The 576716-nt window shown below is 40.6% G+C and overlaps 4 protein-coding genes and 1 long non-coding RNA gene across 10 annotated transcripts; 2 read left to right on the forward strand and 3 right to left on the reverse strand.

The window, feature by feature from the left end:
* Positions 1-50183: 50183 nt before the first annotated feature.
* LOC126419137 (14 kDa phosphohistidine phosphatase-like) lies at positions 50184-95414 on the reverse strand. The gene is given in 5 exon segments (XM_050086245.1): positions 50184-50366; positions 68758-68859; positions 72341-72496; positions 86286-86421; positions 95259-95414. Coding segments are annotated over 4 exon segments (489 nt in total). The 5' UTR covers positions 95363-95414; the 3' UTR covers positions 50184-50366; positions 68758-68766.
* Positions 95415-97555: 2141 nt separating this feature from the next.
* Positions 97556-98715, reverse strand: LOC126419335 (52 kDa repressor of the inhibitor of the protein kinase-like). The gene is made up of 2 exons (XM_050086518.1): positions 98497-98715; positions 97556-98412 (listed from the first exon to the last, which is right to left on the reverse strand). The coding sequence occupies exons 1-2, from the start codon at positions 98598-98600 to the stop codon at positions 98022-98024; spliced, it is 495 nt and encodes a 164-aa protein (XP_049942475.1). The 5' UTR covers positions 98601-98715; the 3' UTR covers positions 97556-98021.
* A 12868-nt stretch (positions 98716-111583) lies between these two features.
* LOC126418838 (uncharacterized) lies at positions 111584-114092 on the reverse strand. The gene is made up of 3 exons (XM_050085816.1): positions 113763-114092; positions 113496-113607; positions 111584-113388 (listed from the first exon to the last, which is right to left on the reverse strand). The coding sequence occupies exons 1-3, from the start codon at positions 113913-113915 to the stop codon at positions 112148-112150; spliced, it is 1506 nt and encodes a 501-aa protein (XP_049941773.1). The 5' UTR covers positions 113916-114092; the 3' UTR covers positions 111584-112147.
* A 15738-nt stretch (positions 114093-129830) lies between these two features.
* On the forward strand, positions 129831-460713 carry LOC126418889 (molybdenum cofactor biosynthesis protein 1-like). Of its 6 annotated transcripts, none has more exons than XM_050085897.1 (6): positions 129831-130317; positions 149480-149678; positions 151787-151860; positions 170871-170984; positions 275359-275583; positions 288153-288235. In XM_050085897.1, the coding sequence occupies exons 2-6, from the start codon at positions 149552-149554 to the stop codon at positions 288177-288179; spliced, it is 567 nt and encodes a 188-aa protein (XP_049941854.1). In that variant the 5' UTR covers positions 129831-130317; positions 149480-149551; the 3' UTR covers positions 288180-288235. The 6 variants fall into 6 exon arrangements, 4 of the variants coding, with proteins under 4 accessions (XP_049941854.1, XP_049941855.1, XP_049941852.1 ...); XM_050085898.1 differs by lacking the exon at positions 129831-130317 and adding an exon at positions 148702-149385; XM_050085895.1 differs by lacking the exons at positions 129831-130317; positions 288153-288235 and adding an exon at positions 460649-460713 and having other exon boundaries at positions 148702-149678.
* On the forward strand, positions 336961-351046 carry LOC126418890 (uncharacterized). The gene is made up of 2 exons (XR_007575905.1): positions 336961-337601; positions 350864-351046. It is a non-coding gene; the product is annotated as an uncharacterized LOC126418890 (long non-coding RNA).
* Positions 460714-576716: the final 116003 nt, after the last annotated feature.

Genomic DNA, 576716 nt, shown 5'->3' on the forward strand with positions numbered 1-576716 from the left:
GCCTGGTTATTACATCAGTCCACAAATCACCTAACGGAAAGTGTCTGACACTAGTCTTACACACAGCAACTAGACAGCACGTATATGTTTAAGATTTTAATTCCAAAACACAACCCGGAGATACATAAATAGAGACAAAAATAGAGAACCATTGTTCGAATGGATCAACACACAAGAAATTATCTAAGTTTGATGCCAAGGAATTTAAAACGTTTTGGGCAGGCAGATGGAAACTGATACAAAACCTGACCCATCCATCTTTTCCACCGATGAGAACAAATTACCACTGAATCACTCAATAGTAGTACTGAAACATTTTTCAAGGAGTGTACATTGGCTCACAAAAGTTATCATTGGTGCTGAAATATCAGTTACAAAATACATTGATAAACCCTCATGGAAATTTGAAAAAGGTAACTCGATACAATACACCCAGGAAGTGGAGAGCAACCCACACTGGACACCTCAAAAGGCAGAACATTGGGAATTATTGTAGATGTAGCTAAATGGAATATCTGAAGGGTAGTAACAAAATAATGTGTACTAGGATGGGACAAACCTGCCCAAGTCCTCTACAAAGGATACCAAGTGTCTAAATAATGTTTTGATAACATTTTGTATTTAAAAATATGTGTGTGTATAAATTGTTCATGTTGTTGTAAATTTGACAATTTAAGAAATGGTCATGCTTTTGAACAATGTAAGAAATAGGTGTTATGTAAAAGCCAGTGTGCTTTTGTTTGAAACGAAAATGGCTGTGGCGAGTGGAAAAGGTGCGAAAGGCGAACTGGCGTGCTACCTTGAGCAAGTTCGGGAAGTAAGTCACACAGTCTGAAGGCAGCAGTGATTGAGGTAACTCCTTTGTGGAGCAGAAGCTTTGCCTGCAAATTTTCATAAAAATGCCTCGGTTGAAGACTGCAAACAGCTTACAGCATAGGTGCGAGTTGTTGAGCTACTGTATGTAAAACTGAATGAAGCCAAGAAGATAAATTGAGCCCGTACAGCAAGAAACTTGCAGGCCGTAGTGTGGGTAGTGTAGCCATCATAACTGTTCGCCACACCCAAGCCTACAGCCACCAGATAAGATTTTTTTCTATTTTTACCTTTGTACAGCATGAACCATTAATTTAAACTGTGTTTTAATAATCATTCTTGAACTTTACGGAAACTGGCTCACCCTGTTATTTCATCCTAATCATACATCTGTATAGGGTTCCTTCCTGGTGTTTGATTAATCCGAGTGTCCTGTTTTACAGACTTATGAAGTGCCAAGTTAATATAAAGAGGCACCATTTAAATTGCTTTAGTGTAAATAATAAAAATGTTTTCTTAACTATTGCAAAGTGTTATGGTTTGCTTACATAAAATTCAATCAGAGTGAAGCCAAGTTACTAGAACCTGTTAGATGGCTATACAGAATTAGTTCAAAGAATAATAGCTTCTGAAAGTAAATTCCACCAAGAAAGAGGTTTTCTTTAAGTGAAATGTTCAGTTAAAAAGTGTGTGCTTTAGTGTCTAAGTATTTAAGTTTCTTGATTATGGAAAGTGCTTTTCTAAAGGTAGTCCCCCCCCACCCCGGCTAATTTTTTTTACCTTCCTTGAAGTTATCTACTGGGTTTTTTCTTTTTTAAAAACATAATGTATAAAGATGTAGCCCAAAATTGTTTAAGTGGGGTAATTTATTTGAAGAGCCAAACTAAACAGTAGCAAGAAAGTAGGCAAAATTCACATTTCTGCTTCTCCAATACTTCACTATTTCATTGCCAGGATAGGTTGGTGACCATTAAGTACATGTTTTAAATCACTAAATGAACTTGGAAATGAGTTGTCCTAGCTTCAGTATATTATTATTCATACTGTGTTCCTACCTAGCCACTGGGTAAGATCTTAGGAAAAGAAGTGAATAGTCCATTAGACGCAACACATGGTAAATCCTGTAAGAAGGATAACTCTATTGATTATCTTTTCCTATAAACAGGACTATCCTTCCATAGTGTATTTTATTTGGAAACTAAACTAAATTTTAGTAAGAGGGTTATACGTGGCAACATAGTGACAGGGTTTCTGTTATTTACGTAAAAGCATACTAATATCATAATGGTAGTGTTATAAGGTCCTATTAATGTGTGGTCATGACTTTTGTTAAATGTCTCACCACATTCCTATTGAAACTATTTACTCTTCTTGTAAATAACACCTATGACAATTTTATACAAATGTCCACTAAGACTTTGCTCGTCAACTTTCATTTAGGTAACAGCGATCTTTTAGACATATTTAAATCAGTACTGTTAAGAAATACTGACTAGCTTTATTTTCAAGAATCTCAAGTTTAAGTTATACATACTGTTATCCTCCAATAAGAATCATTGGCCGATTCTTCATCTTTGACAGGTTCATCATGCCTGCAATGCAAAACTTTATCTTTTGTATTAACAGATGAAATCCAACTTTTTAAATTTAATAAATGCTTATACAAACATAAAGTTTCTTCAAAAAATGTATTTCTGACAACTTCCTGTCACAGATAATTTTCACTGAATGTTGCAACCCAGTTATATTGCTGATGAGAAGCAAATGTTGATCTTTTCCCTCTCTTCCTTCACCATCTCCTGTTTTGTTCACCTTGACATATTTCTACCAAAAAGACTACCGCAATGGATCCACTGCTTATATTTAACACACAGTAAATTCAGTTCAAATATTTCCTTAACACAGGATGTGCATTGATGAGCTTGAATTAATCAGAAAAATATAAACAGATACTAACCGTTCCACAGCTCTTACAAAATACTTGCATTAAGTAATCATCAAAGCTACTTTTTGCACAGCAAGAGGACTAACAGTCAAAATGGTGCTACATGCTACAGGCAGTGCAATACAATTTATTTTACTCAATGCTACAGCAATAAATGTACTTATAAAAATATTCAGACTTAGACTATAATCAAATACAGAGAGAGAAAATATTCTAACTAAAAAGATATAGCAGCCATAGGCAGAAACAAATAAAAAAACTGATACTAATCTTAGCTTTGAGGACCAAAAGTTTCTTCATCTGGAAAACGTAAAAAGAGAAATGAGACTGTTCAAGAATTAAGGATGAAAATTCAGGATCTTGAGTCAAGGAAGATGGACATGATGAAATTCAGTTGCGAAAGAGCAGCAGATGATGTAATTTTAAATGCCGAGAAATAAGATCTCTTCAAGAGGAGCCACCAAAAGGTCAAATAAGTGAAGAACAACCTGAAAATACCGGTAAATGGGCTAAAATGGCGGCAAATAGATAAACGAAACAGAAAGAAAGTGCTGAAGAACAGGCAACCAAACAACAACAACAACAACAACAACAACAATAATAACAGCACATTGTAGCAATATATAATAGCAGTCCCACAACATCTGGAGGAAGATTTTCCACTAACAGAGCAATAAATTCATGAAGCCATCAAATCTTCCAAAACTTCAAAGCAACAAATGAAGACTCCACTACAGCAAAATTATTGAAATAGTCAGAACACACAAATGATCTACAACTGCTGTTTGAGAACATTTGGAAAGCTGAAGAGATTATGGAAAGCATTAATCCACAGCTATGGAAAAAAGGGGACACACAAAATGTCAACAATGGCAGAGATGCCTCACTTCTGCCAGTGGTATACAAAATATTATCAAAAATTCTCTGGACAGAGTTGTAGAAACTTTAGACAAATAACTGGGAGAATCTCGAGGAGCTCTAGAAAGGGAAGACCCTGCACAGAGCAGATGTTTATTAGAAAATCGATAATCCTCCACAGACTGCTAATAACCAAACCTATAATAGTATCATGTATTGGTTTCAAGAAAACATTTGATTTGGTAGGCAGAGAAACTATAGGTAAAATCATCAAAGAATTTTGTGTTAAAGCAAACATAATCCTCAAAACAATAGCAAATAGGATGACTGAAGCTAAATTTATGGGAGAAGTATCTCAACCATTTGAAATAAAAACTGGTGTTAGACAAGGGGACAGTTTATCACCTTTACTGTAACACTGCATTCTAGAAAAAATAGAAAGTATCTGGAATTTGGAGAAAAAAAAATCACAAAATTGAACCAATAATTTTAGGACGAATAACAAGTGGAATTAAGGTAAACTGCCTGGCTTCTGCAGATGATTCTGATATACTTTCAAAAAATCTGACAGACAGTTATTGAAAGAAATCTTTTGGAAGAAATAGCAAAGAGAGCTGGTCCCAAAATTTCAGCTGAAAAAACAACATTGATGACAATTTCAAACAATGCATCAACATTCTTAGAAAAACAAAAATGTAAAATAGCATTAGTAAGTAAATTTAAATATATTGGACAAACTGTACAACAAAATGGACTAGAAGAATTAACAGTAGATGCAAGAGTCAGCAAACTGGAGAGAGCAAATCGTTTGACAAAGGATATTTACAACAAGAAATGCACAACTAAAAAAACAAAACTAAAACACTATCCCACAGTGGTATGACCAGGATGTTTATATGGATGAGGATGCCTAATGATGAACTATAAGCTGGACAGAACAGAGGATCCTCAAAGGAGGATTATTAGAAAATAATGGTTGCAATACAAGCTACAGATGGCTGGAAAATGAAAAGTAATGAGGAGATCTACAAAAATTTTGAGAAAATATCAGAAGTAATGGCTAAAAGAAGATTAATCTTTTTTTAGAGACCTATACTGAATGAGTAGTTCTGGAAGAAGGAATCAATGATAGCATGGATTACAGAAATAAGAAAGAAACAACATCAAACAATCAGAAATAATAGAAAGAAACCTTTTTACAGATAAAATACTGAATTTAAAAGGATCATCACCTCTCCAAGATCAAAATTAATTTCATCCCTCTCAATAAGACCGTGAAAACCGGAAATAAAATTCATAAATATGATATTGCGAAGCTCAAAATCAATCAAAACATATTGGAACAATGCCACCAGTAACTGACAGTTAAATCCCATAAATGGGCAGACATTGCCTCCATTATCCAACAAGCAGCTAATACTACAATCCTGACAGCTAAAAAGAGGAATCAGGAATGAGGTTTGTGGCGAGGTGGTCGCCCAAACAGCAAGTGCATGGAAAAAGTGGAACTCTACCAGGAGACCTGATGATTTTGATGTATTCCATGAAGTTCGAAAATATGCAGCCAGAACTCTATGAAGGTCTAAGCAATTGCATGAGAAACCGCAGTTAGAACAGATCGATCAGCGTTTCCAGATAAACAATGTCAGAGACTTCTATCAGACGTTCAAATCGAATTTGAAAGGATACCAAGCCCCTAGTTTTTGTTTTAGAGACGAAAATGGAAAGCTCAGTGTTGTGTACATAGTTCCGCATATTCAGCGCGTACACAAATTTCCCACTAGAGTGCGCCCCGCTAAGCACAACAGTGCAGGCGCAGCGCTCGTCCATCTCCGCACTATGAGATGGCGCTCCCATAGAGACGGACCAAATTCTGCTTCCGCCGATCCACTTATTAATATGTAGCGCAGCCAATGAGATTTCTGCTAACATAGAACATTTTCTCCTTGCGCATAACACTCGCGCAGTGATACATGAACGTGCGAGGTATTATAACGAGTGTAAAGACCTTCGATCAGTCAGTCTGCATTTGTCTGCACCAGTCTGTACCAGTCTGCATTAGTCTGTACCAGTCTGCATTAGTCTGTACCAGTCTGTCGAGTTCTACAATTGTCTGTACCAGTCCATAGTCAAGATTCAGTCTGCGCCTAATAAGATTACCATATTCCTGTACATAGCCATGAAGATAAATGTATAGACACTTTTGTCAAGTATCTGAGATATATGTGAGAATAAGATTAATGTACCAATCCCAAAGAACTTCAGATTGTCAATTGTAAATAGCATCCAGAACCAAGTTAAGTAATTTTTATATTTGTTATTATTTTAATAAATGTGTGTGAAAATTAATCAAGTTCTGTTTAAAGTTGGTCACCGTCAATCTGCTACTCTAAGCGTGCAAGTGGCATTTCTATCATCTGACCTAATGGCAGAAGATAAACACACCATGATAAGACCACGAGACATATTGCTGACACTCGCTTACTTCGTTAGAGCAACAAGTCAAATAATCTGGTGGTGTGTGTACTGAAGGTCTTACAGTACGCACACCACACTCGGCCTGACCAACAAAGAAAACTGCAAGATCATGTCTTGTTACTTTGAAAACCTACTTAATTGTGATGAACCAAAAGAAAGATTCCGTGTATGTGCCCCAATCCACAAACTACCCCTCATCTCCATCTAGTAAAGAGGAGACCAAAGAGATCATCAACAACTTTAAGAATAATAAGGCAGCTGGAGAGGATTCAATAGTGGTGGAACTACTGAAGCTGGCAAATAATGAAACTCTAGATATACTAGTCCAACTTTTTGAGGAGATCTGGAGAGCTGGGATGATACCAACTGAATGGCAGTCAGCTTTAATCCATCGTCTACACAAAAAAGGTGATAAATTGAATGTCAATAACTATAGGGGTACCTCATTAGTATCTGTTCCTTATAAGATTCTCTCCAAAGTGATACAGAATAGAATAGAAGGTCATTGTAACCAACTGATTGGGGACTATCAAGCTGGTTTCCGAAAGGGCGATTCTTGCGCAGAACAGATCTTTAGCCTGAAGAACATCATCAGGTCCAAAAAACTGGAAGAAATAACTATGTGGTCATGTTTGTTGATTTTCAAAAAGTATATAACTCCATCGACTGACAGGCATTAATGAATATTTTGGAAAAGTTTGGGATGCATAATACATCAAGAAAGCTGATCAAACAAACTCTTACTAACACAGTGTCAAAAATTAAATTTATGGGTGAGGTATCTGAACCCTTTACAACCAGAACGGACATAAGACGAGGAGATGGACTATACCTCTCCTTTTCAATTGTGTCTTGGAAAAGGTCATTCGAGAGTGGAGAAAGTTATTAGCCCAAGAAGAAACAAATGAAGAGTGGTTCAGACTTGGTCCTAAGAACAAAGGGGTGTGCATTGACTGCTTAGATTTTGCGGCTGCCCTGGCCATTTTTGCTAACAACATAGAGTCAGCAGTCAACAAGATAAACAGGCTGTCAGAAATTGCTGAAAAAAGTTAGACTCCAGATCTCTATTCAAAAGACAAAATATATGATGAACATCTGTAACGGACCTGAATGGATGATAACCAACCTGGGAAAAAATCGGATGAGTTAAGAATTTCAGGTATCTCGGTGAAGTCATCCACCAGGAGAATGGATTAAAAGAAGAAGCAATTGTCGGGATGAGGAAGTTAGACCAAGCATACCAACTGACAAAGAATACTTATAACAAAAAGTCTATGAGTATATGGGCCAAGTTCCAACATTATAATACAGTTGTAAAACCTGAGGGCTTATAAGCATCCAAAACTTTGACCACGAATAGACAAGGTCAAGCTGAGCGGCTGGAAAAGCGTGAGTGTAGGATATTAAGGAAAATCCTAAGGTAATAGATGGGTCGATGGACAATGGCGAATGAGAGCAAATGAGGACTCGTGCAGCAAGACAGAACCTATCACAGCAGCCATTACGAAGAAATGATTGTTATTTTATGGTCATCTCATGAAAATGGACGGTGATCGACTAACAAAAAGAATACAGAGTTTCATCCTATCTAAGAAAACGAGGCCGAGATGGTTCAAAGAATGTGAAAAAGATCTTAAGCAGATTGGTGTCTCAGAGAGAAATTCCTGAAAGGAACAAATTTAGAAGATTGGTGACCAACTACCAAGGTTTTAACATGGCATCAACATCCGAAAGACAGTGAGGACCATTATCTGAAGGGCATAAAAAGGCACTTCTTGGAGGGACTCAGAAGATACTGGCAGGAAGTCAAAGCTGGAGCAAGTACAAGACCTGGACACTAGAGTGAAGTCGGTTGTTACCACGCAGTCCATAGAGACTCACCTCGATAAAAAAAATAAATAAATAAAAATAAAAGGCTTTCGATGCAGAAGAAATAGGGGATTGAGAACAACACAAATAGAATAAAGGGGGAAAACATGAGGAGGAGATGGACGAGTACTGGAAAAACAGGAGATGACAAGAAAAGAAGAAGAAGTGAAGTTATTACATGACGAGAGATGGTGATTGGATTTGATTTGATTCAGTTTTCGTTACATACACCGAAAAAATGAGATGATTCTCGAGGGTGTAGAACATGTCAGAATGTATAACACAAAACATTTTAATATAATGAATACTACCCTGATCATTTGTCACGAGATTGTCAAAATAGGTGAATACAATACAGTAAACTGGAAAAGCTAATATTTACAGAATTAATACGCTGTCAGAATGAAACATTGTTATGCACTATTAATAAATTTAGCATACACAAAATACCTAATATTGACTGTTGCAACCTAGTGCTGTCAAAACTTAAATCTAACATATTTATACTTACGCTGGCCTAACAGTCTCTGTTAGGATATTCATCTATAGAGTAGAAGGCATTGCCTATCAAAAAGTCATTCAAACTCTGTTTAAACTGTGCTTTATCTGAAACCAAGTTTTTAATGGTTGCTGGTAATTTATTGAAAATGTGTGTTCCTGAATATTGGACCCCCTTTTGGACCAACATAAGTGATTTTAGGTCTTTATGTAGATTTTTCTTATTCCTAGTATTGATAATATGTATTGAGCTATTTGTTGGAAATATAGATATATAACTTGCAACAAATTTCATTAAGGAGTAAGTATACTGAGAAGCAATGGTTGGAATTCAAAGTTCCTCGAATAGGTTCTACACGATGTTCTTCAAAGACTGATCCCAGATACTCCATTGCACCATTCACCAAACCTGATAACCCCGAGCTTTCAGTAACAAAAATTAAGTGTTGCTTAAGAGATTTACAACACTACATGCACTTGTTACCAAAGTCTCATTTACTTTTAGAGCTATCTGTTCCACTTCCTTTTTGGCCCCACTTCTCTCTGTCTTCACTATATCCCATACAGTTATTATTTTGTTGCCCGATACAATTATCTTTTTCTCTTAATAAAGCTACTTCGATTTCTGGATTACTTGATTCAATATTTTGCAGTATTCTTTGTAATGCATTACAATGCTAATATCAGAAATGTTCCTAGATAGTAGATACAGTCTCCTTTTTGCCCCACATGATATCTTTATTCCTTGTGTAATCCATGGTTTATCTTTTGACTTTTCTGTGTGATTAGAGTTACCTTTAGGGGAAAACAATTTTCAAAAGAGGAGGTAACTTTATTAATAAATGCTTTGTATTTTCCATTTGAGTCAGGTAAACATCTCTACAGTTCATGTCCTTGAGCAATTTCCTGAATTCCTCAATTTCTGGCTTATTTATTATCCTCCTGTACTCAGATTTAATATTTTTTTATCCTGACAAGTTTCAACATTTAACACAAGATGCTGCACGTCGTGATCAGGTAGTCCATTTACTATTGGTTTTGTGATATGACTTTTTTCCCCTAGATTTGTTCATAAAGATATTATCAATAGCAGTCTCAGAGCATTTACATATCCCAGCTGCAAAGTTCACAATAGGAACTAAATTGAATGATAGTGTTAAAAACACCAGCAACCACTGTTTCCTCTTCTTGTTTTTTTTTTTTTTTTTTTTTTTTTTTTACACAAGCCATTCCTTTCGCTTTGTGAAATGAAGCACTGCCTAGTTCCAAAACACAGGACTACTATGACAAGGTGAAATGTTCTCAGAGTGCTACATGTATGATAGTAAATGTAATCCGCACTATAGTTGTTTTCTGAGTAGTTATGCTGTGTGTGTTTCATTCAATCAGATGAAATGGAATAAAATCATCAATTTATTTATTTTGGCTCTTTATCACCAAGATACATTCAATGTTGGTTGAGGTTTATCTTTTGAATTCACTCCAGTGTAGATTGTCAAAATTTTATCAGTTGTCAAAGTACTTGTAACACAGTTTCCGAATTTACTGCCATCCAGGGAAGTCTCCAACTCAAATTATTCTCAGAGACTGAGAGCTGGCTGAAGCCCAGAGTAGAAAGCTCTGACATATTTAGTGATTAATGGAATGTATATCGGAAAGGCAGGTTAGACACTGTAGGAGAGGGAGTGTCCATTGTCTCTATTGAGGTCAAAGCTGATTGTGACAGTGAAGTTATCTGGTTGCCTATAACAAGTCTATGTGAAATCACGTTAATTAATGGATGTTTTAATCAGCCACCCGGTTCTGCTATGACAGTTTTGGAGCCATTCAAAGAAAGTCTACAGACAGTAGCATGTAAATACCTAGATCATGCAATACTGGTTGGAGGTGAATTTAGCCTACTGAGTATAGATGGTAGCCTATGCCTTTATTACAGGGGGTGCAGTCAATCTTGTGAAGCACTTTTGAATGTGGTTTTCGAAAATTGTCTTGAGCACCTAGTTTGGCACGCCACATGCAATGGAAATATCTTAGACCTTGTAGTTACAAACAGACCACATATCATCAATGAGTTCAGCATAGAGATGGGGATTAATAATCATGATAACATCATAACAACTAAGATTACAAAAATTAATAAATCAGTCAAGAAAGCTAGGAAAATGTTCATGCCAGAAAGAGCAGATAAGCAGATGTTAGCATCTCACTTAGACAGAACTGACATCACTTAGATCCATTAAGATGGACGTAGAGAGATTATGGTCAAAGCTTAAATAGTTCGTGAATTGCACTCTCAACAAGTCTGTACCTAGTAAACGAATTATGGATGCAAAACAGCCACTGTGGTTTAACAATGAAATTCAGAAAATACTGAGGAAGGAAAAGCTACTGCACTCTTAGTTCAAAAGAGAATGCCAAATGCCAACAAGGAAAGGTTACTACCACTGTCATACCTCAGCAAAAGATCTGGCTGAGAAGCAGGGGAAATTATTGTCCTATGTAAAATCACTAAGTGAGTCAAAGTTTTCCATCAAGTCACTTGACCAGTCTGGTGTGGCAGTAGGAGATAAATGTTTTAAATTTTGCATTCAAGAAATCATTCATGCAAGAGAATCATATAAACATACCGTCATTTGACAATAGCACAAAGACACCTAACAACAATCACCACAAGAGGCCAGCGCTAGCACAAGTTGTTCACATGATATTCGTTGGACTGTTGCCTGTAAACACGTGCCATGTCAGTGCTCTTGGAAGAGAGCTGTGGCAGTGACACGGCTCTGTTGTTGTTCCTGTGTAGTGATCTGCAAAGACGTGACAGTACAGGGGGGGGGGGGGGGGTCGAGATTCAAGCAGTGATTAATTACTTCATAAAGAAAGGTATGAAAGTGAAGGACATTCATGCCGATTTCCAGAATACACCAGGGGAATCTGCTCCTTTGTCTTCAACTGTTGCCAAGTGGATAAATGAATTTAAATTTGGTCAGGAGAGCTTAGATGATGATCATCCATGAATAGGTCAGCCAAGATGAGTCACTACTCTAGAAATCATTGCAAAAGTGTGCATAATGATCAAGGAGGATCACCAATTTAGAGGGCATGAAATTGCTCACGCTTGCCAGATGTATCTGAAAGGTATTCACAAGATGGGTGCCGCGACTCTTGACGCTGGGTCAAAAACGCATGAGAATGTACATATCACAACAATGTTTGGCCTGTTTTAGGAGAAACAAACAAGATCTTTTGTGCTGGTTTGTGACCACGAAGAAACTTTGGTTTACTACTATACCCCAGAGACAATGTTGTTGTTGTGGTCTTCAGTCCTGAGACTGGTTTGATGCAGCTCTCCATGCTACTCTATCCTGCGCAAGCTTCTTCATCTCCCAGTACATACCGCAACCTACATCCTTCTGAATCTGCTTAGTGTATTCATCTCTTGGTCTCCCTCTACGATTTTTACCCTCCACACTGCCCTCCAATGCTAAATTTGTGATCCCTTGATGCCTCAAAACATGTCCTATCAACCGATCCCTTCTTCTAGTCAAGTTGTGCCACAAACTTCTCTTCTCCCCAATCCTATTCAATACCTCCTCATTAGTTACGCGATCTACCCACCTTATCTTCAGCATTCTTCTGTAGCACCACATTTCGAAAGCTTCTATTCTCTTCTTGTCCAAACTGGTTATCGTCCATGTTTCACTTCCATACATGGCTACACTCCATACAAATACTTTCAGAAACGACTTCCTGACACTTAAATCTATACTCGATGTTAACAAATTTCTCTTCTTCAGAAACGATTTCCTTGCCATTGCCAGTCTACATTTTATATCCTCTCTACTTCGACCATCATCAGTTATTTTACTCCCTAAATAGCAAAACTCCTTTACTACTTTAAGTGTCTCATTTCCTAATCTAATCCCCTCAGCATCACCCGATTTAATTTGACTACATTCCATTATCCTCATTTTGCTTTTGTTGATGTTCATCTTATATCCTCCTTTCAAGACACTGTCCATTCCGTTCAACTGCTCTTCCAAGTCATTTGCTGTCTCTGACAGAATTACAATGTCATCGGCGAACCTCAAAGTTTTTATTTCTTCTCCATGAATTTTAATACCTACTCCGAATTTTTCTTTTGTTTCCTTTACTGCTTGCTCAATATACAGATTGAATAACATCGGGGAGAGGCTACAACCCTGTCTCACTCCTTTCCCAACCACTGCTTCCCTTTCATGGCCCTCGACTCTTATAACTGCCATCTGGTTTCTGTACAAATTGTTAATAGCCTTTCGCTCCTTGTATTTTACCCCTGCCACCTTCAGAATTTGAAAGAGAGTATTCCAGTTAACGTTGTCAAAAGCTTTCTCTAAGTCTACAAATGCTAGAAACGTAGGTTTGCCTTTTCTTAATCTTTCTTCTAAGATAAGTCGTAAGGTTAGTATTGCCTCACGTGTTCCAACATTTCTATGGAATCCAAACTGATCTTCCCCGAGGTCCGCTTCTACCAGTTTTTCCATTCGCCTGTAAAGAATTCGCGTTAGTATTTTGCAGCTGTGACTTATTAAACTGATAATTCGGTAATTTTCACATCTGTCAACACCTGCTTTCTTTGGGATTGGAATTATTATATTCTTCTTGAAGTCTGAGGGTATTTCGCCTGTCTCATACATCTTGCTCACCAGATGGTAGAGTTTTGTCAGGACTGGCTCTCCCAAGGCCATCAGTAGTTCTAATGGAATGTTGTCTACTCCCGGGGCCTTGTTTCGACTCAGGTCTTTCAGTGCTCTGTCAAACTCTTCACGCAGTATCTTATCTCCCATTTCATCTTCATCTACATCCTCTTCCATTTCCATAATATTGTCCTCGAGTACATCGCCCTTGTATAAACCCTCTATATACTCCTTCCACCTTTCTGCCTTCCCTTCTTTGCTTCGAACTGGGTTGCCATCTGAGCTCTTGATATTCATACAAGTGGTTCTCTTCTCTCCAAAGGTCTCTTTAATTTTCCTGTAGGCAGTATCTATCTTACCCCTAGTGAGACAAGCCTCTACATCCTTACATTTGTCCTCTAGCCATCCCTGCTTAGCCATTTTGCACTTCCTGTCGATCTCATTTTTGAGACGTTTGTATTCCTTTTTGCCTGCTTCATTTACTGCATTTTTATATTTTCTCCTCTCATCAATTAAATTCAATATTTCTTCTGTTACCCAAGGGTTTCTATTAGCCCTCGTCTTTTTACCTACTTGATCCTCTGCAGCCTTCACTACTTCATCCCTCAGAGCTACCCATTCTTCTTCTACTGTATTTCTTTCCCCCATTCCTGTCAATTGTTCCCTTATGCTCTCCCTGAAACTCTCTACAACCTCTGGTTCTTTCAGTTTATCCTGGTCCCATCTCCTTAAATTCCCACCTTTTTGCAGTTTCTTCAGTTTCAATCTGCAGTTCATAACCAATAGATTGTGGTCAGAATCCACATCTGCCCCTGGAAATGTCTTACAATTTAAAACCTGGTTCCTAAATCTCTGTCTTACCATTATATAATCTATCTGATACCTTTTAGTATCTCCAGGATTCTTCCAGGTATACAACCTTCTTTTATGATTCTTGAACCAAGTGTTAGCTATGATTAAATTATGCTCTGTGCAAAATTCTACAAGGCGGCTTCCTCTTTCATTTCTTCCCCCCAATCCGTATTCACCTACTATGTTTCCTTCTCTCCCTTTTCCTACTGACGAATTCCAGTCACCCATGACTATTAAATTTTCGTCTCCCTTCACTACCTGAATAATTTCTTTTATCTCGTCATACATTTCATCAATTTCTTCATCATCTGCAGAGCTAGTTGGCATATAAACTTGTACTACTGTAGTAGGCATGGGCTTTGTGTCTATCTTGGCCACAATAATGCGTTCACTATGCTGTTTGTAGTAGCTTACCTGCATTCCTATTTTCCTATTCATTATTAAACCTACTCCTGCATTACCCCTATTTGATTTTGTATTTATAACCCTGTAATCACCTGACCAAAAGTCTTGTTCCTCCTGCCACCGAACTTCACTAATTCCCACTATATCTAACTTTAACCTATCCATTTCCCTTTTTAAATTTTCTAACCTACCTGCCCGATTAAGGGATCTGACATTCCACGCTCCGATCCGTAGAATGCCAGTTTTCTTTCTCCTGATAACGACATCCTCTTGAGTAGTCCCCGCCTGGAGATCCGAATGGGGGACTATTTTACCTCCGGAATATTTTACCCAAGAGGACGCCATCATCATGTAATCATACAGTAAAGCTGCATGCCCTCGGGAAAAATTACGGCTGTAGTTTCCCCTTGCTTTCAGCCGTTCGCAGTACCAGCACAGCAATGCCGTTTTGGTTAATGTTACAAGGCCAGATCAGTCAATCATCCAGACTGTTGCCCTTGCAACTACTGAAAAGGCTGCTGCCCCTCTTCAGGAACCACACGTTTGTCTGGCCTCTCAACAGATACCCCTCCGTTGTGGTTGCACCTACGGTACGGCTATCTGTATCGCTGAGGCACGCAAGCCTCCCCACCAACGGCAAGGTCCATGGTTCATGGGGGGGGATAAATGGGCAATTAGGCTCCCGTGTTCTAAGTTCCTGGGTATGCAGATACCAATCACGTGTGAGACCAGCATGTGGGTCAGTTAACCGAGAAGCTCAGTTCCGCCCATTTTGTGCTTAGAAATCTCTTACTGTATGAAACTGGACAAAGGATTGCTAACACACTTTCACTCAGTTTACTCATATGGCATAATCTTCTGAGGTACTTCAGCTAAGCGGAAAAAAATATTTATTCTACATCTTGAAAAAGCTTCTTCAGGGACCCATGGATTCTCACACTTACATGCCTATAGAAGTTATATTCCCTAATGGTATTTGTGATTAATAACAAGAGTTGGTTTAAGATGAACTCAGCAATTCAGAACTGCAATACTAGAAGCAAAAATAATTTCCATATATAAAAACCTAAAATCAGGGTTGCCACAAGTTTCTCCAAGTGAAATTCCCTGATATTTCTCTGATTCCACAGACACATTTTAGAATTTTTCCCCGACAAATTTTGAGGTCTCGAGGAGAGGTAAAGACATAAGTCAACAAAAGAATGTAAGGGCTTTGTATTTCTCCCCCATTTTGTTTTAGGGCGCAAAAACAACTAGGGTCATATGTGTCCATGCCAAAACTGTGAAACACAAAGATGAAGAGAGGAGTTAAAAATGATTACATGTCAACGTTTAATGACAGAAGAGAGGGCAGCTATAAACAGGGACGTGAAGAAAGGTCTACGAAGTACGCAATAGGGAAATGGAGGCCCCGAACTAAAAATTAAATGGCCTTCACCATATTGCTACAACTGATAAAAAGTAAAACACGGTCGACAGCCCACGCATTGTTCACTAAAACGGCCAATAACTCAGATGGCAAACCCAAACGGGAACGTAAACGGTAAAAAAAAAAGGGCATCCCCTCAGGAAACGGCAGACAGTTAAAAGTTGGGTGCAATGTGCACAAAGCAGTGGGGGAGCACCACTTAACAAATGGTGATGGCTAAAAAGGCAGTGCCCAATATGCAACCTAGTTAAAATGACCTCGCCGCAGGAGGACTGAGAGGAGGTTGTCCAAGCCACTGGGAGAGGCTTAATAACCAAGAGCTTATTCCTATGAATGGAGGACCAGTGTCGATGTCAAAGTGACACCACCTCCTGACAGAAAGCTACAAGAGATCATCAGAGGGAATGCAAGAATTATTGGGCTGAAGTACGAGGAATGCAGCTTTGGCAGCAGTGTCAGCAACCTCTTGGACCGATATTACCTGGAACCCACATAAACATCACAGTGGCTCCATAAAAAGTGAGCAAGTGGAAGCTTTCCTGGAACCGGTGCATTAAGGGATGGACAGTCCACAGTGCACAGAGGCTTTGAAGGGTGCCGAGAGAGTCTGAGCAGTGACACAGTTGAAAAGAGTATGTCACCAGATGTACTCCATGATCTGATACAGGGTGAAGAGCTCTGCTGTAAATACTGAGCAATGTGCCAGAAGTCAGTACCAAAAAATGTTGGTTGACGTTGAAGGCACACCCGACACCATGGTCAGTCAAAGAGCCATCAGTGTACACAATGATACTATTGCAAAATTCCATGCATAGGTCGTGAAACTGAAGGCAATAGAGCGAGCCTGGTGCAGTGTCTTTAGAAAGTGAATGAAGGTCAAGGTGAAGATGGACTGCCGCACGAAGCCAAGATGGTGAAGGGTTCACACCCATCGAAAAAGCTGCAGAGAGCACGAAATGGGAGGACCAAGATAGTTTTGTATAAAGCAGGAGCCTCAGGAATTTTGTAGTTTCAATGAATGGAAGAGCAACAGGCCGAAGATGTAAAAATGGTGGGAGAAACCAGCTGTGCTGCCAGAAATTCATACAAATGTTTTTGTCAGTAGAAAAACGGAAGCCACTGTCGATGCTCCGTGAGTAAAGACGATCGAGACATTGCTGAAGACACCAATCAATGAAACAGGTTCATGGAGAGCAGCAGTAGATAGCAAAATTGTCAACAACAAGAGAGCCAGAGATGCCCAGCAGGAGACAGGCCATTGTAGGGTTAATGGCGACAGCAAAGACGACGACACTCAGGACAGAACCCTGAGGTACACCATTTTCCTTGATAAAGGTGTCCGAGGAGGCAGACCCCATACGTACTTTGAAATTGCAAATTTCTGCACAGGTTCAGGAACCGAGGAGATGCAAAACGTTTTTTGATGTGTGTGTGTATGTATGGGATGGGCATCAGTTGTTTGGTAAGTGGTGCTTAGGTGTGTGTGTGTGTGTGTGTGAGAGAGAGAGAGAGAGAGAGAGAGAGAGAGAGAGAGAGAGAGAGAGAGAGAGTGGAGGGGGGGAAACCGTGGTTGGTAAGACCTTTTCCCTTTTTGTAAGAGTGTAGTGGATTTGTTTACGGTTCATTGAGGTAATTTATGTTTGATTAATTTGGTATTATTTTTTGGGGGTATTTATTTGCTTATATCGGTGGGTTTTATGGAGTGTGGTCTGGTGTTGTTGATTTGTGGCAGTTGGTAGTATTGTGCACCTTGGTTGAGCTATATAGGTCAAGTGAAATTTGCAGTACCAGGTTTTTGTGTCTGGTTTCATGGTATCTCTGGCTATGTTTGAGCCGTATAGACCAAGTGAAAGTTTCAGTGTATGTGTGGGTTTCTAGTATCACTGTCTTCATTGGAGCTGTTTAGTTCAGGCAAAATGTATGATACCAATAGCTGTTTTTCGCAGTTTTGGGGTGGGATGATTGTTGAGGGTTTGTTGAGGATTTTGTGTGCATAATTTTTGGTTTGATATTTATTTTGGAATGGTGTCATGATACTTATTGTTGTGTGTGCTGATTGACACTGCCCAAAACCCCTACTTCGAGCGGTTCCCCCATTAGTTTCACTTTATTTCTGGTGTTAAATATTCCACTTGTTAGGGCCTGTTTATGTTTGTTCATGGGTGTAGTGACAGATGTCGTGGTCTCCATATTGAAAATGCTTGAAATAGGAGTGTCAGCATCTTGAAGATGCCACGGGTTAAAGCAAATAAGAGAACAAGAACTTTTGGTAATCCCCTGCTGCCTATGTCTGTAAAATATGCTAACAACAAATTATGGCTAGTGCTTCTCTGCTCGAATTGATAATTATGAAATTACTTGTAGATTTGTTATGTCAGGGGTAAAACAGCGATTTTGAAAATATCCACTGCTTGTCCTATACTATTTAGCTGCTATTTTTATATAATACTTCAAACAAAACATTCATGTAATGGGACACAGACTACTGTCAGCTCTCTATATATGGTTAAAGTCAGGATCTATATAATAGTATTAGTATGCAGAATTTACCTTCTGGAGCCCAGGTATTCTTATAAATTATGGACACCTTGTCTCATGGGGTATTTTTTTACTTCATTTTTAAGGATTTGGGGATTTTTGTTTGCCTGTCCGTCTCTTGTCATACAGTTACACTTTTGTAGCAGAATATAAAGCTGTAATCTGAACCGTACGGAGAGGTGCACAGTCTACATGGAAATATGCCATTGGTACTTGAGGGAACATAGATATATTAATGCTTAAATTCACATCATTGATTTTCCACAATAGTATTTGTTTTATAGTCTGTTATAAACCAGCGTTTGGCATTCTGTGTCATCCTCAGACAATTTCTGATGATGTCCTAAAAAGCCAAAATCTGATTCATAACGAACTGTAAAATAAATGACTTTGATCATGCTGAGCACCACAGCTGAGACCAATATTAATGATTATATGTGTTATTACATATTTATCATGTTGCAGTTGGTTTCACTGATTGAACATCTTCAAATTGCCCATTTGTGTCATGACTTTACACATGTAGGCCACCTGAATATGTTCAGTGAACAAATCTGGTCATAACACAATAAATGTGTAATAATACAGCTTAGATGGTTATTAATATGAAATAAATATTATTGTGGGACATCAATCATGTGTATTTCCAGGGTTGCCGCATGTTCTGGAAATCAGGGAATTTCAAATGTATCAGGGAAATTTGAAAAGAGCACTGGAAAAATCTTGTTTTTGTCTCAGTAGATGAAATGGTTTATTTACTGAGATGTCATGTGTCATCACTGGCTGCGTGCAGCTGAGTACGTGCGTAACTTCCCTACTCCCTCATTCTTACTGCTTTTCCCCTTTATACCACTCCCCTCGAATTGCAGTCAGTACCGCCACCACTTCTTGCCACTAGCCTAGCAGCTATCGATGAGAGACAGGGAGGCAGGAGGAGTGGTTATTTGAATCTGATTCTCAGAGATTGTTGACGCATCAGCCAGAGGTGGTGATCACGTATACATGAGTTGTGTCTGGGTGAGTGTCTGAATATCTGTGTGCTCCTGTTTTGTGACAAAGGGTATGGCGGAAGTTTAGTTGTGAGAATGTTATTGTCTTTTTTACATGCCTGGATGTGGCTCAGCAATCATCTTTAGCGTGAGTTGCTACTATCCTCATTAGTGTTGATTCTCAGAGTATTTGTGCAACTCACCAGCTACACAACCGGCAGGCCGGAAAGGACAGAAGGAAGACTCCCTTGAAGACTTGCTACATCCCTCCAGCCAATCAACACATGAATCTCCCTCTGCCAACTGGAAAGGCTCGAAAAAGTCCAACAAAGGCAAATGGTCTTCTCTTTCGCTGACCCAAAGATCCTCTTTGACGGTGTCGCCATGTGATACCTTCTCCTGGCCGGCCTCCATGTCGCCAGTGTGCCCCACCAACCTTTCTTGTGCCCTGGATTCCTCATGTCGACAGCAGAAGAAAGCCGACACTTCTGTAGGACCTCATGGAGCAGGATCCTCTTGCCTCTGTGCCCTGTAGCAGCGAGTTTTTGCAGACTGGCACTCGGCAGCTGCTGAGGTGACACCCCTTCGTATTGTCCTCATCGTGACTGTCCTCCAATGGAACTTTTGCAGCCTTTGAACCAACAAAGAGGATTTATGACTGCTTTTAGAATCGCAGCTTCTACTTGTACTCTGCCTTCAGGAAACAAAATTGCATCCTCACGACTGCTTTGAGCTTTTGCATTTCTTCCTGGTCTGTTTTGACCTTCCACTCGAGGTTGGCATTCTGTCTCATGGGGGAGTCATATGGGGTGACATTCATAGTCAACCCATCCATCTCCCTGACTACCTGTCATCGAGCTGTTGCAGTTTGTCTTTTCCTTCCTCACTTGAGCTTTTCCCTTTCTACCATTTACATCCCTCCGTCATTCGATGTCACCAGGTTCGACTTCCTCCAGCTTATTGGACAGCTTCCTCGCCGATTTCTGCTGCTTGGGGACTTTAATGCACACCATCCCATTTGGGGCTCTTCCAGAACCTTTCCGAGAGGTGCCCTCTTCGCTGCCATTCTTAATCAACTTAACCTTGTCTTCTTTAACACAGAAGCACCCATGTTGCTTTCAGACTCGTCACACACCTATTCCCATTTGGACCTTTCCTTCTTCACTGCCCGTCCTGCACATCATCTTGAACGAACCGTTCTTTCTGACACCTACTCGAGCGACCATTTCCTGTGTGCTATCCATTTGCTGACTCCTACCCCACCTCCGTGCACATCGAAATGGCAGCTCACTAAGGCTGACTGGAGACTTTACTCCTCCCTGGCGACCTTCAACGAACACGATTTCCGCAGTTGTCATGACCAGGTGGAATTTCTTACAAACATTATCCTTACTGTCGCAGAACATTCCATTCCTCACACTTCCTCTTTACCATGCTGTGTCCCAGTCCTTTGGTGGACTGAAGCGTGCTGCGATGCAATTCGCATTCTTCGGGATAACCAAAAAGGTAGCTGAACTTCATTCACTAGTTCTTTTAACAGTTTCACCCCCCCTCTACCATCGTGTGCACCAACCTCCGACGGTTCTCTGGGAGCAAGATCCATTCGCCAATTTTCGGCCTGACAGTAGCAGACAATATCATCGTGTACCCTACTGCTATCTCCAACACCTTGGGTCGCTATTTTGCAGAAATTTTGAGCTCCTCCCACTATTGTCCTGCCTACCTCTATTGGAAATGAGCAGAGAAGACTCGGGCAATACCCTTCTGTTCTCAGAATCATGAGTGTTACTGTGCTGCCTTTACTATGAGGAAGCTAGATCACGCTCTCACTTCATCTCAATCCTCCGCCCTGGACCAGACACTGTTAACTTTCAAATGTTGCAGCACCTTTCTCTTGTGGGCAAGCACTTTTTGCTTAATACATACAACCGGACCTGGGCAGAGGGCATGTTTTCCAGCCACTGTCGTGAAGCCACTGTCATACCCACACCTAAGCCCAGTAAGGACAAACAACTTCCTTCTGGCCATCACCCACTTTGTTTACCCATGTCATGAATGGTTTTCTGTGGAAATCCCAGACTGGCTGTGTTTTTCAATTTGGGGAAAGCCTACGACATTTGTTGGAGGACTAGTATCGTTTGTACTCTCTACACATGGGGCCAACTGCCCCATCTCCTTGAGGAACTTTTAAAAGACGAGTTTTCGAAGTACGTATGGGGTCTGCCTCCTCGGACATCTCCCGCTCCCTTTTTTTGACGATTTTGCATTCTATTGCAGTTCTCTATGAACCTGTCTCACTTAGTGGCATCTTCAGCAATGTCTTGATTGTCTTTACTCCTGGAGCATCGACAATGGCTTTCGCTTTTCCACTGACAAAACTGTCTGTATGAATCCCACGAACGCTGACTGCAAAATTGTATGTCCGTCTGGTTATTTGACCTGTTGTGCTGCCATTCACAAACAGCATTCCAGGAGGTGTTTTCCTACAGGATAACACTTGCTCACATACTGCTGTTGTAAGCCAACATGCTATAGTGTGTCAACACTAACCAGCTCTACCTCCAATCGAGCACATATTGGACATTATCTGATGACAGCTTCAACCCATCCACAAACATCATTAACTGTCCTTATATTGGCCAACCAAGTGCAACAAGCATGGAACTCCATCCCACAAACTGACACATGACACGAGTACAACAGCATACCAGCATTTACTTTTACATTTGCAGTGGCTTATCTCACACTTACATTGATCTCTGATGCTGCAACATTAATCACTTTACATACGTTGTCTCAACAAATATATTCCTGGTATTTCATTACTCTACATTAATTATTTTTTGGCGTTGCAAAATTTTCCATCAGTGTACCTGGCCTTTCTTTAACCATCCCTGGTGCAATGCAGAATTCTCTTCCCAGTAGCGAGAAAATGCTGTTATTCCAATTTTGAAATCAGATAAATTGCCTCTTCAAACGGACAGCTGTCGTCCAGATTGTTTACTCAGTGTCCTGCAAGTTATTTGAACATATGGTTAGTCGAAGGCTGTATTGTGTCCTTGAATCCCCGGATCTTTTGGCTTCGATCCAGGGTGCTTTTCGCCAAGGGCGCTCTACTGAAGATAATTTAGTCCACTTGAAGTGTGCTATCCGAACAGCTTTTGCTCAGCATCAGTTCCTTGTTGCAGTTTTCATTGATCTGCGTATATAACCTATGATACCACATGGTGCCATAACGTCCTTGCCACCTTAAAGGAGTGGGGCCTCCATGGCCCACTCCTGATTTGTATCTAGAACTTTCTTCCATGTCTCACTTTTTGGGTAAAGGTTGGTGCCTCCTGTAGCATCCCCCCCTGCAGAAGAAGGGGCTTGAACAAGGTTCTGTTTTGAGTGTCGCTCTCCTTTTTGTGGCTATCAATGATCTGGCGGCAGCTGCATGACATATGGTGTCCCCATCTTTTCTGTTCGTCCGCGACGGCTATTGCTGGAGGCAGAATGCACGGAGCAATACACCAAGCACAATCCTGGGCTTTCACTCATAGCATCCATTTTTTGGCTGCCATGACTTACGTTATGCATTTCTGTCATTGTGTTTTTTAGGACCGGTCTTTGATGCCTAGTTGACATGTCTTCCCCGTCTTTGTCAACTAAAGCAGACATGTAGGTCGCACCTGAATGCTCTTCTATGCCTCAGCGACACCAACCGCGGTGTGGTCCACTCTAGTTTGATATGCCTGTATGCAGCATTGGTGCAGTCACACCTAGATTACAGGAATCTCTCATATGACTTTTTATCAGCTTCGACATTACATCTGGATTCGATACACTATTGTGGGGTAAGACTGGTAACAGGTGCCTTTGGACTAGGCAGCAGTTGCACTATTGTGGGTTCTGCACCATCAAAAATTGATGGCAGCTGCTCGCCCATAGTACCCTAACTGTCATCTCTTTCCAGATACGAGATTTACCTCCAAAAATGGCAACACAGGTCTGGCATTACGATCACCAAGTTTGAGTCTTGGTCCAGCACACAGTTTTAATCTGCCAGGAAGTTTCATATCAGTGCACGCTATGCTGCAGAGTGAAAATCTCATTCTAGAAAACTCTTTATCTGTAATTCTCTTTACATATTTTTTTAAAAAAAACCTTTGCAATTTGGGTGAGTTTATGTTCAATCCTTGCACCCAATTTACTCTTTCATCTACCTACTTTTTTTTCTCATCAAGCAGAACGATATTTATGCCCGTTGCTTAATACCTGTTTGTATCACTTACAATGCTGGTATTTATGAATTCTTTAGCATTTGACTCCGGAAAGACCATTTTTTGTTGTAGTGAGGTCTTGCCAACAGCAAATTTTCTGGATGGAAAGTAGCTCAATCTGCTCATATACTTTAAAATTTAAAAGTAAATCTAGCAATGCTAGAATGTATACAAAATACTGATATACCCATTTTCAAGTTGTTGTTTAAAGATTCGCGACTTTTAAAACTTACGTAGATTATCTTTTTGATGATAGAACTTTACATAAGAAGTTATTAAGAACATTGCGAATATCACATGACGAACAACTGAATGACTAAAGCAGTGTTATCAACCCTCATTCATTGACACATGTAATAAATTCATCGAGGCAGTGAAGTCCAGAGCTGTTGTAAAAATTTCTGAAATTAAAAGTATATATTACCTAATGAATGTATTATTTTGGGGTGAAAGAGCACAATAATTATTATTTTTGGAATGTAATAATTCACTATGGCTTCATTTTAATTCTAATAAGTTTCACACTGTAATGAAACATTGTCTAAATGCCTCTCTCTCATTTGTTATAACTTACCGCTGTTATTTTGTATTTGTATTGCAGTCATTACATTAAAATTGGCTATATTGATTCTGCAATTTATACTATTATGTTATTACTAAGAATTGATTTAAAGAATAAACGTATATATTTATTTGTAAGATTTTGTAAATTTATACCACTGGAACTCTTTCAAAATATTTGATTGGGTAATACTGCCAATAAATACAATGACTTTCTTTCTTCTGTTTATGATTGTAATAGATGTTGGACACTTTGACTCCAAGTATGTTATACAGAAACGCAGTGATTTTTTACAAAAGGCAAAACTATGTGTTCGAAGAATTGTGGAGAGGAGGGTACGTGATGTATTGAATTTTGTGTGTATGTTTGTGTTTGTTTGTGTGTCTATCGACATGCCAGCGCTTTTGTTCGGTAAGTCACCTCATCTTTGCTTTTATATATAATTTTTCCCACATGGAATGTTTCCTTCTATTATATTGAAATTATTTAATTGAATAGATAAAAAATTTACTCACCAAGTGGCAGCAGAACATACACATAAAACACTGTTGTGATTGGCAAGCTTTCGGAGCCAGTAGCTCCTCCAGACAGAAGCATTGAAGGGGAAGGAAGAAGGGTAAAGGAAAAGGCCTGGAGAGTTCCAGGAAAAGGTGTAGATTTTGGGAAAGTCACCCAGAACTGCGGATCAGGCGAAAAATAGAAACGACACATGTCATATACCAGCTATTATGTAAACACTGTTCAGCTTTCTACATCTGCATGACTACCACCAAATTATCAGTTAGGATAAATGGGCATACGCATAGTGTATATACTGGAATCTCACAATATCCTGTTGCAGAGCATGCTCTACAACATGGCATACGTGACCTCGACACTTGTTTCACCACACATGCCACCTGGATTCTTCCGCCAGACACCAGTTTCTCAGAACTCCGCAGGTGGGAACTAGCACTACAACGTGTCCTTGGTTCTCACCACCCACCTCGCCTTAATTTATGTTAATTTCTCCTGTCTCAGCCTTTCTTCACTGTAATTACTCTTTGCTTCACTCCGTTTTAGCTTTCTACATCTTTCATTGTCTTTCCCATCTATTTTCACTGCCCCCTCCAACAGCTGTTGCATACAATACACTTAGCTTCTCACTCTTATTAACTCACATACAGTTTTAGTAGTAATCTCTGTCTTGCATATTACCCTGTCTTCCACCTTTAAGCTCTCAGGTTTCCGAATCTTGCCCGATGCAGTCCCCAACAATTAGTCTTTCCTTCTCATCCTGTACGGTTAGTCACCCATGACCCACGGTTCTGGGTAACTTTCCCAAAATCTACCCCTTTTCTTAGACCTCTCCAGTCCTTTTCCTTCACCCTTCTTGCTTCCCCTGCAACCCTTCAGCCTGAAGAAGGAGTCACTGGCTCCAAATGCTTCCCTATCACAACAGTCTTTTATGTGTGTGTTCTGCCACTGCTTGGTGAGTAGATTTTTTATCTATCCAATTAAATAATTTTATAAAGAGTATCTGTGTGTGATGTTTTTATTGGTATACAACTTGTTATAAACAAAACGTATTTTTACCCCACAATATGACTGGGCCACCATGAAAGCAGCCACATCATTGTCAAATTCACTGAAACTAGTGCATAGCAATTTACTTGGGTATGGCTGCTGTTGTGGTCTTCAGTTTGGTTTAAGCACTGCGTCAATACCTTCTCTTCATAGCACTCGGAGGTTGCGATCTGCGACTGTTTTTACAAATGGCAAGAGAACTTTACCTCTAGTTGCTTTCTTTTCAGTAAAAGATGCAAATATTTTAGAATGTAGTGCCTTATGTATATCTGTTAGAATAGCCACAAACTGTTTGATGTAGCAATTTTTATGCATCTGGTACAGTGTACTATCACAAGATACCAGGTACATCTACAGATGGTAATATATATTCCCAAAAGCTTTGTAAAACCACTAAGTGGTTGGCAAGTATGCTTCCCGAGATTCACAAAAGACATAATTGTGTAATACCATATTTACTCAAATCTAAGCTGCACTATTTTCCGGTTTTTGTAATCCAAAACACCGCCTGCGGCTTAGAATCAAGTGCAAAGTAAGCGGAAGTTCTGAAAAATGTTGGTAGGTGCTGCCACAACTAACTTCTGCCATTGAATATATGTAGCACTACACAGGCATGCTTTGCAGGCACAAAGATAAATACTGGCGCCAAAACCTCTGCGTCAGTAAACAAATTTAAAAAAAACGGGTCTGGGGGGTGGAAGATGAGCTTTTTTCTCTGCCCCAAGTTTCGACCACTGCATTTTCATACTTTATCCAACGAAGTAAATACAAATTCCATATTCTTCATCTCCGAATGTTGCAGCCTTTCAATGTGCTACGAAAATCCGACTGGAAGACTGTTTGGGATGTTTGGCAATATGGCCAAGTCTACATTCTGAATTTTTGTCCTACCTGTGACAAGAGATGGTTGTTATTACCAACTTTTATGAATTGTGAATCACATGCAGTATTCTCTTCACCATAAGAATAATACGAATGTAAACATTTTGCCATGTATTCCTACGTCTTTCCTGCTATCTCATGTAAATCCTGTCTTCCTAATAAACTACGAAACTATAGTGAGACAACAGCAAACGCAGAAGAATATATATATCATGTTTATATTCATATTATTCCTATGCTGAATAGTGATACAGTCAGAAATGAAGCACGGCAACTGACTAGATTTTTAAACCTAAGATGGCTCTAATTTCTGTGCAGAATGTAATGCACTAAAGAGGCGTCTGCAAAAATTTTCAAACGGAGAAAATTTTTCGCTAAACTTTCGTTTGGAACATCTATCATATGCAGTCTATTATATGGTTCTTGTTGATCATTATCAAAGAAAGCGGCAGTGTAAGAAACAACAAATAGCAGTCTCTTGCCATTGTTTCGCTGATGAGACGATTCCTCTCTCTTTTTTTTTTTTTTTAATTGTAAGCAGCGGTAGCGTGCGCAAAAGCAAGCCATCCCACGAGCAGTGACAGGCTGTAAACACGCATAATCAGAATGCGACAAACAATGCATGGCACAGTATGATAATGCATTTTGAGCTTAGAGTGACGGAAACACCTATAGCAAAGAGAACGGCACTTATCAGATCAAAGAAAAATAAGCAATCAATTCAAACCAGACGAAGCACGTGAAAAAGGCTCTCTAGTATAAATACGGACAGAGAGCCTGACGCATAGCAATGACTACGTGGTAAAGCTTAACTGCTAAGTTTACCACACGCACCAAACTACTGTAGCTGCATCATCATTCATTCGACCTAAATTGTCTCATATTACAATGGACCAACTTTGTTTCGGTTTGGAGATGTGGTCTAAAACGTTTCTCCCCCTTGAATTTCGAGGCACAAATTTCAAGTGCGGCTTAGATTCGAGAAAATTTTTTTCCTTGATTTCGAGTCTCATTTTTCAGGTGCGGCTTAGATTCGAGAGCGGCTTAGATTCGGGTAAATACAGTAAGTGTACTTCCCAAACCATTTTGAGAAACTATTTTGATGGAAAGCATATTTTCCAAGAGCCATTAAAACACTGTTATTTGGTGGGCTGTATACTTCTCACAGCCCTAAAAGCTATATTTCATAATAAAAAGAAAGTAAACTGGTGCAGCGGTCTATCACTGGATGCCAGGAGCATGCAGAAGTAGTTCAATGTATTCCCATAAATGCAGTAAAGAAACACAGCTACTGCTAAGTATATCTCTCATGACCAGTAAAAGCCTTAAGTGACTCTTTGCAGCAGGTCGACAGACTGTACTGCCCACGTGAGTCACACTGTCCCATTAACGAATGGAGACACAGTGCACTCTGCTAAGGTAAATGAGAGTGCAGATTCGCTTTCACCTACATTACACAGTCAGTTGTACTTAGTGATTTCTGGTAGACAAAAGAATATTGAGAAAGGAGAAATGAAGGAAGATAAGTGTTTAATGTCCCATAAACATTGAGGTCTTTAGTGTCTGAGCACAAACTCTGATTGTTTCAAGGATGGGAAGGCTATTTATTGTGCCCTTTCAGAGAAACCATCTCGGCATTTGCCTGTACTGATTTAAAGAAAGCTCAGGAAACCCAAGTCTGGGTGGACTTGATGGAGCTGTAGAGAGCAAAAACTGTAGAGGAAAACAGAGATTGGAATACATCCAGCAGATAATTGAGGCTGTAGGTTGAAAGGGCTACTCTGAGATGAACAGGTTGCCACAGGAGAGTAATGCATGGACTTTAACTGTTAGTCGCCCTGAATGTGAGTCCAGTGAGCTCACCACTGTGCCACCTTGCTCGATATATTGTGAGAGAAGTTCCTGATTTAACCATTTCACAGGATGTGGGGAGTATACTTACCATCAACTGTATTTCTTTACTGTATTCCTGAGAACACATCATACGAGCTCTGTATGCACCTGGCACCTGATGTTAGTTTGCTGCACCAGCTGAACTTTCTGTCTGTTATGAAATGTAACTTTTAATTGTCATTAAATGTCACTCGTTCCTTTCAGAAGCAGTTGCAACTATATGTGCCACCAAATAATGTTGTTTTGAAGGCCACTGGGAAGTATGCTTACTACCAAAGTAATTTTTCCATGATACAAGGGGAATATACTTACCACAAAATTAATTTCTTTTTTGGACTGCAGAAAGGATACTTACCACCAACTGACCATACTTACCACTAATTTAGTTGTTTTACTATGCTCTTGGCAAAATGTTTTACCTCCTCTGGATGTGGTTGACCTTTTGTGATAATATGCTAAACAACTGGTGTCTGTTTGTCATGACATCAGTGCTGTTGTCACTTGTTACAACAGAACACATTGTTTCATTCTGCAATATATGCTATTGTGACTTGTCTCAGCTGGTTTCTTTATGTAGTGTTAAATGAAGTTTCTAGGATTGTAAAATAGATAGTCAAATAAAAACAGAAAATTCCTTTTTTTCACATGTAGTAGTAACTCATAACAGCTTACTAAAGACAGTGGCAAGTATACTTACCACTGTAGTTTTTTGCTCCTAAATCACAAAAATAAAATAATCAAAAATTAAATGTAGTTGACACTTCTAAAATGATACCAAAACAATTAACTTTACAGGGCTGCTACAAAAAATGTGCCCACAAATGGGTTAAAAACAAAGTATGCAAGCTGTGGGGGCAGTGTGAAACTTTTTAAGCACTGTATTTGAAAAATATTATTCATTTTGTTCCACTTCTAGAATGTTAGGTTTTGTGGATTTTTGCCTGTACATTAATGGGTGTGGATGCGTTCAGTGGAGGCAAGTGTGTCGTGTATGATTTTTCTTAGTAAATATGTCCTACTGACGTTGCAGTATATCTCCAATGTTCTGGATGCATCAAATGAAGTTTAAAAGACAGCTAACTGCTGCTGCTGGTATGCCTCTTCATGTAAATGTCAGAGTTACTATTATTATTCAATACAGAAAGGAAGATTACCAGCTTAGCAATTTGCTGAAAATGAGTTCATTAAAGGGAATATTACAATTAACATCCTGTTAATGACAAATTAATTAGAGATGCGAAGCAGCCCAAGATTGGAGAAGGAAATTGGACGGATAGCTGACTCCATAAAAATTAATACATTTCATACTGTGCTCGAGCACAAGCAATAAAAAACAGTGAGCAAACATGATGTGTGTACTTGTTGCCTCAGGGTCTCCTGCGAAACTGAGGTGCTTGAGTAAGCTACATCACACTGCTTTGTTGTGTGCTTGTTGTCAAGCCAGTTTATGAAGTACACATCCCTCTTCATTTTTATATAACTTTGTTTTGAATGCACTGTACAAGAATACTGAATACCTTGAAAATTATCGAGTTCAGCCATTCATTCACATGTAATATTCCAACAGCTCCATCATCGATGAGAGCCTTCAGGGGTGTAAAACGAGTAAGTGAGAAGTGCCACTGAACTACTAACAACCATTTTCATCTACTACTAATCTGCTAACATTAATCATTATTCAAGGGGATCAGTTCTACATCATTTTATTTTTATAAATATACAGAGAAGCAACTACTTGCAAAAAGCCAATGCCCTGCTACTTAAACTGCTCTGCCACTATCTTGATTTAATACTTCATGCTAAATGGGCATTTAATTTTACACAGGACACTGTCATCTAAACTTATTCTGATAAATTCATATACTTACTTCCTGTGCAATGCCCTTTATGCTGTCAATGCCACGTTGGGACCGGTACAGTAGTTTCTGTTCCGTGGAGAACCAACCGTACCTGCACATAGGCTATTATTATGATGGAATCACCACTTCAAAAGGCATTCCAAAGCTGCTGCCAGCTTCCCTCCGTGGAGTAAACCATCTACCATTCCTGTCTGCTCCTAGAGAATATGTTGCATGGCTAAATATGGTTTTCTGTTAGAAAGTGTTTGTGCGTTGTGTATCTGAGGTGGGACAGGTAGGTAAATTCACATATCCAGGTAAATTATTGGTGGACTGGCTAATAAAACATTTTTTACTTCAATTTTGAATATTTGGGGATTTCCAGATTGCTCCTAATGTTGGCTGGCAGATGTTAAAAGGGTGTTGCACCTGAATATAAAACAGTTTTCTTAACCCTAAGCTTCAATGCATATTCTCTATGGAAATTATTTATATTGTGATTGTTATGGTTGCAAGCATTGCAATTAATGCTAAATTCTCTCTTGTCCATTTGAGCAGCTCAGAGGTCAGTATATCTTGCTGCTATGTGGAGGACCCAGGTCCAATTCGTGGTAATGCCTTTTTCTTTAAAGGGCAAAGCTACTCCACACCCACACTGACATGGTGACCATCACCGAAGTTCTACCATCACCTCTGTTTGCTTTGTTACAATTGAGAAGTGCACAGGATGTGGGGTCATGATGTTGTCCGTAGGATTACCCACTAATACAGGCACTTTGAGGCGATAGAAGTGGTCGAGAAGTGAGCAGAAGGTAGCAGTTTTAAGGGCAGAGGGAGAAAAGTGACGAGGCAAGCACCAAAGGCAAAGAACTTCTGCAATAGTCTGGACAGATAGTAAGAGCAGTAGCAGTTTCTTTCTGTCTGCAAGGGTGAGGTTGTCATTAGTTTTGGGTATCGTGCGATGCTCGATACCATTGTCGCAGCTTAAAACACTCTTTACGAGTGTCAGTCCTATTGAGGAGGGGTACTCCTGGGCTGTGCACCTGAGTGTCTCCGGGGCCACCTGCAGCATCTGTACTTGTAACATGCCAAGGTCGTTATACGAGTGGTCAATTGGCCATAAAGTGGTTTGGTTGGATATGTTTATGTTTAGTGTGCAGTACTGCTTTCCTGTATTGCCAGTTGGTCAGCTAGATATTTGCAGCTGGCAATGCCATTTAGTTTTGCTGTAATGCAGGGATTCACCAGTGTTTATTTTGTCTGTGAGCTTGTGCTGTCCACAGGTGATTAATTGTCCCTAGATAGAAGCGTTTTTCAGCAGTTGTGTTTTCACCCGTGGTTGTGGTCATAGTTTCCCAGGTTAAGAATGAAGTGATTGTCAGAGTGTCTCAAGTTCCTGTACAGTCGTGTGGTGAGTTTTTTGAATATCTGTGTGTGAGTCTCAAGGCAGTATTCTCTGTGAAGGTCGACAGTGTGTGTGGACTGTGGTGCACTTCATTCTGTATCACCGGTAGGCAGCACAGGCGGTCAGAGCCACGTAACCCCAGACTGCAGCTGCATGTATCATCATGGATCTAATCAGTAGCTTGTACACGGACCTCGATACACTCCTATTCAGTGTGCTTTACCTGTTGAGCTTAGAGTAACACTGTTTGAGCCTTGCATTTGCTCAGTTGGCCTGTCACTGAAGTATTTGGCTTTCACACTGAAACATATTGGGCGTGTGTGTAGTGTTATTTGTCTGCAGTCTTAACGTGGGGTCCTACCCACTCATCTCATATAGGGTGCCTAAAGGATGCTGCATTCTCAAAATGCTATACAACAATTCAAGCAAACAACATTCATAGATTTTATTACAAATAAGAAGCTTGACAATGCTTAACCTGGAATTTACAATGGTGTCGCAAGCAACAGGCGACATGCAGTATAAATGCGAGTCCTTTGCTATATACAATGTTCGTGCAAGTTTGACACACAGCTTGTGGATCACTAATAACTGTTATTGTAGCATTCTGCGCTAGGCCTGTCCATATACTGTCCTAATCCTGTCCAAATACTGAGTGGCCGAGGCTGGCAGGAGCGGCACTTATATTCTCTTTGTCTAGGGGCCTGCTTCCGTCGTGGTGTGGTCCTTGCCAGTGGGCTACTTGCTGACGGTGTGTTCACTGCCTTCTTTGCTCCTGCGATCTTAATTTTCATTCCAGAGCTTGTGGGTATGCCAGAACACGTAATGTTTGTGCAGTTGTTATGGTTTGTCAGTGAACAGAACTGCTTCACACTTGTCAGCATTTGCTTTAACACACTGTCGTTCCAGCTAGGCAGTTTTGTTTGCCGTTGCGAACTATGCCTGATGGTTTCCAGTCTTGCACTAGGATGGTAGTGTCATCTGCGTAGATGGTTGCCATTGTGTTTTGTTCAGTTGGAAAGTCATTGACGTAGAGATTAAACAAGAGGGGCCCTTGGATGCTGCCTTGGGGTACTCCCACTTGTATACTGTGTTGTGTTGACTGTTTGCCCTGAACATCGGCGTTGAAGCTTCTGTGGGTGAGATATGAGTGTGTAAGATGTATGAGCTCATCGGAGAGACTAGCAGTGCAGATTTTGCGAATGAGACGATTGTGCCGTTGATGACTGAAGACCAGGAACAGCGCTCCTGTAGCTTTGTTGGTGTTGGGGGTGTGTGTAATATGTTCTACTACACGGAGGAGTTGTTGTGTTGTGGAGTGGTGATTGCTGAATCCAAATTGCTCCAGTCTCAGCGAGTCATTGGTGATGCAGTGCATAGTAAGATGTTTGAGAATCATCTTCTCAACAATCTTATTCAGGGAGCTCAGCAGGCTAACGGCTCCGTAATTTTGTGGTAGGGAGTGGTATTTCCCTGGCTTCCTGAACATCAGGACAGGGAAGTGTTGATGTTGTAGAATGGTATTCGTCATGTGTGTGAGATGCTCTATAGCTTTATTCGTGAACTCCTTGGTGACACGGTTTTGAAAGTGATTGGGACCAGGAGCTTTTCTAGCTGTTTTGTGCTTAATAGCCTGTGTAATTTCATGTGTAGCAGTATGTATTGTTACATTGCACTTGGGCTGGGTTACAAGCCATGTAACCTCCTGGTCCATTTCAAGTAGCAGTGCTGGATTGGAAGGAGCCTGATTCAGTGTGAATGATGTTGCTAGTGTTCTGGTCATCGGCTCATGCTTCTCCTCCATGGAGTATGCTGGTCTGTAAGGTATTTGTAAACTTGGTGTGTAGTATTTCTTCTTGGTGGAGTGGACAGCTATTTGCCACACTCCAGGTCATGTGGTGTGCAGCCCTGCGAGTGTATTGTCCCAGTTTGTGGTTTTAAAAGTTTTAATTTAGCCTGTATGATCCCCTGGAGCCTGCTAATATGCTGTTTGTACAGCCAGTATCTCCCGAGATGATCTCTCATTGACATCGGCCACTGTATTTCTGGGAGCAGGGCCAATGAGCATTCTTGTGGTATAAGTACTGTAATGGTAAATGCTATTGCATCCTGAACTACGGTGGTAAGGGCTTTGACAGCTTCAACAAGATTCCTGCTTTGTGTAATTTTGGGAATTTGTGGGATACGACTTTTCAAGCATTTCCTTGAACAATGCCCAATTCACACACTTGTAGCTCAGTATCCTGTGAGATTCATCATACTGCTGTGTTTCTTCCGAGTAAAGTATTACAGGTGTTTGGTGAGGCCAAATCATGTATAATTTCAATGTTGATTGTGACTATAATGCCTATCACATCTAATGTCTATCACATCTAGTCTCTGTTCCCTGTTTTAAGTGTCACCTCAGCTGGCACTAGTGTAATGTAGTTTGGGCGCAGTGCATGTTCGCATAGTTTTTTTGCTATTGGTGTTTGATCTTTGTTAGTTCCAAGCAGAGTGTTTAGCATTAAGATCACCAGTGGCTATTGGTCACTATGCTATGTTGAGTATTGTGCTGATATCGCTTGTTATGATGTTACCACATCAATTGTATATCGATATCAATGAAGTGTTCACTCAGCTGACTTGACCCTAACAGCTGTGGCTTCTAGTCTTTCAGGTTCAGGGATCTTAATATTTGTGTATTCTTTGTCTCAATATATGATGATTGCTGTTCCACCCACAGTTGTGCCTTCAGGTGGTCAGTACAGTAAATGTAATATCTTGGAAAGAGTAGTTGTTTGTGTGACTGGAGCTCAGCTTCGTTCATGAGAGCAATCCAGATTCCCTTCTCCTCCATAAATGCAGCTACCTCTGCCCTTTTGTTGCCAATCCCATCTGCATTCCAGAATAGCATCTGGGTCAAAGTACTGTTGTTTGTGTTTTGTGGTGCATTATCTATGGAAGAGTGTGGGCAGTGTGGTGATAGCAGTTTGTATAGCAGCCATGCAATGGCTGGGTGTAGCCGTCTTGAGTTTGTGCATGTGTTACGATGAAGAGCCTCAAGAGGATCTTAAGCCACGTGAGTGGGGAATAGTGTCTCCACTATGCCTCTGATTGTGGTGAGAATGTTTGTTATGTCAGCCAAAGTGTTGGCGGTGGTGTTGGTGGCTGCTGGTCCTTATGTTGGTGTACTGGATGGGCTGGCTTGTGTGTTATTCATGGTTCGTATTTCATCTGGGGTCACCTGTGTTATTGCTGTGGTGAGGGGGGCAAGAGTGTGAGTTACGGTTACATTATTCCTTTGAATGTGTTCCTATGTTTGTCTGGTCTGTTGTTGGTGTATTTGTTGTGGTGTGATAGTGTCCCCTCTTTTGTTTTTTGGGTACCTCCGTTTCATTTCGTGTGTTTGTGGTTGCCCTAGTTTGGGTGTGTCTTCTGTGATATCACGAGTGTCACAATCTGGCCCAGACAGCGTTGACTTGGTGTTGTCTGAGACCGGCAGTGTTGTCATCAGTATAGGGGCAGTTTCTAGCATTGCATGTGTGGGTTGTGGTTCTGTTGTTGTGGGAGTGTGCCATGAGTTTGTGGAGCTCTGTGCATCCTCAGTTCATCCACTTCCACTGACAATGCCAGTAAAAGAGATTCCACACCTTACTGGTTGGGGTGTGGGGAGTGTCTTGGAGCTGTTCTGGTTACCACTTGTCTGTCTTTGGCACTTTTGCACCTTAGAGCTTCTTTGTATGCTGCACACCATCTGTAGTTTGCACATGGACCCCTCCACATTTGGTACATTTGATAGTTGTACCAAGTTTAAAGTGTCATGCTACACGGTTACCAGTGCATTTGCGGCACCGTGTGCCAGATCACATCGGGTGCCGCACGGCCAAACTGCTGGCAGTGGTGGCACTGTTGGGGGACACACGGAGGTGTGTATATTTCTACTATGACCATGTGAAGCAGGAGCATCTGCGTCAGAAAGTTGCAGGAGTAAGCTGTGTCATCCAACTCCACTAAATAGTTTGGCTGCAGTCTGTGTGTCACAAATCCCAGAATTCATCTCATGCTCTCACAGTCCCAGCTGAGAGCTGTGATTATACCATGAAGAATGTCATTGAGGGTTGTGGTGTCAACTCCTTTCACGATGTACATTCGAGTTTTCCCCCCTTGGGTGCTATATTTATGATACTCAATTCCCCCAGCTTTGACGAATTTCAGGAGATTTGTGCAATCTGTTTTGTTGCATACATACAGTGATACATGGTCCCTTGTGAGTTTTGTGTTTGGTATATGGTGGGGAGTGACATTCTACAAATGTCTTGTTTAGCTTGCCGAGGCAAGTGTAATTGTGTATTATGACCAGTCGGAAGCCAGTCGGTGTAGTGTTCTGCGTAGCGGCTGGGGTAGTGTTATGTAGTTGAGGTGCTGCAGAATTGTTTGTATGGTCCCTCATATTACCGATGCTCGGAACTGGTGTTGGTAAAAGCACGCTGCATTTGCCGTGTGAGTCAGTAGGCTCAGTTGTTCATGTATGTTGCTGCTGATTGCATTTTGGACCCACCAGCTTCCAAGGTCCATCTTTGTTCCACGGAGCTCTCACTTCCAGCTCGACGACTACTGCGGTGATATTGAGGGCCTCTAGTGTATTCACTGGTGGTGTGACTGGTGTTGGTGTTGCTGTTGCTGTTGTGTTGCTTCCACCCGTCAGTTGGACAATGAGCTCATGCTGTCTCCGAGCCATTGCTTCTTGATTTGTGGCAGCGAAGTTCAGATTTAGCTGGTTCATCACTTACTGATAGGTGGCAAAGCAAGACGTCGAAGGGAACAGATGGCACTCCTGCCTCTTGTGCTGCAGTCTTGCTACGGGTCGTCGGGTGGGATCTGCTCGGTGGATCTGCCGTCTCCCAGACATAAGGATACTTTTAAGGATAGAATGTGGATATGAGACAATTTTACTTTTTCGTCTGAAACGACAATTTTGCTTTTTTAGTGTACATAAAGAAGAGGGGAGTCCTTATGACTCACTTGTGCAAGATGCAATGCACAGTGCAAGAGAGCACGGGTGGAAGACAGCAGCCTGTACTGGACGGTGTTGTCCAATGTGAACGTGCCCCGGACACTGAAATACCCTATTAAAGAATGGGAGAGTCACACTGGGGAAGTTCCAACCACAGTTGCAGGAACTTTGAGCCAGAACTATTGGCCACCTAGCACTGTCAAGTGTGTAGCAGCGTGTGCTTGTTAGTGACACTCCAAAGAGTGTCCTGTGGCATCTACGCCAGTTTTAGCATATGTGTAACACAAATTTCCTCTCGCTCGCAGCTACTGCAGGTACAGGGGGAAGGCAGCTGCTCAGCTGTGACTCACCCGTAGTACTGCCTGTGGTTTTCCTTGGTGGGAGGACTGGAACGAGGTGCACCAAGCCTTGTGATGCCCATTGAGGAACTGTTGGACTGAGGTGTAGTGACTCTGAGGTCAAGAAAGCTGGCAGTGACCAGAACAGGGTGTGCTGACGCCCCCCCCCCCCCCCTCCTTTCTGCTTTCAGTGATGCCATTGCAGAGGATTACACTGTGGTTGGTCATCTGGTTTTGATGTGGGCCAGAACATGAAGCTTTCCTTTGCTTTTTTTTTTTTTGCTAAATTGACTCTTACTTCTGGACACAAACACCTATACAGAGCAAATGTATTGGCATCCAGGGTTTAGTTATTTGGGGGGGGGGAGTGACGGTTTGTTATTGTTTCCACCCCCCTCGCCCAGCTTCCCTCAAAAATGCAACTCGCTAGCAACCTCGCTGTTAGCATACGACAGACATCTACAATTTTAATAACAATAATAAATACACAAAAATATATTAAATTATTCAATATAATAGTAACAATACAAATAGGTGGATCAAAGAAGGAAGAAAACATAGAACAAACAAAAGAACTTCAGAAAGTGTACAAACTGACATGGACACACTATAATAAAAGAAACATTTCAGTACAAGGCAAACACATGCACTACAATACAGTTATAGTATCAGAAGAACTCTTCGCATCAGAAATGACCACAATCTGAGGACCAGGCACCACAAAGCAGAAAGAATACAATGCAAAATCCTCAGAAAATTTTTTGGAGCAGTGCACAGAGATGGATGAAGAGATCAACCAGAGAATTATATGAACACAGAGGCAGACTCAGTCACAATCAGAAAACACCGACTAACATTCTGTGGACACATACACACAATGAATAGCGACAGATTCACAAAGGGATTTAGGATGTAGTAAATGCCTTAAAGGCACTTAAAGTAGTAAAGGAGTTTTGCTATTTGGGGAGCAAAATAACTGATGATGGTCGAAGTAGAGAGGATATAAAATGTAGGCTGGCAATGGCAAGGAAAGTGTTTCTGAAGAAGAGAAATATGTTAACATCCAGTATTGATTTAAGTGTCAGGAAGTCATTTCTGAAAGTATTCGTATGGAGTGTAGCCATGTATGGAAGTGAAACATGGACGATAAATAGTTTGGACAAGAAGAGAATAGAAGCTTTCGAAATGTGGTGCTACAGAAGAATGCTGAAGATTAGATGGGTAGATCACATAACTAATGAGGAAGTATTGAATAGGATTGGGGAGAAGAGAAGTTTGTGGCACAACTTGACCAGAAGAAGGGATCGGTTGGTAGGACATGTTCTGAGGCATCAAGGGATCACCAATTTAGTATTGGAGGGCAGCGTGGAGGGTAAAAATCGTAGAGGGAGACCAAGAGATGAATACACTAAGCAGATTCAGAAGGATGTAGGTTGCAGTAGGTACTGGGAGATGAAAAAGCTTGCACAGGATAGAGTAGCATGGAGAGCTGCATCAAACCAGTCTCAGGACTGAAGACCACAACAACAACAACAAATGCCTTAATCAAAAAAAACCAGTTGGTTTCAAGAAATAGAAGAAGGCTACAAACAAGCAGGAATCAGAATGGAAATGATGAATGAAAGAGACAAATTCAGAAACAAAATTATGAACATAAAACTTGAAGTAAAGGGAAGGAAGAAAACAGAGAAAATATGTACATATCAAAGGAAACAAGAACACAGTCTAAGAATGAAAAGATTTTGGGAAGAGAAAAGGGAGGAGGAAAGAAGGAAAAAGCTGAACAATCACGTACCAACCAAGTTGAACTCTGTCAGAGTGTGTGCTCACCATCATTATTTTAATAAACATTATGACTGAACAGCGGTCTGCAAACACATGTGAATGAGGGGAATACTGTTTCTATCAGTGATTTCCAACTGTGTTCGGGAAGTCATTCTTTCTGTTGTTGTTGTATCGGATCTGTTGACAGCTGGTATGTTCAACCCAGTGGTGTGCAGCTTTACCCGGCTGGAATGTTGTCAATCAGACCAAAAGCATGTCCTTGTGGGCAGACCCTAGCACGAGCAACTGAAAAGTGTCCTTTATTAAATGTAGCTTGTCATTGCTGGAAGAACTTGGCATTTTTGACACACTTCTGTTTCCACGCTACCTCCTTCTCCAAAAGTTATGTGTGCATTTGGAAATTGGTGAAGTAAAAAATATAAAGACATCGTGTCATTCTGCCACATCTGTCTGTAGTGTGCATTTTGGGGTGCGTGTACGATACAAGGCATTTAGGTATGGTGAGGTTACTTAGCCATTAGTGTTCACAACGGCTGGCATAAAGGAAACATGACATGTATTACATTAGAAAGCAACAGCGATAGCTTTCCGACCGCGTAATTTCTACTAGGCAGAGTCAGAAGCAGACACAGTGGCCTGTGCCAGATACGAGGGTTGGAAGTGGCTGAAATGTGAGTCGTGGGACAGAGAGAAAGAGAGAGAGAGAGAGAGAGAGAGAGAGAGAGAGAACACACAGACAGCACCATAAAGCATTCCCCATCTCTTTCTGCACAGAATGCACCACACTGCTGCCTTCTTAAGTGCACCCCAGTATAATATGTTGTTTGGGAAGTGGGTGGTAGTTATCACCATTGCCACGACCTCCCCTTGTATCCACTCCTGCAAGATTGTGAAATCTACAGCCACTGAGGAGATTTATGTGAGATGTTCCTATCAACTTTGTGTAATATTCATATTGCACACTTCTGCAGACGAAACAGATTATCGACCTTAGCTTAGGAAAGAAAAGAATCATCACAGATCATTAAGGTTCAAAGAACTTGTCTTGAACACTGTAAGGGATCCGTGATCCCACAAACATAGATGCTAGTATCTGACGCCCAGGTCGATAGCGGACAGGAGTCGATTGTCGAGCACTGTAGTAGGCAGTGAGACTAGTGCTGAGTGCGCAGTAGTATGGTAGAGTGTCGAGTGAGAAGTAGTGCGGGAATGACAGGCAAGAATGGTGGTCGAGTGAGTTGTAAACGGTAAAACTCACTGGAGTATGACGAGTGAGCACGTCCCCCTGATCGTCGTGGGGTTGACTCTCACTAATGCCGATTCGCGAGTGATATGAAACAGAAAGTGACAAGTGCCGAATTACGTGTTTCGCATCAACCGCATCGGCCAGCAACAACCATGGATTGCAGTGAGGATTGTTGTGAATGTTAACCATCAGCATTGCGTGTGACAAAGTACTGAAAATAAGCAATCAATAAAAAGAAATAACCGCAATTAGACGTGTAAGGCAAAGGTAGCAACTGCCTCAGAATTTGTGTGTTAGTAGGAAATATATATCAGTTGTACATCACAACCTTTGTGATACTTAATAATAGACAAACTTTCAATCATTAGCTATTCTGTCTCAGAACAGCCGCATTCGCAGAACAACCAATAGCCTTTCATCCATTAAGTATACCGTCATATATCATAATAATTAACTGTTTGGTGGCTTCGGTAAATTACCCAAAATCCAGTAAAGGAATTAATCAGGGATGTTTCAACACGAATGCTTAAAAATTCTTTTGTAGTTAACCTATTTTCAGATTATGAAGAGTTCTTTGTTACAGCTTGTATTTTTGTTCCAGGTGGCACTGAACTTGATGGCTGTAGTGATGTCATCAAGGCACAAAGTTGGAAGTTGTTAAACCTTCAGAAACAAGATTTTCAAAAGTACTTCTTCTCAGATACCAATATTTTGCCCCTGTTTGTGTCGGATACACAGATGTCTCAGTTGTTATCACATAATTTGAGTGTAGTGACTGAATCTAGAAAACAGTTTCTTTTGCTTCCCTGTACCCCAAGCATTATGTGCAATGCAGGACTCCTAACAAGCCAAACACCCAGAGCACAGCCCTCTGTTTTCTCTTGCAGTTTCTGCAGTTCAGGAGCACAGTCCGGAAGTCTGACTCATGTTGACCGGACCGGCAGGGCGAAAATGGTCAACGTGGGTTCGAAGCTGGTGACAGAACAGACTGCTACAGCACGAGCAAAGGTTTTTGTGGGACCCGAACTGATGAAACTCGTACGAGAAAGGTGACGTACTTAGCGTTGCTCGCCTGGCGGGAATTGTGGGGGCCAAGCAGACGTCCAGCCTTATCCCTCTGTGTCATAATATATCTTTATCCTCTGAGGCTGTGGACATTGAACTGGACTCTGCTCTCAACTGTGTGATTATAACTGGCACGGCAAAGTGTAGAGGGCAGACGGGCGTGGAGATGGAAGCTCTCACTGCTGTATCGGTGTCTGCCTTAACAGTGTACGATATGTGCAAAGCTGTGAGTCATGACATTGTGATATCTGAAATAATGCTTCTGGCCAAAAGTGGGGGAACTAGAGGAGACTTCCACCGGACATGAGCATCTGTGTGGGTCAGTGAAATAAGTTAAGTATACCTGGTATGATGTAGGCAAATTTCAAAGTCTGTTCGTAGTTATAATAAATTATATACACATCGAATTGGACTGAATATAAGTTGCACCTTTAATTTCGAAAAAGAGAGAAACTTAATTAAAAATAATTTGTCAAGTTGCCCATTTACAAAAGCTTTTCAACATGTGATTTACCCTTAACCACTTTTTTTGTAGTACACTGTAGATAAATTACACACAAAAACAAAGCTTTCAGTTGCAGTTTTCATGTAAGACACTCTTAACTTCACTAACATTCATTGTTTTATCACTGTCAGTATTTTTGTCACTCTCCTCCCAAAGTACAGTGCCGTCACTACAATCCCGGGCATTGCATGTGCAGCATTTCTTGAACCGTACCTTTAAAAAGCACATCTGTTAGATGAATAACTGTGAGTTTGAAATTTGCAACGTAACTGTACCGAATTCCAAAATTTTCTCTCAATGTTGTGCTTCATTGGTGAAGAATAAATTATATTCTTTAGTTAGAGAAAAATTGTGCCTGTCCCATTGTCTAAAATAGAGAAACTGTGAGAATGGTAATACAGAGGGGTCCAGAAAAATGTAGACTCTCTTTGATAGTCAATATTGATGGAACAAAATGGCATAGTGTCAAAATTCTTGCATGGGAGGAAGATCATTTTGTGTGTTCAAAGTGACACCTGTTAGCAGCCAAGCAACATCAATGTTGCTGAATTGTTGACTGAAGTACAGCTGTCAGTGTTGCCAGTGTGGTAGCTGCACAGGATGTCTTGATGGTTTCTCATATCTCATTCAGTGTAGCTGGGTTCTGTTGGTAAACTTTGTTTGTTGAGGTCCCCCATTGGTAGAAGTCGAGAATTGTAAGGTCCCGTAACCTTGGTGGGCACTTGACAGCTCCTCTTCGACTTATCCGTCGTCCAGGTAAATTTTCATCTAAGTAGAATCTGATATCTCTGTGGTGGTGAGGCGGAATAGTCTTGTAGGTAAAAATCTTTTGTTTCCAAACACCTCTTGGATGGCTAATAAAATCAATGTTTGCAGCATATGATACACCTCACCAGTTATGTACCTTCAAAGAAGAATGGGTCAGAGAAACAATACTATGACGGACCACACCACACATTAACACCAAGTGAAGTAACATGTTTGTCCATGTGAACATGAGGATTTTCAGCAGCCCAATACACGCAGCTATGACAGTTTACATTACCATTCAGGTTGAATTGTGCCTCATTAGGCCAGATAACCTTCCCTGCAAACCATTCATCTTCGTGAAGCATGCCTTCAGACCACTCGTAGTGCTCCATCCTTCGATTCGAGTTGTCCTCATTCATAGTGTGAAATAATCTTGGAATGTACGCTTTCCACTTTGCAGTCTTCAGAATTTATCATGCACTTGATCAGCTTACCCCACTTCCCCATACATCCTGCTTCATAGATTTTTGAGATGATCTACAAAAATGTTGCAATACAGCAGTGCTGGAACCTGGAGGTTGATGTTCTTGTTCGGAGGACCTTTCCTTGTGCACATTTTAAACAGTATTGTCGGCTTAAAATTTATACCAAATACAATAAATTGTTGTTTCAGTACAGCCTTGCATTGCTCAAACAATAGTTGTACTTCATTCAGTGCTGCATTGTCATCTGCTGGAAACCCACACGACAAGATCTGTTGGGAAAACAGTGGTTTATGCTACCACTCAAAATTGCAGCCATATAACACATTGTTCCAAAGGTAATAACTATCAGAGAATGTCTACATTTTTCTGGATCCCTCTGTAGTCACTACCTAAATGGGATATCAACAAAGAGAATGTTTGCATTGCTACCTCATACACAACAATTGATTTACAAACTGTAGTGATATTTTTGTTTCATTTCATACTTAAGAAGAAGCACTACAGTTGAGGTTTCTATGATTCATAAAAGTCCCAGTTTTTATGGGGTGTGCTGTATACTCTAATTTTTTTGGAGATTTTTTGTAGAAATGGTGTATCTTATATTCAGGCCAGTATGGTACCCGTTTCCATCCTGTTTTAAGTCTTAATTCAAAATATTTATCTTTCTTTTTCCAATACCTGATCAATTTGAGAGAGATATTTAAAACAAAAAATAAGCACTAGCAAGTACGTTAATTTGCTATTGTTAAAACTTTATCTCGTGTATGTTTTCTACAATTTTGATATGACACCACCTGCACTCTTATCTTGTTGCCAGTAAAAAGTGAGTAAGTAGGTCATTAAACTCTCTCTCTCTCTCTCTCTCTCTCTCTCTCTCTGTGCCCTCCCCCAGCTGTGTGGTAGTGTCCTCTGTGTTGCTCTATTGTTTCAATTTTTGATGGTCCCGTGCTGTGAAAAGTTGAGGTGAAGTGTTCATTCTTAAATAAATAGTGTGTATCAGGTCTTTTCTCCTAGGATCAGGTTGTCATTGCTGTGTTCATTGAAGTAAAATGACACTTTTTTAACAGTTCCTAAAATGTGCACCACTTCATTGACACTTTTGCTCAGGTGTAGAGCATATTGGCCAGACTAATTTACATGTTTCAGCTTTACACTCTATGGTATCCTCTTTTTTAAAGGCCTATCATCTTTCTTGTCTGTGACTTGTCCAGAGATTGAAAATGTTTTATTTTGTAAGTTACCAATCCAGAACAGGTTTCTGTCAATTTAATTCTTCAGGTTTTTCCAGAAGTTTGCTGAAATTCCCGAGTTGTCCTTTGCACAGTCGGACATCATTGTCTTCCTCGCATATTTCGGTGACATTAGTCGTTGCTTTTACAAAGTGCTACTTGAGACTGATCGTCAAATGGGGCAGGTCTGTAATTTGTTCCCTCTGCCTTCCTGCTTCATCTGCAATCTGCTCTGACAGACACCATCCTCGGGTATCCGTGTTGCGTGATATTCCGAGAGCCATCTACACTCACGGGCACGATCCTTGTGTGTTATGTTTTCAGTCCAAGCTGGCTGGTAGAATTCTGTTTGTGGGCTGTCCCCGTTTGGGGACAAGGATCGGCAGGGCATGCAACCCTAATCTTTCATCTTTCAGTTAACTCAAATTTTGTACATCATCTGGTGTAAATTATAAGAATTTAAGCAAAAACTTCTGTCTCTCAACAGCTTTCTTAATAACACTATTCCAGTAACTGGATATGCATATTGAAATATCTGTGTTGTATATTAGATTCTATGACCTGTACCAAGGCAATATTTTGCGGTTGCAAATTTTCTTGACTATTATTAAGTGTGTGTGTGTGTGTGTGTCGCTTATGCCCTACATACGAGTCCTCCAAGCTACTGATGATCTGACCAATGTACGACATGCCAAAATGCTACGGCTGCATGGGGAGATACAATTAAATCCCATCCCCCCCCCCCCCCTCTCTCTCTCTCTCTCTCTCTCTCTCTCTCTCTCTCTCTTCTCCCCCCTCTCTCTCAAAGATCGGCAGGTTCAGGAATCTAACACAGAAAGAATTTAATCACGGTTTCTTTTTCATCTCTATCATACAATGTAGTCCAATTTTTTGCTAATACAGAAATAACATTTTGTGATTTATGTTGTGTACTCTTCAAAAGATCTAATGATGTCCTCATTCCTTTCTTATAAACAAAACAAGAAAAAACTGACAATAATTGTTGTTAAAATAAAACACAGAACAGTGTCTCCATAGCATCAATGAGAACATCCTTTCAGCACCTTTGACCCAGGCAGTGAACACAGCAGCGGTCAGTCTATGACTTGCAGCAGGTGAATCCCAGTCAGCTGCATTGCTCATGCACCCCACATAAATAATAATAAACAAAATCTAACAATACACATAACCAAGGCTTGATTTGTGACAGTATACTACCGCTGATGACGAAAAAAATTGGACCCAAAGATTTTGAGATGTGGTACAATAGAACTTTTGCTCTAGTTGAAGCGGTAAGATGCAAATGTTGTATTCACACTTTTAAAAAGCTCAGAAAAGTGTTATAACTTTTTCAGAAGTCTAAATCAAACTATGGAAACTCTCGGTAGGAACTTAGAAATATAGGAAATGATAGAGTGCTACTTACCATAAATACATGTTAAGAAGTCTATTTTTTTTCTTTTAACAAATCTAGCACTGCATATTACTGCCAAATTAGTCATTACCTATGATTGCCCCAGTGGCAGAAGTATGTATAATAATGTCAAAACGTTTGTGACACTACACACTAGGAGAAGCTCAAGTTTCAGATACACATTGATTGCGTTCTTGATGATGCTATCTACATGTTCATCCACACTCTGAAAACCACTATGAAGAGTATGACAGAGGGTACATCTCACTGTACCAGATATTAAAGCTTGTTCATGTTTCAAGACCATTTAAATCTTTCTCTGCATGCTGTAATTAATCTAATATTGTCCTCACGGTTCCTATGGGAGCAATAGTTACAAGGTTGTAACATATTCCTAGAGTCGTCTTTTGGTAAGCATACTTTCTTAGGATAGTGTACATCTTATCCTGAAGCGTCTGCCAATTCAGTTATTTCAGCATCTCTGTGACACTCTCCCTTGGGTCAAACAAACCTGTGACCATTTGATCTGCCCTTCTCTGCATGCATTCAATTCCCCATTAATCCATTTTGATACAGGTCCCACACATTTGAGCAATATTCTAGGATGGATCACACAAACGATTTGTAGAATGACTGCATTTCTATGGTATTCTACAAAAAAAAATCTCACTCTTTCGCCTGCCTTACCCCTGAGTAGGCCCATATGACTGTTCATTTCATATCCCTACAAAGTGCTTCACCCAGGTAATTGTACGAATAGACTTAATCCAAGCAAGACATCCTGATACTGTAGTCATACCACACTGCGTTTTCTTCATTTTGCAAAATGCACGATTTTCCATGTCTGAACATTTAAAAGAAAGTTTGAAATTATCAAGATCTGACGAATGTTTGTACAATTTCTTTCAGACTGTACTTTATTCTAGATAAATGCACTATCTGTGAAAAGAGTGCTTTACTATTAATATTGTCTGCAAAGTCATTAATGTACATGAACATACCTCTCTGTGACACATCTGAGGTTATTTCTACATCAGATGATGACTCCCCAGCCAAGATAACATTTAAGTCATTCCTACCAAAATATCCTCAATTCCAGTGACAAATTTCACTCGATACCCCTCACGGTAGCAATTTTGATAATAAGCATCGATCTGGCACTAAGTCAAAAGCTGTTCAGAAATCGAGAAATACTGCCTGCACCTGTCGAGTCAGGAAGACTAAAGTTTTAAGGTCAGGTTGACAAAACAGATTTTTAATACTCTTGGAAACAACCCTAAAGTTTCTGACGTACTACAGGGGAATGACAAAGGGATCTTTGGCAGACTAGATTAAATCTAAGCGGCATCTCAGACCGACCAGAGTTACAACTTTAAAGGCTTCTACGCTGAGCAAATACAACGGGCTGTTGGAGGAAGAATGCAAAGGCAGCTTCTAGTAATGTGCAATTGCTATTCTGCGTGGTCTTTAATGGCCATTATCAAATTTTAAAAAATTAAGAATAACAATAACACAGTACACAACAGGAAGGGTACAGCAGACTTTCCCTGATTGTTCCTTACATTACCTTTCCTTGATTTGTTTTTTCTTTATGATAATGTTTCTAAGTCTTTCCTGGTTTCCATTGAAAGGTTTGGATTGTTTCAAAGATTAATTTACACATTTTTTAATATTTTAATGTATTCTAGGACAGGAACTCAAAGAGCACAAGTATAAAAAAACTGCATGTAGGACATTCATGTAAAGCTTCCCATTTTTAACTGCTAGGTAATGACAGTCTATTTTGTTACAAGAAAATGAATCGGGACTTAGTTCTCCAGAGCTGATACTATTATAAGGAGTTGTGATGGAAGAACATGAGTTCCAAACAATGGATGCCTTGGATCTGTTTGCTGCTGCTTCTTTTTAATCTCTGCTGCTAATCCCATGAGTGAAAGATCTCTACCAATGAAAAAGTAGATTTGAATGACATCAAGTTTCTTCTCTTGTCGATAGTTGTTTCTACTGAAGAGAAATGAGTCTGGTCATCTTTGTCCATTTGCAGTAGTTCAAAGGTGTCGTAGCACCTGACACGTATGCTTGAAAATAACAAACGATCAATATTGTAATTAACAAAAGTATTGTCAGCAGTAAGCAGTATTTATCACATCCAAAAAGTTTGTAAAAGCTGTGGACCCTTGTTTTATCATGTCAATCCATTTGTGCCAATGGCTAACAGAGTACCATTCACCATCATGTCAAGTGGCAATAACAGTTTGCTTGCATCATAAATATTGAGTGTCAAAAGTTAATTCTAACAATATGAAATAGGACAGATTGCTACTCACCAGTTAGAGCAGGCAATGTGCAGCAGACAAGCATACTGAAAAAAAAAGAAACTGTCAGATAATATATACTCAAAAAAACACTTAGGTACTGAAGGAATTATCCAAATACCAAATAGGGCTGAAATCAGTAAATGTGACATACATGTGAAGACAGAAAAATAATTACAGTTTCAGAAAAAACTGGATGATTTATTCAAGAGAAAGAGCATCACAAATTGGATGAGATGGTCCACCTCTGGCCCTTATACAAGCTTGGCTCTGGCTGATAGAGTTGTTGGATGTCCAACAGAGGGACATCATGCCAAATTCTATTCAAATGTCACTGTAGATAGTCAAAATCCCGAGGTGGTCTAACGGCCTGCCCATAATGCTCCTTACATTCTCAATTGGGGAGAGATCCAGCAACTTTGCTGGCCAAGGTAGGGTTTGACAAGCATGAGGACAAGCTGTGTGCGGACAGGCTTTATCTTGCTGAAATGTAAGCAATGTAAGGCTTGCCAAGAAGGGAAACAAAATAGGATGTGCAGTATTGTCAACAGACAACTATGCTGTAGGGGTGACATCCATGTCACCCCTACAGCATAGTCGTCTGTTGACCAAAAGGGATCTGTTATGAAAAGAAATCGCACCCCAGATCATCAGTCCTGGTAGTTGGACCGTATGGGATGTGACATTCACGGTGGTATCCCACCGTCTGGGGGGTCTTCAGACACATCTGTGCTGATCATTGGGGCTCAGTTCATAGTGGGATTCATCACTGAAGCCAATTATATTCCAGTCAATGCAATTCCAGACCAGGGACGTGCCTGGGGACACACCAGATAGCAGTGCGATACCAACCTGGCTGCTGGCTGCCATACAGCCAAACGAGGACTGATGGTCTACTGTGCCATTTCTTTTCATAACAGGACCCCTTTGGTTGTCATCTGTGTCACCATTACAACACAGACATCTGTTGACGATATTATAAACCCCATTTTGTTTCTCTTCATGACAAGCCATCATTTGCTTACATTTCAGGAAGATAATGCCTGCCCACACACAATTCGTCTTCATACTTGCCACACCTTATCTTTGCCAGCAAGGTCACGGGATCTCTCCCCAACTGAGTATGTCTGGGGCATTATGGGCAGGGCCACCCAACCAGCTCATGATTTAGACAATACAATGTGCCACTTGGATAGAATTTGGCTTGATGTCCCTCAGTAGGGCATCCAACAAATCTATCAATGCCAAGCTTGCTCAAGAGTCAGAGGTGGACCAACTTGCTCAATTTGTGAAGCTCTTTCTCTTGAATAAATCAATCAATTTTTCTGACATTGTAATTTTTTATTTATTTATTTTTTTTTTTTTTTGTCTGTGCACGTACATCACATCTACATATTTCCATCCCACACAGATAATTCTTTCATGCTGCATAATGTTTATTTTTATCTTACGAGTGTAATCTAATGGACAGAGCCCACCTCAGCATAGGGAGTCTCTGCTGGTTGGGAGTGTGGAGGTGGACAGACAGAGAGAGGTGTACTAGGGGGACAGTAACAGTGTGTGAGATTGGAATGGGAGCAGTGGAGGGCATTGAGGTGTGGTGCCACAGGAACGAAGCCTAGAAACTTTAGCTGCGACATATTCTTCACTCCTGTAAACCCCGTTACCTAAACCTTTGCTAGTCTCTCTGTCTCACATATCTAGGCCTTTACCTGCTCCCACCCCAGCCTCACACCACCACACCTGCTTGATGAGGACTGTCCCATACTTTCTAATATCTAAAAATCTTCCTTCAATGTGCCAGTCTGCCACTCAGTGTCTCCTCTAGGTGGGGAGCAGAAAGCTATCCTATTTCATATTATTGTTATTCCATCCCAGATTTCCCAATGTTTAAAAATTAATTTTACACTTGCCGTAAAGTATTACACAAACACTAAGTGGTTATTTTTTCTGATTTTCAAATTATATTTTAATCTCATTTTTGTCCCTTTATCTAATCAACTTTGCAGTGTGAGATTTCTGACGAAAGTACGAGTTATTCAGAAAGTAGGTAAAAAGTAGTGAATTCTTCCTTTGAATCACTCTCACTTAGTCTCAGGCGCGAGCAAATGTGTGTACCCGTATATGCATTTAGCTGTATCAAATTATCTTCCCCAACACACAAAATGGGGGTCATTATTCATTTTATCTTGAAAGTATGTGTGAAACGCACTTTCCACAAAAAGGCTCAGATGCATAACTCTCAAAATATGTGTTTGAACAATAGGTCTGGAATTTTTAAAGACAAGGCGAAGAAACCATTGGATTGTATAACTTTTTTATTAATCACAAAGAAACAACATGATTCAAAGACATCAACAACAGCAATGGACGTTCAAGTGAATTGTCTGCCTCCAATTCTGATCACAGAGAAACACTCCAATAGGAAAGAGGGCACAACATCCAGCTCCATTTTCAAAAGCTGCAATGTCAAATATTACAACCTGTAACAAAAAAAGGTCATGTGATAAATATTGTTTACATATCGATTACAGTAACAGAGGCATATATGATCTAATAGGAAGGGGGGAACAGAAGGGCAGGACATGGGGAACAATGAACAGATGAGATGTGAAACCACGGTAAGTTAATAGTGGTGATAATGCCAGTTAATTACATGTGTGGGAAAAGCAACCACTCTTGCAATTCAGAGCTACTCTTGTTTCTGCAACTGATCTTCCGTTCTTTCATTGTTCCTATTTTTCTCATATTAATAATTCTAGTTATAGAAGGTTTTCTAACTAAAAGCTTATTAGCATTTTGTAATGAAACCGATAAACAATACAGTCACATTCTCTAATGGAAGAACACAGTACATCGCGTTCGTAAATAACTTGATCCAACAAAACTTTTTATATGAGTATCTCGACATTCATTACATGACATTTAATTTTAAGTATCAATACAAACACTTACATAAAACATTATTTACACTCAAAACCCATTATTCAAAACTGATGTCCATATGTGTAACTGTTTACAGTAGCAATTATTAATATAGTTACTATTGCTAGCTTTAATATGGATTGTTAAAAAGTTTAGAAATGTTAACTTAAAAATGAACTGTAAGCAAAATCTTTTCTGTTAAAAAGTTAATGTTGAAACCACTGGAGAAACATTATAATGTATTATTGTAGTCATCATGTACACTGAAAAAAAAAAAAAATTGCAACACCAAAAAGTAATTAACGTAGAGTAATGAAATTTCAGGAATATATATGTCTAAGTAACTTATTTAAGTGATTAACGTTGCAAGATCACAGGATAATATAAGTGCGAGATACACCATTGCAAATGTGATACAGTAATACATTGAAATCCAGTGTAACTGCCCGAATGTAAGCATGCAAACGTGCATGCATTGTGCTGGATATGAGTTTGTGGGATGAAGTTCCATGCCTGTTTCACATTGTCATCGAAACAGGGATGGTTAATGCTGTTTTTGGGAGACACTGGAGTTGTTCGACGATGTCCCGTGTGCACTGAATTGGAGCCAGACCTGGTGATCAAACAGGTCAAGGCAACATGTTGACGTACTGTAGAGTATACACCCATGCCTCCATCTTTGCTACCCTCCCTGTTTACCTCTACCCTGTTGCTTCATAACCTGGGTTGTGAGTAACTGAATCCACTTTCTCTTCTTCCCCTTCTTTCCCCTCTCTCCTCCCTGATGAAGGAACAAAGTTCCAAAAGCTAGGATACGTAAATTTTCTGTTATGTTTTGTGTATCTATTGGCTGTACTGGCCAGCCCCTCTATCTCTTTGTTAGTATTTGTTTCACGTCTTTATATGAGATTTTCCATCATCACAATAATGTTAGTTTATAATTTATGGACAGCCTAATCCATTATTTCCTGTCACGGTTTGAAACTTTAGTAAATCATAATTTTTGTCTTGGTAAAATAAAGGTGATTAGATGTTTCCCTCATGCACATGTAAGAGACTGTCAGTTCACATCTACGTTTATAATCTGCAATCCACCAGGAGGTGCATGGTACAGGGTAAGTCCCATTGTACCAGTTATCAGGGTTTCTTGCTGTTTCATTCATGTATGGAGCGTGGAAGAATGATTGTCTGAATTTGTCTGAATGCCTCTGTGTGAGCAGTAATCATTCTAATCTTATCTTCACGACCCCTGTGAGAGCAATATGTGGGGGGTTGTAGTATATCCCTAGAGTAATCATTTAAAGACAGTTCTTGAAACTTTGCTAATACACTTTCTTGGGATAGTTTACACCTGTCTTCAACAGTCTGCCATTTCAGTTCCTTCAGTATCTCTGTGACACTCTCCCATGGATTAAGCAAACCTCTGACCATGCTGCCTTTCTTTGTATACATTCAATGTCTCCTCCTAGTCTTATGTGGTACAAGTCCCACACACTTTAGCAATAGTCTATGGTGGGGGGGGGGGGGGGTCACACGAATGACTTGTAAGCATCTCTCTAGTAGACTGATTGCACTTCCCCATTATTATACCAATAAACCAAAGTCTACAACCTGCTTTACCCACAACTGAACCTATGTGATCATGCCATTTCATATTCCTACAAAGTGTTACACACAGGTATTTGTACGAGTTGGCAGATTCCGACAGTGACTCACCCATATTATAGTCACAGGATACTAAGTTTATACATTTCTAAACATTCACAGCAAGTTGCCAATCACTGCACTATGTTGAAATCTCATCAAGATCTGACTGAATATTTATGCAGCTTCTCTGAAATAGCACTTCATTACAGATAACTGCATCATCTGCAAAAATCCTTATTTACAGCAAGGTCATTAATGGACAAGAACTGCAAGGGCCCCAACACACTTCCCTGGGGCACACCTGAAGTTACTTCTACATCTGATGATGACTCTCCATCCAAGGTAACATGCTGTGTCCTTCCTATCAAAAAGTCCTCAATCCAGTCACGAATTTCACTTGATACCCCATATGATCGTACTTTTCACAGTCAGTGTAGGTGTGGAACAGAATCAAATACTGTTAGGAAATCAAGAAACACTATCTACCTGTTGCCTTGATCCAACGCTTTCAGCAAGTTATGTGAGAAAAGTGACAGTTGGATTTCATATCATCTATGTTTTTGAAAACCATGCTGGTTGATATTGAGAAGGTAGTTCCGTTCGAGATACCTCATTATGTTTGAGCTCAAAATATTTTCTAAGAATCTACAACAAATCGATGTCAAGGCTACTGGATGGTAGTTTTGTCACTCCTACAACCCTTCTTGTAGACGGGTGTGATCTGTAATTTTTTCCAAAAACTGGGTAAGGTTTTTTGGATAGATTACAGTGAGAAGAGAGGATAACTCAGCCACAAATTCAATATAGAATCTGACGGCGATTCCATCGGGGTCTGGAGCTTTGTTTAATGATTTCAACTGTTTCTCAACACAACTGACACTAATACCTATTTCATTCATTTTTTCAGTGTACTAGGATTGAATTGGGGCAGTTCTCCTGGGTTTTTATTTGCAAAGGAACATTTGAAAATCGAGTTCATAATTTCAGCTTTTACTTTGCTACCCTCAATATCAGTTCCTGTCTCACTTGCTAGGGACTGGACACTAACTTTTGTGCCACTAACAGGCCTTACATACGACCAGAATTTATTTGGATTTTGTGAAATGTCATTTGACAGTATTCTGCTACAGTAGCCATTGAAGGCTTCATGCATTGCTCTCTTGACAGCCAAACATGTTTCATCCAGCGTCTCTCAATCTATAATCCTACACTTTGTTTTACACCTATTATGCAGTAATCTCTGTTCCTTTAGACGTTTTCTTTACAGTGACTGTATACCACGGAGGTTCCATCCCATTATGAACTGTTCTACTAGGAACCCATCTACTCAGTGCATGGTCAACTGTTCTTTTCAAGTAGAGGAAGAGCACCTCTACATGCTCCTGACCTGTCCTGAAAGTTTCAAGTTCCTCACTGAGATAAGATAATACTAATTTCTACTTAGTTAACTGAACGCATAATAAGAGGATCCTCACGACACAGTAAATAACTGTGCGTCAGTCGGGTGTGGCCAATGCGGAGCCAACAAACGACGACTGAGTCCCTGCGGGTGGCTCGCAGGGATGACCGCCAAAGAGTCGTCGTCTCCTTGATATGACGGAGTTTGTTTGGCACGGGCAGGTTGCGCCATTCAGTGTCCCAGAAATCGAAAACTTTGCGGCGTAATAGTGCCCGCAAATCAGTCGCCGGGAGGCCAATCTCCAGAGGTGGTTTACTGATGGCCTCTTTCACCAGGCGGTCAACATTCTCATTGCCGGGGATCCCAACATGGCCTGGGGTCCACACAAAGACCACAGAGCGGCCGCTACGTGCAAGAGTATGCAGGGACTCATGGACAGCCATCACCAGACGAGAACGAGGGAAATACTGGTCGAGAGCTCGTAAACTGCTCAGGGAATTGCTACAGATAACAAAGGACTCACCTGAGCAGGAGTGGATATACTCTAGGGCACAAAAGATGGCGACCAGCTCAGCTGTGTAAACGCTGCAGCCATCCAGCAAGGAACGTTGTTCAGAATGGTCCCCTAGAGTAAGCGCATATCCGGCACGACCAGCAACCATCGAACCGTCAGTGTATACAACGCCAGAGCCCTGATACGTGGCCAAGATGGAATAAAAACGGCAGCGGAAGGCCTCTGGAGGGACGGAGTCCTTCGGGCCCTGTGCCAAGTCGAGCCGAAGGCAAGGCTGAGGAACACACCATGGGGGTGTCGCAAAGTGGCCCGGAAAGGAGGTGGAACTGTAAAAACCCTAAGCCCGGAGAGAAGCCCTTTGACGTGGACTGCGATCGTACAACCTGACCGGGGCCGACGTTCAGGAAGATGGACGACCGATTGCGGGAACAGGAGACGATAGTTTGGATGCCCGGGCAAGCTAAAAACATGGGCAGCATAAGCGGCCAGTAAATGTTGGCGCCTCAATCGCAGTGGAGGGACACCTGCCTCCACAAGTATGCTGTCCACAGGGCTGGTGCGGAATGCTCCTGTCACCTGTCGAACCCCACAGTGGTGAACGGGGTCCAGCAGTTGCAACGCTGAGGGCGACGCTGAGCCATACGCCACACTCCCATAATCAAGCCGGGACAGCACAAGGGCTTTGTAGAGCTGCAGCAGCGTATTACGATTGGCACCCCAAGTTGTGTTGCTGAGGCAGCGAAGGGCATTCAGATGCTGCCAGCACTGACGCTTGAGTTGACGAATATGTGGAAGCCAAGTAAGCCGGGCATCGAACAGCAATCCCAGAAAACGGTAAGTGTCAACAACCCTGAGCATGGCATCCTGAAGATAGCGCTCAGGGTGGGGATGGACAGTTCGACACCGACAAAAGTGCATAAAAAAAGTCTTCGCAGGAGAAAATTGAAACCCATGAGCTAGGGCCCATGCCTGCGCCTTGCGTATGGCCCCCTGCAACCTACGTTCTGCAACACTAATGGTGGAGGAGCTGAACAAGATGCAGAAATCGTCAGCTTATAACGTGGGTGAGACAGACGACCCAACTGCTGCTGCAAGGCCATTAATGGCCACAAGGAAAAGGGGCACGCTCAATACTGAGCCCTGTGGAACGCCGTTCTCCTGGATATGAAGTGAACTATGGGATGTGCCAATTAAAACGCGGAATGTCTGAACAGATAAAAAATTCTGAATAAAAATGGGGAGAGAGCCCCGGAGACCCCACCCGTGCAACGTGGCGAGTATATGGTGCCGCCACGTCGTGTCATATGCTCTGGAGAGGTCGAAAAAGACGGAGACAAGGTGTTGGCGCCTGGAAAAAGCAGTGCGGATTGCAGACTCAAGAAAGACCTAAGTATCGGCGGTGAAACGGCCCTGACGGAAGCCGCTCTGGCACTGAGCCAGAAGACCCCGAGACTCGAGCAGCCAACACAGCCATCGACACACCATACGTTCCAGTAGCTTGCACAGAGTATTTGTCAAGCTGATGGGTCGATAGCTATCCACAGTAAGCGGGTCCTTACCAGGCTTCAGCACCGGAATGATGGTACTTTCTCGCCACTGCGACGGAAAGACACCATCGCCCCATATGCAGTTGAAGATGGCAAGAACACATCGCTGACAGACCGGGGACAGGTGTTTGAGCATCTGATTGTTGACGCCATCTGGCCCAGAGGCTGTATCGGGGCACTGTGCCAGGGCGCTTTGGAGTTCCCACAAACTAAATGGGGCGTTATACGTCTCAGGGTGGTGAGAAGCTAAAGAAAGCCGTTTGCCTTCCTCCCGGCGTTTAAGTGCGCGAAACGCAGGCGGGTAATTCCCCGACGCAGAGGCCCGAACATAGTGCTGTGCGAAATGCTCGGCGATTGCATCAGCATCGGTGGATACCGCCCCGTTGATGGTAAGCCCTGGGACACCTGTAGAGTGCTGCACTCCAAAGATGCGCCGAATCTTCATCCACACCTGGGAGGGTGAAGTACGGGAACCAATGGTGGAAACGTACCTCTCCCAGCACTCCTGTTTCCGCCTCTTGATGAGCCGCCGTGCCTGAGCACGGAGACGTTTGAAGAAAATGAGGTTCTCCAAAGACGGGTGCCGCTTATGTCGCTGAAGAGCCCGCCGACGTTCTTTAATGGCTTCAGCGACCTCCAGAGACCACCAAGGCACTGCCTTTCGCCGGGGGCACCCTAACGAACGAGGAATGGTACGTTCCGCAGCGGAAACAATCACTGCAGTCAGTGTCTCAACCGCCACATCGATGGTACCGTGGGGGAGAGATGCAACAGTGGCAGCAGAGGAGAATGTTTCCCAGTTTGCCTTGCTAAATGCCCATCTAGGCAGGCGTTCATGGGATCGACGCTGGGGTAGTGAAAGGAAGATGGGAAAATGGTCACTACCACACAAGTCATCATGGACTCTCCAGTGGACCGATGGTACAAGCCCTGGGCTGCACAACAACAGATCTATGGCCGAGAACGTGCCATGCACCACACTGAAATGCGTGGCAGCGCCAGTGTTTAAGAGGCAGAGGTCAAGTTGGGAGATGAGATTCTCGACATCTCTGCCTTGGCCAGTAATCTTCGATCCACCCCACAGGGGATTGTGGGCGTTAAAATCCCCAAGGAGAAGAAAAGGCGTGGGAAGTTGGGCGACAAGAGCAGCCAATTCGGTCAGGGAGACTGTACCACCTGGAGGGAGATAGACACTGCAGACGTTTAAGTCCTGGGTAGTCCTTACGCGGACAGCCACAGCTTCCAAAGATGTTTGAAGGGGCACAGGAGCACTATATACAGAGGTAAGGACACACACGCAGGCTCCACCTGACACACTATTGTAAGTGCTTCGGTTGCAGTAATAACCCCTGTATCCACGGAGGACAGGGGTCCGCATTGCCGGGAACCAGGTTTCCTGGAGAGCAATGCATAAAGCAGGTGTCAAGCTTACAAGCTGACGTAGCTCAGGTAGATGGCTAAAATAACCGCCACAATTCCACTGGAGGATTGTACAAAGCGTGTCCTGTAGAGGCATTCAGGCACTGAAAAGGCAAATTACTGGGCAGGGTCACATGCTACCACCGACTGAGTGACGGATGTCGCTACGGCCATCGTTTCTGAGGAGACGGCGAGATCCAGGTCATCAGGGGACGCAAAGAGCTCGACCTCATCCTCAGAGGCTGAGCTGACAGGAAGCGTTGGTGCGGGAACCACTGGGTCCTTATCCTTCTTGGAGAGGTTCCTCTTCTCTCTCTTGTCTTTCGGAGGAGGGTTGGCATGCTGGGTGGGCTTTCCTGACGCATTATCAGGAACAGAGGAAGAGCGTGAAGCCCTTCGACCAGCAGCTGGTGGCTTCTTCAGCCACTGGCTAGTGTCTTGTGAGACACTGGGGAAGTCCTTGGAAGGGACTCCCCCAAGGGATCCCTTCCGAACAAGTGAGGCCGGAGGAGGCTGTTGCGTCTCTGGCTGAACAGCCGGAGAGAGATGTCGCTTCCCCGGCTGAGGAGCCGGAGAGGGCTGTCGCCGCTCCAGCTGAGAGGTGGGGACCGACGTCCCCGGTTGCTTGGGGCGCACTGCTCCCAAACTGTGTTTTGGGAGCAGTGGAATAGAGAGTGGCCCCCACCGATGGTGGGGCAGGTGAAACGTGACTGTTCGGTTGGCCAACTGTCAAAGGAGTCTTTGCAGGAACTGGTGGCTGCAGTGTTACAGCAGCATAACTCCTCAACATAGGTGTGGGGTTGAGCCATTCTAATTTCTTCCTCGCCTCTTGGTAAGTTAAATGGTCCAGGGTCTTAATTTCTTGTATCTTCCGCTCTTGATGGTAGACTGCACAGTCTGGCGAGCAGGGAGAATGATGCTCCCCACAGTTAACGCAGGTGGGAGGTGGAGCACACGGAGCACTTGGATGCAAAGGTTGTCCACAATCGCGACATGTGGGGCTGGCAGTGCATCTGGAGGACACGTGTCCGAATTTCCAGCACTGGAAGCATCGCATAGGGGGCGGGACATAGGGCTTGAAATCGCACCGGTAGATCATGACCTTGACCTTCTCAGGCAAGCAGTCGCCCTCAAAGGCCAGGATGAAAGCACCGGTAGCGATCCTATTATCCTTGGGTCCCCTAAAGACACGACGAACGAAGTGTGCACCTCGTCGTGCCAGGTTCTCCCGTAGCTCGTCATCAGACGGTAGCAGAAGATCTTTATGAAAGATAATCCCCTGGACAAAATTTAGTGACTTATGGGGAGTGACGTTAACGGGTATGTCACCAAGCTTCTCACAGGCGAGCAACGCCCTTGACTGTGCAGAGGAAGGTGCTTGTATCAAAATGGCCCCGCTCCGCATTTTGGAAAGAGAGGCCACTTCCCCGAACTTATCTTCAAGATGGGTCACAAAGAACAGAGGCTTAGTCCCCAAAAATGAATCCCCATCAGTTCTGCTGCACACAAGATATCACGGTGAATATGGCTCCTGTCTGTCCGCAGCCCTGCGTCCCTCCCAGGGCGTGGCTAGGGAAGGGGACGATTTGGGGTTACATGCCACAGCGTTAAAGTCTACTTTATTGCGCTTAGAGACGTTGGTGGTCATGCGACCACCGGATTGAGATTGTACCCATTTCACTGCGGGATATCCACCCCGATGCCACCCACTCCGACCAGGGGCTCTCCCCACGGGTGGCACCCAGCCACAGCAAAGGCCACCTAGCAGGATGGCCGTTGCCGGGAGTCCTGATGCCCCGGAGAGACGGGCATCTACTCCTTGGCTTACGTGGGGAGGCGGCAGCTCAGGCATCAGCAGTACGATCCCTGTGTTGTCAGGGGGCTACAACCTAGAGGGTACATGACGACCCCACCACAACGGGCTGGCTACCGTGCTGGATTTTGGGTGCCATGGGTAGTCCATAGTGATCGTGGGTGCAGATGATGATGCACTAAGGGCGTAACTTACACAATCCATCAGGTGTGTATGCCCAAAATGAGGGATGGAGGGTGCAGTTACGACGCCCAGACGATAAAGAGTGCCAAGGTCTTAGGGCACAGAGGACTGATGGTGCACCACGTAAGGGGTCCTTCCCCAAAAGGCTCTTACTTCTGTTGAATTTGGAAAAATGGAGGTCAAACCCTAATGGGGACCATCACATTAAAGGCCGAAACAGTTGAGACTCCTTTTAGTCGCCTCTTACGACAGGCAGGAATACCGCGGGCATATTCTAACCCTCGAACCCGCAGGGGGGAAATGGACACAGGCAGACAGTGTTTGTTGGTAATGAGGATCACCCTGTGGCTAAACTTGCCTTGGTGCACAGCCAGCACATCTTGGCACAGTGTTACACCGTCCGGGTTATCTGGATACTTCCCACTAACACCAACCTGTCAGAACTCCAGAGATGGGAACTTGCCCTTCAGTATATCCTCTCTTCTCGTTAACCGCCAGGCCTCAACCTCCGCTAATTTCAAGTTGCCGCCGCTCGTACCTCACCTGTCTTTCAACATCATTTTTGCCTCTGTACTTCTGCCTCGACTGACATCTCTGCCGAATCTCTTTGCCTTTACAAATGTCTGCTTGTGTCTGTGTATGTGTGGTTGGATATGGGTGTGTGTGCAAGTGTATACCTGTTCTTTTCTCCCCCTAAGGTAAGTCTTTCCGCTCCCGGGATTGGAATGATTCCTTACCCTCTCCCTGTGTGTTTTTCCCTCTATTATATAAATATAATCATACTATCATTTATTGTTGATGTGCCCTATTCTTGTATACACGTAATATACAGAGAAGAATTGCATTTTATGTTCTTTATATCTGCTTTTTTCATATTCTATTCTAATTTTACGATTCCAACAGGACAAAAACATGCCGCGTAAACTTACATTTGAAGAAATTCTAGCAGAACTAGAGAACCATCAAGAGAGTGACGATGAAGATGATATACAGAATTGGCGATTATTCCACCCGATGCAGATGTAATAACAGATGAAGAAGACACTGACGAAAATGTACTGTTGTACAAGATGACGCCGGTACTTTAGAACTCACAACCAGCTGAGATGAAGTTAATGCTACAGTTGTACATCCAGAAGCCAAAAGAAGGAAAGCGTTGGGAGGTGGAGGAGAAAGTGGTATGTTATCTACAAAAAAATATATATGTAAGTGGTATAAATGTCAACCAACGTACACAAACAATAGTGAACCAGGGAAGAGCAACAAACATTATGATGCGGAATGTCTAGAAAATAACACAGTGCCCCAAGTGTTTGAGGATTTTTTTTCTGAGAAACTAATGGATACTATTATTGAACAAAGCGAAATTTATTCTTGCCAACATAACAGAATAAATTTTCTGCTAACCAAAGAAGAACTAAAATTATTTATTGGCGTACTACTTCTGAGTGGTTATCATAAGCTTCCCCACAAGAATAAGTACTGGGAACAGGCTCCTGATGTCGGTGTTCCTTTAGTCTTCAACTCTGGGTCAAGAAATAGGTTTGGGAAATAAAGAGATTCATTCATCTCAATGACAACTCCAAAATAGACAGAAACGACAAGATGTACAAACTGAGGTTATAATTTGAAATGCTGAAATAGGAATTTGGTAAATTTGGCGTATTTCATTCAGAACTCTCAACTGATGAAATAATGGTACATTATTATCGCAAACATTCAGCTAAAATGTTTCTGAGGGAAAAGCCTATCAAAGTTGGATATAAAATTTGGTGTCTTACAAGTTCCAATGGCTTTCTTTATAATTTTTCACCATACTGTGGCAAGACTGACAACAAACAGGAGCCTTTAGGTGCAAGGGTAATAAATGAACTAACCAGCATGATTCCAGAATCAGAGTATCCGAATTATAAGCTTTTCTTTGACAACTTTTTCACCAGTGTTGACACACTGATCACACTCGGAAAGAGTAAAATGAAAGCTGCAGGAACAATAACAGAGATCCGAACTAATGCATGTCCTTTGATTGACTCGAAAAGAATGGCAAAAGGAAGGAACGAGGATTCTATGACTACAGATTTGACAAAGAGAATGAAGTTCTGGTTGTGAAATGGAGTGACAACAAACCAGTATGTGTAGTGACAAATAACAGTACTATTATTCCTCGAGTTCTACAAAAAGATATTCACGGGCAAAAAAAAAAGGAAATATCTGTTACACTGCCACATATCATTGAAGAATACAATGCCCATATGGGTGGCATATATCTACTGGACAAGCAGATATCACTTTATAGGACGAGGATAAGGTCAAAGAAATGGTGGTGGCCATTATTCACACAGATGATATATATCTGCGTAGTAAACACATGGCGTGCATACCAAATTGCTAACTCTAATGAGAAGCTCTTACTTTTGGATTTCCGACAGAGAATAGTGATGTTTTTTCTATCAAAGAAAAAAGGATCAGTACCAAAACAAAGAGGACCACAAGGAAGCAAATTGATGGGAGGACGGGTGAGCACAGCTGTACGACTAGATCCAGGAAATATTTTCTTTGTGCCAAGTGAAACACAGAAGAGATGTGCTTACTGCAAGAAAAAAACAACAAAAATTTGTGATAGGTGCAATGTTGGTGTACATGACAAGTGTTTTGCTTCATTTCATACTGAATATACATTCCATAACATTAAAATATTCTTTATTTAATGTTTGTGTTGCTTCTTACAATATTATGCATGGAGAATAAGATTGTGAATTTGGATAGCGCATTTGGCCAATGTCCCAAAAATGGGACTTCTGTAGTTTTTGTTCTAATAAACTGAAACTTTTCAAAACAACTTTTTATTCAATTTATCACTCAATGTAACATATTTATGTATAAAAGTTTGCAAAAAAAAGATCCAATAGACTTTTGGCCAGTAAAGGGTTAAGGGAAAACCAGATGTAACACAAAATGTCTGGCAGAAAATCTGCTACAGGAACTACATCACAAACCCCGACTGCTCACAGATTATGCAAAGGACAATGGTAACTTCCCCCCCATGAACCATGGACCTTGCCGTTGGTGGGGAGGCTTGCGTGCCTCAGCGATACAGATAGCCGTACCGTAGGTGCAACCACAACGGAGGGGTATCTGTTGAGAGGCCAGACAAACGTGTGGTTCCTGAAGAGGGGCAGCAGCCTTTTCAGTAGTTGCAAGGGCAACAGTCTGGATGATTGACTGATCTGGCCTTGTAACATTAACCAAAACGGCCTTGCTGTGCTGGTACTGCGAACGGCTGAAAGCAAGGGGAAACTACAGCCGTAATTTTTCCCGAGGGCATGCAGCTTTACTGTATGATTACATGATGATGGCGTCCTCTTGGGTAAAATATTCCGGAGGTAAAATAGTCCCCCATTCGGATCTCCGGGCGGGGACTACTCAAGAGGATGTCGTTATCAGGAGAAAGAAAACTGGCATTCTACGGATCGGAGCGTGGAATGTCAGATCCCTTAATCGGGCAGGTAGGTTAGAAAATTTAAAAAGGGAAATGGATAGGTTGAAGTTAGATATTGTGGGAATTAGTGAAGTTCGGTGGCAGGAGGAACAAGACTTCTGGTCAGGTGACTACAGGGTTATAAACACAAAATCAAATAGGGGGAATGCAGGAGTAGGTTTAATAATGAATAGGAAAATAGGAATGCAGGTAAGCTACTACAAACAGCATAGTGAACGCATTATTGTGGCCAAGATAGATACGAAGCCCACACCTACTACAGTAGTACAAGTTTATATGCCAACTAGCTCTGCAGATGACGAAGAAATTGAAGAAATGTATGATGAAATAAAAGAAATTATTCAGATTGTGAAGGGAGACGAAAATTTAATAGTCATGGGTGACTGGAATTCGAGTGTAGGAAAAGGGAGAGAAGGAAACATAGTAGGTGAATATGGATTGGGGGACAGAAATGAAAGAGGAAGCCGCCTGGTCGAATTTTGCACAGAGCACAACATAATCATAACTAACACTTGGTTTAAGAATCATGAAAGAAGGTTGTATACATGGAAGAACCCTGGAGATACTAAAAGGTATCAGATAGATTATATAATGGTAAGACAGAGATTTAGGAACCAGGTTTTAAATTGTAAGACATTTCCAGGGGCAGATGTGGACTCTGACCACAATCTATTGGTTATGACCTGTAGATTAAAACTGAAGAAACTGCAAAAAGGTGGGAATTTAAGGAGATGGGACCTGGATAAACTAAAAGAACCAGAGGTTGTACAGAGATTCAGGGAGAGCATAAGGGAGCAATTGACAGGAATGGGGGAAATAAATACAGTAGAAGAAGAATGGGTAGCTTTGAGGGATGAAGTAGTGAAGGCAGCAATGGATCAAGTAGGTAAAAAGACGAGGGCTAGTAGAAATCCTTGGGTAACAGAAGAAATATTGAATTTAATTGATGAAAGGAGAAAATATAAAAATGCAGTAAGTGAAACAGGCAAAAAGGAATACAAACGTCTCAAAAATGAGATCGACAGGAAGTGCAAAATGACTAAGCAGGGATGGCTAGAGGACAAATGTAAGGATGTAGAGGCCTATCTCACTAGGGGTAAGATAGATACCGCCTACAGGAAAATTAAAGAGACCTTTGGAGATAAGAGAATGACTTGTATGAATATCAACAGCTCAGATGGAAATCCAGTTCTAAGCAAAGAAGGGAAAGCAGAAAGGTGGAAGGAGTATATAGAGGGTCTCTACAAGGGCGATGTACTTGAGGACAATATTATGGAAATGGAAGAGGATGTAGATGAAGATGAAATGGGAGATATGATACTGCGTGAAGAGTTTGACAGAGCACTGAAAGACCTGAGTCGAAACAAGGCCCCCGGAGTAGACAATATTCCATTGGAACTACTGACGGCCGTGGGAGAGCCAGTCCTGACAAAACTCTACCATCTGGTGAGCAAGATGTATGAAACAGGCGAAATACCCACAGACTTCAAGAAGAATATAATAATTCCAATCCCAAAGAAAGCAGGTGTTGACAGATGTGAAAATTACCGAACTATCAGCTTAATAAGTCACAGCTGCAAAATACTAACACGAATTCTTTACAGACGAATGGAAAAACTAGTAGAAGCCAACCTCGGGGAAGATCAGTTTGGATTCCGTAGAAACACTGGAACACGTGAGGCAATACTGACCTTACGACTTACCTTAGAAGAAAGATTAAGGAAAGGCAAACCTACGTTTCTAGCATTTGTAGACTTAGAGAAAGCTTTTGACAATGTTGACTGGAATACTCTCTTTCAAATTCTAAAGGTGGCAGGGGTAAAATACAGGGAGCGAAAGGCTATTTACAGTTTGTACAGAAACCAGATGGCAGTTATAAGAGTAGAGGGGTATGAAAGGGAAGCAGTTGTTGGGAAGGGAGTGAGACAGGGTTGTAGCCTCTCCCCGATGTTGTTCAATCTGTGTATTGAGCAAGCAGTAAAGGAAACAAAAGAAAAATTCGGAGTAGGTATTAAAATTCATGGAGTAGAAATAAAAACTTTGAGGTTCGCCGATGACATTGCAATTCTGTCAGAGACAGCAAAGGACTTGGAAGAGCAGTTGAATGGAATGGACAGTGTCTTGAAAGGAGGATATAAGATGAACATCAAAAAAAGCAAAACAAGGATAATGGAATGTAGTCTAATTAAGTCGGGTGATGCTGAGGCAATTAGATTAGGAAATGAGGCACTTAAAGTAGTAAAGGAGTTTTGCTATTTGGGGAGCAAAATAACTGATGATGTTCGAAGTAGAGAGGGTATAAAATGTAGGCTGGCAATGGCAAGGAAAGCGTTTCTGAAGAAGAGAAATTTGTTAACATCCAGTATTGATTTAAGTGTCAGGAAGTCACTTCTGAAAGTATTCATATGGAGTGTAGCCATGTATGGAAGTGAAACATGGACGATAAATAGTTTGGACAAGAAGAGAATAGAAGCTTTCGAAATGTGGTGCTACAGAAGAATGCTGAAGATTAGATGAGTAGATCACATAACTAATGAGGAAGTATTGAATAGGATTGGGGAGAAGAGAAGTTTGTGGCACAACTTGACCAGAAGAAGGGATCGGTTGGTAGGACATGTTCTGAGGCATCAAGGGATCACCAATTTAGTATTGGAGGGGAGCGTGGAGGGTAAAAATCGTAGAGGGAGACCAAGAGATGAATACACTAAGCAGATTCAGAAGGATGTAGGTTGCAGTAGGTACTGGGAGATGAAAAAGCTTGCACAGGATAGAGTAGCATGGAGAGCTGCATCAAACCAGTCTCAGGACTGAAGACCACAACAACAACAACAACAACAACAACAACAATGGTAACTTCCGAAAATTCTCATAAATACACATTTATTTGCATTGATATACAATGAAATTCAGGGGTGATGTATACTTTGGCTGAGCTGTGAACCACAAAGCATTGATTTGCTACGTAAATTACGTATACAAAACACTGGTAGCACTAACTTACAAAGTATAGTTTTGCAGGCATCTCAAAATTCTGAAACTAAACTATTTCTCACATAATTGGACAACAAAATAAGAGACAGACTATTTTGAATGAGGATGATAGGCATACTGTTCTAAAAATTTTTGAAAGAGCACAATTTAGTTTAAGCCTACATTTGACGCTAATAGTACTAGTTTATCACGGGATTCCCAAATGTTTGAAATTTCACAACATATCAGAATTCAAACAAGTATCGATACAATCAATGAAAAATTATGCAGAAGTGACATGAACAGCAAAATATACAAATATAGAACTTCAAACAGACACATTATCTAGTACAAACAGTCCCCACATAAGGGAAAATTCCTAAGTCAGCTTTATTTAAATGGGCAAATAAAATAAATAACAAAACTGGAAATTGTCCCTCCTCTTGCAATGAATTGCTACTGGACAACTGCTTTTGTACATTAAATGGAGAGTACAGTACACATCTAATTAACACCAATGGATTTCTTTTCGCAGAATAACAATCTTCGGATACTGTACTGCATAGTGTGGGAATTCTGAGACATTCTGGGTTGCTGCAGAGTGATTCATTTTCTAAAATAGACAATGTGTAGTGGTGTACACTGTTAACACACTAGGCATATTACACGGGCCACTTGTTCACTCCTTTTGTACACACATCACTTAGACTGAGGTAGCAATGGAGTTTAAAAGAAGACATTCATACATGGCACTGAATTTAAGATAGAAGTGAATTTAAAGCAGTATTTGGAATCTCTTCATGCAATAAACCAACAGTCTGCTGCTGATTTAATGATTTCTGAGACACACTCTTCAAGACTGAAGTCAATAATGACAGCCACTACTGAAAGAAACTAGCTTCACCTCTGGATAATGATGACTGAAGAGGACAGCTCCCCACTGCCTCTACCAACAAAATGAATGCAATCTTTGAATCAGATCAGAACTAGTTTGTTGAGTTCCTGCATGGCAATCTTCAGATCAGAAAAATAGTTGTGAAGATCAGAAAAATAGTTGTTAGATACAACACCTTTTAACACTTCAGTAAAAAAACTTGCTGCTAAATCCTGATAATAAACAGTTGAAAAATTTGATTCTCAGCGGTCAAAAGCAGCATACAATAACTAATGACAGAAAACAACTGTACCAATCTTAGAAACAAACATGTGATAGACCTTCTCAAACACACCCATATGGCAGAAGTGAAAAAGAGGACACAAAAATTATTAATGTCATTGGATGAAAATGATATTTTTCAACTTAAGATAATAGAGTTACTAAAAATATTTTTAATTAAGCAACTAGTTTCAACTCGAAAAGCCATTTTTCGGTTTACACACATAGCGAGGTCCCACAGAAATAAAAAGGCAGCAAACTCACACTATGTGCTACTGTTCATCATGGCTTACAAATTACAGTAGAAATGCTACTGTTTGTTGTACTTTAAAAACATTTAAAATGACTTTTTGGGCCAGAACTACCTGTACAGGGTGATTCAAAAAGAATACCACAACTTTAAAAATGTGTATTTAATGAAAGAAACATAATATAACCTTCTGTTATACATCATTACAAAGAGTATTTAAAAAGGTTTTTTTCACTCAAAAACAAGTTCAGAGATGTTCAATATGGCCCCCTCCAGACACTCGAGCAATATCAACCCGATACTCCAACTCGTTCCACACTCTCTGTAGCATATCAGGCGTAACAGTTTGGATAGCTGCTGTTATTTCTCGTTTCAAATCATCAATGGTGGCTGGTAGAGGTGGCCGAAACACCATATCCTTAACATACCCCCATAAGAAAAAATCGCAGGGGGTAAGATCAGGGCTTCTTGGAGGGTAGTTGACGTTCAGGTAGTTACGGACAGATAAGTGCCAATGTGGTGGTGCTCCATCCTGCTGAAATACGAATTATTGTGCTTCTTGTTCGAGCTGAGGGAACAGCCAATTCTCTAACATCTCCAGATACTGTAGTCCAGTTACAGTAGCACCTTTGAAGAAAAAGGGACCAAAATCTTTATTGGCTGAAATGGCACAGAAAACGTTCACCTTAGGCGAGTCATGTTCATACTGAGTTGTTTCCCGCGGATTCTCAGTGCCCCATGTACAGACATTGTGACGGTTGACTTTCCCGTTAGTGTGGAAAGTTGCTTCATCACTAAACACAATCTTCGAAACGAAAGATTCATCTGTTTCCATTTGAGCAAGGATAAAAACACAGAAATCGATTCTTTTAATCTGATCAGCTGCAGACAGTGCTTGAACCAATTTCAGACGATAAGGTTTCATAACTAACCTTTATCGTAGGACTCTCCATACAGTTGATTGTGGAATTTGCAGCTCTCTGCTAGCTCTGCGAGTCGATTTTCCTGGGCTGCGAACAAATGCGTGTTGGATGCGTGCTACATTTTCATCACTTGTTCTCGGCCGTCCAGAACTTTTCCCTTTGTACAAACACCCATTCTCTGTAAACTGTTTATACCAACGTTTAATATACCACCTATCAGGAGGTTTAACACCATACTTCGTTCGAAATGCACGCTGAACAACTGTCGTCGATTCACTTCTGCCGTACTCAATAACACAAAAAGCTTTCTGTTGAGCAGTCGCCATCTTAGCATCAACTGACGCTGACGCCTAGTCAACAGCGCCTCAAGCGAACAAATGTACAACTAAATGAAACTTTATACCTCCCTTAATTTGCCGACAGATAGTGCTTAGCTCTGCCTTTTGTCGTTGCAGAGTTTTAAATTCCTAAAGTTGTGGTATTCTTTTTGAATCACCCTGTATAATTAAGGAGAGGTCTTATTAAAATACAACAGCTTAAATGCAAAAAATATCACCTTCATTCATTATGAAGGTTGTCGTAATGTCAGAGACATTTTGAATGTATCACGCATATGTAAATTTAATTACCTGAGCAGATCAGTATCCTTCATCACTCCAAGTAATGTTGTAAACAGGATATGCAGTCTTCAGAATTTCTACTGTCTTGCTGTGGTCTGCCTTCCCAAACCCCTGAAATGAAGCAGTCTTTGGGTATTTTAAAACTGAAGTACAATTAAACAGTGTGCTACATATCACAATAATAATTAAACACTAAAACGAGAACTCTTAACTACAACTACATCATAAGTAACCGATGTGCTTGTACGTACACTAAAAATGCATCTAATACAGAGCACATGAAACCGTAAAGCAATCTGAAATTTTCTAAACCACACATCACAACACAAAAGCAGCAGAAAAAGGGAGTGTGTAAAGACCTTCATAACAGATGTGCAATATGCAGCATCAGAATTGGCATTGTACACAACACTGAAACACAAGCAGCAGTAATCGTGCAAAAACATTAAACACGTACCCACAATCTGCAACTGTATTAACTGTGTTAAATGAAACAGGTAAGTCACAAAATGTGTGAAACACAGTCTGAAAAGTATAAAATAGGTGCGAGGGGTACAGAGGAATCATTTGGTCTGCTCCAAGTGCAAGTAATTGTTGATTTGAGTAATTATGACAACTGTCCTGGCAACTGGAAAAAGTCTTGTAAAAACACCAGGCTCACCACAATTCATGTGCTGCCGTAACTATACTCAATCAAAAGATACAGAAGCTGGTAATAATAATAATAATAATAATAATAATAATACAGATTAAGTGTGGAATATACCAAGGAGACTCATTAAGTCCTTTCTGGTTCTGCCTTGCTCTGAACCCACTATCCAACATGCTAAATAATACAAATTATGGATACAATATTACTGGAACATACCCACACAAAATCACACATTTGCTATACATGGATAATCTAAAACTACTGGCAGCAACAAATCAACAACTCAACCAATTACTAAAGATAACAGAAGGATTCAGCAATGATATAAGTATGGCTTTTGGAACAGACAAATGTAAGAAAAATAGCATAGTCAAGGGAAAACATACTAAACAAGAAGATTACATATTGGATAACCACAGCGACTGCATAGAAGTGATGGAAAAAACGGATGCCTATAAATATCTAGGATACAGACAAAAAATAGGAATAGATAATACAAATATCAAAGAAGAACTAAAAGAAAAATATAGACAAAGACTAACAAAAATACTGAAAACAGAATTGACAGCAAGAAACAAGACAAAAGCTATAAATACCTATGCCATACCAATATTGACCTACTCATTTGGAGTAGTGAAATGGAGTAACACAGACCTAGAAGCACTCAATACACTTACACGATCACAATGCCACAAATATAGAATACATCACATACATTCAGCAACAGAAAGATTCACATTAAGCAGAAAGGAAGGAGGGAGGGGATTTATCGACATAAAAAACCTACATTATGGACAGGTAGACAATTTAAGAAAATTCTTTCTAGAACGAGCAGAAACTAGCAAAATAAACAAGGCAATCACTCATATAAATACATCGGCTACACCACTGCAATTTCATAACCACTTCTACAACCCTTTAGATCACATAACATCAACAGACATGAAGAAAGTAAATTGGAAAAAGAAAACACTACATGGCAAGCACCCGTATCATCTAACACAGCCACACATCGATCAAGATGCATCCAACACATGGCTAAGAAAAGGCAATATAAACAGTGAGACAGAAGGATTCGTGATTGCAATACAGGATCAAACAATAAACACCAGGTATTACAGCAAGCATATTATTAAAGATCCCAATACCACAACGGATAAATGCAGACTTTGTAAACAACAAATAGAAACAGTAGATCACATCACAAGCGGATGTACAATACTAGCAAATACAGAATACCCCAGAAGACATGACAATGTCGCAAAAATAATACATCAACAGCTTGCCTTACAACATAAACTTTTAAAACAACACATTCCTACATACAAGTATACACCACGAAATGTACTGGAGAATGATGAATACAAATTATACTGGAACAGAACCATTATAACAGATAAAACAACGCCACATAACAAACCTGATATCATACTCACCAATAAAAAGAAGAAATTAACACAACTAATCGAAATATCCATACCCAATACAACAAATATACAAAAGAAAACAGGAGAAAAAATTGAAAAATACATCCAACTGGCTGAGGAAGTCAAAGACATGTGGCATCAGGATAAAGTTGACATCATACCAATTATACTATCAACTACAGGAGTCATACCACACAATATCCACCAGTACATCAATGCAATACAACTACATCCAAACATATATATACAGCTACAGAAATCCGTAATTATTGATACATGTTCAATTACCCGAAAGTTCCTAAATGCAATATAACACATACCGTACAGTTAAAAGGAAGTGACGCTTGATCAAGGTCCGCGTCACTCCATTTTTAACGGACTTAACGTCTGAGAAAGTGAAGGTAATAATAATAATAATAATAATAATAATAATGTCATAAAATTATGGGACAGAAGATTCTCTCTCTCTCTCTCTCTCTCTCTCTCTCTCTCTCTCTCTCTCTCTCTCTCTCTCTCTCTATCTCTCTCTCTCTCTTGCTACATATACAACTCTCTCTCGCTATATATACAAGTGGAAGCAAGGATTGTGGCCTCAAAAGTAATCTGAAAGGTGTAAGAAAAAATCATGAATCAGATTGAACAGCACAGTTGGTATCAGCATTGTCCACGGAAGACAAGGTTTCAGGATGTAGTCCTGGCCCGGCACACAGTTTTAATTTGTCAGGAAGTTTCATAATCATTGCTGCTACCCAGAACAACAGTGGCCATTTCAACCATAACACTTGTCCACAACACCACACACAAATTATTGTACACGGTTGTAAGAAGCATGATGATGATGATTTACAGGTATTAACATCTGGTGACATTTGCTTCTGACCATATAACAAGGTATTCTATAATTTGTGCCATGTAACCGAAGCAGAAACTGCTTTCCCATGGAGGAGCTTGGCGTATAACATTCTTAAAAACTTTAAAAATACTTGAATTATAGGGCACACAACGTATGAACAGAAACTTCACTGTTCTTAAAATATCTTTTGTTAACTGTGGTCTGCAGCTTATACAAATTGTAGAAATGACATCACGTAACACTTTAAGCTGTTGATAAATTTTTTTTACGATGCAACCAGTTTTGGTCAGAGACCATTCTTGAGCACCTGTTGTACCCACAGCATGGAAACAGGAAAAATTCAGGCAAAAAGGATACTTCAAAATTGTAATAACAATACATACAATGCTTGTGGATATTTAATTTATATTTCTGATATTGTATTCTTTTGATATATATAGTTTTTGCTGGTAATCAAATTCTGTAAGTGTTGCTTGTATTGTTACTATAATTTTCAAACATTCTTTTCATCCCAAATTTTCCCGTATCCACGATGTATATACAACAGGTGCCTGAAAATGGTCTTCAACTGAAACCAGTCACACAGTAAAAAATTAAGTTGAATAACAGCTCAAGATGACACATACTGTCATTTCTACAACTCACTGCTTTAGGTATCACCTGTGAGTAGCTGTACACTTTGATGACCTTGGCACTGGGGTCGTGCTGTATTCTGCCACCACCAGTGCACTCGGTATCAACGCCGAGGCCTTTCACCCTGTCCATCGTCTCATCGTAGACGTCCGAATGGAAGCCAACTCACTTGTATTCTCGCACCTAGTAGCAGGAACCATAGTCAAACTTTGAACAAAATGTATCAAGAGTACTAAGCAAGAAGAAAACACAAAAGTAACAACGCGAGTGGAAATTGTGGCATCAAAAATAATCTGAAAACATAACTTAAAGGAGCTGTTGTTATATCCACTATCTATAGGAAACACAAACAGGAGCTTCTGTTTTTTTTTTTTTTTTTTTTTTTTCATACCTACTGCAAATGCAAATGAAAGCTTTTGTATATTCGGACATGTGTTCTCTCGGAAAACACTGAACATAAAGTAAATCATCTAGCTGACAAGGTAGTTGGCAACATCAGCACACGGCTTTTGGAGAACGGATTAATACTTCATTGCCAACAACTGAACTCTTGTAAAATAGAAATAGTCTTGTCCTGAGTTGGTCGAACAGACATTTTAAATTCTTAAGACTGAAGATAGATGAAAAGCTCTCTCAGAAGTATCATGTTCAACACCTTAAGCAGAAAATGAACACCTCTGTCTTCACTATACACTATGTCTTGGACACAAACACAAAAGCTTGTTTACTTTTGCTCTGTTATCTCATATGGTGTTATAGTTTGGGGCAATTCTGTGCACTTCGCAAGAATATTCTCATCCCTGAAAAATGCAGTCAGCAAGCTCTGCAGTGCCAGCTTGTGAACATTCAGGGTTGCCGCAAGTTTCCCCAAGTGACGTTCCCCGATTTCCAGCAACTTTTAGCATTTTTCCCTGACAAATTTCGAGGTCTCAAGAGCAAGTAAAGACATAAGTTCACAAAAAAAAATGTAAGGACTTCTGTATTTCTTCCCCTCATGAGCAAAAATCTTAAGTACTAATGTCAGCATCTTTTGTAATGAACAGTTTTTAGATGGAGAAAGAAAGACGATGGTATATAATATTCCATGAAGACCACTGATGTTATTTTATTTCAATAAAACTAAACATATTTGGTGACACAAATACGCATTTCCTTGGAGTCGCAAGACAGATTTAAAATACCTACACTGATTTCAGAAATAACCTCAGAAAAAAGTAGGCCTATTGAAAGAAGTATATAAGGCAGGCCAAAATATACAGGTACATAGCATACAAACCGCCTGTGACTGCCGCAAGTTGTTCTTCCTATCACTCATACTTTCTAATATACAGGGTGTACATTACATCTGGGAACACTTTCAATTATTTATTGCACAAGAACCAAACATAGCACAGATATCACACATATGTCATTTTGAAGAGAAACCCTGAAAGTTCTTTTTCATGTATACCACCACAGCATACTTTGGTGATTTGCCGATAGCACCAGTCATAAACATGGCAAGTTCAGGTGCGGAGTGAGCTTTCTGCGTGTTGGAGTTCGACAAAAAAAGTGTGTGCTACAGCTGTTCAATGGATGTTTAGAACAAAGTACAGTAAGAAACCACCAATAAGGAAGGCACAACAAATTTATTATGACCAGTTGCTTGTGCCCAGCACAGAGAAGCAGACATCCCAGTGTGAGTGAAGTGAATTTGGATTGCATACCAGAGACATTCATAAGGAGTCCAAAGAAATTGGTGTGTCGTGCATCCCATGAACTCGAAATGGCTCCACTGACTGTGGCAAGTCATGCGACAGAAGATGTCTATGAAACCATTCAAATTGGAGCTAGGGTAGAAGGTCAATAACAACGACAAAGACAAGTGTTTTGAGTTTTGTTCACAGTTGCAACAATTGAATAAGGACGGGGATGGAATTTTTGATCGCTTAAGTTTTAGCAATGAAGCCACTTTTCACACTAATGGGAAAGTGTACAGGCATAATTGTCGAATCTGGGGTGCAAAGCATCCACACTAATACATTGAATTTGGGTGTGATTCGCTAAATGTAAATGTTTTTTGTGCTTTGTCGTGTCGAAAACTGTACGGGCCATTCTTCTTCGCCAAGAGAACTGTCACTGGATATTCCTACTCGGATATGTTGCAGCAATGGCTGATGCCTCAGATGCAATTGGGCTCTCCGTTCATCTTTCAGCAGGATGGGGCTCCACCCCATTTTCATTGTTAAGTTTGTGGGTACCTGAATACGGAGCTGCTGCATCGATGAACTGGCCGTGCTACAGAAGGGAACAGCTGTTTCATGAAATGGCCTCCCTGATTACCAGACCTCACTCCGTGTGACTTTTTTTCTGTGGGGACACATTTAAGATCCGGTGTATGTATGGTCTCTACCACGTGATGTAGCGGAGCTCCGGGAGAGAATACGAGAAACAAATATCACAATCGACGATGCCATGCTGGGACAGGTATGGCACGAATTCGATTACTGTATTGATGTCTGCCGGGTCACTCATGTTTCGCGTACTGAATGTTTGTAAAAAAAAAAAAAAAAAAAAAAAAAAAAAAAAAAAAAAAAAAAAAAAAAAAAAAAAAGATATGTACATCCTGTATAAATTATTTTCTAAGCCCCAAAATGTACTAGAATAAATAAAATGTTTATAAAACAATGTACCGCACAATGTACTTGCAGTGAGAAAGTCACAATTCCTGAACTCCATCGCCCATGGCCTCTGGCCTGCGAGGAGCACCACAGTCCTGAGTCCTCGGATAAATCACGAAAACCCACTGCATTATACCACACACAAACAGAGCCGGCCTGGGAACAGATCGGCGAGACTAGATCCGATGGGCAGGGCTTGCACATTATTGGGAAACGATGGGCTTCAAATCGGCAGACCCAATCCGTTAGAGAGACCCACAGAAATGACCTGTGGTTTTGGCCCATCATGGAAGTCCATTCATGTGGCCAGCTTTACACAAGTCACTGACATTATGTTGACGAAATGAGATGGTGGTGGTAAATCCATCAATTTGTGCAAATACTCTGAGAATTAATGCTAATGAAGATAGGTAGCAACTCACCGTAAAGATGATCGCTGAACCATGGACAGACACGTAGAAAAGACAATCACACTCTCACAACTAAATTTTTGGCCATAGCCTTTCTTGGAAAATAACACACACACACACACACACACACACACACACACACACACACACACACACACACACACACACACACACACATATTCACACAATCACTCAGACACAACTCGTGCACATATGACCGTTGTCTCCAGCCACTGGGTCAACAATCTCCAAGAATCATATCAAAACAAACCACCCCTCACGCCTCCCATCGGCAGCTACTAGGCTAGTGGCAAGAAGTGGTGGCAGCACTGACTGCAAGCTGAGGGGAGTGGTAGGAAGTGGAGAAGCAGTAAGAATGAGGGAGTAGGGAAGCGGTGCATGTATTAAGCTGCACCCAGCCAGCGACGATGCAGGAAATCCCAGTAAACAAACTGTTTCATCTACTGAGACAAAAAACTAGATTTCTCCAGGTTTTTTTTTTTTCCAAATTTCCCAGCAGGGCAGAAAAAAAGAGTGATACACCTAAGTATTCAAATCCACACACAAAGGTTACCTTGTGGTATGCTAGAATTCCGCACAGGAGGCCCTCACAATACATGAGAACTTCTCTATGCAACATGTAATTTATCCTAATTTCTCTTAATTTCATATTTTATTAATTCTGTAATTTTTTGTTTATAAATTTTATATTCAGCTTTCTGTAAACTAGGTACCACCTCATCCCACGAGCTTTGGCTCAAAGTCTCAAGATATGCGATAAAAAAAATAAATGTCAATCCCAAAACCTCACACGCCAATATAATGATCTGCATGCAATCATTCTGTTGATAATGGCACATTAAATTTGGGGGGGAAAAAAAACTGATGTCCTTGATAATTCAAAGTTGTCATTTAAAGTCACAATTCTATGTATTATAGAACACTGTACAGGAAAAATGGAGTTGTAAATGTAGCTGTGTTTTAGTGAAAACAACGTTTTTTTCAAATGATGGAGAACCAATGGAATACTTGTTGGTAACATCTGCTCTATACCATAAAACAGCACAGTACGGCACTTTATGAAGTTTAGTCAAAGGCCTGTTTTGTGAGATAATTTCTTTCTGGAAGTTGAATGCATTGCTTCCGTCACCAAAGCAGGCGTTAAAAAAAAAAAAAAAAAAAAAAAAAAAAAAAAAAAAAAAAAAAAAAAATGCATTCAGCCCACTCACATCATTACATCATCAGTGCAAACCAGACGATATTTCTCGTGTAAATCTACACAGCTATCTGGCAGTTCACACTTAAGGATACATGGCATTTTTCCAGCTCAATATTATGTAAAAATCAACACCTATTTCTTTCAGGCACTGTTTATAATGTATATGTTTTAAGATTTTTTTGTTGATATCAGGTAATAGAGCACACTTTCTAAACAAATTAGAAGTATTTTGAATATTTTTGAACCTGCTTAGAGTTATTTAAAAAAAGTAACAAGGAAATTCTTCCTCAAACTGAGGTACCATTTAATCCAATGTTATACATTTGAAGGAGACCAAATTTTTACCAGACATGCATGACATGGCTGAGGTACTAGACCTATTTAATTCCACCTATTACGTATATTACAAGGATAAAAAAGTATCACATCTTACATTTAATATTTATAATTTTTTCCTAATAAAAATGTTATTTTTTCAATGATTTAGCTGATTCTGCAATAAAGCTTAGGTCTACTACATAAGTATGGACTACCGAAAGTTACAGAAAAAATTAGAGCAATGCTTTCTAAACTTTAGGAAATATTTGTACCTGAATTCTGAAGAAAACAACTTGCGGGAAATTGCGAATGAACATATGAGTCCAATTAAACTGTGCCTCAGAACATTCCTGAAGCATAGTCTACATCCTGCAGCCTTTCTTCATCTTCAAGCTTCCTCTTGGCATTCCTTTTAGCACTTCTTGCTTCTTTGGTAACTTGAAGAGCGAATCTTTCAACTTCATGCACCCGTTGTCTGTCACACAGAAGAAATTGATCTTTCATATTAGAGCCACATTTTATGCCTAAATTTCTCAGGACTTCCTACCTTCCTATCACTCCATCATTGAAACATAGCACACCATCTAGTACACCAACTATTAATTTATTTATTCCTACAAAAACATTCTTGAGTAATCTTTCCCGCATGGAATGGTTGAAACTTTCATTTGTATTCTGAGTGCCCCCATGAAGACATTTACCGTATTTACTCGAATCTGAGCCGCACTTCTTTTCCGGTTTTTGTAATCCAAAAAACCGCCTGCGGCTTACAATTGAGTGCAAAGTAAGCGGAAGTTCTGGAAAATGTTGGTAGGTGCCGCCACAACTAACTTCTGCTGTCGAATATATGTAGCGCTACACAGGCATGCTTTGCAGGCACAAAGATAAATACTGGCGCCAAACCCTCTGCATGAGTGTATTAAAAAAAAAAAGAAAAAGAAAAAGGGGTGGCAGACAAGTCTTTCCTCCGCCTCGAGTTTTGACCACTGCATTTTCATACATTATCCAACGAAGTAAATACAAATTCCGTATTGTGCACCTTTGAATGTAGCAGCATTTCAATGCACTACGAAAATCCCACTGCCAAGACTGTTTGGGATGTTTGTCAATATGGCCAACTCTACGTTCTGAATTTTTTCCTAACTGTGAGAAGAGATGGTTCCTTATAGGAACTTTTATGAATTGTGAATAGCATGCAGTATTCTCTTCACATAAGAATAATTAGAATATAAACATTTTGCCATGTATTCTTTCGTGTTTGCTGCTAACTCATTTAAATCCTGTCTGCCTAATAAACTACGAAACTAGAGTGAGACAACAGCAAACGCAGAAAAATATAGATATCATCCCATGTTTATATCTGTATTATTCTTATGCCTAATAGTGATACAGTCAGAAATGAAGCACGGCAATTGACTAGATTTTTAAATCTAAGATGACTAATTTCAATGCAGAATGTAATGTACTAAAGAGGTGCCTGCAAAGATTTTCAAACGGAGAAAAATTTTCGCTAAACTCCCGTTCAGAATATCTTCTATCATACGCTGTCTATTATTTGTTTCTTGTTAATCATTCTCAAAGAAAGCAGGAGTGTAGGTAACAGCAAATAGCAGTCTCTTGCCATTGTTTCGCTAACGAAGTACGCGAAAGAGGAAGGGTACCCGTATAATACGGATGGAGCGCCTGACGCATAATAATGGCTACCTGGTAAAGCTTAACTACTGAGCTTACGACTCGAACCAAACTACTGTAGCTGTATCGTCATTCATTTGACCTAAATTGTGTCTCATATTACAATGGACCAACTTTGTTTCGATTTGGAGGTGCGGCCTAAAACTTTTCTCTCCCCTTGAATTTCAAGTCTCAAATATCAGGTGCGGCTTAGATTCGGGAATTTTTTTTTTCCTGGATTTCGAGTCTCATTTTTCAGGTGCATCTTAGATTCGAGTAAATGTGGTACTAAGCAAAACAGGGTCCACTCAGGTCTCTAAAAATTGGTTTTATTTCATTCGTAACAGGCTCAAGAAGATAATGCTTATGATATTTTGATAGTATATTTGACCACTTTCTTTTGCTTTTTGGTAACCACACCTAAGAATCTGCTCCTTTAGTGCAAAGTCCATGAACAGTGTGGTCATCTGTGGACAACTTATGAAAGTAGGTGGCCCATACAGCTTTCCTCATTGCTGTATCATCATTCAGAGGTGCAGTTTGTCTAATGGCCAGTCCTTAATACCTCTGAAGGAGGTCTATTTCAGTTTCTGTCAATCTGTCTCAGCCAGACAGAGATTTTCCATCAGATAGCAATTTTCCTTTCATTTCCCTTCTTAGCTTCCTCAATCTAGCACCCATCCTCTTTTGCACATGTCCACAACACTCCAGTTTTGTTACGAAGCTATCACCATAAACATTGAACTCATTAATTTTATTGAAAGCTTTAGATTCCCCTTCACCTAGGTACTTTGTATATCTAACGTTATAAACGGGCACTGACCTCTGAAATAATTTTAGAGCTCCATCACACTCCATACCTCTACTGTAACCATCATAATTATTATAACACTGATGTTCAATAATCCTTCAGTGTTACTATGGCAGGTGTGGCAATAATTAGATAAGCACTCAACATCAAAAACTTTTCCATTCTCCACAGAAGTAGCACTTAAAACACCATTCAAGGAACGATGTCCTCGATGTTGCCATGTCCCATCAAGTGCAACAGCAATGTCCCTTGTTTCACTAATATTAACAGTTTTTTCTACTGCACATTTCACAGATGCTTTAGACACAACCGTCAAGGCACCTAAAAGTATTCTTATGTACTTGCTGAACCTACTGGGAGGAGGAAGGTCAATCAAATGACAAAACGTTTGTGCAGCCTTTTTTTCCTTTTCCTATTGCACGCATTGCGTACACTAACTTCAAATTCACATCATATGAATTATGCACAATGTTCGAAGTCATTTTCGAGGTAGATTTATTGCAGGATCTACACAGACCAACTAATTTTGACGCTAAACCCTTCCTGCTACTTTGTTGTTCAGTTATTTCCAGACAGCCTACACCATCACATTGTTTACATTTTTCCACTTCCTTTATAAAAGAAGATAAGATACCCACACCAACAACAACAAATCCACTACAAACAGCGTCATTTTTAACACAAAAATTTGAATCACCAGGAGGCGTGCCATGTGCGAATTTCTTCACTGAAGAACTGACACGTACGTTACTTTCAACAGTGTGGCTTGTTTTGTTTGTCAACTGGTTACCACAGAATTTCCTTTTATCGAATTTCTTGATGTGTGGCACACTAAAAATATGTATTTTCACAAATATATGTAGCACTTGGGAAACAAAATTTAATTAACATGTGAACAAACTGCTTCAGAACACAAAAGTAAATACTTGCAAAGATAATCATTTACAGACGCTAGAAACCTGCACTGTTACCAACATATACAAAGTATCATACATATAATCGCTGGAAACAGAAAGAAAGTGCACAGTTCTTTTCAAAATAATACTGGTTTCTGTAACAGAAATAAAGGGGGCATGGCAGTATACAAGGTGCGAATGTAAAGTAATGACACTGATGTGAAAAAAAAATGTTGCTTACAGTTTTAGTCAATTTTCGTGTTGTCTCCTTCAAAGTTCCCTTCAGATTGCACACACTTTTTTTAGCACTTCTGTCATTGATGGTAACATTTCTGGAACTCATCTTCTGTAATATCCTCCAAGACCTTCGTGACAGCTTTTGGGACATCTTGTGTTGTTTGAAAATGGTGTCCTTGACCACCATTTTGACTCTTTGACAGAGAAAAAAGTTGCACAGAGCAATATTTGGTGAATAAGGTGGCTCTGGTAGTACTGAAATTTGTTTTGAGGTAAAAAATTATTGTACTGACAGAGCAGTATGGGATGGTGCATTATCGTGATGCAGAATCCAATTATCAGCAATGTTATTATTAGACGAACCGTTCCTCAATTGATGTGTAGCTCTCCTGCAATCATTTTCATGGATAACCTTCTATCAGATTTTACGAGTTCATGCACCCTGGCCAAGTTGACATCCGTCCGTGAGGTTGACAGTCGTCCACTGCAGTCTTCATCTTCAACATTTGTTCTGCCTTCACTAAACATTTTATGCCAATCAAAAACTTGAGCTTTTGACATAATCTCCTCTCCAAAAGCCTTCTTAAGCTTACCGTAAGTTGTCGTCGCGTTTTCACTCAATTTAACGCAAAAAGAAATGGCATACTGTTGCGCAATATTATGCAGTTCCATTTCTGTGATGAGAGACACTAACACGTGTTAACTTATTACAGCACAACTCATGACTGAGCAGTTGCTTCAACATGCCGCTTGGACTAGAAGCGGCTTATAGACCAAGGTCACAGATATTGTGCCTACGCAAGCCTGCAGGGGTGCCACACCTTGCAAAGAAAATCAGTCTCATTACTTTATTGTCGCACCTCGTACATGACCGTAACTTTAAAATTTGGTATGTATAGGTCTTTTTTCATTTCAAACCCTACAGTGTATATATCAATGTAATCAGGAAAGACTATAGAATTTAATAAAGTCATTTAAAAAATTTTGATTTTTCCACCATTTATAAGTATCCTGTATCCTTAAGTGTTCGGCAGAGGATTCATCGAAAAGCCTTCAGACTATTTCTGTAACATTCCACTCTTCAACAGCACTGGGGAAAAATATCATTTAAATCTTTCTGTGGGAGCTCTGATTTCTCTTACTTTATCACGATAATCATTTCTCCCTATGTAGGTGGGGCCAACAAAATATTTTGCCATTCAGAGGAAATTTCCTGAAAACATCTCATCATAACAAAAAACACCTTTGTTTTAATGACTGTCAGCCCAACTTGTATATCATTTCATGCGATTTCGCCAGCCGATCACAGCAGGTATTCAGAGCTTAGGACACATGATGTAGTCAACCAACAGCAACATCACTGTTAAGTAGCGCGAACACACAAACAGAAAAAGTTAATGGTTCAAATTAATGTAAATAGAGTTGCTAAACGAAACGCAAAGCCTTCACATATAATATTGGTCTATCAGATTAATACGCTGCAAGAGAAGCTAAGCTTTCACATAAAATGTTGGTCTTTTATGCGCGTATTACAATTTAAGATGTATCACACAAAGGTGCCAGTAAAATTTTTAATAACGACATAAATGTCTGATCTTCCAGGCTCAAAATTCATCTAAATGGCTCATCATCAAAGAGTTGATTTTTAAATGAGAGTCAAACACTTTGTGATTTAAGAAATTCATCGTACATTACCTCACATAGTTCTGGTGTAACTGCTAGAATGGTACATTGATGGTAACGATTTTCAACCCACCATTCGAAATATTTTCCCACGACCTGTTAGAAATAGGTTCGTTTCTGCAGTTGCCAGAGAGCGCCAGATGACAGGCATCACTGCGCAAGCGCAGCTACGATGTCGTAGGGAGCCCGCATGTTCGTACGTGTGAAACAATAAAAGATATTACATTATGTAAGAAACAAGACATCAGAGGATACTCCAAGAGAATCGGAATTTCATGGCCCATACTAAAATGTTCACATTTAAAGTGCAAATTTGTATGTCCAGAATCCCACGACCTGTTATTAAGCTTTTCTATGTGGTTTTTGGGATGTAAATTTTCTTCGAGTACCAGTACTGGCCTGTCTCATGTTTGGTTCTTTATTATGGCGTAATGCCAAATGTGCTAGAAGTTGAAAATGTGCACTTGAAATGCAGCAAACACAGTGTGTGGAATTAAACACTTTGTCTCAAATATATTGTCTGCCTTAGTGGAAAAGATTAATGAAAGAAAATTTCTTTGGCAAACCAACAAAAATAACTTCATTGTTCTAAAAGGCAATTAATGCTTGACTGTCAGAAAGATGGAAATAAAATAAAATCTGCAACTAATAACACAGTTTAGCCTTCCATAATTATGTGAATGTATTTTAATTCACTTGATAGCTCCCGGCCACAGAAATCTGTTTTGTCTTCATTTGACGTGGGAGCAGTAAATGAAGAGGAAACAGCAAAAACACTAAATGTAAAAATGGGTCACGTGGAGACTACCCACTTCCCAACTGTAATTCAGACTGTTCTGCGCATCAGTCCCGGATCTCTAATATTTCCGAACCGGGGCAATACCCCGCCATCCCCTCGAGCGTTTGAGATAGGACGTTAAAAAAAAATTTTTATGGATGATGTGACTTACCAAATGAAAGTGCTGGCAGGTCGACAGACACACAAACAAACACAAACATACACACAAAATTCAAGCTTTCGCAACAAACTGTTGCCTCATCAGGAAAGAGGGAAGGAGAGGGAAAGACGAAAGGATGTGGGTTTTAAGGGAGAGGGTAAGGAGTCATTCCAATCCCTGGAGCGGAAAGACTTACCTCAGGGGGAAAAAAGGACGGGTATACACTCGCGCACACACACACATCCATCCACACATATACAGACACAAGCAGACATATTTAAAGACCATTTTTTGTGGGGGTGTTGTGAGGGTGACATGGTATTAGAAGGTGGAAAGTGTAACATGAGGTTGAAATGAAAATGAAAGATAAAAATATATGGGTAGAGATAAAGGTGAACTAGAAAGCAACTGGAGATCTGGTATGAAAAAAGGCGAAAAAGTGTAGGTTAAGTTGAGACAGCAATGTGCATAAAGGTTAGGTGGTTGTGTTGCCGCTAAAACACGTTAAAGGACGGACAAATTCGGGAAAATTTCGAAAAAACGTGTAATATGTCTGCTTGTGTCTGTATATGTGTTGATGGATATGTGTGTGTGTGTGTGTGCGCGAGTGTATACCCGTCCTTTAAGTTCATTTTGTAGTGCACGTCTTTCTGAAGGGTCTGATGCATGCAACATGTGTGTTCGAGGAAATTTTTCGCTCTGTGGAATTGAAATGTGTATATTTTGTAATGGATGCCATCAAACCATATTCAGGACAGTGGAAATTAAAATGTCCTGTGGTGCCTCTCCTGTTTACAGTTGGCCGGTTTGACATTCTGTCCCTCTTTTTTTTTAAAAGAAAGAACTCTTCAGAAAATCTGCAGTCTTTGTTCCCTATCAGCTCACAACTTGCTGCTTTGTGTGACATAAAATTAAATATAGGATACATAAACCCAGTAAAGACATGAGACAAGCAAGACAATACATGTTTCTTCAATCCTTAGCTCCTAGAATTTTTTACCCTCTAATCTTGGTACAGCTTTACATGGAGTGCTTTCCTTCGGTGAAAGAATCTATTACCTCATCAAAGTTCGTCAAACATTTTGCTACACGAAAAGTCGAAATGTCGTTGTCTAATACTGAAAAAGCTGTTAATACAAATAGGACCAAAGACTGGTGTTGTTTCCTGATCTGATTACATCTATTTTGTCACTGTCTGCTAGATAAAACAAAATAGGCCTTTCTAATACTACAACAATTGTAATACACACAAAATAAATGAGACTGTTTTGGCACAAACGGTCTTTTTTGTAAGGACAGAAAATAATTCACAAAGTACCCATATCAAATGCCTATTAGGCCAACTACAAGCAAAAAGCTTTACGTTAGGAAATAGTTTCACACCTCATTCATACACTCCAGTTTCTCAAGCACGAGATCGAAAAGTAGTAGTATGAAATTTTTATACGAACTTGGAATCGTCATATTGTTCCATAATTTGTGTGATGCCCCCATTTCTTCTCCTTCATCATTCTAACAAACAGTCTTGTTATCACTAATTCTGTAACTATTCCTGCCAATGCCAAAGCTTATTTGCAGGTTAACTTCATTAACTCTACCAGAATCACCGGTTTAGCTATCCCGTGATTATTTTCCGGTTAGGCATTGTTACATGGTCGTACAACACGTTTTCCGTGCTTCTTCCAGAACAGAACCTAAAGTAGCTGCTAGCTGTGGACTGCACAACTCGCCCTTACTAGTATAGCGATCTGCCCAAAATTTTTTTGTCAAAATGTCATTTTCTTGTATACACCGAGAAGGTAATACGTAATCATTCTTACCTGTTATTCGTTTATTTCCACTCCTGTAGTCTGAATCTATGGATTCCGCTAGTAATTACAACAACGCTCATCATTCGCAAACACAATCAACCACACAATCAGACAGCGGTTGGCATTCATCCGTTCAGCCTTACTTCGCTCAGCTCTGTCAGATTCCACTGACAGAGGAAACATGTACACTACGCACGCATTCACAAATCAACTTGCGATTCATTCAAAATCAACTAGAATGTGTTAAAAATGTTCAAAAACCGACAGGGATGAGTTTCAAAGCAATATGAATAATCAATAAACTAACAAACTAACGTGCGCTGGATGCGAGTCGCTTTGTGAAACAAGGTTTCCTCCCCCCCCCCCCCCCCCTCAAGAATATGAATTTGCCCCCCCCCCCCCCTCCCTAGATTTGGACCTCCTGCGCATGTATAAATCTGGCAGCTTGGGCGCTCCAGTAAAATTTTTCCCGGTAGCATCTAGCTGCTTGCTGCGACTGCTTACACAGCCAACAATTTCTGTAGCCAGAAGCGGGAGAAGGTACTACTCAACTGTGCATGTGCATGATCGAGCTCGTAACTGTTAAAATGAATTTAATGTAAACAGTTGTGACGTCACGCTCAGCGGAGGCAAATTGCTGTTACAAAGCATTGCACAGTCTTCCTAAAGCCTTTGACACATTTTACTGTTGGCGTACACTTGTATGAGCACCGTTTTGTTGCTGTATATGGTGCATTTCCCTTGAAATTTAAGTTTTATTTTCGTTTTTTCTCTTGTTCATGTTTTATTGCTGCAGTATTGAGACACAGTAATATCCTTTGTTAGAGTATTGGTTCTTACCAATCAAAATTACAAAAATTTAACTGAAAACAAAAACAATGAAAAATTTCCCGGGTTTTTCCCCGGATCTTCTGGGTCGTATACACCCTGCATGTCCATGGCGCACTCCCCCTTCTTAGCAATAAAACAACATAAGTTGCTCTTCTTTGAATGCTTTTTCATATCCTCTGTCAACACTATCTGGCAAAGATACCATAGCACACAGGGCCATAACTGTAGTTCAACAGTGTTTCAGTGAAAATCTTTTGTGTGTTTTCAGTTGTATCGCCATCCACCATCTCACTTCCAATTTAACAGTAAACACTGAAACACTATGTTATGCAAATAACAACCAACCTTAGGCTACAATTCCCCATTGCAAGTCACCGACATCAAAAGAAAAATTCAACTGAGAAAATTGAAAAATGATGCAAACGACTGTCTCTCAAATAATAATGTATCACAAAGTTGACCAAATATTAGTTTACCAGTTACTGACCACTAATTTGCTCGGTTCTTTGCCATCAGGACCCTCTGGACCAAAGACATGTATTAGAACATACTTAAATGTTCCCTCTGGGTCGATATCCACATCAGGAACAGCGGCAAGCTTCTCTGCTGCTGTCATTAGTGTCCTGTTAAACAGGTGTTAAAATTATTCCAGAAATATTTATATACAACAGGTGAGAGAAGAGTAGTGGTGCAGTCACAATGTAAACAATACAATTCTGCCTCTAGGATTTATACTGGAAAAAATGTTTCCTTCAGAGAAATAATGATCTAATATTTGGATTTTGAAACGTGTGCCTATTAAGTAAATACAAGCATTCTGTGGAAGATCGTACACCATCCAAACCATAAAACTATCAATTAATTGTATCCAAAGGGAAACATACTTGAGAAAGCCATAAAATTACAAAGAGAGACAACTGCATTCTCGTAGAAAGAATTCGCTGGGTGAATTCCTTCATGTTTGGTGGACTCAAAAATATTTTTTAAAAACATTTATTGGTTATCGTTTAGAAAGAGCAGCCATTTTTGTTTCAGGCTGCAAGCATTCTTACACTTTTATAAGTGTCTGTGGTTTTTTAAATTATTCGGTAATGGATTGCCCCAGACCTTTCATATAAGAGGTATTTATTTCAGCAGACACTGGACTATAAATTAAAACCATGATCACCCTGCTGAATGTATTAGGGAATACACTTTTAATGTCTCAAAGTTGTTGGTTGTAAATTTAAAAAACCCATTTTTAATACTATCTTTCCAAAGAGTAGTTTCTTAGCCTTAATACATTTTGTGGTATTACACTACTCAGTACAGATACCTTTTTTTTTTTTTTTTTTAGAGAAACAATTATGACAAGCTTATACTATAAGCACTTTAAAAACAAATGTTTTGAATTTTTTCATTCTTTGGTCTGCAAATCTTTGTTAATGGACCAGATATAAATCTGAAAATTACACATTTAATAGACCTTTATGATATCAAACTTCTGTATAAATTTCAACCTTGAGATTCCATGGACAAAAAAAATTTCAAATATGAGTCAAAAATATGTTTCTTACTGTTTGCAATATCTGGGCCGATGGAAACAGTGTATAAATTACATAACTTAAAAATATCTAGGATAACTCTTTAAAAAATGAGACAATTCATTACATTATCCCGTTTTCAACTTATTTGTTTTTACTATGTTGTTTATTGAACAACAGAGATATTTCTTCACTCATGTTGGGCACAGGGTTAAATGTTCGCCTAGTCACAGTCATAAATTCCAGGGGAGAAGACAACTCCTTTAATGATTTTTAACGGGCCTCTCGAATTGATCCTTTTCAAATTTTTTAAACGGGGTTCTTGGTGCTGGTAAAATGTAACATCCACATCTTGGTTTTGACGAGCAATGTTACCAACTTTGGCAATCCACCACTGTTCGCCATAGACACAAGCCACTATGTCCTTCCTTTGAAGTGTCAGTGGTACAAGTTTTCCACAGTGATGACGTTCACTATCAGAGGATGTTGATGTGAACTTACAGTTGAGCAAGTTGTATGACTAAGGTATAAAACAATGAAAATATCAGGTGCCTTTAATCTTCTGACAAGTTTTGAATCTTTCCTCCAAGACATTGGCATAGAGTTCTAGTATTTCCTCACATTTAATGAAACATACGTAATCCCTTTTACCCATTCTTTATACAGAATTTGAACATTTCTTGACGTGTCCAGATTTGGTTCTCATAGGTCCGTTGCAGACTAGCTTTTGTGACAGCTCACTTTGTTGTACCCTTTATGCCATCACACTCACTCTTCCAAGGGCATGATGCAAAAAAGTGCTATTCTGCACCGAGCCAACGGTCTTTTTTCTTTGAGAAAGGAGATATTAATATTTGTTTGCTTTTATATTGGCTTGCAGCACCATCAGAAAAGTTCATCAGTTTGTTTATGGAACTGTCGTGCTGTTTTACGTAGTTTGTTAACTGCAGGTGAAAAGCATGCACTGCTGTAGCTTTGTGCTCAAAGTAATCATTTGCAACACAAAAACTATGACTCTAGTTTATCTGGATCTTTATAACAGAACATAAATGGACAAACTGTGGCCCGTTTGTTTACCCAGTGGTGCCCTTGTATTTCACTTGAACAACAAAGGAATAGTTTTCAGAAAAGTCAGCAAGAACTATACATTCATCAACTGCCAAGGTTTGCTTTTGTCCTTCAGAAATTTATCCTGACTTTGGCAATTAAATGACACACTATTGAGTTTTCAAGGTTAGTAACCAACACTTAGAAAAACTATTCTCGTTATTTTGAGACTCCATTGTTCAACTGCACACTTCAAGGGCTCATTATTAACTAAGTGTGAGTGAACAGATGTTGGTGGAAGGGGGATGACAACACACAAATTTGTACAGGCTTGTCTACATCTACATGGATACTCTGCAAATCACATTTAAGTGCCTAGCAGAGTGTTCATCGAACCACCTTCGCAGTTCTCTATTATTCCAATCTCGTATAGAGCGCAGAAAGAAGGAACACACCTATATCTTTCCGTTCGAGCTCTGATTTCCCTTATTCTATCGTGGTGATCATTTCTCCCTATGTAGGTCAGTGTCAACAAAATATTTTCACATTCAGAGGAGAAAGTTGGTGATTGGAATTTTATGAGAAGATTCTGTTGCAACAAAAAATGCCTTTCTTTTAATGATGTCCAGCCCAAATCCATTATCATTTCTGTGACACTCTCTCTCATATTTCGCAATAATACAAAATGTGCTGCCCTTCTTTGAACTTTTTCAATGTACTCTGTCAGTCCTATGTGGCAAGGATCCCACACCGCGCAGCAGAATTCTAAAAGAGGACGGACAAGCGTAGTGTAGGCAATCTCCTTAGTACTGCCAATAAATTGCAGTCTTTGATTACCCTTCCCCACAATATTTTCTGTTTGTTACTTCCAATTTAAGTTTGATATCATGAAGATCCATTAAGTGTGTAATTTTCAGACTTTTATCTGCTCTCCTTACAAAGATATTGTAGGTCAAAGAATGAAAAAATTCAAAAAATCAATTTTTTAAAATAGTGTACATTTTGTGTAAGCTTCTCACTATAAGAAGTAGTTATACTGTATAGTGTAATAGCACAATAAATATTAAGGCTGAGAAATTACTCTTACTTTGGAAAAATACAATTAGGGTAGATAAAAAATCTACTCACCAAGTGGCAGCAGAACTCGCACATAAAAGACGGAAGAGGGGTGAAGGAAGAGAACTGGAGAGGTCTAGGAAAATTGGTAGATATCGGGAAAGTCACCCAGAACAGCGGGTCAGAGGAGACTTACCGTAAGTAATGTCTTTCCTTCTCATCCCGTATGGTAAGTCTCCTCTGACCAGCGGTTCTGGGTGACTTAACCAATATCTACCCCTTTTCCTAGACCTCTCCAGTCTTCCTCCTTCACTCGATTACTTCCCCTTCCACCCTTCTGCCTGAAGAAGGAGCCACTGGCTCCAAAAGCTTGCCAATTACAGCTGTCTTTTATGTATGTGTTCTGCCGCTGCTTGATGAGTAGAATTTTTATCTATCCAATTAAATAGTTTAAAGAATGAGCTTTTTTAGCTTGCAATCAACAAGTTTGAGCCATTAAAAGTAGGGCCTATATTAAGGAATACATTCAGCATGGTTATCATGGTTTTTAATTTATAGTCCAGTTAATGATTCTTATTTGAAATTTCTGGGGCAACTCAGTACTGAATAATTTTTAAAAAACAGATGCCTGTAAAAGCAAAAAATAGCCACTGTTTCTAAATGTTGAGAATAAAATTTTTTTAAAAATGTCTTTAAACCCATTAAACATTCGGGAATTCATCCAGCAAATATCAATTTTTTTCTGAAATGACCGAGCGACTGGTTACTTTTTTCCCTGGCCCACTAGTCCTAGCTTACATAACAGAAATTTTGATTTTTATCAATACCAACTGTCTGCTTTCACCTATCACATCATCAAAATGCTGGACATAAATCACTCATCGAAATCAGCCACACACTGCAACGACAATTTTATCTATTCTCATAACGAAACAATCATAGGTTCCCCAACTTGCATTTAAAAATAATGCAGAAGCAATATAAATATGGAAAAAAAATGACATACTGTTTTAGAGATAAGGGATCTAAAATTCTTTTATATATTTTTTGACATAATCTCACAAGCATTTCACAATGCTGTATCCAATTTTGACAAGCCAGCTAACGCCTTTAGGGTAAAGGCACATACTGGTTTCCATTCTGTTCTCAACAACATTGAACACAACAGAAACAGATCTCTGTCTACCATCAGCATATGCCTTTCGTCTGAAGACTACCACTGACTGGTTGAAACTAATTACGGCATTGTGAAACAACCCATGTGTTTGTGTGGAAGTTTTGTGCATGGATATCACACACACCACATCATCAGTAGCATGCTACCAGTCGAAGGCAGTGTCAGTAGATCCAATTAAACCTTCGGAACTCGGCATTAGGGAAGCATCCGATTTAACCCATCTGCTTTGACCCATGACGTCATCTATATGACAGAAACGCCTACGTCCAGAGTATACAAAATGTCGACAATATTGTCACTATGTACACATGCCAACAAACCTGCAGGAAAATAGAAACAGTGAAAGTAATCTTACTTCAATGATAAAATGAAACTACAGAACAACCGTGGGAAATAGGGGGTCTAGGGCAAGGACAACCTAATTTTAACAATACAAAACATCACATCACATCACCCCTAAAAAAGTCTCAACCTACGACATAATGCTACAGCCACAAAGCCAGCAGGAATCATACCGTTCACTCGACCTATATAGCTCAAACCAAGCCCACAATACCAAAAAACCATCATCTGCAATAACGAAAATGGCACTTACGCAGTTTAGGGGGTACATGCGCTGATCATGAGAAAAATACCTATTTTTGAAGCAAACACATATTTCTGAAGAAATAAGCATATATATGCATGGAATACCAAAAAAGTACGTATTTTCATATGGAGGTGGGGGGGGGGGGGGGGGGGGGGAAAGATTAATTAACTGCCTGCTTTCACCAGGTTATTCATGTTGCTATGCCAATATGCTGCAGACATTTTAATATATTTCTTCACAGAGTTCTTTAGCCATAGGTAATGCTTACAGTTTCATACATCCTTACCATGATAGCTATTGTTGGCTTTGCATATTGTTGCATATGGTATATGTCCCTGTTGCTCACAGTTATGCATCTTGATCAGTGCGACCAACAACCTATATTTTTCTGTTGTGGCTGTTCATTTTGAAGTATCGTATATTACTGCGTGTGCCAAAATGGCGAGAAATTTTCCAGATTTGAGCGACTTTGTAATGGAAGATTTATACCATGTTATGGAGAACACCCAAAGCTCAATACAATGGGCTAGGCAACAAGGTCTTATGAAGAACGATATGGTGTGTGAAAATGGGTATTGTGTTGGATACAATGAGATGAAGCTGGAGAAAACTACAGGGAAAGATGGCGAAATTTGGAGCTGCTCCATTGGCAGGGACTGTAGAAAGAAATGTTCAATCAGGAAAATGTCATTTTTTGCTGGCAGTCATTTAGACATTTCTAAAATTTTGCAACTGTCTTACATGTGGGTTTTCGAACGCAATAGGCAAAAGTTTTTAATGAGGGAGCTCAAAATTGGCAGCGAGCACACTGTGGTCGATTGGTGCCAATTTTGTAGAGATATCTGCCATGAATATTTCTTAATTGAGCCAATACTTTTGGGCGGCCCTGGCCATACTGTTGAAATAGACGAGAGCTGCTTCGTCAGCACCATCGAAGTCATAGGTGCAAGAGCAATGGGTCTTTGGTGGTTATGACGTTGAGACAAAGCAAAGCTTTATGGTTGCTGTGCCACAACGTGATGCTACCCATTTGCTGCCAATTTTGCAACAGTATGTTTTGCTACTGGAACCACAGCAGTTTCTGATTTGTGGCAACTTACAACACCATAGGTAACTTGGGCTACAATAATCTGGCTGTTAATCATTCGCTTTATTTTCTCGATCCCTTTACAAACGCAACCACAAATCACATGGAGTCAGTCTGGCAAAAAGCTAAAGAAAAAAATCCTATAAGGCCTTTCAGAACTCACTGTGCTATGCTGAATAACTACCTGGCGGAATTTCTCTGGCGTCAACGTTTTGGGGAAAATCCATTCCACAATTTTGTTATTAATTCCACCTTTCTTGAAGAGAAAGAGAGAGAGAGAGAGAGAGAGAGAGAGAGAGAGAGAGAGAGAGAGAGAGAGAGAGAGAGGGGGGGGGGGGGGGAATAAAAATTAAAATCCGTGCATACATATGCAATATGTCATTTTTGATACAAAAAAAATTTTTGAGACAGTTAACTGATTTTTTCTTTGCATCCAAATGAAAAATAAGTACTTTTTTGGTGAAGAGCGCGTCAGATATGACTGTAACACTAAAGTTTTGAAATAAAAAAAATTTTGGTATTCAGCGCATATATATGCTTATATCTTCAGAAATACGTGTTTCCTTCAAAAATAGGTACTTTTCTCGTGATCAGCGCATGTACTCCCTAGACTGCATAAGTGCCACGAAAAGCAGAATCAGATGTTTCCCTCGACCTATACAGCTGAAAGGAAGCCCAGATAGCAAGGAACCAATACAGCTGAAAGGAAGCCCAGGTACCAAGGAACCAATAGCTACAACCCGAAGAGTGGAATCAGACATTTCCCTTGACCTATGTAGCTCAAATGCAGCTCTCAATACCTACCAGCAATAATAATAATAATGAAAACAATGTAAACTTCACACACCAACATAACTCAAATAACACCACAAAAACCCAAACCTTCAACAACTCGAAAACACAAAAACCTGTATATACACCAGATCAATTAAAACCAACCAAAGTACGATAAATGTAAAACAGACAGAACATCAGAATTACTACAGATTAAAACCAAAATAAAAGTTTATTACCAACAAAAGCATGCAACAAAATCACCTAGGTTGGCCGCCGCTACCAGTACACACACACACACACACACACACACACACACACACACACACACACACACACACACACACACACACAAAACTAATCAAACCTAACAAAATGCCACACACATAAAAAACCATCACTGAAAAACGAAGATTTCCAAATCCACATTGCAGCACTGGCTACCCAGACTCAAATAAACCCACCATGTTACCATAGTGATAATGAACCCAATATCACATGTTAAACTCAACAAACACAAACCAATTCAAAAACACACACACAACACCATTATGTCATGGGTCAAGGAGACAGGTGGAATAGAACACTTCTAATGGCCCCTTAACTTAGTTCCTACCTCACGCAGACAGACAGGATGTGAGGACAAGAATGAATAGTTCTGAAAAATAAGATTAGTGTTTCACTTTTAAAAGTGTTAATCAGCAGTAGGGCCTCCTGGGATCTTGCTTCCTTGACTATCAGTAGTGACCAGCCATACTGTTTCTTTGTAAAACAATTCCTTAATAACTTCATTGTTTAATATTTGGATTCTTGCACTGATGTCACCTCACGTGTAAGATTGTTCCCCCTATTGTTATCTAGACAACAAACTTGAACTCTAAGACATGATATCACAGTACATAAAAAGATTTTTACATGTTAGTCTGAGAACGTGGACAGTGATCAAGAAGGCATACCCTAAAATTGCACTTACTTTAAGTTTTCAAAATGTCACAACCCCTTTCTTCTGTCATTTATCACTCTTTAACCTCTGGCAACAATCTGTTAATATAAAAACTGCACTGTTTTTAGGGTTCATGTTAAACCACAGACCTCTCTATAACTGACTGGTTGGAGAAAGGCAAGACAAAGAACTGGTTATGAACTGTTGTGTCCAAATCAATCTTTGAAATGCCAAAAACAGGATTAGTTAAAAATGTGATACCAAGCTTATGAACGACAACACCCTTAACGTGGTGGAGATATAAGACACAGAACTGATCAACTGCTCACCTAACTAATAACACGAAAATGTTAGCGAAATAAAATGCTAGAGACTACCAGGATCTCTGTGAGAAAAGGTAGTTTTGGGCCCAGGATGTTCTTTCTATTAGTCCTTCAAATATATTAAAAAATTGAAAATACCAGACCACAATTCGAAAATGGAGCCTCACATAGGTACTTAAATGTATCTATGGAATGACCTACCAACCCAACCTATCCTAGATATATGTTTACACTAGTCTACAGATCAGCCTGTCAATGTAAATGAACACATATATACATCTTGTATGCCACAAGCATTCCCCCAGTCGAACACCATCTCCAGTAGGCCTAGACTTAAAGTACACCTAGCAAACAATACAGTCTAAGCTACCAGCCACAAAAAATAAACTTCATATTATGATCAAAACACACACTCAAAATATTTTACTGAAACAAACAAAATATCCTAGATGCCATATGACATCACACTTCATATAGGCTACCTATGGCTCATGTTGTTCACTGAACTCCAAACACGTTTATTTTTTCACACACAAGCATTTATTGCTTAGTCCACTTTCTTGAATAAGTATCATGAGGCTATCGTGGTTAAGTTTGTCAAATTAACTCCCAAAAACATCTTTTTGATAGCAATATTCTTGAATACTGGTTGTTTCTCAGATTCCACACCCCTTCAGAATACCAGCTTGGTGCTTTCTGGGGTTAGATATTAGCTACACAGTCATAGTTATGCTACCAAGACCTTGTAATGGATCTGGGAGATGTTATTTTTTTACCGTATTTGTCGATACCGAATTGTAAATGTTTTCTTATATTTTTGTCAGAATTTATTATAATTTGTCTTATTATATGTTAATTTACTTCTGTTTTTGAGAGTAAAAGCATATTGATTACTATTAGAAAATGTATCCACAGTCTAATATAACAGTCGCGACACTCACTGCTGTAAAAATTGTTGCCGTTTGACAGATGGAGCGACACTAGCGCTCCAAGTGGCAGGTAAGGTGAACGTCAGACGCGTCGTAAGCATAATGTTTGTTTGCATCCATTTCCTACTTAATTTCCGAATTATTTGAGTTATTTTCTTGGCTCCAAGGGTTTGTGTGGTACCAGAAGGCATATATGTTTCTAAAAATGATTCTAAAAAAAGTGCAAGTAAGGACAAAAATCATGAATAGAGTGGCAAGCTACAACACATTCGTGAAGAAACACTTGTGACATTGGACAGAATTGCAGCTTACCACGTTGATATCAAAAGAATATAAACACACAGATTCACATGTAGGAAGCACAGACATGTACCTCTACATGCAAAAATGACCGACAGCTTGTTTATCGTTCTGTAAGCCTACTGCGTTTGTCATTTTCGCCTGTTGCCACAAGTACGACCTTCATCTTTATATTATTCTAAGTGGGACAAGCAACTACAAAATAGTGGGAGAAATATGCTAAAAACATTATAATGAGCTGATTACACTACATTTCAAGAAAAACCAAATATTTGAATAATTTTCAATCAATCAGTCAGTGCACAAGGTGCTGACAAAATAATGTCATCACACGAAAGAAGCAAGGAAAATTAAGTGACTAAGAACAGAAGTGAACGAAATACATACCAAAGAAATCAGCAGCCCAAATGAGCCAACTTCTTCAGTTTCTTATTTGCTTTCTTGTTGTTAGAAACTAAGTCTTGATTCCAATATTTGAGCCAGTAAACGAGTCTCACTTTAACAAATATCTTGATTAACAGCAGCTTAGTTTCTTCACAACATCCAGGGGGAAAACTTGGGACAGCCATCAACAAGTTTACATATAATTCACCACAGTTTTTCTTGTGAGAATGTTCATCAAAAACTGAAGCCATCTGATTTTCACAATCCCTCAAAAATAAACAAATATTTTCACTGCAAATAACCAGGCTTCAAAATTGTCTTCGTAACTTTTGAAATTGCAATAAAATTTGTCATTTGCATCTAAGTCCTGGCTGTTGTCTACAAGTAGATTCCTGCACTTGACACAATTATGTAAAGAAAAAAGTTTCTTCAATATGTAACCAAACACATATCTCATACTGTATTGTTCTCCAAGGTCTGCTGGAACTTCCACATTTGGTAGCTTTGTTGCAGAACTTGTATCACTACTGCATAACAACTGTGAGACCTTTAATGTTTGAGCAGATTTCATGTCCAGTATTGCCTGATCCCAGTCAATTCCTTCACAATTACTGCTTGCCACATTAGAAGAATTTATCAGTTTGCTTAGTGTACAGTTGTTAAATGCAGCACAAAACTGCCTTGGAGATGGGTTGCTGCAAAAACCACCTCTCTGCCTCATAGTTGAAAAAAAGTTTTCCAATGTGTCTTGGTTAATTTTACGTGAGAATAAGTACAATTTTGTTCCAGTCAGTACCTCGGCAGCAAGCATTTCCAAAGCACATATATTGCTTAGAAGCCCCTTTACACATTTTATCCTCAGGAAGTAATCTTTTCCATCAGAGCCTACAAATTTCCAAGAGTGAATCCATGGCTTCATCACATGTAGAACATGCAGATGCTCTGAATCCCTCCTAATACAGTTCCTTAGATGCACAGGCCCTTTCACACTGTATGTATTAAAGAAATCAAAAATGTCTTTAACTTTCTGACAAAAGTCTGAAGTGCCAGTTGCAGATAATGGCATACTACCACAAAATACAAGTGTGTCAATACCAGCTGCCACTGTGTGGCTTAACACACAAACTGCAATACCCACTTTCATTTTTGAAAAAGCTGGCAGTTCGACAGCTTTTTTAGTCAGCTTCGGAGCTAACTTGTATTTCCTGTGCAAGTCATTTGAATAGAGCTGAGAAATGTCCTTCCAAGAAGCAGTACCAACCAAACCATCATTTGATGTATGAATTATGTCATACCTAAATAGGTTGTTTCTGATGTTCTTAAACAAATGTGGGGTATCATAGAAGAAATAGATCTTCTGCTCCTCATATACCAAACTTGGATTGACTTGTGTAATTCCGTCTCTTTCTCCAGTCCACAAAATTTGAACCCTGATCAGTCACACAGGTCTTTACAACCAAGCCAATTTCCTTAAGTCTCTTGACTACTTCATAAAATATAGCAGTCGAATGCATAGCTCCCACTGTTCCTTTACAAAAACAGTACAGCAATGGTTGTTTGAAACATGAAAAAATGCCACTAATCATTATCACCAACATACTGTTCGCAATTTTAGCTGTGCCTCATATGTCAAATTTGCCATTAGAGACATTTCATCCAATGACATGTTCACAAGTTTATCATTATAAGAAAAATGTTGCACCTTTTGCTTTAAAAGATGGAATATATTGTCACTTATCCCACATTTTATTTGTATGCCTTCCACATACCTTTGTAATGTAGCCCTACGCACTGATGGAAGCATAAAACATTCTGACAAAAACCTGTATGCCTGAGTGCTGTAATATAATAAATTTAGAGCAAACAGCTTATTTTCGTCTTTCCATCTTGCAGCACGTTTCTCTTTCAATGGCATGCTAATCTGGCTTAACAACAAGTCAAGGGCACTTTTTTTAAATATGGGGATCCTATGGTCTTTAACATTCGTTTGTCCTTGTTCACTTGCTCCTTCTGATACAGTTTCTGTCGCTGTCTGTAGGCACTTTCCTTGTCCCGTAATAGTTTCGCTCGAAGTCTAGCGATTTGCACATTCTAACACTTCACACGCTTTTGTAAGACACGAACAGCTGCACTTAATCTAACCACTTCATCGTCAAAGCAAGTCTGTGTTGACAATTCACACGAATCTGGCACTGATACATGCAGAGTTGAACCGGCTGCTTCTGTGTCATAGGACTGTTTTACTGCTTTAGATTGACTGTCGAATCTTTGTGGCAGTTTCCTCTTCATCGTCAGCTGAGGTGGCTTATTTGGAATGTCAAACAGTGTGGGTACTGCATTCCACACGAGTTTGTTGTTGTCTGCGTTCATGAACAGGTTTTGTTCGAAATGTAGCGAACAAAACCTAATATTATTATACAGGTACACTGGTTCTTTCTTAATGAGGTCTTCTCGCCTGCTATTAACAAGCCATTTTCTGCTCCTAAAACGAAACATTCATCATTTATACACATATAGTTTGCAAGTGAATCCTGACGATACAGTTTAGTAACATGATGGTATATACCTCTCAGGATCCTTAGGAAACCTAAAAAAAGACAGCTGTGGTGTCTTCTTCCTGTTGTTGGTGCAATGTATTGCGCTACAAACGCTCCCGCCAGTAAAAGCCATTGTATAAATCAAAATAAACAACCACTATTCTCTTTCACGATCGCGCCGAATTCACAGTGTAACCTACCAGCCTCTTGGGGCGCTGCTGGCAACAAAATCGAGGCGAAGTGTCGCGACTGTTATATTAGACAATAGACTGTGATGTATCGAAGAATAGCAAAGAGACTGATTACAAGTGAAAATTTGTGAATTGTGTAAAATATCTTTGACGTTGGAGTCGTCTTTGACTATTGTCGTGGTGTGTGTTGACGGAAGAACAATGAGAAGGTCGCCGTCATAAATAATTTTGAATTATGTTACTATTATTTTTGTATTAACTAAAAAGAAGAAACTACATTTGAAGAAACTGTATTTGAAACACCAAAATGAGAGAAACACGTTGAACCACGTCTTTTCTGCAGCCGACAACGATGCATTGTGGAATCATACTTAGACAACTGAAGCCAAGACTAATATCGCCTTGCAAACGTCTAACGGAAAAGGTACTGTCACGAAATATGGCAAATTTAAGTAAATAAAAGATAGTGATCATATTTTCAACTTGTCTCTTAGCCGGGATGCCATATTTCAACTGGGGACTGTAGCAACGCCACCTAGGAACAAGGCCTCACAGCGCGACTCGTGACGTCACGACTAGGGGTCCGAAATACCGAGCGGCTTGTTAGGCTCTACGCCACGCATATGAAAACATTAAACAGTTTCCTGGTAGACTACTCACTGTTTTATACACAAATCTGTAAACAAACGCTAATCATTCTCACAGGAGAATTACATTGTTCAAATTTCGTAAACTATAGCTCCAAAGGTGAAAATACTTTTTAATTTCCGTCACTCGCGTTTTGAAAATGCGAATTTCTAATTCCATAACCCTGACAGCACTATTTTCACCGTGTAAGTCACCTTGCATAATTTAATTGAAAATGAGGTACCGCAATTGGAAAGACTGACAATCAATCGAAGCAGGTACTCTGGGACTTGTATCTATGTCAAATTCTAGTTTCGTATGACAGATACCTCATTTGGCAGTCATCTACAGTTTTATACTTAAGAAAACATTACCGTACAGAAACTTGTGTAAACTTCACTGAACCTTTTACATACTACTTAGTTTAAGAGATTTGCCAGTAGAAGACTAGGTAGTGTTAAGTTATTAGGTATTATAAATTGACATGGGAATCACACATTAGAATCATTACAAACTCTGACAAACTTGCCCACTGTAAGCCATTGTTTATCAGCTTGAAAATATTGATTGTTATAAATTTGCACATTTTCACTGTTCTACTGTATACAAAGACTAACTTAACAGAATACCAGCTTAGGCAGGATTTACACTCTCATGGAACTGAGGTTTAACTGAAGAATGGGACACCACCCATCAGCTTCATGTAATGAGATATCTTAAGAACCTGTTATTACTTTTTACTGTACAAACTGATCCATTTATATTCACCCATCCACATACTGATCCCCATCTTTTAATTAAAATACTTGTCATTTGATACACTGATCATTGGCAATGGGTATTACAGCATTGTAAAAATTTAAAATGTCATCTATAGTGCCATTTGTGAAAGCAGATGAGTGGTATGCCAATCTTCAGTAATGCCAGAACTAGAAATAGTGTGCATCTTCACATACCTTACTGCAGATTATCTAAATCATAGAACAGCAATGTAGTGAGTATGAAGCTGTTTGACAGACTGCCTCTAGAATGGGTAGAAGCTTTATTTGATTTATTCAAGCACAAGTAGTACAGTTGGTTATCAGTAAATCCTCCCTACTCACTTGAATGTATGAGTGTAAATATCACAGTGATAACTGCTCGGTGAGTGTACCATAATTTCCTTAATGATTTCAATTTAAGATGTACTACACAAATCGTTTTAGCTTGAATATTTTACTTTATGGAAAATCTGTTGTAACATTGTTTTTTAATTTGTGTAAAGTAATTTTTGTATACATGCTGTATACTTTTTAAACATTTGTAATTTGACTCTCTATTGCTACAATAGCTAAATGACAATTAAATTCTTTTACTATTCACTATTTAATGTTGTCCCAGAGGAAAAAAAGCACTGCTATTCCAAACTCCAAAAACATTATCAATTTCTCTCAAATGAAGAATGGCTTAAGTTATGTATTGTCCTCCCCCCTCCCCGAAATATTGGTTGTATTGACAGACTGGACCTGTTCTGCAGATTAATATTTACTTATGGTGATGGCAGACTAGCATGCTAATACTAGCAATGAATTGTTCTCCTTGTGAGAATAATTAATTTACTGACTGGACAAAAATATATACAAAAACTTGTCAACCACAGAGCAGGAGCAGCATTAATTATATATTTACTGATGAACAGAAAAGACTATTCCCCTAATTCTATGAGATTGGGGTTTCACAGAGAATTTGTGGTAACAAATTAATCTGTAGCAAAGCCTCATGTTAACGGCTGCACCATTTCGAAGAGAGCAGAAGGGGTCCAATACATAACATTTACCAACAAGATGTATGGGATACTGTGCATGAAATAAAAACAGAAAATAGAAATAAACATTTATTTCACATCATCTTCCCAAGCCCCAAACAGTATAATTTAATATTTTTTCAATCTTTTGTACACAGTTACATTTTAACAGTAGTTACATCATTTCTCCTCTTGGTGTAATTGTTTAGCAAAATATTTGCACAGCAAAACAGTATGCAATTCATGACTGAATCAATTGAGTGTTTATTTTTACAGTGAAACCCATAAAAAAGATTGCTGGGAATGTTGTGGGATGCTACCTTCACAAGTACATTTCTCTGATTTGCCTGTTCTAAAAATAAAATTTCCTGATCTTTCAGAATTTTCTGTAGAGTTAAATAGACATATGTCACACACACTACTACATCATCTGCAGGATATGCCAACCCTCCTCTGTCTTTTACCATAATCAAATCATCACCACCCTGCTTCATTTCATCTGTAGTAAGGAATACCTTACAGTATTCACAATGGTTTTTTTTAATAGCTTGGTGTGAGCAGTAACCTGCTATGTAATGCAACTGTGGCCAAGTATTCTCATCTATTCCATCAACATCATTTTCATCTACTGCTACATTTAAAAATTCTGGTATTGATGTTTCTTTTAATCCCTGAATTTGAGTATGAGTAGAAAAAATATCAGTGGTCTTAATAACAACATCCCCAACTACTTTCGACCGAAGCACAAGGGAAAACATAGACTGTGCCCTTAGTTTTTGTTCAGTTTCAAAAACTTGTCTTAGAGAAACATGATAATTTCCCCCACATAGCTGGCGGTATTTGCCGAACCTGTCTTCTAAACTGTCTGTCTGTACTTTTCCTAACAGCAAATATGATCTGTTTTTCTCAGAAAGCCAGTAGTCACTGAAGTCTATCAAAGCAGCAGTTGTGTGTTTCAAAGCGCTATGTGTCTCTCGAGTAAGTTTTCTTTCATCACTACACTCTTCCCAAGAACATAACCATGAGATGAAGCACTGTAAGAATTCTTGTATGTGATGGGATTTACTAGTCACAGGTTCTTGGAAAATATTTCTTAACCTCTGTCCCTTGAGTAGTGTTTTTACATTTACAATATCCCACCAACGATTTATTATTTTTATGAATGTTGCAGTACTTTCCCAGTTGCTAATTGCTTTCTTTGAACCAAATGTGTCCAAAGCAACAACTGTCGTATCACTGAAAATACGCAACACTAACTTGACATTTTGGCGCTCAATTGAGTTAGGAAATAGAGACTTCAAAGTTAAGGAACTGCCATATTGCAATAGTTCATCTTTTTCTATCAAGTGCAATTCTTTCAGTGCTTCAACAGAAGACAAACCGCTATAACGACTCCTTTTCTTACAAGGTTAATTACTGTTTAGCTCTACAGGGCCATTATACTGAAATGTTTCCCCACACCACCTAGTATTGTCTTTCTATTTGTGTGAGTAACTGTATGTTCACTGTTGTGGGTAAATACATACAGCGTACACAGGGCGGTGTGTGAAACTGATGGCGATTACACGCTTCCGCTGTTGTAGAAATCTGCTCCAGATGCTGCAAATACCGTGTTGAGCTGAAAGTGGTAACCAAAGTACGGAGAAATATTCTTCGGGGCTCTGTTGCATAGCAATCAGATTGCTTTCAGTTCTGAGAAATGTCCAGTTACTATTGTGGTTTTGAATGATCCATGAAGTGACTTCTTTTCCGAAGAAAACATCGAACTATTTCACTAGAACTGAACGCTCCCGTCGGAACTGTTCTCAACTGGTGTTTATTAGTAAGTCACAATAGCAGTACATCGCTGGGTGTATAATAAGACGTACCTTCTTGAAATGAACAATATTTTATTGTTCTATTAACTGATTTCCTTCCATATGCACTTATATTTTACAATGTGAATCAAAACTCGCAATGGCGTCGATTTTTTTACATCACAAGAATGGCTCTCCTCTACTAAAATTACTCTTAACCAGAACAAACAAAAACTATATCCTAAGAATAATTATGTGAGCGCTGTCCGCCACAGAGTAATAAACAATATCTTTGTCTCTCTCTCGCACTGTCACAGCAAGTTACGCTGCATGATACATCATATATGCCCCTCTTGTGGACGAACGTTTTTGGGCAAAAACAAACACGAGCGTTCACACAACACTATATCGGTGATTGTTTATGACGCTGTATTAAAGTCCACTAGAGTATTAATGTCCACTGTATTTCTTATGATATTTTGGTATTAGTGAATGACTATCTAAATGTAAATTATTGATTTGGGTGCATATACTGCTGACAAAGGCTGTGGTGAATTCCTGATGCAACATATATGCATAGCTTACATGCTTGCTTTTATTCATTTGTCGAGGATGGCATGAGATGTGATCAGAAACCTTTTTCATCATCACTCAAAGCTTCTGTCACTCGCCTTGGGATGTCTCAAACGGATAATCTAGCCATTCGGCCAAGCCCCACAAAGGAAAACCAAGGAAAACCTCGGGGTAGATTTACCATCCTCATATTTCTCATTTGCAAAGAAAATTAATTGAATTACAATGGAAAATAAAAAAAAAATTTACAATATGGATTTTTTTTAAATGAATTTAAACACTGTTCACAAAAGAAACACAACACTGTTAATCTTCTGTGTCTTGAGGTGAACCGTCGACTCGTTGGTTTACGTCCATCTACGATTCCCTTCTATCTGTCATCTCCTGGTAACTGATGGAATTCTATTCCCATTTCACCGTCTCCTCGTGGGTATTATGGTTTTCCGCATATGGTTAACATGAAAATAAGAGTCAGTGTAAGTTCCGTGGAAAAGGTATTTGATCTATGCTGAGCTGAAATAGAATCTAATCTAAAGTTCTTTCTAATTGTCTGTCCTGAATTCGAAATATTCGGAAGTCGTAAGGTGTTCTTCATTTCTATCAACAACCCTATAATGCACTATACACAAATCCAACTGGTGCTGCCGTGTCAACTTATGCTCGTCATCTTTCAGATGGACTTTAACACTTGTTAATGGGCTTATAACTGAAAGGCATTCGCTCAGTTGGTAACTTCGCGAGCAACAGTTGATATAACATAATTTACATACACAGGTATGTTACAACAATAGTACAATTCTAAAGACAGTGTTCATCACAAAAGATTGAAACAAAGTAATAGGCGTCCTTTTAAAACTGAGAACGGGTTACCCCTTCCGAACAGCATGACTTCAGCTCAGCGAGTAAAAAAGCAAATACAAACATACATTGAGATTGTTAAGTTGACATAAGAAAAAGTATCTTGCCATAGACCAGATTCATTTGAGTCACTAACCCATGGTCATTATGCATTGTGAAACCTGATTGAAATTACTATCTACTAAATAAAATTTTTTTAAAAGAAATCATTCATACTATAGCTAAATTCTCTGCATACTGAAAAGAAAACTTATCCTTACAGTGGAAAACCTATACATAATGTCTGCATATCTCTCGTACAGTATGCCTGAAAAGGAAAACTAACTACTAAATTGCAAAAAAAAAAGAAACTATCCTAAGTATGATTCATAGGTTTAATGAAAATTCTCTAATCAATATTATTTGATAAGAATAGTATTTTCAATATTCATAATCTTCAGTCATCATGAAATTGCTTTAACAAGTGATGAGGATACATTCCTTTCACCTTTCCATTCTTCACATCCTTCAAAACATAAGTTCCTGGATGGGGTATTTTGGTAATCACAAATGGTCCTTGATACAATTATTGCCATTTTGTGTTCTTCCTCTGTATAAGTGAAGCCTTAGGATGAGTTTTTACTAAAACTTGGTCTTTCACTTTATATGTTTTTATTTTTCCAAGTCGATTGTCAAAATATATTTTCCTTTTTCTTGCCTTGTCCATTATATTAAGTAAGGATTGTCGTACTTTATTTTGTAGGTCTATTTTGTTAATAGCTACTTTAGGAATTGGTCGAATCCAGTCATTCTGTTCCTGTTTTCCAAACATCAGTTCGTATGGGGTGTATTCTGTCGTAGTATGTGGCATATTGTTTACAATTTCCTGAAAATCGTGAAGATAGTCGATCCATTTTGGTTGCTGGTTGTGGCAATATGTTCTCATGAACCGGTTTAATTCACGAAAAATTCGTTCCACGGGATTCGCCGAAGGGTGGTACACTGATGTTAGAATTTGTTTTATACCACAACTGGCTAATGTTTGCCTCCAACGAAATCCAGTGAACATTGACCCATTGTCAGAAAGAATAGCCTCTGGTTTGCCTACTTTGACTATATAATCTTTGACCAGCTTCTTGGCTATGGATGCAGCAGTAGCTGATTTTAATGGATAAAGTTTGACATACTTAGTGAATATATCAAGAAAAGCTACAATATATTTGCATCCTCCCCTTGATGATGGTAGAGGACCACAGACGTCGACCGAAATGATTGACAGCGGTTTAGTGGGTATAATAGGATGTAGGAAATCTTTCACACAAAAATTTCCTGGTTTGGCTAGCTGACAAATTTTACATTTCCTTAGCTGTCTGTGCACTTTCCTGCGAATGTTTGGGAAGTAGCAATATGCTTGAATCTTCCGAGCACACTTTAATACTCCAAAATGTCCCCAAGTGATGTGCGTGTGCAAAATTAAGTCATTCTCATTCTTCTCGGGAATACACACCTTCCAATTATCTGAATCAAGATGCCCTTTGAAAAATAAGACATCGTCCTCAACTTTGTACAGTCTCTTCAGATCATCGTTTCCAGGCTTTGCTAAAGTTTCCTTTATTGAATGCCAACGAGGATCTTCATTCTGTAGTTTTTCCATGTTCTTAAACATGTCAAGAAAATGTTTCCTATATATTCTATCAGTCATTATAAGAACATTAAATTCGGACGGATTGCCGGTGATGTTGATAGTTGACAAATCTCCATCTGGCATTCTAGACAGTGCATCAGCGATGAAATTATCCTGTCCGCTTAGGTATTTAATTTCAAATTGAAACTCTTGGAGTGAGAGCGTCCATCTTGCTAATCTTGGATGTAATAATTTACATGTTTGCAAAAAAACTTAACGCTTTGTGGTCACAGTATACTGTTGTCTTCGCTCCATATAAGTAATAGTAAAATTTCTTAAATGACCAGACTACGGCCAATGCTTCCCTTTCGGTAGTCGTATATGTTCTTTCACAAGCAGTTAAGAGTCGGCTAGCAAAAGCTATTGGACAGAAAGTTGATTTCCTATCTATCATCTTTACTTGGAAGAGGCATGAACCTATTCCAATTTCCGAAGCATCTGCCATTAAACCGAATTCTTGGCTCATATCCGGATGATATAATATTTGTGAATTGACTAAGGCATGTTTTATTGCTTCAAATGCATTCTGACATTGTTGCGTCCACACCCACGGAGTATTTTTTGCGCAACAAGCTGTACAACGGTTCTGCATTAATAGAGTGGTCGTGAATGAAACGCCTGAAAAAAGAGACAACTCCGAGGAAGCCCTTTAACTGTCTTTTTGTTGTTGGAACTGCAAAGTTCTTGATTGCCTTTAGTTTCTCGGAGTCCGGTAAGATGCCTTTTTCATTTATAAGATGACCCAAAAATTTGATTTTATCTCGAGCAAAATGGGACTTTTGCAGATTTGCGGTTATGCCTGCTTCCTTGAAACGTTCTAACACTCTTCTCAATAAATCAACGTGCTCCTCCCATGTGCTCGTAGCTATGAGCATGTCGTCCACAAATAAAGTTAAATTGCTTCGAAGTGCAGGTCCCAATGCATGATCTAGAGCATTTATAAAAACTCCTGAGCTCACGTTTAGCCCAAAAGGTAAAACCTTAAATTGATAGCTTCTACCTGCATGTACAAATGCGGTGTACTTTTTTGATGGTTCGTCTAGAGCCACCTGCCAAAATGAACTTCTCAAATCAATATTTGTTAAGTATTTCATCCCCTCGAACCTTTGAATTAGCTCATCGATGTTTTCCGGGTGAGTTCGCACGGGCACGATAATCTTATTTATCTGCCGTGCGTCTAGCACGAGACGAACTTTTCCTCCCTTTTTCGAGACAACATGAAGCGGACTACAGTATGGACTCGTCGAAGGTTCGATCAGATCCCATTCAAGCATCTGGTGGATTTCCGCATCAACTGCCTTTCGTTGGTGCCACGGTACTGGATAAAAAATACGGCAGAAAACTTGGTGTGGTATCACATCTAAATGGCATGTGTATCCCTTGATTACACCAGGTCTTTCTTGAAAGACTTCATGATATTCCTGTAGAAGATCATATAATTGCTTTCTTTGATGTTGTTGCAAATATTCAGGTTCTTGTATCTTTTCATATACCATATCTTCAGGGTTTAAAACTGGTTGCAAGTAATTAATTTTGTAATACCTTACAGGTTTGCTATGTATCCACTTTATTTGCAGCTTTCGTCCATGACAATACTTTCCATGGGTACTATATTCCCTGAGAAGATTCAGTTGATGTTTCTGATCCATTGTTGTAAAACTGGCACGGCCTAGAGAAAAATCGATATGCTAATTTCTCTCTCTAAATTCATCTATACCCAGGATACAGTCCTCAACCAATTTTTTTATTACAAGGAACGTGCAATTTATAGCTACATTTCCTATATCTAACTGGAGTTGAGTCTGCACTTTAACCTGAGAAGACTTATGACCAGTAGGACCTACAATTCTACAACATTGAACAGGAAAAATCGGTGGAGTTGCTTTCTGAAGTATTCTTTGAAATAACTTCTCAGAAACGACATTTACTGCTGCTCCTGTATCTAAAGTAACTTGCACAGTAATGCCTTCAATCGCCGCCTGAATTTTCGCAATAGGTACAGTGATATGTTCCTCTTGACAAGGCATCATATCGTGCTGAAGTTCTTCTATTAATAATCTGCCTTCATTGTACCGGAAAAATTTGACGCTCGAATTTTCGCCCCTGAAAACTTCCTCGACTGCACCGTCGGGGCTTCTGACAGTCGAGTTTAGTTTGACGATTGTCCATTATTAGTAGATGTCTGCTCCGTTACGTCGGTTATTATTGGTGGTTGATTTCTCCATTCATTTGCATTTTCATTTGGTACCCAACCTGAAGTTTGTGGCTGGTTGTGATATTCTTGGGTTGGTTGCTGATATCGGCGTTTTTGCTGATAATTCACTTCTTGATAGTATCCTTTCCTCTTCTTATTATTCTTCCTCCATTTCCGTTTATATGTTTGTTCACATTGTTGGTCATGATTACACTTGTCGGGATTTTCGTTACCAAATTTCACGTTTTTCTGGAAATAATTCACCTGTGGGTTTGGTGAATTGTGTGCAAAAGGTTTGTTTCCATACTGTTTGTTGTAACTATTGTATTTGTTAGGTTGGTAACTTGGTTGGTTATAGCGCATACGAGATTCTTCGAACAGAATGTCTATTGAATCCAATGTGGCTAGAAAATCTTCCACATGTTGTTCAGGCACATGTAGAAGTTTTTCCTTAACTTCAAGTGGAAGTTTGCCCTTTTATATTCGAATGATATCCTGCGTCGGGATTGGCTCATTCCAGTATTTACTTTTATTTATATACTTCTCGAAATACTTTCTTAAAGATCCATTTTTGAAAGAAAAAGATTGTGGGTCAAAAACTTCCTTACGTAGTCTTTCTTGTACACCTTTATTCCAGTATTTGTGGAAGAAAGCGCGTTCAAATTGGTCATAATCTTGACACCAATCGGATGCTTCTGACGCCCACATCGATCCATCTCCATGTATGAATCCTGCAACGTACATAATTTTTTGTTGCTCAGTCCACATTCGCGGCAATATCCCTTTAAATTGCTTGATAAATACCACGGGATGGATCGACTTCCTTTCGGGAATAAATATCTGGAATTGACGATATTTAAGCATTTTTTCTTCATTCATAGTCACAGGTGTATTCTGGTGGCTACTACGCGGTGAATGATAATCTCGATAATTTGTTTCTGGTTGATTACGTAAATATGCACCAATACATGGATATTGCTGCATGGATTCGGTTTCACTGGTTTCATCAGGAATAATGTCTGCTTTTGATAAACTGCAAGTAGTATGTGCCCCTCTAGTATTAACTAGACCTTGCTGGCATGCTTCTAATGTATTTTCTATCTTTGCTTTCCAAGCAGGAAATGCATCTCCTATATTCTCCTTAATCTCTTTAACTTCTGCTTTAAGTTGTTCTTGTGCAGCTTTGTTGTTAACTTGCACGTTAGAAACCGTTTCTTTCAAGGTTTTGTCAACATAATTTCGCACTGTCTCGGTTTGCTCTTTCGCCCAATCTTCAATGTCCTTAGAGAATGCGATCTTTTGTTCATTGAAAAGTTTCTCTATGTGTTTCTCGCCTTCGAGACTGAGAGTGTCTATCCTCCGAGTAAGCTCAATGACAGCTTGCTCGTTATCGTGCTTAATTGTATTCACGTCTTGCGCAATAGTGTTCTGTACATGAATAACTTCTTGCACTTGATGATTTAGTGTATCTTGACGACATAAGATGTCTTTGTATTTGTTTGTTAATTCCTGATACTGTTGTTCTTGTGTAACTATGAGTTGTGCCTGACTGGTAATCAAGTGACTCTGCTTTGTTTCCAAACTCTGGAATTTTTCAGTAATCTTATCATTTATTTCTTTTAGTTTATTAGATTGCTCCTGAGCCAAATTAAATTGCGCACTCTCCAATGCCTGGAATCTACGATTCATGTCGTTTGCAAACGTGGATTGTGCCGTTGCAAGATTAGATTGCGATGTTTCCAATGCCTTAATCCCTTGTGTTATGACAGTCAAACTTGACATCAGCTGGGATAACAAATCGGTATTCTCAGCAATTGGCGATTGCACTGGGCTTAACGAGGATTGTACCGACACAATTTTCGGTACAGTCATTTCGTTTTCGCACGCGTCTATGTCAGAGATGAAATTCATGTTGTTTGTTGGTTGCTGCATATTTCTCTGGACTTCTTTCGACATATGAATGTCGGAACTAGCAACCGTTTGTGTCGACGGCATGAGCGCATTAATTATTGCCGGTTGCTCAGCCATAATCGACATATCGCTAACTACGGCGGTATTAAATTCTGTGGCACTAGTTGACGATGCATTCACACTATTTAATTCATTTTGTGGCATTGTGATGCCTGCTTGCTTATTAGCTTTGAACATAGATCTAGTTATCACCATGTAAATGAGCAATTGACAGTTTCTCCTCTAAATAAGTCCTACAAAAGTGACTATTGAACTTTTACACACGCAAAAATGTTAATGTCCTAATGCTGTTAATGTACACTTTACAATGTGACACAAAAACAGTGCATAGATAACACATAAAATGTTGTCTTACTATATCTACTGAAATACTGGAATTCTAGTAAAAGTAATATAGCAACTCTATTTATACTTAGAAAATTTCTACATGAGGGGTCACTACAATGCATAAATGCTCAAGAAAGCTAGTAATTCAAATGTTCTGGCCTTTTTCCAGTTTCTGCTCGGCTGCTGGGAAGGCGCACTCGTTCTCTTCACAAGATACTCCCGCACGTTCAGTTAGCATGAAACATACAAAAGGACCATAATGTAGTTACTCTATAAAACTAGACATATATACACACAATGAAACATTACTTACTAAATTACGAACATATTTATATTGCAGGTTCACTATGAGTGTTGTATCAGGATCGTGTCCTGTCTAACGGTAGACATTTATAACGACTCCTTTTCTTACAAGGTTAATTACTGTTTAGCTCTACAGGGCCATTATACTGAAATGTTTCCCCACACCACCTAGTATTGTCTTTCTATTTGTGTGAGTAACTGTATGTTCACTGTTGTGGGTAAATACATACAGCGTACACAGGGCGGTGTGTGAAACTGATGGCGATTACACGCTTCCGCTGTTGTAGAAATCTGCTCCAGATGCTGCAAATACCGTGTTGAGCTGAAAGTGGTAACCAAAGTACGGAGAAATATTCTTCGGGGCTCTGTTGCATAGCAATCAGATTGCTTTCAGTTCTGAGAAATGTCCAGTTACTATTGTGGTTTTGAATGATCCATGAAGTGACTTCTTTTCCGAAGAAAACATCGAACTATTTCACTAGAACTGAACGCTCCCGTCGGAACTGTTCTCAACTGGTGTTTATTAGTAAGTCACAATAGCAGTACATCGCTGGGTGTATAATAAGACGTACCTTCTTGAAATGAACAATATTTTATTGTTCTATTAACTGATTTCCTTCCATATGCACTTATATTTTACAATGTGAATCAAAACTCGCAATGGCGTCGATTTTTTTACATCACAAGAATGGCTCTCCTCTACTAAAATTACTCTTAACCAGAACAAACAAAAACTATATCCTAAGAATAATTATGTGAGCGCTGTCCGCCACAGAGTAATAAACAATATCTTTGTCTCTCTCTCGCACTGTCACAGCAAGTGTCTGTACTTTTCCTAACAGCAAATATGATCTGTTTTTCTCAGAAAGCCAGTAGTCACTGAAGTCTATCAAAGCAGCAGTTGTGTGTTTCAAAGCGCTATGTGTCTCTCGAGTAAGTTTTCTTTCATCACTACACTCTTCCCAAGAACATAACCATGAGATGAAGCACTGTAAGAATTCTTGTATGTGATGGGATTTACTAGTCACAGGTTCTTGGAAAATATTTCTTAACCTCTGTCCCTTGAGTAGTGTTTTTACATTTACAATATCCCACCAACGATTTATTATTTTTATGAATGTTGCAGTACTTTCCCAGTTGCTAATTGCTTTCTTTGAACCAAATGTGTCCAAAGCAACAACTGTCGTATCACTGAAAATACGCAACACTAACTTGACATTTTGGCGCTCAATTGAGTTAGGAAATAGAGACTTCAAAGTTAAGGAACTGCCATATTGCAATAGTTCATCTTTTTCTATCAAGTGCAATTCTTTCAGTGCTTCAACAGAAGACAAACCGCCCTTCAAACTGTCACTGAAGTCAGGAAAACACAAGATCTGCTCCTTTTGGTTAAACTAGTTATTGCGGATACACTTCAAAATATGGACAGTATCCACAAAATAATACAATGGGCGATTTGGAGAAGACTGTACAGGGTGATCATACTTTATTTTTCCATCTGGAGGAGTAGAAAACTTAGACATTGCTTTCTTATTAATTGCGTTATTGTCTGCTACTATACCAACCACCTCAAATCCAACTGCTTCTAATTTAACAATGACTGCTTTAATGTAAGAGAACAGAACATCACCCTGAATAGTATGAACTGGCAGAATAGATACCACATCCTTGTAAGGTGATTCCATGCTCTGAACCATAAAAACATAGGCGCTGGTTGCACACAAAAATTTTTCAGTGTTAAAGGCACATCCTACAACATTTCCAGCTTTGTAATCAAGCTGAGACTTCAGATGAATTTCATCCATCAACAGGAGCACAGTTTTATCATCTGAGGATAAAGTACCTACTTTATTTGTGATGTAGCTCATAAACTGATGACCCTGTTGCTCAATGACAGGATTTGTTGAGAGTTTACTACAAAGCCTTGAAAGGGTGTTAGGACTAGGCATAGAAAAACTGTCAGTGTTCCTCAAAAATTTGTAAGCATGTGGGCTTATAGAATGTACTAATGACCACATTATCATAGAGTTAGTATCATACCTAAATTGAGTTGAACTTCTGCACTTCAAAAATGAAATCTGTTCCTTCAAAAATGTAATTTTAGTTTCGTTTCCTGGCAACTTTTCTAATAAATTTTGCAATAACTGGTCAATTAAAGACAAAATGTTATCTACAGGAGCCTCAGAACTATTATACAGAAGATAAATGTTCTTAAGAACATCACTTACCACCTGTATGTTGTTTACTTTCATGGGAAATTTCATGTTTCCAATACATTTCACTTCAATATCATTATTGAAGACACTGAGTAATAAACCACTGCTTATAACTACGTGGCAAAAAATTCTTGGGTAAGGATTATGCTTTAGTAACACTAGTCTCACACTGTCAGATTTGTTTATCACTACCCAGTCACTGTGCTTTTCACATTCACTCAACTTTGTTTTCATTTGTTCTAAACTATCGAACGATATCGCATCAATCATTTTCGCATGTGTGTCCACACTTTCTTGGATAGCAATTTGAAGAGCACGATTTTCTAAACGCCCCCTACGAATTTCTGGGTCCTCTCGTACTGCAGTTTGATGACTCGACAAGTAAGATGGGCATCCAGGCAACTTCGATGGGATAGCATCTGAAAAAATTAATAACGAGGTATGAAACCGATCTCACAGCATATAAGTGAAATAAAGATAGTTCTTATGCCACTGTACTTTACTAAGAGCGTGTTTCGTAACTCACCTTTTCTCAAGCGTCGACGATCCAACGGTGCTGTCAAGAGTATACCAGTTTTCGGGTCATACATGCTGGTACTGCTTAAAATGTCGTCCTTGTTGAAATGCAGTTCACATATCTAAAAACAAGCATACAGTTCTCTTTAAATCATATAACGAAAATTAATGAGGTATGAGATTATAAATATGTTCTTCTGTTTACTGTATTTTGTTCAGCTGTACTACATTTCAAGTAACTACGACACACTAACCAAACAAATACACTGATACTTACAACAGAGTGCTTACTCGGTGTCCAGTCCTGTCTGTGAACAGCCGATAACCATTTTCGTCTTAAATTCTCGTCAGATGGAAAATAAAATACACTGACTTTAGGTCCATTATCGTAATTGCCCCTGCAATTCGGCATACAACACCTTCGGGGCATCGTAACTGAGTATAGATCAAATAACCACTCACGAACAGCACAAAGTACAACATGGAAACGCTACGAATCACGTGTGTCGGTTCCTAGCTTCTCAGACCCCTACCCGTGACGTCACAGGCTCCTTAGACTCACGATGTGAGGCCTTGTTCCTAGGTGGCGTTGACTGTAGCCGGGATATTGCGTTCACGAGATTTTCAACAGTGCTACGAGGAAGAACAGTTTTGTGTGTTAATACCAGTTTCTTCAGAATGTGTGTTGCAGTGTTTGTGTTCATCGGGAAGTAAAAGTTTTGGAGAAGAAATGTTTCGGCAAAAAATTAATTTTCGACAGAAGAAAATACTTCAAGAATTTTGGTCAACAATAACATGGATGGAAAACGTGGTTCTGCAACAGTAGAAGAGTGTTCCAGATAAGTCACGAAACCCTCGTATTTTGTTAAAACAATATTTTTATCTTGTTTTATATTGTTGTGTATAAATTTTTGTTCTTCACAATGACTTATGAGATTTTCGAGAGTATTGTGCCTAAAGTAGAAAGTAGTAATTTAATAGACTTCGAACATCAGGACAGGTCAAATGAAAGAGAAAGAACCGATAAATTTGATTTAAAAAGTTTTCTTGTAAATTTTACGAAAGAAATTAAACAATCAGTTGACGACAATGAGACTTACTGGGATGAAAAAATTGATAACATTTTGTTGCAAGTCCAAGCAGTCAATACCCAAGTGGGTGAGCTTTCGAACAGAGTTGGCAGTGTTGAGGAAAAAATTGAATCTGTGGAAGCAAAAGTAAATGAAATTGATGCTAAATTGAGCGGTGAAATTAATACTGTAAAAAATGAGTTACTGGTAGATAGGGAACGAAATTTAATGGGTTTTAATGAGATAAAAGGGGATATTAAAAATTTGGATGAGAACACAAAAAGTTGGGTCGACAGAAGCGTCCGATTCAACGCGTCGGCTTTGACCCGTGACGTAAGGGTGTTGTGTGTGACGTCATGACGGCGCGGAGTTTGGTTTGAGTGTGGCTGTCTCCAGTTCCGTTTTATCTTATTTTATTTACTTTTCTGATCTGTTCGTTCTATCTCGTAAGATTTTTTTAAATTTAAAAACACTTATTACTTATTTTAATTATCTGTTTCCTCGAGTTTCTGTTTTAGTTTATTATATTTATCTTTGATCTGTTCGTTCTATCCCGTGAGATTTTTTTTTTTTTAAAAAGACAAAAAACACTAATCAGCTACTGAAGCACCTTTTATCTTCTATGGGTTGCAGGGGTTACGACCCCTGGGGAGGTGGGTCGGTATTCATGCATGGCTGTCTTCTCTTACACGTTGTAGGTACGCAAGGCGTCTAAATTTGTTTATATTTAGTTTGCCCCCCACCCAAAACACCCCATTTCCCGCGCTTGTCCCGTTAGTGTCATTAGGCTTCTTGTGGAAAGTGTGTGTGTTTGTTTTTGTTTCCGCCATATTTGTGACGTCATGGGTCAAAGCAGACGGGTGGGATCGGACGCTTCCGTATTTCTCAAAAGTTTTAGTAAAAAATGTAGAACAAAAAACTGACAATCGTTTGGTTACTCTAGAAGAAAAAGTAGAATGCAATGATTTAGAAAACAAAACATCTGTCAAAGAACTTAGCGAAAAAATTGAAAGTTTTAGCATTGAATTTCAAAGCAAAAATTACAATGTCAACACATGTAATCTTGTATCTAATATTCCATTGAAGCACTTTTCGGTAGAGGGACCCTTACATCCCGTTGATTTTATGCTGTATTGTAAGGATTGTTTTTTACCTCACTCACCAGATGAAATAAAAATTAAATTTGTGAAAAAATTCTTGGAAGGGGAAGCTTTGACTTGGGCAAACCAGATTGTAACTCTGGAAAAATTTTGGGATGATCTTAAACAAACTAGAATCAAAAGTGAATTTTTGAATGGGCGAAACTATAGAGAATCAGATGGGAGCATGAAACAATTTTGCAAAAGTGAACTTCAAAAACTTATTCATTTAACAAAACCTTTGGATGACTTGATCAAAATTGATACCTTAAAGAGAAGATTGCCATCAGCAATGCAGTTGAGTTTAGTTCATTGTCCTGATAGTAATGTAGAGCAGTTTCTCAATTATATTGATAAGTTAGATAGGGTAACAACACGAACACACAGTGGGTTTACTCAGAAAGGTAATGGTCAAAATTGGGGAAATGACAACTTTCAAAAAAGGGAACAAAACAATTATCATGGCGTCAGTCAAAATTCAGGGGGATATAACAATTTTGAAAAGAAGGACCATAATTTTTATCCAAAAGAAGAACAACATTTTCACATTAATAATCAATAAAATAGAGAACACTTTAGGGATCAAAATCACAGAAATTTTTATAGAGGTCAGTGCAATAGGAACTACCAACAATCAGGTAATGTTTGGCATAGGAATGGGATCAGAAATGTTGATCAGAGACATTGGCAGAACCACAATCAGCAGTTCATACAGGAACCAGAAATAATAAACGAGTAGACACCCCCTTGAAGGTCCGCAAGGTTGAGGCAGAAGGTGAGCATGATGAAAGGACCAATGGATGTGACTATCATAAACCCAAACATGACAGTTCCAAACCTAAGCTATCACATGAGGTTATTAGTTGTTACTTATTGAAAAAATTTCAAGAGGAAAATAATATTGATAAAGATAAAATTTTCAGTACACAAGAACATACAGTGGATAAAAGTAATTGTGATTCATTTAATTTAACAGAGTTTTACACTCGGGCAGAAAAGAACAACACTTTGTCAGATGATGTAATTTGTAGTAGTTCAGAGATGTGTGTGAATGAAAGAGAGAATGCATGCTGTGAGAATGAAAATGTTGGTGAAATTGATCTGGTAATTTTAGAAAGGGGAAATAATATTTTGGGGAATAATTTGAATGTGTATGACCTGAATATGTGTAATGATAATGATGTTGTTGATAAAGTTGATAATGATGGTAATGGTATTGATGATGATGTTGAGGAAAGGTATTTCATTAGTTTAAATAGGGAGTTGGGTATACACATGGTTGAAAATGGATTAAATAGTGAGAATATTATAGAAATTCCCAGGGATGTTACCAGGATGAATAAAGCTCACAAGCTGGATGTATGTGAAAGTGTGAATTTTGATGTTGTTGGTAAAGAATCTGACTACACAAATAACGATGACACATGTATATCTTGTAACCTAAGTGAAACTTTTACAGATACTAATGATACACACACATTTCTTATGAATATATGGCTGAACAGTGAAACTATTTCTTTTGACAAGAACTTTAGAAAGATGCTTATTAATGTATGTGAAACTGTATGTCCTGAGTGGTGGAAAAAGATGAGATATTTTATTTTTGAAAAGCTGAAGGATAAGTACTTCAATAGTATACAATGTGATTTGTATGAAAATTCTTGGCTATTTGAGATAATAGAGAGTACTCATGACACTTTTGTCTCTTGTGCAAATTTTATAACTGTGACAATTAATACATGTAATGATATGCCATATGATTCTGATAAGTATGGGTTTGGGGAAATTGAAAGTGATTTATTACATGAGGATACAGGTTCTGAGAAAATTTTGCAGTCCTTATATAAAAGTTCAAATTGGGTCATGGATTGGTAAATGTTTAATTGATACAGGAAGCGAGATCTCGGGAATATCTGAAAGGTTAAGCAAGAAATTGAAAGTGGGGAAAGATTATGTTGAAATGCCAGTTGTTGGGGTAAAGATAAAAGGTGCTACTGGGAAGAGCAGTAAATTGGTAAAAAGCCAGGCTTTAGTGACATTTTTAATTGAAGGCAAGTTGTTCACACATGGATGTTTTGTAATTCAGGAATTTAATGAGGATTTTCTTTTGGGTATGAATTGGATAGTAGAAGTAAATACAGCATTTGATTGGGTTGGAAAATAACTTTTGTAGAAACTAGTGAAAGGGAATACATTCAGACAAATTTTGTGAACACACTTGGTGATCGGAGTAATGGAAATTTTGACAGTATCAATTTACTAAAAGAAAATAGATTGGAGAATATTGAAACTCATAGATTTGATACTGATGAAGTTGAATTTGGGAATTTAGTAAATTTGAAAATTTCAGAAACACAAAATTTATCTGGGGAGCAAAAACAACAGTTAGAAAATCTGCTGTGGGAATACAGTGATGTTTTCAGTGACATACCTGGAAGGGTAAAGGGTTATCAGTGTGAGCTTCAGGTAAAACCTCATGAACCATTTTTCATAAAACCATACAGTATTGCAATATCAAAAAGACCTGCTGTTGAGAAAGAGCTGAAAAAGATGGAAGGATGTAATGTAATGGAAAGGAGTATCAGTGCATATAATAATCCTCTAGTAGTAGTTTCGAAAAAAGATGGTGGAGTAACATTGGTTTTGGACTCTACACACTTAAACAAAATTTTGTTCAGACAGACAGACCATCCTGAAAATATTGATGAGTTACTCTATAAATTTACAGATTTAAAATATATGTCAAGTTTGGATCTAACTTCGGGTTTTCATCAGGTACCACTTTCGGTTAATCCTAGAAAATATACTGCTTTCTTGTACAATGGTAAGAGTTACCAATATTGTGTTGTGCCATTTGGGTTAAATTCTTCTGTTTCTGAATTTATAAGAGCTTTGGATCATGTACTGGGGCAAGAACTTGCGTCTAAACCGATAATTTATGTAGATGACATTTTGGTTACAGGGCAAAATTGGGAGGAACATTTTTTGATTTTGAAGTCAGTTTGTGAAAAACTTAGAAAAGGGGGGATGACACTGAAATTAGAGAAATGTAAATTTGCAGTTTCTGAATTAAAATTTTTGGGTCATGTTGTCACAGACAAGGGAATTTTGGCAGATCCAGAAAAAATTAAAGCAATTTCAGAAATTCCTATTCGTAAGACTAAAAAACAATTAAAGTCGTTCTTTGGGTTATGCAGTTATTACCGAAAACATATAAGTGATCAGAGTCTGAATGCACCATGTTTAAGTCAATGACTTAAGAAAAACACTGTTTGGGTTTGGTATAAAAGTTGTCAGGAAGAGTTTGATAAAATTAAGCAAGAGTTGAGGAAGCAACACTTATTACACAGACCAGATTTTAATTTACCATTTTGTTTGAACACGGATAGCTGTAATTATGGGCTTGGAGCAGAGTTATTTCAAGAAAGAGTAGAGAATGGAGTTAAGATACATTGTACCATAGCATTTTCAAGCAGAATGTTGCTCAAGCGTGAGAAAAATTATACAGTCACAGAGAAGGAACTTTTGGCAATTCATTGGGCTTTTACAAAATTTAGAATTTACCTTGTTGGACATAAAACCATAGTATTTTCGGATCACAAAGCTTTGAGTTACTTACAAGAGTGCAAATTATACCACAGTAGATTGACCAGATGGGCAATTTTACTGCAACAGTTTGACTTTGAAATCAAACACATAAAAGGTTCTGAGAATGTAGTAGCTGATTCACTTTCAAGGTTACCAATTGGGGGAGAAAGGGAGATTTTTGAACAAGAGGAGGAAAAGCAATTTAAAATTAGATACTTGAAAGGGGTGGAAAATGAAAAAACAATTAGAGCTATGTGTAACAAAATTAGAAAAAATCAAAATTTAGATCAGAGTTGGAAATTAATCAAAGAATGTTTAGGCAAGAAGGGGTATGAGAAACTTGATAAATTTTACAAATTGCATAAGGGGATTTTATTTCGGAGAACAGATGTAGATTCTGATAATTGGAAACTGTGTTGGCCAGAGGCAGATGCTGATAAGCTGATCATTTACATACATGAAAGTTTTGGTCATTGTGGGATACAGAAGTGTATTCAAAAGATACAAGAAAATGTTTATTTTTACAATATTGGAAAGAAGGTAAGAAAAGAATTGGCAACCTGTGACAAATGGCAGAGAGTTAAAGTGAGCAATCAAAGATGTGGTGGAGAGATGCAAAACATTATTCCGGAAAAACCTTTAGATCTTATCGCAGTGGACTTATATGGAATGTTACCAAAGAGTAAAGGTGGTTACTGTTACGTATTTGTTATGGTAGATGTATTTTCAAAATTAATTAAACTATATCCAGTGAAAAAAGCTACTTGCCATGAAATTATAATAAAAATTGAAAGAGATTATTTCGAACAGGTGGGTAAACCAAAAGCTATATTATCAGATAATGGTTCACAGTTCACCTCTAAAATTTGGAAAAAGTTTATTGAAAGATCAAAATTGAAGCATATACTTATATCTGTTTATTCTCCGTCCACCAATCCTGCAGAAAGATATATGAGGGAAATTGGGAGACTTTGTAGAACCTATTGTAGCCATAAACATCCAACCTTGTTTTGGGCACATTCGAAATTTTGAATATATTATGAATAGCCTACAACATAGTTCCACAGGATTTTCACCGTATGAGATTATGTTTAATATTAGACCTCCAAATCTTATATCAGAACTTATTGAATTTCCTAAATGTACACCTTTAACTATGCAAGAGAGAGAAGATATTTTCAGGGAAACTATGAGGAAACAAGGGGAAAAGAGGAATAAAAGACATAACAATAGGGTAAGATTAACCACTTTTAAAATTGGGGATCTTGTTCTGGTCAAATCTCATGAAAAATCAAAAATGTTAACTTCAGAAATTAAAAAATTCTTTGATATCTATATTGGGCCTGTTGAAGTCATAGAAAATCCACACCCTAATGCTTATCGTTTGGTGTATCCTAAGTCAAAGAAATTATTTGGTCTCAGGAATGTTGTCTCTTTAAAACTGTATAAACAGAAATCATAATTTCAAAATTTAAATAACCTATTATCATCTAAAACAAAAGTCCTCCACTGGAATACACTTGTTAGAACAAAACTGCCTGTACAACCAAGTGTGTATATTTGCATGTATAAATTAATAATTTGAAGTCACATATTAATTGAAACTGATGAAAAAACACTGTTGTAACAAAGAATGAGAGAAAGATTTATTTTTACTTTTTTACAAAAAAAAGTCTCCATAGTGAGCATTTCTGAATTTTTCTAATTTTTGGAAGCTAAGTCTTCCCTGTGGGTGAAGGCATGCATGTGAGGACATGCATGCAAAGGTATAAGTTTCAAAACCAATTTTAGATAAAGCCTCATGATATATGAGCAGTTGATTGTTGTTTATACTGATGTTGTGTGGAGCAAAAGTACTCTTCACAAGAATGTGACTTGTAGTAATATTGTAGTAGAGAGGAAAGTGTACATAAATAATTGCAAAAAATTTAGATAATACTGATGTATCTTTAGCTGTACTAAAAGAAGAAAATCATAAGAAAAAAAATACAAAATAAAAAAACCTAAGTAAAAAATTTAAAAAGAAAATCATAAGCAAAAAAATATACAAAAAACAAAAACCCATGACTAATAAAAAAAATATAAAAATTTAAAAAAATCAGAAGTTAAAAAATATATATATAAAAGGCAAATATAGAGAAAAACACATTACACTATATATGTCCAATATCATTTTTACTGTACAATATGTAAGCATAATGAAATTAACATTAATATTTAAAAAAAAAAATTAAATCTTATTCTAGGAAATGAGTTTTACCTTTCTATTATTTTCAATCTGTATGCTGTATGTTAGAATATTTCTCATGTATGTTTTATACCATGTATATTTGTCATGTTAAATAATTTCTTTACTTGAAATTTTTGTGTATGGGATTGATGGGGAGGTATCATTGCAACAACAGCCAGTAACAAGTCCACAGATTCAAAGAGTCCAAATTTGGAAGAGGTTATCAGACTGCATCATTAATGTACTAATTGTGTAATATAGATCCATCACTGAGTGTTGTCGGGATTTTGTTGTATATGTCCATAACAACAAAAGCCCTGGGGAGCAGTTGTAATGGATCTGGGAGATGTTATTTTTTTACCGTATTTGTCGATACCGAATTGTAAATGTTTTCTTATATTTTTGTCAGAATTTATTATAATTTGTCTTATTATATGTTAATTTACTTCTGTTTTTGAGAGTAAAAGCATATTGATTACTATTAGAAAATGTATCAAAGAATAGCAAAGAGACTGATTACAAGTGGAAACTTGTGAATTGTGTAAAATATCTTTGACGTTGGAGTCGTCTTTGACTATAGTTAGTCGGCAGCTAACTCTTGGTGTGTGTTGACGGAAGAACAATGCGAAGGTCGCCGTCATAAATAATTTTGAATTATGTTACTATTATTTTTGTATTAACTAAAAAGAAGAAACTACATTTGAAGAAACTGTATTTGAAACACCAAAATGAGAGAAACACGTTGAACCACGTCTTTTCTGCAGCCGACAACGATGCATTGTGGAATCATACTTAGACAACTGAAGCCAAGACTAATATCGCCTTGCAAATGTCTAACGGAAAAGGTACTGTCACGAAATATGGCAAATTTAAGTAAATAAAAAATAGTGATCATATTTTCAACTTGTGTCTTAGCCGGGATGCCATATTTCAACCTTACCAATGATTTACGCTACAATTAAAACAAAACTTATTCACAATTCCAATTACAATAGCTACACATTTCATGTACCGGTATTCGTAAATACAGATCTTTACATACTTGGTTTAGGTGATATAATGCCAATGCATCACAATTATTTCGATGTGAGCAATGAAACTTCACGTAAAACATGACTGCGATAAAATGCGTAATAAAATAAATATACCGAGGTCTAGAAATAAGCATGATTACACATAAAAGGGATGATTAATACAGTTCAATATTAAAAATGTGTATTCAACAAAACCGTAGTCCTACAGAACTGGAGGGGTGTGACGGTAATGGTTTTATTTTATCAGTGAAATTACATACCGGTACTGTATGTTACTAATGCTCCTGAAACCATCAAATAAATGATTACAAAGTTAATTTGCCGGTTTTTCTCCCCCGGAATCCAAAACATCAGACAGTATATATAATAATGGTATGAGACAACGAAGGGAGATTATTTTAGGACGTATTTTCATCAATTTTGAGACGTTATGACTCGTAATAGCCCTGGAGACGTCTTTTACAACAATCGAATAATTTGTAGCAGTACACCGATAAAAATAACTGCTTGCAACTAGCAAGTAATCGCGCAACGCGCAACCAAACTTCGAACACACAAATAACTTCTTAACACGATACGATTACATGACAATGGACACCAAACGCATACTCAAAATAACAAACCTAGATAAACACAGCACCGGTTTTCGTACGCCTCCAAACAAACTACTTTTCAGAAATTGTATTTCAGTAAATGAAGACATACCGGAGCAGTGGATTTTAATAATACCAACAACCAAAGACAACAAAGCAACAGAACTACGCACTAGAACAAGCCAGTTTATTTGATTAATTTAAAATGTGAAGGAAAAAGCAGAGTTGTTATTTGCTGACATGAATCCATGGCTTTTTATATTAAAGTACTGACTTCGAAAGTGGGGGCATTTGATGACAGAATTAAAAATCATTATTGACAAAGCCAATCCAATCCAATAGAGACCGTAGATCTTACACTAATAACTAAACAAGAAATTTCCAGAAACTTACCTCCGCTTATAAAAATGTCCACAGTGTGCGTTAGAAAAATGTGTAGAAGAATGAAACTCAAGGAGAAAATACGAATTGCTTTGGAAGTAAAGGATACTTATTATAAATGTCACTATCTTTATCGTAAATTTTGCATATGATTTTTACGGCTTAATGCTTTGGTTGCTATTATTGGCTCGTTGTAATACGAGAGTTTCTTATTTAAATTTGAACAAAACCATTAAACAGAGGCACATTTTCGAAGTGTTGTTTGACTGATTTAGTCACTCAGTACAAAACACCTTCCTATACTCTTTACTAGTTTCAAAAAATGGTTCAAAATGCTCTGAGCACTATGGGACTTAACTTCTGAGGTCATCAGTCCCGTAGAACTACTTAAACCTATTTAACCTAAGGACATCACACACACCCGTGCTCGAGGCAGGATTCGAACCTGCGACCATAGCGGTGGTCTGATCCCTGAAAATGTTACTGCAACTTTTCTGAAGTGTATAATCCTTGACTCATTTGCCAGATTTATGCATTCTGTAATCTCACTAAATAACTCAAGGAAAATAACAGAGACAGTTCTATCCTTCTCCAATCCGCGCATGTATCATGTCTTCAGTGAATTCGGCACCGACAGGACATTACGAATTTTACTTTTTTAAATGTCCAACCACACATGCATATTTCCTTGTCCAGCAGTTCATTCAGTTGGGCAGTCTCCAGTATACGTTTCCTTCTGTGTTTTGTTTGTACAGACATACCGGAGCAATGATCATTCACATAGATTTTAACTTATTTTTTGCCAGTGCACTGTTAGTATCTGTGAAAACAAAAACTGCTGCACAAGCTCTGCAAACAACAAATGTGATCTTACAAAACACCAAACAATGGTTCTTCGACAATAAAATGAAAACGAATGAAGAAATAACACAACAAAATCTTACATGTAGCCTTACAAATGTTGCATACCCCGATAATATGGAGGCTATCAAACTGCTGGGATTCCTGATTGACAGCAAATTAATAATGAATGAACAAACAGTGTATGTGTGCTCCCAGCTCTCTGATGTACTGTCTGCAGAAAGTAAGTTGACACTCGGCGCCGTGGCTTATGGGAATGACTGTAAATGGGAGATGCCTCCACTGTCACTCGCTTCAGCCACCGTGCCGAGTGTCAACTTAGTTTGTGTGTACAGTAATATACCTTCTGAGGAGAACAGAAGGTGTATTAGCTGACCCATACCTTATAACAGTGCATTATGCAATATTTAATAGCCACATCAATCATGGCCTACTGTTATGGGGATATTCTGAAGGCTGCAAGAATGTGGCAGTGCTACATAAAAAAAGCAATCAGAATCTTTGCATCAAGCTAAAGACTGCAGCACTGCAAGCCTATGTTCACCCAATTAGGAATAATGAAATCTACATCCAGTACGTGTTTTTATGTCACATCTGAGTAAAAGAAAACCAAGTTGTTATCTGCATGAGGCAGGACATGCATAATCATGAAAGGAACATTGATACAATGGTTGCTTTAAAAATATTCAACTCATTGCCCCAGAAGTGTAGTTCCTGTCACCAGGACCATTCAAAAGGACAACTGCACAAGATATGAAAGAGTAATCTTCTCTCTCTCTCTCTCTCTCACACACACACACACACACACACACACGCACACACACGCACAAACACCGAAGCGCCAAGGAAACTGGCATAGGCATGTGACTTCAAATACAGAGATATATAAATAGACAGAATATGGCAATGCCTATGTAAGACAAGACGTGTCTGGAGCAGTTATCAGATCGGTACCTACTGCTACAGTGGCAGGTTATCAAGATTTAAGTGAGTTTGAACATGGTGTTATAGTCAGTGCAAGAGAGATGGAATACAGCAGCTCTGAGGTAGCGATGAAGTAGTGATTTCCCCATATGACCATTTCTCGAGCATATGGTGAATATAAGAAATCCAGTAAAACATCAAATTTACGACTTCGCTGTAGCTGGAAAAAATCTTACAAGAATGGGAGAAACGACGACTGAAGAGAAGCTTTCAGTGTGACAGAAGTGCAACCCTTCTGCAAATTGCTGCAGATTTCAATGCTGGGCCATCAGTGTGCAAACCATTCAATGAAACAGCATCAATATGGGCTTTTGCAGTCGAAGGCCCACTTGTGTATCATTGACAACTGCACAACACAAAGATTTACACCTCACCAGGGCCCGTCAACAATGACTGATACCATGTTGCCTCTTTTCAAATTGTATCGAACGGATGGACATGTATGAGTGTGGAGACAACCTCATGAATTCATGGACCCTGCATGTCAGCAGGCGACTGTTCGACCTGGTGGAGGCTCTGTAATGGTGTGGGACGTGTGCAGTTGGAATTAAATGGGACCCCTTATACTTCTAGATACGATTCTGACAGGTGACACATATGTAAACATCATGTCTACCTGCCTCCATTCATGTCCATTGTGCATTCCGACAGACTTGGAAAAATCCAGCAGGTCAATCCGACACCCCACACGTCCAGCACTTCCGCTGGCCTCCATCTCTCCAGACATGAACATGTTTGGGCATACCTGGGATGCCTTGCAACAAGCTGTTCAGAACAGATTCGACCCCCTTCTACTCTAGCAGATTGATGGGCAGCACTGCAGGATTCATGGTGTCATTCCTTCCATGACTACTTTAGACATTAGTTGAGTCCATGCCACGTCATGCTGCAAAACTTCTGCATACTCGCGGGGGCCCTACCCGATATTAGGCAGGTGTACCAGTGGCGTTCTACGGATCGGAGCGTGGAATGTCAGATCCCTTAATCGGGCAGGTAGGTTAGAAAATTTAAAAAGGGAAATGGATAGGTTAAAGTTAGATATAGTGGGAATTAGTGAAGTTCGGTGGCAGGAGGAACAAGACTTCTGGTCAGGTGACTACAGGGTTATAAACACAAAATCAAATAGGGGTAATGCAGGAGTAGGTTTAATAATGAATAGGAAAATAGGAATGCGGGTAAGCTACTACAAACAGCATAGTGAACGCATTATTGTGGCCAAGATAGACACGAAGCCCACACCTACTACAGTAGTACAAGTTTATATGCCAACTAGCTCTGCAGATGACGAAGAAATTGAAGAAATGTATGATGAAATAAAAGAAATTATTCAGATTGTGAAGGGAGACGAAAATTTAATAGTCATGGGCGACTGGAATTCGAGTGTAGGAAAAGGGAGAGAAGGAAACATAGTAGGTGAATATGGATTGGGGGACAGAAATGAAAGAGGAAGCCGCCTGGTAGAATTTTGCACAGAGCACAACATAATCATAACTAACACTTGGTTTAAGAATCATGAAAGAAGGTTGTATACATGGAAGAACCCTGGAGATACTAAAAGGTATCAGATAGATTATATAATGGTAAGACAGAGATTTAGGAACCAGGTTTTAAATTGTAAGACATTTCCAGGGGCAGATGTGGACTCTGACCACAATCTATTGGTTATGACCTGTAGATTAAAACTGAAGAAACTGCAAAAAGGTGGGAATTTAAGGAGATGGGACCTGGATAAACTAAAAGAACCAGAGGTTGTACAGAGATTCAGGGAGAGCATAAGGGAGCAATTGACGGGAATGGGGGAAATAAATACAGTAGAAGAAGAATGGGTAGCTTTGAGGGATGAAGTAGTGAAGGCAGCAGAGGATCAAGTAGGTAAAAAGACGAGGGCTAGTAGAAATCCTTGGGTAACAGAAGAAATATTGAATTTAATTGATGAAAGGAGAAAATATAAAAATGCAGTAAGTGAAACAGGCAAAAAGGAATACAAACGTCTCAAAAATGAGATCGACAGGAAGTGCAAAATGGCTAAGCAGGGATGGCTAGAGGACAAATGTAAGGATGTAGAGGCCTATCTCACTAGGGGTAAGATAGATACTGCCTACAGGAAAATTAAAGAGACCTTTGGAGATAAGAGAACGACTTGTATGAATATCAAAAGCTCAGATGGAAACCCAGTTCTAAGCAAAGAAGGGAAAGCAGAAAGGTGGAAGGAGTATATAGAGGGTCTATACAAGGGCGATGTACTTGAGGACAATATTATGGAAATGGAAGAGGATGTAGATGAAGATGAAATGGGAGATACGATACTGCGTGAAGAGTTTGACAGAGCACTGAAAGACCTGAGTCGAAACAAGGCCCCCGGAGTAGACAATATTCCATTGGAACTACTGACGGCCGTGGGAGAGCCAGTCCTGACAAAACTCTACCATCTGGTGAGCAAGATGTATGAAACAGGCGAAATACCCTCAGACTTCAAGAAGAATATGATAATTCCAATCCCAAAGAAAGCAGGTGTTGACAGATGTGAAAATTACCGAACTATCAGCTTAATAAGCCACAGCTGCAAAATACTAACACGAATTCTTTACAGACGAATGGAAAAACTAGTAGAAGCCAACCTCGGGGAAGATCAGTTTGGATTCCGTAGAAACACTGGAACACGTGAGGCAATACTGACCTTACGACTTATCTTAGAAGAAAGATTAAGGAAAGGCAAACCTACGTTTCTAGCATTTGTAGACTTAGAGAAAGCTTTTGACAATGTTGACTGGAATACTCTCTTTCAAATTCTAAAGATGGCAGGGGTAAAATACAGGGAGCGAAAGGCTATTTACAATTTGTACAGAAACCAGATGGCAGTTATAAGAGTCGAGGGGCATGAAAGGGAAGCAGTGGTTGGGAAGGGAGTAAGACAGGGTTGTAGCCTCTCCCCGATGTTGTTCAATCTGTATATTGAGCAAGCAGTAAAGGAAACAAAAGAAAAATTCGGGGTAGGCATTAAAATTCATGGAGAAGAAATAAAAACTTTGAGGTTCGCCGATGACATTGTAATTCTGTCAGAGACAGCAAAGGACTTGGAAGAGCAGTTGAATGGAATGGACAGTGTCTTGAAAGGAGGATATAAGATGAACATCAACAAAAGCAAAACAAGGATAATGGAATGTAGTCTAATTAAGTCGGGTGATGCTGAGGGAATTAGATTAGGAAATGAGGCACTTAAAGTAGTAAAGGAGTTTTGCTATTTGGGGAGCAAAATAACTGATGATGGTCGAAGTAGAGAGGATATAAAATGTAGGCTGGCAGTGGCAAGGAAAACGTTTCTGAAGAAGAGAAATTTGTTAACATCCAGTATTGATTTAAGTGTCAGGAAGTCATTTCTGAAAGTATTCGTATGGAGTGTAGCCGTGTATGGAAGTGAAACATGGACGATAAATAGTTTGGACAAGAAGAGAATAGAAGCTTTCGAAATGTGGTGCTACAGAAGAATGCTGAAGATTAGATGGGTAGATCACATAACTAATGAGGAGGTATTGAATAGGATTGGGGAGGAGAGAAGTTTGTGGCACAACTTGACCAGAAGAAGGGATCGGTTGGTAGGACATGTTCTGAGGCATCAAGGGATCACCAATTTAGTATTGGAGGGCAGCGTGGAGGGTAAAAATCGTAGAGGGAGACCAAGAGATGAATACACTAAGCAGATTCAGAAGGATGTAGGTTGCAGTAGGTACTGGGAGATGAAAAAGCTTGCACAGGATAGAGTAGCATGGAGAGCTGCATCAAACCAGTCCCAGGACTGAAGACCATAACAACAACAACCAGTTTCTTTGGCTCTTCAGTGTGTGTATCATATATATTTCCTTATATATATGAAAAATGATAAATAACTCTTGCATATTTAATCTTCACACAGTCTGTCCAATCATGACTGGTAAACGACGCAGATCCAGATATTAAAAACATCAAGTTACTGGTATTTCTATAGATACGTTAACTTTGCACACCTTATGTTATGGAAGTAAGAGCTCTGGAAACCAAGGGGCTGTTAGTTCTGTTTTGCATATATATCTACTTGATTAGTTCTCATTAGTTGGAAAATAATATTGTGGAAATATAAAACCTACCACCCCAAGAAACGACAGTGAGAAAATGGATGTCATGTAAAAATAAGCAAACACTGCAGAAAGTGCTAGATTCCCAATTTCTGGAATAGACAGGAAGATTTATGGGTCTCTATGTCAGCCGAACATAACGAATAGAATAGTTTGGTAAATACCATAAATGGATATAAGTCTGCCACTGCAGCCTGTATTCGAGATGACTGTAACTGCAAAATCATCTGAAAGGAAAAAAGATCAAGGTCAATTACAAATACACACTTTCTATCTAATCAAGTGCTTCAGATGAAGGATGTTTCATTTATTTATTTATTATACACCTTTAAAAATGCAACCAACATAATCTTTTGTGTACACAGACATAGCAATACAATCACATAAATAACATACACAGACTAAAAAATATTTTACGTAATTACTGTTCGACATTAAATTGTCCATCATACTGCACATGATGTATTCTGTAGAATCACATACATAAGTTTAATGTAATGAAACTATATTACTGTCTGAGATAATTTTTAAAGCCTGTTTTGAACTCTTCTATTGTATAAAATGCTTTTTCTCTCAAAGCCACATTTGTGCGACGTCTTTAAACATATTGGTGACACATTGTGTACCTGTAGTGACAACATATTAAACTGTTTTACCCTCATGTATTTGTAACTGTCTAGAGTTTCCTTAAGTCTAGCGACTGTGATGTCTGTCTTCTGTTTTAGGTGTGTATTATATTGACGGGCCACGTGGCTACACCACCGCGGGGTCGAGGCACCTTGCCACAGTTCCTGCAGTCCTCCCCCCCTTCAGAGGTTCGGATCCTCCCTCGGGCATGGATGGGTGTGTTATCCTTAGCGTGAGATAGTTTTAGATTAAGTAGTGTGTAAACCAATGACCTCAGCAGTTTGTCCCAATAGGAACGTACCACAAATTTCCAAAATAACATCAATGGATAGAGTGTTTTAGTTTGTAATAATGCTAGTTTTTTTTTGTATGTAGGCCTATTAGACAACTTAATATGAAGAGAAATGTAGCTGTTGGTATTTTTATTTATTTATTTTTTTTTTAAATAGGGTTTCCAAGACTCATTATTTACAGCCCCACAAATGCATCTGAACTCCTTATTTTTGCCAAATGTGATCTTTTTTTGCTCCAGGGAAATTACTCAATAACACAATGGCATGTCAATTGTGCTTGGAAAAAGGTATAGTATGCATTTAGCAATAGCTTATCATTAACACATGACCTTAGTTTACCTAACAAATATGTAACACATACTAAGTTAGTAGAGATATATTTGGTATAATTCTTCCATGTTAATTTTGTGTGAAGACAGAAGTCAAGAAGTTTAGCTGAAGCAGTTATTGCCATCCTCTTTAATTGATAAGGTAAAGAGAATATTTACAGTTTGTCAGTATTAATACAAAATTCAGTGAGATGGAACCACTTACTGGCTGCTCTGAAATGATCCCTACTTTACTGCTTTAATGCTCCTCAATTTTTACCAGCTGGAACAAAAGTGGTACCATCATAACATAAATTTTCACATACTAATCACTGGCTATGACATAACGTATCGTGAGTCACTAAAATTAGGAAGTATTATGTTATGTAGCTGGCATTTGGCTGAAATCAGAAATTAGTGGCTAGTGTTTGGTTGAAATCAGAAATCGGTCATGTGACATTCCTCACTCACTAATTTTGAGACACAGTATTGTATTCATCATATTTCATTGTTTCCATGTTATAACTTGGATTTTTTGACAGTATGCAATTTGAAGGCAACGTCAAAAAGAAGATTTATCACAAACACATCACTCTATATACAGTTTGTTATAATTAAATATCCCTTAGACACATCAGTCCTTAAGAGATTTCAAGATGAAATGCATTCACTGTGGTTAGAGACGTATTGTTACAGAACTGAAAGAAGTAGGATAATATCCTAGAACACACTAATACCTTTTCTCTCCAGCTTTGCTTTTGTAACACATTCTGGGTCTTCTTATTTATGTAATAGAAGCATGTCCCACAATATTTGATGTTATTTACATGAAATGAGTTTCTTCTCTTTCATGGCTTCAAGCTTAAAAAATGAACGATGAAACTGCTGCTAGTGAAACAAAAAGACATTTACATCATATGAAATTTATATTTTTTCTTATCACAAATAATTGACTTTTTTTTTAATATGTCATGATTCCTGAGGGTGTGGTTAGGTGGGAACCTACAAGTAAAGCTTAAGTTACTGCGAGTGAAACGAGCAGCAATCATATGTATAGTCTTGCTTGTTACCAATACTTTGTGGTTTCTTTGAAATAAGCCAGGATTTTTGAGAGTGTGGTTATACACAAACCTAAGAGCACAGCTTAAATTGGTGCAAATGAAATAAACAGCAATCATATTTGTAGTTTTGCTTGTCATAAATGCTGCGTGGGATTAGCCGAGCGGTCTAAGGCGCTGCAGTCAAGGACTGTGCGGCTGATCCTGGCGGAGGTCCGAGTCCTCCCTCGGGCATGGGTGTGTGTGTTTGTCCTTAGGATAATTTAAGTTAAGTAGTGTGTAAGCTTAGGGACTGATGACCTTAGCAGTTACGTCCCATAAGATTTCACACATATTTGAACGTTTTGTCATAAATATTTAGTTATGATCGAATCTTTAGCAGCGCTTTCATAAATGTGGTAGTCAAGACAAAGAGCACATTACACTGTGGGAGAAAGATATCATGTCACAGTCTGATTTCATGCAAATGCCAGTCACACACTGTGGTACTTCCTGATTTCAGTCACTCATAGCATAAGAAACAGTCCCTAATACAACATAAAAATGCTATCAAGTTATTGTGTCTTTTCATATAAATCTTTTCACTTATATCTACTTTATCAGCTTTCACTTTGTAATTTAAGTTTTCTTATTTAGAAACTATCATCAGCATTACTAACACCTAGTGGAAATCAGAACCACCCACAGTAACATTATGTGTGTGGAGGATGGCTTCTATGGACTAATCCCACTAACTCTGATACGAAAGTGTGTTTCACTTTGCTTTTTGGTACTTTCGTTAAATATAGCTTTTAAACATATGAGATAGATTGATCAAACTGTGAGGTCAAAATGCCGTGATGGAAGAGATCTGGTTAATCTAAAAGAAGATGTTTTAGTCATTATTAATTAACTAAAGCAGAAATAAGGATGTAGCAGCAAATTTCAAGATAACTCAACCTTACAAAATCCGACGCCTAATACGTAATGTGCTAATCAGATACAGTCTTTTAATATACCAATTAAATTATGTATAATTTTGATTTTGTAGTAATTATTGTTTTTGTAACTTTTAGCCCTTCTGTCCCCACACCAAACCAGTTTAGTCAATATATTACAAACACGATTTGCCTCCAAACAACAGAGACAGAGTGTAAGGATACCTGAACATCATTTTGGTTGTCTTTGAAATTGTTTAAACGATAATTCGATTGAAAAGTCATTGTGTAATTCTAACCTGACGCCATAAGAACGACATTACACATCACCATTTTAAAATTAGCTGTTATAGGCAGTTATCTACTAACCAACTAATAAGGGACACATTTGTTTGGTTTGACAGCTTCAGATGACAGTGTGTATTTTCTTTTCTGAGCTATGATATGGTGCAAACATTGATGGCAGCCATATTTAAATGCAGCAAACGTGGATGTTTGCAGAAATTTATTCAGGAGTGGTCAAGGTTTTAAAATTTTCGTATTTGATATGGTCCTCAGCAGGCAATTATACCCTAAGAATAAATTGTAATATGGTATTATCAGTTTTATTGTATCTCAAAGTATTGGTAGTTGACTCAGTATATTTTGAAGAACACACTACTTTCATAACCCAAAAGGCAAGCATATGTCATAAATAAATGCAAAGTAAATCTTTTTGTACTAGTAATAATGAATATGGATACATTCTTTTCAATTAAACGATCGAAAATGACATCTGCATATGATTCAACAAATCGGGAAATTATGGCAGACAATATTCACTAAAGATATTTTCATTCATATAGTTATAATGTTTAGATTGTCACTGAATACTGCAATAGAACGAAAAAGTCAGACAGGCTACATAAACCTTGTTGAATATCACAAAACTAACAATAAAAAGTGACTGATTAAAATAGTAACTTTGAAGTCATCTGGCTTACAAAATGTAAAGTCTGATCATGTGAATGGATTTATTAGATTATTTTCACACCATCCAGTGTTTAGGGCTGGCCTGCATAATTAAAGTAAAATGAAGCTTCTTTTCTGGTTTGTTTGGATAATGTGCAACCCACAGTCAGCATTCTAAGCTCCCAAAAAAACTCAAGTTAACCAGTAGAACTGACTTAACAGCCTAGAACTGAAGAAACAAGATGATACTCTAACCCCAGGTTGTCACAATATTGTGCAACATGCCTACTGCACTTCAGGGTTCATAACTCTATAGCTACATGTAGGCAATGGTTTTGCCACAGTGGTAACACCGATCCCCATTGTGTGACCCAAGTTAAGCGTTGTAGAGCTTGGCTAGCACTCGAATGTGTCACTATCCCTGTCTGCCAAGTGCTGTTTGCAAGTGGGGTGCATCGAGCAGGTAGTTTGGAGAATTTAAAAAGGGAAACAAATATGAAGATTGATATATTTGAAATTAGTGAAGTGCAGTGGCAGAAAGAACAGGACTTCTGGTCAGGTCTGTACGGGGTTATAAATATGAAATCAATTGGGGATCATGCTGGGATATGTCCAATGATGAAGAAGAAAATAAGGGTGTAGGTTAAGTTTCTATGAACAGCATACACATCATCGTAGTCAAGAAAAAAATGAAACCAACATCCACCACAAAATTACATGTTTATATCCCAACTAGCTTTGCACATGACGTACAGATTGAAATAATTTATGATGAGATAAAATAAATTATTCTGATAGTTGAGGGAGAGTAAAATTTAACTTTGATGAGGATTGGAATTAGGTAGCAGGAAAACGAAAAGAAGGGAAAAGAGTATCAGGACAAGGACTGGGGGAAAGAATGAAAAATTCTGGTAGATTCTGCATGGATCATAATTTAATCATCACTAATAGATGGTTTAAAAATCATGAAATAAGGCTGTACACATGGCAAAGACCTGCAGACACAAGAAAGATTTCAAATACATTACCTGATGGTAGGACAGAGATCTCGAAACCAGATATTAAACTCAAAAAATTTCCAGGTGCAGATATGGATTCTGCAAATATTTTTATTGGTTATGAATTGCACATTAAAACAGAGGAAACTGCAGAAAGGTAAGAAATTAACGTGATGGGACACAGATAAGTCGAAATAAGCAGAGGTTGATGAGAATTTCAAGGAAGAAGTAGGCAACTATCGACTGAAAGAAGCTTAAGAAACCCAACAGAAGGCAAATGGGTAACACTGAGAAATAAAATGGTGAATATAGTAGAGTATCAAACAAGTAAAAAGAAAAGGACCAGTAGAAATAGCTGGATAATGCACGAGATATTGAAATGATTGACGAAGAAGAAAATATAAAAATACGGCAACAGCAGCCGTGAAAAGGAAATACAGATGTCCAAAAAGAGAGATTGACAGCAAGTGCAAAATGGCTAAGCAGAACCTGCTATATGAGAAATGCAAGGATGAAGAAGCATGTATAACTAGGCAAAGATAAATTCCGCCCACAGAAAATTAAAGAGTCCTTTGGAGAAAGGGAAGCTGCTGTATAAATGTCAAGAACTTCAATGGCAAGCCAGTACTAATCAAAGAAGGCAAAGTTGAGAGGTGGAAGATATACACAGAAGAGCAATGCATTGTAAATTACACTCCTGGAAATTGAAATAAGAACACCGTGAATTCATTGTCCCAGGAAGGGGAAACTTTATTGACACATTCCTGGGGTCAGATACATCACATGATCACACTGACAGAACCACAGGCACATAGACACAGGCAACAGAGCATGCACAATGTCAGCACTAGTACAGTGTATATCCACCTTTCGCAGCAATGCAGGCTGCTATTCTCCCATGGAGACGATCGTAGAGATGCTGGATGTAGTCCTGTGGAACGGCTTGCCATGCCATTTCCACCTGGCGCCTCAGTTGGACCAGCGTTCGTGCTGGACGTGCAGACCGCGTGAGAGGACGCTTCATCCAGTCCCAAACATGCTCAATGGGGGACAGATCCGGAGATCTTGCTGGCCAGGGTAGTTGACTTACACCTTCTAGAGCATGTTGGGTGGCACGGGATACATGCGGACGTGCATTGTCCTGTTGGAACAGCAAGTTCCCTTGCCGGTCTAGGAATGGTTGAACGATGGGTTCGATGACGGTTTGGATGTACCGTGCACTATTCAGTGTCCCCTCGACGATCACCAGTGGTGTACGGCCAGTGTAGGAGATCGCTCCCCACACCATGATGCCGGGTGTTGGCCCTGTGTGCCTCGGTCATATGCAGTCCTGATTGTGGCGCTCACCTGCACGGCGCCAAACACGCATACGACCATCATTGGCACCAAGGCAGAAGCGACTCTCATCGCTGAAGACGACACGTCTCCATTCGTCCCTCCATTCACGCCTGTCGCGACACCACTGGAGGCGGGCTGCACGATGTTGGGGCGTGAGCGGAAGACGGCCTAACGGTGTGCGGGACCGTAGCCCAGCTTCATGGAGACGGTTGCGAATGGTCCTCGCCGATACCCCAGGAGCAACAGTGTCCCTAATTTGCTGGGAAGTGGCGGTGCGGTCCCCTACGGCACTGCGTAGGATCCTACGGTATTGGCGTGCATCCGTGCGTCGCTGCGGTCCGGTCCCAGGTCGACGGGCACGTGCACCTTCCGCCGACCACTGGCGACAACATCGATGTACTGTGGAGACCTCACGCCCCACGTGTTGAGCAATTCGGCGGTCCGTCCACCCGGCCTCCCGCATGCCCACTATACGACCTCGCTCAAAGTCCGTCAACTGCACATACGGTTCACGTCCACGCTGTCGCGGCATGCTACCAGTGTTAAAGACTGCGATGGAGCTCCGTATGCCACGGCAAACTGGCTGACACTGACGGCGGCGGTGCACAAATGCTGCGCAGCTAGCGCCATTCGACGGCCAACACCGCAGTTCCTGGTGTGTCCGCTGTGCCGTGCGTGTGATCATTGCTTGTACAGCCTTCTCGCAGTGTCCGGAGCAAGTATGGTGGGTCTGACACACCGGTGTCAATGTGTTCTTTTTTCCATTTCCAGGAGTGTATGTTGAAGGTAATGTTATGGAAAGGGAAAAGAAATTAGATGAAGATGAGCTGAAAATATAACACTGGAAGAAGAATTTTGGCAGAACACTGAGGACTTAAGTGGAAACAAGGGCCTTGTAGTGGACAACATTCAGTGTGGATTATTGGACACTGTAGAGAGCCAACCATGACAAACTATTTTACCTGATGTGCAAGATGTAAGAGACAGGCGAAATACCTTGAGAATTCAAGAAGAATGTATTAATTCCAGTTTCAAAAGAGGCGGCTGCAGATAAGTCCGAATATTACCGAACCATCAATTATTTAGTCATGGTTGCAAAATACAGACACTAATATTCACAGAAGAATGGAAAAAGCCATTAAAGCTGATATTGGGGAATATGTGTTTGGGTTCTGGAGTATGAAGGTACACACAAAGCAATACTGAGACTACGAATTATCTTAGAAGACAGTTTAAATGAAGATAAACCTACATTTATAATTTTGTAGACCCACAGAAAGCTTTCAACAATGTTGATTGGAATACAGTCTTTTAAATTCTAAAGGTAGCTGGGATAAAATACAGAGAGCAGAAGGTTATGTACTTCTAGCGAACAGACCGTATTGCAGTTATGAAATCGAAGAGCATGAAACATAACTTTAAACGTAATTTTAAATCTTTGTTAAATTTTTTCTCCCTTACATGGTTAGTGTCGAATATTTAACACCTTACCTCATTCTCATATTAATCAGACATTTGAAAGTGTTTCATACATATGAGTTTGAATCTTTAAAGAATCGGGTGATGGGTTTACTGATGAGGCACGTAAAAGTTTTAGTTGATTTTTGCTGTTTTGACAGCAAAGTAACTGAGGATGGCGGAAGGAGAGAGGATATAAAATGCAGACTGGTTGTAGCTAGAAACACATTTCTCAAGAAGCAGAATTTGTTAACATCTAATACAAATTTCAGTGTCAGGAAGTGTTCTCTGAAGCTATTTGTGTGGAGTGTAGCCTTCTACAGAAATGAAATGTGCATTACAAGCAGTTCAAATAAGAAGAGAATAAAAGTTTTCCAAATGTGGTACTACAGAATAATGCTGAACATTAGATAGGTAGATCGAGTATCTAATGAGGTGGTACTGAATCTAATTGGGGAGAAAAGAAATTTATAGAAGAATTTGACCAGAAGGAGGGACCATTTGGTACTACATGTCCTAAGGCATGAAGGTAGCGGTAGTTTGATAGTAGAGGGAAGTGTGCTGAGTAAAAATTGTAGAGGGAGGCCAAGCGATGAATACAGTTAAGCAGATTCAAATAGAGGTTGCTGTATTTAGCCAACATGAGGAGGCTTGCACAGGATACAGTAAGGTGGAGAGCTGCACAAACCAGTCTTTGATTCAAGACCACATCAACAACTACATCACGTTTTATTGGTAGCATTATTATTATTATTATATTTTCCTTATTACTATGCTTGAGACGCTGGAAACAAAGGGAATGGATACCGCTACTAGCTTCACAGTTGTGTTAGGCTTTAACCATAAAGATTGCACTGTCTGAGAGGCTAATTTTGCATTTTTGAATTGATGTTTTAATCCGAGAATGTTATTAAAATTGTATTTAGAGAAATACAATATCACTCTTTCCAACGATCTGTGTGCTGAGATGACGTGGATGCGACCACACCCTGCTCTGTACTGCTATGAGAGTATCACGCCACTTCAAGGCAGCCAGTCCCGTGTCAGCACGTCGCCATGTGACCGACGGAATGACGGCAGCCTACGGGACTTTGTCCTTCCTGTTTCTTTTGCGCAATACTCTTGCCATACGACTGGGCAAGCTGACGCATTGGTTAGCTCACTGTACTCGCATTTGGGAGGACGACGGTTTAAACCCGTGTTCGGTCTTCCTGATTGAAGTTTCTGTGATCTCCCTAAATCGCTTCAGGCAAATGCCGGGGTGACAGCTTTGAAAGGGCACGGCCGACTACCTTCCCCGTCCTTCCCTAATCCGATGCGACCACCGATGATCTCGCTATTTGGTCCCCTCACCCCCAATCAACTCAAACCCTCTTACCAAATGAGGCAACATAAAAGAAATCTATTGCTTCTATTAGTGAAAACACGATTTCTCGAAAGTTTTTTAAAAAAATGTTAATCATGACAAATAACAACCATCCTGTGGTTTTCCACACTCATGCAGCATATTTGTTTGCAGAATCATTATAGCCGTGGTTAGGGCATGAGTGAAGAAACACAAAGTATGATGAAAAAATTACGACTAATCGTGGTAATTTAGAAATCTGATAATTTCCGGTATGAAAAACTGTCATCATACCCACTCCTGTGTGTGAGTTTCGTCTGAGGCGAAACGACAGGAAACTCAAAGCGGACACAAGTCAGTGTAGTGCGATTTAGGTTTAACAATAAGTTGTAAAACGAAGGGCAGCAGCGATCGAGTATTCGTTGCTGCATGGTGGTCTTACGTAGCAGCGGCGTGCGAGACGAAAGTGGAGGAGGCTGGCAAAGAAGGCGTGGCCAATATCTTACTCACAATCTCTCGACGTCAGCTATTATCGACTGATCGAGAAAAAGAAGTAGTCCATCTTTAGGCAAAGCCTTTACAAACTATTTCATTATGCCTAACTTTATATGTAGAGGTGGCAGGAGGACATTATTTGGATCTACTAGGTTTTGTGTAGAATGTTCTTCTCACCAGGTTTTAAAGACTTCCTCACAGACGGGTTCTTTCCGTACCAGTGTTCATCCCTAGTCCTACTGTCCCATTCACACAAGAAACATGGAAATTTGGTAAAGCCACCTTGCTGACCAAGGAGCATGCATGTTACTTTTAGATCGCCACATATCATCCAACCATGAGCAGAATAGCCTATTTTATTTAACATTATTTCTAGATTTTCATAGCTTTTTTTCATGTGTACAGAATGTCCAACAGGTATAGATGCATACATGTTACAATTGTCTAATAAAACAGCCTTAAAACTAGTTTTGGATGAATCAATAAACATCCTCCAGTCTTCCTTGTTGTATTCAGTACCAAACTCATTCATCAGACCTGGAATGTCTGAGCAGTGCACTAAATCACCTTCTTGTTGAAAAAAGTTGGAAAATTGCTGCTCACTCTTTCTGTGCATGTATATGCTGGTTTCAACTGCCAATAAGTTCTTTTCTTTTAATCGAAAGCCAAGCAATTCAACTTTTTCTTTCATTAAGCCCAGATCCCTAACCAAATCGTTAAGCTCGGTCTCAGTAAACAATTTGGGCTCTAGACTTTCTGTATTACATTGGAATTCATCATCGTCTGGTTCATCTAAATCACATTGTGCATCAGAAAATACTTCTGTTAGAACAGAATTTAAATCATCTGGTGGGTCAGGAAACAGCAAATCTACACCATGCCTTACTGGTCGGATGGCAGTGCAGACATGTGGCGCCCATCCTTACCCATGTACATGCACAGACAGTCATAAACTTCCAAACAACATGCTATTCTAGAACAACAAACTTATAAAAAACCGGTATGCTCACTATGATACTCATCATTTGTCGGCCTGGTAGACATTGTGCAACACATTACCTTACCCAAGTGGTATGTTATACTGTATGTCACCTTTTTGTGTATGTAAATGATGTCATCACAACCACAGGACATAGAGAAATAAATAATACTGCTAGTTCAGATTGTACATTTGTCTTCAGAAACGAAAATTGTTAAAACTTTGTAAAATAAAAACCCTTTACTTATGGTATTTGAACTAAGTAATATTTCATATAATTCTATTTCAAAACATCTTTACTCATGACATAGCCCTAACCTTACTTAATGATTACTTGTGGATTACTTACAAAGACTCAGTAAAAATTTATCATTTCAATGTATCTGATCTCAAATACTTTGCTTGAGGTCGGATAAACACTGGTGCAAAGTAACCATTCTTCAATAGGAATTTGAATTCTTGAAGTAAGTTATAGTCTTAAAATGTTATGACCATATATTATTTTTTCATTGTCTCTATTTCTCTATGTATGTGGACCAGCCACAATGGTGGCTGGTAAACCAGCTGTACCTCTGTTTTAATTATCAATGGTCTATTCAGACACAGTGAGTATTCGTAGCCTAGTCATGCTGACTGGACATGGAGTAATTATTAATTCCTATTATGAATTGATCATAGTTGTATCTTCATCTGGATTACCAACTAAACTTGTGAGGAAACATAGGCTTAGGAGCCTCATTTCTTATTTCCTCTACACTTCCTTCAAGTAGGATAAGGTAAGCAGGCAGTTAACCTACTTATTCTAAGTTAAGCTAACATTCCCTAAAAATGTGTATAAACTAAATCATGTGATTTAACCATCCAAAATAAGTAAAAATTCCCCTCGTAAAAAGCTAGCAAACAAAGGTATTGCTAACCATGAGAAAAGTACAAAAAATTCTAAGGAATAGTTGTGAAACATGCAAACATCCCAAGTCGTTGGATGTATCCATTCAGTTCTGACAGCAAATTATAGTTTTCCATAGACACTTCGAGCTTTTCGGAGTTTATATATTAATCTGTCAATTCCAAACAATGAAATGTAATAAATGTTGAGAACAACTAGTGTAGTGAACTCGTTAACTTCCTACTTTCTGTGTTAAGAGCAGCACACAAAGTTAAGACAATTCTGTCCTAGTTATCCATTTCTGAAATGAGTATAAGAATTAGACCACAAAACTCAGGTTCGTTCCTGTATTTTGCAACTTTGGAGTAATCCTCAAAGCTAATAGTATCCTACTTCTGCAGAAACCCATAAATACTCCTCCTCCTACAGAAAAATCCTTCATAAAGACCATTCAAATTTTATAGCTATATTGGCCCTATATATATGCCTCCATTTTTCCTCCATTTAAACTTAAGTAATACTCCCTTTATCCCACCTGCACTATTCATAATATAATTCATGTATATATGCGTATCATGGCCTGTTCATTATTACATCACTCCCATTAAACCGCTACTTTCTCGTCTTCCTATTATAACTTTAGTTACCTTAATTCTATTGTATTTTGAACCCATACCTTATTACTGAGCTTCCTCTTAAATATACTACTGTCTCTTAAATATACGCCTGTCTCTTAAATATACTACTCTTTGTTCAACTCAGCATGAGCAAGAAACATTATTTTGAGTAAAGTCATCTAGACCGATATTAAAATTTTCTTCATTTATTACACCACTTCAGCTCCTGCCACTATCAGAGATCGAAAAGCTTAGAACTTACAGAACAAGGTTGTCCTTGACAAAATATATTTTGTTCCTTTTACAGAGTAGCCTTTTTGGACTTAGAATGTAATCTGGATATTCTTGCCATTTATCTCTCTATGTGGTGATGGCTATGCATGTAAGAGAGAATCTATTCAGTTCTGATGTCTCTTCTGATCTCTTGTTCTTTTTAAATGTGGGCTGTGGTAAATTATGGTGACTTCTGTGAGTAATGAGTAATTCCTTAATAGTAAATGCTATCTTCTCATGCATACTTATCTAGATATTACTCATAAAATATTTATTCTCATCTATTATGTAGTGAAGTTCATAGTCAGTGTGAAATAGTGACTTGTCTTGCTTCCAAATTGTTCGGTAATTGAGTAATTCAACTCATGCTTGCCAATATTTCAGGTAATGAAAGCTATTTTTCTGTGAGCTCTCTCTCCTGGATTCGATTCTCCTTGGTACAGCTCACAATCCAAGTTGAATTATTATACATCAATGGCTAGTTTGAACACCTGATTCACTTTAGGGTGATGCTTTTGCTGTAGGTTGCTTAATATTGCTAAAGTCTTCTTTTGTACTTTCATCACAGTTCCAGATAGTTTCCTATTTCAATATGTTCGATAAATGAGCATCTTTCACAGACTAGCCTCTTATAAAGCTCCTATAGAATCCAGCCAAATCTAAAAGTGATCATAGATGCTTAATATTTCTAGTCTCTGGACAGTCTTTTATAACTTGCATTCTTTCTGGTCTCGCGTCCGTCGGCCGTCGTAATTTAATATATTATTATTATTCTTCTTCTTCTTCTTCGTTTCACCCAACTTTGGGGTACGTTGAATCAATCACTTCTGTGTGTTCTGTGCCTTTCTTTTCGCCCAGTACTGCTTCATTCTTTCTGATCTTGCTTTTCTTTCCTCATCAGAGATGACAATCGTTCTTTTCTTTCTATTTTGGAGCTGGAATCACTCTTTTCTGTCTTTGCTTATCATTTTTGCGGTCCTGTCTGTGAGCATTTCTTCTGTGATGTGTAGTTCTCTTAAGTCTTTCTCTGTTTGGATAACCAATTTGGTTTGGATTTTTTATTCCTGAAGTAGTCAAACATTCTTTTTGTAAGTCTATTTGGGTTCATTCAGAGTATGTGCCCATAAAACTCAATTCTTCTTTTCCTCATTGTATCCGAAAGTTTTTCTGTGGTTTTGTAGAGTGTTTCATTTTTGGTATGAATTAGTTTGTCGTTATGAAATTTGGGGCCTAAAATTTTTCTCAATATTTTTCTTTCTTTGATCTCTAGCCTTTCAATTGGGCCATGGTTAGTGATAGATAATGTCTCGGCTGCATATAGTGCTTCTGGTTTAATGACAGTGTTGTAATGTTTTATTTTTGAATTCCATGAGAGGGACTTTTTATTATAAGTATTTTTAGTAAGCTGAAAGGCTAGTTCAACTTTGTTTCTTCTTAATTCTATTGCTTTTTTCTCAAGGGCGTTCCAGCTAATCCATTCACCAAGATATTTGAATTCTTTAACAATTTCGATCTTTTGGTCTCTTACTTTAAGATATTTCATTGGCTTTTTTATATTTGTGATTATTTTGGTTTTTTCAAAAGAAATTTTAAGGCCTATTTTCTCTGCTTGTTTCTGTAATTCGAGGATCTGTTCTTTGGCTTCTTCCCATGTTTCAGCTAGTAGGGCCATATCATCTGCAAATGCTAGGCAATTAACCTTGATGCCTTTGTTTTTTGTTCCTAGTCGGATTCCACTATTGATTTTCTTGTTCCATTCTCTTACTATTTTTTCTAGGGCACAGTTAAATAACAATGGAGAGAGTCCATCACCTTGTCGTACTCCAGTTTTTATCTCAAATAGGTCTGAGAGTTCTCCCATAAATTTAATTTTGGAGTATGTGTTGGTGATGGTTTCTCTAATTAGGTTTGTAGTTCTATTGTCTAGGTTCAATTCTTTTAATATGGAGGTTAGAGATTCCCTGTCTATGGAGTCGTACGCCTTTTGAAAGTCAATGAATGTGATGACATACGCTTTTGCTCTCGATTTTTGGTAGGCCATAAGATTTTTGAGGTTTAGAATTTGTTCTGGGCAGGATCTTCCCTTCCTGAAGCCTGCCTGGTATTCTCCAAGTTGACAATCTAGCTGGGGTTCTGCTCTGTTCAAAAGGACTTTAGACAGTATTTTGTATGTTACGTCAAGGAGCGAAATCCCTCTGTAATTGTTGGGGTCTGTTCTGGATCCCCTCTTATGAATTGGGTGAATGAGGGCCATCTTCCATTCATCCGGAATTCTTTCTGTTTTCCATATTTCTTCAAATATGTTTTGGAGAGATTCTATGGCATTTCTATTGACATTTTTCCACAGTTCAGCTGTAATTTGGTTCTCTCCCGAAGCCTTGTAGTTTTTGAGATTCAAAATGATTGATTGTAGTTCCTCGACGGTGGGTGGTTCTGAGTTAGGACTTGTTGAAGTTGAGTTGCTGAAATCCATTTTTTCAATTGGTTCTTTACAGTTGAGAAGGTTTCTGAAATATTCCCTCAAAATTTTGCAATTATCCCTGTTGTTGTGTGCAATATTACCATTTTTATCTTGTAATTGGAGTGTCGGTGGGCTGTACTTGGTTATTTTTTGTTTAAAAGTTCTGTAAAAGCTCCTAGTCTTGTTATTATTGTTATTATTATTTTTTTATTGTTGCCGACTTACGTGGTGGGCCTTAATAAAAATGATATTTCATTTAATTTTGATTTACGATTAAATGATTTCCTGAAGTTCTCCTTTTTAGCAATATTAATCTCAAATTATTTGTTACGTTAATGAATGTTAGACTCGCTGAATCTTAAAACATGAGCATATAAGCTGAACAATGTAATAAACTTTTCATATTAATTTCCTCTGCTAGTCAGCTCACTTTAAAGCAAAAGATCTTTAGTTATTAATTACAATTGCGACCCACACACGTGCGAAAGTATTTTTTCTTACCTCCATTAACCATTGTATTGTAGTCAGAGTCCTGGCTCTGGCTCTCGGCTATGGGACTGAAAATAAGAATCTTAAAGCTACGTATTTCTGCAACTTCATGCGACCGTGTAGAAAAATTAATATTATGTTAATAGCGGGCGAGTATTTCGCTTCCGCTAATTTTTCATAAGATAATATCGCCACGTAATGGCGTCATTGGCTGCATCGGCCGCTGCGATTGTTGAACTGTAAATTACTTGAATGCAGGTTAATTCAAGGAAGGCGGACATGAAATCGGGATCACCTCTTACAAATTAAAAGTGCACAATAATATTAAATCAATATATATATAACTCATACAAAGATGCTTACATTTGCCAGCACTCGCAAGATGTCCGTCTATACACAATCAAGACAAGAGAAGAAGTGAAGACTACTAAAAAAATTAACAAAAGAGCGTATCTTGTCGTCTCTTTAGATCAGTTTGTTGTATTTCTCTGCATTGCATTTGTTTGCATTTCTCGACAGAGGAATTATTGTTTTACGGCTACATGATAAAAATATATCATTCAATTTTTAAATGTCTCTTCTTTATAAATACTGTTTTTTAAGTATTTTCGTAATATAGCACTGGGGACGCTATATACTCATAAAATATTTATTCTCATCTATTATGTAGTGAAGTTCACAGTCAGTGTAAAATAGTGACTTGTCTTGCTTCCAAAGTGTTCGGTAATTGAGTAATTCAACTCATGCTTGCCAATATTTCAGGTAATGAAAGCTGTTTTTCTGTGAGCTCCCTCTACTGGATTCGATTCTCCTTGGTACAGCTCACAACCCAAGTTGAATTATTGTACATCAATGGCTAGTTTGAACACCTGATTCACTTTAGGATGATGCTTTTGCTGTAGATTGCTTAATATTGCTAAAGTCTTCTTTTGTACTTTCATCACAGTTCCAGATAGTTTTCTATTTCAATAAGTTCGATAAATGAGCATCTTTCACAGCCTAGCCTCTTACAAAGCTCCTATAGAATCCAGCCAAATCTAAAAGTGATCATAGATGCTTAATATTTCTAGTCTCTGGACAGTCTTCTATAACTTGCATTCTTTCTGGACATGGTTGTATTCCCATTATTCCCACACTGTGTCCCAAAAAGTCAACTCTTGTCACCAAAAGTACTTTTATTAGTAACCCTTTTGCTTCCAGTCACCTCAAAATAAATATCAATAATTGTCAACAGTCTTCCCAAGTCTTGTAGACTATTAATAAATCATTGACATACATTATTAATTCTTGCACTAATTCCCTCCCTAATAAATATTGAGCAGGAATGAAAACTGACACAGGAATGTCCAATTCGGTAATGGAGTAATTCAATCATGCTTGCCAAGACTTCAACTAATGAAAGCTATTGTTCTGTGATCACCCTCTCCTGGATTCCATTCTCCTTGGTACAGCTCACAACCCAAGGCGAATTGTAATACTTCCATGGCATTTACTTTAAACTGAAAAGATTTTCTTTCGAATAAGAAGGCTGTGTATGGCCTTGAGTGGTCATGTAATGCTACCTGCCAGTATCCTTCCATGAAATCTATGGAAATATGAAATTCTGCTTCATCAAAGTTAGATAACATCTCTTCTGTACTCAGGGTTCTAACCCTTTCTGTCTCTTTGTGTTTATGGAGTGATCATGAATCTAAAACTAAATGAACACCTACCACAAGTCTCTTAAGTACCCACAACAGACCCTAAAAATACATTGAGTTATGTTGCTGTCTATCTCCTTTCATATTTCATCTCTCACTGCAATTCGAAGGTTTATTGGTAGTGGATATGACTTGCAAAAGGAAAAAAACTGTGTCATATTTTACTTTAACTTACAGAAGTATTCCTTCATTAGTCCCAAGTTATCTTTGACCACATCTTTATGTTTTAACAGAATACCTTCTAATTAAGATTTCCGTTCTTCTGACACTACAGGTGATTCTCTTGCTATCGATTTAATGCCAACTCCTCTTGATTTAATACTTCCCTTCTTTTTGTTGTTTATTTTCATCTGTTGCAATAATATCAGTAAACACAACTAAATGAATATGCTCCTCTGATGATGGGCCTTGCTTGGATTTCAATGGATTGCTTTGGAAAGCTATGCTAGCTACCTTTTTACCTATTTTCCACACAAATATTTTCTGGTTGAAATCCAATCGATAATAATTATCAAGTAACCAATCTTATCCTAACAGGATATCTATGGCACCAGCAACAATGTTTGATGGAAATTCCACTTTTTAATCGTAACTGGTAGTCATGTTTCTTTTTTAATTTGCTTCCCTTTATTACAGGTGGTTCCGGTAACACACACTCCCATTACTGGTACTAGGAGGCAACAATATTTCTTCCTCATTAGCGCTAGCCATGGTGTAAGATTAATGATATTTTATGCACAGAATATAGGTGAACATCAACTTTCTTTCCAAAAATGTCACTCACTACTATTGGTTTACAATGTTCTCCCTTAGCTTTTACTTTTCCTTCTTTAAACAACTACTCAAGAATAGGTCTCAGCCATGTGAGGATTACTGTCTTCTCTGAATGAGGGCCTACTATTCTATTATTAGTTTGGCATGGATCTTAGTGTCAAATCTTTTTCCTGAACTTTAGGGTGAATTTTACAGCAATTCATCCACAAAGCTTTAATGTAGCAAAAATTATGTTTATATCTTTTTTAGTAATAGGTCAAATTTCGGACAACTTTTTCCATAATGAATCATATTTCGACCAAATTTTTTTCCAGAAATCCAAATGTTTGTCGTATTTTTAAGTACACAAGAATATAAACACGAAAATTTTACTCACATGACAATGTTTGATGTAATGTTGTCACAATTAAACACAATTACTACAAAGATTTATTTATCGGGTTTATAGTAGACAAGCAGTGTAACACATTATGTAGTCCGTTCACTGATATAAAGATTGTTGCACAGAGTCTACAAAACATTCTCGAAGCCAACAAGGGTGGCTTCTGGCGTTATAAACGTAGCACAAGTAGTCGCCCCATTCAGTTTGAATACAAACTTAGTCCTTTTCGATGAAACCAGGGGAGAAATTCTTCAGCAATGACAAGGAAATATTATTTTATAAACTATATGAAGTTAAGGTTAATGGGGGAAATGGCTTTAACGTGTAAAAACACTGCAACACCTCCAAACACAGTAGCTGCACGAAGATAAGTGCTGAAAAGGACAGCAGACGAACGCTGTTATTTGAGTAGACATGTCCATCTTCAGAGGTGCAAGAACTTGTTTAAGATGGTGGTGTCTTGCAATGTCCTATTGGAGAAGCTGAAGAATCCCCGCTTCAGACAGTTCTTGAAGTACAAAATAAATCCAGTTCCAGATGAAGCTACACTGAGAAACGACTATTTATCTGTGTGCTACGAGGAAATGCTCGACAAAATACGAACTAAAGTTGTTGACCAAGAGATTAGGGCGTCTATCGGAAATCACCAATTTGGATAGGGGTTAAATTGTAAATACTTTTGTTGGTGTCCTTAAAGTTGACGGACCTGGAGAAATGTTTCTCCTAAGGGTGTGAAGCTCTCAGCAGAATAAACAGCTTGACAACCGCCTTTGCGTTTGACAACTCAATGAAGCTACTGTCACTAGTTGGTGTGAATAGAGACGATTAATGGTGCTTCATACATGGCTGTAGCAGCCTACAGACTTCAGAGTCTCTATCCCAGTGTGGCACACATCACTTGCCTTGCACACGCATTGTACAGAGCTGTAGAAGAGGTGAAATTAAATTGCACTGATGTAAGCCAACCGATCTCCTCTAGCAAGAAAATCTATGTGAAAGCTCCACTAAGAGTACAAAAATTAAAGAACAGGGAGCTTCCCTCCATTTCCCCCTCAGCTTGTACTTACACAATGAGGTTCTTGGGTTAATGTTGTTGAGTATTACTGTACCTATTACACCAAAACAAGACGATCTTTTCTGAGCCTGATAGTGATTAATAAAGTGCTATCAGAACTGCCAAAGAGTTCTTTACAGATACGTTGTCTCTAAACTTGACATACATCAACGCGCTGTGTCATCCGAACAAGACACAGGTGCAAAGATGCGAGCTGGTGCCAGTGCCATAGAGACTCTCCACTTGCGCGAGTTCCACCTGCGCCACGTCGGCGCTGAGCATGGAGGTAAGAATAGAGGGAGACGCCGTGATGTCACAGCTGTGAAGCTATGTGAAGCCGAGGGTAGCCATCTCAATCCGACCAAAACATTGCTGCTGTAAGCTTGTGTGCATAGGCTTGTCGCTCACTTTTGGAAGGATTTTGCGCTATTATGGTGACTTGTGTGGTGTTCGGATGTACGAATCTTTCTGATTGTGATGCGAAATCGAAGGGAATAACATTTCATGTGTAAGTTGTCTCGTTAAGTGTGATTTTACAACTTCATTGTGAATGAACGTGTGCTACATCGGTACTTGTACTATAGCGTGTTTTTCTCCTGTAGATTTCCTAAAAATGAAAGTCGGAAAGCTCTGTGGGAGAATGCCGTGAGGAGGAAGAATTGGTGTGCGTCTAAATGGAGCACTATATGTTCTCAGCATTTCCGAGAAGAGGACATAGACTGAACTTCCGTTTCAACAGTAAGGCTCCGAGAAAATGCTGTACCATCAGTTTTCCCTACACACCCAAAACATTTGCAAAAGGTATGTTAATTCAAAGAATTAAATTCTTAGTTTTCAAGTTCACGTTTCAGTATAATACGTACGTATCGTCGATAATCGAAGTGTTGAGTAACTCACTTTGTCTTCATCATGTACCAAATTAAAAGCTAACACTACATTAACTGGCCTAAACAGGACACTGTTTAGATTTGCCATTCTATGTACCACATTTCAGTAAATGTTGGTGGTAATGAAGAGTGTTTCCCAGTAGTGTAACGTAACTGAAATGTCCCAGCATGTATTACAAACAAGATGTATTTATGGGTCTTTGGAGGGAGGGTATAGCTAACTTAGTTTTCAGTTTCTATTATTCAGTTTGTGATACACGTTTATTACTGAATTAACAACATTGTATCGTTTATATTGAAGGCTAGCTGTTCGTAATATTACATTAAAAACTATTTTTAATCAGAAGAAATGTGGAATTTCACCTTTACGAGATTTTATTTCAAACAAAAACTTTGAAACAACCAATCTGATGACGTTACATGTGAATATGGTGCAATTAGCAACTGTAATACACGCAGCGCTATAGCACACTGACAATGTTTTGGTCAGAGTGTCATGGCAGCGAGCCACGCCCCCATGGCTTCAAAACGTAGTACGGCTGGGATTCGTAGCGCCATCTCCCCTTATTCTTACCTCCATGGCGCTGAGGGTAAAGATATCGACCTCGCCTCAGCCACTTGCTGACCGATTACAGTCCGCCAATGACCAGACGACAACGGAAAGAAGCCTGCTCGGACGATAGAAGAGCAGCTCTCGCCCACTTGTTTATAGATCATCGTCCAGAGCTGACTTGGACAGGGAACTTCATTTAGTGAACTCTTAAAAGTGAACAGACAGTTCTTGTAAAAATTTCATTTGCTATGTACTGTGAAGTTTACCTTCAATCATTTGCACTTAGCCATTGAGGGCCTCTTTTGTCTTATATTACATGCAGTATTGCAGACTTAATCATTCAACAAGTCACAAAGACAAGTAAACCTTTTTAATTCATTTGTGTGACTTTGTTGCTAATTTGTTGGAGTGTTGTTGAATCTTCATTCACCTATCCTGTCACCTGACCCTGGGGCGCAGTTGTGTAATAATGCCAGGGACAAATTGTCTTAGCGGTGTACTGCACCAGAAGCCATTCCACAAACTCTCAAACCCGGCCTACCGTAACACGGTGGCAACTCGGCCTCCACAGCAGTATCGATGAGCCCTTTACAAAACTGGTGACGTGAGTTTACAAAACAACGCCAACTTTCCAGTGGTATCAAAAGGCATCACATGACTGTAAGCTGATGGTACTCAACTGTGTGATGCCCTGTCTATTGTGCAACACAAGCAAAGTGAGTTGCATTGAGCTCGTGTTCATCTGATCAGTAAAGTGAACAACAAACTGCAAGGTGTTCTCCAGTCAATCAGCATATTAGTACTTACATTACTGTTCACACAACAATTTGACACTCGGCACGGTGGCTGATGGGAGCGACAGCTGCTGGAGATACCTTCACATCAGCCACCTTCACATCAGCCACCACACTAAGTGTCAACCTAGTTTCTGATGATGTTGTTTACATTACCAGAATGAATTGTCTATGCCTCGTTACTTCCTTGATTATTTCTCCTATTATTATTCCACATCCTTACTTCACAATACTTCGTATTACTTTTTCGTTAAAATGTGTGTGGATACCTTTCTCTTCATTATTGTCTGGTTGGCAGTTGTCACCTTGTGCGTAGTCTCCTCATTCTTTGTTCAGTATATCAATACCTTTGATAAATGTCAATAAACAGTTTGCCGTCATCTGCTAAAATATTATATATCTTTCTTGACATAGTAAGGTATCCTCTGCACCAACACTTTAATTACAGGCTGTCCTCTATAGGATTGTCCACGTATTTTGAGCTTTTTAGCTACCACTCAATATACAGGGTGTCCCAGCTTTTTAGCTACCACTCAATATACAGGGTGTCCCAAAATAATGTATACGCTCTTTGAAACAGAGAATATCGTTAATTAAAGGAGACAGAAATACAATTTTTATGGGTAATAATTAAGAAGGCGGTGAAAAACATAACAATGATTTCTTCTGTTTCAGGATTGTCAGCGAACATGGCGTTATCGTTTGAACAAAGGAAATGGATGCTAAAGTGTTACTGGAAAACAGAGAATGTGAGTGTTGTATGCTGACATGTTGTTGTTGTTGTTGTTTTCAGTTCTGAGACTAGTTGATGCAGCTCTCCATGCTACTCTATCATGTGCAAGCTTCTTCATCTCCCAGTACCTACTGCAACCTACATCCTTCTGAATCTGCTTAACGTATTCATTTCTTGGTCTCCCTCTACGATTTTTACCCTCCACACTGCCCTCCAATGCTAAATTTGTGATCCCTTCATGCCTCAAAACATGTCCTACCAACCGATCCCTTCTTCTAGTCAAGTTGTGCCACAAACTTCTCTTCTCCCCAATCCTATTCAATACCTCCTCATTAGTTACGTGATCTACCCACCTTATCTTTAGCATTCTTCTGTAGCACCACATCTCGAAAGCTTCTATTCTCTTGTTGTCCAAACTAGTTATTGTCCATGTTTCACTTCCATACATGGCTATAGTCCATACAAATACTTTCAGAAACGACTTCCTGACACTTAAATCTATACTCGACGTTAACAAATTTCTCTTCTTCAGAAACGATTTCCTTGCCATTGCCAGTCTACATTTTATATCCTCTCTACTTCGGCCATCATCAGTTATTTTACTCCCCAAATAGCAAAACTCCTTTACTACTTTAAGTGTCTTATTTCCTAATCTAATTCCCTCAGCATCACCCGATTTAATTTGACTACATTCCATTATCCTCGTTTTGCTTTTGTTGATGTTCATCTTATATCCTCCTTTCAAGACACTGTCCATTCTGTTCAACTGCTCTTCCAAGTCCTTTGCTGTCTCTGACAGAATTACAATGTCATCGGCGAACCTCAAAGTTTTTACTTCTTCTCCATGAATTTTAATACCTTCCCCGAATTTTTCTTTTGTTTCCTTTACTGCTTGCTCAATATACAGATTGAATAACATTGGGGAGAGGCTACAACCCTGTCTCACTCCTTTCCCAACCACTGCTTCCCTTTCATGCCCCTCGACTCTTATAACTGCCATCTGGTTTCTGTACAAATTGTAAATAGCCCTTCGCTCCCTGTATTTTACCCCTGCCACCTTCAGAATTTGAAAGAGAGTATTCCAGTTAACATTGTCAAAAGCCTTCTCTAAGTCTACAAATGCTAGAAATGTAGGTTTGCCTTTTCTTAATCTTTCTTCTAAGATAAGTCGTAAGGTTAGTATTGCCTCGCGTGTTCCAACGTTTCTACGGAATCCAAACTGATCTTCCCCGAGGTCTGCTTCTACCAGTTTTTCCATTCGTCTGTAAAGAATTCGCGTTAGTATTTTGCAGCTGTGGCTTATTAAACTGATAGTTCGGTAATTTTCACATCTGTCAACACCTGCTTTCTTTGGGATTGGAATTATTATATTCTTCTTGAAGTCTGAGGGTATTTCGCCTGTCTCATACATCTTGCTCACCAGATGGTAGAGTTTTGTCAGGACTGGCTCTCCCAAGGTTGTCAGTAGTTCTAATGGAATGTTGTCTACACCGGGGTCCTTGTTTCAACTCAGGTCTTTCAGTGCTCTGTCAAACTCTTCACGCAATATCATATCTCCCATTTCATCTTCATGTACATCCTCTTCCATTTCCATAGTATTGTCCTCAAGTACATCGCCCTTGTATAAACCCTCTATATACTCCTTCCACCTTTCTGCCTTCCCTTCTTTGCTTAGAACTGGATTGCCATCTGAGCTCTTGATATTCATACAAGTGGTTCTCTTCTCTCCAAAGGTCTCTTGAATTTTCTTGTAGGCAGTATCTATCTTACCCCTAGTGAGACAAGCCTCTACATCCTTACATTTGTCCTCTAGCCATCCCTGCTTCGCCATTTTGCACTTCCTGTCGATCTCATTTTTGAGACGTTTGTATTCCTTTTTGCCTGCTTCATTTACTGCATTTTTATATTTTCTCCTTTCATCAATTAAATTCAATATTTCTTCTGTTACCCAAGGATTTCTATTAGCCCTCGTCTTTTTACCTACTTGATCGTCTGCTGCCTTCACTACTTCATCCCTCAGAGCTACCCATTCTTCTTCTACTGTATTTCTTTCCCCCATTCCTGTCAATTGTTCCCTTATGCTCTGAAACTCTCTACAACCTCTGGTTCTTTCAGTTTATCCAGGTCCCATCTCCTTAAATTCCCACCTGTTTGCAGTTTCTTCAGTTTCAATCTGCAGTTCATAACCAATAGATTGTGGTCAGAATCCACATCTGCCCCTGGAAATGTCTTACAATTTAAAACCTGGTTCCTAAATCTCTGTCTTACCATTATATAATCTATCTGATACCTTTTAGTATCTCCGCGATTTTTCCAGGTATACAACCTTCTTTTATGATTCTTGAACCAAGTGTTGGCTATGATTAAGTCATGCTCTGTGCAAAATTCTACAAGGCGGCTTCCTCTTTCATTTCTTCCCCCCAATCCATATTCACCTACTATGTTTCCTTCTCTCCCTTTTCCTACTGACGAATTCCAGTCACCCATGACTATTAAATTTTCGTTTCCCTTCACTACCTGAATAATTTCTTTTATCTCGTCATACGTTTCATCTATTTCTTCATCATCTGCAGAGCTAGTTGGCGTATAAACTTCTACTACTGTAGTAGGCATGGGCTTTGTGTCTATCTTGGCGACAATAATGCGTTCACTATGCTGTTTGTAGTAGCTAATTTGCATTCCTATTTTTTTATTCATTATTAAACCTACTCCTGCATTACCCCTATTTGATTTTGCATTTATAACCCTGTCCAAAAGTCTTGTTCCTCCTGCCACCGAACTTCACTAATTCCCACTATATCTAACTTTAATCTATCCATTTCCCTTTTTAAATTTTCTAACCTGCCTGCCCGATTAAGGGATTTGACATTCCACGCTCCGATCCGTAGACCGCCAGTTTTCTTTCTCCTGATAACGACGTCCTCTTGAGTAGTCCCCGCCTGGAGATCTGAATGGGGGACTATTTTACCTCTGGAATATTTTACCCAAGAGGACGCCATCATCATTTAATCATACAGTAAACCTGCATGTTCTCGGGAAAAATTGGAGACATTGGAGAGCTGAATTTGGAATACCACCACCAACAAGAGTAACAATTCTAATAATCAGAGATAAGTTTGAAATCGAAGAAACAGTGCACAATGAGAAGAAGAGACATAGCGGACGAAAGAGAAGTTCAACAGACAACGAGGGTTTTGATGCAGTAATCCAGGCATACACACGATCCCCGAAGAAATATGTGAGGCAATGCTCTCATGGGACTGGGATCTGCAGAAGCAGGGGTCATACAATTTTGCCATCTCAGAACTTTAAGCCTTACATTCCAAGACTTCTCCATGCTCTTAACGAGGATGATCCTGATAGGCGAAGCGAATTTTGTGAGTGGCACATTAACAGATGTGAAGAAGAGCAATGTTTCCAAGATCGAATTATTTGGTCAGATGAAGCGACGTTTGAACTTGATGGAGCAATTAACAACCATAATTGCGTGTACTGGGCCAGGGAGAATCCATATGTAACTGAGCAAAGGCATGTTAATCTACTAGGAGTAACAGTCTGGTGTGGTCTGTCTTCTAGAGGGTTAATCAGGCCGTACTTCTTCAACAACACTGTCACGGGTGACTCGTACTTGGAAATGTTGTAAATGATAACTCCTGGTCTTAGCGTTGTGTCTGGAATGGAAGATTATTACTTTCAACAGGATGGGGTGCCACCTCACTTTCACCTGGATGTGAAGGCATTTCTCAATCATACATTCCGTACCAGATGGATAGGACGAAGATGGAGTGTGGAGTATCCCGCTCAATCTCCAGATTTAACTCCTCTAGACTTCTTTCTTTGGGGTACTCTCAAGAATACAGTTTACACTGTGAGACCACACACACTGGATGACCTTAGAGAGCAAATTAAACAAGTCTGTCCTGCTATTCCATTGGAAACAATAACATTGGCATGTCGCTCAGTTGTTAGTCTTTGTCGACAGTGTATTGCGATGAACAGACACCACTTTGAACATTTACCATCTTAAGTCGGGCCATGAGGCACCTAGTACCACTAAAATTGTATTTCTAACCCCTTTCATTAAAGAGATGTTCAGTTTCAAAGAATGTATACATTATTTTGGGACATTCTGTATTTCTTATAACTACCAGGATGCCAACTATTACTATAATATTTTGGGCCAAATAACTCTAGCATTAACTTTTCCTGTGTGCTGGACAACCAGTACTTCTTAAACATTTCCTGAAAATCATTCCAAGAAGGGAATTCTGCGAATGACCAGTTCCTCATTTAGCATCATCCTCTTCCAAATAACTCGGGGAAAAATCAGTTTTTTGGATTCATCACAACACTTAAGCAGGGACTTATAAAATATCTTTAAAAACATGTAGAATGTATATCTGCCTCTGGGTTTAACTTAATACCTCCAGTTTCAATATTTGCATAAGTAGTATCCAATTTATTATTAAAGTCAGATTTTAATTCTGCAAAAACCTTGAATAGCTCTTCCATCTCATATTGGCATATGGTAAAACCATAACGAGTTTGCACCTAATATTCTACTGCTGCTAACTTGAGGCTAAACAAGTGCTGTATCGTTATAAGAGGCACAGGGGAAAGCTAGTGTGCAGGGGTTTACTCCAATTCACTACTACCAATGTCACATCATCATAACATCTGTGCTTAACATACAAAGGATTACACCATAATATAATTGTGATATTAAATCTAAATTAAATGCTCCAAACTTCATCAGTGTAGGCTTAAGTATATTATTTTTAACATTTTAAGCTCTCAGAATGATCAAATGAATATGAAGGGCTTATTTCAATAGTCGTACAAGTCCATTTTTGTTCATTCTGAGATACAGAGTCCTAAAATTAAATGAGCGCTGAAAAATCTGCAGTTGAGATACCAGAAATATTCAATTATACTATTGAAATAAGCCCTTCATATGTCAGGCAAAATATACGACCTTAAGAAAAAATAGTGGCACTAAATAATAGAACTAGAGAGCTTAAAACTGGTCATAATATACAAATGCACACCATGTACATCACAATCAAAAGTTATTTGGGTTTTTATGAAAAATTAAAGGTTCTAAATACTAGACTTAGAAACATCCTCAGTAAGATGTAAACATCTTCTATATGTAGCACCAATAAGTTACCTCTTTTGGTTTTCAAATTATTTACTAAAAACCAAATTTGAAATGAAGTCCTTACTCATAATTGATTATCATTTGTATTTGTAATAGAAAGTTGTACCTACAGTACGCGATTGCAATAGTGCAGTAATACAGCTATAGCAAGTTTCGAGACAGTTCATAAATAACTATGAGAACAAGGAATCTTAAAAAGGCTGTTCAGAGGTCTTGTTCTACTGTCGATTCCGCTTTAAAAAATTGTAGCCAGCTAAAACATTTTAATAACTAAACCAAACTTAATTCTATTTATATACAAATTGAGAAGATTACAAATTGTTAAACAATTATTATTAATTAATACGTGTCCGAGAAATGGGCCTTTTAGATTCTGACCCTGTTCCTAGGACGACTGATAGCAGATGTTCCCTTTGGTGGTCCACTGTGGCCATATATAAATATGGCCAGAGAGGCAGTTAGGAGAGACACTTTGAACCAGGATATCAATATGTTCATGTCAGTCAAATGCCTGCTTGCCTGGTGTCTTGGACGACGTCAGAGCTTGGCAGAGTTGAATGCGATTTTCCATAAAAGCTGGAAGTGAACCTGTGAAGATATTCCACTGTCCTGGTTCCCTTAAATTTCACAGAAGTAACTGTGTGTCGCCCACAATGCTGACAAAACCACGTGGCAAGTGAGGAAATTATTTTTCCGCTATATTGGCAAGGAAGTAACTTTTGGTGATTAGAAATCAGGATGATATACCATTTTACTTGGAAGTTCCCACAGTGGTCATCTCTGCACTGTTAATAGTGCTGTTTCTGAAACGATTATTATTATTTATTTCCTTCACTTTCTCAGACGTTAAGTCCGGTTAAAAATGGAGTGACGCGGACCTTGATCAAGCGTCACTTCCTTTTAACTGTACGGTATGTGTTATATTGCATTTAGGAACTTTCGGGTAATTGAACATGTATCAATAATTACGGATTTCTGTATTTGTATATATATGTTTGGATGTAGCTGTATTGCATTGATGTACTGGTGGATATTGTGTGGTATGTCTCCTGTAGTTGATAGTATAATTGGTATGATGTCAACTTTATCCTGATGCCACATGTCTTTGACTTCCTCAGCCAGTTGGATGTATTTTTCAATTTTTTCTCCTGTTTTCTTTTGTATATTTGTTGTATTGGGTATGGATATTTCGATTAGTTGTGTTAATTTCTTCTTTTTATTGGTGAGTATGATGTCAGGTTTGTTATGTGACGTTGTTTTATCTGTTATAATGGTTCTGTTCCAGTATAATTTGTATTCATCATTCTCCAGTACATTTTGTGGTGTATACTTGTATGTAGGAACGTGTTGTTTTAAAAGTTTATGTTGTAATGCAAGCTGTTGATGTATTATTTTTGCGACATTGTCATGTCTTCTGGGGTATTCTTTATTTGCTAGTATTGTACATCCGCTTGTGATGTGATCTACTGTTTCTATTTGTTGTTTACAAAGTCTGCATTTATCCGTTGTGGTATTGGGATCTTTAATAATATGCTTGCTGTAATACCTGGTGTTTATTGTTTGATCCTGTATTGCAATCATGAATCCTTCTGTCTCACTGTATATATATTGCCTTTTCTTAGCTATGTGTTGGATGCGTCTTGATCGATGTGTGGCTGTGTTAGATGATACGGGTGCTTGCCATGATGTGTTTTCTTTTTCCAATTTACTTTCTTCGTATCTGTTGATGTTATGTGATCTAAAGGGTTGTAGAAGTGGTTATGAAATTGCAGTGGTGTAGCCGATGTATTTATATGAGTGATTGCCTTGTGTATTTTGCTAGTTTCTGCTCGTTCTAGGAAGAAATTTCTTAAATTGTCTACCTGTCCATAATGTAGGTTTTTTATGTCGATAAATCCCCTTCCTCCTTCCTTTCTGCTTAATGTGAATCTTTCTGTTGCTGAATGTATGTGATGTATTCTATATTTGTGGCATTGTGATCGTGTAAGTGTATTGAGTGCTTCTAGGCCTGTGTTACTCCATTTCACTACTCCAAATGAGTAGGTCAATATTGGTATGGCATAAGTATTTATAGCTTTTGTCTTGTTTCTTGCTGTCAATTCTGTTTTCAGTATTTTTGTTAGTCTTTGTCTATATTTTTCTTTTAGTTCTTCTTTAATATTTGTATTATCTATTCCTATTTTTTGTCTGTATCCTAGATATTTATAGGCATCCGTTTTTTCCATCGCTTCTATGCAGTCGCTGTGGTTATCCAATATGTAATCTTCTTGTTTAGTGTGTTTTCCCTTGACTATGCTATTTTTCTTACATTTGTCTGTTCCAAAAGTCATACTTATATCATTGCTGAATCCTTCTGTTATCTTTAGTAATTGGTTGAGTTGTTGATTTGTTGCTGCCAGTAGTTTTAGATCATCCATGTATAGCAAATGTGTGATTTTGTGTGGGTATGTTCCAGTAATATTGTATCCATAATTTGTATTATTTAGCATGTTGGATAGTGGGTTTAGAGCAAGGCAGAACCAGAAAGGACTTAATGAGTCTCCTTGGTATATTCCACGCTTAATCTGTATTGGCTGTGATGTGATATTATTTGAATTTGTTTGGATATTAAGTGTGGTTTTCCAATTTTTCATTACCATGTTTAGGAACTGTATCAATTTAGGATCTACTTTGTATATTTCCAATATTTGTAGTAACCATGAATGGGGTACACTATCAAAAGCTTTTTGGTAATCAATGTATGCGTAGTGTAGCGACCTTTGTTTAGTTTTAGCTTGATATGTCACCTCTGCATCTATTATCAGTTGCTCTTTACATCCTCGTGCTCCTTTGCAACAGCCTTTTTGTTCATTAATAATTTTGTTCTGTGTTGTATGTGTCATTAATTTCTGTTTAATGACTGAAGTTAATATTTTGTATATTGTTGGTAGGCATGTTATGGGGCGATATTTAGCTGGGTTCGCTGTGTCTGCTTGATCTTTAGGTTTCAGATATGTTATTCCGTGTGTAACTGTATCAGGGAATGTGTATGGGTCTGCAATGTAACTGTTAAATAATTGAGTTAGATGTGAATGTGTTGAGGTGAACTTCTTTAACCAGAAATTTGCTATTTTATTATTTCCAGGGGCTTTCCAATTGTGAGTAGAATTAATTGCTTGTGTGACTTCATGTTGCAAAATTATCATTTCAGGCATTTGTGGTATCATCTTGTATGTGTCTGTTTCTGCTTGTATCCATCATGCATGCCTGTTATGTTGTACCGGGTTTGACCATATGTTGCTCCAGAAGTGTTCCATGTCTGTTATGTTTGGTGGATTGTTTATTTTAATGTGTGTGTTATCTATTGTCTGGTAACATTTCTTTTGGTTTGTGTTGAATGTTTGGTTTTGTTTCCTTCTATTTTCACTTTTTTTGTATCTTCTGAGTCGTTTGGCTAATGCTTGTAATTTCTGCTTCTTTTCGTCTAATTGCTCTGTCGCTTCTTGTTGTGAGATTTTACCTAACCTTTTTCGTTTTTTTTTCCGAGATTTCATTTCTTATAAATTGTGTTAGCTGTCCGATGTCTTTTCTCAGTTTTTCTATTTTGATCTGTAGCCTGTGTTGCCATGCTGGTTTTGTGGGTTTCTTCTGTGTGTTGGTTGGTTCTGATCTCTGCCTAGTGTGTATATTTAGTGTAGTGAGTGCTCCTATATAAACCAGTAGTTGTAACTCTTCCATAGTTATGTTTTCATTTATTTTGTTGTGTATGATTGTGTTGATAGTTTTTATTGTTGTTTCGACTTGTGGGTTATTTGGTGATCTATGCAAGAATGGTCTAATGTCTGTATTTGTGTCTTTGTATTCTATATATGTTAGCTGAAATTTTTCTTCTATATCTAACATCTGTGTCACTTCGTGTTCTATTTGTGCTTGTTCTGGTGGCTGTCTTAAGATTTCGTTTTCCTCTGATTTTTTAATTGGTGCGTGTTGTTCTTTGTTTGTTTGCTCTGGGATGTTTGAGTCCATTACTGTATTTTCTTCTTCTTCTGATTGCACATTATTTTGTTCCAGTATTTGTTGTACTTGTTGTTTGATGTTTTCTAATTCTGACTGGGGTATCCTGTTATTTTTTATTATTACACGGATCTGATCAGCTAGTCGTTGTTCTGTTAAAAATTTTAATTCTGGGTATCCGGTAATAAATGTTGTGTATACTTGTGATCTGTATCCAGTTGTGTTGGTTCCTAGGTTTGTTGCTTGGTAATAACAGAACATGAGGTGTCGATTAACTTCATCTGACCATCTCATCTCCTGTCTTTGTTTTCCTTCTAGGGTGGTTGCAGGAAGCATATCCTGCAAAACACCTCTATTTGGATTTAAATCATTTTCTAGTTGGCTAGCAGTGTCGTTACCATTATTATTATTATTATTATTATTATTATCAGGGATATTATTATATTTTGTACATGTGAACTTTTACAGAATATAGCAATCAGTTAAAACTCAAAAGTTTTACTAATAGCCGTAGTTCCTGATCCTGCTGAGTAAACAGCAAAGAGGCATATTTTCTTTCAGTGAGCATAAAGAGGAATCTGGACTTGCAGACTGGAAATTATGCTCAGTATGTTCTCCACTACTTTCTGCCAGACTGCAAAAGTAGTTTCCAGGCTCTTGTAAATATCAAAGGAAGGTGTAAAGCATGCACACAAAATTTAAGTGCTTATTCATAACTACATAACAAAAGAAATGACCATTTGAATATTTACCCGCGACCCCATGAACTGTCAAGCTGGTGTATATATATTTCGTTCAACGTCTCTGTTTTTGGATGTAGACACTTTTAAATTATTTCACAGTAGGTACTACTGTCACAAAAAAGTAGTATGAATTAAGTACAGCTCACCACAGTTGCTGTGCAGCATGATGTGTAGCGGACACTGATGGCGAGCTGGATCACTGTGCCAGGTGGACTCCATTGCTTCTCAATTCTATGACATAGTTGTGGAACCAATGAAACAGTTTTAATCCTTAGAAATTGTGATTGACGATCTTCCCACTCATTCTTCAACAGCAGAGTTGATGGCTTTAATAATTACTCATCAACCAAGCAGGTATTCCAAAGTTTCTTTATTGAATTGCTGGTAATGGCTCGTGTGCTACTGTAATCTCAACTATTGGTCACATAGTTAAGAACAACAACAACAATATTTTTCGATGAAACCCCCTTCATAATCGTTATTTTTTCCTGGGTTTCTGTTTATTTTTCTTATTCAGATTTACAGCACAGAAGTAGTCTGGGCTCTTCAATGAGTTGTCAGGATGAAGTGTTTTCCCTTTTGTGAGACAGTATGTTTAGATTACGGCCATTATTTCAATTTCTGATCTACTTCTTTATTGAGTGTTCTGACAATCATGTAATTCTTCTTTAATGTGGACTAATTCCCCACTGCACCTCCTCAGGTGATGGAAGCTGTAAACTTTGTTAATTAATTATTAATTAAGATCAACCTCTACACAATTCTCATATTCTTCTAGTTTAAGATAGACCTTCTCTTTCAGCCACTTTAGTGAGACCTGTGGTACCTATGAAGGTAATATACTAAAACGTCTTGTAACTAGACACTTGTAACTACACTGCGTTTTCTCTAGTTGTTTATGTATCTGTTTTTAATATTTGATAAGTATTATGTTTGTGCACAAGCTGCCTTAGGCTATACTGGTGGTGGTTTTCTTTTAAAGCAAGGGACAACTGTGTATGAAGAGACATGTAACTATTAATACAATTTACTGTTTGGAATAAGGCCCACAAGATGTTTCAGTTATGGAAACAGCTAATGCTCTACTTCTGCTACATTTTTTTTTCTCCAGGAGAATCACCCCACCCAACAAAACCAAATCTTATATAAAAGTGAAAGAATGCACAATATGAACAAAGGTACAGTTTTTCAGAAAGACATTTATGTAGTTTACGCAACAGATAAAATCTGCATCCATATACATTGCGTAAACAAAGAAATTCGGAAAACAAACATTAAAATAAGGAAACTGTGTTCTCAATACACTAAGTGCGATGTACTGGATATAAGCAAGCTACATGGAAATCTGCACACGAAGCATGGAATGCATTTGAACTATGATGGGAAAAGATTTGTTTGTGATCGTGTTAGTGAAATAATCAAAGAAAGACTTGTAAGGGATAGAACAATTTATCAGCTTCCTGAACATCCTCCCAACAGCGAGGAAAACAAAATAAACAAGAAAGAAGAACGAAAATACAACGCTGCTGACGTTCCTAATTTAAACTAGAGGTATGTGATGCTGTAAATATGATTGCCAATTACCAAATCGTGAATACGCCCGAACTAAAAATTTATCACCATAATGTGCAATCCCTGCGTAATAAGATCGATGAAATTAATGTTCTATTAACACATGAACTTAATGATATCTCAGTGTTATGCATTTCAGAGCACTGGCTTAACCCAGAATTAATCCAGAATACGAAAATAAACAAATTTGTCTTGGCTGCTTACTATTGCAGGAAAAACAGCAAACAGGGTGGGGTAGCAATTTACACAAAGGATAATGTAGATTTTATTACACTACCTGACTTAACTAGGGCAAATGTCGAAAAGGATTATGAAATTGCAGCTATAAAAATTACTCACTTCAACCTGGTTATTGCTACAGTTTACCGATCACCGTCCGGGAATTTTGAACTTTTCTTAAACAAAATGGAGTCATTGCTAAATAAAGTAAATAAAATGGAATGTGAATTGATAATCTGTGGTGACTTCAATATTGACTTCCTCACGAATAGTGGAAATAGGGAGACCATCTTGAACCTTGCAACGTCCTACAATTTAAAGGCTAAAGTAAAAGCAGCTACCCGAGTATCAGAAACTTGTCAAACAGCTCTTGATCAGTTTCTAGTAAAGAAGAGTTTACACAACACCTCACTAAAAATTTTCAATGCAGGTTTTAGTGATCATCTTGCTCAAATATTAAGCATAAAAGTACAAGGCAGTATTATTAACAACATGTCTTTTAGAACAGCATATCGAAGCTATAATCAGCATAATGTGAACTACTTCAACAACTTATTACAGAAAGAAAAATGGCTAGGAGTGTACAAAATGAACGATATAAATGAAAAATTCGACACTTTCATTGATACATTAACCCATTTCTTTGAACTTGCATTCCCACTGAAAACATTAACCATACGGGGAAACTCTAGAACAAACAGCTGGATCACAAAGGGAATAAGGGTTTCATGCCAGAACAAAAGACTACTTCATGAAATATGTAACTCGAAAAATTCCTCACCTGTAGTACGCGCATACTATAAAAAATACTCCACAATATTAAGAAAAGTAATAAAAGCAGCAAAAATAATGCATAATGATGAAATCATTTATAATTCAGCTAATAAATCAAAGGCTATGTGGAGTGTTATAAAAAAAAGAATGTGGAGAATACAGACAACCTTGGAAAAATATAACACTATCACATAAAAATAAAAAAGTAACAAACCCCTTAGAAGTAGCTAACACATTTAACAACTTTTTCACAGGTGTTGCTGAAAAAATGTTACAATCAAACTTTAACAGCATCCAGGCAAATGAATATAAAATAAGTACATGTAGAGGATCAATGTACATCAGTTCTGTTTCACAAGATGAAGTAGCTAAAGCAATAAAAGGACTAAAAAATTCCAAATCGGCAGGTATTGATGGTATACCTGCAACAATGTTAAAGAAGAGCGCATCAAACCTAATTGAAGTACTCACACATTTATGCGACTGCTCACTTCAGGCAGGCACTTTCCCTGATGTGTTAAAAACATCAAAAGTTATTCCTGTATATAAAAAAGGGGATAAAGACAATGTAAATAACTACAGACCCATCACAATTTCCTCCTGCATCTCTAAAGTGCTGGAAAAAGTTATGTATGAGAAACTTATGAAATTTATAAATAAAAACAGCATCCTATGTAATGAACAACATGGATTCAGAAATAAGAGGTCAACGACAACTGCTGTCTATGAGTGCATCAATTCCATCCTAAACCTGATGGACAAAAAACAGGAAACAATAGGAATCTTTATTGACTTGTCAAAAGCTTTTGACATGGTGGACCATAAAATTCTGCTATCAAAGCTAGAAAGATATGGTATTCGAGGTCTGTCCAACAAGTGGATCAGTTCCTTCCTGACAAATCGTATGCAGGCAGTGTGCGTCAAGCACACAAATATTGAACTAAAAACTGTATCTAATCACTTATCTGACTATAAACAAATAAAATGTGGTGTACCCCAAGGATCCGTATTGGGACCCCTTCTGTTTCTTCTGTACATAAATGATCTAAGCTTAAATATTGATGCACACAAATCAATCATATTTGCAGATGACACCACGATTCTACTAAAAGGAGACGACGATGAACAGTTACAGCAGACAGTAAACACGGTCACGAAACAACTTAGCAGCTGGGCAGAGAGTAATCAGCTTGTAATAAACAGTAAGAAAACCGTTGCTCTAAAATTCCACAATGTTCCTAACAAGGACATGTTTATCCCATCAGTCTCTATCAATGACGAACCAGTTGGTAACAGTACTGAAACCAAATTCTTAGGACTTTGGCTGCAGAGTAACATCAGATGGAATAAGCATATTGAATGTCTCAATGCTGAACTGAGCAAAACATGTTATCTTCTTTGTTCATTAAAATCATGCTGTAGTGAGAAAACAGTATTGAATGCATATCATGCGTATTTTCATTCTCGTCTTAGATATGAGGTCACCTTCTGGGGAAACTCTAAAATAGCTAATAGCACTTTTAAACTACAAAAAAGGGCCATTAGAATCTTGTTTGGGTGCAAGCCTAGAGACTCTTGTAAACCCCTGTTTAAGAAATCTGGTATTCCCTCATTACCGTGTGTATACATTATGGAAACCCTTTTGTTCTTTAAATTAAATGTAATAGGCAAGGACCAGAGGCTACAAAAAAACTGTGATATACATGAGCACTTTACCAGACAAAACAGGAACTTACATATGACTCAAATCAGCACAGCACTGTGCCAAAAAGGTACTTTTCACATGGGAGTTAAGCTTTATAACAAACTTCCTGAAAACATAAAAGCTATCACTGAGGTCAATACATTTGGAAAATCTCTAAAGTCATATTTACAGCATCACTGCTTTTATTCCATTGAAGAATATTTAAATTTATGAAATGTGTTATATAAATACTTGTGTGTAAAGTGTATTATTGTAAGCTTAAATATGTATGCCTTGAAATTACTTTCAGCCTGTATATTTATAACTTGACTTGTCCAATGTCTTATGCATAAGCTGCTATGTAGACAACAGGACCAATAAAATACAATCTACATGCCAAGTAGTTTTCCAGATATTCATTGGCATTAAACCAAGTATTTGATAACTTGAAGGACTCACCGTTTTGTAGTTTCAGTTTGTTCACATCTTTTCCAGAATTTGCAGTCATTGTGTCATCTGCATCATGTACAGATATACATGACAAATTACTCTGAAGATCATTAACAAACATTGCAAATGACAGTGACTGAAGAATTGATCCTTAGGCAAAGGTTCCAAGTCGTGGATGCCATAATGCCTTGGTATCTCCAGTTTACTAAATCAAATACATTACTCAGATCAGCTAGAGTGCCTTCAGTAGATGTTTTTGATTCAAAAGAAGCTTGCACGAAAGAAATAACATTTTCACATCTTTGAATATGAACCATTGGGGCCTGAAACCACACTGAGACCTAGTGAATTATAAACAGTGTGTATAAAAACAATCATCTGATTTCGCACATCAACATTTCTGAAACTAAAAATAAAATATACAATGAACTTTGTTTTTTGATGAATGGGATACTCAAAAAGTTTTTTCGACTTAAAAGGTCATATTTTTTTATTAAAGTTGGGTATGGAAGTGAACATCTTGTAGCAATCACTTGGGAACATCCAGTATGCTAATGAGGAAGTTATCTGCTTGAGACAGCATTCATTTTAAAATCATTTTTGAATGAGTAACATCAATTTTGAAATCTTTTTTGAGCTATATTTGTGGCTCTGTAGCAAGATCTAGTACACGTATGCAAGCTGTCATGCCACCTCACATTAAATTAGAAGTAACACTGAAACATCTGGCAAACTGATGTCACTGCAATATTTGTATATGTTTGTTTCACTGGTGCAGCACTTATTTTGTAATCAGAATTTATAAAGCTGTGGAGAAAAGTAATCACTCAGTAACAGCGCCAATATGAACACTGTCATATTTGCATAGGATTTTAATGATGGACAAGAGTAGTTTTAATTCTCTAAAGTTAAAAATAAACTTCTATTTCACCATAATACTTACACTCAATGACTAAAGCAAGACCTTATTATCACTATACTGAAATAAAAAATACCTTTACAGTATTGAGTGTTCTGCTGTAATATGAACTTCGACAAGTCCATTCTGCCAGTAACGATACTGTTTAATCATTTCGTCGCTTTGAAAGATGATATGTTACTCTGATACAAATAAATGATTATAAAGAGTTGTTGAATGTTAAAAAGATGTCCCTGTCACATAGTTTAAGAATATTTTGTCACTTTAGAAGGTATTCATTTACTTAGTTGAAGAGCAAGCACATTATTTTGGTATGACGCTAACTTTTCACGTAAATAAACAAACGATTCTAGATCTGTGCTGTTGAATGAATCAGAGTAGAATGAGAGCAGATCCACTAATCATAGTTGCTGAAACTTGTGGATGATGGTGGAGGAGGTAGAACGCCACTTAACTTTCAAAAGTTAGGTGTAAGTTGGTATAACAACATGCAAATTGCATGTTTCCACACGTATGTTGAATTATGGGAGTGGTAGCAGGGGATCTACTTGTAAGAAATTCATGCCAGTAGAAACCCAGCTTTAGAGCCAGGTATGGACTTCTGATTACCAAGGGCAGGGGAACTGGCCTTTGTAGCATTGTGACAACAAAATGAAAGATTAAATTTGTGTTAAGTAACATTAACATCATAGATAGCTTTTTCACACTTTCTGCTTCTACCTAATTTTATGTTAATGATAATCCAAGGAGATGGGATAGAGACCATGATGTGGAATATGAACTAGAAATAATTAAAAATACAGAAACATTATAATTAAAGTTCAACTTTCAAACCACTATAGAAATAACACCACTGGTCAGAATAACTTCAAATTGATATGGAATATTATCGGAGAAGGGGGAAAACGTATGGCAGAAGAAAAACAAATAGTTACAAAATGTAGCAAAAGAGGGCGCTGTAAGCATCATGATTTAATAGTGATCGACTAAAAATGAAGGATGAATCATACAACGATACCTAAGGTGTATGTTTGACTTTAAACAAACTGTACTACTCAGTGTGCATGGGTGTACAGTTTTGATACTGTTAGTTAAGTAAGCCCATCCACCATGGCAAGGTCATATCACATAAGATGGGAAAAATCGATTTTTAATGTCCTGAGGTCAAAACCGCATAAAAAGCATCACTCACATTGGTTTTTAATTGTTCTGAGGCATAAAACCACATAAAAAGTATCAGTCACATCGTTTTTTTAACTGTCCTGAAGCCAAAAACCGCATAAAAAGGATCAATCACATCGGTTTTTAATTGTCCAGAAGCAAAAAAGCACGTAAAAAGCATCAATAAAAATCAAATCGTATTATTAATTTCCATGTGACTGGCGCAAAACATGTGCAGTATGCTGTCCACCGTTTTCCACAACACTATGCCTATTCACACACAGTTCAGAAAACATCATTCCTGTGAAACACAACTAGCTCTTTATTCACCTGAGCAGCAATGTAGCAGGGCATGTATACACACCCACAGCAGCGAAAGGCAAGATGATGATAATCTGCATAACTTGTCATGAAAAAGACACTTCCACTTTCACATGGATGCTGGTTGTCATCTAACTTGGGAACACCCAGCTTATGGTGTGCATGTAGATATACTGCTGCCATGATGTAATATCATCTGCACACTCAGACAGAGAAAATACAGTAGCCTTGGTCTGTCTCTTTATGTTTTAATTGTTGTTGACAATGATGATGATTTGATGAAGATGATGGTATCTTCAGACTGGCTTGATGTAGCTCTCCACATGGACCACCTTGTGCAAGCCTCTTCATCTTTGCATTACCACTGCAACCTATATCCACTTTAATCTGCTTACTGTATACAAGCCTTGTTCTCCCTCTACAGTTAGTGCATTACATTTTACTGGGTGCATTCTGTTTTCAGACAACAGACAAGGGAATAGTGATAAACGGAGATCACATCTTTTCTTTCTTTATTTATTTTTCTTTCTTTCTTTCTTTCTTTCTTTATTTTTCTTTCTTTCTTTCTTTATATTTTTCTTTTTTTTATGGTTGATGCAGCTGCTGTGGATCTCTTTTTAAAATTGTATTTTGCCTGATTGATTTCTCAGTCTTTCAAAGCTGATGCTTTAATGTTTTTCAGTGTGCTTAGCTCATCTCTGTTTTGTCTGATGTTCATTGCCACACATACAAATGTATACAGGTTGGAATTCTAAATTAGGGTGTTTTTGCTAAAAATGAGAATGTGTTTGCAGGACATGCTGTAGGGATAAAAGAGTGAGACCTTGTGACTCCGAGAGATTTGTAAAGAAATAAGAACTGTTTCTTCTCATTGACATCGGGGACTTATAACATGGGGGATGTTTATAGGGAACCATTATTGCACTCATTATTTTTGCTCACTTAAGGCTCCAATTGTTTCAAAAAATAATCCTAACTTCACAATCAGCAGCAACAAAAGTTAAGAAGTATAAGAAAAAACAAATAGGCCATTGGACCTAGTAGGTAGAATATGGACACCATGATGAAGGCAATCAAGAATTTACAAGACAGAGAGAGAGAGTTTCACGCAATGCTAAGCTTTTTCTTTTTATTGTGATCTTTACATCCTGGCGTATTTGTTTATTTTAATTATTTTAACATCTAGCTTATCAAAATATTTTATCATTATCAGTGAAGACAATGTTGTGTGCTGTGTAAACTCGTGGTTTCCTTCAACATTATGTCCATATCTTACTTACAAGGCCAGATACCTTGTTTGTTTTATGTTACACTTTGTAACTTTTGCAGCTGCTCCTAATTGTCAAATTGGAATTTTCTTGAAACAGTTGGGAGCCTTATACATGAGCAAAAATAATAGCTGTAACAATATAAATCCCCAATGTTACAGAGAAGAAACAGTTCGTATTTGTTTACATAGCTCTGTGTGTCACATGATCCTGCCCTTTTATCACTATTAGCAAGTTCTGTAAATATGGTTTTATTTTCAGCAAATGTATCCTCATTTAAAGCTCCATTCTGTTTAGGCACATCTGCTTCTCTATTATTGTACAAAATTGTGACATATTTCAGAATGAAGATAACAACAACAACAAGAACAACAGCTAAAATATCTAATTGAGAAGTCATAATTTATTCTTCAAACAGTTGGAACCTTATATAAGCAAAAATAATAGATGTTATAATAGTTCCTTATAAATGTGCACCTCGTTATAAATCTCAGATGTTACAGAGAAGAAACAAGTCTTATTTGTTTACGTCTCTCTCTAGGTCATGTGGTCTCACTGTTTTATTACCATAACATCTCCAGTACATGCTTTCATTTTAACCAAAAACATCTTTATTTATAACTCCAATCATTTTAGGCATATTTGCTTCTCATCTATTATCCAACAAGTATAACATGTTCAACAAGTAAGATGTAGTGTAAGTTCACATACTCCATATCATGTAACACAGATATGATAACAGTTTGAAATTCTGTTTACAGTACAGAGTTGGAAGGGCACGATATAATGAAATCAATTGCCTATCAATGTATGTGTCAAGGTCTCACTGCAATATTGTGAAGAAAGACAAAGGATTATACATAATAGATGGTGGGGTAAGTTATGTAAAGTAGAGACTCGAAGTTAAAATAAACTGATTACTTTCTTGTAAACATTTGAGTATGAGTGTTTTATTTAATACACATTTTATTATTTAAACTGCTGCATGTAACTTTAAATGTCATATTGGCTCGAGGAATAGGCTCAAACCCTTTTTAATATGTACTTGCTAGATCTAAACAACAGTATAATATAAGAGAAACCAGTGGAGTGAGGTGTGGCATATAGAAACATGCAGTAGAAAACAGTATTCATATTAGCTTTCGAGCTCTTACACTTTCTCTAGAAAAAGTACACATATTTAGGCACACAGACACCCAACTACATTCCTGCAGTGAGACTGGCTGTTGATTATCGCTTATTGAGAGCAGTTGCCTGTGCAGATGGTGGTGGGAAGGGAGGAGAGAAGAATGCACTAGAACTGAGGGGTTAGTAGGATAGTGTGAAGGAGGTCTTTCGACAGATGACTCAGTGTCTGCACAACAAGACAAAAGAAATTCAGAGGGTAGAGTTTGTAAGAGATAGAGAAAGGAAGTGGGGTTGAAAGGGATGGGAGGGAGGGAGAGGAAGGTAGAGATGAAGAGGGAGACAGGAAGGAAGGAGGAAGGGTGGAAAAGGGTAGAAAGGAGGGGGGGGGGGGGGGGGGGAGAGAGAGAATGCATGCCACCTCTGGGGGTGGGGGGAGAGTGCTGGGAGAAGACAGTACATGATCTGGAGGGAAAAGGAGTGGTGAGGACAGAAGAGAGAAGGGAAAAGGTAATGAGGAACTGATTAACGGAGGTTTAGATCACAGGAATTGCGTGAGTGCAGGATGTGTTGGAGAGGGAAGTCCCACCTATGTAGTTCGGAGAAACTATTCTGGTAGGGGAATCCATTTGCTCAGTTACTGAAGCAGCTGTTGAAGTCATTTGTGCTGTGGTACACAGCATGTTTGGGAACTGGATGATCAAGTTTGCAGACTGCCACAGTTTGACGATGGCCACTCATGCAAGTAGACAATTGGTTACTTGTCATGCCCACATAGCATGCTGCAGAGTAATTGCAGCATAGCTGATGTATAACTTTTCGGATTTTGCACATGACCTTGCCTTTTATTGGGTAGGAAATTCTCTGTCTGGACGGGCCCTGGGGGGCCCAAATGGTATCGAGTGATTGCCACAGCAGGTTATAGGTGTCACGGGATGTGGTTGTGGAGGGGCATGTGGTCAGCCCACTGCTGTTCTGGCCATTGTTAGTTTTCGTGACCGTAACTACTACTTCTCAATGAAGTAGCTCCTTACGTGGTTGTCTCAACGGCTGAGTGCATCCCGCTTACCAACATCCCAAGTGCTAGCCAAGCCTGACAGCACTTAACTTCAGTCATCTGATGGGAACCAGTATTATCAGTGTGGCAAGGCCATTGGCCATTGGAAAGGAAATGCTGTCATATATTAACAACTTATTGAATCATTCACTGTTAAGCTTGAGACTGTTGGGAGTCAGCAAGAGTGCTCCGAGGCAAGAAACCAGAGACACACTGTAGGTACAAGCGTAAATCGTAGCTTTTAGGTTACTCTAGGGAAATAGTAATGGAAGAAACTTACGAACTGCAAATGCTTGGACAACTGTCCCAGGGTATAAGCCATGATAAAGAGAACTAATTAGTATCTCCACAACCATCTACATGTTGTTGTAAGTAGGCGATAATCATAAACAGTTTCTTAGCACATGCAGCAAGAATGACCATTATACCTAAGAACAGCCGCATCAGTAGTTTCTCAGAAGTTAGATTGAGAGGGAAAATGAAGAAAACTGCTGAAGTAGAGGCCTCTGCTCATGAGATAGAAGCCTGCGTCTGCAGGGTGAAGCATGGCGATGTAAAACACTGTTGTTCCTTACCGTACTAAGAAGGGCAGTGATGTTTAGCTTTCAGCTGGATGCTGTTGCTACCAAATGTACAGCTTGTTAGTCTGAATGCTAGAAGCAGTCATCCAGCAGAGAAGAAGAAGGGGAAGGATGCAAAATGGAGTTGGTTGGAGGCACCATGAAGGAGAAAAGCCCCATGTTAGACTGGCAAATGACTGTGACATTCCAGTAGTGTTAGTGGGGTGGCTGCAGAAACATTGTGCTGTCAGAATACTTTCTAAAGCCTCAGGTTTTCGTATTCCAAGTATTTCTCAGTCAGAGTGTTGGGATTACGTGTCGCTCAACACCAACCTTGGGTAATGTCCAATTTAAGTCTGTTTTCTCACTTTTAATGTTGCTCTCAAATGTTTGTACTTAATGAAGCACTGGGTGATTCTTCTTCTGTTCTCTCTCATCTATGTTTATAAATGGTCTTCAGTGTAGTAGTTAAGTTGGAATCAAGTAATTGATTGTTATGAAACTCTAGAATTCCTTGAGTCTCCTATAATATTGTGAAAGGATAGTTGCTACTCACCATATAGTGGAGATGCCGAGTCAGATAGGCACAACAAAAAGACTGTCGCAAAGTTGTTTTGTTGTCCACATCTTTGACCCAGCATCATTGCTATATGGTGAGTAGCAATTATCCTTTTCATAATATTGTCATCATTCCATCCTGACTTTTCGATTGTTTGAGTCTCCTACAAGTATCCTCCAAGAGTCCCAAAATCCACGCCACTTCTAGGTGCTCCCTGTGACAGTGTTTGGTGCTGACCCAAGCAGCTACCTGCTATCACTGGATGTTTGTCTTTCGGCATTTGCTCCTGACTGCTCGAAAACTATGTCTCACCTGAAACTCCCCTAAAGTTCTCATACACTTCATCTAGCCTATATCAGAACATTACAATGCATATGACTTGACTGCAGTACGAGGTGGTGGATGGTGGGTTGGTGTATGGAAGTGTCTTGCTCCTGTGTTGACCAGAAGGAAATGACCCATGGGGTGCAGGATTGGGAGCTGTATGGCAAGGATATTCTGTTGGTCTGGTGCTTGGCAAACCACTACTTTGGTTGATGTGGGTATGATTTAAGGTACAATGTCCCTCATCTCAGGGTGTAATGAGAGGTAGTTGAAAATCTGGTGAAGGGTGTGGTTGAGCTTTTTGTTGATCTTTTCAAGGCCAAGGTGATACTAGCAGATCAGAGGAGTGCTGGTCGGTGGCTGGTTAACAGGTTTACTGGTGTTTCAGGAGATGACACAGCAGATCTGTCTGTGGACTAGCTCGATAAAACCTTATTGACAGACAGTATCCTGTTCACATCGTGCAGTGTTCTACTGCCCACGCAGTTTACAGAATATCCGTATCCGTCCCTATTCCAAACCTACTGCGAATGCACCCCATGGGTCATTCCCTTGTGGTTAACTCCAGTGCAAAATATGTCCCACACACCTAACCATCTCCTATCACAGTCCACTCACTGGCATTTCCTAGCCAATAAAAGGCAGGGCCACATTTAAAAGCAACCATGTTTTGTGTCAGCTATGCTGCAGTTACTACCCAGTGTTCTATGTGGGCATGACAAGTAATCAACCATCTACTCGCATGAATAGTTACCTCCAAACTATGGCAAACTGCAAATATGACCAACCAGTTGGCGAACATTTTGTGCACCACAACACAGGTGACTCCCACAACTATTTCACTAAGGGAGCCATTTGGATACTCCCTGGCAGCACTAGTTTCTTATAACTACACAGGTGGGAATTGTCTCTCCACCATATCCTGCACTTGTACAGTCCCCTTGGCCTAAACCTCCATTTAACTGTCTACCACTGCCTCACCTGACCTTTTCCCTTCTCTCATCTGTCTACAGCATTCGTTTCCTGTCCAGATTATGTCCTGCTGCTCCCTCCTCCTGCCTCGTGTCGTGTCAAGTGGGCTCTCTCTCTCTCCCCCTCTCTTTTTCCCTCTCCCCTCCCTCCCTCCCCTTCTTCTCTCCCCTCCCCTCTCCCCCTCTTCTCTCCCCTCCCCCTCTCTTCCCCTCCCCTTCTCTCACTCCCACCTCTCCCTCCCCCTCTCCTCCCAGTCTACCTCCCCCCATCTGCCACTCTTCCTCCCCTCCCCTCCTCTTACCCGCACCCTCTCCACTTCCCTCCTCACTCCCCTTCCCCTCCCCACTCCCCCTTCCCCTCCCAACCCCTCCCTCTCTTGCCCCTATCCCTCTTCTCTCACTCCCTCCCCCTCCTATATCCTCCCCTCTCTCACCCCTCCCCATCTTCCCCCTTCACCCCTCTCTCTCACCCCTGTCCCCCCTTTCCTTTCCCCTCTATCTTCTGCACTACTTTTGTCTTGGTGTGCAGCCACTGAGTCATCTGTCGAAAGATCTTCCCCACATTAATCCCACTATCCCTCCTTGCCTTGTGTGTCCTTCTCTACATCCTCAGCACCTGCAGCTGTGCAGGCAACTGCTCTCAATAATCATTAGTCAACCTTTCTATAGTTGTGGGAGAGTGTGCTTGGGAGTTTGTGTGGTTGTGTGTGTGAATATGTGCATTTTTGCTGGAGGAAGGTAACGAGCTCAAAAACTAGTGTGAATAATGTTTTCTGTTGCGTGTTTACATGTGTGATACATCAGTCCTCTACAGTCCTTATTTTATGTTTCAGTTCATCCAGAAATTTCCATTGTTGTTATATGGCAATATGGCAGGCAGTGGGTTATAAATTCCTCTTATTGTTTCAATGTGAAAACAAATTTACTTTTTCAACTTTAACTGCCATGCATGCCTTAAGCTATATTAGATCCTGCCAAATATATAACTGAAGCTGATTCCTTGTACTGATCTCCTCCTATAGCAGACCATAGCAGAGTGAGTGGATTATTGACATTTTTTATAAAACTGTGCTTGAGTTCACTCTCATCTCGAGTATTGAATAATTTCTGTGATTCAGAAGTCCTTAACGTTAATGGCAGATTTCAAAAGAAATGTCCGGAATGTCTATTCCAGTGCCAAACTGTAAATGAAATTCATGAATTTATTAAGTAGCGAACAGACCCAAATCTGAATACAAGAATGTTTTTATTCTGTCTGTATGTTTCTGCAAAATAGAGTACCTTCACTTAAATTTTTAAAAACAATAAAAACTCATAAAAGATGTGTATTCACTATATTTCTGTCTTAAATTACACAATTTTTCGATTTTTTTATGCTTCTTAAATAGCTGTTAAGTATTTTTGCAAAAACTATAGCCCATGTAGGAAGGTGTTATCACACAGAGAAGTGGAGCAGTAGAGAAGTGTGGAGGGGACAAGATTTACGTAAGAAAGGCAGTAGAGAGTGGGCAGTCAAAGTCTGCATTGCAAGGCCTTGTTGCTGTGGGCAACAATCAGTTTCATTTGTTGGTTATGTGTTCCATTGATCATTCTCACAGTAACCATTATGATGTGGAATGTGTCAAGTGCATAATAAATGCATACATGAATCAATTTTTTTATGCTTAAAATTTGTATCATGTACCCCATATCATTAAATGGCACAAAACTCATATATTATACCTATAAATTTATTTATTCCTATTCAAGAATTCATGTATGGTCTGTCAAACATTTTATTTCATCTGGTAATTTATCAAAAAGTTTTACAGCAGCATATTTTACCCCTTCCTGTGCCAAATATAGGTAAAGAAGAGGAGAGTGTAAGTCTTTCTTCCTTCTAGTATCATAATCATGAATGTCACTGTTGTTTTTAAAATGGTCCATGTCATTGAGAACAAATTTCATTAGTGAGTAAATGTACTATGAGGCTGTTGTAAGAATTCCTAACCTTTTAAACAGATTCCTAGATGTGCGACTATGAGTCCCACAAATTATTCTAACCTCTTTCTTCTGAACAGTGAATACATTTGCCTAAGTGTTGAGTTACCCCAAAATATAATTCCGTATGACATCAGAGAGTGAAATTGTGCTAAGTATGTTAGCCTACTAATTTCTATATCCTCAGAATTGGCAATTATTCTGATTGCAAAGTTCCTGAACCTAGTCGCTTTAGGAGATCCAAAATATGAATTTTTCCAATTAAGAATCTCATCTATACGTCTACCTACAAACTTAGTATGCTACTGTCTACTGACTTCTGTTGATGTGTTATTTTTATTGAAGGAACTGTATTCCTTGTGGCAGAAAATTGGATGTACTGTGTTTTTTTTAAGTTCAGAGCAAGCCCATTCGCAGAAAAGCGATGAACAACTTTTGCAAATTCATTATGTGTATCATTTTCTATTGGAGTTTCTTTTATTGTATAAATAATGATGCTTGCAGAATCAGCAAATAGTGTCGGGTTAGTTTCTTGTTTCACAGAAGTTAGGAAGGTCATTCATTTATATCAAGAACAGAAGGAGACCCGGGATCAAACCCTGTGGAACACCTAACGTAATTTCACTCCAGTTACATGAAGTGGCAAACTTCCTTAAATCATCTAAACCATAGAAAGAAACTTTTTTGTTTCCTCTTTTGTAGATATGGCTTAAACCATTCATATGCTGTTCCATTTATACCGTAGAATTGCTAGTTCTGTAATATAATGTCATGGTTCACACAATCAGATGCTTAGGATAAGTCACAGAAAATTCCTATTGGCGATATTTTACTATTTAAAGACTCTATTACATGGACAGTGAAATTGTATATAGCTGTCTCAGTAGAACAGCGTTTTTGAAATCCGAACTGTGATTTACTAAGTATCCCATTACTGTTGAGATGGCTAACCACTCTTGAGTACATTACATTCTTGGTGATTTTTGAAAATGCTGTAAGCAAGGATACTGACCGGTAATTATTGACATATGTGGTGTCCCATTTTTCCTAGAGAGGCTATGACAATGACATATTTTAAACTGTCTGGGAAAATACCTTGAGTTAGTGATGCATTACATATGTGACTCAGAACATCAGTTGTAAATTTTCCACATTGTTTTAATATCTTGTTAGAGATGTCATCTACTCCAACTGAACATTTATTTTTCAAAGATTTAATGATTTTCCTTATTTCATAAGAGGTTGTTAGGTGAAAATTAATTTAAGATTTCTCCAAACTGACTCTTCCACGTGCTGCTTGTTTTTTTCTCTTGAACTGTTCTCACCAAGTTTTTTATCTACACTTAAGAAATGGTTGTTAAATACATTAGCTGCGTGTGTAGTTGTTAAATACATTAACTGCTTGTGTACTGTTGGTTAAAATAGTCTCATTCCCCTTAATAGTAATACTAAATACCCCCGCGGTTACTTTTCCTATCTCCCTTCTAACAACATACCATATTGATTTGATTTTATTGCCCGAGTTGTTAATTTCATCTCTAACATATGTATCTCTTTATTTTCTGACAACTTCTTTCAGTATGTTACAATAACTTTATAGTGTAAAATTACTCCTGGGTCTTTACTAATTCTTGCTATCTCATACAGTTTTCTTTTACTTTCTGAAGACATTTTAATACTTTTAGCAATCCAAGGTTTCTTTGAAAAATGGTGTTACATTTAGTAATTTTTTTGGGCAACAATGTTCAGAAGGGGATATAAACCTATCAAGATATATGTTGCATTTATCATTAGCATTTGGCTCATTGTATAGGTACATCTCCCCAATTAACATTTCTTAAACTTTCTTTGAAGTGCTCTATAGGTATTGGGCTGAGCAACCTTACATTGTTACTTAATGGTTTCTGAACTGTACACCCTGCTAGGTTTTGTAAATTAATCAATTGTGCATCATGGTCTGATAATCCATTTGTCACAGGGAAAGCATGTGTTAGTTCTGCATCCTCTTGCTTTACAAATACATTATCTATTAGAGTGGTACTGTCTTGAGCTATATGTGTAGGGAAATTGATCATTGATTCTAAGTTACATGTCATTAATAACACTTCTAGTTCACTTTTCCTATCAGAATTGCTTAGAAAGTTTATATTGAAATCACCACAGATTAATAACTTCTTCTATCTGTATGACGGACAGCATAATAGGAAGTCAAACGTTTTTTATGAATAGCTCCCATTCTCCTAATGGGGACCTATGCACTGTTGCTAATATCAACATTCACTAGCTAGCTGTAGTTCACATGCACAAACTTCAGAGTGCTGATCAACACAAAATTTGCTTACTTCTACAGTTTTGTATTTGTACCCTTGTTTTGTGTAAATGGCAATTCCTCCTTTATCCATGCTAGATCTGCAAGTGTAAGATGCTGAATTATACCCATTTGTACTGACACTTTCCATCCCCACAGTTACATGGTGTTCAGACAGACAAAGTATATCAATCACATTCTTATTTTTGAGATCATCTAAACACACTAATAGGTCATCTACTTTATTTTTTGTTTCCCTGATATTTTGGTGAAGTAAGTTGATAGTACCCATAGCTTTATCTCTATTTGCTGTACATATGGCTTCATTTGTACTATTTTTCTTGATTGTTGTCTGTCTGGACTTTGGCTTTAATCTAAAGAACCTGTTTGCCTGGTCCCATTAACCACAGGGATCGTCCCATGTGTAACTGTGGCCCTCCTTACAGTATCTACTAATAGAGAAGCGACCTTGTCTTTCCCCTTCATATTTAGGTGCAGGTGTATTCCCACTTACCAATAGCATCAACTGGAACAACACTTACATGAGATTTTGCCGGTGTCTGGGGCATCCTGTCCAGTCGTGCCTTATAGCAGTGTTTATCCAGAGCCGATCATGACATAGAAAGAGCTCCACAAACCCCACATTTGTGTGCCCATTTTCTGCTCCTGTTTTATCCAGGTCACTCCTAATGATTTATCTTGGATTCATAGCCAGGCTGTCTCCTGCTCCTCCAATTACAATAACCTGATGTTCCTTCTCAGAGTTCCTGCATAACTGACCTAAGTTTTCTGTCACCTGGCTAAGGCTAGCACATGGTTTCACAAAACTTGTGACCTGTTACCCTGCGCCTAATTCGTCCTGAAGCCGCTGGCCTACACCCCTCCCATGACTGCTACCTAGAAGCAGGATTCTTCTTTTCCTATTCTAATTTAATCCCAACCTGTTTTTTCCTTTAAGCTAATATTCTGCTTCAACCTACATTCAACTACATCTGGGTGAGACCCTTCCTACATTGCCTCAGATAGCGAGTAAAACTGATGATGTGTTCAAATCTGTGAGGGGAACAACAAATTTTAAAATCTGATTTGATTTGATTTGATTTTTTATTGGTCCAGTTTTATCATACAGCACAAATTGTACAATTGATATTGGACAGGTCAAATATAAGTTACAATAATACATAGTATAAGCAAAATAGTAGGCAAATTAAAAATAGGTACCTATTACAATTAATTTTGTTACGTATTCAGAAATTCTCTGGCAGAATAGAAACAGTGCTTTATTAGAAATGCCTTTAGTTTAGCTTTAAATATTGGATGAGTAGCATTTTTTATTTCCTCTGTTATCTTATTATGTAGTATTACACCAATGTTAATTATGCTCCTCTAATAGGTGGTTGTTCTGTGATATTTTTGATGTATATTTGATTGCCCTCTGGTACCATAGTTGTGTACATTTTTGTTCTGTAGCAGTTTGCTTGTTTTCAGGAGGTAGTCCCTAGTGAACAAGACAGTTTCATAAATGAATAAACTTGGAACATTTAGAACACTAAGCTCAGTAAAATGGGATTTACAGGAGTCCATCTTTTTAAGGCCACAAATTATTCTTAGAGCCCTTGTTGCATTCTAAAAACCTTTACACTATGAATTGAGTATCCCCAGAAAACGATCCCATATTGGACTAGTGAGTGGAACTGTGCATAGTATGCCTGCAGTACTGTTGTTTTGCTTGTTGTAGCCTTTAAAATTCTTAGGCCATAGCACACAGATTATAGTTTTCTAGACAAGTTATTTATATGTGTGCCCCACTTTAAGTCCTGCTGAACCAATAGACCCAAAAATTTTGTGACACTTACATTTTCTAGGGGATCATTTTTTAATTGTGCTTGAATAGACATTTGATTAGTTGGAGGAATTAAATGAAAATCGACACACACAGTTTTTTCAGTATTTATAATGAGTTGTTTTTTTTTTTTTTTTTTTTTTGTTAACCACTCAGAAAGTCTTTCCATAGAACTTTCTGCTGTGGACTGCAAAGTTTCTGGATTGGATCCAGTGAGCAATATGCTGGTGTCATCGGCAAACAGGATGGTTTTTGTGGGACTCGTATATTCAACTAAGCCATCCACATAAATCAAGCAGAGTAATGGACCTAAGATTGAGCCCTGCAGTACACCAAGTTTTATTGTTAATTCGCTAGAAAGAAAGGAGTTGATTCTTATTTTATTAATTTTGTCGAATTCATGCTGAAGTGATACTTTCTGCCTGCAGTTTTTTAGGTATGAAAACAACCAGCTATGTGCTACACCTCTTACTCCTTGTCTTTCTAATTTTTCGAGCAGAATGTTATGGTCCAGGATATCAAAGGCTTTTGATAGATGTAGAAAAATACCTGCAGCTAATTTATGTTGATCAAGGGATTAAAATGCAGTCTAAGAATTCGAAAATTGGTGTCTGTGTAGATTTAGACTTTCTAAAACCGTGTTGTTGTACTGTAAGTGGTGCATATTTATTTATGAAACTTAGAAGCCTGTCATAGAAGAGTTTTTCTAGAATTTTAAAGTAGAAACTTAACTGTGACACGGGTCGGTAGTTTGATATTTTTTTCCGAAGAACCTTTTTTTAGCATTGGTGTAACTTTTGCTATTTTAAAAACATCTGGAAATACACCAGTTTTTAAAGAGAGGTTGAAAATTTTTGCCAAGGGGTTTTCTATGTGGTGAGCACATGTTTTTAATATGAAATCAGGTACTTCATCAAGACCACTTGACATTTTATTGCTTAATGATTTAATTTTACTTATAATTTCATTGGGGTTTGTTTCATAAACATACATAGAAGCAGTCAAGATCACTGACTTGCTGGAGAAACTTTGGACTTGTCCTTGACAGTGTACTTGAATGAGGTCTTCAGCTAGTGAAGTGAAGTATTCACTGAATTTTTCCACTATCAAATTTGGGTCTGTGACTTTTGAGTCTTCTAGTGTTAATGATACATTCTTTTTCTTTGGAGCTGAACTACAAGTTTCTTTCTTTATAACTCTCCACGTGGATCTCATTTTGTTAGATGAGTTTCTTATCAAATTGTCATTCCACATAATTTTTGCCTCTTTGACTGCTCTACCATAGATTCTTTTGTAGGCTTTTGTAGGCTTTCTTGGGTTACTCTATACTTTTTACAACAGTACTGCAGAAATCTGTTTCTCTCACTGGAAATTTTTATGCCTTTAGTTACCCATTGCTTATTATTGTTAGGTTTTACTGTTTTTACTACTTTTGGAAATGCTACATTAAAATAGTGAAGAAAGATGCTCTGAAATCTCATGTACATGCTATCAACATTGTTCTGAGTGGCGATGCTTTCCTAGTTTTTCTTCGCCAGTAAAAGATTGAAAGATTTAATGTTAGCTTCAGGAAAGGTTCTCTTTTGAACTACTTTTTTGGAACTACTACTACTTGTTAGCATTTCTATACACAGCAGCTGTGCCTCATGATCACTATAACCCATGCTCAGTACTCTGCTTGTGAAACTGGAAATTGTGTCAGATATGAATATTTGGTCAATAATGGAATTTGTGCATTCTGTTAATTTTGTTGGGCAGTGTATTGTGGGAATCATATTGAATGTGTTGGTCATATTTATCAAAGCATCTCTGGTGCTGCTGTCTTTGTAAAAATCAATATTGAAATCCCCACAAAAGCACTATCTTCATATTTAGTGTATTGATCCTGTTCAGCAGAACCTCTAGTTTATTCATGAAGACTGGCAAGTTTCCACTTGGCACTCTCTATATATGTTAATAACTATGAAATTAAGTGCCGTCAGTTTAGTAATGGAAAGTTCAAAGTCTTTTTCAATCGGGTCAATATAACTTTTACTGACATCACAGAACTTTATTTGTTTTTTCACAAAGATAGCAGAGCCAGCTTGTTTGGAAAACTCTCGGCTAAAATGACTTGCTAATCTATATCCTGAGATTGAGGTTAATTTTACTTCGGCATTTCATAGCCAGTGTTCAGTAATGCAAATTGTATCTACATTTAGTGCATACTAGAGTAGTGCTTCCAACATGGAAATTTTATTTGTGAGTGACTGAACATTATGGTGTAGTATAGCAAACCCTGGGTATTTAGTAACTTTAGTGGAAATGGTTTCTGATTCTTTATCCAATGGCATTTCTAATACAGCACTTACCCTAAAAATTTTCAGTACCTTTCTTGTGTATGGCTTCTGTTTTCTGGTGGCAATCAGTAGGTGAGTTAACTTCTGGAGCTTGTATAAGTTTTGCTTCATCCACATCTGACCTCTTCAGTTTAAATCATTTCGTAATTTTCGTTTGGCTGATGACTTGATTGTTTGTTTCTCACCTAATCGGTTTAAACCACACTGTTTGGCAGATGGCACAGCTTGTAACTTGTCTAAAGCACTTCTTAATCTCCGTTTGTTTGTCACTTATACTTTTTTCTTCACTCTTCTTTGAGATGCGAGTACATATTTTTTCGGCTAGTAATTTCTTTCCATTAGTCGTCTACACGAGACATGAGCTGACGATGTTGTGTATGTTGCTCCTCAGCTATAACCTGTGTGACGGCAGAAGGTGAAAACAGCTGATGCGGCTTTGTGAAGACTTTTTAAGTACAATTTTTCTCAAAAAAATGATCGTCTAACGATACGATCATCAAAATTGGTTACAGTGTTTATCATTTTAGTAAAAACTGAACAATATTATTAGTAAAAAATGTAGTAACAACCAGATTAACTTCAAGCAGAAACCAAAATTGCTATACTTGATTGACAACTGCTTCTACTACATAGAATTAAAAAAAAAATGTAAGTTTATATTTTGTGTGTGTGTGTGTGTGTGTGTGTGTGTTTTACTGTAGTTGAATGTAAATCACTGTGTGTAAAAAAGAATTACTTATCACAATTCTTTATAATTATAGTGGTTGGGGGAGAGATGATGTGAATTCTCCAGATCTGAAGTAATTATCATTTAGCCGCAGCAAAACTTGTCCATAAATGCGCACAGGTATAGATGCGTACATGTTAAGAACATTGTGGCATTGAATAAATGTTAATTCCTGTTAGTTTGGGTGCGCGGCGTGGTATTTACCTTTTCTCCCCAACGATGTACAACAACATGGCTGCGGCGGCTATTCTCTCTTCAGGTTGACTTCATCTCCAAAAAGGTCCATTTAAAAATGCAAGCCCTTGTCACATTGGGAAGTAGAAAATACGGTGTAGCTAGGTACGAGAATGAAAACTTGTGTCTTCTGCATATTGTAACTTTTAATTAAAAGAATACTGGTAGAGTGCAATTACATACGTCTTTATTGCACCAGCTCAAAAGACCAACAAGACACCGAGATATATATACGAGGGCGGTTCAGAAAGTAACCTCCGATTGGTCACAGTGCGGGTTGTGGGGGGAGTAGCGACGCCATCTGTGCGTTCACGCACTCAACAGGTCAGTCGGCATCAAGCCGTGGTCGAGTGAACGTCGTACCTGCGCTAGTTTAGTTTTTGTGGCAGTTTGAAATGTGTGCTGCAATAGAAAACCCCGCCAAATGTGAAGTGCGTGCTGTCATAAGGTTTTTTACAGCCAAAGGATATTCTGCAGCAGCTATTCATCGTGAGCTTTGTGCCGTGTACGGACCAAAAGTTATGAGTGAAGGAGTTGTCCGTGAATGGGTACGTTTATTTAAAAGTGGACGAGAAAACGTTCATGATGAAGAGAGGAGTGGTAGACCATCATTGGTGACTGACGAACTCATTCAGACAGTTGATGCAAAAGTTCGTGAAAATCGACGTTTCTCAATGTCGGAGTTGTCTACTGGTTTTCCACAGATTTCTAACACTCTCTTGTACGAGATAGTGACAGCAAGATTGGGTTACCGTAAGTTCTGTGCACGATGGGTGCCCAAAATTCTTACCGACCACCACAAAACTCAAAGAATGGCCTCTGCATTAGACTTTCTGTCACGTTATGAGGACGAAGGAGAACCTTTGTTAAACAGAATCGTGACCGGTGACGAAACCTGGATTAAGTACGTGAACCCTGAGACAAAAGAACAATCAAAGATGTGGGCACATTCAAATTCGCCTCCCAAACCAAGAAAAGCCTCGCAAGATTTTTCTGCCAGAAAACTGATGGCAACGGTGTTTTGGGATGCCAAAGGGGTGTTGTTGGTTGAATTCATGGAACATGGTACGACCATTAATCAAGACGTGTACTGTGAAACAATAAAAAAGTTACGACGGGCTATACAGAACAAACGCCGTGGTATGCTGACTTCCGGTATCGTTTTTTTGCACGATAACGCCCGTCCTCACTCTGCTCGCAGAACAACGGCCCTTCTTGAGTCCTTCAAGTGGGACGTTATCAACCATGCACCTTACAGCCCAGACCTGGCGCCAAGTGATTATCACCTCTTCATGCATTTGAAGAAATGGCTCGGGTCACAGCGGTTTGATGACGACGAAGAGCTCAAAGATGCGGTCACAGGCTGGCTCAAGGCACAAGCGGGTGATTTTTATGCACAAGGAATTTCAAAGCTTGTGAAGAGATACGATAAGTGCCTCAATCGCTATGGAGACTATGTAGAGAAATAGTGCAAAGATGTAGTTGTAAGATGTATATATTAAAATATTTTTATTTAACTTGGTGTATTTTTTTAAATCAACCGGAGGTTACTTTCTGAATTGCCCTCGTATATATATATAAACAAAGATGATGTAACTTACCAAACGAAAGTGTTGGTATGTTGATAGACACATTAACAAACACACACACAAAATTCAAGCTTTTGCAACCCACAGTTGCTTCATCAGGAAAGAGGGAAGGAGAGGGAAAGACAAAAGGATGTCGGTTTTAAGGGAGAGGGTAAGGAGTCATTCCAATCCCGGGAGCGGAAAGACTTACCTTAGGGGGAAAAAGAGACAGGTATACACTCGCACACACACATATCCATCCGCACATATACAGACACAAGCAGACATATATACATAAAGAGGTACATAAAAATCGATAGTTTTGTTTTTAAATTTTCTGTCAACGTAGATGTAATCATACCTCCCTATGATATCTCTGCCACGTGGGGATGGTGCGACAATTTATTGATATGTGTAGGTCATTTAAAGAACTTACACAATTGCAACCCCCCCCCCCCCCCACCCCTTGCCACCCCTTACCCCTTACCCCTCCCCGTTTATTGTATACTGGAGTGATCCATATCACTGGTCGCTGGATGTCAGTATGCAGTGGTGTTGCATTAACACTATTTAACTTTTCTGTACTTTAAACTCTTGGCCTGCCATTGTACTGAGACCTTCATTTGTGCCCAAGTTTACCTCATGTACTCTCAGAACATGCCATTACATAATGTTTGTATCTAATTTTGTTTAATGTACACTTTACACATTATTACTACTGCTATTTACAAAATAATAAATGAATAAATAAAGGTTGCATCAACAGGCACATTTGAATTCAGAGTCTGTAGTTTGATTATTGGAATTTAACTTCTGCTATTGCGGCATCGTCCAGAGTGCTCACCTCACATGAAATATGGTGCAGGCGCACTTGAGTTTGTTAATGCTGCTGTTAAGTTGAACTGTCCATGAATGTGCTACAGTTTCACTTGTTTACCAAAGTCAATAAAAGTGTTCATCCCTTTGCTGGAACATGGTGTGCTGAGGCTTGTGCATAGTGGAACCATTGATACTGTGGTGAGGAGGTTCATCATTTATGGCCCAGGCATTTGTTCCTCTCATAATCCACATGTTTCAGTGGTTGAACCAAGCTCACGCTGTCAGCATTCTGAGGCAATTGAATGGATTCAACGTAAGTCTCCAATGCCCTTATTCGTTTCCATACCACGTCTGTGGTAGAATGCTTTGTCGATACTCAAGTCCACTGATGATACTAATGTTTGATACTCTTCGGCACTGGCACACGGTTTTTACAGGAACACACCATTGAATTGCGGGTTTCAAACCTTCATAAAATGTTCGTTGCATATTTGGTGTTATATTCAGCTCTACATTACATCACAGGCTGCCACATAATCGTGACTTATTTAGTTTCATAATCGAAAGCAGTCTTTCATGCATTTATGTTGATCGAAACATTGTTATCACGTTTGCAATCTCATTGTATGAACGTGGAATGTCGAGCTTCGGGACAGTTTCAACACAGAAGGATTTGGCTTATAAACGGGAAATACGTTGCAGATCGATAAGCTCCATCTGCAGTTGCCCAGGGGCGCTTTAAAATGAAATGCAAAATGGTCTCTAAAAGAGATCACAAGGAAATATAGAACTGGCAGTGCGCTCAAATGTTTGGAAAACTATTTCTGTAATTCTTTTAACGAGACAGAAGTTTGTTCAAATTCACGTTTTCTTTAACACCAGTGAGTTTAGGGAAATGGACGGTGTTTTTTTTCATAATTTATCACCCGCACAATGCTATTTTTTTAAACATATCCCCGTCATATCAAAAATAGATTATTTCTCACCTTGCAATATCTTACTGTGGGCAGTGTGCAGTCAAATCCACGTAAAATGCAAAGTCTTCAGCCCATCCTGGGTGTTCCAATTTTCTTTCCTCCTTTCATTTTTCTTTCATAAATTTAACAATAGCGGGTTTCAATTTGAAAAATCGTTTCAGGCATGCCCCTTGACTTAACCAACGTACTTTGAAATAATATAGCTCAGTTACAAAAGACCTGACACCCCTTTTATTTCCTGAACGGTTACAGATATCGAAACGAGGTTTCGTGCAATTGATAGTACCCTGAGGGGCACTGTTTCGTATGGATAATGCCCTGATATCAGGCATCAACCGAGATGTTGATACAAGTATGATTTTTTTTAATGGAAACGTATACTTTTCATAACTATATTCAGTAGGTCTTGGAAAGCCAATTACGATGATATAGCGCTTTTATTACTGACACTGAAGCCTTTCGCAAGAGAATCCGAGAAATGCACTAAAACTGGGAAGCAATGAGGTGAGAGTAGGCCATTGCTGTGAAATAACACCAAGCTCTCAGACCAGACTCAGCCGTTATATGCCGATGCAGCAAGGCACGCCTTCGCTACTAAAATAAAACGTCATTTTGTATACGACATAGAAACACCTACGATTTTTTTTGTGAGACTATGGCATATGCTAGTTTCTGGCGTATCAGATGGGACTAAGGAAAGCTGTTTCAATTGTACGTACTTTTCCAGGTTTTTGTAGGAACACCTACAGTTTCTTCGAGCAGTTTTTCATTACTATTTTCACAGAATTTTCTTGACATTCGTCTCATAATAGCGTGTCTAACTTTTCCACATTGGTGTACATGTCAGCATGCAAGAAATTATGAAGCATAAATGATCTGCTGACAGACAACACAGTTTTGTTAGTTCTGGGGCACAGAGAAGTAAACAGTCAAAAAGCTTAATACAACGATGTAGACTGGCATGACCATGTTTACAATGTAATATCTGATTCCGGATGACTCAGTTTTAGAATATTTCTCTCATTCTTTTGCAAAGAGTTTCTACTACAAAATTAACAAGCATTGTATCACTGCAGTCTTCTTCTCATGCGCTTTCGGATGCCGTTAAGAAAGTATATCATTCTCTTTAAAAAATTATACTTGCTTCATTATCACGATCGATACAAAAGCGAAGATTCTGTATTACACACCAAATTACGTGTCCCTTAGCGTGCTATCATTGGCCCAAAACCTAGCTTCGGTATCTAAAATCATTCACGAAATAAAAGGGGTATTACGTCGTGCATGACTCATCCTGAATATACTCCCTTTGTCAGAAATGTTACAGGACAGATTAAAAAAAATATAGAAAATTGTACTTCAGTTACCAACATTTCTGGAGGTCTTGAAAGAAAGCAGGGAAATTTTCAACTTCTATGCTTGTAAGCTCATTTGTCACAGGCTGTCGTATGTATGTGATATCTTGATGGAGCTTTTCTTTCAGTTGCATTCTTGAAAGGGCCTCGCTGCAGTTGCTTAATCATCGTCCACATTTCACTAGGGTTTTCCCAGCTTAACGCATATCTTATTGTTCACTCTTTGCTCACGATCAGCATCGATTGTGTCACCAAAACTAATGCGCCAAGAATCCAGACAGGGTGTTGCTAAGCACAGCCTTGCCACATAGTGAGTTTCACGGAAATACGTGCAAGGTCATTTCGAGGACACACACGTTAACATGAAAGCAACATTTGTTCCCTTTTGGTATTGCAAGCTCAGAAATAAAAAAAGCCCTGGCCGACCATGGTGTATAACAACTGACGCTCAGAAAACCGATGTTTGATCGGAATAGCAGAGCCGAATGAGACAATGTGTGAATATGATAGTGAAAATGGGCCTCCGGTATCCGGCAAGCTATGCGGGCGCGCGCGGGCCACTTAGCGCTTACCTCCTCGCGGGACAGCGTCTCGTGTGGCCAGCGCGCGTCCAGGTCCTGCAGCAGGCGCAGCAGGATGCGAGTGTCCAGCAGCGAAGACAGCGCCTGCCGGCAGTAGGACGTCCAGCGCACGGCGGCCAGCTGCAGCTCCGTCACGTCGCCCTGGATCGCGTGTTGGTGCAGGATCGTCTGCGCCACATGCGGCAGCTCGCCGCTCCACTCCCACGTCGGGCCCTGCGGGCACATCGCCGGCACCCATCACTACAGACAATCTCACAGGACAAAATATCAGCCACCCCCTCAAAAAAGCTCAACTCCTCGCTTTGGAGCTCTGAAGGTGGCAGGGGTAAAATACAGGGAGCGAAAGGCTATTTACAATTTGTACAGAAAGCAGATGACACTTATAAGAGTCGAGGGGTATGAAAGAGAAGCAGTGGTTGGGAAGTGAGTGAAACAGGGTTGTAGCCTATCCCCGATGTTATTCAATCTGTATATAGAGCAAGCAATAAAGGAAACAAAGGAAAAGTTCGGAGTAGGTATTAAAATCCATGGAGAAGAAATAAAAACTTTGAGGTTCGCTGATATTGTTGTAATTCTGTCAGAGACAGCAAAGGACCTGGAAGAGCAGTTGAACGGAATGGACAGTGTCTTGAAAGGAGGGTATAAGATGAACATCAACAAAAGCAAAACGAGGATAATGGAATGTAGTCGAATTAAGTCGGGTGATGCTGAGGGAATTGGATTAGGAAATGAGACACTTAAAGTAGTAAAGGAGTTTTGCTATTTGGGGAGCAAAATAACTGATGATGGTCGAAGTAGAGAGGATATAAAATGTAGACTGGCAATGGCAAGGAAAGCGTTTCTGAAGAAGAGAAATTTGTTAACATCAAGTATAGATTTAAATGTCAGGAAGTCGTTTCTGAAAGTATTTGTATGGAGTGTAGCCATGTGTGGAAGTGAAACGTGGACAATAAATAGTTTAGACAAGAAGAGAATAGAAGCTTTCGAAATGTGGTGCTACAGAGAAATGCTGAAGATTAGATGGGTAGATCACATAACTAATGAGGAGGTTTTGAATAGAATTGGGGAGAAGAGGAGTTTGTGGCACAACTTGACTAGAAGAAGGGATCGGTTGGACATGTTCTGAGGCATCGAGGGATCACCAATCTAGCATTGGAGGGCAGCGTGGAGGGTAAAAATCGTAGAGGGAGACCAAGAGATGAATACACTAAGCAGATTCAGAAGGATGTAGGTTGCAGTAGGTATTGGGAGATGAAGAAACTTGCACAGACTAGAGTAACATGGAGAGCTGCATCAAACCAGTCTCAGGACTGGAGACCACAACAACAACAACCTGTGTAGGACTTCTGCCAGGCTGTCACGTTACCCTCCACCACTCTGAAGTATGTCATGCCGGCCAAGTGGTGGGTACACCTTCTGATCAAAAGTGTCCAGCATCTAGTAATGGACATAAAGGGCACTGCGCACACACACCAACCGACCGACCAATTTCTTGTGCAGCCTACACACTTTACGACCTACTTTACTGAGCGACTACAGGGACAAACGATGAACTTCTGTCAGTCGGCTGGCAGGGCAACGCATAACATAACATAATTTTTTGGGTGGAGTGATTGGGGGAGGGAGGGGTTGGGTGAAATTGTGACGGAGATCATGCGAAGGGCTGGTGGGTCGGCTGTTGGCTGTGTGTGTGTGTGTGTGTGTGTGTGTGTGTGTGTGTGTGTCCCTTTATTACTCATGGGATATGACCACCCTTTAATTTATGATAGCTGGAATTCTGCTGGGGACATTTCCAGTGAGGTGCATGAATGTCAGTGAGGGAATGACAGTCTGTTCTTCTTCAAGTGCTGAAACCAGAGGTGGTAGTGATATTGGATTCCGGAGCGAAGTCGATCTTTTAACACTTCCCAAATGAGTTCCATTGGGTTCAGGTCGGGACACTGGGCAGCATAGTCCATTTCAGGAATATTGTTATTCACAAACCATTACCTCACAGATACTGCCGCACAACAGGGTTTACTGTCATGCTGAAACAATTATAGTCTCCGAAAACTTCCTGTGCTGAATGCAGCCTAAAGTTCCACAAAATGTCTTCACATACTTCTGCATATAGCGTTTTCCTAAGTGCAATGAGGTAACGACACCCTAAGCACGATAAACAGCCCCATATTGTAACGTCATCTCTTCTGTACTTCTGTGTTGGAATTACGCATGATGGCAGGCATTCTACAAACCCTTTCATTGGATTTCCAAAGTATGTAGCGTGATTCCTCACTTCAAATCACCCCTTTCCAGTGATACACTGCCCAATGGCGTCATTCTTTACATCACCCCATGTTTTGCTTAGCACTAATTACAGAAATTTGTGGCTTGACAGAAGCTGCACGACCATCGTACTCCGTTCCATTTAACTCTCATTCATTGTGCTAGCTGGACTACTGGTAGTACTTTGGAACACACGAGTGATCCCTTCCACTCATTTCGTGCGGTTTCTTACAACCACCGTCTGCTAGGGTTGGAGGTCCTGTCCGTCAGTACATGATGTCTGCTTCATCTAGGTTTAGCTGTGGTGTTTCCTCCCCACTTCCACTGCACACTCACATCGCTAGCAGTCGACTTGGGCAGCTTTAGAACGTCTGAAATGACCCTGATGGATTTGTTACTCCGGTGACATCCAGTCACTACGTTCGAGATCACCGAGCCCTCGTGAACAACCCATTTTACTGTTACTGTTTCTCTGCTAATAAGACAATGGCTCCCACCTCCAGTTACCCTGTCGAGTCTACCTCTCGTGACATATAGTCGCCAATTCCGCATCACATAGCGGTGTCCAGATACTTTTAATGAGATAGTTTATGTGCCAGTCGGTTATAAGGAACACCACAGTAAGAAGGCTCTACATGGAGAAGTGACAGGATTGCAGTTAGTAGTTATCGTGTTTGGACTCTCCTGTGATCAGATCGTGAGTGCAGTCCACTGATTTGTTGATGTATCAAGACAGTAATGGTAGATCTCTCGCAGCCATGTAATACGGCGTAGGAGCAACGCTAGTAAGAAGACTTTAGCTGACATGGACCAGAGACAATTGTCATACATTACCAGATACAATCGGTTTCAAACATGACAAGGAATTGCTGCTCACAGCAAATGCTTTGAATCGCTCTAAGTCACGTAGAACTGATACCAGACGGTTGTGTGACACTCCACTGCTGAACTAATTCAGGACAGTGCCTCTTTACAATGAAATTCTGTGTATGTGCCACTCAATTATACGAAATTTGCGCTGTAAGATAGGTTGATGAGGTAATAGGACATGTACATGTGTTAAGACATTAGGCAGTAACTTGGATGGTACTAGAGGGAGCTGTAGAAGGTAAAAACTGTAGGTGAAAACAGAGATTGGAATATATGCACCAAATAATTGAGGACATTGTTCTTCTGAGATGAAGAGGTTGATTGGTGTATCATTGTGGATTGTCTACAAGGAATGGTGGACCACTCACAGTCATGTAACACATATTAAGAGCAGCCGTTGTTAAAACACCCTAACCGACAGTGACTAGTGACGGATGACACACCTTGCCAATGACAATATTTTTCCAACCCGACAGAAATTGCTGCAGTCATTCAATGCAGACATGGATCCACAGTAGGATTCTAATGCGGGGGGGGGGGGGCTCTCAGTTTCTTACTTTCTCACCTCTCCCACCGCAAGGATCCAGGACTGAAAGAATGCAACAAGTTTCCAGCGAACCAACGTTGCGAATGGAACTGCATGCCATGGACTTTCGGAACGAGGTACTTCGCAAAAGGTCATTGCTCTCAGCGGCATGTAGAGTTGGACGTCTTTAATTGGACAAACAACACAGTACCTGGGCAGTAGTTGACTGGAGTGCAATGATGCCACACTGAAGAGTGGAAGTTGTGGATCAGGCCGGAGGTGGTTCTGTGATGTTGTGGGGCAGTTTTCGCACCGTGACTTGCGACCATTCATTGCCATGAAAATAAACCACGATGTTCATCTCCACATTATCTGTAATTAAGCATTACCCCTCTACATTTTGATATGGATATGCTGTGGACCCTCCCGTCTTCCAGAATGACAACAGCCATTTTCACAGGGTTGTATTCTTTTGTTCCTGGTATGACAAACACTCTCACTCCTCTCTGCAGATGACAGCTCTTGCAGGGGTGGATTCGTCAAGTGGATGTGGCATACCTGAAGAAAGTTCTGGAGCATATCATTGTGTGGAACTGAAATATATACCAAGCGAAAATTTGAGAAGTATAAATTAGAAGGACCGAAGATTTGGCTTCCTTTCAGCGTCATCATAACTAGAGACTGTGCATAAACTGAGATGTGTGAAGGATGTGAAGGGAAATCGGCGTATACTTTTCAAAGGCTCTATCCATGCAGTGACCTGAAGTGGTTCAGGGAAGCCACGAAAATCTGATCTCAGTGTGGGGCGAGTATTTGAATCCACCGTCCTCCCCAGTACGAGACCTTTACCTTCATCACTACGCCACTTCAAACGATCAGAAATTGGGGAAAATTTGATCCTTTCAGATGTGGTACTATCGAAGAAGGTAGTAAAGTAGAGAGACGGGATACGAAACAAGGAGGTACTGAAAAAACAGCCGGCCGCAGTGGCCGAGCGGTTCTAGGCGCTACAGTCGGGAACCGCGTGACCGCTACAGTCGCAAGTTCGAATGCTGCCTCGGGCATGGATGTGTGTGATGTCCTTAGGTTAGTTAGGTTGAAGTAGTTCTAAGTTCTAGGAGACTGATGACCTCAGATGTTAAGTCACATAGTGCTCAGAGCCATTTGAACCATTTTGAAAAAACAAATAGGCCCTATATTAAATCTATGGGAAAGCCTTACCAGTAGAATGGTCACGTTAATGGAACATTTGCCACGCAGGCCGCTAAAATTAATTTTGCGCTGGAAGGAATTAGAAATGGAAAAAAGTAATGTAGGTGTAGACAGATACTAGAACACGCGCCCTAGTACAAAGAAATTATAAACTTGGTGTTCTAGATACGTTGAAACAGACTTCGTGGGGTTGTAGATGGTATCTTGAGGAATACGTTGCGGGTAGAAACCCATGTTGGGAAACGTCGTTCAACGACGCTAGAGCGCGCCAATGTTATAGGCGCCGGCAGCAAACGTGACTTTGCACGCTGAAGGACGGTAGGCAGAAAGTCTCTTAATGTTGTTTGTTTATTCACTGATCGAGTGTTTACCACGACCCTCAGTGGAGAAGGTGGAGCTAGCTGCTGCTTAGAACGGCTTTGTTTCCTATGAATACAATGCTCTGGTGCTTCGGTTGGTGGCGGTTTCCGACACGAGTATCCACCCGCAGTTTATTTTTCTCCTGGAACCCTCTAAAATACAGGAGAAAAATAAACTACAGATGGAAACCCGTGTCCGAAACAGTCATCCGCCAAAGCAACAGAACATCGCATTCATTGGAGACAAGGCCTGTCTACGCAGCAGCTAGCTCCATCCACTCCAATGGCGATCATGGCAATCAGTTGCGATCACTGAATAAGAAATAACATTGCGAGGCGTTCCTCTTACATTTCGTCAGTGTACAACGTGAATTTGCTGCCGAAGGGGTGCCCTAGTGGCAGACATAGGCTTCTATGACTTCGACGTTCTGTAGCTTCGTTGGATGAAATTTCTGGACACGTATTCCTATCCTCCATTTGTTCCTCAAGACACCCTCTACAACTCCTCGAATTTTGTCGCAACATTTCGGGGACACCCTGTAGAGATGAAAAGTAGTGCAGAAGATAGGAAGCGATGTAGGACTCGAAACCAGTCGAAAGACAGATGAATTAAAAAAACAGACAGTACTTTGGATACACAGCTGTACACCAGGATAAACTGAAGCAATACCACGTGGGAAGACTGTGGCTAAGGTCCTAAATTCTAAGCTTGTATATGTATTGTCAAGCAACGTACAACTGGTTCATGAATCAGTACTGACAATGTTTCGCGTCAGTTGTTAAATGTGTGATATAATAACCAGAACATGTTTCGGGACTACGTTATAAAGTGGTATAAAGTAAGGAAACAAATCGAAGATCGCAATACTACATACACTGAAAACCATGTAATTATATTGTCCTGCATTATACCATACCCTGATTGAGCCGTGCGCGGCTCGTGTTAGTGCCGTTTATTGCTTAACATTTTGTCTTTGCGGTACTGCCGTCCTGTTTCTTATTAGATTTACTGGCGTCACTAAGTTGCTGGCTTGCCTGCCCGTGAGTGGCACCAGCGGCGCTTATCGATAAGAGGACTGTCGTACTATCTTTAGAGCGACCGCTAGTATTTCCGGGTCGTCGTGTGTCGGGACGGAGCAGCAGTGAGGTCCGGACAGCCGTGTACCTGTTATTGGAACACAGCATTCTGGACAGCTCAGGAACGTATTTAGATAGTTGCATGTATTCTCTGTGGTTATCAAGATTAGTGCTGAACCATCTTTTTTTCTGATTCAGTGCTGGCAGACAGTAATAAACTTAGTTTCATGTAAGTACTGTGTGAATTATGAAATTTTTCCACCACACAGTGCTGCCTGCATATTACTGGATGTTCTGTGAGTAAATTTTCCACTGAAACTGCGAGAAATGCGTTCGATTTTCCCCAGATAGTAGCATAGCTATATTGTTAAAACACTTTCCCCGGTTTTCAGAAAGCATGGGTGGTTTTCCAGGAATTCCATTTCTAATCTGTGCAATCGCATGTGAGCTCGAGAGCAAACTTTTTTATATCCTATTTTGAAATTTAATTCATAGTGTTGCACTTCGTAGATTTATACTTAGTCATAGGTTACAGAAGTGGGGGGGGGGGGGGGGGACGTCCGGGGACGGACAGCAAGGAGTTGCACTTGCCGCCAACCCCCCCCCCCCTCCCTCCCCACCATGAGCGTTTGCGATAAACTTCATCCATTTAAGAATTATCACTAATTTCTGGATGTGTCCCGCATGTAATTCGTGACAGACTAAATATTGAGTGTCCTGTCAGTTATTTGTGCAATGTTTCATTCGTTATAATAAATACATCATTTGCCTGTCGTTTCGGAACACTACTGAAACAAAGTACCTTGTGTTGCTTCTTTCGCCCCCTCATACAGCTGGAAATTAGTTGCAATAATGGACAGTTCCGACTTAGCACCGTGTATACCTGTGTGACAACTGTCCGAAATTTTAAGAATAGCCCTTTCGTTTCTGGACATCGTGACTTTAACAATATGTCTGAACTTTACCTGTTAAGGCTTGCTGAGAGTTTAACAGCAGACAACTGGATTTCATATCCAAAGATTTATTTCATTTGCAGTATGGACAACATAACATCCTATACTATGTGTTTCTTTACTTTTGGTTTATCTGAGGGCAAACAATAATCCTAGGCTAAACGCGATGGAAAATTGTGAATATTGAGGTTGAAATGGTGTTTGGATCTTTCTCAACTACATGGTTGAGAATTTATACGCTGTATGACCCTGTCTCACTTCTAGTCACATAACTTGTGTACTCGAGTTCACGCATGTACACATGATCACTCCAAACCGAAGAGATGAAGACCATTTTGTTTGCATCATTGGCCATTGATACGTGATTATGGGTATTCATGTCGGCTCTCCAGCCAGATCAGATGATGTTTTGAATCTGGAGCCCCGACATGAATACAACCAATTATTACGCCGGCAGAGATTACGGAATCACATGAAGATCCTCTACGGTGAGGGGACGTTTCAACTTTCAAGGGTATTTTATGAACTTCGTAAGAAGGGGAAATTACTGAGCAACCTCGCTTTTTGGCTGAGATGCTGGAATGAAGTTTTAATACCTAAATTTGCCAGAATTGTTGATTACATTGAGACAAGAATGGCCAACACCATTAAGAAGCGTGCTGGTTTTGCCTTACTAAGGGAGCGCAATAGTTTTATACGTGCACAACTGGATTTCATATCCAAAGATTTATTTTATCTGCATTTGGCAGTTTCAGCGCTGCTTCCGCTGCATCCTGGAATTGGGTCGACAGTTCGTCCTGGGCAATATCAGACTGGGTGTAGGCAAACGCCGTCAGTAGGAAATCTTCGAAAATTCAACGGTTTTCTTCGCAGTCTACACTGATAACACCCGTCGACATGTGATCAGTCTCACAACGAAAGAGTGAACGATGCTACGCCTGCAGTATTGGAACAGGAATTCAATTTTACCCATACACCCAGTGATGTTCCAATTACGGAATACATTTCTGCCGTTGAAAAAGTCGTGTCCAGGTTTCCCGACCATCTAGCTGATGAGGTTAGGTAAGAGGTGTCTCAGCTGCTTCAGGTGCCACCCTCGCGACGTAACATCTCGCTTTAAAGAGCCGCAATCCGGTCCTTCAGAGAAGATTTAGTAATTCCTCCAGCGGACAAGGCCAGTTCAACGGTTCTTCTTTCGCGGGACAATTATGTGCTTAAAATTGATCTCTCTCTTGCACACTCGGCATACCAAAGATTGCAGAACTATCCAACTCACCGTATAAAACCCAAGACTCTCAAGACTCTTCCAGTCATTAAAAGAGACTTCATTATCTGATGAAGTTCTGGGAAAAACGTCGACCTGGTTCTGCAGTCCAGCCGAGATTATACGGTTTGCCTAAGGTAGACAGGAAGGACTTTCTCTTCGGCTTTTTGTTAGAAATTTGGGCACTCCTACTTATAAGTTGGCTAAGTATCTAGCGTCCATTCTCAGTCCCCCTGTCGGAAATTGCTATAATCTTGTTTCCAATTCTCTGGTTTTTATTCAACATATGACTTCTGAGTCTCAATCCCAAGAATTGGCTCTTTAGTTTTGATGTTGCGTCTCTGTTTTCCAAAGTTCCTCTTGAGGATTCTTTGCAGTTAATTTGTGAAAAATTGGACGAAGGAACAACAAGCTTTGTCGCCATGTGTTGACGTTGACGTGTTTTTTTACTTAATGACAAAAGTTTTAAACAAACTGAATGGCTATTGGGAGTCCATTATGCCCCGTGGTCGCCAATTTGTGGAAGATTGAGGACATTGCAACATGGTTCTTTAAACCAACTTGTTCCTGGAGATACGTCGACCATACGTTTATGGGATGGCCATTTGGGAGGGATGTTCTGGATCGTTTTCTGTATCATTTTAATTGTGTGCATCCCAATATTGAGTTCACGATGGAAGTCGAAGAGGACGGCGAACATCCGTTTTTAGGTGTCTTGGTCCACAGGAGGGGTGATGGGACATTAGGACAGTTTATCTGAAGCACACGCAGATATCTTTATCCATCAGGCAGTTATCAATCCTACCAACGCAACGGGGTCCTACTTACATTGGTGAAAAGGGTTTACGCTATCTGAGATGCAGACAGTTTGACGCAAGAACTGGAGACTGGACATTTGCGGGAACTAACAGAAGATACAAGCAAATCTGCGGAATTCCTACATTTTGCGGGAAGTATATCTTCAGAAACAGGAAAAAGTTTAAAGAAGTTTGATATTAAAAGTATTTTCCGTCCACCGCCTGAGACCACAGCTCTTCTGGGCTTAGTGAAGGATAACTTTGGTTCAAGAAAGCCCGGGATCTACACAATTCCCCGCAGTTGCGGGAAAGCCTACATTGGACGAACTATTCGTACGCTCCAGTATCGTTGCGTGAAGCACGATCGGCACGCACATTTAATTCAGCCAGAAAAATCTGAGTGTCTGAACATTGTCTTACTGAAAAATATGAAATGTTGTACGATGAGACAAGTGGTTGACCCTGCGTCGCTGTATTGGGACTGTGTAGTGGAAGAAGCCATTGGAATGCGGCTATCTAACAATACTCTGAATTGAGATAAGAGGTACCCTTTAACTAACAATTGGAACCTTGTTCTGTTTGATGTTAAGAAACACAATGGTCCCTGTTTCGGTCATCAGAACTTGTCAGTTTTTTATATCTATTGTTCCCACGAGCTTTCACCACCTGTGCGCTGTTGTGCCTGTCGCTAGAGGGCAGTTGTGTTCGCGCACGCGCGGTGGACCCACGGTCGATGGATATTTGTGTTCCGGCAGATAGTGCGACGGCTCACAGCCGTAGTATTGTGACCAGATGACGATGTGTTCCACCTGGAGACCTGACATGAAGACAACCAATGGGGACGTTTACGGAACCACAAATGGTGATTCTGCTGACCAATTCTATAGTTGTTTTTAACTATTATTCTATGTTCACATTCACATCAAGCATGTCAGAAGATGTACTGCTGATATACTCACGAGGTACGCTTACTTTCAAGGTACAGCTGCCATCTACATTTGAATAATGTTCGCTGTGTAGCTGTCAAGCGTTTGAGACAGGATAAGCTGTGTGTACTTCATGTGAAACTTATTTCTGCTGCCAAGGGTATTTAACTCCACTGGACGCTCTTTGTTGCTTACGTACAAGGTAAAACAAAATTAACCACTCTGGAGCAACCCATACCTCTAGCTACGCTACATATAAATCTGACCACAACCAACATTTCATTAGGGAGGTGGCAGTATTTCTAACTAGTCAAAATCAGCCTTTGATTATCACAAGAAGCAACTGCATGGAAAAAAACGGGAATTTCAGAACATCCTTTAGTTACATGATTTGGCCTCACCAAACACCTGTAATACTTTACTCTGAAGAAAGACAGTAGTATGATGAATCTCACAGGATACTGAGCTACAAGCATGTGAATTGGGCATTGTTCAAGGAAATGCTTGAAAAGTCGTATCCCACAAATTCCCAAAATTACACAAAGCAGGAAACTTGTTGAAGCTGTCAAAGCCCTTACCACTGCAGTTCAGGATGCAATAGCAGGTACCATTACAGTACTTATACCACAAGAATGTTCAATGGCCCTGCTCCCAGAAATACAGGGGCCGATGTCAATGAGAGACCATCTCGGGAGATACTGGCTGTACAAACAGCATATTAGCAGGCTCCAGGGGATCATACAGGCTAAATTAAAACTTTTAAAACTACAAACTGGGACAATACACTCGCAGGGCTGCACACCACATGACCTGGAGTGTGGCAAATAGCTGTCCACTCCACCAAGAAGAAATACTACACACCAAGTTTACAAATACCTTACAGACCAGCATACTCCATGGAGGAGAAGCATGAGCTGATGACCAGAACACTAGCAACATCATTCACACTGAATCTGGCTCCTTCCAATCCAGCACTGCTACTTGAAATGGACCAGGAGGTTACATGGCTTGTAACCCAGCCCAAGTGCAATGTAACAATACATACTGCTACACATGAAATTACACAGGTTATTAAGCACAAAACAGATAGAAAAGCTCCTGGTCCCAATCACTTTCAAAACCGTGTCACCCAGGAGTTCATGAATAAAGCTATAGAGCATCTCACACATATGACGAATACCATTCTACAACATCAACACTTCCCTGTCCTGATGTTCAGGAAGCCAGGGAAATACCACTCCCTACCACAAAATTACGGAGCCATCAGCCTGCTGAGCTCCCTGAATAAGATTGTTGTGAAGATGATTCTCAAACATCTTACTATGCACTGCAACACCAATGACTCGCTGAGACTGGAGCAATTTGGATTCAGCAATCACCACTCCACAACACAACAACTCCTCCGTGTAGTAGAACATATTACACACACACCCAACACCAACAAAGCTACAGGAGCGCTGTTCCTGGTCTTCAGTCATCTACGGCACAATCGTCTCATTCGCAAACTCTGCACTGCTAGTCTCTCCGACGAGCTCATACATCTTACACACTCATATCTCACCCACAGAAGCTTCAACACCGACGTTCAGGGCAAACAGTCAACACAACACAGTATACAAGTGGGAGTACCCCAAGGCAGCATCCAAGGGCCCCTCTTGTTTAATCTCTATGTCAATGACTTTCCAACTGAACAAAACACAATGGCAACCATCTACGCAGATGACACTACCATCCTAGTGCAAGACTGGAAACCATCAGGCATAATTTGCAACTGCAAACAAAACTGCCTAGCTGGAATGACAGTGTGTTAGAGCAAATGCTGACAAGTGTGAAGCAGTTCTGTTCATTGACAAGCCATAACAACTGCACAATCATAAAGTGTTCTGGCATACCCACAAGCTCTGTAATGAAAATTAAGATCGCAAGAGCAAAGAAGGCAGTGAACGCACCGTCAGCCAATTGCCCATTGGCAAGGACCACACCACGACGGGAGCAGGCCCCTAGACAAAGAGAATATAAGTGCCGCTCCTGCCAGCCTCGGCCACTCAGTACTTGGACAGGATTAGGACAGTATACGGACAGGCCTAGCGCAGAATGCTACAATAACAGTTGTTAGTGATCCACAAGCTGTGTGTCAAACTTGCACTAACATTGTATATAGCAAAGGACTCGGATTTATACTGCATGTCGCCTATTGCTTGCGACACCATTGTAAATTCCAGGTTAAGCATTGTCAAGCTTCTTATTTGTAATAAAAACTATTAATGTTGTTTGCTTGAATTGTTGTATAGCATTTTGAGAATGCAGCATCCTGTAGGCACCCTATACGAGATGAGTGGGCAGGACCCCACATTGAGACTGCAGACAAATAACACTACACACACGCCCAATACGTTTCAGTGTGAAAGTCAAATACTTCAGTGACAGGCCAACTGAGCAAATGCAAGGCTCAAACAGTGTTACTCTAAGCTCAACAGGTAAAGCACACTGAATAGGAGGGTATCGAGGTCCGTGTACAAGCTACTGATTAGACCCATGATGATACATGCAGCTGCAGTCTGGGGTTACGTGGCTCTGACCGCCTGTGCCGCCTACAGGTGATACAGAACGAAGTGCACCACAGTCCACACACACTGTCGACCTTCACAGAGAATACTGCCTTGAGACTCACACACAGATATTCAAAAAACTCACCACACGACTGTACAGGAACTTGAAACACTCTGACAATCACTTCATTCTTAACCTGGGAAACTACGACCACAACCACGGGTGAAAACACAACTGCTGAAAAACACTTCTATCTAGGGACAATTAATCACCTGTGGACAGCACAAGCTCACAGGCAAAATAAACACTGGTGAATCCCTGCATTACAGCAAAACTAAATGGCATTGCCAGCTGCAAATATCTAGCTGACCAACTGGCAATACGGGAAAGCAGTATTGCACACTAAACATAAACATATCCAACCAAACCTCTTTATGGCCAACTGACCACTTGTATAATGACCTTGGCATGTTACAAGTACAGATGCTGCAGGTGGCCCAGGCGACACTCAGGTGCACAGCCCAGGAGTACCCCTCCTCAATAGGACTGACGCTCGTAAAGAGTGTTTAAGCTGCGACAATGGTATTGAGCATCGCACGATACCCAAAACTAACGACAACCTCACCCTTGCAGACAGAAAGAAACTGCTACTGCTCTTACTATCTGTCCAGACTATTGCAGAAGTTCTTTTCCTTTGGTGCTTGCCTCGGCACTTTTCTCCCTCTGCCCTTAAAACTGCTACCTTCTGCTCGCTTCTCGACCACTTCTATCGCCTCAAAGTGCCTGTATTAATGGGTAATCCTACGGACAACATCATGACCCCACATCCTGTGCACTTCTCAATTGTAACGAAGCAAACGGAGGTGATGGTAGAACTTTGGTGATGGTCACCATGTCAGTGTGGGTGTGGAGTAGCTTCGCCCTTTAAAGAAAAAGGCATTACCAAGAATTGGACCTGGGTCCTCCACATAGCAGCAAGATATGCTGACCTCTGAGCTGCTCAAATGGACAAGAGAGAATTTAGCATTAATTGCAAAGTTTGCAACCATAACAATCACAATATAAATAATTTCCATAGAGAATATGCATTGAAGCTTAGGGTTAAGAAAACTGTTTTATATTCAGGTGCAACACCCTTTTAACATCTGCCAGCGGACATTAGGAGCAATCTGGAAATCCCCAAATATTCAAAATTAAAGTAAAAAATGTTTTATTAGCCAGTCCACCAATAATTTACCTGGATATGTGAATTTACCTACCTGTCCCACCTCAGATACACAACGCACAAACACTTTCTAACAGAAAACCATATTTAGCCATGCAACATATTCTCTAGGAGCAGACAGGAATGGTAGATGGTTTACTCCACAGAGGGAAGCTGGCAGCAGCTTTGGAATGCCTTTTGAAGTGGTGATTCCATCTTAATAATAGCCTATGTGCAGGTACGGTTGGTTCTCCACGGAACAGAAACTACTGTACCGGTCCCAACGTGGCATTGACAGCATAAAGGCAGCAGCCCTGTAAAGTTAATTGTTTTGGTATCATTTTAGAAGTGTCAACTACATTTAATTTTTGATTATTTTATTTTTGTGATTTAGAAGTAGAAAACTATAGTGGTAAGTATACTTCCCACTGTCTTTAGTAAGCTGTTATGAGTTACTACTACATGTGAAAAAAAGGAATTTTCTGTTTTTATTTGACTATCTATTTTACAATCCTAGAAACTTCATTCAACACTACTTAAAGAAACGAGCTGAGACAAGTCACAATAGCATATATTGCAGAATGAAACAATGTGTTCTGTTGTAACAAGTGACAAAAGCACTGATGTCATGACAAACAGACACCAGTTGTTTAGCATATTATCACAAAAGGTCAACCACATCCAGAGGAGGTACAAAATTTTCCCAAGAGCATAGTAAAACAACTAAATTAGTGGTAAGTATGGTCAGTTGGTGGTAAGTATCCTTTTTGCAGTCCAAAAAAGAAATTAATTTTGTGGTAAGTATATTCCCCTTGTATCATGGAAAAATTACTTTGGTAGTAAGCATACTTCCCAGTGGCCTTCAAAACAACATTATTTGGTGGCACATATAGTTGCAACTGCTTCTGAAAGGAACAAGTGACATTTAATGACAATTAAAAGCTACATTTCATAACAGACAGAAAGTTCAGCTGGTGCAGCAAACTAACATCAGGTGCCAGGTGCATACAGAGCTCGTATGATGTGTTCTCAGGAATACAGTAAAGAAATACAGTTGATGGTAAGTACACTTCCCACATCCTGTGAAATGGTTAAATCAGGTACTTCTCTCACAATATATCGAGCAAGGTGGCACAGTGGTGAGCTCACTGGACTCACATTCAGGGCGACTAACAGTTAAAGTCCATGCATTACTCTCCTGTGGCAACCTGTTCATCTCAGAGTAGCCCTTTCAACCTACAGCCTCAATTATCTGCTGGATGTATTCCAGTCTGTGTTTTCCTCTACAGTTTTTGCTCTCTACAGCTCCATCTAGTCCACCCAGACTTGGGTTTCCTGAGCTTTCTCTAAATCAGTACAGGCAAATGCCGAGATGGTTTCTCTGAAAGGGCACAATAAATAGCCTTCCCATCCTTGAAACAATCACAGTTTGTGCTCAGACACTAAAGACCTCAATGTTTATGGGACATTAAACACTTATCTTCCTTCATTTCTCCTTTCTCAATATTCTTTTGTCTACCAGAAATCACTAAGTACAACTGACTGTGTAATGTAGGTGAAAGCGAACCTGCACTCTCCTTTACCTTAGCAGAGTGCACTATGTCTCCATTCGTTAATGGGACAGTGTGACTCACGTAGGCCGTACAGTCTGTCGACCTGCTGCAAAGAGTCACTTAAGGCTTTTACTGGTCATGAGAGATATACTTAGCAGTAGCTGCGTTTCTTTACTGCATTTATGGGAATACATTGAACCACTTCTGCATGCTCCTGGCATCCAGTGATAGTCCGCTGCACCAGTTTACTTTCTTTTTGTTATGAAATATAGCTTTTAGGGCTGTGAGAAGTATACAGCCCACCAAATAACAGTGTTTTAATGGCTCTTGGAAAATATGCTTTCCATCAAAATAGTTTCTCAAAATGGTTTGGGAAGTACACTTACTGTATTTACCCGAATCTAAGCCGCTCTCGAATCTAAGCCGCAGCTGAAAAATGAGACTCGAAATCAAGGAAAAAGAATTTTCTCGAATCTAAGCCGCACTTGAAATTTGTGCCTCGAAATTCAAGGGGGAGAAACGTTTTAGACCACATCTCCAAACCGAAACAAAGTTGGTCCATTGTAATATGAGACAATTTAGGTCGAATGAATGATGATACAGCTACAGTAGTTTGGTGCGTGTGGTAAACTTAGCAGTTAAGCTTTACCACGTAGTCATTGCTATGCGTCAGGCTCTCTGTCCGTATTTATACTAGAGAGCCCTTTTCACGTGCTTCGTCTGGTTTGAATTGATTGCTAATTTTTCTTTGATCTGATAAGTGCCATTCCCTTTGTTATAGGTGTTTCCGTCACTCTAAGCTCAAAATGCATTATCGTACTGTGCCATGCATTGTTTGTCGCATTCTGATTATGCGTGTTTACAGCCTGTCACCGTTCGCGGGATGGCTTGCTTTTGCGCACGCTACCTCCGCTTACAATTAAAAAAAAAAAAAAAAAAAAGAGAGAGAGGAATCGTCTCATCAGCGAAACAATGGCAAGAGACTGCTATTTGTTGTTACTTACACTGCCGCTTTCTTTGATAATGATCAACAAGAACCATATAATAGACTGCATTTGATAGATGTTCCAAACGAAAGTTTAGCGAAAAATTTTCTCCGTTTGAAAATTTTTGCAGACACCTCTTTAGTGCATTACATTCTGCACAGAAATTAGAGCCATCTTAGGTTCAAAAATCTAGTCAGTTGCCGTGCTTCATTTCCGACTGTATCACTATTCAGCATAGGAATAATACGAATATAAACATGACATGATATATATATTCTTCCGCGTTTGCTGTTGTCTCTCTCTAGTTTTGTAGTTTATTAGGAAGACAGGATTTAAATGAGATAGCAGGAAACACGTAGGAATACATGGCAAAATGTTTACATTCGTATTATTCCTATGGTGAAGAGAATACTGCATGTGATTCACCATTCATAAAAGTTGCTATTAACAACCATCTCTTGTCACAGGTAGGACAAAAATTCAGAACGTAGACTTGGCCATATTGACAAACATCCCAAACACTCTTCCAGTCTGATTTTCGTAGTACATTGAAAGGCTGCAACATTCGGAGATGAAGGATACGGAATTTGTATTTACTTCATTGGATAAAGTATGAAAATGCAGTGGTCGAAACTTGGGGCAGAGAAAAAAGCTCGTCTTCCACCCCTCCACCCCCATTTTTTTAAAATTTGTTTACTGATGCAGAGGTTTTGGCGCCAGTATTTATCTTTGTGCCTGCAAAGCATGCCTGTGTAGTGCTACATATATTCCATGGCAGAAGTTAGTTGTGGCGGCACCTACCAACATTTTTCAGAACTTCCGCTTACTTTCCACTTGATTCTAAGCCGCAGGCGGTGTTTTGGATTACAAAAACCGGAAAAAAGTGTAGCTTAGATTCAAGTAAATACGGTATTACTCAATTATGTCTTTTGTGAATCTCGGGAAGCATAACTGCCAACCACTTAGTGGTTTTACAAAGCTTTTGGGAATATATATTACCATCTGTAGATGTACCTGGTATCTTGTGATAGTACACTGTACCAGATGCATAAAAATTGCTACAACAAACAGTTTTTGTTTGTTGTCCGATCACTACTATCATCACCTGTGTAGTTGGAAAAAAAAATTGCCTCATTTTCACAGTGGGAAATAGCAGCTCACAAAAGGGCTCTAGGAGAAATACACTACCACTACAGTTTTTGTCCTAAACCACAAAAATAAAATTACAAAAATAAATAAATAAACAAACTGATCACATGTCCAATATAACATCAAGAAATTTGACTTTGCAAAGGGATTAAAACGTTAATGCTTAAAGACTGCCCAAGCACTGTTACTTTAGAGTAAGATACCTGATGATCCTTGTAGAAGGGTGCGGAAATGACCAGGTACCAATGCATGTCTCAAGTGTGAAGACCCACAGATTCAGCACATAGTTGAGTCAGTCTGGTTTTGGTCTGGTGTCACCTATGGATATCAAATGCCTCTAATAACTAGTAAGTATAATTTGAGAGCTGTGCAGTATCAGAACTGAATCCTCCAGCCTACTGTCTAGCCAACATAATGTCAAAATTTCAGCAATGGGTCTCTCGACAAATAGTGCACTATGGCATAGATCCTGTTCTTAGCATGCATTTATTGTAATTTCCTGCTTAATGCAAAGTCCTAAGCAATTGGAAAAAAGCACGGTAATTTCTGTATATAAGAAGAGTAAAAAAATGGACCCACAACATTACAAATCAATATCCTTAACATTGGTTTGCTGCAGAATTCTTGAATGTATTTTCACTTTGACTTCCACGAGACAGAAAAGCTTCTGTTCACAAATCAGCACAGATTTAGAAATCATCGTTCGTGTGAAACTCGACTTGCCCCTTTCTCACAAAATATCCTGCAAATCACGGATGAAGGGGACAGGCAGATTCCACATTGTTATTTCCAGAACGTGTTTGCCACAGTGCGCCACTGCAGACTGTTGATGAAGGTCTGAAATTACAGATTAAGTTTCAAGATATGTGAATGGCTCGAGATGGCTTCTTGTGTAGTAGCAGCCAGAATGTCGTCCTTGATGGTGAGTGTTCATCAGAGGCAGGGGTATTGTGGTTATTCTCAGGAGTGCCCCGGGGAAGTATGATAGGACCACTCTCATTCTCTATACAGGGTGTTACAAAAAGGTACGGCCAAACTTTCAGGAAACATTCCTCACACACAAATAAAGAAAATACGTTATGTGGACATGTGTCCGGAAATGCTTAATTTCCATGTTAGAGCTCATTTTAGTTTCATCAGTATGTACTATACTTCCTCGATTCACCGCCAGTTGGCCCAATTGAAGGAAGGTAATGTTGACTTCGGTGCTTGTGTTGACATGCGACTCATTGTTCTACAGTAATAGCATCAAGCACATCAATACGCAGCATCAACAGGTTAGTGTTCGTCAGGAACATGGTTTTGCAGTCGGTGCAATGTTTACAAATGCAGAGTTGGCAGATGCCCATTTGATGTATGGATTAGCACGGGGCAATAGCCATGGCGCGGTACGTTTCTATCAAGACAAATTTCCAGAACGAAGGTGTCCCGACAGGAAGACGTTCGAAGAAATTGATCGGCGTCTTAGGGAGCACGGAACATTCCAGCCTATAACTAAGCGACTGGGGAAGACCTAGAACGACGAGGACACCTGCAATGGACGAGGCAATTCTTTGTGCAGTTGACGATAACCCTAATGTCAGCATCAGAGAAGTTGCTGCTGTACAAGGTAACGTAGACCACGTCACTGTATGGAGAGTGCTACGGGAGAACCAGTTGTTTCCGTACCATGTACAGCGTGTGCAGGCACTATCAGCAGCTGATTGGCCTCCACGGGTACACTTCTGCGAATGGTTCTCCAACATTGTGTCAATCCTCATTACAGTGCAAATGTTCTCTTTACGGATGAGGCTTCATTCCAACATGATCAAATTGTAAATTTTCACAGTCAACATGAATGGGCTGACGAGAATCCGCACGCAATTGTGCAATCACGTTATCGACACATATTTTCTGTGAACGTTTGGCAGGCATTGTTGGTGATGTGTTGATTGGTCCCCATGTTCTTCCACCTATGCTCTATGGAGCATGTTATCATGATATTTTCAACATGTGGTTCATGCACGATGGAGCTCCTGCACATTTCAGTCGAAGTGTTCGTATGCTTCTCAACAACAAATTCGGTGACCGATGGATTGGTAAAGGCAGACCACTTCCATGGCCTCCACACTCTCCCGACCTCAACCCTCTTGACTTTCATTTATGGGGGCATTTGAATACTCTTGTCTACACAACCCCGGTACCAAATGTAGAGACTCTTCGTGCTCATATTGTGGACGGCTGTGATACAATACGCCATTCTCCAGGGCTGCATCAGCGCATCAGGGATTCCATGCGATGGAGGGTGGATGCATGTATCCTCGCTAATGTAGGACATTTTGAACATTTCCTGTAACAAAGTGTTTGAAGTCATGCTGGTACATTCTGTTGCTGTGTGTTTCCATTCCATGATTAATGTGATTTGAAGAAAAGTAATAAAATACGCTCTAACATGGAAAGTAAGCGTTTTCAGACACATGTCCACATAACATATTTTCTTTCTTTGTGTGTGAGGAATGTTTCCTGAAAGTTTGGCCGTACCTTTTTGTAACATCCTGTTTAGACTGGTGGTCCAAAACATTATGACCTGCTTAATAGCTTGTTCGTCCATCTTTGGGACAAAATACATCACTGATTCTGCATATCAGGGATCAGACAGCTTGTTGTTAGGTTTGAGGAGGTATGAAGCATTAGATGTCTACACACAGGTCTTGTAATTCACGTAAATAACATATCACTGATTTGCATACGTGGTAATGATGCTCGATAGCGATCCAGATGGGTTCTTTAGGTTTACATCAGGCAAATTTGGCCACCAAGACGTCAACGTGACGTCACTATAATGCTTTTCAAACCTCTGTAGCATGATTCTGGCTCTGAGACACAGACATTTACACTGCTGAAAGATGACATCGCTGTCGGGGAAGACATCAAGCATGAAGGGACATAGGTGATTCACAGCTGTCGGCATGTCTTCGATTACTACATGCAAGTGCCGGAGAATGTCTCCCAAGCATAATGCTGCTCCCACCAGCCAGCATGCATGGTGTGCTGCACATTTGGAGCTGCCATTCACCTCAATGATGGTTTTTGTGGAGACACCTATCAACCTAGTGTAGCAAAGAGCCAACATTTCCATTGATTGATGGTTTAATCCGAATGGTCCTGTGCCCACTGCAATCACAACTGATGATGTTGTTGGGTAGACATGTGAACATGTAGGAGTGGTCTGCTGCGGAGCTCTGTGTTCCAGAATTTACAATGAACAGTGTGCTATGGAACACTTGTGCATGCACCAGCATTGTGCTCTTTCAGCAGAGTTGCTACAAATCACCGTCTATCCTACATTGCAGCCAGACATGCCCTCAAACCCCAAGTACTATGAAGAGTCATGGATGTCTAACCATTTAGCACTTAGTGATAGATAGCACACGAACATTTGACCAGCATTGCCGCTTTTGAGATGTGTGTCACAGGCTCAGCATAATAATAATCTGCCATTTATCAAAATCACTTATCTCAACTGATTTCCCCATTTGCAGCCCATATCTTCACTAAAGTGAGCCCCCATCTGTGTCTGCTCTATTTACATATTTTTGGTATCGCATCGCATGCCCGCAATGCCACCAGGCAGCATCCAACTCGCACTGGGCAGTGGTCATAATGTTTTGGCTAATAAGTGTACATTAAGGATCTGACAGCCAACGTGGCCAGCACTATGAGGCTGTTTGCTGATGACGCTATTGTGTATGAGCAAATGTCGCCATTGAGTGACTATAGGAGGATATAAGATGACTTAGACAAAATTTGTGATTGGTGAGATGAATGGAAGCTTATTGTAAATATAAAAAAAATGTAGGTTAATGCAGATGAGAAGGAAAAAAAATCCCATGATGTTTGAATACAGCATCAGTAGTATGCTGCTTGACAGTCATGTCAATTAAATACCTAGGCATAATGTTGCAAAGCAGTAAGACATGAAACAAGCAAATTTGGTTGTAGGGAAGGCAAATGGCCAAACTGGTTTATTGCAAGAATTTTAGGAAAGTGTAGCTTATCTGTAAAGGACACAACACTAGTGTGACCCATTCTTTAGCATCGCTTGAGTGTTTGGGATCTGCATGACATTGGATTAAAGGAAGACATTGAACCAATTCAGAGATTTATCACCAGTAAGTTTGACCAGCACATAAGTATTATAGAGATGCTTCATGAACTCAAATAGGAACCCCTGGAGGGAAGATGATATTCTTTTCACAAAACACTATTAAACTATTTAGGTACCTCGTACTTGAAGCTGACTGCTGGACGATCCTACAGCCACCAATTTACAATTCATGTAAAGGCCACAAAGACAAGAGAAATTAGGGCTTGTACAGAGGCATATAGACTATCATTTTTCCTAGCACTATTTGTCAGTGGAACAGGACAAGAAATTACTAAGGTGGCTTGTGGGGTATGTACGTAATTTTAATCAGCATGATAGATACATTTTTGTACATGTTTACTTTCAAGGAACTTTGTTGTGCTGTTCTTTTTTAATTAAAACAAATACGAAGCTCATGCTTATTCACTCCATTCCTGGCTGATGAAAGTATCTAATGTAATTATCATCTTTCTCATGTTCCCAGTATCTCAGAAACTCTCTGTCAATTGTATTTCTTTTTATTTGGTATTTATGGTGTGGACATCTTGGTATTCACGAGCATCTATTCTGTTATCAGAAACATTACATTCTCTTCAGACCATTCTGCTGCTCAAAGATCTTGAGTTGAAGACAAAAGTTCACTGATGAAACACCAGAATTTAGCTCTTTCTCTCCTGCTCTCACCAATGCAGAGATGATGGAGACTCCGTTTGACAGTTCATCGAAAGACTGATAATGGGCAGAACATGAGTGAACACCTGTCAATGCTAACCATATGCAACATAATGGTGTCTGCTTGTGCTCAGCTACTGTTCAGAGCCACAGAGAATTCTTGTTCATTTGTGTCCGCTCCAGTGAAAAATGAGTTTCAGACCTGCAGTCAAGTCTTTTAAGTTTAGCAGGCAGATGGATCGGTCATGTTTTGGGCCAGTATGGTATACAGATGTCTGACAAATCTCATTTCTAGTGAGGCTATTTGAAGGCTGTGCAATTTGATGACAGGATCCTCGAACCTACTGTCCTGTCATATAGTCAACATTTGGATGATCATTGGTTGTGTTTCAAGATGACAATGCACAAGTACACCATGGGATACGAATGATGGAGGAAATCAAAGTCAAAATGAGGGCAGCTCAGTCTGTATTATTGTAATATATTAGGAGAGAGAGAGTCACGGACATGATATGCGAGTTGAGATGGTAATCACAAAAAGAAATACTTTTTTGCTGTGGCAAGATCTTTTCACAAAATTCCAGTCTCCAACTTCATCCTCCAAATACAAAAACATTTTCATTTTCATAGCACTCACCTTCATAGGGAAAAATGATCGTTATAATAAAACACAACAAATCAGAGATCACACAGAGCAATTTAAGTGTTCCTTTTCCCCACACATTGTTCAAGAGTGGAACAGTAGAGAAACAGTATGAAAGTGGTTTGATAAATCCTCTGTCAGGCACTGAGTTGTGAAATGCAGAGTAGTCATATAGATGCAGACATTTCATATCCCATAAGCACGGTGTTTGTGGTGGTCTAGTGCGTAGCGCACTAGACTCCAATCAGGTGGTCCTGGGCTCGATTACCCATAAAACATAAAAGGTGGGGATTTTTCCTTGTTCCAGTGACTGCAGGATGGCCCCAGGTGACACCAACCTGCTACCAGATGACTCCTGGGGATGTTTCCCAGGGGTAAAACGAAGCTGGGGCGATAGGCCATAACCCTCTCCCTCCTAGTGCCACGGTGAACAAAGGCTGCACCCTACCTGCTGTCAGGACAACATCCCAGTCACTGCCTGCCATCATAGACCTTACTTTAACATTTATGTTGTATGTGTCTGAAAAATTACTTTAACACAGAACAAATACGGAAATGAACAAGACCAGAATAATTAACATATTCTGTTGGATTTTCTGTTGCGGCTATATCATAAATTAAACAACAACAGAAAGACATCTTCAATCAATTTTCTAAAATTTATGACATAAAAATATTGTATAAATCATTAAAACTCTACTGTACTCTATCGAAATTGTAATACCCCTGGGTAGATGCCAACGTTAGCATGCAGCTAGAGCCAGTGTTGACATGGTTTTTAGGCTATTGTCCACATCCGACTAGATGAATAGCAGACTGGTATGCACACCCCACATCAGTTACATGATCCTCAAACATTTTGAAAACATTCTCACACTTTCACACACGATAATATTAGATACATACAGATACAGGGTACATAACTTTCATCCTGGTGTGGGTTGGAAGGGGGGAGGGGAGGGGGGGAGGTGGCATGGAAAGGGCATCTGGCCACAATTTACCACTAATACTGCCAAATCCACATTAACATGCTGAGACTGTGATAGCAGGGGATAAAGTCTAAGAAAAAGAAAAAGTAAAATGTATCAAAGTTGTGAGGTAAAAGTCTGTGCCCACTGCCAGAAGAAAATTCACTCCAGATTTAATGTTGCAACAGTGCATATGGAGTACATGAAATGATCACATTTACAGATCAATACTGCAAATGCTTCTCAGCTAGCATGTATCGACCCGTGCCAAAACACACACATTAGTATGTCGTGTAGCCCTCACTGGTGACAATGCAGGCACTGACTATGGCATTCAGTCGATAGTACAGATGGCAAAAACTGTCCTGAGATAAATTATGTCACACATGCTCAATCTGTTCACATAGTTATGTAAGAGTTGTTGGTTGACAAGTTGCACGAGTCACTTCTCATCCCATGTTCCCACATGTGCTCGGTTGGAGACAAACTCATAGAACATGCTGGCCCGGGAAGTCACTGCTCATCTTTCGGAGAACACTGAGATTCGTGGGCAGCGTGTGGGTCAGCACCATACTGTTGGAACAGTACATTACCTTCCAGTTGCAAGAATGCAAAAATAACAGGTGTAACATCATTCTGCATGTACCAAGTGCAGAAACACCACAGACGAATGAGAGTTGTAGTTTATCGCACCCCAGACCATAAGGCGTGGGGTGGGGCCACTGTATCTTGGACGAATGCACTCTACAAGAGAGTGCTCACCAGATTTATGTCATTTGCTGATATGACCATCACTTGTGTGCGAGCAGAATCTGCTTTCATCACTCACGACCATGGCGTGCCATGCCATCCTCAAAGAGATCCTCTGATGGCACCACTCGAGCCATGCATGTCAGTGCTGAGGCACGATTGGAAGACGGGATAGATGTGTGCACGTCCGTAACGCAACTGGCAATAACTGCTTTGCAACAGTTTGTGTTGACACATCTGGGGCTCACAAGACCTTTTATCTGTGCTGTGGTAGCCGTACGATCTCCAACTGCTGCCCTTTCAGTACAACAATCCTAGTGAGCATCTGTGCTGTGTGGATGTCCAGAACCTCGACTACGTGTGTGAGAATGTTCACGTGACTACTGATACTAGCAACGTTGCATAACTGACGCAGCACGTCCAACTTGTGTGGCAATTCCCCCGAAAGGACCATCCTGCCACTCGGAAGCCCACAATTTGACCCCTTTTTAAACTCACTCGTTGGCTATAAGAATCACGAGTGTGCCTTCCTGGCATGGTTGCCTGCTTGCTTCACACGTCTGCATCACACTGGCTGTGAGCATTTCCTATTAAGGGGTAGACACATATAGCACTCTGATAGCTATGCCATTACACTATCTGTTGGCGGATGACACTGAAACCATTGCCAGTACATCTACTACTCCCAGGTGACGTGTTGTCATCAGAACAAAATTGACATTGTATTTCCAGGTGTACAATATAAGCTGTATCAGCAGAAACATGTGACTAAAAAGATGCTAGCCTTACATTATTCTTGCACATTATCATTATCTTTGATGTTAATATGACAAGAAACATGAAAAATGCAATATCGAAAGTGAAGTTCATGGGAGAGATCTATGAACCGTTCAAAGTAAAGACAGGAGTGAGGCATGAGGAGAAAATAATCAGGACATGGTACAAAAGAGACAGATGGGTGAAGACTGAACCGTCGCCCTCCAAGTGCCGTGCCATACAAAGACTGCACTCTACGTGTAGTCAGATCATGTCACACACCACACCATGGCTTGCGGAATACATATGCACATGTAGATAAAATGTCTGGCCTTTGCTGATGATATAGCCATCATAACAAATAACAGAAAAGAAGACAAAAAAGCTCTACAACCACTTTATCAAATCTCAGTCATAACGGGACTACAAATCTTACATGAAAAAAACTTGTACATTGACACAATGTAAAGAGACAGACACCCACTAGTAACAAAGTATGGAAAGATATCACATGAAGAAAGTTTCCAGTGCCTGGAGAGATTACACAGAAAATGGGACTGAACTCAACATCCAATGAAAAAAGAATCACAAAACTACATAAGGTATTCAGACTTATATGGAACAATTATAACAAAAGAAGTTTTTCCATCAATGCCAAATTAAGACACTGTAGTACAGTAGTTACCACAGGCCTTGTACACCTCAGAACAACAGCCATGAAGGGAAGAACAAAAATCAAAGAGATGGAAAAACAGAAGGAAAGATCTACAGGCCAGTTCAGAGAGAGGGGATCTGGATAAACATATTGACAAAAGAACTGTACAAGTACAAACAGAGGATTAAAAACAACACCAGGTAAAGAAGGACAAAGTTCTAGAGACACATACAAATTATGCACAAAAACAGACTTACCAAGAATATTTTTAATATAGTTATGACTAATAAAGTGAAAACCAACTGGTTATAGGAAACCATGGAGGACCTCAAGAAACTAAACATCTCCGCAGAAGACATCAGAGACAGGAATAAATACAGAGTAAAAAACTGGAAAACAGAAATTTCAGCAGATATTGAAAGAAGGAAACGGGGAAGAATGGTACAGAAGGGAGGAAGAAGAATCAGAATGAATATATGAGAAGTTTTTGAAAGACAAATGAAAGAGACAGAAAAAAAGCCTTGGAAATTGATGGTGCTTTACTGCTCTCCTTAAGGGGGTATTCATTAACAATAATTCAATATAATAATAATAATATTTGTTGTACTTTAGAAAACATCAAACAACAAGTACAAAAAATACTGGAACAAAATAATGTGCAATCAGAGGATGAAGAAAATACAGTAATGGACTCAAACATCCCAGAGCAAACAAACAAAGAACAACACGCATCAATTAAACAATCAGAGGAAAACGAAATCTTAAGACAGCCACCAGAACAAGCACAAATAGAACACGAAGTGACACACATGTTAGATATAGAAGAAAAATTTCAGCTGACATATATAGAATACAAAGACACAAATACAGACATTAGACCATTCTTGCAAAGACCGCCAAATAACCCACAAGTCGGAAAAACATTAAAAACTATCAACACAATCATACACAACAAAATAAATGAAAACACAACTATGGAAGAGTTACAACTACTGGTTTATATAGGAGCACTCACTACACTAAATATACACACTAGGCAGAGATCAGAACCAACCAACACACAGAAGAAACCCACAAAACCAGCATCGCAACACAGGCTACAGAACAGAATAGAAAAACTGAGAAAGGACATCGGACAGCTAACACAATTTATTAGAAATGAAATGTCAGAAAAAAAACAAAAAAGGTTAGGTAAAATCTCACAACAAGAAGCAACAGAGCAATTAGATGAAAAGAAACAGAAATTACAAGCATTCGCCAAATGACTTAGAAGATACAAAAAAAGTGAAAATAGAAGGAAACAAAACCAAACATTCAACACGAACCAAAAGAAATTTTACCAGACAATAGATAACAAACACATTAAAATAGACAATCCACCAAACATAACAGACATGGAACACTTCTGGAGCAACATATGGTCAAACCTGGTACAACATAACAGGCATGCACGGTGGATACAAGCAGAAACAGACACATACAAGATGATACCACAAATGCCTGAAGTGATAATTTTGCAACATGAAGTCACCCAAGCAATTAATTCTACTCACAATTGGAAAGCCCCTGGAAAAGATAAAATAGCAAATTTCTGGCTAAAGAAGTTCACCTCAACACGTTCACATCTAACTAAATTATTTAACAGTTACATTGCAGACCCATACACATTCCCTGATACACTTACACGTGGAATAACTTATCTGAAACCTAAAGATCAAGCAGACACAGCAAACCCAGCAAAATATCGCCCCATAACATGCCTACCAACAATATACAAAATATTAACTTCAGTCATTACACAGAATTTAATGACACATACAACACAGAACAAAATTATAAATGAAGAACAAAAAGGCTGTTGCAAAGGAGCACGAGGACATAAAGAGCAACTGATAATAGATACAGAGGTGACATATCAAGCTAAAACTAAGCAAAGGTCACTAAACTATGCATTCATTGATTACCAAAAAGATTTTGATAGTGTACCCCACTCATGGTTACTACAAATATTGGAAATATACAAAGTAGATCCTAAATTGATACAGTTCCTAACATAGTAATGAAAAATTGGAAAACCACACTTAATATCCAAACAAATTCAAATAATATCACATCACAGCCAATACAGATTAAGCGTGGAATATACCAAGGAGACTCATTAAGTCCTATCTGGTTCTGCCTTGCCCTGAACCCACTATCCAACATCCTAAATAATACAAATTATGGATACAATATTACTGGAACATACCCACACAAAATCACACATTTGCTATACATGGATGATCTAAAACTACTGGCAGCAACAAATCAACAACTCAACCAATTACTAAAGATTACTGAAGTATTCAGCAATGATATAAATATGGCTTTTGGAACAGACAAATGTAAGAAAAATAGCATAGTCAAGGGAAAACACACTAAACAAGAAGATTACATACTGGATAACCACAGCGACTGCATAGAAGCGATGGAAAAAACAGATGCCTATAAATATCTAGGATACAGACAAAAAATAGGAATAGATAATACAAATATTAAAGAAGAACTAAAAGAAAAATATAGACAAAGACTAACAAAAATACCGAAAACAGAATTGACAGCAAGAAACAAGACAAAAGCTATAAATACTTATGCTATACCAATATTGACCTACTCATTTGGATTAGTGAAATGGAGTAACACAGACCTAGAAGCGCTCAATACACTTACACAATCACAATGCCACAAATATAGAATACATCACATACATTCAGCAACAGAAAGATTCACATTAAGCAGAAAGGAAGGAGGAAGGGGATTTATCGACATAAAAAACCTGCATTATGGACAGGTAGACAATTTAAGAAATTTCTTCCTAGAACGAGCAGAAACTAGCAAAATACACAAGGCAATCACTCATATAAATACATCGGCTACACCATTGCAATTTCATAACCACTTCTACAACCCCTTAGATCACATAACGTCAACAGACACGAAGAAAATAAATTGGAAAAAGAAAACACTACATGGCAAGCACCCGTATCATTTAACACAGCCACACATTGATCAAGACGCATCCAACACATGGCTAAGAAAAGGCAATATATACAGTGAGACGAAAGGATTCATGATTGCAATACAGGATCAAACAATAAACACCAGATATTACAGCAAGCATATTATTAAAGATCCCAATACCACAACAGATAAATGCAGACTTTGCAAACAACAAATAGAAACAGTAGATCACATCACAAGCAGATGTACAATACTAGCAAAAACAGAATACCCCAGAAGACATGACATTGTAGCAAAAATAATACATCAATAGCTTGCCTTACAACATAAAGTTATAAAACAACACGTTCCCACATACAAGTATGCACCACAAAATGAACTGGAGAACGATGAATACAAATTATACTGGAACAGAACCATTATAACAGATAAAACAACACCACATAACAAACCTGACATCATACTCACCAATAAAAAGAAGAAATTAACACAACTAATCGAAATATCCATACCCAATACAACAAATATACAGAAGAAAACAGGAGAAAAAATTGAAAAATACATCCAACTGGCTGAGGAAGTCAAGGATATGTGGCATCAGGATAAAGTTGACATTATACCAATTATACTATCAACTACAGGAGTCATACCACACAATATCCACCAGTACATCAATGCAATACAGCTACATCCAAACTTATATATACAACTACAGAAATCAGTAATTATTGATACATGTTCAATTACCCGAAAGTACCTAAACGCAATATAACACATACCATACAGTTGAAAGGAAGTGACGCTTGATCAAGGTCCGCATCACTTTCCATTTTTAACCAGACTTAACGTCTGAGAAAGTAAAGAATAACAATAATAATAATGACACTGTCTCTGTCTCAAGAAACTGATCTTCGAAGATCAGCTGAAGCTATCTCCCATGTCTTACTCTGCCTCTGTCCATGTGAATAACAGTAAAATTTAGGCTTATTTGGGAAAACAGCAACAAAGAAATTGTTTATTACAAATGGAACAACAGTATTATAGATTGCACATGACAAAGATTTATTGTCACAAATTGATGTTATCACCACTCTTGATAAATCCTGTTAATTCAGTCCAATAAAGAATAACAACACCCAATAAATCTCTGTACACACGCCACATTACCACAAGTGAAAACTACATGGAGTGGAAACAGAGGGAGATACTACGACGCAAAATTGTTTCCATCTTATGACCTTCTTGTTGTTGCTGTGGTAGTCTGAAGATTGGTTTGCTGCAGCTCTCAATACTAATCTATCCTGTGCAAGCCTCATAACCTCCACCTCTACATATCTATTACAACACCCACCCATTTAAACCTGCTAGTTGTCGTGAAGTCTTGATCTATTTCTACAGTTTTTATACCCCTTCCCTTCCAACACACACACACAGACACACACACACACACACACACACACACACACACACACACACACACACACACAAGCCACCAAGGAAGAGCCTACAGCTTTGATTCAACCTCCCCCCAGTCATACCCTCATACCTCCCTAACTATGCTTTGTTCATTACTCCATCTTCCACAATCACTACGAATTCCTCCATCCTCCATGAGATATATACATCCTAAGCACCAATCCTGTAAAACTGTTGTCAACCTTTCTGCCACAACTCTTAGCCCTGCAGAAGTCTTGGTACTTTCTAAAGGCCTCACCTTTAGCCCAAAACCTAAATTCAAGTGTGCTGGACTTGTAAAGGACGACCTTCTTTCCTTACCTAATCTCTGCAGCTGAAATTTCTTCAGTGTGCATTAGGGAGGTATGAGGGTATGACTGGAAGAGGGGGAGGGGGGGGGGGGGGGTTGAATCAAAGCTGTAGGCTCTTCCATGGTGGCTAGTGTGTGTGTGTTGGAAGGGAAGGGGTATAAAAACTGTTGAAATAGATCAAGACTATGCTCCAGACTGAATGCTGAAAGGCATAATCAGTCTTAAGTGATGATGATGATGCATCCCACTAATAACAGCCAACAAAAACCTCACATAGAACCTTGCTTAAAACAGTTCCAGCCTCCCTCCCACCCTGAACCTCCCATTCCAGCCAGTCATCTCTTGGTTATCTTTCAGGAATTCGTCACTTCTAACCCGGCCTTACTTTCCTTTCCTAAATCCTCCCTAGTGAGACCAACATCACTCCTATGTAACACACAGTTAACCATATCCTGAAAATCAATCCGTGCCTTATCATCTTTCCTACAGATAAAAGCTTCATCACTGTGTTCATGGATCATAGTGACTATGTGGCTGAGAGTCTTCACCAACTTTCTAACACCTCTGCATACAAACCTTACAACCATGATCACATCCTTGAATTCCAACAAGACTCCAGCAGCTCTCCAAGACCTTAAGTCCATCCCATAACCTGACTCCTGGATCTATCTCACTCCTCACACCACTCCTTCCTTTTTACCTATTCGCCAAACTACACAAACCCAACTACACAGGTCTCTCCACTTGTCCAACTGTGGCTGGGTACAATCCTCCCACTGAACATCACATGCAAACCATTGTCTGTAACCTCCCATCCTACAGTGAAGACAATGCTCACTTCCTTCACCGCCTTTCTGCATTTCCTGTTTTGCTACCACATGACTCCTTGCTGGTTACTATGGATGCAACATCATTTTACAACATCCCCCATGCCCGTGGCCTCACTTTCCAAACATCCTCCTGATACCAAACCCACCACCTCTTTCCTAATCCCCTTACCCAATCACATCCTGACCCACAATTATTTCACTTTCGAAGACCAAGTCACAGGGTGAAATGCCTAAAGCTCTCACCACAAGTATGAAGTGCTATTGATTTGCGGCTTTGACAGAATGGATTGGTAGTCAGGGACTCATTATTGTTACCGAATCAACAGATTGTAAAAATCCTTTCTTGTGCAGATGTACACTTTTTAAATGAAACTGTGCTTACTGACATTAACAAACTAAAAATAAGGTAAATCAGAATGTCAGTGGGGTTTGTTGCAGGATTCTAGTACAAGTTGTCAATGAGATACAGTATTTTTAAAAGTTTCCACACCAATACTAGTTTGTGCCACTCAATCTGGGTAGTTACTAGGTATGATGTTGTTTGCTTACAGTGTGTTTGTGTGTGTGTGTGTGTGTGTGTGTGGGTAGTTGCTAGGTATGATGTTGTTTGCTTACAGTGTGTTTGTTTGTGTGTGTGTGTGTGTGTGTGGATAGTTGCTAGGTATGATGTTGTTTGCTTACAGTGTGTTTGTGTGTGTGGGTAGTTGCTAGGTATGATGTTGTTTGCTTACAGTGTGTTTGTGTGTGTGTTCCTCAAGTGCATTGTGACTTGCAAGTCAGTTAGTGTGTGACAGTCAAATCAGTAGGTCGTGAGTGGACGATGGGATTTACCAACGCAGAAAAAGGTGACATGCTCATGGTGTATGGAGAGTGTATGAAGAATGCAGTTCATTCTTGTACAGTATATGCGGCAATAAATCCCAATAAATGTCAAGCATCTCGGCAATCATTTATCAACCTCTTCAACCAGTTATGTGGAAGTCATAGCCTAACTCTTAGCAACAAACAGATGAAACAAGTAGTTGATCCACATGTTACCTCTTGCACAATCGCATGTGGAAATGGCATTAATCGGGCAAGTGTCCTATGCATTCTCCATTGATATAGGTTTATCCCTTTCTATAAAGAGCTGCATGGAATTGATCAAGAGAATTGTGTTAACTTCCATACATGGGCATTAAGACAGGATACTCCAGATGTATCATGTATCTTGTTTAGTGGTGAAGGAAATTTTAACAATCGTGGCCTGGTAAAGTGCTGAAATAAGCACAATTGGTCTGTTAAAAATTCTCTTTGGCTGTAGCAGATGGAATGTCAGCATCCTTGGAGTGTAAACGTGTGGTGTGGGGCAGTGAACCATCAGCTCATAGGCCCGTTTTTGTTAGAAAGAACACTGGATGCGCACAAGTATCATAGCCTCCTAACAAATCATCTTCCACGGATGCTAGAAGAGATTCCTCTGCAGACTAGGAGCAACTTGTGGTACCAATACGATGGCTGTACAACCCACAGTGCACGAAGTACAACATGGCTTCACAAACTGTTTACAAATCATTAGATTGGATCCAGAGGACCTGTATCTCGGTTGACCCATTCGCCAGATTTCATGCCTGCAGACTTTTTTTCTATGGGGAAAGCTGAAAGACTGTCTACAAGGGCATACCAACTACATCTGATGATATGCAATGATGTATTACTGCAGCCTGTCGGATTGTCCCTGCTGAAATATTGGTATGTGTGCAGCAGTCTTTCCATACCAGAATGGGAGCATATACTGGTGCTGCCAGTGGTCATTTTGAACACAGCCTGTGATGGTCAATTGTCTCATTACTGGTCACAATACACATAACTAGTGTATGGACTTGGACTGTTCTTTGGTGTGTGCTACCGCAGTACATTGTTGTACCACACATTATGGTTTTTCCCCATTCAATGCTCATGTGGAGTGTGGGAAGAATGATTCTTCAAATGGTTCTGTGCATGCTGTAATTAATCTTGCCTTCATGGTCCCTATAGGAGTGATACATATGTGGTTATTGTATAATCCCTAAATACCTCGCTTAATACAGGTTCCTGAAATACCATAAGTTGAGTTTTGTCATATATTTGGCGTCTATCTTCACTTGTCTGGCATTTCCAATTTTTAGTAGCTTCTTAATGCTCTCCCATGCATCAAATAAATCTATGATCAATCATGTTACACTATTTTTTATACATTCAATGTCTGCCATTAGCCTTATTTGTTATGGGTCATACTTAAGCAATATTCTAGAATGGGCCACACAAGTATTTTGTAAGCAATGTCCTCTATAGACTGATTGCATTTTCCAGTATCTTACCAATGAATTGAATACTGCATTCTGCTTTGCCTACATGTGAGTCTATGTCACCATTTCATTTCATCCAGATATTTGTATGAGTTGACCAATTGAAACTGTGATTATTTGATAATGTAGTCATACAATACTGTCTTTTATTTGTTTTGTAATGTGCTCCAATTTACATTTCTGAAAACTTAAACTCAGTTGCCTTTCTTTGGACCAATTTGAAATGTTATGATCTGACTCAAATTTGTGCAGATTTTTTTCAGGCAATAATTCATTATAGACAACCCTATCATCCAGGAAAAGTATGAGGTTCCTTATAATATCATCTTCCAGAACATTAAGGTACAACATTAATGTAATGGTATAAATTACTATAACTGTATAAATAAGTTTATAAGTGAGTAAAAACCGAGCGAGGTGGCGCAGTGGTTAGCACACTGGACTCGCATTCGGGAGGACGACGGTTCAATCCCGCGTCCGGCCATCCTGATTTAGGTTTTCCGTGATTTCCCTAAATCGCTCCAGACAAATGCTGGGATGGTTCCTCTGAAAGGGCACGGCCGACTTCCTTCCCTGTCCTTCCCTAATCCGATGAGACCGATGACCTCGCTGTTTGGTCTCTTCCCCCAAAAAACCAACCAACCAAGTGAGTAAAATACATTGAACTATTTGTTACAACAAAACATTGTACCGGTATACTCAGCAAGATGTTAAATCAGCAGATAGCTACATTTTATGTTCAACATTTTGTGTACAGCAATATGCTGGAAAGAATTTATACCCAAATTAAATAAATCTGAAGAAATGGTAGTGTGTGTCTGGAAAAAAAATCCGTAAAACTCATACAGTCCAATTTGCTATTATGTCACTGTTACTGAAATATAATACAAAGTAACTGAATTCGATGAACATTCTCAGAGTGCAATATGCCTCAGAGTGAAATGCACAGTAATGTCAACATTATTTTTCAAGGCTATGTTTGTGAAAATGGATGAAAGCAAACCACACATTTTGTTCTCAATCTGCGGAAGCATTATGCACTGTGAAACACTGTACTGCTGTTATACATAAAAGCTGTCTCATTGCCAACATCTTTCCCCTGCTGGCTGTTCTACACTCCTCATCACTGATTCAACACGTTGTAAGATATTTTATGCTGTATGACACCACAGTCCAATCTCGTTAGGATAGCATAAAAATAATATATAAATTTCAGTATTGAAACTGGAACAGCAGAACAGCTCTCATCACACTGGATATCAAATCGAGGTTGGATTACAGCCATGGGTACATCATTTCATGCTACTCAACTGTATGTCATATGTATTCATCAACTGTAGTGGCTGGCGACTGGTGGCATACCCATCTCTTGGCATCCTGTGAACAGACGTTCTCCACAGGTGACAGATTTGAAGAAAATGCTGGATACGGCAACAGTGGAACACTCTCTGTATCGAGGTAGCTCAGTACAGCTCAGGTGATGTGTAGTCTTGCATTATCTTGTTAAAAGATAACATCATGGAGCCCTTGAAAATAGGGCACAGCGATTGGCCTTAACAAAACACAAATGAAATGGCTGCTGTCCAAATTACTGGCTATGTGAACCAGAGGTTGTGACATGTGTCCGGTTGCACCCCATACCATCACATCACATGCTGGACCCGCATGAGAATGACAGGTACAATCTGGCCAGGTCTGTTGGCATCAGAGCCTCCACACACATGTACATCAATTGTGACGATGTTGCAGAACCGAGACTCATCTGATACGATGACACAGTGCCATTCCTGTGTCTGGCATTGTTGTCAGTTGCACCACTGTCAGTTCACCTCTCTCTAGAGCTGCATTAAGGGCTTGACAGTCTGTGCTGCTCCAGATGCCATCACATTGTCTGTGTGGATACTTGTCTCACTGTATACAAGCCCACTTCCTGACTAAATGTACACAACTTCACTGCAGGATCACGTACACATGAGCGAACACTTGTCTGCCCTCTCAGGTGCTAGTTGGGTGGCACTACTGAGGCACTGCAAGGCATTTAGCATGGCCCTCCTGAAACAACCAACATTGAAATAGAATTTCTGAATGAGAAACCTGCTCCATAAGCTTTTCTTGCATACAGAATATGCATGGGAGTGCTGAAAAGTAATGCCTCTGAATTTTTTATTCTGTTCTCAATATTGGTCAAGGTATGACACGTCACGCATATTACTTGGTCAACTTTCCCACTTCACTGACTCATGGCACACCCCCCTCCCGCAAACAGATGGAGTCGCAATAGGCAGCCCACTCTGACCAGAGATTGTGAATATGTTTACGGTGCACTTCGAGGAAGAGGCCCTGATGTCATCCAAATGGAAATCCATCTTCTTCTTCACTTCTGTTATGTGGATAACACACTTGTCATCTGGCCTCATGGAAGAGACAAACTTCTTGACTTCTTTGTACATCTGAACTCCACACGCCACAAAATCAAATTCACTATGGAGACCAAAGAAGAAGGAAGACTACCATTCCTGGACATCATAGTCAGGAGAATAATGGACAGCACCCTGTGCCACAGCGTGTATCTGACTCTATAAAACACATAAACTCAGTTCTCCCTATGGCACTGTGAATAATTTCAATAACAAAAAGTGAGATGAATGTTGCAGCGGATATTTAATTTCCACTGTGGCTTTGCATTCAAGATCAGTCTTACCTGAGAGTGCAACATTACATCTTTGGTTAATTTAATTATATGTTCATTAGATTTTGGTTATAAGGCACGTTTTGCTGCCTAATGTTTCATCTCCAAATGCTGGAAACAATCCATGGAGGAAGAGGAGTATGTAAGACATTGGTGGACCAGGTTGGAAGAATCTGTGAATTTCAATACTCTGTAGAAGAGCTCAATCATTTGAAAATAACTTTCAGACCTTGTGGCTATTCTAACAGATATACATAAGGCACTACATTCTAAAATATTTGCATCTTTCACTGAAAAACAAGCAACTAGAGGAAAAGTTCTCTGGCCATTTGTAAAAACTGTCACAGATCACGACCTCCGAGTGCTATGAAGAGAAGGTATTGACGCAGTGCTTAAACCAAACTGAAGACCACAACAGCAGCCATACTCAAGTAAATTGCTATGCAGTAGTTTCAGTGAATTTGACAATGATGTGGCTGCTTTCATGGTGGCCCATTCATATTGTGGGGTAGGGAATGCCAGTGACAGGGCTGGAATTGTAGGTGACAGATGGATTTTTGGCAAAGCCTTGTATCAATACCTCCTTAATTATTGAGCTGAAAAACTGTAGAGAACATTCATACAGTAAAATCACACAAAAACATTTCCTATTTCTGCAGGTATTGTGCCTTCTGGTTCTTTTTCATTACAAAAACATATTGATTCATGTTTATAAAGTCACAACTATGTCACTGTGATTTGTGTAACACACATTCTAGAACATGTTCCAGGAATGTCATGAAACAGACAGCTTTAAATACTTACTCTAGCTCATCTTTCAAGACTTGCATGCCAACAACAACACCATCTATCCAATCTGTTTTTATTTCACTTTCATGTAAAGATTTCTCCACAAAGGATATCATCTGCCATGTAGGCAGTGCAAGAGGAAATTCCACACTAACATTTGGGTAATCAAGTGGATTCTGTGTCTTGTCAGAACCAAGTACAACCAACCCAATTTCATCTTTACCACTGGTAAATATCTGGAAACATATTAAATGGTAAAAATAAGTTTTGTTTATAACAAGTTGTATACCAATAAAAACATCACACACAGATACTCTTTATAAAATTATTTAATTGGATAGATAAAAAATCTACTCACCAAGCAGTGGCAGAACACACACATAAAAGACTGTTGTGATAGGGAAGCGTTTGGAGCCAGTGACTCCTTCTTCAGGCTGAAGGGTTGCAGGGGAAGCAAGAAGGGTGAAGGAAAAGACTGGAGAGGTCTAAGAAAAGGGATAGATTTTGAGAAAGTTACCCAGAACCGTGGGTCATGGGTGACTTACCGTACAGGATGAGAAGGAAAGACTAATTGTTGGGGACTGCATCGGGCAAGATTCGGAAGCCTGATAGCTTAAAGGTGGAAGACAGGGTAATATGCAAGACAGAGATTACTACTAAAACTGTACATGAGTTAATAAGAGTGAGAAGCTAAGTGTATTGTATGCAATAGCTGTGGGAGGGGGCAGTGAAAATAGACGGGAAAGACAATGAAAGATGTAGAAAGCTAAAACGGAGTGAAGCAAAGAGTAATTACAGTGAAGAAAATCTGAGACAGGAGAAATTAACGTAAATTAAGGCGAGGTGGGTGGTGAGAACCAAGGACACGTTGTAGTGCTAGTTCCCAGATGCGGAGTACTGAGAAACTGGTGTCTGGCGGAAGAATCCAGGTGGCATGTGTGGTGAAACAAGTGCCGAGGTCACGTATGCCATGTTGTAGAGCATGCTCTGCAACAGGATATTGCGAGTTTCCAGTATATACACTGTGCCTATTCCCATTTATCCTAACTGATAATTTGGAGGTAGTCATGCAGATGTAAAAAACTGAACAGTGTTTACATAATAGCTGGTATATGACATGTGTCATTTCTATTTTTCGCCTGATCCGCAGTTCTGGGTGACTTTTCCAAATTCTACACCTTTTCCTGGAACTCTCCAGGCCTTTTCCTTTACCCTTCTTCCTTCCCCTTCAACGCTTCTGTCTGGAGGAGCCACTGGCTCCGAAAGCTTGCCAATCACAAATAATTTATTGTTTTTGTTGTTATAGTTACTCTTTATAACCTACTTAAAATACATCACGTACCCTCCTCTCCACAATTCTTCGAACACATAGTTTTGCCTTTTGTAAAAAATCACTGCGTTTCTGGATAACATACTTGGAGTCAAAGTGTCCAACATCTATTACAATTATAAACAGAAGAAAGAAAGTCATTGTATTTATTGGCAGTATTACGCAATCAAATATTTTGAAAAAGTTCCAGTGGTATAAATTTACAAAATCTTACAAATAAATATATACGTTTATTCTTTAAATCAATTCTTAGCAATAACATAATAGTATAAATTGCAGAATCAATATAGCAAATTTTAATGTAATGACTGCAATACAAATACAACATAACAGCGGTAAGTTATAACAAATGAGAGAGAGAGAGAGAGAGAGAGAGAGAGAGAGAGAGAGAGAGAGAGAGAGAGAGAGAGAGGCATTTCGACAATGTTTCATTACAGTGTGAAACTTATTAGAATTAAAATGAAGCCATAGTGAATTATTACATTCCAAAAATAATAATTATTGTGTTCTTTCACCCCAAAATAATACATTCATTAGGTAATACATACTTTTAATTTCAGAAATTTTTACAACAGCTCTGGACTTCACTGCCTCGATGAATTTATTACATGTGTCAATGAATGAGGGTTGATAACACTGCTTTAGTCATTCAATTGTTCATCATGTGATATTCGCAATGTTCTTAATAACTTCTTATGTAAAGTTCTATCATCAAAAAGATAATCTACGTAAGTTTTAAAAGTCGCGAATCTTTAAACAACAACTTGAAAATGGGTATACCAGTATTTTGTATACATTCTAGCATTGCTAGATTTACTTTAAAATTTTAAAGTATATGAGCCGATTGAGCGACTTTCCATCCAGAAAATTTGCTGTTGGCAAGACCTCACTACAAAGAAAAATGATCTTTCCGGAGTCAAATGCTAAAAAATTCATAAATACCAGCATTGTAAGTGATACAAACAGGTATTAAGCACCGGGCATAAATATCGTTCTGCTTGACGAGAAAAAAAGTAGGTACATGAAAGAGTAAATTGGGTGCAAGGATTGAACATAAAGTAACCCAAATTACAAAGGGGGGGGGGGGGGGGGGGGGAAACAAGAGGGTCACTGCTCAAGAATTGAGAACTGCCCCCCCCCCCCCCCCCCTTTCTTTTACAGGCTTGGTTTCACTTTTCAGATGAGACCATGTCCCCCATATGTGAAGAAAATAGCCAATATGTAAAGAGAATTACAGATAAAGAGTTTTCTAGAATGAGATTTTCACTCTGCAGCATAGTGTGCACTGATATGAAACTTCCTGGCAGATTAAAACTGTGTGCTGGACCAAGACTCAAACTTGGTGATCGTAGCCCCAGACCTGTGTTGCCGTTTTGGGAGGTAGATCTCGTATTTGGAAAGAGGAGATGACAGTTAGGGTACTATGGGCGAGCAGCTGCCATCAATTTTTGATGGTGCAGAACCCACAATAGTGGAACTGCTGCCTAGTCCAAAGGCACCTGTTACCAGTCTTACCCCACAATAGTGTATCGAATCCAGATGTAATGTCGAAGCTGATAAAAAGTCATATGAGAGGTTCCTGTAATCTAGGTGTGACTGCACCAATGCTGCATACAGCCATATCAAAGTAGAGTGGACCACACCGCTGAGGCATAGAAGAGCATTCAGGTGCGACCTACATGTCTGCTTTAGTTGGCAAAGACGGGGAAGCCATGTCGACTAGGCATCAAAGACCGGTCATAAAAAACACAATGACAGAAATGCATAACGTAGGTCATGGCAGCCAAAAAATGGATGCTATGAGTGAAAGCCCAGGATTGTGCTTGGTGTATTGCTCCCTGCATTCTGCCTCCAGCAATAGCCGTCGCGGACGAACAAAAACGATGGGGACACCATATGTCATGCAGCTGCCGCCAGATCATTGATAGCCACAAAAAGGAGAGCGACACTCAAAACAGAACCTTGTGCAAGCCCCTTCTCCTGCAGGGGGGGATGCTACAGGAGGCACCAACCTGTACCCAAAAAGTGTGACATGGAAGAAAGTTCTGGATAAAAATCAGGAGTGGGCCATGGAGGCCCCACTCCTTTAAGGTGGCAAGGACGTTATGGCACCATGTGGTATCATAAGATATACACACAGATCAATGAAAACTGCAACAACGAACTGACACTGAGCAAAAGCTGTTCAGATAGCACACTTCAAGTGGACTAAATTATCTTTAGTAGAGCACCCTTGGCGAAAGGCACCCTGGACCGAAGCCAAATGATCCGGGGATTCAAGGACACAATACAGCCTTCGACTAACCATATGTTCAAGTAACTTGCAGGACACTGAGTAAATAATCTGGACGACAGCTGTCCGTTTGAAGAGGCAATTTATCTGATTTCAAAATTGGAATAACGGCATTTTCTCGCTACTGGGAAGAGAATTCTGCATTGCACCAGGGATGGTTAAAGAAAGGCCAGGTACACTGATGGAAAAATTTGCAACACCAAAAAATAATTAATGTAGAGTAATGAAATACCAGGAATATATTTGTTGAGACAACGTATGTAAAGTCATTAACGTTGCAGGATCAATGTGATTGTGAGATAAGTCACTGCAAATGTAAATGTAAATGCTGGTACGCTGTTGTACACGTGTCATGTGTCAGTTTGTGGGATGGAGTTCCATGCCTGTTGCACTTGGTTGGCCAATATAAGGACAGTTATTGATGTTTGTGGATGGGTTGAAGCTGTCATCAGATGATGTCCAATATGTGCTCGATTGGAGGTAGAGCTGGTTATCGAGCAAGCCAAGGCAATATGTTGACACACTATAGCATGTTGGCTTACAACAGCAGTATGTGAGCAATTGTTATCCTGTAGGAAAACACCTCCTGGTATGCTGTTTGTGAATGGCAGCACAACAGGTCAAATAACCAGACGGACATACAAATTTGCAGTCAGCGTTCGTGGGATTCATACAGACAGTTTTGTCAGTGGAAAAGTGAAAGCCATTGTCGATGCTCCAGGAGTAAAGACAATCAAGACATTGCTGAAGATGCCAGAATGGAACCCTGAGACACACCATTTTCCTGGATAAAGGTGTCCGACAAGGCAGACCCTTCATGCACCTCGAAAACTCGGTCTTTTAAAAAATGTCTGAAGGAAACAGGGTAGGTGGCCACGGAAGCTCCACATGTGAAGAGTATGGAGGGTACTAGCTCTCTAGCAGGTGTCATAGGCCTTTTCCAAATCGAAAAACACAGCGACAATCTGGGATTTCTGCAGAAAACCATTCATGACATGGGTGGGCAAAATAAACATCACAGTGGCTCCATAAAAAGTGAGCAAGTGGAAGCTTTCCTGGAACGGGTGCACTAAGGGATGGACATGTCGTAGGCTTTCTCCAAATTGAAAAACACAGCCAGTCTGGGATTTCCACAGAAAACCATTCATGACATGTGTAAACAAAGTGGGTGATAGCCAGAAGGAAGTTGTTTGTCCTTATCGGGCTTAGGTGTGGGTATGACAGTGGCTTCATGACAGTGGCCGGGAAACATGCCCTCTGCCCAGATCCGGTTGTACGTATTAAGCAAAAAGTGTTTGCCCACAAGAGAAAGGTGCTGCAACATTTGAAAGTTAACAGTGTCTGGTCCAGGGCGGAGGATTGAGATGAAATGAGAGCGTGATCTAGCTTCCTCATAGTAAAGGCAGCACAGTAACACTCAGGATTCTGAGAAGAGAAGGGTATTGCCCGAGTCTTCTCTGCTCATTTCCAATATAGGTAGGCAGGACAATAGTGGGAGGAGCTCAAAATTTCTGCAAAATGGCGACCCAAGGTGTTGGAGATAGCAATAGGGTACACGATGATATTGTCTGCTACTGTCAGGCCGAAAATTGGGGAATGGATCTTGCTCCCAGAGAACCGTCAGAGGTTGGTGCACACGATGGTAGAGGGGGGGTGAAACTGTTAAAAGAACTAGTGAATGAAGTTCAGCTACCTTTTTGGTTATCCCGAAGAATGCGAATTGCATTGCAGGACGCTTCAGTCCACCAAAGGACTGGGACACAGCATGGTAAAGAGGAAGTGTGAGGAATGGAATGTTCTGCGACAGTAAGGATAATGTTTGTAAGAAATTCCACCTGGTCATAGCAACTGCGGAAATCGTGTTTGTTGAAGGTCGCCAGGGAGGAGTAAAGTCTCCAGTCAGCCTTAGTGAGTTGCCATTTCGATGTGCACGGAGGTGGGGTAGGAGTCAGCAAATGGATAGCACAGAGGAAATGGTCGCTCGAGTAGGTGTCAGAAAGAACGGACCGTTCAAGATGATGTGCAGGACGGGCAGTGAAGAAGGAAAGGTCCAAATGGGAATAGGTGTGTGACGAGTCTGAAAGCAACATGGGTGTTTCTGTGTTAAAGAAGACAAGGTTAAATTGATTAAGAATGGCAGCGAAGAGGGCACCTCTCGGATAGGTTCTGGAAGAGCCCCAAATGGGATGGTGTGCATTAAAGTCCCCAAGCAGCAGAAATCGGCGAGGAAGCTGTCCAATAAGCTGGAGGAAGTCGAACCTGGTGACATCGAATGACGGAGGGATGTAAATGGTAGAAAGGGAAAAGCTCAAGTGAGGAAGGAAAAGACAAACTGCAACAGCTCGATGACAGGTAGTCAGGGAGATGGATGGGTTGACTATGAATGTCATCCCATATGACTCCCCCATGAGACAGAATGCCAACCTCGAGCGGAAGGTCAAAACAGACCAGGAAGAAATGCGAAAGCTCAAAGCAGTCGTGAGGATGAATTTTGTTTCCTGAAGAGCAGAGTACAAATAGAAGCTGCGATTCTAAAAGCAGTCATAAATCCTCTTTGTTGGATCAAAGGCTGCAAAAGTTCCATTCGAGGACAGTCACGATGAGGACAGTAGGAAGGGGTGTCACCTCGGCAGCTGCCGAGTGCCAGTCTGCGAAAACTCGCTGCTACAGGGCACAGAGGCAAGAGGATCCTGCTCCATGAGGTCCTACAGAAGTGTCGGCTTTCTTCTGCTGTTGACATGAGGAATCCAGGGCATGTTGTCTGTAGTTCAACAATGCCTAGATGATCAATACTGCAGTTCGATTACATCTGCATTGTTACACTGTGCCAAGAAGGGCTCTCAACAAGGGTAGTGTCCAGGCATCGTGGAGTGAACTGTGGCAATGTTGTTCGGACATGGAGGAGAAACAGAGAGACAGAAACTGTCGGTGACATACCCTGCTCAGGCCACCCGAGGGCTACTACTGCAGTGGGTGACTGCTACCAATGGATTATGGCTCTGAGGAACCCTGACAGCAATGCCGCTGTGTCGAATAATGCTTTTCGTGCAGCCACCGGACGTCACATTACAACTCAAACTGTGTGCAATAGGCTGCATTATGTGCAGTTTCACTCCACACATCCATGGCGAGGTCCGTCTTTGCAACTGCAACACCGTGCAGCACGGTACAGATGAATCCAATAACAAGCTGAATTGGACTGCTCAGGATTGGCATCACGTTCTCTGCACCAATGAGTGTCACATACGCCTTCCGACGATTGTCAGAGATGTGTTTGGAGGCAACCCGGTCACGTTGAACTCTTAGACACACTGTCAAATGAGTGAAGCAAGGTGGAGGTTCCCTGCTGTTTTGGGTGTGATTATGGGGGGCTGATGCACACTGTTGGTGGTCATGGTAGGCACCATGACAGCTGTGCTATAAGTGAATACCAACCTTATATTAGAACAAATAAGCCCTCGGTCACAAATATTAAGTCAAAATTGACCAGGTTTCAATGCTACTATGAGAGTCGTCTTCAGAATTAGACTAACTGTTCTTGAACTTATTAGGTATATAATACATTAATAAAATTAAAGTTTGTACTGACTGGAAAAGATGAAGTACAATCTTTAATTTTATGAATGTATTATATACCTAATATGTTTTAGAACAGTTAGGCTAATTCTGAAGACGACGCTCATAGTAGCGTCGAAACCTGGTCAATTTTGACTTAATATTTGTGACCGAGGGCTTATTTGTTCTAACATAATTCTGACACGGGCACTGAACCTTAGCAGCTATGTTCAAAATTTTATGAATGCCATCCTCCGACCAATAGTGCAGTCATATTGGCAACATATTGGCGAGGCATTCGTTTTTGTGGATGACATTTCGCATCCCCATTGTGCACATCTTGTGAATGACTTCCTTCAAGATAATGACATCACTCGAAACGATGTTGATCTCTATTGCAAATTTCTGCACAGGTTCAGGAACCGAGGAGATGCAAAACGTTTTTTGATGTGTGTATGTATGTATGTATGTATGGGATGGGCATCAGTTGTTTGGTAAGTGGTGCTTAGGTGTGTGTGTGTGTGTGTGTGTGTGTGTGTGTGTGTGAGAGAGAGAGAGAGAGAGAGAGAGAGAGAGAGAGAGAGAGAGAGAGAGAGAGAGGAGGGGGGGAAACTGTGGTTGGTAAGACCTTTTTCCTTTTTGTAATGTGGTGGATTTGTTTACGGTTCATTGAGGTAATTTATGTTTGATTAATTTGGTATTATTTTTTGGGGGTATTTATTTGCTTATATCGGTGGGTTTTATGGAGTGTGGTCTGGTGTTGTTGATTTGTGGCAGTTGGTAGTATTGTGCACCTTGGTTGAGCTATATAGGTCTAGTGAAATTTGCAGTACCAGGTTTTTGTGTCTGGTTTCATGGTATCTCTGGCTATGTTTGAGCCGTATAGACCAAGTGAAAGTTTCAGTGTATGTGTGGGTTTCTAGTATCACTGTCTTCATTGGAGCTGTTTAGTTCAGGCAAAATGTATGATACCAATAGCTGTTTTTCGCAGTTTTGGGGTGGGATGATTGTTGAGGGTTTGTTGAGGATTTTGTGTGCATAATTTTTGGTTTGATATTTATTTTGGAATGGTGTCATGATCCTTATTGTTGTGTGTGCTAATTGACACTGCCCAAAACCCCTACTTCGAGCGGTTCCCCCATTAGTTTCACTTTATTTCTGGTGTTAAATATTCCACTTGTTAGGGCCCGTTTATGTTTGTTCATGGGTGTAGTGATAGATGTCGTGGTCTCCATATTGAAAACACTTGAAATAGGAGTGTCACCATCTTGAAGATGCCACGGTTTAAAGGAAATAAGAGAACAAGAACTTTTGGTAATCCCCTGCTGCCTATGTCTGTAAAATATGCTAACAACAAATTATGGTTAGTGCTACTCTGCTCGAATTGATAATTATGAAATTACTTGTAGATTTGTTATGTCAGGGGTAAAACAGCGATTTTGAAAATATCCACTGCTCATCCTATACTATTTAGCTGCTATTTTTATATAATACTTCAAACAAAACATTCAGGTAATGGGACACAGACTACTGTCAGCTCTCTATATATGGGTAAAGTCAGGTTCTATATAATAGTATTAGTATGCAGAATTTACCTTCTGGAGCCCAGGTATTCTTATAAATTATGGACACCTTGTCTCATGGGGTATTTTTTTACTTCATTTTTAAGGATTTGGGGATTTTTGTTTGCCTGTCCGTCTCTTGTCATACTGTTACACTTTTGTAGCAGAATATAAAGCTGTAATCTGAACCGTATGGAGAGGTGCACAGTGTACATGGAAATATCCCATTGGTACTTGAGGGAACATAGATATATTAATGCTTAAATTCACATCATTGATTTTCCACAATAGTATTTGTTTTATAGTCTGTTATAAACCAGCGTTTGGCATTCTGTGTCATCCTCAGACAATTTCTGATGATGTCCTAAAAAGCCAAAATCTGATTCATAACGAACTGTAAAATAAATGAGTTTGATCATGCTGAGCACCACAGCTGAGACCAATATTAATGATTATATGTGTTATTACATATTTATCATGTTGCAGTTGGTTTCACTGATTGAACATCTTCAAATTGCCCATTTGTGTCATGACTTTACACATGTAGGCCACCTGAATATGTTCAGTGAACAAATCTGGTCATAACACAATAAATGTGTAATAATACAGCTTAGATGGTTATTAATATGAAACAAATATTATTATGGCACATCAATCATGTGTATTTCCAGGGTTGCCACATGTTCTGGAAATCAGGGAATTTCAAATGTATCAGGGAAATTTGAAAAGAGCACTGGAAAAATCTTGTTTTTGTCTCAGTAGATGAAGTGGTTTGTTTACTGAGATGTCATGTGTCATCACTGGCTGGGTGCAGCTGAGTACGTGCGTAACTTCCCTACTCCCTTATTCTTACTGCTTCTCCCCTTTATACCACTCCCCTCGAATTGCAGTCTGTAACGCCACCACTTCTTGCCACTAGCCTAGCAGCTATCGACAAGAGACAGGGAGGCAGGAGGAGTGGTTATTTGAATCTGATTCTCAGAGATTGTTGACGCAGCAGCCAGAGGTGGTGATCACGTATACATGAGTTGTGTCTGGGTGACTGTCTGGATATCTGTGTGCTCTTGTTTTCTGACAAAGGGTATGGCAGAAGTTTAGTTGTGAGAATGTTATTGTCTTTTTTACATGCCTGGATGTCGCTCAGCAATCATCTTTACCGTGAGTTGCTACTATCCTCATTAGTGTTGATTCTCAGAGTATTTGTGCAACTCACCAGCTACACAACCGGCAGGCCGGAAAGGACAGAAGGAAGACTCCCTTGAAGACTTGCTACATCCCTCCAGCCAATCAACACATGAGTCTCCCTCTGCCAACTGGAAAGGCTCGAAAAAGTCCAACAAAGGCAAATGGTCTTCTCTTTCGCTGACCCAAAGATCCTCTTTGACGGTGTCGCCATGTGATACCTTCTCCTGGCCGGCCTCCATTTCGCCAGTGTGCCCCACCAAACTTTCTTGTGCCCTGGATTCCTCATGTCGACAGCAGAAGAAAGCCGACGCTTCTGTAGGACCACATGGAGCAGGATCCTCTTGCCTCTGTTCCCTGTAGCAGTGACTTTTCGCAGACTGGCACTCAGCAGCTGCCGAGGTGACACCCCTTCGTATTGTCCTCATCGTGACTGTCCTCCAATGGAACTTTTGCAGCCTTTGATCCAAAAAAGAGGATTTATGACTGCTTTTAGAATCGCAGCTTCTACTTGTACTCTGCCTTCAGGAAACAAAATTGCATCCTCACGACTGCTTTGAGCTTTTGCATTTCTTCCTGGTCTGTTTTGACCTTCCGCTCGAGGTTGGCATTCTGTCTCATGGGGGAGTCATATGGGATGACATTCATAGTCAACCCATCCATCTCCCTGACTACTTGTCATCGAGCTGTTGCAGTTTGTCTTTTCCTTCCTCACTTGAGCTTTTCCCTTTCTACCATTTACATCCCTCCGTCATTCGATGTCACCAGGTTCGACTTCCTCCAGCTTATTGGACAGCTTCCTCGCCGATTTCTGCTGCTTGGGGACTTTAATGCACACCATCCCATTTGGGGCTCTTCCAGAACCTATCCGAGAGGTGCCCTCTTCGCTGCCATTCTTAATCAACTTAACCTTGTCTTCTTTAACACAGAAGCGCCCATGTTGCTTTCAGACTAGTCACACACCTATTCCCATTTGGACCTTTCCTTCTTCACTGCCCGTCCTGCACATCATCTTGAATGGTCCGTTCTTTCTGACACCTACTCGAGCGACCATTTCCTCTGTGCTATCCATTTGCTGACTCCTACCCCACCTCCGTGCACATCGAAATGGCAGCTCACTAAGGCTGACTGGAGACTTTACTCCTCCCTGGCGACCTTCAACAAACACGATTTCCACAGTTGCTATGACCAGGTGGAATTTCTTACAAACATTATCCTTACTGTCGCAGAACATTCCATTCCTCACACTTCCTCTTTACCATGCTGTGTCCCAGTCCTTTGGTGGACTGAAGCGTCCTGCGATGCAATTCGCATTCTTCGGGATAACCAAAAAGGTAGCTGAACTTCATTCACTAGTTCTTTTAACAGTTTCACCCCCCCTCTACCATCGTGTGCACCAACCTCTGACGGTTCTCTGGGAGCAAGATCCATTCCCCAATTTTCGGCCTGACAGTAGCAGACAATATCATCGTGTACCCTATTGCTATCTCCAACACCTTGGGTCGCCATTTTGCAGAAATTTTGAGCTCCTCCCACTATCGTCCTGCCTACCTCTATTGGAAATGAGCAGAGAAGAGTCGGGCAATACCCTTCTCTTCTCAGAATCCTGAGTGTTACTGTGCTGCCTTTACTATGAGGAAGCTAGACCATCCTCTCACTTCATCTCAATCCTCCGCCCTGGACCAGACACTGTTAACTTTCAAGTGTTGCAGCACCTTTCTCTTGTGGGCAAGCACTTTTTGTTTAATACGTACAACCGGACCTGGGCAGAGGGCATGTTTTCCAGCCACTGTTGTGAAGGCACTGTCATACCCACACCTAAGCCCAGTAAGGACAAACAACTTCCTTCTGGCTATCACCCACTTTGTTTACCCATGTCATGAATGGTTTTCTGTGGAAATCCCAGACTGGCTGTGTTTACAATTTGGAGAAAGCCTACGACATTTGTTGGAGGACTAGTATCGTTTGTACTCTCTACACATATGGCCAACTGCCCCATCTCCTTGAGGAATTTTTAAAAGACGAGTTTTCGATGTACGTAAGGGGTCTGCCTCCTCGGACACCTTTATCCAGGAAAATGGTGTACCTCAGGGTTCTGTCCTGAGTGTTGTCGTCTTTGCTGTCGCCATTAACCCTACAATGGCCTGTCTCCTGCCAGGCATCTCCGGCTCTCTTTTTGTTGATAATTTTGCTATCTACTGCTGCTCTTCATGAACCTGTCTCATTGAGTGGTGTCTTCAGCAATGTCTTGATCATCTTTACTCATGGAGCATCGACAGTGGCTTAAGTTTTTCTACTGACAAAAACATTTGTAAGAATTTCTGGCAGCACAGCTGGTTTCTCCCACCATTTTTACATCTTGGGCCTGTTGCTCTTCCATTCATTGAAACTACAAAATTCCTGAGGCTCCTGCTTTATACAAAACTATCTTGGTCCTCCCACTTCATGCTCCCTGCAGCTTTTTCGATGGGTGTGAACCCTTCACCATCTTGGCTTCGTGCGGCAGCCCATCTTCACCTTGACCTTCATTCACTTTCTAAAGACACTGCACCAGGCTCGGTCTATTGCCTTCAGTTTCACGACCTATGCATGGAATTTTGCAATAGTATCTTTGTGTACACTGATGGCTCTTGGACTGACCGTGGTGTCGGGTGTGCCTTCAACGTCAACCAACATTTTTTGGTACTGACTTCCGGCACATTGCTCAGTATTTACAGCAGAGCTCTTCACCCTGTATCAGATCATGGAGTACATCTGCTGACATACTCTTTTCACTGTGTCACTGCTCAGACTCTCTTGGCACCCTTCAAAGCCTCTGTGCACTGTAGACTGTCCATCCCTTAGTGCACCGGTTCCAGGAAAGCTTCCACTTGCTCACTTTTTATGGAGCCACTGTGATGTTTATGTGGGTTCCAGGTCATATCGGTCCAAGAGGTTGCTGACACGGCTGCCAAAGCTGCATTTCTCGTACTTCAGCCCAATAATTCTTGCATTCCCTCTGATGATCTCTTGTTGCTTTCTGTCAGGTGGTGGTGTCACTTTGGCATCGCCACTGATCCTCCATTCATAGGAATAAGCTCTGGGTTATTAAGCCTCTCCCAGTGGCTTGGACAACCTCCTCTCAGTCCTCCTGCGGCGTGGAGGTCATTTTAACTAGGTTGCATATTGGGCACTGCCTTTTTAGCTATCACCATTTGTTAAGTGGTGCTCCCCTACTACTTTGTGCACATTGCACCCAACTTTTAACTGTCTGCCGTTTCCTGAGGGGATGCCCTTTTTTTTACCGTTTACATTCCCGTTTGGGTTTGCCATCTGAGTTATTGGCCATTTTAGTGAACAATGCGTGGGCTGTCGACCGTGTTTTACTTTTTATCAGTTGTAGCAATATGGTGAAGGCCATTTAATTTTTAGTTCTGGGCCTCCATTTCCCTATTGCGTACTTCATAGACCTTTCTCCACGTCCCTGCTTGTAGCTGTCCTATCTTCTGTCATTAAACGTTGACATGTAATCATTTTTAACTCCTCTCTTCATCTTTGTGTTTCACAGTTTTGGCATGGACACATATGACCCTAGTTGTTTTTGCGCCCTAAAACAAAATGGGGGAGAAATACAAAGCCCTGACATTCTTTTGTCGACTTATGTCTTTACCTCCCCTTGAGACCTCAAAATTTGTCGGGGAAAAATTCTAAAACGTGTCTGTGGAATCAGAGAAATATCAGGGAATTTCACTTGGAGAAACTTGTGGCAACCCTGATTTTAGGTTTTTATATATGGAAATTATTTTTGCTTCTAGTATTGCAGTTCTGAATTGCTGAGTTCATCTTAAACTAACTCTTGTTATTAATCACAAATACCATTAGGGAATATAACTTCTATAGGCATGTAAGTGTGAGAATCCATGGGTCCCTGAAGAAGCTTTTTCAAGATGTAGAATAAATATTTTTTTCCGCTTAGCTGAAGTACCTCAGAAGATTATGCCATATGAGTAAACTGAGTGAAAGTGTGTTAGCAATCCTTTGTCCAGTTTCATACAGTAAGAGATTTCTAAGCACAAAATGGGCGGAACTGAGCTTCTCGGTTAACTGACCCACATGCTGGTCTCACACGTGATTGTTATCTGCATACCCAGGAATTTAGAACACGGGAGCCTAATTGCCCATTTATCCCTACTTTTGATATTCATATCTGTAAGTCGCTTTTATTTCTTTAGAACTGCACAATACAAGTTTTTAGGCCTTAAGCTGGTACCTGTGGATCAGTACAAGCCTGTTCTGTTATTCTCCTGGATGTTTCTGGTATTGATGAGTTTAGATCTTGCATCAATAAGTTTGTGACACTGCAAAACATTAGAGTTTTTCCAAAGCCCTCCAGTGTCCCAAGTAAATCATTTTTGTGGACTTGGCAGCAAACACTGTGTGCCACACCATATTTTATGTTCTCCCTTTTTGAGTTTAATCTTATTCCTGTCTTATCATTTGTTAATGTGACCTTCCATTTTCTGTAGTTAAAGTACAACTCAATCCATGCAAGGGGAAGACTTTTAATGCCATACTATTTTAGCTCCCCCTCACAGAATTTTTTAATCTAAACAGTCAAAGGATTTGGCAAGATGACAGGGGGGATAATTTCCACTATTTAATTCTACTGGAATTGAATTTTTGAGATATTATGTTGGATTCTCAGTATAGAAGCCTTTACAGAAGTCAAACTGTGTTGTTAAAAAGTTATTCTCTGAATGGCGGTTCACCATTCTAAGTGGATTTAGGTTGAAATACTATGCAGAGATGAAGAGGCTTACAAAGGCTGGAATAGGCTAGTGAGATGCACCAAAGCAGTAGTTGGATGAAGACCACAACAGCAGACTTCAACTCAGTTTATTGATGGAAATCCAGCTCTTGCCGAAATTAGCTCTCTCTCTCTCTCTCTCTCTCTCTCTCTCTCTCTCTCTCTCTCTCTCTGACACACACACACACACACACAAAAACACACACACACACACACACACACACACACACACACACACACACTCTTCCTTCTACCTACCACTCCATCTCTCTTACCAGTGTGTTCGCAAGGTGATGGGACATATGATTCATGCCCGGATAATATGGTGGCTCGAGTCTCACAATTTTTGATGAATGCACAGTGTGGCTTTCAACACAGCATTCTGCAGTGGACCGTCTCATTATTTTGCCCACCCATGTCATGAATGGTTTTCTGCAGAAATCCCAGATTGTCACCGTGTTTTTCGATTTGGAGAAGGCCTATGACACCTGCTAGAGAGCTAGTACCCTCCGTACTCTTCACATGTGGGGCTTCCGTGGCCACCTACCCTGTTTCCTTCAGACATTTTTAAAAGACCGAGTTTTCGAGGTGCATGAAGGGTCTGCCTTGTCGGACACCTTTATCCAGGAGAATGGTGTGTCTCAGTGTTCCATTCTGAGTGTCATTCTCTTTGCTATCACCATAAACCCTATAATGGCCTGTCTCCCACTGGGCATCTCCGGCTCCCTTTTTTTTGATGATTTTGCCTTCTATTGCAATTCTCTATGAACCTGTCTCACTTAGTGGCATCTTCAGCAATGTCTTGATTGTCTTTACTCCTGGAGCATCGACAATGGCTTTCGCTTTTTCACTGACAAAACTGTCTGTATGAATCCCACGAACGCTGACTGCAAATTTGTATGTCCGTCTGGTTATTTGACCTGTTGTGCTGCCATTCACAAACAGCATTCCAGGAGGTGTTTTCCTACAGGATAACACTTGCTCACATACTGCTGTTGTAAGCCAACATGCTATAGTGTGTCAACATATTGCCTTGGCTTGCTCGATAACCAGCTCTACCTCCAATCGAGCACATATTGGACATCATCTGATGACAGCTTCAACCCATCCACAAACATCATTAACTGTCCTTGTATTGGCCAACCAAGTGCAACAGGCATGGAACTCCATCCCACAAACTGACACATGACATGTGTACAATAGCGTACCGGCATTTACATTTACATTTGCAGTGGCTTATCTCACACTCCTATTGATCCTGCAACGTTAATGACTTTACATATGTTGTCTCAACAAATATATTCCTGGTATTTCATTACTCTACATTAATTATTTTTTGGTGTTGCAAATTTTTCCATCAGTGTACCTGGCCTTTCTTTAACCATCCCTGGTGCAATGCAGAATTCTCTTCCCAGTAGCGAGAAAATGCCGTTACTCCAATTTTGAAATCAGATAAATTACCTCTTCAAACGGACAGCTGACGTCCAGATTGTTTACTCAGTGTCCTGCAAGTTACTTGAACATATGGTTAGTCGAAGGCTGTATTGTGTCCTTGAATCCCCGGATCTTTTGGCTTCGATCCAGGGTGCTTTTCGCCAAGGGCGCTCTACTGAAGATAATTTAGTCCACTTGAAGTGTGCTATCTGAACAGCTTTTGCTCAGCATCAGTTCGTTGTTGCAGTTTTCATTGATCTGCGTGTATATCTTATGATACCACATGGTGCCATAACGTCCTTGCCACCTTAAAGGAGTGGGGCCTCCATGGCCCACTCCTGATTTTTATCCAGAACTTTCTTCCATGTCACACTTTTTGGGTACAGGTTGGTGCCTCCTGTAGCATCCCCCCCTGCAGGAGAAGGGGCTTGCACAAGGTTCTGTTTTGAGTGTCGCTCTCCTTTTTGTGGCTATCAATGATCTGGCGGCAGCTGCATGACATATGGTGTCCCCATCGTTTTTGTTCGTCCGCGACGGCTATTGCTGGCGGCAGAATGCAGGGAGCAATACACCAAGCACAATCCTGGGCTTTCACTCATAGCATCCATTTTTTGGCTGCCATGACCTACGTTATGCATTTCTGTCATTGTGTTTTTTATGACCGGTCTTTGATGCCTAGTTGACATGGCTTCCCCATCTTTGCCAACTAAAGCAGACATGTAGGTCGCACCTGAATGCTCTTCTATGCCTCAGCGACACCGACCACGGTGTGGTCCACTCTACTTTGATATGGCTGTATGCAGCATTGGTGCAGTCACACCTAGATTACAGAAATCTCTCATATGACTTTTTATCAGCTTCGACATTACTTCTGGATTCGATACACTATTGTGGGGTAAGACTGGTAACAGGTGCCTTTGGACTAGGCAGAAGTTCCACTATTGTGGGTTCTGCACCATCAAAAATTGATGGCAGCTGCTCGCCCATAGTACCCTAACTGTCATCTCCTCTTTCCAAATACGAGATCTACCTCCCAAAACGGCAACACAGGTCTGGGGTTACGATCACCAAGTTTGAGTCTTGGTCCAGCACACAGTTTTAATCTGCCAGGAAGTTTCATATCAGTGCACACTATGCTGCAGAGTGAAAATCTCATTCTAGAAAACTCTTTATCTGTAATTCTCTTTACATATTGGCTATTTTCTTCACATATGGGGGACATGGTCTCATCTGAAAAGTGAAACCAAGCCTGTAAAAGAAAGGGGGGGGGGGGGCAGTTCTCAGTTCTTGAGCAGTGACCCTCTTGTTTCCCCCCCCCCCCCCCCCCTTTGTAATTTGGGTTACTTTATGTTCAATCCTTGCACCCAATTTACTCTTTCATCTACCTACTTTTTTTCTCGTCAAGCAGAACGATATTTATGCCCGGTGCTTAATACCTGTTTGTATCACTTACAATGCTGGTATTTATGAATTTTTTAGCATTTGACTCCGGAAAGACCATTTTTCTTTGTAGTGAGGTCTTGCCAACAGCAAATTTTCTGGATGGAAAGTCGCTCAATCTGCTCATATACTTTAAAATTTAAAAGTAAATCTAGCAATGCTAGAATGTATACAAAATACTGGTATACCCATTTTCAAGTTGTTGTTTAAAGATTCGCGACTTTTAAAACTTACGTAGATTATCTTTTTGATGATAGAACTTTACATAAGAAGTTATTAAGAACATTGCGAATATCACATGATGAACAATTGAATGACTAAAGCAGTGTTATCAACCCTCATTCATTGACACATGTAATAAATTCATCGAGGCAGTGAAGTCCAGAGCTGTTGTAAAAATTTCTGAAATTAAAAGTATGTATTACCTAATGAATGTATTATTTTGGGGTGAAAGAACACAATAATTATTATTTTTGGAATGTAATAATTCACTATGGCTTCATTTTAATTCTAATAAGTTTCACACTGTAATGAAACATTGTCGAAATGCCTCTCTCTCTCTCTCTCTCTCTCTCTCTCTCTCTCTCTCTCTCTCTCTCTCTCTCTCTCTCATTTGTTATAACTTACCGCTGTTATGTTGTATTTGTATTGCAGTCATTACATTAAAATTTGCTATATTGATTCTGCAATTTATACTATTATGTTATTGCTAAGAATTGATTTAAAGAATAAACGTATATATTTATTTGTAAGATTTTGTAAATTTATACCACTGGAACTTTTTCAAAATATTTGATTGCGTAATACTGCCAATAAATGCAATGACTTTCTTTCTTCTGTTTATAATTGTAATAGATGTTGGACACTTTGACTCCAAGTATGTTATACAGAAACGCAGTGATTTTTTACAAAAGGCAAAACTATGTGTTTGAAGAATTGTGGAGAGGAGGGTACGTGATGTATTATAAGTAGGTTATAAAGAGTAACTATAACAACAAAAACAATAAATTATTTGTGATTGGCAAGCTTTCGCAGCCAGTGGCTCCTCCAGACAGAAGCGTTGAAGGGGAAGGAAGAAGGGTAAAGGAAAAGGCCTGGAGAGTTCCAGGAAAAGGTGTAGAATTTGGAAAAGTCACCCAGAACTGCGGATCAGGCGAAAAATAGAAACGACACATGTCATATACCAGCTATTATGTAAACACTGTTCAGCTTTCTACATCTGCATGACTACCACCAAATTATCAGTTAGGAGAAGTGGGCATAGGCATAGTGTATATACTGGAAACTCACAATATCCTGTTGCAGAGCATGCTCTACAACATGGCATATGTGACCTCGGCTCTTGTTTCACCACACATGCCACCTGGATTCTTCCGCCAGACACCAGTTTCTCAGAACTCCGCAGGTGGGAACTAGCACTACAATGTGTCCTTGGTTCTCACCACCCACCTTGCCTTAATTTATGTTAATTTCTCCTGTCTCAGATTTTCTTCACTGTAATTACTCTTTGCTTCACTCCGTTTTAGCTTTCTACATCTTTCATTGTCTTTCCCGTCTATTTTCACTGCCCCCTCCCACAACTGTTGCATACAATACACTTAGCTTCTCACTCTTATCAACTCATATACAGTTTTAGTAGTAATCTCTGTCTTGCATATTACCCTGTCTTCCACCTTTAAGCTCTCAGGTTTCCGAATCTTGCCCGATGCAGTCCCCAACAATTAGTCTTTCCTTCTCATCCTGTACGGTAAGTCACCCATGACCCATGGTTCTGGGTAACTTTCCCAAAATCTACCCCTTTTCTTAGACCTCTCCAGTCCTTTTCCTTCACCCTTCTTGCTTCCCCTGCAACCCTTCAGCCTGAAGAAGGAGTCACTGGCTCCAAACGCTTGCCTATCACAACAGTCTTTTATGTGTGTGTTCTACCACTGCTTGGTGAGTAGATTTTTTATCTATCCAATTAAATAATTTTATAAAGAGTATCTGTGTGTGACGTTTTTATTGGTATACAACTTGTTATAAACAAAACTTATTTTTACCATTTAATATGTTTCCAGATATTTACCAGTGGTAAAGATGAAATTGGGTTGATTGTACTTGGTTCTGACAAGACACAGAATCCACTTGATTACCCAAATGGCAGATGATATCCTTTGTGGAGAAATCTTTACATGAAAGTGAAATAAAAACAGATTGGATAGATGGTGTTGTTGTTGGCATGCAAGTCTTGAAAGATGAGCTAGAGTAAGTATTTAAAGCTGTCTGTTTCATGACATTCCTGGAAAATGTTCCAGAATGTGTGTTACACAAATCACAGTGACATAGTGTTTTTGTAATGAAAAAGAAACAGAAGGCACAATACCTGCAGAAATAGGAAATTTTTTTGTGTGATTTTACTGTATGAATGTTTTTTACAGTTTTTCAGCTCAATAATTAAGGAGGTATTGATACAAGGTTTTGCCAAAAATCCATCTGTCACCTACAATTCCAGCCCTGTCAGTGGCATTCCCTATCCCACAATATGACAGGGCCACCATGAAAGCGGTCACATCATTGTCAAATTCACTGAAACTACTGCATAGCAATTTACTTGAGTATGGCTGCTGTTGTGGTCTCTTCATAGCACTCAGAGGTCGTGATCTGCAACTGTTTTTACAAATGGCAAGAGAACTTTTCCTCTAGTTGCTTGTTTTTCAGTGAAAGATGCAAATATTTTAGAATGTAGTGCCTTATGTATATCTGTTAGAATAGCCACAAGGTCTGAAAGTTATTTTCAAATGATTGAGCTCTTCTACAGAGTATTGAAATTCACAGATTCTTCCAACCTGGTCCAGCAATGTCTTACATACTCCTCTTCCTCCATGGATTGTTTCCAGTACTTGGAGATGAAACATTAGGCAGCAAAACATGCCTTATAACCAAAATCTAATGAACATATAATTAAATTAACTAAAGATGTAATGTTGCACTCTCAGGTAAGACTGATCTTGAATGCAAAGCCAAAGTGGAAATTAAATGTAAGCTGCAACATTCATCTCACTTTTTGTTATTGAAATTATTCACAGTGCCATAGGGAGAACTGAGTTTATGTGTTTTATAGAGTCAGATACACGGTGCTGTCCATTATTCTCCTGACTATGATGTCCAGGAATGGTAGTCTTCCTTCTTCTTTGGTCTCCATAGTGAATTTGATTTTGTGGCGTGTGGAGTTCAGATGTACAAAGAAGTCAAGAAGTTTGTCTCTTCCATGAGGCCAGATGACAAGTGTGTTATCCACATAACAGAAGAAGAAGAAGAAGAAGAAGAAGAAGATTTCCAATTGGATGACATCAGGGCCTCTTCCTCGACGTGCACCGTAAACATATTCACAATCTCTGGTCAGAGTGGGCTGCCTATTGCGACTCCATCTGTTCGTGGGAGGGGGGTGTGCCATGAGTCAGTGAAGTGGGAAAGTTGACGAAGTAATATGCGTGACGTGTCATACCTCGACCAATATTGAGAACAGAATAAAAAATTCAGAGGCATTACTTTTCAACACTCCCATGCATATTCTGTATGCAAGAAAAGCTTTTGGAGCAGGTTTCTCATTCAGAAATTCTATTTCAGTGTTGGTTGTTTACACGAAGACCGTGTTAAGCATAATGGAAGAAGGAGAAAAGTTTATCAGCATTCCAGATTTGGCAGTGGCAGGCTCATGGTCCGGTGAGACTCTGGTTTATTGTTTCACTATATTGCTGCTTGCATTGCTCAGAATCTCTTTTTGTGCGAACATAGAATTGGTAGGTTCAGGAGGGCCATGCTAAATGCCTTGCAGTGCCTCAGTAGTGCCACCCAACTAGCACCTGAGAGGGCAGACAAGTGTTCGCTCATGTGTACGTGATCCTGCGGTGAAGTTGTGTACATTTAGTCAGGAAGTGGGCTTGTATACAGCGAGACAAATATCCACACAGACAATGTGATGGCATCTGGAGCAGCACAGACTATCAAGCCCTTAATGCAGCTCTAGAGAGAGGTGAACTGACAGCGGTGCAACTGACAACAATGCCAGACACAGGAATGGCACTGTGTCATCGTGTCAGACGAGTCTCGGTTCTGCAACATCGTCACAATTGATGTACTTGTGTGTGGAGGCTCTGATGCCAACAGACCTGGCCAGATTGCACCTGTCATTCTCATGCGGGTCCAGCATGTGATGTGATGGTATGGGGTGCAACTGGATACATGTCACAACCTCTGGTTCACATAGCCAGTAATTTGGACAGCAGCCATTTCATTTGTGTTTTGTTAAGGACTATCGCTGTGTGCTATTTTCAAGGGCTCCGTGATGTTATCTTTTAACAAGATAATGCAAGACTACACATCACCTGAGCTGTACTGAGCTACCTCGATACAGAGAATGTTCCATCCAGCATTTTCTTCAAATCTGTCACCTGTGGAGAACGTCTGTTCACAGGATGCCAAGAGATGGGTATTCCACCAGTCGCCAGCCACCAGTCGCCAGCCACTACAGTTGAAGAACTCTGACATATGACATACAGTTGAGTAGCATGAAATGATGTACCCATGGCTGTAATTCAACCTCGATTTGATATCCAGTGTGATGAGAGCTGTTCTGCTGTTCCAGTTTCAATACTGAAATTCATATATTATTTTTATGCTATCCTAACCAGATTGGACTGTGGTGTCATACAGCATAAAATATCTTACAACGTGTTGAATCAGTGATGAGAAGTGTAGAACAGCCAGCAGGGGAAAGATGTTGGCAATGAGACAGCTTTTATGTATAACAGCAGTACAGTGTTTCACAGTGCATAATGCTTCTGCAGATTGAGAACAAAATGTGTGGTTTGCTTTCATCGATTTTCACAAACATAGCCTTGAAAAATAATGTTGACATTACTGTGCATTTCACTCTGAGGCATATTGCACTCTGAGAATGTTCATCGAATTCAGTTACTTTGTATTATATTTCAGTAACAGTGACATAATAGCAAATTGGACTGTATGAGTTGTAACGGATTTTTTTTCCAGACACGCACTACCATTTCTTCAGATTTATTTAATTTGGGTATAAATCCTTTCCAGCATATATGCTGTACACAAAATGTTGAACATAAAATGTAGCTATCTGCTGATTTAACATCTTGCTGAGTATACCGGTACAATATTTTGTTGTAACAAATAGTTCAATGTATTTTACACACTTATAAACTTATTTATACAGTTATAGTAATTTATACCATTACATTAATGTTGTACTTTAATGTTCTGGAAGACGATATTATAAGGAACCTCATAATTTTCCTGGATGATAAAGTTGTCTATAATGAATTATTACCCGAAAAAAATCTGCACAAATTTGAGTCAGATCAGAACATTTCAATTTGGTCCATAGATATGTAAATTGGTGCGCATCACAAAACAAATAAAAGACAGTATTGTATGACTACATTATCAAATAATCACAGTCTTAATTGGTCAACTCATACAAATAGCTGGATGAAATGAAATGGTGACATAGACTCACTTGTAGGCAAAGCAGAATGCAGACTTCAATTCATTGGTAAGATACTGGAAAATGCAATCAGTCCATAGAGGACATTGCTTACAAAATACTTGTGTGGCCCATTCTAGAATATTGCTTAAGTATGACCCATAACAAATAAGGCTAATGGCAGACATTGAATGTATACAAAATAGTGTAATATGTTGATCATAGATTTATTTGATGCATGGGAGAGCATCAAGAAGCTACTAAAAATTGGAAATGCCAGACAAGTGAAGATAGATGCCAAATATATGACAAAACCTAACTTATGAAATTTCAGGAACCTGTATTAAGTGAGGTATTTAGGGATTATACAATAACCGCATATGTATCACTCCTATAGGGACCATGAAGGCAAGATTAATTACAGCATGCACAGAACCATTTAAAGAATCATTCTTCCCACACTCCACATGAGCATTGAATGGGGAAAACCCGTAATGTGTGGTACAAGAATGTACTTTGTCGTACAAGCCAAAGTGGTTTATACAGTGTGCATGGAGACATGGAATCAGTTGACAGTAGCTGGGTAATGGTTCATATTGATTCCCATTTCCCTGTTGCAGTAGGTGATCTTATGCCTCTAATTATTTTTTCATTGCTATCTTAACTTGCATTCTTCAATTCAGTTTATTAACCCTTCTTATCTCTTTGTATTAGGGCAAATGTTTAGTTAACTTTTAAGGAATTTTTATTTTCAATTTATCAACTGGAGTTTTGTTTCATATGCAGCAGCAATGTTACAAATTATTTGTTTCAGTTTCTTTAGAATAATTTGCTGTTTCACGGGTGCCTTGAAGAAAATAAAAGATCTCGAAAGTGTCTTAATGACAACCGATGGCCTCATGTTGACAAGACAGCTGGTTGCCTTGCAGAGGGCAGGGCTTGACAGTCTGAACATCAGCTTAGACACCCTGCAGTCCCAATGCTACAACCAGATCATGAGGAGGAAAGGCTGGGAGCGTGTCATGGCTGGCATAGATCTAGCCTTGCAACTTGAATACGACCCTGTGAAGGTATTACTAGTGCAGCTGTCATCGCTTGCAGACTTTCATAAGCAAAAGATATAAATCTGTTGTTAAGAATATCAATACAAGAATCACCATTTTAAAGCAGTACTCCCTCACCCTCACCCCCATCCCCGCTCCCACCCTCACCCCTGTCTCCACACTGCAGCTGTAAGTGAAGGAAGGTATATTAAGACAGAAGAAGTAAATTTTAGCTGACGATGCTACCAGTTTCGTAGTTTATACAACATAAAAAAGTATGCCTTGCAAGTTTACCAATTAAATATCTTATATTTTCCTCCCAAGAGAGTCTTATGAGACTCAAGATCTTTACAGTTTCTCTTTTTTTCTTTTGTGTCTTTAGATTAAAATAAGTTTCCTCTATTGTGGTGTTGATTTGGAAAAAATACTCGATTGTTTGGAAAAATTATTCTTAATTTTGTAGTCACATTTTTGTTGTGTCTAAGTACTACTGGTTTCAGTAGCAAGTGCCAGCATCAGTTCATCTTATTATCAAAAATTTCTGTGCAAAATAAAAGCTGACCACTGTGGCCGAGCGGTTGTAGGCACTTCAGTCCGGAACCGTGCTGCTGCTACGGTCGCGGGTTCGAATCCTGCCTCAGGCAGGGATGTCCTTAGGTTAGTTAGGTTTAAGTAGTTCTAAGTCTGGGGGACTGATGACCTCAGATGTTAAGTCCCATAGTGCTTAGAGCCATTTGAACCATTTTGCAAAATAAAAAGCTTCTGTACAACTGCAAACTAGACATACCATTTTCAGGGTGCAGTTCACATCTATTGAAAGCACAACAGTGACCTTTACTTTTAGTAGATAAGACACCTACTGGGGTAAGTGACTTGATGACTGCACACAAGAAGTTGTCATTTATTCCATATGTAGCTACCATGCAGACTCATATTTTGTTTTAGTTTGTCCTTACTCTTCCAAAAGGTTAAACCTTGTCTCTGCAGCCACAGCTTCCTCTCTTCAGCAGTTGTCTTCATCTCCATGTGTGAAGAAAATCCCATTCATTGATCATGTTGTTTAAGTAGGATGTTCTCAGTCATCCCCTTGTTTTCTTACCTACGATCTTGCCTTCAGAAATGTTTTTTAAAAGATTATCGTCTCCAGTTAAGTGTCCAGTATATTTTGCTTTGCCCTGGCCTATAACTTTCAGTGGTTCTTTCTTCTCTCCTATTTCCTTTAATTTTTCTGTCAATGCAGCTAGTTCTTGTACTTCTCCTCCAGAACCACATTTCAGCAGGTTTGAGGCGAGCTTCCTTTGGCTTTTCTAATGTACAGATTTTGCATCTGTGTGTCAGAACACTCCACACAAAGGTCTTTACAAATATTTTCTTAATGTGAAAGCTGATACGTTTATTCAGTTGCAGCTTCTTCTTATTTTGGAAGGAACTCTTCACCTGTGCTATTCTTTTCTTGAATGCCTTGAAATATTGATTGTTTTCTTGCAAAATGCTATTGAGATATTGAATTTCAGTTCCTTTCTTGAGTTGCTCATTGCCTGTTCTTGTGTCAGTCCTACCTCCACCTCCTTTCTTGTCTCTAGCCATAACTTTTGTCTTCTTTGTATTCATTTTTAGCTTTAGTTTTACCACTTCTTGATTTAAGGCCTGAAACATTTTATTTAGTTCCTACTCTGATTTACTATTGCAATGTCGTCAATCTGCAGTGTATATGCATGCAATTAAGTTTCCATATCGACATCATGCTCCAAAAACCACCTAACTGTGTGTGGCAGGGGGTACGTCTCATGCCACCAACTGATCCCCTCTGCCTTGTTCCACTTGTGAACAGTGCTTGGGAAGAATGACTATTAGTACGCTTCTGTATTATCTCTAACTTCTCAAATTTTCTTCTCGTGATCATTTCGTGAATTGTATATGAGAGAAACTATTATGTTGTCAGACTCTTCTCGGAAACTACTCTCTCGAAATTTGGGTAGTAAATCTTTCCGTGATGCACAACTGCTCTCTTATGGCATCTACCACTGGAGTTGCTGAGCATCTCTGTAATGATCTCACAGCGACTAAATGATCCTGTGACAAAACACTCCGCACTTCGTTGGATCTTCTTTCTCTCTTCTGTCAGTCCTACTGGGTAAGGACACAGGGGTAATTTACATTCACTTAAGATTCTTCCTGTGAATCTTAGTCTGGCATCTGCTTTTCTATTGCTGTCTTATGTGGTCATTCCACTTTAAGTTTGCTCTGGATAGTTACTTCTAGATATTTTATGGTAGATTCTGTTTCCAGCAATTTGTCATTAATAGTGGTGTTGTACAGTATTGGATTTCTTTTCCTGTGTGTGTGTGTGTGTGTGTGTGTGTGTGTGTGTGTGTGTGTGTGTGTGTGTGTGTGTGATATGTTACATTTATTTATGTGCAGGGTCAACTGCCAGAGCCTGCATCATTCACCAATCCTCTGCAGGTCATTGTGCAAATTGATACTGTCTTCTGTTGTTGCTACTTTCTGATGGACAAGTGTAGTACCTGTGAACAATATTAAGGAGCCTCTGACACTTTCTACTGAATCATTTATATACATTGTAAATGTAATGGTCCTATCACATTTCCTTGGCGTATTCCAGAAATTACCTTTTGATTCTTGTCATCTTTTCTTTGTTGTTGTTATTACTTCCTTGATGAACATATTAAGGAAGTAAGGTGATAGAAGGCACCCCTCTCTCACTGCCCTTCTGGTTTTCCTTCTTTCATATCCGGTTCAGTACTCTGACTTTTGTATATACTCAAAATTAATCATCTGTCCTTCCACTTTGGACATTACTTTAAGGAATGATGATATAATGGTAATCTGTTTATTAAACAATATTTTAACGATACACTATGCTTTCTGATCATATAGTGGCTTGATGATGGAATTTGATACTGAAATTAGTAATCATTAGACAAAATAAAAGTGAAGCTATAATAAAAGAAAGTAATATTTTGGATCATGTCAGTTGTTGTTCCAAACAACAGCACGTCAGGAATAGGTTCAAATGGCTCTGAGCACTATGCGACTTAACTTCTGAGGTCATCAGTCGCCTAGAACTTAGAACAAATTAAACCTAACTAACCTAAGGACATTACACACATCCATGCCCGAGGCAGGATTCGAACCTGCGAACGTAGCGGTCACTCGGTTCCAGACTGTTGTGCCTAGAACCGCACGGCCACACCGGCTGTCCAGGAATAGGTACTAAATTATTTGTCCGCTGATGACCTCACAGCTTAGAACACTAAAACACAAATGTTAATTGTTTGTTATGTGCCCTGGTAGAGTTTACAACTGTTTACAGTTCACGATTGGTTGTTGGAGATTGGGCGTTACTCACATAGTGTATTTAGTGCACAGTGCAGAAAAAGGCAGTGTCCAGAAAAGTAAACAAGTGTAAAGGCAAAAGTTTCATGACAGGATGTTGTGTCACCATACTTGGAAGACAATTATAGCCAAAGACAGAAATTTAAAAGAAACTGGCTCATTTGAGCTGCGGAGACCAAGTCGAGGATTCTCAGTAGATAATTGTTAGCACAGTAGAATTTATAAAGAGACAATGTCAGTTCATGTCAGGGAAGGTTGATTGGTAAGTATCTATCAGCTTTCTCGTAAAACTCACAATTTGAAGAATACACATCAAGGAAAAAGTAGAAGTCCAACAGTGTCAAATCTAGGCAATAATATCGATCATCCAACAGTTTTGCAAAATCGCCAGTTGTACTTACTTTACTTACTTACTTACTTACTAACTTACTCAGATTTGCTGTGTACCATACAAGGAACTGGTTTCCACTAGTTCACTCGATCAGCTGCCAAGTTCTCACCTTCCTCCAATTTTGTGTCCATGCATTGAAGATTCATTACAAAAGTTCCAGGTGTTAAAAGGTCTTCCTGTACATCTGTATCTGTCCATTGATTTCAACAACAGTGGTGATTTTGGGATTCTTCCACCTTACATGCGTAGAACATAACCTGCAATCCTCAGTCTTCTTTCAACAATAATTTTGTGCAGGCTGTGTAGACCTCGTATTCTCAGCACTTCATCGTTTGTAACTTGGTTGGGTTAACATCTTCAGAATTCATCTCTAGAATTGTTGGTGAAAAATATGGAGACTGTGTGCTGATTTTACTGATATTTTCCAAGTCTCACACATATAAACGATAAAGGAGTACAGTCAAAGCTTTGTTGGCATATTACAGACCTAATTGCCATATGGACTGATTTTCCAGTTCTGCTGGTGATTTCTGCATCTGTGACCTCATTATTACATATAAAGCTACCGAGATATGGCAATCTGTCAACATCTTGTAGTATCTTCTATTGCACTGTAATCGGGGAAGAGACGAGTAATTTCCACTTACTTTGCACATTCTGTTTGCCTTATCCCTATTAATTTTCAGCCCTACACAATAGGGTATTTAATGAGAAAGCAGATAAAAATTAACTTGATGCCTTCCAAGGAGACGGTCTCTACTTAGTCTCTACTCCTTCAAGTCTGACTTTGTAAGTGTAGACCAGACATGGTTTAAATTCAGAGAAATAGTATTGACATCAATTAAGAGATATATACCAAATAAATTGAAAGGATACCAAATAAATTAAAAGGGTGGTGCACAAAATATGTCAAAACTCAGCTGCAGAAGCAATGAAAAAAAGCATGTCAAAATTTAAAAGAATGCAAAATCTCCAAGATTAGCGATGTTTTACTGAAGCTCGAAACTTAGGGTGTGTTTCAGTGCAAGATGTGTTTAATAGTTCCCATAGTGAAACTTCGTTTTGAAATCTGGAAGAAAATCCAAAGAGGTTCTGGTTGCATGTGTAGTACACCAATGGCAAGACACAACCAATACCTTCACTGCGCAATAGCTGTGGTAATACTACTGATGACAGTGCTACTAAAGCAGGGTTACTAAACACGGATTTCTGAAATTTCTTCAGCAAAGACAACAAAGTAAATATTACAGTATTGAAATCAAGAACAACTGCAACTGTGAGTAACTTAGTAGTAGCTCTCCTCAGTGTCATAAAGCAGTTATGTTTCTTTCAGAGAATGCTGATACAATAGCTCCATTAGAAATCATATATAGCCCTGGAGATTCTAAAAGGTATCAGATAGATTATATAATGGTAAGACAGAGATTTAGGAACCAGGTTTTAAATTGTAAGACATTTCCAGGGGCAGATGTGGACTCTGACCACAATCTATTGGTTATGACCTGTAGATTAAAACTGAAGAAACTGCAAAAAGATGGGAATTTAAGGAGATGGGACCTGGATAAACTGAAAGAATCAGAGGTTGTACAGAGTTTCAGGGAGAGCATAAGGAAACAATTGACAGGAATGGGGGAAAGAAATGCAGTAGAAGAAGAATGGGTAGCTTTGATGGATGAAGTAGTGAAGGCAGCAGAGGATCAAGTAGGTAAAAAGACGAGGGCTAGTAGAAATCCTTGGGTAACAGAAGAAATATTGAATTTAATTGATGAAAGGAGAAAATATAAAAATGCAGTAAATGAAGCAGGCAAAAAGGAATACAAACGTCTCAAAAATGAGATCGACAGGAAGTGCAAAATGGCTAAGCAGGGAGGGCTAGAGGACAAATGTAGGGATGTAGAGGCTTATCTCACTAGGGGCAAGATAGATACTGCCTACAGGAAAATTAAAGAGACCTTTGGAGATAAGAGAACCACTTGTATGAACATCAGGAGCTCAGATGGAAACCCAGTTCTAAGCAAAGAAGGGAAAGCAGAAAGGTGGAAGGAGTATATAGAGGGTCTATACAAGGGCGATACACTTGAGGACAATATTATGGAAATGTAAGAGGATGTAGATGAAGATGAAATGGGAGATACAATACTGCGTGAAGAGTTTGACAGAGCACTGAAAGACCTGAGTCGAAACAAGGCCCCTGGAGTAGACAACATTCCATTGGAACTACTGACGGCCTTGGGAGAGCCAGTCCTGACAAAACTCCACCATCTGGTGAGCAAGATGTATGAAACTGGTGAAATACCATCAGACTTCAAGAAGAATATAATAATTCCAATCCCCAAGAAAGCAGGTATTGACAGATGTGAAAATTGCCGAACAATCAGTTTAATAAGCCACAGCTGCAAAATACTAACACGAATTCCTTACAGACAAATGGAAAAACTAGTAGAAGCCGACCTCGGGGAAGATCAGTTTGGATTCCGTAGAAATACTGGAACACGTGAGGCAATACTGACCTTACGACTTATCTTGGAAGAAAGATTAAGGAAAGGCAAACCTACGTTTCTAACATTTGTAGACTTAGAGAAAGCTTTTGACAATGTTGACTGGAATACTCTCTTTCAAATTCTAAAGGTGGCAGGGGTAAAATACAGGGAGCGAAAGGCTATTTACAATTTGTACAGAAACCAGATGGCAGTTATAAGAGTCGAGGGACATGAAAGGGAAGCAGTGGTTGGGAAGGGAGTAAGACAGGGTTATAGCCTCTCCCCGATGTTATTCAATCTGTATATTGAGCAAGCAGTAAAAGAAACAAAAGAAAAATTCGGAGTAGGTATTAAAATCCATGGAGAAGTAATAAAAACGTTGAGGTTCGCCGATGACATTGTAATTCTGTCAGAGACAGCAAAGGACTTGGAAGAGCAGATGAACAGGATGGATGGTGTCTTGAAGGGAGGATATAAGATGAACATCAACAAAAGCAAAACGAGGGTAATGGAATGTAGTCGAATGAAGTAAGGTGATGCTGAGGGAATTAGGTTAGGAAATGAGACACTTAAAGTAGTAAAGGAGTTTTGCTGTTTGGGGAGCAAAATAGCTGATGATGGTAGAAGTAGAGAGGATATAAAATGTAGACTGGCAATGGCAAGGAAAGCGTTTCTGAAGAAGAGAAATTTGTTAACATCGAGCATAGATGTAAGTGTCAGGAAGTCATTTCTGAAAGTATTTGTATGGAGTGTAGCCATGTATGGAAGTGAAACATGGACGGTAAATAGTTTGGACAAGAAAAGAATAGAAGCTTTCGAAATGTGGTGCTACAGAATAATGCTGAAGATTAGGTGGGTAGATCACATAACTAATGAGGAAGTATTGAATAGGATTGGGGAGAAAAGAAGTTTGTGGCACAACTTGACCAGAAGAAGGGATCGGTTGGTAGGACATGTTCTGAGGCATCAAGGGATCACCAATTTAGTATTGGAGGGCAGCGTGGAGGGTAAAAATCGTAGGGGGAGACCAAGAGATGAATACACTAAGCAGATTCAGAAGGATGTAGGTTGCAATAGGTACTGGGAGATGAAGAAGCTTGCACAGGATAGAGTAGCATGGAGAGCTGCATCAAACCAGTCTCAGGACTGAAGACCACAACAACAACATATAGCCACTCATTTGATAAAGATCCATACCTAGAGACTGAAAAGTTGCTCAGGTCACACCAATGCTCAAGAAAGAAAAGAGGAGTAATCTACTAAATAACAGACTCATATCACTAATGTTGATTTGCATTAGGATTTTGGAACATATATTGTGTTTGAATATTATGAATTATCTCAAAGATAATGATTCATTGATAAATAGCCAAGATAGATTCAGAAATATCGACCTTTTAAAACACAGCTAGCTCTTTAGTGACACAAAGTAATAAGTGCTGTCGACTGGGGATCTCAAATTGATTCCATATTTGTAGATTTCCAGAAGACTTTTTGAAACAGTTCCTCACAAGCATTTTCTAATCATATTGTGTGCCTGTGGTGTATTGTCTCAGTTGTGGAACTGGATGTGTGGTTTCCTGTCAGAAAGGTCACAGTTCATAGTAATTGATGGAAAATCGTCAAGTAAAACAGAAGTGATATCTGACATTCCTCAAGGAAGTGTTATAGACCACCTGCTGTTGCCGATCTACATTAACAACTTAAGAGAGAATCTGAGCAGTCCTATTAGATGATGCTATCATTTACAGTCTTGCAAATCATTTACTGTCTTGTAAAGTGATCAGATGATCAAAACGAACTGCAAAATGATTTAGGCTACCTATCCATATGATGCAAAAAGTGGTAACTGACCTTAAATAATAAAAATTGTTATGTCATCCGCATGAGTAGTAAAAGGCATCTACTAAATTTTGGTTACATGATAATTCACGCAGATCTAAAGGCTGTGAAGTCTACTGAATACTTAGGAATTACAGTTACAAATAACTAAAATTGGAATGCTCACATAGATAATGCGGTGGGAAAGCAAACAGAAGACTGTGATTTAATAGTAAAACATTTAGAAGATTAGGATTACTAAAGAGACTATCTACAACTATACTTGTCTGTCCTCTTTTGGAGTATTCTGCATGGTGTGAGATCCTTACCAGATAGGACTGACAAAGGACATCATTTAAAAGTTCAAAGAAGGGCAGCTCATTTTGTATTATTGGGAAACAGGAAAGTGCATGCCACAGATATCGCATGTGAATTGGGGTGGCAATCATTAAAGCAAAAGCATTTTGCTGGAGCAGGTTCTTAAAATTTCAATCATCAATTTTCTCCTCCGAATGTGAAAATATTTTGTTAGAGCCCTCTTACATAGGGAGAAATTATCATTGTAATAAAATAAGAGAAATCAGAGCTTGTACGGAAATATTGAAGTGTTTGGTTTTCCTCAAATGCTGTAGGGGAGTGGATGGTAGATAAATAGGTTGAGGGTGGTTCTCTGAACCCTCTGCCAGCATTTAATTGTGAATTACAGACTAGTCATGCAGATATAGATAATGTAGATAGGCTTTCAATATTGTGCACTGATTCTCTAATTTTATACATTGCTCAAATACTTTCGTGGCGCTTTGGAGTGACCCCTTTAAAATAACACTTTACCAGTCTTCTTAATATGTATTTTGGTAACCAGCTTGATAAGAAGTTACAACAATACTCTCTTATTACTCCCCAGTTTTGGGTTTTATTAATGAACAAAATCGCCGCAGTGTTCCATAACAATTACGGGCTGAAGTTTCCTGCTGATGGAACCAATATGATTTTCTGTGTTTCTGAGCATACAGGTTGTGTACGCTGTTTGGAGTCTGGTGTATGCTGAATCAAATGTTTTTATTGTTGTGATCTTCCATCTGAAGATTGGTTTCATGGAGTTGCCCATGCTAGCTTATCCTCTGTGACCGTCTTCACCTCTGCATAACTACTGCAGCATACAATAACTTGAACTTGCTTACTGCAGTCAGTTTTTGGTCTCCTACAGTTGTTACCCCCATTATATTCACAGATGACCACATATTGTGGAAATTGCATATTGTAATGTAGGATGCAATATAACATACGGAAAGTTTCTGTTGAAAATTACGAATTATTTAGGAATAAAGGAGATGGCTCACCAAAAGGCAGAAGCACTGTCTCATTGATAGGCACACGAACAAAAGGTATGTAGAATGAGATTTTCACCGTGCAGTGGAGTGTGCACTGATATGAAACTTCCTGGCAGATTAAAACTATGTGCCGGTCCAAGAGTCAAACTTGGGACCTTTGCCTTTCGTGGGCAAGTGCTCTACCCTCTGAGCTATCCATGCACGACTCACGACCCGTCCTCACAGCTTTACTTCCACCAGTACCTCGTCTTCTACCTTCCAAACTAAAAGGTACGTTACTTGGCAAGCTTCCAGAATGCACTTTCTTTTTCTAGCTGTAGGGAAAACATGCGTGCGCACACACACACACACACACACACACACACACACACACACACACACACACTCACTCACATGCGCATGCATGTCTCCTTATGGTGTGGTCGCTCAACTGCCAGCTCTTTACTGGCCCACGGTGAGTGTTCTGGAGTGAGGTGGGGCTTTAGAGTGGGGTAGGATGGGGTGGGTTGAGGCAATGTGAGAGATGGAGAGAGATGGGAGGGGTTTGGAGGGAAGCATTTAGTGGCTCGTGGGAGAGTGGGGAGCCATCTGTGGGCTAGCTAGGGGTGCAGGTAGAGGGGTCAGGTGCCAGACAGCTGGGCACTCATAGACTAGGGTGTGACGTGAGATAACAGCACACAACTAGTTGATTAGCGAGGGGGGGAGAGAGGGGCGTGTGTGTGTGTGTGTGTGTGGTGTGGTGGGGGGGGGGGGGGGGGAGGGGCTGGGAGTTAACTTGGATTTAGGCCAGGAAGCAAAGGATGTGCTGTAAGTATGGCTACGAAAGTTGAATATTCTTAAATAAGATCAGCTGGTGCCAATGTATTGGAAAGTAACTGGCACACAAAGTGCAATTGTGGAGCCTTTTTTTTTAAAAATTTTAAATAGTCTGCAGAGCAAATTGAATTAGGAGGATCAGGCATTTGTGTGGGTCTAGGAAAGTAAATTGTAGAACCAGATAAAAGGCGCACAAGACAGGAGGTGTACTACTACTCATCACTGCTGTATCGTGCTACTAGTACGTGTCAGTGTGAGTGCACCGAGAGTGGTGTTGCCGTACATGCGTCTTTAAATTGGTCACCGACTGATCATTGCAGGCTGGCTGCTGGATTCTGTCTCTGGAAGCCAAGCGTGTGGCGCGGTCCCTGCCATGCCATCTGCTGGTGACTCGCACATATATTAGTGTGGAACAGTGCTGACTGACTCTCTGTGTGATTCTAGTTTGTAATGTGCACATCAGTGTTCTGTGTCTTGTTGAGTCCTTAGAGGCATATTGCTCAGAGTTTATTATTAAAGCCATATTTGTGCAACTTGATCACACTTCAGTATTTATTTATTTATTTATTTCTTGTTCCATAGATTCAGTTAGTGAGTCAATCACAAGGATATGGAACATGTCAAATTATACAGGTTTCAATTTAAACTATACAAGGGCAATTCAATGGCAAATTGTACATAGTTTAAGTAAGACATACTATAAATACAGTAACAGATACAATGTCAGCTAGATAACATAACAACCATTTGACAGCAAAAGGAGTTTCAAATAAAGGTTAAAGATAAGAGCACAAAGTTAAATCAGATATTAGGCCTACAAGAGTAAATACATGTACAGCCAATCTGTTGTTACAAAAAGTGTGCTAATGCCCAAATGCACAATAAAATCAATTGAACTACTTCTAGACACAATAAGTTTAGTGATGGTATACATTTTCTTTCAGGTATTCATCCACAGTATAATAAGATTTCTCTGTCAGGTAATCTTTGAGAACTCGTTTAAATTTTGGCAGTTCTGTATGAACACATTTGATATGTAGTGGTAGAGCATTGAACAGCTTAATGGTGGAGTAGTAAACTCCTTTTTGTACCAGAGTGAGACGTTTCATTTCTAAATGTAGATTGTTTTTGTTTCTGGTGTTATAACCATGGAATTTACTGTTGTCTTGGTAGATGGAATAATTTTTGCACACAAAGGTCAGCAAGGAAAAAATATACTGTGAGGCAGTTGTTAGGATACCTATCTTCCGAAACAAGTGCCTGCAAGAGTGTCTTTGATGGACCCCACACGTTATTCTGATTGCTTCTTTTTGGATGGTGAAAACTTTTTTTGCAAGTGGTTGGTTCCCCCAGAATATGATAGCATATGACATCAATGAGTGGAAGTAGCCAAAGTAGGCAACCTTAATAGTGTCAACTTCAGCCACTGAAGAAATTACCCGTAGTGAAAATGTTGCCGAGCTAAGTTTTTTACATAGATGAAGAATGTGAATTGACCAGTTACATTTACTGTCTATGTAAGCACCCAGGAATTTTGCGTTTTCAACTTTCTGTATTGGTTGATCTCTACATTTTATGTCAATTTCATTGGGATTACTTTGTGATGTATGGAACCTCATATAATGAGTTTTATCTGCATTGAGTGAGAGACCATTTGAGGAGAACCAATTTAAGATGTCATTAAAAACAGTATTTGTAGTTTTTTCAAGATCATGATCAATCAAATCGTCAATTAGAATTGTGGTATCATCGGCAAACAGGGTAAATTTGCTGTTTGTCTCAGAACAAAGAGGAAGATCATTAATAAAGATGAGGAAAAGCAGTGGGCCCAAAACGGAGCCTTGAGGCACACCACACGTTATCATGCCCCATTCAGACGAGGCAGGTTCTCCAGAAGAGCCATTTAGCATTACAGTCTGCTTCCGATCCTGTAGATATGATTGTAGCCACAAGCCAACAGTACCACCTAAACCATAGTATTCTGCCTTTTTCCAAAGAATTTGGTGGTTTACACAGTCAAAGGCTTTCGTAAGATCGCAAAAAATACCCACTGGAGACATATTTTTGTTAATGGCTTCCAAAACTTGGTTGCTGAAAGGGAATATTGCCTGTTCAGTACAAAGACCGGCACGAAAACCAAACTGATTTTTGCTTAAGATACTATGGAAGTTGAGATGGTCTACAATCCTCCTGTGCATGAGTTTTTCTAGAATTTTCGAGAAGGTAGTTAATAGGGATATTGGGCGATAGTTTGTAACAATGCTTTTATCCCCTTTTTTAAAGAGAGGAATCACTACAGCCAACTTAAGTCTGTCAGGGACAATCCCATCTTGTAGGGATGCATTGAATATGTTGCATAAGATGGGACTAACAAATTTATAACAGTGTTTCAGTATTTTACTAGAAATATTGTCCACACCAGCAGAATTTTTGTTTTTTAATGATCTAATTACTCTTATGACTTCGCTTACAGTAACTGGAGATAAAGATAACTGTGGGATTCTGTTGCTAATAGCTTTCTGTAGGAGGGACAATGATTCTTCCATAGAACCATTACAGCCTGTCTTCTCTGCTGCTCTCAAAAAGTGGTTATTAAATATTTCTGCAACCAACTCAGGTTTCTTTATGATACTGTCCCCTGTTTTAATCTCTACCTGAGACACGTTCCCTGTTTTCCTGCCAGTTTCCCTCTTTATTACATTCCTTATAGTTTTTTATTTTCTGAGCTTTCAATTTCTGATTTTATGCACATACTTTTAGATTTATTTATAACCTTCTTGAGAATGCTACAGTAAAGTTTGTAGTGTTGTCATTTCTTTGGATCATTACAAGTCCTGAGAGAACTGTATAACATCCTTTTTGTTCTACAAGATGTTGTTATCCCTGTAGTGATCCAAGACTTCTTGGCATTGCCTATATGACTATTTCTAACTACTTTTTTTGGGAAAGATGGACTCAAATACAGACATGAATTCATTTAAAAATGAATTGTACTTTTTGTTTACATCTGTTTCCCTATCAACTCGGCTCCAGTCTATCTCTTTTAGGCTATCATTGAATTTTTAAGGCCCTGTTCATTTATTATCCTAAAAGATTTCCAAGAATGCTCGGAACTGTTGCACACACTGATGTAATTGAGCCTAAGCAATTGACCACCATGATCAGAAAGGCCAAGGATTGGATGTACAGTGATCTCATTCCATGTAGACTTATCTATAAATATATTATCTATCAGACTTTTACTGTTAACAGTAACCCTAGTTGGGAAATCTACTATTGCCATCAGATTATAAGACTCCATTAAATGTACTAAATCAGCTTTACTATTGCTCTAATTTAGGAAATCAACATTAAAGTCACCAGTAATTATCAAGTTCTTGGACTTTGAGTACAGTATGGATAATAAAGAATCTAAGTGCTTAAGAAATACATTCAAATTCCCTGAGGGAGATCTATACAGTGCTAACACTACAGCCGTGAAGTCATTTACAAAAAATCTCAACACCACATACTTCAATTTGTTGCTCTATACAATGGCTCTTTAAATCTAATGCATTGTAAGATATGTAGTTTTTTACATAAATTACCACTCCACCTTTTTCCATGATGGTTCTTGAGTAATGCGCTGCCTGACACACAGTATTACTTGGTTAGTACATCACCACAAACATATGGACCGGGACTGTACATGCTTTGGCAGTTTGCTACGTCTCTCTCTTCTAGGACTGACATGGTAGCTGCCTTGCATTTCTTAATGACTCTGACCTTGTCAACCACAAACCGAATCTTAGTACAGTCATGATTTCCCTGAAGAGATTACATGACAGCAGAGACTTGTAAAATTGTGTTACCCATTTCTCTAGCCAGTGAAGATTCATTCTATACCTTCAGATACAGTGTCATGTAGGAGTAGAACAGCAAGAAATACAGAGCTCCTCTAACAGTAATGACAGTTTATCACCTCCCAACACTACATGTGCCAATGTTTCAGTGCATTTTTGAATATATTTGTTAACAGATTCATCAACACAACAAAAATTTACGATCTCAGTAGCATCTTGTTTCTTAACTCATACTTTACTATTCATCAGAATCTTCATCGCTGCTCTTTGATTTGTCAGAGCTCCCTGCTGTACTTTGTTTTATTTCATAGTCAGAATTAGTTGAAATACCACCTACCGTATTTACCCAAATCTAAGCCGCACTCAAACCTGAAAAATGAGACTCGAAATAAAGGAAGGAAAAAAAAAATTCCCGAATCTAAGCCACACCTGAAATTTGAGACTCGAAGTTCAAGGGGAGAGAAAAGTTTTAGGCCACACCTCCAAATCGAAACAAAGTCGGTCCATTGTAATATGAGACACAATTTAGGTCGAATGAATGACGATACAGCTACAGTAGTTTGGTTCGAGTCGTAAGCTTAGCAGTTAAGCTTTACCAGGTAGCCTTTGCTATGCGTCAAGCGCTCCGTCCGTATTTATACTGGTACCCTTCCTTTTTCACGTGCTTCGTCTGGTTTGAATCGATTGCTTATTTTGCTTTGATCCGATAAGTGCCGTTTTCCTTGTTATAGGCGTTTATGTCACTCTAAGCTGAAAATGCATTACTGTACTGTGTCGTGCATTGTTTGTCGCATTCTGATAGTGCGTGTTTGCGGCCTGTCGTCGCTTGCGGCGTGGCTTGCTTTTGTGCACGCTACCGCTGCCTACAATTAAAAAAAAAAAAAAAAGAGAGAGAAATCATCTCATTAGCGAAACAATGGCAAGAGACTACTATTTGTTGTTACTTACACTGCTGCTTTCTTTGATAATGATCAACAAGAACCAAATAATAGACTGCGTATGATAGAACATGTTCTGAACGAGAGTTAGGCAAAAATTTTTCTCCATTTGAAAATCTTTGCGGCCGCTTCTTTAGTACATCAAATTCTGCACAGAAATTAGAGTCATCTTGCATATAAAAATCTAGTCAGTTGCCGTGCTTCATTTCTGACTGTATCACTATTAGGCATAAGAATAATATGAATATAAACATGACACGATACGTATATTCTTCCGCGCTTGCTGTTGTCTCACTCTAGTTTCGTAGTTTATTAGGCAGACAGGATTTAAATAAGATAGCAGCAAACACGAAAGAATACGTGGCAAAATGTTTATTTTCATATTACTCTTATGATGAAGAGAATACTGCATGTGATTCACATTTCATCAGGTTGCTATTAACAACCATCTCTTCTCACAGGTAGGAAAAAATTCAGAACGTAGGGTTGGCCATATTGACAAACATCCCAAACAGTCTTGCCAGTCGGATTTTTGTAATACATTGAAGTTCTGCTACATTCAAAGATGAACAATACGGAATTTGTATTTACTTCGTTGGATAATGTATGAAAATTGTCTTCCACCTTTTTTTTTAATTTATTTACTGACGCAGAGGTTTTGGCGCCAGTATTTATCTTTGTGCCTACGAAGCATGCCTGTGTAGCGCTACATATATTCGACGGCAGAAGTTAGTTGTTTCAGCACCTACCGACATTTTTCAGAACTTCCACTTGCTTTGCACTCAATTCCAAGCCGCAGGCGGTTTTTGGATTACAAAAACCAGAAAAAAAGTGCGGCTTAGATTTGAGTAAATACGGTACATCCTCTCCTTTGGATTCAACTTCTTAAGTATTATCTTTCAAGTCAACACCTGCTAATCTGTGAGACCGAAATGATGAGCCATACTACTCTATTTCACTGTGCCTGTATGTTTCATTTGTATAACATTTTATTCCATCATAGATGCTGCACTTATAGTTTCATATATGCATTGCAGCAGCAGACACAATGAAAGTAGCAATCAGCAGTGCTTAGTTTGTTGAATGGGTAAAAAATATGCCATTGTCCCAGTTCCACATATCCCCAAAATTTGATTCTGCCAAATTCTGTACTCTCTGAAATCGAATGTTTAATCCAAAGATGAAAGTGAACAAGTTTGATGCAGTATTGCTAATATTGTTTATTACTCATCTTGCTGAATGAAGTGCATACCGTGTTCTTTCTGAAAGGTTTGCAGAAGTAATGCACATACCAGTTTTCTAAAAACTTACATTGAGATTGTGCTCTCCTTCCTCTTGTACAAATTAGTAGAGCCCTTCGGATTACTCCACAATATGCCTCTTGGCAAGGTCGTAACGACAGTATTATGAAAAGGATAGATTGGCACTCACTGTATAGTGTAGATGTGTTGTTGGCAGGGGGGGGGGGGAGGGGGGGAAAGAACACCACCTATTAGTAAACACGCAAGCTTTTGGTGCAAACCCCCTCCCCCTTCCCTCACACACACACACACACACACACACACGCACACACACACGCGCGCAAATGCAGATCACACATACATGACCACTGTCTCTGGCTGCTAGGGCCAGACTGGGAGCAACTGCACATCATGGGAGAAACAACGGTCCTGTGTGTGTGTGTGTGTGTGTGTGTGTGTGTGTGTGTGTGTGTGTGTGTGTTTTTTGTCCACTTTGGAAGAAGACTTTCTGATTGAAAGCTTACATGTTTAGTAGTCTTTTTGTTGTGCTTGTCTGTGACCTAACATCTCCTGTATACAGCAATGTATCTTTTTTATAATATGGTCATTACTCCAGCCTAGATTTTCTATTGTTTGTTTCCTTTTAAGACCTTATAAAGACAGTTACTGACAATTTCTTTTTTCTTATTGGAGAAAAGTAAAACCATATGGGGCCAGACATAGATTGTAAATGAATATGGAATAGAGTATTTTTATTCTCCCTGTATGCAGTGTCAATAACGTCACCTCACACACTTCATTTCTGGCAGCACCTCCTTCTCAACACATGACTGTCCCCCACCACCTCACCATAGTCTTCAAGTTATATCCTATAGCACTTCTGGGTGGACAAATAGATGAAGGATGTAGTTTAAAACAGTATAACTAAACTTAAAAGTCAAACTGCCCTTTTATAGAGACTGCCATCATTATTTAAACATACTAAACAACATCAAAACAGTCAAAAGAATTTTTTTTTCAAAAGAGCAGAAAATTGTAGTGAAATTCATGAAAGGATTGTTTTGAATTATTATATCTTAAATCAATAAGTATGTCAGCATTTCCCAGGATTTTCTGGCTTAATTAAGACTAGGTCATGCCACCACAGTGTTCAGACAGTGGACTTGACTTCGAGAGGACAACGGACCCGAATCCCATCGGGCCATCAAAATTTGGGTTTTCCTTGATTTCCCTAAATGATTTAAGACAAATTCTGGGATGGTTCCTTTGAAAAAGATGACATTCGGCTGAGGAAGCTGATTTCTGTGGCACGTCTGATGACACAGTGCTGGTGGAAGGACGAGTATTTCAGAGCACACCATTTATTGCACATTGTTAAACATGGGGCTCTGCTGCAGACAACCCCTGTATGTTCCCATGTTGACAACACTGTTGAATTACAATTTCTGTCGCTCAGGAGCATTGAGATTGGGCAGTGAATCAATAGAAATGTGTCATCTGGTTGAATCATTCGTGTTTCGCATTACACCTGCTTGACGGTTTTGTGCACATACACTGTCAACAGAGTGAATTGGTGCTTGAAAGGTGCACTTTGCTACAGACTTAGGCCAGTGGGAGCAATATTATGCTATGGAGGACATTCACCTGGTCTTTTGTGGGTCCTGTGGTAGTAACTGAAGGCTCCATAACAGCTTTGTTCTGTGTGAACATTATTGTGCACTGTCCGCACCCTGTCCCTAATGAAGGTGACATGTTTCAACTGTGGTGTCACCGCCAGACACCACACTTGCTAGGTGGTAGCTTAAATCGGCCGCGGTCCATTTAGTACATGTCGGACCCGCGTGTCGCCACTGTGTGATCGCAGACCTAGCGCCACCACAAGGCAGGTCTCGTGATACGAACAAGCACTCGCCCCAGTTGTACGACGACATTGCTAGAGACAATACGGACGAAGCCTTCCTCTCATTTGCCGAGAGACAGTTAGAATAGCCTTCTGCTAAGTCCATGGCTACGACCTAGCAAGGCGCCATTAGCCTTACCTACTTTGAGAGTTATAGTATAAATGTCTCAAGAAGAATGCTGTATTCATCACATAATAAAAGTTAAGTATAAAGCAGCTATGTACTTTTCTTGCTACCATTCAATAGTTATCCTGTTCCAGAATTCACGCCCGTCGGCGTGTGTGTACGCGTGCCTTTCTTTAAATCGGCTACCTCAAGTGGCGTAACAGTCTTGTTACGTCACTACAGATTGGCGACGATTTAAAGTATTCTTTCTGATTGCTTACATTTACTTGTGTCATGGCTTCGCCAGATGTACTGTCCGAATTTTATCGCTTGCAGAATCAGCAGACGCAATCGTTATTGGATGCTGTTGCACCTCAATTCCGACCCTTTGATGCAACCCACGAGTCTTGGCAAGAGTGGTCCCGTCAATTTGCCTTCCACCTCGCCGCCTACAGAATTCAAGGTAATGAGCGGCAGCCGTTTTTGCTTTCTTGTGTCGGTGTGTCCACATACCGTGTGATAGTGAAATTGTTTCCCCGACGCTACGTAGCAACTCTGTCCTACGAGGAAATTTTGTCTGCTTTAGATGCCTATTTCAAAGAAACAGTTAATGTGGTTGCAAAACGGTATACGTTTTTTCGTACAAAACGTACGGCCGGTCAAACTAATAGGGAGTGGGTAGCAACATTGCAAGGACTTACTAGGGACTGTGCCTTTGACTGTGACTGTGGTCTTTCTTATTCAGATACAATGGTGCGTGATGCAATTGCACAGAACGTTTCTGATGTTTGCATATGGGAGCAAATTTTGAAACTAGTTAATCCCTCCCTTCAACAAGTGATAGACATATTGGATAGGCAAGACACACTTGACTGTGCTCAGGAATCTTTTGAAACTTCGCCAGCTGTGTGTAACATTAACCGGCCCGCCAGGCACGCTCGCGCTATGCGGCCCGCTCAACTGCCCTCGCGTACGTCCGCACAGCTGCCGCCGCGCGCTAAACCAGGTTTGCCACGCCAGCCCACAAATGCAGTGAAATCATGCCCGCGGTGTGCTACTAGACATTCGCGTGAACATTGCCCGTCACGCCAAGCTATTTGCTTTTTCTGCAATAAGAAAGGACATGTTCAAAGTGTTTGCCAGAAAAAGCTCAGTTCAGACACTCTTAATCATTCCAGGCCCTTTGCTTCGCGCCGGAATCGAACCAGGGACACTCAGGCTCGTGGACCTTCGCCCATGGACATTCATGTCGTTAATTCCACTTCGTCCAGTGACACTTTCTCTAACAGTGACTGTGATCGTCCCACAAAAAGAGTGCGTCAACGTCGCCGGAAATCACGTCCATTAGCAAGTGATTCTGTACCAGTGTCTGTTCAAATTGCACAAGACAGTCGCTCTTGTCGTCAGCTGGACAATAAACTTTTTGTAGATTTGTACTTTAATGGCAAGGTCATACCATTCCAGCTCGATACCGGAGCTGCAGTTTCATTGCTCAATCACGACACGTACAAACAACTGGGCAAACCTCCATTGCGTTCCGCAATGTTAAGCTAACCACATATTCAGGACAGAAAATTCCTGTGTTAGTACAGTGCACTCTTCTTGCAACATACAAGGGACAAACAAAACTTGTGTCATTTTACGTTCTTCGTTCTTCTTCTGCAGTGAACTTGTTTGGTTTACATTAATTTCAGTTGTTTAACATGTCTATAGTAAATCAGGTCCTATCAGTGAATCAAACTGTGCCTTCAGACAGTGTTTCTCGTCTGTGTGACGAATTTGCTGACATTTTTGCACCGGGCTTAGGTTGCGCTAAAAACTATGAAGCACATTTGGAACTGAAAGTAAACGCGCAACCGAAATTTTTCAGAGCGCGCAATGTTCCCCACGCATTGCGTGATGAGGTCGCACAAACATTGAACTATGTAGAATCACAAGGTGTAAGTGAATGTGCGCATTGTCTCTTCCATTTCAGCTCTGCTTCCTCGCTTACGCCGTACAGGTGTTCCGTTTCTCTGGACGACGGAATGCGAACGCGCCTTTCGCCAGTTGAAATCGGCGTTGCTTTCTATTACTTGCCTCACGCCTTTCGATCCCCAGAAACCCCTTTTGTTGATGGTAGATGCATCGGATTTCGGGATCGGTGCTGTGCTTGCGCACAAAGTTGGCTCGCATGATCGCCCTATTGCCTTTGCGTCCAAATTGCTCTCATCTGCGCAAAGAAATTACTCGCAGATAGAGAAAGAAGCTTCGGCTCTCGTGTTTGGTGTTACTAAGTTCCATGATTTCTTGTATGGTCGTCACTTCACCATCATCACAGACCACAAACCTTTGACATCGCTTTTTCATCCGAACAAGCCGGTACCTCCACGTACGGCGCAGAAATTCATTCGCTGGTCTATTTTCCTCTCGCAGTACCGCTACGATATCTTGTATCGGTCCACTGCTAAGCACGGAAACGCCGATGCGTTGTCCCGTTTGCCTGTTGCTGAGGATAAAGCATTCGATTCTTCCGAACTTGCTTGCATGTTCATTGATTCGGAAACCGATGAAGTGGTCGAATCGTTTCCGATTGATTTTCGTCGTGTAGCTACAGCCACAGCTGCTGACCCTGTCCTTGCTACTGTTTTGCGTTTTGTTGCTACGCAATGGCCTTTGTCAAAGTCTCGGATCGAGGATCCGTTGGTTCGCCGATTTTTTGCTCACAGGGAGAGACTTTTTGTTCGACGTGGTGTTTTGTTGTTGCGTTCTGATAATGATCAGTCCCGAGTCATGGTCCCACGTTCGTTACAGTCCTCTGTCTTACGGCTTCTTCACCAAGGACATTGGGGTATAGTGTGAACGAAACAACTTGCTCGTCAGCACTGTACTTGGTTCGGAATCGATGCTGCGATTATGAATATGTGTTCTTCTTGCATGGCGTGTGCCGAACAACAATCCGCACCGCCGTGGAAAGTCTTTGCATGGCCGAAAGCCACTTCCCCTTGGCAACGCTTGCACATTGATTTTGCTGGTCCATTCTGGAATGCTTGATGGTTGGTTCTGGTCGACGCCTGCAATAATTTTCCTTTTGTGGTCCGGATGTCTTCCACGACGTCCTCCGCCACCATCCAAGCGTTGTCTGCTATCTTTTGTATTGAAGGTCTTCCGCAGACTATTGTTTCCGACAATGGCCCACCATTCATGTCCGCAGAATTTCAGTCATTCTGCCAGGCCAATGGTATTCAACATCTGACATCCGCGCCATTTTCGCCTCAGTCAAACGGTGCCGCTGAACGATTGGTCCGGACTTTCAAGTCACAGATGTTGAAATTGAAAGAGTCGCATTCTTGGGAGGACGCGTTGTTGCTCTTTTTGTCCTCGTATCGCTCTCAGCCCCGAGATGGTCGCTCGCCGGCTGAGTTGCTCCACGGTCGTCCTCATCGCACCTTGATGTCTTTGCTGCATCCGCCGCATCAGGTTCCTGTGCAGCGGCAGACTCCTGCTTTTGCTCCAGGCGACGTTGTATTTTATCGCAACTATCGAGGTTCACGGCGTTGGCTCGCAGGGCGCATTCTTCGCTGCCTTGGCCGCGCGATGTATTTGGTTTTGGGGGCCTCTGGTGAGGTGCGTCGGCATCTCAATCAGCTGCGCCTCTGTCGTCGCACGGGTTCTGCCGCTCCCCGTCTGCTTTCAGCGATGGTGCCGTCCGGTAAGCACCCTGGGGACCCATCTACTGGCTCGCCTCATCCCCAGGTGTTACCGACGATGCCTTCCCTTTTGCCCCATGGCGACGCGCCGCCGCAACAGCTGCCGCCGCCGCCGCCGCCGCCTGTTCTCCCGTCGGCGCCGCCCGCATTCGACGCTTCGCTGCAGCCGCCACGCGCCTCCCTGGGTCACGCGCCGCCGCTCGCTTCCCGTGACCAGCTGTCCTCCACCATGGAACTCTTGCCCGCTCCGGACCACATGACGTCATCGCGCGTCGGGTACCCCGACGCAATGGAGGTTGACCCTTCGGCCGCTCCTGTCTCATTACGGGCGCATACACCGCATGTTGACGTGCACCCTGGACTAGGTTTTCAGGCATTTCCTAGCTCCCCTCGGACCGAATGGCCGGGTGCGGGTGGCACAGCCTCGCCTGTTGTTAGGCTCCCCACCTCATCGCATACGTCGACATGGGGTCCTCCCCACAGCGGGCGGCAGCCTTATCTCCCGACCGTTCGCCGATTTGCGGGGGAGGAATGTGGTGTCACCGCCAGACACCACACTTGCTAGGTGGTAGCTTAAATCAGCCGCGGTCCATTTAGTACATGTCGGACCTGCGTGTCGCCACTGTGTGATCGCAGACCTAGCGCCACCACAAGGCAGGTCTCGTGATACGAACAAGCACTTGCCCCAGTTGTACGACGACATTGCTAGAGACAATACGGACGATGCCTTCCTCTCATTTGCTGAGAGACAGTTAGAATAGCCTTCTGCTAAGTCCATGGCTACGACCTAGCAAGGCGCCATTAGCCTTACCTACTTTGAGAGTTATAGTATAAATGTCTCAAGAAGAACGCTGTATTCATCACATAATAAAAGTTAAGTATAAAGCAGCTACGTACTTTCCTTGCTACCATTCAATAGTTATCCTGTTCCAGAATTCACGCCCGTCGGCGTGTGTGTACGCGTACCTTTCTTTAAATCGGCTACCTCGAGTGGCGTAACAGTCTTGTTACGTCACTACATCAACAATATGACTTTCAGTGTCACGAGGCCAGAATCAAATTCACCCCTTCTGAATCTGATGGAATACATCTGCGATGCTATCAGATACCAGTTCTGCACCCAGAAACCACTGATCTCCAATTTATGGGAATTACATGACCTGTGCTTAGACATGCGGTGCTGCATAATGCTGGGAACATACCTCACATAATGCTGGGAACATACCTGAAATTTGTTGAACTTGTCCCACACAAAATCACTGCTGTATTGTGTTCCAACAGTGGACAAACACATTATCAAACAGGAGGTCATAGTGTTTTGTCTCATCAGTTTATATATTCAAGCTTTAATGAAAGGTGTGCTCTTTTCCTTTTTTCTGCCATTGCGTGTATGTGTAAAGCAGGATGTTCTACCATTTGGGCTTGTTTATATGATGGCTGTCAGTATTACCACCTGCACGGATACTAAATGCTCCTTTTGTGAAGACCTTTTATCTTGAGAACACTTTTAACTTTGTTTCACAAATGGCAGCACAGTTTCAAGAAAGCTTCTTAATTTCATGTAATAGTTAAAATAATACCTTCAGCAAAAGATGTGTGCGTTGGAGTGGGGAAAAAGATTGGAGATGTATGTAGTTTAATTTTCATAAATTGTTAAGAAGGTTAACAGCTTGGCATGCTAAGATAAATTCAGACATTCTCTAAAAAGAGAGAAAAAGATTAATTTAACAGAATCAGTGAGGTATACAAATATAACAACAGACTTGTAGAACCATTATTTTGTAGGTTAGATTAGATTAGATTCAGCTTTTGTTCCAAGACCCAAAACATGAGACGATTCTCATGAGTGAGTAACATGCCAGAAAGTATAACATAAAAAATATAAAACATTTGAATACCCTGATCATTTGTCAGGAGATTGTCAAACTAGGTGAATGCAATACAAACTGGAACAGCTAATATTTTCAGAATTGATACGCTGTCAGACTGAAACATTGTTATGCACTATTAATAAATTTATCAAACAAAAAGTACATAATCTTGACTGTTATGACAAAGTGCTCTCAGAACTGAAATCTAACAGACATTCTTATTTAAGCTGGCCTAACAGCCACTGTTAAGATATTCATCTATAGAGTAGGATGAGTTACCTATCAAAAAGTCTTTCAAACTCTGTTTAAACCATGCTTTATCTGATACCAAGTTTTTAATGGTGTCGTTCTTCCACAGATAAATTATGTTGTAATGCGAGGTTTTAATGAAGATGAAGTGTGCAGTTTTGTGGAGTTAACAAAAGAGAAAAATGTTGATGTAAGATTTATCGAGTACATGCCTTTCAGCGGCAACAAATGGAATGATGGGAACATGGTCTCATTTAGTGAAATGCTCCAAATAATTAGAAAGCAGTGGCCTAATTTTGATCCTCTTCCCAATGGGCCCAATGATACCTCAAAGGTACGTGCAGTATTACATATGAACATACATTGAAAATAATTTAATGTTTATGACTTACTACCAATCACAAGAATACTTCACATCTGCTGGTGGTGTGAGAGATGGACTGGTTTAGTTACATATTTCTCATCCCATTCAGTAAGTCTGTCCTGGCCTGGGTTTCTCTGCAGCTTTTCTGCAACTCTCCCCATTTCCTAAACCTTGACAATCCTTTTCTTTCTTCCTTTTTCCTTCCCCTTCATTGTTTCTGCCAGAAGAATAAGCCACTGGCTCCGAAAGCTTGCACATTTCCATAACTTTAAGGGGAGTTAGAAGGGGAAAACATTCTTTTTCACTTCTTCGGGTTTTATACCTGATTATAAAATTCGCAATTTTCCAAATAAAATGATATGTATATTACTTATAAACTTGCGTGGGAAGTATTTTATTTTATTTTCTAAAATATAAATTACACCAGTTGAAAATGTTAAAATTTTTACATGCATTACTTCAAGACCTAATAAAATCGGTAATTTTTTATATACAGGGTAGTCCATTGATCGTGACCAGGCCAAATATCTCACGAAATAAGTGTCAAACGAAAAAACTACAAAGAACAAAATTTGTCTAGCTCGAAGGGGGAAACCAGCTGGCGCAATGGTTGGCCTGCTATAAGGCGCTGCCATAGCTCAAACTGATATCAACTGTGTTTTTGTAAATAGGAACCACATTTTTTATTACATATTCGTGTAATATGTAAAGAAATATGAATGTTTTAGTTGGACCACTTTTTTCGCTTTGTGATATATGGCGCTGTAATAGTCACAAACATATGTCTCATAATTTTAGACGAACAGTTGGTAACAGGTAGGTTTTTTAAATTAAAATACAGAACGTAGGTACATTTGAACATTTTATTTCGGTTGTTCCAATGTGATACATGTACCTTTGTGAACTTATCATTTCTTAGAACGTATGCTGTTATGGCGTGATTACCTGTGAATACCACATTAATGCAATAAATGCTCAAAATGATGTCTGTCAACCTCAATGCCTTTGGCAATATGTGTAACGACATTCCTCTCAACAGTGAGTAGTTCGCCTTCCGTAATGTTCGCAAATGCATTGACAATGCACTGATGCATATTGTCGGTGGATCACGATAGCAAAATCCTTCAACTTTCCCCACAGAAAGAAATCCGGGGACGTCAGATCCGGAGAACGTGCGGGCCATGGTATGGTGCTTTGATGACCAATCCACCTGTCATGAAATATGCTATTCAATACTGCTTCAACCGCACGCAAACTATGTGCCGGACATCCATCATGTTGGAAGTACATCGCCATTCTGTCATGCAGTGAAACATCTAGTAGTAACATTGGTAGAACATTATGCAGGAAATCAGCATACATTGCACCATTTAGATTGCCATCGATAAAATGGGGGCCAATTATCCTTCCTCCCTTAATGCCACACCATACATTAACCTGCCAAGGTCGCTGCTGTTCCACTTGTTGCTGCCATCGTAGATTTTCCGTTGCCCAATAGTGCATATTATGGCGGTTTAGGTTACCGCTGTTGGTGAATGATGCTTCATCGCTAAATAGAACGCATGCAAAAAATCTTTCATCGTCCTGTAATTTCTCTTGTGCCCAGTGGCAGAACTGTACATGACGTTCAAAGTCATCGCCATGCAATTCCTGGTGCATAGAAATATGGTACGGGTGCAATCGATGTTGATGTAGCATTCTCAACACCGACGTTTTTGAGATTCCCAATTCTCGCGCAATTTGTCTGCTACTGATGTGTGGATTAGCTGCCCCAGCAGCTAAAACACCTACTAGGGTATCATCATTTGTTGCAGGTCGTGGTTGATGTTTCACATGTGGCTGGACACTTCCTGTTTCCTTAAATAATGTAACTATCCGGCGAATGGTCCGGACACTTCAATGATGTTGTCCAGGATAGCAAGCAGCATACATAGCACACGCCCCTTGGGCATTTTGATCACAATAGCCATACATCAACACGATATCGACCTTTTCCGCAATTGGTAAACGGTCCATTTTAACACGGGTAATGTATCATGAAGCAAATACCGTCTGCACTGGCGGAATGTTATGTGATACCACATACTTATATGTTTGTGACTATTACAGCAGCTGGCCGGAGTGGCCGAGTGGTGCTAGGCGCTACAGTCTGGAAACGCGCGAACGCTACGTTCGCAGGTTCGATCCTGCCTCGGGCATGGATGTGTGTGATGTCCTTAGGTTAGTTAGGTTTAAGTAGTTCTAAGTTCTAGGGGACTGATGACCTCAGAAGTTAAGTCCCATAGTGCTCCGAGCCATTTGAACCATTTTTGACTATTACAGCCCCATCTATCACAAAGCGAAAAAAGTGGTCCAGCTAAAACATTCATATTTCTTTACGTACTACATGAATATGTAATAAAAAATGGGGGTTCCTATTTTAAAAAAATGTAGTTGATATGAGTTTGACCTATGGCAGCGCCATCTAGCAGGCCAACCATAGCGCCATCTGGTTTCTCCCTTCAAGCTAGACGAATTTCGTTCTTTGTAGTTTTTTCATTTGTTACTTATTATGTGAGATATTTGGCCCAGTCACTATCAATGGACCACCCTGTAGAAAGCTGTGGATTGCTGTGTTATAAAGGTTAAATTATGTGTTTGTATTGGTAGCACTGTCAAAAATAGTATCGTATCTTTTCATAGTATAAACATGCTTTGTATATCGAAGTGCTAACGTTTTTCCGAGGAATAGTGACGAATAGACTGGTAAATCTCTCAAAAAGTGTGACTCCAAAATGAAGTGTTTTTAAGAAATGTGGGTTTCATGGTAATAAATTTTTGAATAAAGAGAAACATTGTGTTCAGCATGTGGTGTGTGAAGTTACAGACAATGAAATACTGGCAAACTCATGAGTATCTAGAGAAACACCCATTAGTGCTTCGAAGATTAAAATAAAACATAGTGATAACACAGTTATCTCAAAACAAAACTCATGTAAATGGTAGGTTAGGTTATATTCTGATACATTTACACATCCTAACAGGGGTGTTATGTGAATGTGTGTGCTGTATGTATGTGGAGGGCCAGTTAGTTTACATGAAGACATTGAGGTATCAAATGGACTAGCCGGGAAACTTATCATTAATTCTGCCAGTTGTAAATATACTCATTCATTTTGGAGTTCTGATAAGTGTAAAGATAATTATTTTGAAATAAATGTTAGGTGGTTTTATGGATTGGGAGCTATTGGCAAAGGACACACTGCAGCAGAAACAATGTGTGTCGTGATGTATATGCCACACCCACTTTGTAAAATGTACAAGTATGCAGGATTTATTGGAGCTGCTGTGAAATCTGCTGCATGTGAGTCAATTAAGGGTGCTGCAAATGAAGCTGCTGAAATAAACGATGGTATGATTGACATATCAGTAGCTTTTGGGGCACTTGGTAGAAGCGCAGCTGCAGTTCTAAGAATTCTGTTGCTACAGTGACCAGTGTGGATACTGGAAAGCTAATAGATTTCCAGATTTTAACCAAACATTCTTATAAGTATAAATCAGGGAATGAAGAAGGGCATATCTGTGACAGAAATTATGAAGGACAACTAGTCGTACGGAGGCATGTGCAGCTGTTGAAATTTATAATCGATCTGTAAACTAAAGGGGAGTGTGTTACACTAAGTTCTTAGGTTAGGCAGACTCAAATGCATATAACAGTGTAGTAGCCACTCATCCTTATGGTGAGAAGCTTATCACAGAACTGGAATGTGTTGGTCATGTCCAGAAGAGGATGGGTACCAGATTCAGGAAGTTGAAACAAAGTTTGAGAGACAAGAAACTTTCAGGTGGTAAGACCATAAGAAGCAGGCTGACAGACAACATGATTGATGAACTACAACAGTATTATGAGAATTGTTGAAAATGAAGCAGGCAGTATGGGCTACCTTCTTCCAGAGACTGTCAGCTGATGATAAACCAGTACACCATCTTTGCCCTCCTGGATCTGGTTCATGGTGCAATTACCGCAATGCCCAGTACTCAAACAGGTCATACAGCCATAAACATTCTATCCCAGCAGCAGTTGTGGATATCATAAAACCTGTTTACAGAGACCTGGCAATCCTGAATTATTGAAGAAGTGTCTGCATTGTCAGACTCAAAATCCCAATGAGTCGTTCGATAACCTTATTGTGTCAGTGTCAACGTAACTGCCGTCTGCGTCACATCTGCTGTGCAGCGAGCTATGCTAATTTTAGTATTAACTCTATTTTTCTTACTTGTCACTTCTTCTTCCGTGTGTTTTTGCTTTTAGGAAGCTTTAATTGTCGAGTGCTAGTAATAGTGTTCCATAGATTTTGTGGTTGTTTTGAATACAGTCAGAGAAATTCCGTTTAGTCAGCCATAGTGCCAGTAGTGCTAGTGTTTGTTTTCAATACAGTTCAGAGACAGGTAGTGCGATTTTCATTGTTTTGCTACAGGAAGTGTCTAGTAACCACAGTTTAGTCAACTATCAGCCGCCTTTAGTGAATTAGCAGTCTAGTTATAAGTTGATTAACTCTCTACAGTAAATTGATTTCTTAGGATGGATAGGATGTGTGACTGCAGTGTACGGACACAGGAGGAGCCGGCCACTGTTCGCAAACAGCTGAACGTGTTGATGGCCGCGGTTAGCCGTCTTCAGGCAGTGGTGAGTCTGGTGCGTTGCATGGTACACCCCAGGTGTTACATGCTTCACCCACTGACCCTGCTGTCGACACATCTTTGCGGGTACCGGGCGCGGTTGGGCCACCCTCTTCCCAAGGGGAGTGGCGGGTTCAGCGGCGTTTGCGGCGCACGAGGCAGAGGGTCAGTGTGGAGGCTGGCCGTGTGGCATCGCCCGTTCTGCCTGTGAGTGGACATGTGGCCACTCCTTCAGCAAGGTCCGAGCAGGCACATGGGGGGAGGAGTTTATTAGATATTGGGAGCTCCAACGTTAGGCGGGTGATGGAGCCCCTTAGGGAAATAGCGGAAAGGTCGGGGAAGAAGGTCAGTGTTCACTCTGTCTGCTTGCTGGGGGCTCATCCGAGAGGTGGAGGAGGCCATGCCAGCAGTGATAGAGAGCACTGGGTGCACCCGACTGCAAATTGTTGCTCATGTCGGCACCAATGACTCCTGCTGTCTGGGTTCAGAGGTCATCCTCAGTTCGTACAGGCAGTTAACGGAGTTGGTGAGGGCGGAAAGCCTCGCTGGGTGGAATCTGAGCTAGCTATTTGTAGTATCGTTTCCAGAACCGATAGTGGTCCTCTGGTTTGGAGCCGAGTGGAAGGCTTAAACCAGGGACTCAGACGATTCTGCAGAGATCTGGGGTGCAAATTTCTCGACCTCCGCTATCGGGTGGAGAAATGTAGGGTCCCCCTGAATAGGTCACGCGTGCACTACATGCAGGAAGCGGCTACAAGGGTAGCGGAGTATATGTGGAGTGCACATGTGGGTTTTTTAGGTTAGAGAATTCCCTCCCTAGGCCCGACAAGACACCTCCTGAGATGCGGCAAGGTAGGAGTAGACAAAATGCAACAGGGAATAACAATATTAATGTGCTAATAGTAAATTGCAGGAGCGTCTATAGAAAGGTCCCAGAACTGCTCTCAGTAATAAGCGGTCACAATGCCCACATAGTACTAGGGACAGAAAGTTGGCTGAAACCAGATGTAAACAGTAATGAAATTCTAAACTCAGATTGGAATGTATACCGCAGAGACAGGCTGGACAGTGAAGGGGGAGGCATGTTTAAAGTGATAAGAAGTGCAATAGTATCGAAGGAAATTGACGGAGATCCGAAATGTGAAATAATTTAGGGTGAAGGTCACGGTTAAAGCAGGCTCAGACATGGTAATTGGATGTCTCTATAGGCCCCCTGGCTCAGCAGCTGTTGTGGCTGAGCACCTGAAGGATAATTTGGAAAATATTTCGAGTAGATTTGCCCACCATGTTATAGTTCTGGGTGGAGATTTTAATTTGCCGGATATAGACTGGAAGACTCAAACTTTCATAACGGGTGGCAGGGACAAAGAATCCAGTGAAAGTTTTTAAGAGCTTTATCTGAAAACTACCTTGAGCAGTTAAACAGAGAACCGACTCGTGGCGATAACATATTAGACCTTCTAGTGACAAACAGACCCGAACTATTTGAAACAGTTAACGCAGAACAGGGAATCAGTGATCATAAAGCGGTTACTGCATCGATGATTTCAGCCGTAAATAGAAATATTAAAAAAGGTACGAAGATTTTTCTGGTTAGCAAAAGTGACAAAAATCAGATTTCAGAGTACCTGACGGCTCAGCACAAAAGTTTTGTTTTAAGTACAGATGGTGTTGAGGATCAGTGGACAAAGTTCAAAACCATCGTACAATATGCGTTAGATGAGTATGTGCCAAGCAAGATCGTAAGAGATGGAAAAGAGCCAGCGTGGTACAACAACCGAGTTAGAAAACTGCTGTGGAAGCAAAGGGAACTCCACAGCAAACATAAACATAGCCAACACCTTGCAGACAAACAAAAATTACGCGAAGCAAAATGTAATGTGAGGAGGGCCATGCGAGAGGCGTTAAATGAATTCGAAAGTAAAGTTCTGTGTACTGACTAAGAAATTTTGCTCTTATGTCAAAGCGGTAGGTGGATCAAAACAAAATGTCCAGACACTCTGTGACCAAAAAGGTACTGAAACAGAGGATGATGGACTAAAGGCCGAAATACTAAATGTCTTTTTCCAAAGCTGTTTCACAGAGGAAGACTGCACTGTAGTTCCTTCTCTAGATTGTCGCACAGATGACAAAATGGTAGATATTGAAATAGATGACAGAGGGATAGAGAAACAATTAAAATCACTCAAAAGAGGAAAGGCCGCTGGACCTGATGGGATACCAGTTCAATTTTACACAGAGTATGCGAAGGAACTTCCCCCATTCTTGCTGCAGTGTACCGTAGGTCTCTACAAGAGCGTAGCGTTCCAAAGAATTGGAAAAGGGCACAGGTCATCCCCGTTTTCAAGAAGGGACGTTGAACAGATGTGCAGAACTACAGACCTATATCTCTAACATCGATCAGTTGTAGAATTTTAGAACATGTATTATGTTCGAGTATTATGACTTTTCTGTAAACTAGAAATCTACTGTGTAGGAATCAGCATGGGTTTCGAAAAAGACGATCATGTGAAACCCAGCTCGCGCTATTCGTCCACGAGACTCAGAGGGCCATAGACACGGGTTCCCAGGTAGATGCTGTGTTTCTTGACTTCCGCTAGGCGTTTGATACAGTTCCCCGCAATCGTTTAATGAACAAAGTAAGAGCATATGGACTATCAGACCAATTATGTGATTGGATTGAAGAGTTGCTAGATAACAGAATGCAGCATGTCATTCTCAATGGAGAGAAGTCTTCCGAAGTAAGAGTAATTTCAGGTTTGCTGCAGTGGAGTGTCGTAGGACCGTTGCTATTCACAATATACATAAATGACCTTGTGAATGACATCGGAAGTTCACTGAGGCTTTTTGCGTATGATGCTGTGGTATATCAAGAGGTTGCAACAATGGTAAATTGTACTGAAATGCAGGATGTTCTGCAGCGAATTGATGCATGGTACAGGGAATGGCAATTGAATCTCAATGTAGACAAGTGTAATGTGCTGCGAATACATAGAAAGAAAGATCCCATATCATTTAGCTACAATATAGCAGGTCAGCAATTGGAAGCAGTTAATTCCATAAATTATGTGGGAGTATGCATTAGGAGTGATTTAAAATGGAATTTTATTGCAGAGGATCTTTGTCACCACTAATTATTAATTTTGTGTTCCAGTTAATTAGACATGGTTTCATCCTTTCCTGGATGTGCTCTTTTTGTTAAATTTTCCTTCAAAAGATCTGATTTACTTCAAATTAATAAACCTGAGTATTCTGAAAAAGGAGGTGCAGCTTACAGCTGCAGTGTGACAGTTGATCACAGGGTGATTTTATCACTGCCATATCGTGGGTACCCATGGCTCGAGACACTTATTCTATAAGGGTGTGTAGTCATTGGGCTTTCTTGCACCACAGTGTCAAAGGTGTACTGTGAGCAGATTTATTCAAGGAAAATACTACCACAATCAGCAGAGTGAACTGCTATGGGCAACAGGATATCATTGACAGGGGTTACCACTGACTAGCATGGCTTTAGCAGCGAACAGGTGGGCCACAATGTAGCAAATGACTCACCAACTCAGTGACAGTCAATAAACAGTAACCATTCATGCCACTGGGAACTGTCACCTCTTTGTGGGATACAAAGATGCAATCTGCACACTGCTCGTCACAGTTACAAAGATTAGCATTGGTTCGGAACAGCACCAGGGGATGCTCGAAGCATGCAGGAAGGTCATCTGTCTGATGATTTGCGGTACATATTGCCAAGGTGGCAGGGAGCAAAATAAGGAGTGATCAAAAAACTTCCATTTTAAGGCTGCATAGTTCAGATCAGTATGCCACACACACACACACACACACACACACACACACACACACACACACACACACACACACACACACATACACACATATCCATCCGCACATATACCCTGCTTGTGTCTGTATATGTGCGGATGGATATATGTGTGTGTGTGTGTGTGTGTGTGTGTGTGTGTGTGTGCGCGAGTGTATACCTGTCCTTTTTCCCCCCTAAGGTAAGTCTTTCCACTTCCAGGATTGGAATGACTCCTTACCCTCTCCCTTAAAACCCACATCCTTTCGTCTTTCCCTCTCCTTCCCTCTTTCCTGATGAAGCAACTGTGGGTTGCAAAAGCTTGAATTTTGTGTGTGTGTTTGTTTGTGTGTCTATCAACATACCAACGCTTTCGTTTGGTAAGTTACATCATCTTTGTTTTTAGATATATTTTTCCCATTTGGAATGTTTCCCTGTATTATATTATATATCAGTGCTTTCCTCTCCCACAACTATCCTGCAGACCTTGTCCACAAACAGATCTCCCAAGCAATACATTCCTCCCCACCCAACAACAATGTTACTACCCCCAGACCACACAGAAGCATCCCCCTTGTCACCCAATATTATCCTGGTCTTGAATACATCAACTAATTACTCCGCCAGGGATATGACTTTCTCAAGTCAAGCCCTGAAATGAGATCATCCCTTGACAATATTCTCCCCACACCACCCAGAGTTGCCTTTTGCCGACCCCCTAACCTCCTTAACATCCTTGTCAAACCCTACAATATTCCCAGACCACCTTCTCTACCCAGCGGTTCCTACCCCTGTAACCGACCCCAATGCAAAACCTGCCCCATGCATCCCCCCACAACCAACTACTCCAGCCCCGCTACTGGTATAACATACACAACTCAAGGCAGGGCCACATGTGAGACAACACGTCATTTATCAGCTGACATGCCTGCACTGCACAGCCTTTTACATTGGTATGACGACAACTAAACTGGCTGAGCGCATGAATGGGCACAGACGAACTGTCCACCTAGGAGATTTCCAATACCCAGTAGCGGAGCATGCCCTCCAGCATAATTCTAGGGACCTAGGAACCTGCTACACCATATGTGCCATTTGGCTTCTCCCACCCAACACCAGTACCTCAGAACTGCGGAGATGGGAACTTGCACTCCAACACATCCTTTCATCCCGCCATCCCCCTGGACTGAACCTATGTTAACCAATCTCACTCTCATTTACTCTTTAGTCTTCTCCTCTTTCCCTTTCCTCTTTAGCCATTCACTCATCTTTTCATCCTACATAGTTGCGTTTATCTTTATACTATGTACCTCTTTACTTCTGTATTCATCCTCCTTGGTTTGAAGCTGGCACAGTAATTACAGTAGAATATCTTTCGCTTCCCTCTGACATCCATGCCTCCATCTTTGCTACCCTCCCTGTTTACCTTTCCCCTGTTGCTTCATAACCTGGGTTGTCAATAACTGAATCCACTTTCCCTTCTTCCCCTTTCTTCCCCTCTCTCCTCCCTGATGAAGGAACGAAGATCTGAAAGCTAGGATACGTCAATTTTCTGTTCTGTTTTGTGTATCTACCGGCTGTACTGAGCTGAGGTAAGTACTGGCCAGGCCCTCTATCTCTTTGTTAGTATTTGTTTCATATATATAAACACACACACACACACACAAACACACACACACACAGACAGGGTGATGCGTATTAACATTTAAAAACCTCCAAAGCACTGTAGATGACCCTGAGACAAGTAATTTAATACAAGACACATGGGATCACAAATGTTGGATACGATACAAATGTTGGGAAATGTGTCAGAAGCGAATGACAAATGTCACCAGATGATGTACCTTGCCATGCTTGCAGTGGTTGAGCCTCTCGGCCTCTCACAGAAAAATAATGTATACAAATCTTCTCAGATTTGCCACTGAATAACTTTGTGCAAGCCTCACAATATTTCACCAACACAACTGTTCATCATCTTCAGGTAGTGGTGGGTCCTGTCATCACTGCTGCAAGATGTGGCTGGTGATATTCGCACAGCAGAATTGAAATTTGTCAGGCTAGAAGCAGGAGTACGAATGTGTGGACAGGCACTCCCAGTTGGATGGAAATGCCATTCATAGTAGCCTTCTGCTTATGTGTTGTGGGCGATGACTGCACTTCTGGACACTCGTGTGGTTAAAAGCTGAATTAACTCTCTGCAAGGTGCTGCATCAGGTCATACATCGGAGGATCTGGTTTCTACTGTTTTAATTTCATGGCAGTCATTGCTGGATTCTGGGCAGTGCTTAGTCAAAATTCCATATTCCTGTTGGTAAGATTGCCCACCGTATGGCTACATGCCTCATTCTTAAAAACACAATCCTAGAGTGATGATGCTGAGGATAAAATTTCAGTGCTCTTGGGAAACGTGTGGTGCCCTGTATTCAGGCAGTGCTCTGCTACCACTAATTTACTGGGTGGCATTTTTGTCAGCGCTGTTGAACACAGTGTTCTTGCACAATGTGAGGTGTCTGCCCTATATAAGGTTTCCCATAATGGCATCAGATCTTATATATGATCTGTGTTTTCTAAGGTCAAGATTGTCTTTAACTGAACACAAACAATTCCTTAGTTTTGCTGGTAGACGAAAAACACACTTCATTCTGTTTCTCTTAGCGATTCTTTCAATTTTGAAAACATGCCACTGAAATATGGCAAGAAAGCCATTTGCAGTGCTTGTCTAAGTATCTTCATTTACACCCCTACACTGAACTTGCTTTGCTCAGAACACATTGCAAATCTGTTTACAAGAATAAACATTCTGCTGGAACACTGTTCTTAGGTGTTACAGTTCACCAGGCAGACTGTCAGTATCTGAGATCACGTGTGCTCTATGTGCCAGGGAGTGTAAGACACTACCACATTGTGCAGGGTGACGGCAACTTTTGGACCGCAAATATAACTCTGCGTGTATCAGTTTGCAGTAGAGACTAAGCCCCAGTGTTATGTCAGCTTTTCTTCTAACCGTGACATCCAGGAATGGTAAGCTGCTATCTTTTTGTACTTCCACAGTGAACTGAATATTCAGATGGACCGAGTGCAAATGCTGCAGGAACATAGGTAGTGTCTGTATTATGTGGGCCACACCACAAATGTTTCTTCAGCATTCTGCCAGAAGGAGGAATGTTGGATATTTACTAAGGGAAATAGAGGATCTCCCATGGGAACACTGTCCACTTGATCAAAGTAGTTGGTGTTACATAAGAAATAGGATGAGGTATGCACATGTTTAAACAGCACCACAATTTCTTTCTCAAACTTGCTGCTAATAACCTCTAATGAGGACTGCAGGGGCACTTTTGTAAGTAATGGTATAACATTTGAGCTAACTAAAAGATCTGAAAGTTCTAGTTTAAGCATCTTCAGGTATTCTATGAAATCCTCTGAATTCTAAATATGATGGTCATAGTCATCCACATGATAAATTTCAAAGCTGTCACGTGGAAATTGCCAGTTGCATCTTGCAGCAGTGATGGTGGAAATCACCACCACCTGAAGATGCCAAAATGTTGTGTCACTGAAATATTGAGGGAGGGACTTGCATAATGTTATCTGGTGGGGAACCCAAAGTGTTTTTGCAACAGATCTATCAGGCAAGCCTGAAAAGTCACATATACTCCAAGCAGTAAGTACCTATTGTAAAATGGTCACATTAGTGAGCTTGGCAATTAATTAAGAGTTTATCAATAAATTTGGCTTCATTTTGCAAGAAATTGTGCTGTGTTCCAGTACTCCCTCTTCAACAAAACTAATGTCAGTTTCTGCTCCACCTCTTCAGCCCGAGATCCTATGTATACTCTTGAGCATTTGTGTAAGATACCTGTTTATTTATAAAAATAAAAGTAACTTCTATCATGACTTTCCCATTCTTGTCCAGTGGGTTTGTTATCCTGCTGTTGCCTACTGCAGACTACAAGATTACTGTTGAAGATTTCTGCAAAGTTTTTCTTCCTTTTTAGTGTACCAACATTTCACTGTGTGGTAATTGCCTGGTACTGTTTAACGGGTGTTTTAACTGTTGTTTCAGAGATGCAATACCAAGCAAATGCAGTGAGGATGACTTGCTTGCCATGATTGGGGCAGCAGTGAGAAGAAAGAAGAAACAACATGCAGGTAAGATACATAACAGCAAATGTAACTCTATACATAGAAAGAAAATTTCTGCTTAACAAGTCATAGCAAACATAAGAGCAAAATAGAATGAAAAGCAACAGTGATAGAACCTGTGTTTTTTGTGTAAACTTGGATTTAATTTTTTATTTAGTATTCATTCTGATTGATGCCCATTGGTCAACAGTATATTTCAGCCCTAGAATTTGGTTCTGCAAGGTCCACCAGATAACCATATATGGCTGTTGTAACTCCTTTATTGGACTTCAGAAGTTTTCCAGCAACAAATCTTTTTTTTTTTTTCTTTCTTTCTTTCTTTTTTTTCTTTTTTTAAAAAAAGCTAAAATGCAGAAAACATCATAAAGGAAACACTCACAGAAAAGCATCAGTGTCCTTGAAACAATGGAAACTCCAGTAGGAATATCAACAATGTTGGAAAAGACAGATTACTACTTACTGATGAAGGCTGTGGCTGAAAGCTTTATGTAAGTGTCTTTTAATTCTTCCCATCTGCAGCCTAAGGTATCTTCTTTATGGTAAGTAACAGTCCGTCTTTTCCTTCATTATTCATTAGTGTTCTTTGTTTTTATTGCTGTTTAGCAAGCATCATGTGGTATATAAGGGATGTGAATAGCGTCAGATGTTGAATCATCACTCTGGAGGATATGAAGGTGCTGCATATTGGTGTGAGACAGCATTATCTGATGAGAGTTTGAAAGAAACCCCATTGTGGATGTCCATTTGGTCGCCTGATTAAACCTTGCAACATCTGTATTTTTGGAGTATTTGGATCTGACAGTGGCCTGATGTTGGAAAGTAAGGGCATACTCATCATCAATGTTCCAGTTGACTACATCAGACCACTACAAGGGAGCATCACTGTGTAGTGTACTGAGTACATTGTAACCTGTTCACGTCTGTGACTGCCATCTGAGAACAAGTACAGTAAACTCTCGTGCAGCTACACTTTTGGCTAGCTAGATTGACACTTGACAAGTTTCAATTTGCGTGCACCTGGAGCCAAGCATTTGCTGGTGTTTTTTGGCAATCCACTGCTAATCAGTGCACTGGTGCGTGTCAAAAGTCCAAGTATCGTCAATTCGTGCATGTGTTGGTTGAAGCTCTAGTGTGTTTCTTATTCATATTGCATGGTTTCATGCCACTGCCATCTATTGGAACTCCTTGGAAGTACAGTACATACAGTATTGTTCTATGCAGCACAACGTAGCCCTGTCGAAACCGACAATTAGAGTGCGCCGCCTAACACTTTCCACTTGTTGTCGGTACAGCAAAGCTGAGTGTTTAACAGTGAATGTACAACACCCTGTTGTGTTGCCACGTGGGCTTGGGTAGAACAGAGAAAATGGCATAGATGTATCGAATGCTTTCATTTGATGGCTGCCACAGCCTGGTTTCAAAAATCAAAAGTTTGTCTAGTGCATCTCGAGTGTTGTCAAGTTGTGCATCTGTGTGTTTCTGATTTGAGGTTTTGTGCTCCCACTATGTGCCTTAAAGTGTCCAGAGATAAAAGGGGCCAAAAACCATAAAGGACTCAGTCGAGTGTCTGTAAAAAGAACACTGAATGTGACTACGGGCACGAAACATAAAATGAATGTGATCTTGTTGGAAAAAGAGCTTCACACTTTGCAGAGAATTGATGCTGGTGAGCCACCCACAAAAGTTGCTGCAGAGTAGGAGTACAATTACTGATCGGAAGACAAATCGATCAGGAATTGAAAAATTTTGTTCCATCCAAGCATTGGGCAGTGCAGTGAAATCTTGAAAAACAATGAGAAAAGGTGCACATCCTCAGTTAGAAGAGGCATTATTTTTGTGGCACGAATAAATAAGAGCCAAAGGTGTGTCAGTTTCAGGTCCTCTAATTTGTCAAAATGAGCTAATGAGCTGATAGAAGGAAAGAAGCAAGAATTCCTCGGAAGTAATGGCCGGCAGGATCGTTTCAAGAAGCAGCATGGCATCCATGAAATTGCCATCAGTGCCAAATCATTATCTGGGGATGAAGCTGCTATGCTGATTTTAAGAAGAAACTGCACACAATCATTGACAAAGGAGGTTATACTGGCAATCAACTTTACAAATGTGATGAAACTGGGTTGAATTACAAAATGCTGCCAACGAAAACCCTTGCCTCTAAAGAAGAAGAAATGGCTTCCGGATACAAAAAAATCAAAGAAAGATTTACTGTCCTTGCTTGCAGTAATGCCACTGACAATCATAAACTGTGTCTTACTTTAATTGGCAAATCCAAAACACCAAGAGCATTTAGACACCAACCAACCAGCTTTGCCACTGAGGTACACGAATCAGTCTTATGGATGTATGAACAGTGCCATCTTCAGAGAGTGGTTCCAGGCAGAGTTTGTTCCAGGTGTAGTAAATTACATGGAAGGAAAAGGACTTCCTTGAAAAGCACTACTTCTGGTGGACAATGCTCCTTCTCACCCAGGTGATCTGCAAGATGGGGATATCAAAGTTGTATTTCTCCCACAAAATGTCACATCTCTATGTCAACCGATGGACCAAGGTATTCTTGAGGCGATGGAAAAACATTACAGACACAAGATGCTGGAATACTTAATAGATGTGATTGATGCTGCAGATGATTTTGTGGAAGCTCTTAAAAAAATCGATGTTTTAAGTGTCATTCATTGATTGCTGAAGCTTGGAATCTAATTCCTCCAGTTCCTCTTGTTAGGTCTTGGAAAAAACTCTTAGATCGTAAGGCAACCTAAGTGGTGAGAAGGAGGAGGCAACACCGAAACTCAAGCTGACATAATTTTGGTGAATTTACGGGAGAAGCTGGTTGTAAAGACACACACTTCGAAGACATTGAAGAGTGGATAGAAAATGGCATTTTTTCATGTGACTGAGGATGAAATCGTCCAAATTGTGACCGATCATAAAGCGTTAGAAGACTATGTTTCTGATGATGAATCAGAGAAAAATATTCCTCACACATTCTGTTATGAAGTGATCCAAACTGCCCTGGAGTACATCAGCCAACAGGAGGAGACGATTTATCCTGAAATAGTTTGATTTCAACGTTGGAGATGTATTGTTGCAGCAATAGTTTCTCAAGCAAAAAAACAAAAGAAAAAAAGACATTCGTGACTTCGTTACCAAAAAATAAACTCTAATGAAGCATCCTAGAACTTCTATGTCCATAACTTAAAAAGTTTTTTTTTTTTTTTTTACTTTTCTTGAAAGTTCCTCTGGACAGACTTTTCGTTCCTTTGAGTAATCTCTAGATTTGTTTCATAATTTTGTTCAGTAGTTTATTTTTTATTCAAAAGAGTAGGTAATAAAATTAAAACTCCTGTTTTTTCCTGCTGCCAAATAAGGGAGATTTTTTTCTGTAAGAATGCAAAATAAACGAGCTTTGTTATACAGCATTTAAAAACTTTGAGTTTTCAGTCATAGTTTGGTGCCTTTTTAACATGTCAACACAATTTTTTCAGTAAAAAAGTGCAGGGTTATTTGCAACCATATCAGTAACGTTTTACATACCCTATGCACGTTTTACGATCGTATTTTGCAATATTGACGCAATTTGGAGTGTTCGCATGTGAAAACAGGGAGACTTTGATTTATCTGGAATTTTCGTTATCGGAACCAGCCACCGTCCTGATCATTTCGGATAAACAGGAGTTCACTGTAATAGACTCCTTGCAACATGCTGTGTCATACAGCTAGGAGCAGCCAGACTATGGAATTGCCGTCCTGTGCATAGGCTGCCATTAACACCCAAGCAAATGACTGCATGTGAAGTGGTGCCATGATCAAGAAGTACGGACTGCTAATGAATGGCGTCACATTATGTTCACTGATGAGTCCCAGTCCTGCACTGCTCCAAATGACTATCGTGGAGAAGTTTGACAGTGACCCGGGGAGATGGGGAGAGGTCCCATTCTTCCACTTTTTTGGGGGGGGGGGGGGGGTCACAAAGGAGTCCCATGGTGTGGGGAGCCATTGGGTATGACTTCAGGTCATGGCTTGTAATGGCCGAGGGAACTCTAATGGTACAACAGTGTGTAATAGTATTGTGGTGCTATTTTTCAACAGGCCACTGCTTGTCCACATGTAGTATGTGTCTCTTTAAATTGTCTGTGTGATGTTGATATACTCCTGTGGCCAGCAAAATCCCCATATCTGTCCCCGATAGAACATTATGGGACTAACATGGACGTCAACTCCATCCCACTGCCTGTATCCATGATTGCAATGTCCAGTTACAACAGTTGTGGATCACCTTTCTCAGGAGGGTATGCAGCAGCTTTACGACATCCTCACGCACTGTCCAGGCCAGACAGGGTGCATTGCTGTATTGATAAGTGGGCTCAAACTGATAAGTTCTGTGTAGATTTGACTCTGTTTTGTTATCACTGAAATAACATCACATACCCTCTAAATTAGCTACGTTTCAATTTGTTTTCTCCCCACCTTCTGAGTGTCTCACTTTTTTTCAAGCAGTGTAATTTAAGACAGACATAAGAACAAGAAAATGGGATGGCATATCACATTGCTATTCAACTATGCCCCTAAGAAAATTTGTAAGATAATGGAGAAGAGCAGGTGCACTATTACACTGACTAGAACGTAAACTTAAAGATAGAATTATATTGTGTAACCTATACCGATGACATAATACTAATTGACAAAAACATCACTGATGTGCTAAAGCAATTTGAAATATTAAGGGAGCAAGCTAGGAAAATTGGACTACTAATTTCACCTGGAGAAAAAATTATTGACTGATACCAAAATGGCACTGGGTGAACTTATATAGGCAATGACATAGTATTCGGTCTTAAATAGTTTAAATAATTTGGTGAAAAAGACCACTGAACATCATAATGAAAAGAAGGCCATAGAATCCAGACTTCAGAAAGTACAAACTGTCTCTCAGTTAACTAAAAGTATTTTTCCTGGAACTCTAAAATCTAACATTGTACAACAGTGATCAAATTAGTATTTCTTTATGCATGGGAGAGACTCTTTGTCCAACACAAGACATGAAAACAGCAAACTGAATTAGAAGAATGTAAAATTGTAGTAAAAACCTTAGGTCCAAGAATAAAGGATGGGATACATCACACTGAACCCAGTGTGAAATCTCCAGGCAAATTCCTAAAAGCTCTTGTTACAATGTGTCTCCAAGGAATCCAACTTGTGGGACATACAGAAAGAATGTATCCAAACAGGCAGCTCATTGGATTCCCACATACTTGAAAAATAAGATCCTACTGATGAAAACAAACAGGAAGAGACCTTAAGAAATTGGAATCACCACATTTACAGTATTCTGATGTAGTGATGAGTCACACAAAGTGCAGTTTCGCAGTAGCTTGATCGATGCTTGTACTTGTGTATGTAGTATATGCAAGTGTGTACAGCGTCTCTTCTGGTGTACTCATGATATGCTAATTTAGTGGCCGTGCAGTAAACCGGATCCCTACTCAGTTCCAGTGTGCTGTGCTAATTATTCTTCTTCACTTGACATTTATGGTTGGAGCTGCAAGAGAGGTCATTTTCCAGATAATGCCACAAAAACAACAAATTCTCAGATATCAGTTTAACTTACACTCTTCAACATCATAGACAACATTTCACATTAATATGTTGCAGAACACTAGATTAGTGTTAAAATTGCCAGAGTAAACATTGTTCTCCATGTGACAGATTGTCACCCGATGTCCAAAATCGATAAATTTTATATCTCTGCACAGAGAAGCAGCTGGTTGCTCATTGTCATCTGTGGTGCTAATCAATGGGTCGAGCTCGTTGCTGGCACAGCGCCACCACAGAGTAAGTGGCCCCTCATCCCAGCAGGTGGCGATGTTTTGACACCCGTATAGCTCCCCAGACTTACCACGTCTGTGGGTAACTCCGTCTCTGCACAGAACTTCCCACATTTCCCACACAGTGGGCCCTCGTGTCTTTTACACACAATAAATCTTCAAACTTATTTCATTGGCTAAGTTAAATTTCGAGTGTGACATGCTATTTCATAAAAAATAGCAAACGGTAGACATGGATGTTATTGTGACTCTTTCCTAAGGCAACATTTGTGTATTACACTTGTAGAAGTGCACTGCAACATAAAACAGTAGACCGTAAGTTCAAACAATGGAAACTCCAGGTTGGAATATCAGCAGTGTAGGAAAAGATAGAGTGCTAATTACCATAAAGATGGCACGTTAAAATGCAGACAGGCACAGTTAAGACACTTACACATAAGCTTTTGGTCACAACCTTCATCAGAAAAAGAAATAGAAATACACACCATTCATTCACACAAGCAAGCACACCTCACACACACATGACCGCCAACTCCGACAGCTCAGACCAGAATGCTAGTCTGTAAGTTTGCTACACAATAAAATAATTATTCTGAGCTACAAGAAAAATGGATTCAAAGAACTAAACTGCTTGAAGAAAAAAAAAGGAAGCTCCCTGAAGCAACGTAGTTTCTCGAGTGTGCATACCAGTGATAAATTATGAGAGTCGCAACTCTCTGAAATGGATACAAAGGCCACCGGATTGCATTAGCTTTGTTTGTGTCTCGGATTGTTACCAAGAATGGTAGGAGCTATAAGAGATGTGAAGAGTGTAAGATGTTGAGTGATCCCTGTGAAGGACACAGATGCCCTGTACTTCTGTGAGTCAGCATTATCAGCACGTAACAAAATTCGAAGGGGCCTAGTTGTGTGTCTCCATTTGCCAGGCTGATTGAATTATGCAATATGCAGATTTGTGAGACATTCAGATGTGGTAGTGGCCCCATGTTGGACTGCTTGGGAACGTAAGGGCGGTGTGCTTGTCAGGAAGCTTCCAGTTTACCGTGTCTGACGAGCCCATGGGAGAATTGCTGTAATGTACACCGAGCACATAGTAACACTTTCACACCTGCACCTGTCATGTGATCAGCAGTGAGTCACATTCTGCAAGACCCGCGATGACAGTTGTCAGTGAGTATGACAACGACATAGGGAGAGGGCGTGTGGGGCAGCATCGGATATGACTTCAGGTCACTCTGACAGCACAGCAGTATGTCATGGACATCCTACATCCTCATTTGCTACCTCCATGTCCAACGGAGTTACAAGAGACAGAGCAGTGAAAACATATCCAGTTGTTGACTCACAAAACGGTTTTGAGCTGTGACGCATGTAGTCTTAAGCGAATCATTCATACAAAAAGAAAAGAAGAAGAAGCTAAAGTCAGAATGTGAAAAAATTGGAGAATGGAATAGATATTTGAAGACTTCACACTTGAAACTCCCAGTTTTCCTATTGTGAAAGTGCCTTTGTGACCATATGCATTTCACTGACGATAAACTTTTTTTTTCCCCCTGGGTCTTGGCTCCATATTTTTTCATCCAGTTGAGTCAGAATACTTGCATAGTATTTGTGAGGTATTGTTTCAGTCGTGCAAGCTAATCTAAAATACAAATCCCTTTTGCATCCTAGAAAACAATGACCACTCTTTCTCTCCGATGAAGTCACCTTGGCTATTTTTGTGCAACTGCTGTTTCATTTCGGTCATCTCTCATCCAAGGGAACAGATTGGTGCATAGAATCAGTTGTGTGTCAGATTGTCCCAAATTGTTTTTCACATTAGGTTGTAGTCAGGCTTCAACAGACATGCCACTCACTTTCTGGTACGGCCACGGCATCAACTGTTTTGCACATCTTTTTAATTACTGACCTTGCAATATCACACTGTGTTCTTTCTCAGCATTTTCATATTTGATTGTAATTCTAGGAAGTTGTTCATGAGTCATCTTACAGAGACATATGCTACATATGAATTCAGCCACCCATTCCTTAACTGTTGACTATGAAGGAACTCCCCCCATGAACCATGGACCTTGCCATTGGTGGGGAGGCTTGCGTGCCTCAGCGATACAGATGGCCATACCGTAGGTCCAACCACAACGGAGGGGTATCTGTTGAGAGGCCAGACAAACATGTGGTTCCTGAAGAGGGGCAGCAGCCTTTTCAGTAGTTGCAGGGGCAACAGTCTGGATGATTGACTGATCTGGCCTTGTAACATTAACCAAAACGGCCTTGCTGTGCTGGTACTGCGAACGGCTGAAAGCAAGGGGAAACTACAGCCGTAGTTTTTCCCGAGTACATGCAGCTCTACAACTTGACTAGAAGAAGAGATCGGTTGGTAGGACATGTTTTGAGGCATCAAGGGATCACAAATTTAGCATTGGAGGGCAGCGTGGAGGGTAAAAATCGTAGAGGGAGACCAAGAGATGAATACACTAAGCAGATTCAGAAGGATGTAGGTTGCAGTAGGTACTGGGAGATGAAGAAGCTTACACAGGATAGAGTAGCATGGAGAGCTGCATCAAACCAGTCTCAGGACTGAAGACCACAACAACAACAACATGAAGGAACTGACTCCTAATAAGTAAGATGATGCCTGTAGAAAAGTACAACAAAACAGTAATCTCAAAAAAGGACAGGATAGACAGTACATTCTGTAGGACATATTAAAAGTGATTGGTAAAAGAGACTTGGTGTGTTAAATGCAGCTTTTGATTACATGATAATTGAATTGGATAGATAAACAATCGACTCGCTAAGTGGCGGCAGAACACACACATAAAAGAAGATTATAATTAGGCAAGCTTTCAGAGCCAGTAGCTCATTCTTCAGGCAGAAGGGTTGAAGTGGAAGGAAGAGGGGTGAAGGATAGGTCTAGGAAAAAGGGTAGATTTTGAGAAAGTTACCCAGAACTGCAGATCAGGGAGAACTTTCCAGATGGGATGAGAAGGAAAGACTGATTCCACATCTACATACATACTCCACTAGCCACCATATGGTGCATGGCAGAAGGTACACTGTCTCACTACAATAGTCTGAATAAAATTACTTGATAGTTGACATCAATCACTTGCTGCAACAATGTTGCCACATTGGCTACCAGCAACCGTTTGGTTACAGGTGAGAACAAACAAGCGGCTCACTTCACAAATTATGTTAAACGTTTAACACAGAGCAATTTTTCTAGTGGCTGGTGCAAGGTATGTCAGAAATGTTGGATACTCTGTCGACTATTGATTTAATGTGATCAGTGACTGAACTGGGGCAGACGACCCGTTTTGTATCCCTGACTGTAAACTTGTGTCCTAACCCAGCCGAGAAAATTGTGGTCAACAGTCTGCAGCAGTACTAATATCATGATCGCTTTGTTCATGGCGATTAAAGCTAACGCTTAAGGGTAAACTCAAGACAACAAAAACTCAATTTCAGGGCTGAAAGCAAATTGAAATTTCTCCATGTGATTTGTTATCTGTAACTATCCTTATTCTAGCTGCACATGCTGCCATGTTAGAAAACAGTGAACAGTCCATGTGGGCACTTGTTCGTGGATTATAGATGACTGAGGCAGATTCCAAATGAAGAAATAATGACAGGAAGAAAAATAAGACCAAATAGAACAGTCAAAACAATGATGAAAAATGATGCAGCAAAGTATTAAAAATAAAAAAATACATTTAAACCAATTAATTGAATGAAAATAATAATCACACTCTTTTGGTTGGATTTAGAAATAAAAATTTTGCTACATTGATGAGATTCAAACCTACGACATGTTACACATTAGATTAATCTGCCAACCATTGTGCTATGCCACAGCACTGCATGAAGTATTTATATATGTGAATGTAGTGACCCAGTTGCAACTATGAATTGCAACCTTAAAAATTTCAGTTTCACACAGTGTAGTGAAAAGCTTATCTAATGTAAGATGATCTCTGTGAATATGATAACTATATGTATGATACTGAATTACACCTTGTGCTGAGTTATTCGGTAGTGTTTGGTTAGTGCTATGAATGAAATGAGTGTCTTTCATTAGCATTGTTAATGTGTGTTGTTTTTGGTGTAGCTATCGCGTGTCATGAAATACATAATAAAAGTGTCGGGCTCGTAATTCGGGATAGAAATACATCAAGAAAGAATGCTGAACCAGGAATTGGAAGTGACTGGCCAATTCTGGTGGAGTTTGGCAACAGCAGACAGTTCAAGTGTGACGCTGACTACTCTTATTGGCGTTTGAAGTGCCAACTATCAAGTAATTTTATTTCAACTGTAGTCAGTTCCTTTCCCATTCCATCTGCCAATCGAGTGAGGAAAAAGTGAATGTCTATATGCCTCTCTATGAGTCCTAATTTGTCGTCTCTTATCTTCGTGGTCCTTACACATAATGTATGTTGGTGCAAACAGAATTGTTCTGCAGTCAGCACAGTGTTCCTCAAAATCCCTCCAGGGATTCCCATTTTAGTTCCAGAAACATCTCCATAATACTTGTATGTTGTTGTTTCAACCTACTGTTAACAAATCTAGTATCCTGCCTCTGAATTACCTCAATGTCTGCTTTAATTCGACCCCTTGCGGATCCCAGACACTAGCATCCTATATGTGATGTCCATCACAGCTGAGCCACACTGTAGTAAAATCCACCCAACAAATGAAAGATGATTATTCGCCCTCCCTACCATGACCCTCACAAGTTTGTTACATTTCATATCACATTGCAACGTTATGTCCAGATATTGAAACAATGTGACTTCTTTCATGACACTACTAATGCTGGATTCTGGCATTATGGATTAGTTTTTCCAACTCATCTGCAGTAACTTATATTTTTCTACATTTAGGGTTAGCTGTCATTTATCACACCAACTGGGAACTTTGCCCAAGTCATCTTTTATCCTCCTAAATCACTCAACGATGACACCTTCCATACACCACAACATCATCAGCAACAACCACAGATTACTGTCCACTTTGTCCATCAGATCAGTTATGCACATAGAAAATATGAGTAATAGCGCTCCTATCACACATCCCTAGAATGATCCTAATGATACCCTAGTCACTGATGGACACTCACCGTCAGGATAATGTAGTGGGTTCTATTACTTCAGAAGTCCTTGAGCCACTCACATGTCTGGGAACCTATTCCATGTGCTTGTACCTTTGTTAAAAGTCTGCAGTGAGGCACTATGTCAAATGCTTCTCGGAAATCAAGAAATATGGAATCTGGGTTTGTGAATTTTGTGATGACAAAGTTAGAGGAGTAAGGCATCTGCATTAAATTTTGCGTGAAGCTCAAGAAAACCTTTACACAGACACACCAAATGATGCAGGGAGCCTATAGCGATGAGTGCTTAAGCCATACTTAGTGTTATGTATTATTCACACGTTTTAAAATGGCTTTACAAAAGTCAAAAATGTTCCTTGTTCAGGACTCTCTTAGATGTCCCCTGATGACACTTGTGACAGGAACGTCAAAGAAATTGTGTGTGGCAGTCGAAGATTCACTGTCTGAGAGATTGTAGAAGAATGTAACATTTCAATTGGATCATGTTATGAAATGACACAGCATCTTGGAATGCATTGTGTTGCCGCCAAGTTCATTCCACGGCTCATGAGTCAAGACCAAAAAAACTTTTTGGATCTCACAAATGAGAATGAGATGTTCCTTGCGAGAATAGTATGACCCCTGCAGACTTCTTTTTATTTCCAAAGTTGAAAAGGATGAAGTTTTGCAATGGTAGATGAGATAAAAGAAAATTCGCAGACAGCACTTTATGCGACCCAGCAAGAGGTGTGTCAAGACTGCTCCTGGAAGTGGAAATGATATTGGGAGCAGTGTATCAATTGTGGAGGAGAGTATTTCGAAGGAGACAATCCATAGTAATTAAAAGATAAGCATAGAAAATTTTGTGGACAAAGTTCTGGAATTTTTTGAACAGACGTTGTATGACAAAAGGGCATGCTGAGTTGCCCATGAGCGATGCTTTGTACTGATTTGTGGACATAAACTTATTGGTCTCTATGAAACTGATTAGATTCAAACCCAGAATATGTTCAAGAATTCTGCAGCAAACTGATGTTACAGGTATTGGTCTGTAATTTCGCGGGTCTGTTCTTTCGCCCTTCGTATATACAGGAGACGCCTCTGTATTTTTTTCCCCAGTTGCTTAGGTCTTTCTTCTGGGTGAGAGATTCACAATAAATACAAGCTAAGTAAGGGTCCAGTGCCATATAGCACTCTTTGTAAAACCAAATTGAGATTCCATCTGCAACTGGCGACTTATTTGTTTTTAATTATTTCAGGCGTCAGGGATGCTTATGAGGGTGGTTTGAAAAGTTCTTGAAACAGAATAGAAAAAAAGTACTTATGTCACTGAAACTTTTTTGTTTTTCAGTGTACCCTGCTTGTAGATTAATTCACTTGGTCCAACACTGTTCCAATACCTTGATCCCATCTCGACAATGATTTTCCTCCAGGCCTATAAAATAGTTGTCAACTCAGGCTATCAATTCTTCATTTAAGTGAATCTTCATCCACAAAGAAAAATTTTCAGTTTAGGGAAGAGGCACGTGTGGCAACAATTCATACCTTAGTTTGTGTAATTTTACCATGGCGATGGTACATGCATGCGAGCGTGCATTTGCTTGATGCTAGATGACTTTCTTCCTTATTAAACCTGGCCTTTTTCGCATATCATTTGTTGCAATTTGTCCAGAAGGTTAGCATAGTATTCTCCAGTAATTGTTTGCCCAGTGGGGAGATAATGTACAAACAGAATCCCCTTCTCATCCCAGAACACTGATGCCATGCTCTTCCCCGCTGAAGGAATTTGGTGGCGCATGCCAGAACACTGTCGCCATGTCCTTCCCCGCTGAAGGAGTTTGGCGGCGGAGATTCAGCATGTTTCCACTGCCTTGATTGTTGCTTTGTCTCTGGGGTATAGTAGTAAACCAAAGTTTCCTTGTGGTCACAAACCAGCACAAAAGATCTTGTTTGTTTCTCCTAAAACAGGCCAAACATTGTTGTGATATGTCCATTCTAATGCGTTTTTGACACAGCGTCAAGAGTCGCGGCACCCATCTTGTGAATACCTTTCAGATGACATCTGGCAAGCGTGAGCAATTTCATGCACTCTAAATTGGTGATCCTCCTTGATCATTATGCGCACTTTTGCAATGATTTCTAGAGTAGTGACACATCTTGGCTGACCTATTCATGGATGTTCATCATCTAAGCTCTCCTGACCAAATTTAAATTCATTTATCCACTTGGCAACAGTTGAAGACAAAGGAGCAGAGTCCCCTGGTGTATTCTGGAAATCGGCATGAATGTCCTTCGCTTTCATACCTTTCTTTATGAAGTATTTAATCACTGCTTGGATCTCGACCCGACCCCCCCGTCTCTTACTGTCGCGTCTTTGCAGATCACTGCACAGGAACAACAACAGAGCCGTGTCACTGCCACAGCTCTCTTCCAAGAGCACTGACATGGCACGGGTTTACAGGCAACAGTCCAACGAATATCATGTGAACAACTTGTGCTAGCGCTGGCCTCTTGTGGTGATTGTTGTTAGGTGTCTTTGTGCTATTGTCAAATGACGGTATGTTTATATGACTCTCTTGCATGAATGATTTCTTAAATGCAAAATTTAAAACATTTATCTCCTACTGCCACACCAGACTGGTCAAGTGACTTGATGGAAACCTTTGACTCACTTAGTGATTTTACATAGGACAATAATTTCCCCTGCTTCTCAGCCAGATCTTTTGCTGAGGTATGGCAGTGGTAGTAACCTTTCCTTGTTGCCATTTGGCATTCTCTTTTGAACCAAGAGTGCAGTAGCTTTTCCTTCCTCAGTAATTTCCAAATTTCATTGTTAAACCGCAGTGGCTCTTTTGCATCCTTAATTTGTTTACTAGGTACAGACTTGTTGAGAGTGCAATTCACGATCTGTTGAAGCTTTGACCATAATCTCTCTACATCCATCTTAATGGAACTAAGTGATGTCAGTTCTGTCTAAGTAAGATGCTAACATCTGCTTATCTGCTCTTTCTGGCATGAACATTTTCCTAGCCTTCTTGACTGATTTATTAATTTTTGAAACCTTAGTTGTTATGATGTTATCATGATTATTAATCCCCATCTCTATGCTGAAGTCACTGATGATATCTGGCCTGTTTGTAACTACGAGGTCTAAGATATTTCCATTGCATGTGGTGTGCCAAACTAGGTGCTCAAGACAATTTTCGAAAACCACATTCAAAGGTGCTTCACAAGATTGACTGCACCCTCTGCAATGAAGCCATAGGCTACCATCTATACTCAGTAGGCTAAATTCACCTACAACTAGTATTGCATGATCTAGGTATTTACATGCTACTGTATGTAGACTTTCTGTGAATGGCTTCAAAACTGTCATAGCAGAACTGGGTGGCTGATTATCCATTAATTAACGTGATTTCACATAGACTTGTTATACGCAACCAGATAACTTCACTGTCACAATCAGCTTTGACCTCAATAGAGACAATGGACACTCCCTCTCCTACAGTGTCTAACCTGCCTTTCTGATATATATTCCATTAATCACTAAATATGTCAGATCTTTCTACTCTCAGTTTCAGCCAGCTCTCAGTCTCTGAGAATAATTTGAGTGCGATACTTTCCTGGATGGCAGTAAATTCGGAAACTGTGTTACAAGTACTTTGACAACTGATAAAATTTTGACAACCTACACTGCAGTGAATTCAAAAGATAAACCTCAACCAACATTGAATGTATCTTGGTGATAAAGAGCCCAAATAAATAAATTGATGATTTTATTCCATTTCATCTGATTGAATGAAACACACACAGCATAACTACTCAGCAAACAACTATAGTGCTGATTACATTTACTATCATACATGTAGCACTCTGAGAACATTTCACCTTGTCATAGTAGTCCTGTGTTTTGGAACTAGGCAGTGCTTCATTTCACAAAGCGAAAGGAATAGCTTGTGTAAAAAACAAAAGAAGGGGAAATAGTGGTTGCTGGTGTTTTTAACACTATCATTCAATTTAGTTCCTATTGTGAACTTTGCAGCTAGGATATGTAAATGCTCTGAGACTGCTATTGATAATATCTTTATGAACAAATCTAGGGGAAAAACATCATATCACAAAACCAATAGTAAATGGACTATCTGATCACGACATGCAGCATCTTGTGTTAAATGTTGAAACTTGTCAGGATAAAAAAATATTAAATCTGAGTACAGGAGGATAATGAATAAGCCAGAAATTGAGGAATCCAGGAAATTGCTCAAAGACATGAACTGGAGAGATATTTACCTGACTCAAATGGAAAATACAAAGCATTTATTAATAAAGTTACCTCCTCTTTTGAAAATTGTTTTCCCCTAAAGGTAACTCAGATCACACAGAAGTCAAAAGATAAACCATGGATTACACAAGGAATAAAGATATCATGTGGGGCAAAAAGGAGACTGTATCTACTATCTAGGAACATTTCTGATATTAGAATTGTAATGCATTACAAAGAATACTGCAAAATATTGAATCAAGTAATCCAGAAATCGAAGTAGCTTTATTAAGAGAAAAAGATAATTGTATCGGGCAACAAAATAAGAACTGTATGGGATATAGTGAAGACAGAGAGAAGTGGGGCCAAAAAGGAAGTGGAACAGATAGCTCTAAAAGTAAATGAGACTTTGGTAACAAGTGCATGTAGTGTTGTAAATCTCTTAAGCAAGACTTAATTTTTGTTACTGACGGCTCGGGGTTATCAGGTTCGGTGAATGGTGCAATGGAGTATCTGGGACCAGTCTTTGAAGAACATCGTGTAGAACCTATTCGAGGAACTTTGAATTCCAACCATTGCTTCTCAGTATACTTACTCCTTAATGAAATTTGTTGCAAGTTATATATCTATATTTCCAACAAATAGCTCAATACATATTATCAATACTAGGAATAAGAAAAATCTACATAAAGACCTAAAATCACTTATGTTGGTCCAAAAGGGGGTCCAATATTCAGGAACACACATTTTCAATAAATTACCAGCAACCATTAAAAACTTGGTTTCAGATAAAGCACAGTTTAAACAGAGTTTGAATGACTTTTTGATAGGCAATGCCTTCTACTGTATAGATGAATATCCTAACAGAGACTGTTAGGCCAGCTTAAGTAAAAATATGTTAGATTTAAGTTTTGACAGCACTTGGTTGCAACAGTCAATATTAGGTATTTTGTGTATGATAAATTTATTAATAGTGCATAACAATGTTTCATTCTGACAGCGTATTAATTCTGTAAATATTAGCTTTTCCAGTTTATTGTATTGTATTCACCTATTTTGACAATCTCGTGACAAATGATCAGGGTAGTATTCATTATATTATTTATGTTTTGTGTTATACATTCTGACATGTTCCACATCCTCGAGAATCATCTCATTTTTTTGGTGTATGTAATGAAAACTGAATCAAATCAAATCCAATCACCATCTCTCGTCATGTAATAACTTCACTTCTTCTTCTTCCCTTGTCGTCTCCTGTTTTTCCAGTACTCGTCCATCTCCTCCTCATGTTTTTCCCCCTTTATTCTATTCGTGTTGTTCTCAATCCCCTATTTCTTCTGCATTGAAAGCCTTTTATTTTTATTTATTTATTTATTTTATCGAGGTGAGTCTCTACGGACTGCGTGGTAACAACCGACTTCACTCTAGTGTCCAGGTCTTGTTCTTGCTCCAGCTGTGACTTCCTGCCAGTATCTTCTGAGCCCCTCCAAGAAGTGCCTTTTTATGCTCTTCAGATAATGGTCCTCACTGTCTTTCGGATGTTGATGCCATGTTAAAACCTTGGCAGTTGGTCACCAATCTTCTAAATTTGTTCCTTTCAGGAATTTCTCTCTGAGATACCAATCTGCTTAAGATCTTTTTCACATTCTTTGAACCATCTCAGCCTCGTTTTCTTAGATAGGATGAAACTCCATATTCTTTTTGTTAGTCGATCACCGTCCATTTTCATGAGATGACCATAAAACAACAATCATTTCTTCGTAATGGATGCTGTGATAGGTTCTGTCTTGCTGCACGAGTCCTCATTTGCTCTCATTCGCCATTGTCCATCAACCCATCTATTACCTTAGGATTTTCCTTAATATCCTACACTCACGCTTTTCCAGCCGCTCAGCTTGACCTTGTCTATTCGTCGTAAAAGTTTTGGATTCTTATAAGCCCTCAGGTTTTACAACTGTATTATAATGTTGGAACTTGGCCCATATACTCATAGACTTTTTGTTATAAGTATTCTTTGTCAGTCGGTATGCTTGGTCTAACTTCCTCATCCCGACAATTGCTTCTTCTTTTAATCCATTCTCCTGGTGGATGTCTTCACCGAGATACCTGAAATTCTTAACTCATCCGATTTTTTCCAGGTTGGTTATCATCCATTCAGGCCCATCACAGATCTTCGTCATATATTTTGTCTTTTGAATAGAGATCTGGAGTCTAACTTTTTTCAGCAATTTCTGACAGCCTATTTATCTTGTTGACTGCTGACTCTATGTTGTTAGCAAAAATGGCCAGGTCAGCCGCAAAATCTAAGCAGTCAATGCACACCCCTTTGTTCTTAGGACCAAGTCTGAACCACTCTTCATTTGTTTCTCCTTGGGCTAATAACTTTCTCCACTCTTGAATGACCTTCTCCAAGACACAATTGAAAAGGAGAGGGATAGTCCATCTCCTCGTCTTATGTCTGTTCTGATTGTAAAGGGTTCAGATACCTCACCCATAAATTTAATTTTTGACACTGTGTTAGTAAGAGTTTGTTTGATCAGCTTTCTTGATGTATTATCCACCCCAAACTTTTCCAAAATATTCATTAATGCCTGTCAGTCGATGGAGTCATATACTTTCTAAAAATCAACAAACATGACATAGTTATTTTTCCAATTTTTTTTGTACCTGATGACGTTCTTCAGGTTAATGATCTGTTCTGCGCAAGAATCGCCCTTTGGGAAACCAGCTTGATAGTCCCCAATCAGTTGGTTACAATGATCTTCTATTCTATTCTGTATCACTTTGGAGAGAATCTTATATGGAACAGATACTAATGAGGTACCCTTATAGTTATTGACATTCTATTTATCACCTTTTTTGTGTATACGATGGATTAAAGCTGATTGCCATTCAGTTGGTATCATCCCAGCTCTCCAGATCTCCTCAAAAAGTTGGACTAGTATATCTAGAGTTTCATTATTTGCCAGCTTCAGTAGTTCCACCACTATTGAATCCTCTCCAGCTGTCTTATTATTCTTAAAGTTGTTGATGATCTCTTTGGTCTCCTCTTTACTAGATGGAGATGAGGGGTAGTTTGTGGATTGGGGCACATACAGGGAATCTTTCTTTCAGTTCATCACAATTAAGTAGGTTTTCAAAGTAACGAGACATTATCTTGCAGTTCTCTTTGTTGGTCATTTCGAGTGTGGTGTGCATACTGTAAGACCTTCAGTACACACACCATTAGATTATTTGACTTGTTGCTCTAATGAAGTAAGCGAGTGTCAGCAATATGTCTCGTGGTCTTATCATGGCATGTTTATCTTCTGCCATTAGGTCAGACGATAGAAATGCCACTTGCACGCTTAGAGTAGCAGATTGACGGTGACCAACTTTAAACAGAACTCGTTTAATTTTCCCACACATTTATTAAAATAATAACAAATATAAAAATTACTTAACTTGGTTCTGGATGTTATTTACAATTGACAATCTGAAGTTCCTTTGGTATTGATACATTAATCTTATTCTCACATATATCTCGGATACTTGACAAAAGTGTCTATACATTTATCTTCATGGCTATGTACAGGAATATGGTAATCTTATTAGGCGCAGACTGGATCTTGACTATGGACTGGCACAGACAATTGTAGAACTCGTGCAGACTGGTACAGACTAATGCAGACTGGTACAGACTAATGCAGAGTGGTGCAAACAAATGCAGACTGACTGATCGAAGGTCTTTACACTCGTTATAATACCTTGCACGTTCATGTATCACTGCGCGAGTGTGATGCGCGAGGAGAAAGTGTTCTATGTTAGCAGCAATCTCATTGGCTGCGTTACATATTAATACGTGGATCGGCGGAAGCAGAATTTGGTCTGTCTCTATGGCAGCGCCATCTCGTAGTGCGGAGATGGACGAGTGTTGCGCCTGCGCTGTTGTGCTTAGCGGGGCACACTCTAGTGGGAAATTTGTGTACGCGCTGAATACGCGGAACTATGTACACAACACTGAGCTTTCCATTTTCGTCTCTAAAACAAAAAGTAGGGACTTGGTATCCTTTCAAATTCGATTTGAACGTCTGATAGAAGTCTCTGACATTCTTTTTCTGGAAACGCTGATCGATCTGTTCTAACTGCTGTTTCTCATGCAGTTTCTTAGCCCTTCGTAGAGTTCTGGCTGCATATTTTTGAACTTCATGGAATACATCAAAAGCAAGTCTCCTGGTAGGGTTCCACTATTTCCATGCACTTGCTGTTTGGGCCACCACCTCACCACAAACCTCATTCCACCATGTATGATTCCTCTTTTTAGCTGTCAGGACTGTAGTATTAGCTGCTTGTTGGATCATGGAGGCAATGTCTGCCCATTTATGGGATTCAACTGTCAGTTACTGGTGGCATTGTTCCAATACGTTTTGATTGATTTTGAGCTTCGCAATATCATATTTATGAAATTTATTTCCGGTTTTCACAGTCTTATTGAGAGGGATGAAATTAATTTTGATCTTGGAGAGGTGATGATCCTTTTAAATTCAGTATTTTATCTGTAAAAAGGTTTCTTTCTATTATTTCTGATTGTTTGATGTTGTTTCTTTCTTATTTCTGTAATCCATGCTATCATTGATTCCTTCTTCCAGAACTACTCATTCAGTAGAGGTCTCTAAAAAAAGATTAATCTTCTTTTAGCCATTACTTCTGATATTTTCTCAAAATTTTTGTAGATCTCCTCATTACTTCTCATTTTCCGGCCATCTGTAGCTTGTATTGCAACCATTATTTTCTAATAATGCTCCTTTGAGGAACCTCTGTTCTGTCCAGCTTATAGTTCATCATTAGGCATCCTCATCCATGTAAACATCCTGGTCATACCACTGTGGGATAGTGTTTAAATTTGTTTTTTTTAGTTGTACATTTCTTGTTGTAAATATCCTTTGTCAAACGATTTTCTCTCTCCAGTTTGCTGACTCTTGCATCTACTGTTAATTCTTCTAGTCCATTTTGTTGTACAGTTTGTCCAATATATTTAAATTTACTTACTAATGCTATTTTACATTTTTGTTTTTCTAAGAATGTTGATGCATTGTTTGAAATTGTCATCAATGTTGTTTTTTCGGCTGAAATTTTGGGACCAGCTCTCTTTGCTATTTCTTCCAAAAGATTTCTTTTAATAACTGTCTGTCAGATTTTTTGAAAGTATATCAGAATCATCTGTAGAAGCCAGGTAGTTTACCTTAATTCCATTTGTTTTTCGTCCTAAAATTATTGGTTCAATTTTGTGATTTTTTTTCTCCAAATTCCAATAACTTTCTATTTTTTTTAGAATGTAGTGTTACAGTAAAGGTGATAAACTGTCCCCTTGTCTAACACCAGTTTTTATTTCAAATGGTTGAGATACTTCTCCCATAAATTTAGCTTCAGTCTTCCTATTTGCTAGTGTTTTGAGGATTATGTTTGCTTTAACACAAAATTCTTTGATGATTTTACCCATAATTTCTCTGCCTACCAAATCAAATGTTTTCTTGAAACCAATACATGATACTATTATTGGTTTGGTGATTAACAGTCTGTGGAGAATTATCAATTTTCTAATAAACATCTGTTCTGTGCAGGGTCTTCCCTTTCTAGAGTTCCTTGAGATTCTGCCAGTTATTTGTCTAAAGTTTCTACAACTCTGTCCAGAGAATTTTTGATAATATTTTGTATACCACTGGCAGAAGTCAGGCATCTCTGCAGTTGTTGACATTTTGTGTGTCCCCTTTTTTTCATAGCTGTGGATTAATGCTTTCAATAATCTCTTCAGCTTTCCAAATGTTCTCAAACAGCAGTTGTAGATCATTTGTGTGTTCTGACTATTTCAATAATTTTGCTGTAGTGGAGTCTTCATTTGTTGCTTTGAAGTTTTGGAATGATTTGATGACTTCATGAATTTATTGTTCTGTTAGTGGAAAATCTTCCTCCAGATGTTGTGGAACTGCTATTATATATTGCTACAATGTGCTGTTATTATTATTGTTGTTGTTGTTGTTTGGTTGCCTGTTCTTCAGCACTATCTTTCTGTTTCGTTTATCTATTTACCGCCATTTTAGCCCATTTACCGGTATTTTCAGCTTGTTCTTCACTTGTTTGAGCTTTTGGTGGCTCCTCTTGAAGAGATCTTATTTCTCAGCATTTAAAATTACATCATCTGCTGCTCTTTTGCAACTGAATTTCATCATGTCCAGTCTAGTTTTTTCATTCATTTAACCATTCATCTTCCTTGACTCAAGATCCTAAATTTTCATCCTTATTTCTTGAACAGTCTCATTTCTCTTTTTACATTTTCCAGATGAAGAAACTTTTGGTCCTCAAAGCTAAGATTAGTATCAGTTTTTTTATTTGTTTCTGCCTATGGCTGCTATATCTCTTTAGTTAGAATATTTTCTCTCTTTGTATTTGATTATAGTCTAAGTCTGAATATTTTTATAAGTACATTTATTGCTGTAGCAATGAGTAAAATAAATGGTATTGCACTGCCTGTAGCATGTAGCACCATTTTGACTGTTAGTCCTCTTGCTGTACAAAAAGTAGCTTTGATGATTACTTAATGCAAGTATTTTGTAAGAGCTGTGGAATGGTTAGTATCTGTTTATATTTTTCTGATTAATTCAAGCTTGTCAATGCACATCCTGTGTTAAGGAAATATTTGCTGTGTGTTAAATATAAGCAGTGGATCCATTGGGGTAGTCTTTTTGGTAGAAATATGTCAAGGTGAACAAAACAGGAGATGGTGAAGGAAGAGAGGGAAAAGATCAACATTTGCTTCTCATCAGCAATATAACTGGGTTGCAACATTCAGTGAAAATTATCTGTGACAGGAAGTTGTCAGAAATACATTTCTTGAAGAAACTTTATGTTTGTATAAGCATTTATTAAATTTAAAAAATTGGATTTCATCTGTTAATACAAAAGATAATGTTTTGCATTGCAGGCATGCTGAACCTGTCAAAGACGAAGAATCGGCCAATGATTCTTATTGGAGGATAACAGTATGTATAACTTAAACTTGAGATTCCTGAAAATAAAGCTAGTCAGTATTTCTTAACAGTACTGATTTAAATACATCTAAAAGATCGCTGTTACCTAAATGGAAGTTGACGAGCAAAGTCTTAGTGGACATTTGTATAAAATTGTCATAGGTATTATTTACAAGAAGAGTAAATAGTTTCAATAGGAATGTGGTGAGACATTTAACAAATGTCATGACCACACATTAATAGGACCTTATAACACTACCATTATGATATTAGTATGCTTTTATGTAAATAACAGAAACCCTGTCTCTATGTTGCCACGTATAACCCTCTTACTAAAATATAGTTTAGTTTCCAAATAAAATACACTATGGAAGGATAGTCCTGTTTATAGGAAAAGATAATCAATAGAGTTATCCTTCTTACAGGATTTACCGTGTGTTGCGTCTAATGGATAAGTAAATTGGACTATTCACTTCTTTTCCAAAGATCTTACCCAGTGGCTAGATAGAAACACAGTATGAATGATAATATACTGAAGCTAGGACAACTCATTTCCAAGTTCATTTAGTGGTTTAAAACATGTACTTAATGGTCACCAACCTATCCTGGCAATGAAATAGTGAAGTATTGGAGAAGCAGAAATGTGAATTTTGCCTACTTTCTTGCTACTGTTTAGTTTGGCTCTTCAAATAAATTACCCCACTTAAACAATTTTGGGCTACATCTTTATACATTATGTTTTAAAAAAAGAAAAAGCCCAGTAGATAACTTCAAGGAAGGTAAAAAAAATTAGCCGGGGATGGGGGGAACAACCTTTAGAAAAGCACTTTCCATAATCAAGAAACTTAAAAACTTGGACACTAAAGCACACACATTTTAACTGAACATTTCACTTAAAGAAAACCTCTTTCTTGGTGGAATTTACTTTCAAAAGCTATTATTCTTTGAACTAATTCTGTATAGCCCTCTAACAGGTTCTAGTAACTTGGCTTCACTCTGATTGAATTTTATGTAAGCAAACTATAACACTTTGCAATAGTTAAGAAAACATTTTTATTATTTACACTAAAGCAATTTAAATGGTTCCTCTTTATATTAACTTGGCACTTCATAAGTCTGTAAAACAGGACACTCAGATCAATCAAACACCAGGAAGGAACCCTATACAGATGTATGATTAGGATGAGATGACAGGGTGAGCCAGTTTCCGTAAAGTTCAAGAATGATTATTAAATCACAGTTTAAATTAATGGTTCATGCTGTACAAAGGTAAAAATAGAAAAAAATCTTATCTGGTGGCTGTAGGCTTGGGTGTGGCAAACAGTTATGACGGCTACACTACCCACACTATGGCCTGCAAGTTTCTTGCTGTATGGGCTCAATTTCTCTTCTTGGCTTCATTCAGTTTTACATACAGTAGCTCAACAACTCGCAGCTATGCTGTAAGCTGTTTGCAGTCTTCAATCAAGGCATTTTTATGAAAATTTGCAGGCAAAGCTTCTGCTCCACAAAGGAGTTACCTCAATCACTGCTGCCTACAGACTGTGTGACTTACTTCCCACACTTGCTCAAGGTAGCACGCCAATTCGCCTTTCGCACCTTTTCCACTCCCCACAGCTATTTTCGTTTCAAACAAAAGCACACTGGCTTTTACATAACACCTATTTCTTACATTGTTCCTAAGCATGACCATTTCTTAAATTGTCAAATTTACATCAACATGAACAATTTATACACACACATATTTTTAAATACAAAATGTTATCAAAACATTATTTAGACACTTGGTATCCTTTGTAGAGGACTTGGGCAGGTTTGTCCCATCCTAGTACACATTATTTTGTTACTACCCTTCAGATATTCCATTTAGCTACATCTACAATAATTCCCAATGTTCTGCCTTTTGAGGTGTCCAGTGTGGGTTGCTCTCCACTTCCTGGGTGTATTGTACCGAGTTACCTTTTTCAAATTTCCATGAGGGTTTATCAATGTATTTTGTAACTGATATTTCAGCACCAATGATAACTTTTGTGAGCCAATGTACACTCCTTGAAAAATGTTTCAGTACTACTATTGAGTGATTCAGTGGTAATTTGTTCTCATCAGTGGAAAAGATGGATGGGTCAGGTTTTGTATCAGTTTCCATTTGCCTGCCCAAAACGTTTTAAATTCCTTGGCATCAAACTTAGATAATTTCTTGTGTATTGATCCATTTGAACAATGGTTCTCTACTTTGGTCTCTATTTATGTATCTCCGGGTTGTGTTTTGGAATTAAAATCTTAAACATATACGTGCTGTCTAGTTGCTGTGTGTAAGACTAGTGTCAGACACTTTCCGTTAGGTGATTTGTGGACTGATGTAATAACCAGGCCTTTGAGTTTTATCCTAATTACTTCTACATCACTAATTTTCTGACAGCTTAAGCCAGCATAATCCAAGAGCTGTTTCTTTTTTCATTTATTGTGGTAGCACCTAACAATTGAGAGGAGTATTGATATTGCTTTATATTGCGTAATCTTGCATGTAGCTGCTGAATTATCACCTAAATGCATTTCCTATAGAGCTATAATACTGATGGCATGCTCATCATCTAATTTGCTTTGGTAACTGCATTTGTCACTTGTTAATCCTACGTTAATTTGCATAATATGGACACCTTGCCTGATAATTTTTGACTGTAAGCTCTGAGAAGTGCTGGACCATCTTTTGTGTAGAGTTTTTGCTGTATGCTCCTGCAGTCACACTGCCTTGGTGCACCATCTCGGGGGTTGTCTACATGCCACACAACAGTCTTTTTGGTGTCCCGTGTGAATGATTCACTGGTAAATATCCTGTCCCATACACTTTTGTTTGTAGACAATACTTCTGTGTTAGCTGAAAATAGAGCCAGGAAGCAGTAGTCTCAGTACCTCAGAGAATTAGTTTCAGGTAAAGTATATGGATCTAACATATCTAAAATGCACATGGTTTAGTTTGGAAACCACACAAACACCCAAATGTACACACCCGCAGTAGCTGCAGGGGGTGGGGGAGGGGGGGGGGGCAGAGTGATTGGAGAAGACAGTACATGGTCTGAATGGGAAAAGATTGGTGGGTACAGAAGAGAGAAGGGAAAAGGTAAAGTGTTACAGTGGGAAACAAATTAGCAGAGGTTTAGGTCAGGTGGATGGCACTAGATGTGCTGGAGAGACAATATCCACCTGCGTAGTTCAGAGAAACTTGCACTGGAAGGGAATATCCAAATGGTATGTCTAGTGAAGCAGTTGTTGAAGTGGTGTACAGCCTCTTGGCAACTGCAATGTCAAGTCTGTGGTTTGCCACAGTTTGGTGCTAGACATTACTGCGAGTGAACAGTTGGTTACTTGTCATCCCTACATGGAAAATTGTATGGTAATTGCAGCATAGCTGATTTTTAACAGGTTGCTTTTGCACATGATCGTGCCTTTTATATGGTGGGAGATGCCTGCGACTGGACTGCTGTAGGAGGTGGTGGGTGGATTTGTGGGACAGGTCTTGCACCTGGGTCACTCACAGGATTAGGGGCAGACAAGGATGTTCTCTAGATTGTGCGGGCAATGGAACACTACTTCGCAGGAAGTGGGTAGTATCTTGAGTACAGTATACCCCATCTGAGATAGTCAAAGCCCCAGTGAAGGATGTGGTTGAGCTTTTCAAGGCCTGGGTGATTAGATGAGTGCTGACCATCGTCTGGTTAGCAGGGTTACAGGTGTGAGATGAGGAGATGGCACGGGAGATCTATTTATGAATGAGACGGATAGGATACTGTGGCTCTGGTAGTGCTATTGCCATATTTAGACAACTCCTGCTTTCCACTGGGGATAGCGAGTCCACGTGTGACAAGGCTGTATGGAAGAGACTTTTTGACATGGAATGGGTGACGGCTGTCAAAGTGGAGGGAGGTACTGTTGATGGTTGGTCCACTTGACATGTATTTATGGATATCGATGTCTAGTGATATGGTGCATTGAGTTGAGAATAATCAGGTTAAGATGATTTGGGAGTAGGTTTTTAGGTTATGGAAGAAGCAGTCTATACCATGAGTCCAGATCATGAAAATGTCTCAATTACTCTGAATCAGACAATGGGTTTTAGGTGTTGACTGGATAGGAAGGACTTCTCCTGATGGCCGATACAAAAGCTGGCATAGGATGGCACCATGCGAGTACCCATGGCAGTACTACAGATTTGCTTGTACAGGGATAATCACTTAAAACCTGCACCACAAACATTGCAGAAATGGAAAGTGCTATTGATGTGTGGTTTTCACAGGATGGATTGGGAGTTGGGGGCTTATGCTAGTAACCAACCAACAGGTTGTAGTGATATTAGAAATTGCATTTTTTGTGCAAACATAAACTTTTTTAAATGAAACTATGCCTATCAGTATTAACTAAAAGTAGGGTAAATTAGTCTATCAGCGGTGTTTGTTGCAGGAGTCTAGTGTGAGCCATTCATGAGATATCATATTTTGAAAAGGTCCCACACCAACACTTGTACATTAGCTGTAAAGTTCCCACGCCAACACTTGTACATTAGCTGCGGTAGCACACACCAAAGAACAGTCCAAGTCCATACACTAGTTATGTGGATTGTGACCAGTAATGAGACAATTGACCATCACAGGCTGTGTTCAAAATGACCACTGGCAGCACCAGTATATGCTCCCATTCTGGTATGGAAAGACTGCTGCACACATACCAGTATTTCAGCAGGGACAATCTGACAGGCTGCAGTAATACATCATTGCATATCATCAGATGTAGTTGGTATGCCCTTGTAGACAGTCTTTCAGCTTTCCCCATAGAAAAAAAGTCTGCAGGCATGAAATTTGGCGAATGGGTCAACCGCGATACAGGTCCTCTGCATCCAATCTAATGATTTGTAAACAGTTTGTGAAGCCATGTTTTACTTCGTGCACTGTGGGTTGTACAGCCATCGTATTGGTACCACAAGTTGCTCCTAGTCTGCAGAGGAATCTCTTCTAGCATCCGTGGAAGATGATTTGTTAGGAGGCTGTGATACTTGTGCGCATTCAGTGTTCTTTCTAAGAAAAACGGGCCTATGAGCTGATGGTTCACTGCCCCACACCACACGTTTACACTCCAAGGATGCTGACATTCCACCTGCCACAGCCAAAGAGAATTGTTAACAGACCAATTGTGCTTATTTCAGCACTTTACCAGGCCACGATTGTTAAAATTTCCTTCACCACTAAACAAGATACATGATACATCTGGAGTATCCTGTCTTAATGCCCATGTATGGAAGTTAACACAATTCTCTTGATCAATTCCATGCAGCTCTTTATAGAAAGGGATAAACCTATATCAATGGAGAATGCATAGGACACTTGCCCGATTAATGCCATTTCCACATGCGATTGTGGAAGAGGTAACATGTGGATCAACTACTTGTTTCATCTGTTATGTTGCTAAGAGTTAGGCTATGACTTCCACATAACTGGTTGAAGAGGTTGATAAATGATTGCTGAGATGCTTGACATTTATTGGGATTTATTGCCGCATATACTGTACAAGAATGAACTGCATTCTTCGTACACTCTCCATACACCATGAGCATGTCACCTTTTTATGCGTTGGTAGATCCCATCGTCCACTCACGACCTACTGATTGGACTGTCACACACTTATTGACTTGCAAGTCACAATGCACTCGAGGAACACACACACAAACACACTGTAAGCAAACAACATCATACCTAGCAACTACCCACACACACAAACACACTGTAAGCAAACAACATCATACCGAGCAACTACCCACACACACACAAACACACTGTAAGCAAACAACATCATACCTAGCAACTACCCAGATTGAGTGGCACAAACTAGTATTGGTGTGGAAACTTTTAAAAATACTGTATCTCATTGACAACTTGTGCTAGAATCCTGCAACAAACCCCACTGACATTCTGATTTACCATATTTTTAGTTTGTTAATGTCAGTAAGCACAGTTTCATTTAAAAAGTGTACATCTGCACAAGAAAGGATTTTTACAATCTGTTGATTGGGTAACAATAATGAGTCCCTGACTACCAATCCATTCTGTCAAAGCCGCAAATCAATAGCACTTCATACTTGTGGTGAGAGCTTTAGGCATTTCACCCTGTGACTTGGTCTTCGAAAGTGAAATAATTGTGGGTCAGGATGTGATTGGGTAAGGGGATTAGGAAAGAGGTGGTGGGTTTGGTATCAGGAGGATGTTTGGAAAGTGAGACCATGGGCATGGGGGATGTTGTAAAATGATGTTGCATCCATAGTAACCAGCAAGGAGTCATGTGGTAGCAAAACAGGAAATGCAGAAAGGCCGTGAAGGAAGTGAGCATTGTCTTCACTGTAGGATGGGAGGTTACAGACAATGGTTTGCATGTGATGTTCAGTGGGAGGATTGTACCCAGCCACAGTTGGACAAGTGGAGAGATCTGTGTAGTTGGGTTTGTGTAGTTTGGCGAATAGGTAAAAAGGAAGGAGTGGTGTGAGGAGGGAGATAGATCCAGGAGTCAAGTTATGGGATGGACTTATGGTCTTGGAGAGCTGCTGGAGTCTTGTTGGAATTCTAGGATGTGATCATGGTTGTAAGGTTTGTATGCAGAGGTGTTAGAAAGTTGGTGAAGACTCTCAGCCACATAGTCACTATGATTCATGAACACTGTGATGAAGCTTTTATCTGTAGGAAAGATGATAAGGCACAGATTGATTTTCAGGATATGGGTAGCTGTGTGTTACATAGGAGTGATGTTGCTCTCATTAGGGAGGATTTAGGAAAGGAAAGTAAGGCCGAGTTAGAAGTGACGAATTCCTGAAAGATAACCAAGAGATGACTGGCTGGAATGGGAGGTTCAGGGTGGGAGGGAGGCTGGAACTGTTTTAAGCAAGGTTCTATGTGAGGTTTTTGTTGGCTGTTATTAGTGGGATGCATCATCATCATCATCATTTAAGACTGATTATGCCTTTCAGCGTTCAGTCTGTAGCATAGTCTTGATCTATTTCAACGGTTTTTATACCCCTTCCCTTCCAACACACACACACTAGCCACCAAGGAAGAGCCTACAGCTTTGATTCAACCCCCCCCCCCCCCCCCCCCCTCTTCCAGTCATACCCTCATACCTCCCTAATGCACATTGAAGAAATTTCAGCTGCAGAGATTAGGTAAGGAAAGAAGTTCCTTTACAAGTCCAGCACACTTGAATTTAGGTTTTGGGCTAAAGGTGAGGCCTTTAGAAAGTACCAATACTTCTGCAGGACTAAGAGTTGTGGCAGAAAGGTTGACAACAGTTTTACAGGATTGGTGTTTAGGATGTATATATCTCATGGAGGATGGAGGAATTCGTTGCGATTGTGGAAGATGGAGTATCGAACAAAGCATAGTTAGGGAGGTATGAGGGTATGACTGGGGGGGGGGGGGGGGAGGGGGTTGAATCAAAGCTGTAGGCTCTTCCTTGGTGGCTACTGTAGAAATAGATCAAGACTTCACGACAACTAGCAGGTTTAAACGGGTGGGTGTTGTAATAGATATGTAGAGGTGGAGGTGACGAGGCTTGCACAGGATAGATTAGTATTGAGAGCTGCAGCAAACCAATCTTCAGACTACCACAGCAACAACAAAAAGGTCATAAGATGGAAACAATTTTGCATCGTAGTATCTCCCTCTTTCCACTCCATGTAGTTTTCACTTATGGTAATGTGGCGTGTGTACAGAGATTTATCGGGTGTTGTTATTTTTTATTGTACTGTATTAACAGGATTTATCAAGAGTGGTGATAACATCAATTTGTGACAATAAATCTTTGTCATGTGCAATCTATAATACTGTTGTTCCATTTGTAATAAACAATTTCTTTGGTGCTGTTTTCCCAAATAAGCCTAAATTTTACTGTTATTCACATGGACAGAGGCAGAGTAAGACATGGGAGATAACTTCAGCTGATCTTCGAAGATCAGTTTCTTGAGACAGAGACAGTGTCATTATTATTATTGTTATTGTTATTATTATTGTTATTATTATTATTATTATTATATTGAATTATTGTTAATTAATACCCCCTTAAGGAGAGCAGTAAAGCACCATCAATTTTCAAGGCTTTTTTTCTGTCTCTTTCATTTGGCTTTCAAAAACTTCTCATATATTCATTGTGATTCCTCTTCCTCTCTTCTGTACCGTCGTTCCCCGTTTTCTTCTCTTTCAATATCTGCTGAAATTTCTGTTTTCCAGTTTTTTACTCTGTATTTTTTCCTGTCTGTGATGTCTTCTGTGGAGATGTTTTGTTTCTTGAGGTCCTCCATGGTTTCCTATACCCAGTTGGTTTTCACTTTATTGGCCATAACTATATAAAAAATATTCTTGGTAAGTCTGTTTTTGTGCATAATTTGTATGTGTCTCTAGAACCTTGTCCTTCTTTACCTGGTGTTGTTTTTAATCCTCTGTTTGTATTTATACAGTTCTTTTGTCAATATGTTTATCCAGATCCCTTCTCTCTGAACTGGCCTGTAGATCTTTCCTTCTGTTTTTCCATCTCTTTGATTTTTGTTCTTCCCTTCATTGCTGTTGTTCTGAGGTGTACAAGGCCTGTGTTAACTACTGTACTACAGTGTCTTAATTTGGCATTGATGGAAAAACTTGTTTTGTTATAATTGTTCCATATAAGTCTGAATACCTTATGTAGTTTTGTGATTCTTTTTTCATTGGATGTTGAGTTCAGTCTTATTTTCTGTGTAATCTCTTCCAGGCACTGGAAACTTTGTTCATGTGATATCTTTCCATACTTTGTTACCAGTGGGTGTCTGTCTCTTTACATTGTGTCAATGTACAAGTTTTTTTCATGTGAGATTTGTAGTCCCATATTGATTGAGATTTGATAAAGAGTTTGTAGAGCTTTTTTGTCTTCTTTTCCGTTATTTGTTATTATGGCTATATTATCAGCAAAGGCCAGACATTTTATCTACATGTGCATATATATTCCGCAAGCCATGGTGTGGTGTGTGACATGATCTGACTACACGTAGAGTGCAGTCTTTGTTTGGCACGGCACTTGGAGGGCAACGGTTCAGTCTTCACCCATCTGTCTCTTTTGTCGCATGTCCTGATTATTTTCTCCAAAACTGAGTTAAATAGAGTAGGTGATGGCCATCCTCATGCCTCACTCCTGTCTTTACTTTGAACGGTTCATAGATCTCTCCCATGAACTTCACTTTCGATATTGCATTTTTCATGTTTCTGGTCCTATTAACATCAAAGATAATGATAATGTGCAAGAATAATGTAAGGCTAGCATCTTTTTAGTAACATGTTTCTGCTTATACAGCTTATATTGTACAACTGGAAATACAATGTCAATTTTGTTCTGATGACAACACATGTCACCTGGGAATAGTAGATGTACTGGCAATGGTTTCAGTGTCATCCGCCAACAGATAGTGTAATGGCATAGCTATCAGAGTGCTATATGTGTCTACCCTTTAATAGGAAATGCTCACAGCCAGTGTGATGCAGACGTGTGAAGCAAGCAGGCAACCATGCCAGGAAGGCACACTCGTGATTCTTATAGCCAACGAGTGAGTTTAAAAAGGGGTCAAATTGTGGGCTTCCGAGTGGCAGGATGGTCCTTTCGGGGGAATTGCCACACAAGTTGGACGTGCTGCGTCAGTTATGCAACGTTGCTAGTATCAGTAGTCACGTGAACATTCTCACACACGTAGTCGAGGTTCTGGACATCCACACAGCACAGATGCTCACTAGGATTGTTGTACTGAAAGGGCAGCAGTTGGAGATCGTACGGCTACCACAGCACAGATAAAAGGTCTTGTGAGCCCCAGATGTGTCAACACAAACTGTTGCAAAGCAGTTATTGCCAGTTGCGTTACGGACGTGCACACATCTATCCCGTCTTCCAATCGTGCCTCAGCACTGACATGCATGGCTCGAGTGGTGCCATCAGAGGATCTCTTTGAGGATGGCATGGCACGCCATGGTCGTGAGTGATGAAAGCAGATTCTGCTCGCACACAAGTGATGGTCATATCAGCAAATGACATAAATCTGGTGAGCACTCTCTTGTAGAGTGCATTCGTCCAAGATACAGTGGCCCCACCCCACGCCTTATGGTCTGGGGTGCGATAAACTACAACTCTCATTCGTCTGTGGTGTTTCTGCACTTGGTACATGCAGAATGATGTTACACCTGTTATTTTTGCATTCTTGCAACTGGAAGGTAATGTACTGTTCCAACAGTATGGTGCTGACCCACACGCTGCCCACGAATCTCAGTGTTCTCCGAAAGATGAGCAGTGACTTCCCGGGCCAGCATGTTCTATGAGTTTGTCTCCAACCGAGCACATGTGGGAACATGGGATGAGAAGTGACTCGTGCAACTTGTCAACCAACAACTCTTACATAACTATGTGAACAGATTGAGCATGTGTGACATAATTTATCTCAGGACAGTTTTTGCCATCTGTACTATCGACTGAATGCCATAGTCAGTGCCTGCATTGTCACCAGTGAGGGCTACACGACATACTAATGTGTGTGTTTTGGCACGGGTCGATACATGCTAGCTGAGAAGCATTTGCAGTATTGATCTGTAAATGTGATCATTTCATGTACTCCATATGCACTGTTGCAACATTAAATCTGGAGTGAATTTTCTTCTGGCAGTGGGCACAGACTTTTACCTCACAACTTTGATACATTTTACTTTTTCTTTTTCTTAGACTTTATCCCCTGCTATCACAGTCTCAGCATGTTAATGTGGATTTGGCAGTATTAGTGGTAAATTGTGGCCAGATGCCCTTTCCATGCCACCTCCCCCCCTCCCCTCCCCCCTTCCAACCCACACCAGGATGAAAGTTATGTACCCTGTATCTGTATGTATCTAATATTATCGTGTGTGAAAGTGTGAGAATGTTTTCAAAATGTTTGAGGATCATGTAACTGATGTGGGGTGTGCATACCAGTCTGCTATTCATCTAGTCGGATGTGGACAATAGCCTAAAAACCATGTCAACACTGGCTCTAGCTGCATGCTAACGTTGGCATCTACCCAGGGGTATTACAATTTCGATAGAGTACAGTAGAGTTTTAATGATTTATACAATATTTTTATGTCATAAATTTTAGAAAATTGATTGAAGATGTCTTTCTGTTGTTGTTTAATTTATGATATAGCCGCAACAGAAAATCCAACAGAATATGTTAATTATTCTGGTCTTGTTCATTTCCGTATTTGTTCTGTGTTAAAGTAATTTTTCAGACACATACAACATAAATGTTAAAGTAAGGTCTATGATGGCAGGCAGTGACTAGGATGTTGTCCTGACAGCAGGTAGGGTGCAGCCTTTGTTCACCGTGGCACTAGGAGGGAGAGGGTTATGGCCTATCGCCCCAGCTTCGTTTTACCCCTGGGAAACATCCCCAGGAGTCATCTGGTAGCAGGTTGGTGTCACCTGGGGCCATCCTGCAGTCACTGGAACAAGGAAAAATCCCCACCTTTTATGTTTTATGGGTAATCGAGCCCAGGACCACCTGATTGGAGTCTAGTGCGCTACGCACTAGACCACCACAAACACCGTGCTTATGGGATATGAAATGTCTGCATCTATATGACTACTCTGCATTTCACAACTCAGTGCCTGACAGAGGATTTATCAAACCACTTTCATACTGTTTCTCTACTGTTCCACTCTTGAACAATGTGTGGGGAAAAGGAACACTTAAATTGCTCTGTGTGATCTCTGATTTGTTGTGTTTTATTATAACGATCATTTTTCCCTATGAAGGTGAGTGCTATGAAAATGAAAATGTTTTTGTATTTGGAGGATGAAGTTGGAGACTGGAATTTTGTGAAAAGATCTTGCCACAGCAAAAAAGTATTTCTTTTTGTGATTACCATCTCAACTCGCATATCATGTCCGTGACTCTCTCTCTCCTAATATATTACAATAATACAGACTGAGCTGCCCTCATTTTGACTTTGATTTCCTCCATCATTCGTATCCCATGGTGTACTTGTGCATTGTCATCTTGAAACACAACCAATGATCATCCAAATGTTGACTATATGACAGGACAGTAGGTTCGAGGATCCTGTCATCAAATTGCACAGCCTTCAAATAGCCTCACTAGAAATGAGATTTGTCAGACATCTGTATACCATACTGGCCCAAAACATGACCGATCCATCTGCCTGCTAAACTTAAAAGACTGGACTGCAGGTCTGAAACTCATTTTTCACTGGAGCGGACACAAATGAACAAGAATTCTCTGTGGCTCTGAACAGTAGCTGAGCACAAGCAGACACCATTATGTTGCATATGGTTAGCATTGACAGGTGTTCACTCATGTTCTGCCCATTATCAGTCTTTCGATGAACTGTCAAACGGAGTCTCCATCATCTCTGCATTGGTGAGAGCAGGAGAGAAAGAGCTAAATTCTGGTGTTTCATCAGTGAACTTTTGTCTTCAACTCAAGATCTTTGAGCAGCAGAATGGTCTGAAGAGAATGTAATGTTTCTGATAACAGAATAGATGCTCGTGAATTCCAAGATGTCCACGCCATAAATGCCAAATAAAAAGAAATACAATTGACAGAGTGTTTCCGAGGTACTGGGAACATGAGAAAGATGATAATTACAATAGATACTTTCATCAGCCAGAAATGGAGTGAATAAGCACGAGCTTCGTATTTGTTTTTATTAAAAAAGAACAGCACAACAAAGTTCCTTGAAAGTAAACATGTACAAAAATGTATCTATCATGCCGATTAAAATCACGTACATACCCCACAAGCCACCTTAGTAATTTCTTGCCCTGTTCCACTGACAAATAGTGCTAGGAAAAATTATAGTCTATATGCCTCTCTACAAGCCCTAATTTCTCTTGTCTTTGTGGCCTTTACGTGAATTGTAAATTGGTCGCTGTAGGATCGACCTAAAGTCAGCTTCAAGTACGAGGTACCTAAATAGTTTAATGGTGTTTTGTGAAAGGAATATCATCTTCCCTCCAGGGGTTCCTATTTGAGTTCCTGAAGCATCTCTATAATACTTATGTGCTAGTCAAACTTACTGGTGACAAATCTCTGAATTGGTTCAATGTCTTCCTTTAATCCAATGTCATGCAGATCCCAAACACTCAAGCAATGCTAAAGAATGGGTCACACTTGTGTTGCGTCCTTTACAGATAAGCTACACTTTCCTAAAATTCTTGCAATAAACCAATTTGGCCATTTGCCTTCCCTACAACCAAATTTGCTTGTTTCATGTCTTACTGCTTTGGAACATTATGCCTAGGTATTTAATTGACATGACTGTCAAGCAGCATACTACTGATGCTGTATTCAAACATCATGGGATTTTTTTTTTCCTTCTCATCTGCATTAACCTACATTTTTGTAATATTTACAGTAAGCTTCCATTCATCTCATCAATCACAAATTTTGTCTAAGTCATCTTATATCCTCCTATAGTCACTCAATGGCGACATTTGCTCATACACAATAGCGTCATCAGCAAACAGCCACATAGTGCTGGCCACGTTGGCTGTCAGATCCTTAATGTACACTTATTAGCCAAAACATTATGACCACTGCCCACTGCGAGTTGGATGCTGCCTGGTGGCATTGCGGGCATGTGATGCAGTAACAAAAATATGTAAATAGAGCAGACACAGATGGGGGCTCACTTTAGTGAAGATATGGGCTGCAAATGGGGAAATCAGTTGAGATAAGTGATTTTGATAAATGGCAGATTATTATTATGCTGAGCCTGTGACACACATCTCAAAAGCGGCAGTGCTGGTCAAATGTTCATGAGCTATCTATCACTAGGTGCTAAATGGTTAGACATCCATGACTCTTCACAGTACTTGGGGTTTGGAGGCATGTCTGGCTGCAATGTGGATAGATGGTGATTTGTAGCAACTCTGCTGAAAGAGCACAATGCTGGTGCACGCACAAGTGTTCCATAGCACACTGTTCATTGTAAATTCTGGAACACGGAGCTCCGCAGCAGACCACTCCTACATGTTCACATGTCTACCCAACAACATCATCAGTTGTGATTGCAGTGGGCACAGGACCATTCGGATTAAACCATCAATCAATGGAAATGTTGGCTTTTTGGGTGAATCCCATTTTTGCTACACTAGGTTGCTAGGTGTCTCCACAAAAACCATCATTGAGGTGAATGGCAGCTCCAAATGTGCAGCACACCATGGATGCCGGCTGGTGGGAGCAGCATCATGCTTGGGAGACATTCTCCTGCACTTGCTTGTAGTAATCAAAGACATGCTGACAGCTGTGAATCACCTATTTCCCTTCATGCTTGATGTCTTCCCTGTCAGCAATGTCATCTTTCAGCAGTGTAAATGTCTGTGTCTCAGAGCCAGAATCATGCTACAGAGGTTTGAAAAGCATTATAGTGACGTCATGTTGATGTCTTGGTGGCCAAATTTGCCTGATGTAAACCAAAAGAACCCATCTGGATCGCTATCGAGCATCTTTACCACGTATGCAAATCAGTGATATGTTATTTACGTGAATTACAAGACCTGTGTGTAGACATCTAATGCTTCATACCTCCTCAAACCTAACAACAAGCTGTCTGATCCCTGATATGCAGAATCAGTTATGTATTTTGTCCCAACGATGGACAAACAAGCTATTAAGCAGGTCATAATGTTTTGGACCACCAGTCTAAACAGGATGTTACAAAAAGGTATAGCCAAACTTTCAGGAAACATTCCTCACACACAAAGAAAGAAAATATGTTATGTGGACATGTGTCCGAAAATGCTTACTTTCCATGTTAGAGCTTATTTTATTACTTTTCCTCAAATCACATTAATCATGGAATGGAAACACACAGCAACAGAATGTACCAGCATGACTTCAAACACTTTGTTACAGGAAATGTTCAAAATGTCCTCCGTTAGTGAGGATACATGCATCCACCCTCCGTCGCATGGAATCCCTGATGCGCTGATGCAGCCCTGGAGAATGGCGTATTGTATCACAGCCGTCCACAATATGAGCATGAAGAGTCTCTACATTTGGTACTGGGGTTGCATAGACAAGAGTATTCAAATGCCCCCATAAATGAAAGTCAGGAGGGTTGAGGTTGGGGGTGTGTGGAGGCCATGGTATTGGTCTGCCTCTACCAATACATTGGTCACCGAATCTGTTGTTGAGAAGCATACGAACACTTTGACTGAAATGTGCAGGAGCTCCATTGTGCATGAACCACATGTTGTGTTGTACTTGTAAAGGCACATGTTCTAGCAGCACAGGTATGAAATCATGATAACATGCTCCATAGAGCGTAGGTGGAAGAACATGGGGCCCAATCAAGACATCACCAACAATGCCTGCCCAAACGTTCACAGAAAATATGTGTCGATGACGTGATTGCACAATTGCGTGCAGATTCTCATCAGCCCACTCAAGTTGACTGTGAGAATTTACAATTTGATCATGTTGGAATGAAACCTTATCCGTAAAGAGAACATTTGCACTGAAATGAGGATTGACACAATGTTGGAGAACCATTCGCACAAGTGTACCCGTGGAGGCCAATCAGCTGCTGATAGTGCCTGCACACGCTGTACATGGCACGGAAACAACTGGTTCTCCTGTAGCACTCTCCATACAGTGACGTGGTCAACGTTACCTTGTACAGCAGTAACTTCTCTGACACTGACATTAGGGTTATCGTCAACTGCATGAAGAATTGCCTCATCCATTGCAGGTGTCCTTGTCGTTCTAGGTCTTCCCCAGTCGCTTAGTCATAGGTTGGAATGTTCCGTGCTCCCTAAGACGCCAATCAATTTCTTCGAACGTCTTCCTGTCGGGACACCTTCGTTCTGGAAATTTGTCTCGATACAAACGTACCGCGCCATGGCTATTGCCCAGTGCTAATCCATACATCAAATGGGCATCTGCCAACTCTGCATTTGTAAACATTGCACTGACTGCAAAACCACGTTCCTGACGAACACTAACCTGTTGATGCTACGTATTGATGTGCTTGATGCTATTACTGTAGAGCAATGAGTCGCATGTCAGCACTAGCACCGAAGTCAACATTACCTTCCTTCAATTGGGCCAACTGGCAGTGAATCGAGGAAGTACAGTACATACTGACGAAACTAATATGAGCTCTAACATGGAAATTAAGCATTTCCGGACACATGTCCACATAACGTATTTTCTTTATTTGTGTGTGAGGAATGTTTCCTGAAAGTTTGGCTGTACCTTTTTGTAACACCCTGTATAGAGAATGAGAGTGATCCTATCATACTTCCCCGGGGCACTCCTGAGAATAACCCCAATACCCCTGCCTCTGATGAACACTCACCATCAAGGACGACATTCTGGCTTCTACTACACGAGAAGTCATCTCGAGCCATTCACATATCTTGAAACCTAATCTGTAATTTCAGACCTTCATCAACAGTCTGCAGTGGCACACTGTGGCAAACACGTTCTGGAAATAACAATGTGGTATCTGCCTATTCCCTTCATCCGTGATTTGCAGGATATCTTGTGAGAAAGGGGCAAGTCGAGTTTCACACGAATGATGATTTCTAAATCTGTGCTGATTTGTGAACAGAAGCAGAAGGATATTGGTTTGTAATGATGTGGGTCTGTTGTTTTACTCTTCTTATATACAGGAATTACCGTGCTTTTTTCCAATTGCTTAGGACTTTGCATTAAGCAGGAAATTACAATAAATGCATGCTAAGAACAGGACCTATACCATAGTGCACTATTTGTCGAGAGACCCATTGCTGAAATTTTGACATTATGTTGACTAGACAGTAGGTTGGAGGATTCAGTTCTGATACTGCACAGCTCTCAAATTATACTTACTAGTTATTAGAGGCATTTGATATCCATAGGTGACACCAGACCAAAACCAGACTGACTCAACTATGTGCTGAATCTGTGGGTCTTCACACTTGAGACATTCATTGGTACCTGGCCATTTCCGCACCCTTCTACAAGGATCATCAGGTATCAAAGAAATGCTTCACATATTGTGAAAGGAATACAATACCACTGATCCAAGTTCCGCTGGAGGACACTCTGTATCACCACTAGTAATTTCCTTTCCTGTTGCACCACAAACAGAGTGAGGGCAAAATGACTTGTCTATATGCCTCTGAATGAGCCCTAATCTCTCTAAACTTGTCTTCATGGCCCTTACATGGAATGTACATTAGTCGCAGTAGATTGTTCTGCAGTCAGCGTCAACAGCCATTTCTCTAAATTTTCTCACTAGTGCTCCTCAAAAAGAATGTCGCTTTCCATCCACCGGTTTCCAAGTACACCACAATTCTTTGTGCACTACATTCCGCGGGGGTTTGTACTGTAGTACATAATGGACACCTAGAGACCCCACTGAATGTGTCGAGATGGTTGTGTACCGTGTGAGTCAACACAGCTCTCCCCATTATCTGCAAAAAAAGTCACAGTGCAGTTACAGTAAGTTCCCGAGGTACTACCTGTCAGCTATAATTTGAAGTTAGCAGTCGTCAGTTGTTGTTGGCTCTGAGCAATCTCTGTAGTGCTGATTTTTAACATTTTGTTACTGCAAAGGCTGTGGAATGTTCATATGACGCCGCTGTAGCGTTTGCCAATTGTGTGGTAACTTTCCATGCTGACAAACATTCTTACTGTAAAGTAACAGTGCTTGGGCAGTCTTTAAGCATCAACGCTTTAATCCCTTTGCAAAGTCAAATTTTTTAATGTTATATTGGACATGTGATCAGTTTGTTTATTTATTTATTTTTGTAATTTTATTTTTGTGGTTTAGGACAAAAACTGTAGTGGTAGTGTATTTCTCCTAGAGCCCTTTTGTGAGCTGCTATATTTCCTCTGTGAAAATGAGGCAATTTTTTTTTCCAACTACACAAGTGATGATAGTAGTGATCTGACAATAAACAAAAACTGTTTGTTGCAGCAATTTTTATGCATCTGGTACAGTGTACTATCACAAGATAGCAGGTACATCTACAGATGGTAATATATATTCCCAAAAGCTTTGTAAAACCACTAAGTCGAATCTAAGCTGCACTTTTTTCCGGTTTTTGTAATCCAAAACACCACCTGCGGCTTAGAATCAAGTGCAAAGTAAGCGGAAGTTCTGAAAAATGTTGGTAGGTGCCGCCACAACTAACTTCTGCTGTCGAATATATGTAGCACTACACAGGCATGCTTTTCAGGCACAAAGATAAATACTGGTGCCAAAACCTATGCGTCAGTAAACAAACTAAAAAAAAAACAGAGCTTTTTTCTCTGCCCCGAGTTTCGACCACTGCATTTTCATACTTTATCCAATGAAGTAAATACAAATCCCGTATTCTTCATCTCTGAATGTTGCAGCCTTTCAATGTACTTTGAAAATCCGACTGGAAGACTGTTTGGGATGTTTGTCAATATGGCCAAGTCTACGTTCTGAATTTTTGTCCTACCTGTGACAAGAGATGGTTGTTAATAGCAACTTTTATGAATTGTGAATCACTTGCAGTATTCTCTTCACCATAAGAATAATACGAATGTAAACATTTTGCCATGTATTCCTACGTGTTTCCTGCTATCTCATTTAAATCCTGTCTTCCTAATAAACTACGAAACTAGAGTGAGACAACAGCAAACGCGGAAGAATATATATATCATGTCATGTTTATATTTGTATTATTCCTATGCTGAATAGTGATACAGTCAGAAATGAAGCATGGCAACTGACTAGATTTTTAACCCTAAGATGGCTCTAATTTCTGTGCAAGAGGCGTCTGCAAAAATTTTCAAATGGAGAAACTTTTTCGTTAAACTTTCGTTTGGAACATCTATAATATGCAGTCTATTATATGGTTCTTGTTGATCATTATCAAAGAAAGCGGCAGTGTAACTAACAACAAATAGCAGTCTCTTGCCATTGTTTCGCTGATGAGACGATTCCTCTCTCTCTTTTTTTTTTAATTGTAAGCGGCGGTAGCGTGCGCAAAAGCAAGCCATCCCGCGAGCGGCGACAGGCCGTAAACACGCATAATCAGAATGCGACAAACAATGCATGGCACAGTACTATAATGCATTTTGAGCTTAGAGTGATGGAAACACCTATAACAAAGAGAACGGCACTTATCAGATCAAAGAAAAATAAGCAATCAATTCAAACCAGACGAAGCACGTGAAAATGGCTCTCTAGTATAAATATGGACGGAGAGCCTGACACATAGCAATGACTACATGGTAAAGCTTAACTGCTAAGTTTACCACACGCACCAAACTACTGTAGCTGTATCATCATTCATTCGACCTAAATTGTCTCATATTACAATGGACCAACTTTGTTTCGGTTTGGAGATGTGGTCTAAGATGTTTCTCCTCCTTAAATTTCGAGTCACAAATTTCAAGTGCTGCTTAGATTCGGGAAAATTTTTTTTCCTTGATTTCGAGTCTCATTTTTCAGGTGCGGCTTAGATTCGAGTGCGGCTTAGATTCGGGTAAATACAGTAAGTGTACTTCCCAAACCATTTTGAGAAACTATTTTGATGGAAAGCATATTTTCCTAGAGCCATTAAAACACTGTTATTTGGTGGGCTGTATATTTCTCACAGCACTAAAAGCTATATTTCATAACAAAAAGAAAGTAAACTGGTGCAGCGGACTATCACTGGATGCCAGGAGCATGCAGAAGTGGTAGTTCCTTTCAGAAGCAGTTGCAAATATATGTGCCACCAAATAATGTTGTTTTGAAGGCCACTGGGAAGTATGCTTGCTACCAAAGTAATTTTTCCATGATACAAGGGGAATATACTTACCACAAAATTAATTTTTTTTTTTGACTGCAGAAAAGATACTTACCACCAACTGACCATACTTACCACTAATTTAGTTGTTTTACTCTGCTCTTGGGAAAATGTTGTACCTCCTCTGGATGTGGTTGACCTTTTGTGATAATATGCTAAACAAGTGGTGTCTGTTTGTCATGATATCAGTGCTGTTGTCACTTGTTACAACAGAACACATTGTTTCATTCTGCAATATATGCTGTTGTGACTTGTCTCAGCTCGTTTCTTTAAGTAGTGTTAAATGAAGTTTCTAGGATTGTAAAATAGATAGTCAAATAAAAACAGAAAATTCCTTTTTTTCACATGTAGTAGTAACTCTTAACAGCTTACTAAAGACAGTGGGAAGTATACTTACCACTATAGTTTTTTGCTCCTAAATCACAAAAATAAAATAATCAAAAATTAAATGTAGTTGACACTTCAAAAATGATACCAAAACAATTAACTTTACAGGGCTGCTACAAAAAATGTGCCCACAAATGGGTTAAAAACAAAGTATGCAAGCTGTGGGGGCAGTGTGAAACTTTTTTAAGCACTGTATTTGAAAAATATTATTCATTTTGTTCCACTTCTAGAAAGGAAATTGGACGGATAGCTGACTCCATAAAAATTAATACATTTCATACTGTGCTCGAGCACAGGCAATAAAAAACTGTGAGCAAACATGATGTGTGTACTTGTTGCCTCAGGGTCTCCTGCAAAACTGAGGTGCTTGAGTAAGCTACATCACACTGCTTCGTTGTGTGCTTGTTGTCAAACCAGTTTATGAAGTACACATCCCCCTTCATTTCTATATAACTTTGTTTTGAATGCACTGTACAAGAATATTGAATACCTTGAAAATTATCGAGTTCAGCCATTCATGCACATGTAATATTCCAACAGCTCCATCACCGATGAGAGCCTTCAGGGGTGTAAAACGAGTAAGTGAGAAGTGCCACTGAACTACTAACAACCATTTTCATCTACTACTAATCTGCTCACATTAATCATTATTCAAGGGGATTAGTTCTACATCATTTTATTTTTATAAATATACAGAGAAACAACTACTTGAAAAAAGCCAATGCTCTGCTACTTAAACTGCTCTGCCACTATTTTGATTTAATACTTCATGCTAAATGGGCATTTAATTTTACACAGGACACTGTCATCTAAACTTATTCTGATAAATTCATATACTTCCTTCCTGTGCAATGCCCTTTATGCTGTCAATGCCACGTTGGGACCGGTACAGTAGTTTCTGTTCCATGGAGAACCAACCGTACCTGCACATAGGCTATTATTATGATGGAATCACCACTTCAAAAGGTTTTCCAAAGCTGCTGCCAGCTTCCCTCTGTGGAGTAAACCATCTACCATTCCTCTCTGCTCCTAGAGAATATGTTGCATTGCTAAATATGGTTTTCTGTTAGAAAGTGTTTGTGTGTTGTGTATCTGAGGTGGGACAGGTAGGTAAATTCACATATCCAGGTTAATTATTGGTGGACTGGCTAATAAAACATTTTTTACTTTAATTTTGAATATTTGGGGATTTCCAGATTGCTCCTAATGTTGGCTGGCAGATGTTAAAAGGGTGTTGCACCTGAATATAAAACAGTTTTCTTAACCCTAAGCTTCAATGCATATTCTCTATGGAAATTATTTATATTGTGATTGTTATGGTTGCAAACTTTGCAATTAATGCTAAATTCTCTCTTGTCCATTTGAGCAGCTCAGAGGTCAGCATATCTTGCTGCTATGTGGAGGACCCAGGTCCAATTCGTGGTAATGCCTTTTTCTTTAAAGGGCGAAGCTACTCCACACCCACACTGACATGGTGACCATCACCAAAGTTCTATCATCACCTCCGTTAGCTTCGTTACAATTGAGAAGTGCACAGGATGTGAGGTCATGATGTTGTCCGTAGGATTACCCACTTATACAGTCACTTTGAGGTGATAGAAGTGGTCGAGAAGTGAGCAGAAGGTAGCAGTTTTAAGGGCAGAGGGAGAAAAGTGCCGAGGCAAGCACCAAAGGAAAAGAACTTCTGCAATAGTCTGGACAGATAGTAAGAGCAGTAGCAGTTTCTTTCTGTCTTCAAGGGTGAGGTTGTTGTTAGTTTTGGGTATTGTGCGATGCTCGATACCATTGTCGCAGCTTAAAACACTCTTTACAAGTGTCAGTCCTATTGAGGAGGGGTACTCCTGGGCTATGCACCTGAGTGTCTCCTGGGCCACCTGCAGCATCTGTACTTGTAACATGCCAAGGTCGTTATATGAGTGGTCAATTGGCCATAAAGAGGTTTGGCTGGATATGTTTATGTTTAGTGTGCAATACTGCTTTCCCGTATTGCCAGTTGGTCAGCTAGATATTTGCAGCTGGCAATGCCATTTAGTTTTGCTGTAATGCAGGGATTCACCAGTGTTTATTTTGTCTGTGAGCTTGTGCTGTCAACAGGTGATTAATTGTCCCTAGATAGAAGTGTTTTTCAGCATTTGTGTTTTCACCTGTGGTTGTGGTCGTAGTTTCCCAGGTTAAGAATGAAGTGATTGTCAGAGTGTCTCAAGTTCCTGTACAGTCGTGTGGTGAGTTTTTTGAATATCTGTGTGTGAGTTTCAAGGCAGTATTCTCTGTGAAGGTCGACAGTGTGTGTGGACTGTGGTGCACTTCATTCTGTATCACCGGTAGGCAGCACAGGCGGTCAGAGCCACGTAACCCCAGACTGCAGCTGCATGTATCATCATGGGTCTAATCAGTATCATGTACACGGACCTCGATACCCTCCTATTCAGTGTGCTTTACCTGTTGAGCTTAGAGTAACACTGTTTGAGCCTTGCATTTGCTCAGTTGGCCTGTCACTGAAGTATATGACTTTAACACTGAAACGTATTGGGCGTGTGTGTAGTGTTATTTGTCTGCAGTCTTAATGTGGGGTCCTGCCCACTCATCTTGTATAGGGTGCCTAAAGGATGCTGCATTCTCAAAATGCTATACAACAATTCAAGCAAACAACATTAATAGTTTTTATTACAAATAAGAAGCTAGACAATGCTTAACCTGGAATTTACAATGGTGTCGCAAGCAATAGGCGACATGCAGTATAAATGCGAGTCCTTTGCTATATACAATGTTCGTGCAAGTTTGACACACAGTTTGTGGATCACTAATAACTGTTATTGTAGCATTCAGCGCTAGGCCTGTTCGTATACTGTCCTAATCCTGTCCAAATACTGAGTGGCCGAGGCTGGCAGGAGTGGCACTTATATTCTCTTTGTCTAGGGGCCTGCTCCCGTCGTGGTGTGGTCCTGGCCAGTGGGCTATTGGCTGACGGTGTGTTCACTGCCTTCTTAGCTCTTGCGATCTTAATTTTCATTCCAGAGCTTGTGGGTATGCCAGAACACTTAATGTTTGTGCAGTTGTTATGGTTTGTCAGTGAACAGAACTGCTTCACACTTGTCAGCATTTGCTTTAACACACTGTCATTCCAGCTAGGCAGTTTTGTTTGCAGTTGCGAATTATGCCTGATGGTTTTCAGTCTTGCACTAGGATGGTAGTGTCATCTGCGTAGATGGTTGCCATTGTGTTTTGTTCAGTTGGAAAGTCAGTGACGTAGAGATTAAACTAGAGGGGCCCTTGGATGCTGCCTTGGGGTACTCCCACTTGTATACTGTGTTGTGTTGACTGTTTGCCCTGAATGTCGGTGTTGAAGCTTCTGTGGGTGAAATATGAGTGTGTAAGATGTACGAGCTCGTCGGAGAGACTAGCAGTGCAGAGTTTGCGAATGAGACGATTGTGCCGTTGATGACTGAAGACCAGGATCAGCGCTCCTGTAGCTTTGTTGGTGTTGGGGGTGTGTGTAATATGTACTACTACATGGAGGAGTTGTTGTGTTGTGGAGTGGTGATTGCTGAATCCAAATTGCTCCAGTCTCAGTGAGTCATTGGTGTTGCAGTGCATAGTAAGATGTTTGAGAATCATCTTCTCAACAATCTTATTCAGGGAGCTCAGCAGGCTGATGGCTCCGTAATTTTGTGGTAGGGAGTGGTATTTCCCTGGCATCCTGAACATCAGGACAGGGAAGTGTTGATGTTGTAGAATGGTATTCGTCATATGTGTGAGATGCTCTATAGCTTTATTCGTGAACTCCTGGGTGACACGGTTTTGAAAGTGATTGGGACCAGGAGCTTTTCTAGCTGTTTTGTGCTTAATAACCTGTGTAATTTCATGTGTAGCAGTATGTATTGTTACATTGCACTTGGGCTGGGTTACAAGCCGTGTAACCTCCTGGTCCATTTCAAGTAGCAGTGCTGGATTGGAAGGAGCCAGATTCAGTGTGAATGATGTTGCTAGTGTTCTGGTCATCAGCTCATGCTTCTCCTCCATGGAGAATGCTGGTCTGTAAGGTATTTGTAAACTTGGAGTGTAGTATTTCTTCTTGGTGGAGTGGACAGCTATTTGCCACACTCCAGGTGATGTGGTGTGCAGCCCTGCGAGTGTATTGTCCCAGTTTGTGGTTTTAAAAGTTTTAATTTAGCCTGTATGATCCCCTGGAGCCTGCTAATATGCTGTTTGTACAGCCAGTATCTCCCGAGATGATCTCTCATTGACATTGGCCCCTGTATTTCTGGGAGCAGGGCCATTTGAGCATTCTTGTGGTATAAGTACCTTAATGGTACCTGCTATTGCATCCTGAACTGCGGTGGTAAGGGCTTTGACAGCTTCAACAAGTTTCCTGCTTTGTGTAATTTTGGGAATTTGTGGGATATGACTTTTCAAGCATTTCCTTGAACAATGCCCAATGTCCACACGTCAGTTGGACAATGAGCTCATGCTGTCTCCGAGCCATTGCTTCTTGATTTGTGGCAGCAAAGTCCAGATTTAGCTGGTTCATCACTTACTGATAGGTGGCAAAGCAAGACAGAAACGTCGAAGGGAACAGATGGCACTCCTGCCTCTTGTGCTGCAGTCTTGCTACGGGTCGTCGGGTGGGATCTGCTCGGTGGATCTGCGTCTCCCAGACATAAGGATACTTTTAAGGATAGAATGTGGGTATGAGACAGTTTTACTTTTTCGTCTGAAAAGACAATTTTGCTTTTTTAGTGTACATACAGAAGAGGGGAGTCCTTATGACTCACTTGTGCAAGATGCAATGCTCAGTGCAAGAGAGCACGGGTGGAAGACAGCAGCCTGTACTGGACAGTGTTGTCCAATGTGAACGTGCCCCGGACACTGAAATACCCTATTAAAGAATGGGAGAGTCACACTGGGGAAGTTCCAACCACAGTTGCAGGAACTTTGAGCCAGAACTCTTGGCCACCTAGCACTGTCAAGTGTGTAGCAGCGTGTGCTTGTTAGTGACACTCCAAAAAGTGTCCTGTGGCATCTACGCCAGTTTTAGCGTATGTGTAACACAAATATCCTCTCGCAGCTACTGCAGGTACAGGGGGAAGGCAGCTGCTCAGCTGTGACTCACCCATAGTACTGCCCGTGGTTTTCCTTGGTGGGAGGACTGGAACGAGGTGCACCAAGCCTTGTGATGCCCATAGAGGAACTGTTGGAGTGAGACGTAGTGACTCTGAGGTCAAGAAAGCTGGCAGTGACCAGAACAGGGTGTGCTGACTCCCGCCCCTCCCCAGATTTTCGACCTTAGCTTAGGAAAGAAAAGAATCATCACAGATCATTAAGGTTCAAAGAACTTGTCTTGAACACTGTAAGGGATCCGTGATCCAACAAACATTGATGCTAGTATCTGATGCCCAGGTCGATAGCCAACAGGAGTAGATTGTCGAGCGCTGCAGTAGGCAGTGAGACTAGTGCTGAGTGCGCAGTAGTATGGTAGAGTGTCGAGTGAGAAGTAGAGCGGAAAAGACGGGCAAGAATGGTGGTCGAGTGAGTTGTAAACGGTAAAATTCACTGGAGTATGACAAGTGAGCACGTCCCCCTGATCGTCGTGGGGTTGACTCTCACTAATGCCGATTCGCGAGTGATAAGAAACAGAAAGTGACAAGTGCCGAATTACGTGTTTCACGTCAACCGTGTCGGCCAGCAACAACCATGGATTGCAGTGAGGATTGTTGTGAATGTTAACCATCAGCTTTGCGTGTGACAAAGTACTGAAAATCAGCAATCAATAAAAAGAGATAACCGCAATTAGACGTGTAAGGCAAAGGTAGCAACTGCCTCAGAATTTGTGTGTTAGTAGGAAATATATATCAGTTGTACATCGCAACCTTTGTGATACTTAACAATAGACAAACTTTCAATCATTAGCTATTCCATCTCAGAACAGCCGCATTCGGTTGAAATACTCCTGAAACCACAGCAGAACAACCAATAGCCTTTCATCCATTAAGCACACGGTCATATATCATAATAATTAATTGTTTGGTGGCTTCGGTAAATTACCCAAAATCCAGTAAAGGGATTAATCGGGGGTGTTTCAACACGAATGCTTAAAAATTCTTTTGTAGTTAACCTATTTTCAGATTATGAAGAGTTCTTTATTACAGCTTGTATTTTTGTTCCAGGTGGCCCTGAACTTAATGGCTGTAGTGATATCGTGAAGGCACAAAGTCGGAAGTTGTTAAACCTTCAGAAACAAGATTTTCAAAAGTACTTCTTCTCAGATACCAATATTTCGCCCCTGTTTCTGTCGGATACATAGATGTCTCAGTTGTTGTCACATAATTTGAGTGTAGTGACTGAATCTAGTAAACAGTTTCTTTTGCTTCCCTGTACCCCAAGCATTATGTGCAATGCAGGACTCCTAACAAGACAAACACACAGAGCGCAGCCCTATGTCTTCTCTTGCCATTTCTGCAGTTTGGGAGCACAGTCCGGAAGTCTGACTCATGTTGACCGGACCGGCAGGGCGAAAATGGTCAACGTGGGTTCGAAGCTGGTGACAGAACGAACTGCTACAGCATGAGCAAAGGTTTTTGTGGGACCCGAACTGATGAAACTCGTACGAGAAAATGGCCTGAAGAAAGGTGACGTACTTAGCATTGCTCGCCTGGCGGGAATTGTGGGGTCCAAGCAGACGTCCAGCCTTATCCCTCTGTGTCATAACATAACTTTATCCTCTGTGGCTGTGGACATTGAACTGGACTCTGCTCTCAACTGTGTGATTATAACTGGCACGGCAAAGTGTAGAGGGCAGACGGGCGTGGAGATGGAAGCTCTCACTGCTGTATCGGTGTCTGCCTTAACAGTGTATGATATGTGCAAAGCTGTGAGTCATGACATTGTGATATCTGAAATAATGCTTCTGGCCAAAAGTGGGGGAACTAGAGGAGACTTCCACCTGACATGAGCATCTGTGTGGGTAAGTGAAATAAGTTAAGTATACCTGGTGTGATGTAGGCAAATTTCAAAGTCTGTTCATAGTTATCATAAATTATACACTCCTGGAAATTGAAATAAGAACACCGTGAATTCATTGTCCCAGGAAGGGGAAACTTTGTTGACACATTCCTGGGGTCAGATACATCACATGATCACACTGACAGAACCACAGGCACATAGACACAGGCAACAGAGCATGCACAATGTCGGCACTAGTACAGTGTATATCCACCTTTCGCAGCAATGCAGGCTGCTATTCTCCCATGGAGACGATCGTAGAGATGCTGGATGTAGTCCTGTGGAACGGCTTGCCATGCCATTTCCACCTGGCGCCTCAGTTGGACCAGCGTTCGTGCTGGACGTGCAGACCGCGTGAGACGACGCTTCATCCAGTCCCAAACATGCTCAATGGGGGACAGATCCGGAGATCTTGCTGGCAAGGGTAGTTGACTTACACCTTCTAGAGCACGTTGGGTGGCACGGGATACATGCGGACATGCATTGTCCTGTTGATACAGCAAGTTCCCTTGCCGGTCTAGGAATGGTAGAACGATGGGTGCGATGACGGTTTGGATGTACCGTGCACTATTCAGTGTCCCCTCGACGATCACCAGTGGTGTACGGCCAGTGTAGGAGATCGCTCCCCACACCATGATGCCGGGTGTTGGCCCTGTGTGCCTCGGTCGTATGCAGTCCTGATTGTGGCGCTCACCTGCACGGCGCCAAACACGCATACGACCATCATTGGCACCAAGGCAGAAGCGACTCTCATCGCTGAAGACGACACGTCTCCATTCGTCCCTCCATTCACGCCTGTCGCGACACCACTGGAGGCAGGCTGCACGATGTTGGGGCATGAGCGGAAGACGGCCTAACGGTGTGCGGGACCGTAGCCCAGCTTCATGGAGACGGTTGCGAATGGTCCTTGCCGATACCCCAGGAGCAACAGTGTCCCTAATTTGCTGGGAAGTGGCGGTGCGGTCCCGTACGGCACTGCGTAGGATCCTACGGTCTTGGCGTGCATCCGTGCATCGCTGCGGTCCGGTCCCAGGTCGACGGGCACGTGCACCTTCCGCCGACCACTGGCGACAACATCGATGTACTGTGGAGACCTCACGCCCCACGTGTTGAGCAATTCGGCGGTACGTCCACCCGACCTCCTGCATGCCCACTATACGCCCTCGCTCAAAGTCCGTCAACTGCACATACGGTTCACGTCAACGCTGTCGCGGCATGCTACCAGTGTTAAAGACTGCGATGGAGCTCCGTATGCCATGGCAAACTGGCTGACACTGACGGCGGCAGTGCACAAATGCTGCGCAGCTAGCGCCATTCGACGGCCAACACCGCGGTTCCTGGTGTGTCCGCTGTGCCGTGCGTGTGATCATTGCTTGTACAGCCCTCTCGCAGTGTCCGAAGCAAGTATGGTGGGTCTGACACACTGGTGTCAATGTGTTCCTTTTTCCATTTCCAGGAGTGTGTACACATCGAATTGGCCTGAATATAAGTTGCACCTTTAATTTCGAAAAAGAGAGAAACTTAATTAAAAATAATTTGTCAAGTTGCCCATTTACAAAAGCTTTTCAAAATGTGATTTACCCTTAACCACTTTTTTTGTAGTACACTGTAGATAAATTACACACAAAAACAAAGCTTTCAGTTGCAGTTTTCATGTAAGACACTCTTAACTTCACTAACATTCATTGTTTTGTCACTGTCAGTATTTTTGTCACTCTCCTCCCAAAGTACAGTGCCGTCGCTACAATCCTGGGCATTGCATGTGCAGCATTTCTTGAACCGTACCTTTAAAAAGCACATCTGTTAGATGAATAACTGTGAGTTTGAAATTTGCAACGTAACTGTACCGAATTCCAAAATTTTCACTCAATGTTGTGCTTCATTGGTGAAGAATAAATTATATTCTTTAGTTAGGGAAAAACTGTGCCTGTCCCATTGTCTAAAATAGTGAAACTGTGACAGTGGTAATACAGAGGGGTCCAGAAAACTGTAGACTCTCTTTGATAGTCAATATTGATGGAACAAAATGGCATAGTGTCAAAATTCTTGCATGGGAGGAAGATCATTTTGTGTGTTCAAAGTGACACCTGTTAGCAGCCAAGCAACATCAATGTTGCTGAATTGTTGACTGAAGTACAGCTGTCAGTGTTGCCAGTGTGGTAGCTGCACAGGATGTCTTGATGGTCTCTCATATCTCATTCAGTGTAGCTGGGTTCTGTTGGTAAACTTTGTTTGTCGAGTTCCCCCATTGGTAGAAGTCGAGAATTGTAAGGTCCTGTGACCTTGGTGGGCACTTGACAGCTCCTCTTCGACTTATCCGTCGTCCAGGTAGATTTTCATCTAAGTAGAATCTGATATCTCTGTGGTGGTGAGGTGGAGTACAGTCTTGTAGGTAAAAATCTTTTGTTTCCAAACACCACTTGGATGGCTAATAAAATCAATGTTTGCAGCATGTGATACACCTCACCATTTATGTACCTTCAAAGAAGAATGGGTCAGAGAAACAATACTATGACGGACAACACCACACATTAACACCAAGTGAAGTAACATGTTTGTCCATGTGAACATGAGGATTTTCAGCAGCCCAATACACGCAGCTATGGCTGTTTACATTACCATTCAGGTTGAATTGTGCCTCATTAGGCCAGATAACCTTCCCTGCAAACCATTCATCTTCGTGAAGCATGCCTTCAGATCACTCGTAGTGCTCCATCCTTCAATTCCAGTTGTCCTCATTCATAGTGTGAAACAATCTTGGAATGTACACTTTCCACTTTGCAGTCTTCAGAATTTATCATGCACTTGATCAGCTTATCCCACTTCCCCATACACCCTGCTTCATAGATTGTTGAGATGATCTAGAAAAATGTTGCAATACAGCAGTGCTGGAACCTGGAGGTTGATGTTCTTGTTCGGAGGACCTTTCCTTGTGCACATTTTAAACAGTATTGTCGGCTTAAAATTGATACCAAATACAATAAATTGTTGTTTCAGTAAAGCCTTGCATTGGTCAAACAATAGTTGTACTTCATTCAGTGCTGCATTGTCATCTGCTGGAAACCCACACTACAAGATCTGTTGGGAAAACAGTGGTTTATGCTACCACTCAAAATTGCAGCCATATAACACATTGTTCCAAAGGTAATAACTATCAGAAAATGTCTACACTTTTCTGGATCCCTCTGTAGTCACTACCTAAATGGGATATCAACAAAGAGAATGTTTGCATTGCTACCTCATACACAACAATTGATTTACAAACTGTAGTGATATTTTTGTTTCATTTCAAACTTAAGAAGAAGCACTACAGTTGAGGTTTCTATGATTCATAAAAGTCCCAGTTTTTATGGGGTGTGCTGTATACTCTAATTTTTTTGGAGATTTTTTGTAGAAATGGTGTATCTTATATTCAGGCCAGTATGGTACCCGGTACCATCCTGTTTTAAGTCTTAATTCAAAATATTTATCTTTCTTTTTCCAATACCTAATCAATTTGAGAGAGATATTTAAAACAAAAAATAAGCACTAGCAAGTACGTTAATTTGCTGTTGTTAAAACTTTTTCTCGTGCATGTTCTCTACAATTTTGATATGACACCACCTGCACTCTTATCTTGTTGCCAGTAAAAAGTGAGTAAGTAGGTCATTAAACTCTCTCTCTCTCTCTGTGCCCTCCCCCAGCTGTGTGGTAGCGTCCTCTGTGTTGCTCTATTGTTTCAATTTTTGATGGTCCTGTGCTGTGAAAAGTTGAGGTGAAGTGTTCATTCTTAAATGAATAGTGTGTATCAGCTCTTTTCTCTTAGGATCAGGTTGTCATTGCTGTGTTCATTGATGTAAAATGACACTTTTTTAACAGTTCCTAAAAGGTGCACCACTTCATTGACACTTTTGCTCAGGTGTAGAGCATATTGGCCAGACTAATTTACATGTTTCAGCTTTACACTGTATGGTATCCTCTTTTTTAAAGGCCTATTATCTTTCTTGTGTGTGACTTGTCCAGAGATTGAAAATGTTTTATTTTTTAAGTTACCAATCCAGAACAGGTTTCTGTCAATTTAATTCTTCAGGTTTTTCCAGAAGTTTGCTGAAATTCCCGAGTTGTCCTTTGCACAGTCGGACATCATTGTCTTACTCGCATATTTCGGTGACATTAGTTGTTGCTTTTACAAAGTGCTACTTGAGACTGATCATCAGATGGAGCAGGTCTGTAATTTGTTCCCTCAGCCTTCATGCTTCATCTGCAATCTGCTCTGACAGACACCGTCCTCGGGTATCCGTGTTACGTGATATTCCGAGTGTCATCTACACTCATGGGCACGATTCTTGTGTGTTATGTTTTCAGTCCAAGCTGGTTGGTAGAATTCTGTTTGCGGGCTGTCCCTGTTTGGGGACAAGGATCGGCAGGGCATGAAACCCTAATCTTTCATCTTTCAGTTAACTCAAATGTCGAGTGTCACTTTTTTCATGTACTGCGGTTACAAATATAAGAAAATACAAAATGAAAATTTCTCAACATAGTCATGTTTCTTTTCAGTATGTTTCTCAGATCAGTACACTGCAATGTAAATATTCCATTAAAAGAATATATTTTTGATTGTTTCTTCAGTCAAAGATGCATTGCCTTTTTGACTTAACAATCAATGTCAAATCATTGTCCCTCAAACAATGCTGCAGGGGTTTGACAACGTGAGACCATGGCTTTATGGAGGATCACCTAGAATTAGCTGCCGTCTTTTCTGACATGATTTTAAATCAATGCTACCATCACCGTTTCTTTTGCTTAGGGTTTTGAATCTAGGAATGATGCAAACAATCAGCAGTTTATTTCTTTCTTATGTGATCTTGTTTTCTCCTCCCTAGCCCCCTTTCTTCTTTCATTTGGTAGCCTTGAGCAAATTGAATAGTCCTGATTTTGTTTGTATTTATTAATCTGTTTGTGCCTCTAATTCTTAAAAGACTTCATTATGACAGTAATACTCTGAAGCAGGAAATTTGGGGAAAAAGAGCTGCATTCATTTATGCTGTTGTAAAATGGAGGAATTGGTTGTAGTTGGAAAATTTAATGCTGGTCTTCAATATTTTAATTGTTATAGTTTGGGGTATGATTGTTGTAATTAGAAAATGAATGTGTGCCTTGTGCACTATGTTGTTACAGTAATTTGGAGTTTATTTTGTACATCATCTGGTGTAAATTATAACATTTTAAGCAAAAACTTCTGTCTCTCAACAGCTTTCTTAATAACACTATTCCAGTAACTGGATATGCATATTGAAATATCTGTGTTGTATATTAGATTCTATAACCTGTACTGAGGCAATATTTTGCGGTTGCAAATTTTCTTGACTATTATTAAGTGTGTGTGTGTGTTGCTTATGCCCTACATACGAGTCCTCCAAGCTACTGATGATCTGACCAATGTACGACATGCCAAAATGCTACGGCTGCATGGGGGGATACAATTAAATCCCATCCCCCCCCCCCCCCCCCCCCAATTATCTCTCTCTCTCTCTCTCTCTCTCTCTCTCTCTCTCTCTCTCTCTCTCTCTCTCTCTCTCTCTCTCTCTCTCTCTCAAAGATCGGCAGGTTCAGGAATCTAACACAGAAAGAATTTAATCACGGTTTCTTTTTCATCTCTATCATACAATGTAGTCCAATTTTTTGCTAATACAGAAATAACATTTTGTGATTTATGTTGTGTACTCTTCAAAAGATCTAATGATGTCCTCATTCCTTTCTTATAAACAAAACAAGAAGAAACTGACAATAATTGTCATTAAAATAAAACACAGAACTGTGTTCATCCACACTCTGCAAACCACTATGAAGAGTATGACAGAGGGTACATCTCACTGTACCAGATATTAAAGCTTGTTCATATTTCCTTTCCTCCATCTTGTACTTCAACTTTTCTTCCTTAAACTTATCCTGTTTCTAACTACTCTGATTTGCTTTTGTGGTTAGTGTGAATTTAAACTCAGTTGCCATAAATATCTAATATGTTTTATTGAACAGTGAATGGATTATTTTATATTTCATCTAATGCTGTTCTGCTCTTTGTTACGGCACAAATGGTGTTCCCTACTTTTGTGCAATTTTCACGCAACTTGAAAAAATGGTGAGATAAACAACTAGCTTCATGATTTATTTATGTTTTGAATGTACCACAAATGTTTTGAATGTAACCAAAAATGCTTGTTGTTGTAAAATATACTTTCAACTTGCCTCCTTCACTAGCTGAAAACCTTTTTAGTTTCTCATGTTACCCCTGATGTCTTCTTTTTGGTTGTTTCATTTATAATAACATTTTACTGTCCTGAGTAGTACCTGCGTATAAATATAATTTTATTTTTATTTTTAGTGATGTGCGTTTTTATGTGCATATTTTTCAGTCCTGTGTAATGTGAGTCTCTGTTTAATGGTATGGTTATGTTGTCTTCAGACTTAAAGAATTGATGTAGAAATTTATAGTTTTCAGCATGTGGTTCAACAGATCCTTATTGTGTTCCTAAATTGGAAAAGTCCTAAAAACAGAAACTATAAAATAACTGTATGGAAATTTTGGACCACCATTGGTTAAATATTTTACTACCAACCCAAGAAATAAATTGGGAACAATGTGCAGCATCTTATTCAGTGTAAAAGAAAACTCAAATTTAGTTAAAAGTGGACCACTTGAGTTTGCTAAAGGCATAGAATCGTGTGTTTCTAGTGTTCTTAAATCCATTCAAAACCCTCGAAAAGAACAAAAAACTAAGAGAATATAATATTGAACTTACAGGCCTAAGTCTGAAAACAACATTATAATTGTGTGTATTTGGTTTTGTTTCTATGCTGTTGACATCCTGTACTGTTGATTTTAAATTATATGTGAGAGTTGATGTTTGGAAGCTAAGTGCAGGAAAGAAGACCATGAAGTGAAATCCACCCTTTATGTTCTCAGTTGGCGGAGAATGTGGGCAAAGAACTGGAAATCTTTGAGGTACCAAATGGTCAAGGGCTGTGATATTGCCCTTTTAACGTCACTTAGAGTAGACATAGTTCTCTTAGTCCCAAGTGTAAGACAACATTTTTGGTACCTTACAATTTCAGTGGTTTCCATTTACAATTTCTGTTTACAGTGCTCATCATCAAATGTTTTGGTGTTGTTATTTGATTTCATATAAATAACATAGAGGTAGTTATTTCACATACTATTATGTTTCTGATAGTTTTTTCTCACAAAGCATACTTTAGGCTCATATTTTATTGTAAAATATTTAAACTGACAGACATATAGACTTACATTTTCTGCATGTCTTCTGTCACCAGTTTCACCTCTAATATTGACTGCAAAGCAGAAGTGATCAGCATAGAAAATGATGGAGTGAGGGTGGAGAGGAGGAGGGGGGGTGGGGGGGGGAGAAATGTAATATTGAAACTAAAATCAAGAAAGAGAGCAGTCAATTGAGGATACAATGAAACATTTGGGACCTCATTAACTGCAGGATCATTCTAGTAGAATAGAATTGTATAAAAGATTACTGTCAAAGAGAAGTGTTAGAACTTCAAGTTTAACACATATATTTAGGAACAACACAACAACACATATAAGTCACTGAGTAAGTTGACCTGTGTACAAGTCGGCATTCGATTCAACACTGAGTCTCAGTCTAGCGGCCGCTGCTCAGCTGGCCGCTTAGGTGGCGCAGCTGCTGCATGGCTGGCAGACAGCGCCGCACGTAGAGGACGTGTGTAATTGCGCGGCAGCACTTTGAATAATCGGCGAGTCACAACACTTTTCCCCCCTTTGAAATTGTTGCACTGGTCTTGATGGAGGTGTCCTGGAGATGGCTAACGTCCATAGGCGTTGTTTGACTCGCCGTAAAGTCTCGAGGAGTAGGCTTCCCGTACGGACGGAAGTGTCCCCAATGATAATGGGTTGAAATGACAGGAGACGTGGGCGATGTGTCGGCGTCCGTTGGAGAAGGAGGCGAGTAGATGTACTCTGACAGAGGATGATCCTCCGGTTCCTGCATGGGCACGTCTCCTGGTGGCGTCCGTTCTGGTGCTGGCATCGCAATGACGGTGAGAGGGCTGCGTTGTGAGTATTGAGAGATGCCAAGATCCCGAGCATCAGGTAGAGCCAAAGGTGGTGTGGCGGCATTCGGAACAGGCGTTGCTGGCACCCGAGGCCGAAGCTGGTCCAAATGACGCACTGCAACACCCATGTCCATCTGGATTTCATACAGGCGTCTGCCACAGTGTCGTAAGATGCGGACCGGGCTCCTTTTTGGCCACCTGCCATATCCCCGTACCCAGACGAGGTCGTCGGCGGTGAACCGGCCAAGGGAAGGCACCCGCGGCCGTGAGGAGGGAGGCCGCAGAAGATGAAGTAGCGTGCGGGGCTGTCGCCATGTAAGAGCTCAGCCGGGCTGTGATCACCCATGGGGGTGAAACGGTAAGACGCCAGGAACAGGAGAAGCGCATCATCAGCAGCAGAAGAAGTCAGAAGTTTTCACATCTGAGCCTTAAATGTGCGGACCAGCCGTTCAGCCCCACCGTTGCATTGTGGATGGAACGGCGGGGCCGTGACATGAGTAACGCCGTGACGAGCACAAAAATCTGCAAAGTCGGAAGAGGCAAATTGCGGACCATTATCAGTAACAAGAGTACAGGGGAGGCCTTCCAAAGAAAAAATGCGGGCGAGAGCACTGGTGGTTGCCACGGTGGTAGGTGACATGCAACGGACAATGAAAGGAAAGTTAGAGTAGGCGTCAATTACAAGGAGCCAATAAGTACCTAAAAAAGGTCCCGCAAAGTCAGCATGAATGCGCTGCCAGGGCTTCTCAGGCGAAGGCCACGGTGACAGAGATGACTTCGGGGCAGCGGCCTGTGACCACTCACTGGAAGTGACAGGAAGTAAGACCCCTGACGCAGTGAGACGATCCAACTCCCGTTTAACCCGATTTCGAAGGGCCACAGGAATGGGCAGAGCCCGAAAAAACTTAGGCCGAGCAGTGGGTTTGAGCGTAATATGAGCTTCAAAGTCGTTCGCACGGCCTAAACTGGGAGAAAAAAGGGACAAAAATGTAGTCGACAAGGAATCCAGTTGAGCATAAGGAATAGCGTCAGAGACAATATTGACAGAGTCATCTATGGAGAACCCAAAAATGTGAAAGGCATCGAAACCAAAAAGATTTTCTGCGTTGGCAGAACTCCGGAGATGGGAACTTGCCCTTCAGTATATCCTCTCTTCTCGTTATCCGCCAGGCCTCAACCTCTGCTAATTTCAAGTTGCCGCTGCTCATAGCTCACCTGTCTTTCAACAACATCTTTGCCTCTGTACTTCTGCCTCGACTGACATCTCTGTCGAATCTCTTTGCCTTTACAAATGTCTGCTTGTGTCTGTGTATGTGTGGTTGGATATGGGTGTGTGTGCAAGTGTATACCTGTTCTTTCTTCCCCCTAAGGTAAGTCTTTCCGCTCCTGGGATTGGAATGACTCCTTACCCTCTCCCTTAAAACCCACATCCTTTCGTCTTTCCCTCTTTCCTGATGAAGCAACCGTTGGTAGCGAAAACTAGAATTTTGTGTGTATGATTGTGTTTGTTTGTGTGTCTATCGACCTGCCAGCGCTTTCGTATGGTAAGTCACATCATTTTTGTTTTTAGATATATTTTCCTGCTTGGAATGTTTCCCTCTTATTATGCATTCAGTTAACTAAGTAGAAATCAGTAATATCTTATCTCAGTGAGGAACTTGAAACTTTCAGCGCACGTCAGGAGCATGTAGAGGTGCTCTTCCTCTACTTGAAAAGAACAGTTGACCACGCACTGAGTAGATAGGTTCCCAGTAGAACAGTTCATAATGGGATGCAACCTCCATGGTATACAGTCACTGTAAAGAAAAGTTCTAAAGGAACAGAGATTACTGCATAATACGTGTAAAACAAAGTGTAGGATTATAGATTGAGAGAGGCTGGATGAAACATGTTTGGCTGTCAAGAGAGCAATGCATGAAGCCTTCAATGACTACTGTAGCAGAATATTGTCAAATGACATTTCACAAAATCCAAATAAATTCTGGTCATATGTAAGGGCTGTTAGTGGCACAAAAGTTAGTGTCCAGTCCCTAGCAAGTGAGACAGGAACTGATATTGAGGGTAGCAAAGTAAAAGCTGAAATTCTGAACTCGATTTTCAAATGTTCCTTTGCAAATAAAAACCCAGGAGAACTGCCCCAATTCAATCCTCGTACACTGAAAAAATGAACGAAATAGGTATTAGTGTCAGTTGTGTTGAGAAACAGTTGAAATCATTAAACAAAGCTCCAGACCCCGATGGAATCGCAGTCAGATTCTATATTGAATTTGTGGCTGAGTTATCCTCTCTTCTCACTGTAATCTATCCAAAAAACCTTACCCAGTTTTTGGAAAAAGTTACAGATCACACCTGTCTACAAGAAGGGTTGTAGGAGTGACAAAACTACCATCCAGTAGCCTTGACATCAATTTGTTGTAGATTCTTAGAAAATATTTTGAGCTCAAACATAATGAGGTATCTCGTACGGAACTACCTTCTCGAATCAACCAGCATGGTTTTCAAAAACATAGATGATATGAAATCCAACTCTCACTTTTCTCACATAACTTGCTGAAAGCATTGGATCAAGGCAACAGGTAGATAGTGTTTCTTGATTTCCTAACAGTATTTGATTCTGTTCCACACCTACACTTACTGTGAAAAGTACGATCATATGGGGTATCAAGTGAAATTCGTGACTGGATTGAGGACTTTTTGATAAGAAGGACACAGCATGGTACCTTGGATGGAGAGTCATCATCAGATGTAGAAGTAACTTCAGGTGTGCCCCAGGGAAGTGTGTTGGGGCCCTTGCAGTTCTTGTCCATTAATGACCTTGCTGTAAATCAGGATTTTTGCAGATGATGCAGCTATCTGTAATGAAGTGCTATTTCAGAGAAGCTGCATAAATATTCATTCAGATCTTGATGAGATTTCAACATGGTGCAGTGATTGGCAACTTGCTCTGAATGTTTAGAAATGTATAAACTTAGTATCCTGTGACTATAATATTGGTGAGTCACTGTCGGAATCTGCCAACTCGTACAAATACCTGTGTGTAACACTTTGTAGGAATATGAAATGGCATGATCACATAGGTTCAGTTGTGGGTAAAGCAGGTTGTAGACCTTGGTTTATTGGTATAATAATGGGGAAATGCAATCAGTCTACTAAAGAGATACTTAAAAGTCATTCGTGTGACCCCCTCCCCCCCTCCGCCCACCACCCTAGACTATTGCTAAAGTGTGTGGGACTTGTACCAGATGAGACTAGCAGGAGACATTGAATGTATACAAAGAAAGGCAGCATGGTCACAGGTTTGCTTAATCCATGGGAGAGTGTCACAGAGATACTGAAGGAACTGAAATGGCAGACTGTTGAAGACAGGTGTAAACTATCCCAATAAAGTGTATTAGCAAAGTTTCAAGAACTGTCTTTAAATGATTACTCTAGGGATATACCACAACCCCCCCACATATTGCTCTCACAGGGGTCGTGAAGATAAGATGAGAATGATTACTGCTCACACAGAGGCATTCAGACAAATTCAGACAATCATTCTTCCATTCTCGATACATGAATGAAACAGCAAGAAACCCTGATAACTGGTACAATGGGACTTACCCTGTACCATGCACCTCCTGGTGGATTGCAGATTATAAACGTAGATGTGAACTGACAGTCTCTTACATGTGCATGAGGGAAACATCTAATCACCTTTATTTTACCAAGACAAAAATTATGATTTAATAAAGCTTCTAACCTTGACAGGAAATAATGGATTAGGCTGTCCGTAAATTATAAACTAACATTATTGTGATGATGGAAAATCTCATATAAAGACGTGAAACAAATACTAACAAAGAGATAGAGGGGCTGGCCAGTACAGCCAATAGATACACAAAACATAACAGAAAATTTACGTATCCTAGCTTTTGGAACTTTGTTCCTTCGTCAGGGAGGAGAGAGGGGAAAGAAGGGGAAGAAGAGAAAGTGGATTCAGTTACTCACAACCCAGGTTATGAAGCAACAGGGTAGAGGTAAACAGGGAGGGTAGCAAAGATGGAGGCATGGGTGTATACTCTACAGTATGTCAACATGTTGCCTTGACCTGTTTGATCACCAGGTCTGGCTCCAATTCAGTGCACACGGGACATCATCGAACAACTCCAGTGTCTCTCAAAAACAGCATTAACCATCCCTGTTTTGATGACAATGTGAAACAGGCATGGAACTTCATCCCACAAACTCATATCCAGCACAGTGCATGCACGTTTACATGCTTACATTCGGGCAGTTACACTGGATTTCAATGTATTAGTGTATCACATTTGCAATGGTGTATCTCGCACTTATATTATCCTGTGATCTTGCAACGTTAATCACTTAAATAAGTTACTTAGACATATATGTTCCTGAAATTTCATTACTCTACGTTAATTACTTTTTGGTGTTGCAATTTTTTTTTTTTTTCAGTGTACATGATGACTACAATAATACATTATAATGTTTCTCCAGTGGTTTCAACATTAACTTTTTAACAGAAAAGATTTTGCTTACAGTTCATTTTTAAGTTAACATTTCTAAACTTTTTAACAATCCATATTAAAGCTAGCAATAGTAACTATATTAGTAATTGCTACTGTAAACAGTTACACATATGAACATGTTTTGAATAATGGGTTTTGAGTGTAAATAATGTTTTATGTAAGTGTTTGCATTGATACTTAAAATTAAATGTCATGTAATGAATGTCCACTGTTTTGTTGGATCAAGTTATTTACGAACGCGATGTACTGTGTTCTTCCATTAGAGAATGAGACTGTATTGTTTATCGGTTTCATTACAAAGTGCTAATAAGCTTTTAGTTAGAAAACCTTCTATAACTGGAATTATTAATATGAGAAAAATAGGAACAATGAAGGAACGGAAGATCAGTTGCAGAAACAAGAGTAGCTCTGAGTTGCAAGAGTGGTTGCTTTTCCCACACATGTAATTAACTGGCATTATCACCACTATTAACTTACCGTGGTTTCACATCTCATCTGTTCATTGTTCCCCATGTCCTGCCCTTCTGTTCCCCCTTCCTATTAGACCATATATGCCTCTGTTACTGTAATCGATATGTAAACAATATTTTTCACATGACCATTTTTTTTACAGGTTGTAATATTTGACATTGCAGCTTTTGAAAATGGAGCAGGATGTTGTGCCCTCTTTCCTATTGGAGTGTTTCTCTGTGATCAGAATTGGAGGCAGACAATTCACTTGAACTTCCATTGCTGTTGTTGATGTCTTTGAATCATGTTGTTTCTTTGTGATTAATAAAAAAATTATACAATCCAATGGTTTCTTCACCTTGTCTTTAAAAATTCCAGACCTATTGTTCAAACACATAATTTGAGAGTTATGCATCTGAGCATTTTTGTGGAAAGTGTGTTTCACACATACTTTCAAGATAAATTGAATAATGACCCCCATTTTGTGTGTTGGGGAAAATAATTTGATAGAGCTAAATGCATATTCAGGTACACACATTTGCTCGCGCCTGAGACAAAGTGAGAGTGATTCAAAGGAAGAATTCACTACTTTTTACCTACTTTCTGAATAACTCGTACTTTCATCAGAAATGTCACACTGCAAAGTTGATTAGATAAAGGGACAAAAATGAGAGCAAAATATAATTTGAATATCAGAAAAAATAACCAATTAGTGTTTGCGTAATACTTTACGGCAAGCCTAAAATTAATTTTTAAGCATTGGGAAATCTGGGATGGAATAGCAATAATATGGAATAGGATAGCTTTCTGCTCCCCACCTAGAGGAGACACTGAGTGGCAGACTGGCACATTGAAGGAAGATTTTTAGATATTAGAAAGTATGGGACAGTCCTCATCTAGCAGGTGTGGTGGTGTGAGGCCGGGGTGGGAGCAGGTAAAGGCCTAGATATGTGAGACAGAGAGACTAGCAAAGGTTTAGGTAACGGGGTTTACAGGAGTGAAGAATATGTCACAGCTAGAGTTTCTAGGCTTCGTTCCCGTGGCCCCACACCTCAATGCCCTCCCCTGCTCCCATTCCAACCTCACACACTATTACGTCCCCCTAGTACACCTCTCTCTGTCTGTCCACCTCCACACTCCCAACCAGCAGAGACTCCCTATGCTGAGGTGGGCTCTGTCCATTAGATTACACTCGTAAGATAAAAATAAACATTATGCAGCATGAAAGAATTATCTGTGTGGGATGGAAATATGTAGATGTGATGTACGTGCACAGACACAAAAAAAAAAAAAAAATTACAATGTCAGAAAAATTGAATGATTTATTCAAGAGAAAGAGCTTTACAAATTGAGCAAGTTGGTCCACCTCTGACTCTTGAGCAAGTTTGGCATTGATAGATTTGTTGGATGTCCTACTGAGGGACATCAAGCCAAATTCTATCCAAGTGGCGCATTGTATTGTCTAAATCATGAGCTGGTTGGGTGGCCCTGCCCATAATGCCCCAGACATACTCAGTTGGGGAGAAATCCCGTGACCTAGCTGGTGAAGATAAGGTGTGGCAAGTATGAAGACAAATTGTGTGTGGGCAGGCATTATCTTGCTGAAATGTAAGCAAATGATGGCTTGTCATGACGAGAAACAAAATGGGGTTTATAATATCGTCAACAGATGTCTGTGTTGTAATGGTGACACAGATGACAACCAAAGAGGTCCTGTTATGAAAAGAAATGGCACAGTAGACCATCAGTCCTCGTTGGGCTGTATGGCAGCCAGCAGCCGGGTTGGTATCGCACTGCTATCTGGTGTGTCCCCAGGCACGTCCCTGGTCTGGAATTGCATTGACTGGAATATAATTGGCTTCAGTGATGAATCCCACTATGAACTGAGCCTCAATGATCAGCACAGATGTGCCTGAAGACGCCCCAGACGGTGGGATACCACCTTGAATGTCACATCCCTTACGGTCCAACTACCAGGACTGATGATCTGGGGTGCGATTTCTTTTCGTAACAGATCCCTTTTGGTCAACAGACGACTATGCTGTAGGGGTGACATGGATGTCACCCCTACAGCATAGTTGTCTGTTGACAATACTGTAAATCCTATTTTGTTTCCCTTCTTGGCAAGGCATACATTGCTTACATTTCAGCAAGATAATACCTGTCCGCACACAGCTTGTCCTCATGCTTGCCAAACCCTACCTTGGCCAGCAAAGTTGCTGGATCTCTCCCCAATTGAGAATGTAAGGAACATTATGGGCAGGCCGTTAGACCACTTCGGTATTTTGACTATCTACAGTGACATTTGAATAGAATTTGGCATGATGTCCCTCTGTTGGACATCCAACAACTCTATCAGCCAGAGCCAAGCTTGTATAAGGGCCAGAGGTGGACCATCTCATCCAATTTGTGATGCTCTTTCTCTTGAATAAATCATCCAGTTTTTTCTGAAACTGTAATTATTTTTCTGTCTTCACATGTATGTCACATTTACTGATTTCAGCCCTATTTGGTATTTCGATAATTCCTTCAGTACCTAAGTGTTTTTTTGAGTATATATTATCTGACAGTTTCTTTTTTTTCAATATGCTTGTCTGCTGCCCATTGCCTGCTCTAACTGGTGAGTAGCAATCTGTCCTATTTCATATTGTTAGAATTAACTTTTGACACTCAATATTTATGATGCAAGCAAACTGTTATTGCCACTTGACATGATGGTGAATGGTACTCTGTTAGCCATTGACACAAATGGATTGACATGATAAAACAAGGCTCCACAGCTTTTACAAACTTTTTGAATGTGATAAATACAGCTTACTGCTGTCAATACTTTTGTTAATTACAATTTTGATCGTTTGTTATTTTCAAGCAAACATGTCAGGTGCTACGACACATTTGAATTACTGCAAATGGACAAAGATGACCAGACTCATTTCTCTTCAGTAGAAACAACTATCGACAAGAGAAGAAACTTAATGTCATTCAAATCTACTTTTTCATTGGTAGAGATCTTTCACTCATGGGATTAGCAGCAGAGATTAAAAAGAAGCAGCAGCAAACAGATCCAAGGCATCCATTGTTTGGAACTCATGTTCTTCCATCACAACTCCTTATAATAGTATCAGCTCTGGAGAACTAAGTCCTGATTCATTTTCTTGTAACAAAATAGACTGGCATTACCTTGCAGTTAAAAATGTGAAGCTTTACATGAATGTCCTACATGCAGTTTTTTTATACTTGTGCTCTTTGAGTTCCTGTCCTAGAATACATTAAAATATTAAAAAATGTGTAAATTAATCTTTGAAACAATCCAAACCTTTCAATGGAAACCAGGAAAGACTTAGAAACATTATAATTTAAAAAAAAAAAAAAAATCTAGGAAAGGTAATGTAAGGAACAATCAGGGAAAGTCTGCTGTACCCTTCCTGTTGTGTATTGTGTTATTGTTATTCTTAATTTTTTAAAATTTGATAATGGCCATTAAAGACCATGCAGAATAGCAATTGCACATTACTAGAAGCTGCCTTTGCATTCTTCCTCCAATAGCCCGTTGTATTTGCTCATCGTAGAAGCCTTTAAAGTTGTAACTCTGGTCAGTCTGAGACGCCGCCTAGATTTAATCCAGCCTGTCAAAGATCCCTTTGTCATTCCCCTGAACCACGTCAGAAACTTTAAGGTTGTTTCCAAGAGTATTAAATATCTGTTTTGTCATCCTGACCTTCAAACTTTCGTCTTCCTGACTCGACAGGTGCAGGCAGTATTTCTCGATTTCTGAACAGCTTTTGACTTTGTGCCAGATTGATGCTTATTATCAAAATTGCTACCGTGAGGGGTATCGAGTGAAATTTGTCACTGGAATTGAGGATATTTTGGTAGGAATGACTTACATGTTATCTTGGGTGGGGAGTCATCATCTGATGTAGAAGTAACCTCAGATGTGTCATAGAGAGGTATGTTGTGACCATTGCTGTTCATGTTCATGTACATTAATGACTTTGCAGACAATATTAATAGTAAAGCACTCTTTTCACAGATAGTGCATTTATCTAGAATAAAGTACAGTCTGAAAGAAATTGTACAAACATTCGTCAGATCTTGATAATTTCAAACTTTCTTTTAAATGTTTGGACATGTAAAATCGTGCATTTTGCAAAATGAAGAAAACGCAGTGTGGTATGACTACAGTGTCAGGGTGTCTTGCTTGGATTAAGTCTATTCATACAATTACCTGGGTGGAGCACTTTGTAGGGATATGAAATGGGACAGTCATATAGGCCCACTCAGGGGTAAGGCTGGCGAAAGAGTTAGATTCTTTTTTGGTAAAATACCATAGAAATGCAGTCATTCTACAAATCGTTTGTATGATCCATCCTAGAATATTGCTCAAATGTGTGGGACCCGTATCAAAATGGATTAATGGGTGATTTGAACGCATGCAGAGAAGGGCAGATCAAATGGTCACAGGTTTGTTTGACCCAAGGGAGAGTGTCACAGAGATGCTGAAATAACTGAATTGGCAGACGCTTCAAGATAAGATGTACACTATCCTAAGAAAGTATGCTTACCAAAAGACGACTCTAGGAATATGTTACAACCTTGTAACTATTGCTCCTATAGGGACCGTGAGGACAATATTAGATTAATTACAGCATGCAGAGAAAGATTTAAATGGTCTTGAAACATGAACAAGCTTTAATATCTGGTACAGTGAGATGTACCCTCTGTCATACTCTTCATAGTGGTTTGCAGAGTGTGGATGAACATGTAGATAGCATCATCAAGAACGCAATCAACGTGTATCTGAAACTTGAGCTTCTCCTAGTGTGTTGTGTCACAAACGTTTTGACATTATTATACATACAAGACTGCAAAGTGGAAAGTGTACATTCCAAGATTGTTTCACACTGTGAATGAGGACAACCCGAATCGAAGGATGGAGCACTACGAGTGGTCTGAAGGCATGCTTCACGAAGATGAATGGTTTGCAGGGAAGGTTATCTGGCCTAATGAGGCACAATTCAACCTGAATGGTAATGTAAACTGTCATAGCTGCGTGTATTGGGCTGCTGAAAATCCTCATGTTCACATGGACAAACATGTTACTTCACTTGGTGTTAATGTGTGGTGTGGTCCGTCATAGTATTGTTTGTCTGACCCATTCTTCTTTGAAGGTACATAACTGGTGAGGTGTATCATATGCTGCAAACATTGATTTTATTAGCCATCCAAGAGGTGTTTGGAAACAAAAGATTTTTACCTACAAGACTGTACTCCGCCTCACCACCACAGAGATATCAGATTCTACTTAGATGAAAATCTACCTGGACGACGGATAAGTCGAAGAGGAGCTGTCAAGTGCCCACCAAGGTCACGGGACCTTACAATTCTCGACTTCTACCAATGGGGGACCTCAACAAACAAAGTTTACCAACAGAACCCAGCTACACTGAATGAGATATGAGAGACCATCAAGACATCCTGTGCGGCTACCACACTGGCAACACTGACAGCTGTACTTCAGTCAACAATTCAGCAACATTGATGTTGCTTGGCTGCTAACAGGTGTCACTTTGAACACACAAAATGATCTTCCTCCCATGCAAGAATTTTGACACTATGCCATTTTGTTCCATCAATATTGACTATCAAAGAGAGTCTACATTTTTCTGGACCCCTCTGTATTACCACTGTCACAGTTTCACTATTTTAGACAATGGGACAGGCACAGTTTTTCCCTAACTAAAGAATATAATTTATTCTTCACCAATGAAGCACAACATTGAGAGAAAATTTTGGAATTCGGTACAGTTACGTTGCAAATTTCAAACTCACAGTTATTCATCTAACAGATGTGCTTTTTAAAAAGAAATGCTGCACATGCAATGCCCGGGATTGTAGCGACGGCACTGTACTTTGGGAGGAGAGTGACAAAAATACTGACAGTGACAAAACAATGAATGTTAGTGAAGTTAAGAGTGTCTTACATGATAACTGCAACTGAAAGGTTTGTTTTTGTGCGTAATTTATCTACAGTGTACTACAAAAAAAGTGGTTAAGGGTAAATCACATTTTGAAAAGCTTTTGTAAATGGGCAACTTGACAAATTATTTTTAATTAAGTTTCTCTCTTTTTCGAAATTAAAGGTGCAACTTATATTCAGGCCAATTCGATGTGTACACACTCCTGGAAATGGAAAAAGGAACAATTCGATGTGTATATAATTTATGATAACTATGAACAGACTTTGAAATTTGCCTACATCACACCAGGTATACTTAACTTATTTCACTGACCCACACAGATGCTCATGTCCGGTGGAAGTCTCCTCTAGTTCCCCCACTTTTGGCCAGAAGCATTATTTCAGATATCACAATGTCATGACTCACAGCTTTGCACATATCGTACACTGTTAAGGCAGACACCGATACAGCAGTGAGAGCTTCCATCTCCACGCCCGTCTGCCCTCTACACTTTGCCGTGCCAGTTATAATCACACAGTTGAGAGCAGAGTCCAGTTCAATGTCCACAGCCACAGAGGATAAAGATATGTTATGACACAGAGGGATAAGGCTGGACGTCTGCTTGGCCCCCACAATTCCCGCCAGGCAAGCAACGCTAAGTACGTCACCTTTCTTCAGGCCATTTTCTCGTACGAGTTTCATCAGTTTGGGTCCCACAAAAACCTTTGCTCGTGCTGTAGCAGTCCGTTCTGCCACCAGCTTCGAACCCACGTCGACCATTTTCGCCCTGCCGGTCCGGTCAACATGAGTCAGACTTCCGGACTGTGCTCCCAAACTGCAGAAACGGCAAGAGAAGACAGAGGGCTGTGCTCTGTGTGTTTGTCTTGTTAGGAGTCCTGCATTGCACATAATGCTTGGGGTACAGGGAAGCAAAAGAAACTGTTTTCTAGCTTCAGTCACTACACTCAAATTATGTGACAACAACTGAGACATCTGTGTATCCGACACAAACAGGGGCGAAATATTGGTTTCTGAGAAGAAGTACTTTTGAAAATCTTGTTTATGAAGGATTAACAACTTCCGACTTTGTGCCTTCACGACATCACTACAGCCATCAAGTTCAGTGCCACCTGGAACAAAAATACAAGCTGTAACAAAGAACACTTCATAATCTGAAAATAGGTTAACTACAAAAGAATTTTTAAGCATTCGTGTTGAAACACCCCCGATTAATTCCTTTACTGGATTTTGGGTAATTTACCGAAGCCACCAAACAGTTAATTATTATGATATATGACCGTGTGCTTACTGGATGAAAGGCTATTGGTTGTTCTGCTTTGTTCTGCTGTGGTTTCGGGAGTATTTCAACCGAATGCGGCTGTTCTGAGACGGAATAGCTAATGATTGAAAGTTTGTCTATTATTAAGTATCACAAAGGTTGTGATGTACAACTGATATATATTTCCTACTAACACACAAATTCTGAGGCAGTTGCTACCTTTGCCTTACACGTCTAATTGCGGTTATCTCTTTTTATTGATTGCTGATTTTCAGTACTTTGTCACAGGCAATGCTGATGGTTAACATTCATAACAATCCTCACTGCAATCCATGGTTGTTGCTGGCTGATGCGGTTGACACGAAACACGTAATTTGGCACTTGTCACTTTCTGTTTCATATCACTCGCGAATCGGCATTAGTGAGAGTCAACACCACGAGGATCAGGGGGACGTGCTCACTCGTCATACTCCAGTGAATTTTACCGTTTACAACTCACTAGACCACCATTCTTGCCCGTCTTTCCCGCTCTACTTCTCACTTGACACTCTACCATACTACTGCGCACTCAGCACTAGTCTCACTGCCTACTACAGCGCTCGACAATCGACTCCTGTCCGCTATCGACCTGGGCGTCAGATACTAGCATCTATGTTTGTGGGATCACAGATCCCTTACAGTGTTCAAGACAAGTTCTTTGAACCTTAATGATCTGTGATGATTCTTTTCTTTCCTAAGCTAAGGTCGATAATCTGTTTCGTCTGCAGAAGTGTGCAATATGAATATTACACAAAGTTGATAGGAACATCTCACATAAATCTGCTCAGTGGCTGTAGATTTCACAATCTTGCAGGAGTGGATACAAGGGGAGGTCATAGCAATGATGATAACTACCACCCACTTCCCAAACAACATATTATACTGGGGTGCCCTTAAGAAGGCAGCAGTGTGGTGCATTCTGTGCAGAAAGAGATGGGGAATGGTTTATGGTGCTGTCTGTGTGTTCTCTCTCTCTCTCTCTCTTTCTCTCTGTCCCACGACTCACATTTCAGCCACTTCCAACCCTCGTATCTGGCACAGGCCACTGTGTCTGCTTCTGACTCTGCCTAGTAGAATTTATGCGGTCGGAAAGCTATCGCTGTTGCTTTCTAATGTAATACTTGTCATGTTTCCTTTATGCCAGCCATTGTGAACACTAATGGCTAAGTAATCTCACCATACCTAAATGCCTTGTATCGTACACGCACCACAAAATGCACACTACAGACAGATGTGGCAGAATGACACAATGTCTTTATATTTCTTACTTCACCAATTTCCAAATGCACGCATAACTTTTGGAGAAGGAGGTAGCGTGGAAACAGAAGTGTGTCAAAAATGCCAAGTTCTTCCAGCAATGACAAGCTACATTTAATAAAGGACACTTTTCAGTTGCTCGTGCTAGGGTCTGCCCACAAGGACATGCTTTTGGTCTGATTGACAACATTCCAGCCGGGTAAAGCTGCACACCACTGGGTTGAACATACCAGCTGTCAACAGATCCGATACAACAACAACAGAAAGAATGACTTCCCGAACACAGTTGGAAATCACTGATAGAAACAGTATTCCCCTCATTCACATGTGTTTGCAGACCGCTGTTCAGTCATAATGTTTATTAAAATAATGATGGTGAGCACACACTCTGACAGAGTTCAACTTGGTTGGTACGTGATTGTTCAGCTTTTTCCTTCTTTCCTCCTCCCTTTTCTCTTCCCAAAATCTTTTCATTCTTAGACTGTGTTCTTGTTTCCTTTGATATGTACATATTTTCTCTGTTTTCTTCCTTCCCTTTACTTCAAGTTTTATGTTCATAATTTTGTTTCTGAATTTGTCTCTTTCATTCATCATTTCCATTCTGATTCCTGCTTGTTTGTAGCCTTCTTCTATTTCTTGAAACCAACTGGTTTTTTTTTATTAAGGCATTTGTTGTTGTTGTTGTGGTCTTCAGTCCTGAGACTGGTTTGATGCAGCTCTCCATGCTACTCTATCCTGTGCAAGCTTTTTCATCTCCCAGTACCTACTGCAACCTACATCCTTCTGAATCTGCTTAGTGTATTCATCTCTTGGTCTCCCTCTACGATTTTTACCCTCCACGCTGCCCTCCAATACTAAATTGGTGATCCCTTGATGCCTCAGAACATGTCCTACCAACCGATCCCTTCTTCTGGTCAAGTTGTGCCACAAACTTCTCTTCTCCCCAATCCTATTCAATACTTCCTCATTAGTTATGTGATCTACCCATCTAATCTTCAGCATTCTTCTGTAGCACCACATTTCGAAAGCTTCTATTCTCTTCTTGTCCAAACTATTTATCGTCCATGTTTCACTTCCATACATGGCTACACTCCATACGAATACTTTCAGAAATGACTTCCTGACACTTAAATCAATACTGGATGTTAACATATTTCTCTTCTTCAGAAACACTTTCCTTGCCATTGCCAGCCTACATTTTATATCCTCTCTACTTCGACCATCATCAGTTATTTTGCTCCCCAAATAGCAAAACTCCTTTACTACTTTAAGTGCCTTTAAGGCATTTACTACATCCTAAATCCCTTTGTGAATCTGTCGCTATTCATTGTGTGTATGTGTCCACAGAATGTTAGTCGGTGTTTTCTGATTGTGACTGAGTCTGCCTCTGTGTTCATATAATTCTCTGGTTGATCTCTTCATCCATCTCTGTGCACTGCTCCAAAAAATTTTCTGAGGATTTTGCATTGTATTCTTTCTGCTTTGTGGTGCCTGGTCCTCAGATTGTGGTCATTTCTGATGCGAAGAGTGCTTCTGATACTATAACTGTATTGTAGCGCATGTGTTTGCCTTGTACTGAAATGTTTCTTTTATTATTGTGTGTCCATGTCAGTTTGTACACTTTCTGAAGTTCTTTTGTTTGTTCTATGTTTCCTTCCTTCTTTGATCCACCTATTTGTATTGTTGCTACTATATTGAATAATTTAATATATTTTTGTGTGTTTATTATTGTTATTAAAATTGTAGATGTCTGTCGTATACTAACAGTGAGGTTGCTAGCGAGTTGCATTTTTGAGGGAAGCTGGGCGAGGGGGGTGGAAACAATAACAAACCATCACTCCCCCCCCCCTCCCCCCACCACGCAAATAACCAAACCCTGGATGCCAACACATTTGCTCTGTATAGGTGTTTGTGTCCAGAAGTAAGAGTCAATTTAGCAAAAAAAAGCAAAGGAAAGCTTCATGTTCTGGGCCACATCAAAACCAGATGACCAACCACAGTGTAATCCTCTGCAATGGCATCACTGAAAGCAATATTGTGAGAGGGGGAAGGGGGGGGGGGTGAGTCAGCACACCCTGTTCTGGTCACTGCCAGCTTTCTTGACCTCAGAGTCACTACGCCTCAGTCCAACAGTTCCTCAATGGGCATCACAAGGCTTGGTGCACCTCGTTCCAGTCCTCCCACCAAGGAAAACCACGGGCAGTACTATGGGTGAGTCGCAGCTGAGCAGCTGCCTTCCCCCTGTACCTGCTGTAGCTGCGAGAGGATATTTGTGTTACACATACACTAAAACTGGCGTAGATACCACAGGACACTCTTTGGAGTGTCACTAACAAGCACACGCTGCTACACACTTGACAGTGCTAGGTGGCCAAGAGTTCTGGCTCAAAGTTCCTGCAACTGTGGTTGGAACTTCCCCAGTGTGACTCTCCCATTCTTTAATAGGGTATTTCAGTGTCCGGGGCACGTTCACATTGGACAACACTGTCCAGTACAGGCTGCTGTCTTCCACCCGTGCTCTCTTGCGCTGAGCATTGCATCTTGCACAAGTGAGTCATAAGGACTCCCCTCTTCTGTATGTACACTAAAAAAGCAAAATTGTCTTTTCAGACGAAAAAGTAAAATTGTCTCATATCCACATTCAATGCTTAAAAGTATCCTTATGTCTGGGAGACGGCAGATCCACCGAGCAGATCCCACCCGACGACCCGTAGCAAGACTGCAGCACAAGAGGCAGGAGTGCCATCTGTTCCCTTCAATGTTTCTGTTTTGCTTTGCCACCTATCAGTAAGTGATGAACCAGCTAAATCTGGACTTTGCTGCCACAAATCAAGAAGCAATGGCTCGGAGACAGCATGAGCTCATTGTCCAACTGACGGGTGGAAGCAACGCAACAGCAACAGCAACACCAACACCAGTCACACCACCAGTGAATATACTAGAGAGGCCCTCAATATCACCGCAGTAGTCCTCGAGCTGGAAGTGAGAGCTCCGTGGAACAAAGATGGACCTTGGAAGCTGGTAGGTCCAAAATGCAATCAGCAGCAACATACACGAACAACTGAGCCTACTGACTCACAAGGCAAATGCAGCGTGCTTTTACCAACACCAGTTCTGAGCATCGGTAATATGAGGGACCATACAAACAATTCTGCAGCACCTCAACTACACAACACTACCCCAGCCGCTACGCAGAACACTACACCGACTGGCTTCCCACTGGTCATAATACACAATTACACTTGCCTCGGCAAGCTAAACAAGACATTTGTAGAATGTCACTCCCCACCATATACCAAACACAAAACTCACAAGGGACCATGTATCACTGTATGTATGCAACAAAACAGATTGCACAAATCTCCTGAAATTCGTCAAAGCTGGGGGAATTGAGTATCATAAATATAGCACCCAAGGGGGGAAAACTCGAATGTACATCGTGAAAGGAGTTGACACCATAACCCTCAATGACATTCTTCATGGTATAATCACAGCTCTCAGCTGGGACTGTGAGAGCATGAGATGAATTCTTGGATTCGTGACACACAGATTGCAGCCAAACTATTTAGTGGAGTTGGATGACACAGCTTACTCCTGCAACTTTCTGACGCAGATGCTCCTGCTTCACATGGTCGTAGTAGAAATATACACACCTCCGTGTGTCCCCCAACAGTGCCACCACTGCCAGCAGTTTGGCCGTGCGGCACCCGACGTGATCTGGCACACAGTGCCGCAAATGCACTGGTAACCGTGTAGCACGACACTTTAAACTTGGTACAACTATCAATTGTACCAAATGTGGAGGGGTCCATGTGAAAACTACAGATGGTGTGCAGCATACAAAGAAGCTCTAAGGTGCAAAAGTGCCAAAGACAGACAAGTGGTAACCAGAACAGCTCCAAGACACTCCCCACACCCCAACCAGTAAGGTGTGGAATCTCTTTTACTGGCATTGTCAGTGGAAGTGGATGAACTGAGGATGCACAGAGCTCCACAAACTCATGGCACACTCCCACAACTACAGAACCACAACCCACACCTGCAGTGCTAGAAACTGCCCCTGTACTGATGACAACACTGCCGGTCCCAGACAACACCAAGTCAACTCTGTCTAGGCCAGATTGTGACACTCGCGAAATCACAGAAGACACACCCAAACTAGGGCAACCACAAACACACGAAATGAAACGGAGGTACCCAAAAAACAAAAGAGGGGACACTATCACACCACAACAAATACACCAACAACAGACCAGACAAACATAGGAACACATTCAAAGGAACAATGTAACTGTAGCTCACACTCTTGCCCCCCTCACCACAGCAATAACACAGGTGACCCTTGAATAACACACAAGCCAGCCCATCCAGTACACCAACATAAGGACCACCAGCCACCAACACCACCGCCAACACTTTGGCTGACATAACAAACATTCTCACCACAATCAGAGGCATAGTGGAGACACTATTCCCCACTCATGTGGCTTAAGATCCTCTTGAGGCTCTTCATCGTAACACATGCACAAACTCATGACGGCTACACACAGCCAGTGCATGGCTGCTACACAAACTGCTATCAACACACTGCCCACACACTTCCATAGATAATACACCACAAAACACAAACAACAGTACTTTGACCCAGATGCTATTCTGGAATGCAGATGGGATTGGCAACAAAAGGGCAGAGCTAGCTGCATTTATGGAGGAGAAGGGAATCTGGATTGCTCTCATGAACGAAGCTGAGCTCCAGTCACACAATCAACTACTCTTCCCAAGATATTACATCTACTGTACTGACCACCTGAAGGCACAACTGTGGGTGGAACAGCAATCATCATATATTGAGACAAAGAATACACAAATATTAAGATCTCTGAACCTGAAAGACTAGAAGTCACAGCTGTTAGGGTCAAGTCAACTGAGTGAACACTACATTGATATCGATATACAATTGATCTGGTAATATCATAACAAGCGATATCAGCACAATACTCAACATAGCATAGTGACTAATAGCCACTGGTGATCTTAATGCTAAACACTCTGCTTGGAACTAACAAAGATCAAACACCAATAGCAAAAAAACTATGCGAACATGCACTGCGCCCAAACTACATTACACTAGTGCCAGCTGAGGTGACTCTTAAAACAGGGAACAGAGACTAAATGTGATAGACATTAGATGTGATAGGCATTATAGTCACAATCAACATTGAAATTATACATGATTTGGCCTCACCAAACACCTGTAATACTTTACTTGGAAGAAACACAGCAGTATGATGAATCTCACAGGATACTGAGCTACAAGCATGTGAATTGGACATTGTTCAAGGAAATGCTTGAAAAGTCATATCCCACAAATTCCCAAAATTACACAAAGCAGGAAACTTGTTGAAGCTGTCAAAGCCCTTACCACTGCCTTACAGACCAGCATACTCCATGGAGGAGAAGCATGAGCTGATGACCAGAACAATAGCGACATCATTCACACTGAATCTGGCTCCTTCCAATCCAGCTCTGCCACTTGAAATGAACCAGGAGGTTACATGGCTTGTAACCCAGCCCAAGTGCAATGTAACAATACATACTGCTACACATGAAATTACACAGGTTATTAAGCACAAAACAGCTAGAAAAGCTCCTGGTCCCAATCACTTTCAAAACCGTGTCACCCAGGAGTTCACGAATAAAGCTATAGAGCATCTCACACATATGACGAATACCATTCTACAACATCAACACTTCCCTGTCCTGATGTTCAGGAAGCCAGGGAAATACCACTCCCTACCACAAAATTACGGAGCCATCGGCCTGCTGAGCTCCCTGAATAAGATTGTTGAGAAGATGATTCTCAAACATCTTACTATGCACTGCAACACCAATGACTCGCTGAGACTGGAGCAATTTGGATTCAGCAATCACCACTCCACAACACAACAACTCCTCGGTGTAGTAGAACATATTACACACACCCCCAACACCAACAAAGCTACAGGAGTGCTGTTTTTGGTCTTTAGTCATCTACGGCACAATCGTCTCATTCGCAAACTCTGCACTGCTAGTCTCTCCGACGAGTTCATGCATCTTACACACTCATATCTCACCCACAGAAGCTTCAACACTGACGTTCAGGGCAAACAGTCAACACAACACAGTATACAAGTGGGAGTACCCCAAGGCAGCATCCAAGGGCCCCTCTTGTTTAATCTCTACGTCAATGACTTTCCAACTGAACAAAACACAATGGCAACCATCTACGCAGATGACACTACCATCCTAGTGCAAGACTGGAAACCATCAGGCATAATTTGCAACTGCAAACAAAACTGCCTAGCTGGAATGACAGTGTGTTAAAGCAAATGCTGACAAGTGTGAAGCAGTTCTGTTCACTGACAAACCATAACAACTGCACAAACATTAAGTGTTCTGGCATACCCACAAGCTCTGGAATGAAAATTAAGATCGCAAGAGCTAAGAAGGCAGTGAACACACCGTCAGCCAATAGCCCACTGGCAAGGAGCACACCATGACGGGAGCAGGCCCCTAGACAAAGAGAATATAAGTGCCACTCCTGCCAGCCTCAGCCACTCAGTATTTGGACAGGATTAGGACAGTATACGAACAGGCCTAGCGCTGAATGCTACAATAACAGTTATTAGTGATCAACAAACTGTGTGTCAAACTTGCACGAACATTGTATATAGCAAAGGACTCGCATTTATACTACATGTCGCCTATTGCTTGCGACACCATTGTAAATTCCAGGTTAAGCATTGTCTAGCTTCTTATTTGTAATAAAAACTATTAATGTTGTTTGCTTGAATTGTTGTATAGCATTTTGAGAATGCAGCATCCTTTAGGCACCCTATACAAGATGAGTGGGCAGGACCCCACATTAAGACTGCAGACAAATAACACTACACACACGCCCAGTACGTTTCAGTGTGAAAGTCAAATACTTCAGTGACAGGCCAACTGAGCAAATGCAAGGCTCAAACAGTGTTACTCTAAGCTCAACAGGTAAAGCACACTGAATAGGAGGGTATCGAGGTCCGTGTACATGATACTGATTAGACCCATGATGATACATGCAGCTGCAGTCTGGGGTTACGTGGCTCTGACCGCCTGTGCTGCCTACCGGTGATACAGAACGAAGTGCACCACAGTCCACACACACTGTCGACCTTCACAGAGAATACTGCCTTGAGACTCACACACAGATATTCAAAAAAACTCACCACACGACTGTACAGGAACTTGAGACACTCTGACAATTACTTCATTCTTAACCTGGGAAACTACGACCACAACCACGGGTGAAAACACAACTGCTGAAAAACACTTCTATCTAGGGACAATTAATCACCTGTGGACAGCACATGCTCACAGACAAAATAAACACTGATGAATCCCTGCATTACAGCAAAACTAAATGGCATTGCGAGCTGCAAATATCTAGCTGACCAACTGGCAATACAGGAAAGCAGTACTGCACACTAAACATAAACATATCCAACCAAACCACTTTATGGCCAATTGACCACTCGTATAATGACCTTGGCATGTTACAAGTACAGATGCTGCAGGTGGCCCAGGAGACACTCAGGTGCACAGCCCAGGAGTACCCCTACTCAATAGGACTGACAGTAGTAAAGAGTGTTTTAAGCTTCGACAATGGTATCGAGAATCGCACAATACCCAAAACGAACAACAACCTCACCCTTGCAGACAGAAAGAAACTGTTACTGCTCTTACTATCTGTCCAGACTATTGCAGAAGTTCTTTTCCTTTGGTGCTTGCCTCGGCACTTTTCTCCCGCTGCCCTTAAAACTGCTACCTTCTGCTCACTTCTCAACCACTTCTATCACCTCAAAGTGCCTGTATTAGTCGGTAATCCTGCGAACAACATCATGACCCCACATCCTGTGCACTTCTCAATTGTAACGAAGCAAATGGAGGTGATGGTAGAACTTTGGTAATGGTCACCATGTCAGTGTGGGTGTGGAGTAGCTTCACCCTTTAAAAAAAAAGGCATTACCACGAATTGGACCTGGGTCCTCCACATAGCAGCAAGATATGCTGACCTCTGAGCTGCTCAAATGGACAAGAGAGAATTTAGCATTAATTGCAAAGTTTGCAACCATAACATTCACAATATAAATAATTTCCATAGAGAATATGCATTGAAGCTTAGGGTTAAGAAAACTGTTTTATATTCAGGTGCAACACCCTTTTAACATCGGCCAGCCGACATTAGGAGCAATCTGGAAATCCCCAAATATTCAAAATTAAAGTAAAAAATGTTTTATTAGCCAGTCCACCAATAATTTACCTGGATATGTGAATTTACCTACCTGTCCCACCTCAAATACACAACGCACAAACACTTTCTAACAGAAAACCATATTTAGCCATGCAACATATTCTCTAGGAGCAGACAGGAATGCCTTTTGAAGTGGTGATTCCATCATAATAATAGCCTATGTGTTAGTTCTCCACGGAACAGAAACTACTGTACCGGTCCCAACGGGGCATTGACAGCATAAAGGGCATTGCACAGGAAGGAAGTATATGAATTTATCAGAATAAGTTTAGATGACAGTGTCCTGTGTAAAATTAAATGCCCATTTAGCATGAAGTATTAAATCAAAATAGTGGCAGAGCAGTTTAAGTAGCAGAGCATTGGCTTTTTTTAAGTAGTTGCTTCTCTGTATATTTATAAAAATAAAATGATGTAGAACTGATACCCTTGAATAATGATTAATGTGAGCAGATTAGTAGTAGATGAAAATTGTTGTTAGTAGTTCAGTGGCACTTCTCACTTACTCATTTTACACCCCTGAAGGCTCTCATCGGTGATGGAGCTGTTGGAATATTACATGTGAATGAATGGCTGAACTCGATAATTTTCTAGGTATTCAATATTCTTGTACAGTGCATTCAAAACAAAGTTATATAAAAATGAAGAGGGATGTGTACTTCATAAACTGGCTTGACAACAAGCACACAACGAAGCAGTATGATGTAGCTTACTCAAGCACCTCAGTTTCGCAGGAGACCATGAGGCAGCAAGTACACACATCATGTTTGCTCTCTGTTTTTTATTGCCTGTGCTCGAGCACAGTATGAAATGTATTAATTTTTATGGAGTCAGCTATCCGTCCAATTTCCTTCTCCAATCTGGGGCTGCTTCCCATCTCTAATTAATTTGTCATTAACAGGATGTTAATTGTAATATTCTCTTTAATGAACTCATTTTCAGCAAATTGCTAAGCTGGTAATCTTTCTTTCTGTATTGAATAATAATAATAACTCTGACATTTACATGAAGAGGCATACCAGCAGCAGCAGTTAGCTGTCTTTTAAACTTCATTTGATGCATCCAGAACATTGGAGATATACTGCAACGTCAGTAGGACATATTTACTGAGAAAAATCATTCACGACACACTTGCCTCCACTGAACGCATCCACACCCATTAATGTACAGGCAAAAATCCACAAAACCTAACATTCTAGAAGTGGAACAAAATGAATAATATTTTTCAAATACAGTGCTTAAAAAAGTTTCACACTGCCCCCAAGCTTGCATACTTTGTTTTTAACCCATTTTTAGGCACATTTTTTGTAGCAGCCCTGTAAAGTTAATTGTTTTGGTATCATTTTAGAAGTTTCAACTACATTTAATTTTTGATTATTTTATTTTTGTGATTTAGGAGCAAAAAACTATAGTAGTAAGTATACTTCCCACTGTCTTTAGTAAGCTGTTATGAGTTACTACTACATGTGAAAAAAAGGAATTTTCTGTTTTTATTTGACTATCTATTTTACAATCCTAGAAACTTCATTTAACACTACTTAAAGAAACGAGCTGAGACAAGTCACAATAGCATATATTGCAGAATGAAACAATGTGTTCTGTTGTAACAAGTGACAACAGCACTGATGTCTCATGACTAACAGACACCAGTAGTTTAGCATATTATCACAAAAGGTCAACCACATCCAGAGGAGGTATAACATTTTCCCAAGAGCATAGTAAAACAACTAAATTAGTGGTAAGTATGGTCAGTTGGTGGTAAGTATCTTTTCTGCAGTCCAAAAAAGAAATTAATTTTGTGGTAAGTATATTCCCCTTGTATCATGGAAAAATTACTTTGGTAGTAAGCATACTTCCCAGTTTCCTTCAAAACAACATCATTTGGTGGCACATATATTTGCAACTGCTTCTGAAAGGAACAAGTGACATTTAATGACAATTAAAAGCTACATTTCATAACAGACAGAAAGTTCAGCTGGTGCAGCAAACTAACATCAGGTGCCAGGTGTGTTCTCAGGAATACAGTAAAGAAATACAGTTGATGGTAAGTACACTTCCCACATCCTGTGAAATGGTTAAATCAGGAACTTCTCTCACAATATATTGAGCGAGGTGGCACAGTGGTGAGCTCACTGGACTCACATTCAGGGCGACTAACAGTTAAAGTCCATGCATTACTCTCCTGTGGCAACCTGTTCATCTCAGAGTAGCCCTTTCAACCTACAGCCTCAATTATCTGCTGGATGTATTCCAATCTCTGTTTTCCTCTACAGTTTTTGCTCTCTACAGCTCCATCTAGTCCACCCAGACTTGGGTTTCCTGAGCTTTCTCTAAATCAGTACAGGCAAATGCCGAGATGGTTTCTCTGAAAGGGCACAATAAATAGCCTTCCCATCCTTGAAACAATCAGAGTTTGTGCTCAGACACTAAAGACCTCAATGTTTATGGGACATTAAACACTTATCTTCCTTCATTTCTCCTTTCTCAATATTCTTTTGTCTACCAGAAATCACTAAGTACAACTGACTGTGTAATGTAGGTGAAAGCGAACCTGCACTCTCATTTACCTTAGCAGAGTGCACTGTGTCTCCATTCGTTAATGGGACAGTGTGACTCACGAGGGCCGTACAGTCTGTCGACCTGCTGCAAAGAGTCACTTAAGGCTTTTACTGGTCATGAGAGATATACTTAGCAGTAGCTGTGTTTCTTCACTGCATTTATGGGAATACATTGAACCACTTCTGCATGCTCCTGGTATCCAGTGATAGACCGCTGCACCAGTTTACTTTCTTTTTATTATGAAATATAGCTTTTAGGGCTGTGAGAAGTATACAGCCCACCAAATAACAGTGTTTTAATGGCTCTTGGAAAATATGCTTTCCATCAAAATAGTTTCTCAAAATGGTTTGGGAAGTACACTTACTGTATTTACCCGAATCTAAGCCACACTCGAATCTAAGCCACAGCTGAAAAATGAGACTCAAAATCAAGGAAAAAAAATTTTCCCGAATCTAAGCAGCACTTGAAATTTGTGACTCGAAATTCAAGGGGGAGAAACGTTTTAGACCACATCTCCAAACCGAAACAAAGTTGGTCCATTGTAATATGAGACAATTTAGGTTGAATGAATGATGATACAGCTACAGTAGTTTGGTGCGTGTGGTAAACTTAGCAGTTAAGCTTTACCACGTAGTCATTGCTATGCATCAGGTTCTCCATCCATATTTATACTAGAGAGCCTTTTTCACGTGCTTCGTCTGGTTTGAATTGATTGCTTATTTTTCTTTGATCTGATAAGTGCCGTTCTCTTTGTTATAGGTGTTTCCATCACTCTAAGCTCAAAATGCATTATAGTACTGTGCCATGCATTGTTTGTCGCATTCTGATTATGCGTGTTTACGGCCTGTCGCCGCTCGCGGGATGGCTTGCTTTTGCACACGCTACCGCCGCTTACAATTAAAAAAAAAAGAGAGAGAGGAATCGTCTCATCAGTGAAACAATGGCAAGAGACTGCTATTTGTTGTTAGTTACACTGCCGCTTTCTTTGATAATGATCAACAAGAACCATATAATAGACTGCATATTATAGATGTTCCAAACGAAAGTTTAACGAAAAAGTTTCTCCATTTGAAAATTTTTGCAGACGCCTCTTGCACAGAAATTAGAGCCATCTTAGGGTTAAAAATCTAGTCAGTTGCTGTGCTTCATTTCTGACTGTATCACTCTTCAGCATAGGAATAATACAAATATAAACATGACATGATATATGTATTCTTCCGCGTTTGCTGTTGTCTCACTCTAGTTTCATAGTTTATTAGGAAGACAGCATTTAAATGAGATAGTAGGAAACACGTAGGAATACATGGCAAAATGTTTACATTTGTATTATTCTTATGGTGAAGAGAATACTGCATGTGATTCACAATTCATAAAAGTTGCTATTAACGACCATCTCTTGTCACAGGTAGGACAAAAATTCAGAACGTAGACTTGGCCATATTGACAAACATCCCAAACAGTCTTCTAGTCGGATTTTCATAGTACATTGAAAGGCTGCAACATTCAGGGATGAAGAATATGGAATTTGTATTTACTTTGTTGGATAAAGTATGAAAATGCAGTGGTCGAAACTCGGGGCAGAGAAAAAAGCTCGTCTTCCACCCCCCCCCCCCCCCCCCCCCCCCCCCCCATCGCACCCACCACCATTTTTTTTAATTTGTTTACTGACGCAGAGGTTTTGGTGCCAGTATTTATCTTTGTGCCTGCAAAGCATGCCTGTGTAGTGCTACATATATTCGACGGCAGAAGTTAGTTGTGGCGGCACCTACCAACATTTTTCAGAACTTCCGCTTACTTTGCACTTGATTCTAAGCTGCAGGCGGTGTTTTGGATTACAAAAACCGGAAAAAAGTGCAACTTAGATTTGAGTAAATACGGTATTACACAATTATGTCTTTTGTGAATCTCAGGAAGCATACTTGCCAACCACTTAGTGATTTTACAAAGCTTTTGGGAATATATATTACCATCTGTAGATGTACCTGGTATCTTGTGATAGTACACTGTACCAGATGCATAAAAATTGCTACAACAAACAGTTTTTGTTTGTTGTCAGATCACTACTATCGTCACTTGTGTAGTTGGAAAAAAAAAATTGCCTCATTTTCACAGTGGAAAATAGCAGCTCACAAAAGGGCTCTAGGAGAAATACACTACCACTACAGTTTTTGTCCTATACCACAAAAATAAAATTACAAAAATAAATAAATAAACAAACTGATCACATGTCAAATATAACATCAAAAAATTTGACTTTGCAAAGGGATTAAAGCGTTAATGCTTAAAGACTGCCCAAGCATTGTTACTTTACAGTAAGAATGTTTGTCAGCATGGAAAGTTAGCACACAATTGGCAAACGCTACAGCGACATCATATGAACATTCCACAGCCTTTGCAGTAACAAAATGTTAAAATTCAGCACTACAGAGATTGCTCAGAGCCAACAACAACTGACGACTGCTAACTTCAAATTATAGCTGACAGGTAGTACCTCAGGAACTTACTGTAACTGCACTGTGACTTTTTTTGCAGATAATGGGGAGAGCTGTGTTGACTCACACGGTACACAACCATCTCGACACATTCAGTGGGGTCTCTAGGTGTCCATTATGTACTACAGTACAAACCCCCGCGGAATGTAGTGCACAAAGAATTGTGGTGTACATGGAAACCGGTGGATGGAAAGCGACATTCTTTTTGAGGAGCACTAGTGAGAAAATTTAGAGAAATGGCTGTTGACACTGACTGCAGAACAATCTACTGCGACTAATGTACATTCCATGTAAGGGCCATGAAGACAAGTTTAGAGAGATTAGGGCTCATTCAGAGGCATATAGACAAGTCATTTTGCCCTCACTCTGTTTGTGGTGCAACAGGAAAGGAAATTACTAGTGGTGATACAGGGTGTCCTCCAGCAGAACTTGGATCAGTGATATTGTATTCCTTTCACAATAAGTGAAGCATTTCTTTGATACCTGATGATCCTTGTAGAAGGGTGCAGAAATGGCCAGGTACCAATGAATGTCTCAAGTGTGAAGACCCACAGATTCAGCACATAGTTGAGTCAGTCTGGTTTTGGTCTGGTGTCACCTATGGATATCAAATGCCTCTAATAACTAGTAAGTATAATTTGAGAGCTGTGCAGTATCAGAACTGAATCCTCCAACCTACTGTCTAGCCAACATAATGTCAAAATTTCAGCAATGGGTCTCTCGACAAATAGTGCACTATGGCATAGGTCCTGTTCTTAGCATGCATTTATTGTAATTTCCTGCTTAATGCAAAGTCCTAAGCGAATGGAAAAAAGCACGGTAATTCCTGTATATAAGAAGAGTAAAAAAATGGACCCACAACATTACAAACCAATATCCTTAAAATTGGTTTGCTGCAGAATTCTTGAATGTATTTTCAGTTTGATTTCCACAAGACAGAAAAGCTTCTGTTCACAAATCAGCACAGATTTAGAAATCATCGTTCGTGTGAAACTCGACTTGCCCCTTTCTCACAAGATATCCTGCAAATCAGCGATGAAGGGAACAGGCAGATTCCACATTGCTATTTCCAGAAAGTGTTTGCCACAGTGCGCCACTGCAGACTGTTGGTGAAGGTCTGAAATTACAGATTAGGTTTCAAGATATGTGAATGGCTCGAGATGACTTCTTGTGTAGTAGAAGCCAGAATGTCGTCGTTGATGGTGAGTGTTCATCACAGGCAGGGGTATTGGGGTTATTCTCAGGAGTGCCCCGGGGAAGTATGATAGGACCACTCTCATTCTCTATACAGGGTGTTACAAAAAGGTACGGCCAAACTTTCAGGAAACATTCCTCACACACAAATAAAGAAAATACGTTGCGTGGACATGTGTCCGGAAATGCTTAATTTCCATGTTAGAGCTCATTTTAGTTTCGTCAGTATGTACTGTACTTCCTCGATTCACCGCCAGTTGGCCCAATTGAAGGAAGGTAATGTTGACTTCGGTGCTTGTGTTGACATGCGACTCATTGCTCTACAGTAATAGCATCAAGCACATCAATACGTAGCATCAACAGGTTAGTGTTCGTCAGGAACGTGGTTTTGCAGTCAGTGCAATGTTTACAAATTCAGAGTTGGCAGATGCCAATTTGATGTATGGATTAGCACTGGGCAATAGCCATGGCGCGGTACGTTTGTATCGAGACAAATTTCCATAACGAAGGTGTCCCGACAGGAAGATGTTCGAAGAAATTGATCGGCGTCTTAGGGAGCACGGAACATTCCAGCCTATGACTAAGTGACTGGGGAGACCTAGAACGACGAGGACACCTGCAATGGACGAGGCAATTCTTCGTCCAGTTGACGATAACCCTAAGATCAGCGTCAGGGAAGTTGCTGCTGTACAAGGTAACGTTGACCACGTCACTGTATGGCGAGTGCTACGGGAGAACAAGTTGTTTCCATACCATGTACAGCGTGTGCAGGCACTATCAGCAGCTTATTGGCCTCCACAGGCACACTTCTGCGAATGGTTCTCCAACATTGTGTCAATCCTCATTTCAATGCAAATGTTCTCTTTACGGATGAGGCTTCATTCCAACATGATCAAACTGTAAATTTTCACAGTCAACATGAGTGGGCTGACGAGAATCCGCATGCATTTGTGCAATCACGTCATCTACACATATTTTCTATGATCGTTTGGGCAGGCATTGTTGGTGATGTGTTGATTGGGCCCCATGTTCTTCCACCGACGCTGTATGGAGCATGTTATCATGATTTCATACCTGTGCTGCTAGAACATGTGCCTTTACAAGTACAACACAACATGTGGTTCATGCACAATGGAGCTCCTGCACATTTCAGTCGAAGTGTTCGTATGCTTCTCAACAACAGATTCGGTGACCAATGGATTGGTAGAGGCAGACCAATTCCATGGCCTCCACACTCTCCCGACCTCAACCCTCTTGACTTTCATTTATGGGGGCATTTGAATGCTCTTGTCTATGCAACCCCGGTACCAAATGTAGAGACTCTTCATGCTCATATTGTGGATGGCTGTGATACAATACGCCATTCTCCAGGGCTGCATCAGCGCATCAGGGATTCCATGTGACGGAGGGTGGATGCATGTATCCTCGCTAATGGAGGACATTTTGAACATTTCCTGTAACAAAGTGTTTGAAGTCATGCTGGTACATTCTGTTGCTGTGTGTTTCCATTCCATGATCAATGTGATTTGAAGAAAAGTAATAAAATAAGCTTTAACATGGGAAGTAAGCGTTTTCGGACACATGTCCACATAACATATTTTCTTTCTTTGTGTGTGAGGAATGTTTCCTGAAAGTTTGGCAGTACCTTTTTGTAACATCCTGTATAGACTGGTGGTCCAAAACATTATGACCTGCTTAATAGCTTGTTTGTCCATCTTTGGGACAAAATACATCACTGATTCTGCGTATCAGGGATCAGACAGCTTGTTGTTACGTTTGAGGAGGTATGAAGCATTAGATGTCTACACACAGGTCTTGTAATTCACGTAAATAACATATCACTGATTTGCATACGTGGTAATGATGCTCGATAGTGATCCAGATGGGTTCTTTAGGTTTACCTCAGGCAAATTTGGCCACCAAGACATCAACGTGACGTCACTATAATGCTTTTCAAACCTCTGTAGCATGATTCTGGCTCTGAGATACAGACATTTACACTGATGAAAAATGACATCGCTGTCGGGGAAGACATCAAGCATGAAGGGACACAGGTGATTCACAGCTGTCGGTATGTCTTCGATTACTACATGCAAGTGCAGGAGAATGTCTCCCAAGCATAATGCTGCTCCCACCAGCCAGCATGCATGGTGTGCTGCACATTTGGAGCTGCCATTCACCTCAATGATGGTTTTTGTGGAGACACCTATCAACCTAGTGTAGCGAAAATGGGATTCACCCAAAGAGCCAACATTTCCATTGATTGATGGTTTAATATGAATGGTCCTGTGCCCACTGCAATCACAACTGATGATGTTGTTGGGTAGACATGTGAACATGTAGGAGTGGTCTGTTGCGGAGCTCCGTGTTCCAGAATTTACAATGAACAGTGTGCTATGGAACACTTGTGCGTGCACCAGCATTGTGCTCTTTCAGCAGAGTTGCTACAAATCACCATCTATCCTACATTGCAGCCAGACATGCCGCCAAACCCCAAGTACTGTGAAGAGTCATGGATGTCTAACCATTTAGCACCTAGTGATAGATAGCACATGAACATTTGACCAGCATTGCCACTTTTGAGATGTGTGTCACAGGCTCAGCATAATAATAATCTGACATTTATCAAAATCACTTATCTCAACTGATTTCCCCATTTGCAGCCCATATCTTCCCTAAAGTGAGCCCCCATCTGTGTCTGCTCTATTTACATATTTTTGTTACTGCATCACATGCCCGCAATGCCACTAGCAGTGGGCAGTGGTCATAATGTTTTGGCTAATAAGTGTACATTAAGGATCTGACAGCCAACGTGGCCAGCACTATGAGGCTGTTTGCTGATGACGCTATTGTGTATGAGCAAATGTCGCCGTTCAGTGACTATAGGAGGATATAAGATGACTTAGACAAAATTTGTGATTGATGAGATGAATGGAAGCTTACTGTAAATATTAAAAAAATGTAGGTTAATGCAGATGAGAAGGAAAAAAAATCCCATGATGTTTGAATACAGCATCAGTAGTATGCTGCTTGACAGTCACGTCAATTAAATACCTAGGCATAATGTTGCAAAGCAGTAAGACATGAAACAAGCAAAATTGGTTGTAGGGAAGGCAAATGGCCAAATAGGTTTATCGCAAGAATTTTAGGAAAGTGTAGCTTATCTGTAAAGGACACAACACTAGTGTGACCCATTGTTTAGCATTGCTTGAGTGTTTGGGATCTGCATGACACTGGATTAAAGAAGACATTGAACCAATTCAGAGATTTGTCACCAGTAAGTTTGACCAGCACATAAGTATTATAGAGATGCTTCATGAACTCAAATAGTAACCCCTGGAGGGAAGATGATATTCTTTTCACAAAACACCATTAAACTATTTAGGTACCACGTACTTGAAGCTGACTTTAGGTCGATCCTACAGCGACCAATTTACAATTCATGTAAAGGCCACAAAGACAAGAGAAATTAGGGCTTGTAGAGAGGCATATAGACTATCATTTATCCTAGCACTATTTGTCAGTGGAACAGGGCAAGAAATTACTAAGGTGGCTTGTGGGTTATGTACGTAATTTTAATCAGCATGATAGATACATTTTTGTACATGTTTACTTTCAAGGAACTTTGTTGTGCTGTTCTTTTTTAATAAAAACAAATACAAAGCTCGTGTGGGGTATGTATGTAATTTTAATCAGCATGATGGATATATTTTTGTACATCTTTACTTTCAAGGAACTTTGTTGTGCTGTTCTTTTTTAATAAAAACAAATACAAAGCTCATGCTTATTCACTCCATTCCTGGCTGATGAAAGTATCTACTGTAATTATCATCTTTCTCATGTTTGCAGTACCTCAGAACCCTCTGTCAATTGTATTTCTTTTTATTTGGCATTTATGGTGTGGACATCTTGGAATTCACGAGCATCTATTCTGTTATCAGAAACATTACATTCTCTTCAGACCATTCTGCTGCTCAAAGATCTTGAGTTGAAGACAAAAGTTCACTGATGAAACACCAGAATTTAGCTCTTTCTCTCCTGCTCTCACCAATGCAGAGATGATGGAGACTTCGTTTGACAGTTCACCGAAAGACTGATAATGGGCAGAACATGAGTGAACACCTGTCAATGCTAACCAAATGCAACAGAATGGTGTCTGCTTGTGCTCAGCTACTGTTCAGAGCCACAGAGAATTCTTGTTCATTTGTGTCCGCTCCAGTGAAAAATGAGTTTCAGACCTGCAGTCCAGTCTTTTAAGTTTAGCAGGCAGATGGATCGGTCATGTTTTGGGCCAGTATGGTATACAGATGTCTGACAAATCTCATTTCTAGTGAGGCTATTTGAAGGCTGTGCAATTTGATGACAGGATCCTCGAACCTACTGTCCTGTCATATAGTCAACATTTGGATGATCATTGGTTGTGTTTCAAGATGACAATGCACAAGTACACCATGGGATACGAATGATGGAGGAAATCAAAGTCAAAATGAGGGCAGCTCAGCCTGTATTATTGTAAAATATTAGGAGAGAGAGAGTCACGGACATGATATGCGAGTTGAGATGGTAATCACAAAAAGAAATACTTTTTTGCTGTGGCAAGAACTTTTCACAAAATTCCAGTCTCCAACTTCATCCTCCAAATGCAAAAACATTTTCATTTTCATAGCACTCATCTTCATAGGGAAAAATGATCGTTATAATAAAACACAACAAATCAGAGATCACACAGAGCAATTTAAGTGTTACTTTTCCCCACACATTGTTCAAGAGTGGAACGGTAGAGAAACAGTATGAAAGTGGTTTGATAAATCCTCTGTCAGGCACTGAGCTGTGAAATGCAGACATTTCATATCCCATAAGCACGGTGGTTGTGGAGGTCTAGTGGGTAGCGCACTAGACTCCAATCAGGAGGTCCTGGGCTCGATTCCCCATAAAACATAGAAGGTTGGGATTTTTCCTTGTTCCAGTGACTGCAGGATGGCCCCAGGTGACGCCAACCTGCTATCAGGTGACTCCTGGGGATATTTCCCACGGGTAAAAGGAAGCTGAGGTGATAGGCCATAACCCTCTCCCTCCTAGTGCCACAGTGAACAAAGGCTGCACCCTACCTGCTGTCAGGACAACTGCCCAGTCACTGCCTGTCATCATAGACCTTACTTTTACTTTTATGTTGTATGCATCTGAACAATTACTTTAACACAGAACAAATACGGAAATGAACAAGACCAGAATAATTAACATATTCTGTTGGATTTTCTGTTGCTGCTATATCATAAATTAAACAACAACAGAAAGACATCTTCAATCAATTCTTTAAAATTCATGACATAAAAGTATTGTATAAATCATTAAAACTCTACTGTACTCTATTGAAATTGTAATACTCCTGGGTAGATGCCAACGTTAGCATGAAGCTAGAGCCAGTGTGGACATGGTTTTTAGGCCGTTGTCCACATCCGACTAGATGAATAGCAGACTGGTATGCACACCCCACATCAGTTACATGATCCTCAAACATTTTGACAATGTTCTCACACTTTCACACACGATAATATTAGATACATACAGATACAGGGTACATAACTTTCACCCTGGTGTGGGTTGGAAGGGGGGGAGGGGGGGGGGAAGGTGGCATGGAAAGGGCATCTGGCCACAATTTACCACTAATACTGCCAAATCCACATTAACATGCTGAGACTGTGATAGCAGGGGATAAAGACTAAGAAAAGAAAAAGTAAAATGTATCAAAGTTGTGAGGTAAAAGTCTGTGCCCACTGCCAGAAGAAAATTCACTCTAGATTTAATGTTGCAACAGTGCATATGGAGTACATGAAATGATCACATTTACAGATCAATACTGCAAATGCTTCTCAGCTAGCATGTATCGACCTGTGCCAGAACACACATTAGTACGTGGTGTAGCCCTCACTGGTGACAATGCAGGCACTGACTATGGCATTCAGTCGATAGTACAGATGACAAGAACTGTCCTGAGATAAATTATGTCACACATGCTCAATCTGTTCACATAGTTATGTAAGAGTTGTTGGCTGACAAATTGCATGAGTCACTTCTCATCCCATGTTCCCACATGTGCTCGGTTGGAGACAAACTCGTAGAACATGCTGGACCGGGAAGTCACTGCTCATCTTTCGGAGAACACTGAGTTTCATGGGCAGCGTGTGGGTCCGCACTATACTGTTGGAACAGTACATTACCTTCCAGTTGCAATAATGCAAAAATAACGGGTGTAAAATCATTCTGCATGTACCAAGTGCAGAAACACCACAGATGAATGAGAGTTGTAGTTTATCGCACCCCAGACCGTAAGGCCTGGGGTGGGGCCACTGTATCTTGGACAAATGCACTCTACAAGAGAGTGCTCACCAGATTTACGTCATTTGCTGATACGACCATCACTTGTGTGCGAGCGGAATCTGCTTTCATCACTTACAACCATGGCGTGCCATGCCATCCTCAAAGAGATCCTCTGATGGCACCACTCGAGCCATGCATGTCAGTGCTGAGGCACGATTGGAAGACAGGATAGATGTGTGCACGTCCATAACGCAATTGGCAATAACTGCTTCGCAACAGTTTGTGTTGACACATCTGGGGCTCACAAGACCTTTTATCTGTGCTGTGGTAGCCATACAATCTGCAACTGCTGCCCTTTCAGTACAACAATCCTAGTGAGCATCTGTGCTGTGTGGATGTCCAGAACCTCGACTACGTGTGTGAGAATGTTCACGTGACTACTGATACTAGCAACGTTGCATAACTGACGCAGCACATTCAACTTGTGTGGAAATTCCCCCGAAAGGACCATCCTGTCACTCGGAAGCCCACAATTTGACCCCTTTTTAAACTCACTCGTTGGCTATAAGAATCACGAGTGTGCCTTCCTGGCATGGTTGCCTGCTTGCTTCACATGTCTGCATCACACTGGCTGTGAGCATTTCCTATTAAAGGGTAGACACATATAGCATTCTGATAGCTATGCCATTACACTATCTGTTGGCGGATGACACTGAAACCATTGCCAGTACATCTACTATTCCCAGGTGACATGTGTTGTCATCAGAACAAAATTGACATTGTATTTCCAGGTGTACAATATAAGCTGTATCAGCAGAAACATGTGACTAAAAAGATGCTAGCCTTACATTATTCTTGCACATTATCATTATCTTTGATGTTAATATGACAAGAAACATGAGAAATGCAATATCGAAAGTGAAGTTCATGGGAGACATCTATGAACCGTTCAAAGTAAAGACAGGAGTGAGGCATGAGGATGGCCATCACCTACTCTATTTAACTCAGTTCTGGAGAAAATGATCAGGACATGGGACAAAAGAGACAGATGGGTGAAGACTGAACCGTCGCCCTCCAAGTGCCGTGCCAAACAAGGAAAGTTGATGATTGAAATTTTAAGAACCTGCTCCAGCAAAATGCTTTTGCTTTAATGACTGCCACCCCAATTCACATGCGATATCTGCGGCATGCACTTTCCTGTTTGCCAATAATACAAAATGAGCTGCCCTTCTTTGAACTTTTAAATGATGTCTCCTGTCAGTCCTATCTGGTAAGGATCCCACACCATGCAGAATACTCCAAAAGAGGACTGACTAGTATAGTTGTAGATAGTCTCTTTAGTAATCCTAATCTTCTAAATGTTTTACTATTAAATCACAGTCTTTTGTTTGCTTTCCCACCGCATTATCTATGTGAGCATTCCAATTTAAGTTATTTGTAAATGTAATTCCTAAGTATTCAGTAGACTTCACAGCCTTTAGATCTGCGTGAATTATCATGTAACCAAAATTTAGTAGATGCCTTTTACTACTCATGCGGATGACATAACAATTTTTATTATTTAATGTCAGTTACCACTTTTTGCATCATATGGATAGGTAGCCTAAATCATTTTGCAGTTCATTTTGATCATCTGATCACTTTACAAGACAGTAAATGATTTGCAAGACTGTAAATGATAGCATCATCTAAGAGGACTGCTCAGATTCTCTCTTAAATTGTTAATGTAGATCGGCAACAGCAGGTGGTCTACAACACTTCCTTGAGGAATGTCAGATATCACTTCTGTTTTACTTGATGAATTTCCATCAATTACTATGAACTGTGACCTTTCTGACAGGAAACCATACATCCAGCTGCACAACTGAGACAATACGCCATAGGCACACAATATGATTAGAAAATGCTTGTGAGGAACTGTTTCAAAAAGTCTTCTGGAAATCTACAAATATGGAATCAATTTGAGATCCCCAGTCGACAGCACTTATTACTTTGTGTGACTAAAGAGCTAGCTGTGTTTTAAAAGGTCGATATTTCTGAATCTATCTTGGCTATTTATCAATGAATCATTATCTTTGAGATAATTCATAATATTCAGACACAATATATGTTCCAAAATCCTAATGCAAATCAACATTAGTGATATGAGTCTGTTATTTATCAGGTTACTCCTCTTTTCTTTCTTGAGCATTAGTGTGACCTGAGCAACTTTTCAGTCCCTAGGTATGGATCTTTATCAAATGAGCGGCTATATATGATTTCTAATGGAGCTATTGTATCAGTATTCTCTGAAAGAAACATAACTACTTTATTACACTGAGGAGAGCTACTACTAAGTTACTCACAGTTGCAGTTGTTCTTGATTTGAATACTGCAATATTTACTTTGTTGTCTTTGGTGAAGAAATTTCAGAAATCCGTGTTTAGTAACCCTGCTTTAGTAGCACTGTCATCAGTAACATTACCACAGCTATTGCACAGTGAAGGTATTGGTTGTGTCTTGCCATTGGTGTACTACACATTCAACCTGAACCTCTTTGGATTTTCTTCCAGATTTCAAAATGAAGTTTCACTATGGAAACTATTAAACACATCTTGCACTGAAACCCACCCTAAGTTTCGAGCTTCAGTAAAACATCGCTAATCTTGGAGATTTTGCATTCTTTTAAATTTTGACATGCTTTTTTTCATTGCTTCTGCAGCTGAGTTTTGACATATTTTGTGCACCACCCTTTTAATTTATTTGGTATCCTTTCAGTTTATTTGGTATATATCTCTTAATTGATGTCGATACTATTTCTCTGAATTTAAACCATCTCTGGTCTACACTTACATAGTCAGACTTGAAGGAGTAGAGACTTAGCAGAGACCATCTCCTTGGAAGGCATCAAGTTAATTTTTATCTGCTTTCTCATTAAATGCCCTATTGTGTAGGGCTGAAAATTAATAGAGATAAGGCAAACAGAATGTGCAAAGTAAGTGGAAATTACTCGTCTCTTCCCCGATTACAGTGCAATAGAAGATACTACAAGATGTTGACAGATTGCCATATCTCGGTAGCTTTATATGTAATAATGAGGTCACAGATGCAGAAATCACCAGCAGAACTGGAAAATTGGTCCATATGTCAATTAGGTCTGTAATATGTCAACAAAGCTTTGACTGTACACCTTTATCGTTTTTATGTGTGAGACTTGGAAAATGTCAGTAAAATCAGCACACAGTCTCCATATTTTTCACCAACAATGCTAGAGATGAATTATGAAGATGTTAACCCAACCAAGTTACAAACGATGAAGTGCTGAGAATACGAGGTCTACACAGCCTGCACAAAATTATTGTTGAAAGAAGACTGAAGATTGCAGGTTATGTTCTACGCATGTAAGGTGGAAGAATCCCAAAATCAACACTGTTGTTGAAATCAATGGACAGATACAGATGTACAGGAAGACCTTTTAACACCTGGAACTTTTGCAATGAATCTTCAATGCATGGACACAAACTTGGAGGAAGGTGAGAACTTGGCAGCTGATCGAGTGAACTAGTGGAAACCAATTCCTTGTATGGTACACAGTAAATCTGAGTAAGTTAGTAAGTAGGTAAGTAAGTAAGTAAAGTAAGTACAACTGGGGATTTTGCAAAACTGTTGGATGATCGATATTATTGTCTAGATTTGACACTGTTGGACTTCTACCTTTTCCTTGATGTGTATTCTTCAAATTGTGAGTTTTATGAGAAAGCTGATAGGTACTTACCAACCAACCTTCCCTCACATGAACTGACATTGTCTCTTTACAAATTCTACTGTGCTAACAATTATCTACTGAGAATCCTCGACTTGGTCTCCGCAGCTCAAATGAGCCAGTTTCTTTTAAATTTCTGTCTTTGGCTATAATTGTCTTCCAAGTATGGTGACACAACATCCTGTCATGAAACTTTTGCCTTTACACTTGTTTACTTTTCTGGACACTGCCTTTTTCTGCACTGTGCACTAAATACACTATGTGAGTAACGCCGAATCTCCAACAACCAATCGTGAACTGTAAACAGTTGTAAACTCTACCAGGGCACATAACAAACAATTAACATTTGTGTTTTAGTGTTCTAAGCTGTGAGGTCATCAGCGGACAAATAATTTAGTACCTATCCCTGGACAGCCGGAGTGGCCTTGCGGTTCTAGGCGCTACAGTCTGGAACCGAGTGACCGCTACGTTCGCAGGTTCAAATCCTGCCTCGGGCATGGATGTGTGTGATGTCCTTAGGTTAGTTAGGTTTAATTAGTTATAAGTTCTAGGCGACTGATGACCTCAGAAGTAAAGTTGCATAGTGCTCAGAGCCATTTGAACCTATTCCTGACGTGCTATTGTTTGGGACAACAACTGACGTGATCCAAAACATTACTTTCTTTTATTATAGCTTCACTTGTATTTTGTTTAATGATTACCAATTTCAGTATCAAATTCCATCATCAAGCCACTATATGATCAGAAAGCATAGTGTATCGTTAAAATATTGTTTAATAAACAGATTACCATTATATCATCATTCCTTAAAGTAATGTCCAAAGTGGAAGGACAGATGATTAATTTTGAGTATATACAAAAGTCAGAGTACTGTACCGGATATGAAAGAGGGAAAACCAGAAGGGCAGTGAGAGACGGGTGCCTTCTATCACCTTACTTCCTTAATATGTTCATCAAGGAAGTAATAACAACAACAGGTAATTTCTGGAATATGCCAAGGAAATGTGATAGGACCATTACATTTACAATGTATATAAATGATCCAGTAGAAAGTGTCAGAGGCTCCTTAATATTGTTCACAGGTACTACACTTGTCCATCAGAAAGTAGCAACAACAGAAGGCAGTATCACTTTGCACAATGACCTGCAGAAGATTGGTGAATGATGCAGGCTCTGGCAGTTGACCCTGCACATAAATAAATGTAACATATCACACACACACACACACACACACACACACAGGAAAAGAAATCCAATACTGTACAACTACACTATTAATGACAAATTGCTGGAAACAGAATCTACCATAAAATATCTAGAAGTAACTATCCAGAGCAACCTTAAAGTGGAATGACCACATAAAACAGCAATAGAAAAGCAGATGCCAGACTAAGATTCACAGGAAGAATCTTAAGTGAATGTAAATTACCCCTGTGTCCTTAACCAGTAGGACTGACAGAAGAGAGAAAGAAGATCCAATGAAGTGCGGAGTGTTTTGTCACAGGATCATTTAGTCACTGTGAGATCATTACAGAGATGCTCAGCAACTCCAGTGGTAGATGCCATAAGAGAGCAGTTGTGCATCACGGAAAGATTTACTACCCAAATTTTGAGATAGTAATTTCCGAGAAGAGTCTGACAACATAATAGTTTCTCTCATATACAATTCACGAAATGATCACGAGAAGAAAATTTGAGAAGTTAGAGATAATACGGAAGCATACTGACAGTCATTCTTCCCAAGCACTGTTCACAAGTGGAACAAGGCAGAGGAGATCAGTTGGTGGCATGAGACGTACCCCCTGCCATACACAGTTAGGTGGTTTTTGGAGCATGATGTCGATATGGAAACTTAATTGCATGCATATACACTGCAGATTGATGTCATCGCAATAGTAAATCAGAGTAGGAACTAAATAAAATATTTCAGGCCTTAAATCAAGAAGTGGTAAAAGTAAAGCTAAAACTGAATACAAAGAAGACAAAAGTTATGGCTACGGACAACAAAGGAGGTGGAGGTAGAACTGACACAAGAACAGGCAATGAGCAACTCAAGAAAGGAACTGAAATTCAATATCTCAGTAGCATTTTGCAAGAAAACAATCAATATTTCAAGGCATTCAAGAAAAGAATAGCACAGGTGAAGAGTTCCTTCCAAAATAAGAAGAAGCTGCAACTGAATAAACATATCAGCTTCCACATTAAGAAAATATTTGTAAAGACCTTTGTGTGGAGTGTTCTGACACACTGATGCAAAATCTGTACATTAGAAAAGCCAAAGGAAGCTCGCCTCAAATCTGCTGAAATGTGGTTCTGGAGGAGAAGTACAAGAACTAGCTGCATTGACAGAAAAATTAAAGGAAATAGGAGAGAAGAAAGAACCACTGAAAGTTATAGGCCAAGGCAAAGCAAAATACACTGGACACTTAACTGGAGACGATAATCTTTTAAAAAAATTTCTGAAGGCAAGATCGTAGGTAAGAAAACAAGGGGATGACTGAGAACATCCTACTTAAACAATATGATAAATGAATGGGATTTTCTTCACACATGGAAATGAAGACAACTGCTGGAGAGAGGAAGCTGTGGCTGCAGAGACAAGGTTTAACCTTTTGGAAGAGTAAGGACAAACTAATACAAAATATGAGTCTGCATGGTAGCTACATATGGAATAAATGACAACTTCTTGTGTGCATTCATCAAGTCACCTACCCCAGTAGGTGTCTTATCTACTAAAAGTAAATGTCACTGTTGTGCTTTCAATAGATGTTAACTGCACCCTGAAAATGGTATGTCTAGTTTGCAGTTGTACAGAAGCTTTTTATTTTGAAAAATGGTTCAAATGGCTCTAAGCACTATGGGACTTAACATCTGAGGTCATCAGTCCCCCAGACTTACAACTACTTAAACCTAACTAACCTAAGGACATCCCTGCCTGAGGCAGGATTCGAACCTGCGACCGTAGCAGCAGCACGGTTCCGGACTGAAGTGCCTAGAACCGCTTGAACACAGTGGTCAGCTTTTATTTTGCAAAGAAATTTTTGATAATAAGATGAACTGATGCTGGTACTTGCTACTGAAACCAGTAGTACTTAGACACAACAAAAATGTGACTACAGAATTAAGAATAATTTTTCCAAACAATGGAGTTTTTTTTTCAAAACAACACCACAATAGAGGAAACTTATTTTAAACTAAAGTCACAAAAGAAAAAAAGAGAAACTGTAAAGATCTTGAGTCTCATTAGACTCTCTTGGGAGGAAAATATAAGATATTGAATTGGTAAACTTGCAAGGCATACTTTTTTATGTTGTATAAACTACGAAACAGTTAGCATCGTCAGCTAAAATTTACTTCCTCTGTCTTAATATACCTTCCTTCACTTACAGCTGCAGTGTGGAGACAGGGGTGAGGGTGGGAGCGGGGATGGGGGTGAGGGTGAGGGCGTACTGCTTTAAAATGGTGATTATTGTATTGATATTCTTAACAACAGATTTATATCTTTTGCTTATGAAAGTCTGCATGCGATGACAGCTGCACTAGTAATACCTTCACAGGGTCGTATTCAAGTTGCAAGGCTAGAACTATGCCAGCCATGACTCGCTCCCAGCCTTTCCTCCTCGTGATCTGGTTGTAGCGTCGGGACTGCAGGGTGTCTAAGCTGATGTTCAGACCGTCAAGCCCTGCCCTCTGCAAGGCAACCAGCTGTCTTGTCAACATGAGGCCATCGGTTGTCATTAAGACACTTTCGAGATATTTTATTTTCTTCAAGGCACCTGTGAAACAGCAAATTATTCTAATGAAACTGAAACAAATAATTTGTAACATTGCTGCTGCATATGAAACAAAACTCCAGTTGAAAAATTGAAAATACAAATTCCTTAAAAGTTAACTGTACATTTGCCCTAATACCAAGAGATATGAAGGGTTAATAATCTGAATTGAAGAATGCAAGTTAAGATAGCAATGAAAAAATAATTAGAGGCATAAGATCACCTACTGCAACAGGGAAATGGGAATCAATATGAACCATTACCCAGCTACTGTCAACTGATTCCATGTCTCCATGCACACTGTATAAACCACTGTGGGTTGTACGACAAAGTACATTCTTGTACCACACATTACGGGTTTTCCCCATTCAATGCTCATGTGGAGTGTGGGAAGAATGATTCTTTAAATGGTTCTGTGCATGCTGTAATTAATCTTGCCTTCATGGTCCCTATAGGAGTGATACATATGCGGTTATTGTATAATCCCTAAATACCTCACTTAATACAGGTTCCTGAAATTTCATAAGTTAGGTTTTGTCATATATTTGGCATCTATCTTCACTTGTCTGGGATTTCCAATTTTTAGTAGCTTCTTGATGCTCTCCCATGCATCAAATAAATCTATGATCAATCATGCTACACTATTTTGTATGCATTCAATGTCTGCCATTAGCCTTATTTGTTATGGGTCATACTTAAGCAATATTCTAGAATGGGCCACACAAGTATTTTGGAAGCAATGTCCTCTATAGACTGATTGCATTTTCCAGTATCTTACCAACGAATTGAAGTCTGCATTCTGCTTTGCCTACAAGAGAGTCTATGTCACCATTTCATTTCATCCAGATATTTGTATGAGTTGACCAATTAAGACTGTGATTATTTGATAATGTAGTCATACAATACTGTCTTTTTTTTGTTTTGTGATGTGCTCCAATTTACATTTCTGAAAACTTAAACTCAGTTGCCTATCTTTGGACCAAATTGAAATGTTATGATCTGACTCAAATTTGTGCATATTTTTTTCAGGCAATAATTCATTATAGACAACTCTATCATCCAGGAAAAGTATGAGGTTCCTTATAATATCGTCTTCCAGAACATTAAGGTACAACATTAATGTAATGATATAAATTACTATAACTGTATAAATAAGTTTATAAGTGTGTAAAATACATTGAACAATTTGTTACAACAAAACATTGTACTGGTATACTCAGCAAGATGTTAAATCAGCAGATAGCTACATTTTATGTTCAACATTTTGTGTACAGCATATATGCTGGAAAGGATTTATACCCAAATTAAATAAATCTGAAGAAATGGTAGTGTGTGTCTGGAAAAAAAATCCATAAAAACTCATACAGTCCAATTTGCTATTATGTCACTGTTACTGAAATATAATACAAAGTAACTGAATTCGATGAACATTCTCAGAGTACAATATGCCTCCGAGTGAAATGCACAGCAATGTCAACATCATTTTTCAAGGCTATGTTTGTGAAAATGGATAAAAGCAAACCACACATTTTGTTCTCAATCTGCGGAAGCATTATGCACTGTGAAACACTGTACTGCTGTTCTACATAAAAGCTGTCTCATTGCCAACATCTTTCCCCTGCTGGCGGTTCTACACTTCTCATCACTGATTCAAAACGTTGTAAGATATTTTATGCTGTATGACACCACAGTCCAGTCTGGTTAGGACAGCATAAAAATAATATATGAATTTCAGTATTGAAACTGGAACAGCAGAACAGCTCTCATCACACTGGCTATCAAATCGAGGTTGGATTACAGCCATGGGTACATCATTTCATGCTACACAACTGTATGTCATATGTCAGAGTTCTTCAACTGTAGTGGCTGGCGACTGGTGGCTGGCGACTGGTGGCATACCCTTCTCTTGGCATCCTGTGAACAGACGTTCTCCACAGGTGACAGATTTGAAGAAAATGCTGGGTACGGCAACAGTGGAACACTCTCTGTATCGAGGTAGCTCAGTACAGCTCAGGTGATGTGTAGTCTTGCATTATCTTGTTAAAAGATAACATCACGGAGCCCTTGAAAATAGCACACAGCGATAGTCCTTAACAAAACACAAATGCAATGGCTGCTGTCCAAATTACTGGCTATGTGAACCAGAGGTTGTGACATGTATCCAATTGCACCTCATACCATCACATCACATGCTGGACCTGCATGAGAATGACAGGTACAATCTGGCCAGGTCTGTTGGCATCAGAGCCTCCACACACAAGTACATCAATTGTGATGATGTTGCAGAACCGAGACTCATCTGATACGATGACATAGTGCCATTCCTGTGTCTGGCATTGTTGTCAGTTGCACCGCTGTCAGTTCAACTCTCTCTAGAGCTGCATTAAGGGCTTGACAGTCTGTGCTGCTCCAGATACCATCACATTGTCTGTGTGGATACTTGTCTCACTGTATACAAGCCCACTTCCTGACTAAATGTACACAACTTCACTGCAGGATCACGTACGCATGAGCGAACACTTGTCTGCCCTCTCAGGTGCTAGTTGGGTGGCACTACTGAGGCCCTCAAGGCATTTAGCATGGCCCTCCTGAACCTACCAATTCTATGTTCCCACAAAATGAGATTCTGAGCAATGCAAGCAGCAATATAGTGAAACTGGAATGCTGATAAACATTTCTCCTTCTTCCATTACGCTTAACACGGTCTTCGTGTAAACAACCAACACTGAAATAGAATTTCTGAATGATAAACCTGCTTTCTTGCATACAGAATATGCATGGGAGTGCTGAAAAGTAATGCCTCTGAATTTTTTATTCTGTTCTCAATATCGGTCGAGGCATGACACGTCACGCATATTACTTGGTCAACTTTCCCACTTCACTGACTCGTGGCACACCCCCTCCCGCAAACAGATGGAGTCGCAATAGGCAGCCCACTCTGACCAGAGATTGTGAATATGTTTACGGTGCACTTCGAGGAAGAGGCCCTGATGTCATCCAAATGGAAATCCATCTTCTTCTTTTCTTCTTCTTCTTCTTCTGTTATGTGGTTAACACACTTGTCATCTGGCCTCATGGAAGAGACGAACTCCACACGCCACAAAATCAAATTCACTATGGTGACCAAAGAAGATGGAAGACTACCATTCCTGGACATCATAGTCAGGAGAATAACGGACAGCACCCTGTGCCATAGCATGTATCTGACTCTAAAAAAAACATAAACGCAGTTCTCCCTATGGCACTGTGAATAATTTCAATAACATAAACTGAGATGAATGTTGCAGCGTAAATTTAATTTCCACTTTGGCTTTGCAATCAAGATCAGTCTTACCTGAGAGTGCAACATTACATCTTTGGTTAATTTAATTATATGTTCATTAGATTTTGGTTATAAGGCACGTTTTGCTGCCTAATGTTTCATCTCCAAATACTGGAAACAATCCATGGAGGAAGAGGAGTATGTAAGACATTGGTGGACCAGGTTGGAAGAATCTGTGAATTTCAATACTCTGTAGAAGAGCTCAATCATTTGAAAATAACTTTCAGACCTTGTGGCTATTCTAACAGATATACATAGGGCACTACGTTCTAAAATATTTGCATCTTTCAGTGAAAAACAAGCAACTAGAGGAAAAGTTCTCTTGCCATTTGCAAAAACAGTCGCAGATGGCAACCGCCGAGTGCTATGAAGAGAAGGTATTGACGCAGTGCTTAAACCAAACTGAAGACCACAACAGCAGCCATACTCAAGCAAATTGCTATGCAGTAGTTTCAGTGAATTTGACAATGATGTGGCTGCTTTCATGGTGGCCCAGTCATATTGTGGGGTAGGGAATGTCAGTGACTGGGCTGGATTTGTAGGTGACAGATGGATTTTTGGCAAAGCCTTGTATCAATACCTCCTTAATTATTGAGCTGAAAAACTGTAAAAAACATTCATACAGTAAAATCACACAAAAGAATTTCCTATTTCTGCAGGTATTGTGCCTTCTGTTTCTTTTTCATTACAAAAACATATTGATTCAAGTTTATAAAGTCACAACTATGTCACTGTGATTTGTGTAACACACATTCTGGAACATGTTCCAGGAATGTCATGAAACAGACAGCTTTAAATACTTACTCTAGCTCATCTTTCAAGACTTGCATGCCAACAACAACACCATCTATCCAATCTGTTTTTATTTCACTTTCATGTAAAGATTTCTCGACAAAGGATGTCATCTGCCATGTAGGCAGTGCAAGAAGAAATTCCACACTCACATTTGGGTAATCAAGTGGATTCTGTGTCTTGTCAGAACCAAGTACAATCAACCCAATTTCATCTTTACCACTGGTAAATATCTGGAAACATATTAAATGGTAAAAATAAGTTTTGTTTATAACAAGTTGTATACCAATTGAAACATCACACACAGATACTCTTTATAAAATTATTTAATTGGATAGATAAAAAATCTACTCACCAAGCAGTGTCAGAACACACACATAAAAGACTGTTGTGATAGGCAAGTGTTTGGATCCAGTGACTCCTTCTTCAGGCTGAATGGTTGCAGGGGAAGCAAGAAGGGTGAAGGAAAAGGACTGGAGAGGTCTAAGAAAAGGGGTAGATTTTGGGAAAGTTACCCAGAACCATGGCTCATGGGTGACTTACCTTACAGGATGAGAAGGAAAGACTAATTGTTGGGGACTGCGTCGGGCAAGATTCGGAAACCTGAGAGCTTAAAGGTGGAAGACAAGGTAATATGCAGGACAGAGATTACTACTAAAACTGTACATGAGATAATAAGAGTGAGAACCTAAGTGTATTGTATGCAACAGCTGTGGGAGGGGGCAGTGAAAATAGATGGGAAACACAATGAAAGATGTAGAAAGCTAAAACGGAGTGAAGCAAAGAGTAATTACAGTGAAGAAAAGCTGAGACAGGAGAAATTAACGTAAATTGAGGCGAGGTGGGTGGTGAGAACCAAGGACAAGTTGTAGTGCTAGTTCCCACCTGCGGAGTTCTGAGAAACTGGTGTCTGGCGGAAGAATCCAGGTGGCATGTGTGGTGAAACAAGTGCCGAGGTCATGTATGCCATGTTGTAGAGCATGCTCTGCAACAGGATATTGTGAGTTTCCAGGATATACACTATGACTATGCCCATTTATCCTAACTGATAATTTGGTGGTAGTCATGCAGATGTAGAAAGCTGAACAGTGTTTACATAATAGCTGGTATATGACATGTGTCGTTTCTATTTCTCACCTGATCCCCAGTTCTGTGTGACTTTCTCAAAATCCACACCTTTCCCTGGAACTCTCCAGGCCTTTTCCTTTACCTTTCTTCCTTCCCCTTCAATGCTTCTGTCTCGAAGAGCCACTGTCTTTTATGTGTATGTTCTGCTGCCGCTTGGTGAGTAGATTTTTTATCTATTCAATTAAATAATTTTATCAATAATTTATTGTTTTTGTTGTTATAGTTACTCTTTATAACCTACTTAAAATACATCACGTACCCTCCTCTCCACAATTCTTCGAACACATAGTTTTGCCTTTTGTAAAAAATCACTGCGTTTCTGTATAACATACTTGGAGTCAAAGTGTCCAACATCTATTACAATTATAAACAGAAGAAAGAAAGTCATTGTATTTATTGGCAGTATTATGCAATCAAATATTTTGAAAGAGTTCCAGTGGTATAATTTTACAATATCTTACAATTAAATATATACGTTTATTCTTTAAATCATTCAGGTGCGACCTACATGTCTGCTTTAGTTGGCAAAGACGGGGAAGCCATGTCAACTAGGCATCAAAGACCGGTCCTAAAAAACACAATGACAGAAATGCATATCGTAGGTCATGGCAGCCAAAAAATGGATGCTATGAGTGAAAGCCCAGGATTGTGCTCGGTGTATTGCTCCCTGCATTCTGCCTCCAGCAATAGCCGTCGCGGTCGAACAGAAAAGATGGTGACACCATATGTCATGCAGGTGCCGCCAGATCATTGATAGCCACAAAAAGGAGAGTGACACTCAAAACAGAACCTTGTGCAAGCCCCTTCTCCTGCAGGGGGGGATGCTACAGGAGGCACCAACCTGTACCCAAAAAGTGTGACATGGAAGAATGTTCTGGATAAAAATCAGGAGTGGGCCATGGAGGCCCCACTCCTTTAAGGTGGCAAGGATGTTATGGCACCATGTTGTATCATAAGATATATACGCAGATCAATGAAAACTGCAAGAAGGAACTGATGCTGAGCAAAAGCTGTTCAGATAGCACACTTCAAGTGGACTAAATTATCTTCAGTAGAGCGCCCTTGGCGAAAAGCACCCTGCATCGAAGCCAAAAGATCCGGAGATTCAAGGACACAATACAGCCTTCGACTAACCATATTTTCAAGTAACTTGCAGGACACTGATTAAACAATCTGGACGACAGCTGTCCGTTTGAAGATGCAATTTATCTGATTTCAAAATTGGAATAACGGCATTTTCTCGCTACTGGGAAGAGAATTCTGCGTTGCACCAGGGATGGTTAAAGAAAGGCCAGGTACACTGACGGAAAAATTTGCAACACCAAAAAATAATTAATGTAGAGTAATGAAATACCAGGAATATGTGGTGTCACCGCCAGACACCACACTAGCTAGGTGGTAGCTTTAACTCGGCCGCGGTCCATTAGTACATGTCGGGCCCGCGTGTTGCCACTGTCAGGGATCGCAGACCGAGCACCACCACAAGGCAGGTCTCGAGATACGGACTAGCACTCGCCCCAGTTGTATGGACGACGTAGCTAGCGACAAGCAAGTGTGGTTTCCGGCGGTGATACCACATTAAGAAGCTTTGGCTCTCGTGTTTGGTGTCACTAAGTTCCATGATTTCTTGTATGGTCGTCACTTTACCATCATCACCGACGCACAAACAGTTTGTAAATATTGCTGAAACAATGCAGGGGCGGATGCACACCCAAATGGCAGTCTTTTGAATCGGTACAAACCAAGATGCGTGTTAACCACCAACACGCGCTGGTATTCGGCGTCCACTGGGATTTGCAAGTACGTATCTGCTTGGTCCAACTTCGAAAAGTATTTACCCAGTCCGCTGGGCGTGCTGCACGGCCCAGTAAACTGCCCTCGCATGCGTCCGCGCAACTGCCGCCTCGCTCTAAACCAGGTGTGCCACAACAGCATACAACTGCAGTGAAATCATGCCTGCGGTGTGCTACTAAACATTCGCGTGAAAATTGGCTGTCACGCCAAGCTATTTGTTTTTACTGTAATAAGAAAGGACATGTTCAAAGTGTTTGCCAGAAAAAGCTCAGATCAGACACTCTTAATCATTCGAGGCCCTTTGCTTCGCGCCGGAATCGAACCAAGAATACTTAGGCTCGTGCACCTTCGCCCATGGACATTCATGTAGTTAATTCCACTTCGTCCAGTGCCACTGTCTCTAACAGTGACTGTGTTCTTCCCACAAATACTGTGCGTCGATGTCGCCGGAACTCGCGTCAAGTCGCAAGTGCTTCTGTACCAGTGTCAGTTCAAATTGCACGAGACGGTCGCTGTTGTCGTCACCAGGACAATAAACTTTTTGTAGATTTGGACTTAAATGGCAAGGTCATACCATTCCAGCTCGATACCGGAGCTGCAGTTTCATTGCTCAATCATGACACGTACAAACAACTGGGCAAACCTCCGTTGCGTGCCGCAAATGTTAAGTTAAATAGTTATTCAGGTCAGAATATCCCTGTGTTAGGACAGTGCACCCTTCTTGCAACATTCAAGGGACAAACAAAACTTGTGTCATTTTACGTTCTTCGTTCTTCTACTTCAGTGAACTTGTTTGGTTTAGATTTATTTCAGTTGTTTAACATGTCTATAGTAAATCAGGTACTATCAGTGAACCAGCCTGTACCTCCGTGTACAGCGCAGAAATTCATTCGCTGGTCTATTTTCCTCTCGCAGTACCGCTATGATATCTTGTATCGGTCCACTGCTAAGCACGGAAACGCCGATGCGTTGTCCCATTTGCCTGTTGCTGAGGATAGAGCATTCGACTCTTCCAAACTTGCTTGTATGCTCATTGATTCGGAAACCGATGACGTGGTCAAATCGTTTCCGATTGATTTTCGTCGTGTAGCTACAGCCACAGCTGCTGACCCGGTCCTTGCTACCGTTTTGCGTTTTGTTGCTACGCAATGGCCTTTGTCAAAGTCTCGGATCGAGGATCCGTTGGTTCGCCGATTTTTTGCTCACAAGGAGAGACTTTTTGTTCGACGTGGTGTTTTGTTGTTGCGTTCTGATAATGATCAGTCCAGAGCCGTGGTCCCACGTTCGTTACAGTCCTCTGTTTTACGGCTTCTTCACCAAGGACATTGGGGTATAGTGCGAACGAAACAACTTGCTCGTCAGCACTGTACTTGGTTCGGCATCGATGCTGCGATTACGAATATGTGTCCTTCTTGCATGGCGTGTGCCGAACAACAATCAGCACCGCCGCGGAAAATCTTTGCATGGCCAAAAGCCACTTCCCCTTGGCAACGCTTGCACATCGATTTTGCTGGTCCATTCTGGAATGCTCGGTGGTTTGTTCTGGTAGATGCCTTCAGTAATTTTCCTTTTGTTGTCCGGATGTCTTCCACGACGTCATCTGCCACCATCCAAGCGTTGTCTGCTATCTTTTGCATTGAAGGTCTTCCGCAGACTATTGTTTCCGACAATGGCCCACAATTCATGTCCGCAGAATTTCAGTCATTCTGTCAGGCCAATGGTATTCAACATCTGACATCTGCGCCGTTTTTGCCTCAGTCAAACGGTGACGCTGAATGATTGGTCCGTTGTTGCTCTTTTTGTCTTCGTATCACTCTCAGCCCCGAGATGGTCGCTCGCCGGCTGAGTTGCTCCACGGTCGTCCTCATTGAACCTTGATGTCTTTGCTGCAACCGCCACATCAGGTTCCTGTGCAGCGGCAGACTTCTGCTTTTGCTCCAGGCGATGTTGTATTTTATCGCAACTATCGAGGTTCATGGCGTTGGCCCGCAGGGCGCATTCTTCGCTGCCTCGGCCGCGCGATGTGTTTGGTTTTGGGGGCCTCTGGTGAGGTGCGTCGGCATCTCAATCAGCTGCGCCTCTGTCGTCGCACACGTTCTGCCGCTCCCCGTCTGCTTTGAGCGACGGTGTCATCCGGTCAGCGCCCTGGGGACCCATCTACTGGCTCGCCTCATCCCCAGGTGCTACCGACGATGCCTTCCATTTTGCCCCATGGCGACGCGCCGCTGCCGCCTCCGCCGCCGCCGCCTGTTCTCCAGCCGGCGCCGGCACAGCCCCCAAGCGCCTCCCTGGGTCACGCGCCGCCGATCGCTTCCCGTGACCAGCTGTCCTCCGCCATGGAACTCTTGCCCGCTCTGGACCACATGGCGTCTTCGCGCGTCGGGTACCCCGACGCAATGGAGGCCGACCCTTCGGCCCCTCCTGTCTCTTTACGGGCACATACACCGCATGTTGACGTGCACCCTGGACTAGGTTTTCAGGCGTTTCCTAGATCCCCTCGCACCGAATGGCCGGGTGCGGGTGGCACAGCTTTGCCTGTTGTTAGTTTCCCCACCTCATCGCATACGTCAACATGGGGTCCTCCCCACAGCAGGCGGAAGCCTTATAACACGACTGTTCACCGATTTGCGGGGAAGGAATGTGGTGTCACCGCCAGACACCACACTAGCTAGGTGGTAGCTTTAAATCGGCCGCGGTCCATTAGTACATGTCGGACCCGCGTGTCGCCACTGTCAGGGATCGCAGACCGAGCGCCACCACAAGGCAGGTCTCGAGATACGGACTAGCACTCGCCCCAGTTGTACGGACGACGTAGCTAGCGACTATACTGACGAAGCCTCGCTCCTTTGTCGAGCCGATAGTTAGAATAGCCTTCAGCTAAGTCAATGGCTACGACCTAGCAAGGCGCCATTAGTAACATTGCATGTATCTAAAGAGTCTCACTTGTATCGCCACATTCTCTAGATGTACCAAAAGGATGGATTAAAGTTTAGTATTACAGAAGCAACGTACTTTTCTTTATAGCATTCATTATGTATCCTGTTTCAGACCTCACGCACATCTGCATGAGCGTAGCACGTGCCTTTCGGCTTCCTCTCATTGTGTCTAGGCTGTCTTGTCTAGACACAACAGAATATATTTGTTGAGTCAACGTATGTAAAGTGATTAACGTTGCAGGATCAGAGATCAATGTGAGTGTGAGATAAGCCACTGCAAATGTAAATGTAAATGCTGGTACGCCGTTGTACACTTGTCATGTGTCGGTTTGTGGGATGGAGTTCCATGCCTGTTGCACTTGGTTGGCCAATATAAGGACAGTTAATGATGTTTGTGGATGGGTTGAAGCTGTCATCAGATGATGTCCAATATGTGCTCGATTGGAGGTAGAGCTGGTTATCGAGCAAGCCAAGGCAATATGTTGATACACTATAGCATGTTGGCTTACAACAGCAGTATGTGAGCAAGTGTTATCCTGTAGGAAAACACCTCCTGGAATGCTGTTTGTGAATGGCAGCACAACAGGTCAAATAACCAGACGGGCATACAAATTTGCAGTCAGCGTTCATGGGATTCATACAGACAGTTTTGTCAGTGGAAAAGCGAAAGCCATTGTTGATGCTCCAGGAGTAAAGACAATCAAGACATTGCTGAAGATGCCACTAAGTGTGACAGGTTCATAGAGAACTGCAATAGAAGGCAAAATTGTCAAAAAAAAGGGAGCCGGAGATGCCCAGTGGGAGACAGGCCATTATAGGGTTAATGGCGATAGCAAAGAGAATGACACTCAGAATGGAACCCTGAGACACACCATTTTCCTGGATAAAGGTGTCTGACAAGGCAGACCCTTCATGCACCTTGAAAACTCGGTCTTTTAAAAATGTCTGAAGGAAACAGGGTAGGTGGCCACGGAAGCCCCACATGTGAAGAGCATGGAGGGTACTAGCTCTCTAGCAGGTGTCATAGGCCTTCTCCAAATCGAAAAACACAGCGACAATCTGGGATTTCCGCAGAAAACCATTCATGACATGGGTGGGCAAAATAATGAGACGGTCCACTGCAGAATGCCGTGTTGAAGGCCACACTGTGCATTCATCAAAAATTGTGAGACTCGAGCCACCATATCAACCGGGCGTGAATCGTATGTCCCATCACCTTGCGAACACACTGGTAAGAGAGATGGAGTGGTAGCTAGAAGGAAGTGTGTGTGTTTGTGTGTGTGTGTGTGTGTGTGTGTGTGTGTGTGTGTGTGTGTGTGTGTGTGTGTGTGTGTGTGTGTTTCAGAGAGAGAGAGAGAGAGAGAGAGAAACATAGAGCTAATTTCGGCAAGAGCTGGATTTCCATCAAAAACTGAGTTGAAGTCTGCTGTTGTGGTCTTCATCCAACTACTGGTTTGGTGCATCTCACCAGCCTATTCCAGCCTTTGTAAGCCTCTTCATCTCTGCATAGTATTTCAACCTAAATCCACTTAGAATGGTGAACCACCATTCAGAGAATAACTTTTTAACAACACAGTTTGACTTCTGTAAAGGCTTCTATACTGAGAATCCAACATAATATCTCACAAATTCAATTCCAGTAGAATTAAATAGTGGAAATTATCCCCTCTGTCATCTTGCCAAAGCCTTTGACTGTTTAGATTAAAAAATTCTGTGAGGGGAAGCTAAAATAGTATGGCATCAAGAGTCTTCCCCTTGCATGGATTGAGTTGTACTTTAACTACAGAAAATGGAAGGTCACATTAACAAATGATAAGACAGGAATAAGATTAAACTCAAAAAGGGAGAACATAAAATATGGTGTGGCACACAGTGTTTGCTGCCAAGTCCACAAAAATGATTTACTTGGGGCACTGGAGGGCTTTGGAAAAACTCTAATGTTTTGCAGTGTCCCAAACTTCTTGATGCAAGATCTAAACTCATCCATACCAAAAACATCCAGGAGAATAACAGAACAGGCGTATACTGATCCACAGGTACCAGCTTAATGCCTAAAAATTTGTACTGTGCAGTTCTACAGAAATAAAAGTGACTTACAGATACGAATATCAAAAGTCGGGATAAATGGGCAATTAGGCTCCCGTGTTCTAAGTTACTGGGTATGCAGATACCACTCACGTGTGAGACCAGCGTGTGAGTCAGTTAACCGAGAAGCTCAGTTCCACCCATTTTGTGCTTAGAAATCTCTTACTGTATGAAACTGGACAAAGGATTGCTAACACACTTTCACTCAGTTTACTCATAAGGCATAATCTTCTGAGGTACTTCAACTAAGCGGAAAAAAATATTTATTCTACATCTTGAAAAAGCTTCTTCAGGGACCCATGGATTCTCACACTTACATGCCTGTAGAAGTTATATTCCCTAATGGTATTTGTGATTAATAACAAGAGTTAGTTTAAGATGAACTCAGCAATTCAGAACTGCAATACTAGAAGCAAAAATAATTTCCATATATAAAAATCTAAAATCAGGGTTGCTACAAGTTTCTCCAAGTGAAATTCCCTGATATTTCTCTGATTCCACAGACACATTTTAGAATTTTTCCCCGACAAATTTTGAGGTCTCAAGGGGAGGTAAAGACATAAGTCGACAAAAGAATGTAAGGGCTTTGTATTTCTCCCCCATTTTGTTTCAGGGCGCAAAAACAACTAGGGTCATATGTGTCCATGCCAAAACTGTGAAACACAAAGATGAAGATAGGAGTTAAAAATGATTACATGTCAACATTTAATGACAGAAGAGAGGACAGCTACAAACAGGGGGCATAAAGAAAGGTCTATGAAGTATGCAATAGGGAAATGGAGGCCCAGAACTAAAAATTAATTGGCCTTCACCATATTGCTACAACTGATAAAAAGTAAAACAAGGTCGACAGCCCACGCTTTGTTCACTAAAACGGCCAATAACTCAGATGGCAAACTCAAACGGGAACGTAAACGGTAAAAAAAAGGGCATCCCCTCAAGAAACGGCAGACAGTTAAATGTTGGGTGCAATGTGCACAAAGTAGTGGGGGAGCACCACTTAACAAATGGTGATGGCTAAAAAGGCAGTGCCCAATATGCAACCTAGTTAAAATGACCTCATTGCCGCAGGAGGACTGAGTGGAGGTTGTCCAAGCCACTGGAAGAGGCTTAATAACCCAAAGCTTATTCCTATGAATGGAGGACCAGTTGCGATGCCAAAGTGACACCACCTCCTGACAGAAAGCAACAAGAGATCATCAGAGGGAATGCAAGAATTATTGGGCTGAAGTACGAGGAATGCAGCTTTGGCAGCAGTGTCAGCAACCTCTTGGACCGATATGACCTGGAACCGACATAAACATCACAGTGGCTCCATAAAAAGTGAGCAAGTGGAAGCTTTCCTGGAACCGGTGCACTAAGGGATGGACAGTCTACAGTGCACAGAGGCTTTGAAGGGTGCCGAGAGAGTCTGAGCAGTGACACAGTTGAAAAGAGTATGTCACCAGATGTACTCCATGATCTGATACAGGGTGAAGAGCTCTGCTGTAAATACTGAGCAATGTGTCGGAAGTCAGTACCAAAAAATGTTGGTTGACGTTGAAGGCACACCTGACACCATGGTCAGTCCAAGAGCCATCAGTGTAGACAAAGATACTGTTGCGAAATTCCATGCATAGGTCGTGAAACTGAAGGCAATAGAGCAAGCCTGGTGCAGTGTCTTTAGAAAGTGAATGAAGGTCAAGGTGAAGATGTGCTGCCGCACAAAGCCAAGATGGTGAAGGGTTCACACCCATCGAAAAAGTTGCAGGGAGCATGAAGTGGGAGGACCAAGATAGTTTTGTATAAAGCAGGAGCCTCAGGAATTTTGTAGTTTCAATGAATGGAAGAGCAACAGGCCCAAGATGTAAAAATGGTGGGAGAAACCAGCTGTGCTGCCAGAAATTCATACAAATGTTTTTGTCAGTAGAAAAACGAAAGCCACTGTCGATGCTCCATGAGTAAAGACGATCGAGACATTGCTGAAGACACCACTCAATGAGACAGGTTCATGAAGAGCAGCAGTAGATAGCAAAATTGTCAACAAAAAGAGAGCCAGAGATGCCTGGCAGGAGACGGGCCATTGTAGGGTTAATGGCGACAGCAAAGATGACGACACTCAGGACAGAACCCTGAGGTACACCATTTTCCTGGATAAAGGTGTCCGAGGAGGCAGACCCCATACGTACTTCAAAAACTCGTCTTTTAAAAATTCCTCAAGGAGATGGGGCAGTTGACCCCATGTGTAGAGAGTACAAACGATACTAGTCCTCCAACAAATGTCGTAGGCTTTCCCCAAATTGAAAAACACAGCCAGTCTGGGATTTCCACAGAAAACCATTCATGACATGGGTAAACAAAGTGGGTGATAGCCAGAAGGAAGTTGTTTGTCCTTACCGAGCTTAGGTGTGGGTATGACAGTGCCTTCACAACAGTGGCTGGATAACATGCCCTCTGCCCAGGTCCGGTTGTATGTATTAAGCAAAAAGTGCTTGACCACAAGAGAAAAGGTGCTGCAACATTTGAAAGTTAACAGTGTCTGGTCCAGGGCAGAGGATTGTGATGAAGTGAGAACGTGATCTAGCTTCCTCATAGTAAAGGCAGCACAGTAACACACAGGATTCTGGGAAGAGAAGGGTATTGCCCGAGTCTTCTCTGCTCATTTCCAATAGAGGTAGGCAGGATGATAGTGGGAGGAGCTCAAAATTTCTGCAAAATGGCGACCCAAGGTGTTGGAGATAGCAATATGGTACACGATGATATTGTCTGCTACTGTCAGGCCGAAAATTGGGGAATGAATCTTGCTCCCAGAGAACCGTCGGAGGTTGGTGCACACGATGGAAGAGGGGGGTGAAACTGTTAAAAGAACTAGTGAATGAAGTTCAGCTAACTTTTTCGTTATCCCGAAGAATGCGAATTGCATCGCAGCAGGCTTCAGTCCACCAAAGGACTGGGACACAGCATGGTAAAGAGGAAGTGTGAGGAATGGAATGTTCTGCGATGGTAAGGGTAATGTTTGTAAGAAATTCCACCTGGTCATGACAACTGCGGAAATCGTGTTCGTTGAAGGTTGCCAGGGCGGCGTGAAATCTCCAGTCAGCCTTAGTGAGCTGCCATTTCGATGTGCACGGATGTGGGGTAGGAGTCAGCAAATGGATAGCACACAGGAAATGGTCGCTCGAGTAGGTGTCAGAAAGAATGGACCGTTCAAGATGATGTGCAGGATGGGCAGTGAAGAAGGAAAGGTCCAAATGGGAATAGGAGTGCGACGAGTCTGAAAGCAACATGGGTGCTTTTGTGTTAAAGATGAAAAGGTTAAGTAGATTAAAAATGGCAGCGAAGAGGGCACCTCTCGGATAGGTTCTGGAAGAGCCCCAAATGGGATGGTGTGCATTAAAGTCCCCAAGCAGCAGAAATCGGCGAGGAAGCTGTCCAATAAGCTGGAGGAAGTCGAACCTGGTGACATTGAATGACGGAGGGATGTAAATGGTAGAAAGGGAAAAGTTCAAGTGAGGAAGGAAAAGACAGACTGCAACAGCTTGATGACAGGTAGTCAGGGAGATGGATGGGTTTACTATGAATGTCATCCCATATGAGCAGCAAGACTCCTTCATGAGACAGAATGCCAACCTCGAGCGGAAGGTCAAAACAGACCAGGAAGAAATGCAAAAGCTCAAAGCAGTCATGAGGATACAATTTTGTTTCCTGAGGGCAGAGTACAAGTAGAAGCTGCGATTCTAAAAGCAGTCATAAATCCTCTTTGTTGGATCAAAGTCTGCAAAAGTTCCATTGGAGGACAGTCACGATGAGGACAATAGGAAGGGGTGTCACCTCGGCAGCTGCCAAGTGCCAGTCTGCGAAAACTCGCTGCTACAGGGCACAGAGGCAAGAGGATCCTGCTCCATGAGGTCCTACAGAAGTGTCGGCTTTCTTCTGCTGTCGACATGAGGAATCCAGGGCACAAGAAAGGTTGGTGGGGCACACTGGCAACATGGAGGCCAGCCAGGAGAAGGTATCAGATGGCGACACCGTCAAAGAGGATCTTTGGGTCAGCGAAAGAGAAGACCATTTGCCTTTGTTGGACTTTTTTGAGCCTTTCCAGGTGGCAGAGGGAGACTCATGTGTTGATTGGCTGGAGGGATGTAGCAAGTCTTCAAGGGAGTCTTCCTTCTGTCCTTTCCTGCCTGCCGGTTGTGTAGCTGGTGAGTTGCACAAATACTGTGAGAATCAACACTAATGAGGATAGTAGCAACTCACGCTAAAGATGATTGCTGAGCCACATCCAAGCATGTAAAAAGGACAATAACATTCTCACAACTAAACTTCCGCCATACCCTTTGTCAGAAAACAAGAGCACACAGATATTCAGACAGTCACCTAGACAAAACTCTTGTATACGTGATCACCACCTCTGGCTGCTGCGTCAACAATCTCTGAGAATCAGATTCAAATAACCACTCCTCCTGCCTCCCTGTCTCTCGTCGATAGCTGCTAGGCTAGTGGCAAGAAGTGGTGGCGGTACTGACTGCAATTCGATGGGAGTGGTATAAAGGGGAGAAGCAGTAAGAATAAGGGAGTAGGGAAGTTACACACGTACTCAGCTGTGCCCAGCCAGTGATGACACGTGACATCTCAGTAACCAAACCATTTCATCTACTGAGACAAAAACAAGATTTTTCCAGTGCTCTTTTCAAATTTTCCTGATACATTTGAAATTCCCTGATTTCCAGAACATGTGGCAACCCTGGAAATACACATGATTGATGTGCCATGATAATATTTATTTCATATTAATAACCATCTAAGCTGTATTATTACACATTTATTGTGTTATGACCAGATTTGTTCACTGAACATATTCAGGTGGCCTACATGTGTAAAGTCATGACACAAATGGGCAATTTGAAGATGTTCAATCAGTGAAACCAACTGCAACATGATAAATATGTAATAACACATATAATCATTAATATTGGTCTCAGCTGTGGTGCTCAGCATGATCAAAGTCATTTATTTTACAGTTCGTTATGAATCAGATTTTGGCCTTTTAGGACATCATCAGAAATTGTCTGAGGATGACACAGAATGCCAAAAGCTGGTTTATAACAGACTATAAAACAAATACTATTGTGGAAAATCAATGATGTGAATTTAAGCATTAATGTATCTATGTTCCCTCAAGTACCGATGGCATATTTCCATGTAGACTGTGCACCTCTCCGTACAGTTCAGATTACAGCTTTATATTCTGCTACAAAAGTGTAACAGTATGACAAGAGACGGACAGGCAAACAAAAATCCCCAAATCCTTAAAAATGAAGTTTAAAAAATACCCCATGAGACAAGGTGTCCGTAATTTATAAGAATACCTGGGCTCCAGAAGATAAATTCTGCATACTAATACTATTATATAGATCCTGACTTTACCCATATATAGAGAGCTGACAGTAGTCTGAGTCCCATTACATGAATGTTTTGTTTGAAGTATTATATAAAAATAGCAGCTAAATAGTATAGGACGAGCAGTGGATATTTTCAAAATCGCTGTTTTACCACTGACATAACCAATCTACAAGTAATTTCATAATTATCAGATCGAGCAGAGAAGCACTAGCCATAATTTGTTGTTAGCATATTTTACAGACATAGGCAGCAGGGGATTACCAAAAGTTCTTGTTCTCTTATTTGCTTTAACCCGTGGCATCTTCAAGATGGTGACACTCCTATTTCAAGCGTTTTCAATATGGAGACCATGACATCTATCACTACACCCATGAACAAACATAAACAGGCCCTAACAAGTGGAATATTTAACACCAGAAATAAAGTGAAACTAATGGGGGAACCGCTCGAAGTAGGGGTTTTGGGCCGTGTCAATCACCACACACAACAATAAGGATCATGACACCATTCCAAAATAAATATCAAACCAAAAATTATGCACACAAAATCCTCAACAAATCCTCAACAATCATCCCACCCCAAAACTGTGAAAAACAGCTATTGGTATCATACATTTTGCCTGAACTAAACAGCTCCAATGAAGACAGTGATACTAGAAACCCACACATACACTGAAACTTTCACTTGGTCTATATGGCTCAAACATAGCCAGAGATATCATGAAACCAGACACAAAAACCTGGTACTGCAAATTTCACTTGACCTATATAGCTCAACCAAGGTGCACAATACTACCAACTGCCACAAATCAACAACACCAGACCACACTCCATAAAACCCACCGATATAGGCAAATAAATACCCCCAAAAAATAATACCAAATTAATCAAACATAAATTACCTCAATGAACGGTAAACAAATCCACTACACTCTTACAAAATGTTAAAAGGTCTTACCAACCACAGTTTCCCCCCCTCCACTCTCTCTCTCTCTCTCTCTCTCTCTCTCTCTCTCTCACACACACACACACACACACACACACACACACACACACACACACACACACACACACACACCTAAGCACCACTTACCAAACAACTGATGCCCATCCCATACATACATACATACACACATCAAAAAACGTTTTGCATCACCTCGGTTCCTGAACCTGTGCAGAAATTTGCAATAGAGACCAACATCGTTTCCGCCCTTTCTATTGATCATGAAAACCACACAGTGCATATTGTACCACCATACAGCGAGACTCTCAGAGGTGTTGGTCCAGACTGCTGTACACACGGGTACCTCTGATACCCAGTAGCACGTCCTCTTGGATTGATGCATGCCTGTGTTCGTCGTGCCATACTATCCACAAGTTCATCAAGGCACTGTCAGTCCAGATTGTCCCACTCCTCAATGGCGATTCGGTGTAGATCCCTCAGAGTGGTTGGCAAGTCACATTGCCCATAAACAGCCCTTTTCAATCTATCCCAGGCATGTTCAATAGGGTTCATGTCTGGAGAACATGCTGGCCACTCTAGTCGAGTGATGTCATTATCTTGAAGGAAGTCATTCACAAGATGTGCTAATGGGGATGCGAAATGTCATCCACGAAGACGAATGCCTCGCCAATATGTTGCCAATATGACTGCACTATTGGTCGGAGGATGGCATTCATAAAACTTTGAACATAGCTGCTAAGGTTCAGTGCCCGTGTCAGAATTATATTAGAACAAATAAGCCCTCGGTCACAAATATTAAGTCAAAATTGACCAGGTTTCGACGCTACTATGAGCGTCGCCTTCAGAATTAGACTAACTGTTCTAAAACATACACTCCTGGAAATGGAAAAAAGAACACATTGACACCGGTGTGTCAGCCCCACCATACTTGCTCCGGACACTGCGAGAGGGCTGTACAAGCAATGATCACACGCACGGCACAGCAGACACACCAGGAACCGCGGTGTTGGCCGTCGAATGGCGCTAGCTGCGCAGCATTTGTGCACCGCCGCCGTCAGTGTCAGTCAGTTTGCCGTGGCATACGGAGCTCCATCGCAGTCTTTAACACTGGTAGCATGCCGCGACAGCGTGGACGTGAACCGTATGTGCAGTTGACGGACTTTGAGCGAGGGCGTATAGTGGGCATGCGGGAGGCCGGGTGGACGTACCGCCGAATTGCTCAACACGTGGGGCGTGAGGTCTCCACAGTACATCGATGTTGTCACCAGTGGTCGGCGGAAGGTGCACGTGCCCGTCGACCTGGGACCGGACCGCAGCGACGCACGGATGCACGCCAAGACCGTAGGATCCTACGCAGTGCCGTACGGGACCGCACCGCCACTTCCCAGCAAATTAGGGACACTGTTGCTCCTGGGGTATCGGCGAGGACCATTCGCAACCGTCTCCATGAAGCTGGGCTACGGTCCCGCACACCGCTAGGCCGTCTTCCGCTCATGCCCCAACATCGTGCAGCCCGCCTCCAGTGGTGTTGCGACAGGCGTGAATGGAGGGACGAATGGAGACGTGTCGTCTTCAGCGATGAGAGTCGCCTCTGCCTTGGTGCCAATGATGGTCGTATGCGTGTTTGACGCCGTGCAGGTGAGCGCCACAATCAGGACTGCATACGACCGAGGCACACAGGGCCAACACCCGGCATCATGGTGTGGGGAGCGATCTCCTACACTGGCCGTACACCACTGGTGATCGTCGAGGGGACACTGAATAGTGCACGGTACATCCAAACCGTCATCGAACCCATCGTTCTACCATTCCTAGACCGGCAAGGGAACTTGCTGTTCCAACAGGACAATGCACGTCCGCACGTATCCCGTGCCACCCAACGTGCTCTAGAAGGTGTAAGTCAACTACCCTGGCCAGCAAGATCTCCGGATCTGTCCCCCATTGAGCATGTTTGGGACTGGATGAAGCGTCGTCTCACGCGGTCTGCACGTCCAGCACGAACGCTGGTCCAACTGAGGCGCCAGGTGGAAATGGCATGGCAAGCCGTTCCACAGGACTACATCCAGCATCTCTACGATCGTCTCCATGGGAGAATAGCAGCCTGCATTGCTGCGACAGGTGGATATACACTGTATTAGTGCCGACATTGTGCATGCTCTGTTGCCTGTGTCTATGTGCCTGTGGTTATGTCAGTGTGATCATGTGATGTATCTGACCCCAGGAATGTGTCAATAAAGTTTCCCCTTCCTGGGACAATGAATTCACGGTGTTCTTATTTCAATTTCCAGGAGTGTATTAGGTATATAATACATTAATAAAATTAAAGTTTGTACTGCATCTTTTCCAGTCAGTACAAACTTTAATTTTATTAATGTATTATATACCTAATATGTTTTAGAACAGTTAGTCTAATTCTGAAGACGACGCTCATAGTAGCATCGAAACCTGGTCAATTTTGACTTAATATTTGTGACCATGGGCTTATTTGTTCTAATATAAGGATGGTATTCACTTATAGCACAGCTGTCATGGTGCCTACCATGACCACCAACAGTGTGCATCAGCCCCGCATAATCCCACCCAAAACAGCAGGGAACCTCCACCATGCTTCACTCATTTGACAGTGTGTCTAAGAGTTCAACGTGACCGGGTTGCCTCCAAACACATCTCTGACAATCGTCGGAAGGCATATGTGACACTTATTGGTGCAGAGAACGTGATGCCAAACCTGAGCAGTCCAATTCAGCTTGTTATTGGATTCATCTGTACCGTGCTGCACGGTGTTGCAGTTACAAAGATGGACCTCACCATGGATGTGTGGAGTGAAACTGCACATAATGCAGCCTATTGCACACAGTTTGTGTTGTAACGTGACGTCCAGTGGCTGCACGAAAAGCATTATTCGACAGAGTGGCATTGCTGTCAGGGTTCCTCAGAGCCATAATCCATTGGTAGCAGGCACCCACTGCAGTAGTAGCCCTCGGGTGGCCTGAGCAAGGTATGTCACTGACAGTTCCTGCCCCTCTCTATCGCCTCCATGTCCGAACAACATTGCCACACTTCACTCCACGATGCCTGGACACTACCCTTGCTGAGAGCCCTTCTTGGCACAGTGTAATAATGCAGATGCAATTGAACTGCAGTAAGGAACATCTAGGCATTGTTGAACTACAGACAACATGCCCTGGATTCCTCATGTCGACAGCAGAAGAAAGCCGACACTTCTGTAGGACCTCATGGAGCAGGATCCTCTTGCCTCTGTGCCCTGTAGCAGCGAGTTTTTGCAGACTGGCACTCGGCAGCTGCCGAGGTGACACCCATTCCTATTGTCCTCATCGTGACTGTCCTCCAATGGAACTTTTGCAGACTTTGATCCAACAAAGAGGATTTATGACTGCTTTTAGAATCGCAGCTTCTACTTGTACTCTGCCTTCAGGAGACAAAATTGCATCCTCACGACTGCTTTGAGCTTTTGCATTTCTTCCTGGTCTGTTTTGACCTTCCGCTCGAGGTTGGCATTCTGTCTCATGGGGGAGTCATTCTGCTCATATGGGATGGCATTCATAGTCAGCCCATCCATCTCCCTGACTACATGTCATCAAGCTGTTGCAGTTTGTCTTTTCCTTCCTCACCTGAACTTTTCCCTTTCTACCATTTACATCCCTCCGTCATTCAATGTCACCAGGTTCGACTTCCTCCAGCTTATTGGACAGCTTCCTTGCCGATTTCTGCTGCTTGGGAACTTTAATGCACACCATCCCATTTGGGGCTCTTCCAAAACCTATCTGAGAGGTGCCCTCTTCGCTGCCATTCTTAATCTACTTAACCTTTTCTTCTTTAACACAGAAGCACCCATGTTGCTTTCAGACTCGTCACACACCTATTCCCATTTGGACCTTTCCTTCTTCACTGCGCGTCCTGCACATCATCTTGAACGGTCCGTTCTTTCTGACACCTACTTGAGCGACCATTTCCTGTGTGCTATCCATTTGCTGACTCCTACCCCACCTCTGTGCACATCGAAATGGCAGCTCACTAAGGCTGACTGGAGACTTTACTCCTCCCTGGCGACCTTCAACGAACACGATTTCCGCAGTTGTCATGACCAGGTGGAATTTCTTACAAACATTATCCTTACCGTCGCAGAACATTCCATTCCTCACACTTTCTCTTTACCATGCTGTGTCCCAGTCCTTTGGTGGACTGAAGCCTGCTGCGATGCAATTCGCATTCTTCGGGATAACCAAAAAGGTAGCTGAACTTCATTCACTAGTTCTTTTAACAGTTTCACCCCCCTCTTCTGTCGTGTGCACCAACCTCCGACAGTTCTCTGGGAGCAAGATCCATTCCCCAATTTTCAGCCTGACAGTAGCAGACAATATCATCGTGTACCCTATTGCTGTCTACAACACCTTGGGTCGCCATTTTGCAGAATTTTGAGCTCCTGCCACTATCATCCTGCCTACCTCTATTGGAAATGAGCACAGAAGACTCGCTCAATACCCTTCACTTATCAGAATTGTGAGTGTTACTATGCTGCCTTTACTATGAGGAAGCTAGATCACTTTCTCACTTCATCTCAATCCTCCAACCTGGACCAGACACTGTTAACTTTCAAATGTTGCAGCACCTTTCTCTTGTGGGCAAGCACTTTTTGCTTAATACGTACAACCGGACCTGGGCAGAGGGCATGTTTTCCAGCTACTGTCGTGAAGCCACTGTCATACCCACACCTAAGCCCAGTAAGGACAAACAACTTCCTTCTGGCTATCACCCACTTTATTTACCCATGTCATGAATGGTTTTCTGTGGAAATCCCAGACTGACTGTGCTTTTCAATTTGGAGAAAGCCTATGACATTTGTTGGAGGACTAGTATCGTTTGTACTCTCTACACATGGGGCCAACTGCCCCATCTCCTTGAGGAATTTTTAAGAGATGAGTTTTCGAAGTACGTATGGGGTCTGCCTCCTCGGACACCTTTATCCAGGAGAATGGTGTACCTCAGGGTTCTGTCCTGAGTGCCGTCGTCTTTGCTGTCGCCATTAACCCTACAATGGCCAGTCTCCTGCCAGGCATCTCTGGCTCTCTTTTTGTTGACAATTTTGCTATCTACTGCTGCTCTTCATGAACCTGTCTCATTGAGTGGTGTCTTCAGCAATGTCTCGATCATCTTTACTCATGGAGCATCGACAGTGGCTTTCGTTTTTCTACTGACAAAAACATTTGTATGAATTTCTGGCAGCACAGCTGTTTTCTTCCACCATTTTTACATCTTGGGCCTGTTGCTCTTCCATTCATTGAAACTACAAAATTCTTGAGGCTCCTGCTTTATACAAAACTATCTTGGTCCTCCCACTTCATGCTCCCTGTAGCTTTTTTGATGGGTGTGAACCCTTCACCATCTTGGCTTTGTGCGGCAGCCCATCTTCACCTTGATCTTCATTCATTTTCTAAAGACACTGCACCAGGCTCGCTCAATTGCCTTCGGTTTCACGACCTATGCATGGATTTTCGCAACAGTATCTTTGTGTACATTGATGGCTCTTGGACTGACCATGGTGTCGGGTGTGCCTTCAACGTCAACCAACATTATTTGGTATTGACTTCCTGCACATTGCTCAGTATTTACAGCAGAGCTCTTCACCCTGTATCAGATCATGGAGTACATCTGGTGACATACTCTTTTCAACTGTGTCACTGCTCAGACTCTCTCGGCATCCTTCAAAGCCTCTGTGCACTGTAGACTGTCCATCCCTTAGTGCACCGGTTCCAGGAAAGCTTCCACTTGCTCACTTTTTATGGAGCCACTGTGATGATTACGTCGGTTCCAGGTCATATCAGTCGAAGAGGTTGCTGACACTGCTGCCAAAGCTGCATTCCTCATACTTCAGCCCAATAATTCTTGCATTCCCTCTGATGATCTCTTGTTGCTTTCTGTCAGGAGGTGGTGTCACTTTGGCATCGCCACTGGTCCTCCATTCATAGGAATAAGCTCTGGGTTATTAAGCCCCTTCCAGTGGCTTCGACAACCTCCTCTCAGTCCTCCTGCGGTGAAGAGGTCATTTTAACTAGGTTGCATATTGGGCACTGCCTTTTTAGCCATCACTATTTGTTAAGTGGTGCTCCCCCACTACTTTGTGTACATTGCACCCAACGTTTAACTTTCTGCTCTTTCCTGAGGGGATGCCCTTTTTTTTTACCGTTTACATTCCCGTTTGGGTTTGCCATCTGAGATATTGGCCGTTTTAGTGAACAAAGCGTGGGCTGCCGACCGTATTTTACTTTTTATCAGTTGTAGCAATATGGTGAAGGCCACTTAACTTTTAGTTCTGGGCCTCCATTTCCCTATTGCGTACTTCATAGACCTTTCTCCACATCCCTGATTGTAGCTGTCCTCTCTTCTGTCATTAAACGTTGACATGTAATCATTTTTAACTCCTCTCTTCATCTTTGTGTTTCACAGTTTTGGCATGGACACATATGACCCTAGTTGTTTTTGTGCCCTAAAACAAAATGGGGGAGAAATACAAAGCCCTTACATTCTTTTGTCGACTTATGTCTTTACCTCCCCTTGAGACCTCAAAATTTGTTGGGGAAAAATTCTAAAATGTGTCTGTGGAATCAGAGAAATATCAGGGAATTTCACTTGGAGAAACTTGTGGCAACCCTGATTTTAGGTTTTTAAATATGGAAATTATTTTTGCTTCTAGTATTGCAGTTCTGAATTGCTGAGTTCATCTTAAACTAAATCTTGTTATTAATCACAAATACCATTGGGGAATATAACTTCTATAGGCATGTAAGTGTGAGAATCCATGGGTCCCTGAAGAAGCTTTTTCAAGATGTAGAATAAATATTTTTTTCCGCTTAGCTGAAGTACCTCAGAAGATTATGCCATATGAGTAAACTGAGTGAAAGTGTGTTAGCCATCCTTTGTCCAGTTTAATTCAGTAAGAGATTTCTAAGCACAAATTGGGCAGAACTGAGCTTCTCGGTTAACTGACTCACATGCTGGTCTCACACGTGAGTGGTATCTGCATACCCAGGCACTTAGAACACAGGAGCCTAATCGCCCATTTATCCCTACTTTTGGTGTTCTTATCTGTAGGTCACTTTTATTTCTTTAGAACTGCACAATACAAGTTTTTAGGCAATAAGCTGGTACCTGTGGATCAGTACACGCCTGTTCTGTTATTCTCCTGGATGTTTCTGGTATGGATGAGTTTAGATCTTGCATCAATAAGTTTGTGACACTGCAAAACAGTAGAGTTTTTCCAAAGACCTCCAGTGCCCCAAGTAAATCATTTTTGTGGACTTGGCAGCAAACACTGTGTGCCACACCATATTTTATGTTCTCCCTTTTTGAGTTTAATCTTATTCCTGTCTTATCATTTGTTAATGTGACCTTCCATTTTCTGTAGTTAAAGTACAACTCAATGCATGCAAGGGGAAGACTTTTAATGCCATACTATTTTAGCTTCCCCTCACAGAATTTTTTAATCTAAACAGTCAAAGGCTTTGGCAAGATGACAGAGGGGATAATTTCCACTATTTAATTCTACTGGAATTGAATTTGTGAGATATTATGTTGGATTCTCAGTATAGAAGCCTTTACAGAAGTCAAACTGTGTTGTTAAAAAGTTATTCTCTGAATGGTGGTTCACCATTCTAAGTGGATTTTGGTTGAAATACTATGCAGAGCTGAAGAGGCTTACAAAGGCTGGAATAGGCTGGTGAGATGCACCAAACCAGTAGTTGGATGAAGACCACAACAGCAGACTTCAACTCAGTTTTTGATGGAAATTCAGCTCTTGCCGAAATTAGCTCTCTTTCTCTCTCTCTCTCTCTCTCTCTCTCTCTCTCTCTCTGACACACACACACACACACACACACACAAAAACACTCCCACACACACACTCTTCCTTCTAGCTACCACTCCATCTCTCTTACCAGTGTGTTCGCAAGGTGATGGGACATATGATTCATGCCCGGATGATATGGTGGCTCGAGTCTCACAATTTTTGATGAATGCACAGTGTGGCTTTCAACACGGCATTCTGCAGTGGACCGTCTCATTATTTTGCCCACCCATGTCATGAATGGTTTTCTGCAGAAATCCCAGATTGTCGCCGTGTTTTTCGATTTGGAGAAGGCCGATGACACCTGCTAGAGAGCTAGTACCCTCCATACTCTTCACATGTGGGGCTTCCGTGGCCACCTACCCTGTTTCCTTCAGACATTTTTAAAAGACCGAGTTTTCAAGGTGCATGAAGGGTCTGCCTTGTCAGACACCTTTATCCAGGAAAATGGTGTGTCTCAGGGTTCCATTCTGAGTGTCATTCTCTTTGCTATCGCCATTAACCCTATAATGGCCTGTCTCCCACTGGGCATCTCCAGCTCCCTTTTTTTTCACGATTTTGCCTTCTATTGCAGTTCTCTATGAAACTGTCTCACTTAGTGGCATCTTCAGCAATGTCTTGATTGTCTTTACTCCTGGAGCATCAACAATGGCTTTCGCTTTTCCACTGACAAAACTGTCTGTATGAATCCCACGAACGCTGACTGCAAATTTGTATGTCCATCTGGTTATTTGACCTGTTGTGCTGCCATTCACAAACAGCATTCCAAGAGGTGTTTTCCTACAGGATAACACTTGCTCACATACTGCTGTTGTAAGCCAACATGCTATAGTGTGTCAACATATTGCCTTGGCTTGCTCGATAACCAGCTCTACCTCCAATCGAGCACATATTGGACATCATCTGATGACAGCTTCAACCCATCCACAAACATCATTAACTGTCCTTAAATTGGTCAACCAAGTGCAACAGGCATGGAACTTCATCCCACAAACTCACACATGACACATGTACAACAGTGTACCAGCATTTACATTTAAATTTGCAGTGGCTTATCTCACACTCACATTGATCTCTGATCCTGCAACGTTAATCACTTTACATACGTTGTCTCAACAAATATATTCCTGGTATTTCATTACTCTACATTAATTATTTTTTGGTGTTGCAAATTTTTCCGTCAGTGTACCTGGCCTTTCTTTAACCATCCCTGGTGCAATGCAGAATTCTCTTCCCAGTAGCGAGAAAATGCCGTTATTCCAATTTTGAAATCAGATAAATTGCCTCTTCAAATGGACAGCTGTCGTCCAGATTGTTTACTCAGTGTCCTGCAAGTTACTTGAACATATGGTTAGTCGAAGGCTGTATTGTGTCCTTGAATCCCCGGATCTGTTGGCTTCGATCCAGGGTGCTTTTCGCCAAGGGCGCTCTTCTGAAGATAATTTAGTCCACTTGAAGTGTGCTATCTGAACAGCTTTTGCTCAGCATCAGTTCCTTGTTGCAGTTTTCATTGACCTGCATATATATCTTATGATACCACATGGTGCCATAACGTCCTTGCCACCTTAAAGGAGTGGGGCCTCCATGGCCCACTCCTGATTTTTATCCAGAACTTTCTTCCATGTCACACTTTTTGGGTACAGGTTGGTGCCTCCTGTAGCATCCCCCCCTGCAGGAGAAGGGGCTTGCACAAGGTTCTGTTTTGAGTGTCACTCTCCTTTTTGTGGCTATCAATGATCTGGCGGCAGCTGCATGACATATGGTGTCCCCATCTTTTCTGTTCATCCACGACGGCTATTGCTGGAGGCAGAATGCAGGGAACAATACACCAAGCACAATCCTGGGCTTTCACTCACAGCATCCATTTTTTGGCTGCCATGACCTACGTTATGCATTTCTGTCATTGTGTTTTTTATGACCGGTCTTTGATGCCTAGTTGACATGGCTTCCCCGTCTTTGTCAACTAAAGCAGACATGTAGGTCGCACCTGAATGCTCTTCTATGCCTCAGCGACACCGACCACGGTGTGGTCCACTCTACTTTGATATGGCTGTATGCAGCATTGGTGCAGTAACACCTAGATTACAGGAATCTCTCATATGACTTTTCATCAGCTTCGACATTACGTCTGGATTCGATACACTATTGTGGGGTAAGACTGGTAACAGGTGCCTTTGGACTAGGCAGCAGGTCCACTATTGTGGGTTCTGAACCATCAAAAATTGATGGCAGTTGCGCAGCCCATAGTACCCTAACTGTCATCTCCTCTTTCCAGATATGAGATCTACCTCCCAAAACGGCAACACAGGTCTGGGGTTAAGATCACCAAGTTTGAGTCTTGGTCCAGCACACAGTTTTAATCTGCCAGGAAGTTTCATATCAGTGCACACTATGCTGCAGAGTGAAAATCTCATTCTAGAAAACTCTTTATCTGTAATTCTCTTTACATATTGGCTATTTCCTTCACATATGGGGGACATGGTCTCATCTGAAAAGTGAAAGCAAGCCTGTAAATGAAACGGGGGGGGGGGGCAGTTCTCAATTCTTGAGGAGAGTGACCCTCTGTTTTTTTTTTTTTTTTGTTTGTTTTTTTTTTTTTTTTTTTTTTTTTTTAAACCTTAGCAATTTGGGTGAGTTTATGTTCAATCCTTGCACCCAATTTACTCTTTCATCTACCTACTTTTTTTTCTCATCAAGCAGATCGATATTTATCCCCATTGCTTAATACCTGTTTGTATAACTTACTTTATGAATTTTTTAGCATTTGACTCCGGAGAGACCATTTTTCTTTGTAGTGAGGTCTTGCCAACAGCAAATTTTCTGGATGGAAAGTCGCTCAATCTGCTCATATACTTTAAAATTTAAAAGTAAATCTAGCAATGCTAGAATGTATACAAAATACTGATATACCCTTTTTCAAGTTGTTGTTTAAAGATTCGCGACTTTTAAAACTTACGTAGATTATCTTTTTGATGATAGAACTTTACATAAGAAATTATTAAGAACATTGCGAATATCACATGATGAACAATTGAATGACTAAAGCAATGTTATCAACCCTCATTCATTGACACATGTAATAAATTCATCGAAGCAGTGAAGTTCAGAGCTGTTGTAAAAATTTCTGAAATTAAAAGTATATATTGCCTAATGAATGTATTATTTTGTGGTGAAAGAACACAATAATTATTATTTTTGGAATGTAATAATTCACTATGGCTTCATTTTAATTCTAATAAGTTTCACACTGTAATGAAGCATTGTCTAAATGCCTCTCTCTCTCTCTCTCTCTCTCTCTCTCTCTCTCTCTCTCTCTCTCTCTCTCTCTCTCTCCCTCTCATTTGTAATAACTTACCGCTGTTATTTTGTATTGGTATTGCAGTCATTACATTAAAATTGGCTATATTGATTCTGCAATTTATACTATTATGTTATTGCTAAGAATTGATTTAAAGAATAAACGTATATATTTATTTGTAAGATATTGTAAATTTATACCACTGGAACTCTTTCAAAATATTTGATTGCATAATACTGCCAATAAATACAATGACTTTCTTTCATCTGTTTATAATTGCCATAGATGTTGGACACTTTGACTCCAAGTATGTTATACAGAAACGCAGTGATTTTTTACAAAAGGCAAAACTATGTGTTCGAAGAATTGTGGAGAGGAGGGTACGTGATGTATTTTAAGTAGGTTATAAAGAGTAACTATAACAACAAAAACAATAAATTATTGATAAAATTATTTAATTGAATAGATAAAAAATCTACTCACCAAGCGGCAGCAGAACATACACATAAAAGACAGTGGTTCTTCCAGACAGAAGCATTGAAGGGGAAGGAAGAAGGGTAAAGGAAAAGGCCTGGAGAGTTCCAGGAAAAGGTGTAGATTTTGGGAAAGTCACACAGAACTGCGGATCAGGCGAGAAATAGAAACGACACATGTCATATACCAGCAATTATGTAACCACTTTTCAGCTTTCTACATCTGCATGACTACCACCAAATTATCAGTTAGGATAAATGGGCATAGGCATAGTGTATATACTGGGAACTCGCAATATCCTGTTGCAGAGCATGCTCTACAACATGGCATACGTGACCTCGGCACTTGTTTCACCACACATGCCACCTGTATTCTTCCGCCAGACACCAGTTTCTCAGAACTCCGCCGGTGGGAACTAGCACTAAAACGTGTCCTTGGTTCTCACCACCCACCTCATCTTAATTTACGTTAATTTCTCCTGTCTCAGGTTTTCTTCACTGTAATTACTCTTTGCTTCACTCCGTTTTAGGTTTCTACATCTTTCATTGTCTTTCCCGTCTGTTTTCACTGCCCCCTCCCACAGCTGTTGCATACAATACACTTAGCTTCTCACTCTTATTAACTCATGTACAGTTTTAGTAGTAATCTCTGTCTTGCATATTACCCTGTCTTCCACCTTTAAGCTCTCAGGTTTCCGAATCTTGCCCGACGCAGTCCCCAACAATTAGTCTCTCCTTCTCATCCTGTACGGTAAGTCACCCATGACCCATGTTTCTGGGTAACTTTACCAAAATCTACCCCTTTTTTTAGACCTCTCCAGTCCTTTTCCTTCACCCTTCTTGCTTCCCCTGCAACACTTCAGCCTGAAGAAGGAGTCACTGGCTCCAAACGCTTGCCTATCACAACAGTCTTTTATGTGTGTGTTCTGCCATTGCTTGGTGAGTAGATTTTTTATCTATCGAATTAAATAATTTTATAAAGAGTACCTGTGTGTGATGTTTTTATTGGTATACAAATTGTTATAAACAAAACTTATTTTTACCAATTAATATGTTACCAGATATTTACCAGTGGTAAAGATGAAATTGGGTTGATTGTACTTGGTTCTGACAAGACACAGAATCCACTTGATTACCCAAATGTGAGTGTGGAATTTTCTCTTGCACTGCCTACATGGCAGATGATATCCTTTGTGGAGAAATCTTTACATGAAAGTGAAATAAAAACAGATTGGATAGATGGTGTTATTTTTGGCATGCAAGTCTTGAAAGATGAGCTAGAGTAAGTATTTAAAGCTGTCTGTTTCATGACATTCCTGGAACATGTTCCAGAATGTGTGTTACACAAATCACAGTGACATAGTTGTGACTTTATAAACTTGAATCAATATGTTTTTGTAATGAAAAAGAAACAGAAGGCACAATACCTGCAGAAAAGGATTTTTTTTTGTGTTATTTTACTGTTTGAATGTTTTTTACAGTTTTCCAGCTCAATAATTAAGGAGGTATTGATACAAGGCTTTGCCAAAAACCCATCTGTCACCTACAATTCCAGCCCTGTCACTGGCATTCGCTACCCCACAATATGACTGGGCCACCATGAAAGCAGCCACATCATTGTCAAATTCACTGAAACTACTGCATAGCAATTTGCTTGAGTATGGCTGCAGTTGTCGTCTTCAGTTTGGTTTAAGCACTGCATCAATACCTTTTCTTTATAGCACTCGGAGGTCGTGATCTGCAACTGTTTTTACAAGTGGCAAGAGAACTTTTTCTCTAGTTGCTTGTTTTTCACTGAAAGATGCAAATATTTTAGAATGTAGTGCCCTATGAATATCTGTTAGAATAGCCACAAGGTCTGAAAGTTATTTTCAAATGATTGAGCTCTTCTACAGAGTATTGAAATTCACAGATACTTCCAACCTGGTCTTGAATGCAAAGCCAAAGTGGAAATTAAATGTACGCTGCAACATTCATCTCAGTTTTTGTTATTGAAATTATTCACAGTGCCATAGGGAGAACTGCGTTTATGTGTTTTTTAGAGTCAGATACACGCTATGGCACAGGGTGCTGTCCGTTATTCTCCTGACTATGATGTCCAGGAATGGTAGTCTTCCATCTTCTTTGGTCTCCATAGTGAATTTGATTTTGTGGCGTGTGGAGTTCAGATGTACAAAGAAGTCAAGAAGTTTGTCTCTTACATGAGGCCAGATGACAAGTGTGTTATCCACATAACAGAAGAAGAAGAAGAAGAAAAGAAGAAGATGGATTTCCATTTGGATGACATCAGGGCCTCTTCCTCGAAGTGCACTGTAAACATATTCACAATCTCTGGTCAGAGTGGGCTGCCTATTGCGACTCCATCTGTTTGCGGGAGGGGGTGTGCCACGAGTCAGTGAAGTGGGAAAGTTGACCAAGTAATATGCGTGACGTGTCATGCCTCGACCGATATTGAGAACAGAATAAAAAATTCAGAGGCATTACTTTTCAGCACTCCCATGCATATTCTGTATGCAAGAAAGCAGGTTTTTCATTCAGAAATTCTATTTCAGTGTTGGTTGTTTACACGAAGACCGTGTTAAGCGTAATGGAAGAAGGAGAAATGTTTATCAGCATTCCAGATTTGGCAGTGGCAGGCTCATGGTCTGGTGAGACTCTGGTTTATTGTTTCACTATATTGCTGCTTGCATTGCTCAGAATCTCATTTTGTGCGAACATAGAATTTTTAGGTTCAGGAGGGCCATGCTAAATGCCTTGCAGGGCCTCAGTAGTGCCACCCAACTAGCACTTGAGAGGGCAGACAAGTGATCGCTCATGCGTACGTGATCCTGCAGTGAAGTTGTGTACATTTAGTCAGGAAGTGGGCTTGTATACAGTGAGACAGGTATCCACACAGACAATGTGATGGCATCTGGAGCAGCACAGACTGTCAAGCCCTTAATGCAGCTCTAGAGAGAGTTGAACTGACAGTGGTGCAACTGACAACAATGCCAGACACAGGAATGGCACTGTGTCATCGTATCAGATGAGTCTCGGTTCTGCAACATCATCACAATTGATGTACTTGTGTGTGGAGGCTCTGATGCCAACAGACCTGGCCAGATTGTACCTGTCATTCACATGCGGGTCCAGCATGTGATGTGATGGTATCTGGTGCAACTGGATACATGTCACAACCTCTGGTTCACATAGCCAGTAATTTGGACAGCAGCCATTGCATTTGTGTTTTGTTAAGGCCTATCGCTGTGCCCTATTTTCAAGGGCTCCATGATGTTATCTTTTAACAGGATAATGCAAGACTACACATCACCTGAGCTGTACTGAGCTACCTCGATACAGAGAGTGTTCCACTGTTGCAGTATCCAGCATTTTCTTCAAATCTGTCACCTGTGGAGAACGTCTGTTCACAGTGTTGTGTCGGTAGCTGGGCCGACACCGTGAAGTTGAGATTGCTGAAAATGAACTCTAGACTAACGCTGTAGCCGATAGTGCACGCACGGCATAAAGCAGACGGGCGTGAAGTCTGGAACATGAGAACTTATAAATGAATAAGAAGAAAAGTATGTAGATGCTTATTACTTATCTTTTATTTAGTCCTTGGAATACATCTCTCTTGAATACTCGTAAGCTATAGGCACTGATACAACTGGCGCCTTGCTAGGTGGTCGCTATTAACTTAGCTGAAGGCTATTCGGTCTCTCGGCTAATGAGAGCGAAAGGCTTCGTACATCTGGTCGGTAGCTAGGTTCTCATACAACTGGGCTGTAGCTAGGTTCTCGTCCAACTGGGCGGTAGCTAGGTTCTCGTACAACTGGGCGATAGCTAGGTTCGCGTACAACTGGGGGCGAGTGCTCTCTCGTATCACGAGACCTGCCTTGGTGGTGGCGCTAGGTCTGCGATCACAGTGGCGACACGCGGGTCCGACATGTACTACATGGACCGCGGCCGATTTAAGCTACCACCTAGCAAGTGTGGTGTCTGGCGGTGACACCACACACAGGATGCCAAGAGATGGGTATGCCACCAGTCGCCAGCCACCAGTCGCCAGCCACTACAGTTGAAGAACTCTGACATATGACATACAGTTGAGTAGCATGAAATGATGTACCCACAGCTGTAATCCAACCTCGATTTGATATCCAGTTTGATGAGAGCTGTTCTGCTGTTCCAGTTTCAATACTGAAATTCATATATTATTTTTATGCTGTCCTAACCAGACTGGACTGTGGTGTCATACAGCATAAAATATCTTACAATGTGTTGAATCAGTGATGAGAAGTGTAGAACAGCCAGCAGGGGAAAGATGTTGACAATGAGACAGCTTTTATGTAGAACAGCAGTACAGTGTTTCACAGTGCATAATGCTTCCACAGATTGAGAACAAAATGTGTGGTTTGCTTTCATCCATTTTCACAAACATAGCCTTGAAAAATAATGTTGACATTGCTGTGCATTTCACTCTGAGGCATATTGCACTCTGAGAATGTTCATCGAATTCAGTTACTTTGTATTATATTTCAGTAACAGTGACATAATAGCAAATTGGACTGCATGAGTTTTTATGGATTTTTTTTCCAGACACACACTACCATTTCTTCAGATTTATTTAATTTGGGTATAAATCCTTTCCAGCATATATGCTGTACACAAAATGTTGAACATAAAATGTAGCTATCTGCTGATTTAACATCTTGCTGAGTATACCAGTACAATGTTTTGTTGTAACAAATTGTTCAATGTATTTTACACACTTATAAACTTATTTATACAGTTATAGTAATTTATACCGTTACATTAATGTTGTATCTTAATGTTCTGGAAGACGATATTATAAGGAACCTCATACTTTTCCTGGATGATAGAGTTGTCTATAATGAATTATTGCCTGAAAAAAATCTGCACAAATTTGAGTCAGATTATAACATTTCAATTTGGTCCAAAGATAGGCAACTGAGTTTAAGTTTTCAGAAATGTAAATTGGAGCACATCACAAAACAAAAAAAAGACAGTATTGTATGACTACATTATCAAATAATCACAGTTTTAATTTGTCAACTCATACAAATATCTGGATGAAATGAAATGGTGACATAGACTCACTTGTAGGCAAAGCAGAATGCAGACTTCAATTCGTTGGTAAGATACTGGAAAATGCAATCAGTCTACAGAGGACATTGCTTACAAAATACTTGTGTGGCCCATTCTAGAATATTGCTTAAGTATGACCCATAACAAATAAGGCTAATGGCAGACATTGAATGTATACAAAATAGTGTAGCATGATTGATCATAGATTTATTTGATGCTTGGGAGAGCATCAAGAAGCTACTAAAAATTGGAAATGCCAGACAAGTGAAGATAGATGCCAAATATATGACAAAACCTAACTTATGAAATTTCAGGAACCTGTATTAAGCGAGGTATTTAGGGATTATACAATAACCACATATGTATCACTCCTATAGGGACCATGAAGGCAAGATTAATTACAGCATGCACAGAACCATTTAAAGAATCATTCTTCCCACACTCCACATGAGCATTGAATGGGGAAAAACCATAATGTGTGGTACAACAATGTACTTTGTCGGACAAACCCACAGTGGTTTATACAGTGTGCATGGAGACATGGAATCAGTTGACAGTAGCTGGGTAATGGTTCATATTGATTCCCATTTTCCTGTTGCAGTAGGTGATCTTATGCCTCTAATTATTTTTTCATTGCTATCTTAACTTGCATTCTCCAATTCAGGTTATTAACCCTTCTTATCTCTACGTATTAGGGCAAATGTACAGTTAACTTTTAAGGAATTTGTATTTTCAATTTATCAACTTTGTTTCATATGCAGCAGCAATGTTACAAATTATTTGTTTCAGTTTCTTTAGAATAATTTTCTGTTTCACAGGTGCCTTGAAGAAAATAAAAGATCTCGAAAGTGTCTTAATGACAACCGATGGCCTCATGTTGACAAGACAGCTGGTTGCCTTGCAGAGGGCAGGGCTTGATGGTCTGAACATCAACTTAGAACACCCTGCAGCCCCAACGCTACAACCTGATCACGAGGAGGAAAGGCTGGGAGCGTGTCATGGCTGGCATAGATCTAGCCTTGCAACTTGAATACGAACCTGTGAAGGTATTACTAGTGCAGCTGTCATCGCATGCAGACTTTCATAAGCAAAAGATATAAATCTGTTGTTAAGAATATCAGTACAAGAATCACCATTTTAAAGCAGTACGCCCTCACCCTCGCCCCCATCCCCGCTCCCACCCTCACCCCTGTCTCCACACTGCAGCTGTAAGTGAAGGAAGGTATATTGAGACAGAAGAAGTAAATTTTAGCTGACGATGCTAACAGTTTCATAGTTTATACAACATAAAAAAGTATGCCTTGCAAGTTTACCAATTATTGTCAATATGAGGCCATCGGTTGTCATTAAGACACTTTCAAGATCTTTTATTTTCTTCAGGGCACCTGTGAAACAGGAAATTATTCTAAAGGAACTGAAACAAATAATTTGTAATTGGTATCTTATATTTTCCTCCCAAGAGAGTCTTATGAAACTCAAGATCTTTACAGTTTATCTTTTTTTCTTTTGTGTCTTTAGTTTAAAATAAGTATCCTCTATTGTGGTGCTGTTTTGAAAAATTATTCTTAATTCTGTAATCACACTTTTGTTGTGTCTAAGTACTACTGGTTTCAGTAGCAAGTACCAGCATCAGTTCATCTTATTATCAAAAATTTCTTTGCAAAATAAAAGCTGACCACTGTGGCCAAGCGGTTCTAGGCACTTCAGTCCGGAACTGTGCTGCTGCTATGGTCGCAGGTTCGAATCCTGCCTCAGGCAGGGATGTCCTTAGGTTAGTTAGGTTTAAGTAGTTGTAAGTCTGGCGGACTGATGACCTCAGATGTTAAGTCCCATAGTGCTTAGAGCCATTTGAACCATTTTGCAAAATAAAAAGCTTCTGTACAACTGCAAACTAGACATACCATTTTCAGGGTGCAGTTCACATCTATTGAAAGCACAACAGTGACCTTTACTTTTAGTAGATAAGACACCTACTGGGGTAAGTGACTTGATGAATGCACACAAGAAGTTGTCATTTATTCCATATGTAGCTGCCATGCAGAATCATATTTTGTATTAGTTTGTCCTTACTCTTCCGAAAGGTTAAACCTTGTCTCTGCAGCCACAGCTTCCTCTCTCCAGCAGTTGTCTTCATTTCCACGTGTGAAGAAAATCCCATTCATTTATCATATTGTTCAAGTAGGATGTTCTCAGTCATCCCCTTGTTTTCTTACCTATGATCTTGCCTTCAGAAATTTTTTTAAAAGATTATCGTCTCCAGTTAAGTGTCCAGTGTATTTTGCTTTGCCCTGGCCTATAACTTTCAGTGGTTCTTTCTTCTCTCCTATTTCCTTTAATTTTTCTGTCAATGCAGCTAGTTCTTGTACTTCTCCTCCAGAACCACATTTCAGCAGGTTTGAGGCGAGCTTCCTTTGGCTTTTCTAATGTACAGATTTTGCATCAGTGTGTCAGAACACTCCACACAAAGGTCTTTACAAATATTTTCTTAATGTGGAAGCTGATATGTTTATTCAGTTGCAGCTTCTTCTTATTTTGGAAGGAACTCTTCACCTGTGCTATTCTTTTCTTGAATGCCTTGAAATATTGATTGTTTTCTTGCAAACTGCTACTGAGATATTGAATTTCAGTTGCTTTATTGAGTTGCTCATTGCCTGTTCTTGTGTCAGTTCTACCTCCACCTCCTTTCTTGTCTCTAGCCATAACTTTTGTCTTCTTTGTATTCATTTTTAGCTTTAGTTTTACCATTTCTTGATTTAAGGCCTGAAATATTTTATTTAGTTCCTACTCTGATTTACTATTGTGATGTCATCAATCTGCAGTGTATATGCATGCAATTAAGTTTCCATATCGACATCATGCTCCAAAAACCACCTAACTGTGTATGGCAGGGGATACGTCTCATGCCACCAACTGATCCCCTCTGCCTTGTTCCATTTGTGAACAGTGCTTGGGAAGAATGACTGTCAGTATGCTTCCGTATTATCTCTAACTTCTCAAATTTCCTTCTCATGATCATTTCGTGAATTGTATATGAGAGAAACTATTATGTTGTCAGACCCTTCTCAAAAACTACTCTCTCAAAATTTGGGTAGTAAATCTTTCCGTGATGCACAACTGCTCTCTTATGGCATCTACCACTGGAGTTGCTGAGCATCTCTGTAATGATCTCACAGTGACTAAATGATCCTGTGACAAAACACTCCGCACTTCGTTGGATCTTCTTTCTCTCTTCTGTCAGTCTTACTGGGTAAGGACACAGGGGTAATTTACATTCACTTAAGATTCTTCTTGTGAATCTTAGTCTGGCATCTGCTTTTCTATTGCAGTTTTATGTGGTCATTCCACTTTAAGGTTGCTCTGGATAGTTACTTCTAGATATTTTATGGTAGATTCTGTTTCCAGCAATTTGTCATTAATAGTGTAGTTGTACAGTATTGGATTTCTTTTCCTGTGTGTGTGTGTGTGTGTGTGTGTGTGTGTGTGTGTGTGTGTGCGTGTGTGTGTGTGTGTGTGTGTGTGTGTGTGTATGTGTGTGTGATATGTTACATTTATTTATGTGTAGGGTCAACTGCCAGAGCCTGCATCATTCACCAATCCCCTGCAGGTCGTTGTGCAAATTGATACTGTCTTCTGTTGTTGCTACTTTCTGATGGACAAGTGTAGTACCTGTGAACAATATTCAGGAGCCTCTGACACTTTCTACTGGATCATTTATATACATTGTAAATGTAATGGTCCTATCACATTTCCTTGGAGTATTCCAGAAATTACCTTTTGATTCTTGTCATCTTTTCTTTGTTGTTGTTATTACTTCCTTGATGAACATATTAAGGAAGTAAGGTGATAGAAGGCACCCGTCTCTCATTGCCCTTTTGGTTTTCCTTCTTTCATATCCGGTTCAGTATTCTGTCTTTTGTATATACTCAAAATTAATCATCTGTCCTTCCACTTTGGACATTACTTTAAGGAATGATGATATAATGATAATCTGTTTATTAAACAATATTTTAACGATACACTATGCTTTCTGATCATATAGTGGCTTGATGATGGAATTTGATACTGAAATTAGTAATCATTAGACAAAATAAAAGTGAAGCTATAATAAAAGAAAGTAATATTTTGGATCATGTCAGTTGTTGTTCCAAACAACAGCACGTCAGGAATAGGTTCAAATGGCTCTGAGCACTATGCGACTTAACTTCTGAGGTCATCAGTCGCCTAGAACAAATTAAACCTAACTAACCTAAGGACATCACACACATCCATGCCCGAGGCAGGATTCGAACCTGCGAACGTAGCGGTCACGCGGTTACAGACTGTTGCGCCTAGAACCGCACGGCCACTCCGGCTGTCCAGGAATAGGTACTAAATTATTTGTCCGCTGATGATCTCACAGCTTAGAACACTAAAACGCAAATGTTAATTGTTTGTTATGTGCCCTGGTAGAGTTGACAACTGTTTACAGTTCACGATTGGTTGTTGGAGATTGGGCATTACCCACATAGTGTATTTAGTGCACAGTGCAGAAAAAGGCAGTGTCCAGAAAAGTAAATAAGTGTAAAGGCAAAAGTTTCACGACAGGATGTTGTGTTACCATACTTGGAAGACAATTATAGCCAAAGACAGAAATTTAAAAGAAACTGGCTCATTTGAGCTGCGGAGACCAAGTCGAGGATTCTCAGTAGATAATTGTTAGCACAGTAGAATTTATAAAGAGACAATGTCAGTTCATGTGAGGGAAGGTTGATTGGTAAGTACCTATCAGCTTTCTCATAAAACTCACAATTTGAAGAATACACATCAAGGAAAAGGTAGAAGTCCAACAGTGTCAAATCTAAACAATAATATCGATCATCCAACAGTTTTGCAAAATCCCCAGTTGTACTTACTTTACTTACTTACTTACTTACTTACTTACTAACTTACTCAGATTTACTGTGTACCATACAAGGAACTGGTTTCCACTAGTTCACTCGATCAGTTGCCAAGTTCTCACCTTCCTCCAAGTTTGTGTCCATGCATTGAAGATTCATTGCAAAAGTACCAGGTGTTAAAAGGTCTTCCTGTACATCTGTATCTGTCCATTGATTTCCACAACAGTGTTGATTTTGGGATTCTTCCACCTTACATGCGTAGAACATAACCTGCAATCTTCAGTCTTCTTTCAACAATAATTTTGTGCAGGCTGTGTAGACCTTGTATTCTCAGCACTTCAACGTTTGTAACTTGCTTGGCTTAACATCTTCAGAATTCATCTCTAGCGTTGTTGGTGAAAAATATGGAGACTGTGTGCTGATTTTACTGACATTTTCCAAGTCCCACACATATAAACGATAAAGGTGTACAGTCAAAGCTTTGTTGACATATTGCAGACCTAATTACCATATCGACTGATTTTCCCGTTCTGCTGGTGATTTCTGCATCTGTGACCTCATTATTACATATAAAGCTACCGAGATATGGCAATCTGTCAACATCTTGTAGTATCTTCTATTGCACTGTAATCGGGGAAGAGACGAGTAATTTCCACTTACTTTGCACATTCTGTTTGCCTTATCTCTATTAATTTTCAGCCCTACACAATAGGGCATTTAATGAGAAAGCAGATAAAAATTAACTTGATGCCTTCCAAGGAGACGGTCTCTACTAAGTCTCTACTCCTTCAAGCCTGACTATGTAAGTGTAGACCAGAGATGGTTTAAATTCAGAGAAATAGTGTCGACATCAATTAAGAGATATATACCAAATAAATTGAAAGGATACCAAATAAATTAAAAGTGTGGTGCACAAAATATGTCTAAACTCAGCTGCAGAAGCAATGAAAAAAAAGCATGTCAAAATTAAAAGAATGCAAAATCTCCAAGATTAGCGATGTTTTACTGAAGCTCGAAACTTAGGGTGGGTTTCAGTGCAAGATGTGTTTAATAGTTCCCATAGTGAAACTTCATTTTGAAATCTGGAAGAAAATCCAAAGAGGTTCAGGTTGAATGTGTAGTACACCAATGGCAAGACACAACCAATACCTTCACTGTGCAATAGCTGTGGTAATGTTACTGATGACAGTGCTACTAAAGCAGGGTTACTAAACACGGATTTCTGAAATTTCTTCACCAAAGACAACAAAGTAAATATTGCAGTATTCAAATCAAGAACAACTGCAACTGTGAGTAACTTAGTAGTAGCTCTCCTCAGTGTAATAAAGTAGTTATGTTTCTTTCAGAGAATGCTGATACAATAGCTCCATTAGAAATCATATATAGCCGCTCATTTGATAAAGATCCATACCTAGAGACTGAAAAGTTGCTCAGGTCACACCAATGCTCAAGAAAGAAAAGAGGAGTAACCTGATAAATAACAGACTCATATCACTAATGTTGATTTGCATTAGGATTTTGGAACATATATTGTGTTTGAATATTATGAATTATCTCAAAGATAATGATTCATGGATAAATAGCCAAGATAGATTCAGAAATATCGACCTTTTAAAACACAGCTAGCTCTTTAGTCACACAAAGTAATAAGTGCTGTCGACTGGGGATCTCAAATTGATTCCATATTTGTAGATTTCCAGAAGACTTTTTGAAACAGTTCCTCACAAGCATTTTCTAATCATATCGTGTGCCTATGGTGTATTGTCTCAGTTGTGCAACTGGATGTGTGGTTTCCTGTCAGAAAGGTCACAGTTCATAGTAATTGATGGAAAATCATCAAGTAAAACAGAAGTGATATCTGACATTCCTCAAGGAAGTGTTATAGACCACCTGCTGTTGCCGATCTACATTAACAATTTAAGAGAGAATCTGAGCAGTCCTCTTAGATGATGCTATCATTTACAGTCTTGCAAATCATTTACTGTCTTGTAAAGTGATCAGATGATCAAAATGAACTGCAAAATGATTTAGGCTACCTATCCATATGATGCAAAAAGTGGTAACTGACCTTAAATAATAAAAATTGTTATGTCATCCGCATGAGTAATAAAAGGCATCTACTAAATTTTGGTTACATGATAATTCACGCAGATCTAAAGGCTGTGAAGTCTACTGAATACTTAGGAATTACTTTTACAAATAACTTAAATTGGAATGCTCACATAGATAATGCAGTGGGAAAGCAAACAAAAGACTGTGATTTAATAGTAAAACATTTAGAAGATTAGGATTACTAAAGAGACTATCTACAACTATACTTGTCTGTCCTCTTTTGGAGTATTCTGCATGGTGTGGGATCCTTACCAGATAGGACTGACAGAGGACATCATTTAAAAGTTCAAAGAAGAGCAGCTCATTTTGTATTATTGACAAACAGGAAAGTGCATGCCACAGATATCGCATGTGCAAGAAGAGGATCCCCATCTAGCCTGGTTGCGGTTCCTCAAATTACAACTCCAAAAATTACAGCAGAAACGCCATCACACTACAAGTCAACTCGCCCAACACGAAACAGGAAAGAACCACAACGTTTTTTATGGCAAGTGATTCCAGAGAAATGTTGATTTCATCTTCTAAAACATCACTCTGGAAAGAAAACTTCAATTGTAAAAGTGTAAAAAATGATATGTCATGTGCAGCTGTCGAACATAAGGTAGGCCAAAACAACCTAGTAAATAAGTCATCGTCGAAATTTATGCTCCTGCACCAAAATGTACAATCCTTATCAAATAAAGTTAGTGAGATAGAAATATTGTTATCAGATGACCTAAAAGAAGTGTCTGTTATATGTGTTAGTGAGCACTGGTTATCCGAAAATACGTTACATCACACAAGGATAAAGGACTTTGCCCTTTCATCTTTTATTTGTAGGAAAACCTCCATGCATGGAGGAACATGCATATATGTTAGAGAGGACGTCAAACACGAAAATTTAAAGTTCACTAACCAGCTAGGGGAAGAGCAAAACTTCGAAATTTCTGCTACAGAACTGACAAATTTAAATATAATTGTTATTTGCATATATAGAAGCCCAGATGGAAACGTAACTACTTTCGTTGAAAATCTTGAGAAGGCACTTAACAGTATAAAAATAGTTAGTAAAACAACAATCATATGTGGTGATTTTAATATAGATTTCAACAAGAACTTAAAAGACAGATTAAACCTTGAGGCCTTATTAAAAACCTACAACATACATACAACTATCAAATCCCCCACCAGAGTCACCAAATCGTCAAGCAGTGCTATAGATCAGATACTAATAAATACAGATAAATATTTACACAAATCTGGAAATATGAATACAGGTTTCAGTGATCATTATGCGCAGTTTATTGAATTCCCAGTAGACACTGCAGGAAATACTGAACAACAAATGACAAGAAAAGGTAGAAATTTTAGCAAGCACAACCTAGAACACTTCAGGCACTTACTAAAAATAGAAACATGAAATGATATAGACAACTATGAGGACACATCTAAAAAGTTTGATATGTTCATGGAAATATTCTCCCATTATTATTATTTCAGTTAAAAACCAAACATTAAAAACTAAAAAAAGAAATGTTACATGGCTGACGAAAGGCATTAAAATATCATGTGCTGAAAAGAGGAGACTTTATGAAATCTCAAAAACACAAAATGTTACAGAAGAATTTCTGGTGCATTTCAAGAATTATAAGAGGGTGCTTCACAAAGTCATAAAAGAATCTAAAAAAACAACAAATGATCACCATATAAAAATGGCCAGGAACAAAATGAAAGCCATGTGGAAGATAGTCAGAGAACAAGTAGGAAACGAGACCTCCCAAAATGTAAATCTCCAGGTAATCCAAGATGGCAAAAAAATTACAAATCCAGAAGAAGTAGCCAATGCTTTTAATACATACTTTGCAAATATTAGTGAAAAATTACTATCTGACATAAAATCTTCAAATAAAAATCCAGCTACAACACCATCCAATCAAAATAGAAACTGCAACTCCCTATTTCTTACTCCAACCAACCCTAAGGAAATTATACTATCAATAAGCGAGTTAAAAACAAAATTTTCAACAGGTGTGGATGAGATTCCAGATTATGTCATTAAAAATGTGGGGGACTTCATTGCAATACCATTAGCCTACATTTTCAACAGTTCATTAACAAATGGAGTCTTTCCTTCCTGCTTAAAGACAGTGAAACTAAAACCACTGTTCAAAAAGGGTAAGAAAGAAGACATAGCCAATTATAGATCTATTGCCTTGCTATCTACATTTTCTAAAATACTAGAAAAAATTTTTCATAAGAGGTTGCTAGATTTTCTAGAAAAGTGCAAAATGTTATCCACAACCCAACATGGCTTCCGGAAAGGCCGATCAACAGAAACAGCAATATATAAATTTCTGGGTGAAGTACTTGAAAAAATTGATAGTGGATAAAAAGTAACTGGCATATGCCTTGATCTGTCTAAGGCTTTTGACATCATAGACCACACTCTATTGCTGCAGAAGCTTGAAAGAATTGGTATCAGAGGTATGCCTAACAGCTGGCTTAGATCATATCTAACTGACCGCAAGCAAGTAGTAGAAATACATTTTCACAAAGAAAATAAATCAACAAGACATTATTCTGATTATAAAGCAGTAAAATATGGAGTACCGCAGGGCTCGGTACTTGGCCCCATCCTATTTTTGATATATATAAATGACCTAACATCAGCTAACCAGTACCGTAGCACTATCCAGTTTGCAGATGACACAAGCATATTAGTCAGCGGGAAGACTGCAGAGATACTACAGACAAGACTGTCTGAGGCATTAACAAATGTTGTAAACTGGTTCAACCAAAACAAACTAATAATAAATAAAAGCAAAACAGTAGCATTAAATTTTCATAATATCAAGAGAAACATTGAAGAGGATATAAGAATTCAGATGTCAGACACAGATATTGCAAGTGAGCCTAATACAAAATTTCTGGGGATCTGGCTACAGGATAATCTTAGATGGGAAACTCACATTGACAACATATTAAAGAAGCTAAGTACCATGTGTTATTTAATGAGAGTGCTAGAAAACTGCTGTCATAAGGACTGTCTAATGACAGTTTACTATTCTAATATACATTCTGTCCTAAAATATGGGATCACTTTTTGGGGTAACTCGCCATCCTGCCTAAAACTATTCAGGATGCAAAAAAGAATAGTGAGAATCATGGCTGGAATAAAAAGGAACAAACCATGTAGACCATTATTTAAAAGGATAAAAGGATGGGGATTCCTCCCCTTCCATGTATTTTCCTATTTGAAAGTGCAACGTTTATAAAGAAATATACAATAACAAATCCTAGTATCCTGCCCAAAAATGAAAATGTTCATCATCATAATACAAGACAGAAAACTGACTTCCATGTACTCAATACAAAAACCAGTTTGTGCCAAAAAGGAACATTACACCATGGAAAAATTATCTACAATAAATTGCCAAGAGAAATTAAAGTAATGACAGATGTAAAAAATTTTAAAGCAGCATTAAAAGAATATCTGTTGACACATTGCTTTTATAGTGTGGAAGAGTTCCTCCAAAATCCTTGAGAGTCTAAGTGATGATTATGCAAATACTGTAACCATTAATATTGGCCTATAAATACATTCAGATGTAATTCTCAAGTTTATAATGGGGTTCAAGTATAAGTTGTATAGCGACTTGCCAGTATCTGAAGTAAAATTCTGTGAATGTAACTCTCTAGTGTACATGTCAGTTCATAGTGTAGAAGAGTTCCTCAAAAATCCTTAGAGCTTAAGAGACGATCATGCAAATACTTTAATCGTTAATATTGGCTTATACATGTATTCAGTTGTAAACTTCAAGTTTCTAATGTGGTTTAATTATAACTTACACATTGACATGCCCAGTATATGAAGTGCTGTAAAATTTTGTGAACATAATTTTCTAGTTTCTAAAGTGTTTTAATTGTAAGATATACTTTGACCTGTCCAATATCTGATTTACTGGACCAATAAATACAATACAATACAATACAATACAATTGGGGTGGCAGTCATTAAAGCAAAAGTATTTTGCTGGAGCAGGTTCTTAAAATTTCAATCATCAACTTTCTCCTCCGAATGTGAAAATATTTTGTTAGAGCCCTCTTACATAGGGAGAAATGATCATTGTAATAAAATAAGAGAAATCAGAGCTTGTACGGAAATATTGAAGTGTTTGGTTTTCCCCAAATGCTGTAGGGGAGTGTAATGGTAGATAAAGAGGTTGAGGGTGGTTCTCTGAACCCTCTGCCAGCATTTAATTGTGAATTACAGACTAGTCATGCAGATATAGATAATGTAGATAGGCTTTCAATATTGTGCACTGATTCTCTAATTTTATACATTGCTCAAATACTTTCGTGGCGCTTTGGAGTGACCCCTTTAAAATAACACTTTACCAGTCTTCTTAATATGTATTTTGGTAACCAGGTTGATAAGAAGTTACAACAATACTCTCTTATTACTCCCCAGTTTTGGGTTTGTTAATGAACAAAATCGCCGCAGTGTTCCATAACAATTACGGGCTGAAGTTTCCTGCTGATGGAACCAATATGATTTTCTGTGTTTCTGAGCATACAGGTTGTGTACGCTGTTTGGAGTCTGGTGTGTGCTGAATCAAATGTTTTTATTGTTGTGATCTTCCATCTGAAGATTGGTTTCATGGAGTTGCCCATGCTAGCTTATCCTGTGTGACCCTCTTCACCTCTGCATAACTACTGCAGCGTACAATAACTTGAACTTGCTTTCTGCAGTCAGTTTTTGGTCTCCTACAGTTGTTACCCCCATTATATTCACAGATGACCACATATTGTGGAAATTGCATATTGATATGTAGGATGCAATAATAACGTACGGAAAGTGTCTGTTGAAAATTACGAATTATTTAGGAATAAAGGAGATGGCTCACCAAAAGGCAGAAGCACTGTCTCATCGATAGGCACATGAACAAAAGGTATGTAGAATGAGATTTTCACTGTGCAGTGGAGTGTGCACTGATATGAAAATTTCCTGGCAGATTAAAACTGTGTGCTGGACCAAGAGTCGAACTTGGGACCTTTGCCTTTCATGGGCAAGTGCTCTACCATCTGAGCTATCCATGCACGACTCACGACCCGTCCTCACAGCTTTACTTCCACCAGTACCTCATCTTCTACCTTCCAAACTAAAAGGTACGTTGCTTGGCGAGCTTCCAGAATGCACTTTCTTTTTCTAGCTGTAGGGAAAACATGCGCACGCGCGCACACACAGACACACACACACACACACACACACACACACACACACACACTCACACACACACACTCACATGCGCATGCATGTCTCCTTATGGTGTGGTCGCTCAACTGCCACCTCTTTACTGGCCCACGGTGAGTGTTCTGGAGTGAGGTGGGGCTTTAGAGTGGGGTAGGATGGGGTGGGTTGAGGAAATGTGAGGGATGGAGAGAGATGGGAGGGGTTTGGAGGGAAGCATTTAGTGGCTCGTGGGAGAGTGGGGAGCCATCTGTGGGCTAGCTAGGGGTGCAGGTAGAGGGGTCAGGCGCCAGACAGCTGGGCACTCATAGACTAGGGTGTGACGTGAGATAACAGCACACAACTAGCTGATTAGCGAGGGGGGGAGAGAGGGGCATGTGTGTGTGTGTGTGGGGGGGGGGGGGAGGGGGGGGAGGGGGGCTGGGAGTTAACTTGGATTTAGACCAGGAAGCAAAGGATGTGCTGTAAGTATGGCTACGAAAGTTGAGTATTCTTAAATAAGATCAGCTGGTGCCAATGTGTTGGAAAGTAACTGGCACAGAAAGTGCAATTGTGGCTCCTTTTTCATTGTTGTTGTTGTTGTGGTCTTCAGTCCTGAGACTGGTTTGATGCAGCCCTCCATGCTACTCTATCCTGTGCAAGCCTTTTCATCTCCCAGTACCTACTGCAACCCACATCCTTCTGAATCTGCTTAGTGTAATCATCTCTTGGTCTCCCTCTACGATTTTTACCCTCCACGCTGCCCTCCAATACTAAATTGGTGATCCCTTGATGCCTCAGAACATGTCCTATCAACCGATCCCTTCTTCTGGTCAAGTTGTGCCACAAACTTCTCTTCACCCCAATCCTATTCAATACTTCCTCATTAGTTATGTGATCTACCCATCTAATCTTCAGCATTCTTCTGTAGCACCACATTTCGAAAGCTTCTATTCTCTTCTTGTCCAAACTATTTATCGTCCATGTTTCACTTCCATACATGGCTACACTCCATACGAATACTTTCAGAAATGACTTCCTGACACTTAAATCAATACTGGATGTTAACAAATTTCTCTTCTTCAGAAACGCTTTCCTTGCCATTGCCAGCCTACATTTTATATCCTCTCTACTTCGACCATCATCAGTTATTTTGCTACCCAAATAGCAAAACTCCTTTACTACTTTAAGTGCCTCATTTCCTAATCTAATTCCCTCAGCATCACCCGACTTAATTAGACTACATTCCATTATCCTTGTTTTGCTTTTGTTGATGTTCATCTTATATCCTCCTTTCAAGACACTGTCCATTCCATTCAACTGCTCTTCCAAGTCCTTTGCTGTCTCTGACAGAATTACAATGTCATCGGCGAACCTCAAAGTTTTTATTTCTTCTCCATGAATTTTAATACCTACTCCGAATTTTTCTTTTGTTTCCTTTACTGCTTGCTCAATATACAGATTGAACAACATCGGGGAGAGGCTACAACCCTGTCTTACTCCCTTCCCAACCACTGCTTCCCTTTCATGTCCCTCGACTCTTATAACTGCCATCTGGTTTCTGTACAAATTGTAAATAGCCTTTCGCTCCCTGTATTTTACCCCTGCCACCTTTAGAATTTGAAAGAGAGTATTCCAGTCAACATTGTCAAAAGCTTTCTCTAAGTCTACAAATGCTAGAAACGTAGGTTTGCCTTTCCTTAATCTTTCTTCTAAGATAAGTCGTAAGGTCAGTATTGCCTCACGTGTTCCAGTGTTTCTACGGAATCCAAACTGATCTTCCCCGAGGTTGGCTTCTACTAGTTTTTCCATTCGTCTGTAAAGAATTCGTGTTAGTATTTTGCAGCTGTGACTTATTAAGCTGATAGTTCAGTAATTTTCACATCTGTCAACACCTGCTTTCTTTGGGATTGGAATTATTATATTCTTCTTGAAGTCTGTGGGTATTTCGCCTGTTTCATACATCTTGCTCACCAGATGGTAGAGTTTTGTCAGGACTGGCTCTCCCATGGCCGTCAGTAGTTCCAATGGAATATTGTCTACTCCGGGGGCCTTGTTTCGACTCAGGTCTTTCAGTGCTCTGTCAAACTCTTCACGCAGTATCATATCTCCCATTTCATCTTCATCTACATCCTCTTCCATGTCCATAATATTGTCCTCAAGTACATCGCCCTTGTATAGACCCTCTATATACTCCTTCCACCTTTCTGCTTTCCCTTCTTTGCTTAGAACTGGGTTTCCATCTGAGCTCTTGATATTCATACAAGTCGTTCTCTTATCTCCAAAGGTCTCTTTAATTTTCCTGTAGGCGGTATCTATCTTACCCCTAGTGAGATAGGCCTCTACATCCTTACATTTGTCCTCTAGCCATCCCTGCTTAGCCATTTTGCACTTCCTGTCGATCTCATTTTTGAGACGTTTGTATTCCTTTTTGCCTGTTTCACTTACTGCATTTTTATATTTTCTCCTTTCATCAATTAAATTCAATATTTCTTCTGTTACCCAAGGATTTCTACTAGCCCTCGTCTTTTTACCTACTTGATCCTCTGCTGCCTTCACTACTTCATCCCTCAAAGCTACCCATTCTTCTTCTACTGTATTTATTTCCCCCATTCCTGTTTTTCATTATGAATTTTAAATAGTCTGCAGAGCAAATTGAATTAGGAGGATCAGGCATTTGTGTGGGTCTAGGAAAGTAAATTGTAGAGCCAGATAAAAGGCGTGCAAGACAGGAGGGGTACTACTGCTCATCACTGCTGTATCGTGCTACTAGTACGTGTCAGTGTGAGTGCACCAAGAGTGGTGTTGCCGTACATGCGTCTTTAAATTGGTTACCGACTGATCATTGCAGGCTGGCTGCTGGAGGCCATCTCTGGGAGCCAAGCGTGCCGTGCGGTCCCTGCCATGCCATCTGCTGGCGACTTGCACATATATAAGTGTGGAACAGTGCTGACTGACTCTCTGTGTGATTCTAGTTTGTAATGTGCACATCAGTGTTCTGTGTCTTGTTGAGTCCTTAGAGGCATATTGTTCGGAGGTTATTATTAAAGCCATATTTGTGCGACTTGGATCACACTTCAGTATTACTTGGTTAGTACATCACCACAAACATAAGGACCGGAAATGTACATGCTTTGACAGTTTGCTACGTCTCTCTCTTCTAGGACTGACATGGTAGCTGCCTTGCATTTCTTAATGACTCTTACCTTGTCAACCACAAACCGAATCGTAGTACAGTCATGATTTCCCTGAAGAGATTACATGACAGCAGAGACTTGTAAAATTGTGTTACCCATTTCTCTAGCCAGTGAAGATTCATTCTATACCTTCAGATACAGTGTCATGTAGGAGTAGAACAGCAAGAAATACGTAGCTCCTCTAACAGTAATGACAGTTTATCACCTCCCAACACTACATGTGCCAATGTTTCAGTGCATTTTTGAATATGTTTGTTAACAGATTCATCAACACAACAAAAATTTACGATCTCAGTAGCATCTTATTTCTTAACTCATACTTTACTATTCATCAGAATCTTCATCGCTGCTCTTTGATTCGTCAGAGTTCCCTGCTGTACTTTGTTTTATTTCATAGTCAGAATTAGTTGAAATACCACCTACCCTATTTACTCAAATCTAAGCCGCACTCAAACCTGAAAAATGAGACTCGAAATAAAGGAAGGAAAAAAAAGAAATTCCCGAATCCAAGCCGCACCTGAAATTTGAGTCTCGAAGTTCAAGGGGAGAGAAAAGTTTTAGGCCGCACCTCCAAATCGAAACAAAGTCAGTCCATTGTAATATGAGACACAATTTAGGTCGAATGAATGACGATACAGCTACAGTAGTTTGGTTCGAGTTGTAAGCGTAGCACTTAAGCTTTACCAGGTAGCCTTTGCTATGCGTCAGGCGCTCCGTCCGTATTTATACTGGTACCCTTCCTTTTTCACGTGCTTCGTCTGGTTTGAATCGATTGCTTATTTTGCTTTGATCTGATAAGTGCCGTTTTCCTTGTTATAGGCATTTATGTCACTCTAAGCTGAAAATGCATTACTGTACTGTGTCATGCATTGTTTGTCGCATTCTGATAGTGCGTGTTTGCAGCCTTTTGTCGCTCGTGGCATGGCTTGCTTTTGTGCACGCTACCGCCACTTACAATAAAAAAAAAAAGAAAAGAGAGAGAAATCGTCTCATTAGCGGAACAATGGCAAGAGACTACTATTTCTTGTTACTTACACTGCTGCTTTCTTTGATAATGATCAACAAGAACCAAATAATAGACTGCGTATGATAGAACATGTTCTGAACGAGAGTTAGGCGAAAATTTTTCTCCATTTGAAAATCTTTGCGGCTGCTTCTTTAGTACATCAAATTCTGCACAGAAATTAGAGTCATCTTAGACATAAAAATCTAGTCAGTTGCCGTGCTTCATTTCTGACTGTATCACTACTAGGCATAAGAATAATATGAATATAAACATGTCATGATACGTATATTCTTCCGCATTTGCTGTTGTCTCACTCTAGTTTCGTAGTTTATTAGGCAGACAGGATTTAAATAAGATAGCAGCAAACATGAAAGAATATGTGGCAAAATGTTTATATTTGTATTACTCTTATGATGAAGAGAATACTGCATGTGATTCACATTTCATCAGGTTCCTATTAGCAACCATCTCTTCTCACAGGTAGGAAAACATTCAGAACGTAGGATTGGCCATATTGACAAACATCCCAAACAGCCTTGCCAGTCGGATTTTCGTAATACATTGAAGTTCTGCTACATTCGAAGATGAACAATACGGAATTTGTATTTACTTCATTGGATAATGTATGAAAATTGTCTTCCACCTTTTTTTTAAAATTTATTTACTGACGCAGAGGTTTTGGCGCCAGTATTTATCTTTGTGCCTACGAAGCATGCCTGTGTAGCACTACATATATTCGACGGCAGAAGTTAGTTGTTTCAGCACCTACCGACATTTTTCAGAACTTCCACTTGCTTTGCTCTCGATTCTAAGCCGCAGGCGGTTTTTTGGATTACAAAAACCGGAAAAAAAGTGCGGCTTAGATTTGAGTAAATATGGTACATCCTCTCCTTTGGATTCAACTTCTTAAGTATTATCTTTCAAGTCAACATCTGCTAATCTGTGAGACCGAAATGATGAGCCATACTACTCTATTTCACTGTGCCTGTTTGTTTCATTTGTATAACATTTTATTCCATCATAGATGCTGCACTTACAGTTTCATATATGCATTGCAGCAGCAGACACAATAAAAGTAGCAATCAGCAGTGCTTAGTTTGTTGAATGGGTAAAAAATATGCCATTGTCCCAGTTCCACATATCCCCAAAATTTGATTCTGCCAAATTCTGTACTCTCTGAAATCGAATGTTTACTCCAAAGATGAAAGTGAACAAGTTTGATGCAGTATTGCTAATATTGTTTATTATGCATCTTGCTGAATGAAGTGCATACCGTGTCTTTTCTGAAAGGTTTGGAGAAGTAATGCACATACCAGTTTTCTAAAAACTTACATTGAGATTGTGCTCTCCTTCCTCTTGTACAAATTAGTAGAGCCCTTCGGATTACTCCACGATATGCCTTTTGGCAAGGTGGTAACGACAGTATTATGAAAAGGATAGATTGGCACTCACTGTATAGTGTAGATGTTGTGTTGCAGGCAGGGGGGGGGGGGGGGGGAAACACCACCTATTAAACACGTAAGCTTTTGGTGCAAAGCCCCCCCCTCCCACCCCTTCCAACACACACACACACACACACACACACACACATGCGCGCAAATGCAGATCACACATACATGACCACTGTCTCTGGCTGTAGGGCCAGACTGGGAGCAACTGCGCATCATGGGAGAAACACCGGTCGTGGGTGTGTGTGTGTGTGTGTGTGTGTGTGTGTGTGTGTGTGTGTGTGTGTGTGTGTGTGTGTGTGTGTGTGTGTTTTGTCCACTTTGGAAGAAGACTTTCTGATCGAAAGCTTACGTGTTTAGTAGTCTTTTTGTTGTGCTTGTCTGTGACCTAACATCTCCTGTATACAGTGAATAGCAATGTATCTTTTTTATAATATGGTCATTATTCCAGCCTAGATTTTCTATTGTTTGTTTCCTTTTAAGACCTTATAAAGACAGTTACTGACAATTTCTTTTTTTCTTATTGGAGAAAAGTAAAACCATATGGGGGCCAGACGTAGATTGTAAATGAATATGGAATAGAGTATTTTTATTCTCTCTGTATGCAGTGTCAATAACGTCACCTCACACACTTCATTTCTGGCAGCACCTCCTTCTCAACACATGACTGTCCCCCACCACCTCACCATAGTCTTCAAGTTATATCCTATACCACTTCTGGGTGGACAAATAGATGAAGGATGTAGTTCAAAACAGTATAACTAAACTTAAAAGTCAAACCGCCCTTCTATAGAGACTGCCATCATTATTTAAACATACTAAACAACATCAAAACAGTCAAAAGAAATTTTTTTTCAAAAGAGCAGAAAATTGTAGTGAAATTCATGAAAGGATTGTTTTAAATTGTTATATCTTAAATCAATAAGTATGTCAGCATTTCCCAGGATTTTCTGGCTTAATTAAGACTAGGTCATGCCACCACAGTGGTCAGACAGTGGACTTGCCTTCGAGAGGACAACGGACCCGAGTCCCATCGGGCCACCAAAATTTAGGTTTTCCTTGATTTCCCTAATTGATTTAAGGCAAATGCTGGTATGGTTCCTTTGAAAAAGATGACATTCGGCTGAGGAAGCTAATTTCTGTGGCAGGTCTGATGACACAGTGCTGGTGGAAGCACGAGTATTTCAGAGCAAACCATTCATTGCACATTTTTAAACATAGGGCTCTGCTGTAGACAACCCCTGTATGTTCCCATGTTGACAACACTGTTGAATTACAATTTCTGTGGCTCAGGAGCATTGAGATTGGGCAGTGAATCAATAGAAATGTGTCATCTGGTTGAATCATTCATGTTTCGCATTACACCTGCTTGACGGTTTTGTGCACATACACTGTCAACAGAGTGAATTGGTGCATGAAAGGTGCACTTTGCTACAGACTTAGGCCAGTGGGAGCAATATTATGCTATGGAGGACATTCACCTGGTCTTTTGTGGGTCCTGTGGTAGTAACTGAAGGCTCCATAACAGCTTTGTTCTGTGTGAACATTATTGTGCACTGTCCGCACCCTGTCCCTAATGAAGGTGACATGTTTCAACAATATGACTTTCAGTGTCATGAGGCCAGAATCAAATTCACCCCTTCTGAATCTGATGGAATACATCTGCGATGCTATCAGATACCAGTTCTGCACCCAGAAACCACTGATCTCCAATTTATGGGAATTACATGACCTGTGCTTAGACATGTGGTGCTGCATAATGCTGGGAACATACCTCACATAATGCTGGGAACATACCTGAAATTTATTGAACTTGTCCCACACAAAATCACTGCTGTATTGTGTTCCAACAGTGGACAAACACATTATCAAACAGGAGGTCATAGTGTTTTGTCTCATCAGTTTATATATTCAATGCTTGAATGAAAGGTGTGCTCTTTTCCTTTTTTCTGCCATTGCGTGTATGTTTAAAGTAGGATGTTCTACCATATGGGCTTGTTTATATGAAGGCTGTCAGTGTTACCACCTGCACAGATACTAAATGTTCCTTTTGTGAAGACCTTTTATCTTGAGAACACTTTTAACTTTGTTTCACAAATGGCAGCACAGTTTCAAGAAAGCTTCTTAATTTAATGTAATAGTTAAAATAATACCTTCAGCAAAAGATGTGTGCGTTGGAGTGGGAAAAAGGATTGGAGATGTATGTAGTTTAATTTTCTTAAATTGTTAAGAAGGTTAACAGCTTGGCATGCTAAGATAAATTCCCACATTCTCTAAAAAGAGAGAAAAAAATTAATTTAACAGAATCAGTGAGGTATACAAATATAACAACAGAGTTGTAGAACCATTATTTTGTAGGTTAGATTAGATTAGATTCAGCTTTTGTTCCAAGACCCAAAACATGAGACGATTCTCATGGGTGAGTAACATACCAGAAAGTATAACATAAAAAATATAAAACATTTGAATACCCTGATCATTTGTCAGGAGATTGTCAAACTAGGTGAATACAATACAAACTGGAACAGCTAATATTTTTAGAATTGATACGCTGTCAGGCTGAAGCATTGTTATGCACTATTAATAAATTTATCAAACAAAAAGTACATAATCTTGACTGTTATGACAAAGTGCTCTCAGAACTGAAATCTAGCAGACATTTTTATTTAAGCTGGCCTAACAGCCACTGTTAAGATATTCATCTATAGAGTAGGATGAGTTGCCTATCAAAAAGTCTTTCAAACTCTGTTTAAACCATGCTTTATCTGATACCAAGTTTTTAATGGTGTCTTTCTTCCACAGATAAATTGTGTTGTAATGCAAGGTTTTAATGAAGGTGAAGTGTGCAGTTTTGTGGAGTTAACAAAAGATAAAAATGTTGATGTAAGATTTATCGAGTACATGCCTTTCAGCGGCAACAAATGGAATGATGGGAACATGGTCTCATTTAGTGAAATGCTCCAAATAATTAGAAAGCAGTGGCCTAATTTTGATCCTCTTCCCAATGGGCCCAATGATACCTCAAAGGTACGTGCAGTATTACATATGAACATACATTGAAAATAATTTAATGTTTATGACTTACTACCAATCACAAGAATACTTCACATCTGCTGGTGGTGTGAGAGATGGACTGGTTTAGTTACATATTTCTCATCCCATTCAGTAAGTCTGTCCTGGCCTGGGTTTCTCTGCAGCTTTTCTGCAACTCTCCCCATTTCCTAAACCTTGACAATCCTTTTCTTTCTTACCTTTTCCTTCCCCTTCATTGTTTCTGCCAGAAGAAGAAGCCACTGACTCCAAAAGCTTGCACATTTCCATAACTTTAAGGGGAATTAGAAGGGGAAAACATTCTTTTTCACTTTTTCGGGTTTTTATCTGATTATAAAATTTGCAATTTTCCAAATAAAATGATATGTATATTACTTATAAACTTGCGTGGGAAGTATTTTATTTTATTTTCTAAAATATAATCTACACCAGTTGAAAATGTTAAAATTTTTACATGCATTACTTCAAGACCTAATAAAATCGGTAATTTTTTATATACAGGGTAGTCCATTGATCGTGACCGGGCTGAATATCTCACAAAATAAGTGTCAAACGAAAAAACTACAAAGAACGAAATTTGTCTAGCTCGAAGGGGGAAACCAGCTGGCGCAATGGTTGGCCTGCTATAAGGCACTGCCATAGCTCAAACTGATATCAACTGTGTTTTTTTTTTAAATAGGAACCCCATTTTTTATTACATATTCATGTAATATGTAAAGAAATATGAATGTTTTAGTTGGACCACTTTCTTCGCTTTGTGATAGATGTCGCTGTAATAGTCACAAACATATGTCTCATAATTTTAGACGAACAATTGGTAACAGGTAGGTTTTTTAAATTAAAATACAGAATGTAGGTACATTTCAACATTTTATTTCGGTTGTTCCAATGTGATACATGTACCTTTGTGAACTTACCATTTCTGAGAACGCATGCTGTTATGGCGTGATTACCTGTGAATACCACATTAATGCAATAAATGCTCAAAATGATGTCTGTCAACCTCAATGCCTTTGGCAATACGTGTAATGACATTCCTCTCAACAGTGAGTAGTTCGCCTTCCGTAATGTTCGCACATGCATTGACAATGCACTGACGCATGTTGTCAGGCATTGTCGGTGGATCACGATAGCAAATATCCTTCAACTTTCCCCACAGAAAGAAATCCGGGGACGTCAGATCCGGTGAATGTGCGGGCCATGGTATGGTGCTTTGACGACCAATCCACCTGTCATGAAATATGCTATTCAATACTGCTTCAACCGCACGCAAACTATGTGCCGGACACCCATCATGTTGGAAGTACATCGCCATTCTGTCATGCAGTGAAACATCTTGTAGTAACATTGGTAGAACATTACGCAGAAAATCAGCGTACATTGCACCATTTAGATTGCCATCGATAAAATGGGGGCCAATTATCCTTCCTCCCTTAATGCCACACCATACAATAACCTGCCAAGGTCGCTGCTGTTCCACTTGTCGCTGCCATCGTAGATTTTCCGTTGTCCAATAGTGCATATTATGGCGGTTTAGGTTACTGCTGTTGGTGGATGATGCTTCATCGCTAAATAGAACGCATGCAAAAAATCTTTCATCGTCCCATAATTTCTCTTGTGCCCAGTGGCAGAACTGTACATGACGTTCAAAGTCATCGCCATGCAATTCATGGTGCATAGAAATATGGTACGGGTGCAATCGATGTTGATGTAGCATTCTCAACACCGACGTTTTTGAGATTCCCAATTCTCATGCAATTTGTCTGCTACTGATGTGTGGATTAGCTGCCCCAGCAGCTAAAACACCTACTAGGGCATCATCATTTGTTGGAGGTCGTGGTTGGTGTTCCACATGTGGCTGGACACTTCCTGTTTCCTTAAATAATGTAAATATCCGGCGAATGGTCCGGACACTTTGATGATGTCGTCCAGGATACCGAGCAGCATACATAGCACACGCCCCTTGGGCATTTAGATCACAATAGCCATACATCAACACGATATCGACCTTTTCCGCAATTGGTAAACGGTCCATTTTAACACAGGTAATGTATCACGAAGCAAATACCGTCCACACTGGCGGAATGTTATGTGATACCACATACTTATTCGTTTGTGACTATTGCAGCTGCTGGCCGGAGTTGCCGAGCGGTGCTAGGCGCTACAGTCTGGAAACGCGCGACCGCTACGGTCGCAGGTTCGAATCCTGCCTCGGGCATGGATGTGTGTGATGTCCTTAGGTTAGTTAGGTTTAAGTAGTTCTAAGTTCTAGGGGACTGATGACCTCAGAAGTTAAGTCCCATAGTGCTCCGAGCCATTTGAACCATTTTTGACTATTACAGCCCCATCTATCACAAAGCGAAAAAAGTGGTCCAGCTAAAACATTCACATTTCTTTACGTACTACATGAATATGTAATAAAACATGGGGGTTCCTATTTTTAAAAAATGCAGTTGATATGAGTTTGACCTATGGCAGTACCATCTAGCAGGCCAACCATAGCGCCATCTGGTTTCTCCCTTCAAGCTAGACGAATTTCGTTCTTTGTAGTCTTTTCATTTGATGCTTATTTCATGACATATTTGGCCTGGTCGCTATCAATGGACCACCCTGTAGAAAGCTGTGGATTACTGTGTTATAAATGTTAAATTATGTGTTTGTATTGGTAGCATTGTCAAAAATAGTATCGTATCTTTTCATTGTATAAACATGCTTTGTATGTCGAAGTGCTAACGTTTTTCCGAGGAAAAGTGTCGAATAGACTGGTAAATCTCTCAAAAAGTATGACTCCAAAATGAAGTGTTTTTAAGAAATGTGGGTTTCATGATAATAAATATTTGAATAAAGAGAAACTTTGTGTTCAGCATGTGGTGTGTGAAGTTACAAACAATGAAATACTGGCAAACTCATGAGTATCTAGCGAAACACCCATTAGTGCTTCGAAGATTAAAATGAAACATAGTGATAACATAGTTATCTCAAAACAAAACTCATGTAAACGGTAGGTTAGGTTATATTCTGATACATTTACACATCCTAACAGGGGTGTTATATGAATGTGTGTGCTGTATGTATGTGGAGGGCCAGTTAGTTTACATGAAGACATTGAGGTATCAAATGGACTAGCCAGGAAACTTATCATTAATTCTGCCAGTTGTAAATATACTCATTCATTTTGGAATTCTGATAAGTGTAAAGATAATTATTTTGAAATAAATGTTAGGTGGTTTTATGGATTGAGAGCTATTGGCAAAGGACACACTGCAGCAGAAACAATGTGTGTCATGATGTATATGCCACACCCACTTTGTAAAATGGACAAGTATGCAGGATTTATTGGAGCTGCTGTGAAATCTGCTGCATGTGAGTCAATTAAGGGTGCTGCAAATGAAGCTGCTGAAATAAACGATGGTATGATTGACATATCCGTAGCTTTTGGGGCACTTGGTAGAAGCGCAGCTGCATTTCTAAGAATTCTGTTGCTACAGTGACCAGTGTGGATACTGGAAAGCTAATAGATTTCCAGATTTTAACCAAACATTGTTATAAGTATAAATCAGGGAATGAAGAAGGGCATATCTGTGACAGAAATTATGAAGGACAACTAGTCGTACGGAGGCATGTGCAGCTGTTGAAATTTGTAATCGATCTGTAAACTAAAGGGGAGTGTGTTACACTAAGTTCTTAGGTTATGCAGACTCAAATGCATATAACAGTGTAGTAGCCACTCAGCCTTATGGTGAGAAGCTTATCACAGAACTGGAATGTGTTGGTCATGTCCAGAAGAGGATGGGTACCAGATTGAGGAAGTTGAAACAAAGTTTGAGAGACAAGAAGCTTTCAGGTGGTAAGACCATAAGAAGCAGGCTGACAGACAAAATGATTGATCAACTACAACAGTATTATGAGATTGCCATTAGAAATAATACTGAGGATTTGTTGAAAATGGAACAGGCAGTATGGGCTACCTTCTTCCAGAGACTGTCAGCTTATGATAAACCAGTACACCATCTTTGCCCTCCTGGATCTGGTTCATGGTGCAATTACCGCAATGCCCAGTACTCAAACAGGTCATACAGCCATAAACATTCTATCCCAGCAGCAGTTGTGAATATCATAGAACCTGTTTACAGAGACCTGGCAATCCTGAATTATTGAAGAAGTGTCTGCATTGTCAGACTCAAAATCCCAATGAGTCGTTGAATAATCTTATAGTGTCAGTGTTGTCGTAACTGCCATCTGCGTCATGTCTGCTGTGCAGTGAGCTACGCTAATTTAAGTATTAACTCTATTTTTCTTACTTGTCACTTCTTCTTCCATGTGTTTTTGCTTTTACGAAGCTTTAATTGTCGAGTGCTAGTAATAGTGTTCCATAGATTTCGTGTTTGTTTTGAATACAGTCGGAGAGAGTCCATTTAGTAAGCCACAGTGCCAGTAGTGCTAGTGTTTGTTTTCAATACAGTCCAGAGACAGGTAGGGCTATTTTCATTGTTTTCTACAGGAAGTGTCTAGTAACCACAGTTTAGTCAACTATCAGCCGCCTTTAGCGAATTAGCAGTCTAGTTATAAGTTGATTAACTCTCTACAGTAAATTGATTTCTTAGGATGGATAGGATGTGTGACTGCTGTGTACGGACACAGGAGGAGCTGGCCACTGTTCGCGAACAGCTGAACGTGTTGATGGCCGTGGTTAGCCGTCTTCAGGCTGCTGCCTCGGAGTGTAGCGGCAGTGGGGAGTCTGGTACACCCCAGGTGTTACATGCTTCACCCACTGACCCTGCTGTCGACACATCTTTGCGGGTACTGGGCGCGGTTGGGCCACCCTCTTCCCAAGGGGAGTGGCGGGTTCAGCGGCATTCGCGGCGCACGAGGCGGAGGGTCAGTGTGGAGGCTGGCTGTGTGGCATCGCCCGTTCTGCCTGTGAGTGGACATGTGGCCACTCCTTCAGCAAGGTCCGAGCAGGCACATGGGGGGAGGGGTTTATTAGTTATTGGGAGCTCCAACGTTAGGCGGGTGATGGAGCCCCTTAGGGAAATAGCAGAAAGGTCGGGGAAGAAGGTCAGTGTTCACTCTGTCTGCTTGCCGGGAATCTCATCTGAGATGTGGAGGAGGCCGTGCCGGCAGTGATAGAGAGCACTGGGTGCACCCGACTGCAAATTGTTGCTCATGTCGGCACCAATGACTCCTGCCATATGGGTTCAGAGGTCATCCTCAGTTCGTACAGGCGGTTAGCGGAGTTGGTGAAGGCGGAAAGCCTCGTGTGGTGGAATCTGAGCTAGCTATTTGTAGTATCGTTCCGAGAACCGATAGTGGTCCTCTGGTTTGGAGCCAAGTGGAAGGCTTAAACCAGGGACTCAGACGATTCTGCGGAGATCTGGGGTGCAAATTTCTCGACCTCCGCTATCGGGTGGAGAAATGTAGGGTCCCCCTGAATAGGTCATGCGTGTACTACATGCAGGAAGTGGCTACAAGTGTAGCGGAGTATGTGTGGAATGCACATGTGGGTTTTTTAGGTTAGAGAATTCCCTCCCTAGGCCCGACAAGACACCTCCTGAGATGCGGCAAGGTAGGAGTAGACAAAATGCAACAGAGAATAACAATATTAAAGTGCTAATAGTAAACTGCAGGAGCGTCTATAGAAAGGTCCCAGAACTGCTCTCATTAATAAACGGTCACAATGCCCACATAGTACTAGGGACGAAAAGTTGGCTGAAACCCGATGTAAACAGTAATAAATTCTAAACTCAGATTGGAATGTATACCACAGAGACAGGCTAGACAGTGAAGGGGGAGGCATGTTTAAAGTGATAAGAAGTGCAATAGTATCGAAGGAAATTGACAGAGATCCGAAATGTGAAATAATTTGGGTGAAGGTCACGGTTAAAGCAGGCTCAGACATGGTAATTGGATGTGTCTATAGGCCCCCTGGCTCAGCAGCTGTTGTGGCTGAGCACCTGAAGGATAATTTGGAAAATATTTCGAGTAGATTTGCCCAACATGTTATAGTTCTGGGTGGAGATTTTAATTTGCCGGATATAGACTGGGAGACTCAAACTTTAATAACGGGTGGCAGGGACAAAGAATCCAGTGAAATTTTTTAAGAGCTTTATCTGAAAACTACCTTGAGCAGTTAAACAGAGGACCGACTCGTGGCGATAACATATTAGAACTTCTAGTGACAAACAGACCCGAACTATTTGAAACAGTTAACGCAGAACAGGGAATCAGCGATCATAAAGCGGTTAGTGCATCGATGATTTCAGCCGTAAATAGAAATATTAAAAAAGGTACGAAAATTTTTCTGGTTAGCAAAAGTGACAAGAATCTGATTTCAGAGTACCTGATGGCTCAACGCAAAAGGTTTGTTTTAAGTACAGATAGTGTTAAGGATCAGTGGACAAAGTTCAAAACCATCGTACAATATGCATTAGATGAGTATGTGCCAAGCAAGATCGTAAGAGATGGAAAAGAGCCAGCGTGGTACAACAACCGAGTTAGAAAACTGCTGTGGAGGCAAAGGGAACTTCACAGCAAACATAAACATAGCCAACACCTTGCAGACAAACAAAAATTACACGAAGCGAAATGTAATGTGAGGAGGGCCATGCGAGAGGCGTTAAATGAATTCGAAAGTAAAGTTCTATGTACTGACTTGGCAGAAAATCCTAAGAAATTTTGCTCTTATGTCAAAGCGGTAGGTGGATCAAAACAAAATGTCCAGACACTCTGTGACCAAAAAGGTACTGAAACAGAGGATGATGGACTAAAGGCCGAAATACTAAATGTCTTTTTCCAAAGCTGTTTCACAGAGGAAGACTGCACTGTAGTTCCTTCTCTAGATTGTCGCACAGATGACAAAATGGTAGATATTGAAATAGATGACAGAGGGATAGAGAAACAATTAAAATCACTCAAAAGAGGAAAGGCCGCTGGACCTGATGGGATACCAGTTCAGTTTTACACAGAGTATGCGAAGGATCTTGTCCCCCTTCTTGCAGCAGTGTACCGTAGGTCTCTACAAGAGCGTAGCGTTCCAAAGAATTGGAAAAGGGCACAGGTCATCCCCGTTTTCAAGAAGGGACGTTGAACAGATGTGCAGAACTACAGGCCTATATCTCTAACGTCGATCAGTTGTAGAATTTTAGAACATGTATTATGTTCGAATATTATGACTTTTCTGTAAACTATAAATCTACTCTGTAGGAATCAGCATGGGTTTTGAAAAAGACGATCGTGTGAAACCCAGCTCGCGCTATTCGTCCACGAGACTCAGAGGGCCATAGACACGGGTTCCCAGGTAGATGCTGTGTTTCTTGACTTCCACAAGGCGTTCGATACAGTTCCCCGCAATCGTTAAATGAACAAAGTAAGAGCATATGGACTATCAGACCAATTATGTGATTGGATTGAAGAGTTGCTAGATAACAGAACGTAGCATGTCATTCTCAATGGAGAGAAGTCTTCCGAAGTAAGAGTGATTTCAGGTGTGCTGCAGGGGAGTGTCGTAGGAGCGTTGCTATTCACAATATACATAAATGACCTTGTGAATGACATCGGAAGTTCACTGAGGCTTTTTGCGGATGATGCTGTGGTATATCGAGAGGTTGCAACAATGGAAAATTGTACTGAAATGCAGGATGATCTGCAGCGAATTGATGCATGGTGCAGGGAATGGCAATTGAATCTCAATGTAGACAAGTGTAATGTGCTGCGAATACATAGAAAGAAAGATCCCATATCATTTAGCTACAATATAGCAGGTCAGCAACTGGAAGCAGTTAATTCCACAAATTATCTGGGAGTATGCATTAGGAGTGATTTAAAATGGAATGATCATATAAAGTTGATCGTCGGTAAATCAGATGCCAGACTGAGATTCATTGGAAGAATCCTAAGGAAATGCAATCCGAAAACAAAGGAATTAGGTTACAGTACACTTGTTCGCCCGCTGTTTGAATACTGCTCAGCAGTGTGGGATCCATACCAGATAGGGTTGATAGAAAAGATAGAGAAGATCCAACAGAGAGCAGCATGCTTCGTTATAGGATCATTTAGTAATAGCAAAAGAGTTACAGAGATGTTAGATAAACTCCAGTGGAAGACTCTGCAGGAGGGACGATCAGTAGCTCGGTACGGGCTTTTGTTGAAGTTTCGAGAACATACCTTCACCGAGGAGTCAAGCAGTATATTGCTCCCTCCTACGTATATCACGCAAAGAGACCATGAGGGTATAATGAGAGAGATTAGAGCCCGCACATAGGCATACCGACAATCCTTCTTTCCACGAACAATACGAGACTGGAATAGAAGGGAGAACCAATAGAGGTACTCAAGCTACCCTACACCATCAGGTGGCTTGAGGAGTATGGATGTAGATGTAGATGTAGACCAAAAAATGTTTTTCTTGTAATGAAGACACTAAAGTGGGGGTCAGTCATGCTGTTATTGCTTTTAATGATGGCAACATTGGTAGCGTGAAAGTGCTACAACATATGGGAATTAATTCTGGAGCAAACTGCAGTTAAATCCAGGAGGTATGAAATGAGTAATCTTTTATTGAAGTTTTCAGCTTGCACCCTCCTCCCTCCCAGACATACAAACCAGATACCTCTAGCTAAATAATTTGTGAGTATATATAATTTGCCTCTGTCAACATCATGTTACACTAACCTATTTGTGAGATTAAATTAAAGGAAAGTAACCAGAACTGGAAATTATGTAAAGACATTTTTAGCTATGTCCCTATGTTGTAATAAAGTTAACACAGTATTTCTGTCCATGTGATGGTAACTATGATTCGCCAGCCACCGTTGCCGAGCGGTTCTAGGCGCTTCAGTCCAGAACTGCGCGACTGCTACGGTCGCAGGTTTGAATCCTGCCTTGTCTCAGATGTTACGTCCCATAGTGCCCAGAGCCATTTGAACTGTGATTCATGATTATCAGAGTCCATATGTTCCAAATAAAAATTGGAACTTCATGTGTATAAATGTACAAATTATTAGACAAAGGGACCAACAACTGACACTTTTAAATTGATGACTAGACTAAGAGATTAATAATAGGAAAAAAACTGCAAGATACTTGGTGATAAGTTTGCTTCAGGACAAGGTAAGGGGGGTGAGGGGTGGGAAGAATCAGTTCTCTCTTTGTGAGCATACCAGAAATCCTTTATCAACCGAAGGTGAAATAAGATATAAAAATACAGGGTCAAACGATTAATTTAAGTATCTTAAAAACCAAATGACTAATAAAATTGGAAGCTAAGAAAAGTAAGTTCATAGTAAGTAGGGCAAAACACAGGGGGCTGCAACATATTGCCATTGTTGTTTGACTTGTCTATCAAAGAAAAAAGAAATGGATCAAAACAAAATAAAAGTGAGAATGGAAATGTATCAGAAGCAAATAGGAATAAGCAAGGAACATATTCTTTAATAAAAAAAAAATGACATGTGAGGCAGATGTTCCTACAATTTTATGTTCAAAGCACAGCAGTCTGTGAAAGCAAAATACTTATGACATTGAAAAAAGAAAATCAGTGAGTGAAAAGTGTGTGTAGGTGAATTGTGGTGAGAGACTTGATATTGGAACTTCTGTTAGGCTGCCCAGTATTAGTTAACTTGGTAGTAAAGGAGCAAGTTTGCAAGGGCAGATAACTGTTTGACTACGTAAAATAGAGTGGGAGTATGGAAAAGCTAGTCCAAGATAGGATGAAAAAGGTAACAGCAACTTAAAAAATGAATTGATAAGTTACCATGAACCCCATTCCAATCTAGTGAATGCAGTGGTTGACAATATCTTGTGACATTTGCCTATAAGGCTCAAACAATAATTGCTAAATAAAAATACAAAATGTTGACAAGACTGTATCTAAGCTGTCACTCTCTTTTGAAACAAGGGTGTTTATACCAACAAACACTCAGGAAAGCAGGGACAACTCACACACTAGAGGAGGATGGGAAGTATCATTGAAGGAGTGAGCATAAACCGTGTGCAATATGTGTGGTACAAGTAATGATAGTTAAAAAAAAAAAAAAAAAAAAAAAGAAGAAGAAGAGGAAGCGGAAAAATCTTGATCTGGAAACAAGGGAATAAAAATTTGCCACGTGAAGAGACAATATGGTACTGTGCTGATGAGTGTGTACAAGTGGTGATATACAATATACATTGATAAAGGAACTCTGCATTGGGCCCAGAAGACCACGCAATGCTCTTCGAGAGATGTCCTCTAATATATATCTATGGAGAGTTAGGGGGTCAGTATACAACTCTCCAGGCTGTTATCAACTTCCAGAAGTTGAAGACACTACTTCTCACTTGAGTAGCTCCTCAGCTGGAACTACAAGCAGAGTGTACCCTATTCCAGTCCGTCCACCGAGCAGAATTTCCCGGCTCTACAAGGAATTGAACCTGATCCTTTTCTATGGCACGCCTGTGGCATACTGACTGCATAGCTGTGGCAAGAGTCATAATATACACTTGTGAACAATTGAGTTGTAACTATTCTGTTTATTGGGGAGAGAGTATGTATATTGCACCGTGAATGAAACAGTTTAGTGTATTGTAAATGGAATGTATTCAGACTTCGTACTTGTTGTGTGAGAGCGCAGTGTCTTAGACACTTGTAGTGGTTGTCTTATCATGTACGAACCGGTGATCCTTACTTTCTAGTATTTTTAATTATATATCATTACTGGTGCCTCTGGCACTTTTGTGTTGCAATAGCAATAGCTTGCAATAGCAAACATTGAGTCAACCAAGGGTTTTGGATTAGAAGTAGAGGTCAGATGGGTTGACATTGGGAATAGAGTGATGGGAAGTCGACAATAAGCAGTTATATTGAAGGGTGCATTATTTGATATGTTAAGGTTAATTACAAAATGTGGATTGGAGAATTTTTCACGTTGAGCAGAAGTAAGTTTACAGGACCAGATGTCAAATTACACGCGATCAGTGTGAATCCCTATAGTCAGCATGAACACTGGCACACAGAATAATTTATAGGTAGCCTTGCTGTATATAAAAAATCAGATTTGTGCTGAACTGTCATGAACAAACTGTCACTTCTCTGGAATAAAAAGACTCTGATTTGTTAATTACACCTGTCTAAATGAAAAATATAGGAAAACATAGATTGCTGCTTACTGTAAAGGAGACATGTTACATTGTAGACAGGCACAATTAAAAAGGCACTTACACAAAGCTTTCGGCCACAGCCTTCATCAGCAAAAGACATACAGAGAAACACACAAATTCATACCCACAGGCAAGCACACGTCACACACATATGACTGCCAACTCCAGCAGCTTGCCCCTAGCTGCTGGACTTGGCAGTTTTTTTTTTCTCTGTGTGTGTGTGCGTGCGTGCGTGCGCGCGCAGAGTGCTTGCTTGTGTGTTGTGCCTGTGTGCAACTTTGTTTTCTTTACGGTAAATAGTGATCTATCTTTCCCTGCACTGTTGATATTCCTACCTGGAATTTCCATTGTTTAATCAGTGTAAATAAGACGGACGCAGTTACATATATTCTGTCACTTGAAGACTAATACATGAAGTAAGTGGACATTATTTTTTATTGCAGAGGATCTTTGTCACCACTAATTATTAATTTTGTGTTCCAGTTAATTAGACATGGTTTCATCCTTTCCTGGATGTGCTCTTTTTGTTAAATCTTCCCTCAAAAGATCTGATTTACTTCAAATTAATAAACCTGAGTATTCTGAAAAAGGAGGTGCAGCTTACAGCTGCAGTGTGACAGTTGATCACAGGGTGATTTTATCACTGCCATATCGTGGGTAACCCTGTCTCGAGACACTTATTCTATAAGGGTGTTAGTCATTGGGCTTTCTGGTACTACAGTGTCAAAGGTGTACCGTGAGCAGATTTATTCAAGGAAAACACTACCACAATCAGCAGAGTGAACTGCTATGGGCAACAGGATATCATTGACAGGGGTTACCACTGACTACCATGGCTTTAGCAGCGAACAGGTGGGCCACAATGTAGCAAATGACTCACCAACTCAGTGACAGTCAATAAACAGTAACCATTCATGCCACTGGGAACTGTCACCTCTTTGTGGGATACAAAGATGCAATCTGCACACTGCTCGTCACAGTTACAAAGATTAGCATTGGTTCGGAACAGCACCAGGGGATGCACGAAGCATGCAGGAAGGTCGTCTGTCTGATGATTTGCGGTACATATTGCCAAGGTGGCAGGGTGCAAAATAAGGAGTGATCAAAAAACTTCCATTTGAAGGCTGCATAGTTCAGATCAGTATGCCACACACACATACACACACACACACACACACACACACACACACACACACACACACACATATCCATCCGCACATATACTCTGCTTGTGTCTGTATATGTGCAGATGGATATATGTGTGTGTGTGTGTGTGCGAGTGTATACCTGTCCTTTTCCCCCCTAAGGTAAGTCTTTCCACTCCCAGGGTTGGAATGACTCCTTACCCTCTCCCTTAAAACCCACATCCTTTCGTATTTCCCTCTCCTTCCCTCTTTCCTGATGAAGCAACTGTGGGTTGCGAAAGCTTGAATTTTGTGTGTGTGTTTGTTTGTGTGTCTATCAACATACCAACACTTTCGTTTGGTAAGTTACATCATCTTTGTTTTTAGATATATTTTTCCCATTTGGAATGTTTCCCTGTATTGTATTATATATCAGTGCTTTCCTCTCCCACAACTATCCTGCAGACATTGTCCACAAACAGATCTCCCAAGCAATACATTCCTCCCCACCCAACAACAATGTTACTACCCCCAGACCACACAGAAGCATCCCCCTTGTCACACAATATTATCCTGGCCTCGAATACATCAACTAATTACTCCGCCACAGATATGAATTTCTCAAGTCAAGCCCTGAAGTGAGATCATCCCTTGACAATATTCTCCCCACACCACCCAGAGTTGCCTTTTGCCGACCCCCTAACCTCCGTAACATCCTTGACAAACCCTACAATATTCCCAGACCACCTTCTCTACCCAGCGGTTCCTACCCCTGTAACCGACCCCGATGCAAAACCTGCCCCATGCATCCCCCCACAACCAACTACTCCAGCCCCGCTACTGGTATAACATACACAACTCAAGGCAGGGCCACATGTGAGACAACACGTCATTTATCAGCTGACATGCCTGCACTGCACAGCCTTTTACATTGGTATGACGACAACTAAACTGGCTGAGCGCATGAATGGGCACAGACGAACTGTCCACCTAGGAGATGTCCAATACCCAGTAGCGGAGCATGCCCTCCAGCATAATTCTAGGGACCTAGGAACCTGCTACACCATATGTGCCATTTGGCTTCTCCCACCCAACACCAGTACCTCAGAACTGTGGAGATGGGAACTTGCACTCCAACACATCCTTTCATCCCGCCATCCCCCTGGACTGAACCTATGTTAACCAATCTCACTCTCATTTACTCTTTAGTCTTCTCCTCTTTCCCTTTCCTCTTTAGCCATTCACGCATCTTTTCATCCTACATAGTTGCGTTTATCTTTATAATATGTACCTCTTTACTTCTGTATTCATCCTCCTTGGTTTGAAGCTGGCACAGTAATTACAGTAGAATATCTTTGGCTTCCCTCTGACATCCATGCCTCCATCTTTGCTACCCTCCCTGTTTACCTTTCCCCTGTTGCTTCATAAGCTGGGTTGTGAATAACTGAATCCACTTTCCCATCTTCCCCTTTTTTCTCCTCTCTCCTCCCTGATGAAGGAACGAAGTTCCAAAAGCTAGGATACGTCAATTTTCTGTTCTGTTTTGTGTATCTATCGGCTGTACTGAGCTGAGGTAAGTACTGGCCAGGCCCTCTATCTCTTTGTTAGTATTTGTTTCATATATATAACACACACACACACACACACACACACACACACACACACACACACACACACACACACACACACACACACACACACACACAGGGTGATGCGTATTAACATTTAAAAACCTCCAAAGCACTGTAGATGACCCTGAGACAAGTAATTTAATACAAGACACATGGGATCACAAATGTTGGATACGATACAAATGTTGGGAAATGTGTCAAAAGCGAATGACAAATGTCACCAGACGATGTACCTTTCCATGCTTGCAGTGGTTGAGCCTCTTGGTCTGTCACACTTGATCATCCCAACCCAAGTCAAGTATTCATATCATTGTGGCTACGGACACATGTGTGCGACTTTAGTGATGGCGTTCAGGATTTGAGTCTTGCATCTGGCAGGCAGTATTTTTTTCATTGTGTTAAACAATTATATATTTATATTGAAGTTTGTTATTTCATTTACCGGTCTTGCAGTTTCCTTGATTTCTTGCAAAGTACAGTACAATGAAAACTACCATATTGCATAACAAGTAGATGAGTGTAAACTTCAGAATAGCATCATCGCCATTAAATGACCTTTGTTTTCTTTACTAACTAATGTCTGTAAACAAAAAGAAAAGTGACAGAAGCAAAAAACACAAAATCAGAACTGCTTTTGCTTGATTACAGCAGGGACAATAATTTTGTAACATCTACATTTACAACAGATCATATTTACAAAATGTTTTCGAAATTTGCTCTGTTTGCTCAAATGAAAGTATTGCACTGCTCAATCATTCCTTTACACTCAACCCCGACTGCTGCACATGCTGTGTGGTATGTCATCTGGTTACGTCATATGTTCAGTGTTTCTCACCAATTTTTGGGGTATTTTGAAATGTACAAAAAGGCAAATGCAGAAAGATATCACATTTTGCTGCACAATGCCTGCATCACAGAAAAATAATGTATACAAATCTTCTCAGATTTGCCACTGAATAACTTTGTGCAAGCCTCACAATATTTCACCAACACAACTGTTCGTCATCTTCAGGTAGTGGTGGGTCCTGTCATCACTGCTGCAAGATGTAACTGGTGATATTCGCACAGCAGAATTGAAATTTGTCGGGCTAGAAGCAGGAGTACGAATGTGTGGACAGGCACTCCCAGTTGTATGGAAATGCCATTCATAGTAGCCGTCTGCTTATGTGTTTTGGCAATGACTGCACTTCTGGACACTCGTGTGGTTAAAAGCTGAATTAACTCTCTGCAAAGTGCTGCATCAGGTCATACATCAGAGGATCTGGTTTCTACTGCTTTAATTTCATGGCAGTCAGTGCTGGATTCTGGGCAGTGCTTAGTCAAAATTCCATATTCCTGTTGGTAAGATTGCCCACCGTATGGCTACATGCCTCATTCTTAAAAACACAATCCTAGAGTGATGGTGCTGAGGATAAAATTTCAGTACTCTTGGGAAACGTGTGGTGCCCTGTATTCAGGCAGTGCTCTGCTACCACTAATTTACTGGGTGGCATTTTTGTCAGCGCTGTTGAACACAGTGTTCTTGCACAATGTGAGGTGTCTGCCCTGTATAAGATTTCCCATAATGGCATCAGATCTTATATATGATCTATGTTTTCTATGGTCAAGATTGTCTTTAACTGAACACAAACAATTCCTTAGTTTTGCTGGTAGATGAAAAACACACTTGATTCTGTTTCTCTTAGCGATTCTTTCCATTTTTGAAAACATGCCACTGAAATATGGCAAGAAAGCCATTTGCAGTGCTTGTCTAAGTATCTTCATTTACATCCCTACACTGAACTTGCTTTGCTCAGAACACATTGCAAATCTGTTAACAAAAATAAACATTCTGCTGGAACACTGTTCTTAGGTGTTACAGTTCACCAGGCAGACTGTCGGTATCTGAGATCACATGTGCTCTATGTGCCAGGGAGTGTAAGACACTACCACATTGTGCAGGGTGATGGCAACTTTTGGACCGCAAATATAACTCTGCGTGTATCAGTTTGCAGTAGAGACTATGCCCCAGTGTTCTGTCAGCTTTTCTTCTAACCGTGACATCCAGGAATGGTAAGCTGCTATCTTTTTGTACTTCCACAGTGAACTGAATATTCAGATGGAGCGAGTGCAAATGCTGCAGGGACATAGGTAGTGTCTGCATTATGTGGGCCACACCACAAATGTATCTTCAGCATTCTGCTAGAAGGAGGAATGTTGGATATTTACTACGGGAAATAGAGGATCTCCCATGGGAACACTGTCCACTTGATTAAAGTAGTTGGTGTTACATAAGAAATAGGATGAGGTATGCACATGTTTAAACAGCACCACAATTTCTTTCTCAAACTTGCTGTTAATAACCTCTAATGAGGGCTGCAGGATACTTTTGTAAGTAATGATATAACATTTGAGCTAACTAAAAGATCTGAAAGTTCTAGTTTAAGCATCTTCAGGTATTCTATGAAATCCTCTGAATTCTAAATATGATGGTCATAGTCATCCACATGATAAATTTCAAAGCTGTCATGTGGAAATTGCCAGTTCCATCTTGCAGCAGTGATGGTGGAAATCACCACCACCTGAAGATGCCAAAACGTTGTGTCACTGAAATATTGAGGGAGGGACTTGCATAATGTTATCTGGTGGGGAACCCAAAGTGTTTTTGCAACAGATCTATCAGGCAAGCCTGAAAAGTCACATATACTCCAAGCAGTAAGTACCTGTTGTAAAATGGTCACATTAGTGAGCTTGGCAATTAATTAAGAGTTTATCAATAAATTTGGCTTCATTTTGCAAGAAATTGTGCTGTGTTCCAGTACTCCCTCTTCAACAAAACTAATGTCAGTTTCTGCTCCACCTCTTCAGCCCGAGATCCTATGTATACTCTTGAGCATTTGTGTAAGATACCTGTTTATTTATAAAAATAAAAGTAACTTCTATCATGACTTTCCCATTCTTGTCCAGTGGGTTTGTTATCCTGCTGTTGCCTACTGCAGACTACAAGATTACTGTTGAAGATTTCTGCAAAGTTTTTCTTCCTTTTTAGTGTACCAACATTTCACTGTGTGGTAATTGCCTGGTACTGTTTAACGGGTGTTTTAACTGTTGTTTCAGAGATGCAATACCAAGCAAATGCAGTGAGGATGACTTGCTTGCCATGATTGGGGCAGCAGTGAGAAGAAAGAAGAAACAACATGCAGGTAAGATACATTACAGCAAATGTAACTCTATAGATAGAAAGAAAATTTCTGCTTAACAAGTCATAGCAAACATAAGAGCAAAATAGAACGAAAAACAACAGTGATAGAACCTGTGTTTTTTGTGTAAACTTGGATTTAATTTTTATTTAGTATTCATTCTGATTAATGCCCATTGGACAACAGTATATTTCAGCCCTAGAATTTGGTTCTGCAAGGTCCACCAGATAACCATATATGGCTGTTGTAACTCCTTTATTGGACTTCAGAAGTTTTCCAGCAACAAATCTTTTTCTTTCTTTCTTTCTTTCTTTTTTTTTTTCTTTTTTTTAAAAAAAAGCTAAAATGCAGAAAACATCATAAAGGAAACACTCACAGAAAAGCATCAGTGTCCTTGAAACAATGGAAACTCCAGTAGGAATATCAACAATGTTGGAAAAGACAGATTACTACTTACTGGTGAAGGCTGTGGCTGAAAGCTTTATGTAAGTGTCTTTTAATTCTGCCCATCTGCAACCTAAGGTATCTTCTTTATGGTAAGTAACAGTCTGTCTTTTCCTTCATTATTCATTAGTGTTCTTTGTTTTTATTTCTGTTTAGCAAGCATCATGTGGTATATAAGGGATGCGAATAGCATCAGATGTTGAATCATCACTCTGGAGGATATGAAGGTGCTGCATATTGGTGTGAGACAGCATTATCTGATGAGATTTTGAAAGAAACCTCATTGTGGATGTCCATTTGGTCGCCTGGTTAAACCTTGCAACATCTGTATTTTTGGAGTATTTGGATCTGACAGTGGCCTGATGTTGGAAAGTAAGGGCATACTCATCATCAATGTTCCAGTTGACTACATCAGACCACTACAAGGGAGCATCACTGTGTAGTGTACTGAGTACATTGTAACCTGTTCACGTCTGTGACTGCCATCTGAGAACAAGTACAGTAAACTCTCATGCAGCTACACTTTTGGCTAGCTAGATTGACACTTGACAAGTTTCAGTTTGCGTGCACCTGAAGCCAAGCATTTGCTGGTGTTTTTTGGCAATCTACTGCTAATCAGTGCACTGGTGCGTGTCAAAAGTCCAAGTATCGTCAATTCGTGCATGTGTTGGTTGAAGCTCTAGTGTGTTTCTTATTCGTATTGCATGGTTTCATGCCACTGCCATCTATTGGAACTCCTTGGAAGTACAGTACATACAGTATTGTTCTATGCAGTGCAACGTAGCCCTGTCAAAACCGACAATTAGAGTGCGCCGCCTAACACTCTCCACTTGTTGTCGGTACATCAAAGCTGAGTGTTTAACAGTGAATGTACAACACCCTGTTGTGTTGCCACGTGGGCATGCGTAGAACAGAGGAAATGGCATAGATGTATCAAATGCTTTCATTTGATGGCTGCCACAGCCTGGTTTCAAAAGTCAAAAGTTTGTCTAGTGCATTTCGAGTGTTGTCAAGTTGTGCATCTGTGTGTTTCTGATTTGAGGTTTTGTGCTCCCACTATGTGCCTTAAAGTGTCCAGAGATAAAAGGGGCCAAAAACCATAAAGGACTAAGTCGAGTGTCTGTAAAAAGAACACTGAACGTGACTACGGGCACGAAACATAAAATGAATGTGATCTTGTTGGAAAAAGAGCTTCACACTTTGCAGAGAATTGATGCTGGTGAGCCACCCACAAAAGTTGCTGCAGAGTAGGAGTACAATTACTGATCGGAAGACAAATCGATCAGGAATTGAAAAATTTTGTTCCATCCAAGCATTGGGCAGCGCAGTGAAATCTTAAAAAAACAATGAGAAAAGGTGCACATCCTCAGTTAGAAGAGGCATTATTTTTGTGGCACAAATAAATAAGAGCCAAAGGTGTGTCAGTTTCAGGTCCTCTACTTTGTCAAAATGAGCTGATGAGCTGATTGAAGGAAAGAAGCAAGAATTCCTCGGAAGTAATGGCCGGCAGGATCGTTTCAAGAAGCAGCATGGCATTCATGAAATTGCCATCAGTGCCAAATCATTATCTGGGGATGAAGCTGCTACACTGATTTTAAGAAGAAACTGCACACAATCATTGACAAAGGAGGTTATACTGGCAATCAACTTTACAAATGTGATGAAACTGGGTTGAATTAAAAAATGCTGCCAATGAAAACCCTTGCCTCTAAAGAAGAAGAAATGGCTTCCGGATACAAAAAAATCAAAGAAAGATTTAATGTCCTTGCTTGCAGTAATGCCACTGGCAATCATAAACTGTGTCTTACTTTAATTGGCAAATCCAGAACACCGAGAGCATTTAGACACCAACCAAGCAGTTTGCCACTGAGGTACACGAATCAGTCTTAAGGCATGTATGAACAGTGCCATCTTCAGAGAGTGGTTCCAGGCAGAGTTTGTTCCAGCTGTAGTAAATTACATGGAAGGAAATGGACTTCCTTGAAAAGCGCTACTTCTTGTGGACAATGCTCCTTCTCACCCAGGTGATCTGCAAGATGGGGATATCAAAGTTGTATTTCTCCCACAAAATGTCACGCCTCTATGTCAACCAATGGACCAAGGTATTCTTGAGGCGATGGAAAAACATTACAGACGCAAGATGCTGGAATACTTAATAGGTGTGATTGATGCTGCAGATGATTTTGTGGAAGTTCTTAAAAAAATCGATGTTTTAAGTGTCATTCATTGATTGCTGAAGCTTGGAATCTAATTCCTCCAGTTCCTCTTGTTAGGTCTTGGAAAAAACTCTTAGATTGTAAGGCAACCTAAGTGGTGGGAAGGAGGAGGCAACACCGAAACTCAAGCTGACATAATTTTGGTGAATTTACTGGAGAAGCTGGTTGTAAAGACACACACTTCGAAGACATTGAAGAGTGGATAGAAAATGGCATTTTTTTCATGTGACTGAGAATGAAATCGTCCAAATTGTGACTGATCATAAAGTGTCAGAAGACTATGTTTCTGATGATGAATCAGAGAAAAATATTCCTCACACATTCTGTTACGAAGTGATCCAAACTGCCCTGGAGTACATCAGCCAACAGGCGGAGACGATTTAACCTGAAATGGTTTGATTTCAATGTTGGAGATGTATTGTTGCAGCAATAGTTTCTCAAGCAAAAAAACAAAAAAAAAAAAAGACATTTGTGACTTTGTTACCAAAAAATAAACTCTAATGAAGCATCCTAGAACTTCTATGTCCATAACTTAAAAAGTTTTTTCTTTTTTTTTTATTTTCTTGAAAGTTCCTCTAGACGGACTTTTTGTTCCTTTGAGTAATCTCTAGATTTGTTTCATAATTTTGTTCAGTAGTTTATTGTTTACTCAAAAGAGTAGGTAATAAAATTAAAACTCCTGTTATTTCCTGCTGCCAAATAAGGGAGATTTTTTCTGTAAGAATGCAAAATAAACGAGCTTTGTTATACAGCATTTAAAAACTTTGAGTTTTCAATCATAGTTTGGTGCCTTTTTAACATGTCAACACAATTTTTTCAGTAAAAAAGTGCAGGGTTATTTGCAACCGTATCAGTAATGTTTTACATACCCTACGCACGTTTTACGATCGTATTTCGCAATATTGATGCAATTTGGAGTGTTCACATGTGAAAACAGGGGGACTTTGATTTATCTGAAATTTTTGTTATCGGAACCAGCCACCGTCCTGATCATTTCGGATAAACAGGAGTTCACTGTAATAGACTCCCTGCAACATGCTGTGTCATACAGCTAGGAGCAGCCAGACTATGGAATTGCCGTCCTGCGCATAGGCTGCCATTAACACCCAAGCAAATGACTGCATGTGAAGTGGTGCCATGATCGAGAAGTACGGACTGCTAATGAATGGTGTCACATTATGTTCGCTAATGAGTCCCAGTCCTGCACTGCTCCAAATGACTATCGTGGAGAAGTTTGACAGTGACCCGGGGAGATGGGGAGAGGTCCCATTCTTCCACATTTTGGGGGGGAGGGGGGTCACAAAGCAGTCCCATGGTGTGGGGAGCCATTGGGTATGACTTCAGGTCACGGCTTGTAATGGCCGAGGGAACTCTGATGGTACAGCAGTGTGTAATAGTATTGTGGTGCTATTTTTCAACAGGCCAGTGCTTGTCCACATGTAGTATGTGTCTCTTTAAATTGTCTGCGTGATGTTGATATACTCCTGTGGCCAGCAAAATCCCCATATCTGTCCCCGATAGAACATTATGGGACCAACATGGACGTCAACTCCATCCCACTGCCTGTATCCATGATTGCAATGTCCAGTTACAACAGTTGTGGATCACCTTTCTCAGGAGGGTATGCAGCAGCTTTACGACATCCTCCTGAACTGTCCAGGCCAGACAGGGGGCATTGCTGTATTGATAAGTGGGCTCAAACTGATAAGTTCTGTGTAAATTTGACTCTGTTTTGTTATCACTGAAATAACATCACATACCCTCTAAATTAGCTATGTTTCAATTTGTTTTCTCCCCACCTTCTGAGTGTCTCACTTTTCTTCAAGCAGTGTAATTTAAGACAGACATAAGTATATGAAAATGGGATGGCATATCACATTGCTATTCAACTATGCCCCTAAGAAAATTGTAAGATAATGGAGAAGAGCAGGTGCACTATTACACTGACTAGAACGTAAACTTAAAGATAGAATTATATTGTGTAACCTATACCGATGACATAATACTAATTGACAGAAACATCACTGATGTGCTAAAGCAATTTGAAATATTAAGGGAGCAATCTAGGAAAATTGGACTACTAATTTCACCTGGAGAAAAAATTCTTGGACGATACCAAAATGGCACTGGGTGAACTTATATAGGCAACAACACAGTATTCGGTGTTAAAGAGTTTAAATAATTAGGTGAAAAAGACCACTGAACATCATAATGAAAAGAAGGCCATAGAATCCAGACTTCAGAAAATACAAACTGTCTCTCAGTTAACTAAAAGTATTTTTCCTGGAACTCTAAAATCTAACATTGTACAACAGTGATCAAATTAGAATTTCTTTATGCATGAGAGAGACTCTTTGTCCAACACAAGACATGAAAACAACAAACTGAATTAGAAGAATGTAAAATTGTAGTAAAAATCTTAGGTCCAAGAATAAAAGATGGAATACATCACACAGGATCCAGTGTGAAATCTCCAGGCAAATTCCTAAAAACTCTTGTTACAATGTGTCTCCAAAGAATCCAACTTGTGGGACATACAGAAAGAATGTATCCAAACAGGCAGCTCATTGGATTCCCACATACTTGAAAAATAAGATCCAACTGATGAAAACAAACAGGAAGAGACCTTACGAAATTGGAATCACCACATTTACAGTATTCTGATGTAGTGATGAGTCACACAGAGTGCAGTTTCACAGTAGCTTGATCGATGCTTGTACTTGTGGATGTAGTATATGCAAGTGTGTACAGCGTTTCTTCTGGTGTACTCACAATATGCTAATTTAGTGGCCGAGCAGTGAACCGGATCCCTACTCGGTTCCAGTGTGCTGTACTAATTATTCTTCTTCACTATACATTTATGCTTGGAGCTGCAAGAGAGGTCATTTTCCAGATAGTTCCACAAAAACAACAAATTCTCAGATATCAGTTTAACTTACACTCCTCAACATCATAGACAACACTTCACATTAATATGTTGCAGAACACTAGATTAGTGTTAAAATTGCCAGAGTAAACATTGTTCTCCATGTGACAGATTGTCACCCGATGTCCAAAATCGATAAATTTTATATCTCTGCACAGAGAAGCAGCTGGTTGCTCATTGTCATCTGTGGTGCTAATCAATGGGTCGACCTCGTTGCTGGCACAGCGCCACCTCAGAGTAAGTGGCCCCTCATCCCAGCAGGTGGCGATGTTTAAACACCCGTATAGCTCCCCAGACTTACCGCGTCTGTGGATAACTCCGTCTCTGCACAGAACTTCCCACATTTCCCACACAGTGGGCCCTCGTGTCTCTTACACACAATAAATATTCAAACTTATTTCATTGGCTAAGTTAAATTTCGAGTGAGACATGCTATTTTGTAAAAAATAGCAAACGGTAGACATGGATGTTATGGTGACTCTTTCCTAACGCAACATTTGTGTATTACACTTGTAGAAGTGCACTGCAACATAAAACAGTAGACCGTAAGTTCAAACAATGGAAACTCCAGGTTGGAATATCAGCAGTGTAGGAAAAGATGGAGTGGTAATTACCATAAAGATGGCACGTTAAAATGCAGACAGGCACAGTTAAGACACTTACACATAAGCTTTTGGCCACAACCTTCATCAGAAAAAGAAATAGAAATACACACCATTCATTCACACAAGCAAGCACACCTCACACACACATGACCGCCAACTCCGACAGCTCAGGCCAGAATGCTAGTCTGTAAGTTTGCTACACAATAAATAATTATTCTGAGCTACAAGAAAAATGGATTCAAAGAACTAAACTGCTTGAAGAAAAAAAAGGGAAGCTCCCTGAAGCAACGTAGTTTCACGAGTGTGCATACCAGTGGTAAATTATGAGAGTCGCAACTCTCTGAAATAGATACAAAGGCCACCAGATTGCATTAGCTTTGTTTGTGTCTCGGATTGTTACCGTGAATGGTAGGAGCTATAAGAGATGTGAAGAGCGTAAGATGTTGAGTGATCCCTGTTAAGGACACAGATGCCCTGTACTTCTGTGAGTCAGCATTATCAGCATGTAACAAAATTTGAAGGGGCCTAATTGTGTGTCTCCATTTGCCAGGCTGATTGAATTATGCAGTATGCAGATTTGTGAGACATTCAGATGTGGTAGTGTCCCCATGTTGGACTGCTTGGGTACGTAAGGATGGCGTGCTTGTCAGCAAGCTTCCGGTTGACTGTGTCTGACAAGCCCATGGGAGAATTGCTGTAAGTACGCCGAGCACATTGTAACCCTTTCACACCTGCACCTGTCATGTGATCAGCAGTGAGTCACATTCTGCAAGACCCGCGATGACAGTTGTCAGTGAGTATGACAACGACATAGGGAGAGGGCGTGTGGGGCAGCATCGGATATGACTTCAGGTCACTCTGACAGCACAGCAGTATGTCATGGACATCCTACATCCTCATTTGCTACCTCCATGTCCAACGGAGTTACAAGAGACAGAGCAGTGAAAACATATCCAGTTGTTGACTCACAAAACGGTTTTGAGCTGTGACGCATGTAGTCTTAAGTGAATCATTCATACAAAAAGAAAAGAAGAGGAAGCTAAAGTCAGAATGTGAAAAAATTGGAGAATGGAATGGATATTTGAAGACTTCACACTTGAAACTCCCAGTTTTCCTATTGTGAAAGTGCCTTTGTGACCATATGCATTTCACTGATGATAAACTTTTTTTTTTCCCCCTGGGTCTTGGCTCCATATTTTTTCATCCAGTTGAGTCAGAATGTTTGCATAGTATTTGTGAGGTATTGTTTCAGTCTTGCAAGCTAATCTAAAATACAATCCCTTTTGCATCCTAGAAAACAATGACCACTCTTTCTCTCCGATGAAGTCACCTTGGCTATTTTTGTGCAACTGCTGTTTCATTTCATCCACGGGAACAGATTGGTGCATAGAATCAGTTGTGTGTCAGATTGTCCCAAATTGTTTTTCACATTAGGTTGTAGTCAGGCTTCAACAGACATGCCACTCACTTTCTGGTACGGCCACGGCATCAACTGTTTTGCACATCTTTTTAATTACTGATCTTGCAATATCACACTGTGTTCTTTCTCAGCTTTTTCATATTTGATTGTAATTCTAGGAAGTAGTTCATGAGTCACCTTACAGAGACATATGCCACATATGAATTCAGCCACCCATTCCTTAACTATTGACTATGAAGGAACTCCCCCCATGAACCATGGACCTTACCGTTGGTGGGGAGGCTTGCGTGCCTCAGCGATACAGATGGCCATACCGTAGGTGCAACCACAACGGAGGGGTATCTGTTGAGAGGCCAGACAAACATGTGGTTCCTGAAGAGGGGCAGCAGCCTTTTCAGTAGTTGCAGGGGCAACAGTCTGGATGATTGACTGATTTGGCCATGTAACATTAACCAAAACGCCTTGCTGTGCTGGTACTGCGAATGGCTGAAAGCAAGGGGAAACTACAGCCATAATTTTTCCCGAGGACATGCAGCTCTTCAACTTGACTAGAAGAAGGGATCGGTTGGTAGGACATGTTTTGAGGCATCAAGGGATCACAAATTTAGGATTGGAGGGCAGCGTGGAGGGTAAAAATCGTAGAGGCAGACCAAGAGATGAATACACTAAGCAGATTCAGAAGGATGTAGGTTACAGTAGGTACTGGGAGATGAAGAAGCTTGCACAGGATAGAGTAGCATGGAGAGCTGCATCAAACCAGTCTCAGGACTGAAGACCACAACAACAACAACATGAAGGAACTGACTCCTAATAAGTAAGATGATGCCTGTAGAAAAGTACAACAGAACAGTAATCTCAAAAAAGGACAGGATAGACAGTACATTCTGTAGGACATATTAAAAGTGATTGGTAAAAGAGACTTGGTGTGTTAAATGCAGCTTTTGATTACATGATAATTGAATTGGATAGATAAACAATCTACTTGCTAAGTGGCGGCAGAACACACACATAAAAGAAGATTATAATTAGGCGAGCTTTCAGAGCCAGTAGCTCATTCTTCAGGCAGAAGGGTTGAAGTGGAAGGAAGAGGGGTGAAGGATAGGTCTAGGAAAAAGGGTAGATTTTGAGAAAGTTACCCAGAACTGCAGATCAAGGGCTGACTTTCCAGATGGGATGTGATTCCACATCTACATACATACTCCACTAGCCACCATATGGTGCATGGCAGAAGGTACCCTGTCTCACTACAATAAAATTACTTGATAGTTGACATCAATCACTTGCTGCAACAATGTTGCCACATTGGCTACTAGCTACCGTTTGGTACAGGTGACAACAAACAAGCAGCTCACTTCACAAATTATGTTAAATGTTTAACACAGAGCAATTTTTCTAGTGGCTGGTGCAAGGTATGTCAGAAATGTTGGATACTCTGTCGACTATTGATTTAATGTGATCAGTGACTGAACTGGGGCAGACGACCCGTTTTGTATCCCTGACTGTAAACTTGTGTCCTAACCCAGCCGAGAAAATTGTGGTCAACAGTCTGCAGCAGTACTAATATCATGATCGCTTTGTTCATGGCGATTAAAGCTAACCCTTAAGGGTAAACTCAAGACAACAAAAACTCAATTTCAGGGCTGAAAGCAAATTGAAATTTCTCCGTGTCATTTGTTACCTGTAAGTATCCTTACACTAGCTGCACATGCTGCCATGTTAGAAACCAGTGAACAGTCCATGTGGGCACTTGGTCGTGGATTATAGATGACTGAGGCAGATTCCAAATGAAGAAATAATGACAGGAAGAAAAATAAGACCAAATAGAACAGTCAAAACAATGATGAAAAATGATGCAGCAAATTATTAAAAATAAAAAATATATATTTAAACCAGTTAATTGAATGAAAATAATAATCACACTCTTTTGGTTAGATTTAGAAATAAAAATTTTGCTACATTGATGAGATTCAAATCTATGACATGCTACACATTAGATTAATCTGCCAACCATTGTGCTATGCCACAGCACTGCATGAAGTAATTATAAATGTGAATGTAGTGACCCAGTTGCAACTATGAATTGCAACCTTAATAATTTCAGTTTCACGCACTGTAGTGAAAAGCTTATCTAATGTAAGATGATCTCTGTGAATATGATAACTATATGTATGATACTGAATTACACCTTGTGCTGAGTTATATGGTAGTGTTTGGTTAGTGCTATGAATGAAATGTGTGTCTTTCATTAGCATTGTTAATGTGTGTTGTTTTTAGTGTAGCTATTGCGTGTCATGAAATACATAATAAAAATGTAGGGCTCATAATTCGGGATACAAATACATCAAGAAAGAATGCTGAACCGGGAATTGGAAGTGACTGGCCAATTTTGGTGGAGTTTGGCAACAGCAGACAGTTCAAGTGTGACGCTGACTACTCTTATTGGCATTTGAAGTGCCAACTATCAAGTAATTTTATTTCAACTGTAGTCAGTTCCTTTCCCGTTCCATCTGCCAATCGAGTGAGGAAAAAGTGAATGTCTATATGCCTCTCTATGAGTCCTAATTTGTCGTCTCTTATATTCGTGGTCCTTACACATAATGTATGTTGGTGCAAGCAGAATTGTTCTGCAGTCAGCACAGTGTTCCTCAAAATCCCTCCAGGGATTCCCATTTGAGTTCCAGAAACATCTCCATAATACTTTTATGTTGTTGTTTCAACCTACTGTTAACAAATCTAGTATTCTGCCTCTGAATTACCTTAATGTCTGCTTTAATTTGACCCCTTGCGGATCCCAGACACTCAAACTGTACTCAAGAAGAGATCACACTAGCATCCTATATGTGATGTCCATCACAGCTGAGCCGCACTGTAGTAAAATCCACCCAACAAATGAAAGATGATTATTCGCCTTCCCTACCATGACCCTCACACATTTGTTCCATTTCATATCACATTGCAATGTTATGTCCAGATATTGAAACAATGTGACTTCTTCGTTCATGACACTACTAATGCTGGATTCTGGCATTATGGATTTGTTTTTCCAACTCATCTGCAGTAACTTATATTTTTCTACATTTAGGGTTAGCTGTCATTTATCACACCAACTGGGAACTTTGTCCAGGTCATCTCTTATCCTACTAAATCACTCAACGATGACACCTTCCATACACCACAACATCATCAGCAAACAACCACAGATTACTGTCCACTTTGTCCATCAGATCAGTTATGCACATAGAAAATATGAGTAATAGCGCTCCTATCACACATCCCTGGAACGATCCTAATGATACCCTAGTCACTGATGGACACTCACCGTCGGGATAATGTAGTGGGTTCTATTACTTCAGAAGTCTTTGAGCCACTCACATGTCTGGGAACCTATTCCATTTGCTTGTACCTTTGTTAAAAGTCTGCAGTGAGGCACTATGTCAAAAGCTTCTCGGAAATCAAGAAATATGGAATCTGGGTTTGTGAATTTTATGATGGCAAAGTTAGAGGAGCAATGCATCTGCATTAAATTTTGTGTGAAACTCAAGAAAACCTTTACAGAGACACACCAAATGATGCAGGGAGCCTATAGCGATGAGTACTTAAGCTATACTCGGTGTTAAATATTATTCACACGTTTTAAAAATGGCTTTACAAAAGTCAAACATGATCCTTGTTCAGGACGCTCTTAGATGTCCCCTGATGATGCTTGTGTCAGGAACGTCAATGAAATTGTGTGTGCCAGTCGAAGATTCACTGTCTGAGAGATTGTAGAAGAATGTAACATTTCAATTGGATAATGTTATGAAATGACACAGCATCTTGGAATGCATTGTGTTGCCGTGAAGTTCATTCCACGGCTCATGAGTCAAGACCAACAAAACTTTTTGGATCTCACAAATGAGACTGAGATGTTCCTTGCGAGAATGGTATGACCCCTGCAGACTTCTTTTTATTTCCAAAGGTGAAAAGGATGAAGTTTTGCAATGGTAGATGAGATAGAAGAAAATTCGCAGACGGCACTTTATGCGACCCAGCAAGATGTGTGTCAAGACTGCTCCTGGAAGTGGAAATGATATTGGGAGCAGTGTATCAATTTTGGAGGAGAGTATTTTGAAGGAGACAATCCATAGTAACTAAAAGATAAGCATAGAAAATTTTGTGGACAAGGTTCTGGAATTTTTTGAGCAGACGTTGTATGACAAAAGGGCATGCTGAGTTGCCCATGAGCGATGCTTTGTACTGATTTGTGGACATAAAGTTATTGGTCTCTATGAAACTGATTAGATTCAAACCCAGAATATGTTCAAGAATTCTGCAGCAAACTGATGTTACGGGTATTGGTCTGTAATTTCGTGGGTCTGTTCTTTGGCCCTTCGTATATACAGCAGATGCCTCTGTATTTTTTCCCCAGTTGCTTAGGTCTTTCTGCTGGGTGAGAGATTCACAATAAATACAAGCTACGTAAGGGTCCAGTGCCATATAACACTCTTTGTAAAACCAAATTGAGATTCCATCTGCAACTGGCGACTTATTTGTTTTTAATTATTTCAGGTGTCAGGGATGCTTACGAGGGTGGTTTGAAAAGTTCTTGAAACAGAATAGAAAAAAAGTACTTATGTCACTGAAACTTTTTTGTTTTTCAATGTACCCTGCTTGTAGATTAATTCACTTGGTCCAACAGTGTTCCAATACCTTGATCCCATCTCGACAATGATTTTCCTCCAGGCCTACAAAATAGTTGTCAACTCAGGCTATCAATTCTTCATTTAAGTGAATCTTCATCCACAAAGAAAAATTTTCGGTTTAGGGAAGAGGCACGTGTGCCAACAATTCATACCTTAGTTTGTGTAATTTTACCATGGTGATGGCACATGCGTGCGAGCGTGCATTGGCTTGATGCTAGATGACTTTCTTCCTTATTAAACCTGGCCTTTTTTGTATACCTTTTGTTGCAATTTGTCCAGAAGGGTAGCATAGTATTCTCCAGTAATTGTTTGCCCAGTGGGGAGATAAAGTACAAACAGAATCCCCTTCTCATCCCAGAACACTGATGCCATGATCTTCCCCACTGAAGGAATTTGGTGGCGCATCCCAGAACACTGACGCCATGTCCTTCCCCGCTGAAGGAGTTTGGCGGCGGAGATTCAGCATGTTTCCAATGCTTTGATTGTTGCTTTGTCTCTGGGGTATAGTAGTAAACCAAAGTTTCCTCGGGGTCACAAACCAGCACAAAAGATCTTGTTTGTTTCTCCTAAAACAGGCCAAACATTGTTGTGATATGTCCATTCTCATGCGTTTTTGACCCAGCATCAAGAGTCGTGGCACCCATCTTGTGAATACCTTTCAGATGACATCTGGCAAGCGTGAGCAATTTCATGCACTCTAAAATGGTGATCCTCCTTGATCATTATGCGCACTTTTGCAATGATTTCTAGAGTAGTGACACATCTTGGCTGACCTATTCATGGATGATCATCATCTAAGCTCTCCTGACCAAATTTAAATTCATTTATCCACTTGGCAACAGTTGAAGACAAAGGAGCAGAGCCCCTGGTGTATTCTGGAAATCGGCATGAATGTCCTTCGCTTTCATACCTTTCTTTATGAAGTACTTAATCACTGCTTGAATCTCGACCCCCCCCCCCCCCACCCCGCCATACCGTCTTTGCAGATCACTACACAGGAACAACAACAGAGCCGTGTCACTGCCACAGCTCTCTTCCAAGAGCACTGACATGGCACATGTTTACAGGTAACAGTCCAACAAATATCATGTGAACAACTTGTGCTAGTGCTGGCCTCTTGTGGTGATTGTTGTTAGGTGTCTTTGTGCTACTGTCAAATGACGGTATGTTTATATGATTCTCTTGCATGAATGATTTCTTAAATGTAAAATTTAAAACATTTATCTCCTACTGCCACACCAGACTGGTCAAGTGACTTGATGGAAACCTTTGACTCACTTAGTGATTTTACATAGGACAATAATTTCCCCTGCTTCTCAGCCAGATCTTTTGCTGAGGTATGACAGTGGTAGTAACCTTTCCTTGTTGCCATTTGGCATTCTCTTTTGAACCAAGAGTGCAGTAGCTTTTCCTTCCTCAGTATTTTCCGAATTTCATTGTTAAACCACAGGGGCTCTTTTGCATCCTTAATTCGTTTACTAGGTACAGACTTGTTGAGAGTGCAATTCACGATCTGTTTAAGCTTTGACCATAATCTCTCTACGTCCATCTTAACGGAACTAAGTGATGTCAGTTCTGTCTAAGTGAGATGCTAACATCTGCTTATCTGCTCTTTCTGGCATGAACATTTTCCTAGCCTTCTTGCCTGATTTATTAATTTTTGTAACCTTAGTTGTTATGATGTTATCATGATTATTAATCCCCATCTCTATGCTGAAGTCATTGATGATATCTGTCCTGTTTGTAACTACAAGGTCTAAGATATTTCCATTGCATGTGGCGTGCTAAACTAAGTGCTCAAGACAATTTTCGAAAACCACATTCAAAAGTGCTTCACGAGATTGACTGCACCCCCTGCAATGAAGCCATAGGCTACCATCTATACTCAGTAGGCTAAATTAACCTCCAACTAGTATTGCATGATCTAGGTATTTACGTGCTACTGTCTGTAGACTTTCTGTGAATGGCTCCAAAACTGTCATAGCAGAACTGGGTGGCTGATTATCCATTAATTAACGTGATTTCACATAGACTTGTTATACACAACCAGATAACTTCACTGTCACAATCAGCTTTGACCTCAATAGAGACAATGGACACTCCCTCTCCTACAGTGTCTAACCTGCCTTTCCGATATATATTCCATTAATCACTAAATATGTTAGAGCTTTCTACTCTGGGTTTCAGCCAGCTCTCAGTCTCTGAGAATAATTTGAGTGCGAGACTTTCCTGGATGGCAGTAAATTCGGAAACTGTGTTAAAAGTACTTTGACAACTGATAAAACTTTGACAATATACACTGGAGTGAATTCAAAAGATAAACCTCAACCAACATTGAATGTATCTTTGTGATAAAGAGCCCAAATAAATAAATTGATGATTTTATTCCATTTCATCTGATTGAATGAAACACACACAGCATAACTACTCAGAAAACAACTATAGTGCTGATTACATTTACTATCATACATGTAGCACTCTGAGAACATTTCACCTTGTCATAGTAGTCCTGTGTTTTGGAACTAGGCAGTGCTTCATTTCACAAAGCGAAAGGAATGGCTTGTGTGTGTGTAAAAAAAAAAAAAAAAAAAAAAGAGGAAATAGTGGTTGCTGGTGTTTTTAACACTATCATTCAATTTAGTTCCTATTGTGAACTTTGCAGCTAGGATATGTAAATGCTCTGAGACTGCTATTGATAATATCTTTATGAACAAATCTAGGGGAAAAAAGTCATATCACAAAACCAATAGTAAATGGACTATCTGATCACGACGTGCAGCATCTTGTGTTAAATGTTGAAACTTGTCAGGATAAAAAAAATATTAAATCTGAGTACAGGAGGATAATAAATAAGCCAGAAATTGAGGAATTCAGGAAATTGCTCAAAGACATGAACTGGAGAGATGTTTACCTGACTCAAATGGAAAATACAAAGCATTTATTAATAAAGTTACCTCCTCTTTTGAAAATTGTTTTCCCCTAAAGATAACTCAAATCACACAGAAGTCAAAAGATAAACCATGGATTACACAAGGAATAAAGATATCATGTGGGGAAAAAGGAGACTGTATCTACTATCTAGGAACATTTCTGATATTAGCATTGTAATGCATTACATAGAATACTGCAAAATATTGAATCAAGTAATCCAGAAATCGAAGTAGCTTTATTAAGAGAAAAAGATAATTGTATCGGGCAACAAAATAATAACTGTATGGGATATAGTGAAGACAGAGAGAAGTGGGGCCAAAAAGGAAGTGGACAGATAGCTCTAAAAGTAAATGAGGCTTTGGTAACAAGTGCATGTAGTGTTGTAAATCTCTTAAGCAAGACTTAATTTTTGTTACTGATGGCTCGTGGTTATCAGGTTCGGTGAATGGTGCAATGGAGTATCTGGGACCAGTCTTTGAAGATTATCATGTAGAACCTATTCGAGGAACTTTGAATTCCGACCATTGCTTCTCAGTATACTTACTCCTTAATGAAATTTGTTGCAAGTTACATATCTATATTTCCAACAAATAGCTCAATACATATTATCAATACTAGGAATAAGAACAATCTACATAAAGACCTAAAATTGTTGTGACGTAACAAGACTGTTACGCCACACTGAAGTAGCCGAAAGAAAGGCACGCGTACACACACGCCGACTGGCGTCAAGTCTGGAACAGGATAACTATTGAATGGTAGCAAGAAAAGTACATAGCTGGAATATACTTAACTTTATTCACTCCTTGTGATACATCTCTCTTGACTATACAAATGAGACTCGTAAGATACATGCACTGTTACAATTGGTGCCTTGCTAGGTCATAGCCATGGACTTAGCAGAAGGCTATTCTAACTGTCTCTCGGCAAATGAGAGGAAGGCTTCATCCGTATTGTTGCTAGCAATGTCGTCCGTACAACTGGGGCGAGTGCTCTATCGTATATCGCGACCTGCCTTGTGGTGGCGCTAGGTCTGCGATCACACAGTGGCGACACGCGGGTCCGACATGTACTAAATGGACCTTCTACTCTATAGATGAATATCCTAACAGAGACTGTTAGGCCAGCTTAAGTAAAAATATGTTAGATTTAAGTTTTGACAGCACTTGGTTGCAACAGTCAATATTAAGTATTTTGTGTATGATAAATTTATTAATAGTGCATAACAATGTTTCATTCTGACAGCGTATTAATTCTGTAAATATTAGCTTTTCCAGTTTACTGTATTGTATTCACCTATTTTGACAATCTCGTGACAAATGATCAGAGTAGTATTCATTATATTAAAATGTTTTGTGTTATACATTCTGACATGTTCCACACCCTCGAGAATCATCTCATTTTTTCGGTGTATGTAACAAAAACTGAATCAAATCAAATCCAATCACCATCTCTCATCATGTAATAACTTCACTTCTTCTTCTTCCCTTGTTGTCTCCTGTTTTTCCAGTACTCGTGCATCTCCTCCTCATGTTTTTCCCCCTTTATTCTCTTCGTGTTGTTCTCAATCCCCTATTTCTTTTGCATTGAAAGCCTTTTAGTTTTATTTACTTATTTTTTTTATCGAGGTGAATCTCTATGGACTGTGTGGTAACAACCAACTTCACTCTAGTGTCCAGGTCTTGTTCTTGCTCCAGCTTTGACTTCCTGCCAGTATCTTCTGAGCCCCTCCAAGACGTGCCTTTTTATGCTCTTCAGATAATGGTCCTCACTGTCTTTTGGATGTTGATGCCATGTTAAAACCTTGGTAGTTGGTCACCAATCTTCTAAATTTGTTCCTTTCAGGAATTTCTCTCTGAGATACCAATCTGCTTAATATCTTTTTCAGATTCTTTGAACCATCTCGGCCTCGTTTTCTTAGATATGATGAAACTCCGTATTCTTTTTGTTAGTCAATCACCGTCCATTTTCATGAGATGACCATAAAATAACAATCATTTCTTTGTAATGGATGCTGTGGTAGGTTCTGTCTCACTGCACGTGTCCTCATTTGCTCTCATTCGCCATTGTCCATCGACCCATCTATTACCTTAGGATTTTCCTTAATATCCTACACTCACGCTTTTCCAGCCGCTCAGCTTTACCTTGTCTATTCGTGGTCAAAGTTTTGGATACTTATAAGCCCTCAGGTTGTACAACTGTATTATAATGTTGGAACTTGGCCCATATACTCATAGACTTTTTGTTATAAGTATTCTTTGTCAGTTGGTATGCTTGGTCTAACTTCCTCATCCTGACAATTGCTTCTTCTTTTAATCCATTCTCCTGGTGGATGACTTCACCGAGATACCTGAAATTCTTAACTCATCCGATTTTTTCCCAGGTTGGTTATCATCCATTCAGGTCCGTCACAGATGTTCATCATATATTTTGTCTTTTGAATAGAGATCTGGTGTCTAACTATTTTCAGCAATTTCTGACAGCCTATTTATCTTGTTGACTGCTGACTCTATGTTGTTAGCAAAAATGGCCAGGTCAGCCTCAAAATCTAAGCAGTCAATGCACACCCCTTTGTTCTTAGGACCAAGTCTGAACCACTCTTCATTTGTTTCTTCTTGGGCTAATAACTTTCTCCACTCTTGAATGACCTTTTCCAAGACACAATTGAAAAGGAGAAGGATAGTCCATCTCCTCATCTTATGTCCGTTCTGATTGTAAAGGGTTCAGATACCTCACCCATAAATTTAATTTTTGACACTGTGTTAGCAAGAGTTTGTTTGATCAGCTTTCTTGATGTATTACCCACCCCAAACTTTTCCAAAATATTCATTAATGCATGTCAGTCGATGTAGTCATATACTTTCTGAAAATCAACAAACATTACCACATAGTTATTTCTTCCAATTTTTTTTGTACCTGATGATGTTCTTCAGGTTAAAGATCTGTTCTGCGCAAGAATCGCCCTTTCGGAAACCAGCTTGATAGTCCCCAATCAGTTGGTTACAATGATCTTCTATTCTATTCTGTATCACTTTGGAGAGAATCTTATATGGAACAGATAATAATGAGGTACTCCTATAGTTATTGACATTCTATTTATGACCTTTTTTGTGTAGACGATGGATTAAAGCTGGCTGCCATTCAGTTGGTATCATCCTAGCTCTCCAGATCTCCTCAAAAAGTTGGACTAGTATATCTAGAGTTTCATTATTTGCCAGCTTCAGTAGTTCCACCACTATTGAATCCTCTCCAGCTGCCTTATTATTCTTAAAGTTGTTGATGATCTCTTTGGTCTCCTCTTTACTAGATGGAGATGAGGGGTAGTTTGTGGATTGGGGCACATACAGGGAATCTTTCTTTCGGTTCATCACAATTAAGTAGGTTTTCAAAGTAACGAGACATTATCTTGCAGTTTTTTTGTTGGTCAGGCCGAGTGTGGTGTGCATACTGTAAGACCTTCAGTACACACACCATCAGATTATTTGACTTGTTGCTCTAACGAAGTAAGCGAGTGTCAGCAATATGTCTCGTGGTCTTATCATGGCGTGTTTATCTTCTGCCATTAGGTCAGACGATAGAAATGCCACTTGCACACTTAGAGTAGCAGATTGACGGTGACCAACTTTAAACAGAACTTGATTAATTTTCACATACATTTATTAAAATAATAACAAATATAAAAATTACTTAACTTTGTTCTGGATGCTATTTAGAATTGACAATCTGAAGTTCCTTTGGTATTGATACATTAATCTTATTCTCACATATATCTCGGATACTTGACAAAAGTGTCTATACATTTATCTTCATGGCTATGTACAGGAATATGGTAATCTAATTAGGCGCAGACTGAATCTTGACTATGGACTGGTACAGACAATTGTAGAACTCGTACAGACTGGTACAGACTATGCAGATTGGTACAGACTAATGCAGACTGGTGCAAGCAAATGCAGACTGACTGATCGAAGGTCTTTACACTCGTTATAATACCTCGCACGTTCATGTATCACTGCGCGAGTGTGATGCGCGAGGAGGAAGTGTTCTATGTTAGCAGCAATCTCATTGGCTGCGTTACATATTAATACATGGATCGGCGGAAGCAGAATTTGGTCCGTCTCTATGGCAGCGCCATCTCGTAGTGTGGAGATGGACGAGTGCTGCGCCTGCGCTGTTGTGCTTAGCGGACCGCACTCTAGTGGGAAATTTGTGTACGTGCTGAATACGCGGAACTATGTACACAACACTGAGCTTTCCATTTTCGTCTCTAAAACAAAAACTAGGGGCTTGGTATCCTTTAAAATTCGATTTGAACGTCTGATAGAAGTCTCTGACATTGTTTATCTGGAAACGCTGATTGATCTGTTCTAACTGCTGTTTCTCATACAACTGCTTAGCCCTTCGTAGAGTTCTGGCTGCATATTTTCGAACTTCATGGAATACATCAAAATCATCAGGTCTCCTGGTAGAATTCCACTTTTTCCATGCACTTGCTGTTTGGGCCGCCACCTCACCACAAACCTCATTCCACCATGTATGATTCCTCTTTTTAGCTGTCAGGATTTTAGTATTAGCTGCTTGTTGGATCATGGAGTCAATGTCTGCCCATTTATGGGATTCAACTGTCAGTTACTGGTGGCATTGTTCCAATATGTTTTGATTGATTTTGAGCTTCGCAATATCATATTTATGAATTTTATTTCCAGTTTTCACGGTCTTATTGAGAGGGATGAAATTAGTTTTGATCTTGGAGAGGTGATGATCCTTTTAAATTCAGTATTTTATCTGTAAAAAGGTTTCTTTCTTTATTTCTGATTGTTTGATGTTGTTTCTTTCTTATTTCTGTAATCCATGCTATCATTGATTCCTTCTTCCAGAACTACTCATTCAGTAGAGGTCTCTAAAAAAAGATTAATCTTCTTTTAGCCATTACTTCTGATATTTTCTCAAAATTTTTTTAGATCTCCTCATTACTTCTCATTTTCCAGCCATCTGTAGCTTGTATTGCAACCATTATTTTCTAATAATGCTCCTTTGAGGATCCTCTGTTCTGTCCAGCTTATAGTTCATCATTAGGCATCCTCATCCATATAAACATCCTGGTCATACCACTGTGGGATAGTGTTTTAGTTTTGTTTTTTTAGTTGTACATTTCTTGTTGTAAATATCCTTTGTCAAACGATTTGCTCTCTCCAGTTTGCTGACTCTTGCATCTACTGTTAATTCTTCTAGTCCATTTTGTTGTACAGTTTGTCCAATATATTTAAATTTACTTACTAATGCTATTTTACATTTTTGTTTTTCTAAGAATGTTGAGGCATTGTTTGAAATTGTCATCAATGTTGTTTTTTCGGCTGAAATTTTGGCACCAGCTCTCTTTGCTATTTCTTCCAAAAGATTTCTTTCAATAACTGTCTGTCAGATTTTTTGAAAGTATATCAGAATCATCTGCAGAAGCCAGGCAGTTTACCTTAATTCCATTTGTTTTTCATCCTAAAATTATTGGTTCAATTTTGTGATTTTTTTTCCTCCAAATTCCAGATACTTTCTATTTTTTCTAGAATGTAGTGTTACAGTAAAGGTGATAAACTGTCCCCTTGTCTAACATCAGTTTTTATTTCAAATGGTTGAGATACTTCTCCCATAAATTTAGCTTCAGCCATCCTATTTGCTAGTGTTTAGAGGATTATGTTTGCTTTAACACAAAATTCTTTGATGATTTTACCTATAATTTCTCTGCCTACCAAATCAAATGTTTTCTTGCAACCAATACATGATACTATAATAGGTTTGGTGATTAACAGTATGTGGAGAATTATCGATTTTCTAATAAACATCTGTTCTGTGCAGGGTATTCCCTTTCTAGAGCTCCTTGAGATTCTCCCAGTTATTTGTCTAAAGTTTCTACAACTCTGTCCAGAGAATTTTTGATAATATTTTGAATACCACTGGCATATCGATTTTCTAATAAACATCTGTTCTGTGCAGGGTATTCCCTTTCTAGAGCTCCTTGAGATTCTCCCAGTTATTTGTCTAAAGTTTCTACAACTCTGTCCAGAGAATTTTTGATAATATTTTGTATACCACTGGCAGAAGTGAGGCATCTCTGCAATTGTTGACATATTGTGTGTCCCCTTTTTTTCATAGCTGTGGATTAATGCTTTCCATAATCTCTTCAGCTTTCCAAATGTTCTCAAACAGCAGTTGTAGATCATTTGTGTGTTCTGACTATTTCAATAATTTTGCTGTAGTGGAGTCCTCATTTGTTGCTTTGAAGTCTTGGAATGATTTGATGGCTTCATGAATTTATTGCTCTGTTAGTGGAAAATCTTCCTCCAGATGCTGTGGGAATGCTATTATATATTGCTACAATGTGCTGTTATTATTATTATTATTGTTGTTGTTGTTGTTTGGTTGCCTGTTATTCAGCACTTCCTTTCTGTTTCCTTTATCTATTTGCCGCCATTTTAGCCCATTTACCAGTATTTTCAGCTTGTTCTTCACTTATTTGACCTTTTGGTGGCTCCTCTTGAAGAGATCTTATTTCTCAGCATTTAAAATTACATCATCTGCTGCTCTTTTGCAACTGAATTTCATCATGTCCAGTCTAGTTTTTTCATTTATTTAACCATCCATCTTCCTTGACTCAAGATCCTGAATTTTCATCCTTAATTCTTGAACAGTCTCATTTCTCTTTTTACATTTTCCAGATGAAGAAACTTTTGGTCCTCAAAGCTAAGATTAGTATCAGTTTTTTTATTTGTTTCTGCCTATGGCTGCTATATCTCTTTAGTTAGAATATTTTCTCTCTCTGTATTTGATTATAGTCTAAGTCTGAATATTTTTATAAGTACATTTATTGCTGTAGCAATGAGTAAAATAAATTGTATTGCACTGCCTGTAGCATGTAGCACCATTTTGACTGTTAGTCCTCTTGCTGTACAAAAAGTAGCTTTGATGATTACTTAATGCAAGTATTTTGTAAGAGCTGTGGAATGGTTAGTATCTGTTTATATTTTTCTGATTAATTCAAGCTCGTCAATGCACATCCTGTGTTAAGGATATATTTGACTGAATTTACTGTGTGTTAAATATAAGCAGTGGATCCATTGGGGTAGTCTTTTTGGTAGAAATATGTCAAGGTGAACAAAACAGGAGATGGTGAAGGAAGAGAGGGAAAAGATCAACATTTGGTTCTCATCAGCAATGTAACTGGGTTGCAACATTCAGTGAAAATTATCTGTGACAGGAAGTTGTCAGAAATACATTTTTTGAAGAAACCTTATGTTTGTATAAGCATTTATTAAATTTAAAAAGTTGGATTTCATCTGTTAATACAAAAGATAATGTTTTGCATTGCAGGCATGCTGAACCTGTCAAAGATGAAGAATCAGCCAATGATTCTTATTGGAGGATAACAGTATGTATAACTTATACTTGAGATTCTTGAAAATAAAGCTAGTCAGTATTTCTTAACAGTACTGATTTAAATACATCTAAAAGATCGCTGTTACCTAAATGAAAGTTGATGAGCAAAGTCTTAGTGGACATTTGTATAAAATTGTCATAGGTATTATTTACAAGAAGAGTAAATAGTTTCAATAGGAATGTGGTGAGACATTTAACAAATGTCATGACCACACATTAATAGGACCTTATAACACTACCATTATGATATTAGTATGCTTTTACGTAAATAACGGAAACCCTGTCTCTATGTTGCCACGTATAACCCTATTACTAAAATTTAGTTTAGTTTCCAAATAAAATACACTATGGAAGGATGGTCCTGTTTATAGGAAAAGATAATCAGTAGAGTTATCCTTCTTACAGGATTTACCGTGTGTTGCGTCTAATGGATAAGTAAATTGGACTATTCACTTCATTTCCTAAGATCTTACCCAGTGGCTAGATAGAAACACAGTATGAATAATAATATACTGAAGCTAGGACAACTCATTTCCAAGTTCATTTAGTGGTTTAAAACATGTACTTAATGGTCACCAACCTATCCTGGCAATGAAATAGTGAAGTATTGGAGAAGCAGAAATGTGAATTTTGCCTACGTTCTTGCTACTGTTTAGTTTGGCTCTTCAAATAAATTACCCCACTTAAACAATTTTGGGCTACATCTTTATACATTATGTTTTTAAAAAAGAAAAAGCCCAGTAGATAACTTCAAGGAAGGTAAAAAAAATTAGCCGGGGTGGGGGGGACAACCTTTAGAAAAGCACTTTCCATAATCAAGGAACTTAAATACTTAGACACTAAAGCACACACTTTTTAACTGAACATTTCACTTAAGGAAAACCTCTTTCTTGGTGGAATTAACTTTCAAAGGCTATTATTCTTTGAACTAATTCTGTATAGCCGTCTAACAGGATTTAGTAACTTGGCTTCACTCTGATTGAATTTTATGTAAGCAAACTACAACACTTTGCAATAGTTAAGAAAACATTTTTATTATTTACACTAAAGCTATTTAAATGGTGCCTCTTTATATTAACTTGGCACTTCATAAGTCTGTAAAACAGGATACTCGGATTAATCAAACACCAGGAAGGAACCCTATACAGATGTATGATTAGGATGAAACAACAGGGTGAGCCAGTTTCCGTAAAGTTCAAGAATGATTATTAAAACACAGTTTAAATTAATGGTTCATGCTGCACAAAGGTAAAAATAGAAAAAATCTTATCTGGTGGCTGTAGGCTTGGGTGTGGCGAACAGTTATGACAGCTAAACTACCCACAATACAGCCTGCAAGTTTCTTGCTGTATGGGCTCAATTTCTCTACTTGGCTTCATTCAGTTTTACATACAGTAGCTCAACAACTCGCAGCTATGCTGTAAGCTGTTTGCAGCCTTCAACCGAGGCATTTTTATGAAAATTTGCAGGCAAAGCTTCTGATCCACAAAGGAGTTACCTCAATCACTGCTGCCTACAGACTGTGTTACTTACTTCCCGCACTTGCTCAAGGTAGCACGCCAATTCGCCTTTCGCACCTTTACCACTCCCCACAGCCATTTTCGTTTCAAACAAAAGCACACTGGCTTTTACATAACACCTACTTCTTACATTGTTCCTAAGCATGACCATTTCTTAAATTGTCAAATTTACATCAACATGAAAAATTTATAAACAAAAATATTTTTAAATACAAAATGTTATCAAAACATTATTTAGACCCTTGGTATCCTTTGTAGAGGACTTGGGCAGGCTTGTCATATCCTGGTACACATTATTTTGTTACTTCCCTTCAGATATTCCATTTAGCTACATCTACAATAATTCCCAATGTTCTGCCTTTTGAGGTGTCCAGTGCGGGTTGCTCTCCACTTCCTGGTTGTATTGTAACGAGTTAGCTCCCAGGAGCCGCTCAAACCACAAACTCTTAGAAGATTCACACTTCTTGTACTTAAGTCAGCATTGTCCCTTTTGTATTCAATCCCGGTGCAATTTCTGTGTTTCATGGTCAATGTGAAAGTCCAAGGGATACAGAAAACCTGCACTGGTGCATCGGAATCTAATACTGGTCTTCCAGGAGCCGCTGAAAGCACAAACTATTAGAAGATTCACTCTTCTTGTACTTAATGCGGCATTGTCTCATTTGTATTCAATCCCGATGCAATGTCTGTGTTTCATGGTCAATGTGAAGGTCCAAGTAATATAGTAAACCAGCACTGGTGCATCGGAATCTAATACTGGTCTCCCAGGAGCCGCTCAAAGTACAAACTCTTAGAAGATTCACTCTTCTTGTACGTAAGTCAGTATTGTGCATTAAGTATTCAATCCCGATGCGATTTCTGTGTTTCATGGTCAATGTGAAGGTCAAAGGGATACATTTAACGTGCACTGGTGCATCGCAATCTAATACTGGTCTCCCAGAGGACGCTGAAACCACAAACTCTTAGAAGATTCAGTCTTCTTGTACTTAATTTGGCATTGTGCCATTTGTATTCAATCCCGATGCAATCTCTGTGTTTCATGGTCAATTTGAAGGTCCAAGGGACACAGTAAACCTGCACTGGTGCATCGGAATCAAATACTGGTCTCCCAGGAGCCGCTGAAAGCACAAACTCCTAGAAGAATCATTCGTCTTGTACTTAAGTCAGCATTGTCACTTTTGTATTCAATTCCGATGCAATTTCTGTGTTTCATGGTCAATGTGAAGGTCCAAGTAATATAGTAAACCAGCACTGGTGCATCGGAATCTAATACTGGTCTCCCAGGAGCCGCTCAAAGCACAAACTCTTAGAAGATTCACTCTTCTTGTACTCAAGTAGGCATTGTGCCTTTTGTATTCAATCCCGATGCGATTTCTGTGTTTCATGGTCAATGTGAAGGTCCAAGGGATACAATAAACCTGCACCGGTTCTTCGGCATCTAATACTGGTCTCCCAGGAGCCGCTCAAACCACAAAATCTTAGAAAATCCACTCTTCTTGTACTTAAGTCGGCATTGTTCCTTTTGTATTCAATCCCGATGCAATTTCTGTGTTTCATGGTCAATGTGAAGGTCAAAGGGATACATTTAACGTGCACTGGTGCATCGGAATCTAATACTGGTATCCCAGGAGCCGCTCAAACCACAAAATCTTAGAAGATTCACTCTTCTTGTACGTAATTTGGATTGTGCCTTTTGTATTCAATCCCGCTGCAATTTCTGTGATTCATGGTCAATGTGAAGGTCCAAGGGATACAGTAAACCGGCACTGGTGCATCGGAATCTCATACTGGCCCCCAGGCGCCGTTTAAAGCACAAACTATTAGAACATTCACTCTTCTTGTACTTAAGTCGGCATTGTTCCTTTTGTATTCAATCCCGATGCAATTTCTGTGTTTCATGGTCAATGTGAAGGTCAAAGGGATACAGTAAACCTGCACTGGTGCATCGGAATCAAATACTGGTCTCCCAGGAGCCGCTGAAAGCACAAACTCCTAGAGGATTCATTCTTCTTGAACTTAAGTCATCATTGCCCTATCTGTATTCAATCCCGATGCAATTTCTGTGTTTCATGGTGAATGTGAAGGTTCAAATGATCCAGACAACCTGCACTGGTGCATGGGAATCTAATACTGGTCTCCCAGGAGCCGCTCGAAGCACAAACTCTTAGAAGATTCATTCTTCTTGTACTCAAGTCGGCATTGTGCCTTTTGTATTCAATCCCGATGTGATTTCTGTGTTACATGGGCAATGTGAAGGTCCAAGGAATACAATAAACCTGCACTGGTACATCGGAATCTAATACTGGTCTCCCAGGAGCAGCTCAAACCACAAACTCTTAGAAAATTCTCTCATCTTGTACTTAAGTCGGCATTGTCCATTTTGTAATCAATCTCGATGAAATTTCTGTGACTCATGGTCAATGTGAGGGTCCAAGGGACACAGTAAACCTGCACTGGTGCATCGGAATCTAATACTGGTCTCCCAGGAGCCGGTCAAAGCACAAACTCTTAGAAGATTCACTCCTCTTGTACTTACGCCGGCATTTTGCCTTTTGTATTCAATCCCAATGCAATTTCTGTGTTTCATGATCAATGTGAAGTTCCAAGGGATACAGTAAACCTGCACTGGTGCATCAGAATCTAATACTGGTCTCCCAGGAGCCGGTGAAAGCACAAACTCTTAGAAGATTCACTCCTCTTGTACTTACGCCGGCATTGCCCCTTTTGTATTCAATCCTGATGCAATTTCTGTGTTTCATGGTCAATGTGAAGGTCAAAGAGAGACTGTAAACGTGCACTGGTGCATCGGAATCTAATACAGGTCTCCGAGGAGATGCTCAAAGCACAAACTCTTCGAAGATTCACACTTCTTATGCTTAAGTTGGCATTGTGAGTTTTGTATTCAATCCCGATGCAATCTCTGTGTTTCATGGTCAAAGTGAAGGTCCAAGGGATACAGTAAACATGCACTGGTTCATCGGACTCTAATATTGGTCTACCTGGAGCCGCTGAAAGAACAAATTCTTAGAAGATTCACGCTTCTTGTACTTAAGTCGGCATTGTCCCTTTTGTATTCAATCCCGATGAGATTTCTGTGTTTCATAGTCAATGTGAAGGTCCAAATGATACAGTCAACCGGCACTGGTGTATCACAATCTAATACTGGTCTCCCGGGAGCCGCTCAAAGCACAAACTCTTAGAAGATTCACTCTTCTTGTACTTAAGTTGGCATTGTGCCTTTTGTATTCAATCCCGATGCAATTTCTGTGTTTCATGGTCAATGTGAAGATCCAAGGGATACAGTAAACTTGCAATGGTGCATCGAAATTTAATACTGGTCACCCAGGTGCCGCTGAAAGCACAAATTCCTAGAAGATTCATTCTTCTCGTACATAAGTTTGCATTGTCCATTTTGTATTCAATCCCAATGCAATTTCTGTGTTTCATGGTCAATGTGAAGGTTCAAATGATACAGTCAACCTGCACTGGTGCATCGGAATGTCAAACTGGCCCCCATGGCCCGCTCAAATCTCAAACTCCTAGTCGATCACTCTTCTTGTACTTAAGTCGTCATTGTGCCTTTTGTATTCAATCCCGATGTAATTTCTGTGTTTCATGGTCAATGAGAAGGTCCAAGGGATACAGTAAACCTGCACTGGTGCATCGGAATCTAATACTGGTCTCCCATGAGCCGCTGAAAGCACAAACTCATAGAGGAGTCATTCTTCATGTACTTAAGTCATCATTGTCCTATTTTTATCCAATCCCTATGCAATTGCTGTGTTTCATGGTCAATGTGAAGGTCCAAGGGATACAGTAAACCTGCACTGGTGCATCAGAATCTAATACTGTTCCCCCAGGAGCCGCTCAAAGCACAAAATCTTAGAAGATTCGCTCTTCTCGTACTTAAGTCGGCATTGTGCCTTTTGTATTCAATCCAGATGCGATATCTGTGTTTCATGGTCAATGTGGAGGTCCAAGGGATACAGTAAACCTGCACTGGTGCATAGGAATCTAATACTGGTCTCAAAGGAGCCGCTCAAAGCACAAACTCTTAGAAAATTCACTCTCCTTGTACTTAAGTCGGTTTGTCCCTTTTGTAAATAATCCCGATGCAAGTTCTCTTTTTCATGGTCAATGTGAAGATCCAAGGGATACAGTATATCCACACTGGTGAATTGGAATCTAATACTGGTCTCCCACAAGAAGCTCAAAGCACTAACTCTTAGAAGATTAACTCTTCTTGTAGTTAAGTCGGCATTGTCCCTTTTGTATTCTATCCCGATGCACTTTCTGTGTTTCATGGTCAATGTAGAGGGCCAAGGGATTCAGTAAATCAACACTGGTGCATCGGAATCTAATACTGGTCTCCCTGGAGCTGCTCAACCCACAACTTCTTAGAAAATTCACTCTTCTTGTACTTAAGTCGGCATTGTCCCGTTTGTAATAAATGTCGATGCAATTTCTGTGTTTCATGCTCAATGTGAAGGTCGAAGGGATACAGGGAACCTGCGCTGGTGCATCGGAATGTAATACTGTTCTCCCAGGAGCCGCTCAAAGCACAAACTCTTAGAAGATTCACTTTTGTTGTACTTAAGTCGGCATTATTCCCTTTGTATTCAATCCCGATTCGATTTCTGTGTTTCATGGTCAATGTGAAGGTCCAAGGGATATAGTAAACGTGCACTGGTGCATCAGGATTTAATACTGGTCTCCCAGGAGCCCCTCAAATCACAAACTATTAGAAAATTCACTCTTCTTGTACTTAAGTCGACATTGTATCTTTTGTATTGGTCCGAATGCAATTTCTGTGTATCATGGTCAATGTGAAGGTCAAAGGGATACAACTAACGTGCACTGGTGCATCGGAATCTAATACTGGTATCCCAGGAGCCGCTCAAACCACAAACTCTTAGAAGATTCACTCTTCTTATACGTAATTTGGATTGTGCCTTTTGTATTCAATCCCGGGGCAATTTCTGTCTTTCATGGTCAATGTGAAGGTCCAACGGATACAGTAAACCGGCACTGGTGCATCGGAAACTCATTCTGGCCCCCAGGCGCCGTTCAAAGCACAATCTCTTAGAACATTCACTCTTCTTGTACTTAAGTCGGCATTGTATCTTTTGTGTTCAATCCCGATGCAATTTCTGTGTTTCATGCTCAATGTGAAGGTCAAAGGGATACAGTAAACCTGCGCCGGTGAATCGGAATCTAATACAGGTCTCCCTGGAGCCGTTTAAAGTACAAACTCTTGGAATATTCACTCTTCTTGTACTTAAGTCGGCATTGTGCCTTTTGTATTCAATCCCGATGCAAATTTCTGTGTTTCATGGTCAATGTGAAGGTCCAAGGGAAACAGTAAACCTGCACTGGTGCATCGGAATCTAATAGTGGTCTCCCAGGAACCGCTGAAAGCACAAACTCCTAGAAGAATCATTCATCTTGTACTTAAGTCAGCATTGTCCCTTTTGTATTTAATCCCGATGCAATTTCTGTGTTTCATGGTCAATGTGAAGGTCCAAATGATACAGTAAACCTGCACTGGTGCATCGGAATGTAATACTGGCTTCCCAGGAGCCGCTCAAAGCACAAACTCTTAGACGATCACTCTTCTTGTAATGAAGTCGTCATTGTGCCTTTTGTATTCAATCCCAATGCAATTTCTGTGTTTCATGGTCAATGAGAAGATCCAAGGGATACAGTAAACCTGCTCTGGTGCATCGGAATCTAATACTGGTCTCCCAGGAGCCGCTGAAAGCACAAACTCCTAGAGGATTCATTCTTCTTGAACTTAAGTCATCATTGTCCTATCTGTATTCAATCCCGATGCAATTTCTGTGTTTCATGGTGAATGTGAAGGTTCAAATGATACAGACAACCTGCACTGGTGCATGGGAATCTAATACTGGTCTCCCAGGAGCCGCTCGAAGCACAAACTCTTAGAAGATTCATTCTTCTTGTACTCAAGTCGGCATTGTGCCTTTTGTATTCAATCCCGATGTGATTTCTGTGTTACATGGGCAATGTGAAGGTCCAAGGAATACAATAAACCTGCACTGGTACATCGGAATCTAATACTGGTCTCCCAGGAGCAGCTCAAACCACAAACTCTTAGAAAATTCTCTCATCTTGTACTTAAGTCGGCATTGTCCATTTTGTAATCAATCTCGATGAAATTTCTGTGACTCATGGTCAATGTGAGGGTCCAGGGGACACAGTAAACCTGCACTGGTGCATCGGAATCTAATACTGGTCTCCCAGGAGCCGGTCAAAGCACAAACTCTTAGAAGATTCACTCCTCTTGTACTTACGCCGGCATTTTGCCTTTTGTATTCAATCCCAATGCAATTTCTATGTTTCATGATCAATGTGAAGTTCCAAGGGATACAGTAAACCTGCACTGGTGCATCAGAATCTAATACTGGTCTCCCAGGAGCCGGTGAAAGCACAAACTCTTAGGAGATTCACTCCTCTTGTACTTACGCCGGCATTGCCCCTTTTGTATTCAATCCTGATGCAATTTCTGTGTTTCATGGTCAATGTGAAGGTCAAATAGATACTGTAAACGTGCACTGGTGCATCGGAATCTAATACAGGTCTCCGAGGAGATGCTCAAAGCACAAACTCTTCGAAGATTCACACTTCTTATGCTTAAGTTGGCATTGTGAGTTTTGTATTCAATCCCGATGCAATCTCTGTGTTTCATGGTCAAAGTGAAGGTCCAAGGGATACAGTAAACATGCACTGGTGCATCTGACTCTAATATTGGTCTACCTGGAGCCGCTGAAAGAACAAATTCTTAGAAGATTCACGCTTCTTGTACTTAAGTCGGCATTGTCCCTTTTGTATTCAATCCCGATGCGATTTCTGTGTTTCATAGTCAATGTGAAGGTCCAAATGATACAGTCAACCGGCACTGGTGTATCACAATCTAATACTGGTCTCCCAGGAGCCGCTCAAAGCACAAACTCTTAGAAGATTCACTCTTCTTGTACTTAAGTTGGCATTGTGCCTTTTTTATTCAATCCCGATGCAATTTCTGTGTTTCATGGTCAATGTGAAGTTCCAAGGGATACAGTAAACTTGCAATGGTGCATCGAAATTTAATACTGGTCACCCAGGTGCCGCTGAAAGCACAAATTCCTAGAAGATTCATTCTTCTCGTACGTAAGTTTGCATTGTCCATTTTGTATTCAATCCCAATGCAATTTCTGTGTTTCATGGTCAATGTGAAGGTTCAAATGATACAGTCAACCTGCACTGGTGCATCGGAATGTCAAACTGGCCCCCATGGCCCGCTCAAATCTCAAACTCCTAGTCGATCACTCTTCTTGTACGTAAGTCGTCATTGTGCCTTTTGTATTCAATCCCGATGTAATTTCTGTGTTTCATGGTCAATGAGAAGGTCCAAGGGATACAGTAAACCTGCACTGGTGCATCGGAATCTAATACTGGTCTCCCATGAGCCGCTGAAAGCACAAACTCATAGAGGAGTCATTCTTCATGTACTTAAGTCATCATTGTCCTATTTTTATTCAATCCCTATGCAATTGCTGTGTTTCATGGTCAATGTGAAGGTCCAAGGGATACAGTAAACCTGCACTGGTGCATCAGAATCTAATACTGTTCCCCCAGGAGCCGCTCAAAGCACAAAATCTTAGAAGATTCGCTCTTCTCGTACTTAAGTCGGCATTGTGCCATTTGTATTCAATCCAGATGCGATATCTGTGTTTCATGGTCAATGTGGAGGTCCAAGGGATACAGTAAACCTGCACTGGTGCATAGGAATCTAATACTGGTCTCCCAGGAGCCGCTCAAAGCACAAACTCTTAGAAAATTCACTCTCCTTGTACTTAAGTCGGTTTGTCCCTTTTGTAAATAATCCCGATGCAAGTTCTCTTTTTCATGGTCAATGTGAAGATCCAAGGGATACAGTATATCCACACTGGTGAATTGGAATCTAATACTGGTCTCCCACAAGAAGCTCAAAGCACTAACTCTTAGAAGATTAACTCTTCTTGTAGTTAAGTCGGCATTGTCCCTTTTGTATTCTATCCCGATGCACTTTCTGTGTTTCATGGTCAATGTAGAGGGCCAAGGGATTCAGTAAATCAACACTGGTGCATCGGAATCTAATACTGGTCTCCCTGGAGCTGCTCAACCCACAACTTCTTAGAAAATTCACTCTTCTTGTACTTAAGTCGGCATTGTCCCGTTTGTAATAAATGTCGATGCAATTTCTGTGTTTCATGCTCAATGTGAAGGTCGAAGGGATACAGGGAACCTGCGCTGGTGCATCGGAATGTAATACTGTTCTCCCAGGAGCCTCTCAAAGCACAAACTCTTAGAAGATTCACTTTTGTTGTACTTAAGTCGGCATTATTCCCTTTGTATTCAATCCCGATTCGATTTCTGTGTTTCATGGTCAATGTGAAGGTCCAAGGGATATAGTAAACGTGCACTGGTGCATCAGAATTTAATACTGGTCTCCCAGGAGCCCCTCAAATCACAAACTATTAGAAAATTCACTCTTCTTGTACTTAAGTCGACATTGTATCTTTTGTATTGGTCCGAATGCAATTTCTGTGTATCATGGTCAATGTGAACGTCCAAGGGATACAATAAACCTGCACCGGTTCTTCGGCATCTAATACTGGTCTCCCATGACGCGCTCAAAGCACAAACTCTTACAAGACTCACTCTTCTTGTACTTAAGTCGGCATTGTGCATTTTGTTTTCAATCCCGATGCATTTTCTGTGTTTGATGGTCCATGTGAAGGTCCAAGGGATACAGAAAACCTGCACTGGTGCATCGGAATCTAATACTGGTCTCCCAGGAACCGCTCAAACCACAAAATCTTAGAAAATCCACTCTTCTTGTACTTAAGTCGGCATTGTTCCTTTTGTATTCAATCCCGATGCAATTTCTGTGTTTCATGGTCAATGTGAAGGTCAAAGGGATACATTTAACGTGCACTGGTGCATCGGAATCTAATTCTGGTATCCCAGGAGCCGCTCAAACCACAAACTCTTAGAAGATTCACTCTTCTTATACGTAATTTGGATTGTGCCTTTTGTATTCAATCCCGGGGCAATTTCTGTGTTTCATGGTCAATGTGAAGGTCCAACGGATACAGTAAACCGGCACTGGTGCATCGGAATCTCATTCTGGCCCCCAGGCGCCGTTCAAAGCACAATCTCTTAGAACATTCACTCTTCTTGTACTTAAGTCGGCATTGTATCTTTTGTGTTCAATCCCGATGCAATTTCTGTGTTTCATGCTCAATGTGAAGGTCCAAGGGAAACAGTAAACCTGCGCCGGTGAATCGGAATCTAATACAGGTCTCCCTGGAGCCGTTTAAAGTACAAACTCTTGGAATATTCACTCTTCTTGTACTTAAGTCGGCATTGTGCCTTTTGTATTCAATCCCGATGCAAATTTCTGTGTTTCATGGTCAATGTGAAGGTCCAAGGGAAACAGTAAACCTGCACTGGTGCATCGGAATCTAATAGTGGTCTCCCAGGAACCGCTGAAAGCACAAACTCCTAGAAGAATCATTCATCTTGTACTTAAGTCGGCATTGTCCATTTTGTATTCAATCCCGATGAAATTTCTGTGACTCGTGGTCAATGTGAGGGTCCAAGGGATACAGTAAACCTGCACTGGTGCATCGGAATCTAATACTGGTCTCCCAGGAGCCGGTCAAAGCACAAACTCTTAGAAGATTCACTCCTCTTGTACTTACGCCGGCATTTTGCCTTTTGTATTCAATCCCAATGCAATTTCTGTGTTTCATGATCAAAGTGAAGTTCCAAGGGATACAGTAAACCTGCACTGGCGCATCGGAATCTAATACTGGTCTCCCTGGAGCTGCTCAACCGACAATCTCTTAGAAAATTCAATCTTCTTGTACTTAAGTCGGCATTGTCCTGTTTGTATTCAATCTCGATGCAATTTCTGTGTTTCATGGTCAATGTGAAGGTCGAAGAGATATAGTGAACGTGCGCTGGTGCATCGGAATCTAATACTGGTCTCCCAGAAGCCGCTCAAAGCACAAACTCTCAGAAGATTCACTCTTCTTGTAGTTAAGTCGGCATTGTTCCGTTTGTATTCGATCCCGATTCGATTTCTGTGTTTCAAGGTCAATGTGGAGGTCCAAGGGATACAGTAAACTAGCGCTGGTGCATCGGAATTTAATACTGGTCTACCAGGAGCCGCTCAAATCACAAACTATTAGAAGATTCACTGTTCTTGTACTTAAGTCGACATTGTATCTTTTGTATTGTTTCGAAGCAATTTCTGTGTTTCATGGTCAATGTGAAGGTCTAAGGGATACAATAAACCTGGACTGGCCCATCGGAATCTAATACTGGTCTCCCAGGAGCAGCTCAAACCACAAACTCTTAGAAAATTCTCTCATCTTGTACCTATGCTGGCATTGTCCATTTTGTATTCAATCCCGATGAAATTCCTGTGTTCCATGGTCAATGTGAAGGTCCAAGGGATACAGTAAATCTGCACTGGTGCATCGGAATCTAACACTGGTCTTCCAGGAGCCGCTCAAAGCACAAACTCTTAGATGATTAACTCTTCTTGTACTTAAGTCTGTAGAACCTTTTGTATTCAATCCAGATGCAATTCCTATTTTTCATGGTCAATGTGAAGGTCCAAGGGATACAGTAAACCTGCACTGGTGCATCAGAATCTAATACTGTTCCCCCAAGAGCCGCTCAAAACACAAAATCTTAGAAGATTCGCTCTTCTCGTACTTAAGTCGGCATTGTGCCTTTTGTATTCAATCCAGATGCGATATCTGTGTTTCATGGTCAATGTGGAGGTCCAAGGGATACAGTAAACCTGCACTGGTGCATAGGAATCTAATACTGGTCTCCCAGGAAGTGCTCAAAGCACAAACTCTTAGAAAATTCACTCTCCTCGTACTTAAGTCGGTTTGTCCCTTTTGTAAATAATCCCGTTGCAAGTTCTCTTTTTCATGGTCAATGTGAAGATCCAAGGGATACAGTATATCCACACTGGTGAATTGGAATCTAATACTGGTCTCCCACAAGAAGCTCAAAGCACTAACTCTTAGAAGATTAACTCTTCTTGTAGTTAAGTCGGCATTGTCCCTTTTGTATTCTATCCCGATGCACTTTCTGTGTTTCATGGTCAATGTAGATCGCCAAGGGATTCAGTAAATCAACACTGGTGCATCGGAATCTAATACTGGTCTCCCTGGAGCTGCTCAACCCACAACTTCTTAGAAAATTCACTCTTCTTGTACTTAAGTCGGCATTGTCCCGTTTGTAATAAATGTCGATGCAATTTCTGTGTTTCATGCTCAATGTGAAGGTCGAAGGGATACAGGGAACCTGCGCTGGTGCATCGGAATGTAATACTGTTCTCCCAGGAGCCGCTCAAAGCACAAACTCTTAGAAGATTCACTTTTGTTGTACTTAAGTCGGCATTATTCCCTTTGTATTCAATCCCGATTCGATTTCTGTGTTTCATGGTCAATGTGAAGGTCCAAGGGATATAGTAAACGTGCACTGGTGCATCAGAATTTAATACTGGTCTCCCAGGAGCCCCTCAAATCACAAACTATTAGAAAATTCACTCTTCTTGTACTTAAGTCGACATTGTATCTTTTGTATTGGTCCGAATGCAATTTCTGTGTATCATGGTCAATGTGAACGTCCAAGGGATACAATAAACCTGCACCGGTTCTTCGGCATCTAATACTGGTCTCCCATGACGCGCTCAAAGCACAAACTCTTACAAGACTCACTCTTCTTGTACTTAAGTCGGCATTGTGCATTTTGTTTTCAATCCCGATGCATTTTCTGTGTTTGATGGTCCATGTGAAGGTCCAAGGGATACAGAAAACCTGCACTGGTGCATCGGAATCTAATACTGGTCTCCCAGGAGCCGCTCAAACCACAAACTCTTAGAAGATTCACTCTTCTTCTACGTAATTTGGATTGTGCCTTTTGTATTCAATCCCGCGGCAATTTCTGTGTTTCATGGTCAATGTGAAGGTCCAACGGATACAGTAAACCGGCACTGGTGCATCGGAATCTCATTCTGGCCCCCAGGCGCCGTTCAAAGCACAATCTCTTAGAACATTCACTCTTCTTGTACTTAAGTCGGCATTGTATCTTTTGTGTTCAATTCCGATGCAATTTCTGTGTTTCATGCTCAATGTGAAGGTCAAAGGGATACAGTAAACCTGCGCCGGTGAATCGGAATCTAATACAGGTCTCCCTGGAGCCGTTTAAAGTACAAACTCTTGGAATATTCACTCTTCTTGTACTTAAGTCGGCATTGTGCCTTTTGTATTCAATCCCGATGCAAATTTCTGTGTTTCATGGTCAATGTGAAGGTCCAAGGGAAACAGTAAACCTGCACTGGTGCATCGGAATCTAATAGTGGTCTCCCAGGAACCGCTGAAAGCACAAACTCCTAGAAGAATCATTCATCTTGTACTTAAGTCAGCATTGTCCCTTTTGTATTTAATCCCGATGCAATTTCTGTGTTTCATGGTCAATGTGAAGGTCCAAATGATACAGTAAACCTGCACTGGTGCATCGGAATGTAATACTGGCTTCCCAGGAGCCGCTCAAAACACAAACTCTTAGACGATCACTCTTCTTGTACTGAAGTCGTCATTGTGCCTTTTGTATTCAATCCCAATGCAATTTCTGTGTTTCATGGTCAATGAGAAGATCCAAGGGATACAGTAAACCTGTTCTGGTGCATCGGAATCTAATACTGGTCTCCCAGGAGCCGCTGAAAGCACAAACTCCTAGAGGATTCATTCTTCTTGAACTTAAGTCATCATTGTCCTATCTGTATTCAATCCCGATGCAATTTCTGTGTTTCATGGTGAATGTGAAGGTTCAAATGATACAGACAACCTGCACTGGTGCATGGGAATCTAATACTGGTCTCCCAGGAGCCGCTCGAAGCACAAACTCTTAGAAGATTCATTCTTCTTGTACTCAAGTCGGCATTGTGTCTTTTGTATTCAATCCCGATGTGATTTCTGTGTTACATGGTCAATGTGAAGGTCCAAGGGATACAATAAACCTGCACTGGTTCACTGGAATCTAATACTGGTCTCCCAGGAGCAGCTCAAACCACAAACTCTTAGAAAATTCTCTCATCTTGTACTTAAGTCGGCATTGTCCATTTTGTATTCAATCCCGATGAAATTTCTGTGACTCATGGTCAATGTGAGGGTCCAAGGGATACAGTAAACCTGCACTGGTGCATCGGAATCTAATACTGGTCTCCCAGGAGCCGGTCAAAGCACAAACTCTTAGAAGATTCACTCCTCTTGTACTTACGCCGGCATTTTGCCTTTTGTATTCAATCCCAATGCAATTTCTGTGTTTCATGATCAAAGTGAAGTTCCAAGGGATACAGTAAACCTGCACTGGCGCATCGGAATCTAATACTGGTCCCCCAGAAGCCGCTCAAAGCACAAACTCTTAGAAGATTCACTCTTCTTGTAGTTAAGTCGACATTGTTCCGTTTGTATTCAATCCCGATTCGATTTCTGTGTTTCAAGGTCAATGTGGAGGTCCAAGGGAAACAGTAAACTAGCACTGGTGCATCGGAATTTAATACTGGTCTACCAGGAGCCGCTCAAATCACAAACTATTAGACGATTCACTGTTCTTGTACTTAAGTCGACATTGTATCTTTTGTATTGTTTCGAATGCAATTTCTGTGTTTCATGGTCAATGTGAAGGTCTAAGGGATACAATAAACCTGGACTGGTCCATCGGAATCTAATACTGGTCTCCCAGGAGCAGCTCCAACCACAAACTCTTAGAAAATTCTCTCATCTTGTACCTATGCTGGCATTGTCCATTTTGTATTCAATCCCGATGAAATTCCTGTGTTTCATGGTCAATGTGAAGGTCCAAGGGATACAGTAAATCTGCACTGGTGCATCGGAATCTAACACTGGTCTCCCAGGAGCCGCTCAAAGCACAAACTCTTAGATGATTAACTCTTCTTGTACTTAAGTCTGTAGAACCTTTTGTATTCAATCCAGATGCAATTCCTATTTTTCATGGTCAATGTGAAGGTCCAAGGGATACAGTAAATCTGCACTGGTGCACCGGAATCTAATACTGGTCTCCCAGGACCCGCCCAAAGTAAAAACTCTTACAAGATTCACTCTTCTTGTACTTAAGTCGGCATTGTGCCTTTTGATTTCAATCCCGATGCAATTTCTGTGTTTGATGGTCCATGTAAAGGTCCACGGGATACAATAAACCAGCACAGGGGCATCGGAATCAACTACAGGTCTCCCAGGAGCCGCTCAAAGCACAATTAATTAGAAGATTCATTCTTCTTGTAATTGAGTCGGCATTGTCCCTCTTGTAATCAATCCCGATGCAATTTCTGTGTTTCATGGTCAATGTGAAGATCCAAGGGATACAGTAAAATGCACTGGTGCATCAGAATCTAATACTGGTCTCCCAGGAGCCGCTCAAACACAAACTCTGAAGAGATTCACTCTTCTTGTACTTATGTAGGCATTGTCCATTTTGTATTCAATCGCGACGCAATATCTGTGTTTCATTATCAATGTGAACGAGCAAGGGATACAGTAAACCTGCACTGGTGCATCGGAATCTAATACTGTTCCCCCAGGAGCCGCTCAAAGCACAAAATCTTAGAAGATTCGCTCTTCTCGTACTTAAGTCGGCATTGTGCCTTTTGTATTCAATCCCGATGCACTTTCTGTGTTTCATGGTCAATGTAGAGTGCCAAGGGATTCAGTAAATCAACACTGGTGCATCGGAATCTAATACTGGTCTCCCTGGAGCTGCTCAACCCACAACTTCTTAGAAAATTCACTCTTCTTGTACTTAAGTAGGCATTGTCCCGTTTGTAATAAATGTCGATGCAATTTCTGTGTTTCATGCTCAATGTGAAGGTCGAAGGGATACAGGGAACCTGCGCTGGTGCATCGGAATGTAATACTGTTCTCCCAGGAGCCGCTCAAAGCACAAACTCTTAGAAGATTCACTTTTGTTGTACTTATGTCGGCATTATTCCCTTTGTATTCAATTCCGATTCGATTTCTGTGTTTCATGGTCAATGTGAAGGTCCAAGGGATACGGTAAACGTGCACTGGTGCATCAGAATTTAATACTGGTCTCCCAGGAGCCCCTCAAATCACAAACTATTAGAAAATTCACTCTTCTTGTACTTAAGTCGACATTGTATCTGATGTATTGGTCCGAATGCAATTTCTGTGTATCATGGTCAATGTGAACATCCAAGGGATACAATAAACCTACACCGGTTCTTCGGCATCTAATACTGGTCTCCCATGACGCGCTCAAAGCACAAACTCTTACAAGACTCACTCTTCTTGTACTTAAGTCGGCATTGTGCATTTTCTTTTCAATCCCGATGCATTTTCTGTGTTTGATGGTCCATGTGAAGGTCCAAGGGATACAGAAAACCTGCACTGGTGCATCGGAATCTAATACTGGTCTCCCAGGAGCCGCTCAAACCACAAAATCTTAGAAAATCCACTCTTCTTGTACTTAAGCCGGCATTGTTCCTTTTGTATTTAATCCCGATGCAATTTCTGTGTTTCATGGTCAATGTGAAGGACCAAGGGATACATTTAACGTGCACTGGTGCATCGGAATCAAATACTGGTATCCCAGGAGCCGCTCAAACCACAAACTCTTAGAAGATTCACTCTTCTTGTACGTAATTTGGATTGTGCCTTTTGTATTCAATCCCGCTGCAATTTCTGTGTTTCATGGTCAATGTGAAGGTCCAACGGATACAGTAAACCGGCACTGGTGCATCGGAATCTCATACTGGCCCCCAGGCGCCGTTCAAAGCACAATCTCTTAGAACATTCACTCTTCTTGTACTTAAGTCGGCATTGTATCTTTTGTGTTCAATCCCGATGCAATTTCTGTGTTTCATGCTCAATGTGAAGGTCAAAGGGATACAGTAAACCGGCGCCGGTGAATCGGAATCTAATACAGGTCTCCCTGGAGCCGTTTAAAGTACAAACTCTTGGAATATTCACTCTTCTTGTACTTAAGTCGGCATTGTCCTGTTTGTATTCAATCTCGATGCAATTTGTGTGTTTCATGGTCAATGTGAAGGTCGAAGAGATATAGTGAACCTGCGCTGGTGCATCGGAATCTAATACTGGTCTCCCAGGAGCCGCTCAAAGCACAAACTATTAGAAGATTCACTGTTCTTGTACTTAAGTCGACATTGTATCTTTTGTATTGTTTCGAATGCAATTTCTGTGTTTCATGGTCAATGTGAAGGTCCAAGGGATACAATAAACCTGGACTGGTCCATCGGAATCTAATACTGGTCTCCCAGGAGCAGCTCAAACCACAAACTCTTAGAAAATTCTCTCATCTTGTACCTATGCCGGCATTGTCCATTTTGTATTCAATCCCAATGAAATTCCTGTGTTTCATGGTCAATGTGAAGGTCCAAGGGATACAGTAAACCTGCACTGGTGCATCGGAATCTAACACTGGTCTCCCAGGAGCCGCTCATAGCACAAACTCTTAGATGATTAACTCTTCTTGTACTTAAGTCTGTAGAACCTTTTGTATTCAATCCAGATGCAATTCCTATTTTTCATGGTCAATGTGAAGATCCAAGGGATACAGTAAATCTGCACTGGTGCACCGGAATCTAATACTGGTCTCCCAGGACCCGCCCAAAGTACAAACTCTTACAAGATTCACTCTTCTTGTACTTAAGTCGGCATTGTGCCTTTTGTTTTCAATCCCGATGCAATTTCTATGTTTGATGGTCCATGTGAAGGTCCACGGGATACAATAAACTAGCACAGGGGCATCGGAATCAAATACAGGTCTCCCAGGAGCCGCTCAAAGCACAATTAATTAGAAGGATCATTCTTCTTGTAATTGAGTCGGCATTGTCCCTCTTGTATTCAATCCCGAAGCAATTTCTGTGTTTCATGGTCAATGTGAAGATCCAAGGGATACAGTAAAAATGCACTGGTGCATCAGAATCTAATACTGGTCTCCCAGGAGCCGCTCAAAGCACAAACTCTGAAGAGATTCACTCTTCCTGTACTTATGTCGGCATTGTCCATTTTGTATTCAATCGCGACGCAATATCTGTGTTTCATTCTCAATGTGAAGGACCAAGGGATACAGTAAACCTGCACTGGTGCATCGGAAACTAATACTGGTCTCCCAGGAGCCGCTCAAAGCACAAACTCTTAGAAGATTCACTTTTCTTGTACTTAAGTCGACATTGTCGCTTTTGTATTCAATCCCGATGTAATTTCTTTGTTTCATGGTAAATGTGAAGGTCCCAGCGATACAGTTCATCAGCACTGGTGCATCGGAATCTAATACTGGTCACCCAAGAGCCAATCAAAGCACCAATTCTTAGATGATTCACTCTTCTTGTACTTATGTCGGCATTGTCCATTTTGTATTCAATCCCGACGCAATATCTGTGTTTCATTCTCAATGTGAAGGTCCACGGGATACAGTAAACCTGCACTGGTGCATCGGAACGTAATACTGGTCTCCCAGGAGCCGCTCAAAGCAGAACCTCTTAGATGATTACCTCTTCTTGTACTTAAGTCGGCAGTCCCTTTTGTATTCAATCTCGATGCAATTTCTGAGTTTGATGGTCAATGTGAAAGTCCAAGTGATACAGTAAACCTGCACTGGTGCATCGGAGTCTACCACTGGTTTCCCACTAGCCGCTCAAACCACAAACTCTTAGAAAATACACTCTTATTGTGCTTAAGTCGGCATTGTTCCTTTTGTATTCAATCCCAATGCAATTTCTGTGTTTCACGGTCACTGTGAAAGTCCAAGGGAGACAGTAATCCTGCACTGGTGCATCGGTTTCTAATACTGGTCTCCCAGGAGCCATTGAAAGCACAATCTCTTATAAGATTCACCCTTCTTGTACTTAAGTCAGCATTGTCCCTTTTGTATTTAATCCCGATGCAATTTCTGTGTTTCATGGTCAATGTGAAGGTCCAAATGATACAGTAAACCTGCACTGGTGCATCGGAATGTAATACTGGCTTCGCAGGAGCCGCTCAAAGCACAAACTCTTAGACGATCACTCTTCTTGTACTGAAGTCGACATTGTGCCTTTTGTATTCAATCCCGATGCAATTTCTGTGTTTCATGGTCAATGAGAAGATCCAAGGGATACAGTAAACCTGCTCTGGTGCATCGGAATCTAATACTGGTCTCCCAGGAGCCGCTGAAAGCACAAACTCCTAGAGGATTCATTCTTCTTGAACTTAAGTCATCATTGTCCTATCTGTATTCAATCCCGATGCAATTTCTGTGTTTCATGGTGAATGTGAAGGTTCAAATGATCCAGACAACCTGCACTGGTGCATGGGAATCTAACACTGGTCTCCCAGGAGCCGCTCGAAGCACAAACTCTTAGAAGATTCATTCTTCTTGTACTCAAGTCGGCATTGTGCCTTTTGTATTCAATCCCGATGTGATTTCTGTGTTACATGGGCAATGTGAAGGTCCAAGGAATACAATAAACCTGCACTGGTACATCGGAATCTAATACTGGTCTCCCAGGAGCAGCTCAAACCACAATCTCTTATAAGATTCACCCTTCTTGTACTTAAGTCGGCATTGTCCCTTTTGTATTCAATCCCGATGCAATTTCTGTGTTTCATGGTCAATGTGGAGGTCAGGGATACAGTAAACTAGCACTGGTGCATCGGAATTTAATACCGGTCTACCAGGAGCCGCTCAAATCACAAACTATTAGAAGATTCACTGTTCTTGTACTTAAGTCGGCAATGTATCTTTTGTATTGTTTCGAATGCAATTTCTGTGTTTCATGGTCAATGTGAAGGTCCAAGGGATACAATAAACCTGGACTGGTCCATCGGAATCTAATACTGGTCTCCCAGGAGCAGCTCAAACCACAAACTCTTAGAAAATTCTCTCATTTTGTACCTATGCCGGCATTGTCCATTTTGTATTCAATCCCGATGAAATTCCTGTGTTTCATGATCAATGTGAAGGTCCAAGGGATACAGTAAACCTGCACTGGTGCATCGGAATCTACCACTGGTTTCCCACTAGCCGCTCAAACCACAAACTCTTAGAAAATTCACTCTTATTGTGCTTAAGTCGGCATTGTTCCTTTTGTATTCAATCCCAATGCAATTTCTGTGTTTCACGGTCACTGTGAAAGTCCAAGGGATACAGTAATCCTGCACTGGTGCTTCGGTTTCTAATACTGGTCTCCCAGGAGCCATTCAAAGCACAATCTCTTATAAGATTCACCCTTCTTGTACTTAAGTTGGCATTGTCCCTTTTGTATTCGATCCCGATGGAATTTTTGTGTTTCATGGTCAATGTGAAGGTCCAAGGGATACAGTAAACCTGCACTGGTGCAACGGAATCTAATACTGGTCTCCCAGGAGCCGCTCAGATCGAAACTCTTAGAAGATTCACTGTTCTTGTACTTAAGTCGGCATTGTGGCGTATGTATTAATCCCGATCCAATTTCTGTGTTTCATAGTCAATGTGAAGGGCCAAGGGATAAAGAAAACCTGCACTGGTGCAACGGAATCTAATACAGGTCTCCGATGAGCCACTCAAATCATAAACTCTTAGAAGACTAACTCTTCTTGTTCGTAAGTCGGCATTGTCCGTTTTGTATTCAATCCCGATGCGATTTCTGTGTTACTTGGTCAATGTGAAGGTCAAAGCGATACAGTAAACCTTCACTGGTGCATCTGAATTTAATACTGGTCTCCCAGGAGCCACTCAAAGCACAAACTCTTACAAAATTCACTCTTGTTCTACTTGAGTCGGCATTGTCCCTTATGTATTCCATCCCGATGCAATTTCTGTGTTTCATGGTCAATGTGAAGGTACAAGGGATACGGTAAACCTGCACTGGTGCATCGGAATCTAATCCTGGTCTTGGAGGAGCCGCTCATAGCACAGACTCTTAGAAAATTCACTGTACTTGCACTTAAGTTGGCATTGTGCATTTTGTATTCAATCCCGATGCAATTTCTGTGTTTCATCGTCAATGTGAAGGCCCAAGGGGTACAGTTAACCTGCACTGGTACATCGGAATCTAATACTGGTCTCCCAGGAGCCGCTCAAAGCACAAACACTTAGAAGATTCACTCGTCTTGTACTTATGTCGTTATTGTCCTTTTTGTATTCAATCCCGATGCAATTTCTGTGTTTCATGGCCAATGTGAAGGTCCAAGGGATACAGTAAACCTGCACAGGTGCATCGGAATCTAATACTGGACACCCAGGAGCCCCTTAAAACTCAAAATCTTAGAATATTCACTCTTCTTGTACTGAAGTCGGCATTGTCCCGTATGTATTCAATCCCGATGCAATTTCTGCGTTTCATGGTCAATGTGAAGGTCCAAGGGATACAGTAGACCTGCACTGGAGCATCGGAATCTAACACTGGTCTCCCAGGAGCCGCTCAAAGCACACACTCTTAGATGATTAACTCTTCTTGAACTTAAGTCGGTACAACCTTTTGTATTCAATCCAGATGCAATTCCTGTGTTTCATGGTCAATGTGAAGGTCCAAGGGATGCAGTAAACCTGCACTGGTGCACCGGAATCTAATACTGGTCTCCCAGGACCCGCCCAAAGCACAAACTTTTACAACACTCACTCTTCTTGTACTTAAGTCGGCATTGTGCCTTTTGTTTTCAATCCCGATGCACTTTCTGTGTTTGATGGTCCATGTGAAGGTCCAAGGGATACAATAAACCAGCACAGGGGCATCGGAATCTAATACAGGTCTCCCAGGAGCCGCTCAAAGCACAATATCTTAGAAGATTCATTCTTCTTGTATTTAAGTCGGCATTGTCCCTCTTGTATTCAATCCCGATGCAATTTCTGTGTTTCATGGTCAATGTGAAGATCCAACGGGTACAATAAACCTGCACTGGTGCATCAGAATCTTATACTGGTCTCCCATGATCCACTTAAAGCACAAACTCTTAGAAGACTCACTCTTCTTGCTCTTAAGTCGGCATTGTCTCTTTTGTATCCATTCCCGTTGCGATTTCTGTGTTTCTTGGTCAATGTGAAGGTCAAAGGGATACAGTAAAACTTCACTGGCGCATCGGAATTTAATACTGGTCTCCCAGGAGCCGCTCAAAGCACAAACTCTAACAACTTTCACTCTTCTTCTATTTGAGTCGGCATTGTCCCTTATGTATTCCATCCCGAATCAGTTTCTGTGCTTCATGGTCAATGTGAAGGTCCAAGGGGATACAGTAAACTTGCACTGGTACATCGGAGTCTAATACTGGTCTCCCAGGAGCCGCTCAAAGCACAAACCCTTAGAAGATTCACACTTCTTGTACTTATGTCGTTAATGTCCGTTTTGTGTTCAATCCCGATGCAATTTTTGTGTTTCATGGTCAATGTGAAAGTCCAAGGGATACAGTAAACCTGCACAGGTGCATCGGAATCTAATACTGGACACCCAGGAGCCGTTCAAATCTCAAACTCTTAGAAGATTCACCCTTCTTGTACTTAAGTCGGCAGTCCCTTTTGTATTCAATCTCGATGCAATTTCTGTGTTTGATGGTCAATGTGAAGGTCCAAGGGGTACAGTAAACCTGCACTGGTGCATCGGAATCTACCACTGGTCTCCCACGAGCCGCTCAAACCACAAACGCTTAGAAAATTAACTCTTATTGTACTTAAGTCGGCCTTGTTCCTTTTGTATTCAATCCCAATGCAATTTCTGTGTCTCACGGTCACTGTGAAAGTCCAAGGGATACAGTAAACCTGCACTGGTGCATCGGTTTCTAATACTGGTCTGCCAGGAGCCGTTCTAAGCACAATCTCATATAACATTCACCCTTCTTGTACTTTACTCGGCATTGTCCCTTTTGTATTCACTCCCGATGCAATTTCTGCGTTTCATGGTCAATGTGAAGGTCCAAGGGATACAGTAAACCTGCACTGGTGCATCGGAATCTACCACTGGTCTCCGAGGAGCCGCTCAAACCACAAACACTTAGAAAATTCACTCTCATTGTACTTCAGTCGGCATTGTCCCTCTTGTATTCAGCCCCGATGCAATTTCTGTGTTTCATGGTCAATGTGAAGGACCAAGCGATAGAGTAAACCTGCACTGGTGCAACGGAATCTAATACTGGTCTCCCAGGAGCCGCTCAGAGCAGAAACTTTAAACGATTCACTCTTCTTGTGCTTAAGTCGGCATTGTGCCTTATGTATTAATCCCTTATGCAATTTCTGTATTTCATGGTCAATGTGAAGGGCCAAGGGATAAAGTAAACCTGCGCTGGTGCATCGGAATCTAATACTGGTCTCCCAGGAGCCGCTCAAAGCAAAAAACCTTAGAGGATTCACTCTTCTTGTACTTAAGTCGGCATTGTCCCTTTTGTATTCAATCCCGATGCAATTACTGTGTTTCATGGTCAATGTGAAGGTCCAAGGGATACAGTAAACCTGCACTGGTGCATCGGAATCTAATACTGGTCTCCGAGGAGGCGCTCAAAGCACAAACTCTTAGATGATTAACTCTTCTTGTACTTATCTCGGCAGTCCCTATTGTATTCAATCCTGATGCAATTTCTGTGCTTTGTGGTCAATGTGAAGGTCCAAGGGATACAGTAAACCTGCACTGGTGCATCGGAATCAACCACTGGTCTCCCAAGAGCCACTCAAACCACAAACACTTAGAAAATTCACTCTTATTGTACTTAAGTCGACATTGTATCTTTTGTATTGGTCCGAATGCAATTTCTGTGTATCATGGTCAATGTGAAGGTCCAAGGGATACAGTAAACCTGTACCGGTGTATCGGAATCTAATACTGGTCTCCGAGGAGCCGCTCAAATCACAAACTCTTAGATGATTGACTCTTCTTGTACTTATGTCGGTAGTCCCATTTGTATTCAATCCCGATGCAATTTCTGTGTTTGATGGTCCATGTGAAGGTCCAAGGGATACAATAAACCAGCACAGGGGCATCGGAATCTAATTCAGGTGTCCCAGGAGCCGCTCAAAGCACAGTATCTTAGAAGATTCATTCTTCTTGTAACTAAGTCGGCATTGTCCCGCTTGTATTCAATCCCGATGCAATTTCTGTGTTTCATGGTCAATGTGAAGATCCAACGGGTACAATAAACCTGCACTGGTGCGTCAGAATCTTATACTGGTATCCCATGATCCACTCAAAGCACAAACTCTTAGAAGACTCACTCTTCTTGTTCTTAAGTCGGCATTGTCTCTTTTGTATCCAATCCCGTTGCGATGTCTGTGTTTCTTGGTCAATGTGAAGGTCAAAGGGATACAGTAAACCTTCACTGGCGCATCGGAATTTAATACTGGTCTCCCAGGAGCCGCTCAAAGCACAAACTCTTACAAAATTCACTCTTCTTCTACTTGAGTCGGCATTGTCCCTTATGTATTCCATCCCGAATCAGTTTCTGTGCTTCATGGTCAATGTGAAGGTCCAAGGGGATACAGTAAACTTGCACTGGTACATCGGAATCTAATACTGGTCTCCCAGGAGCCGCTCAAAGCACAAACCCTTAGAAGATTCACACTTCTTGTACTTATGACGTTAATGTCCGTTTTGTGTTCAATCCCGATGCAATTTTTGTGTTTCATGGTCAATGTGAAAGTCCAAGGGATACAGTAAAGCTGCACAGGTGCATGGGAATCTAAAACTGGTCTCCGAGGAGGCGCTCAAAGCACAAACTCTTAGATGATTAACTCTTCTTGTACTTAAGTCGGCAGTCCCTTTTGTATTCAATCTCGATGCAATTTCTGTGTTTGATGGTCAATGTGAAGGTCCAAGGGATACAGTAAACCTGCACTGGTGCATCGGAATCTGCCACTGGTCTCCCACGAGCCGCTCAAACCACTAACGCTTAGAAAATTAACTCTTATTGTACTTAAGTCGGCATTTTTCCTCTTGTATTCCGTCCCGATGCAATTTCTGTGTTTCATGGTCAATTTGAAGGACCAAGCGATAGAGTAAACCTGCACTGGTGCAACGGAATCTAATACTGGTCTCCCAGGAGCCGCTCAGAGCAGAAACTCTAAAAGATTCACTCTTCTTGTACTTAAGTCGGCATCGTGCCCTATGTATTAATCCCTAATGCAATTTCTGTATTTCATGGTCAATGTGAAGGGCCAAGGGATAAAGTAAACCTGCACTGGTGCATCGGAATCTAATACTGGTCTCCCAGGAGCCGCTCAAAGCACAAAACCTTAGAGGATTCACTCTTCTTGTACTTAAGTCGGCATTGTCCCTTTTGTATTCAATCCCGATGCAATTACTGTGTTTCATGGTCAATGTGAAGGTCCAAGGGATACAGTAAACCTGCACTGGTGCATCGGAATCTAATACTGGTCTCCGAGGAGTCGCTCAAAGCACAAACTCTTAGATGATTAACTCTTCTTGTACTTATCTCGGCAGTCCCTATTGTATTCAATCCTGATGCAATTTCTGTGCTTTGTGGTCAATGTGAAGGTCCAAGGGATACAGTAAACCTGCACTGGTGCATCGGAATCAACCACTGTTCTCCCAGGAGCCGCTCAAAGCATAAACTCTTACAAAATTCACTCTTATTGTACTTAAGTCGGCATTGTTCCTTTTGTATACAATTCCAATTCAATTTCTGTGTTTCACGGTCACTGTGAAAGTCCAAGGGATACAGTAATCCTGCACTGGTGCATCGGTTTCTAATACTTGTCTCCCAGGAGCCGTTCAAAGCACAATCTCTTATAAGACTCAACCTTCTTTTACTTATGTCGGCATTGTCCCTTTGTATTCAATCGCGATGCGATTTCAGTGTTTCTTGGTCAATGTGAAGGTCAAAGGGATGCAGTAAACCTTCACTGGTGCATCGGAATTTAATACTGGTCTCCGAGGAGCCGCTCAAAGCACAAACTCTTAGAAAATTCAATTATCTTGCACTTAAGTTGGCATTGTGCATTTTGTATTCAATCCCGATGCAATTTCTGTGTTTCATGGTCAATATGAAGGTCCAAGGGATGCAGTATAGCTTCACTGGTACATCGGAATCTAATACTGGTCTCGCAGGAGCTGCTCAAAGCAAAAACCTTTAGAAGATACACTCTTCTTGTACTTATGTCGTTATTGTCCCATTTGTATTCAATCCCGATGCAATTTCTGTGTTTCATGGTCCATGTGAAGTTCCAAGCGATACAGTACACCTACACTGGAGCATCGGAATCTAATACTGGTCTCCCAGGAGCGGCTCAAAGCACAAACTCTTAGAAGACTAACTCTTCTTGTTCTTAAGTCGGCATTGTGCGTTTTGTATTCAATCCCGATGCGAGTTCTGTGTTACTTGGTCAATGTGAAGGTCAAAGGGATACAGTAAACCTGCACTGGTGCATCTGAATTTAATACTGGTCTCCCAGGAGCCGCTCAAAGCACAAACTCTTACAAAATTCACTCTTGTTCTACTTGAGTCGGCATTGTCCCTTATGTATTCCATCCCGATGCAATATCTGTGTTTCATGGTCAATGTGAAGGTACAAGGGATACGGTAAACCTGCACTGGTGCATCGGAATCTAATACTGGTCTCGGAGGAGCCGCTCAAAGCACAAACTCTTAGAAGATTCACTCTTCTTGTACTTAAGTCGGCATTGTCCCTTTTGTATTCTATACCGATGCCCTTTCTGTGTTTCATGGTCAATGTAGAGGTTCAAAGGATTCAGTAAACCAGCACTGGTGCATCGGAATCTAATACTGGTCTTCCTGGAGCTGCTCAACCCACAACTTCTTAGAAAATTCTCTCTTCTTGTACTTAAGTCGGCATTGTCCCGTTTGTATTAAATTTCGATGCAATTTCTGTGTTTCTTGGAAAATGTGAAGGTCGAAGGGATACAGGGAACCTGCGCTGGTGCATCGGAATCTAATACTGGTCTCCCAGGAGCCGCTCATAGGACAAACTCTTAGAAGATTCACTCTTGTTGTACGTAAGTCGGCAATGTATCTTTTGTATTGGTCCGAATGCAATTTCTGTGTATCATGGTCAATGTGAAGGTCCAAGGGATACAGTAAACCTGTACCGGTGTATCGGAATCTAATACTGGTCTCCCAGGAGCCGCTCAAAGCACAAACTCTTAGAAGATTCAATCTTCTTGTACTCAAGACGGAATTGTGCATTTTGTATTCAATCCCGATGCGGTTTCTGTGTTTCATGGTCAATGTGAAGGTCCAAGGGATACAATAAACCTGCACCGGTTCTTCGGAATCTAATACTGGTCTCCCAGGAGCAGCTCAAACCACAAACTCTTAGAAAATTCTTTCATCTTGTAAATATGTCGGCATTGTCCATTTAGTATTCAATCCCGATGAAATTTCTGTGTTTCATGGTCAATGTGAAGGTCCAAGGGATAAAGTAAGCCTGCACTGGTACATCAGAATCTAATACTTGTCTCCCAGGAGCCGCTCAAACCACAAAATCTTACAAGACTCACTCTTCTTGTACTTAAGTCGGCATTGTGCCTTTTGTATTCAATCCCGATGCAATTTCTGTGTTTGATGGTCCATGTAAAGGTCCAAGGGGTACAGAAAACCTGCACTGGTGCAACGGAATCTAATACTGGTCTCCCATCAGCCGCTCAAACCACAAAATCTTAGAAAAACCACTCTTCATGTACTTAAGTCGGCATTGTTCCTTTTGTATTCAGTGCCGATGCAATTTCTGTGTTTCATGCTCAATGTGAAGGTCAAAGGGATACAGTAAACCTGCGCAGGCGAATCGGAATCTAATAAAGGTCTCCCTGGAGCCGTTCAAAGTACAAACTCTTAGAAGATTCACTCTTCTTGTACTTAAGTCGGCATTGTCCATTTTGTATTCAATCCCGATGAAAATTCTGTGATTCATGGTCAATGTGAAGGTCCAATGGATACAGTAAACCTGCACTGGTGCATCGGAATCTAATACTGAACTCCCAGGAGCCGCTCAAAGCACAAACTCTTAGAAGATTCACTCTTCTTGTACTTACGCCGGCATTTTGCCTTTTGTATTCAATCCCAATGCAATTTCTGTGTTTCATGATCAATGTGAAGTTCCAAGGGATACAGTAAATCTGCACTGGTGCATCGGAATCTAATACTGGTCTCCCTGGAGCTGCTCAACACACAACCTCTTAGAAAATTCGCTCTTCTTGTACTTAAGTCGGCATTGTCCGGTTTGTATTCAATCTCGATGCAATTTCTGTGTTTCATGGTCAATGTGAAGGTCGAAGGGACATAGTGAACCTGCGCTGGTGCATCGGAATCTTATACTGGTCTTCCAGGAGCCGGTCAAAGCACAAACTTTTAGAAGATTCACTCTTCTTCTACTCAAGTCGGCATTGTGCCCATTGTATTCAATCCCGATGCGATTTCTGTGTTTCATGGTCAATGTGAAGGTCCAAGGGATACAATAAACCTGCACTGGTCCATCGGAATCTAATACTGGTCTCACAGGAGCAGCTCAAACCACAAACTCTTAGAAAATTCTCTCATCCTGTACCTATGTCGGCATTGTCCATTTTGTATTCAATCCCAATAAAGTTTCTGTGTTTCATGGTCAATGTGAAGGTCCAAGGGATACAGTAAACCTGCACTGGTGCATCGGAATATAATACTGGTCACCCTGGAGCCGCTCCAAGCACAAACTCATAGAAGATTCAATCTTCTTGTACTTACTTAGGCATTGTGCCTTTTTTATTCAATCCCGATGCAATTTCTGTGATTCTTGATCATTGTGAAGTTGCAAGGGATACAGTAAACCTGCACTGGTGCATCGGAATCTAATACTGGTCACCCATGAGCCGCTCAAGGCACAAACTATTAGAAGATTTACTCTTCTTGTACGTAAGTCGGCATTGTGCATTTTGTATTCAATCCCGATGCAATTTCTGCGTTTCATGGTCAATGTGAAGGTGTAAGGGATACAGTACATCTGCACTGGAGCATCGGAATCTAACACTGGTCTCCCAGGAGCCGCTCAAAGCACAAACTCTTAGACTTATCTTGTACTTAAGTAGGTAGAACCTTTTGTATTCAATCCAGATGCAATTCCTGTGTTTCATCGTCAATGTGAAGGTCCAGGGGATACAATAAACCTGCACTGGTGCATCAGACACTAATATTGGTCTCCCGGAGACCCTCAAAGCACAAAATCTTAGAAGATTCACTGTTCTTGTTCTTACGTTGGCATTGTCCCTTTTGTATTCATCCCAATGCAATTTTTGTGTTTCATGGACATTGTGAAGGTCCAAGGGATACAGTAAATGTGCCCAGGTGCATCGGAATCTAATACTGGTATCCCAGGTGCCGCTCAAAGCTCAAACTCTGAGGGGTTTCACTCTTCTTGTACTTATGTCGGCATTGTCCATTTTGTATTCAATCCCGCCGCAATATCTGTGTTTCATTCTCAATTTGAAGGACCAAGGGATACAGTAAACCTGCGCTGGAGCATCGGAACCTAATACTGGTCTCCCAGGAGCCGCTCAAAGCACAAACTCTTAGAAGATTCACATTTCTTTTATTTAAGTCGACATTGTCGCTTTTGTATTCAATTCCGATGTAATTTCTTTCTTACATGGTCGATGTGAAGGTCCAAGCGATACAGTTAATCAGCACTGGTGTATCGGAATCTAATACTGGTCACCCAATAGCCAATCAAAGCACCAACTCTTAGATGATTAACTCTTCTTGTACTTAAGTCGGCAGTCCCTTTTGTATTCAATCCCGATGCAATTTCTGTGTTTCATGGTCAATGTGAAGGTCCAAGGGATACAGTAAACCTGCTCTGGTGCATCGGAATCTACCACTGGTCTCCCACGAGTCACTAAACCACAAACTCTTAGAAAGTTCACTCTTATTGTACTTAAGTTGGCATTGTTCCTTTTGTATTCATTCACAATGCAATTTCTGTGTTTCACGGTCACTGTGAAAGTCCAAGGGATACAGTAGTCCTGCAATGGTGCATCGGCTTCTAATACTGGTCTCCCAGGAGCCGTTCAGAGCACAATCTCTTATTAGATTCACCCTTCTTGTACTTAAGTCGGCATTGTGGCTTATGTATTAATCCCGATGCAATTTCTGTGTTTCATGGTCAAAGTGAAGGGCCAAGAGATAAGGAAAACCTGCACTGGTGCAACGGAATCTAATACTGGTCTCCCATGAACCACTCAAATCACAAACTCTTAGTAGACTAACCTTTCTTGTCCTTAAGTCGGCCTTGTCCGTTTTGTATTCAATCCCCATGCGATTTCTGTGTTACTTGGCAAATGTGAAGGTCAAAGGGATACAGTAAACCTTCACTGGTGCATCGGAATTTAATACTGGTCTCCCAGGAGCCGCTCAAAGCACAAACTCTTACAAATTTCATTCTTCTTCTACTTGAGTCGGCATTGTCCCTTATGTATTCCATCCCGATGCAATTTCTGTGTTTCATGGTCAATGTGAAGGTCCAAGGGATACGATAAAACTGCACTGGTGCATCGGAATCTAATACAGGTCTCGGAGGAGCCGCTCAAAGCACAAACTCTTAGAAAATTCACTCTACTTGCACTTAAGTTGGCATTGTGCATTTTGTATTCAATCCCGATGCAATTTCTGTTTTTCATGATCAATGTGAAGGTCCAAGGGGTACAGTTAACCTGCACTGGTACATCGGAATCTAACACTGGTCTCCCAGGAGCCGCTCAAAGCACAAACTCTAAGATGATTAACTCTTCTTGTACTTAAGTTGGCAGTCCCTTTTGTATTCAATCTCGATGGAATTTCTGTGTTTGATGGTCAATGTGAAGGTCCAAGGGATACAGTAAACCTGCACTGGTGCATCGGAATCTACCACTGGTCTCCTACGAGCCGCTCAAACCACAAACGCTTAGAAATTTAACTCTTATTGTACTTAAGTCTGCATTGTTCCTTTTGTATTCAATCCCAATGCAATTTCTGTGTCTCACGGTCACTGTGAAAGTCCAAGGGATACAGTAATCCTGCACTGGTGCGTCTGTTTCTAATACTGGTCTGCCAGGAGCCGTTCAAAGCACAATCTCTTATAAAATCACCCTTCTTGTACTTTAGTCGGCATTGTCCCTTTTGTATTCACTCCCGATGCAATTTCTGTGTTTCATGGTCAATGTGAAGGTCCAAGGGATACAGTAAACCTGCACTGGTGCATCGGAATCTACCACTGGTCTCCTACGAGCCGCTCAAACCACAAACGCTTAGAAATTTAACTCTTATTGTACTTAAGTCTGCATTGTTCCTTTTGTATTCAATCCCAATGCAATTTCTGTGTCTCACGGTCACTGTGAAAGTCCAAGGGATACAGTAATCCTGCACTGGTGCATCGGTTTCTAATACTGGTCTGCCAGGAGCCGTTCAAAGCACAATCTCTTATAAAATCACCCTTCTTGTACTTTAGTCGGCATTGTCCCTTTTGTATTCACTCCCGATGCAATTTCTGTGTTTCATGGTCAATGTGAAGGTCCAAGGGATACAGTAAACCTGCACTGGTGCATGGGAATCTACCACTGGTCTCCGAGGAGCCGCTCAAACCACAAACACTTAGAAAATTCACTCTCATTGTACTTAAGTCGGCATTGTCCCTCTTGTATTCAGTCCCGATGCAATTTCTGTGTTTCGTGGTCAATGTGAAGGTCAAAGGGATGCAGTAAACCTTCACTGGTATATCGGAATTTAATACTGTTCTCCGAGGAGCCGCTCAAAGCACAAACTCTTAGAGAATTCAATTATCTTGGACTTAAGTTGGCATTGTGCATTTTGTATTCAATCCCGATGCAATTACTGTGTTTCATGGTCAATAAGATGGTCCAAGGGATACAGTATACCTTCACTGGTACATCGGAATCTAATACTGGTCTCCCAGGAGCTGTTCAAAGCAAAAACCTTTAGAAGATTCACTCTACTTGTACCTATGTCGTTATTGTCCCTTTTGTATTCAATCCCGATGCAATTTCTGTGTCTCATGTTCCATGTGAAGTTCCAAGGGATACAGTACACCTGCACTATAGCATCGGAATCTAATACTGGTCTCCCAGGAGCAGCTCAAAGCACAAACTCTTAGATGATTAACTCTTCTTGTACTTAAGTCGGCAGTTTCTTTTGTATTCAATCCCGATGCAATTTCTGTGTTTCATTCTCAATGTGAAGGTCAAAGGGCTACAGTAAACCTGCACTGGTGCATCGGAATCTAATACTGGTCTCCCTGGACCCGCACAAAGTACAAACTCTAACAAGATTCACTCTTATTATACTAATGTGGATATTATGCCTTTTGTTTTCAATCCCGATGTAATTTCTGTGTTTGATGGTCCATGTGAAGGTCCAAGGGATACAATAAACCAGAACAGGTGCATCGGAATCTAATACTGGTCTCCCAGGAGCCGCTCAAAGCACAATTTCTTAGAAGATTCACTCTTCTTTTAATTAAGTCGGCATTGTCCCTTATGTATTCAATTTCGATTCGGTATCTGCGTTTCATGGTCAATTTGAGGGTCCAAGGTATAGAATAAACCTGCACTGGTGCATGGGAATCTAATACTGGTCTCCCAGGAGCCGCTCAAAGAGCAATATCTTAGATGATTGACTTTTCTTGTACTTAAGACGGCATTGTGCATCTTGTGTTAAATCCCGATGCAATTTCTGTGTTTCATGGTCAATGTGAAGGGCCAAGGGATAAAGAAAACCTGCATTGGTGCAACGGAATCCAATACTGGTCTCCCATGAGCCACTCAAATCACAAACTCTTAGAAAACTAACCTTTCTTGTCCTTAAGTCGGCATTGTCCGTTTTGTATTCAATCCCGATGCGATTTCTGTGTTACTTGGCGAATGTGAAGGTCAAAGGGATACAGTAAACCTTCACTGGTGCATCGGAATGTAATACTGGTATCCCAGGAGCCGCTCAAAGCACAAACTCTTACAAATTTCACTCTTCTTCTATTTGAGTCGGCATTGTCCCTTGTGTAATCCATCCCGATGCAATTTCTGTGTTTCATGGTCAATGTAAAGGTCCAAGGGATACGATAAACCTGCACTGGTGCATCGGAATCTAATACTGGTCTCGGAGGAGACGCTCAAAGCACAAACTCTTAGAAAATTCACTCTACTTGCACCTAAGTTGGCATTGTGCATTTTGTATTCAATCGCGATGCAATTTCTGTGTTTCATGGTCAATGTGAAGGTCCAAGGGGTACAGTTAACTTGCACTGGTACATCGGAATCTATTACTGGTCTCCCAGGAGCCGCTCAAAGCACAAACACTTAGAAGATTCACTCGTCTTGTACTTATGTCGTTATTGTCCCTTTTGTATTCAATCCCGATGCAATTTCTGTCTTTCATGGTGAATGTAAAGGTCCAAGGGATACAGTAAACCTGCCACAGGTGCATCGGAATATAATACTGGACACCCAGGAGCCGCTCAAATCTCAAACTCTTAGAATATTCACTCTTCTTGTACTTAAGTCGGCATTGTCCCTTTTGTATTCAATCCCGATGCAATTTCTGCGTTTCATGGTAAATGTGAAGGTCCAAGGGATACAGTACACCTTCACTGGAGCATCGGAATCTAACACTGGTCTCCCAGGAGCCGCTCAAAGCACAAACTCTTAGATGATTAACTCTTCTTGAACTTAAGTCGGTACAACCTTTTGTATTCAATCCAGATGCAATTCCTGTGTTTCATGGTCAATGTGAAGGTCCAAGGGATACAGTAAACCCGCACTGGTGCACCGGAATCTAATACTGGTCTCCCAGGACCCGCCCAAAGCACAAACTCTTACAACACTCACTCTTCTTGTACTTAAGTCGGCATTGTGCCTTTTGTTCTCAATCACGATGCAATTTCTGTATTGATGGTCCATGTGAAGGTCCAAGGGATACAATAAACCATCACAGGGGCATCGGAATCTAATACAGGTCTCCCAGGAGCCGCTCAAAGCACAATTTCTTAGAAGATACATTCTTCTTGTAATTAAGTCGGCATTGTCCCTCTTGTATTCAATCCCGATGCAATTTCTGTGTTTCATAGTCAATGTGAAGATCCAAATGATACAATAAACCTGCACTGGTGCATTAGAATCTTATACTGGCCTCCCATGATCCACTCAAAGCACAAACTCTTAGAAGACTCACTCTTCTTTTCCTTAAGTCGGCATTGTCCCTTTTGTATCCAATCCCGATGCTATTTCTGTGTTTCTTGGTCAATGTGAAGGTCAAAGGGATACAGTAAACCTTCACTGGCGCCTCGGAATTTAATACTGGTCTCCCAGGAGCCGCTCAAAGCACAAACTCTTACAAAATTCACTCTTCTTCTACTTGAGTCGGCATTGTCCCTTATGTATTCCATCCCGAATCAGTTTCTGTGCTTCATGGTCAATGTGAAGGTCCAAGGGGATACAGTAAACTTGCACTGGTACATCGGAATCTAATACTGGTCTCTCAGGAGCCGCTCAAAGCACAAACCCTTAGAAGATTAACACTTCATGTACTTATGTCGTTATTGTCCGTTTTGTGTTCAATCCCGATGCAATTTCTGTGTTTCATGGTCAATGTGAAAGTCCAAGGGATAGAGTAAACCTGCACAGGTGCATCGGAATATGATACTGGACACCCAGGAGGCGCTCAAATCTCAAACTCTTAGAAGATTCACTCTCCTTGTACTTAAGTCGCCATTGTCACTTTTGTATTCACTCCCGATGCAATTTCTGTGTTTCATGCTCAATGTGAAGGTCGAAGGGATACAGTAAACCTGCAACGGTGCATCGGAATCTAATACTAGTCCTCGAGGAGGCGCTCAAAGCACAAACTCTTAGATGATTAACTCTTCTTGTACTTAAGTCGGCAGTCCCTTTTGTATTCAATCTCGATGCAATTTTTGGGGTTGATGGTCAATGTGAAGGTCCAAGGGATACAGTAAACCTGCACTGGTGCATCGGAATCTACCACTGGTCTCCCACGAGCCGCTCAAACCACAAACGCTTAGAAAATTAACTCTTATTGTACTTAAGTCGGCATTGTTCCTTTTGTATTCAATCCCAATGCAATTTCTGTGTCTCACGGTCACTGTGAAAGTCCAAGGGATACAGTAATCCTGCACTGGTGCATCGGTTTCTAATACTGGTCTGCCAGGAGCCGTTCAAAGCACAAACTCTCAGATGATTAACTCTTCTTGTACTTAAATGGGCAGTCCCTTTTGTATTCAATCCCGATGCAATTTCTGTGTTTCATGGTCAATGTGAAGGTCCAAGGGATACAGTAAACCAGCACTGGTGCATCGGAATCTAATACTGGTCTCCCATGAGCCGCTCAAAAGCACAAACTCTTAGAAGACTCACTCTTCATGTCCTTAAGTAGGCATTCTCCCATTTGTATTCAATCCCGAAGCGATTTCTGTGTTTCGTGGTCAATGTGAAGGTCAAAGGGATACTGTAAACATTCACTGGTGCAACGGAATTTAATACTGGCCTCCGAGGAGCCGCTCAAAGCACAAACTCTTAGAAAATGCACTCATCTTGCACTTAAGTTGGCATTGTGCATTTTGTATTCAATCCCGATGCAATTTCTGTGTTTTATGGTCATTGTGAAGGTCCAAGGGATACAGTAAACCTTCACTGTTACATCGGTATCTAATACTGGTCTCCCAGGAGCCGCACAAAGCACAAATCCAAAGAAGATTCACACTTCGTGTACTTATGTCGTTATTGTCCCTAATGTATTCAGTCCCGACCCAATATCTGTGTTTCATGGTCAATGTGAATGTCCAAGGGATACAGTGAACCTGCACCGGTGCATCGGAATCTAATACTGGTCTTCCAGGACCCGCTCAAACCACAAACTCTTACAAGATTCACTCCTCTTATACTTAAGTGGGCTTTGTGCCTTTTGTTTTCAATCCCGATCCAATTTTTGTGTTTGATGGTCCATGTGAAGGTCCAAGGGATACAATAAACCAGCACAGGTGCATCGGAATCAAATACTGGTCTCCCAGGAGCCGCTCAAAGCACAATTTCTTAGAAGATTCACTCTTCTTGTAATTAAGTCGGCAGTGTCCCTTTTGTATTCAATCCCGATGCAATTTCTGTGTTTCATGGTCATTGTCAAGGACCAAGGGATACAGTAAACCTGCACTGGTGCATCGGAATCTAATACTGGTATCCCAGGAGCCGCTCAAAGCACAAACTCTGAAGAGATTCACTCTTCTTGTACTTAAGTTGGCATTGTCCCTTCTTTCTCAATCTCGACGCAATATCTGTGTTTCATGGCCAATGTGAAGGACCATGGGATACAGTAAACTTGCACTGGTGCATCGGATTCTAATACTGGTCATGCAGGAGCCGGTCAAAGCACAAACTCTTAGAAGATTCACTCTTCTTGTACTTAAGCCGACATTGTCTCTTTTGTATTCAATCCGGATGTAAATTCTGTTTTTCATGGTCAATGTGAAGGTCAAAGGGATACAGATAATCAGCACTGGTGCATCGGAATCTAATACTGGTCACCCAGGAACCGCTCAAAGCACAAACTCTTAGAAGATTCACTCTTCTTGTACTTAAATGGGCTTTCCCTTTTGTATTCAATCCCTATGCAATTTCTGTGTTTTATGGTCAATGTGAAGGTCCAAGGGTTACAGTAAATCAGCACTGGTGCATCGGAATCTAATACTGGTCTCCCATGAGTCGCTCAATGCACAAATTCTTAGAAAATTCACTCTTCTTGTTCTTATGTCGGCATTGTCCTTTTTGTGTTCAATCCTGATGCGATTTCTGTGTTTCTTGGTCAATGGGAAGGTCAAAGGGATACAGTAAACCTGCACTGGTGCATCGGAATTTAATACTGGTCTCCCAGGAGCCGCTCAAAGCACAAACTCTTACCAAATTCACTCTTCTTGTACTTAAGTTGGCATTGTCCCTTTTGTATTCAATCCCGATGCAATTTCTGTGTTTCATGGTCAATGTGAAGGTCCAAGGGATATAGTGAACCTGCACTGGTTCATCGGAGTCTGCCACTGATCTCCGTGAGTCGCTCAAACCACAAACCCTTAGAAAATTCACTCTTTTGTACTTATGTCGGCATTTTCCCTTATGTATTCAATCCCGATGCAATTTCTGTGTTTGATGGTCAATGTGAAAGTCCAAGCGATAGAGTAAACCTGCACTGGTGCAATGGATCTAATACTGGTCTCCCAGAAGCCGCTCTAACCACAAACTCTTAGAAGATTCACTCTTCTTGTACTTAAGTCGGCAAAGTGCCTTATGTATTAATCCCGATGCAATTTCTGTGTTTCATGGTCAATGTGAAGGGCCAAGGAATAAAGTAAACCTGCACTGGTGCATCGGAATGTAATACTGGTCTCCCAGGAGCCGCTCAAATCACAAACTCTTAGAAGATTCACTCTTCTTGTACCTAAGTCGACATTGTCTCTTTTGTATTCAATCCCGATGTAATTTCTGTGTTTCATGGTCAACGTGAATGGTGCAAGGGATACAGATAATCTGCATTGGTGCATCGGAATCTAATACTGGTCACCCAGGAGCCGCTCAAAGCACAAACTCTTAGAAAATTCACTCTTCTTGTACTTAAGTCGGCACTGTGCATTTTGTGTTCAATCCAGATGCAATTTCTGCGTTTCATGGCCAATGTGAAGGGCCAAGGGATACAGTAAACCTGCATTGGTGCATCGGAATCTAATACTGGTCTCCCAAGAGCCGCTCAAAGCACAAACTCTTAGATGATTAACTATTCTTGTACTTAAATGGGCAGTCCCTTTTGTATTCAATCCCGATGCAATTTCTGTGTTTCATGGTCAATGTGAGGGGCCAAGGGATACAGTAAACCTGCACTGGTGCATCGGAATCTAATACTGGTCTCCCATGAGTTGTTCAAAGCACAAAGTCTTAGAAGACCCACTCTTCTTGTTCTTAAGTCGGCATTGTCCTTTTTGTATTTAATGCCGATGAAATTTCTGTGTTTCATGGTCAATGTGAAGGCCAAAGGGATACAGTAAACCTGCACTGGTGCATCGGAATTAAATACTGGTCTCCCAGGAGCCGCTCAAAGAACAAACTCTTACAAAATTCACTCTTCTTGTACTTGAGTTCGCATTGTCCCTTATGTATTCCATCCCGATTCAATTTCTGTGTTTCATGGTCAATGTAAAGGTCCAAGGGATAAGGTAAACCTGCACTGGTGCATCGGAATCTAATAATGGTCTCCGAGGAGACGCTCAAAGCACAAACTGTTAGAGAATTCAGTCTTCTTGCACTTAAGTTGTCATTGTGCAATTTGTATTCAATCCCGATGCAATTTCTGTGTTTCGTGGTCAATGTGAAGGTCGAAGGGATTCAATAAACCTGCACTGATACATCGGATTCTAATACTGATCTCCCAAGAGTCGCACATAGCACAAATCCTTAGAAGATTCACTCTTCTTGTACTTATGTCGTTATTGTCCCTTTTGTATTCAATCCCGATGCAATTTCTGTGTTTCATGGTCAATGTGAAGGTCGAAGGGTTACAATAAACCTGCACTTGTGCATTGGAATCTAATATTGGTCTCCGAGGATGCGCTCAACGCACAAACTCTTAGATGATTAACTCTTCTTGTACTTAAGTCGGCGGTCCCTTTTGTATTCAATCCCGATGCAATTTCTGTGTTTCATTGTCAATGTGAGGGGCCAAGGGATACAGTAAACCTGCACTGGTGCATCGGAATCTAATACTGGTCTCCCAAGAGCCGCTCAAAGCACAAACTCTTAGATGATTAACTCTTCTTGTACTTAAATGGGCTTTCCCTTTTGTATTCAATCCCGATGCAATTTCTGTGTTTTATGGTGAATGTGAAGGTCCAAGGGATACAGTAAACCTGCACTGGTGCATCGTAATCTAATACTGGCCTCCCAGGAGCCGCTGAAAGCACAATCCCTTCGAAGATTAACTCTTCTTGTACTTAAGTTGGGATTGTGTCTCTTGTATTCAATCCCCAGCAATTTCTGTGTTTCATGGTCAATGTGAAGATCCAAGGGATACAGTAAACCTGCAAAGGTGCATCGGAATCTAATACTGGACACCCAGGAAACGCTCAAAGTTCAGACTCCGGAAGATTCACTCTTCTTGTACTTCAGTTGGCATTGTCTCCTATGTATTCCATCCCGATGCAATTTTTATGTTTCATGGTCAATGTGAAGGTCCAAGCGATACATTAAACCTGCACTGCTGCATCGGAATCAAACACTGGTGTCCGAGGAGCCGCTCAAAGCACAAACTCTTATAAAATTCACTCCTCTTGTACTTAAGCACTCATTGTGTATTTTGTATTCAATCCCGATGCTATTTCTGCGTTTCATGGTCAAATTGAAGGTCCAAGGGATACAGTAAACCTGCACTGGTGTATCGGAATATACTACTGGTGTCCCAGGAGCTGCTCAGCCCACAAACTCTTAGAAAATTCATTCTTCTTTTACTTTAGTCGGAATTGTCAGTACTGTATACAGTTTCGATGCAATTTCTGTGTTTCCTGGTTATGTGAAGGTCCAAGGGATACAGTAAACCCGACTGGTGCATCAGTATCTAACACTGTTCTCCCAGGAGCCGCTGAAAGTACAAACTCTTAGAAGATTCGCTCTTCTGGTACTTAAGTCTGCATTGTCCCTCTTGTATTCAATCCCGATGTAATTTCTGTGTTTCAGGGTCAATGTGAAGGTCCAAGGGATGCAATAAGCCTGCACTGCTTCATTGGAATCTAATACTGATCTCCCAGGAGCAGCTCAAACCACAAACTCTCAGAAAATTCCCTCATCTTGTACTTACGTCGGCATTGTCCATTTTGTATGCAATCCCGATGAAATTTCTGTGTTTCATGGTCAATGTGAAGGTCCCAAGGATACAGTAAACCAGCACTGGTGCATTGGAATCTAATACTGGTCTCCCAGGAGCCGCTCAACGCTCAAACCCTTAGAGGATTCACTCTTCTTTTACTCAAGCCGGCATTGTTCTTTCAGTATTTAATCCCGATGCGATTTCTGTGTTTCATGGTCAATGTGAAAGTCCAAGGGATACAGTTAACCTGCACTGGTGCATCGGAATCTAATACTGGCCTCCCAGGAGCCGCCGAAAGCACAAACCCTTCGAAGATTCACTCTTCTTGTTCTTAAGTTGGCATTGTCCCTCTTGCATTCAATCCCGATGTAATTTCTGTGTTTCATGGTCAATGTGAAGGTCCAAGCGATACAGTAAACCTGCACTTTTCCATCGGAATCTAAAACTGATGTCCCAGGAGCTGCTCAAAACACAAACTCTTAGAAGAATCACTTTTCTTGTACTTAAGTCGGCATTGTCCCTTTTGTATTCAATCCCGATGCAATGTCTGTGTTTCATGGGCAATGTGAACGTCCAAGGGATACAGTAAACCAGCACTGGTGCATCGGAATCTAATACTGATCTCGCTGGGGTTGCTCAACAAACAACCTCTTAGAAAATTCACTCTTCTTGCACTTAAGTCGGCATTGTCCCGTTTGTATTCAACCTCGATGCAATTTCTGGCTTTCATGGTCAATGTGAAGGTCCAAGGGATACAGTAAACCTGCACTGGTGCATCGTAATCTAATACCGGACTCCCAGGAGCCGCTCAAATCACAAACACTTAGATGATTAACTCTTCTTGTACTTAAGTTGGCAGTCCCTTTTGTAATCAATCCCGATGCAATATCTGTGTTTCATGGTCAATGTGAAGGGCCAGGGGATACTGTAAACCTGTACTGGTGCATCGGAATCTAATACTGGTCTCCCAGGAGCCGCTCAAAGCACAAACTCTTAGAAGATTCACTCTTCTTGTACTCATGCCGTCATTGTGCCTTTTTTATTCAATCCCGATGCGATTTTTGTTTTTCATGGTCAATGTGAAGGTCCAAGGGATGCAATTAACATGCACTGCTTCATCGGAATCTAATACTGATCTTCCAGGAGCAGCACAAACCACAAACTCTTAGAAAATTCCCTCATCTTGTACTTACGTCGGCATTGTCCATTTTGTATTCAATCCCGATGAAATTTCTGTGTTTCATGGTCAATGTGAAGGTCCAAGGGATACAGTAAACCAGCACTGGTGCATCTGAATCTAATACTGGTCACCCAGGAGCCGCTCAAAGCACAAACCCTTAGAAGATTCATTCTTTTTGTACTCAAGCCGGCATTGTTCCTTCAGTATTCAATCCTGATGCGATTTCTGTGTTTCATGGTCAATGTGAAAGTCCAAGGGATACAATAAAAATGCACTGGTTCATCGGAATCTAATACTGGTCTCCCAGGAGCAGCTCAAACCACAAACTCTTAGAAAATTCTCTCAGCCTGTACTTATGTCGGCATTGTCCAATTTATATTCAATCCCGATGAATTTTCTGTCTTTCATGGTCAATGTGAAGGTCCAACGAATACCCTAAACCTGCACTGGTGCATTGGAATCTAATATTGGTCTCCCAGGAGACGCTAAAAGCGCAAACTCTTAGAAGATTCACTCTTCTTTACTTACGTCGGCATTGTACCTTTTGTATTCAATCTTGATGCAATTTCTATGTTTCATGATCAATGTGAAAGTCCAATGGCTACAGGAAACCTGCTCTTGTGCATCAGAATCTAATACTGGTCTCCCAGGAGCCGCTCAAAGCAAAAACACTTAGAAGATTAACTCTTCTTGTACTTAAGCCGGCATTGTCCCTTTTGTATTCAGTTCCAATGCAATTTCTGTGTTTCATGGTCAATGTGAAGGTCTAAGTGATACAGTAAACCTGCACTGGTGCATCGGCATCGAATACTGGTCTCCCAGGAGCCGCTAGAAGCACAAACTCTTAGAAGATAAACTCTTCTTGTATTTAAGTCGGCAGTCCCTTTTGTATTCAATCCCGATGCAATTTCTGAGTTTCATGGTCAATGTGAAGGTTCAAGGGATACAGTAAACCTGCACTGGTGCATCGGAATCTAATACTGGTTTTCTAGGAGCCGCTTAAAGGACAAACCAGGCGAAGATTCACTCTTCTTGTACTTAAGTCGGCATTGTCCCTCTTGTATCCAATGCCGAGCCATTTCTGTGTTTCATGGTCAATGTGTAGGTCCAAGGGATACAGTAAACCTGCACAGGTTCATCGTAATCTAATACTGGACACCCAGGAGCCGCTCAAATCTCAAACTCTTGAAAGATTCACTCTTCTTGTACTTCAGTCGGCATTGTCCCTTATGTATTCCATCCCGATGCAATTTCTGTGTTTCATGGTCAAATTGAAGTTCCAGGGGATACAGTAAACCTGCACTGGTGCATCGGAATCGAACACTGGTCTCCGAGGAGCCGTTCAAAGCACAAACTCTTAAAAAAAATTCACTCTTCTTTTACTTTAGTCGGAATTGTCCCTTTTGTATACAATATAGATGCAATTTCTGTGTTTCCTGGTCAATATGAAGGTCCAAGCGATAGAGTAAACCTGCACTGGTGCAACGGAATCTAATACTGGTCTCCCATGAGTCGCTCAAAGCACAAACTCTTAGAGGACTCACTCTTCTTGTTCTTAAGTCGACATTGTGCCTTATGCATTAATCACGATGCAATTTCTGTGTTTCATGGTCACTGTGAAGGGCCAAGTGATACAGTAAACCCGCACTGGTGCATCGGAATCTAATACTGGTCTCCCAGGAGCCGCTCAAAGCACCATCCATTAGAAGATTCACTCTTCTTGTACTTATGTCGTTATTGTGTCTTTTGTATTCAATCCCGATGCAATTTCTGTGTTTCATGGTCAATGTGAAGGTCCAAGGGATACAGTAAACCAGCACAGGTGCATCGGAAACTAATACATGACACCCAGGAGCCGCTGAAAGCTCAAAATCTTAGAAGATTCAAACCTCTTGTACTTAAGTCGGCCTTGTCCGTTTTGTATTCAATCCCAATGCAATTTCTGTGTTTCATGGTCAATGTGAAGGTCGAAGGGATACAGTAAACCTGCACTGGTGCATCGGAATCTAATATTGGTCTCCGAGGAGGCGCTCAAAGCACAAACTCATAGATGATTAACTCCTCTTGTACTTAAGTCGGCAGTCCCTTTTGTATTCAATTCCGAGCAATTTCTGTGTTTCATGGTCAATGTGAAGGTCCAAGGAATACAGTAAACCTGCACAGGTGCATCGGAATCTAATACTGTACACCCAGGAGCCGCTCAAAGCTCAAACTCTTGGAAGATTAAGTCTTCTTGTACTTCAGTCGGCATTCTTCCTTATGTATTCCATCCCGATGCAATTTCTGTGTTTCATGGTCAATGTGAAGGTTCAAGGGATACAGTAAACCTGCACTGGTGCATTGGAATCGAACACTGGCCTCAGAGGAGCCGCACAAAGCACAAACTCTTAGAAGAATCACTATTCTTTTACTTAAGCCGGCATTGTCCCTTTTGTATTCAATCCCGATGCAATTTCTGTATCTCATGGGCAATGTGAAGGTCCAAGGGATACAGTAAACCAGCACTGGTGCATCGGAATCTAATACTGGTCTCCCTGGAGCTACTCAACAAACAACCTCTTAGAAAATTCACTCTTTTTGTACTTAAGTCGGCATTGTCCCGTTTGTATCAAATGTCGATGCAATTTCTGTGTTTCATCTTCAATGTGAACAACGAAGGGATACAGTAAACCTGCGCTGGTGCAGCGGAATCTAATACTGGTCTCCCAGGAGCCGCTCAAAACACTAACACTTAGAAGATTCACTCTTCTTGCGCTTAAGTCGTCATTGTATCTTTTGTATTGGTCCCCATGCAATTTCTGTGTTTCATGGTCAATGTGAAGGTCCAAGGGATACAGTAAACCTGTACTGGTGCATCGGAATCTAATACTGGTCTCCCAGGAGGCGCTCAAAGCAAAAACTCTTAGAAGATTCACTCTTCTTGTACTCAAGCCGGCATTGCGCCTTTTTTATTCAATCCCGGTGCGATTTCTGCGTTTCATGGTCAATGCGAAGTCCCAAGGGATACAATAAATCTGCACTGGCTCATAGGAATGTAATACTGGTCTCCCAGGAGCAGCTCAAATTACAAACTCTTAGAAAATTCCCTCATCTTGTACTTATGTTTGCATTGTGCCTTTAGTATTCAATCGCGATGCGATTTCGGTGTTTCATGGTCAATAGGAAAGTCCAAGGGATACAATAAACCTGCACTGGTTCATCGGAATCTAATACTGGTCTCCCAGGAGCAGCTCAAACCACAAACTCCTAGAAAATTCACTCATCTTGTACTTATGACGGCATTGTCCACTTTTGTTCAATCCCGATGAATTTTCTGTGTTTCATGGTCAATGTGAAGGTACAAGGGATACAGTAAACCTGCACTGGTGCATCAGAATCTAATACTAGTCTCCCTGGAGACGCTAAAATTACAAAGTCTTAGAAGATTAACTCATCTTGTACTTAAGTCAGCTATGGCCCTTTTGTATTCAATCCCGATGCAATTTCTGTGTTTCATGGTCAATGTGAAGGGCGAAGGGATACACTAAACCTGCACTGGTGCAATGGAATCTAATACTGGTTTCCCATGAGCCGCTCAAAGCAGAAACTCTTAGAAGATTAACTCTTTTTGTACTTAAGTCGGCAGTCCCTTTTGTATTCAATCCCGTTGCAATTTCTGAGTCTCATGGTCAATGTGAAGGTCCAAGGGATTCAGTTAACCTGCACTGGTGCTTCGGAATCTAATACTGGCCACCCAGGAGCCGCTGAAAGCACAAACCCTTCGAAGATTCACTCTTCTTGTACTTAAGTTGGCATTGTCCCTCTTGAATTCAATCCTCAGCAATTTCTGTGTTTCATGGTCAATGTGAAGGTCCAAGGGATACAGTAAACCTGCAAAGGTGCATCGGAATCTAATACTGGACACCCAGGAAACGCTCAAAGTTCAGACTCTGGAAGATTCACTCTTCTTGTACTACAGTTGGCATTGTCACTTATGTATTCCATCCCGATGCAATTTTTGTGTTTCATGGTCAATGTGAAGGTCCAAGCGATACATTAAACCTGCACTGGTGCATCGGACTCAAACACTGGTCTCCGAGGAGTCGCTCAAAAGCACAAACTCTTATAAAATTCACTCTTCTTGTACTTAAGCCCTCATTGTGTATTTTGTATTCAAACCCGATGCTATTTCTGCGTTTCATGGTCAAATTGAAGGTCCAAGGGATACAGTAAACCTGCACTGGTGTATCGGAATGTACTACTGGTCTCCTAGGAGCTGCTCAGCCCACAAACACTTAGAAAATTCATTCTTCTTGTACTTTAATCGGAATTGTCAGTACTGTATACAGTTTCGATGCAATTTCTGTGTTTCCTGATTATGTGAAGGTCCAAGGGATACAGTAAACCCGACTGGTGCATCAGTATCTAAAACTGTTCCCCCAGGAGCCGCTGAAAGCACAAACACTTAGAAGATTCGCTCTTCTGGTACTTAAGTCTGCATTGTCCCTCTTGTATTCAATACCGATGTAATTTCTGTGTTTCATGGTCAATGTGAAGGTCCAAGGGATACAGTAAACCTGCACTTTTGAATCGCAATCTAAAACTGGTCTCCCAGGAGCTGCTCAAAACACAAACTCTTAGAAGAATCACTCTTCTTGTACTTAAGTCGGCATTGTCCCTTTTGTATTCAATCCCGATGCAATGTCTGTGTTTCATGGGCAATGTGAAGGTCCAAGGGATACAGTAAACCAGCACTGGTGCATCGGAATCTAATACTGGTCTCCCAGGAGCCGCTCAAAGCACAAACCCTTAGGAAATTCACTCTTCTTGTACTAAAGCCGGCATTGTTGCTTCAGTATTCAATCCCGATGCGATTTCTGTGTTTCATGGTCAATGTGAAAGTCCAAGGGATACAATAAACCTGCACTGGTTCATCGGAATGTAATACTGGTCTCCCAGATGCAGCTCAAACCACAAACCCTTAGAAAATTCCCTCATCTTGTAATTATGTCGGCATTCTCCATTTTGTATTCAATCACGATGTAATATCTGTCTTTCATGGTCAATGTGAAGGTCCAACGAATACAGTAAACCTGCACTGGGGCATTGGAATCTAATACTGGTCTCCCAGGAGACGCTAAAAGCAAAAATTCTTAGAAGATTCACTCTTCTTGTACTTACGTCGGGATTGCACCTTTTGTATTCAATCTTGATGCAATTTCTGTGTTTCATGATCAATGTTAAAGTCCAATGGCTACAGTAAACCTGCACTTGTGCATCAGAATCTAATACTGGTCTCCCAGGAGCCGCTCAAAGCACAAACCCTTAGAAGATTAACTCTTCTTGTATTTAAGTCGGCAGTCCCTTTTGTATTCAATCCCGATGCAATTTCTGTGTTTCATGGTCAATGTGTAGGTCCAAGGGATACAGTAAACCTGCACAGGTTCATCGGAATCTAATACTGGACACCCAGGAGCCGCTCAAACACAAACTCTTAGATGAATCACTATTCTTGTACTTAAGCCGGAATTGTCCCTTTTGTATTCAATCAGGGTGCAATTTCTGTGTCTCATGGGCAATGTGAGGTCCAAGGGATACAGTAAACCAGCACTGGTGCATCGGAATCTAATACCGGTCTCCCTGGAGCTGCTCACCAAACAACCTCTTACGAAATTCACTCATCTTGCACTTAAGTCGACATTGTATCTTTTGTATTGGTCCCCATGCAATTTCTGTGTTTCATGGTCAATGTGAAGGTCCAAGGGATACAGAAAACCTGCACTGGAGCATCGGAATCTAATGCTGGTCTCCAGGAGCCGCTCATAGCACAAACCCTTTGAAGATTCACACTTCTTGAACCTTTGTCGTTTTTGTCCCTTTTGTATTCAATTGCGATGCAATTTCTGTATTTCATGGTCAATGTGAAGGTCCAAGGGATACAGAAAACCTGCACTGGTGCATCGCAATCTGATACTGGTCTCCCAGGAGCCGCTCAAAGCGCAAACTCTTAGTTGATTAACTCTTCTTGTACTAAAATCGGCAGTCCCTTTTGTATTCAATCCCGATGCAATTTCTGAGTTTGATGGTCAATGTGAAGGTCCAAGTGATACAGTAAACCTGCACTGGTGCATCGGAATCTAGTACTGGTCCCCCAGGAGCCGCTCAAAGCACAAACCCGTCGAAGATTCACTCTTCTTGTACTTAAATCGGCATTGTCCCTTTTGTATTCAATAACGATGCAATTTCTGTGTTCCATGGGCAATGTGAAGGTCCAAGGGATACAGTAAACCAGCACCGGTGCATCGGAATCTAGTACTGGTCTCCCTGGAGCTGCTCAACAAACAACCGCTTAGGAAATTCACTCTTGTTTTACGTAAGTCGGCATTGTCCCGTTTGTCTTTAATCTCGATGCAATTTCTGTGTTTCATGGTTAATGTGAACGTCGAAGAGATACAGTAAAGCTGCACTGGTGCATCGGAATCTAATACTGGTCTCCAAGGAGCCGCTCAAAAGACTTACTCTTAGAAGATTCACTCTTCTTGTACTTAAATCGACATTGTATCTTTTGTATTGGTCCCCATCCGTTTTTGGTGTTTCATGGTCAATGTGAAGGGCAAGGGATACAGTAAACCTGCACTGTTGCATCGGAATCTAATACTGGTCTCCCAGGAAACGCTAAAAGCACAAACTCTTAGAAGATTCACTCTTCTTGTTTTTACGTCGGCATTGTACGTTTGTATTCATTCCCGATGCAATTTCTGTGTTTCACGATCAATGTGAAGGTCCAATGGCTACAGAAAACCTGCACTGGTGCATCAGAATCTAATACTGGTCTCCGAGGAGCCGCTCATAGCACAAACCCTTAGTAAATTAACTCTTCTTGTACTTAAGTCAGCATTGTGCCTTTTGTATTCAATCCCAATGCAATTTCTGTGTTTCATGGTCAATGTGAAGGTCGAAGGGATACAGTAAACCAGCACTGGTGCATCGGGATCTAATACTGGTCTCCCAGGAGCCGCTCAAACACAAACTCTTAGAAGATTAACTCATCTTGTACTTAAGTCGGCAGTCCCTTTTGTATTCAATCCCAATGCAATTTCTGAGTTTCATGGTCAATGCGATGGACCACGGGATACAGTAAATCTGCACTGGTGCATCGGAATCTAATAATGGTATCCCAGGAGCCTCTCAAAGCACAAACCCGTCGAAGATTCACTCTTCTTGTACTTAAGTCGGCATTGCCTCTCTTGTGTCCAATCCCGAGCAATTTCTGTGTTTCATGGTCAGTGTGTAGGTCCAAGGGATACAGTAAACATGCACAGGTGCATCGGAATCTAATACTGGACACCCATGAACCGCTCAAAGCTCAAACTCGTGAAAGATTCACTCTTCTTTTACTTCAGTCGGCATTGTCCCTTATATATTGCATCCCGATGCAATTTCTGTGTTTCATGGTCAATGTGAAGGTCCAAGGGATACAGTAAACTTATACTGGTGCATCGGAATCGAACACTGGCCTCTGAGGAGCCGCTCAAAGCACAAACTCTTAGAAAATTTACTCTTCTTGTACTTAAGTTGGCATTGTGTATTTTGTATAGAATTCCGATACAATTTCTGTGTTTTATGGTCAAGTTGAAGGTCCAAGGGATACACTAATCCTGCACTGGTGCATCGGAATCGAACACTGGTCTCCGAGGAGCCGCTCGAAACACAAACTCTTAACAAATTCACTCTTCTTGTACTTTAGTCGGAATTGTCCCTAATGTATACAATTTCGATGCAATTTCTGTGTTTCCTGGTCAATGTGAAGGTCCAAGCGATAGAGTAAACCTGCACTGGTGCAACGGAATCTAATACTGGTCTCCCAGGAGCCGCTCAAAACACAAAATCTTAGAAGAATCACTCTTCTTGTACTTAAGCCGGCATTGTCCCTTTTGTATTCAATCCCGATGCAATTTCTGTGTCTCATGGACAATGTGAAGGTCCAAGGGATACAGTAAGCCAGCACTGGTGCATCGGAATCTAATGATGGTCTCCCTGGAGCTGCTCAACAAACAGCCTCTTAGAAAATTCACTCTTCTTGTACTTATGTCGGCATTGTCCCGTTTGTACTCAATCACGATGCAATTTCTGTGTTTCATGGTCAATGTGAACGTTGAAGGGATACAGTAAACCTGCGCTGGTGCAACGGAATCTAATACTGGTCTCCCAGGAGCCGCTCAAAACACTAACTCTCAGAATATTCACTCTTCTTGCATTTAGGTCGACATTGTATCCTTTGTATTGGTGCCCATGCAATTTCTGTCTTTCATGGTCAATGTGAAGGTCCAAGGGATACACCAAACATGTATTGGTGCATTGGAATCTAACACTGGACACCCAGGAGCCGCTCAAAGCTCAAACTCTTGAAAGATTCTTTCTTCTTGTACTTTAGTCGGCATTGTCCCTTATGTATTCCATCCCAATGCAATTTCTGTGTTTCATGGTCAACGTGAAAGTCCACGGGATACAGTAAACCTGCACTGATGCATCGGAATCAAACACTGGTCTCTGAGGAGCCGCTCAAACCACAAACTCTTAGAAAATTCAGTCTTCTTGTACTTAAGTTGGAATTGTGTATATTATATTCAATCCCGAGGCAATTTCTGTGTTTCATGGTCAAATCGAAGGTCCAAGGGATACAGTAAAACTGCACTGGTGCATCGGAATATAAAACTGGTCTCCCAGGAGCTGCTCAACCCACAAATTCATAGAAAATTCAGTCTTCTTGTACTTTAGTCGGAATTGTCTCTTTTGTATACAATTTCGATGCCATTTCTGTGTTTCCTGGTCAATGTAAAGGTCCAAGGGATATACTAAACCTGCACTGGTGCATCGGAATCTAATACTGGTCTCCCAGGAGCCGCTCAAAACACAAACTCTTAGAAGATTCACCCTTCTTGTACTGAAGTCGGTATTGTCCCTTTTGTATTCAATCCCGATACAATTTCTGTGTTTCATGGGCAATGTGAAGGTCCAAGGGATACAGTAAACCAGCACTGGTGCATCGGAATCTAATACTGGTCTCCTTGGAGCTGCTCAACCCACAACCTCTTAGAAAATTCACTCTTCTTGTACTTAAGTCGGCATTGTCCCGATTGTATTCAATCGCGATGCAATCTCTGTGTTTCATGGTCAATGTGAAGGTCGAAGGGATACAGTAAACCTGCGCTGGTTCATCGGAATCTAATACTGGTCTCCCAGGAGCCGCTCAAAACACAAAATCTTAGAAGATTTACTCTTCGTGTACTTAAGTCCGCATTGTTCCCTTCGTACTCAATCCCAATTCGATATCTGTGTTTCATGGTCAATGTGGAGGTCCAAGGGATACAGTAAACCTGCACTGGTGCATCGGAATTTAATACTGGTCTCCCATGAGCCGCACAAAGCACAAACTCTTAGAAGACTCACTCTTCTTGTTCTTAAGTCGGCATTGTCCCGTTTGTATTCAATCTCGATGCAATTTCTATGTTTCATGGTCAATGTGAAGGTCGAAGGGATACAGTAAACCTGCGCTGGTGCACCGGAATCTAATACTGGTCTCCCGGGAGCCGCTCAAATCACAATTCATTAGAAGATTCTCTCTTCTTGTAGTTAAGTCGACATTGTATCTTTTGTACTGGACCCCATGCAATTTCTGTGTTTCATGGTCAATGTGAAGGTCCAAGGCATACAGTAAACCTGTATTGGTGCATCTGAATCTTATACTGGCCTCCCAGGAGCCGGTCAAAGCAGAAACTCTTAGAAGATTCACTCTTCTGGTACTCCAATCGGCCTTGTGCCTTTTGTATTCAATCCCGATGCGATTTCAGTGTTTCATGGTCAATGTGAAGGTCCAAAGGTTACAATAAACCTGCAATGGTTCATCGGAATCTAATACTGGTCTCCCAGGAGCAGCTCAAACCACAAACACTTAGAAAATTCTCTCAACGTGTACTTATGTCGGCGTTGTCCATTTTGTATTCAATTCCGATGAAATTTCTGTGTTTCATGGTCAATGTGAAGGTCCAAGGGATACAGTAAACCTGTACCGGTGCATCGGAATCTAATACTGGTCTCCCAGGAGCCGCTCAAAGCACAAACTCTTACAAGATTCACTCTTCTTGTACTCTAGTCGGCATTTTGCTTTATGTATTCAATCCCGATGCAATTTCTGTGTTTCATGCTCAATGTGAATGGCCAAGGGATACAGTAAACCTGCACAGGTGCATCGGAATCTAATACTGGTCTCCCATGAGTTGCTCAAAGCACAAACTCTTAGAAGACTCACTCTTTTTGTTCTTAAGTCGTCATTGTCCCTTTTGTATTCAATACCGATCCGATTTCTGTATTTCTTGGTCAATGTGAAGGTCAAAGGGATACAGTAAACCTGCACTGGTGCATCGGAATTTGATACTGGTCTCTCTGGAGCCGCTCAAAGCACTAACTCTTACAAATTTCACTCTTCTTGTACTTGAGTCAGCTTTGTACCTTATGTATTCCATCCTGATGCAATTTATGTGTTTCATTGTCGATGTGAAAGTCCGAGGGATACGGTAAACCTGCACTGGTGCATCGGAATCTAATACTGGTCCCCAAAGAGCCGCTCAAAGCACAAACTCTGAGAAAATTCACTCTTCTTGCACTTACGTTGGCATTGTGCAGTTTGTATTTAATCCCGATGCAATTTCTGTGTTTCATGGTCAATGTGAAGGTCCAAGGGATACAGAAAACCTGCACTGTAGCACCGGAATCTAATACTGGTCTACCAGGATACGTTCAAACCACAAACCCTTCGAAGATTCACTCTTCTTGTACCTTTGTCGTTATTGTCCTTTTGTATTCAATCCCGATGCAATTTCCGTGCTTCATGGTCAATGTGAAGGTCCAAGGGATACAGAAGACCTGCAATGATGCATCGGAATCTAATATTGGTCTCCCAGAAGCCGCTCAAAGCACAAACTCTTAGATGATTAACTCTTCTTGTACTTAAGTCGGCAGTCCCTTTTGTATTCAATCCCGATACAATTTCGGAGTTTCATGGTCAATGTGAAGGTCCAAGTGATAGAGTAAAGCTGCACTGTTGCATCGGAATCTAATACTGGTCTCCCAGGACTCGCGCAAAACACAAACCCGTCGAGGATTCACTCTTCTTGTACTTAAGTCGGTATTGTCCCTTTTGTATTCAATCCCGATGCAATTTCAGTGTTTCATGGGCAATGTGATGGTCGAAGGGATACAGTAATCCTGCGCTGGTGCATCGGAATCTAATACTGGTCTCCCAGGAAACGCTCGAAGCACAAACTCTTAGAAGATTTACTCTTCGTGTACTTAAGTCCGCATTGTTTCCTTCGTATTCAATCCCGATTCGATTTCTGTGTTTCATGGTCAATATGGAGATCCAAGGGATACAGTAAACCTGCACTGGTGCATCGAAATCTCATACTGGTCTCCCAGGAGCCGCTCAGAGCAGAAACTCTTAGAAGATTCACTCTGGTTGTAGTTAAGTCGGCATTTTGCCTTATGTATTCAAACCCGATGCAATTTCTGTGTTTCATGCTCAGTGTGAATGGCCAAGGGATACAGTAAACCTGCACAGGTGCATCGGAATCTAATACTGGTCTCCCATGAGTTGCTCAAAGCACAAACTCTTAGAAGACTCACTCTTCTTGTCCTTAAGTCGGCATTGTCCCTTTTGTATTCAATACCGTTCCGATTTCTGTATTTCTTGGTCAATGTGAAGGTCAAAGGGATACAGAAAACCTGCACTGATGCATCGGAATCTAATACTGGTCTCCCAGAAGCCGCTAAAAGCACAAACTCTTAGATGATTAACTCTTCTTGTACCTTTGTCTTTATTGTCCTTTTGTATTGAATCCCGATGCAATTTCTGTGCTTCATGGTCAATGTGAAGGTCCAAGGGATACAGAAAACCTGCACTGGAGCACCGGAATCTAATACTGGTCTACCAGGATCCGTTCAAAGCACAAACCCTTCGAAGATTCACTCTTCTTGTACCTTTGTCTTTATTGTCCTTTTGTATTCAATCCTGATGCAATTTCTGTGCTTCATGGTCAATGTGAAGGTCCAAGGGATACAGAAAACCTGCACTGATGCATCGGAATCTAATACTGGTCTCCCAGAAGCCGCTCAAAGCACAAACTCTTAGATGATTAACTCTTCTTATACTTAAGTTGGCAGTCTCTTTTGTATTCAATCCCGATGCAGTTTCGGAGTTTCATGGTCAATGTGAAGGTCCAAGTGATACAGTAAACCTGCACTGTTGGATCGGAATCTAATACTGGTCCCCCAGGAGGCGTGCAAAGCACAAACCCATCGAAGATTCACTCTTATTGTACTTAAGTCGATATTGTCCCTTTTGTATTCAATCGCGATGCAATTTCAGTGTTTCATGGGCAATGTGATGGTCGAAGGGATACAGTAATCCTGCGCTGGTGCATCGGAATCTAATACTGGTCTCCCAGGAAACGCTCGAAGTACAAATTCTTAGAAGATTTACTCTTCGTGTACTTAAGTCCGCATTGTTTCCTTCGTATTCAATCCCGATTCGATTTCTGTGTTTCATGGTCAATATGGAGATCCAAGGGATACAGTAAACCTGCACTGGTGCATCGAAATCTCATACTGGTCTCCCAGGAGCCGCTCAGAGCAGAAACTCTTAGAAGATTCACTCTGGTTGTAGTTAAGTCGGCATTTTGCCTTATGTATTCAAACCCGATGCAATTTCTGTGTTTCATGCTCAGTGTGAATGGCCAAGGGATACAGTAAACCTGCACAGGTGCATCGGAATCTAATACTGGTCTCCCATGAGTTGCTCAAAGCACAAACTCTTAGAAGACTCACTCTTCTTGTCCTTAAGTCGGCATTGTCCCTTTTGTATTCAATACCGTTCCGATTTCTGTATTTCTTGGTCAATGTGAAGGTCAAAGGGATACAGAAAACCTGCACTGATGCATCGGAATCTAATACTGGTCTCCTAGAAGCCGCTAAAAGCACAAACTCTTAGATGATTAACTCTTCTTGTACCTTTGTCTTTATTGTCCTTTTGTATTGAATCCCGATGCAATTTCTGTGCTTCATGGTCAATGTGAAGGTCCAAGGGATACAGAAAACCTGCACTGGAGCACCGGAATCTAATACTGGTCTACCAGTATCCGTTCAAAGCACAAACCCTTCGAAGATTCACTCTTCTTGTACCTTTGTCTTTATTGTCCTTTTGTATTCAATCCTGATGCAATTTCTGTGCTTCATGGTCAATGTGAAGGTCCAAGGGATACAGAAAACCTGCACTGATGCATCGGAATCTAATACTGGTCTCCCAGAAGCCGCTCAAAGCACAAACTCTTAGATGATTAACTCTTCTTATACTTAAGTTGGCAGTCTCTTTTGTATTCAATCCCGATGCAGTTTCGGAGTTTCATGGTCAATGTGAAGGTCCAAGTGATACAGTAAACCTGCACTGTTGCATCGGAATCTAATACTGGTCCCCCAGGAGGCGCGCAAAGCACAAACCCATCGAAGATTCACTCTTATTGTACTTAAGTCGATATTGTCCCTTTTGTATTCAATCGCGATGCAATTTCAGTGTTTCATGGGCAATGTGAAGGTCGAAGGGATACAGTAAACCTGCACTGGTGCATCGGAATCTAATACTGGTCTCCCAGGAATCGCTCAAAGCACAAACTCTTAGAAGATTTACTCTTCGTGTACTTAAGTCCGCATTGTTCCCTTCGTATTCAATCCCGATTCGATTTCTGTGTTTCATGGACAATATGGAGGTCCAAGGGATACAGTAAACCTGCACTGGTGCATCGGAATTTAATACTGGTCTCCCATGAGCTGCTCAAAGCATAAACTCTTAGAAGACTCACCCTTCTTGTTCTTTAAGTCGGCATTGTCCCGTTTGTATTAATCTCGATGCAATTTCTGTGTTTCATAGTCAATGTGAAGGTCCAAGGGATACAGTAAACCTGTACCGGTGCATCGGAATCTTATACTGGTTTCCCAGGAGCCGCTCAAAGCAGAAACTCTTAGAAGATTCACTCTTCTTGTACACAAGTCGGCATTGTGCCCTTTGTATTCGATCCCGATGCGATTTCTGTGTTTTATGGTTAATGTGAAGGTCCAAGGGATTCAATAATCCTGCACTGGTGCAACGGAATATAATACTGGTCTCCCAGGAGCCGCTCAGAGCAGAAACTCTTTGAAGATTCACTCTTCTTGTACTTAAGTCGGCATTTTGCATTATGTATTCAATCCCGATGCAATTTCTGTGTTTCATGCTCAATGTGGATGGCCAAGGGATACAGTAAACCTGCACAGGTGCATCGGAATCTAATACTGGTCCCCCAAGAGTCGCTCAAAGCACAAACTCTTAGAAAATTTCCTCATCGTATACTTATGTCGCCATTGTCCATTTTGTATTCAATCCCGATTTAATTTCTGTGCTTCATGGTCAATGTGAAGGTCCAAGGGATACAGTTAACCAGCACTGGTGCATCGGAATCTAATACTGGTCTCCTAGGAGCCGCTCAAAGCACAAACCCTTTTAAGATTCACTCTCCTTGTACCTTTGTCGTTTTTGTACCTTTTGTATTCAATCGCGATGCAATTTCTGTGTTTCATGGTCAATGTGAAGGTCCAAGGGATACAGAAAACCTGCACTGGTGCATCGGAAACTGATACTGGTCTCCCAGGAGCCGCTCAGAGCACAATCTCTTAGATGATTAACTCTTCTTGTACTAAAGTCGGCAGTCCCTTTTGTATTCAATCCCGATGCAATTTCTGAGTTTCATGGTCAATGTGAAGGTCCAAGTGATACTTTAAACCTGCACCGGTGCATCCGAATCTAGGACTGGTCCCCCAGGAGCCGCTCAACGGACTAACCCGTCGAAGATTCACTCTTCTTGTACTTAAATCGGCATTGTCCCTTTTGTATTCAATATTGATGCAATTTCCGTGTTCCATGGGCAATGTGAAGGTCCAAGGGATACAGTAAGCCAGCAGCGGTGCATCGGAATCTAATACTGGTCTCCCTGGAGCTGCTCAACAAACAACCTCTTAGAAAATTCACTCTTGTTGTACTTAAGTCGGCATTGTCCCGTTTGTCTTCAATCTCGATGCAATTTCTGTGTTTCATGGTCAATGTGAACGTCGAAGAGATACAGTAAAGCTGCACTGGTGCATCGGAATCTAATACTGGTCTCCAAGGAGCCGCTCAAAAGACTTACTCTTAGAAGATTCACTCTTCTTGTACTTAAGTCGACATTGTATCTTTTGTATTGGTCCCCATGCATTTTCGGTGATTCATGGTCAATGTGAAGGGCAAGGGATACAGTAAACTTGCACTGCTGCATCGGAATCTAATACTTGTCTGTTAGGAGCCGCTCAAAGCACAAACTCTTAGGAGACTCACTCTTCTTGTACTCATGCCGGTATTGTGCATTTTTTATTCAATCCCGAAGCGATTTCTGTGTTTCATGGTCAATGTGAATGTCCAAGGGATACAAAAAACCTGCACTGGTGCATCGGAATCTACTACTGTTCTCCCAGGAGCCGCTCAAAGCACAAACCCTTAAATGATTCACTCTTCTTGTACTTAAGTCGGCATTGTCACGTTTGTCTTCAATCTCGATGCAATTTCTGTGTTTCATGGTCAATGTGAAGGTCCAAGGGATACAGAAAACCTGCATTGGTGCATCGGAAACTGATACTGGTCTCCCAGGAGCCGCTCAGAGCACAATCTCTTAGATGATTAACTCTTCTTGTACTAAAGTCGGCAGTCCCTTTTGTATTCAATCCCGATGCAATTTCAGTGTTTCATGGGCAATGTGAAGGTCGAAGGGATACAGTAAGCCTGCGCTGGTGCATCGGAATCTAATACTGGTCTCCCAGGAATCGCTCAAAGCACAAACTCTTAGAGGATTTACTCTTCGTTTACTTAAGTCCGCATTGTTCCCTTCGTATTCAATCCCGATTCGATTTCTGTGTTTCATGGCCAATATGGAGGTCCAAGGGATACAGTAAACCTGCAATGGTGCATCGGAATTTGAAACTGGTCTCCCATGAGCTGCTCAAAGCACAAACTCTTAGAAGACTCACTCTTCTTGTTCTTAAGTCGGCATTGTCCCGTTTGTATTCAATCTCGATGCAATTTCTGTGTTAAATGCTCAATGTGAAGGTCCAAGGGATACAGAAAACCTGCACTGGAGCATCGGAATCTAATACTGGTCTCCCAGGAGCCGCTCAAAGCACAAACGCTTAGAAGATTCATTCTTCTTGTACTCAAGTCGGCATTGTGCCCTTTGTATTCGATCCCGATGCGATTTCTGTGTTTCATGGTCAATGTGAAGGTCCAAGGGATTCAATAATCCTGCACTGGTGCAACGGAATCTAATACTTATCTCCCAGGAGCCGCTCAGAGCAGAAACTCTTTGAAGATTCACTCTTCTTGTACTTAAGTCGGCATTTTGCCTTATGTATTCAATCCCGATGCAATTTCTGTGTTTCATGCTCAATGTGAATGGCCAAGGGATACAGTAATCCTCCACAGGTGCATCGGAATCTAATACTGGTCTCCCATGAGACGCTCAAAGCACAAACTCTTAGACAATTCCTCATCTAATACTTATGTCGCCATTGCCCATTTTGTATTCAATCCCGATGAAATTTCTGTGTTTCATGGTCAATGTGAAGGTCCAAGGGATACAGTTAACCTGCACTGGTGCATCGGAATCTAATACTGGTCTCCTAGAAGCCGCTCAAATCACAAACCCTTTTAAGATTCATTTTTCTTGTACCTTTGTCGCGTTTGTCCCTTTTGTATTCAATCGCGATGCAATTTCTGTGTTTCATGGTCAATGTGAAGGTCCAAGGGATACAGAAAACTTGCACTGGTGCATCGGAATCGGATACTGGTCTCCCAGGAGCCGCTCAAGGCACAAACTCTTAGATGATTAACTCTTCTTGTACTAAAGTCGGCAGTCCCTTTTGTATTCAATCCCGATGCAATTTCTGAGATTCATGGTCAATGTGAAGGTCCAAGTGATACAGTAAACCTGCACTGGTGCATCGGAATCTAGGATTGGTCCCCCAGGAGCCGCTCAAAGGACAAACCCGTCGAAGATCACTATTCTTGTACTGAAAACGGCATTGTCCCTTTTGTATTCAATATCGATGCAATTTCTGTGTTCCATGGGCAATGTGAAGGTCCAAGGGATACAGTAAACCAGCAACGGTGCATCGGAATCTAATACTGGTCTCCCTGGAGCTGCTCAACAAACAACCTCTTAGAAAATTCACTCTTGTTGTACTTAAGTCGGTATTGTCCCGTTTGTCTTCAATCTCGATGCAATTTCTGTGTTTCATAGTCAATGGGAACGTCGAAGAGATACAGTAAACCTGCACTGGTGCATCGGAATCTAATACTGGTCTCCAAGGAGCCGCTCAAAACACTTACTCTTAGAAAATTCACTCTTCTTGTACTTAAGTCGACATTGTATTTTTTGTATGGTCCCCATGCATTTTCGGTGTTTCATGGTCAATGTGTAGGGCATGGGATACAGTAAACTTGCACTGTTACATCGGAATCTAATACTTGTCTGCCAGGAGCCGCTCAAAGCACAAACTCTTAGGAGACTCACTCTTCTTTTACTTACGTCGGCATTGTGCCTTTTATATTCAATTCCGATGCAATTTCTGTGTTTCATGATAAATGTGAAGTTCCAAGGGATAAAGTAAACCTGCACAGGTGCATCGGAATCTAATACTGGTCTCCCAGGAGCCGCTCAAAGCACAAACTCTAAGAAAATTCACTCTTCTTGCACTTAAGTTGGCATTGTGCATTTTGTATTCAATCGCGATGCCATTTCTGTGTATCATGGTCAATGTGAAGGTCCAAGGGATACAGAAAACCTGCACTGGTGCATCGGAATCCAATACTGGTCTCCCAGGATCCGCTCAAAGCACAAACTCTTAAAAGATTCACTCTTGTTGTACTTTCGTTGCATTGTTCCTTTTATATTCAATCCCGATGCAATTTCTGTGTTTCATGATCAATGTGAAGTTCCAAGGGATAAAGTAAACCTGCACTGGTGCATCGGAATCTAATACTGGTCTCCCATGAGCCGCTGAAAGCACAAGTTCTTAAAAGATTCACTGTTCTTGTACGTAAGTCGGCATTGTGCATTTTGTATTCAATCCCAATGCAATTTCTGCTTTTCATGGTCAATGTGAAGGTCCAAGAGATACAGTAAACCTGCACTGGTGCATCGGAATTTAATACTGATCTCCCAGGAGCCGCTCAGAGCAGAAACTCTTAGAAGATTCACTCTTCTTGTACTTAAGTCGGCATTTTGCCTTATGTATTCAATCCTGATGCAATTTCTGTGTTTCATGCTAAATGTGAATGGCCAAGGGATGCAGTAAACCTGCACAGGTGCACCGGAATCTAATACTGGTCTCCCATGAGCCGCTCAAAGCACAAACTCTTAGAAAATTTCCTCATCTTGTACTTATGTCGCCATTGTCCATTTTGTATTCAATCCCGATGAAATTTCTGTGTTTCATGGTCAATGTGAAGGTCCAAGAGATACAGTTAACCTGCACTGGTGCATCGGAATCTAATACTGGTCTCCTAGGAGCCGCTCAAAGCACAAACCCTTTGAAGATTCACTCTTCTTGTACCTTTGTCGTTTTTGTCCCTTTTGTATTCAATAGCGATGCAATTTCTGTGTTTCATGGTCAATGTGAAGGACCAAGGGATACAGAAAACCTGCACTGGTGCATTGGAATCTGATACTGGTCTCGCAGGAGCCGCTCAAAGCACAAACTCTTAGATGATTAACTCTTCTTGTACTAAAGTCGGCAGTCCCTTTTGCGTTCGGTCCCGATGCAATTTCCTAGTTTCATGGTCAATGTGAAGGTCCAAGTGATACAGTAAACCTGCACTGGTGCATCGGAATCTAGTACTGGTCCCCCAGGAGCCGCTCAAAGGACAAACCCGTCGAAGATTCACTCTTCTTGTACTTAAATCGGCATTGTCCCCTTTGTATTCAATATAGATGCAATTTCTGTGTTCCATGGGCAATGTGAAGGTCCAAGGGATACAGTAAACCAGCACCGGTGCATCGGAATCTAATACTGGTCCCCCTGGAGCTGCTCAACAAACAACCTCGTAGAAAATTCACTCTTGTTGTACTTAAGTCGGCATTGTCCCGTTTGTCTTCAATCTCGATGCAATTTCTGTGTTTCATGGTCAATGTGAACGTCGAAGAGATACAGTAAAGCTGCACTGGTGCATCGGAATCTAATACTGGTCTCCAAGGAGCCGCTCAAAACACTTACTCTTAGAAGATTCACTCTTCTTGTACTTAAGTCGACATTGTATCTTTTGTATTGGTCCCCATGCATTTTCGGTGTTTCATGGTCAATGTGAAGGGCAAGGGATACAACAAACCTGCACTGTTGCATCGGAATCTAATACTTGTCTGCCAGGAGCCGCTCAAAGCACAAACTCTTAGGAGACTCACTCTTCTTGGACTCATGCCGGTATTGTGCATTTTATATTCAATCCCGATGCGATTTCAGTGTTTCATGGTCAATTTGAAGGTCCAAGGGATGCAATAAACATCCATTGGTTCATCGCAATCTAATTCTGGTCTCCCAGGAGCTGCTCAAATCACAAACCCTTAGAAAATTTCCTCATCTTGTACTTATGTCGGCATTGTCCGTTTTGTATTCAATCCCGGAGAAATTTCTTTGGTTCATGGTCAATGTGAAGGTCCAAGGGATACAGTTAACCTGCACTGGTGCATCGGAATCTAATACTGGACTCCCAGGAGCCGCTCAAAGCACAAACCCTGAGAAGACTCACTCTTCTTGTACTCAAGTCGGCATTGTTCCTTCAGTATTCAATCCCGATGCGATTTCTGTGTTTCACGGTCAATGTGAAAGTTCAAGGGATTCAATAAAAATGCACTGATTCATCGGAATCTAATGCTGGTCTCCCAGCAGCAGCTCAAACCACATACTCTTAGAAAATTCTCTAATCTTGTACTTATGTCGGCATTGTACATTTTGTATTCAATCTCGATGAATTTTCTGTGTTTCATGCTCAATGTGAAGGTCCAAGGAATACAGTAAACCTGTACTGGGGCATCGGAATCTAATACTGGTCTCCCAGGAGACGTTAAAAGCACAAACTCTTAGAAGACTCACTCTTCTTGTACTTACGTCGGCGTTGTACTTTTGTATTCAATCCCGATGCAATTTCTGTGTTTCGTGATCAATGTGAAGGTCCAATGTCTACAGAAAACCTGCACTGGTGCATCAGAATCTAATACTGGTTTCCCAGGAGCCGTTCAATGCACAAACCCTTAGAAAATAACTCTTCTTGTACTTAAGTCGGCATTGTCCCTTTTGTATTCAATCCCAATGCAATTTCTGTGTTTCATGGTCAATGTGAAGGTCGAAGGGATACAGTAAACCTGCACTGGTGAATCGGAATCTAATACTGGACACCCATGAACCGCTCAAAGCTCAAACTCTTGAAAGATTCACTCTTCTTTTACTTCAGTCGGCATTGTCCCTAATGTATTGCATCCCGAAGCAATTTCTGTGTTTCATGGTCAATGTGAAGGTCCAAGGGATACAGTAAACCTGCACTGGTGCATCGGAATCGAACACTGGTCTCTGAGGAGCCGCTCAAAGCACAAACTCTTAGAAAATTTACTCTTCTTGTACTTTAGTTGGCATTGTGTATTTTGTATAAAATCCCGATACAATTTCTGTGTTTTAAGGTGAAATTGAAGGTCCAAGGGATACACTAAACCTGCACTGGTGCATCGGAATCGAACTCTGGTCTCCGAGGAGCCGCTCAAAACGCAAACTCTTAAAAAATTCACTCTTCTTGTACTATAGTCGGAATTGTCCCTTTTGTATACAATTTCGATGCAATTTCTGATTCCTGGTCAATGTGAAGGTCCAAGCGATATAGTAAACCTGCACTGGTGCAACGGAATCTAATACTGGACTCCCATGAGTCGCTCAAAGCCCGACTCTTAGAAGACTCACTCTTATTGTTCTTAAGTCGGCATTGTGCCTTTTGCATTATTCCCGATGCAATTTCTATGTTTCATGGTCAATGTGAAGTCCAAGGGATACAGTAAACCTGCACTGGTCCATCGGAATCTAATACTGGTCTCCCATGAGACGCTCAAAGCACAAACACTTAGAAGACTCACTCATCTTGTTCTTAAGTCGGCATTGTCCTTTTTGTATTAAATCCCGTTGCGATTTCTGTGTTTCTTGGTCAATGTGAAAGTCAAAGGGATACAGTAAACCTGCACTGGTGCATCGGAATTTCATTCTGGTCTCCCAGGAGCCGCTCAAAGCACAAACTCTTACAAAATTCGCTCTTCTTGTACTTGAGTCGGCATTGTCGATTATGAATTCCATTCCGATGCAATTTCTGTGTTTCATGGTCAAATAGAAGGTTCAAGGGATACAGTAAACCTGCACTGGTGCATCGGAATCGAACACTGGTCTCCGAGGAGCCGCTCAAAGCACAAAGTCTTAGTAAATTCACTCTTCTTGCTCTTAAGTTGGCCCTGTGCATTTTGTAATCAATACCGATGAATTTTCTGTGTTTCATGGTCAATGTGAAGGTCCAAGGGATACAGTAAACCAGCCCAGGTGCATCGGAATCTAATACTGGTCTTCCAGGAGCCGCGCAAAACACAAACTCTTAGAAAATTCAGTCTTCTTGTACTTTAGTCGGAATTGACTCTTTTGTATACAATTTCGATGCAATTTCTGTGTTTCTTGGTCAATGTGAAGGTCCAAGGGATACACAAAACCGGCACTGGTGCATCCAAATCTAATACTGTTCTCCCAGAAGCCGCTCAAAGCACAAACTCTTAGAAGATTCGACCTTCTGGTACTTAAGTCGGCATTGTCCGTCTTGTATTCTATCCCGATGCAATTTCTGTGTTTCATGGTCAATGTGAAGGTCCAAGGGATACAGTTAACCTGCACTGGTGCATCGGAATCTAATACTGGTCTCCCAGGAGCCGCTCAAAACACAAACACTTAGAAGATTCACTCTTCTTGTACTTAAGTCGGTGTTGTCCCATTTGTATTCAATCTCGATACAATTTCTGTGTTTCATGGTCAATGTGAAGGTCCAAGGGATACAGTAAACCAGCACTGGTGCATCGGAATCTAATACTGGTGTCCCTGGAGTTGCTCAACACACAACCTCTTAGAAAATTCACTCTTCTTGTACTTAAGTCGGCATTGTCCCGTTTGTATTCAATCTCGATGCAATTTCTGTGTTTCATGGTGAATGTGAAGGTCGAAGGGATACAGTAAACCTGCGCTGGTGCATCGGAATCTAATACTGGTCTCCCAGGAGCCGCTCAAAGCACAAACTCTTACAAGATTTACTCTTCGTGTACTTAAGTCGGCATTGTTCCCTTCGTATTCAATCCCGATTCGATTTCTGTGTTTCATGGTCAATGTGGAGGTCCAAGGGATACAGTAAACCAGCACTGGTGCATCGGAATTTAATACTGGTCTCCCATGAGCCGCACAAAGCACAAACTCTTAGAAGACTCACTCTTCTTGTTCTTAAGTCGGCATTGTCCCGTTTGTATTCAATCTCGATGAATTTCTGTGTTTCATGGTCAATGTGACGGTCGAAGGGTTACAGTAAACCTTCGCTGGTGCATCGGAATCTAATACTGGTCTCCCATGAGTCGCTCAAACCACAAATTCTTAGAAAATTCTCTCAACTTGTACTTATGTCGGCGTTGTCCGTTTTGTATTCAATTCCGATGAAATTTCTGTGTTTCATGGTCAATGTGAAGGTCCAAGAGATACTGTAAACCTGCACTGGTGCATCGGAATCTAACACTGGGCTCCCAGGAGCCGCTCAAAACACAAACTCTTAAAAGATTCACTCTTCTTGTACTTACGTCGGCATTCTGCATTCTGTATTCAATCCCGATGCAATATCTGCGTTTCATTGTCAATCTGAAGTTCCAAGAGATACAGTTAACCTGCACTGGTGCATCGGAATTTAATACAGGTCTCGCAGGAGGCGCTCGAATCACAAACTATTAGAAGATTCTCTCTTCTTGTACTTATGTCGACATTGTATCTTTTGTATTGGTCCCCATGCAATTTATGTGTTTCATGGTCAATGTGAAGGTCCAAGGGATACAGTAAACCTGTACCGGTGCATCGGGATCTAATACTGGTCTCCCAGGAGCCGCTCAAAGCACAAACTCTTAGAAGATTCCCTCTTCTTGTACTCAAGTCGGCGTTGTGCACTTTGTATTCTATCCCGATGCAATGTCTGTGTTTCATGGTCAATGTGAAGGTCCAAGGGATACAGTTAACCTGCACTGGTTCATCGGAATCTAATACTGGTCTCCCAGGAGCCGCTCAAAACACAAACACTTAGAAGATTCACTCTTCTTGTACTTAAGTCGGTATTGTCCCTTTTGTATTCAATCTCGATACAATTTCTGTGTTTCATGGGCAATGTGAAGGTCCAAGGGATACAGTAAACCAGCACTGGTGCATCGGAATCTAATACTGGTGTCCCTGGAGTTGCTCAACCCACAACCTCTTAGAAAATTCACTCTTCTTGTACTTAAGTCGGCATTGTCCCGTTTGTATTCAATCCCGATGCAATTTCTGTGTTTCATGCTCAATGTGAATGGCCAAGGGATACAGTAAACCTGCACAGGTGCATCGGAATCTAATACTGGTCTCACATGAGCCGCTCAAAGCAGAAACTCTTAGTAAATTCGATCATCTTGTACTTATGTCGGCATTGTCCATTTGTATTCAATCCCGATTAAAATTCTGTGTTTTATGGTCAATGTGAATACAGTAAACCTGCACTGGGGCAACGGAATCTAATGCTGGTCTCCCAGGAGCCGCTCAAAGCCCAACCTCTTAGACGATTAACTCTTCTTGTACTTAAATCGGCAGTACCTTTTCTATTCAATCCCGTTGCAATTTCTGAGTCTCAAGGTCAATGTGAACGTCCAAGCGATACAGTACACCTGCACTGGTACATCGGAATCTAATACTGGTCTTCCAGGAGTCGCTCAAAGCACAAACCCGTCGAAAATTCACTCTTCTTGTACTTAAGTCGGCTTGTCCCTCTTGTATTCAATCCCGAGCAATTTCTGTGTTTCATGGCCACTGTGAAGGTCCAAGGGGTACAGTAAACCTGCACTGGTGCATCGGAATCAATCACTGGTCTCCCAGGAGCTGCTCAACCCACAATCTCTTAGAAAATTCAGTCTTCTTGTACTTTAGTCGGAATTGACTCTTTTGTATACAATTTCGATGCAATTTCTGTGTTTCTTGGTCAATGTGAAGGTCCAAGGGATACACAAAACCTGCACTGGTGCATCCAAATCTAATACTGTTCTCCCAGAAGCCGTTCAAAGCACAAACTCTTAGAAGATTCGACCTTCTGGTACTTAGGTCGGCATTGTCCGTCTTGTATTCTATCCCGATGCAATTTCTGTGTTTCATGGTCAATGTGAAGGTCCAAGGGATACAGTTAACCTGCACTGGTGCATCGGAATCTAATACTGGTCTCCCAGGAGCCGCTCAAAACACAAACACTTAGAAGATTCACTCTTCTTGTACTTAAGTCGGTATTGTCCCTTTTGTATTCAATCTCGATACAAATTCTGTGTTTCATGGTCAATGTGAAGGTCCAAGGGATACAGTAAACCAGCACTGGTGCATAGGAATCTAATACTTGTGTCCCTGGAGTTGCTCAACCCACAACCTCTTAGAAAATTCACTCTTCTTGTACTTAAGTCGGCATTGTCCCGTTTGTATTCAATCTCGATGCAATTTCTGTGTTTCATGGTCAATGTGAAGGTCGAAGGGATACAGTAAACCTGCGCTGGTGCATCGGAATCTAATACTGGTCTCCCAGGAGCCGCTCAGAGCACAAACTCTTACAAGATTTACTCTTCGTGTACTTAAGTCCGCATTGTTCCCTTCGTTCTCAATCCCGATTCGATTTCTGTGTTTCATGGTCAATGTGGAGGTCCAAGGGATACAGTAAACCAGCACTGGTGCATCGGAATTTAATACTGGTCTCCCATGAGCCGCACAAAGCACAAACTCTTAGAAGACTCACTCTTCTTGTTCTTAAGTCGGCATTGTCCCGTTTGTATTCAATCTCGATGAATTTCTGTGTTTCTTGGTCAATGTGAAGGTCGAAGGGTTACAGTAAACCTTCGCTGGTGCATCGGAATCTATTACTGGTCTCCCATGAGTCGCTCAAACCACAAACTCTTAGAAAATTCTCTCAACTTGTACTTATGTCGGCGTTGTCCATTTTGTATTCAATTCCAATGAAATTTCTATGTTTCATGGTCAATGTGAAGGTCCAAGAGATAGAGTTAACCTGCACTGGTTCATCGGAATTTAATACAGGTCTCGCAGGAGGCGCTCAAATCACAAACTATTAGAAGATTCTCTCTTCTTGTACTTATGTCGACATTGTATCTTTTGTATTGGTCCCCATGCAATTTCTGTGTTTCATGGTCAATGTGAAGGTCCAAGGGATACAGTAAACCTGTACCGGTGCATCGGGATCTAATACTGGTCTCCCAGGAGCCGCTCAAAGCACAAACTCTTAGAAGATTCACTCTTCTTGTACTCAAGTCGGCATTGTGCCCTTTGTATTCTATCCCGATGCAATGTCTGTGTTTCATGGTCAATGTGAAGGTCCAAGGGATACAGTTAACCTGCACTGGTGCATCGGAATCTAATACTGGTCTCCCAGGAGCCGCTCAAAACACAAACATTTAGAAGATTCACTCTTCTTGTACTTAAGTCGGTATTGTCCCTTTTGTATTCAATCTCGATACAATTTCTGTGTTTCATGGGCAATGTGAAGGTCCAAGGGATACAGTAAACCAGCACTGGTGCATCGGAATCTAATACTGGCGTCCCTGGAGTTGCTCAACCCACAACCTCTTAGAAAATTCACTCTTCTTGTACTTAAGTCGGCATTGTCCCGTTTGTATTCAATCCCGATGCAATTTCTGTGTTTCATGCTCAATGTGAATGGCCAAGGGATACAGTAAACCTGCACAGGTGCATCGGAATCTAATACTGGTCTCCCATGAGCCGCTCAAAGCAGAAACTCTTAGAAGACTCACTCTTCTTGTTCTTAAGTCGGCATTGTGACTTATGCATTATTCCCGATGCAATTTCTGTGGTACATGGTCAATGTGAAGGGCCAAGGGATACAGTAAACCTGCACTGGTGCATCGGAATCTAATACTGGTCTCCCATGAGTCGCTGAAAGCACAAACTCTTAGAAGACTCACTCTTCTTGTTCTTATTCGGCTTTATCTTTTTGTATTCAATCCCAATGCGATTTTTGTGTTTCTTGGTCAATGTGAAGTACAAAGGGATACAGTAAACCTACACTGATGCATCGGAATTTAATACTGGTCTCCCAGGAGCCGCTCAAAACACAAACTCTTACAAAATTCACTCTTCTTTTACTTGAGTCGGCATTATCCATTATGTATTCCATCCCGATGCAATTTCTGTGTTTCGTGGTCAATGTGAAGGTCCGAGGGATACGGTAAACCTGCACTTGTGCATCGGAATCTAATACTGGTCTCCAAAGAGCCGCTCAAAGCACAAACGCTTAGAAAATTCACTCTTCTCGCACTTAAGTTGGCATTGTGCATTTTGTATTCAATCCCGATGCAATTTCTGTGTTTCATGGTCAATGTGAAGGTCCAAGGGATACAGAAAACCTGCACTGGAGCATCGGAATCTAATACTGGTCTCCCAGGATCCGCTCAAAGCACAAACCTTTCGAAGATTCACTCCTCTTGTACCTTTGTCGTTATTGTCCCTTTTGTATTCAATCCCGATGCAATTTCTGTGCTTCATGGTCAATGTGAAGGTCCAAGGGATACAGAAAACCTGCACTGGTGCATCGGAATCTAATACTGGTCTTCCAGAAGCCGCTCAAAGCAGAAACTTTTAGATGAATAACTCTTCTTGTACTTAAGTCGGCAGTCCCTTTTGTATTCAATCCCGATGCAATTTCGGAGTTTCATGGTCAATGTGAAGGTCGAAGGGATACTGTAAGCCAGCACTGGTGCATCGGAATCTAATACTGGTCTCCCTGGAGCTGCTCAACAAACAACCTCTTAGAAAATTTACTCATCTTGTACTTAAGTCGGCATTGTCCCGTTTGTATTCAATCTCGATACAACTTCTGTGTTTCATTGTCAATGTGAACGTCGTAGGGATACAGTAAACCTGCGCTGGTGCAGCGGAATCTAATACTAGTCTCCCAGGAGCCGCTCAAAACACTAACTCTTAGAAGATTCACTCTTCTTGCACTTAAGTCAACATTGTATCTTTTGTATTGGTCCCCATGCAATTTCTGTGCTTCATGGTCTAACTGAAGGTCCAAGGGATACAGTAAACCTGCACTGGTGCATAGGAATCGAACACTGGTCTCCGAGGAGAAGCTCAAAGCACAAAGTCTTAGAAAATTCACTCTTCCTGCACTTAAGTTGGCATTGTGCAATTTGTATTCAATCCCGATGAATTTTCTGTGTTTCATGGTGAATGCGAAGGTCGAAGGGATACAGTAAACCTGCACTGGAGCATCGGAATCTAATACTGGTCTCTGAGGAACCGCTCAAAACAAAAACCCTTAGATGATTCTCACTTCTTGTACTTATGTCGATATTATATCTTTTGTATTCAATCTCGATGGAATTTCTGTGTTTCATGATCAATGTGAAGATCCAATGGTCACAGTAAACCTGCAATGGTGGATCAAAATCTAATACTGGTCTCCCAGGAGCCGCTCAAAGCAAAAACCCTTAGAAGATTAACTCTTCCTGTACTTGAGTCTGCATTGTCCCTTTTTTATTCAATCCCGATGCAATTTCCTGTGTTTCATGGTCAATGTGATGGTCCACGGGATACAGTAAACCTGCACTGGTGCATCGGTATCGAACACTGGTCTCCGAGGAGCCGCTCAAAGCACAAACTCTTAGAAAATTCACACTTCTTGTACTTAAGTTGGCATTTTGTATTTTGTAATCAATCCCGATGCAATTCCTGTGTTTATTGATCAATGTGAAGATCCAATGGTTACAGTAAACCTGCACTGGTGCATCAGAATCTAATACTGGTCTCCCAGGAGCCGCTCAAAACAAAAACCCTTAGAAGATTAACTCTTCCTGTACTTGAGTCGGCATTGTCCCTTTTGTATTCAATCCCAATGCAATTTCTGTGTTTCATGGTCAATGCGAAGGTCGAAGGGATACAGTAAACCTGCACTGGTGCATCGGAATCTAATACTGGTCTCCCAGGAGCCGCTCAAAGCACAAACTTTTGATGATTAACTCTTCTTGTACTTAAGTCCGCAGTACCTTTTGTATTCAATCCCGATGCACTTTCTGTTTTTCCTGGTCAATGTGAAGGTCCAAGGGATACAATAAACCTGCACTGGTGCATCGGAATCTAATACTGGTCACCCAGGAGCCGCTCAAAACACAAACTTTTAGAAGATTCACTCTTCTTGTACTTAAGTCGGTATTGTCCCTTTTGTATTTAATCCCGATACAATTTTTGTGTTTCATGGGCAATGTGAAGGTCCAAGGGATACTGTAAACCAGCACTGGTGCACCGGAATCTATTACTGGTCTCCCTCGAGCTGCTCAACCCACAACCTCTTAGAAAATTCACTCTTCTTTTACTTAAGTCGGCATTGTCCCGTTTGTATTCAATCTCGATGCCATTTCTGTGTTTCATGGTCGATGTGGAGGTCCAAGGGATACAGTATACCTGCACTGGTGCATTGGAATTTAATACTGGTCTCCCATGAACCGCTCAAAGCACAAACTCTTAGAAGACTCACTCTTTTTGTACTTAAGTCGGCATTGTCCCGTTTGTATTCAATCTCGATGCAATTTCTGTGTATCATGGTCAATGTGAAAGTCGAAGGGATAGAGTAAACCTGCGCTGGTGCAGCGTAATCTAATACTGGTCTCCCAGGAGCCGCTCAAAACACAAACTTTTTGAAGATTCACTCTTCTTGTACTGAAGTCGGTATTGTTCCTTTTGTATTTAATCCCGATACAATTTTTGTGTTTCATGGGCAATGTGAAGGTCCAAGGGATACTGTAAACCAGCACTGGTGCACCGGAATCTATTACTGGTCTCCCTGGAGCTGCTCAACCCACAACCTCTTAGAAAATTCACTCTTCTTTTACTTAAGTCGGCATTGTCCCGTTTGTATTCTATCCCGATCCATTTTCTGTGTTTCATGCTCAATGTGAAGGTCCAAGGGATACAGAAAACCTGCACTGGAGCATCGGATTCCAATACTGGTCTCCCAGGAGCCCTCAAAATTCAAACCCTTCAAAGATTCACTCTTCTTGTACCTTTCTCGTTATTGTCCCTTTTGTATTCAATCCCGATGCAATTTCTGTGCTTCATGCTCAATGTGAAGGTCCAAGTTATACAGAAAACCTGCACTGGTGCATCGGAATCTAATACTGGTCTCCCAGGAGCCGCTCATAGCACAAACTCTTAGATGATTAACTCTTCCTGTACATAAGTCGGCAGTCCCTTTTGTATTCAAACCCGAAGTAATTTCTGAGTTTCATGGTCAATGTGAAGGTCCAAGTGATACAGTAAATCTGCACTGGTGCATCTGAATCTAATACTGGTCCCCCAGGAGCCGCTCAAAGCACAAATCCGTCGAAAATTCACTCTTCTTGTACTTAAGTCGGCATTGTCCCTTTTGTATTCAATATCGATGCAATTTCTGTGTTTCATGTGCAATGTGAAGGTCCAAGGGATACAGTAAACCAGCAGTGGTGCATCGGAATCTAATACTGGTCTCCCTGGAGCTTCTCAACAAACAACCTCTTAGAAAATTCACTCTTCTTGTACTTAAGTCGGCATTGTCCAGTTTGTCTTCAATCTCGATGCAATTTCTGTGTTTTTTTGGTCAATGAGAAGGTCCAAGGGATGCAATAAACCTGCACTGGTTCATCACAATCTAATTCTGGTCTCCCAGGAGCAGCTTAAACCACAAACCCTTAGAAAATTCCCTCATCTTGTACTTATGTCGGCATTGTCCATTTTATATTCAATCCCGATGAAATTTCTGTGGTTCATGGTCAATGTGAAGGTCCAAGGGATAAAGTTAACCTGCACTGGTGCATCGGTATCTAATACTGGTCTCCCAGGGGCCGCTCATACCACAAACCTTAAAAAGATTCACTCTTCTTGTACTCAAGTCGGCATTGTTCCTTCAGTATACAATCCCAATGCGATTTCTGTGTTTCATGGTCAATGTGAAAGTCCAAGGGATCCAATAAAAATGAACTGGTTCATCGGAATCTAATATTGGTCTCCCAGGAGCAGCTCAAACCACATACTCTTAGAAAATTCTCTCATCTTGTACTTATGGCCGCATTGTCCATTTTTTATTCAATCTCGATGAATGTTCTGTGTTTCATGCTCAATGTGAAGGTCCAAGGAATAAAGTAAACCTGCACTGGTGCATCGGAATCCAATACTGGTCTCCCAGGAGACGCTAAAAGCACAAACTCTTAGAAGATTCACTCTTCTTGTACTTACGTCGGCATTGTACCCTTTGTATTCAATACCGATGCAATTATTGTGTATCATGATCAATGTGAAGGTGCAATGGCTACAGAAAACCTGCACTGGTGCATCATAATCTAATTCTGGTCTCCCAGGAGCCGCTCAAAACACAAACGCTTAGAAAATTAACTCTTCTTGTATTTAAGTCGGCTTTGTCCCTTTTGTATTCAATCCCAATGCAATATCTATGCTTTATGGTCAATGTGAAGGTCGAAGGGATACAGTAAACCTGCGATTTTGCATCGGAATCTAATACTGGTGTCCCAGGAGGCGCACAAAGCACAAACTCTTAGAAGATTAATTCTGCTTTTACTTAAGACGGCAGTCCCTTTTGTAATGAATCCCGATGCAATTTCTGAGTTTCATGGTCAATGTGAAGGTCTAAGGGATACAGTAAACCTGCACTAGTGGATCGGAATCTAATACTGGTCTCCCAGGTTCCGCTCAAAGCACAAACCCGTCGAAGATTCACTCTTCTTGTACTGAAGTCGGTATTGTCCCTCTTGTATCTAATCCCGAGCAATTTCTGAGTTTCATGGTCAATGTGTAGGTCCAAGGGGTACAGTAAGACTACACAGGTGCATCGGAATCTAATACTGGTCTCCCAGGAGCCGCTCAATGCACAAACCCTTCGACGATTCACTTTTCTTGTACCTTTGTCGTTATTGTCCCTTTTGTATTCAATCTCGATGCAATTTCTGTATTTCATGGTCAATGTGAAAGTTCAAGGGATACAGTAAACCAGCACGGGTGCATCAGAATCGTACACTGGTCTCTGAGGAGCCGCTCAAAGCACAAACTCTTAGAAAATTCACTCTTTTTGTACTTTAGTGGGAATTGTCCATTTCGTACACAATTTCGATGCAATTTCTGTGTTTCCTGGTCAATGTGAAGGTCCAAGCGATAGAGTAAACCTGCACTGGTGCAACGGAATCTAATACTGGTCTCCCATGAGTCGCTCAAAGCACAAACTCTCAGGAGACTCACTCTTCTTGTTCTTAAGTCAGCATTGTGCCTTGTGCATTATTCCCGATGCAATTTTTATGTTTCATGGTCAATGTGAAGGGCCAAAGGATACAGTAAACCTGCACTGGTGCATCGGAATCTAATACTGGTCTCCCATGAGTCGCTCAAAGCACAAACTCTTAGAAGACTCACTCTTCTTGGTCTAAAGTCGGCATTGTCCATTTGGTAATCAATCCCGATGCGATTTCTGTGTTTCTTGGTCAATGTGAAGGTCAAAGGGATACAGTAAACCTGCACTGGTGCATCGGAATTTAATACTGGTCTCCCGGGAGTCGCTCAAAGCACAAACTCTTACAAAATTCACTCTTCTTGTACTTGAGTCGGCATTGTCCTTTATGTATTCCATCCCGATGCAATTTCTGTGTTTCGTGGACAAATTGAAGGTCCAAGGGATACAGTAAACCTGCACTGGTGCATCGGAATCGAACACTGGTCTCTGAGGACCCGCTCAAAGCACAAAGTCTTAGAAGATTCACTCTTCTTGTACTTATGTCGTTATTGGATCTTTTGTATTCAATCCCGATGCTATTTCTGTGTTTCATGGTCAATGTGAAGGTCCAAGGGATACAGTAAACCTGCACAGGTGCATTGGAAAATAATACTGGACAGCCAGGAGCTGCCCAAAGATCTAAGTCTTAGAAGATTCACTCCTCTTGTACTTAAGTCGGCATTGTCCCGTTTGTATTCAATCTCGATGCAATTTCTGTGTTTCATGGGCAATGTTAAGGTCCAAGGGATACAGTAAACCAGCACTGGTGCATCGGCATCTAATACTGGTCACCCTGGAGCTACGCAACCCACAAGCTCTTAGAAAATTCACTCTTCTTGTACTTAAGTCGGTTTTGTCCCGTTTGTATTCAATCTCGATGCAATTTCTGTGTTTCATGTTCAATGTGAAGGTCGAAGGGATACAGTAAACCTTTGCTGGTGCATCGTAATCTAATACTGGTCTCCCAGGAGTCGCTCAAAGCACAAACTCTTAGAAGATTTTCTCATTGTGTACTTAAGTCCGCATTGTTCCCTTCGTATTCAATCCCGATTCGATTTCTGTGTTTCATGGTCAATGTGGAGGTCCGAGGAATACAGTAAACCTGCGCTGGTGCTTCGGAATCTAATACTGGTCTCCCAGGAGCCGTTCTAATAACAAACTATTAGAAGATTCACTCTTCATGTACTTAAGTCGACATTGTATCTTTTGCAGTGGTTCCCATGCAATTTCTGTGTTTCATGGTCAATGTGAAGGTCCAAGCGATACAGTAAACCTGCACTGGTGCATCGGAATCTAGTACTGGTCTCTCAGGAGCCGCTCAAAGCACAAACCCTTAGAAGATTAACTCTTTTTTTTACTTAAGTCGGCTTTGTCCCATTTGTAATTAATCCCGATGCAATTTCTGTGTTTCGTGGTCAATGTGAAGGTCAAGCGATACAGTAAACCTTAACTGGTGCATCGGAATGTAAAACAGGTCTCCCAGGAGCCGCTCAAAACACAAACACTCCGAAGATTCACTCTTCTTGTACTTCAGCAGGCAATGTCCCTTATGTATTAAATTCCGATGTAAGTTCTGTGTTTCATGGTCAATGTGAAGGTCCAAGGGATACAGTAAACATGCACTGGTTCATCGGAATCGAACACTGGTCTCCGAGGAGCCGCTCAAAGCACAAACTCTTAGAAAATTCACTCTTATTGTACTTAAGTTGGCATTGTGTATTTTGTATTTAATCCCGAGGCAAATTCTGTGTTTTATGGTCAAATGGAAGGTCCCAGGGATACAGTAAACCTGCACTGGTGCAACGGAATCTAATACTGGTCTCCCATTAGCCGCTAAAAGCACAAACTCCTAGATGATTCACTCTTCTTCTACTTAAGTCGGCATTGTTCCCTTTGTATTCAATCCCGATTCGAGTTCTGTGTTTCATGGTCAGTGTGGATGTCCAAGGGAAACAGTAAACCTGCACTAGTGCATCGGAATGGAATACTGGTCGCATGGAGCCGCTCAAAGCACAAAAGCCTCGAAGATTCACTGTTCTTGTACCTTAGTCGGCATTGTCCATCTTGTATTTAATACCGAGCATTTTCTGTGTTTCATGGTCAATTTGAAGGTCCAAGGGATACAGTAAACCTGCACAGGTGCATCGGAATCTAATACTGGACACCCAGGAGACGCTCAAAGCTCAAACTCTTAGAAGATTCACACTTCTCGTACTTCAGTCGGCATTGTCCCTTATGTATTCCCTCCCGATGCAATTGCTGTGTTGCATGGTCAATGTGACGATCCAAGGGATACAGTAAACCTGCACTGGTGAATCGGAATCGAACACTGGTCTCCAAGGAGTCGCTCAAAGCACAAATTCTTAGAAAATTCACTCTTCTTGTACTTAAGATGGCATTGTGTATTTTGTATTCAATCCCGATGAAAATTCTGTGTTTCATGGTGAAATTTAATATCCAATGGATACAGTAAACCTTCACTGGTGCATCGGAATCTAATACTGATCTCCCAGGAGCCGCTCAAACACAAACTCTTAGAAGATTCGCTCTTCTGGTACTTAAGTCGGCATAGTCCTGTTAGTATTCAATCCCGATTCGATTTCTGTGTTTCATGGTCAATGTGGTGGTCCAAGGCATACAGTAAACCTACACTGGGGCATCGGCATCTAATACTGGTCTGCCAGGAGCCCCTAGAAGCACAAACTCTTAGAAGATTTACTCTTCATGTACTTAAGTCGGCATTGTGCATTTTGTATTCAATCCCGATGCAATTTCTGCGTTTCATGGTCAATGCGAAGGTCCAAGTGATACAATAAACCTGCACTGGTGCATCGGAATGTAACACTGGTCTCCCAGGAGCCGCTCAAATCACAAACTATTAGAAGATTCTCCCTTGTTGTACTTAAGTCAACATTGTATCTTTTGTATTGGTCCGCATGCAATTTCTGTCTTTCATGGTCAATGGTTAGCTCCAAGGGATACAGTAAACCTGTACTGGTGCATCGGAATCTAATACCGGTCACCCAGGAGCCGCTCAAAGCACAAACTCTTTGAAGATACACTCTTCTTGTACTTAAGTTGGCATTGTCCCTCTTGTATTCAATCCCGAGCAATTTCTGTATTACATGGTCAATGTGAAGGTCCAAGGGATACAGTAAACCGGCACAGGTGCATCGGAATCTAATACTGGACACCCAGGAGCCACTCAAAGCTCAAACTCCTAGATGATTCACTCTTCTTGTACTTCAGACGGCATTGTCCCTTATGTATTCCATCCCAATGCAATTTCTGTGTTTCATGGTCAATGCGAAGGTCCAAGGGATACAGTAAACCTGCACTGGTGCATCGGAATCTAATAGTAGTCGCCTAGGAGCCGCTCAAAGCGCACACCCTCCGAAGATTCACTCTTTTGTACTTAAGTCGGCATTGTCGCTCTTGTATTGAATCCCGAGCAATTTCTGTGTTTCTTGGTCAATGTGAAGGTCCCAGGGATACTGTAAACCTGCACTGGTGCATCGGAATCGAACACTGGTCTCCGAGGAGCCGCTGAAAGCACAAATTCTTAGCAAACTCACTCTTCTTGTACTTAAGTTGGCATTGTGTATTTTGTAATCAATCCCGATTTAATTTCTGTGTTTAATGGTCAATGTGAAGGTCTAAGGGATACAGTAAACCTGCACAGGTGCATCGGAATCTAATAGTGGTCTCCCAGGAGACGCTCAAACCACAAACCCTTCGAAGATTCACTCTTCTTGTACTTAAGTCGGCATTGTCCCTCTTGTATTCAATCCCGAGCAATTTCTGTGTTTCGTGGTCAATGTGAAGGTCCAAGGGATACGGTAAACCTGCGCAGGTGCTTCAGAATCTAATACTGGACACCCAGGAGCCGCTCAAAGCTCAAACTCTTAGAAGATTCACTCTTCTTGTGGTGGTGGTGGTTAGTGTTTAACGTCCTGTCGACAACGAGGTCATTAGAGGCGGAGCGGAATATCGGGTTAGGGAAGAATTGGGAAGGAAATCGGCCGTGTCCTTTCAAGGGAACCAACCCGGCATTTGCCTGAAACGATTTAGGGAAATCACGGAAAACCTAGATCAGGATGGCCGGAGACGGATTTGAACCGTCGTCCTCCCGAATGCGACACTCTTCTTGTACTTCAGTCGGCATTGTCCCTTATGTATTCAATCCCGATGCAATTTCTGTGTTTCATGGTCAATGTGAAGGTCCAAGTGATACAGTAAACCTGCAGTTGTGCATCGGAATCGAACACTGGCCTCCGAGGAGCCGCTCAAAGCACAAACTCTTAGAAAATTCACTCTTCGTGTACTTAAGTTGGCATTGTGTATTTTGTATTCAATACCGATGCAAATTCTGTGTTTCATGGTCAAATTGAAGGTCCAAGGTATACAGTAAACCTGCACAGGTGCATTGGAATCTGATACTGGTCTCCCAGGAGCTGCTCAACCCACAAACACTTAGAAAATTCACTCTTCTTGTACTTCAGTCGGAATTGTCCCTTTTGTATAAATTTCGATGCAATTTCTGTGTCTCCTGGTCAATAACATGGTCCAAGGTATACAGTAAACCTGCACTGGTGTATCGGAATCTAATACTGTTCTCCCAGGAGCCACTCAAAGCACAAACTCTCAGAAGATTAACTCTTCTGTTACTTAAGTCGGCATTGTCCCTCTTGTATTCAATCCCGATGCAATTTCTGTGTTTCAAGGTCAATGTGAAGGCCCAAGGGATACAGTAAACCTGCACTGGTGCATCGGAATTTCATACTGGTCTCCCAGGAGCCGTTCAAAACACAACTCTTAGAAGATTCACTCTTCTCGTACTTAAGTCGCCATTGTCCTTTTAGTATTCAATCCCGATGCAATTTCTGTGTTTCATGGGCAATGTGAAAGTCCAAGGAATACGTTAAACCAGCACTGGTGCATCAGAATCTAATACTGGTCTCCCTGGAGCTGCTCAACCCACAACCTCGTAGAAAATTCACTCTTCTTGTACTTAAGTCGACATTGTCCCGTTTGTGTTCAATCCCGATTCGATTTCTCTGTTTCATGGTCAATGTGGAGGTCCAAGGGATACAGTTAACCTGCACTGGTGCATCGGAATTTAATACTGGTCTCCCAGGAGCCGCTAAAGGCACAAACTATTAGAAGAATCAATCTTCTTTTACTTAAGTCAACATTGTATCTTTTGTATTGGTCCACATTCATTTTCTATGTTTCATGGTCAATGTGACGGTCCAATGGGAACAGTACACCTGCACTGGTGCATCGAAAACAAATACTGGTCTAACAGGAGACGCTCAAAGCACAAACCCTTAGAAGATTAACTCTCTTTGTACTTAAGCCGGCATTGTCCCTTTTGTATTCAATCCCGATGCAATTTCTGTGTTTGATGGTCAATGTGAAGGACGAAGGAATACAGTAAACCTGCACTGGTGCATCGGAATCTAATACTGGTCTCCCAGGAGCCGCTCAAAGCACAAACTCTTAGATGATTAACTCTTAGTGTACTTAAGTCGGCAGTCCGTTTTGTACTCAATCCCAATGCAATTTCTGTGTTTCATGGTCAATGTGATGGTCCAAGGGATACAGTAAAGCTGCAATGGTGCATCGGAATCTAATAGTGGTCTCCCAGGAGTCGCTCAAAGCAAAAAAAACCCTTCGAAGATTCACTCTTCTTGTACTTAAGTCGGCATTGTCCCTCTTACTCTCAATCCCGAGCAATTTCTGTATTTCATGGTCAATGTGAAGGTCCAAGGGATACAGGAAACCGGCACAGGTGCATCGCAATGTAATACTGGACACCAAGGAGCCACTCAAAACTCAAACTCTTAGAAGATTCACTCTTCTTGTACTTCAGTCGGCATTGTCCCTTATGTATTCCTTCCCGATGAAATTTCTGTGTTTTATGGTCAATGTGAAGGTCCAAGGGATACAGTAAACCTGCACTGGTGCATCGGAATCGAACACTGGTCTCAGAGGAGACGCTCAAAGCACAAACTCTTAGAAAGTTCACTCTTCGTGTACTTAAGTTGGCATTGTGTATTTTGTATTCAATCCGAATGCAAATTCTGTGTTACATGGTCAAATTGAAGGTCCAAGGGATACAGTAAACCGGCACTGGTGCATCGGAATGTAATACTGGTCTCCAAGGAGCTGCTCAACCCACAAACACTTAGAAAATTCACTCTTCCTGTACTTCAGTTGGAATTGTCCCTTTTGTATAAATTTCGATGCAATTTCTGTGTTTCCTGGTCAATAAAAAGGTCCAAGGAACACAGTAAACCTGCACTTGTGCATCGGAATCTAATACTGTTCTCCCAGGAGCCGCTCAAAACATACTATTAGAAGATTCGCTCTTCTGGTACTTAAGTCGGCATTGTCCCTCTTGTATTCAATTTCGATGCAATTTCTGTGTTTCATGGTCAATGTGAAGGTCCAAGGGACACAGTAAACCAGCACTGGTGCATCGGAATCTAATAGTATTTTCCCTCGAGCTGCTCAACCCACAACATCTTAGAAAATTCACTCTTCTTGTACTTAAGTCGGCTTTGTCCCGTTTGTATTCAATCTCGATGCAATTTCTGTGTTTCATGGTCAATGTGAAGGTCGAGGGGATACAGTAAACCTGCGCTGGTGCATCGGAACCTAATACTTGTCTCCCAGGAGCCGCTCACAGCACAAAACCTTCGAAGATTCACTGTTCTTGTACTTAAGTCGGCATTGTCCATCTTGTATTCAATCCCGAGCAATTTCTGTGTTTAATGGTCAATGTGAAGGTCCAAGGGATACAGCATAGCTGCACAGGTGCATCGCAATCTAATTTTGAACACCCAGGAGCCGCCCAAAGCTCAAACTCTTAGAAGATTCACTCTTCTTGTACTTAAGTTGCCATTGTGTATTTTGTATTTAATCCCGATGCAAATTCTGTGTTTCATGGTCAAATGGAAGGTCCCAGAGATACAGTAAACCTGCACTGGTGCAACGGAATCTAATACTGGTCTCCCAGGAGCCGCTCAAAGCACAAACTCTTAGAAGATTCACTCTTCTTGTACTTAAGTCGGCATTGTTCCCTTTGTATTCAATCCCGATTCGAGTTCTGTGTTTCATGGTCAGTGCGGATGTCCAAGGGATACAGTAAACCTGTACTGGTGCATCGGAATCTAATATTGGTCTCCCAGGAGCCGCTGAAATGACAAACTCTTAGATGATTAACTCTTCATTTACTTAAGTCGGCAGTCCCTTTTGTATTCAATCCCGATGCAATTTCTGTGGTTCATGGTCAATGTGAATGTCGAACGGATACAGTAAACCTGCACTAGTGCATCAGAATCGAATACTGGTCTCATGGAGCCGCTCAAAGCACAAAAGCCTCGAAGATTCACGGTTCTTGTACCTTAGTCGGCATTGTCCATCTTGTATTTAATACCGAGCATTTTCTGTGTTTCATGGTCAATTTGAAGGTCCAAGGGATACAGTAAACCTGCTCAGGTGCATCGGAATCTAATACTGGACGCCCAGGAGCCTCTCAAAGCTCAAACTCTTAGAAGATTCACATATCTTGTACTTCAGTTGGCATTGTCCCTTATGTATTCCATCCCGATGCAATTGCTGTGTTTCATGGTCAATGTGAAGGTGCAAGGGATACAGTAAACCTGCACTGGTGCATCGGAATCGAACACTGGTCTCCAAGGAGTCGCTCAAAGGACAAATTCTCAGAAAATTCACTCTTCTTGTACTTAAGTTGGCACTGTGTATTTTGTATTCAATTCCGATGAAAATTCTGTGTTTCATGGTGCAATTTAATATCCAAGGGATACAGTAAACCTGCACTGGTGCATCGGAATCTAATTCTGATCTCCCAGGAGCCGCTCAAATACAAACTCTTAGAAGATTCGCTCCTCTGGTACTTAAGTCGGCATAGTCCTGTTTGTATTCAATCCCGATTCGATTTCTGTGTTTCATGGGCAATGTGGTGGTCCAAGGTATACAGTAAACCTACACTGGGGCATCGGCATGTAATACTGGTCTGCCAGGAGCCCCTAAAAGCACAAGCTCTTAGAAGATTTACTCTTCATGTACTTAAGTCGGCATTGTGCATTTTGTATTCAATTCCGATGGAATTTCTGCGTTTCATGGTCAATGCGAAGGTCCAAGTGATACAATAAACCTGCACTGGTGCATCGGAATGTAATACTGGTCTCCCAGGAGCCGCTCAAATCACAAACTATTAGAAGATTCTCCCTTCTTGTACTTAAGTCAACATTGTATCCTTTGTATTGGTCCGCATGCAATTTCTGTGTTTCATGGTCAATGTTTAGCTCCAAGGGATACAGTAAACCTGTACTGGTGCATCGGAATCTAATACAGGTCTCCCAGGAGCCGCACAAGGCACAAACTCTTAGAAGATACACTCTTCTTGTACTCAAGTCGGTATTGTGCCATTTGTATTCGATCCCGATGCAATTTCTGTGTTTCGTGGTCAATGTGAAGGTCCAAGGGATACAGTAAACCTGCACTGGTGCATCGGAATGTAATTGTGGTCTCCCAGGAGCAGCTCAAAGTAGGAACCCTAACAAGATTCACTCTTCTTGTACTTAAGTCGGCCTTGTCCCTCTTGTATTCAATCGCTAGCAATTTCTGTGTTTAATGGTCAGTGTGAAGGTCCAAGGGATACAGTAAACCTGCACTGGTGCATCGGAACCTAATAAGGTCTCCCAGGAGCCGCTCTAAGAACAAACCATTCGAAGATTCACTCTTCTTGTACTTAAGTCGGCATTGTCCCTCTTGTATTCAATCCCGAGCAATTTCTGTATTTCATGGTCAATGTGAAGGTCCAAGGGATACAGTAAACCTGCATAGGTGCATCGGAATCTAATACTGGACACCCAGGAGCCGCTCAAATCTCAATATCTTAGAAGATTAAATCTTATTGTACTTCAGTCGTGATTGTCTCTTATGTATTCCATCCCAATGCAATTTCTGTGTTTCATGGACAATGTGAAAGTCCAAGGGATACAGTAGACCTGCAATAGTGCATCGGAAACTAATACTGGTCTCACAGGAACTGCTCAACCGACAAACTCTTAGAAAATTCACTCTTCTTGTACTTTAGTCGGAATTGTCCCTTTTGTATATAATTTCGCTGTAATTTCTGAGTTTCCTGGTCAATAAAAAGGTCCAAGGAATACAGTAAACCTGCACTGGTGCATCGGAATCTAATACTGTTCTCCCAGGAGCCGCTCAAAGCACAAACTCTCAGAAGATTCGCTCTTCTGATACTTAAGTCGGCATTGTCCTCTAGTATTCAATCCCGATGCAATTTCTGTGTTTCATGGTCAATGTGAAGATCCAAGGAATACAGTACACCTGCAATGGTGCATCGGAATCTAATACTGGTCTCCCAGGGGCCGTTCAAAATACAAACTCTTATAAAATTAACTCTTCTTGTACTTCAGTCGGCATTGACCCTCTTGTATTCAATACCGATGCAAAATCTGTGATTCATGGACAAATTGAAGGTCCGAGGGATACAGTAAACCTGCACTGGTGCATCGGAATCTAATACAGGTCTCCCAAGAGAAGCTCAACCCACAAACTCTTAGAAAATTCACTCTTCATGTACTTTAGTCGTAATTGTCCATTTTGTATACAATTTCGATGCAATTTCTGTGTTTTCTGGTCAATAAGAAGGCCCAAGGTATACAGTAAACCTGCACTGGTGCATCGGAATCTAATACTGGTCTCCCTGGAGCTGCTCAACCCACAACCTCTTAGAAAATTCACTCTTCTTGTACTTAAGTCGGCATTGCCCCGTTTGTATTCCCCGATTCGATTTCTCTGTTTCATGGTCAATGTGGAGGTCCAAGGGATACAGTTAACCTGCACTGGTGCATCGGAATTTAATACTGGTCTCCCAGGAGACGCTAAAGGCACAAACTATTAGAAGAATCACTCTTCTTTTACTTAAGTCAATATTCTATCTTTTGTATTGGTCCACATTCAATTTCTATATTTCATGGTCAATGTGAAGGTCCAATAGGAACATTAAACCTGCACTTGTGCATCGAAAACAAATATGGTCTAAGAGGAGACGCTCAAAGCACAAACCCTTAGAAGATTACCTCTTTTTGTACTTAAGACAGCATTGTCCCTTTTGTATTCAATCCCGTTGCAATATCTGTGTTTGATGGTCAATGTGAAGGACGAAGGGATACAGTAAACCTGCACTGATGCATCGGAATCTAATAATGGTCTCCCAGGAGCCGCTCAAAGCACAAACTCTTAGATGATTTACTCTTAGTGTACTTAAGTCGGCAGTCAGTTTTGGATTCAATCCCAATGCAATTTCTGTGTTTCATGGTCAATGTGATGGTCCAAGGGATATAGTAAACCTGCAATGGTGCATCGGAATCTAATAGTGGTCTCCCAGGAGCCGCTCAAAGCAAAAGAACCCTTCGAAGATTCACTCTTCTTGTACTTAAGTCGGCATTGTCCCTCTTGTATTCAATCCCGAGCAATTTCTGTATTTCATGGTCAATGTGAAGATCCAAGGGATACAGTAAACCGGCACAGGTGCATCGGAATCTAATACTGGACACCAAGGAGCCACTCAAAGCTCAAACTCTTAGAAGATTCACTCTTCTTGTACTTCAGTCGGCATTGTCCCTTATGTATTCCATCCCGATGAAATTTCTGTGTTTCATGGTCAATGTGAAGGTCCAAGGGATACAGTAAACCTGCACTGGAGCATCGGAATCGAACACTGGTCTCAGAAGAGCCGCTCAAAGCACAAACTCTTAGAAAGTTCACTCTTCGTGTACTTAAGTTGGCATTGTGTATTTTGTATTCAATCCGGATGCAAATTCTGTGTTTCATGGTGAAATTGAAGGTCCAAGGGATACAGTAAACCTGCACTGGTGCATCGGAATGTAATACTGGTCTCCAAGGAGCTGCTCAACCCACAAACACTTAGAAAATTCACTCTTCTTGTACTTCGGTCGGAATTGTCCCTTTTGTATAAATTTCGATGAAATTTCTGTGTTTCCTGGTCAATAAAAAGGTCCAAGGAACACAGTAAACCTGCACTTGTGCATCGGAATCTAATACTGTTCTCCCAGGAGACGCTCAAAACAAACTATTAGAAGATTCGCTCTTCTGGTACTTAAGTCGGCATTGTCCCTCTTGTTTTCAATTTCGATGCAATTTCTGTTTTTCATGGTCAATGTGAAGGTCCAAGGGATACAGTAAACCAGCACAGGTGCATCGGAATCTAATACTGGTCTCCCTCGAGCTGCTCAACCCTCAACATCTTAGAAAATTCACTCTTCTTGTACTTAAGTCAGCTTTGTCCCGTTTGTATTCAATCTCCATGCAATTTCTGTGTTTCATGGTCAATGTGAAGGTCGAGGGGATACAGTTAACCTGCGCTGGTGCATCGGAATCTAATACTTGGCTCTCAGGAGCCGCTCAAAGCACAAAACCTTCGAAGATTCACAGTTCTTGTACTTAAGTCGGCATTGTCCATCTTGTATTCAATCCCGAGCAATTTCTGTGTTTCATGGTCAATGTGAAGGTCCAAGGGATACAGTAAACCTGCACAGGTGCATCGGAATCTAATACTGAACATCCAGGAGCCGCCCAAAGTTCAAACTCTTAGAAGATTCACTCTTCTTGTACTTCAGTTGGCATTGTCCCTTATGTATTCCATCCCGATGCAATTTCTGTGTTTCATGGTCAATGTGAAGTTCCAAGGGATACAGTTAACCTGCACTGGTGCATCGGAATTGAATACTGGTCTCCAAGGAGTCGTTCAAACCACAAATTCTTAGAAAAATCACTCTTCTTGTACTTAAGTTGGCATTGCGTATTTTGTATTCAATCCCCACGAAAATTCAGTGTTTCAAGGTCAAGTTGAAGGTCCGAGTTATACAGTAAACCTGCACTGGTGCATCGGAATCTAATACGGATCTCCCAGGAGCCGCTCAAACACAAACTCCTAGAAGATTCGCTCTTCTGGTACTTAAGTCGGCATTGTCCCGTTTGTATTCAATCTCGATGCAATTTCATTGTTTCATGGTCAATGTGATGGTCGAAGGGATATTGTAAACCTGCGCTGGTGCATCAGAAACTAATACTGGTCTCCTAGGAGCCGCTCAAAGCACAAACTCTTAGAAGCTTCACTCTTCTTGTACTTAAGTCTGCATTGTGCCTTATGTATTCAATCCAGATGCAATTGCTGCGTTTCATGGTCAATGTGAAGGGCCAAGGGATACAGTAAACCTGCACTGGTGCACCGGAATGTAATACTGGTCTCCCAGGAGCCGCTCAAAGCACAAACTCATAGAAGACTCACTCCTCTTGTTCTTAAGTCGGCATTGTCCCCTTTGTATTCAATCCCGATGCGATTTCTGTGTTTCTTGGTCAATGTGAAGGTTAAAGGGATACAGTATACCTGGAATGGTGCATCGGAATTTAATACTGGTCTCCCAGGAGCCGCTCAAAGCACAAACCCTTAGAAGATTCACTCTTTATGTACTTATGTCGTTATTGTCCCTTTTGTATTCAATCCCGATGCACGTTCTGTGTTTCATGGTCAATGTGAAGGTCCAAGGGATACAGTAAACCTGCACTGGTGCAACGGAATCTAATACTGGTCTCCCAGGAGCCGCTCAAAACACAAACCGTTAGAAGATTCACTCTTCTTGTACTTATGTCGTTGTTGTCCCTTTTGTATTCCATCCCGATGCAATTTCTGTGTTTCATGGTCAATGTGAAGGTCCAAGGGATACAGTAAACCTGCACAAGTGCATCGGAATCTAATACTGGACACCCAGGAGTTGCTCAAACCTCAAACTCTTAGAAGATTCACTCTTCTTGAACATAAGTCGGCATTGTCCCTTAAGGATTCCATCCCGATGCAATTTCTGTGTTTCATGGTCAATGTGAAGGTCCAAGTGATACAGTAAACCTGCGCAGGTGCATCGGAATCTAATTGTGGTCTCCAAGGAGCCGCTCAAAGCACAAACTCTTAGAAAATTCACTCTTCTTGTACTAATGTTGGGATTGTGTATTTTGTATTCAATCCCGATGCAACTTCTGTGTTTCATGGTCAATGTGAAGGTCCAAGGGATACAGTAAACCTGCAATGGTGCATCGGAATCTAATAGTGTTCTCCCAGGAGCCGCTCAAAGCAAAAAAACCCTTCGAAGATTCACTCTTCTTGTACTTAAGTCGGCATTGTCCCTCTTGTATTCAATCCCGAGAAATTTCTGTATTTCATGGTCAATGTGAAGATCCAAGGGATACAGTAAACCGGCACAGGTGCATCGGAATCTAATACTGGACACCAAGGAGCCACTCAAAGCTCAAACTCTTAGAAGATTCACTCTTCTTGTACTTCAGTCGGCATTGTCCCTTATGTATTCCATCCCGATGAAATTTCTGTGTTTCATGGTCAATGTGAAGGTCCAAGGGTAACAGTAAACCTGCACTGGTGCATCGGAATCGAACACTGGTCTCAGAGGAGCCGCTCAAAGCACAAACTCTTAGAAAGTTCACTCTTCTTGTACTTCAGTCGGAATTGTCCCTTTTGTATAAATTTCGATGCAATTTCTGTGTTTCCTGGTCAATAAAAAAGTCCTAGGAACACAGTAAACCTGCACTTGTGCATCGGAATTTAATACTGTTCTCCCAGGAGACGCTCAAAGCAAACTATTAGAAGATTCGCTCTTCTGGTACTTAAGTCGGCATTGTCCCTCTTGTATTCAATTTCGATGCAATTTCTGTGTTTCATGGTCAATGTGAAGGTCCAAGGGATACAGTAAACCAGCACTGGTGCATCGGAATCTAATACTGGTCTCACTCGAGCTGCTCAACCCACAACATCTTAGAAAATTCACTCTTCTTGTACTTAAGTCGGCTTTGTCCCGTTTGTATTCAATCTCCATGCAATTTCTGTGTTTCCTGGTCAATGTGAAAGTCGAGGGGATACAGTAAACCTGCGCTGGTGCATCGGAATCTAATACTTGTCTCCCAGGAGCCGCTCAAAGCACAAAACCTTCGAAGATTCACTGTTCTTGTACTTAAGCCGGCATTGTCCATCTTGTATTCAATCCCGAGCAATTTCTGTGTTTCATGGTCAAAGTGAAGGTCCAAGGGATACAGTAAACCTGCACAGGTGCATCGGAATCTAATACTGAAAACCCAGGAGCCGCCCAAAGTTCAAACTCTTAAAAGATTCACTCTATTTGTACTTCAGTTGGCATTGTCCCTTATGTATTCCATCCCGATGCAATTTCTGTGTTTCATGGTCAATGTGAAGTTCCAAGGGATACAGTTAACCTGCACTGGTGCATCGGAATTGAATACTGGTCTCCAAGGAGTCATTGAAAGCACAAATTCTTAGAAAATCAACTCTTCTTGTACTTACGTTGGCATTGCGTATTTTGTATTCAATACCCATGTAAATTCTGTGTCTCAAGGTCTAATTGAAGGTCCAAAATATACAATAAACCTGCACTGGTGCATCGGAATATAATACTGATCTCCCAGGAGCCGCTCAAACACAAACTCTTAGAAGATTCGCTCTTCCGGTGCTTTAGTCGGCATTGTCCCGTTAGTATTCAATCTCGATGGAATTTCTGTGTTTCATGGCAATGTGATGGTCGAAGGGATACAGTAAACCTGCGCTGGTGCATCGGAATCTAATACTGGTCTCCCAGGAGCCGCTCAAAGCACAAACTCTTAGAAGATTCCCTCTACTTGTACTTAAGTCGGCATTGTGCCTTATGTATTCAATCCCGATGCAGTTTCTGGGTTTCATGGTCAATGTGAAGGTCCAAGGGATACAGTAAACCTGCACTGGTGCAACGGAATCTAATACTGGTCTCCCAGGAGCCGCTCAAAGCACAAACCGTTAGAAGATTCACTCTTCTTGTAGTTATGTCATTATTGTCCCTTTTGTATTCAATCTCGATGCAATTTCTGTGTTTCATGGTCAATGTGAAGGTCCAAGGGATACGGTAAACCTGCACTGGTGCATCGGAATTTAATACTGGTCTCCGAGGAGCCGCTCAAAGCACAAACTCTTAGAAAATTCACTCTTCTTGCACTTAAGTTGGCATTTTGCATTTTGTATTCAATCCTGATGCAATCTCTGTGTTACATGGTCAATGTGAAGGTCCAAGGGATACAGTACACCTGCACTGGTGCATCGGAATCTGATACTGGTCTCCTGGGATCCGCTCAAACACAAACCCTTAGAAGATTCACTCTTCTTGTACATATGTCGTTATTGTACCTTTTGCATTCATTCGCGATGCATTTTCTGTGTTTCATGGTCAATGTGAAGGTCCAACGGAGACAGTAAACCTGCACTGGTGCATCGGAATCATATACTGGACACCCAGGATCCGCTCAAAGCTCAAACACTCAGAAGATTCACTCTTCTTGTACTTCAGTCGGTATTGTCCCTTATGTATTACATCCCATTGCAATTTCTGTGTTTCATGGTCAATGTGAAGGTCCAAGGGATACAGTAAACCTGCCCAGGTGCATCGGAATCTAATACTGGTCTCAGAGCAGCCGCCCAAAGCACAAACCCTTAGATGATTAACTCTTCTGGTACTTAAGTGGGCAGTCCCTTTTGTATTCAATTCCGATGCAATTTCTGTGTTTCATGGTCTATGTGATGGTCGAAGTGATACAGTAAACCTGCACTGGTGCATCGGAATCATATACTGGACACCCAGGATACGCTCAAAGCACAAACTCATAGATGATTAACTCTTCTTGTACTTAAGTCGGCAGTCCGTTTTGTATTCAATCCCGATGCTATTCCTGTGTTTCATGGTCAATGTGATGGTCCAACGGATACAGTGAACCTGCTCTGGTGCATCGGAGTCTAATACTGGTCTCCCAGGAGCCGCCCAAAGCAGAAACCCTTCGAAGATTCACTGTTCTTGTACTTAAGTCGGCATTGTCCATCTTAAATTCAATCCTGAGCAATTTCTGTGTTTCATGGTCGATGTGAAGGTCCAAGGGATACAATAAACCTGCACTGGTGCATCGGAATCTAATACTGGTCACCCAGGAGCCGCTCAAAGCACAAACCATTCGAAGATTCACTGTTCTTGTACTTAAGTCGGCATTGTCCATCTTGTATTCATCCCGAGCAATTTCTGTGTTTCATGGTCAATGTGAAGGTCCAAGGGATTCAGTAAACCTGCATAGGTGCATCGGAATCTAATACTGAACACCTAGGAGCCGCACAAAGTTCAAACTCTTAGAAGATTAACTCTTCTTGTACCTCAGTCTGCATTGCGCCTTATGTATTCAATCCCGATGCAATTGCTGTGTTTCATAGTCAGGGTGAAGGGCCAAGGGATACAGTAAACCTGCACTGGTGCATCGGAATCTAATACTGGTCTCCCATGAGCCGCTCAAAGCACAAACTCATAGAAGACTCACTCTTCTTGTTCTTAAGTCGGCATTGTCCCCTTTGTATTCAATCCCGATGCGATTTCTGTGTTTCTTGTTCAATGTGAAGGTTAAAGGGATACAGTAAACCTGCACTGGTGCAACGGAATCTAATACTGGTCTCCCTGGAGGCGCTCAAAGCACAAACCGTTAGAAGATTCACTCTTCTTGTACTTATGTCGTTATTGTCCCTTTTGTATTCAATCCCGATGCAATTTCTGTGTTTCATGGTCAATGTGAAGGTCCAAGGGATACAGTAAACCTGCACTGGTGCATCGGAATCGAGCACTGGTCACCGAAGAGCCGCTCAAACCACAAACTCTTAGAAAATTTAATCTTCTTGTACTTAAGTTGGCATTGTGTATTTTGTTATCAATCCCGATGTAATTTCTGTGTTTCATGGTCAAGTTGAAGGTCCAAAGGATACAGTAAACCTGCACTGGTGCATCGGAATGTAGTACTGCTCTCCCAGGAGCTGCTCAACCCACAAACATATAGAAAATTCACTCTTATTGTACTTTAGTCGGAATTGTCCCATTTGTATACAATTTCGATGCAATTTCTGTGTTTCCTGGTCAATAAAAGGGTCCAAGGAACACAGTAAACCTGCACTTGTGCATCAGAATGTAATACTGTTCTCCCAGGAGCCGCTCAAAACACAAACTCTTAGATCATTCACTCTTCTTGTACTTAAGTCGGCATTGTTCCTTTTGTATTCAATCCCGATGCAATTTCTGTGTTTCATGGGCAATGTGAAAGTCCAAGGGATACAGTAAACCAGCACTGGTGCATCGCAATCTAATACTGGTCTCCCTGGAGCTGCTCAACCCACAACCTCTTAGAAAATTCCCTCTTCTTGTACTTAAGTCGGCATTGTCCCATTTCTATTCAATCTCGATGCAATTTCTGTGTTTCATGGTCAATGTGAAGGTCGAAGGGTTACAGAAAACCTGCGCTGCTGCATCGGAATGTAATACTGTTCTCCCAGGAGCCGCTTAAACACAAACTCCTAGAAGATTCACTCTTCTTGTACTTAAGTCGGCATTGTTCCCTTTGTATTCAATCCCGATTCGATTTCTGTGTTTCATGGTCAATGTGGAGGTCCAAGGGATACAGTTAACCTGCACTGGTGCATCGGAATTTAATACTGGTCTCCCAGGAGTCGCTGAAATCACAAACTAACAGAAGAATCACTCCTCTTGTATTTAAGTCAACATTGTATCTTTCATATTGGTCCCCATGCAATTTCTGTGTTTCATGGTCGATGTGAATCTCCAAGGGATACAATAAATCTGCACTGGTGCATCGGAATCTAATACTGGTCACCCAGGAGGCGCTCAAAGCACAAACCCTTCGAAGATTCACTGTTCTTGTACTTAAGTCGGCATTGTCCATCTTGTATTCAATCCCGAGCAATTTCTGTGTTTCATGGCCAATGTGAAGGTCCCAGAAATACAGTAGACCTGCACAGGTGCATCGGAATGTAATACTGGACACCCAGGTGCCGCTCAAAGCTCAAACTCTTAGAAGATTCACCCTTCTGGTACTTCAGTCGGCATTGTCCCTTATGTATTCCATCCCGATGCAAGTTCTGTGTTTCATGGTCAATGTGAAGGTCCAAGGGATACAGTAAAACTGCACTGGTGCATCAGAATCTAATAGTGGTCTCCCAGGAGCCGCTCAAAGCACAAACCCTTCGAAGATTCACTCTTCTTGTACTTAAGTCGACATTGTCCCACTTGTATTCAATCCCGAGCCATTTCTGTGTTTCATGGTCAATGTGAAGGACCAAGGGATACAGTAAACCTGCGCTGGTGTATCGGAATCTAATACTGGTCTCCCAGCAGCTGCTCAACTCACAAACTCTTAGAAAATTCACTCTCCTTGTACTGTAGTCGGAATTGTCCCTTTTTTATACAATTTCGATGCAATTTTTGTGTTTTATGGTCAATAAAAAGGTCCGAGGTATACAGTAAACCTGCACTGGTGCATCGGAATCTATTACTCTTCTTCCAGGAGCCACTCAAAGCACAAACACATAGAAGATTCGCCCTTCTGGTACTTAAGTCGGCATTGTCGCTCTTGTATTCAATCCCGATGCAATTTCTGTGTATCATGGTCAATGTGAAGGCCCAAGGGATACACTAAACCTGCACTGGTGCATCGGAATCTAATACTGGTCTCCTAGGAGCCGCTCAAAGCACAAACCCTTACTAAATTCACTCTTCTTGTACTTGAGTCATCATTGTCCCTTATATATTCCATACTGATGCAATTTCTGTGTTCCATGGTCAATGTGGAGGTTCAAGGGATACGGTAAACCTGCACTGGTGCATCGGAATCTAATACTGGTCTCCGAGGAGCCGCTCAAAGCACAAATTCTTAGAAAATTCACTGTTCCTACACTTAAGTTGACATTGTGCATCTTGTATTCAATCCCGATGCAATTTCTGTATATCATGGTTAATGTGAAGGCCCAAGGTATACACTAAACCTGCACTGGTGCATCGGAATCTAATACTGGTCTCCTAGGAGCCGCTCAAAGCACAAACCCTTAGAAGATTCACTCTTCTTGTACATATGTCGTTATTGTCCCTGTTGCATTCAATCCCGATGCAATTTCTGCGTTTCATGGCCAATGTGAAGGTCCAACAGATACATTAAACCCTCACAGGTGCATCGGAATTAAATACTGGAAACCCAGGAGCTGCTCAAAGCTCAAACTCTTAGAGATTCACTCTTCTTGTACCTAAGTCGGCATTGTCCCTTTTGTATTCAATCCCGATGCAATTTCTGTGTTTCATGGTCAATGTGAAGCCGAAGGGATGCAGTAAACCTGCACTGGTGCATTTGGATGTAATAGTGGTCTCCCAGGAGCCGCTCAAATCACAAACCCTTCGAAGATTCACTCTTCTTGTACTTAAATCGGCATTGTCCCTCTTGTATTCAATCCCGAGCAATTTCTGTGTTTCTTGGTCAATGTGAAGGTCCAAGGGATACAGTAAAGCTGCACTGGTGCATCGGAATCGAACACTGGTCTCTGAGGAGCCGCTGAAAACATAAACTCTTAGAAAATTCACGCTTCTTGTACTTAAGTTTGCATTGTGTAATTTGTATTCAATCCCGATGCAAATTCTGTGTTTCATGGTCAAATTGAAGGTCCAAGGTATACAGAAAACCTGCGCTGGTGCTTCGGAATCTAATACTGGTCTCCCTGGAGCTGCTCAACCCACATACTCTTAGAAAATTCACTCTTCTTGTACTGTAGTCGGAATTGTTCCTTTTGTATACAATTTAGATGCAATTTTTGTGTTTCCTGGTCAATAAAAATGTCCAAGGTATACAGTAAACCAGCACTGGTGCATCGGAATCTATTACTCTTCTTCCAGGAGCCGCTCAAAGCACAAACTCTTTGAAGATTCGCTCTTCTGGTACTTAAGTCGCCATTGTCCCTCTTTTATTCCATCCCGATGCAAT

The sequence above is a fragment of the Schistocerca serialis genome, chromosome 9 (genome assembly GCF_023864345.2).
Source record: "Schistocerca serialis cubense isolate TAMUIC-IGC-003099 chromosome 9, iqSchSeri2.2, whole genome shotgun sequence".
In the NCBI taxonomy this organism is placed as follows: Eukaryota; Metazoa; Arthropoda; class Insecta; order Orthoptera; family Acrididae; genus Schistocerca; species Schistocerca serialis.

What these genes read in the sequence shown, in the direction of transcription:
- LOC126419335 (XM_050086518.1), bottom strand. Translation starts at nt 98,600, where the DNA reads ATGGCTTTTACTGGCGGGAGCGTTTGTAGCGCAATACATTGCACCAAC. An exon ending in TTTCCTAAGGATCCTGAGAG is followed by an intron (nt 98,413 to 98,496) that starts GTATATACCATC and finishes GTTTCGTTTTAG; the next exon opens with GAGCAGAAAATGGCTTGTTA.
- LOC126418838 (XM_050085816.1), bottom strand. Translation starts at nt 113,915, where the DNA reads ATGCCCCGAAGGTGTTGTATGCCGAATTGCAGGGGCAATTACGATAAT. An exon ending in CACCGAGTAAGCACTCTGTT is followed by an intron (nt 113,608 to 113,762) that starts GTAAGTATCAGT and finishes GCTTGTTTTTAG; the next exon opens with ATATGTGAACTGCATTTCAA. An exon ending in TCGTCGACGCTTGAGAAAAG is followed by an intron (nt 113,389 to 113,495) that starts GTGAGTTACGAA and finishes TAATTTTTTCAG; the next exon opens with ATGCTATCCCATCGAAGTTG.
- LOC126418889 (XM_050085897.1), top strand. Translation starts at nt 149,552, where the DNA reads ATGGAGCACTATATGTTCTCAGCATTTCCGAGAAGAGGACATAGACTG. An exon ending in GTTACTGGAAAACAGAGAAT is followed by an intron (nt 151,861 to 170,870) that starts GTGAGTGTTGTA and finishes TTCTGTTTACAG; the next exon opens with TACAGAGTTGGAAGGGCACG. An exon ending in TATACATAATAGATGGTGGG is followed by an intron (nt 170,985 to 275,358) that starts GTAAGTTATGTA and finishes GTTCTTCCACAG; the next exon opens with ATAAATTATGTTGTAATGCG.